At 44.7% G+C, this 576,716-nt stretch overlaps 1 protein-coding gene across 24 annotated transcripts; it reads left to right on the forward strand.

Annotated features, from left to right (window-relative positions):
- The first annotated feature begins 120,982 nt into the window (after positions 1 to 120,982).
- On the forward strand, positions 120,983 to 469,407 carry LPP (LIM domain containing preferred translocation partner in lipoma). 24 transcript variants are annotated; one of them, XM_074877366.1, is made up of 14 exons: positions 121,385 to 121,461; positions 146,328 to 146,430; positions 147,017 to 147,066; positions 194,651 to 194,751; positions 224,977 to 225,041; positions 250,183 to 250,384; positions 281,180 to 281,292; positions 301,300 to 301,422; positions 337,649 to 338,323; positions 383,929 to 384,052; positions 409,759 to 409,928; positions 449,171 to 449,349; positions 452,474 to 452,594; positions 454,391 to 469,407. In XM_074877366.1, the coding sequence occupies exons 6-14, from the start codon at positions 250,192 to 250,194 to the stop codon at positions 454,517 to 454,519; spliced, it is 1,827 nt and encodes a 608-aa protein (XP_074733467.1). In that variant the 5' UTR covers positions 121,385 to 121,461; positions 146,328 to 146,430; positions 147,017 to 147,066; positions 194,651 to 194,751; positions 224,977 to 225,041; positions 250,183 to 250,191; the 3' UTR covers positions 454,520 to 469,407. The 24 variants fall into 24 exon arrangements, with proteins under 24 accessions (XP_074733470.1, XP_074733482.1, XP_074733467.1 ...); XM_074877368.1 differs by lacking the exon at positions 147,017 to 147,066 and adding an exon at positions 150,333 to 150,433; XM_074877374.1 differs by lacking the exon at positions 147,017 to 147,066 and adding an exon at positions 239,290 to 239,395.
- The last annotated feature ends 107,309 nt before the right edge of the window (positions 469,408 to 576,716 follow it).

A 576,716-nucleotide genomic window follows, 5' to 3' on the forward strand; every position in this document is an offset into this window, starting at 1 on the left:
TGACCCAGATTGTCACCCATGATTTGTACTGAACTCAAATGGGACTGTTCCTGAGGTTCTCAGTTGTTTAATTCAGTGTAAGATGAATTATTTTTAATCATCTCACTCCTTCTGGATCCTGGCTGGGGACAGTACTGTCTATATTATCATATATTAAAATGGAACTGAGGTTGAAAATACACATCAGCAAAGCAAGCTCTTCCTGGGGTGATTTATGGCTCATCCCATAGCAGAGACCAGTGAAAATCATCCAAGAAGGTGTATCCTGCAGAGAAGGTGAGCCTGAGTCTGGGGAATCAAAAAGTGCAGATAAGATTTGGATAAACTTTTTAGGTCAAGATCCATTGGTGCAAGCACCATGGGAATTAGAGGAAGGAAATCAGGCCAGGATCTGGCCCAGACCTTTGGTCATCACCCATCTCCCTTGGCTAGGAGGGAGAAGAGTGGTGCTGCCGGCAGAGCTGGAGGTGGCATGCCCCACTTCCAGGCACCACGTCGCACCCCTGGTTTTGTCACACAGCCCCTCCATGTGCAGTGAGTGCCTCTGTGCTTTCTGCCTGTGCGTAGGTTTTGCATCCCCATGTTGCACGTCACCGGTGGAAACTGCCCTGGCTCCCTGGCTGTGGTCCTCTTGCCCCAGAACATCGCCATCATTACGACACAAGTCGTGTTTGGAAACGTTCACTCAGCGTTCAGGGCAGACGTACGTCTTCTGTGGCATCTTTTGGGACTTCTGTCTTCTGTGACACCTTCTGCAAGGAGATGACACACAGGTCCCCTTGTCCCCTCACACAGTCCTCCTTGCTCCTGTGGTTCAGGACTTTGCAAAAGCCATTGGTAGCTTCATTTTCCTGCATGTTGCTGGACATCTATTCAGAAGTATCAGAAGCAAAGACATTTCCAAAGAGCTCTCAGGCATCAGGAAGAAAAAGTCAGTAAACAGCTCCACTGGACTCTGAATGATATTTAATGCAACCCTCCCTCTTCCCTCTCCAGGAAGATAAGATTTTCTTTGGAGGCAGCTAGTGGTTGTTTCTGCCTGCTGGGAAGGGGGAGCAGGCTGAAGCTTCCTCTGGGCATCAGTATAAGAGCCATCAATGAGATGAATAGTACAAAAATAATTTCTTGAGGTTGAAGCAGACACCTCAGTCTGAGGACAAACACCCCAGTTGCATCCTTCACTGCAGTACTGGGGAGCACTGGGATTCTCCTGGTGACACCTAGGATTGGCCAGGGCTGCTCCAAAGTCAGGCAGGGACTCTGCAGGCAGGATACCCACAGGTCTATGACCACGAGACCAAAGCCAGTCGGGGACATCCCTCCCACATCCTTTCACAGAGCAGGTCTATCTCTGAAGCACTCTCTGGATGCTTTACCAGCAGCACTGGGAGCTGCAGTCTGGGGTAACAGGTTGTGGCAGCACTTGTGGGGAGGTACTCAAAATGTAGGAAAGCCATTGGTGTGCCAGCTTTGCTGCCTGACACAGGGGCTTGCTGGAGAGGTGGTGTTTCACCTGAGTTGTAGAAACTTGTGAGATTATAGTGGGAGGTGCAGAAACTTTGGTGCAGGTTGACTTAGAAAGACAGATAAGGTCAGAACCTCTTAGAAGTCCTGGATTATTTTTCTTCCAGTGACATACAGAAGAGTTTCATTAGTGTGTAGATGGACATTAATGGCTTTACAGTTTTTTGTGTCATTCTGGAAAGTCCAGTTTACTTTCCCTCAACTAGTGGAGCCTTTTCCAGGCATGCAGATAGGACAAAGGATTATTTTTTCACTGAGTTACTTCCAAACAGCATTAGAATGTGCCTTCAGAAGATTGATAGAGAAGATGGAGGACCTTGACATGGTGGCCTAATGGAGATCAGAGATGTCCTGCTAATTTGGTAAGGCGTCACTGTGATTCTTCTAGTCTTTGTGAGGGTTAAGGGGAGGTTAATGCACATGGATGTGATAAGACACCTGTGGTAGATATTCTGAACAACCAGAGAGCCTGGGCTGATGCAACTGCACAAGAGCAGGTAGTTGTGGATATATAGTGTTCCTGCTCTGAGCCTAGGGCCACGGTAAGAAATGCATATGTCTGTGTATAAGGCCTTTATTAAAATGACCTCACCCATATGTATACATTTTAATCATGTCAGTGAATGCCTGCTGTGTTTGTTTTTAATACAGTGCTTGTTTTGATGTTACAATTGTGATGATGTGGATCTAATGGTGGTGACTCTTCATCTTATGCCTTAAATCCAGAGCTGAAAGTGAAAAGACACTTTGCATTACTTTAAAATACAAAAGGGGATGTCCCTGGGCAAATTAGTCCTTCATTTCCATTCTAGACTGTAGTCAGCTGTCTGCTGCCTGGAGTCCACAGTGCACAAGTTGCTCTGGAGGTCACCTGAGGTCCCTTCTCCCGCTGCCTCCTGCAGACGACTGATAGGCGACCGAAAGGCAAACAGACCTTTGGGGGAAGGTTCACTTATACCCTGAACTTTAGTATCACCTTGAGGGTAAAACACTGTCTTTGCCAGCCCTGAATTTTATTTGAGGTGTTATTAATTCCCTCTTTCTTGCCCTGAATATCTCCAAAAAAATCTCCAAGAGGAAGGCATTTAACCTAATAGCCAAGTCTACCACAGCTTTCCATCAGACTTTATGTTGCTGGTGTTATCTATTACACTAGCAGTTCCCGCCAGCTTTTCATAGAGGAGAGGTGTAAAGAAAAAAAGTGTAAACTGAAAAAAGATCAGCAGAGATGTTGGCAGCCAGTCCATATGATGGAGCCTCAGGAAAACCAGGGATTTCTGACTTCAGCCTTGCACTTTGTCCTTAAATTGTAGCATTGTCACTGGGTCTGCAGAGATCTCGCTGTTTTGTAATGCATGATGTGTGCTGGTGATAGACAGGCAAGCCAGCGAGCTGAAGGCAAGCTGCCAGCCTTCCCTTCACTTTGAACGCCCTTGGCCGTCCCGAGACTCGTTCCAAAACATTTAAATTGCTTAAGTGTGCAGTGATGTGTTTTAATTAATGCAGAAGAAGGGGGCAGTAAAATACAGGTCCCTTCAGTACTAATTTGGCCTTGTGGTTGAGGCACAGGTGCTAAAAAGCCAGGAGTGCCTGGATCTGCCTCTGCCTCATTGCAGCATGAGCAGTGCCGCAGTTTCCCCAGTCTCCATGGGGCTGACGGTGCTGAGCTACCTTCATCAGGTGCCTGGGACACGGGGTACTGTGGGAAAGGTGAGTATAGCACACAGGTATTCGTAACACCTTCTTGGTGCTCTGTCTAGGAAATGAGCTTGGCAAAATAAACAGCAGGTTTATTATTAAACAGCAGAACCTGGAGACTGAAGCCTTCCTGTGACACACTTTGTGAAAAGTTTTAATAAGTGGCAGAGTTTCCTCCAAAGTCCTCTCTCCAATGCAGGGCAAGTGATAGCATCATACCAAGAGGTTGCTGCTCCCATTGCACAGGTGGGGAACACAACCATCACACAGCTGTGCGACTTGCCCAGGAAATGTGGCATTGAATTAGGGCTTCACGTATGCTGCCTGGAGGCTCACACTTGTGATTTACCCCAAGACCATCTTTCATCAAACAAAATCTTCCAAACAACCTATGTGTGGTCCTGGAGAGGGGATATTTCTGGGTCCACTATTTTCCCTGTGAGCACAATGAGGAAAAGCAAAGTGGAAAACTTTCTGGTTCATAATTAATGTAAAAGGGATCAGATGATTTTTGAATTTTCAGTGACACCTGGATTACTATGGATTACATGTTGGCTCGTTGAAGTGGCCCGACTTCAGCACCTACATCCCAACCACGATTCTTTAACAGAGGGAGGATATCTTGACTTGACCATATGAATATATTGTCCACTGCAATGCCAGCAACGCTTCCTTCTGAGATACTGATGTTTTAAACAATGGCTCAACCTGCAAACTGGTCATCCAATGACCTGACTGCATTTGGAAATAAAAGGTCAAATTCTCAACCAGGCTGCAATGGACTAGGACATTTTTGTGAGAGATTTCTCTTTAGAAAGCCACTGTAACTAGATCTTCTAAGCTCCTTAGATACCCAGAATTTGAATGGCAGCTAGGAATGGCTTTGATTTTGTAGAAGTTTTATTGGGGAAATTTAACCAGCACCTGTAATTAGTCAGCATGAGTCTCACCAGAATGGTCAGTTCCTTAATTTAATGAGCATTACAAGAGTGATTCATTTCGAAGTGGAACTTTGTTATATTGCTGCAAAAAGAAGAAATGACAGAGAGGAACAAAGAGAATGAGGAAATAGTTGTTTTAGGCTGAAAAGAGAGCAATATGTTCCTGGAAGTACACTTTCAGCCCCTGTGCAGGCCTGGCTCAAGCCGAGGGAGAAATCCCTGTATACAGTTGGCTTGTCTTTTCTTAAAGAGGTTTGGCTTTATCTCTTCAGGCCAAAGCTCTGCAAGGCTGCAGGTACTGCCTAACACCTTGTGCCAGGCTGCTTTGTGCTCTAGAGCCATGCAAGGAGCATTTTCTGTGCATTTCCTTGTTCCGTGAAAGCACTCACATTAAATGCTTGCATAGAAATGTAATGATAATGATTAATGCATTCCTGCCCAGGCTCTGGCCATTCTTCTGACATAATCTATCCTTCTTCAAGACTATAGATATTTTGTTCATGCCGATGGCTGTTTGGCCCTGCATTCTGACTGAACTCACCAGGAGATGAAAATGTTGCACCTCTTGCAAGATTCAATCCACCCATTCTTGACCAAGTATATGCCTTCCAGAGTAATAAAAGCAATGTAACAACTAAGCCTGTAAATAGGAGATCAAGCAGAGAAATAAGAAAGCATTCATTGCCTGGGAAAAAGTCCTGGCAAAGCTCATGGTGGTGAAACCAAATGGAAATATTACAAACTTTCACCTAGAATAAACAATCTGAATCAGCTGGAAGCGCTTTCCATTGCACTGGTTCCCAGGAATGGGGTTGCATCATTTTCTTGACACAAGGCTGCCAAAATCTGTAGCGACATACTAGAATCCTGCTGATTAGCCAAGCTCTTGGCACATTTGTATGGCCAGAGATTTTTTATTTATTATTATTTTTCTGGTAGGAATTGCTGGTAGATTAAAAATGGGAGGCAGGCAACACAAATACATATTTATTTGGGTGGAGGAGACTTTGGCTTTAGGGTAGAATAATGTGTTGTGTTACGTGGCAGCTTTCTGTCGGAGGACCTCAGACATGAAATACCATTATTAACCTCCTAGCATCGTCTGTGGCAGATGAGACATGCTCCATTTCTCAGATGGTCAAAAGCTGGCCAGAGATATTAGGCACTGAATGCTCTCAGATCCCCTTGAGTCAAGCCTTGCTCCTCCATGGTTCTGAGGACCCCGCTCCATGTTTTTATATTAGCTTTTGAAAGCTGCCTGCGGCACATGCAATTAGTAGGCACTCTGGTCGAGGAGTTAGTGCCACATGAGGATCAGAGCTCAGGAGCTCTGGCTTTCTTGCTTTGCTACTTGTTGGGTTATGTTTGGAAGCAGGGACACCGTCCCTTAGTGTTTGCACTTCAGAATTATCCTACTGCAAGAAAATAATTTTTTCTTTTCTTCACAAATGTCATCTTTCATTTCATGTCTGTCCTTCAAGCACTGCCTAAGCCATCTGTTTATATGGCTGTCTAGTCCTTGCTGCTTGCTGTTCTTGGTGCACACAAACCAGGTGCTGGAGCACCTCCTTCACCCACCTCATCTTTACCAGTTCTCCCACAGTGCCTATTTCTTCTTTTCACCCTTCACTGCCTGAGCCAGCATCCTCCTGTCATTCAAGGCAGCCTTTGTACACACTTCCTTTTTCTCTGAAACTCTAGCAATGCTAGCTCAGAAAAAATTAAATAGCAATGGCGAAGTTTCCCTCTCTCTCAGCTCTTTCTTCGGCATTGTTTGCTTTGGGAATCCTGTTCATAATTTCTTGCCATTTGAGACAGCATCCCAGGAACCAAGTTGCAACGTAATACATTGCGGGCTAAGTTCGAATGGGAAGCCAGATGCAGACAGGCGTACTGGTGCGGAGGGGAAGGAAACAGGGAAAGTTCAGACATAACTGGACATCCAGCAAGGCCTTGCAAAGCCAACTGGCAGCCCTGTCTTCCAGGGGGCTGTCTGAAAGCAGAGATTTGTCTAAATCAGAAACTTCCATCCAAACACGCATGAACTTTGAGAAGGGTCAGGTCCAGATTGGTTCCAGATGGACTCCAGACCTTGATAAGAATGTTCCTCCCCTGGGCCTCAAGAGCATCTGAATCCTTGGGCAGCCTCTAGACTGACCTCTCCTTTCCAGGGTCTGCAGGATTTTTTACTCAGTTACTAGGTCATGAGCTTACAGCAGACCAACCCACTTTGGGATTGTTTGTTTCACTGTCCAGGGACATTCTTCTTTCTTCAGGGAGCTCTGCAAAGCAATTTTTCAGGAGGGGAGGAGATTCAGCATGACTCAGTGGTGTTTAAGAAACAGGGGAGACAAATGAGGAGATCCTAGAGGTACTTCCTTTCTAAATAGCTCAGAGATTAGTAACGCTTTGCCATACCTGTAAATAGTTCATACAGACACATGAATGCCAACAAGTGCTCTGGAAAGCTACACCTCTCTACCTTTTGTTTTTAAAGTGCATTTGTGATTTTTCAGCAACTACCTACCAAAGCCAAGAGAAAATAAAAAGATCCCTGACCTTTCACTGCTCTGATTTCCTAATAATTTGGACACCTTTAATCCTTGCCTCAATCCACAGGGCATGATTGTGTAACACAGACAGTTCAGGAAGGGCCTGGCACAAGAGAAATGCTGGACCTGGAACATCCTTGATGGTGCAAAAAAAGCAGGAGGGGTGCAAAGAAGAAAGCATGTCTGGGGGCTCACAGCAGCACTAACCGTATTTCTTCAGTGTTTGGGGAATTAGTCAACACGTGGAAGGTTCTTGCTTGTCACCAAAATGGCCATCAGAGTGGTCAGACAAGTTGGGCAGTGAACACATTCACATTAATATTTGCTGTCACCGAGATTGCAAAACAAAAGCAGACAGATCATTTCAGGACTTGGCCTCCTTATCTCCACCTACCACAGCCTATAAAGTTGCATAAGAAAACAGGACTGAATAGGAAGAAGTTTGAGGTGGAAACCTGAAGAGAAATGAAGCAGATACAGCAACACTGAATGGCAAAGCTCCTCCAGAATGGGATTTTATGGTAATGGCAAAGTAGCTCTGAGCTTGTCTCAAACCCTGACTTCATATCCTACCTAGCTTAGGCCAAAAGAAGTTAAAATTAAGGAGGCTTTTGTGGTTTGTCATATACTCTGTGATTATGGACACTCAAAAAGCTCATTCTACTGAAAGACTCAAGGACGAGCACCCCACTGGAAAACTTCCTTGTTTAACGCATGTAATTCCAGTATGCAAAAACTTAATGACTGAGAAAAAGAGGAAGATGTTCCCATTGTGGTTTAGTGGTGACAAAAGGGTTAATCATCTCCCAACACTCCCGACAGGGCCACACTAAAGGCCATTCGAGTTCCAGCTTTCTCCTAGGCTGCAAGAGCAGTGCAACAGGGACAGCCCCTGCAGAAACAGGATCTCCACAGAAACCTAGCATGCAGCAGAAGAGACAAAGTGGCTCTGAAGTGCTTTTGATCTGTTGGAAACCCTGACTTTATTTTAAAAAAGTGAAGATTTTTTATTCGGAGACATGAGCATCTGCTTAGTGACTTCTCGGTGCAGGGGACAAGCAACTCATTGGTGTCTTGCCAGGTAAGCAGCAAACAACATTAGGTCATTGCAAACAGTTCTCCTTGGGCTCCATCTGTCAGATAAGGACCATATCACTGGCAAGATGTTTGTGATGACGAACTCTCCTTCAGTTAAGAAAAGCCAAATGTGAAGCTCGTTAAGGAGACAACCTAAGATGCCCTCCCTAGACCAGCAGCAGTTGATTTGCTGCCGTTGGTTGGTTAATCTCTCATTAGCTCAGGTCAAAATGAGCTGTGTGAAGAAGAAATGTCTCTGTCATGACATGTCAGACCTGTGAAGCCAACTGAATCCCAAGTGCAGAATCTGTTAGGGGCCACGAGGGTGGTTCTGGCTCTGAATTACCCACGGCTGATTATGTGTGAGAGACAACGTGCATTCAAGGCGTGCTCTGCAGCCTTCTCCAGGCTCAGCCTGCAGGAGACAAGTGTGTGTTGCAGCCTCACCTTCACCGGCTTTGGAGCAGGCCCTACTTAGTGACCATTCAAATACAGTGCTGTCAAGGAAGAAGTGCAGCACCTAATAGTGGTGTAGATTAAGATGAGATTAAAAGAAAACCTGTGGTTCAGAGGAATGACGCCATGGAAAACATCAAGGAAAATGAGATGGAATGTGCAGTCATTAGCAAATTGTTTTATTTATGGCTATTGGACGCCGCTGTTGTGCCAAATCTTGAATTTATTGGGTGCTGTGGATTTCTTCATTAAAATCATATTATTGAATTGTTATTTGTTGCAATTTGCAATGACCGTCCCCTTAGCTATTTTTATTTTTGCTCTGTGTGTGTGTATGATCCTGTAAAAACAGGCCAGTCTGTGAGGAGAGAGCGCATTTCTAGTCGTGCTTTTTAAATGGCATGGCTGATTTAGTCTGAGTTCACTAGCTCCTCTCCTGCATTTTGGCTTTGTGCTTCAGCTTGCAGGCTGCACCGCAGTGGCTCCAAACCCTTTCCCTCCCAGTTATTAACGTTAAGCTGACAGGCTTTAAGCAAGGATTTTCAGGTGTCTTTACAAAGCTCGTGTTGGCTGCTAGGTGTTCCCAGGAGGCTGCAGGTCCTGGAATCTTCCACCCTGGCAATGTGCCCAGCCCATCGCAACTGCGGCCTTACCAAGATCTCAGTGCTGGGATTTTGCAGCTGTTCAGAGATCTCCAGACACCACAGCAAATGGCTTCTGCTCTCCAAGTCAGCCAGTTGCTGCTTTAGATGATGCAGACCCAACCCTTTAAGGTTTTCCCACTGTTCCTTAGCAGAACCACCTTCAGAGTTGGTCTCCTTGAGATGGAGATGGAGCAACAAGTGTAAGTTGGTGACTGTGTCACTTGTCTTTAGTTTGCTAATGCCAATGTTTTTGGCAGCTGGTCTTCAAGGAAGGCACATAGAGACGGCAGGCTAGAGGAGAGCTGAGATCTCCCGAGCTGATGATTGGATCAGCAACCAAGTCTGCACGTCGGCTGTATTATACAGAAATCACATCAGCTCTCTTCTCTCATGGTAATGGAATCAGTTATGTGATGCTGCGTGGATCCAAATTGCATTCAAGTAGTTTTATGCTTCACAGTCTGCTGGATCACTGCAATAGTTGTGCAAAGCTGACAGTGGCTGCAGAAGGACAGAAGCAGCTCACCCCAGAGCCCTGCTCCCTCAAACCATGCTCTCCCCTGATGCACATCCGTGTGCTGGAGCACTCTACAGCAACCCTAGAGCTCAGACTCTGGATTGTCCAATCATATCAAGTTATCAAGATTTACAGGTCTTCTCTGTCTTCTGACCAGATGTGGTCATAGTAAGAGCACAGATCCTCACACAAGCAAGGTAGACATTGTTTTTCAGTGACATGCCCATCATCAATCCCTACAGGAAGATTTTTCAGTTTAGAAGCTCACAAGTACATCACATTACCTTACACTCTGTTTTGCATAACACTTCCCAGTCTGTTTGAGCCTATCCCTGGGCTCTCTCAGTCTCTTTCAGGTGTCTTTTGTCCTGAGGGACAAATCTCTCTTGAGAACTGCAGTATCAGCCTCATGTGTTGCTCACTTATAAGCAAGCAACAAGAGTCTGGTTACAGCCAGGTTTGTTAGTAGATTTCACATCTTGCATGAAGCAAAATCAAGAGGTTTGTGTTTGCTTTCATGATCTTTTTTTGTTGTGAATTGGAGCATTTGGGGAGTAACCTGGATGCTAAAGCAAGCTGAAACAGGCAACACTTGGGGCATTCAGGGCAGGTGGGAGTGCCCCTAAACCATCTCAGCAGGTATGATACTATCCTGACACCATCCTGCAGCCATCAGTTTGTAGCCCTTTCTTTTGCTCCAGGACCTCATGAAATGAAAAGCATAAGTGCAGAGAAAGCTCTGTGGTGACACCTCCCTTGTGCTGACCTCTCCTGCAGGGTTTAGCGGTCCCGGGGGAGCAGCAGTCTGTGTGGAGGCACTGGATGTGCACTCACTTACCTTCGGCGAGTGGCATCTCACAGCTGCTGAGGTCTGGGGTGGAGGATGCTGAAAGGCCCATCCTTTGTATTTTGGGTCTTCCCTTCACCTTTCTCCAAGCAAAGGACACTTAGCAGGACTTGCTCCTCGTGGTAGTGGAATCTAAATAATCCCTCTAATTAGCTTTCTGACAAAACCAGGCTACTGGCTTTCCTCCCAACACAGACACACACACCTGGGAAGGCTGGGTGCAGAGGTTTCAGGGGAAGATAAGATGCTGCTCTGGCAATCAGAAACACCATGAATAGCATTCACTCTGTTTTTGTGGGGCTGTTGTCCCTTCCTGTGACTCTTCACCAGACCTCCCTGTGGATGGAAGGCACCTGGCAGATGGCTCTCTAGACTGCCATCCACAGACCAGCCGAAGCACATGCACACACCTGCCTTCAGCCAGATGAAAATTAGACATGTAATCTATTGCCAAAGAAGGTTTCTTCAGTACCAGAATAACTAAAACTTCCTTAAAATATGCAGGAGTGCTTCCAGATTGCAAAATGAAAATCACTGCCCGGAATCACTGAATCCAAATTAAGGAAATATCCCTTTAAAGAAACCCATTGGCAATATAACTAAAGGCCCTAAAGCCAAGCTGATCTTCATCATAACTCCACTGAGTCCAGAGAAATACACCAGGGATTAAGTTTGGCCTGATAGTGAAAACCACAGGCAAGCGAGAATGATTCCCAGAATGAGGCTGACCTGAAAAATATAGTTAGATTTTGCCCTTAAAGGAGTAATTTTCTTAATAGACAAAATGAAATGCTTGTCAAAATTATTGCAAGCATATGGAGATGAGACGATCAACATTGTATGAATTATTTCCTTCAGCAGCTGTATTTCTGGTAATTCCAAAGCTTGCAACCTTCCTACTGGCTCTTCTAGATTTACTACCTGCCCTATTTGTTCTTGGCTTGCTAGAGCCACAGACTGTGTGTATTTGGTGCTAATCCCATTTGCCACTGAGTTTCTGTGGGATTTTGGTGAGGGTTTTTTTGCCCAGTATCCTCGAACTCCATCTCTACTGGTACATCAATATGTGAACTGATCCCTGGGCAATGTTAAAGGTAAAATACCTGTTGTTATCTTCCAGGATCGGGCCCTTGGTCCTCAATGCCTTGCAAGCGTTACCAAGCAAGGATGCCAGTTAGCACGAAGACAAAACTTTCTCAGAAACAATGGCTGCATATGAGACTTTCTTCCCGAGAGAGGAGAATGAATGACCACAGAATTAATCTCTTCCAAAGCTCTGTCCAAAACTCATTTGTTGTGTTTAACTTGTTCTCAGCAAGTCCTAAACACACACTCAGAAACAAAGAGTGGAAAATCCAACTGTAGCTGTTCACAAAACCAAACAAAACCAAAACAGGAGCAACTTGCCAGTGTGCTAAAAAGATCACTACCAACAAACCTCTATAAAATAATCAAGTTATTTCACACACAGTATTGAAAAGGCAAAAAGAGAAAGGTTAGAGGCTTTTTTTTTTTTTGGATGTTTATCAGTTTGGGAGCAGTTACCAAGAACTGCAGGGTTTTTCATTTGCTTTCTCACGCTCTTGTACCTTCCAAGAGGCAAGAGGCCTTTTAAATTTTATTTTTCTTCCTCAGCTTTGTAGTTCTTGGTCCCAGAATTCATGGCTGCAAGGGAGTGCTGGAGACTCCCTCCTGAGCCCCAGCACTTCAGGGATCCCTGACTATCACTCCCTCACCTCTGTGTTTAACTCATGTTTGGCACAGCACAGCTTGATCTCAATCAGACCTCCTAGGAGGGCAGCCAGGTTGGATCTGACAACATCAGGAAATGTGGATCCAATCCTGCCCCTGGAATTCATCCCAAAGACTAAACATCTTCATGGGTAAAATGCGCGCTACTTTCTAACTTGAAATTACCAGGCTGTAGTGTGCTTGTTGTGGGCCTTTCCTGGGGTAAAGACTTTTTTTCCTACCACCATTTCTTTGTGAAGGTGCTTACACATTATAATGACATAATCTCTCACTTAGTTTCTGGATTAATTTGGCAGGTTAAATTCTTCAAGTCTCTCAACTTTTTTCTTAAAATGCAGAGACCAACCACAGGGAAATTATTTGTCTGGTTAAGACCATCTGTGGAACAAGGACTGGTCCATACTTCAGTCTGCAGCTCCTCTCTTCATCCATCCAGAGCTCCTACAAGGCCCTTCAGCTGCAATATCACACTCAGCTCCTTGTCCACTCCGACCTCAGCACCCTTTCCCAACTCCATGCTCTTCTTTCCAGGACAGGGGTTCTCCCTCTGCACCAGCCGGCTGCATCCCTGGATCCTTGGCACAGGGCTCTGGCTGCCTGAACATGTGTGCTCTGCCTGCATGAGCCCAGTGAGCCGGATCTCTCCACACCACTGCCCCCACCTCTTCATCAGATACCTCTCTGCCTGCCTGGTGTCATCTGCAGGTTTTGGCAGCAGTCATTGTGCATCACCTTCCAGATGGGTGATAAAAGCACTGAAAATTGTTGGATGTCCTGTCAGTCCCCGAGGCTGTCCTCTGGGGATGTGCCCTGAGTGACTTCCCAGGGACTTCTCATTTAGCGGAGCTTTAATCTCACTGCTCCCTAAGCCACGTACAGCATGTGCTATTGATATCATATATTCTTATTTGTGAAGAAAATGTGTTAAGTCAACCACCTTGCCAAAATCTATCCCATCCACAGAGTTTCTTTTCCCAAACAAACTTTTAACCTCTCCAAAGAACATAATTAGTTTTGTCTGAAAAGCCTGGTTTTCATTTAAAAAGGCTGAACCAGCTGCTGAAAATAATAATAATAATAATAAAAAATAGCTTTTAACTCCATTCAATTCAGTTCCCCAACAGCTTTTCCATCATGTTGTCCACAACTGGTTTCATCCCATTGTGTAGTGCAGTTTTGCTTTAAAACCTTGTCACATCCTTGTGATTTTGAAGATGCTGGGCCACACTGGGAGATGTCTAGGATGGGGTGCCCAGTGCTTTCAGGAGACAAGAGCCTCTTAGGAAGGTCTCAGGGTAGAGTCCCTGCTCACCCATCTTCTGTCCTAAGTGGGCCAGGTATTGATCTGAAACTGGTAGAAATTCTCTAGGATGATGCAGCTACCGTTTACATGCAGAGGTGGGGGACTCTGTGCTAGGAATAGCATGGGAATGTTTCTTTTTCCTTTTTTTAACCACTTTTACCCTTCATTAAGTGCTTTCAGACCCAGCCTCAGGCTTGATTTATTTTTGAAAGGCCATTTTTAGCCACTGTGTCTTAAAGAAAAAAAAAAAAAAAGAAAAGAAAAAAAAGTCTGCTGAATTTATTTTTAAAGAAGAAACCACGCACATGCACACTCTGTCACAGTTTTTTCGTTTCTCAATATCCCTCAAGATCCTCCCCGCTGTGATACTGGCACATCGCTCCACTCCTCTTACCTACAGTTATATAACAGCATTGGGGTGGCAGCTCTTTTGCTTTCTAGGCTGGAGCACGAAGAGCAATACTGTCACAAAACTACCAGTCAGGAGCAGCCCACTTCAGAGTAACCCACCTGAACCTACAAGTTGTTAGCTAGTTTTTGTGTTCAGGAGTGGGTGTAATGAGGCTGGAGAAAAGTGTCTTAAGCAGGTATCTGCCAGTGTTCAAACACCCAGGCTTTCTTCCTGGCTCTGATTTGATTCTTGTTGCTGTTGCTTGTTCCAGCTGCCCTGATAATGCAAGACTTTGAACTAGCAGCCTCTCTTCTTGAATTTGTAAGCATTTACTGAGCAGTGTTTAGTTAAGGGACCAGAGATGTACACCAAAGAGGACGGGATATGGTGGGTTTGTGGTCAAAGCACAAGGCTCTGAATCAGGAAATGATCAGAATCAACTTCGAGAGATGGGTCCAGCCCACAAAGCTCAGTTCTGCATCTGCTTCTGCACTCAGCTCCAACTGCCCTGAAATTTAGGCTGATTTGGTCTGTGGCTGCTGCGTGGAGATCACCTCTTCTTTCCTTGGACTTTCACAAGGCAAATGCTTATTAAAAGCATGACCGAGTGTGCCAGATTGCAAAGAGAGTTCAGTACAGCTTCCCACCAGTGAAGGATTTTGGAGCCTGTGGACATCACTGGCTTGCAGGTGTTGTGAGAACTTTCTTAGCTTGTCTCCTGAGATGTGCTGCTCACACACAGCCTTAGCTTGTCCCTGAGCTGGATGTCAGTGGCCACAAAGCCGATGGCATCCCTCTTCTCTGAGTTATCCGTGTGCATCAAGCCGGAACTATCTGTGAGGAGCAATAACAAATTCCCTCCCCGCTGAACAGCACCACAAAAGATGTACAGTATCTGATTCCCAGATGGCAATGTTAAAAACAGAAGGCAACATGTCTGGGAAAGTACCTGAGGCATACCTGAACAATAGAAATAATAGAGATGTAAGAAGAAGATAGATACTTTCTTTTTTTCTGATATATGCATGCCTTGTGATCACTTAAAAACAAACAAACACCTTTTTGTGTCAAGCAGGAAACAGCCTGACTGAATAGAAACATGGTCGGAGTGCTAGAGTGAAGTAGTTGAAATAGGTGAAAAGTTGGTTAGCGTGAGCCTTGTGCCAGGCTTGTCTGCTCCTGATGTCTGTGTTGTGTGCCACGTGAGCATGTAAATCCTTGGAATCCCTCAACATTTATTCGTGTACTAGAAGACTGAGTGCATATCTACCTTGCCAGCAACTTGGAGGACTTTTCTTAAGGGCCAGGGTCCCCTGGCTAGTCTGCTTGCATGCTCCAGAACACGAGACTTGGGATAGGTTCTTATGCATAGGTTTTATTTTAGGCCCTCTTAGGAAAAGGTTTAAAAGGCTGATGAGAGGAAGAAGTGGCTGCCTTGTCTCACATGTTCCAGGAGCTAAACATCCTGCAGAAACCAAAGACGAATGTTTTCTGAGATACCTGTCCAAACATCAATGAGATGGAGATACCACCCTGATGAGCAGCAGGCAGCTTCATGCAAGCATACCAGCTTATGTCTCTCCAGTCTCGCCCCGCCTGCATTTGTTCCTCTTTTGCCTGATGGCACATCTCCCCCACACAATGGCATGTAAAATCTAATCTCTACTGAAAGCTCTTCAGGGCAGGAACTCACACATTCAGATCCAAATAGGCTACTCATGCCTTTTTAATTTCACTAGATCAGAATAACAACAGCAAGGAAATAAAGTAACAGCCAAAGAATCAAGTCAGCGCAGTGAAACAGGTCCCTTCCCTGTTTTACAAGTTGCATCCACACCACCCCAATGGTAGCGGGAAGTCTTCTAGTCACAACTGGCAAATCTTTTCCAGTCAAGCAGCCCAAAAAGCTCTTAGCCACCAAGATGTGTCTGGTGATGTCCACTATTCCCAAAGCCATGTGGACTAGACCATCCCTTGTGAAGCATCTCAGGGCTCAGAGGTGGCCAAAGAGCCCTTCTGTACCAGGTCAGGGTCTGGGAAGAGCAACCCTGGGGTTGGTGCACTCCCATGTGCATCTGCACCCCAGGCTGGCACCGTGCTGATCTCTGCAGCCATCAATCCTGCTGCCATCTGGATGACAGTTCTTGCACAAGACCCATGCCATTACATAAGGCTGAGGCTGTTTACAACTTCCCGCCCAGCGCACACCCGCCGTGTGTTCATCAGGATGGTTCATAGTCAGTCCTGGAGTAAACAAATGCAACTTCACCAGAAAACATGGGAGCCACACCTCTTTACTCCAGGTGTGCATTTTGGCCCACTATCTGTTTCTCCATAGTGATTAGTGACTGGTATTTAAGACAATTTCTTAACAGGAGTTGGGATCGGTGGTTTATCTCCTCATTAACTTGGTAATATCATTAATTAAGGTTATGTCAATGTACATGATGCCACAGCAGATGGGTGTTATCAGTGGCAACAGCCTTCCAGGGTTTGGGCTCACAGACTGCCTACTGCAATGCACCAATTAGCATCCTGTCCAAGGTGGGACCTGCCCTTTCCCCACACTGCCACTGAGAGCTTGCCCTGTGGTAAATGCGTTTTGAGGCAGGCTCCAGAAATCCCCTCAAAAATCCCTGCTTTCCCACCAATCTCAGTATCCCAGCTGACAAACGAGCTCAGAGAGGGGAACAAGCAGCAAATGTGGAGTTTCAGCAGGACAAAGCGGGGGCACAAGGGCTGTATCCTCTGCCATGTCCACCCCAAAAGCAGTGGTCCCTATGGTGTGAGTTAGGTCCCCCACGTAACGTGGTGGCTCATTCAGCTGACTCTGCGTTTTTAATTGAGAAAATTAGCAAGTTACTGAGAGATCCAGGGCAGGATAGTTTAGAGCAAACAGGCTGGCAGGGCTAGAAGGAATTGAGTGACCATGATGTTCCCTCTGGATTTAACCCATGCACATCATGAGAACTATGACTGTGAATTTTGAGGCTTCAGAAGTGAAGGAACAGTGTGTTTAGTCTGTCCTGCTCAGGTGATACACATTGTTGCAGTAGAAAAAGTGTGAAGACCTTTTAAAAACTTTCTTCTTTCTCCCTTTTTACTCCAGGAGATGTATAGTTAAGTCAAACACACCCTTGGGTCAAGTCCTGCCCTGGTTCTGTGCAGAAGTCCCAATATATCCCATAGACTCAGCACACTTTAAATATACGTCAACAGTAGCATGTGCTGGCCAGAAGAGATTTTAAAAAGCGGTCCTTCAAATGAATGTAGTTTTAGTTGTTTTCCTCGGTTGTTTGAGGTCACTGTTCCCCCGCCCTTGTTAATAAAGATGTGATTAATGACTTTTGGCAAAGCTGCTGCCTGAAAGAGCCAATGCTTTAGGAAAAGCAAAACCAGTTTTCAGGTATTTTCTTTAAGGTTCATCTCAGAAACACACAAATACATTTCAAAGCATTTACAAAACACACTGACGCCCCCCCTTCACTGCGTCTCCACCCCCCTGCAGACACATCGCCATTCATAGCCTGCATAATTGTATTCCATTTACCTGGGAGAAAGTTCTTGCTGTGCCTTCAGCTGGAAAGGTAACCCCTCCGCATGGTGCGAAGCATGGGCGTCAGCGCAGAGCAGTTATCACAGGGCTTCCCAGGGTGGCCGTGTTGCAGTAATGACTTTGTGATTACTCTCCCCAGACTGAGCAGTACCTGAAAATCCTGAGTGAGGCCCCCAAATCCCTCTTTAAATAAAGGACAGCAGTAGGGGAAAAAATTAAAAAAAACAACAGAAAAAATTGAAATTGTTTCCTCTGAGAATGCTGGGCTCATGTTTTAAAGCCTGTTTCTGCAAGCAGGGAGGCTCAGAAACCCCAGCAGTTAAAAGCAAGACAGCAGAAGCTGGGATTCTCACTGCCAGGCCCAGGGTGCCGCAGGGGGGATTTGGGGGCAGGCACCAAAAATTGGGGTGTTTGTGAGAAGTGCAGTAGCAAACGTAACAATTTAAGCAGCATTGCCTCTGCTGAGGGCCCACTGCTCCTAAGCAGGCCCCATTTCTCACAATGGCTTGATGTGGCTTAGCTTTCACAATCAGGTGGTTTAAATCTTCATGTTGGTGGGGTCTAGCCTGCACCATGGAGGCCGGCACTGCTTTTGAGGGGGCCAGAAAGGATGTCTGAGAGAACATAGCTCCTCCCTGGGGATAGGGATAGAGATGGGATAGGGATAGGGATGGTTGATGCCGATGCAGACGTAGATGTGGATATGGATGTGGATGCAGATGCACCAGGCAGTGATGTTGCCTGAAGGCTCATACATGGGGTATCAAATCTGCGTTGTGAATTAGCACCACAAGAATTAGGACCAAAGCAGAGGTGGTCATGTCTCAGCCCAGGAGGGGACAAGACCCATGTGCCACTAATGTAAAGACCACATCAGCTCCTTAGTCCTCCATGCTGACCCTCGTCATGCTGGAGCTGATCTCTGAGGATGTGAGCTGACCTGTCTGAGGCAAGCATGGCATGGGCCAGGGCTTGCTCTCAACTCCACAGCAGCTGGATGGAGAGCTGGCGATGGCTCTGAGGTACCTCAGTCCAGGCATGGGCACATCATGTGCCTCACACTGTGCTCAATGGGGATGCTTTTGCAAGGGGACAGTTGTGCAGCTTTCCCTGGGGAAGGGGTGGCTGTGCAATGAAACGTTCTGCACCCCTGACATGCAGCACTTGGCAGAGCTGGTGTTTTTCCAGCTGCAGGAAACTGTACTGGGGAGATCCAGTTTGGATGAACCTCTGACATTTTATAATCCAGTGGAAAAAAATGAGGGCTCCAGTGTGAGCTTGTCTTCAAAGCCGAAGCAAATCCTTTAAATTAGAAGACCACTCAGGCTAAGGGATTATACAGAAATTCCCATTGCTGTGCACTTTCCCCTGCAGACACCAAGATGTCTTAAAGCACTGCTAAACTCCAGTCAAGCAGGAGATGTGTCTGAGAGCTCTTGCCACTGGGTTTCTGGGCTGGTCCAGTCCAAGTAGATGGTGAATTGGCAGCACTTACAATAAGATCCCAATCCATGTGCTGAAGCTTCCCCAAAATTGCTGTGGGTGGCTCTAATTATAACCTGTGTCCTACCGCCTCCCCTTTCTGCGAGTAGGAAGGAGACGAGCTTTCTTGTTACTCTAGCTGCCTGCCCGTTACCAGTTCGAGATTGCTGGTGGGATAAGGGCTTTCCATTTGTTTGTAGTACTGATGTCCTACTTGGCAACATGCACCTCATTCCTTCAACCCTACAAAAGGAAGAGCCCCAAGCAAAGCAGGTTTGCAGCTGGCTTAGCAACAGGGCTGCTCTGCATTCCTGTAAATTTCCAGGTTCAAGTGCAGTTTGCTTTTCTTTGTTGCCAAGCCAAGTGGACATCTTGGTCCCCCCACATCCCACTGCCGAGCCTTTGGGAAGGCTGATTGGACCTGAGAGAAGCTGTGTCTCCGAGGGCAGGCGCAGGGCCTCAGCGAGGCAAGTGGTTCAGTGATGCAGATGAAGACAACCAAGAGCTGCACCGTCCGCCCACCTCTAGGCTTCCAAAGCAAAAGGGAAGCTTGCTCTTGAGGTCTGAGGTGAAGAGGTAAGTACAGGTATAGATCCAAGTCCCCAGGGCTAGTCTGATTTATTTGGCAGTCCAGCCAGTCGATACTTTCAACCTTGGATGCAACGACTCTTTTCTTTTTAGCATGTGGCTTATACTTGGGTTCCCATTACTTTATTACACATGGGGTTGGTGTTTCTTCATTGTTTTCTCCTGTACGTGATTGACATGAGCAGGAAGGAAATGTGGAAACTATAGAAACTGTTCTCTGTGCTGAGGGAAGGTGCCTCATATTCTTCCGAACCCAACCCCATTGTTTGCTGCCGCGCCCACAGGCACGTTCTCTGTCATGCACTGGAAGGACCAGGGCATCCTCACCCAGGTTTGGGCAATGGTCACCATGAGAGTAAAGGGTTGGCCCCATTCCCACTTGAGTCTGCAGGAGTTTCACCCCTGATTTGATCAGGGGAGGAATCAGACCCCCAGTTACACTATATAAATAGAAGGATTTGATTTCAGACAGATGGATATCAAGTTGTTCTGAATATTTCCCCTGATTTCATTAGTGAGGAGATTTGTGTTACAAGGAAAACTTGTTCTGAAGCTGTCATTATTTACCTGAAATGCATCTGCACTTTGAAGTAGGCTCTGGAAACACAAGCAGAATGAAATTGCCCATAAAGCAGAGGTGGAGTGGCTTTTTCTGAGGTTTGAGACTGTTGGGTTCCCTCTACACTGGAATGCAAAATTAATGCCCTAAATTTAAACACTCACTAGACTTTTTTTTTTGCGTTCATGACTTGAGAGTGAATTCAGTCGTAAAAACAAATGCAACTGACACATTTGGCATGCAAAACAACCATTGTTTTTGCCAGGGGGTTTCATGAGCACGTGTGTATGTGTTTATCTGTAAAACAGCTTTATGGAAGACTTGCACAGTGGAAACATTGGCTTTGGCTGCCCAGAAGAAGTTAGCATCCATTTCTGATCCTCAGTCCCCTTATGGATCATGCAGGTTCTGCCCTAAGTATCAACCCGGCTGTAGCCAGTTACAAAGACTTAACATCATACAAGAACATTGCAGTCCCAAACCACTAAATGAAATAATTTAAAAACTAAATTTTCAGGCTGGAAACTTATGTGAGCTCAGACACAGTGCGTGGCTTTGTGTGTGCACCTTGTTTTGCTGTGCTGCTTTCTTCCCAAATGAATGGTGTGATAAAAGTAGCAGCAGCAGCTTAGTGCAGAGTGCCTAAAAAAAGGTGTTTGTTTCCATCGCAGCGCTTAGCTCATTGTTCCTGCTACTCGTCCTGTTGATTGCCTGCTCAGGAAGGCCATGTTCCCAGCAGCCAGGAGCTCCTGCCTGCTACCCACTGCTCTGCTATCAGGTTCCTAAATTCACACTTTTTATCTCCAGTGCCCCCTTCTCTGTCTTTGTCAAAAGAGGTGGTTTTTAACTTGTCTCACAGGAATGTGGTGGGGACTTTTAAAACCTTTGAAAGCTGCTTACAGTTCCTCAGGTGGCAACAGAGAAATGAACACTGGTATAAGTAGCAGGAGTTACAGGGATGCTGACATGCCAGCTCTCACGTATCTGTCTTGCCTAAGCTGTGCGATAAATTGCACCACTCCATATTTTCTGGCCACTGGAGGGTTAACTGAAATTCCCTTGTATGCTGTACTTGAATGAAAATGCCAGCAAGCTCTGGTATGATTATATTTATATCTGAATCATTTTGGACAGTCTTGGGATGAATGGGATCTTGCAGGTTTGCTTTCCATTTCACTATTTTTCCCTGGTGCTGCTCTTTTTCCCAGAGAAGGAACATGCAGGATCAAACCCCTCTGGGCCCTGGGTGGTGCCAGATCTCCAGACAGGGTCCTCGCCTACCTCTCCTGCCTCCTGTGGTCGGGGGGCATGGGCTCCTATCGGAGGGCGAGAGATGACTCAGTCTCCATGCTTGTGTTCTGTGTGGCTTCCTGAAAGCAAGCATTGAATTACACAGCCCAGCTTTGCTTTTTTTTAATTTGCCCACCAGATTCGGAACTGAAACCATCAATTCATTTCACTGAAGATCTTGTTCTCAACTCAAATCAGCAATAGCTATCTCAGCTAGCACCAGGTTTCTACCCACTGAATCAGCCGTCCTGGGTCCTATGGGAATGAAGGTACCTGTTTTGTGGTATGAGAGAGGTTTTTTATTCAGAAAACAAGGTGAGAAACTTCCCTAGACATTCACTACACACCTTTATGTCCCTTCTTGGAGACACGTTAACCCCACAGTCATGTGCTGAGGTGTAACAGGGGAGACCTGACAGTGGGCAACATGGGGAAGGTCCACCTGAGCATGAGATTTCCCATCCTGAGGCACACCATCTGATCAGCAAATGACTCCCATTGTCTCCAACCATGCCAATTTGAGATCTACTTCCCAGATCACAGGCCCATGTTACTATCCATTTCCATAACCCCGTGTCACATCGGCTGTGTTGAGAGCCTAGGAAAAAGATGGGCACCACAGGATGATGGCCGCAGGAAGGAGCTCTGCTGTGTGTTGGTCTTGCTGTGGTGTGTCGAACAGGGACGGTGCTGCCCCAAGCTCCAGAGACAGAAATTCTCAGTATCTGTTCTCATATCTTTCAGAGCTGAACCAAAGTCCACTGAGATCAATGGAGTTTTCACACTGACGACCATGAGTTTTGAATTCTGTTTCCCGAGATGAAAGTGTTAGGAACAGGCAGGAAATTATCCACTAGGAAATCTGTTTCAATCACCCCCTTTTATGGCAGATGCTTTGGAAATGATTATGTGCTGTGTAAAGAAATATGGCCTTCTGAATTTATTCAAGCTAATTCTGAGACAACCCAAAGCTCTTTTATACTGTTCAGGCTGTGCAAAGAGTCTTAATGCACACAGAAATTAATTTACAACCAATTTAATTTGCCTTTGTTCTGCCAGAACCATGGAAAGCAGAAAAGCCTAGGTCTACACTGTTTTTCATACTTGTGTGTTGGTCAAGAGTGTGTTTTTCTTTAACTAGTGCAGTTAGAGTGATAGACTGAGCATTAGAGCGATAGGCAGACAGAGCGATTCCCTAGGGTGCGTGTAGCGATGGCTTTATTCAAGTATAATTTATCCCCCTTCTCATAAAGGAATAAGCCCCACACGTATAAACACCTCTATAGCATTACAATTCCAAGCACAGTAGGGAAGTTTCCTGCTTTCCCACACGCAGACACAGGCTTACAATAAATGTTGAGGCCCAAATCAGCAAGCATCAACTTGCTCCATACTGTGGGATGAGTTCAAAAGAAAGTAGTGGGACAGATGATTCATCTTTGACAAAAATTTCGTTTGCAATGGCCTTGACAAACTTCTCTTACCTTCTATTTTCTTCAATTTCATGTTATTTGCCACACATCTTGAAAGGTTTCCAACTGACATCAGTGGGCTTGAGTCTATCTTCAGCTCTCTCAGAGGTTCATCTTACATTTGACCTCATGCCCACCACCAACTCAAGTCCTGGAAGTGCCAAGCAACTCCTTAGTTGCTACATGTAAATTGATCTCAGCCACTATAAAAGCTCACTTGCTCGCACACATGCAAAACTCTTAAAAAGAGCAGTTCTGATGGATCTTTCTTTTCTATTCACAAGGATGTCCCCTCTGATATTTGTTTCAGTTTTGGGATGATTTTTTTTCTCTCCCCGATTTAAATTGCAGACCCCTTGGGATAAGGAATCTTGACTCTTCTCTAAAAGCACTAAATCTAGCTGGGCTCTGTATAAATCACAGTATCAGAGACAGCCATTAATTTGCTTATCTCTTCCTTGCAGGGGAGGGCTGAAAGGGAGCTGTTGAAGTTGTCTTCCACCACTCTATGCTGGAGATACCCTAGGTTTGAATAAAAAGCCAAGGTTCAGTCTGCCTGTACAGGGAGACAATCCAAAGTTCATCCACACTGTCTGTAAAGTGGCTTCATGCTTGGCACTGCGCTCAGGCGACTTCCAGTGCCTTTACAAGAAGAAGAGTCCAAACTCTCCCTGCTGATGCTGAGATGGGACACTGCAGGGTGAGTGTTGACCTCTTTGCAGCCCAGTTTACCAGGAGGTCCAGGAGCTTTTCCAGGTGCTTTCAGCCACATTTAACTCCCAGTGATATGGATAGAAAGCTGATGGCATGGGAGTCACCATGGGCTCCAGCCTCCTCTCTGCCTGGCTTTGCAGGGGTTCCCCAAGGGGCTGTGCTCAGGGGCGGGTTGTAAAAAGCCAGGTGCATCAGCTAGGGCCAAGCAAGCCTGGGTGCAAAGCAAAGGGAGACCACAGTTTACTTTCTCCCAACAGAATGAGAGCTCTGTTTGCTTTTCCCATAGCCCTCACAGTTTCACCACCTATGTGGCTGTTTCAGGACAGCCTCCCCAAGCTGTTTGAATGTCAGGAATGGCAGTAAAACGATGCTCTTATTCCCCACTGCAGCATCTTCAGGCTTAGGACAGCACCGAGCCCATTGTTGCCGAAAGGCCTCTGGGACATGGACTGGTTGCCAAAATCAACGTCCCTGTGTTTCCTTAGTCTGAGCATGCATTTGTGGCTAACTTCAGCCAGGAGATATCAGCACATGGTTAAAGTTAGGTGCCTGCTTCTGTTCCCAATCAAGAAACATATTCACCATGTAAACCATGGTGCTACTCAGTCAAAACAAGTCAAAATAAAAGCACTGTCTACTAACAGTGAGAGGGATTTGTTTGGTACAAATTACTTGGCAAATAATCCTGCACCTCAGATACATTTCAGAAAATCATGACCTATTTCTGGATGACTTATCATGCACACATGTGGCAAAATTCCTCCAATAAATCAGTTGTGATGAATGATTTAAATGTTGCTATTATTATTATTATTATTATTATTATTATTATTATTATTATTATTACCTGCTTTGGCCACCTTAAGTGTCCTGAGACAAGATGAAAGTACAGAAACTTCTAATGCCTCCCTGCAGAGTCGCTATTGTAGGACTGAAAGAGAGAAGAATGGATCAGTTTTTAGTAAAACCCATGGTTTATGTAAAGCATCTGATTCAAAACCTATTTTCTATGTAGCCTTTTCTTGCAGACTGAAATAGTAGGCTGCATTCAAACTAGACTTTGAGCTCAGTGAAAAGGAAACGCTGATGAAAATCACGACTCAAATACCCTTGCATCATTTAATGCTATTTGTTTTATTGGTGAGATACAACCCAGGCCCCGTTTCACTGCTGTAGAAGGAGACTCGACGGAGGGCAGAGGCCAGCCTCAGGCTAAGGCAGATGCTGGACCACAGGGGTGAGATTTGGACCAGACCAAAGTCCACGGAGACTTTGCCATCAACTTCATCAGGGCCAGATTTCACCTTAAAGACCACTTCAAGTGCAGCCCCGCAGAAAGGAATACTTTTCTGTTATTAAAACAGGCATCTGTTGCAGGGTTCAAGTTCTCCCAAGGGCAGCCCCTCTTTCCTGTTTGCACCCACACCAAGTGATGGAGAGCAGCCATGCACCAGGTGCTGGGCAAAATCCAAGCCCCACTTCTCTGCACGTGGATGGTGGGGTTCCCCTCTCTTCAAACCACCCACACAAAATTCATGACAGCTTTCCTGGCTGCTCCAAGGGTTTGTGTTTCACTTGCGTGACTTTTGGGTCTTGATATCTCTGCAGCAATTGCAGCTTCTGAAAAATATTTCAAACATTTCTGCCTGGGAGGCTTTTGGTTAACAGGCCATCATCATTTGGGAGAAATGAAGCTACGAGGCAAACTCTGCATGCAGCGAGTGTGCACACATGCTTGTACCCACAGATTTGTGGTGGCACAAGCAGACATCTCTGCAGAAATCACTGTCCCACTCTCATTTCTACGATCTCTGAGTAGCTTCCCATTTTCTATATATGAAAAAAATATTTATAGGTATCGGGGAAGTGGTGACACGAACTCAACCTAAAATGCCTTGCAACAGAAAAGAGACAAAGTTCCTTGTTGTGGCTGCTGGACAAACCCCATTATCTGGGCTGGCTCTGTTCCTCACGTGAGTGGTGTCACAGTACTGGAGGCACTCAGTTCAAGGGAAGGCTGTTACTGCACTACGCTGTGGAGCAGTGATGGTGAGATATTGCATCTTAGGAGAAAGGAGCCTGGCACTGAGCAGCCACAGCAAAAAGATACCTCTCTAAGGAAGCCGAAGCCAACACCTGAGAAGCTACATAATAGTCATAAAAGGTGCTCAGCCTGCAGTGCCTGATGAAATATGGATCAGTGTAATTGTTTCTTATGCTGCTGTAGTATATCAAAAAGCAACACAGAGACTCAGGGTATTGTATTACCACTGCACCCTTCAGTGGCTACAGCTAACAGCTTATCTTTATTTCCATGCTGACAGCACCAAGCAAGTTGATTTATTTTCTGCGCTGTCTTAAATATCAGAGAAGATATGCATATCCTAGAATCTGAGGCATGGGATACAGCAGATGAGCTAAGTGCATGCTTAACCAAAGCCTTCTCTTCATTCCCTTTGCCTTACCTGAGTGTTTGCTAAGTGAAGCTCTACAGAGCATTTGTGAGCTGGCATCCACCAAGGGTCTTTGCACGTAGCAACAGTGATTTGCTGACATGGCTCAGATAAGTCACAATTGCACTGATCATTTCCTACTCCCCTCTCTTGAACTCTTTTGTCATACACTTAACAAATATTGCTCCCAATCAAGAAATGTGTGTGATTAGCAGATTTAGACGGAAGATTGGTTTCATATCATGTGCTTTCTGGTTCTGAAGCTCTGTGGAGGACATGTTTTCAAGCTTTCTCTTCAACCACAAGATTTAGAAACTTACTTTTATACTTTTTTTTAAAAGAAAGCTGAGATTCTCATGTAATCACCTGCCTCCAGCAGCTGGGGCTTAAAATACAGGACCAAATATGGTTTGAAGTGGAAACAATGAATGATCAGCTTTTCTCACATGAGTAGTCCCTTTGAAGGATAAGAGTCTATAATCATGAGCAAAGTTACGTGTATATATGAGTGCCTGCAGAACCAGAACATGAACAAAATAAAAAACTTAATTTACCCTAGAAATACAAACCTTGTATAAACTTTTGTTTCATAGTTAGGGGAAATACCCTTTTTACTAAACTAAACATATTTCTAACCTTTTTTTCCTTTCCTTTTTAAAAATACCTGCTTAGATGCAGATGCCTTGTAAGCCCTACTGTTTTAAGTCTTTCTTTAAATGTTTCAGTAAATATTAAGAAAGCTTAAGGCAATAACAGAAGTTTATGACTTTTAAAAAGAGCTTGTTCCTTTCCCTCCCACATTATGTTTTTTTTTTTTAAAAAAAGTCACATAACCTACATCTTTATCTGCTCCAGTCTGAAGGTTTCTATTTATAGTTTTTGGTTATGAATGTTTTTTCCTATGAAAAGGTCAGACCTCGCACATATACAATGGTGGAAAGCCCTGCTTATTAAAAAGCAGGCAGATGGATTTGTTAAAAAGAAGTCATTTCATAATGCAGCTGCTGTGAAAGGAGGCTGCTTTAGCAGAAACATCCTCATGCTGCTTTATGAGAAAAACAGGTAAAGGAGTTCTGTTTTGCAGCTAAGTAATTTTTCCTTTCCCAGCCTCCATCCTCACATACACAGCATGTTCTTTACTTTTATTTACATGCTTTGTCCTACACCCATGCAGACACACACACACACACACACATGCACAACCGTACACACACACTCACACTCACTCGCCGCATTTTTCCCACCCCCACTGCCCTGGAAAGGCTGGAGGAGGTGATGGTGCACCATTTCAGCATCTCCTCCATGGACCAGCCACCTCCAGACTGTTACCCAGGGCTCACCCAACGCCAGCCATGCTCAGCTTCTCCTGTCCAAAGCAGATTACGAGTGCCCTTGGTCAGCACTGGAGATTTGGGGTAGATCCAGAGGTGGGTTCTGGCCCTGGGACTGGGGTCTGCAGGCCAGGACCCCACCTCACTGAGGCAGTTCCTGCTCAGGGTGACCTGTGAAGGGGTGGGTGTTGACTGACATATGTCCTTCACCAGCACCCAGAGGAGCTGCACTGCTCAGCGCAGGGTGTTGCTTTGGAGGATGAGATCACCCAAGGTTTCTGACCTTGACAATAGGATAACAACAACCCGCAACCTCCCTCATGATGAACAATCAGCAGAGACCTCTCTCACTTGATGATGGTAAAAAGGAGAGGTCTTGTCCGCTTTGTTCTAGCCCTGAGCAAGAAGCTTTGATTAGCTGAACGAAAACCACTTCATCCCAAAAGCTTTTCTCTCCCTCCTTCTTCCACTCTGAAGCATCCTGAGCACTCCCCACACCTGCAGCACCCTGGGGTGCTAGAAACAGTGCACATAGCCTCACATTTCCTAAAATCCTGTGTTATTAAGAAAGGCCTCTCTCATGTTTTATGAAAGCATATGCAAAACCCCCAACCCTTTTAAATCAAACTTTGAAAATAGCCACTTATCTCTAATTCCTGTCTGCTTGGTACAAAAACGGCCCCCATGCTCTGACCTGTCTCTTCTGCTTTGAAGGAGCAGCCTGTGCAGGAAGGGATGGGGTTGCTGTTGAATGCATAAGGTGTCCTCCCCCAGCCTCTAAGGGCACATCCCTCTCAGGGTTTAATTTCCAGGGAAGCATTGCAACATGTACACTTTGAAGGGCTTTGTCTGCACCAGCTCCTGCTCAGCAGCACCCCCAATAAGTTGTCCCCAGGGTTTTAAATCTGGGAGTCCACCTGTGCAGGAAATGCCCTATTAGTGTTTCCACCACTGGTGCTATCTATCATGTCACTCCTGTGAGGAAAAAGGAGGATGGATTCACTGAAAACCTTCCTTTTCTCCACAGTGGGCTTGGCCCAGCACCTCTGGGCTTATTCATCATCTTCTTCTGCTACCATGAAGTAATGGTCCCGGTGCCTTCTCCACAGTGCCCTCCCACAGGGTGCCAGCTCTGCTCCCAGTCTCACTAGCTGCATGTGAAGTGACAGCAGTGACAGGGTGGCCAGGACTTCCCTGAAAAGCACAGCCTGCTCCAGGGAGGCAATAGGACTCATCAGCCCTGGTCAGCACCATTGACCTCCCTGGGGATGGTCGCAGGGGTGGGCAGCTCCATCCACCCTTCACGTCTGCTCCTGGATCCATCTCCATGAATGGCTCCACATGCCAGGTTTAGATGGTCCCCCACGTGCTCGTCCCAAATCCTTTGGTGGGGGGAATGGGCCGCAGTAGAGTTGGGCTCCAGAACTCCCATCCCAAGTGCAGCAAAGCCCTCATTGCTATATGCAAGGAGAGCTAAGCAAGCCTCCTGGTTGAATGCCATCTCACCTAAGCTTTCAGAAGCAGAGCCCAACAGCCTTACTCAATGGCAGTCAGCTTCTTGATGGAGAGATATAGCTGCTTCCACTTACCTGCAGCACAGTATTCATATCAGCAGATTATCACCTGCCAGTTTGTCACCTGCTTGCACCAACAGGGTGAACACACAAATCTTCTGTAGCATCAAAATTCATGAGATTTAGAGCTTCAGTGATGTGTGGATATTTTGCCCCAGGTTAATCTCACCCATTTTGAAATCTGATCCAATATCTGATGGGATCCCATAGTGATCATCAGTAGACCTGGAAGAACAGCACTGGAGATGGGCAGAATATGAACAAGGAAAGCTGATCTAGTCCAAGAGTCAAAGTGAGTCTGGAATTTGGAAACATGGAATGAAACATGAGCCTCCATGACAGACCATGTGGGTGTAGTGTTTATTTCCTTATCTGCAGTGAAATCAATAAAAAGGTTTAGTAAGGCAAAAGTAGAAAAACAAGAAGAAACAGTCTTTCCAGCTGACCTGCTGTGCCACTCTCTTGACTGTCGTTGTTTCAGAGATGAGCTTCTGATAGCCATTCAACCCAGTGCAACCTGGCTTTAACTCACCTCACATGCCCTGTCCCACTCCCAACTCCCAGGCTACTGCAGAAACATTAATTACCGCTTTTGCAAAAGGGACCATCTAATTGCGCCACAGGGTTTGTGGCATGTGAAAGGGGATACATTAAATTACAAACCACTGTTCCTCTAACCTGCAATGTCTGTATGTGCACAAGGCCGTAAGTTACTCTGGCAAGAAAAGGCATGTTACAGATTTGTAAAGTACCGTGCACATGGCCATTAAAAACAATATTGCAGTTGTGGAGGCAGATATTAAAATGTTCATATCTTTTATGGTAACCATATTAATCCAAAAGGAAATCAATTTATTATAAACTTGATGGTGGCCAAGCCTGAGATCGTCAAGCTCTCCCTCTCTGTGACACCCCATAGGAAACAGTTGTGCAGTCCAGCTCTGCTGTGCCTGGCAAGCAGGGTCCCAAATTTTCCCTTGCTCTGAGCATCCTTTGGACCTGATTCCCACCTGATGTTCCTCAGCATCATCCACGTTACCCTGGCTTGGTGTCCCCTGAGCTCTCTGAGGATTAATGTGCTGTGACCCACTGAGACTAAGATGCTGTGACCCACTGAGATGTTGGGGAAAAGTGCCAGGTCTGTGGGAGAAAGGATCATGCACCAGCGAGGCTGGGAGAGGCTGGGAAGGCTGGGAGGTGTGGAGCCCGGCAGCGCCGTACACCTGCTGCCCAGCTGTGAGTCTGCAAACCAGGGGAAAGTGAAATAGCTCTGCCCACACCGCTGTCATCGCAGGGGGCTGGGGAGTGGGGCGGGCTTAGTAATACCGAGAACAAAGAAGTCTGCCTTAGTCAGATATTTTTAATTATCTCTCCCCACACAGGGCAGGAAGTGAAACCGAGGTCCCAGTCGAGCCCCCCCCTCGCGCTCCCCTGAGGCAGCCCCCGAGGCAGCGAGCCCGCCTGCGTGGTCCCACCATGCTGGTGCGTGGCAGCGGGCGAGACGTCGTGCTTTCAGTCAGCACGGTTGGGATGCTGCGAGCTGGGCTCCCACACTGTCACCCGGCATCCTCCGCAGCCCCACACAGCCCCGTCCTCCCCCATGCCACCCATGCTGCCCACGAAGGGGATGCCCAGGCAGGGCTGGATTATGGGAGGAGGACCAAGACTAAATTTTTGGCCTGCCATCATATAATCTAAGATGATCTCTTCCTGACCCTGTTTCCAGCCCAAATGGGACCTGCAGGGCCTGGTGAGTCCCCCCAGTGACCAAATGCCCCAATCCTCGAGGGACTGTGTGGCCAAGCTGGTCCCCTGCAGTTGCATCTCCTTGGGAATGTGTGTCAGCACTGATTTTATTGCTGCCATAGTGAAGTCTGTCCTGCCTTTGATGTTCTCCTACTGATTGAATAGTATGTGGCAGGCAGATTAGAGGGGCATCATCCGAGCCTTGTGTGAATGCAGCCCTTTCTGAAGCAGAGTACAGGTGCCGTGTGATGTTGCACAGCAAGGACACCAAGCAGCTCAGAGCAGACACTGAAAGGAAAGGAGGGTGGAGAGCAGGAAACATTTGCTGCCTGCTGAGGCTCCCAGGTGGCAGAGCAGTCCCAGTGCTTGAGCTTTCACCAGCAGAGCTGCAGATCAGCAGTGTCCTTGGGAAACAACCATCCTCCTGCCAGCTTGCACAGAGCACAGGCTTCGTCCAGCCCTGTTCTGTGATTCAGCTTGCAGTTGCCGAGGGCGGGTGTCCCAAAAGTTGCATAAAGAGGTGGTGGCTTGGTCACTTTGGGTGCTCTGGAGGGGATGTTCCTACAAGAAACCTACAAGTAGTGACATCCCACCATGGCAAAGCCCAGCTTGCAGGACCCAGCTGAGCCGAAGAGAAAGATGTGAAGATATTGCTGCTTTGAGTAGCTGTGAGTGAAGACTATGGGACAGATCCTGACCTTGGATTCCCAGGAAGTCCCTTGAAAAGTGAAATCACTTGAATGTGACTGGGTTGAGGAGGATGTTACATTGCAAGCTCTTCCCCAGCTGCTTCCTGATGCCTGTTCCCATGGCAGTTGTAGGAAGGGAATGTCTTCACCTCCCACCCTGTGCTGGATCCTTAGACAGGTGTCCCCAGCCTTCCAGGTGAGACTGTGGGGGGTGCCACTGCCACATTTGCTTCAGGGAAGCCTCAGCAGATCGTTCAGTGTTACTGTGCCTGGGTGGTTTTGGGTGGTCAGAGTACATTTCTACTGTGTACAAAGTGTCTGGGCAGAAGGGACATCTGGCAAGCTGATTAGGACCTTGGGTCCATTCCCTCTAACAAGGACAACTCAAGGGAAGTGACCGAACAGCAGCACGGTCCTTCCTCCCGTTAGTCTGATCTGCAGGGCTCGGTCAAAGGCCTTTTTATTACTGTTCTCTACTCCAATTAAAATATCCTACAGATTGTGCTTGGCAGACTCTCAACAGCATCCAGAACTAAAGCCTGTTAACAGGATACAGTCAGCTAGGTTTAGGACTTCAAGTAAGCCAGAGGCGTAGGGGAGCATTTGCCAACTGCAATGTGCCAAGTCCTATGGTCTGCCCATTTTAATTCTGGCTGTTAATTGCTTTCCAGAAGCACCTACAGGTCCCAAGTGACAATTGGAAGCCAGTGGCCAAAAATGCACATGCCTGGGGTAACGGGAAGCCCAGCTTCAGAAAGATGCGTGGCTCCCTTGCACTTGGGGTTTCACACATGGACCAAAGAAGGATAGCAGGGGCAGGGTGGTGACTAGTGTCTGTGGACTTTTGTCAAGTCAGCATGGTGGGCTTGAGGACATAGTGCCCTTCTGCCAGTCGAGCATTGTTCAGTGTTATATAAAGCCCTCTGGGCATTTTGTACACTCTGACAGAATTGCTTGGGCTGACTGGGAATTCAGTCCTTACAGGAGCTGTTTGAGATATGTCAGCTATTTTCCGATGATCACTCCATCCTTTACCTCCTTCAGAGAGCGGTGCTTTGCAGAAGGATTTTCACCAGCAGCAAAGAAACCGAGCAGCATTTCTCTGGGGTGCAAAGGAGGAATTAGAAATAAACAAAAGACGTAGTTGCCTCATACACTAAGGAACAGCATATGAATTGATGGAAAGAGGTCTGTGTCATGGATGTGACAATTCAAGCTCAATAATACCAGAAAAGAGATATTTCAGAGCCTCAGTGGAAGGGGAGAGGGAGAGGGGTCACAGCCCAATTCCCACATTAATTGGCTTTCGGGGAAAGCATCCAGCATAGGGTCCAAGGACCCTTTTGTCAGGTCTTGGGCAGGATCATGACCCCTTTGCTAAGTGAAGTCCTGGTTAGGGAGATGGAGGTGAGCTGCAATATTGAGCTGGAATATGTGAGCACTGCTGCAGGAGAATAAGAGATGGGGTGAGCAGGGGGAACTCTATTAAACTCTTTGCTCCTGGTGGATCAGCACTGGCTTGCAGCAATGCAAGGGATGGAGAAAAAAAGAAAGAAGCAGAGTGAAAAGGCCAGTCTGGTTTCCTCATGTAAGTTGAGAGAAATACAAAGTGTGAACCAGCGCCTGATGAAAATAAGGTGTGATTCACACCAGTCTGGAGACTGTAGGATCCAGTAATTTTCTTTCCAGCTCAGTTCTAATGGCAAGTGAGTTTGATTTTTACAACTCATTCATTTTTAATGACCTATGGGTGTCATTAACGATTGAGCTAAGGACACATCTTTTAGATAGAAAAGTTTTATGTTGACAGGGGGTCTTTTTAATTGCTTCCTGTTGTTTGTTTTTGTTTGTTGATTTTTTTTTCATTTCCAAACATATACATTTTCCTTATTGTTTCTGACACCTGTCAGCAAGAAGCACAGCCTTGCGTATCTCCTGCCGTTCCTGACCAATGTGCAGGGAAATGGCCATGCATGCCATGTGGGAACTGTGCCAGCAATTCCAAAGATCAAGTAGGGAAAACAGATAATGCAAATAAATCATAGGCACAATGGAGAACACCCCCTGTAGGGACTGGTGGCCTTACCCTCATTCAGACCAACAAGAGTCAAAGGTTAATGCAGGTGTCACTTGAAAGGTAATTTTCTATTGATTTGCAAGTAGGTCCCTGATCTACTGACCTTTGTGCTACAGGAAATAGGAGTTCCCCTGGAGCAGCATATGTGCAGGCAAATGTATTATTTACTTTGGTAGTCCCTCTAGAATTTATAGGTCCAGGCAAGACCAATATAGATAACCTAAGGAATGTGGTAGCCCTTGTAAAGATTTCTGCCTCACGCTTAAATATTTGGGCAGCAGAATAGCAACCTTGATCATAATTTGACAAAAGAAAACCACAAGGGCGCTGTCCGATTTCTACATCCTCTTACAGGCAGTAAAAACCACCCATAAATAATTTTCACGCAATGCCTTAGGAGCTCCTTGCAAGGGTCAGCTCAAGACTCACTGGACATGATTCATGTTGGGGAGGGGTGTAACTCCATTCACTTCTGTGGAGCTGCTCCTGGTGTGTGCAGCGGGAGGGGCTGGATGAACAGGATTCAGGAGCATGCAGCAGCGTGGTGCTGCTGATGGGGACCACATTTTGGGTTAGTCTCATGAAGCACCTCCAGAGGCTAAGTTGTGAGCACCAGTCCCTGGCTAGACAGGTTCTTGAGTCTGGAGCCAGGAAGCAGCAGCAAATCTTCTGTGGCTTGGCCACAGATTTGGAACTGTGTAGTCAAATTTTCCTTCTGTTTCTTCAGTAGGAAATTATGGATTTTTTAATGAACAACTGAAAACCCCAAAAGACTTAGCACAGAGACATGGCTGCAGCGCTCCCTGGGGATTGTAATTACGTCTCACTCTCCCTCTGCTTGTGCTGCCATGGATGGTCCATGATTCACTGCTGATCAGAGAGGAGATAGCATGCACGGGGAGCCTGCCTCCTGGGAAGCACAAAAGGGCGTAGGGCTTCCAACCTGAGAGTCAGCAGCAGATTTCCCAACTCAGAGAGGTTTACAAATAAAAAGTGAATATTTTCAGTGGCTGGAAGGATAAGGAGGAAAGTGGTGAAGAAACAAGGAATACGCCGTTTTTGACCACACACAGCAGAAATGCAAGTGTTACCTGCACATCCTGAGCTCACCTCTCTTACCTCCAGCCAGGCAAGGAAGTTTAGTCTGTCAGGGTCTACTACACTTCTCAGAGCTATCCTCAGCAGTCCTCCCACTCCCATCCCTGGTGCTCCCACACTGTCCCAGGTACTCCCTGTGCTTGTCCAGGCTGTCCCCTCCCCTGGTGCCCCATGCAAAGGAAGGGGCCACCATCCAGGAACTGGATTGAGGGTTGTACATGGCAAATGGGAAAGGAGATGGGGTTTCTCTTCCACAGGGTTTCGTAGCAGCCCAGAGGTGTTGAAGCTTGCAGAGCTGTTGCTGTCAGTCCCCAGCTCCTCTGGGTATTGCTGAGAGCCAAGGCTCAGGGGTGCGGATGCTGCAGAGCCTCCATGGCCTGTCGGGAAGCGTCTGGATCAGTTCTCAATGGGTCTGCCAGCTCCAGGGGAATCCAATTCTCATCCTCCCACAGAAAGACTCTCAGACATTTCTTTTCAGCTCTGCTTCCCACACCCCACCCCAGCCCAATTCTCATTCCTGGTTCCTCTCCTTTTCCTTCCCACTCCCAGGGCCTTGATCTCCCTGCCAAGCCGGGTCTCCTCCAGCAGGCTGCTAGCTGTCATCTTCTGCCCCACACAGCCTTCTGCCAGTGATGCATCCAGGCCTGCCTCAAAATTTGGGGCACAGAACCTGGCAATTGCACCTTGACCCACCCAAGCTGGGAGTCTATCGCAGCCTGGGGACACCTTGCCCAGGTATGACTCAAGCTGCTCATTACCTGCCAGGGCTGCCAATCAGGCAGGGCACTATATACCCTGTGTTCTGGGCTGGCTTCCCAGAAGACCCAATTTCACACAAGGATTTTGGGGACGGTCTTGGCACATCCTGGGGGTGATTGCAGCTTCAATCCAGCCAGGCCTTTCCCTACCCACTGGGAAAGCCAAACATGGTAGCCTGGTGTTCCCATCTCCCTTTTGCAATGCACTGCTTCTCTCCCACCACCACACACACTTCTGTTCCCCAGAACAAGTCTTGCTTTGCTTTGCTCTTGGTAGAAATCAGGCTACAGCCAAGGCACCTTCATGCTCACTTGCATGGCAATGGTGTCATCCCAAAGATGCCAAACCATGCCTATGATGCTGGAAGAAGTTAATGGTCCCAGGGCTCTTCTGCCTCTCCAGTGGAGCAGGAGGGACAGGCATTCAGTGGCTGTGTGACTCAACAAAATTCTTTTTGATGGGTTCACCCCCTTCATCTCCCAGCCAGGAATGTGGGTTACGCAGCAGCCCACCTGCCAGCCATTGCTGCTCACCTGGCACAAGAACCAGCTTTAAACAGCCTGTGAACCACAGGCAGCCCACAAGCCACAAATTGCCCAGCCCTGGAGGTGTTACCCCATCTGCAAGCCTGAAATGCTACAGCACTAGGTTTGGGGAGTCAGGGAACCTACAAGAAAGCTGTTGAAGGAATATTGTGCTCCCCAACACCTTCCCTGCTCCTGTTCCTCCTGGTGCTGGCAGGAACCTTCTGCCCCTTGTTCAGCCACTGCTATGACTTGTCTGTTTCTCTGTTCTGTAGGTCATGAGAGAAACCACTCACCACTCAATCCTTGGTCATTCTAGTGTCCCCTGGGGCAACAGAGCTGGTTGAGGAATGAAAAAGGGAAGACCGTTTCAACTCCCTTTCATCTCCCCCCAGCGTGGGGCTGAGCAAGCATCCACCAAGGACAACAGCCAGGCTGTACTGCTGTCTGCAGCCCTGTGGCAGGATTCCCCCACCTTCCTCCAAGAAGTACAGGAGGGACACAAACTTGATTTTAAGAGGAAGAAACCAGACACAGAGGGGTTTAACCATACTTTGCTTTTCCAGAGCTGCCTAGCCCCTGCAGATCACCAAAGTGAATCCAGGTGTGAGCTGGGTTGGACTCTGCTGAGCTTTTCTCCCCTAGATGTGCAGCACCTGATCTATACGTTGCTGCTGCTCCTTGGTTGGAAATGGTATTTATTCTCTGAAAGAAATCTCTGGGTAAAGCTATTTTTGAATTAGGAGAGAGGAAAAGAAACCCTACAGTACAAGCAAGTTTAAACAAAGCTGTCACCACAGGCGACTCTTCTTTGACTCATGTCGCCTACAGTTGGTCAGTGCCACTGCAGAGAGTGGCACAGCTAAAGCTGATGATTGAAAGAAGTGCAAAAATGCATTGGCAAGACAGTGACTATTCCCACTAGCAATCTTGCAGATCTGCTAGACCCGGACTCTGCTCAAGTCTGCAGAAGGGGAAGGCATTGACTGCTCTCAAAATGTGGTCTCCACCCATATTCACAGGGAGGATTTTCACAGCCTTACTTTTAATGTCTGTCACCTTTCCACTGATACAGTGGGCACTTGTGTCAGCTCCTCTGCAAAGGGCAAATGAGGTTTCAAGTGCAAAACCAGGGCATCTTTTAATGGGCCAGGTCAGCAGCAGATGGGTAAGATAGGAGAAAATTCACAACATAGCCCTCCCTGAGAGAAAACTTTTTTTAAAAATGAGCTTTCAGCCTTTGACCTCTTTTATATGCACAGACCCAGGCTGCGAAGCAGAAGGATGCTGCTGAGTGGTGTTAGAGGTTGATGGTTGCTCCTCCCTACACAAACTCCCCCAGATGCTGCCGAGGAATGGAGTGGCAGTTGGTTATTATTTTTAGCCCCCCATTCACGTGGTCTGAGGATCAGATGCACATTCCGAGATGCTCATTCCACAAATGCCGAGATCCCTCCAGCCCTCGCTGCGTGGATGCACAGAGCTGGCACAGCGCATCGCAGTGCTGGGGGTAATGGCAGGGGCTGGCGATCGAGCTCCCCACCATCCCGCAGACCCCACACGTACATGTACATGTACACACCACCTGCTTTGTTCAGGAAGCCTCCAGTGAAAAAGGCTTTCTAGGAAACTTGAATAAATATGCAGGAGGAAGTCAAACTGAATGAATCCATCAGGGCACACACGCTGCAGAGCAGCCTGCGTCCCCCAAGGACACAGGCTCACTGGGAAGGCGAAGGGCTGGGTTTCAAGGGGAGAAGCCAGGCAGAGGCAGGGAGAGCAGGAGGCAGGGGCTGACTGCGGGAGGAGCAGGGTGTTAGGAAGGGGGTGCAGGAGAGCAGGAGCTGGACCCGGCAGTGAGGGTAAGCCAAGCAGCTGCAATCCCTCTGCCAGGTGATGACAGCCAGCAGGCACTGAGGTGGGTACCACTTCCCATTCCTCAAGGAGAAGGTGGTTCAGAGGGGTGTAGAGAAGGGAAAGAGAGGAAAACAAGCCCTGTAGTGAAGAACAGTGAATGCATCCTTGGCTCTGTCCTGAACTCTGCAGATGCTGGAGGGGGACTCTTGGGGAACAGACTGGGCACATGCAGGGCATCTGCAGGACATGCACAGTCAGTCTAACCCTGGGAAAACATGTGTGAGCTCCTTTACCTGTGCCCACACTGCTCTGAATGGGCTGCCTGGCATTCAAAATGTCAAATGACAGTCTGAAGCCCTCACCTTTCATCCAGGAAACATTTCTGGGCAGGAAAAAGAGATGCTCAGGGTAACCCAGGCTCAGGAAAGTCTTGCTGGGAGGTGATGTGGTACGGGAGTTGAATAATGCCAGGTCTGCCTGGCTATGGGAGGTAAAACAAGATCCAACGGCCGCAATCTGAAGCCAGACAGATGCAGATTAGGCATAAGGTGTGTTTCTATCAGGAGACTTAATTAACCACTGGCACAGCCTTGGAGGGCCATGATGGATTCTCCAACACTGGCAAGGGTCCAGTTTGCATTTGGATGTATCCCTGAGCACCCTGCTCTTGTTCAAGTGCAGATATTGATCTAGTGGCAGAACTGATAGTGGAAAAGCCTGAGGCCTCGGCTCCCCAGGTGATCAGCAGTGGTGGAGCATTCATTCTGGTGTCAGTTTTGGCACCAGTGGAGATTTGGGCTGGCACCAAAACCAAGAGGAGACAAAGCCTCGTAGATAAGATGCAGGATACCAAAACATTTCTGGCCTCAGTGGTGGATGTCAAGTGACCTCGAAACCTGTGACAAGGTGTAAGGACCATGAGGACATGAGGAAGGCAGGTCCTTGCTCCACTGCAGGGCGTTCCCATGAAGTCACTTCTTGTTTGCTCTTGACAGCACTGCAGAGAGCAAGCGATGTCTTGGGTGCCCAAGGCCAGATGCAGGCTGCAAGCAGTCTCTCTGCCATCCCACCCTCCTCTTCCCTTACACCAGACGATTGCACAGCGGCGCCGGCTGGGAGAGGCTTGGGGTGAGGTTGTGGCTTGGGAGGACTTTTGCAAACTACTGGGGTTGCCCCTGGCTTGGCTGCCTGAAGAAAACTGCTTACCTTGTTTAGGGAAAACTGTGTTTTATTGAAAGGACTTTTCTCCTGGCTTCTGTCCCTTAGACCAGTTTCTGACTGGTAGATACCTATGGAGTGAGTCACTTTTCTTTGTGCCTCAGCTTCCCTGTCTGCAAACTAGCTGAGAGGCTGAGTCTATTCACATTGATTCAGTCACAGTGCTCCTGAGGGAGGATGAGAGGAGCTCTCTGAAGCAAACCCAGAACCTTAATGCCCACAACTTTCCAGGGGCAAAGCCTCACAGCTCTTGATATCACACTTCTTACCAGCACAGTCATCTTGAGAAAGTTGTTGCGATACCCAGAGTGGCTTCTAGCCCACGGACACCCAGCAACTGTGACCGCAGCATGACACTTCATGCTGTGCATCTCCTTCAAGCTCTGTTTCTTCCCGGGGTGCATGGTACATCCTGACCCCCAGCACTGGCTGGAGCAATCACCTTTGGGGCAGGGTCCCAGGAGTGCTGGGCATACCCCAGCAGCTCTGCATAGCCAGCCTTGAAGGGAAAGGGGAAGAAGGGAAAAAGAGATTTTTGATTAATTGAGCTACAGGTTTCTGGCAACCCATAGCATCTCTGGGGAGCAGGCAAACCTTTCCCAGACACAGTGGGATGTCTGCATGTATAGGTGATCCCTGTAATAACCCTCATCAGGGCATGACATTCTTCCAATAAAAAAAATGGACATACTCAGACTAGTAAGCAGAGGAAACATTTGCTGCTTTTATTAATAACCTTAAGAGACCTGTGCCTTCTGTTCTTTAGCAATAAACACCAACTCCACATGGAGAAGATTTGCTAATGATCCCTCCACTTTCCACAAGACTTTTAAAACATACAGAATAATTTCTATTCTCTTTTCTGTTCTGCTGAAGGTAGGTAATTTGTGAATTACTCCAGCAGCGCTGACCATGGGCTCTCCCTGTCTGCAGGTCTGGAGCACTCACCTCTGCGAAAAAGAACAAAGAGGGGATCAGGCCTTTCTGCCTAATCTCCTGCACAGCAAACAAGAACTACAAATATTGTGAAATAATCTCAGGAAAAAATCTGGTTACTGTTCCAGCTCTTACAAAGCATTTTCCTGTGTCCACTGCTGCCCTTTAAGCTCCAACTACCTAAAGCAGGACCTGCTTTCCCAGTTGACCATAGAATTGATTTCCTCTTTGTTTGTTATTGTGTCTGGTACCCTTCTCTCTGTAAACCCTGTGTACCCATAGACAAACACACAAATACACACACATACATGGAGATCTCCTGTCCATGGCACATCCCATCTCTCTCTTCTAGGGAGAAGTGTAGTCAATGACTGTTATGTTAGCCTGGGGCTGGGACAGCTGGCTTTGAGCCTGGACTCTATCCCAGACCTGCGGGTTGCATCTCTTCGATGCTCTGTGCCCCAGTTTCTCTGACTTGAACAGAGGAGAAATGATTCGGACTTCCTTTACAAGGTGCTTTCAGATCTAGAGACAAGAAGAGCTGCTTTGTGGTGGTGGTATTGGAGCCTCCCAAGCCCGTCATTATTTTGCATTACTTTGATGCCCTTGAAATCAAAATATCACACTGTGATTTCATTAGTTTTCAGAGAGGATATCAGCAATCTTTCTCAAGTGTGTGCATGCGTCAGGTGAGGGGCTGAGGGTGGTGGAGGTTACCTGAGATGAGTATTAATGACTAACAGTTTCAAGCTCCAACACCAGAAGTGAGAACACCTAAATCTAGATTGAGGCATTTAATTAAACCTTTATTAAACTTCCTTCAACACATGGGCAAAATTCTCCCTTGCTTTGTGAAGCCATGAATACAAAAAAAATTTTTCCCTTTCACACTTAAGAGAATGTTACTTCTACTTTACTTCAGAATGAGTTGGTATTCAAGGAGCAAGAGTAGGCAGAGTCCATCTCCCTCTGGCCTCATTTCATCACCAAGGGCAGCAAAATTTAAGTACACAAACAGTGGCATTTTGGTGTATCAGAGTTCTGATGCAATCAGTGCCTTTGCAGGACCAGGGCTGCAGACTGGCCATTTTTGGCTAGTTGTTTCAAGGACAGCAGCCTGCTTTGCATTAGGATTAGCAGTCCCCCCAGCTCTGATCAAGAATGTCTGGACCCAGAGGATGGAGGTTTCTGTTGCCGGCCAAGGTGGAGCCCAGCCCAGCCAGGACCCTTGTTCCCCAGCCTTTTGTCCCTGTGACTTTTGTTATCAATATATAAACCTTCATCTGGCTTGGCCCAGGCAGGTGGTCCTCTTGTCTTCCTGTTGCCATGGCCCTGACTCAGACAACACACAGAAATAATAATATTAAAAATCTCTAGCATCATTAAGCAGCTATACTAATTAATCCTTAGTACTTAGCCCTACCTTTTACACTTTCAAGATACACAACGACATTCCCTGACTGTTCGCTCACCCCGCTTCTCCTTGGAGAAAACTCTATATTACATTGCTCTATTATAGAGGGAATGAAGGATAACACGTCCATGGGCAGCCATGCATTTCAGTGCACCAGATGGGAATATGGTATTATGGTTTAAACAGTTTGCTGTCCTTGAGTGGCAGTCACAGTGTTCCCTGATTCACAGGGCACTGGAAAGCTGCCAGAACAGCAGCAAGCCTGCAACCAGGTCTTGCAAGTTTGGGCAGATTGGCCCAAAGGACTCCTCTAACCACGCTTGGTGTGATTTCTCTGCTTTTTTATTCTATTGTGCCAGGAGTGAAGGACATATTATTCTAGACCTGTGGTGGGACAGTGCCCCAGCTGTGATGTCTAGGTTGTGCTTGGTGCTTGAGGAGACCAAATCTCCTCAGAGATAGGCAGCAGAGCTGGTTGCATGCTATCAGTCACACTACTGGGCAGAAGTAGAGCTGGGATGGGCCCATAGAACCTAGTCCTGCTCCCTGGTGCCATACTCACAGCAGTCTGAAACACATGCCTAGAATGTAGCACAAGTAAGTCTTTAAGTGTGTGCTCAGATCTGAGCACAGGAGTAACCTACTACAAAACAATGCTGACTTCAGGAGCCTTATCTTTGCTTAAAGGTCAGAGCATGCTTAAATTCCTCAGTAGCTTAAGATCTTAGCACTCTCATGAAGGCAAATTGAGAGCAGTTGTCGTTTCCAGCAAAGCAAACGCTGGGGACCTGGATTCTCCTTTCCCTTCTCCCCAGTCCCTTTGCTGATTGAAACTGGACATCTTCTGAATTTATGCTGGGGCAAGTGGAACAGGACCCAAGTCCTTTTCTTCACATCAGAGGAATGGTTGGGCAAATGGCGTTGGGCCAAACTGGAATAGTGCCTGCACCGTCAGCACAGCCCCTACACCATCCTTGGCTAAGAGATGCTGGCAGTATCTCATGCACTCTGATGCCCTGGGGAAGGCACGAAGTGCTCCTCATCTCCCAAGAGACCAAAGCCTCCAGAGACCTGTAGGTCAGAAGCTGGGGAGCCAGGCAGCATGCAGAAGCGGCCAGGGGACAGCCAACGCTCGCCCACCGCTGCCACCCGCAGCATGTCCCCTGGTTGCACCATGGTGTCCACCATAGACACCCTGTCCTGGCGCCCTCAAGAGATATTTTGAGGGCTTGTTTTGATCTCCTTTGCATGTCAGTTATGCTATTTCTGAGCGTATTTATTTTTATTGTTTTCCGGTGGTGAGCTTGTCGCCTTGTGCTCTCGCCTTGATCTTTTCCACTTCCTCTCACTTTCATGCCTCTTTCTTTCCCCGCCGGGCAGATCAGTTGAGTGTTTTTGTCATAGTTGGTGGATGAGTAGCATCCCCACCATGCTGCAAGATCTGGCCGCCCCCAGTGGAGACTCCTCATGAAGGTGGGAGTGCAGAGTCAGCCCCGGGAACTGGGGGCGTCTGTATGGGTGCCGTCACCCTCCTGCCTAGCTGGGCACCTTACCTGTTTCCAGCCACCACCAGCCAGTTGCTGTCATGTGGAGAAAGAAGTGTTGACTCATTAATTATCATGGTGTAGGTTATGGTTAGGCAGATGAGTAAAACATCTTCCAACTGGTGCAGCACCGCGGAAAGGAAGGGTTTGCCCTTTAATCACCCAGTTCCAGAAATAGTAAAACAAACCAGGCACTGCTGGAAGGGGCCGTTGGGAGACAACGTCAGCTCCCTGCTGAGGAAACCCAGCTCACACCTGGGAAGCTTAACTTTTGTTTAGCTTTGGCTACTCAAAACAGACATTCTTAATCCAAAAATGGGGGAGAGCTAGGGGGAACAATGACGTCTGGCAGCTGAGGAGAGAAAGAGAAGGAACTTTTTCAGAAAAACCTTCCTCTCAGAACCATCATTTTTATTTTGTTCAAAATATAATTTCCCTCCACAAATCTTCAACAAGACTTTTTTTTTTTTTTTTAAAAAAAACCCCCTAATTTTTAAACACAAAAGACCCTGGATCTAAGCAGGTACTGATGCCAGATCCATTGTAATCTTAGCCTATGTTCAACACTTGTGGAAGAAATGCACAACCATGAACTATCACAATGAGTGGAGCTCTGCTTTAGGAGGAGTTTATTGAAGCAATTCCTGTGGTGAGATACAGGAGAGAATCTGTCACACAGACAGGATCAGCATTCATATTTCCACAGAGATGGGGCAAAAAAAAAAGTGAAAAAACTCAAGCAGTGTGACTCTAAGGTACAAACCCGTGGCCAGCTGAAGGTCAGCAAGCAAGGTGTGACACAGGTGAATGCTGCACACATGTGGCAGAGCCAGATTGGATGCATGTTAATGAAAGCCAATGGATTCAGTGCAGCAGAGAGAGTTGTAATAACAATGAATCATTTATCATTATTATTGTACCATCAGGTGGTTAGTGAAGGTTTTGTCTCCAGATAGGCTCTTGCCTTCCTGTGGAGCAGCTGGGATCAGCCATTTGGGGAGACAAAGGAGTGACATGTGTGCCTTGAGTGTCTGAGTCAGCCTGTTCAGCCTTAGGCTCCTCTGAATAGCCAGCAGCTCCCTGCAGAAGGACAGCATTAACACTGCCCTCACACTCTTGCTAGCTCAGTGCTCCATCTTTCTTCTCTCTCCTTTCTCTTGCTTTCTTCCAGTCTTCCCATTTGCACCTAGTGGGCCTGATCCCCAGCTGGTCTAAGTCAGTGTAGAACCACCAGAATGGATAGGGTTGGGCAAAATCCCCCTGGGCATGTTTTGGGCTGGCTGTTAGCCCTTGGCTCAAGCCCAAACACAGAGCAGCTGATTAGATAATAGGTGGCAAGTCCTCAGTCACTTCAGTTAGGGTCAGTGGTCCAGAGGGTCAACTGGGGATCAGCTGTTTATCTTTCCCAAGGTTTAGTTTCTCATTTATAGCTGCAGGGAAAAGCAAGGACACCTGCAGCAGGGAAAGAATGATAAAAGCACAGAAGCATCCCGTAGTGCTCAGATGCAGTCATATAAGTGCTGAGGTTAGATAACAGGAGGGAAGGGGGTTTTGGATTTACTCAGGTGTAGTTTGGGCAGTCTGACCAACAAATCTGTCTTCTCTCCACCCCAGCCCTAGACTGGACTTTAAAAAGAGTATCAGCTTTCTGGGGACCTCTCTTCTCACCATCTGCTGGGGCAGCCTTCTCCCCTACTATCCATGTTAATTACCCCTGCTCCTCTTCCTCAACCTGTGGCAGCTATGTGGAGTTCATCAGGCTTGAAGCCATAAGCCAGAAAGAGCCCATAACAAGGTTAAAAAAAAAAAAAAAAAAAAAAAAGACAATGAGAATATCTGCTTCAAACGCAAATCTTGCTCTGTTTCCCAGAGAGCCTGCTCCCCAGGGCTGGGTTTGGCTGTCAGTTTGCAAGTGTGATAAAACAGACAGGAAATTCAGGGTCTGGCTTCGGTGCACAGGCGCTGCCCTTCAGAGATACCAGGCGCTTGCTCCAGCGCTGCTGACACACAGCCCGGGAGCAGGACAGTCCCACTCATCTCCTGCGTGGTCTGAGTTAATAGTGCTGTGGGGAAACAAGGTCTGTCACTTCCAGCAGGGACTGTGCTGTCATGGATGCCCTGCTGTGGGTACCTGAGAGAGTGTGCACAGGGGAGCTCTGGGCAAAGCACAGCCTGGTGCAGACGTGCCCATCGGTGGCAAAGCAAGGCAATCCCCCTCCTCTCCTCTCACCTGCTTCTGTCTCATTTCCTTCTCAGCTCTCTCTAGCTTCTCACGCCCAGCCTATGTCCGAAGTTTAGCAATTCATGCCTGGCACAGCCTTTTCCCTGCTTGCACTGGTCCTCATTATTGTATCAGATAGAAACATCTCCTGTCCTAGGCCCCTTGCTGCTTTGCCTCATCTTCCCCGGGAGCACTGGCCCAGGAAGAAGGTCCCCGGCCAGGTTCATGCTGTCCTGCCCAAGCCCCTGTGCTACCCTGCCTTGTCTTTCTGGTGCCATGATTTCTATTGAATGCTGCTGCTCTGAACCCCCTTCCCACTCAACAGCCTCCATTCATCCCTTGACCACCTGTTCTGCTTGATTTTGGTGCTAACATACCCCGATTTCAGTTGCTTTACTACTCTCCCGCTGGTGCCCTCTGCACAACCACAAATTCACCTTCCAGCCCTGCTCAGCCCTATGTTTGCTATTTTTCCAGCAGTCACCCTGCACTGTCCAGCGCTGCCTCTTCGCTTGAGCAGAGCCAGGCATGAGCTCTGCACAGCGTGGCTCCCTGTAGCTCATCCCAACCGTGGGCAGCAGCATGTGTGGGGAGCACAGGGGCGGTGGGAATGCAGGGACACGCTCCAAGGGGGTTGAGGAGGGGAGATCATCCCGCTCCCTTCACCCCACGCAGGCTAATCAGCATCTTGCTTTTTCCAAGTGTGATATTCCCACATGGAGTGAGAGGTTTCAGGAAATTTCTGCTCCTCTCAAAATCACTTCTGATTTTTCTAGTAAAAGCGTCTGCCAGCCTCCTGCCGCCAAGTTCCTTTTTTTTTTTTTTAATACATATACGATTCAAGCTGCGTTGGCTCCACTCCTGAAGTCTGGCAGGTGCTCAGTGACATATGTTCTGTGATAAATGTTTATTACATAAGTTCATTCAAGCTAACATGGATTTTGAGATATAGTCGGCTCTCATTATACAGCTTGCCTTCAAAGCTCAGTGTCCAGATTATGCCTTTTCTTGTAGGGATGTCTCCCAGGGATTGTTTGCTCCTTCCCTGATTTAGCCAACTCTTGATTGGTTCATCAAGGTAGTTAACGAAGCACTCAGACCGACTCGGGGGAAGGGAGGAAAAGGAGCAATTATAACTTCAACTTGTTCCAGCTCATTATTTTAATCACTGTGTATCATATTTGGTGAAAACATCTCTCTACAAACATTAAAACTTCAGAGCTGTCATCGCTCAGAAACAAAGGGTCTGATTTCACTGATCCCCAAGCATCAGTCCTGCCTTAGAGGTGAATTGCATCAGGTTGTTATTGCTGTGTCTCACTGGAAGTTGCTCCTGATTCCTGCTGTTTCAGGACTACGGATACAACTCACTCTGTCTGAGATTTCAAAGTGTGTTCATCTTCATCCAGGCTGTTCTAAAAACCTCTTATTATTGTTTAATCTTGTTCTAATAAATTCCAGCCACTTTGTGGACTGTTCTTCGGATGGATGAAATTACAAGGACTGCAGCATGAAATCCTGAGCATCCTGTGCAAGTCCAGGAGAACACTGCTATTGAATTTCTCCTTTTAATGTGCATCAGATGGCAAAGCATCAGGATAAACACTTCTTTGCTTTGGATGAGGAGTTTGGGCATGGCAGAAGCCAGACCTACCTTTGGGCTGCCTCCCATGTTCCCAAGTCCGAGCCTCTCTCTGGGCTTCACAGAGTCTCAAACTCATTTTGCTCCCCAGGTTTTGGCAAGGTTCACAAGACACATGCATACGTGTGTCCAGGAGCAGTATGGTGTGCCATTCTGGGGGAAAAAATTAGCCCTCATTGAAAAAGTTTTGTGTGGGGCACAGATCTCCATGTTTGCTCTTAGGGATTGGGCTGATCCTGCATGTTATCACTCTCAATGTGACAAATGCTTGTGCAAACCGGATGATTGACATACATTTTGCAAAGGTCTCGTGACTCTGGACTCTCTGGTGAGTCCAGCCTTGCTGAGGCAGGGCTGAGTTTTGAAGGGTACAGCAGCAGCAAATGTGACATTTTCTCGTAGGATCACCTTACTCCCATGAGTTGGGGGACAAAAATTTCAGGACTGTCTATAGGCAAATAAAGGCCTGGTGCAACACACTGCGCTTTGCCAGGATAAGCCCTCTCCAGCGGGGCTTTCAGAGCTCAGCAAAGGGGAGAGCAGGCTGTGTATTTTATGCTTGATCAGTTAGGGGCAGCAGAAACAATAATTTTTTAGTCAACACATGTGTCTTATCTGGCAAATTCTGAAGCAAACACACAGCGGACTGGCTGTTGCTACATGCCTGAACCTCTCTGGGTCTGCAATCCACGCGTTAGCAAATCTTACATTTGCTGTTTGAGCAATCTTAGTCAGAAACAAACCAAACTCTGAGGACGCGGCAGATCTGCAGATGGGAGGGTTTACAGTTAAGGGACAGCACTGGGCTATGACATGTGGTTAGAGTTATAATGTATGCCTGGGTTATTATGGTTGAAGCAGCATAGGGTTTTTTAATACAGCTGCATAAGATAGTATGTCAAACCTTCACTGAGTGCACTAGTTTTAGCTAGATGTGTGCACATTACTCAGAGAATCTAAGGTTAAACTTGCTGAGCTGTAAATCTTAGCGACTGGCATGTACTGCAATTCCAGGGTGTCCCAAAGCATGTCTGGGAAAAGGAGAAATGCAGAGGACATCATGTTTAGAGTGCTTGGGATCAGAAACGCAGTCCGGCAAAGATCAGCTGTCTCTGCTCATACTTTGCCTTGGGCTGACTGTAATCAGCCTCATGTTTCAGAGGTGTGGAAAGGGTAAAATCTGGTGGACAGAAGAGAGAGGTTGCAAAAAGGATGAAAGGAAAATTAAGGGGAAAGCCATGTCACCAAAGACCCCAGACTGGTTTTTGGTTTCTCTTTGTATCTTTGGGAGGAATTGGGTGTCCTTGCCGCTAAATGATGCATAGTGGAGAGCACACAGGAAACATCTCCTGCACAAAGAGGAGGAATACAACCAGAAGAGCATTTAATGTGCTTTTTTAATTGGCATAGGTCAAAACTCCCACTCCATGTCTCTTGGAGTTAACACAGCTGCAATGGGCAGCTATCTCCAATGGACATGGCCGAAGCAAGGGGTCAGGGGCTGTGCCCTGCATCATCCCTTTTAGAGAATTCCCTCAGAAAAGTCTGTGGAAAACAGAAAATGTATCTGAATTAAATCCCAGCTGGGAGAGACTGACTGAGCTTGAGGGGCAACTTGGCATAGTCAGTCCTAGAGGCCCTGTGGGGTCAGGATTTCTCTGCTGGGACAGGGGGATGCTGGCATCAGAGATGGGAGGAGCAGGCAGTGATGAAGTGGGACAGGAGCCTCTTTGAAGATTGGATGGTTTCACATAATCTGGGATTGAATAATAACACTGAAAATAATAAACCAGTACCCCAGAAAGGGCTGTGGTGGTTAACCTGTCTCTACTATGTACTTTTCCTGCCAGGCTGCAGCCTTCTTTGCTGTAAGTTGTGTCCAGCCCCTAGAGAAGTCAGGAAGCACCTGCAGTGGCATTTGCATGCACTACAAGGTTTTTGAGGCAGGGACCGTCCTTTGGTGGCTTGTGCTGGCAGCCTTCAGAGCCAGGGGTCCTGGCTGGTGCACACCTGCAAGGCAAACCTTTACAAACGGGTGTCCGTCTCAGCCACTCGGAGATGAAGCATCTTGTCTCTGGCTGGGCAGATGACTCAGACCCAGAGCAAATTAGAGTTAGCTTGGGTGGAAGTGTGATGTGAGTGTCTAGCCATCACTTGTGGGGAGGGTAAATCACAGTGTTGCAGCTCCATTAAGAATGACGCGGCCATTCTCCACCCGCAGAGAATTTGGCCCAGACTTTTTTAGTCAGCTCCTTGTGGTAATTTGATTTCCCTCTGCATTAAAGACATTAATGTTACAAGTGCCTTAGATGCCGATGTGACCCATGGACCGGTGGAGGTGGTGGTTTTGCATGTGCTGACATCCAGTTCCCTCTGAGCAATGCCCTGATCACCAGACTGCTTTTGGAGCATCCTTACCTCAAAAGAAGCTGCCACTGTGCTGAAATTAGAGCTAAGATCACTCTTTAGAGAATCAATTTGCCTGACAACCCTAATCCTCAGGGGGGATGACATTAGCGTGGTGGCTATCATCAGTCAGTCTGCTGCTGAGGGCTCCCTGATCTGCAGGCATTTGAGTACTCTCCACCCTGGGACGGGCCACTTAAAGCATTTTAAAACTGTGATTCTGGGAAATCCGGTCTAAATTGTTCAGGAGGGACAGTGAGGAATGAGACTGAGAAAGGTATCACCAGAGATGGATGCGTCTTCAGAGCTTGCAGAACCACCCACTTACAGAGTGCTCCAGAGCTTCGTGAGATTAGGTTAAGTTCACAAGCATTCATGGACTGTAAATGAAAAGCATGAGGTTGATTCAGTTGGGTTGGTTTTCTAGAGAGGCCAAAATTCAGGCTTTCTTGTTGAATGGACAGCTATGTTCTCTTTCAGGTGTGAAACAACCCCTTCTGTTGTCTCTCCCATAAACAGGTCTGGCAAATACTTGGTTGAGCTGCACAGCCTTGGGGTTAGGCTTTCCAAAGGCAACTCTTCATTGTGGGGCCTCCATTTCTGGGATGGGTGGGCAGAGCTTGCAGGAGCAGCCTCTCCTTTGGAGAGCACCAGGTCTCTGACTGCTACATCCTTCAGAGATCCCTCCAGAGAGATGCCCCAGGCACAGACCCTCTAAAAGGTCTGGCCACTCCTGAAAACCCCGGCATGCCTGTAGTGTGACTGTTCTCTCCCAGACCTTTGGTCTTGCTCATTCAGTCCCATCCTCCATTCCATCATTTGTTCATCTCTTCGGTGGATTCTTCTCTCATGCACCTTTGCTCTGTCAACTTTCCTATTCAGGATGTAGATGTAGGAATCATCCAAGACACTGATTGTGGTGGATTAGACATTGTCATTCGCATTTCCTCACCACCGCCAATTACTAGTGTTGCAGCAAAAGTCAGGATGCACACACTGACTGTTGCTGCTGCTACTGACGGGAAAACCAGAAGGGAGCACTCCTTCCATCATAACATTCTCCACTCGTACAAAGAGCAAGTCTCTGCATGCTGTCAGGTTGTTTCGTGCACCTCTTCTTCATCACAGCGATGTGGAGGCTTGTACTAAATACCCTGGATTGCACTGCTGCACTGCTGCTGCCCATAAAAACCGTTTGGGGTTTGACCAAAGGAAAAACAACCTCCTTGGGAAGAGCTGATACGCAGGGAAATTATTTTGTCAGAGTTGCTTGCTTAAGCATGTGGAGACAACTGCTCAGGGTCAGCCACGGATAATGAGCCTTCAGATGACAAATGGCAGTCCTTGGCTGTACAGTAAGGGGTGTATGTTCCCAGCATGCTCTCTGTGAATTATTGCAATGGCAGCACTCACTTCCCTTCTCTGGGAAAGAAACAAGAGCAAAGCAAGCAAGAACTAGCAGCAGATGGTCCCTCCTGTGCCCAGATCGTTCCAGCCAAAACAAATCTACATCCCCAGCTGAAGGGAAGGGTACAGGAATAGCACAGGAGTGTGACTCAGATCCAGTGACTCAGACAGCAAGGCGAGGGGAGAGAGGGAGGGGGAGAGGCAGAACCTGGCGCAAGAGCCTCTTACGGATGACAGTGATTATTGCTATTATTCCAGCGAGTGCTTGCGGGCACCAACAACTCTCACTCCTGCTCCTGTTCTCTTTTTTTGGGTTGGGATTTTTTTTGTTGTGTTTTTTTTTTTTGTTGTTGTTGTTGTTGTTTGTTTTTTTTTTTTTCTTTTTTGATGCGTCTCTTTCTTTCTCCCTCTTCCCTTCTGTGGGAAAGCTGTGAGCAACTCCCTCTGCATCTTTATCTGTTTGCGAGCTGATAAATAGCAGGCCAAACACTTGTGTACCAGATATCAGATAGGCTCAGCTGTTTGCATGCCAGCGGAAAATGCCACATGCCCATCCTCCCTCCATCGGGGCAGCAGTGTGTGAGATTCCAGGCATGGTCCTTGGCTCGCCTCTCCCCTTCCCTCCCCTCCCCAGCCCACGGGCTCTTTTGCCATGTGCCTCCCCATAATAGTGGTTGTGTTGAATGAGGATGATGTTTGCCCAACCTTAGCGAGTCACATTTTGACTAATGAGCTCAAGTGCTGAACTGTTGGTGTTATTCTGTCAGAGCTGCCAGGCAGGTCAGATTAGCTACTGCCACTTACTCACGCCTAAAATGTTTTTGTGGCCCTTGGGTTTTCCACAGAGAAGATGGATTCTCATCCTGATACCCCTTAGATGCTATGAAAGGCTTTGCAAAGCTCCTGAAAAGCACTATCACTGGAAAAACTAGGCCATTGGGTGAGATCATGCATTAAGCACTAGGGGCTGGCTGAACAATCTGTCCCAGAAACCAGCCTTGGATTAGCACTGTGCTGTGCTCCGGCCCTTGGCATAAGCACAGGTGGGACGAAGGGCCCAGATCCTGTCTGACCGCATCGGAGGAAAATTCCCCTGTGGAGCAGAACATCCTGCCTCACTGGGTGTCCTGGTTCCAGGCACGGGACATCTGGGCAGTGGGCAGAAGGTCCTATGGAAACCCAAACTCTGCTATGCACCAGCAGGAATTCTGTTTCTCTGTCTCCATCCCAGGTCATCCTCTTGATGTCTTCCCCAGTCAGAGACTTCTGACTTGTATCAAACCCAAAACTGCTCCACACTAACCCCACTGAATGGGATATATCAGATGGCAATATGCTCCATAAGCACTGGCACTGTATGTTGATGACCCTTCAGCAGAGTCTCTAGTGAGGAAGTATGGTTCATACATGCATCTTGTGTGGTGCAGTCATATCAATTGGGATCTTTGGAAGAGCCTGAATGGCTGGGAAACATTGGTCTCTGACTTCCAGCTAAACCAGATGCCCTAAACTGAGTAGACTATGACTGTAGCAGGTATCCCACACACAGTTTGGGTTTCATGGGAGACAAGCACCAGAATACCTGTTTTAGGACACAGAGGTGTTTGAATATCCTATCCTCTCTCCTGAGGTGGGTTCCATGACTGGCACAGTGCCTGTGGACCCAGCAGAGTCGGCTGGGGACTTACAGCTTACTCATCACGAATGCAGACACTGGCACCCAACCCTAAACCAAAGGCTCCTCAGGGACAGAGTCAATGCACAGCCATGAGCATGTGCCAGCCCACGCACTACTCACCAGCCAGTGAGAGGTTCAAGAAAGCCCTATGGTCACTAGCCCAACCAACACATCTCGGTTGGAGGGGACAGGACCCAAAACTGAAAGACTTCTGTCCATTGGGTTTGGAGGGTTTTCTCTTTGGGGTAGCAGAGATGGAAGGCAGACACTGTCAGAGCTTGGGTCAGTTGCTGAGGGGCATCAGCCCAAGGTACTTGAAGGGAAGAGATAAGTCAAATTTATGTATAAAAATATATTGATGTTGTTATATAAACTATATAGATATTTTTAACTTTAGTACCCACTCTGGGTTCTATTTAACTGAACAGGATACAGAAGGTAGAACATTCTTCATGGCTATATGAACAACTTCCCCCTTCTTTGCATGTGTTGGTGAGGCTTTGACCCATTATAGACCATGGCAGTGCTATATTTTCACATGTATAATGTGCTGGTTTAAAAAAAAAGTGATTCAGCAGTAATGCAGACTGCATGCACGTGTGAGTAACTCAAGGGGAACTTTAACGTAAAGCCCCTTCTCCCCAGTTACCCCCCCCTCAGCCCTGCTATGGGCATGAAAATACAGCATGTTTTCTCCCCTTTTTGTTCTTGACCACCTTGTATAATGCTGTACTGGATGAACTACCTAAATGATGCAGGATGAGGGACAGATCACAAACCTTAGGGTCAGCCTATCAATCTACTGCTGTCCGTGTTGGGAGAGGAGCGAACCTTCCTTTCCCAGCCCAAGCCGATGCCTCGGAGGCATAACCTTTACAAGCACGTATACTAATGCATGATCTGATGCTGTATCTGCCACAGTGTTGTTATACCTAGAGGCTGTTCCTGGGGAAAGTTTGCATGACCTAGATACAATCTTGTGGTTCTTGCAAGGAAGATAGTGTCTGAAGTCAAGACATTCAGGTGGGAATCAGGAGTTATTCTACACCAAGCTCCTGCATGGGCTTCCTATATAAGTTCACTAAACAACAGGGGTGTTTGTTAACTAGGGTGACAGGGTGCTGTGCAGATGAACAAGGCATTTCTATATGCAGAGTGGATTGGTAGCAGAGACTGAGAGGATTTAGGTGAGGGAGAATCATCAGACTGTATAATCTGACCCACAGAGTGCAGACCGATTGCTTTTACCTTGCTACCCCTTACCAGCGCTCAGTGACTTGCGCTCACCTAAAGCATCTCTTCCAGAAAGGTGTCTAGTCATGATCTGAAGATATCAAGAAAAGGAGAAGCTGCTCCTCCCTTTGGTCATTTGTTCCAGTGGTTAATCACCTCTTTGTTAAACACGTGTGCCTTGCAGCTAATTTGAATTTGTCTGGTTTCAGCTTCTAGCCAGTGGCGGTTCGTGTTTATGCTATTCTCTACTAGAATAAAAAGCCCTGTCCCACTCACTATTTTCCTCCGATGAAATTACTTACATGCTGAACTTAACTCACCCTTCAATTTTCCCCTCCTTCCCCCTTCGGGTGCATGAAACAGATCGAACAATTTCAGTATCTTGCTCTAAGGCATTTTCTCTATTCCTTAATTCATTTCTGTGGCTCTTTCCTGCCCTCACTTTAACCACCTTTTGAATATTAAAATGTGAGCCCCAGGCCTGGATGTGTTATCTTATCCACTTTAGTCTCAGTGCTTTATATGGAGGCAAATTAACCTCCCTGATCCTACTTACTACCTTCCCTGCGTGCTCATTCCCAGGCAGCCCTTGCCACTGTTTGTCAGCATGCCAGGAGAGATGCTTGCACTGAACCACTTGCCTACAATGACCTCCAGCCCTCATTCAGGAGATCTGCTACATGCGGCCAGTCCTGCTTGTAAGGGATGACCCACACTCCTCCTCCCTCCAGGTACCTTGGAGCATTGGCTGCAGGAACTAATCTCGGGTGAGCCCTGCTTACCCAGCGGTCACCATGCCTTGCCGTGGTTGCCTCATCAACCACCTTGCCACCAAAGCCAGGTCATCCATGCCCTTTGTCAGTGACCATTTTACTTTATCTTCCAGATCGCTGATAAAAAGCATAGGATAAAACAGGGCTGAGTCCCAAACCTGCTTGGAATTTGTTGTTTGGTGATGAGTCCTCACTGACAACAACATTTTGAGATCTGTCAGTTATCCAGCTCTCAATCTGTCTCACATATCCTCTGGTTCATACTATCCTGTGCTATTTTTTAAGCAGGATGTCATGGTTTTAGCTCAATCCCCTTGTAGAAAATCTAAGTATAGCATATCTGCGTAGTTACCTTTATCAGGCAACTTTGTAATCTCCTCAAAGAACTAAATCAGGTTTTTTTAAGTGCTGTTTTCTCTACAACATTGGATCACATTCTCAGAAGAGGAGAATGCTAAACGGCTATTGTTTTTTATTATTTTATTATTATTATTTTATATATAGTCATCTGCTGTTCTCACCTAAATGAGAAGACTCATCCTATATTGTTGGTCTTTTAGATGTAGCACCTTCCAGTAGAGCAACCTAGCAAGATCACAAGGTCCTCTAGCTTACCTGAAACGCAGGAGATGGCAATGGTTTGGCAAATGCTGTACATGGCAGTCGGGTGTGCATTGGAGAGCATGGCCCAAAGCGACTGGTTGTTATGTAGTATGGGCTAGATTGTGGCTGCTGTTGCAGGCCCTGCAGGCTATCTCTTAGGCTTGGGCATGTACCACCAAACCATGCTTGCCTGAAACACCAGCTCCAGGACAGAGGAGTAGGAAAGGGCTCTATGCCTCCCTGCTCCTTCCATCCTCCTGCAGTCTGCCAGTACCTGATCAGGGGGATACCGTGACTCCATTGTGATAAAGGTCTAGAGAAGCAAAGAAGAAGGGATGTTCTCAGGTGTTGGATGCTGTCTTCCCTGCAGAACTGCCTGAGGATGGCTATGCTCAAGTCCCTTGAGTCAGCCCAGCTTTATTGTGTTACAAAGCAAGGTGAAGCTCTCGGTTCTATAGTCTCATTGATGGATCAAGCATCCTATGGGTTTCTACCACTGCTCTAAGCTGTCCTGCTTGGTGAATTTTTCCTGGTGAGTGTTGCAAAATTCTGTCTCTCCTTCCTGGCTACAAGGGCGCGCTGCAGGGAGGCAATGGAAGATTGCGCAGCACCTGCATGAAGCTAGTCCACTTCTGTGTGGGATGTGGTCGTGTTAGCAGCTGAAGAGCTGAGCTCCCGCTTTTCTTTATGTGCTCTCCTGACTCAGCCAATCCGTGTTAGAAGCGCAGCTGCACTCAAGAGAAGAATATTTTATAAAGAGACTTCAAACTGGCTCTTCTGCTGTGTTAAGTTTTCAGCTACCATCTCTGAAGCACATACTTCCTTCCTGATGGCCATGTCAAATGGTTTTGCAAAGTCCTTTGCAAAGTCTTGTAAAGATGCTGTGAAAGGAGGCCCAGATACGTGGCATTTGATACCTCTTCTTCAGAAATGCTGTCCTCATCACCTCCTCTGTCTTTGCATGATAATTAACAATAAAGCATGTCTGAGGAACGGACGGAATTAATCAATTAGAAGAGAAACACCCCAACCCTTGCCTTCTCAACACCCCAGTATATCACCAGCCTTGGGGTCATGGGGGACTGGGAGGCCAGATTCTGTTTTACCTGACCTTTGAGTCTTTCCTAGCAAGAAGGGAGCTCTCATGATTTATGTCACAGTAATGAAGCTCTAAAATATATGCCATGTTTCCACTGCAATTTTCTTTCTCAGATGTGCCAGCTGCTCTTTTTCACACTTTTGCTGCACATTTACGAGAGTGAGAAGGAATGCACACACATACACGCACATACACACAGCTGCAGCCGTAAGACCAGCCTGGACTTAGCCCACACAGTGCTTTCAAGCCCATGGATGTATTTAGTTAGAGCAGGAGAAAGGAAAAAAAAAAATTAAAAAAAAAAATTGTTGCTGTAACTATGTCTGGATTCCCAAACACCTGCACCAGGGTTTCCTGATATTTCTGCAGACATTTGCATGAGAGATACAGCTGCCACAGCGCTCACACAAGACCTTCTTCATTTTATTGTGATTCTATTCTCATTTCATTTTGTCTTACTTAAAACAGAGCTAAAGTCTCATGTGCACCCAGAGCTGCAATGGTTGAAGTCCACACTTGTGAGAAGTATCCAAGGCTACTTACACCAGTTTAACATCATTTAGTCAAAGGGCTGCAAAAGGCTGTATGTTCTCTGTCAGTTTAGTGTAATTTGAATACATGAAGAACATGCTGTAATGGATTTTAAATAAGACCGAAAATTTGTGTGCAAAGAAAGCCTAATTTGATGATGTTGTAGTTTTTGGAAGGGCAGACCTTTATTGCTATTTTAAGGGATGAGACAAGTTTTAATTTGTGATAGTTTTTATTCCATCTGCAATACTTCTTTCTTGATGAGTACATTAGTTTATCAGATGCTGGGGAATTCAATAAGATAACCAGGGCCAAATTCCCACCTGATGAAAACAACAAAACAGGCTTTTCTCTGGTGGGTATTCCTGACGTGTTCAGAGTCTTCTCCTTCTACTGACTTTCCTGGGGCATGATGATACTCACTACTGTGGTCCCTTACTCAAAACTGCCCAACTATATCACAGATGCCTTAGACAAGTAGTGACGGGAGTGAGAAATGCAAGTCAGGCAGCTAGCTCATTCATCTTTCTCAACTTAGAAAAAAGAGAATGGGGACTACCACTCGGTATTTCTACAGAGTTTCACTCTCTGGTTCTCATGAGGTAGCAAAAATCTGCAAATTCTTTAGAGGAAGCCAAGCAAACAATTTCAAACAGATTTCTTGAAAAACAAAGAAAGAAAAAACCCCACAGCAAAACAAAACAGCAACAGCTGAAATGTTTATCTTTATCTTAGAGATTCTGTAAAAAACCCTTGGTTACTTAAACCTTCATTTGGGACCTACACCAACCTGACAGTTTCCTTTAATTAAAACCTCATCCGCAGTTCAACTTAGAAAAAAACACAATGACAACAAAACCAAACTTCAGAAAACAAATGAGATGACATCTGTTCTTCAGTCAAGGATCCTTTGTCCTGAATTCTAGAGAGTTGGTTATTTAAGGAGAGACTTATGTGAACAAGTAAGATTAAACAGAAGCAGCAACACACCCTGATGCAAGCATGAGGGTGTTGAAATTGCTCTGCTCTTCTCCCCAAAGACATTTCAGATCCCATTTCTTGAACACTGTTTATGTCGAAAGCGTTCACATTCTGATTTCCTCTACAGCCAGTTCGCTGCTTTCTGCAGTCTCTAAAAGCATCATCAAGCATTTCCTCATTAGATAATATCATCACACACCCTAATGATTAGGCTCAATGAGTCACCTTCCTTTTTGGAGCACTGTATTCGATCCAAAATTGTGTATCCTCTCTCCCTTGAAGAGAACTCCCTCCACATACAGATGTCTCAGGAGACCAGCCCAGCTGTAGCAACAAGTTCATTAGCCAGCCCATTGTGGCAGATCCTAAAACCCCTTTGTGTGATGCCAGTAAGACTGGTGTTAGGGTTAGGGGGGTGTGTGCTAGGAGCAGTGTAGACGCTTCAGAAAGGGGAGCCCTTGCCTTGGACAACTCTGCCATTTAAGAAGCAAGAAGCCAGCTAAGCACTTAGCGAAAGGCTTTGGGGATCAAGAGGATGATAAGCAATATCGGTGTAACTGTGGGGGCTTGGGATGAACAGAGAGGAGGCAGTAAATACACCAAGTGTATGGTGAAGGAGAAGAAAGAAAAAGAAACACTAAATGGAGACAATAAAAATTTTGTAGGCAACAAAGCAGAGGCTAGTAGAAGAGGAAAAGGGATGGGTCCCTCCTGTTTGATTAAAAAGGCCTTTTCCTGTCATCTTGCCTGCAGAACAGGTTTTATTATTTATCTCTTTTTTTTATTTAGGTGGCATTAGCAGTAATTATAACAATAATGACATCTCTATTGCCATATGCATTATTTGCATTCCCATAAAGCCTACAAGCTGTAGGCAGGGGCCAGGGAGAGGGCCCTTCCCCGGGGGCTGTGGGTAGTGGAGGGGACCAGCAGGGCAGGGCAGCATCCCGCGGCCCCCTGCACAAGCAGCCGGTTTGGCCTGGAGTGCAGCCAGGCAGGGAAAGCCTGTTGCTCTCACAAAAGTTTTCATCAAAGGGCTTTCCTGCCCCTCCCCTCCAGCAGTAGTGCGTGGCAGACTCTTCAGGACTTTTGCTGGTTTCATTTATTTTTGTTTTTATAAACATTGCAAAAAGCAGATACTTCCCCTGGGAGATGGCTGTTTGCAGCCCCTTGCTCACAGATATTTATAGGGCTCCCCTCTCCACAACATCTGAATGCCTTGTGTTTTCAACTGGATTTGTCCTCACATTTACCCCTCCTGTGCAGGGAGTTTTGTGTAGGCACGCAGGGCTGTAAATGAAGCAACGAAGCCCAAAACTTATATCTAGAAGAAGCCTACTCAGCTGTCATTTAATCTTAGCCGTGCCTCAGCCCAAAGTTTTTTGACAAATTCCAGCTCTTGAGGCACTCACATTTCTGCTTCTGCCTCTGGACCGAACGCAGCAACTTGCTCTTGGTAGCATTGAACAGCACAGCCTACACCTCCAACATCCAGAAACTAGGTGGAGAAATGCCTTAATTCCCAGTGGAACACTTTCTAGATGTTTTCTGAGCACATGTAAGACTTACACCAAACAAGCTGTTCCACTTTTAGGGACGAGGTTTGCATGTTCCCTCTCACTTACCCAACCCGCTTATAGGATGTGCCACCACATGGGAACACATCCCCACTGCCAAGCTATAGGTTGTCTGGGCTTGACTCACTGGCTCTCCTAGTGAAATGGTGACTCACTTCAGCCTCCTGGTTAAGGAACCCATGTGCATCACCTTCCATTATCAAGTGTGGAATATTTCTTCTGTGCCTATACAAGGATGGAGAAGCATTTCCTCCCAGTGACAGAAAACTGTGGTCACTCCTGCTTTCTCCTTCTGGTTCAACCACTGTTGGTTTATTCTTCAGAATGCTGTCTGTTTGGATCCCATTTCTGAGGTTCCCACATGTTTCCTAGAGAGACCCAGCCCCATCCCTGAGCTCCAGAGCCCACTCTGATTTAGGTACCTCCTCCCCTTTCTATACCTGGTCCCCAGAAACCCTCCACCAACACAGGGGGTTTATAGCAGAGGATGGAGATGTGGGACCAGCAGCCCTGTATCACAAGTACCTGTTCACAAACCAGCCCTCCTTTCCAGTAGCCTGGGTGCTGTTGCACTCTGAGAGGTTGGAAAGGCCCCCAACTTGGGAGTCTGAGTGCTGGTCACAGAGAGAAGGGCTCTATACTCTCTATACCCACTATACAAGGCATCTGAAGTGAGCTTTGAATGAAGGGTTACAATAACTATTTGCTGCAAGCTCTTGCTGTGGACAGTAACTTGCTTGGAGCTTGCTTGTACTCTTCTTCTGTCTTTCTACCCCTGGGGAAAGGGGTCCCTCTTAAGCTGCCTTCCTCATGCTGCTGAGGACTTGTGGTCCACCTGAATCTTTGGACCCAGGATATTTCTCCCTGAGAAGGATATTTCTCTTCCAATCCCCCCTTTCTCAAGCATTGCTTAGGTTTCACTGCTGTCATCATCAAAGAAGGACCTCTTAAATACTGTCCCAGTAAGTCCTGCTCAACAGAAGAGGTTTGGTGCTCCACAAACCGGGGAGAAGGCACAGCTGCTCTGTTTTCTGTCTGTTCTGCCTTGATAATTTGTTGCTCCCAGTCATCCGCCTCCTCCTAGGTCTTTTCTCTGGAGGAGGTACTCTTGTCTCCCTGTCATTGTTTCATAGACACACGCTTAGCGATTTCCCAATGGTAGTATGTGGCAACAATGAATCCCCAGTGCACGGAAATGCACATGAAATTGTATTAGTCACACGCAATTAGGCAACGCACAGTCACCATGCAATCAGGGGAAGCCTAGATGCAGATTATTGAGGCGAAGAGGTTTTTGATGAACTACATTGTCACCCCAAAATGCTAATATATGAGAAATGAAACATTTTCTCTGCAAGGGGTTGTACTGGGCAAATTTTTCAATTTGAATTTTATTTTAAAGGTTGGACATTGCCCCTTTATCATTTCCAAAATGAAAAATACATTTCATTCAAAATGACTTTTGATTTCACAATTTAAGCTAATGAGGTTTTTTGGGTTTTGTTTTTTGGTGGTTTTTTTTTTTTTTTTTTTGTACATGGCTGAACACAAAATACTTCAAAGTTATCAAAATGAAGCAGTGTTGATTTGCCCCATTGAGTTTTTTTTTTCACACTTTGCAAAAATGCTCATCATCACCTATATTTGCATTTAGGGAAAAATGTTTAAACATTGAAAATGTTTGCAGGACAGAGCAATTATGAGTTGCTCAGTTCTAAAGCAATGGCAATTTCACCACCCCCTTGTTACATGATTATGATACGCAGTCTTGTCTTCTTGACATCTTCCAGGGGAATGTTTCTTTCCTTAGGACAGGTACCTGGCTATGCACATATTTACAAGCCACAAATCCACACAGACCTTTCAGAGTACTTGCTAGATCATGCAGCTCTGTTGAGATGGAGAAAATGGATGTGGTTTGATTTGCCCAAGTTGGATGGGGTCTCAGTGGGGCTGAAATGGTATTGACTTAGTAAAGGGAGACCTTTGCATGTTTTGCAGTCTCCAAGTGAGATTTCCAGCATTGATTCAAGGCTGCAATCGGTGTACTACCCATCATTATAATTCCATTATAATAACTGGAGACTTGTTCAGTATCTCAGAATGTTTCCCATAGGTGGAATGTTTGCACACACCATAGGTGCTGCTGGCCAGGATGCTCCCTGAGACATGGGACCTCTCCCATGTGGTGCTGGGAATGCAGCCGCACATGCTTGGGGGGAGCACCCTGGAACTTCCTGCATAATGCATTGCTGACCGCCATCGAGCCCTCTCTTTGGAAAAATTAGGTTCAAGGTGCACTCAAACATCTAGTTATCACATTGACCAGTGTCACCTCTGCGTTTCTTTGGACTAGCCCCTCCATCTGCACCCCTTGCCCTTTGGACTATACTTACAGTAAGCTCTGGGGCATGCAAACTTTCTGTCCTGTGTTACGGCACCTCACATAGTAAAGATCCTGGCCCAGAAGTGGCATGCTCAGTGCTGCAATAATATAAACACTTTAGTAGAAGACATTTCTCTGAAAATACCTACAGCACAGTGAGTTCTGCCTAGCAAGAAACATCTGAAATTCCGACCGGTGCCTTGTGAAGTGGACATACCTACATCATTCAGCAGCCAGGGAAGTCCCTGCCGCCTGCATGAAGCCAGAAAGATTGAACAGTTTTGTGTTACTCAACATGTCCAGCCGCTGTAGCAAGGCCACCCTGTAGCAGAGCCTGTGAGGTCCCTGGGCACTGCTAGGGTGTCTGGCACCGTCGCACCATGCAGTCCCTGGATGTGCTGTGCCCTTTCAGGAGCTGTTGGAGTAGGGAGCAGCAGCATTAATTAGAGAGCAGCAAAGGGAAATTGCTGGGATCAACCTCGTAGGTCCTGCTTGCTTCTGAGCATCAGCCAGTGAAGAGTATGTGGCTTTAGCAGTCTCAAGGGTTTTGCTGATGGGATGTGTTGGAAGTGCTATTGGGTAAACTTCAATAGCATAATGTTTGTGTCTTTCAGTTACCATGGGATGAGGGGCTGTTGGAGGGTGCCTGACCTTTGTGTAATGGGTCTGTGTGAGGCAACAACACAGACAGTAACTTGCTCGGTCTGGGAACAGATGCCAAGGATTCTGGATCCCAGCCTTTGCCCTTTTTAAACCATCCGTTTTTCTCCTTTGTCATACAGAACAATTTAAAACCTACCAGGAGACGGTGTCTGATGTTGACCAGAAGAATAGATACAAAAAATCTTGCGTAACATGGATGAAAACAGAACTGTAGTGTGTTACAAACCAAGGTAATTCCAAGTGCAGTGACGAACTGAAAGACTGGGATCTCCCCAAGACAAGTCTCCTGTGCCCAGACTTTACAGGAAGGGGGTGATGATTAGAAAAGGAGGCTGCAATGTCATAACAACCATTGAGAATATGACAATAAGCAATTTGTTTTGAATTATCTTGCATTCAATATTTTACAGTAGGAACAACACAGATCATGAGACAGGAAATGCAGAGTAAAAGCACACTAACCACAAGCTTTTCCCAACAAGAATAAATAAATTTTAAAAAACCCAACACCATTAAACCCCAAAATATTTAATACATGTTCACTTTTGAAATACTCTTGTCTCAAACTTGAGAGGCAGGACTGCTCACATGCCTGTCTGGCAGCAGCTCTCCTCCGCTGAAGCAAGAATCATATCCGTCATCTGATTCCCGTCTTACATAATACACAGCTCTGCCAGGCCACACTGTGACTGGACAGGGGAAAAATAACCCGAGATTTTCTGAAAAGCACTTGTCACTTAATGTTGGTTCGCCACTGTGTTTCCAAAGGTAAATTTACTAAAGATACACAGGTCATTCAGCCATATGAAGTGTTCTCTCTAGCTGTAAAAATTACCAGGAGTTAAATCGCTCTAAAGCTGCTTGTTCTTGGACTCATTCCTCCATGTGGACCATCCCTTTCAGAAAGTCTAAGCTTGGGTGCCCTAGGCGACCTGAAAGGTAAAGTACATACATATATACACAGGTCCACACATATACATATGTATGTATGTATATGTATATATTTATATAACATGCAGAGATACTTGTGAACGTTTTGGAGAGACGAGTCCTTGTACTTTGGCTCAGGGAACAGAGATCTCCAAACAGGACCCAGCCATCACTTGCATGAAGAACATCTCTCCGAGGCAGTCTGGATGGCTCTCGTGCCCCAATACCACTGGTCCTCAGAGTCTGAAGGGCAGAGTCATGGCCCATCCTTGGAATAGCTGGAAAGCACAAAAGATGTTTGTGGTTTTTGGCTGTTCCCCAGAGACCTGTACCCTTACTCAGACAGTCCCCCATGCCACTGCCAAGCCCACAGCTTGTACCCACAGTTTCTCTAAGCATTTTGGTTAACAAAGCTGGCCTGACCAAGAGGAAATGAAGTGCTTCTTTTTTTTTTTTTTTTTTTTTTTATGCAATTGTGCATCTGTCTGTCTTGTCCTGTCACCACAGAGAAGATGTGGTTGCTGGATCCTGTGGTTGCCTCCCACCACCCTCTGAAGCTGCTGTAGAGGACAGTGCTTAGGTGGCACAGAGGAACAGCAGGAATTCAAGCCCAGCCACAGCGTGGTCTCACAGGCTTCAGGTGCTGGTTCCTCAGTGGTCCTTAAGAGCCCTTAAAGTAGGTGTAGGTTTGTGAACCTGCCCTGTTTCCATCTTTATAAGAGTCCTTGTTTGTCTTTCTTTCAGTGGTTTACAGTGTGTAACATGAGTGCTAAAAGGAAGCACCATAAGCATGTTCTAGTGATTTGAACTTAGCTTGTAAAAAATAAAGCAGCTTGCTATTGTGTAGGCTCTGCATAGGAGCATCCCACTTCACTCTAGAGTTAGTTATTATTTAAATAGGAAAGCATTCCTCAAGACTAAAGAGACACTTTTTCCTCACTCTCATTAGCATCAAGAGCTCAAGGAAATCTTTTTTTACAATAAAAGAGCAAGACATGGGTTTTTCTCCTAATGCTGCCTATGATGTGCCATCTCTTTTCCTCTCACATATACACATACAGAGCAGCATTGGTACCTGTTGATGTATCATCAACAAACTAATCTGTCCTGATACATGAGATTCAAGCAGCATAACTCCCTTTCTACCATATCTCTCAGATATCTGTCCATACCACAGGAACTGAGCACTTCCCAGGTCAGTCAGCCTTGCACAGGCAGATACTGCTCAGCTTCTGGAGCTCTTCTGCTCCTCTCCTTTTTCAAGTGGAGGAGACTTAGGAAGGGTTTGCACCGGGAGGGTTTGCATGGGAAGGGTTTACATCTCAAGGTTTTTTCTCTCCTTATGAGCATTCACTTCTCTCTAAATATGACAAGGAAGCTCTGTAAATTGCCATATGATGGATAAATCCAGTCTCCTGAAAAACTTGTTTCTCCATTGACCTTTTCAATCCATTGAACTTTTATGTGACTTGGATGCTTTGTTTAGCTAAATATTTATATAGTAAACATTCAGTGTATGGACTGTTGTTAAGACTGCAAGCTCTGTGGGACAGAGGCTGGTTCCCTATTGTGCACCTTGCACAGCCATAGTCAACAAAATACACAGCTATAGCAACAACATTCCTATGGTTTTTGAAGGTGCAGACTGTGACTGATTTTCTCAGGCACAATGGAGCTGCTATCATCAGTTGCTCTGAGAAAAAAGTTTCCAAATTCACCTTTTCTGCAAAGTCTGAGGAGAATGGAGGGGGTGTTGAATTCTATCACGACAATATTAGAAAGAAGATGAGTCAAATGTGCCACAGGGGTGTCCATCAAAGGGTAGAGATAAAAGTACCAAATTCCAGCAGCAAATTGTGCCTGGCAGACATGATGAAATAATGCTGCTTGAAGGGAGTGAGGGGAAGTGTCACTGCTCCCCGGGTGCTAGAAGTGCCTCTGTGAGCGCCAGAAGAGTGAAGTTGTCTTCGCCGCCACGCTGCAGACTTTCTGTCTGACGCTGGGTGAGTCACTGACGTGTGGCTCATTGCAGGAGTGCGAGTGCCTGACTGCTGTGGAAATCAGTATAGGTCAGGTCCTGAAAAAAAATTAAGGATCTGAGTGTCTTCTCTCCTGTGACGTACAGATAATATTTCCTCTGTTCCTTTATATGGTAAGGTCTTTGAGGAATGAAGTGGTTTGTGCTCAAGGTTGCAGCCTCAAGTCTTGAGCTCTGGGGATTATTTTGGCACAGCAATAATTGGGGAAGGCCAAAATTTGGTCTGTTGTTTATAGGCAGGGGACAGCTTGTGGAAATGGCAGTCCCAGAACAAATTCCTCTTGCTCAAGCAGAGCAGCAGGTAAAAGCCCACGTGAGTCCGTCAATGCACAGCGGAGCACCTGGCACACTCACGTGGTCCTACCTCTGCATTAGCACCAAGGGAAGGGAGCTCTGCTATACTCCATTCAAATGGCATTGCCAAACTCTTTGTGGGGCAGCGTTTGGGTTCCCCTGTTGCAGAATGAGAGGCAGAACCACACCATCTGGGAAATCCTACCACTGGCGGACCGTCGGTGTCTGCAGGGCGCGCTATGTGGCCAAGGACTCACCAGCCAGTCCTGGAGGAAGCTGCCTATGCTGTGAAATTAATTTTTTAACCAAGAAACAAAGTTTCCTTTCCTGTAACCCCAGACTTATGAGTCAGCACTTCACACATCAATTATTTACAACAAAAAGCAAGAAGAGCAATGTTGAGATTTTGTAGGATGGAGGGAAAGTAAAGGGGAGACATTGCCCACAGCGCTCCCGAGTTAAAGTGTTCCCTTTCTCTGCTTTTCAGGTCCCCACGAAATTTTCTTTATTTTGGTAGTCTTTTGTGTGTTACAACTCCAGGCCTAGAAATTTGTGTTTAGTCTCAAGGTCAATGCAAAGGAAACATGTTTTACAGCTAGGGAAACTAGGTGCAGATAGCTGAAATAATGCAGCTATGTCTTTAATTCCCCCTACCAGCTACATTATGATCCTACCCAAAACCAGCAAGTGTGCACTCCCTCCTAGGAGATGCAGGAATTCAAGTAAGGGTACAAATCCCATTTGTGCAATAAGCTTGAAGGCATTCATTTACACACCCTTTGGTAATGAGTGCTCAGCTCTAGACTGTAAATGAAAATTGCTTTGAGTCACAAGGAAAATCCGTGCAACTCACAACCTCAGTGTCTAACGGTGCTGGTGAACACTGGCTGAAATCATGGAGACTAATGTGGCCTTCTCTAAGTGACAAAGCGATAGCTAACTGCCTAATGTCTTTTCCAGCTTCCATGGGCTGTTTGGCTGCCACGGTGGTATAGTGAGGTGGTGACAAAGGATGCAGGAAGTTCTTATGAGGAGGATGCTGTGACGAGGAAGCAAACAAGATGAGCTGTTAATAAAAGACAAAAAGCACTGAAATCCCTCAGAATATGTCGGGAGTTTTCTGGTGAGTAATACCAACATTTTAGGAGCAGAAAAATGAGTCATTCCTATTCCACATAAACTCCTCTCATCCTGCCGTGATTTACAAACCAACGCAGTCCCATGGAGTCCCTCACCGAGGGATGGAGTAAATGACACTTCTCCTGTAGGGAAGACAAGGTTTCAGCATTTTCCCCAGACACCTGTGTCCTGAGCCCTCCCAAGGAAGGCTGTGCTGACAGGTAAAGGCATTAGGGCCCTACGGGAGAATGCGAAACACTTGTGGGCTATGCCCAGTAAGAAGAGCGGCTATCCTGTCCTCTCACCACCCAGCTGGCAGCAATCTGCATGCAAATATATTAGCAGCCAAAAACTATATGAGGAATCAGGTTACAAGCACCTTTTCCTCTTCTCTTCCTCCAGCCATCAGTTGCATGGACAGCATTGGGTGCTGTAAGGTAGATGGGAAAGCTGCCTGCCCCATCTTGTTTGGAGTGATACAGCTGGCTAAAGTAAGTAGGGCGGGTGAAAGTCTTTGTTATGATGAGCTGGCCAGTGGCTCTTGCACAGGCCACCTCACTGAGGGCTGTGAACGATATCTGTAAACATATTTCATGCAAACATCGTTATCCTTGGCAGCTGCAGTAAAAAAGCTGCAGCTTAAACGAGCGTCTGGTTCCTCAGTCTTTCCTGTGCTATGATCTCATGTTACAATGTGAGCAAACTTCCTATCTGTGAAGAAGGGAAGTGGAGAAGCCCCTGGGGAGCTGAGGTGGATTTTCCCTCCTTCCCATCAGGTGCTACTTTTAGAGCAGGGCTCTGGTATATCCAGGAGCCTGGGTCAGGGTTAACCGGGGGCTGCCTGCAGCCCTGCTGGTGAGGTGCTCACCCTCCATGCCTCTTGCTGTATTGCCATTGAGCCAGTAGCACGTGCCATGGTCTCTCTGGGGTCCTGCTGCCCGCTTTGGGACACAGCCTTGCCCCAGCATGGGAACAGGGCAGCGTGTCCAAACCCAGTCTCCAAAGGGCAGGAGACCATAAATGGTAGAGGACTGGTGCTGGGATGGAGGGGTTGTGTCAGGCAAACTGTTCTGGTGAGCTGCTTTGTCCCTTTTTTTCTCCTCCAAGATCTGGGGCTTTTACTGTGCTATGGGGCACCCCTACAGCAGTCTAGTCATTCAAGGAGGAGAGGAGAATCTTGTATACTTCCATACAGCAGGGATTCTAGGGGCACCAAAGCTTGCCCAGTTGGGCATAGTAAATGGGTGAGTTTCATACCATCCTGGGTCCAGTGCCAGCCATCTACATCAAGAGCACCAGGAAGTTGTGCAGATACCTTTGGGATCCAGGTGCTTATTTTGATAGTGTGGCTATGTTTGGATTTGTGCTTGCTGTGATTTTTCTTTTTTTGGACGCATAGTGGATTAGTCCTGGCTTGTGCAATTGTTGTACCGTGTTCTGGTTTTGTGTTGTATGGGGGTTGGCAACGGTGTCAGGAGACGCGCTCCTTAAGTACTCTTATTATTTACCCTTATTGTACAAGCTGCACCAAATAAGTACCAGGCATTTCCAGAAATTGCTATTGATTGGGCAACTGCGTTTACAAAGCTAATCAATAAGTTCCCCCCACCATATATTTATTTGTGATACAACTGCTCTCTTTGTGCGCCTCATGTGATTTCCAGAGCTTGTAACTTGTCCAGTGTAAATAGCTGATTTCATCCTTTTTCCTGGGGAAAAAATAGCCCTGCTATTATAACACCGTGCCTCTTCTGGTGAGGGAGGTGTATGTGTCTTCCTGCCTTTAGGGTGGGTAATCTCACCCTTCACAGGAAGAAGATGAAGGGATGGGAAAGAGCCTTGTTGTTTCCTGAACACAAGAGTTACTGAAGTCTCCTGTGGATTTTTGTCCTTTGGCCTTTTCATCCTACTTCTGTTTCTACCATAATAACCCCAGCTCTTTTCACACTGCTCTTCCTGTGACTCTACGATACAGAAGATAACATAATGCTGTAGCTGGGACAGAGCTGTGCAAGTGCTAGTTGACCAGCCAGGACACACGTGCTGTTTGGCCAGGCAGCCGTTTCCTAACAGTTGTGTACTGCCTGCCTTTCCGCAGTGGGAAACTCGTCTGGGTCTCTATCTCCGCTCCACCACAGGTTCTCCCAAACCCTTGGGCACTTCTTGTTGCCGAAATTTCTACCACTCTTTCAAATGTGACCAAACCGAGTCAAAAGGTTCAAAAATTCTTTGAGGAGGCTGGGTGGCTGGAGAATCATCTGAGTGTCAGTCCAAAAATAATCATCTCTGTGGATGCCTGAATTGCCAAAATATTTAGAGTTCTACTTAGGTTTCAAATTAAGAAGAATTTGGATAGCTTCCTCTTCTGGCCTCAAATAACTTTTTTTTTTATGCTGCCCTGCAGTCCTTGTTTGCCTATGGTGAGAATGAGAAAGCACACAAAGCTCTTCTAAAGGACTTCCCCACTAACTGGAAGCACCAGAATTTTGCAACAGCTTCTCTGTAGCGTGGGACTATGACTAAAGAAACGTTGGCTTTTGTTGCTCCACCACGGCTGACAATGCCCTGTGTGAACTTGGATATGTGAATGCCCCCACATCTGTTCTCTTTTAAGGAGAAACAGACCCACATTTGACTTTTGAAACCCAATGGATGCCACATTTCTCTTTGGAAGTTCCCACTTTTACCTGTATAGTCACCACAACTGGCCCCATTATGGACATGTTTAACTTTCCTATCACACATTGATTTGTTACTGGATCCAGGATGGGATTTAAATCAACAGGTTTGCATGTTGGCTTACACAAGACTTTGAGACTTTCTTAGGAACTACTGCTCTGACCATAATTCTGAGCAAGGCCGAAAACAAGATAGTGAAGCATGTGGTGTGTAAGAATGTTAATTGTGGCCAAAATATTAATACTAGTACCTTTATTGTATTTCTTCAGAAATTTTAGAACCTGTTGACCACCTTCAGCCAATCTAAACAGGCAAGCAGAAACCCAAATCTTGCTACTAAAAGCTTCTTGAAAATCAATGGTCAGGCAATAGTGTGCCCTATATACATGACTCTGGGAAATTTCAAACGTTACAGGTACTGTTTGGCCAGCTGGATGACTGTCCAGTTGGAGCACAAATAGTCTGAAACAAGCCATAAAAAGTGCTGCTTCTTTCCCAGATGATAGTTACAGGACCTGGGAAGGAGCTGAGTGTATTGGGAAGGTGGAAAGTTTTGAGGATGCCATTGGTACTGGGCTGGGAAAGGGATAGGTCATAGTGGCTGTAGAGGGGAACTCGGAGCCCTGTAATAAGGGAAATGTGGGGGACTCTAGGGTAGATATACTGGTGGAGTGAAAGGACAGATGGTGCAAATTCTTAGATCATGAAAAGAGGAATGATGAGGCCTGGAACAGTCTGGATGATAAAATATAGGTGTATGATGAAATACTTGGTTTCTCATTCTAAAAGAACTCCTATAGCACATTTTTATCAGGTTTTTAAACAACACAGAGTGCCTTTCTTTGGCACTAGGTACAGTATAATGGTATGTCCTGAAAAAGTCAAACTGACCTGTGTATAATTAATGTTTCTGCTTAATATACCTGAAGGCTTACAGCAGTGGAGCTAAGCTCTTAAAACCTGAACTTTTGTCTTCTGACTTCACATGAGATTACTTTAATTCAAGGCTCTAGACACAATTACAATTAGCTCCTATTCATTCCTTCTGCTCCTCTGTATACTCAGTTGCTTGTCCACACCCTCAGCTTCTTGGATCATTGACTCAGACATTTAAATGGAAAAATACTCAGCATAAGTTTATTGCAACAAGCAGAAGCAAAGGGGGTCTCTGTAAATATCTTGGTTCTTTGTATGCAGCCAGGTTCCCCTTTGTTTACTTGACTTCCCCAGTTATTTTCAAGGCACTAAGGTCATTGCTAGTTAATAGTTGTCTAGAAATCAATAGACAGAGATGGTTAAAGATAAGTTTTAATAATGGGTGCAATCAAATTCTAGCAACTTTTATCTCTGCTGCTGCCAGTGGTGGGTGGTTTTTGTGCAGTGACTCCATTCATCTTCCAGCTGTACAAACTCCAGGCAGGGTTTTTATCTGTAAAATAAAAAATAAAAGCTATTGTAGTCCACCCTAGTGCCTAGTGCCCTGCTGCTGGAGAGCTGAGCCCAAGTGTGCTCAATGCTTTCCAATGGTTTCAACAGGATTTTCATCCCATGTTCACCAGTGTCCTGAGAAAAGAAAGCCCCAAGATATGGAGTCAGCCAGAGATGGAGCATTGTCATTTCTTGACTGCTTTCTAAACAGAGAGGGGCATCTCAAAGTCTCAAGGAGCATTGCTAGTAAATTCAGTTATTAGTGGCTTCTGCACCTTTAATTGAGCATTACATTGAAGTTGGATTTTAAGAGCTAAGCTTCATCTTGGAAGAGAAAACACTGTGCTATGATTTATGCCTTTAAGCTCTGGGTTTGCTTGATTTGGAGTGTGTGCAGAGCACTGCAAAAGTCTAATAGTTATCTCTTGCCAGCTGGGCATTACCACACGCAAAAGCAGATCTCTCAAATACTTCTGGTGTTGAGTGATCACTTGAACAAGCGTGTTCAAAGTGTGCTGGAGACAATGGCTGCTGTTGGGCTTTGGATCAGCTGCTGCATGATGCTGCTTGTGCTGGAGGTTCCTTGGCTGCCCACAGTTTGCCTGGCGATCCCGTGCCTGGCACTAGGTTCTCTTCCTGAGGGTTTTGCAGAACGTTATTGGGCTGTGATGCAATGGCATCCCATCCTGCTGCAGCAGATGCACCCAGATAGGTATGGCTGGCACTTCCATGTGTGCTCAAGCAAGTGAAAATGTTAGACTGTCCACCTAAAGCCCTGCAAGAGGTTTTCACAAATGTGACTGGCCATTGGGATGGCCTGGGCTTGGAGTGCCTCTCAGGAATTTGAGGGACTCATGCTCAGTTCCCTGTTTTGCCCCAGACTTCATCTTCTGCCTCAGGCAAGTTACATCAGTGCTGTGACTCAGTTCCCTAGCAGTACAATAGAAAGAGCAACACTGCCCTAACTTGTGGGATTGTCATGATGGTAAACACCTCTAAGACTGCGAGATACTGTGCTTCTGTACTCAGGACAGCCACATCAGCACCTACTGTATAAAAAGTGACCTGAGCTCTTATATCTGCTGAATGCTTCAGGGAATGGTTTGACTTGAGCAAAGGTTTTAGGAGTGCTGAACCTGGCCCAGGTGTGGGAAGGGACTAGGCAAGCATCTGAGTGCTCAGGAACTCCTTCTGTGAGACCATTGGCAAATCCTGAAGGTCTTGCTGAACTGGCATGTCACCTGAAAACTTGCACCAGGTACCCAAGGTTCCCCTGTTGTAAGAGCTCTGTCCAGGCTATGAATCAGGGAAATTAATTCAGTCTGTGAATTTGGGGCTATAAATTCAGTCTGTGAGTGAAGAAGAGCTGCAGGGCATAATTAACTAGCCAAAACTATCTGCTTGGGGATTACCTAGAGCCTGCAAATGTTTGCAACTTCTCCAGGGTACAGAGACACTTAACTTAAATGAGTGCAACAGTTACTAGGAACTTGGATAAGTTACTGCTGGCTGCACTGCCCTCTCAAAGCTTGCAATTTCCTTACATGCACCACATCTCTGGAGGAACTTCCCCTTCTTCCTAACATCTCCACTCCTCCCTCCTTTCTGCAAGAGCTGGTCTGCTATGAGAGAGGTGGTCCCTTGGCCAATGGCACCACTTTTCAATCTACTACAGGCAAAGGCTGTTTTGGCTACTTTAGCTAGCCACAGGGGCACCTGTTTGGGCAATTGAAGAACACTAGGGCATGGTTTCTAACGATTCCCTGGTGGAAGAGAGATATGGACTGTTCATTACAAATCCTGCTGGTGATGCATATTCTGAATGATCCTAGTAGTAACTTCTGAGTAACCTCATGTGGTATTAGGTGAATGAAAACTGGCACAAGAAAGAATAGTAGAAGGTCTTGGGAGGTTTGCTGAACACCCAGACAACATATGGAGTCCATTTTCATTATGAGACACAAATGAAAACCGTTCACATGTAGAGTATTTTACATTTATATTTAAATACAGTATGCAGTTTCCAAAGTAATAGGTCAAAGCTGTTACCAGTTTGTTTTGTTACTAGTGTGCAGTAACAGGACACCTCAATGGATTCAAGGTGGTCACGCTTTTATGGGTAACCTAGGATGCTGCCTGTCTCAGCAGTGGCATTATCTAGCACACCAGCTCATCACCCTGTCTAGGAACTGTTTCCTTGTTGGTCCCTCACTTGTAAATAACTTTCAATCCACTTTAGGGGGTAAAAATCTCTGCATTAATGCTCTTGATAATACATTAGAAGAAGCAAATGTCTTGCCCCAGTTTTATCAGCCCCTCTTCTCTATGGATTTTGTCCATAGAGCAGTGAAATTGGAATATAGCTGAGAATCTATTCCTGCTTTCAGTGGGAAAATCACATAATATCTCTCACTCAGCCTGTTAAATATAATTTAATTCCTCCTGATCCATCTTCTGGGGCTAGAGGCTGTTTGCTTGTCTGTGAGGATCAGCAGGTGAGAGCATGGATTCCTGGCGCTTGTGATAAAGAAAAGTCTGTAAGCCTATATATGCTTCATATCCCTGCCTCTGTGCTGTGTGAATGGTGAGTGGCCTGTCACACCTGGCACAAAGCCACACCTGAAACCCAAACCTTTGCTGGGCTGATAAGCCAAGCCTTGTAATGAAAAAGGAACACTCTGCCTTGCTTTTGAACACACTCAAGGACACACACAATGTCAGCTTGTCCAAAGGCAGGAAGGATTTGTTTGAAAAGAGGGGAGGAAAAAAAAGAAAGGAAAACCCTTATTTTTTTAATACTGAGCAAACAAAACGACGTTTTGGATGTTTGGGGATTAGGACTTTGAATCTGTAAGCATTAGGCTTTCATTGTTTTGAATAAGGCCAAGGTCATAAATGACTTGAAGTCATGGTTGTGTTGCTTTGCATGAAGAACTGGTTAGAGTTTGTGAATGAGCAGTAAATTTGCCCCAAAACTGCTTCAGTAAGGCCCAGCCTATTTGCTCCTTAGTGTCAAGTACGGTCTGAGTTTTGGTCAAGGGAAGAATAGGGATGATGACATCAAACATTTTCCCATAGCATGCAAACAGCATTTTGACTTCTGTTTCAAAAGGATGTTTTCTATGTGCAGAACTTTTGTTTGAAAGTGTGGAAAGAGAGAGGGCAAAGTTAAAGAATTCCAACGCCAGAATTTTGCTTGTCAAATTAAATGTTTTGGACAGACCCTGAAGAACATTTCCCAATTATCTTTGTTTTGCTAAAATTGTGTGTTTTCCACTTGGTTGTCAAGGGGGAAGAAAGAAAAATCTTCTTTGTACTCCCAGTTTAAATCAGAGTATCAGGTAGGAGATCGCGTAAAAGGTCTGGGCTCATTACTTTGGGTGCAGCACAGGCAAGTAGCAAAAACAACCTTCCACTCCCTGACGAACGCCTGAACAGGAATTAGACAGGATGTAACAAGTGGACAAAACGCAAATGGGAGTGTTGGAGGAGGATGAAATGAGGAGGAAGCTGTGCCTTGCCATGGGCCAACCTGCTGCCAGATGGGTGTGAGGGGTAGGCTTGTGGCACAGAGGTGTTTTAAGGAGCTATGTGAAAGATGCTACTCTACCTGTTGACATGAATTTTGAAGCTTACATGGTAAAAAAAAAATCTCTGCTGTTTTTGGCATTAATGACTAGTAGTTTCATCAACAAGACTTGAATGTGAATGCTGTCATGGGAGTTTCCGCTTTCTTCACTGTCTCAGTGTTATAAGTCATGCTCAAAGCTTGTTGAGCTTGTTTGGGCCCACTGCCAAGGTCCATGCAGGAGCTGTCTGGGGGGCAGGGTGCTATCTGCCCTGTGGAGTCAACCCAAAGGCTTCAGAAAATGTCAGTTAACAGATTGAAGATGCTCAAAAATGCTAACTGCTTCTAGTTCCTTTGTTTGGAAACTGGAGCTGTGGATGCTCAGGTCATGACTTGAATAAATGTCAGAGTAGGATTCTCAGTAGCAGTCAAATGCTTAAGCACTTTGCAATCCAGTGGCACTCAGATACTCAGAGATGTTCTTGTTGACTCTTCAGCAGGTGCTGAACTGGACATGTAGATCTGAAATTCTCTCTGGAGTCTGCACTTCTCAAAGCATCTCCAGGAAGCTACATGCAAACTCTTGAGTCAGTTAAGTTCCATTTGACACTTTTGGAAATGTGCACCCATGTGCAGCTGAGGCAGAGAACAAGGATGAGGTGGGAGGCAGTGCAGGGTAGTAGCAGTGTAGCAGCCCATGTGGGCTGACTCAGCTTGTGGTTGCGTTAGCAGTTAGCCCATGAGACCTGTGAAGCCCACTCTGCCTCGGTACTAAATCCTGTCCTTGTTCTGAACAGTAGTGGGACCCCTGTAACAAATGGTACCCACCCTACAATCTACCATATGTGGGTTTTCCAGATCACTGGTGCAAACTACAACAGAAAGTACTGCTCTGGGCAGCTGGAGATCAGTTAATAGTTCAGCACTTTTTTCAGGGTAACCAACAGCTGATTGATAGGCATCAACTAAAACAGTGTGGTCATGATCCAGCAGTTGGTTGACAGCTGTCCTCTCAAGGCTGTGACAAATATAATTTGCTCCTTGTTGGCATTCATGTGTGGATCCTTTTGGTAGGTTGTTCCTAAAGAGATGAGGAGAATAGCTACTAAAGCTAAAGGAGAATGTTATTCATTAAACACAAGAGTCTTTGGCTGCTAATTAGGAAAAAGTTTCTAACCCTCAGATTTTGAAATTGGTTCCCAGTAGGAGCAATGAATGCAAGAAAGTCCTGCCTAAGGATGTGGCTTGACAAACTTCAAAAATTGGTCACAATTACAAGAAGAGAATGTTTGCAATAGCAAGAGATTAAATCCAGTAATCTGTAAGTCTTTCCAACCTCCTGTTCCAGTTGTGATCTTCCTGTGATATTAGCTCTTTTTTCAAAGCAAATTGGACTAAAACTTCAACTCCTTGGTATAATCTTTAGTCTATTCCCATCCCTAACCAAGCTATTAACTTGCAGAATCAGTTGTTAAAGGCACCTGTGACCCCCTACAAACCTCCAGAGCCAACTGACTTCCTACTTCTCCTTTCTGATCTGATTTGAGGTCGAGATCTGAATATGTTTCAGCACTCCAGTCCAATTAAAAAATTCAATTTGTGTTTAAAATTTGTTTGGGGGTCTTTAATTCCCTGGCAGTAGATTCCTCCCCTCCTTGCAAAGTTGTAGGGAAAAGCACGTTCGGTGTTATTAAATGACTCACCAAACTAGCCTAGTGGCTTAGCGGGCTTATGTGAAGCTTAGTGTACTCAATGGAGCATGGTGGGACACCCAGCACTGTCTGCCAGGTCAGGAGTTGAATCAGTGCTATCTGAGTGATATTATCCAGGATGCCTGGGGACAGAGGAAATTAAAAGTCACTAATGCTTACTGCCCTGAGCCAAGACTCAATTGCAGAAGCACCTGCAGGGTTGGCCTGCACACCTACTGCTTTTTTTTTTTTTTTTTCCCCCTTTGTTGACTCTTCAATGTGTTTGTATTTCCAAGCCAGTGGATGGCATAAGGCTGGCTCTGGATGGCCAAAATAGTCAGGGATGAGGCAGAACTGCTGATGTGCAAAAGGTCTTGGAGACACTGTTGGGAGTGAGGGAGAACAGTGATGCGAAATGAGCAGCCCTTTCCCTGTTAACTTGTGATCTCTGAGCCTACAAAAAACAGATGTGGGTGATGGCTTTTGCAGCATGACAGGAGGCGAGGGAAAAAAAGGCAGGCCAAGGCTGTTCCAAAATTTTCATAAAAAGGGCTTTGTCCAAGGAAAATCTGGGGTTTCAACTGACCAGAATTTCTTCTTTACTGGGAGAAATATCTGCTATTGAATCCCCCCCTTTTTAGCTGGAAGTTAAACTAATAGAAATAGTTTTGGATCAAATGAAGCATTCCCTTTTTTTGCAGTTTTTTAAAGAGAATAAAAAGTTTCTTTTTAAAGAGAGTAGAAATGTGAAATATCAAGGTGAGCTGAAAGTTCTGAAAAAAAATTCTTCACTTTGACTCAAAATAAAACCTTCAGATTATTCTGAACTGCCAGTGAACCGAAAAATCAGTCATTTGCACTAATGATAAGTAACTGGCAGGTTGTTTTGCCTGTCAAATTCTGTGTCTTGTGGAGTGAGCACATTGTTGTCTGCTGACATGATCTACTGAGCTGTTAAAAAAAAAAAAAATCAAATACAGATCCTCTCTGGCAATAAGGTTCGCTGACAGGTGCAAGGGGCTTATTTTTTCCTCCTGTCTGAACCATGGGGATGAGGGACCCCAGACCCAGTTTGTGCCCTCAAACTGCCATGGCCTAATAAATACTGCAAATTTTCTTCTGGGTAGTGATGTTCAGAGACTGTCATAGCAATAATCGCCAATTATCTGGATGGCAGTGGCATCTGCAGGCAGCTGCCCACGCCAGGGCGAGACACAATACCATAGTGTGTCCCAATGGGGAATGCAGAGTATAAGATGCTGGAGTGGGGGAAGGTGGTAACCACTTTCCTCAACCCTCTGCTAAGGGTTGGTGTTACCCACCACCACAAACAAGCGCAAATGACAGAAGTCAGCTGGCCCCTTCACTAGGGTAAGGAAAAATGAGGCAGAAAAAGAATGAAACCTGGGTGTCTCCCAGCTTCTCCTACTGGGAGATGGATGTATGTGTTTGGAAAACAAGCTACCTTCTCCCACAAAGGATATATTATGTACCCCATATATCTTGACACTTGTATCTTGATGCTTGTACTTATTTAACCTTGGGTGCTTTTCTGATAACACTGCCAAATCAGAGGGGAGTAGGCTGCCTAGCAGTGGGGACTGCTGTTCACTGAGAGGTGGGCTGAGACTGGTAAGGGGCTGCTAGAGAATAAAATCCTGTGACTCGGGCTTTTGGGGCAGAAGCCTGCCCCAAATGCCACATGGGCCAGCAAGTTGTCCTGGACCTGTAAGAAGAGCAAGCTGAGAGGGAAAGGAAAGGGGTGATGGCTTGTGGGCAGGGTGGAGGGAGAGCTGGGGCACAGTCACTGCTGGCAGCTGCACTGCTGGGGCCTTGCCAAGCAGGAGAGGGCTCCTTACTGCAGGTCTAGTGGTGGGGTAAAAAAAAATAAGGCTGCAAGGAAGGTATGCAACTGTAAGTTGCTGGGGGGAGAGGATGAAGCATGAGGATGAATTGAAGCTGTCAGCTTGTAGCAGTCCAGACTAGATGGCCAAGAAAACAGGGGAATTGTAATAACTGTAATTTCATGGTACCTCTACCAGGTGACCAGGGACTTGCTGAGTGAGGTGGTGTCTGAGCTGGAAGGAAGTTCTGCTAGGAAACTGTATGAGGGTCTGGGTTTCATCTGAGGTGCATCTGGTGGTTGTGGTTAAGGCAGAAATCTGGTAGTTAAATCAGAATTTAGGGGTGGGGGGGAAAAAGCTGACAGTGTGGGCTAAACCTCTCATCTTCATATTCATATTCATCTTCCTGTCTGCTGTGTCGATCCCCAGGAGGCTTCTGGCCCTACCTGCAGAAGGTGAGGCAGCTCAGCAGGAGCCTGCCCAGTGTAGCCCAAGAACTGGCTGCCAGCAAGGCTCTTGGCAGCCTTGCTCACGCTGTGGGAGAGAGCCCGACCCTGACACCTATGGTGTGGGATGGGAGCTGTGGGACTGAGCTACTTCAGTACTAAAGTATAAAATTAACCCCTGTGTTTATTCTAAATGCTTGAGTGTTTAGGTTGTGTGGTGATTCAGTGTTTTAGCCCTGCTAGACCCTGTAGGTTTGCTACTCTAGGAAAAGGGAATCAATCTAGTGAGCATGAGGGGCCAGGTCTGGCTCTATGTCCAACTTGCTGTGATCTCTGACATGTTGTGGGGATAAACAGCAAAACTCAGTGACTACATGCACCCCTCCCCAAGGAGCTGGAAGTCTCACCTAAATAAGGCTTATTTCTCAGAAATCATCAGGCCATGGTATAAGTAAGGATTCCTCTAGAAGCTAAACTGGCTGCTGAACACCAGAATAGAGTAACATGTGGTGCTGTGTCTCTATTCTCCACTTGAAAAAAATAATTCATTTAATTTTCCTTCCTTTTCTTAACTTTATTCTCTAAAATATAAGGTGCCAGGGTCCATCAGGTGACAGCCAGTGTGGTAGGAGAAGGGAGGGCAGGGCTGGAGCAAGTGCTTATGATTCCTTTGCTCACAAGCTGTTGCACACATCAGCCTTATTTTTTCCCCTAATTAAAAAATTCCAGGCAACAACTGTCTTGGACCCTTGGTGCCTGTTTGCCCAGACCAGCTAGGTACAAAATCAGAGTGCAAATAACACTAGCAGTAAATGGCTGTTTTCCCTCTTCACCCTCCTGGGTGCCCCAATACTTTGTTCCAAGGAAAGTGGAATGAAGGCTACAGGAGTGTTCCTGATATCTGCAAACCCCATATGAAGGGTAAGGAGTTAGATTCAACAGGCAGTACTGGCTGCCAGCTCCTGCCTTCATTTGCTGGTTGCAAACAGTATTTCTTTATTGGGTGATGACTCCTGGTGCCAAGTCCTGGATGCCCTTGTGCACTCTTGCAGTTTTCTGCTCTTCTGCCATCCTCAGTAGCCTTTGCCATGAATATGACCCATGTCATGTATTTCTGCTCAGTCCTGACCCTCATCATTGGGGGATAGGACAGCAAGAGTTAGGTCTTCATCTTCAGATGTGTTTGCTATTCACACCCTGGGTGCTATGCCATGCATGGTTGTTCTCCTGCCCTCTCCAATCTTATTCCAAGAGAGACTGGTTGCTCTTCCTTTTGCTGTGCTCCTGTTCCACTTGTCCCCATTGCATTTTCTGGTAGAAGGAAACATTTCTGTTTTTCAGGTCTCACAGGTCATCTCAGAACAAAAAATACATCTTTTTTTTGCCTCTTTTCTGTTAGTCATCTAACAGGATCTCATCTCCAAATAACCTTCTAACCCTCAAGGATCTTATTACCCGTCTCTCCTGCTCCCTATCTGTGCCAAGCACAGGATCCCCACTGCCCCTTCCTGACCCAGCTCTGCTGGGGTCGAACCAGTGGCTGCCTTCCTTGACACCTCCTGCCAAAGCTGGGACTGATGCTGCTCTACTTCCCAGATGGGGGATTAGAGATACAGCCAAAAGTTACAGCAGAAAGTATCTGCTGTGCTTTGTTGTCTCTTGAAAATAAAGCCAGAGCAAATTGGTTTTATTTGTGGAAGGACCATTTCTCTACTATATTTCTATCTAAAATCAATGCAAACTTTCAGTGTTTAGTGGAGAGGTGTATATTAGGCTGCAGAAGTCACTATCCCAAGTTGAGGTCAAAAGCTGTCAAAGGTTTTGGTGAGTTTCTTTAGCTACATTGTACAGGATAAAAATGCACAGAGGATGGGTGCTCCAGGACAGAAATCAGCTACCCCCTGATCAGTGTCAGCTAAGGATACTGTGTGCATCTGAGTGCTTAATCAGCCTTTCACAGACAGTTTGCACCATCTTAAGAAGCAGCAGCTACTGACCATTCAGGGCTTGGGTAGCAATTTCCAGGAGAGAAAGGAATAAACTATCTGTAGCAACCAATTAATTCACAACATCCAGGGCAATGTGTGTGCTGGATCAGAAAAACTTGTAGCATCTGTTCTGTGTCCTGTCTCTTCAAATAATAGGCTCAGCCCTGAAAGACAGATTATAGGGTGTAATTCAGCATCACCAGGCAGAGGACAAGGCAGGATTACCAGATCTTTTTCACTCCTCATAACCTGTGCTCTATTTCTCCAGAAAGAAGGCAAGTAGGTCAGTTTGGATGGGGTGATAGCTCTTTCAATAAACCTTACTGAACTTGGATGAAAATTGCCTACACAACAGGAAGGGGTTAAACCCTAGCACAGAGAGGCACAAAATCTTCACTGGACAAAAGAAAAGTCATACTTCATTTTTAGCTTTCCTTTATGGAAGTTGCAGAACTCTGTTTACACTGAACAATGCAAAGCCAAACTAAGATCAACATGTCCTTGATTCTGGTTTGCATGTTAAGTACTGCATATTTACCCCTTGCCACCTAATTTGTGAATTTGCCAGGAATCAAAACATCCATTTAGACTAGCCAGGAAGACTGCAGAATATGAATACAGCTAGATCATTATCTAATGCATGGTTATGATGTACTGAGGATGGTTTTGCTAAGTCTGAAGTATAAAAATGTATCTAGACAGAGCAGATTAAAAAAAAATCTGCTCCAAAAGCTGATTGTTGGTAGAAATTAAACTGGAACGTTTCAGTTTAAAAATATTTTCCCTGTGGAAAAGCAGTAGAGGCTTGTGGGGGATCAAAGGTTGGGTGTTGCCATCTCCTTTGAGGCAGGCTCATGGATGAATCCCAATCTTTCCTGAGACCCTCTGGCCTCTTCCTCAGGCAGGGAGGGTGCTGCAATGCAACCCTGGGCTGACTGCATTGTATGGGGAAATACAGTCCAGATGGAGACGGAGGGGAAGAGAGGCCCCCATTCTTCAGTGTCCATGCAAGCCAAAGTTTTTTTCAGGGACAGAGGAGTGGTGAGTGGTCAGCATGGGGTGGCACTGATGCATGAGCTGTTGCATGCATCTTTCAAGATATTTTTTTTTTTTTACTGTGTGGGTGCACTTGGTCTGATTTGCCCTGAGTTGTCTGTCTTGGAGGTAGCACAGCCATGTATGAAAGAGGAGAGTCTTCCTTGCTTAAATTGTTCTTTATGTTTGGTTGTTTTGCCCCTAGAAACTACTTAGTAACAGCAGGCTTTGAAGTTAAATCCAAGTCCTTATGAGAAATGCTTCAAAAAGTGCTTTTTATACAAATTTCTGTTTTAATGATCTAGGAGGAACTCCAACTTTCTATCCATACTTGTATCTTACTGTTTCTCAAAGCATCATGTTCAACAGAAAAAGAAAAAAGTAATCTCATCACAGCTCTCAGGCTGTCATAATTTTATTACATTTTTCCCAAATATCAGACAATGTAGCTATTGGTACATTAGAATACTGAACTGGGAAAAACTTAAGCTGCCCCTGGTGATCTGTGTGAGTGTTGGGATGTCTGATGACCATTTGATGCCTTAATTTCCTCATTTGTAGAACAGAAATTGTTATGATTTTCTTCTGTCTTCCAAACATCTTTGAAAGCTGGACAGTGATGCCCATATGGTGTTCTAATAAGCAATCAATGAAAATATGTATAAATTAAGTAAAATAATGCAAAAATGAAGTAAAGGACACTTATAATTTCTACCTGGTTTTGCAACCTGTCTTCTAAAGGAATGGGAAATCCTACTACAGCTAAGGTTGCAAATTGAGCTCAGCTGTATTATTAGACATCAGAAAATCCAGCCTGGCAGGAGCAAGAGGAAGCCAGCCTTCCTACGCATCACTGTCAGGGAGCTATTGCATTCACTCGAGTGTGGTGTTAATGAATTAACTCTGGATCTGTTGGGTTTTTTATTTCCATATGTAGGCTCTCAGAAAAGGAAAGTGCACAGGATTTTCAGGGTTGTTAAGAAAGCAGCAAGTGATGTCAGTCTGAATCTTGTATTGTTGTCTACTTGATGCACAATGGAAGTTAACGAGGTTAATTGGAAATATTAATTGTCCTACACTTCTTGCTGTCTACACTTGCTCTGGCTCTGGAAAATTCATGCATAGCAGCAGCTGGAAACGCAGCAAAAAGTGCTTTAACATAGGAAACAGGCAACATTTGGCCCAGTAATATCATAATGCAGGTGGCTGAGAAATCACTCACTCAATTATATGCATGAGGGGGACTCCATTTAAGAGCAACATTTGGAGCTTTATGGGCAACATAAAAGGAGAGAGAATGAGGTTTTTATATCACTGCACTCAGTTGTAGAAGAAGCGGGAGGTTGTTTCCCACCCCTTTGCATATGCTTGGACTGTGCAGGGAAAATGAAAATGTCTGCTCAGAGATTTGGCATGACACCTGGGGAGGATGGGCTGGACCTATTTCAGAGACCCCCCCCTGCACACACCCTGCTACATCCCCTATTTTAGAGGTGATTTCATGTGTTCAGGACTGGGCAATGTCAAAACAAAATCCATACTCTAAAAATAAAAATCTTGGCTCCTTTACTAACAGTGAACTCTTAGAGCAAAGAAGTTTTCAAAAAATATGATCATAATTAATTGCTGCTTTTCTTGTCCCTTGGCAGTTGCTAGAGCAAGTGAAGTAAGATTATCTCCCAGCACGCACAGCTCCTGCCATTTTATCATCTCTCTTCTGTCTCCTGTAGGGACCCTGCCCCTGGAATAAAGGGGGTAAATCTCTTATTAAAGCTTCTTTTCTAATGCTTATGGTGGCTGAGGGAAAGCACACAGGTAAGGTTACAACACCTGCCAGGACAAAGTATTTGCATTTTCCTTTAAATTCTTTTAGTGTCTCAAACCATGATTTTTGTGAGGCTAGGGTTGACAGTGTTGTATCTCTGACACTGCAGTGGCTGTGTCCACCCTTTCCTCCAGACATGCCAGCACCTGAGCTCTCCCCATCCCTCCTTCCTACTGCCAATTAGAAGAACCAAAACATTTCTTTTCTGCTGGCAGGGATAGTACTTTTAATCTACTTAGAGAAGATCCATCCACTAGCTCAGTGCTCTCTTTACATTTCTAACAGAGAAATGCCTATTTTATTTTATATTAAACAAAATACAAAACTACCACAAATACCTTAATTCTTTTTTTCTTGCTGTAAAGCTTGACATCTGGGCCTGTAACAGCTCATCAGTGGATTTGTGAGATGAAGCGAATGACATTTCTATATAGAGCACTAGCTGCTGTAGAAATCAGATGGTGAAATGGGACTGCAAAGAATTTGGTATTGAGTGATGATCTTCATCCAAGGATCTCAGAGTACAGCAATCCCCACTTTGCTGACACAGATGATGGGTGTCTTACTCCAGCCTGCACAGCAAAATTGGCCTCACAGCCGAGTATCTCTGGAGACCTGTACATAGAGCACAAGCACTCTGGAGCAGGCATCGCATCTCTGCATTTTATAAAGCTCTTTGTTATAATAAGTCTTTGATCCTGGTGTGGACAGAAGTGCATCTGTAACTGTACATGAAACGCTCACCCCATCCTTGCCATGTATGCAACCCACTCAGATGTTTTCCTGTTCTTTTGCCTTGGCAGAAGATCTGCTGCTGACTTGCACTTTGCCTTCCCTTTGAGCTGTATTCTCTATAAACATTGTTTCTGTGCGTTAAAACAGAGAATGGGATCAAGGTAGCATTTCTGCTCTGTTCTGACCTCAGCAGCACTGCTCTGGAAAAAAAACTGGAGAGCAGTTCCCAGCAGAACTACTGGGACTGCAAAGGCAAAGCAAAACCCAACAACCTGGAGTAGTCTTGAGGTGAACCTGGTAAACTCCTAGGATGTGTTTACTTCCATCAGCAAGAGACTGGGCTCAGCAGCCTGAGTTTCCCTTCTGTCCCCTGTTTGTAGCCCTGAGATGAGGACAGGGTCCCTGTCCCCAGACAGGCTCCGCTGGGGCCGCGCCCAGGCTGTGCTTTCCCCTTCCCGCTGGTGCTGAACACCTGGCCCTCGGCACCGCTTCCTTCTCTTCTCCCAGGATAGCTCCTTGGCCGGAGCAGGGGAATCGTCCCTTGTGTTAAAAGGGAGTTTTACCCCTGACTGCGATGCCTATCACTGCAGAGGGACAGGAATAAGCTAGAGACCACGGTTCATCTGATGCTTGTAAGCAAACTAAGTGTCAAAGAGCAGAGGCACGCTGCTGTAAGTATTTTCAGTGTTCCTCTGAATGGTTTAGTTCCTCCCCAAGTGCCCAGGAATGGTGTTATGTTCTTGCTGTTGCCCCTCCCAAGAGATTCACAGTGACAATGCCAAGCTCTTCATAGTGTGCCCACAAAGTCTGCAGAGTTCAGAGATGCTCCTGACATGAGTTGTTTGCCAGTGTGCTATGGTGGGGATGGCAGGAGCGGATGGGACACACAATAAAGCACACCTCTTCCCAGTACCAGCAGTCATCGTGTTGAGACACATAAAGAGATTCTGATTGTCACCAATTTCAGCACCTCTGTGGTTCTGGCATTCCTGAATGATGCCTGAATCTCACTCTCCTCCTTTTAATCTTTGGAGTAGCTGGGCACTGCTGGGCAAATTCTGCTCATGATGAGGTGGTGCTTAAACCTTGTGCTAAGGTAATTAATGTGCTTCAGTGAAGGCAGGTGATTTATACCAGCTGGAAATCTAGTTGTGTACTCCAGCTAGTACATTCAATAGCAAAGACATTTAGACCCAGCTGCACCATCTCAAGCCACATCTGATCAAATTTCTTGAGTCAGCAGCAAGAACTTGCTGATTTCTAGAAACCCCATGGCTTATAGAAAGATGGGAGTGATGGTTGTCTATCAGCCAGTCAGTGCTGTGCTCCAGCCCCTAGCAGGACAGGAGGGTGCCATACTGGTGGCCTAAAGGGAGTCCCAGATATTCATGGCCATCAGGAGCTCTGTGGCACTCTTTGCTAGAGAAGGAGCATTTGTATCTGTCTCCTGCTGCCTTTCATTTTGGGGAGTTATACTGGCTTTTCACACTTCCAGCTGAGCCTTTTGTTGGGAAGAACTGAAAAGCTATAAAAGTCATATTGTTATTCATTGAGATCTCAGTTTTGCTGTTACACAGGAAAAGGTTCTCATAACATTCAGCTATCATTATTTTTAATGAAACCTTTCAACTTTGATTGCAACGGCCTTACATATAAACATATGTGTAAATACACACACACACATATATATGCGAGTTATGCTTGGTAATTAAACAGTACAGCTGGTTGGAATTTTCTTTTCTGGAGGATATCACAATGTGATTCCTTTCTGACTGGAAACCATGCCATGCTGTAACACTTCAAAATCTCCTGTGGAACTGAATGCACATCTTGTACCTAGCATGCAGCTCACCTGCCTGTTAAAGGGCTGGATGGGGCTGAAGCAGGTTTCTGACTTTACAAATTACTTTGGAAACTGTTAGGAGCTAGAAGGTATGTGGGTATTAATGGAAGCTACCTCAACAGCTGTGAAGATGTTTGCTGTTGAACTGCAAGGGCTTAGCTATATCTTAAGCAGAATACTTGGTACAAACATAAAGTGGAGACTGCTCTACCTCAAGCACAGGTACTTGGGAGCAGGAAAACTTAGCTCTGTTCCTGCTCTTGTTGTGTGCTTTCAAATGACTGTTGCTTGCCCTGTTGTTTCATAAGAGAATTTGAAGGTGAAGACATGTCCTGAGTTTAGTGCTACAGATTCTTTGCAGCTCTAAAAGCAAATCCATGATGAACCCAGGACAAACTGGCTTTGCTTTCTGGGAACATCCACAGGGAGGAATACAATGAAGCAGCTCTGAAATAAGTAAGGCCTTGAAAAGCATAGGAAAAGGCATGTCAGCTTGAGTCTATCTTGAGTGGTGCAGAATGATCTGTCAGTGGAAATCTATCTTTAGAAGAGAGCTTTCTGTTGAGAGCCGCTGTGAGGTGCCCCCTGCAATCCAGCATCCAGGCGTTCCGTGCCTGACAATGCCTCATCACTTCCCCGAGAACAAGGGAGATAAGGGAATAAAAGAATGCCAGAAATGGCTTTATCAATTGGCAACTCTACGTCAGGTTTTCATTAAAACAGTGGAGAGTGGGGCCAGCAGTCTGTAGCTTGGCTTGATAAAGAGATTTCTACACATACCAAAAAAAATTTCTAGCAAACCCATTACCTTTTATCTCTGTTGTACAATAGCACCAAGTGAAGGGTGTTAGTCACTTCTGGAAGAGGGAAAGGAATTTTACAACATAGAGTCACATCTTGTTTCTCTCTTTCTTTTTCCAAGATTTTGTCCATCTGTTCCCTTTTTCAAAAACAAACAAACTATTAATACAGTGCTTTGAAGCCTTCTGTTCAAGGCTCTTAAAGTGCTGTACAGATATTCATGATTTTTATTTGCCAAGAAAGAGACTTTGAGATAAATCTTAAATTCCTCGCTACCCATAGGGCAGATGGCAGGGAGGCTCTGTGTGTGTGTGCATGTGTGTAGGGCTGACACCCTACAACTGGGGGCCTGACTTTGGACTCTGGAGAACTTGCTCAATCCCTGGTTCTATCTCAACATTCCCATAGGATCATACAGTAAATGCCTATTTCATCTGTGTCTCAGTTTCCTTATTTGTAAAACATAGGCATTTCTTTTCTTCTGATCTGTCTTGCTCATTTGCACGCTGTGACCTGACTTCAGCTGATGCACAGGTGCACCATGATCCAGTCCCTGCAGTACAGCCCTTGGCCGGGGATCTGTGCTGGGTGGTTATTTCTGCAGCATGGCGTAACCAGAGCTTCTAGCAACAAAATGCTTGGTGCTGGACTGGCTGGGTTGGGTACCATTATCAGTGTAGTCCTGGCAACAGGACTCAATTCCAGCTACCCTAATGCTTGCTTAGATTCCTAGGCAGGTGATGCAGTGTGGTGCAAGGACATGGAGCAGTGCATTGGTATAGGGCCACTGATGCCAAATCTTTTTACTTTTATGAAGGCACTAGTAACACCTGTACAGCACTGGAGGAAACGTACATGTGGTGAGGACTACAGATTGAGGATCTCCCCTAGAAATGGCTTCCTGAAAATCTCCTTGTTGACTGAAACATCAGAGCTAGGGATTGCCAGCCTGGGACATCAGCCCAGTCATGATGTTCTCTTAGTCATTTTTTTTGGTCCTTTCTCTTGGTGGAGGAGATAAAAGGATAAATTGGATAAAATACCCCAGATGGAAAGCTTTTGTTATCAGGGAAGAAGCAAAGGCATCCAAGAAAGGAAGGAATGAAATGTATCCAGCACTGAAATGTATTCAGGAACATCCTAGCTACCACTTATCAAAAGTCAGAAACTCAGAGCCACAAAAAAGCATCTTAAATCCCTTAATAAGAGAGTAGCCAATGCAAAGTTTTCATTTTTTTAAATGAAAAATAATCTCCCTTCTCACTTTGTTTTGAAATAGAGCTCATGATGGTTTTCAAAATATAGTCTGCAAGTCTGACTTGGCTTGTGAGCCATTTATCCTAAACACAGACTCACACAGTTGACCTGATCTGAATAAGAAATGGCTTTCAGCAACACTGGCCAGCCCCTGGGTTCCTCTGCATTGCAAAATTATGTTACAGCTGGGCATAGGTGGCAGCTTCTGCTCAGAAGCTCAGAATAAGATTAGTAAACTGGGTAGGGTTTAGGAGTATGGTGAGATTGTAGATGTGGTAAGTGTACCAAACAGGGCTTGGGTCATAGAGAAGAAATGGGCAGGCATTGTATGTAGACATAGGGAGAGACTGCTTGGATGAGCTGAGCAGCCATGGAGAAAGCCAGATAATCTTCAGGAGGGTTGATATCAAGCCGTCCCCACCCAAGAACAGTGCAAACAGTGGTGAAAGTACTTATTGTGTATCTAAATCAGGAGATGCTCACAGACAAAACCTCTAGGATGAGAAGACACTAGTCTGAAAGGATCAACTGATCCTTTCTTTTCTACAGCAAGAGAGTCCTTTGGTCCATCTTGGGGGAAAGTGTCTTTTCATCATGTGATAACTGCGGGCAGCCAAGGCTTCTTTGCTCCAGCAGAAATCTCACCCTGCAGGGCCGGGGTGACTGCATCCACAGTCAGAAGGTTGGGATCTACACTGGGCTCTTTTTTTTTTTTGGCTCATGAATATGCTAGACATGTAGGCAGAGAGGACTGAACTGCCTGAAAGAGGGAGTATGGGTGGCCTTAAGAGTCTAATGTCACTCCAGAGTAAATGGAGAGACACTGCTGGAGAGCAATGTGAAGAGACTTCTGGGCAGCATGTCCAGCTCTCTGAAAGGGTTGAAGGAAAATGAGATGTCAGAGCTCAGCTGTGTTCCTACTGATCTGTTTTCTCATCGTCTCATACCATGGAGCTGTGAAAGCCACTGAATCTTTGGGTAGAGAAAGTCTCTCTGTTACAAGATCTCAGGGCTACTTGGTGGTAGGTGACACGGCAAAACAAGACATTTCAGGAGGACAGGTGGGGAACAGTGAGAGTTCAGCACAGTGAGTACTGGAGAAATGAGACTGGATATTGTTGTGCAATTTCTTGTCATGACTTGGCGTGACCTCCATTATGCCCATGAGATCACCTCCAGTGAGTATCAATAGCCTCTTCTCCTATGCCTTAATGTATTTTTAATACCATTTAACTGCCAGAAAATAATATTGTTTCTGGAAGCTTTCACTGCAACATTTAGTTATACATTTATCCTATTGTCTGTGAATTCAGGATCCTTAGTTACCCTGAGCCCAACACCTGCAAAAGGAAAAAGGAGGTTAGGAATACATATCCACAATAGTTTTAAAATAACATTGAAAGTCATTGTTATGTGGCCTGGTCGAGTACAAAGTCTGATACAAATTTTGAAAGGCAATTTCTAGCACCTGGACTGGGATATTTTGAATGATTCTAACTTACTGATGAAGTAGTCAATTAAAAAGCTATAAACTATGCATACAAGCTTCCACATAGTTTTAGTTCCAGCTTTTTGCTTTGTTTACCAAATATCACACCTTTTCACAGCACACAGATATTCAGCAGCATGTGAATTATATGCTCTCCATCAGATGCAAGTTCTAGCTTTGCTAGATATTAGCTTAGTTACTAGCTTAGGACACAAAGTTGCCCATCTTGAATCAAAATTGGGTAGGATTTATGAGGCTGTATAAGGGCCTAAAATGTTCCAAGCAGTAAATATGGATTGGTGAGAAGAGCACATGTGAAATGAGTGATGATAAGGACTGTGCCATAAATATAACTAATCATACAGTTATTGCCTCTACTTCGGTCAACTACATGACAATAACGTTTAATGCTCTTGATCAGAGGATCTCAGATCATTCTGTAAGGAAATCTTCTTGTTCACATTATACTGGCAGTGCAAATTAATATCTGGGAGATATAATGAACATCTGAGACTTAAACAAGCCATTACATATGACAAGGAAAAGTACAAGCCTTGCTTCCCTATATATCCAGTGTGATGTTCTCCCCACTGGACTATGCTGCTGCTTCATGTACGTGGCTGGCTGTGGTTATATACACACCTGTAAGCACATACAGCTTCAAAGCAGTGCAGAAACAGACCAGGCAGCACAATCAGTGCCAGAATTGCCCAGCTGTATGGCATGTGAAAGGACTAAGGGAGAGGAAAGGGCCCCTTTGGATGGCTTTCCTGGGAAGGGAATGATCTGGCAGGTAAACTTGTTGATTCTCTCTGAGCTAAAATCTCATGAACTTTGGTGTTATGATCCTATCCTCTCTGCTGGGTCAAGAGACGGCAGCATGATATTAGCAGTGGAGCTATGATCTGGGATCTACTTCTGCTTGGGCCTCCCATGTCCTCCCTCAGGCTTCCTCTGTCCTGGCTCTCTGGGAAAGGACTGCTTTCTGATCCCTCCATACACCTGCTGTGTAACCTGCACCTCGTAACCAGCTCAGCTCAGTGGTGAGTGGATGCTGAAGGGATGAAAAATTCCCTGCACCAAGCCCTGAAGTGGTTGGCAAGAATAGGTCGGTAGTCTGATTCAGCGGCGACAACGCTCCACCCTCCTTCTGTAAATGCCTCATATCTCCTGCTGCCAGTCATGACAGAAATACAGACGTAGCTTTTCTCAGGAGGATCTAAATGTTCTGGTTGCTATTTGGTAAGGGGGATATTTCTTCAATTAATTATTAAGTGGAGCTCTGGCTGGAGGAAGGGGCTGCAGAGATGTCAAAGTGAAATGGGGAGAGCGTTTTAACCTTTCTGAAGCTCTCCCACAATCGGCAGCAGGTTTGCTTTGTGGGTCCTGGCCAGTTCTTGTTCTACAGCACATCATCAAGGCTAGCCAGCAGAGAATGGCCTCACGGGGACTCTGCCAACTTCCATGGCTCATGGGCCCATCTTTTCTCTCTCCTTGGCAGCAGAAATATGCTGCAAGGAAACTGCTACCTACCACTCCTGGCTTCATCCTGTCCTTATTCTCCTGAGCTGAGATGAAGGGTCCTGGCTGTGCAGCTGTAGGCACCAGGGGAAGAGGACTTGAAAGCAGTTGCAGGGACAGGATTGATCAGCTGAGAAGGAGCAATGGGAAGGGTAGCAAGGTCTATTGGATATGGTGTTAGACTGGAAGTCCAGAGACCTGGGCTTTCATCATCCTAGATTACATGGACAAAAGACACTGCAGTGATCACCTCACCCCATGCACTGGCCCTCATTCCTTGGTGGCACCATGAGAAAACTGTGGGGCCCCAGGCAAATCACTGCATCAACTCATGCCTCAGTTTCTCCAGCAGTAAAATAATACTCTGCTATGTTGGTGTCCAACAGAAGAAAAAAAAAAAAAGGCACTTTTCAGGAGCTGAAGTGGGAAGAATTAATTGTGCTGACTTTTTCCAGGTAGAATTGCTGAGGCAGACCCTGCACTGGTGTGAATCAGCACAGTCTGTACAGTGCAAAATATTTACTATAGGACCCAATGTGCAGGAGTATCTTGCCTAGACCCTATGCTTTTCTTTTCAGGTGGCTTAATTGTCCTTACAAAAAACTGGAGGAAAATATGTGAGACAAGACTCAGCTCCATTAATTACTAGATGTCTGCTCAAGCTTGAGCTGAGCTAACACTGCAGATCAGCACAGCACTCACCTGGCCCTGTCCACTGCTGGGGACTCTGCTGTAGTACAGACACTAAGGACAAAGGTATAATAAGGCTCTGATTCAACTTAAAAGTTGTCTAATACTGTGTGAGGCTGTGCTCTTCTACTCAATAAATACTGCAATCAGTAGGTATCCTGAAGCTTTTCTGATTTACCCATGTCTTGGCAGCTGCAAAACAAGAAAGTATAATTTCAGTGGTTTAGTTCTAATATTCTTCTCAGCGGCCCTACAGTGAAGATAGTGTGAGAGATTTCTCACCAGCACAGGGCCAAATTCAACAAACAGAAGTCTTAAGTGAGGAACAAGTAAACCAGGAATGACCTCCAAAGAGTTCATTCTGCTCCAGAAGAGAGGCTTTCCCAAGGTCCTCTCCAGTTTTTCCTGTTACTAATGCCAGGTGGTGCCTCTGCCCTGGCAGGTGCAGCACCTCTCCTTGCTGCAGTCAGGCATCTCACAGCTGAAGTGCATAGCTCGGGCCAACTTTGCATTAGGCTTTGGCGCAGCACAGGACAAAAGGACAGCGCCTTTGCCACAAAACTTGCTTAGACTATGAGCCCGTGTTGGCGTCTGCTCCTCTTTTCCCCATGTTCTTCGTTTCCACCCACAATGCTTTCCTGGGAAATGCATGGTTTCAGGTCTCAGACACTTTCTGCGGTCTGGACTCCAAGACCTTGCTCATGAGCACAGCCATTCTAGTGACCTGGTCTGCCGTGTCTAGGGAGATTACTTGAAACATGTCTCTGCATGAATCAAGCTGTGTCACTGAAGCACATTCATCCCCCTTCGTCTTGTCCTTAGCCAGTTGTCTGCAGACAGCTCAAAAGCTGGGGTCTTGAGGGCAAGACTCCTGGCAGCACACTGCAGTGTTGGAGTGAGGAACAGGAGGCTCACTCCTAAATCAGTCCCTGCCTTGCTGCTCATCCTATCTAACCCACATGAGTGACTCTGATTTATTTTTTCCTTTAGTCTGTCTCTCGGCTCTTTTCCATGCGGTTGCCATGAAAGGCGCCAGGGCTGCTTCTGATCCTGCACGCCCTGGTTTCAGGGCTGCAGTCCCCTTTGACAGGGAAGGCTGCCCCAGGACCATTAGGTTGCAGTGTAGCTCTACGTCCTATTTCCTGGTTATGTCACGGGATTTGGGGACGAGCCCTTTGCATTTGTGTCTCCTTGTTGCTTCTATCTGTGCAGTGTGGTTGGTGACAGCTCCTCCTCTCAGCAGCATCAGCAAAGACACGGTTTGTTGGGGACTTCAGAGGATGAAAATTGGCTTTGAGTAGGAAAATGTCCAAGCTGACTTCTACCATTAAGCTGTCAGCAGGATGTGCTGAGGTGTTTAAATATTGATGCAAACATAGAAGAAATAGTTGCCTTCTTCCAGAACAGGCGAGGGATTTATGGCATAAAACATCCCAGAGCTATTTGCCAGCATTGCGTAGGTCACAGCTGTTCCTCCCTGGTACCAGTACACAGTAACCGTGGTAGTGAAAAACCCTCATCTCCTGCCTGCCCAGACCCAGAAACCTGAAAACCAAGGAAGACAATGCTCTGAGTAGGACAGAGAGATGGATTCACAGAGGAAAAGTCTTTCGTGCACCTGAGAAGGAATCCCCAGCCTGGAGGTAAAAAGTCGATGGAAATGTTGAGAGCTGGAAATTGAACCTCTCCTTTGGGTCTGAATGTGATGGACTCTCCAGGGAGAGGAGACAGAAAGCTGCTGAGCTAGCACTTTGCTGTCCAGGAGATGGAGTTTTGTTATTTGAAGCCTCCACACCAAAATCAAATACTTGAAAATGAAGGGAAACTTCACTCCTGGGTGCAGTGGGCTTCCTGCTGAGCCTTCTGGCAGCAGGTTGTAAGTTTGAGCCAGAATCACATGTATGAACATTTTGGTATTTTTGTACATCTAAATACTCAGTCTTCCCCACCTGTGTCCAAGAGAGGCGCAGAAGAAGCCTTGACTTGCCTTTCAGCATGTTTCCAGAGTTAAATCCAGGCATGGTTGAGCTTCTTGCTCCTGGTGTTTCTCTTAAAACAACTGGGAAAGGGGAACATAGAGGCACTGAGGGGGACTGAACAGAGGGCGCAGAACAGGTGTAAGCAGAGCCAGGGGGATTAAAACCCTTAACCATTTTCTGGGCATTTTGGACAAATGTCAACTTATTTGACAGGGTGGATATGAGACTCAGGGTTTTTCCCCAATCAGCTGCAAATGCAAACTCCCAGTTAAACCTCTACAGCTCTTAGGGCCAGTGTCTGGTTTTGTCACATATGAGAATAAGCACTAACAGCCCTGCTCTTGCTCAGGGACAGTGTCACATCCCCCCACAGAAACCTCTCCCATGGCCGCTCCCCATGCCCTCAGCTCAAGGGCTTTTCCTAAACTCAGCTCCTGGATGGATGTCGGAGCAGCACCGTGCCACTCTCCGGCTGCAGCTGCTGTACCACATCTGCACAGACAGGGCTCACCACTGGCTCATCTTTATTTTCCTAATGCCAATCTTTCTTATTATAGACCTGTGGCTATCGGCCAATAGGCTCCATTTTTGAGACTCGTTATTGGAGTTGGGATGTCAGGCTGAATTTTTCCTAACTGTCCATAATAACAGTAATAGCTTGACTTCCACCATGAGACAATTAACCTTCTTAAAGTTTAGTGCCTCAGGCTGTGCCTCAGAAAGATTCCTTCTACAAAACAGACAATTACCTTTACTTAATAACCTTTCCCTTTTTAATCTGATATTAGTGCCAAAGTAAATGTAAAGGGCAGCACTCTATGTCCCCTCTTAAGTACTTTAAATGCCTGTCCATGAAGGCTAATGAGCTGCCATTTTGCTTAATCTAGATTTGCTGTGGATCTAACAATACTCTGCAGCATCTTCCTTTTAAAAAAAAAATCTAGAATCTAAGGATATAGCTGTTTTAATTTGTATTGAAACTTTGCGTATGAAAAAAGGAAAACTCATGATGCAGAAAGAAAAATAATGATGTCCAAACTACAAAACAAGACAAAGCACATTCAGCATTGGTCTGATGCTGGTTTAAGGCTGGTTTCAGTGGGAAGCAGCGTCAGTGTCTGTAAAGCAGGAATTTGTCACTGGAGCTTTGTAGGATTAGTGCCAGCCCTTCCTATTGACTCTGGTGCAGATGTGGGGTGGGGAGACAAGGTTGGGCAGTTTTACAGCTTCCTATGCGTGTCTGGTGCACACGTGGTCTGTTGGCCCTCACCAGCTGGGAACACTGACCTCTCCGGTAACGGCTGCAGCAGACCTACAGCACAAGCATAACTGCCATGCGGATGTAATTTCTTCATGGATTGCTGCTCATGGTAATTAATATGTACAACATTAGTAACTGTTGAGACATGAAATGCGCTCTCAGCGAAGAAGTTATTGCTCTGCTGACCCTGTATTCTGCACTTTCAATGAGACTTCTCTAATAATACTGAAGTCAATCTTTGGTAAAACCACACAAAAATTTCTGAGATAAATGTAAAGCTGTAGGCACTTCTTGATCATGTAAGCAAATACCATTTTTCTAAGAATGCTAGTTAAAAGCAGCAACAAAAAGCAGGCTTAAAACCCAGGAAAAGCAGGGGTATGGCTGCTCTTAGTAAAGATGCTTAACTCTTCTGTAACTATTAAATGTACGTCTTTGGATGCAGAGTGTTTCCACACACCACAGAATGTCTCCTTCAGTTGTTTTATTATAGTGCCCTGGCTAAGTCTGTTGCCTGCTGCTGAGCCAACATTTACTCTCTTCTTGTAAGAGTGTTCTGGTTTCATCATCTCAATATAATGAGGTTTATATTATTTTTTTATTATAATAGAAGCAGCCTCGGGTCCTAATCAAGATATTGGGCTAATTGCTATGGAAACCTAATTAGGCAGACAGTGTCTCAAACTCTGTAAATATTTATACATGCACTTAACCGTCTGCATGCAAACCAACCCACCCCAGCCATGGGAATGAAGCTTAGCACATGCTTAAGGGTTGATAGGAGTAGGAGTCTCCTTTAAGATGAAGTTTAGGTGTGCTGCAACAAGTAGAGAGGAGCATGTAATGGTAATCAGATTGGGATTGTGTATGTGCAGATGAGGATCAGATCAGATAGGGGCTGGGTTATGGGTTTGAGTTAAGAGCTGAACAGAACTTTGGAGCTGCTGCATTTTTTTATTATCTTATAGAATAATAACTCAAAAAATGGAGTCACTGTATTTCTATATGTATGTTTGTGTCTGGTACAGGTATGTATGAAGTCTCCCTGGCCAGAATAAACTAACAGGTGTCCTGTGCTGTTTCTTAGCATAGCATTTTAAACATTATTTGAAAAATGTTTTTTTAACTCAATTTTAGAACTTGCTTTGCATGCATGAATTGGTTCAGATTTACATGTTTATTGCAGCTGAGAGAAAAGTCAGTGTTAGCTTCGGTGTAAACACTTTGGACCGCTAAGGTATTAACTTTAGAAGCTGAATATATGGAACTAATCAAAATCCTTTCATAAACAGATTAATGAGGAGACAAAAATGCACAAGTACAAGCTGCTAGGCTTTGAACAGTCACATCTATAGCGCCTTTATTTATTTATTTACTTTAACAAGTATTTTAATTGGTTTCGTTACATGTCAGTTGTGGGAACTGTGAGGTGGGGTGAATTTGCTAAACATGAAAAGCTACTGGCAGATAGAAATATAATAATGTAGCTGGAGCTCTCTGCATGAAACCCCAGGTCCTGGTGCTGATCTTTTATTTCTGTTTTACTCTGTCCTCTGTGTTTGCTGCACCCTCTTGTCTGAGCCCTGCTCCCTCATATGCAGCCCTCCAATTTTGCATGCGCTATTTAGCCTCCAAGGTGGGAAGAAAGGTAGAGAACAAGGGCATTTAATTTAACATAACCAGTATGGCAGCATCCAACCAAGAGTAGTAGATACTCTGCTGCAAATGCTGAAGATCCCCTTCCCAAGACTTTCTGTTCAAGCCAATTGTCCATTTAATGCCATTTATTGCTAGTAAATAACCTTGTACACAGAAAGCAGTGTAACACTCCAAGAAAAAGAATAAAAACAACCCCAAAAGCAAAATTAAAAGAAACTCCCACAACTTGTTTTTAAACCCTGTGCTTGAAGCAGAGGGGGACAGAGAGGAGATGGGGCTACTCAGAACAAACGTTTCCTGTGCTGTCTGAGTCACTGCAAAGTTCAGCAGCACAGTCCTGTTGGGGACGCCCATTCAGGACTGTAAATTTCCTTCCTGAGTTTGTTAGCAGTGAACAATGTGTGTAAAAAAAAAAAAAAAAAACAAAAAAAAAACAAAAAAAAAACCCAAAAAAAACCAACCAAAAAAAACCCCAACAAAAAAAACCAAAAAAAAACCCAAAACCAAAACAAACAAACAAAAACAACCAAAAACCCCAACCAACCGAAAAACAACACACAACCAAAAAAAACCCCCAAGCCCAGTATAGCTGCTGGTATTATGCAAAAGAACTAATGCATAAGCAATCTGCTGCCTTTGGAGATGTGCAATGTGACACCAGCCACTGCAGAAAACAGAGTAGCAGCTCTCCCAAACCTGGAGATAAAGAAGGGATCTTAGTGGGGCTGGTTGCAAATTTTCCATTAAAGACTTTTCTTTTAACCTGGCTCTTGAGTAACCTATTTTTTTTTCCTCCAAAGTTACGTCATTTCTGTGCAAAACGTCAACTTCTCACTAAACCGACCAAACAAGACTCTCCTCTCTCTTTGTTAATCTGAATAATTTTGACCCTGGGAAAATGTCACAGGAAGTGCCTCAGCAAAATTTTAGTTCAAAGACCTTAAGTCCTCATCAGCCTCCAAGGAGCAGGTTTCCCACCCGCTGTCCTGACCCCAGGAAGGGCTCCCCAAAAAAGGGGAATAATGGGTAGGACTGCCAGTGCTGCATGGGAAACCAAGTCTGAAAAGGGCAGTAAGGCTCTGGGGGAGAATGGGGCCAAGCTCCCTGGTGCTTCAACTCCACAGATAGCAAGACTTAATTTCTATTTCCCATCTTTCAGTTTGTCACTGAGATGGCAAATTTTTTCTTATAGGAAAATGACATTCCAGTTGCTGCTGAAGTTAATCCTTAACCTAAGAAAGTTCCAACTTTTCTTTCTAGCTGAGATGTCTCTTTTAAAGTTTGCCCAAAGCTTTAAGAAAAAAGAAAAAAGCCATGGGATTCAGAGAAACTTGATATTTCTCATGTTTAAAAGGTGAGTTTTTCTTTATAAAGTGAGCTTCTCTTTATATGTCAGAAAGGAGAGTAGTGAAGTGACAACAAAACATGCAGCTATTTTTTGATTTGCAGTTCACTGTGAAGAGCTGTTTTCACCCTCTCTCCCTTCACCCTTTAGGAAGAAGTGTTAAATTAGCAATGAAACCAGCACATTAGCTGACGGGTACTGAAAATAATCTAATCATGAGACAGCATTAAAAAAAACAGTTCAGCATGTTGTGGATGGTGGGGTTGTTTTCTTCAGCAATTACATCTCAAGAAAGTTCTCCTTAGATATTTAACAGGTTGCACCAAAAGAATTTTTAAAGTGCATTACAGAGTTGCTGGTAATTGTGAAGGATCAAGTATTTCATACTCACTGCTAAGTTTTACAGTTGATTATGGCATATCCCAAGTTAAGCTGCTTTAGTACGAAGCTGGCAGTGCCTAACACCAAATGCCGCAAAGGAGAGCTTCTCTAGGCATAAAAGGAGAAGAGATGGGATGCAATGCTGGGCATCTTCAGTAAAAAGCCTTATTCAGCCAGGGTCCAAAAGTGACTTTTTTTAATGCTTATTTTTAACTAACTGTGAACTTGTGCAATAAGTACAGAGTGCTACTTGGCTCCTTAAATAGCTGTGATGACGAGCTGGCGCTCACTTCTGTTACTATGTGAATTTATGGAGCTGTTGTCACAGGCTTTGTTAGAGGAAATATATGGTGGTTCTGTCATAGGGACTGGACACCTATAATTCTCATTTTCTTTGCCTGCTCATAAATCCCTGCTGCTCTGCTGCACCGTTATTATACTCGGGTTGCTGCTATAATCCCATCGCTGGAGCAAGGCTATCGCAGCTCCTTGCAGGGGAAGCGCTGAGTCACCAGTATCGCTCCAGTGGAGATGAAAAGCTGCACAGGGCTGGTGACTGCCTGCGCTGCAAAGGAGATTCATGTGCATACATCTGCTTCAGGGCCGGGGGCGTGCCATCTTGGATAATGTTTCATGACTTTTGGTGCCGGACTGGCACCAAAGCAAAGGGACAACCTTTGCTTTTCAATTTCTCTTCTAAGGCCCTGTTCTTTCTTCCCATCTCCCTGCTTTTTGCTCAGGTCAATGCACCAGCTATGCAGGACTTGATTGTACTTCACTTGTGTACATAAAGCCTTGCCTTGCCCAGCAGGCCTCTGATGGCTGGCACTCCAGAAGTGCAAAGTCTTTTGTTGTTCAGACATCTTCAGTCTAGCTGGGCTCAGGATAGATTTGATTGTGCCGGCTGCCCTCTCGGACCCCACACCTTTGCTGCGGCACTGCTTTATGTCTGACACTGGAGCTGCTCTGTGCCCAACAGCTGCCGCTGCCTCTTGTGCACCGGCTTTGCTTTCACAGTCAGTCCCTTCTCTCTGTTCCTCAAGCCTCCAAACCCCTTTCATCTTGCCCTGTCATGTGCTGCAGCCAGCCTTCTTTCATCTTCTCTCTGCCTGTGGAAATGCCCTTTCAAAACCTGCCATGGGCCTCATCCAAATCGCTCTTTGAGGAGCCCCTTTGCAGTGGGGCATGTCGCTGCTGCATCTCGTGTGGCAGCGGGTGCCTCGCCGAACCCCGCACTGACCCACGCTGTGCCGGCAGCGACCGCTGCTCTGCTGCCTGACCTCCGGGAAATTACTGCTCTCCCCTGCACCTCTGTTTCTCTTTCTGGCTTTCATCTGTCTTTTTTGCTCAGGCCGGAGGCTGCTGTGTGTGACAAGCCTGACAGTACCGTGACAGCCTGGTCTCAGCTGGGAACGCTGCCGTAACGCAGATAATAGCCGCAGTGCTGTAAGCCATGTCCCCACTATAAGCTGTGTCCATGCTCTGCCCCTGCTCTGCCCCTCATCTGCACAAACAGCAGTCCAGCCTGTCTCTCATGTCCACTGTTTGGAGACAAATGAGCCCTCCCAAGGAGAAGGTTTGGTTTGTGTGGCCTCTCCTGCACCTTTGTGGGAACAGTAAAAGCTAAAACGGCTGTGTTGATTCCAGCCTTGGGCTGACTGCACTGGGGGGCTCAGTCCCACGTTGGAGACAAGTGGGTAAGCTGTGGCTACATCCACCCGTGACCCTGCCAGCGGCCCAGCAGCCACCAGGAGCAGCAGCTGGGTGTTGGGACAGCACTGGGATGCTCCTGTTGCTCCAGGCTCCCTGCAGGTTCCTGAGGGGCTACTGTGACTCATCCCAACAGCTTGCAGGGGGGAAGCCTCAAAGGAAAGCATACCCCCAAGGAAAGGAAAGTCCTGAGGACAGAGGAACACCACAATCATTGTCTCATGAAGACTGTAGCTCTCAGGAACGATGCTATATTTTCTTGAGTGGCTCCTGCAGGGACTTTATCCATGGCACGAGGTCTCCTAGACCCCTGCAGCAGCCATGCACAGAGATGCCATGCAGCTTTGTCAGGTGTTGAGTGTCCCCTCACCCCCCTGAGGGGCTCAGAAATGTCCCCCATCTGTGCTGTAAGCAGAGCATGGGGAGAAGGGATGGAGACATGAAGTCTCTCTCCTCTTCCCCCAGCACCGTTCGACAGCCTGCCTCGCTGGAAAGTGGTCTATTGATCAGGATCCATTGCCAATTATTTCCCGGAGAAGCAAGCAGTGATTGAAGCAAGGTTTGTGCTTCTGATACATACTTTCCTCCCTGGGGCACTGCATTTACTTACCTTCTGCTCCACCACCAGAACAAGAGGGAAGGGCATAAGCCAGCCCAAGGCTATCATTGCTTTCTAAAAGGCAGAGTAACGGAGATGGCTGATGACGGGCACTGACTGGAGGAGCTTAATCCTGGATCGTCCCATTTTGACAATAAAATTACACGTTTTGATAACGAAAGCTTCCACCTGGAGAGCTCGATGAAAAGCATGGGGACGTGTTGGTTCTAAGCAGGAATTTGCTCTACTGTTCTGCTCCTCTGGAGCTTTCATAAGTAGGTTTCTTTGCTACCACAACAGAAAGAACACCTCTTTCGTAATGAATTGCCTTCAACTACCATGAGCCAAGCTTAAGGGTTTTTTGTTTTTGTTTTTTAAATGTGGGAGCATAGAAAATTAAATCTGTTGGATTTTTTTAAGCAATTATTTTAAGCACTGTGAATAAACAAGGAGTGCCTGACAAACACCTGTTATTTTTCCCATTGTGAGTTTGGCTGCTGCTGAACAGTCAGAAATGCTGCTCTTTAGAGGATCAAGTGTGTTTATCTGGCAGAGAAGAATAGGGTTTGTTTTCACCGTGGAATAATGCACTGGCTGCTGTATAAAGTGCAGCACCAACTTTTATTGAATAGGAGGCATGTGTTCTCTGGCTTCCTCTGTTGCTGACAGATTGGTGAGACTCAGTTGCTTCCATCCCAGAACAGGCACCTCAGACCTGGGCAGAAGTAACTGGGGCCATTTCACTACCCACTTCTCCAAACTTCTGGGTTTGCTGGGAATATGGAGCTGAGCTGCAGTACAAGTATTGATTCAGATCTGGCTCTCAGCCGCCTTCTGAAGAAATTGGGGTTGCCAAGTCTGGGCTTCTGAACTTCAGTAGGAGTAAGGTCTATCTCAAAGTCCATATTCCCAACAAACACTGAAAAGGGGAGGGCTGGAAACAGTTCTGGGAGGTTCTCATGATCAACTGCTTCCTTCTTACCCCTTTTCCCCATCTCCCTGCCTGGATGCTGCAGGCTGGCAGTACGATGGGGACAGGGTGAAGGGGGTGCTGCTCATACAATAGCATCCAGCGCCCAGGCAGAACAGTGCGAGGACCTGAGGCAGAGGAATTACAGAAGTAGTTGGCTGGCTGATCTGACCTGATTGAGCTGACACTTCCTTCTTTTCCAGCCTTAACCTCTGCTGAAGGTTGTTACCTCCTCTTGCCCATCTTCTGTCTGGATGGGGGGATGCTACAGGGCAGCCGAGTGGGAGCCCCATGAGTAGGGCACAGCCTCAGGGAAGGGAAAGAAGAGGTCAGAGGTGGCTGGGACTCCATGGCGGATGAGGCAAGACAGAGGGGCTGACGACAATTGTTTTGCAGCATGCAATTGGTATTGCAGGTCAGGCTTGAGGTGAACTGACCAGTGACCGTTCCACAGAGACAGTCAAGACCCTTTGTCCTCCTCCCCTCAGGTAGCAACCAACCACCAGCATTATTTTTCAAGTGTATGTCTCAAGACAGCAAGGCTTGCTAACAAGCTAAGACAAGCACCACATTAGCCCCTAGCAGGGACGATTTTAGCAGGGACACTTGCAAAGCTTGATTATACCCAGGCAGCAAGTGCTCTGCCTCCTGGGTTTTGCTAGTTGTTGTTATGAGAGGAGTTTTTTTTCTAAATTTTCTTGCTTCCCATAAACCAGGACACATTTTGAAGCTCGGTTAAAGTCCAGAAAGAGAGTGCAGGAGAGAGGTGAAGGTGTACTGGGATTAACTCACTCCTGTTGATGCTTGTGTTTTTGAGCAGTTCAGATATTCATGTGTCTGGTTTTCTCCTTCTCCTACTGGTCTGTTACTGGTTCTGCACTGGATCTGTACTCTGCCAGTTGAGGTGCCCTGAGCAGGATGTGGACAGGAGGGGAGGAGGATGCCATGTGTGAGGCAGAACAGAGATTTGCACACCAGACTTGCTGGTTTAGCAAAGCTGCCCGGGATCTGAAGAGCTGTGAGAGAAGCAAAGAAATTGCACCAGTTTTACTCCTGCTGCTGCTCTTTAAAAGTCTCTAGCTGTGAGCACATAGGCAGCCAGTCTGCATTGCTCATTGTGAGCTCCTGCATAGTGAATGGGGACAGCAGGAACCTTTGCCAACTGTTGGCTAGTGGCAGAAAGGATGTTTTTAGTGGTTAAGGCATAATACAGGTAGCAGAGACCAGGCTTCTATCCTGGGTGTTGTTACCAGTAAACTGTGTGTGAACAAATCCCTCAGGCCAAAATTTTCATTGCCCTGCCCTTCTGAAAATCAGGCCACGAGTTGCGTAAATATGGGTGTAGGTACCTAGCAGTAGGCAGCCAGGTTGGAACATTTTGGCTTTAATCCCTGTGCCTGAGTTACTTCATTTATAAAATGGGGATAATTCTCTGCTACCTCGAGGGATGCTCTGAAGCACAACTCTATTGATGCTGGTAAAGCATGTCCCAGCTCGCTGGATAGCTATTATTCTACACTTGACAGAAATTGGATATGGCAGAGCTGAACAAGTGCTATTGGTGTAGTTTTCTCTGCTGCCACTGGACAGCCTTTGAATCACAACTCTCCCCCTTGCAGTGAGACAGAGTAGACTAGGTACACTTTTGGCATTGCCACAGCTCCATGTTGCAGCTTTAAAAACCCCAAGTGTCCCAATAGCTCTGCCACTGCTGTCACTGCTCCAGGGTACTTGGACTGGCAATATAACATGTATCTTTCCCCCTGAAATGGGAGATAAGTGTTGCCAGGACACTGTATAGGGTGACTTTGAAAGTTTCTCCTGTTAGGATCAAATTGTGTTTATACCTTCTCAAGTTTATGCAGTTTGCTTTCTTGTAGCATGAACTCAGTACCTCTGCTGTGGGCCCAGCTGACTGTAGAAGCCAATTAAAAGAGCAAATTGATTCAGAATATCTCTGGACTGGACACTCTTCTTCTGTGGTAAAATGGGCTCTTCCTCTACTTAACATGAGCTGTTGATAACAGGAAGCATTCCCATCAATTTCCCATATAGACAAATCCTTAATTCATCCCATGATTTCCACATAATTTTCATAGTCAGCAGCAAGACACTCTTTCCAACAGAGCTGTGCTCCACCTTCCTTTTCCCCAGTAACCCGTCTCAGACGCTCCTAGGAGAAACATAGGTGATGCACCATTTTATGCTAAGAAATGTATATTTATATTTCAAAACATCTAACGCAACAAGATTCTTATTTCACAACGTTGGTAGAACAAATACCTCAAAATCTTGCACTTAAAGTCACTTTGCAATTTAAATCATAAGACACAGACAATAAGACTTTTTAATTGAAAAGGAACTGGCTGCTTGGTTTTCATCTTCTGTCCTGTTGGAAAATAAAGCGTAGAGGAAATCTCAAGAGAAGCATGTTATCCTAGGATTCCCTCGTTGGCCTCATCCTCAGGGTGAGGTGATTTAAGTTTGGGTGCCTATCTTCAATTACAGCTGCTCTATCTTCTGAGTTTCAGCCCTCACCATAATGACAAATGAACCTCCGTGCCCACCTTTGCACCCAGCTGGTTTCATATCAGGTAGTTTCACTGCCCACACATTGGTTAGATAAAAGAGGAGTCTTCGGCTCTTTTGCAATCCTCTTACCTCCTCAGAAACCTTCTGCAATCTGGATTGTCTTGAACAAAGGGTGAGCTAAAAGATGAGTGGGATACTTCATTATAACCTCTGGCTGTGCAATGAGTCACACCTGTGATTTTGAAATGCAAAATAATAAATTAAGAGGGCAGTAGTGAGATTGAGCTGACAACCTGATAATAAAAATACTGGGCAACTTGTCAACTTCAGCTGAGTAACCAAAGAACGACACTTTCTGGCAAGCACAGGCAAATGAAAGGCTCTCTTTGCTGCACTGTTGTCATGTTGTGGCCAACAGCAATGTCTAGTGGTGCAATAAAATGTAAACACTGACTGTATTTTCTAGAGCCAACTTCTCTTTTTGTCCTCATGGAGAAGGAAGGTAGGCATCTAGGAGTCTGAAGTAAGGAATGAGAGTTGGGAGTCTTGCCTTTGTCTTATATTTATGCCAACAGAAAAATCTCTATGACTCAGTTTACCTAAATGTAGATGACTTTATAAATGGGGTTTAGAAAAGTTTAATTACTGTTAGCCTGACTCTGAGGGAAGGCACTGATAAATATTCTTTATTTATTTATCAGCATATACAGTCATTTCACTGCAGTTTTCAAATGAACTGTCAAGCTCTTCTTAATTTACTTCATTTGCTCAGTGGTACAAGACTGTGTGGTGTGGGGCAAGCTCGCTATGCTGAGCCAACTCAGTGTACACAGCGCCGCAAAGCCGTAATGCAACATATTGCCAACAACTTGGGATGCAACTCCATGAACTAGCTTTGCAGAAGAAGGAACAGCAAAATGCCATCCTCCCACCATCATCTGGGTTCAACAGCAGTTTAATGCCCTTTACATGGTGATGCCTTTTTCATAAAACAAAAGAGAAAAAAGAAAGAAAAAAAAAAAAAAACGAATCAGAACTTGGGTACAAAACAATGCCCTTCCCCATGGAAAGAACAAAAAAAGGAAAAGACTTGTCACCAACGTGTCTTCTCCTTTGGGTGATTATATGAATAGGTATTTGCGACCAGGAAAGCCAGGCTCCTCTGTTGTTCTGGGCAAAGAGCTCGCTCTCTTTGTCTGTGAGGGGGAGGAATGCTCTCAGTGTTTCTTTGGAGAAAGGTGGGGCTGTAGCTGTGTAACTGAGATGTTCACGTGGAGGTTTGGCATGACCTAAAATTGTCATCAGGACAAAAACATCCCCAAACAAACTAGAAAACTTCTCAATGGAGTGAAATCCCTACTGAAAGCATACACAGAAAGCTACTCTCAGTAGCAAGGTGGGAAAGCTCCTACCACAGTCACAAGATTTCTGGTCTTAAGAGAAAAAGATAAAGTTTAAAAAAACCCCAAACTGCAGATTTTTTTCTCTTTTCCTATCATTCCAATAAATATGGTGTTGGGGAATGGACATTCTTGTATGAGGCAGAGCCACTGTGTTTCTTGTAACTGGACAAAATACAGGGTATTTTACTTCTTGGATGCTCTAAGCAGGAACTCTTGGCTTTTGAACACTGCTGATACAAAACAAAGCACTGGAGTTTTTGCCCATCGCTACAATCACTAGAATTGCACATTTAGTTTCATGTGTATACTATAATGTCTGAAATAACCACATTTCCAGCCAATGGGACAGCAGTGATTGAACTGCCAAGGACGTACCCATTTGGACCAGCTGTGAGTTGGAGGACGGTTCATGGGAGGGGACGGGTGATTTCCTTGCATGTACAAGCACTTCTGATCCAATCAGCACTATTTCACTGGCCATTTTCCTATCTTCAGTTCCAGAGTTTGTTAGTGTTTGGCTTGCCGGGCACTGGATAGTATAATGACAGAGACAGATCTAGATTGCATCTAATTGGCAAGTGGATCATGCCTTTTTTAGCAGGAAGCATATCTTTTTATATTGCAGCAAGGTAATCGATGTATTACAGTAGATCAGCACTGTCTTGAGGGATTTGGGGCCATGGGGCAGGCTGTACCCCAGTGTCATTCACAACTTCATGTTCTTATCACATTCTGCAATAGTACATGCCTGTGTCTATGTTTTATAAAAACAATTCCAGGTCAGGATGCCAAATTGTTCTTGAAGCAAGTGAATCTGGCACTCATCAGAGAAAGAGCTCGGGCCACCTTCTTGGCCATACAGTGGTGATGGAAAGGTGAACAGGATAGATGGTGGTTGCTATATCAGATACCTGTCACTGCTAAGCCTTGACTCTGCTCTGTCATTTCACCCAGTGAAAACCTTAAGAATAGTTCTGAACCCTGCCTGGATGATCACCTCCACTTCCCCAAGCATGTACATGGATTTAATCCAGTGGGAGCTAGAAAAGTCTATCAGACACATGTCCATAGTGAGCAACCCCTCAGAAGGTGTCATGGCTACTACTGCAACCTGTTATCTTTAACTCCTTGAGCTGAATGACCACATACTTATTTACAACCAGGGGTGTCCATCAGCATGACCAGAGAGAGACTTGAATTCCTACTGTTACCTATGCAGTGAGACATCTCTGTTTCTCCACTGCTGCTGCCTGCCAGGGAATGAATAGATAAAGCAAGATGCTACCTTCTGTCACCAAGGGCAATGTGCTCTTATTAGTCAATAGCTGTTGGCAAGCCCTGGAGGCTGGACATGCTTCTCATTTCGGCAACCTGGAGTGAACATGGAAAGCACCTGGCTACTGTGGCAACAAGGGCTGTAAACAAATAGAGACTTGACTGGGAGTGGCCGCTGCAATTCTGCACACAGCACAGGAGTTTAAATGAGATACAAAGCCAGGCACCTCCTATCACTAAGGAAAACTCAAGCCATTTGTCCCTGCATGGTTCTGTTTACCAGTACCAACACACCCAGTCAAGAGACAGTTTGGGATGGAGAATTGGCTGGGCCTGATGCAATGTTCTCACCCTGGGATCAGATTAGTCCTAACCCAGGATCTTATGCAAATCCAAGGCTGAAGGAAGCTAGAGAATGAAATAAGAGAAAATCCCCATGATCAAGGTTGCTGATAAAAGCAACTGCCTCCAGCCAGTGAGCAGCACCGCCCACAGCCTGGCTTCTGGCACACCAGGCTGGGCAGAGGCTCAGGTGGCTAATGACAGTCCAGCACGGTGAGTGCGCCCATCGGGTAAGAGCATAACAGGATGTTGTCCCATCCCACGCACAAAACAGCTCCATCTGAGCAAGCAGGAGGCCGTGCCAAAAACGCGGACAGATGCAAACATACATTACACGCCATACACGGGGAGTCCTGGGGCAGCCGTACTAATCTCCCCACTGTAATGGCTGTGTGGAGTGGCTGAGGGTAGGCACCAGGCAATCCTCCCTTTTCCTGGGCTTGCTAGCTATCCTCTGTTCAGTGCATTATACATCTACTTTCTAGTTGTGGTCAAGATTTGGGAGTTAAGAAGGTGACTGTGTCTCCTACCTGCTTACAGACAGTGTTCACGGAGTGTTTGTTATGGCATCCCTTTAGTGAGAAGGGATCTACTTTAGGTATCCCAGTTATTAGGAATGGAACCAGGTCCCACAATTTGTTTCACGTGAGCTGATAAAAGCCATTCAGATGGCAGCATCTTCTCTCCCCTGCACTCGATGCCACACACTGCAGAGGGTGCACATAGAAGTATAAAGCTCTGCAATTGCAGAAACAACTTCTGTTAGCCATTGTGATCCCTGACAATTACTCTGTTTAACCTGCCCCGGTGCCTTACAGATGCTTGATGGCTGCTCAGCAAAGCCAACTGCACATCCTACCTATGCGAGACTCTTGGTATCTGGTATCAACTAAGACTGACTTGAAGGTTCTGCCACTTACATTCCCAAGAAACTTTCTCCCAAAGAGAGTCTAGATACACGTTTGCAATGGCAGGTATTTTGCCCAGTTAAGCAAGTGAACTGTGCTATGTTGCTGGTTGTCATTTAGATCAGAGCAAGACAGATTGGAGGAAGATGTTGTAACCTTGTTTATGTTGGCAGTGGATGGGGTTGCGAAAAAGCCCTAAGAGAAAGTAACAAACAAAGGGTGTGTCTTGAAAGGAGGCTGAGTTCAGAAACCTTTGCACAATGTGTAGGCAACACGTGCAAGAGCCAGGTGATTCAGAGCTGCTTTCCTAGCTCTTGTGACCTAAATCCCCCAACAAAAGGGACTAGTATGTGCAAATATAACAAGAGCCTTCTGGCCTCTGTACCTGGTTTTCCAGGAAGAGCTCTTCCTCCTGGCCTTGTTGTACAGAATTACACACTTAGGTGCAGCATGGTACATTTTTTGGGTTGTGTTTCAAGCCTCAGGGACTGTTTAAGATCAGACTTGGGGGTAGTGACCCAATATGTTAATCTTTGTGTGACTGGGTTTCTTCTAACATAAAGCTGCTTTTTACATTGCCTCGTGTAAGTTGACCCTTGTATGAATATTTTAGATTCTTTCCTTTTTTTTTTTTTTTCCAAAATAGAAAACTGCTTTTGTTTGCTTGGGGGAGCAGAGGGTTAGTATTCCACGCTAAGTGTGATGCTTCAAAAAGTCTTCTCTCAGCTCCAGGCCTCTAGAACAGCGCAGCAGGCAGAATCAGCAGTACCTGTTGGTTACAGGGAAAATGTACTTTGCAACTTCTTTTGGAGCTCCAGGAGGTAAGTGCAGGTGTTCCTCGGTCCTTCATTTCAACCCACAATACTAGTTACTCTTCCATCTGCTGTGGGAGCTCCTCTACAGCACAGTGCTGTGTCACTTCACAGAAGAATTTTCTGAGCTCACATTATTTCCTGGGAGGAGTGTTGATGAGATGACCACGATTTTTTTAATCCCTTTGGGGACCTCTTGATAGGTTGGTCACAGCTTTCTACCATTATGGTCAGCCTTTCTCCTGATTTTGTATGGGGATCACACAATGATGCTGACTCAGTGCTACAGAGAGGGGTTGTGTCATGAGGCACTGATGAGGTGAGATGATGCAGTGATGTCATGAGGGTGGAATCTGCATATCCTGCTGGAATAAACAGACAAACACCAAGTTGAGCTCCTCCATCATCTCCTGCATTCTTAGATCTTTTCACCGTCTTGTGATTCAACCTTTTGAAGCACCTGGTATTTGTCTGTTTTTTCCCACTACTGAATCATTTGCACATTATTCCTTGCCTGAATTTCCCCAATCAGTGTCTAGACAGATAGCGCTGCTTTGCAAGGAAGACAGGTGGAAAAGCACATTTTTACTCCTGAGTATCTCAGAAGCTTTTCTGAGAGGCAGAGAGTACGCTCACTTCTTTGAACAACATACAGACTATTAAAATCAGACCACAGCATGGGCAGAGATAAACACACAGTGTGTAGGAAATACAATATTCAGGTAGGGTGGCCAACACAGCGCTTGACTGTGTCTTAGTCTCTATAAATCAGCCAGATGTCTCACAAGCAGAACAGCATAAATAAGGTCTCCAGAAAGCACTGAAATACAGTGAAAGAAGAAACTTCATGAATCAGCTCGGTGTGTATTGAGGTCAGTGAGGAGGAAGGCAGAAGGACATTAACATGAGAAGAGTCATTTATTAAAATGCCGCAGCCCTGAGAAAGAAAAGCAGGAATTGTTGATTTCGGAGACAATGTACAACAACTGCCAGACAGGGGACTTCCCTTCTCTCCTGGAGTATGACCTCCTCCCATACTTTAGCTGTTCTGTTTTATATCTGTATGTTGTAGCTCCCAAACCCTCACAGCTGCGTTGCTCTGCAATATTTTTATGTAATGCATTTATTTTAACAGCTTCCCTACATGGACTGTGTGCAGTTCTTTGGGGACAAGGCCATTTTTCAAAGTTAGTGCTGTAGAGACAATAAAAAAGAGTTAAAACAGATTAGAGTTTTGACTCTTACTATATATCAGGGAAATCTTACTGGAAACCTCAGACAGATGCACAGTAAAAAGGCTAAGCGCGCTGCTTCTGTGATATATTTGCCTGAAATTGCTAGAAGACTCATATAACTTTTCCCTGTTTGCACTTCAGAAACAGATTGCTTCACTTCTTGATCCAAAGTTTGAGCAGTTCATGCTTGAAAAACTGCAAACAAAGGGGCATTGGCTGATAATCATGTAATTGTGCTTTTTTTTTGCTTTTTTTTTTAGTGTATCTTGACAGCACATAAATCATTGTAGCTTTCCAGATAGTTGTAATGGTAGAGCTCTGCTCCCAAGATTTTAAGGCAAAGCCTCGCAATATGAGGACTGAGTATCAGCTGAGCCATGGCAACTATCACTGTCAGCTTAGCTGACAATAAAAGGAGGTTAAGCTAAACTGCACAGACTGCAAGCCTATGCTCCGCAAAGTCACATTGATTTTGTTTATTAGGGCTCAGAGGGAGCACATGGAGAGTTACCACAGCTCAGCTGATATATGGTAAGTTGTTAAGCTTGTAAGTCTTGAGTCCCTGTTTTCTGATTCAGATCTGACACAGGAAATGGAAGACAATAATTAATGAGTGGAAGAGGAGATATGTCTTTACAATAGACAGAGATGGTGAGATAACCTTATTACATATTTCATTGGATCTTTTACCAAACAGATGATAGACTCATTATAAAGGGTGCACAGAACAAAGGGAACATTGACATTTAAAGAGATTCTGCTCCGGAAAGCAGCCACAGAATTGGCATTATGGTTTTCCGTGACTTTTGTGTTTGGTTTTCGGGTGAAGGAACAGTTTTGTGTCTATTAGACCTGCAAACTGTTGCAACGTGGGAGTTAGTTACACTGATTTTGAGTCTGATGAGAGTTTGGTCTTGAAGTACATTTATGTTTCTTTCCTCTCTCTCTTTTTGCCTTTTTTTTTTTTTTTTTAAACCTTTTTTTCCCATGAAGGCCAGGTATCAGCAGCTTTTCCTCCATTGTTTTCTTTGTTTTATTTTTCTCATTTGTTCACAGGGTAGGGCTGCTTTTCCTGCTATATTGTTGCTGCTTCAGAGCTGCCTACACACAAGCTTATATCAGCTTAGTTCAACCAGTGTGAACTTTTGCATCTGATGCACTTTATCAGCTGTAGAATGTCTTATTCTCAATTTAAAAAAATTTTCTAACCAACCAGAGCTGAAAAAACAGCTCTTTGATACTTAAATAAGAGAGTCTGCACAGCCTTGTGCCCTGATTTAGTTAAAACTTCTTAAAGCTGCACTCTTTTAAATTAGTGTGATTTGGTATTCACTCAATGTCTTGGAAATATCATGCCGAGCTTGTACAACCTATTGTCTTTGAGTTATATCCTCAGTAAGATATAGTAAAAGCCTTTGTTTTCAGTGAGGCTGGAAAATAAGAATTTCAGTGCTTGTCGGCTCAAAGTATCTAAGTGCGCTGGTGGAACTGAAGCAGTGACAATACTAGAATAAGTACATGGGGTGAGACAAAAACGCATCTGGCTCAGTGTCACATCTCCAGACGTGTTTCCTTACATCTCTCTGGCAGAGCACCCTCGGCAGACTCTGCAGCTCCCTAGGTGTCTTCGGGAACTGGGTGCTGCCTGGGTGCTTTTGGGATCACTTGGAAAGTGAAGCATTTTAAGCTATTTTAAGTCTCCTATGAAAATCTGTAGGTAACACCCAAACAAAAGGCTGTAGTGAGGCCATTTTGCTCTTTCTGAAATGACGTTTCTCAGAATTTGGGTTCAAAGGAAATTGCAACTTTCCGGTTTGATTCAGGAAAACATGAAATGTCAGATTTTTCTGTGGAATAGAGATTTCAGTGTTCATTCAGCTCAGCCAGCAGGTGAGGAGAAGCTTAACAGTAGCACACAGAGTTAGTGACCACCACAGTAATCCCTTGAGCAAAGAGCACATGAGGCTGGAAAGCTCTGAAAGGGAAGTCAGAATGACCCTAACAGAAAACCTTTCCTAAAGGAAACCACATCTGTTCAAGCTGGCATGCAGGACTGTTCTCAAGAGGAGCAAGATGCAAAGTTCAAGGGAACTGCCTGTGAAGACGCACCGTGTCTGCACTGGGGTTTATATAATGAGCCTCGGCGCGAGGAAGCTCTTTGTTCTATTTACAAATCCCTGTATTACTGACAAGGAAACTTCGGTGGCTGCCTTCCAAACACAACAATGAGGAAAGAAAGAAAGGTGGGTTTTTCTTTGTCTTGCAGCTCCCATAAATCCCCTCCTATTCTGAAATGTGATTTTTTAAAATTATTTTTTCCCCAATGTGTAACCCCATCGTACATTTTACAAATATAATTACAAAGCAATCAAACATGGGAGCTGTAATGAAGAGTGTAGCAAGGAACGCTGAACCTATTTATTTGAAAACTCCACAGGTGCTGGTTACAACTGAAACACCAACGTTATTGTGTCTGAAGAATATTGTTTCAGCCATGAAGAGGTCAAATACCGGAGAACATTCTTGGATTTTATGTAAGATTTAAGTCAGACTTGTTCCTCAAAGACAACTTTATAAACCAGCTTCTCTGATACAAAAGCCCTCAAACCCTGAGAAAGCTCAGGGTGAGATTGGAACACCAAGGGAGAGGATAGAACAGAGGTCGGAAAATCATGAATAATGCAGAGAAAAGGAATAGGGAATGATTAATCACTGTTTGCTATAGCATGAGAACACTGATACTCATTTTTTAAAAAAATCACAATCATTTTTCTGTGCAGCAACAGGCTCTTATTAAAGAGACTTCACTAAGCCAGTCTCTGGGACTCTCTGACTCTACCACTCAGACACTTTTCTGTACTCCTCAGTAAATACTTAGACTGAACGGTGTAGAGCTGTAATGTCCTCTGGGAATTAACCCTTGGTACCTGTTACTAAACCCATTCTGTATATTTACTGGTGAACAATTTGACTCTAGACTAACACCAAGCTGCAGTTCTTATGCTGTTCTTGTTATTCAGTGAAAAAATTATCCTGTGAGATCCACGTCTTCATCTTTAGCTATTAACAAGTTACCATTTAGTTTCCTAGGTATTTTGGGGAAAAAGGCATTCAACTGGTAAAAGCACATTACAAAGAGCTACAAGGTAGGGATAGTCCTTCTGAGTGTTATTCAAACTCCATTTCAGACATCAGGAGTCCTTTATCTCAGCTCTCTATCTAGGAAAATATTTACCCATTATAATGATCTAATCACAGGAAGAGGCCAGGGCTCGCTCTATTTTTTCTAGTTTGCCTGCCTGTCTCATCATGGGGTGAGGCTTGATGCAGGGTGTGTACCAGTCCCAGATCCTTATGCAGAGCTTGCAGCTGATGTTCAACACCAACAGCGTCAACTGGTGCAATACTCTGGGTGGCCATGACACAGTCCCAGTGCTTCCTAACGCTTCTTTGTGACATCCAGCTTCTTTGTCAGCGCCGTGTGTGCAGAGTGGCCACCTCATCTAGGCATCTCCCAAGCAGCGCCGACGTGGTTAAAGCAAGGCTGAATAGCTTGTTTTTCCTACCTGAAGGTAAAGAATGAATGAAAGGTCTTAATTGGAAGGCACCAAAACCAGTCTGTTTAGGACAAAGGAAGAGCAGGAGAGAGCCCATATGAAGTCTTGGATATTCAAAGAGTTGACCTGGCTGATTCTGCTGTGTTCCCACAACCGAAGGTGGAGGTTGATCTCTCTGATTGTAATAAGATAGGGTAGGAATAGTTATATTCTTAGGTTGCTTGTTGCCTTAAACCCTCCTTCTCTGTAATGTTAAATAAAACAAATACTTCAAGAATATAGGTCATTATCCCTGGTCAGCTGCCCAAAGGGAGTGAACAGAGGGTGGTAAACAACTGACACATGGGTGTAGCCAGCTTTTGATTTAGTAGTGGAGAAAAGTGTCATTTTTCAGCCTACGCTTGGGAAGGGTGAGATGTCGAACATGTGAGATGGGCCTCCAGAAGTCCTGCAAATGCTGGAACCATGTGGCAGAACCATAGGCAGGATAATGCAAATACCAAATGAAAACTTTTTCTTTTTTCCCCTGCAGTAGGTGTGGGCCTGAAAAATATGGGTGATGCCAAACTGTCAGCTTTCCTGAAGTTTTGAAGCCATTTGACCCTTTTTAAAATCTCTGTGTAGAACAGGTATTTCTCAGTCCGGACTGCCAGCCCTTGCTCAGACTGTTACCATGGTTCTGCAGCTGCGGTGGCTGTGGTGGGTCTATAGCATCAAACATGTAATTGAAGTAGACGTGTCCTGCAAGAGGGGAAAGGATAAATGTAGGTGACTGACATCTTATGCACTTTCCAAGGCACCAGTGAGATCATAAGGTTTCTCTGGTGCAGCCATCTCATAATAGCTGTGCACAAACTCAGTGTCCCTGGGTTATTATGTTGAAAGGAGGGGAAGATGGTGCTCCCAATGCACGTTTATTCTCAAATTGTATGCTAGATTAGAGACAAGCAATTTGGAAGAGATCTATGAGCAATCTGGTTTAGCTCTCTGCAGACATTCCTCTCCAGCCGCAAGCAGCTCATGAGCAGCTCAAGCCCAGCTCCAGTGCCAGGGATCTGTCACCTCACTGGCAGCGAGGATGGGCTGGCTCCTCAGTGATCCAAATTCTTGATGGTGTGAGGAAATGTGCATGTGGGGATGGTTCAGCTCAGGGCTGCTGGGGTGCCCTGTGTTGCCTTTATGTCCCACAAAGGAATGAGGCAGATGGAGCAGCCTGTGGGCAGAGATGCTGTTGGTCAAGGTCAAACACATGGGTTATAATGGGCCTATAAAAATTGTTGCTCCAATCTATACTTATGTGCTATAAGGTATACAGAGCTCTTGGGGTAACTAATGGAGGTAGCAAGTCCATCACTTTATTATCTGAGTGTGTTCTCCCAGAGGCTGGGAAGGGCTGTTGCCTCTTTTTATAGATGATGTACTGAGTCACAAAGCTCCAGAGTCACTGGGGAGGAACACGTTGGATAAATGTTTCTCATTAGAAAATGTTTATTTGTCAGACATGATTCCTTTCATGTTGTGTGTGTGGGAGTGTATCCATTTCAGCAAGACACTCTAGGAAACGTTTTCTTGGAATCTGCGTGGAATTTCTGGCCAAAGTTATCCTCCACTGTGGCATGGTCATTCCCTGGGGCGGCTGGGAGACTGTAGGTTGGGTCTCGGAGCTGAAGCTGGCAAGACGGTGAATTCAAGCAGGCAGAACAGTACCCTGATCCTTAGTCAGTTCTGACACTGTGATTTGTTTTTCATTGCATGCTTTTTGTTTTTTATTACAAGGGAGAAAAGTCCTCCAAAAATGTTGAAAAGTTCTGGTTTTGTCACAGTAGAGATGGGAAAGCTTCCAGACTCTCCAAGATATTGGCAAATGGTGGAAGCTGTTTCCATCTTAGCTCAATCTGCAACTTTCCCAAGGTCCCACATCTGCTCTGTTGCAGAGCAGGAGCCTTAACCCCCTTTTCCTAAAAGAAAACGATGGCACACAGACTGCCTAATCACGTAGCTGAGAATGGGCAAAGCTGGCAGCCAAAAACTGGAGGCCCAGCAGCTATGTCCTCTCCTTTTGACTTCATTGTCCTCTGTTTACAAGCTGGTCTGTCAAACTGGTCACAACCCCCAATTTTCATCCCTTATATAATCTTAAACTCTTGCTTCTTCAAGACTTGAAACTATTTAGGACCTCTGTAGGAGATGGCTAGGGATTTTGAAGCACTCTGTGGAAGACATCTCCTGAGCCAGCAAATCTAGACCTTTGCTATTGCACAGGGCACTGTCTTATGGCATGGGATTTGGGCCCACCTAGTCCTCCTGGAACATCCACCTCAAGTTATTCATCTTTGACATTAGCCAAACTGCACAGCTTTTGATTTCTTAAACTCTTCCCATCAATCAGTCCTGTAGTTCTTCCCTCACGTCTGCCCAAAGCTCAGGGAAATGGAAATGTCCAGGGGCCAAGCAGAGAGTTCAAGTTTTGTTCAGATGAAAACCATCAAGAGAAAGAGTGTACTACCTCTGAGCAGGGAGGCCAGAAGGTCACTGGTTTATTTTGCAGTCTTGTCAAACACCTCCTCTCTGATCTGTTGCTCACCATAGCTCAGACTGTTTTTCATCCAGAATAGCTCTTCATACTTTAATTTTGGTTTGGGGGGTGTGTGTGTTATTTGGTGTTTGTTTGTTGTTTTGTTTTTTGTTTTTTTTTTTCTGTGTGAATCATTTCTCTTACATTTCACCAAGGGGAATCTAATTTTCTCCTTTCCTCTCTTCCTAATATTTTGGATCTCTAGGTGTAGAAACACTACACCCATCTTCCCTGGTTGAAGGAGTTACATGCAAAATTCACAATTGGCATTTCTAGCTTGCAGAGATTATATTTATGTGGCTGTACACATTTTTACATGCTGTAACTCTATTTACTTTAGGAGAAGAGCCCACAAAATCGATGAGTGAGGCAACATATTTAAAATATACATCTTGTAAATGTGTTAATGACTATATAGGCTATAGGTCCCTGTGGAAATAAGAAAAGGCATTCTTTTAATAAACAATGGAGTGCATCCAGTTTTTCTTCCTACTTAAGTTATTTCCAGCACATTCAGTAAAATGCTACCAGATTCAGTAATATTTGTCTCTTTCTTGGCTTCTTACATACATAGCTTTCTTCCTTGACAACAAGTCCAAGATTTTTTGGAGCCAAAGCAGGAATGATGATGTGTTTTTGTTGTTGTTGTTCTTCTAACCAGCTGTCTCTGCTCATCTTGCTGTCACTAGCAGAAGACATCTGCTTAGTACATTCAATATTTTTGCTTTGATTCTCAACAGGGAGGTCAGAGCCTATGCAAAAATGTCCCCCGAAATATTTGTTACTGCAAACATTTCTCTTAAGAATGGGGTACTTCTTTGTTTATTCGGTGTAGACTCTGTAAAGAATTTGACCAATTCCCTTCCTGTAAAACAAAGCACTCATGATTTCAGTGCTAAAATCTGGACAAGAGACATTTACCATTAGCGAGATACTGTGCAAGATACCAGATGGTGTAAAATACGAAGTCCAGTGACTTCTGCTTTAATTGTATCACATCACTCTGATGAGATATTCTAAACCTGCTTTTTTTCCCCCACTAAGCTGAGACCCAGAATGTGAGGGTTCTTAATGAAATTGTCAACTTCTTTACCAATTCTGTGTGCTAATTTAATCAAAATTGATTAAGAAAATGGAGCAGTGCTAGTTATGGTTTGCCTGTGGCCACAGAGCTCCAGGCAGTTCTTTCTTCTAGGCACTAGCAACCCTTCTTCCTCATTAACCAAAGATCCAGTCTAGCAAAACACTTCAATCCTTAAATCCACCCCTGTTCAACAGAATGCTTAAACCTAAGCTAAAATCTCTCTGGGCTGAAATTGGATTTAAGTATGTCCTTAAAATTAAGCATGCTACACTGGCACATTGCTCAACTGCATTTCTCAGCATTGGGATTTAGCAGTTTTACAAAGATTTACCATTCCTTCCAAGTGTGGCACAGGCAGCTACGGCCCAGACGGTGGATGGAGCTGAGCGGGAGCTGAGCCTGAAATGGGTGCAGGGCGGTTTATAGTTTCCTGAGCTACCCAAAACTCACTGTGGCCAACAGTGAAATGATATGGAATTAGATATGACTGATCGTCAGGTAAAACCGATCATCTGGTGAACCATGTGCAACTCAAAGATGTGTACAGAGATGCAGGGTTTGATGATGGTTACTATTTCCGATATACTTACAGAAAGTTGCAGAGGTTGTTGGAAATTGTATTTCTCATCAGTGAAGATTCCCTTGGGGTTCTGGCCCAGACTCAATCACTGTCAGTGATCTGTGACTTAGTAATGCTTGCCCAGTACGTGCCTTGCATTCCTGTCTGGATGCAAAAATGCCTGCAAAATGGGGAACGACAAAGCTTGGCTGTTCCTAGATTCCTTCCACCAGGCAGCAAGCATGTGTGTATCTCTAAATCAGGAACATGCACCCTGGTTAGAAATGAATTCAGGCTTGCAGGTTGAGTCTTTTCTCTCCTGTCTGCCTAGTATCCATGCTGGTGTTTCCTCATTCCTTCCCCAGTGCCACAGGAATGCTATTGCTGTGAGCTCAGACTTTGCATGTGCTTCCAAGAATACCCTGTGGAGACCGAAGGGTCAAGTGTGCTGCTGCAGTGTGTCTGGATGGAAATGGGTGTCCTCATGGTGAGGTGGGTGAAAAGTGCTGCGGTTTGGGGCAGAGGAGTCTCCAGTTGATCTAAGGCTAATTGCGTCTGATCTTTGTCTGAAAATTAGGTGGCAACTCTCCCAAGAACACGTGCTTAGTGTGTTTTCCAGCCTCTCTGGCTTTTACACACGGAAGGATTAGTTCACCAGGTGGGCGACTTTCCTGTTGTTCTGGAATTGTTGCTAGTAAGGGAATACGTCAGATCCCCACAACTTCATCTGATTAAGAGTTGAACTGCAGCAAAATGACTTGAGTTAGAGATTAGGAAAGTCTTTCTAACTGTAAAGCTCTGGAATGGATCCTCTAGATATCCTTACGAGCAGGGTAGGTGAACTTCTGGTATGGTTTAGGCAATGCTGCTCCTGCTTTATGGCCTGAGGGATGAATTCCTGTGGTTTCCTAAGGGTTCTTCCCATCCTGGGTTTGTTTTGATGATTTTTGTATCTGAAAGCAGAGAACCGAAAAGCAGAGACCCAAACTCTGAAAAGCAAGGTTTCACCTGCTGAATTCTGGAAACTTTGTACAGAACCGGCTTGCATGCAGTCTGATGGGGGGTCATGGTGTGTCATTCCCTGCACTCAACCTTGTGCTACGGGTTTATAAGAGCTCCTCCAGATGCGAGGAGGTGAACCGACTGCTCTAAAGTCATACAACACAGGAAAAGTACGAACAGAGTCCAGGTTTCCAGGCTTCTAGTCACGCACCTTAACCACTAAAAAACTTCATTTCCTTGAATTAATATTGGCCCAGGCTGACTCTTGTATTACTGCCTCCTGAGTGGCCTATGCAATGTCAGGCATTTCAGTCTTTCGCTGTTTAATTCATTTTGCTGCTATGGTGCAGAGTGCAGTAGATATTACCGAAAGAATGATTGCACATTGCCAGTATTTTTGATTCTTTCCAGGCAAAGAGCAGATTTTCACAGCCAGGCTCAACACCTTGAATTTTCTACTTTCATTTCCAAAGTGTATGATACTGGTCATGATAGGAAACTGAAAAAAAATAGAAAATTCACACTGTGCTTGACAAGGCAGTGACCATTCTGGGCAGCGTGTTACAAGAGTAATGGGCTGCGAATCAAACTTCTGCTGCTGTGCTGCAGAGGATTAGTCACAGTTCATCTGCCTGCAAAATGGAGGTAGTAGTAGTTACTATCTCACACTCCGGAGGCTCAAAGCTTAAAACTTTTGGGATCATTCAAAGGAGGCTGCTATGGATGTGCAAAGTATTCTCTCTTCTGTTAACACGACTGGAAAATTGCATAAGCTTGATGGATAAAGAAGCAATAATTGTTGGATATGGGACAAGGAAAATATTTGACCACTGGTTTTCTCTGAAATACAAAATGGAGAACACTTGTCTCTCATCTTGGGCCAAACAGTTTCTTTTAGTTTTCAGATGCTTCCCCTAGAAACCAGTTGATACAACACAAGGGTTGTTGCAGATTTTCAAGAAAGATCGAACAGAGAAGAAAAAAAACCAGGCCACAATCCCTCTGTAAATCTGTTTCTCTGGAGCATTAAAAATCTGGGCTCTGTCAAGAGCCCCACCAAGCTGAGGTTGACATATATGAGTGCCAGGAAGTCCCTCGTGCTGACTGCCTGCCCCCAAAAATACCATCACGAGTTGTCTTCCGAGCGCAATGAAGAAGGAGCGTGACCTTCCAGCCTGCTGGTCAAAGCACTCAGCTGGAAGGAGACACATGAACTGTAGGTTCTCCAGGGAGGGAACTGAACCCAGGTTTACAGGGCCTCAGGCAAAGGCTTTGCCTGCTCAGCCTGTGCTGGTGCTACGGTCTCATTCACCCGGACTTTAGAAAGCAGCCATGCCCGTGTCTTTCACAACAGGCCATGTTCACAGAGCGCTATCGGCTCTCGAGGTACACCTACGGCACGGGGCCCTGGTGACTCATGCGCTATTCTGCTTTGGTTTTGGATCTCAGCAGGGTTTAAACACAGGGTAGGCGGCTAGGACAAGGCTAGGGTATTTCTAGTCATAGTCATAACGCTTAGAAACGTCTGTGGCTGTGACTGACGGGCTCACGCAGATTTAGCTGCAGTGCTTCTAAGATAGCATCTGGTCCTGGCAGCCCTCTCCATCCCTCGGGAGGAATTTAGCACCCCTGGTTCAGGGGCCAATGCAGGACATCAAACCAACCACAGATGGGGGATTTGTACCCAGGACTGAATTTGAGCTAACTCATGCTTCCCCTGCTGTGGGGGCCTGCTGTGGAAGGGGTGTCCATTGGGGTGGGGTGGCATCTCCTGGGGTCTCCACTCTGCCAGAGCACTTGGGTCAATCTTGAGCATGCCATAGACACTTTGGCAGCCAGGAAAGAGGGAGGGAGGCTGGATCATAACTCTGTACTCCAGCTTCTAAGTCTTTTAGGCACTTAATGTCCTTTTTTGGGTCCTTACGTGCAAACTTTCCCTCCTGGGGCTGTCAAGCAGTGACTGTGGACATTAAAGCTGGTAATGGATAAGATTGTAAACATCTTCTGAAAGTGCACAGCAGAGCCCTTTATCGTCATAATGAAATACATTTAAAGTGCTTAAAAACTCATCCAGAAATCTCTTTCCAAATGAGTAAGGCTTGGCAACTCTCCCCTCCACAGCCTGAATGCAATGTAACCCTTCTGTCTTCCCGTTCTCTTCAGGGCACATGCAGATACCCAACAGCTACTTACAGGGTAGCATTCCATTATAAAAACAATCACACTCGAAATCCGAATTATTTTAATTGCAGTCCTTATAAATAGCCACAAAACAATCAAACAGAAAGCGATCAGAAAATAGCTTCCCTTCCCCCTCTCCTTAGTATGCTCGACAGGTTTTGCTTTGAATCTCTGAGCAGGCAGCTCCTTTGTAACTCCGAGCACCTTTCACCTCCCCCACTTCTTTAGGCGCCCCGCTTGGGGAAGCACAGGGAAGAAGTTGGTTGGAAAAGCACCCCAACAAAATCATAGGGAGCCCCGGACAAAACTTCTCTGTGAAAAGCTGAATACTGCAAATCACGGTGCGCGTTTCTGGGCCTAACCCCCCCCCCCCCGCCCCGGTTACAGGGCAGGAGGGTGATGCCCGCGGGGTCGGGGCTGCCTCCAGCCCCGTCGTCCCCCTCCGAGGTACCGGTAGCTGCCGTCCCTCGCCGTGCGGCGGCCCCGGCCCCGGCCCCAGCCCCAGCCCTTACATGGACAAATCTGCCTGCAGGGAAAGGCAGGAATTTGGGCCCTTGACGTCAGCCCCGGGCAGAGCGCAGCAGCCCGGCGGGGCGGGAGGCAGCGGCCGCCGCTTTCGCTTTTTGTTTTGGGGGCGTCCCGCCGAGATCGGGGCTGCCGCCCCCCGCTTCCTTCGCCCGAGGGGAGGTAAGGGCCGAGGGGGGGGCACGGAAGGGCCGGGGGGAGGGATACGGGAGGTGGGAGCGCCGCGGCCGGGGGGATGCGGAGGGGCGCGGGAGGGGCTGGAAGGACCGGAGGGAGGGATGCGGGAGGGCGGAGCGCGGGAGGGGCTGGCCGCGGGGATGCCGGGGGGATGCGGGTACAGAAGCAGCGAGCGCGGGAGGGGCCGCCCGGGGGACGCGGCGGGGCAGCGGCGCGGGGCGCGGAAGGGGCCGGCGGGCGGAAGGGGCCGGCGGCGGGGCCGAGGGGCGGGCGCGGCGGGGCGGTCCCGGGCACCGCCGTGGCCCCGCCCCCGGCCCCGCCTCCCCCCGCCGCCTCCTCCCGCCGCCGCCGCCGCCGCGCTCGCCTCCGCTGCCTCCTCCCCCCGAGGTATTGTTGCAGATAATAACTTGCCCCCTTCCTCTTCCCCCCCCCTACCCCTCCGCCCGCCGAGGCAGCTGTGCAACAGCTGGAGCCCCCGGTCGGGGCGGGGAGCGCTGCCGACCGCCCGGGGGGGGCCGCGCCTGGCTCCTCCCTCCGCCCGGGGCGCCGCGGCCGCCGGAGGGGGGACGGCCCGGCCCGGTGCGAGCTCGGCGACGGGGCGGGGGCAGCTCTCGGGTGCGGGGCAGGGCTGAACTTCCCCGGTACTTCAGCGGCCCCGCCGCACGCCTGCCCGCTCCGCGGTGAGCGGGGGCTGCCTGCGGGCCGGGGTCCCCCCGGGACGGCCGGGCTCGGTGCTACCGGCCGCAGGTGCACCCGGCCGGGGCCGCTCCGCTCCGAGCGGCTGCAGCGCGGCCCCGCCGCACCTGGTACCCGCCGACCCCTCGGCCGGGGCTCGGTAGTAAATAAGTTGAATAAAGCCCTGGCAGGTTTTTATACGCCAGGGGAGGCCCATCCTTCCCCAGCAGGTAAGGACGTAAAAGTTTCCCACACCCTTACGTCATCCAAGGCTTTTTTTTTTTCTTTTTATATATATTTTTTTTCCCTCCCCCTTCCAGCTGCCCTTCCCTTCTGAACAGCCAAATCTTATTCCTGCCATTGTTCAGGAGCACACTCTATGTCCTGGGGCTGTGCTGGGGAGAAGGCAGTGCTCTGGAGTAGGAGGTGTTGATGGAGAAACTCATGCTGTAATTGCTCTGGCTACTGTACCTCGAGGTGCCGTTTGGCCCTGTTGGTGAAACAAGTAAGCGTTGAGTTCTCCTGCTTTGTTTTGATTATTTTTTTGTTTGTTTTGTTTTTTTCCTACACCTGTACAAGTTGGTTTTTTGACCCAGTTGTTTTGTTTTGGTTTTGGGTTCCAGTTTGGTATCTTTCTGTCGAGAGGCAATTGATACACAAAAGTTTTAAGAGCTTGCAGGAACCATCACAGGCTTGCAGATGTGTCGTCCTGCACATCCACACCACCACGGCCCCTGCGCACAAAGTGGTTTTGACCCTTGTGAAATGCAAGGTCTCACGTGGAAGTGTGAAGTTTTTGGAAACACTACATTTGACAATTTCTTTACTTCCTTGGACTCATTTACCTGTAGAGTTTGTGCTTATTCTTTCCAGGAATGATTTTTGGGGCAAGATTGTGAGAGAGAGCAGGGAGTCACTGCTTGTCTGGGAGCTGGGTGGTAAGAGCAGGTGCTGGCTTACGAAGTAATTACAGATATGGGACATTAGGAAGGCAGGGGGATACATGGAGCCAGGGAACAGGACACAGGATTTCATCTCTATGTTAACAGTGCAGCTGTGTTCATGCTGGAAAATGTTGGTCACTGTCATGTGTGTAACCCAGCCTGCTGTGCAGCAGTGCAGTTTGGGGATGTGAGGGACTTTCTGGTAATCCCCACCCTTGCTGCAGCAGGACTGGTCCAGGCAAGGCTAAGTGATACTCTGGAATATGGGATTTCCCTCAGGAAATCTTTCTATCTGAGGATAAAGATTTACTGTTGAAAACTTCTCTCTGCCAGCTGGCCTACTCTGTCCTCCTGCCTACCCCATGACCTTTCATCCTATCACTCCTAAATTTATTAGCTCTGTTATTCCCTTTTCAGTTGTTTAGCCTTTGTCAGAGGGTTTTTCCCTGTGGGATGGACTGTCAGCAGGTGATGGTGTGGATGATGGCTGGAGGGCCACCTGGTAGTGAGCTCCTACCCTCAGTGTCTTAATCCTGCCTGCAGCTCCAGTGAGCTGCTGGTGCTGCTAATGGGGCCTTCAGCCCTGTGGCCCTCTAACTGTTGAGTTTCATATATAATTTTCCTGTAATTGTTTTCTTTTTTTTTCTTTTTTTTTTTTCCCCCACCTGAGTCAGCTTGTATTGGCTAGTTGGGAAAAGCTACTAAGTTGGAGGAATCTGGTCCAGGATGGTGACAGCATGAAGTCCTCATCAGTTATGGTGCTGGTGGCTCTCCTGCCATCAGATGTCTTCTGGTCCTTGTAGGCCCTTCTCCCAGCCCTGTGACTGGAGGGCCTGTTTGGAGCATGTGGGTTGCTGAAGGTCACCGTAGGCTTTTTTGGGGTTTCTTGGCTGGAGAGAGGTGCCTGGTAGTGGGTAGGTGGTGTGCAATGAGTCTGTTGGGACTGTGGAAATGTGCTTGTTGTGTACAGAGAGGGCCCTTGGGTGATTTTTAACAACTTCTTCCCAAAAGTCAGCCCCAGCGTGTGTGTGTTGTGTGGACACCATGGACATGTTCACTGCGCACGTGTCCTGTGTTGCCAGTGGTCCTGTCATCCAGAAGTTCCGATCAGGGATATGTATGCCCTTGTATGCTGCGTGGGTAAACTCCTGGGTGGAAACAGAAGATGCATCCAGGAAAATGAAGCTGAAACTGTGTCTCACTGAAGCTTCTGTAGGTACAGATCCAAACTGCTATGAATCACTGTTGTGCAGTCTTCGCAGCGCGTGATGCCTGTGTCGGTGAGGATTTTGTTGTTGTGTGATTGTCTCCATTGTGCAAGTTGTCATCACCCGGTGTGATTGGTACCAGTTGCCCCGCCATTAGTTTGGCTGGGTAGAGGGGCTGGTACTGAGCTGGGAGAGAAGCTCCAATTCCTGTTGCACCACGGTGAGATTTTCACCTTTGGAACATGCTTGGAGATCAGCCTAGGTGTTGGGGCAGGATGCTGATGAGCATGCCCATCTTGGTGTGGGCTCCAGCTCTGTGGGTCCTGTCCTCTTCCGTGAGTTGCCATTTGGATGAGCAGTCACCCAGCTTTAGGGGTTAAAAATGTTGAATGATATTCTGTGAAGTGCTCTACTGAAACCAGGGCAAGCCAGAAAAATCTTGCATTTAGACCTGTGGTCCAGGAGTGGATTTCAGGTCCCATATCCTGGCAGTCATAGTTAGCATACAGAAAATCCCAGGTTCCTGTGCAGTTCAGCTGCCTTGTCTCATGGAAACTTGCAGAGCACATTGGATCTCCAAGGTGCATTGCTCTGAATATTGTCTTCAGCTGTGATGTGTTAGAGGTAATGGGCTCTGTCTTACTGGAATCAGGAGCTGGTGCAGTGTAATTCAAGCTTTCAAACAATGAAAGTGCAGATTCAGATGTGTATCCCTCACGAAAGCACTTGTTTCTCTAGGACTGTTCAGGGGTGAAGCTCCAGAGCTGAACTAGTGAGTTTTGCAAGTGCACCTAATAGTGTCAGCTATGGTCTCAGTGGAGCTGGAGTGCTTTTAAATATATAACATGATCATCAGTATGTATTTTTATTTATAACTCATAGTAAAATTATGGTGTGGGGGTTCACGGTCAGAGTGGAGACACCACTCACTTAATTTTGAAGCCTGACTATTGCCTCATTTGTTAAAATTGCTGCTTGTGTTTGTCTGTATAATGCCTGACTATAAGACTTAAGTGACTCTGTTCTGATCAGTGAAACCTGGTGTATGCAGTGTTGGAGAGGGATTGTAAAAATAGTGGCGAGCTGGAAGACCTGAGGCAGTTTGACCGGTAGTTTGGGATTGCTCCTATATAAAGGATGCATGTTAGAAAGGTGTCACAGAAGCAGCAAGTGCTGTGGAAAAGGGGTCTCTGTTCTTTTGTACCAATGCAAGCCAAGGTCAATGTGGCTGATTTAAAATGAACAAAATTAAGTGTTTTTCCTTGTAACTAAATGGTGGCATTTATCATGCAGAACATTGCTGAGGACAAGAATTTAGCCATGTCTACAAGGGAGATGGGACAGTTGTATGAATGTCAGGTACATTCAGAGTTATACCAGCTAATGGTGATGGCTCTTACATCATAAACATCTAATTGGAAAGAAGAGACTGTTTGGTGCAGGTTTCTCTGAAACATCTCTTGCTGACTGTAGCTGGAGAAAAGCAGTGGCTTGGGTGGATGACAAATTGCTTGCAAAAAGACAGTTTCCGTGCGTCTGTGGAAACATATACCCTCAGGGTGCCCGCAGTGGTTTCTCTATTCCTTTGCCCATCATGGTTGTGTGAACAATGCATCCTCGGTGGCATTTCCTTCCTTGTCAAGCATCTGAAAGCCTGACCAACACAGCTCTGCCTTTCTCCTAATAAAGTCTTCTGGCTCTGACGTGGCTCTGGGTGGGCCCTCTGCTCTGGCTGGCCCCAGACCATGCTGGGTTTCACCTCTTCCCTGTGGTGTCTATGGTAGCTCTGGTAATCGATACCTTCAGGTGGAGGGAAGTCCCTGTGGATGCATGGAGAGGTTTTAAAGGTAGCATTGGGATGATGAAGAAATATGCACTTCCTTTAGGCGCACCTCTGCTTTTTAGGTATGTAATTTTTTTGATGGAAAGAAGCCTTCAGGGAAGCAAGATGAATACCAAGTCTATGTGACCACCAGAAGTCTGGGATTCAGCCTCTGTGCATGCACATGTGAGCAAGGCAGTGATGCTCCTGCCTGCTTTCAGTCCTCCACAGCCTGCTTTCTTACCCCAGTAGCTTCATCATCTCCCTTTGCTCTCGCTCTCATAGAAGGGTAATTCTGCTGAAAGCTAGAGAGCTTACTGGAACTGGAGCCACGCTTCAAAAGCATGCAGGAGTGAAGGAGACGGAAACCATAGCTTATCTAAGGATGTGGGTTATCTGAGGGACAGATTTGCAAGGAACAATACGTTTAAAGAGTGTGGGTTATATGTAGGAAAATACAGGACTTGGAATAACTTTATGAGCAGCATTTCCAGAGGAGGGATTGCAGGGAAGGTGTTGTGATTGGCTTTGACATGTGCATTGGGGTGCTGGAGGAGAATGTTGATAAAGTCTGAAGAGCAATATGTTTTCCTCTTTTTAATTTAGGGAGCTTTTTGTTTTGTAAAATAGAAACAAACAGAGAAAAGAAAACAACAAATCAAACTGAAAACCACAGACCAGAAAAACCCCACAAAGTTTAAAAGCTTTTTGAGAGCTTGTGCCTGCCCAAGAAGTGGGGGTTAGCGGGGTGCACAGCTTGGCTCTTTCCATTCCTCCTGCTTCTGGGCACAGCAGGGCAGGTAGGGCTTGTGATGTTTCCAATCCAGACCTTAAAAAACCCCCCGTTACCCACACTTAATCATTGTGATTAAGGTTACCAGTAGAGACACCTCAGTGGAGATGATGCTTTCATCTCAAAGACCTGGTTTCGATCATGTTCTGAGCAAGCGCGAGAGCTGGCATGAAAATGATAATTTTTAAGTTGTTGTCAGCAAGTCTCTGTCATTTTAGACTGTCAGTATCTGTTGTTGGGATCTGTGGGTGACAGTGACACACGTGTGAGTCACTCAGAAGCACTCCCAAACTATCGCAATATGCTCAGGAAAGAAAACAAACATCGGTGGAGTTGTGGGCTGCTGATAACCTTTTCTTAGAAAAACATACAAGCTTTTGAGCATTGCAGGCTGTTAGGGAGGATGTTTTCTGTAGCCCTTGATACCATAAGGGAGCCTCGTAATACAGTGATTCCTCGGTAACCCCATAAATTGCTTTGTTTTGGGGGGGTTGGGATGCTTGAGGGTCTTTGATTTATGCCAACTTTGTTTCTGTGTGAGAGCTCCTGTCAGCCCTCTTTGGGGTTTCCAGATCTGTCTGGGAGGGATCCTGTTTTGTGCCTAAGTGGGTTCCCACTTGAGCATTTGGCTGTCTTCCTCCCCCTGCTACTGCTGCCCAGTGATGCTTCAAGGCAGGCAAACTTTCACCAAGTCTTGCATGATTGTGCCGTCGGTGGAATAGTTAGTTGAGATTTAATATGGCCATTATCTTTAGGTAATAAAATATCAACTAACTTGCCATAACTATCTTGTTTAATGTCTATTAAAAGCCCCACATACTTCATTCACTGGGTGAAATTTAATAGAAGTTCATCTAAGCATTTATTGCGTATTTAATTTAAAAATAAGTTGATCTCCACAGTTGGTAACAGGCACTGAGGATTTAATTAACATTCAGTAAACTACCCTGTTAGCTCCAAATTACACAATGAGGTCTATGCATCAACTTGTAACCTACCCAACCTACCCTTCTCTGCATGCCCCCCCCCCCCCCCCCCCTTTTTTAGGCCAGTGGATCTCATTGTGGGGAGTTGCAGTTCTCTCCTCTTCTCCCTCTGCTCGTGCTCCTGATCTCTCCTCCAGCTGGGAGACCCTCTGCCAGGGCTGTGCGGGTCCTAATGCTGCTGAGGAACCAGGACCCAGCTGCTTTGTTGTGGATGGAGGAGGCTGACAGACCTTGCTGCAGACCTTGAAGAAAGGGCTGTGGAGCCCAGTGGGGTGGGTAGGGATGCACTGCACAATGGGATGTAAGCCATCCAGCTCCAAACTTTAGTTAAGCATATCAGAGGAAATTTAAAATATCTCCTCTAGGGCTTTTTCAGCCACATGGCTGGCTGCATGAAACTCAGGTTGGTGAGGTGTGTTTTTTGGAAGAGAAACTTGAGGTGATTTACAGGTGAGTTGCAGGCGCTCCTGCTACAGTTCCTGTGTTCATTGTACCTCAACTGTGGTGGTTTATATCTCAGTAACGTGCACGTGTATCTTCAGTGTTCTGTGTGCACGTACCCTAAGGAGCGCTCTCTGTTTCAGCAGTTTATTACCTCACCTTAACAGACTTGAATTACTTCACTTAATGAGGCGAGCTTGAATGAAAGCAAGGAATCTCCCAGACAGTGCCTGGCATGCAGTGACTGGGTTGGGAGAGTGATTGGATTAGCAGTTGATAAGTGGTTGTAGCTCCAGCTGCCGCATCTCCCCTGCCTCACTTGCCTGGATGTCAGTAGCGTTCCTGTTTCAGTTCAGCCCTGCAGGAGATCAGCTGTCTTGAATTTAACACATCTCATGGCCTGAGGTAGAGACTTGGGTTGCTTTTCATGGGTTTGGGCAAATCTTGAGAGATACCTCAAGCTGTTACTGTGGCCAAGACAAGCCTTTAATCTGGATTTCCCAAGAGTAACAGACAGTGACTGTGGCGGCCACGCAACAGTCCTGTAGTTAATTACAAGCAGTGAACTTGATTAAAAGAATGGTGTTAAAGTTGCAAAGTCCAAGTGCTCCAAAGCTACGAGATGCCAGAATGAAGGTCATTGATGAAACCTTAATTTGGCCTCTCCTGCAAGCCCGCGTTACGGTATAGCCACTTAATTGCCAGAACACCTACTCTTTGTGCCCAGAGTGGAAGGTGATACTTAATGAGCATCTATTCAGTTTCTTTTCTTTTTGTGCAGTGTGTGGCCTCAAGCCTTATTTACTACATACTATTCAAACTCGGGACTGAAGGCAGAATTATTAATTTCCTTTTGTGCTTTTCTGGAGTGCTCTTTGCTCTTTCATTGGAGTGCTTTGCAAGTTGGGGGGACGATTTTTGCAGTGCCTTCCCAAGGTGAAGGAAAATTATTCTTGCCGTTTTACTAATGCAACACTGAGACTCAGAGACGAGTGATGTTGGGAGTCTCACGTCATTCCTGACACTGAAATCCAGAAGAAAAAAAGCCAGTTAGACCAGGGTTATTCTCTTTAGTTTGCAGTCATAACTGATAATCAAACAGAGAAATGGTTGAAAAGAATTGTTTGTAATTGCAGACTGAAGTTAAGATCCTTTCTACCCAAGTCTGGAGATTACTCTGAACTGCTTATTGCAGTTATGCCTATCTTTACAGTCTATCTCCCCCATCTTTTCCGCTTTTACCTGCCTCTTATGCATTATCATCCTTGACTGGGGAGCAAGGCCTGTACTTATCATACGTAGGTATTGAAATGCCTAGCTTAGTATGGAAGCTGGTCTTTGCCTCTGACATTTAGAAACCAGGACAGCTTAATGCTGTTTAATCTGAAACATGGTGGTGGAGAGGTCCAGAAATGAGACACAAAATGGTTAAGGTCCAGGTGGTATTTATGTATCAAAACATATTTCAGGGAGTAGAATAAGGGTAATGGGGACTTCACAACATCCACTGGACACTTCCTCAGTGGCTTGTTTTCCCATGTACATAAGACTGCCATATTTTAGGGTAGTTTAAGCTTCCTTTAAAGCTGTGGTTGTTCTCTGTCACTTCTGATCCTGCAGGCAGTTTTTTGGGAGAATGAGAATTATACCTTCCCTAGCACAGTTCCACTTCGGTGCTTTTTCAGAGAATCAATTTCTTTCCTGGGTTCCTTGGGATGTGCAGAGCCGAGCTTGGAAAGCACAGCATTGCATCTTTGCCATTTATGGAGGGCTTGGTGAACCTTCTGCGTAGTAAGTCTGAAATTCAAGTGTATGAGTAATCCAACTGAACTCTCTGCAGCTACTTGTGTCCCTAAAGATAAGCAAGTGTTTAAGCACTGTCCTGTACCCAAACCCTAATTTGCTCCCAAGGCAGACAGATAGGGAAGAAACGATGAGCAAAAGGGTTAAAGTTATCTGGGGAGATGTCTGGCAGCTTTTCTTCTGAAACTGTGCTGTAGCATGCAGAATGGCGGTAGCCTATCTGCAATGAAGAGTCAGCCTCGTACAGTGTAGGAGATCACACTGTGAGTGAAGCAGTCAAGTTTCAAGCCTCTAACAGTGTCATTAAGTGACAAACTGTGGGGCAGAAGCATATTTTGGAAGTAAGGAATAACGCCTTGGATCTCCACGTTGCTGCGGGGGTGAGTGTGGTGTTCTTGGCGTGTAATACCTCTTTTTGTGTCTCCCTCTGCATATGAGAGTTGGGAATAAGGCCAGAGCAGCAGGTGAACTTAAAACAATATAAATGAGTGTGTCTTTCCAAGGCACTCCGCCCACCCAGGTACTCAAGTGTCTGGGTGAAAGGATGGCAGCTTATGGAGTGCCTGTGTGTCTCCTTCCATGGCTTGGCATGGCACGCTTTGCTCTGCTGTGTGGGAGAGCTGTGAACTCGGGGTTGGGGAAGTCGGTGGCGAAGTTTTTAAGGGCTGCATTGTAGAGTGGGAGGAGAAGAAGCTACAAGAGCAGAGCTTGTTGCCTTACTACACACGCGGATCCCTGTAGGGTGGGTTCATTGGTAAGTTATTCTGAGTGAAGTTAGCTCTCATCCCCTCGCTGCACACATGACCTATGAGCAGTGTTTTGTGGTCACTGTTTTTACAGTGTATCAGATCTCTCTGAGGATGCAGGACAGATGGGTTGCCATAACCTCACCTTTGCACTGCCTGGTGTCTTGCCTTGCTGTGACGTACCCTGGGGTGAAAGAAAGGGTTCATGCTCTGGTGTGTTACAACAATCATCTGTGCTGGTAGTGGCACACCTTGTCTGGGGTCAGGCCACTCACTGGTTTGTCATACCTATACCTGCACCACCCTGGTTCCCTGGATGCCACAGGCCAAGCCTCCAGTCTGTATGCATTTGTACACCTGAGGTGGTGGTGGTTTAGTGTGGGAGTGTCAGCTCTGTGCAGCTGTGGGAGATTCAATATGTTAAAGAGTCAAATCATGTGTTACTGGTAAATGATTAAGAGGCAAGTAGGCATTGGCCTGTTAGCCCTGCACAGCTGTGGGAGATTCAATACTTAAGAGTCAAATCGACATCAGCTGGTCAGCTTTGGGGAGCTCGGTGAAGGTGGAGAGCTCTGTTCTGGGAAGCTCTGTGTAGGCCTGGAGAAGCAGCAAGGCTTGGAGGACAAGCAGGCCTTGGAAGCTCTGCAGAGGCCCGGAGAAGCAGCAAGGCTTGGAGGAGAAGCAGGCCTTGGAAGCTCTGCAGAGGCCCGGAGAAGCAGCAAGATTTGGAGGAGAAACAGGCTTTTGAAGAGAGATACCAAGCTGTGCTAGTGTGGTGAAGAAAATGGCAGCACCAAGACTGCCTGTAAGGTATGGAACTGTTTCTGGGAGAGAGGGTTGATGACTGTCTAGTTGCTGATTTGCTTATTATGAAGTAAGAGCTTGGATGAGAGCAAAAGTATGTATTATTGTATGAGTATGTATTAATGTAAGAAGAGAAAAAAAGATATTAAGGAAAATAAACAGCCCCTGCCCTGCAGAAAGAAAGAAGAACATTGTGACGTGTGAATTATTTTGGCCGCTACAAGTTAATACAACTTATTACAATTTAATGCAACTTATTAAAATTCAATACAGTTTAGTTCTTGGGTCATGCTGTCACATGCAAGAAGTCCTAGCGGAAATGATCTGCTCCAGCTTTGTTGTGTTCAGGGCAGCTCTCTGCCTGCATCAGCTGCTCCCCATCCCTTGAAGGTGAAGTGCAGTGAGGCACAAGCAACCTTATGGGTTTTTGCAACAGCACTTGGTAAACTTCTTGTATCTGAGATGATTTGATTCATACCTGATTAAGGGTGTGCCTAATTTCATGGGTGGAACTGGATGTACAAAGGTAGCTGTGTATTATCAGAAAGTACCCCATTGGATCATCTGGTTTAGTTCCAGCTTTCTTGGTAGATGTGCCTGCTAGGGTGGGAGTATTTTCTGTGTATCTTAGCTGTGCACATTCTACTTGATGTGTAATGGAAGTGACTTCAGGTGCTCTTGATCTCTAGAACAAGACAAGGCCTATCTATCTAATGAAAGACATGAGTAATTCTGGGTATGATATTGGTATGTTTCTGGGCTCCCGTTCATCCTTCTCTTTGTTTTTGCTTCCATATCCCATGGACAACATTTTCTTGTGTTGTCTATATCTCTAAATTTGACCTGTAGCATCTGGGGCTGAGCCTGCCACTTGTTACATTGCCCAAAGGAGAGTAGTGAGTTTGCCAAACTGTGTATTGAAGTCCTGTGAACCTGAGCAGAGAGTACAGGCTGCACCTGTGGAGCAGCGCCTGGGTCCGAGGAGTTCCTGCCCTGGGAGATGAAGATAAAGCAGAGGATGGTGAGAGAAGAGCAGAGCGATTGACTTGGGGACATAGAGACTGGTTATAAGGGAAGATGAAAAGGATGTAAAAAGTGTGTGTTAGCAGAATGTGACTAAGATGGAGACCTGATAAGTATTGAAATGTGTCTGCAGAGGAAAGGGGAGCAGTAGCTTCTGGCAGAGCAAAGCTGTATGTCTAGGACTTGCAACTTGGTGCAAAGCAATTCTGAGTCACGGGAATGTGTGGCTCCTGTGGCCCTGCCATTGCAAGCCATTGCCACCTATAATCCCTTTAACAGACATGCTCAGTTCCATCTGAAACCTACTTGGGCTCTTCCCCATCCTTCCTGGGGAGTTCATCTCCCTCATGGCTGTTTATCTCCGTGCTTTGTGAGCTGTGCATGCTTGCTGTCTCATTCCTCAGCCCTTACTCACAGGAGGCCTGTGTGGGAGGGAGGGACACCCAAGAGAAATGTGAAACTTGATGCAAAGTCGCTTGCCACGAGGAATTTGGGTGGCTGATCTGCTGCAGCTTGGCCTCTGGGAGCCTGCTGGAGATCTGTGGGCTGAGAGTCTGTGATCTGCAGCCCTGGTGGGGCTCCAGGGAGTGGGATGGAGGCTTGAAGGAGGGTGGTTTTCTCCTGCAAAGGGCAAGCTGTATGGCGTTTGGGGGCTCCTGGTAGAGCCGCACTAGCCCAGCTTGTTAATAAATTCACTTGTGCGATTGGATGGGGTAAAGTGGAGGAGGGGAGCAGTATGACTCACCTAAATTAGCAGTGACCAAAAGTGGGCTGTAAGCTATAGGTGACACCTCATGCCTCCGTCCTAGCTTCACACAGTAAGATCTGGCAGAGGAGATACAGCCATATGTGCAAATATAGTATGTGGGTTTGGGTCTCCGTCCAGCATTCACATCCATAAATAGGTCAGCCCCTTCCTTACGATAGAATTTGTGTGCACTTTACAAACATGAACCAACTAATCCCAACAGATGTTTGGCAGCCTCCTGAGCCCACAAGGAAGTTAAATATCATTGCACTTTGCTAGAGAGATGCCCAGGATTCAAATAACACCTGCTGGAAGAGCCCATCTAAGCTAGGGTGTGTTCATGGCTGTGTGGGTGCAGCTTTGCAGAGCACCTGCCACCGCTATGTTGGGCTGGTCTGACCACAGTGGTTTGTGCTGCCTTCAGCTATGCAAGGGCCAGGTTGTGTTTCCATTGAAATCAATGACACAACTTTCCTTAGTTTTTGAGGGGGAATGGGATTTAGCTCGATGTTTGCATACTCATACTTTATTAAAATCCAATTGAAAGGCTGTGGGTTTTGCTTGCTGCCTGCCTTTGTCTGCCTGCTGATGTACCCACCTCCTTGTCAGTGGTGTGTGAAGGCACAATGCTCCTGGCTGGCCTGAATCCTTTGCTTGCCTCCCTCTCTTTCCCCAAATGAGAACATTTAGTTGCAAACTCCATGATGCCTCGGAGGTCAAGCAAGTTATATGGATGTGTATTGCTGAAGAAGCAGTTTATTCTGCAGTTGTATCTGGACTCTTCAGTTTGCAATTCATGTCCTGGCTGTTCTTCTTCCTTCCCACCAAGAAGTGCAGCCCCAGCCAGCTGCCAGAGATAAAACACTGAGAACCAGGGTCTCAGTAACTTTGCCTGTATGGAGTATTCAGAGGTCCTGGATAATGAATGTCTTGCAGCCTTTTTTATCAGGAGAAGTTTGCTCAGTGTTGTGTGGGCCCGAAGCTGCCTGATGCTTTGCTTTCCCCTAAAAAAAAGGCTATTTGGCTAACTTTCCAAAGAGAAAATGAAGCTGTAGTTTCATCACAGAGGAGTGAAGAGTAAGGAAGGCCTCTATACGTCATAGCAGCCTCCAAGGTCCATATTCATCCTCTTAATGAAATTCAGCAGCAGAAGGGGAAAAGAACAGGAATTGATCCTCTTCATATGGATCATTAGTGCCCCAACAGCAGCTCTGCAAAGAGCAACTGGGAATAAAATGAGCCCCTGCTCCATCTAATTTTTTTTTTCACTTGGATGCTTTGAAAGATGATTGGGATGCTTTAGATACTTGGTTTGCTTGCTCAAGAAGGGCCGAGGATTGTACTCGTTTCTCCTGGTTCTATTTTGTGCTCTGGCTTGATGGCTGTCCTGATTTTTCAGGCAGAGTTATAAGGCTGCTGAGTAGAGGGGGAGGCAGCGAGAGGATAGTTCTGGAATACTAATAAATCAAGGACTTTTCTTAGATGTTTCCTCACTCAGATCTTTATCAGTCCCTATTAAATAGGGATGACAGTTCCGGATACCAGGGTATCCTTCTGCTTCTATCTTCTCAGCCAAAGCTTCCTGAAGTCTCCTCAGGGTACATACCCTGCCAGTTTTTGCCTTTCAGCATCTCAAGAAGCAGCCTTGGGTGTCTTCTGCAATGATGGAGGCTATGGACTGCTCTTCCTCTCCCTCATCACTCTGAACCAGCTGTGGTTGCTCTGTGTGTGCGCCAAGTGTGTGCATCTGACTTGCCCCATGCTGCTGGTTACTGCTGCCTGGCCTTTTTGTCTGCATTAGTTTAATTGAGTGAGGAGCTTGCAGGAGAGGCTATTCATTCCCCTGGTAACTATGCTTGACAATCAGAAGTTATTCTGGGGGTGAAGGAGCGGTACAGATTTGTTTTCCTTGGCTGCAGATTTGTAGCCCCTAATAGTTTCTCACTCATATGAACCAAGGTTGACTTGGTCTGCCACTAATTAAAAGCCAAAAGGATATACAGTCCTCTCCAAAATAATTACCATCTTCGGTGAATGGAAGAAAACTCTGCTTGCTTCCTGTTTGTTTCCAAATCCCTCCATTTTGTGGCGTTACCCTTGCACTGGCCACGATGCATGGGAGGGCCCTAGCAGGGCCAGCAGTTCCATTCTGGTGCACAGGGAGTTTGTGCTTGAAGCATTTCTCTGCTTCTGGACCAAAGGGTACATATAGGAAAAGCATGGAGTTATCAAAAATTTTATGAAACCTAATAATTGAATTTGGTGGTGTGTGTTTTTTCTCCATGGGAAGCCACTAAAGGCGACAGGCAAGTGTGTGCACCCCGTGTGCAGCAACACTTTTTATCTTGACTTTTTATGGGCTGGAAAATGATAAAAAAAAGTTTTGATTGTGTCTGTGCTCACTACCAGGAACCCTGAATGTGGCAGCTGGAGTTCCTAGATAGTTTGGTTTCTATCAGTAATTGGTTTCAGATACACATTAACTTTGATTCATGCGTTGTTCTGGGCCTGGTGACGTAGTGGAAGGTGTACTCTCTCCTCCCCGTTTGCTCAACCTCAGTGTTTGTCACGTTTCTGTCACCATTGGGGCCGGACCTGCAGCAGGAGGAGGACGGAGGGTCTCCTCCCTTCAGCTGGTCCTAAGTGTCCATGCAAGTGTTTGTGCTCCTTCAGTGCAAAGCAGAGGGGGCTGTCTGATGTCAGCATTGGCTTGAGGGCTGGAAGATGTCCAGTCCAAAGTGGTCAGGTTCCCAGACAGCAAGGGTTGGAGCCCTGGGGATGCTGTTTGCTCTGTGCATGCAAAGGCAGAAGCACATCTGCAGTCTTTCTACTTACCCCCACCATGACCTCTTGGTTGGGTTTTGGCCTCAGCACCAGCTGGTGTAGGAGTGACCAGCTGTCTGGGCAGCGGTCATTGGCTGAACGTACATCCTCTCAAAGCAGTGGTACAGGGATGAGCAGAAGTCTCCTAGGACCAGGTTCAGAGGCTGGGGCAGGACCAGCTCCATCCATAATGCTCCTTACGGGGATGTGCCCAACCTGCTGTTGGAGGTTGGTGATGGAAGCCATGCCTGCTCTCCTGCAATTGCCTCTTCTGCTTTGCTACCCGGGGTGCGAAAGCAGGTCGTGTTCACTTTGCACAGGGAGCATTCCCAAAGTTGCTGTGCCTGCCTGTGGGGCTCATGAGGAGCAGCAAATGGGCTGTATTTTCTTTATCTGCCTGTTTCATAAGGCAGTATCTGGCTGTGCCCTTAGTAACAGGGGTTTTTTTAATGCAGATCAAGTCCCTTGTTTTAATTGACTAAGAAGAAGGAACTTGAGGGTATGAACCCATGACCTTGAGATAAATAGTTTCTTATTGAGTCCCCAAGCCCCTAAGCTGCCCCCTCTTCTGGGAGTAGTGTGGTTTAATCAAAGGTCAGAGGTTTTGTTGTCTTTGAGAGTCTCAGAAAAGGAGGGCAATGCGAGCAAGCTCTTCTCAGTCCTCCATGAGTGCAGTCATTCTTGGCCTGTCAAGTTCCCATTGAGCTTGCTGTGCTTGTACTCTGTTCCTGGATGATGGCTCTCTTGACCTTCTCTGGTCTCTGTGAATACTAATAAAGGCCTGGTGATCAAGTCAGATGTGTTTCTGGGGGTTGTAACTAGATACCTGGTGGCTATGGGTGAATGGCTTATGGGAGGCTGCTGTGAGCCTCTCTGTGCAGCATGCAGATTTGCAGGCTTGATAGGACATAGTCTTCACTTGCCAGGTCTGCCCACTCAGCCTCCCACGCGTGTCTCCTGTTTCTAGGCTGTAGGCCAAGTGTGGTATCTCACGCACTATGGTGTGGTCAGTCTTGGTGAGTGCTGACTTATGCATGGCCACTGCTGTCTGAGATGATGTGGTTGCTCACAGAGGTCCCCACCTCATTTTATTCCCTGTGTTTCCTTCTTGGGTAGTGACCAGGCATGTGGCTGTGCCTCTCGTGACAGGTACAGTATTAGTCTGTCTTACTCTTTCCTCCATTCCTTCCTTCTTCCTGACTACAGTCACTAATACTCCTTGAGCCTGGCTTATGGCTGATATGGAGCTGGACTTGCTTGCCTGTTGGATCCTGTCTTCCTCAATGCTGTGCCAAGTCAGTCTTTGAAAATATCAGCTAGCACATCCTGGAGAGATCTTTGTCTCAAAAAGCTTCTGTGGTTCCTTTCTGTTTTTCCCCATCACCAAATGAAAAAATAAAAACACTTGACTTGATAACATAAATGCTGGCTTCAGGGCTGGTGACAAAATTCCCGCTGACAAGCTTAGTATGGTATGGTAGGAGTAGGCGAGGACAGGTATGATAGTGGTGTTATGCTGTTAGGTGCTCCTGGGAATCACACCAGAGAGATGGAAGAAGGTTGAAGAAACCTTTCTTGGTCTCAAGTGTGTGATGTTGCACCCAGACACTGTAGCTAACATTTCAAAAAAATAGGCACGTACTCTTCCAAAATACAGCACTCAGGTGCAGCAGGTTGGAAGATATCATGTGGCAAACTCTTGGAAGAACACAGAGAATTAATAGCCAAGAAAACTTTGTGCTGAGAAACAGTCAGGTGTATGGGAAGAAGCATGATCTCTCCCTGTGAGTACTGATGAGATCCGGTAAGGGTGCTGAGAGATGTGTAATTGTTAACTTTGTTCTGCAAACCAAAAGCCTCTTTCTTTCCACCGAGAAACAGGAATGCAGTCAGAGTGAACCAAATCATACAGGTTCAGGAGTGCAATTTTATAGTCATTATTGGTGCTACAGGCAAATAATAAAGGAAATACATTGCAAGTCCAGCGTATATATTACTCCAGGACAAGATAAAATGGCATGGAGGGGCTAAACCCTTTTTATTTTTAATTTTTAAGGAGAGGAAAGATATGACAATACTTGCACTTACTGTGTTGAAAGAAGTTATGTGATAAATCATAGTCCCTTTTTACAGGCAATTAATTAAGCCCCTTTGGGAGGAGGATAATCCACAGAGTTCCCATGGAAGTCTGTGTGCTGGTTCTCCTGCACAAGGTGACAGAGGGATGTCCAAGCTCTGCTGCCTTCCTTTTGCTTGAGCCCAAGCCCCAGCTGGGAGGATGGCAGCGTGTATAGGGCTGGGTACCGAGCAAGCGGCATGACAGCTGCATCCTTGTGTTCTCGCTATCCCCAGCACTGTCACCTTTGGGGGAGAAAGTCCCTCCCTGACGTGCAGGGGAAGGGTGTGGAGCTGTGTGTTGTCCTGCAGACAGATTACCAGGTTGTTGGGCTGAGGTGGATGGGTGTTTGACAGCTAAGCCCAGAATGGATTAGGATCACCTTTACTTCCCATCGTGGTGCTGTTGTGTATGTTGGAGACCCTCTCTGTCCCCTTATTTTAGTTATCAGTGCTGGGCTGAGGCTTGCACACCCTGGGGGTGGTGATGACATGTGGGGAGAAGAGGGGCAGTGGCTTTGTCTGCGGTGAAGGTCTGGTGGCTCTGTGTGACATCAGCCATGTGTGTCATCCCACAGTGGAGCAAGGGGTGGCACAGAGCACCCTCGCCATCCTTCTTCTCCATCCCAGCCTGGCAGGCCACTTTCTCTCTCACAGCGCAGGAAAGTTTATCAGTGTAAAGTATGGCCTGAAAAACTCCCCGTGCTATTTATTTTTTTAAATTTCCTTGGCAATAAGGGTTGAATTCAATGAGGAGCCTGGCTTCCAGCTGAAGTGGGGGTAATTTAGGAACTAAAACAGCTTTTTAATGTATTTTCTGTATGTCTCCATCCCCATCTATGATGGAAGTAATGGTACTTTCTTGTTCAGAAGGCGGATGCATCCACAGGCATCTGTGGTCCTCCTTGTTTTGAAATGTAATAAAAGCAGTTATTAGGGCTTGTCAGAATTGCTCCAGAATTTTTTATCTATATTTGGTATAAATGGCTCCTTTCTCAAAATGGAGTTTTCTGCGGGAAGCATCAGTTTGCAACTCAGTTCTTGCTTTGTAAAGGAAAAAAGTTTAGGTTGGTTTTTTTATTTTTCTATTTGTGATGGTAACAACATTTGTTGAAAACAAAAATGTTTTCATGAGAAGCAGTCAGTGGTGAGGCCGCTTCACTCTCTGCTGGCTGATTGCCACGCTCCCATGTTAACCTGGGCCTCTCTGCTCCATCAGGGCTTTTTTGGTTTTGTTTTTTTTCTTGAAGGAATATGCTTCCTTGGTCTCTTGATCCAGCTATTTGGAGAGAGGAGCAGCTACACTGAGAAACTTTTTTAATACAGGTGTTCGAGGCCCTTTGTTGCTCATCCCACCTGAAGGTATTGTGCCAAGGTTGAAACTGGGGCAGTTTGCTATTAAGGTGTAAAAATGAAAGAAGATAGCTAATACTTGGTCATCCTTGGAGATGCGGGGAAGGAGGGGTCAGACATTTCTAAACCAGAGAGGTTTACTGGTCCTGGCCGATTGTGCTTTTTAAAACATCATGATGGATTATAATGCTTTCAAAAATACCTAGCCTGACCAAGTGGGCACAGGAGTAGGGAATCCAGTTGACTGCCAGGTATTTATTGCTGTTTTCAAATGATCTGGTCAAAACTGGATAAAGCATAGAATCATAGAATTGTTTAAGTTGGAAAAGACCTTTAAGATTGTCCAGTCCAACCATTAACCTAGTGCTGCCAAGTTCACCACTAAACCATGTCCCTAAGCACCACATCTATGTGTCTTTTAAATACCTCCAGGGAAGTAAGTCTTGAACATAAAGACTGTCTGGTCATGTAGGCTCTAAGTTTTAGAAGTTTTGTTTCCAAATGGTTTTAAGACGACCAATAAGAGAGCCCATCATGGTGCCAAGGGTTTCATTGTGGTGGCAGTTGAGCAAGCCTGGGATAAGGTGACCTTTGCCTTCAAATTTTGGCCATTTAAAACCAAAATGGTGAGAGGAACATTGTCCTTTATAATAAAACCCTTTGACTTGAACAAATGTGCACAAAAAAATGCCATCTCTGCCCTAGGAGATTTTAACCTAAAGGTGAGCAGCAGAAGACACTGGGCTGGGAGTGGGCAGAGCCAGGTGCCTTCCTGACCCCCTGTGCCTTGGGGTCCAGTACTTCTCCTCTGCTTCCATGTGCTTTTGGTCACTCACTGTTGGTCTGTTTTCTTGACTGAGCATCTTAAGATGTGGGGAGGTGTGTTAGGGCAACATTCTGCCTGTGCTGTCTGGTGAGGATGGCCATTGCTTGGGGAGTGGGGGGGGAAATGACATTGTTTTTGTTTTGGATTGTAAAACATTATCCTTTGTTTGAAACCCAGGCTCTGTGGTGCTCTGATACTGCATGGGAACTTGAAAGGGAAATCGGTTATCCTTCTTTGATCAAGAAGGTGGGGTGCATTTGAGTGACAAACTGCCCCCCCCTCTTGCTCAAGGTCTCTCTGACCAGGCTTGGTGAAATGCAGACAGCAAACGGCAGGGGGAAAAAAGAAAAAAACCTGAAAATCAGTGAGGCTATTTTGAAAATCTTCCACTTCCAGTAGACTGAGGGAGTGTGAACAGCTTGAGGCCAGTAGTCTGTGCTTGAAAATACAGGGTCCAATCCTGGTGTCAATTACAGACACGTAAATCACAGGCAGCACTGCTGGCAGTGATGGGGAGTTGCTGAAAGGTCACTCCAGCATGGGACCCGCAGGCTTTCTGGCATAGATGTGCTGATTCCTCTTGTTCCTTAGCCACCCTTCTTTTCTAGCTGTCCTTGTGCATTTAAAATAACATGGGTGCGACATGACTGGTCCTGCTGATGGGTTGGTCACCAACCGTTGCCCAGTGGCTCCAGCTGAGGGCTAGTGGGGTGGCTCTTGGCCACCAGGATGCTGTAGGTAGGGCTGTTTCGTAGCTTCCTTAGCCACTGCTTAAATCTGTCCTGCCCAAAGTGATTTTTTTGTTTGTTGTAATACAGCAGTCTCAATCCGGGAAAGCTGGATGCCATCACTTTGGCGCTGCCGTGCCACTGGAGTGGTTTCTCCTGCTTCTTCCCCCTACTCTCCTGCTCTTCTTTTTTTTTTTCCTCTTGTTTTAGTCTCATTTTATGAACCCCAGGATGAATCTGACAGCAAAGATAAAAATGAGTCCCCTGGCCGTGAAGCTGGGTGTGCCACTGCTGCAGGACCCCGGGGCTCCCACAGGGAAATGCTTTAATGCCAGGGGCTGCCAGTGAGTTTGCTTTTTTATGGGAGCTAATTTTCCCCATCGGAGCTGATGATCTGTGCTGCGGCCAGCATCAGCCTTCCTCCAGCGTCAGGGCTGGACCAGGAGTTCGGAAGTGATAAGTCCCATTACAGCTAATTTTGACACATGGGGCTGCTGCGGATTTGAAAGCAGCTCTGTGCTGAGTACGATATAGGAGGGGTGTGTGCTTCCTTGCAGATCAAAACTCGCTATTCGCGTAGTTGCTGCTTTACACCAACACAGGATCTGGCCTCCCAAAAGGCAGCAGTTGGGCGTATTAGCTGTTGCTGTTTGTATTGATGACTTTCTGAGCAGGTGCCACTGCTGGCAGCAGAGCGGAGGAAACGTGTCTCCAGCTTTTGTTATCTTGCGTGATCTTTTTATTAGCTAACTTCAGCAGCGTACTTTTGAGTTGAGCAGTTTAATTTTAATAAATGAAACCTGAGAAGCACAGAAGCAAACACAGAAAGCTATTAGTCAGGGCTGGATGGATCCTGCAGGCACCAGTGTCCCAGGATAGCAAGATAAGTCCGTGCCTCTGGGTGGCTGTCTTTAAGTGTAAAGCTACCCATACATATAAGCTGAATTTTAAGTTGGGTTTGGACTCTGAATTGAGGTTTGCATGCAAGGGATGTGATTTTCTGATGTGTGAGGACGTGGAGGCCTCAGATGTCTCCCTCAGTGCTGGTGGTGGCCAGAATGGCTGACGATCAGGGCTCTGGCAGTGGAGGAGATAACATGAGATTTCTGAGTTTGGGGACTTTGGCCAGCAAATAACAAATATATTGGCACAGCGCAGGAAAGACTTAAAAATACATACGACAGAACAGGGCAGGCTTTTAAGTGTTTTTCGTTTGAAAAGGTCAGATTGAATGGGGTTGTTGTCTGGGGACCTGTATGTACACCTGCCAATCATACAGGAGGGACCCGTGTCAGTTCGTGCTGATGACTGACTTGCCGGGAGCTTGTCTGAGCTTAAAAATTGGGGACTGGAACAGTTAAAATGACAGTTTTCCTTGTGGCAGCCAGCCTGAGCCATCTGATCCATGAAGGAACAGGAACGAAGGATCCCAGCACAAGACTGCTTTATCCCAGTTTAACTGGTGTTCATGCTTGGGCTTCTAGAAGTATAGCCATACTGATTTTAAAAAAATAATAAATTAAGCTCTGAATATTGGTAACACTTTCAAGTGTAAAGGACATGTGAAAGTGAACGCAACTTCCAAGTAGCCCGAAAAAAGGACAACATTCAGCCAGGCTGTTATGTGAGAAGTGTAATTAGTGCTTGCTGAAATTATTTTCATGGGTAAGATTTTCTAAAAGAAAGGGACTGGGGAGTCTGGTTACCTCAATTTCTAAGTGACCACTGAAAAGTTATGCTAGGGATGCCTGTTTTTCTGAAAGTGCTGATTGTACTTCTTTGAAACTTGGAATTCTTGCAGAGGTTTTAAACTGTCCATTTCTGAAAAATCTGAACTATATAAGAAAACTGAAACCATGACAAAGGATTGATGTTTTAATTCGGGCATTGTAAAGTACTGCTTTTAGATTTAAATCTGCAAACAGGAAACCTTGCTTTTCATACTCTACTTGTGTGTTAAATTTGTATTGCTTTTGTTTTTCTTGAGAAATGTTGATTCTTACTGTTGATAATACTGCATCAGTATTATCAGCCAGTAGGTGATTGGACTGTTTCTGATCATCACATCTTTAAGGATTTTGGAGTTCATAGATCTTGGCCTCTCACCTTATTTTCCTTTCAGCTTGGGATGACTTTTTAAACTTCTAATTACTTTCTCAGCTTTTTAGGAGCTGTACCTTAAATTTAACTAGTTGGAAGAAACAAATGAAGAAAAAAAATCTTTTGTGAAGGACGTGCTCTTTTGATAAATTCTGGTTCTGGTAGTTTCAGAGACTCTACTTAGTGCTTTGTCTGTGATAGCTGATTCCTGCTGTTTGGGCATTTGCTTTAAATTCCTTTTAAATGATAAATAGCCTATTGAAATGGTGCATAAAAATAAGTGGTTTGTATTGTGCTAGGCATAAAAATGAAGATGCAGATGTGCACACGTAGGTGTATACAGGCTCCGAAGTCTCGGCCTCTGTAGTTGGTGATCTGGAGGCACAAGAGTCGTACTTGAGTTACGCCAGATGGGAGCTTGACAGTGTAAAGCTGTGTTACCAAAGAGACTTTCCTGCTGTTATCTCTTGCAGGACTGTGATAGAAAGCTGGGATTTCTTGTTGCAAGATGGAAATCAGCTGTGTGCAGGCCACTGAGCATCTGTTGTGGTGGCTCTGAACTAAGAGGACCTCAGTTTTGTAGTGCTAAAAGCCTGCCCGTTGTTACTATTTTTGTTGTAAAAGCACCTGGATATTCCCTGTAAAGGTTGTTGGGGGATGTATGAAACCCAGAGTTCCTTAGGGACAGTCTTTGCATCTGTTTCTCTGGGCACTTCAGTGGGGGAAAGACTTGTGCTGGAATCGATGGCAGTGATTTGGGTATGTCTCTACTGTGCACTTATTTGTCTTTACCTGAGACAAAGCAGGAACGAGCGTGATTGTGAGGGGCAGACCCTTTTTTGGGACTTGTTGTCTCAAGATCTGTATCTCTTGCCTGCTTCCCCAGCAGCACTGGCATGGTTAAGGCATCGCTTTGCTAAGCCTCTATTTAGTCCTCTCTGGTGCGAGTCTCTCAGAGGTGCTCCTTGCTGAGAGATGTGTACAGGCAACTGAGAAGAGGGACTTTGGGGAGAGGAGCTCTGCTGATCTTCAGGTTTGGGGGCCTCGAGTCTTGAGAAATGCTCCCCGATGGAAAATGCTCGTTGAGATCATGTCTTGAAGAGGTCTGATTTGGTGGTGGCATCATGGCTTGATGGCTTGCGATGCAGCAGTTTTGCAGCTCTTCTGATACCTTGGGTCTGTCCTCTGCGTTTGTCTTCTGGGTATTTCTGTGCTCAAAGACCCAGACTGACTTTTGCAGCTTCCTGGTAAAGAAATGGAGTCACAAATGGAGTAGTTTGACAGACTGGCTCAGGTAGATATTTCTGTGACCAGTCAGACTGTCCCTGTCCTGCCCGACTGTGCATGTGTAACCAGGAGGGAACATGTGCCTGGGCATCAATGGGTTGCTGCCCCTCTGGGACCATGCTGGGCCCCAGTTGCTGCTGGGGAGGGTGGTTCCACAGCAGGCTTCAGCTGGGTGCCTCAAGGAGGGTATGTGGGGTCCTGCTCACCTTGCTGCAGGAACGTCAGTCACAAGGTGATGGGGACGGCTGGTGTGGAAAGTAAAGACAGGAAGATGCGGTTCAACTAGTCAAGTCTGCCGAATCCTATAACTGATCTTGTAAACATTTCTCGAGTTAAACGCGGTGAAAGACAAGCCCGAGCCAAGATCTTTTAAACACAGGTTGGGTCCCAAGAAATATTGTCTTACCTGGAACTCCCGGAGGTGCTGTTGTGAGTTGAATTGAAATGGTGTTGGAACCAGAGGGGAATGTTGTTGTCTTCTGCCTTTGCAGATAAGACTGAAGGGCATTTTGCCAGGAGCCTGTGGGAAGGACCTAAATTGTATATAACTCTACATCATTTTAAAATGAAAAGTAAACATGCACAACCATAATATTTGCTTGTACTTGTCTCCTCCTTGATGGATGGAGAGAAATTGCTCTTTGGCTGAGTTCACCAGCAATAAAAACCTGCGGTTACTCATCTTCGTCCCAAGCCTGCAGTGAGTGGGAGAGGCCATTGCGATTTCCAGTTCAATTTGTCCTTATCACCCCTGCAGGGAATGTTGAGGGTCCTGGGGACTTTTACACCTGCCCAGCACCGTGGGGAATCAGGGCTGGGTGCCACCACAGGGACTATGGAGCTTGGAAGATGCTGCCTGGGTCAGGGTGGACCTTGGTGTGCTCTTGGGCCGTTGGCTCAATGGAGATCAGCGACCACTGGGAGAGGTGAGAGCCCAGTTGCTCTCCTGGCTGCTGTAGCATCAGGCATGGTGTGAGGGACTAGAGGTGCTGGCAGGGGCAGGAAGCCATCTCACCATGTGACAGGGAGGAGGGACCTGGACCGTGAGCCACCAGCACTCTTTTGCATTTTGCTGCATGTTGGTTGTAGACTCGTGGGCTCACATGCACTCACATGAGCAGCACAGGTACAACAAACACAAGCCTGAACTGAGCATTTCCATCATTACAGCAGCAAATAGCAGTAACGTTTTCTGCTGAACAGTGATGACGAGGCAAGCCTGCACTTGTCATGAGCAGAGATAGGGCTGTCAGAGTGACCAGGATGTGGCTGGGATGGGATACTGGCCGTAGGCTGGTGGCAGCAGGAAGGAGTGTGCGATTCAGATGCTGTTTATCTCTATGGGATGCACCCCGCCATGTGCCCTGGCATGCCATGTGCAAGAGGGCGGTCATGTGGCCTGGCTGTCCCCTCTGCTCTACCTTCATCTTCTGCGGAGGAGAAAAATGATACTGAGTCGGTCACTTCAAGAAAGAGTCGTGTCTGCTTTGCAGCTACAGGAAAGAGTGAGGCAGTCCCTGATGGGAATTGGGCAGAGCTCCTCAAAGAAAAGGCTGTGCTGAGGTGGAGGGCTGGTGAACTGGGTGGTGGTGTAGCTGCTCGTGGTAGTGATAAACCCCCTGAGTTTGAACCAAATTAAATGATGCTTCCTAGCTCCCTCGCTGTGCCTGAGGTCATGGAGATGAGTGATGGATTCACCCTGTTCTCTTATGCCTCATTTTGTGTCTCCTTTTACCTCCACTTTCTCAGGGGCATTAAGAGCAGTAAAGGAGCTGTGGCTTGGGGAGATGCAAGTTGTTGGCCAAGCTGTGGCAGCTGGTGCTGGTCATTGGCCCAGTTAGAGGTGGTGATGCTCAGTTTTGGGGGGTTCCAAAAGGAGTCCAGGAGTATGGAGGCTTCTGCCTAAGAAAGCTGGGGAGGAAAATGCTGCGTTTCCCAGAAGTTGTGTGGGTTAAACTGCAAGTTTTGGAGACAAGCCGTCAGAAGGCCCATCCAGCATGCATCACACGGGTATCTCTCTCTTCACAGGGCTGGGAAAGAAACCCAAAGTCGTGACTCTGGCAGAGCCCCGCGTGTCTCCAAAAGCTCTCTGAGTTCATCCCACCAGCAAGGCTGTACAGCGTGAGAACTGGTACGTAAACACGCTTCACAGGCGAGAGAGGCAACTTCTCGGAAGGATCTGTGACTTTTATGACAATGGCACCCTTGTTCATGGTTCTCTGTTAAAAAAAAAAAAAAGTCCTCTCCTAACAGAGTGTGGAGGTGAGGGTGGGGTCACTGGAAAATAAAAGACAAACTGGTGGTTCCCTGGTGGTGCTTGCACCCAGAGGCTTTGGTGGGGAAGGGCTCAGCAGGGAGAAGCTGTGAGTGTTCAGAAGTCATCCCAGACTATGGCACTGAGGCTTTAGACATGCTCTGTCAAGCGGTGTGTTGTGTGACAGCACGTGTGGATAGGTGATGTGGGGGGTAATGACAAATGCATGCATGAGAAATGCACATACATACATATATATATATACACACACGCTGTACAAATCTAGGCACATGGAAACAAAGATGTGCAATGCATATATAGTATATACTACATGGTGGCATATGAGAGCTTGGGGGTGTATATACCAAATGTCTGTATATACTATATATGGTGATAAAAGAATGCATATGCATTCATGTTCTCCTTTTTTTTCTTTTTCTGTCTCTTCTTTCTCTCTGTGGAGCTGTTGCAAAACTACCAGATTCAACCTCCTGGGGAGCCTTTCTGGCCAAGGTTTTACAAGCCAGCACCTGCTTTGCCTGCCTGACTTCTTTCTATATTTATTCCTCTGCACCCGGTTTTTGCCTTTGCCTGCAAAGTGGAACTGTCACAAACATTTGTGCTAACTTCTGGCTGCACAGGACTTCAGCTTGCAAGCCCTAAGTCTGCTTTTATGCATGTTGGGGGAGGAGACGTAACGTGTGTGTAGTTGTGCATGTGTGCGTACGAACATCCCTGGTCCTTGCTGTGTGCATTACATGGTCTGTGTTCCTGTGACGCTGCGGCAGTCCTTGTGTATGTATGCCATGCAAGTTGTGCTCTCTGCCCCTTCAAGACATTTCTATGAATCAAATATTCTCAGTTGTTCTGCTTACGTAATGTCATTTAAATTAAATTAGCCATGCCTACCCAGTGGCTGATTGATAATGACCTGTAGCGTTGTGCAGGAGGCTTGAGTTGGATTTTATTCCCAGGCCCCCAAGCTTTTACTTACCAGAGTTAGGGCTGTGACAAGGAGAGGGACTTGCGGTGCCATGTAGCAGGGAGCTGTGGTTAGACATGCATGTATCTGTCCCTCTGTTTCTCTGTGTCATTTGGGGTGGAAGGTGCTCTAAAACAGAGGTACTAAACCCCAGCTCATGCTTAGGTACCACTGTTTAAAGTGAGTATAGTAGCAAGAGAGGGGGTATAATGCCATTTCAGCTGGGAAGCCAAGGGGAGATCGTAAACCCTGGGAACATGAGGCTGGGGGAATAGCTGCATGGTGGGTCTCTCATCAGCGAATGCTGCTTAGATGCACACCCGTTCCCGGTCCGATGGGTACGACTTGTGCTTATTGAAAAGCAGTGCTGGGCTGCCTGCCAGGAGCCAGGAACCGGTTTGTCCTCATGTGCTCAGGCCCCTGAACTCCCAGCCCCTCTAACAGCTATATTTGTTTCTGGCATGAGAGTCCCTCTAAGGTCATGAAGCCCAGGTTTCAACTCCAGGAGCCATAAAACGTACCCTGCCTGACCCTGGTGCAAAGACGGAGGCAGCACTAGCAGCCTCTGTTCCCCTGGGTTTCTTTTCCCTGTCCCCACCGCGTGTGCCACTGCAGCCTGCATTCCTCTCTGGTTCGGTAAGCCCTTTGCCTCTGGAGCTGACACAGCTAGTATTTCCCCCGCTGGCAGGGCAGGCGAGGTAGTGGCATTTAACAGTTAAGGAGAACCTTGATCTGTTTGTGCTGCAGGACCCCAGAGCAGTAAGGGCTGCTGCACGCCTGGGACAGGGTTCCTGCTCTTCCAGTGCTCTTCCACCATGCTTTGGTTCCCTTTCTTGACTTACCTTATTCTTTACTTCATCCTGCTGTTTCTCCTTGCAAAAAGCAGTACCTTGTGAATTGTTTTCTGCAAGGTGCCGGAAAACTGAGTCATAGTTTGTAAAACCTGACCCTTCTTACCCTGGTTTTGGAGCATCTTCTACCACCGTGCTCGGAACATCTCCATTTCTGGCCATGGAGAATGCTTCTGGTGGCTTGGCTGCTGGCTGAGGCGCATGGCGCTGAGGGAGGCTTCAGTGGGTTTTTAGAAAACTAATTGATCAGCTGCCCATTGAGAGCCAGTCCCAGCCCACATTGCATTGGCATTGTCCTGGTGCATCACTTAGTGCCACTTGGACTGTTGGCTCTTTAAAGCTGCCTTTATAACTACCAGCATAATGGACATGTGCTGATGCTGCCTGGCAAGGTTTATTTTTTGGAGTGATAGTGATAGATCACTAAGTTAAATGTGCTTCTTATTCTAAATGGCAGAAATCTTTGTTTTCCTCTGAAGAAAAGATTTTCATTATTTTCTGTCACCTGTGATATCGGGTGCTAAACTCATGCTGCCATGGGCCCCTGACCTCTGCCTGGTTACTAGAGTTAATTGTACAACCCCTGTCACTTCAGGATTTCAGCTCCTCCCGAAGCCTGCGCTTCAGTACCAGTGAAAGCCAGATGTACTATAATGTCGCTTTTTTACAGTTTGTTTTGGCCATACATGGGCAGAGTCAGCTCTGGAATTCCTTCCCTATAAATTCAATAGCATCTTGTGGGTGGTGCTGGGGAATCACTCTGGTCTGGTTGGATGCCTCGGCGGCCTGTTCCCCTTGAAAACCTGATTTGTCCTGATTTGCACATTCCTGAGAGGCTGCCTGCTCCCTGGAGCCCATGGCTGCAGCCTGAGGAGGCTGTTGTCCCATGCTGGCAGGCGTAGTCACCTCCCTGCTGCCCACAGGTTGGCTGTTGTAGCCAAGAAGCGATGCCTGTGGGAGTGGTGGCATGGGTATATTGCTCCTGTGTGCAGACAGGCTCTGCAGGGACAGTTGTGTCCTCTGAGTATAACTGTTCTGCCTCCTAAATTTGCTGTATGGGCTTGAGCATTGACCCTCAAGCCCCTTTCCCAGGGGTGGGAATGGTAGGTGCTCCGCTGTTCCCACCTGCCATGGGATGCTGCATTGTGTGTCCCCACAGGGATTGAGGGGTGCTGCCATCCTGGGGCTCCCTGTCCCTGCAGGGAGATCTGGCCTTGTCCAAGCAGCATGTTCCTTTCTGCAGATCTGTGGGTTGTTTTTTTCAGGTAAAGCAAAATCAAATACATGCTTTTCGCAAAGCGCCAGCTAGATGAGCCGGGACAGGGGAGATTTCCCTGCCCCAGGTGAGCAGCCGGTGTGGAACGTGGCAGCAGGACCTCTCTAGTGGGACTGATGGCTGAGCTGTGCCTTTTCTGGTGTCAAGCTGGTGTCACTATAAACACAGCCTGAATTTGCCTATTTGTCTCCAAAGAGCGCTCCAAAAATCAGTTCTACAAGGTTTTGTGCTGATGAGTCAAGGGATGAGAGGGAGGTTTGCTGTAGTGGACAAGGGGTGATGGCTCCTGGAGCTGCCCCCATTGCATCTCCCTGTGCATCCCTGGGAGGGGACAGAGATGCAGTGTCACCCATTGAGCCAGGAGCCTCCAAAGCATAGGTCAAGACAGCGACACGTGTCCCTATGTCCAGGCTGTGTGTAGGTCAGCAACAGTGATGTGCTCAGCTCAGGCTCCAGAGGGGCAAGTCATCCCTGGCTTTGGCACAGAGAAGGGTGATTTTTTTTTTTGACATCCTTTGGAGTTTTGATCTCCATATTTGGAAATGTTTACCCATTGCTCTGATCTATTGCAAGGGAGGGGAGGTGACTCAGGGTCTGGTGGAAGCAGGATCTGAATTCCTGTAGTAAGGTTGGTTCCCCCCCCCCCCCCCCCCCTTTCTTGTTTTGGAAGCTTGTTGTGGTCAGTTCTCAGTTCTCTCTTGCTGGACCTTGTTCCAAATTTGATCTGCTCGAGAGGGAAGCGTGTTAGCAAAGGAGCTTGCCTGGATGCTGGTAAGTGCATCACTGCTGCTTTAGCAAGCAACTTGGGATTTTTTTGTTTTGTTTAGTCAGATGGATTGCATCAAAGTGTGTGCTGGTGGAGGCAGGCATGTGGATCACCAGTCAACAGCAAGGGACCCAATGAAACCTTCTGTAGCAGGGAAAGTTGGCTTAGTGGATTGAACTCAAAGGCAAAATGTTTCTTCAGGCCTAGGTGTAAAGATAATTTAAGCCAGCTCCCATTCAGTAATGTTCTTCCTCTTAGTTTCACTGGTTAATGCAGCAAGGCAGCAGAGCACTGTAGAGTTAAATAAGTATATATGCATGTGGTCAGCAAGTAAAATATAGCTTAAGTATGATTTCTGTCTCTTAAGCAAGAGTGTGTTAAAAAGGCTGCATAACATATGGATATATTTCTCTCAAATGTTAATTTTTAACTCTATTTTGTTAGGAACCTGAAGAAGTTTAGCTGCTGTAACTGGTTGAAGGTTCAGTGTCTGCTTTTTCCTGTTATTCTTTATTTTTCCTTAGTGTGAAGTTTTTAATCTGTCTGATATTGCAGCTGGCTGCTTCTCCTTTTTTTTCTTTCCCCCCCTCTTTCCTTTCTCTTTCCTGAAAGGAAACTACGGTTTAACCAGACAGTCAGGGGTGTGTGGGGAACCTGGAAGATTCTCTGCTTCCTGTTTTATTCATGGCAGATAAAACCATGCTGGGGAATCTGAAATAGAGATCCACCATCCCACATTCCTGTTGTCATATGGAGCATGTAACACGTATAGAGTGCTTTTAACGCTGCTCCGTGGGTTGTGTAGCAGCTAGTCCCGTGCCTCGGACAGAAAGCACTGTGCTTCAGCCTTTTACTTGAGAAGGGCCATTGGTGAAAAACTTTATAGTTCCTTCTACTAGCTAGTGATGCTTGTATCTTCTCAGCTAACTGGTATTTTTAGACTGATTCAAACCTGTTGTTACCATACTCTCCCTGTTTTAAATTTAAGACCTTTGTTAAAAGTTAAACCTCTCATTGGTTTGCTTTTGCCCTTTTAAATAGGGATTAATACTCAGTGTGAGGTTTGGTTTTCCAGAGATGTGGATTTGCAGATCCTTGAGGTGCAAAACTGTCTCTGTTGTTCTGGGCAAGGAAAGATACTTGGCTTAGTTTGCATGAGGATGGAACCTGAGCTGAAAAGCTCTTGGCCCCAAAAGGTGATGAAGGGACTGCTGGAGTCTATTCCTGCAGGTCCAACGTGTTGGGAGTTTGTAGACTTCAGCTGCGTTTTAATCCTTGTTATTTCAACAGGCTACTTGGATTACTGCAGTTTCTGGGGGCAGGGCCCCGCTGGACTGCGCTTGGTACTGGTGCAAAGGAAAGAACTGCTGTCCTAAAGAGTGAACAGCCTGAATGGACAGTGTAGGTGATGGGTTGGAAAACAGGGTACTGGGGAGACCTATGGAGCTGCTGCAGCACCTGAAGGCTCAGCCCAGTGACTTGCCAAGGAGCCACCCATCCTCTGTTGTGTGTGGTGGTGCCAAGCTGTGGAGGGCAGTGAGCTGGTGGTCTGTGTGGCCCCTCCTCGTGTGCTGCACTTTGCCTTTGCGTGCGCATGTGTGACCCTGCACGATGGGTGATGCCTCCTCCCCGCCCAGCGCTTGCCTGGTCCAGCTCATGCCCTGGGTCAGCCCCTGCTTCTGGTGGCACTTGGATGTGGCACGTGCAGGCTTTGCCAGCTGCTTGTGGCCAAGCTTGGTGTTTCAGAGACAGCACGGCGGGACTGTAAATGATGATGTTCTGTTCCCCTCGCAGTTTCCCTCCTTTCCTGCTCGCCAGGACAGGCTGCCTGTTGGAAGACAGGATGAGCAGTGCCTGGCTGCCATAACCCAGGGCTCCAGGCAGTGCCAGTCTGGCATGCCTGAGGAAGCATGTTGGGGCTGTTAATCTTCATGTGCTGATTCTTCTCTGTGCAACAACTCATCACTGTGAGGATGTTACTTGAGAGCTGGATGGACTGTGAAGGATGTGCTGCTGCCTGTGTCCCCCCAGATGGGTGTTGTGCAGGGCAGGGGGAGCTCTGGACGATGCCCACGGCTGGGACCGCAGGCTGCCGGGGCTCTCCATCTGGTATTTCTCCAGGACCTGGGCAGATCCAGTGATCACTGATGCTAACCAGCATCCACAATGGATTTTCTTCTGCTCCAGGAACACAGCCATTAAGGGCTGACCTGTAAATTAATACAGCTGTCTAAAGAATTTTCCTCCTGCAGCCTGGCACCTGGTAAACACTCAAGTCTGAGAAGCCTCGCATGGCACTGGACCTTGAGTGTGCTCAGGGAGCTCCATGCCTTCCTTTCTTAAACTTCTCTCAATCACTTCTAATGATGTATTAAATGCATAGGATTTGCTTTAGCTGCCATGTAAGGAGGATTGGTTCACAGCCCATCCTTCATCCCAACTGTTGCACTGATCAATCCAGGGCTGGCACTGCAGAGGATGTGGTGAAGTGGTGACACTGTCACTATGTGACTCGGGTGCTGTGAGGGGATTAGGGTGCACTAAGGGCTGGGTGTATGTGCCCCACAGCAGGTAAGAGAAGCTGCTCTAGAGAGCATGGGGCTAGCACATGTGGGCATGGAAGGGATGAGGATGTGACAAGGTTATGGACCTAGATGACTCTACACATCTGATACTTTGCATTTATGTAGACAAAGGTTTTAGAGCCCTTAAACACTAAATCGTGCCCACAGAATGAGGAAAGCTGTATTATCCTGGTGTGCGGATGTAGAAACTGAGGCACCATGTGACAAACTTGGGAAAAGTGCAAAACTCCAGATTCCATGTGACGGTTCACGCTCAGCTCCTGCAGACAGGCAGGAGCTTCGCAGCTTCGTGCCAAGTGGTACTGTTAAACTCATCTCCCTTACTAATAAAGTCATACTTTTCTGAGCACAAAATATTTCTGTATCAGTTGCTTAAAGGTAGACCAAGTCATACTGAGTATTTCGTAAAGTTGGTATAAGTTGCTAGTATGTGACATGATCCCAACACGTATTGTTACTTCAGGAATTTCCAGATGGCACCTTACCTAATCATACTGCTACTCCTTCCTAGGATCTAAGCAGAGTGCAGGCTTTCGAGAAATGTCTGTTGTTATTAGCTTTATAATACACATTCCTGTGTAACAGCTGTTGCAAGTAGCAGGAGGTCTCTCTCACAGCCTAATTCTTCAGTCAACTTTGGGGAAGGGGGAATTTGCTCCTGTGAACTAGGTGTTTGCATTTGGGATGAGACCTCCCAAATGAGGAACACTTGTTTGCCTCCAGTGAGTGTGTTGGTTCAAGAACTAGCGTGCCTGGAAGGAGGAAACAAGTTACTCTTGTTGCTTTACCACCATCTTCTAATAGTTAACTATGTGTAAGGCTCCCTAGTTGCTTATTGCTTGAAACGGGGGGGGGTGGGGGGGTGGGGGTGGTGTGACTACATTTTAAAGAAACAGCAGGTTTTGAAAGCCTGGCTGCCTGTGGTGAGGAGGAAAGGAGTCCTTGTGCTGGGGTGTCTCACACCCCAACGGTGAAAATATGACAGGGACGAGTTCCAGTGAGGCTGCCCATTTTTGGCAGCCACTTCCCACCTACATCCTTGTTTTTCAGGTAAATCCCTCTTCAACTCTGTTAGCTGTTCCCCCTTCCTCCCTGAAAAGTCATTATCATCACTTGAAATTAAGGAAAAGACAGGAGGAGGGAATAAACGGATGTTAAGAAATAGAAAACAATCAATTAAATAGTACATAGCATGTAATTTTCCTTGGAAACTTACCATGAAATTGAGGAGCACTTTTACAACCAGTAATTTAAATTGCATTTGAACACTGCTAATGGGTTGTTTGCATGGGAATTTCGGTCATTTCACAGCAGGTCATTGTTTTTAGTACCCCTTCATTCAGTTTTAAAAAAAATAAATTAAAAAAATCTCATAATGAGGAAGATGCTGCAGACAACTGTCCAACTGTTGCTAGTAGAAGATGGTACCATGAAAGTTTTGCAAGGCCCTGTTACATTCAGAGCCATTTATGTCCTTAGCATCAGCTCTTCAAGTGTTAAATTCATGGGAATTTGGCACTTTTTATCTAGTAAAATGTGTTATGGCTAAAAGGTAGGAAAATAACATTATCCTCATCGCACTCACAACCATGATGGAGGCGAGGAGGCTGAAGAGGCTCCTCCAGGCTCACAGGATTGGGGTTTGCAGTCGTGGGACCGACCTGGGAGGGAAGCCAGTGGCTTAGTCTTTATCACCTCGATCAATCATAACAATGCTTTGGGATCTGATCCTGGCTCACGCCAGCTGAAGAGGAACAACAGAGAGGTGCTGATCAGCTGTAGCTGCAGGGTATTTTTACTTAACTTAATAGTCTTGTTTTTCCAGTGTTTAATGCTCTTCACCACCACTCTTATAAAATGCCAACGATTTTCAGCAAAAGGTAATATCAGCCTAATTGTGTGCTATTTTGCTGCTGATTGTGCTGGGAACAGACTCTATAGGAAGGCAAACGCAAGTTGCTTGTAGCCTGTTGCTGAATGAACATCCCATTTTCAGAGCAGGGTTTTTGCAAATCCGTGGGCATGCTTAGCATATGGAAGGGGGTTCCAGTATCAAAACAAATCTGGCCTCCTGTTTCTGGATGTGTAGGTTGTTTCTTAGAAGATGGAACCTTTAAAATCTGTCCCTGCAAACATGGCTGTTAAATCCTGCTATTTCTAGAGACGAGAGGCAGCTGTCTGCACTGAGATAAGCTATAAAAAGGCAATATTTTCCAAAAATGGCTTTTTTAGCTATACCTGCCAGACAGCTTGGCCAGCGGGAGTTCACCAGGAGCATTGCCGCTGCTGCCCTTTTATGCACAGGGTGCTGAGCAATGCAAAAACTTCTGGGCAAGTCTCCAGGGGCACTGTTAAGCACCAGCCCTTCAATCTTTCTATCTCGTGAAATGCTGCTGCACAGATAAGTGCGTTCAGCACGAAGAAAGGGGTGCTTGTCTTACCCAGTCTCCTGTTTTTTAGGTGACTGCTTTGTCCTTAACTTTTGTTCTGAATTTTCGTTGTGTCTGTATTGTTGCTGACTCAGTGACCACTGCTAATCACAGCGTGGTTTGAATGCCCCCCCCCCCCCCCCCAATTATTTACTTGAAAGCATTCTGGTTTGCTATGTAGTCTGAGAATAGCTGGTGAGTTCAGATTAAACCAGTAACAAAAACTGTAATTTTTCCTAAGGGTCTGGATGATGTTTCTCGTAGAATAATGGTGGTATTGCTTTATACTTCGTGATGCACATGCTACCCGCAGTAGTTGTTAGTTATTGGGTAATTCTCCACCAAGAGGTATGAGTGTAAGAAAGCTACATCAGATAATCTCGTAGAGGCTGTTAAGATTATAGGGACAGAGAAGGACATGGCTTTTGAGCATGCTCCCAGTGAAGAATTTCTGAAAGCTGGGAGAGCACTGAAGATGGGTGTTTTGACATGACCGAGGCAATGTCCTCGTGTAGGCGAGGGTCTGGTGTGTAGGGGGAGGCAGGGGCTGAAGTCCACGTGGTGGTGGAGGAGTGCAGGGGGCCAGAGAGCAGCAACTTGGGGTGTTAGGAAACCCTAGACAACTCAGATTCTAATGAGACAAGGAACCAGCTGATAGTGTCATCTCTGTGAACTGTCTAGCAAGTACTCTTGCCCTCTTCTTTTTTTATTTTTTTTGGTTGAATGAGCATTTTATCACACTGATTCCTGAGAAGTGCTACTCCTGCTATGCAAATCCCCCATCGCACATGGGTGGTGTTGCCAAACAGCCTGCTGGTTTGATGCATTGGCTCAGCCCTGACACGGATGGCGGGTTTTTGCCTTTGCTGTTTGGTGTTTTTTTTTTTTTTCTTGCAATATGGGCTGCCTCTCAGTCACCTCTTCATGCCCTATGTGTTGTGGGTAATCTTTTCTTCATAACTTTTTTTCCTTACCCCAACTTTCCATTTCAGCAGTCCACTTACCTCTTTTTCAACCTCCTTCCAAAGGCAGACACACACTCAGCTGGTGGAACTTGATGCAGATTTGATAGATGCTCCCCCAGCAAATAGTCGTGTGTGTGTCTGCTCATCCAGAAAACCACTGAAAACTGAATAGAAATGAGACACGTGGGGTTTGAAATAATCCCAGTGAGTTATTTCTGTCCGTGTTCTCCCCTTGCGGTGCTTCCACAAGCTCATCTACACCTTGGGGTTTGAGTTTATGGGTAAGCAGGGCTGGTAAAGGCCCTTTGTTTCCCCACCTCCCTTTCTCAACTATTTTTTGAAGAATGCTGATAAATTTATGTGATAACCTTGTAACTGAGAGATAATAAAGAAAAAGTTTTATGGGTAGATTAGTTTGCAGCAGAGGGAAGGCAAACACCAAGGGTCCTCAGTGGAGGGAGCCCACACTGAGCTACTCTGAAGTGCTGAGACTGCTTATTTATCATTTACCTGCTCCATAAATGTATACTGCACTTTACGAGTGGGGAAGACGACAATCCTTGTCCTAAAGAGTTTGCAATCCAGGGCAGACAAATATGCACTTGAGAGCTGGGGAAGGGACAGCATGGGTGATTGCTAGAGATCAAAATCTAGATAAAGCAGATTCCTAGAAGAAAAAGACTTCTGAGGTGGGTGTTGTGGGTGATGAGAAGGGTGTTTAAGGTGCCAGAGGAGTGGATAGACAGAGGAAGGCAAATGGGTATGGAAGGAGGTGAGAAGACGTGAAAGGAAAGAAGGTTGAAGGGGAGGGTAGAAAGCGAGAAAAGAAGTAGGAGGAAAAAGAGCAGCGAGTAAGCTGTGGGAGGGGATACTGTGGGATGCTGTAGATGAGAGTTGAGATGACCTTAACGTCTCTTTGTCATGTGTTAAAAGCTATGCTGTAGCTCAGCTACTGCGATTAGTCATCTCCCAGTGTATGAAGTACCAGTTTCTTTTCTGAATGGAGAGTACTGGTCCTGGCTGAAGTCCAGTGCTGCAAGATCTCTTTGCTGGGCTCAAATGCCCTGTGAGTCTGGTGGGGTGCTGGGTGGTTACATGCCATCTAATCCTGTGTGTGCATCATTGCCAGACCTTAACAGGCAAGCGCGTAAGTTGTCACCTTCTGCTTAATGCCATCAAAGTTAGTCCTCTAGAGACTTAGACAGTAAAACAGCGATTTGTGTCTGTGTATATATATATTTAATATCAATGTATATGGTATGGGTAGGTTTTGAAGTGCAGCAGGCTGCACTTTGGTGACATCTGATAGGATATGGGTAGGATCAGTGGTTTATGTTGTGGTATGTTGTGTTATGTTATGGAACTGAGCTGGGAAAACTCAGTGGTCATCTGGTTCCTGCATGTGCTGCTTTCAGTTCCCTATAAAGACCTTGGGACTTCCACAACTTCCTTAGGGGTTTTGTTTCATCCTCAAGGACTGAGGGAGTTGAGGAAGAATTTACTGTCACCAGCCTTATTTCCCTTTCTCTGATTTCTTCTCTGTTTTTGGAAATGGTTATCCTTGATGTTTGGCACTTATATGCTGGCAAGTGCCTGTAAACTGGAAAGTTCACAGAGTTCTCCTGGAGCATCAGTAGTTGCTTCACCTAAACCCACTTCATCCCCAATTTGATCCCCTTCTAGCTTGCTTATTGTTTTTTGGGGTTCGTGTCTGATTCCCGTCTGTTTTCTGGGTCTCCTTTCACTGCTGATGCTTCCCAGGTCTTCCTTCTGGTTCTTCATTTCTTTTCCAAAGTAGTCTTTTCCTAATTACCCATTAGTGAGATGCAACTTCTTTATAGCCAGTAAAAGGTGGGGGACCATGAAGGGCATCTCTTCTGGAGCTCAGTCCGTCTACTGTCATGGCACGCTATTCCAGCAGGAGAAAAACCTGAGTTTAGAACATCTGAAATTGCCCATTATTTCGGCTCATTTCTTGCAGTCCATAATTTGGGGGTGGGGAAGCGAGGGGAAGAGGAGGCGAGTCACTCTAAAAATGACTCATTCCACAATAGATCAATACAAAATGTTCCATTACATTTCCATTGCCAAAAATGACTCCCCTCTCCCACCCCCCTTCTGTGAGATGCTGCAGAGGCTGCTTTACTAGACCTGGTGGTGGTGGTATCTCTTGGTGCATGTAGGTCAGTGGCATAGCCAGCCCAGCAAAAGGGTGTCTGTGTTTTGGTTCAGACCTTATTTTCTGGGTGGGTTGAGGTTGAGCATTGTGGAGATTACCTGCTTTCAGAGGGGAAGAGATTCCCAGCTGCTCTCGGGGGGTTTCACATTGCTTGAGGCACGGAGCAGACCTGTTTGACAAGAGGAGTCACTTCCAGCCTTCCTCTTCCGGAGGGAGGCCAATGGATGTGCAAGGCGTAAGGCAATATAAAGGGACATAACAGTGGGATATCTGCCAGCAATCCCTTTGGACTGGTGCCACTGATCCTTCCCTTAAGCTGATGAGACGGTTCAGTGGTGCATCCTTACTGAGGTCTCTTGCTCTTTGCAGTGATGGGGTGGAGATGGAGGCTTTCTCTTGACTGCAGGTGTTTACACAGTCCTTGGGTTTTGAAATATGTTTACGGCAGTGATATTGCTCTCTGTTTACTGACCAGTAAGGGAGGGAGACGAAGGGACTTGCCCAAAGCTACATAGATCTGCATAGGTGTATATAAGCATTTGTATGTATATATGTGTATGTACCTATATGGCAAGGCCAAGAATTGATCCAAGTTTCTGACTTCTCTTTGGAAGACTCCTTCTTCCTGGGATCTTCAAGGGCACCTTTTTAGGCAGGCCTACTGTAGCAGCTGGCCATAATTGTACTGGCGTACAGGAGGGTGCTCTCCTCAGGGGCTCTTTCCATCAGGTGGTATTCATCCACTGCTCTGGCCTGGCATGGCAAGTGCCTTGTGCCTGTGAATGGGATGGGAAATATCACTGGGCTGACCTCAGTGCCCTCTTCAAAAGGCTGCAAAGTATTTGCAATTATAGCACATCTTCCACCCACTGCAATCGAGGCCTTGATCTGCTGGTAAACTTGCAACGTTGCTTTGATAAATAAACCCCACTGCTAACAGGTAGGGTTTTGCTTGAAGAAATTCAACCTGCGAGGGAGGTGACTGAGTTCATGAGCGTGCACTCCTGATAACGTTATCTGTTAGTACAAATGGCACCAACGACATCTTCCGCTTCATCCTGCGCTGGGAGAAGGTCTTACAAGGAGTCGGGTGATGTGGGGTTCTGCATTGTGGTGTGCTGTGATGGCAGGGGCAGTATCCAGGATGCTTGGCAGTCTCTGGTGAACTGTCTAGGTAGCTGCTGCTCTGCTTCAAAGCTGCTGTTGTAGAAACTGAATGTTATGGGATCCAGGGTGTGCACAAATGTGTTTACAGAGCAAATAAAGGTGGGAGAGAAAAAAGGAAAAGCCTCAAAGTGGCTTTGGGTGTTTAAGTGGTAAAACTGAGAAATTCCTGAGTGTATGCAATTAATGTCTGTTTAAACAGAAACTTCTTCAATAGCTGAAATACCAGCTCCTATGGAAGAGCTTTCCTGATGGGTCTTTTTCATCTCTAACCGCCGGCCCTGCTGGGGTGTGCAAGGGGATGTCTCCGAAGGTGCTGGGCTTGGCATTTTCTGTTAGGCTTCTTAGGTGTTTGCAAAGGGCGATGCCTGCCTTTGTTCTCGGCTTGCTTCCACCTCCCTGTGTAGGGGCAAAAGTGGTAAATTCATACAAAAACTCACCCATTTGGGTCACGAGGGTCCTGATGTTGTTTGTTTTGGTGGAGTGTCATTTGGCATTACTGTGTGTGTATATGGGTAAATATGTTCAAGTACGTATGTTTAAGGATATACAGTAGTTGAGAGGGGCAGGTATTTCTCAGGGCTACAGACAAGATATCAATATCTTATTTACTCTAATCCTGGAGGAATAAGGTGCAGAATGGCCTAAAGGGCTTTTCTTCCATTTAAGCTGTACACACTGTGTCTGCGAGCAGGCTGCTGTCTCTGAGCACCTATTCTGGTGAAAGCCCATGAAGTTGTCAGGGTAAAACCACTGGGGAACAGGGTACGTGGTGGAGGCAGAACAGGAGGTGACAAAATCTTTGCGGGCATGACCTGCCCATTAGAACTTCACAGGATCTTACTGGTGGTATGGATATCATACCAGCAGCCTGCTGTGAACATGATGCTGTTTGGGTATAGTTAATTTTATTTTAAAATAAAAAAGCCAAAACAAGCACAAGGATGTTTCAGAGCACCATGCTGAGCGGTGACAGTGGGGTACCTTCTCAGAACAGCCTTGCTGAGCTTAAAAGAGCACAATGAGCACTGCAGTCACCCTCCTGGTTAGCTACAGCAGTGACCTGGGGCTTTCTGCTTGTGCTGGAACATGCAAAAGTATGCTCGTCCCCTTCTTCCTTTTGTCTTTTCCTTTTAGAAACACCATCTAAGTGCCTCTGTGGTGCTTCTGCAGCAGTTGCTTCACTCTGTACTGTTGTCCACATGCTTGTTGGAGACTCCTTTGTTATTTTGATAGCACTTTCACAAGTAGACTAGCTGTAAGGAATGGTCTGCAGGACTTGTTTCAGTGGGGCTACGCTGTACCTGAGCTCAGTGATGCACGGGGCCAGATCCATAGCAGGTGTCAATGGCAAACTGTGGTACCTCACAGCCTGCTCTGTCAAGGCTCTTCTCTGAATATAAAAGAACCCCGTTGAACTTCTTGCAGTTTATAAGGCTTTGAAAGCTTGACATGGACACGATGTTCCTCCCTGAGCTGTAGCTGCTGGATCTCTCAGTGTAGTTCTTTTGTTGCTTCTGAGTGCTGGAATTAATATGGAGCAAACTTTGAAATGTTTGAATAAGCTGCACTCTCCTTGTAATATTGCTTTTTCCCTAGACAACCAGGAGGAGATGTTCAGCCCTCCCTCCCCACTTTCCTTCCTCCCCACAACCTTGGGACTGTCCCGCTATTGTGGATTGCTTGTGTCATGCACAAGTGTGTTGCATTTGTCCCTTGAGAACGCACCAGTCGCTGCTGATTTGTCTCCAAATCATTGTCCTTGCAGTCTTGAATAATACCCGCATTAAGCAGGTGGAGCTGATACAGTCACTTCCAACCCAGCTGACGGCAACTGGGTCAGATCCTTTCTCACTGTTTCCTGCTAGAGGAGAAAATAAAGCACTTGTGAAGGCAAAATATATGAGTTTTCCCCTTTGTCTCCCCTCCCCAGCCCCCAAATCATGGTTTCCTCAACAACAAAAAAGAAGCGTCAGCCAGTCTGTTTCACGGAAGAGGCTGAATTTCTTAGAGTCAACATTTCCATGTCTTGACAAAGTTTAAAAAAGTGTTTAAAAAAAAAAAAAGAAAAAAGGTTAGAGAGGCTGCATGTGGTCTGGCAGGCAGCCAGGCAAGGAGTGCTCTTTGGGGTTATTATTAGGCAGATAACTGTATCAAGAGCTTAGACGTCAACCTGGTTCTGAAAGCTGTGGCAGTCTGAAATGCTGATGCACGTTTGATGCTCGTGAGAAAATGTATTGTGCTATCTGAAGCCACTTTTTAAATTGTTTTTTTTTTTGTTTTTTTTTCCCCTGCAATAACTTGGGTGCCAGTAGAGTTCCTGGGAAGGGATTACAGGTGCTCCATGGGGAGCTATTGCTAGTTTTGAGCTTGCAAATCCTTTTTTGTTCTCACGAGCAACTCTTTATTCCTGCCTCTAATAGGAACCATACCTAGAGTCTGCACATGTCAGATGGAGGCGTCCCTCAGTGAATTAGACTGCCTTGAAGATCTTCTCACCCCTTCTCAGGACCTATCCCAGCAAGCAGGGAGGGAGTTTGGGGCCCATGAGTTCTGGTTTGGGAGGTGTGTATACGGAGGAGTGCTCAGGGGTGTAGGGAAACCCTATCACTGGCTCTGCAGTGCCCTGTAGCAGAGGGAACACATGGGAAAGTGGAGAGACAGACTTTTCATGATCCTTGAGAATTGAGATGCAGCACTTAACACACTTGAGGAGCAGGAGCCAATGGAGAGCTGCACCGGGCAGGGTGACATGGGCAGAGCTGCTGGCTGGGAAGTTTCTTCTCAAGTGCTTCAAGACCAGCAGAAGAATGTCTGTTTGTAATGCTACTGGATACCATGTATCTGTCTATGTTCCCATCTATAGACGGTATGCACAAAGCTATATATAAACTCTATCGTGGCTGGTATTTTGGCTGATACACTCACAGTTTTGTGCCACATTGAGAGATTTAAAAATATCTCCCTGTTCCAGGAACATCTATACCATGGCAGATGTCATCCGGCTTGGGGAGTGGCTTCTGAAAAGGGAGCACAACATTATTACTATGAGCCTCAGTAGTCTATTAGATTATTTATTGCTTCACTGCCACCATAAGACATGTGAGGTGCGTTATTTCTGCCTGTCGGAGTTTTTTCACACATGCAGGCAGGCAGCATCTGTCACTCCTCCTTGCGAGTCACTAGCTTTCATTCTCAATGAACTTTCTTTCCAGCTGGAAGGAAGGCAAAATAAAGGCTTCAGGACTATACTGAGCTGATGAGCAAGGAGTTCATTAACAATTATTTACCTTGGAGTTATGCCTCTGAGGGCTGTCTTGAATTTGGGTCCTTCTTGGCCAAGACACAGTCATATCATGCTTGCTGTTGTTTTATTTCAAGGCAAGTCTGTCAACCTGTTGTGTCAGGCCCTGTGGAAACCTGGTATGAGTCAGACCTGTCTCAGTTGCATGAGACAAAGAGTAGGATAGGAAACACGTGAGAAATGACTGGCTCAGGACTTTCTTTTGGGAGTAGCTCTCAGGTTCTCTGGGCTTCAGCTGAGGACCTGGCAGTGCTGCCTCATCCCCACGACCTGTCAGAGTGTGAGCAAGTCCCATTTTGTGTGTCCTTGCAGAGCTGTGGGGTTTCTGTGGTGGTTTGAAGCATTGGCTGTGCCAGCCATGTTACGATGGAAGTGCTCAGAGGGTGAATGCTGGCATTGTCAGCAAGCTCTGCTTGTACATGTAGGGGTAATTCTCCATTGCTTATGCTTAGGACCAGGTTTGGGTGGAGTCTTTCAGACTGGAAGGACTGGAGAACGTGTTGGGGTTTGTACCTCCACTGCAAAGAGTTCCTGGACCTGTAAAGAAAGTAAGGTAGTGAAAAATGAAAAGACAACAGAGATGAGAAGTCACACCTGAACCTTGACCTGGGTCTTTTGTTTCTGGTTACCGTGTAAGGTATCTGTTCAAATCCTCCTCTGTGTGCTGGCATGGGATGCTTGTCCTGTAACTGAAAGCAGAGGAGCTGAAACTTCTGTGTTTGTGGGTGAGGTTGGAGGCTTTGAATATGGGTCCATCTCCCACATTCACTGGTGAGGGGAAAAAATGACCAGTGGAGCAGCAAAGGTGTGGAAAGTGGGATTGGAAGCAGTCAACTCTTCTTATGAAGACTGAGCAGGTAGGAAGAGTCCCCGTGGGGCTTGTTACTTGTCTGAGCTCGGTAGGTGTGCCATCTTCCTTGCCCAGTTTGCCCATGTTGTCAACACTGGTCAGGAATCCTTGTCTGCCAGCTCTTTGCAGAACTGCAGCATTATTGGGGGAAGGTTTGCTGTAGAGGCTGGAGGTAGCCTGTAGCTCCATGGAACTGGCCTAGTGAGTCACCATTGCCACAGCATTGGTGCTTGGGGAGGTGTAGAATGACCAGAGGGTTTCTGCTTCCCATTCAAGGGCAGCCCAAAAGCAGAAGAGTATTGTGTGTTTAATGCTCACTGGAGGCACAAGGGACTGTTGGGACTGGATCAAGGTAGAACCTCAACTTTTTCTATCGCTTTGTTCAGTCCATCATTAATGTCAGAAGCAGAGGGATGTTTGTAGGGTTTTTCTGTAGATCTGCTGTTTCTTGCATCCATCCCACAATTCTGGCCCAGACCCACTCGCTCTTGCCAGGTCAACATACGCAAGTGATAATTCAAATGGGATTAAGCCTGGTAACTCCCTCTGACCTGGAGATGGACCTTTAGTGTTTTCCTTACAGGAGAGGAGTGGGAGGGACATGTTTTGCGGCTGTCTTCTCCCTGCTGTAGCTGGGGATTTGGCTTACAGCAGTGACACTGAGCTAGTTCAGACCATGTCTATCCAGCCCGGGGTCCACCTCTGCCTGTGGCCAGCAGCGGATGCCGAGGGAAGGCTATCAGCTTTCCGTGTCACTAGCAGAGAGGCATGGCTGCAGTGAGCCCTGACCTTGCACAACGCCCTTCCCGCTCTGACCTTACAAAAACCCCGAGCATCCATGCCGCGGCCCTGTCAGCAGATGAAAAACAAAATACATCGAAAGCTTCGGCAGCGTGGGTGTCCGTTGGGAGAACAGAGAGGAGGGGGGTGGAAAAATAGCTCCGGTGTCGCCTCACCGGGTGCCAGGAAGTGGCCCAGCTTTGGGGTGAAAGACGAGCAGGGTCCGGCCGCCGCGGGGTCGGAGGAGCCGGCAGCCCCGGCGTGGCGGCACATTCTGTACATTCTGCAGCCCCACAGCACGTGGGGCCGCCCGGCAGCCTTGGGTTGTGCTGCCAGGCATGCAGCTTAGCTGGTATTTCGTTATCCTGATACCCGCTAAGTCTCTCTTTCTGCCTTTTTTTTTTTTTCCCCTCCCCGCTCTACTTTTAACTGAGGTGCACTTGTTTATCCATTGGGGCTCTACAGCCTATAAACAGGATGTCTCTGTGTTTCCTCTCAGCCTAGTAACACTAAACCACTTTCAAGTGCAGATAACACTTTAGTAACTCTCCTCCTGGCTGAATGAACCTTGTGTTGGTCATAGCTAACTCCAGATGAGACAGCACGCGCCTGTATATATAGAGATATATATATGCGTATTTACGTAATATATGGAGGTGGTATGAGTTGGCCATGGTGAACAAATCCAAATTGCTGAAAAGGAAGTAAGTGCATGTTTTAGGCAGGGTGGCTATAACAAGACACCAATTTAAACCGGATCCTGAACTGAACATTTTGTAAAAACAAGATATTGTATAAAACTGTAAGCCTGTGAAACCTTTTGGAGGAAAAAATTCTTCAGTTTATTTTGTTTAAATGTTGCTGCTTAAAGATTTTCCCACTATGCCTGAGACCTGGATACTGAGAGCCTGACAGTGAAACAGAGCATGTGGAAAGGAATTGCATTAACTCTTGCTTGTAATGTCGACTGAAATTTTGAAGGAAAAAAAAAATAAGAAAAATACTAACACTTGTATTTCAAGAAAATGTCTCCCTCTGAAAGGCAGTGCTCAGCCTGTGTGAAAGCCGCGAGGATAAAGGTCATTCTTCTGAAGTACTTTTTGATCTGGGACCTTGCAATCACAAATAATAGTAACAAACAAAATGGAATTTTAATTTGAGATGTTCAGTGTCTTAGCTTTGATGTTCAAGGTGTTCAGTGATTTCTACTGATTGTAATCCAGTTGTAAGCTCTGCCCTATACCAAGTCTTTTATAGCCCCTGCTCCCTTAAATCTGTAATTTTCTTTAATATCTAATCTTTCAGTTAAAATAAACTTAAGGTTCTGAGCCTTGTGGTTGTGTAGGAAAGCTTTGGGAAGAGGGCTCTCTACAGAATGCTAATAGGCAGGAAAACTTTAAATACACTAATTTTTGTTGTGTTAGGTTTTAAGCCAGTCTTACAAACTTTGAGCCTGGACTGATGATTTGTGAATGCTTGAGGCTGGAGAACAGGTCTCTTGAGAAGAAGCAAATGATGCCAGATTTTTCTTGGGTTGGTGTGTCCTTAGTTCAAGGGAATTGTCAGTGAGAACTTACGGTTTTGTAAAGGTTTTAAGCTTCTACCCACCACTTTAACTGGGTTGTCAGATCAACACAACGTCTCGTTTATGGAGACGTACTCTGGATCTGTTACTGAGCCGTAGTTCAGAATAGCTATTGAGGAACAAGTTGTTCTGCCACAGCTCTTCCGTGAGCACTTCATATGCATGCTGCTTCATTCCAAAATGAACATGCCTTTTTTGACTTAGTTCAGGCTATTTTGGAAGGTAGAGTAAGCTAAAACACAGAGGAAAAAAGCTCTGTTCTTCCCAAAATAAGGTGATTTGCATTGGGCATCTTTTCTGAGAGCTTTTTTGTATTTTGAGGTCGCTACCTACCTGGGCAGGCAAGACCCCCAAGCCATGCGGCTGGCCCTGAAATTTTTGCAATTCATTTTATGGTAACTGGGAGTCCTTAGGAGATCAGCTGTTTTCTATAAAAAGCTGGACGATGCTGATTTTAATAGAGGGGTCAGTGTCCTTGCCTTCCATGCCCTGGCTTGGCGCATTGTCTTTTTGCATGAGCAGGCTGGGTGAGTGACGGGGGATACTTGCACCTGGTTGCATAAGGGCTTGACACAAATTAATTGGGTGATGAAGCTGATGTTCCACCTGCCATACAGATGCCATTTAAATAAAGATGTCCCCCTGATCCCGAAAGCATTTACCCATCACAAGGGCTGGCAGTGCTGGGTAGTGTTTAAGCTGTTCCACTTAGCTCATGGAAAACAGGAGTAGATTTCAGCATTGCTTTTCTGGGTGGGCCGTGTGACATTGAGAGCGGTCATGAGTCTCTTGGCCGCTGAGAAACCCTTGTGGAGCTGGTGGCCAGGGCAGCAGGCAGTGCTGGAGGGGTGGTTGATGCTCTGCAGCAGAGTCTGGGCTTGTGAAATGGCCCGTCCCTGCAGACTGCCAGGGCAGCAGGGGTTGCTGAGATGGGGGTTTGCTTTCCCATGGTGCTGTGTAAACCCTCCTGCCTCCCATTTAGTGTGGTATTATCCAACTGCTGTTGCTTCTCTGGTAACATGCTTGCATCCCCCCAACTCACATTTCCCAGGAGAAAGCAGAGCTGAATGACGTGAGGTCCATAACTGGGCTAATTGCCCACTCACGTGTTGGCACTGGGATCAGAGGGATCAGTTGGATCAGGGCAAAGTTTCCTAGTTTCCTCTTTCCTCTACCACACCTGGGTGCTGTGGCAGGGCTTGTTGCTTGTCTTGCACAAGCGGTGTGGCACCTCCAGTGTGCTTCGCCCCCCCCCCCCTTTTTTTTTTTTTCCTTTTGAAAAAGTACAGAGCAGGACTGAAGGGGAAACGTAAAGCTGAATTTTAATGGTGCCCAATGTCAATAGTCAAACTGCTTGCTTGTCCACACCTCCTGTCCCTGCAAGCCCAGTGACCACGGTAGGGTGCACTGATAGACAGTGGATTTCCTTACTAGTGACAGGGGATCCTCTCTTGCTTGTTCCTTTCCTTTCTGAAAAAGCATTCTCTGAAACAGAAGTGACAGAAAATCCTTGCTTTTGGGTACCGGACCTTGGTTAGGAAGGCAAGGTGCTGCTTAAACAGTAACAAACACGCAGGCTGGGTTTCTGCTTAGATTGACCATCAGGGATGGTGCCTGTTCCACACCTTCCCGCTGGAAGAAGGGCAGTGCTGAGGAGCTGGGATGCTCTTGGCAGCTGATGGATGGACACACCACTGGGTGAGAGCAAATTGCCACAGATGAGGTTTTACTTCTCACCTGCAAGCTGGAGTCCTCTTTCTGTAATTGGTGACCACAAGTCAGTAGTTTGTAGACTTTGGACAGATTATATGGGGAGAACATCTGGGCTGGGTCCCAGCTTGTTTGTTGTTTGTTTGTTTTTGAGGGGAGGGGAAATGAAAGGTGTGTTGGGGAAAGATTTAGAGGAAAAGAAATTTAGACTGGAAGTTGGTGAGGCTCCTGGAGTACACTGGTGACTGCTGTGGTATAATCCTGCCATGCTCTTTTCCTCTTCTAAATAAGTCTTGTATTTTATAGACTTGAGCTAAATGTAATCACAAGGAACAGCTTTTAGGCTGGGAGTGTGGGAGGACTTACCTTTGTTTTCCTGAGGTTGCTCTGATAACCTCAGCTGCTTTAGGAGTAGTGTATGGAGCACAGCAGGGGCTCGTAATTGGGGAGAGGCTTACCATCCAATTTATCAGGATCAGGAGGAGACTGGACTTGCTGGTGAGCACTCAAAATATTGATGTATCCTGTAGAAGAGAAAGCAGTGTCTCTTTAGAAACTTCTGGGACTGGGAGGACAGCATTTGAAGAGGGAGGAAAACAAAAAGCATTGCATCTGTGCGTAAGAGATGGATGTTAGAACAACCCCTTCACTTCTCCCTGCGAGAAGTCACTTGGGACTATTCTCCCCGTGTCCAAGCAGCTGCTTGCTGTCCTGGCCATCTCTTGAAGTGGTCTCCATGACTAAAGCTGCTCTGTGCTCCATGCATCAAGGCCAAGAACTCTGTGTTTCCCTGTCTTGTATCATGTAGAGAAGCTATCCTTCCCCATTGCTCACCTTGGCAAACATGAGGTGCTCTCATCTAACAGGAGTAACCGGTGTGTGGTTCATGCTCGAGCAGAAAGATGAACTGGGCTAAAAATTGTAACTATTGTCATTGGTGTGCCTGAGAGGGGACAAAAACTGCTTTTGTCTTATGTCAAACATTTGCTGACACTCTAGTAGGTTGACGAGGTGATGTGGCACTATGATCTCTAAGTGCAGCTACCTTTGTTTGGTTTGTGGCTGACTATTGTTGACAACACAAGGGACTTCATAAGTTAAAAAGTTTGGCCCTAAACTTTGCACTCCTGGTTCCTATGTATTAGCTTGGAGTGGCTTTAGAGGATTTGTCTGGTGTGTGTTCCTGATGCCCAAGCCACTCTGCACCTTGTGGCATTTATAAAGTAGGAGGGACATTATACACGATGTGAAGAAGCTTGGTAAAAGACACAAGAGAACAGCTATTTCTAATGTATTCAGCAATGCTGATTGAAAAGTGGTAGAAAAGAGAGAATGTATAGGCCAGTCATCTTAGTATAATTTAGAAATTAGGATAATTTCTCTGCAGTATTTAAAAGTTTTGGTGAAAGAAATATATTTGAAAAGTGTTGCTATGGCATGAGAGGATAAGGGCAGTGTTGCATCAAACTGGAGGAGTAAGGTGAACTGATTAGTTTCCTCAGCATTTCCCCCCCGCCCCAATCTCTCTTGTTGACATTTAAAGTGGAAAGCATCATCTGGTTTCAAAAATGTCACTTGGTTAAAGAATAAAAATAACCAACCAAAAGGTCTAAGCAAGCATATATTACGTTGTGTGGTGGGATTGTAGGACCTACAGAAAAACAATGCTTGGGAGCTGGACTGGCCCAGGAAGGAGTGGAAGGGGGTGATGTGGTGAGGCTGGATGTGGCACAGTCAGTGATTCTGGTGTGAAAACAAGGTGGTGTAAACGGTTCTGCCTCCCAAAACTAAGATGTGTTGATTCAGTCCACTGGTTAATAATATATAAAGGAGGAGCAATGGTTAATTTGATGGAATAAAAAAGAGCAGGGGATTAGTTTGGAGTTTAGAAGGAGGGCACAAGCCTGTCGAAGTGCTCCCCACCATCACTGGTGTAGCAGAGGTTGTTTCTGTGCAGAGTTCAAAACTAGTGCTTGGGTGGAAAATGGGAAGTGTTTTCATGTAGGGGGAAAAATTTAGAAAGAAACAGGAAAAAGCATGTCCTGTTTTTGACAAAAAATAACTTCTAAACACCTTCCTCCCTGCCCCCGGTAAAACCCACAGACCTCTCCAGAATCTGAACTTTCGAGCTTTCTAGTTCCTCTTTGGTTTAAGAAAAACAGTACAACACAAAGCTCCCTCCTCTCCAAAACACTGAAATATTGACTAAAAATCATGCATAAGTGTTGTTACTTGGTGGTGGGAGATGAGCAGAGTTGTTCTGGGGAATAAATTAATGGGAGAACTCTGAGTGCTGCCCAAAGCTCTGATGCTCTCTGCTGCTCCATGGCACTATGTGGGTTTACTGGGAAGAGGTAGATTAAGTTTCTTGAGGATTTTTTTGATGGTGGTGGATGCTGTTCAATCTGTATTTTAATGTAATGCCCTCGTTTGTGCCTGTTGTTTGTGCTTTGTGCATTTTGGGAACCTAACTGTGCTCAGCCTTTCTTGGGGTTTTTACCCTCCTCAGCTGTGTAACTGGGTAATTCTGTCTGGTTGATAATCCCTGGCCTCAAACTCTTAACGCTTTCCTGCTGATTTGAAGTATCTCCTCCTCTTCTCTCTCCCTGATTTCCTCATTGCCTGCACCCTGTGGATGTACTCCTGAGATGCTGGGTGTGGATTACAAGTTCCTGAAAAAAATCTGTGGGTAAATAATTAACGTGGTATAACACTGAGCTCCCTCTCTCTTCTCCCCTCCCTGGGGCTGACTAGTGACAGTGTACTCCCATTTTGAGCCTGTGCTGCCTGTCCCAAAGAACAGATCTCCTTGATTGGTGTTCGTTCTCTTTTTTTTTTTTTGTTTTCTTTTGCCTCGTCTTTGGTGAGAGTAAATAATGCACAACCTGCAAAGAGGTGGAATTGCAGATGAGGAGCTGACCTATAAGTCTTTGTTGATCTGGTTACATCCCTCTTGGCGGAGAAAACAGTTTCTCGCTTCAAGGAAGGTAAAGTGAGTTCCTTCAGCTCAGACTGATGCAAGGATAAAGCTACTGTATGCAAATAGCTGCACTTGGTTGGGGTCTGGTTTGAGCTTCCAGAGCATACTTGCAGCAGCACCCAGACCACCATGGTAGATGTGCCTGATACGTGCTCACCTCTCCTACCTGTTTCCTTCTGACCTGAGCAGGGTGTGTTCTGCAAAGAGAAACGTCACTCCAAAAAAGCCTTCCGTAACCAATCTGAGCTAAAACAAAATGTTCCTCTGGGTGAGCAGCTCTTCCTCTGGCAGGAGGCAGACCTGAAGGTCATTCTGTCTACTGTAAAACATGAGTTTCATGAGCTGGACATGAGGATGGGAGGAAAGAGACAATGAGTGGGAGTTAAAACCGTGGTGGGAGTTATGGCCTGTAAAGAAGTGGTTTGGAAAAGGAGTTTTGAGGTGTGTGTCAATGAGAGTTCAGCGCAAGCTTCTACCATGATGTGGTGGCAAAAAGGGTGATCAGGCCTCTGCAGCAGGGTAGTGGATGAAGATACCAAGGATTGACTCTCTTGATACGATATTCATATGATATTTGTGTGAAAATGAGTGAAATGTTGTGTCCTGTTTGGCTGTGTCTGGGTAGGTAGTGTCTGGTGGCTTGGGTTGTGCATGTGCCAGCATGATGGTTCCTCGTGGGTTTGTGACTCCATGGATGACAAGCAAGGAAACTGAGCTGTCCTGCTATCCTCAGAAAGTGCTCCAGTACAGTGAAGATGGAGGGACATGGGAGATGACTGGGGAAGAGTCGGTTTGCACCATCCCTTCCTGCTTGTGATATCATCTCTAAAAGGCAAGTGGTGGTAGCTCTCCAGGAGGTTGGGGAGTGGAAGGACTCACAGTGATATCTGAAATCCTTTCTGTAAGCCTCCACATCAGGACAGGGGACAACAGTCCTGGCCACACACTTGAAAGCTGCAGTAAAGTATGAAGTGCAACCAGTCTGTGTATTGTATTCTTCATTGGGAAGACCCACGAGTTGCACTAGATTAAAAGCAATACTTATGGTAATGAAGAAGTTCAGGGCAAGTGGATTGTTGGGAACTGCCGTGTTGAGATTGTCAGAAGCAGTGTGGCCTCACCAGCACCTAGGGCAGTAGGTATGGAGAGATTAGACTGTGAACATAGTTGCTTGCTATCCTGGAAACTCTGGGATTATATAATTTGTTTGCTATTTGTCCCAAAGCCCTTCATAAAACAGCAAGAAGTTCCAGCTCCTTTGGGCATTTCATCTGTACACCAGATCCCTGCCATGTACAACTGTGTCAGTCCCCCTTGCTCCCTAGGGACCTGGGGGACTGCCAGCTGGTTAGGTCGTCACCCTAAAGTGCCTCTGCTCTAGGCTGATTTAAAACAAAAAGTATATTATGGGCTGGAGCAACGGCTCTGCCGATGCTCTGGTTTTAGGCCTGTTGTCAGGCTGCGCAATGATGTGCACAGGTCTGTGTGCTGGGGCTCTGGGGAACCGAGGAGATGTGGTGCTGCTGCAGCGTTGTTGGGGTCCTGTGTGGTCCCAGGGTGGGAACTGGACATGAAGCATGGTCTGTGTAGGGCTTGGTCTATTCTGCCCGGGAGCTTTCCTAGCAAGAGGCCTGCTGCCTTCCTACAAAGGTGGGCCTCTTACTTCCTGTCTTTCCTGCCCTGTTTCAATCTCGGTGGCAGGAGAGAAGAGATGACAATTTGTATGTTTTAATAGGACCAGACCTTGTGCCCTGTGCTGTCCCTCCTGAGGCACCAAACCATTGGTACGTCTGGTACCTGTCCTTGTGATAGTCCACCTGGTTCCAGCCAAGGGCTTTTTTCGTTTTGTTTGTCCTGGGTGCCACTTTGTATGTAAAATTCCAGGAATCCTATAAAACAGCAGCTCTCAAGAGATGGAGAAATATTTTATAGGGTAAGTTGGGTTGTGAACCCACAAAATCCAGTATTGCTGTTTTCAGCTCTGTCACAGATTCCTTGTGTAATTTTGGGCCCCTTCAGTGCTTCATAGAAGACCAGTGTGACACTTGTGTTTTGGTGGGGTTCATGTGGAAATCTGTAAGTTAAAAAGACCAGGCTCGAGGTTAGTTCCAGAATCAATAGTCTCAAGTGAATTGATTCTTGGAAGTTTGGAATAGCACTTCTCATGCTTCTCTGTGCTTCGGCTTCCCCTTCTGGTAAGTGGTGCTGTGGAAACCTCCTCCTGTGTATTGTACAACACTAGCTCAGCCTCAGTCAGACATGTAGTATGACAGTGATGGCTGTGGAAAGACCTGCTGCTGGTGAGGCCGAAGAGGAAGAAAATGGGACACACCCAATGTGTCTGCAAAAAAAAGGAACCCAAAGAGTCCTTTGGTCTCAAGCTTTTGTGGGTTTCTCTTTATTTTGCTTGCTCATGCTCCTTGGAGGATTTCTGGAGGAGCTCCAGAATTCAGCCTTGATGAAAGCCACCTTCAGACCTACAGGCCCTGTTACCAGTGGGGCTGAGTGTGTGTGGGGAGAGTTTTGGCCATGGGGCAGGCACTGCCATTTATGTGACTGCCTGGACCAGTTTCTGAAGTGAAGTACCCAAAGCACAGCCAGGCAGATTAAGTGTTTCCCCTACCCAGTGGTATTTGTTGTGATGTAAAGCTGGAATGGTTCCTAGAAAGCATTAAAACACAAATAATATTAACCAGAACCAAGAGAGAACAGCCAGTTGCTTGGAAATGAGAAATATGTTATGGTGAGAATGGGTCAGTAGGAGTGAGGCCGTCTGGTTTCTGCTACTGAATCTCTCAAGAGCCTTGGTGAAACATGCTCCAGTAGGACAGGGCACAAGCAAGGCACTTGTCTGTGCCGGGGTGGACTGGGAGGCTTTGATTGCAGGTGATGCGGCTGAACTGGAGCATACTGGGCAAGGCTGGTCCTGCCTGAGGACCCTGAGATGGGGCTGGGGAGTCAGTCCCTCTAACTCAGCATATCTGCCTGTCAGCTGGGACTGATGCAGCCCACCCACCCCAGGGACGCTTAGAAAGAGCATTTCTTTGTAAGGTGTTTTGGAATCCTTGGAGGTGTCATGCTAATCACATGCAAAGTGCTGTTTATTGTATGCACCAACTGTTTATTTATTGAGACATTTACCTGGATGATGACATCTTCTCCCCTTTCCTCCAATATAAAACGTGCTTGATAACTCACGTGAGCGCTCATAAGGCCAAAGGGACAGTCAGCCCTTTTAATCTGTGCTGTCATGGAATAAATAACCCACTGGGCTAATTCCCTGCAAGTTTGTCCTAATCTCACCTCATCCTCATCTGTGTTCACGTGTGCAAATGCTCTCAGCAGCATGTAATGTGCTTCCCTCTCTCACAGCTTAAATGAGTAAATTCTACAGTACCAAAACTTTGGAGATAGAAATTGCATCACGTTGGTGTCTTAGGCATGTGATTCAGGTGATTGAAGCACAGCTTGAAAGGATGGCGCTGACTTCAAAGAAAATACATTCCTTTCTATTGAAATTTCACACTATAATTCTAGGAAAACTATGTTTTCCAGTTTTGCTTCATGTTAAATAGATGTTTGTATTTCAAAGTAGTTAGTTTCTACCATGGTTTGTGCAAGACTTTCCCACAGCAAGGAGGAGAGAAAGAAACTACTGGCAACCACTTAGGTTTTTTTTAAAATATTTTTCTTTAACATATTGAAAAGGTGGGCAAGGGACTCAGCACAAGGTCCTGAAACTACCTGTATTTTTCTGAAGTCTCACCCTTCATTGACACAGTAGAACTTGATGGTAGAAAGTTTGTTGCTTTGAAATGAGAAGTCGCAGCACTCAGCAACTCTCCTCCTCCTGCCTCTTTGTCACTCCTGGTCTTACTTGCTCTTTTGTCACCTTTGGAGGAAGATACGATGTTTGTGTGCAGCAGCTGAGGGAGGGAGGCAGGCTCCTGGTGTGTTTTTGTAGTAGAAATCCATATTTAAATGACACAGGCAGTAAACTTTTCTATTTTCTTTTCACTTTTGGATGGAGCTTGATTTTATTCTTGTGGGAGGCACGTTGGGATGCTGCACTTCCCACGGGCAGGCTTGCAGTGATGGCTCTCCTCCCTGCAGTCACTATGTGGTCACTAATTGCTTCTGTAATTTGTCTTATCAGCAGATATTTTGACATCTATGTGTTTTGAGAGGCAAAGGCAGGGATTTAGCCTTCAGTTGGAGCAAGGGTCGTCATCACTGTGCACCTCACATTCATATGCAAGACTTGCACAGAGACCTTCCAGTTCGAACCCCCTCATCCCTTTGTGTGGGAGTGCAGGTTGAGACTTCTCCTTAGCTCTGTGAACCCCCATGCTATTGGATATGCAGGATCCCATTGCAGAGGGTCCAAGAGGTCCCAGAGTGGGGAGAAAAGCCCTGAAGTTGTGTTGCAGCAGGGAATGCTGTCACTTGGTGCCCCTCTGTGCAGCAGCCCTGGTAAGCAGCATCTTTGGTCTTGGCTTCAGGCACAAAGCTGATGGTCAGGCAGCTCCATTGGTCCTGGAGCCTGTTTTGCCATGCTGGGGAGAAGTGGTTTAAAAAGGCCAGTGTGGGTTTGAATTGGACGCCAATCCCAGGCACAGAGAAGTTGTAGGTGCACTGGGAGCATGAGTGTGCTGTCCTGATTCTTTCTTGCTGCCTGGCAAAGGGCTCCATCTTAAGACCTTGAGATTTTGAATCCACAGCTATTTCTCATCATAATATTTTCACTGGGTGGCATCCAAAAGGAAGAGAGGGATTTCAAGAGGTAGAATAACGTCATCTTGCACTGCTGAACAGAGTGTTGAAGCAGAATTGGGTTTTATTCAGTTGGGGCTTCCCCAAATGGAGGGTTGTGTGGAGCCATTGAGCTGGGGGAATCCAAAACCTGGATGCAGCATTTGATGTCTTACTGTGAAGTGTTTCTTCTCCCATGCCAACTTCAGCACTGTAGAACTAGTTGATCCCTTATTGAGGTGCTTTGGGAGTGATGATTAATGCAGGGGAAGGGCCAGGACTTGGAAAGGATAGTGTGCATCACTCTTCTGGGTGAGTAACCCAAGGGGTGGGTGGATGTGAGAGCAGCTAGGCTGTAATGTGGGTCATTGAGGAACAGGGAAGGGTGAGGCCCTCTAACCTAGAGGGGTTTGGGCTCTGCCTCAGGCTAGGAAAATAATCATCAGTGTCAACATCTGGCCCATCAATTTTTTCCATTAGAAACTCAGTTCTTTGTGGGATTTTAATATCTTGGCTATTTTGGATCACACTGAGAAACAGCATGCCCCTGTGCAATCACTCAGCATGGATGCTTTAGTTGTTTGCAAAGCCGACATATATAATAATAATTTATTGCATTGCCTTGAGAATGGGCAAAATGGGCAAACCAAGATCCTACATAGTAGGAGTTTCTTTCTATCAGACAAGCAGTAGGAATGATGTGCTTGCAATTAACTGTAGTAGCAAGAGAGTAGCTGGTGAGAGGAGGGATTGGGCAAAGGAACCTTTTTTGGCTGAGGTTCTGTTTTGAAACACAAGAGCTCCTTGATGGCTGGTTCATATGTCTTTTGGTCATTGCTGTAGTTCTTCAGTCCACTTTGCTGGACAGGACTAAAGAGTGCTTTCTGTTGCTTTTTGCACCCTTCCTTGCTCTTGGCTCTGCAGTTGCCTATGTGAAACAACACTGCACTAGCTGCTGTGGTGGGGGGATATGTTGGGTTGCATGGTGGTAGCTGCAAGCATAATGTGGGCCGGTAACTGTGGTCCTTTGCAAGCGGTTGGCTGCAGCACCATGCCATAACCATTTTCCTTCATGACATGGTGAACTGGAAACATCTGGCCTGGCAATCTAAGACCTCACTGGGTTTGACATGGAGCATCCTGGCAGGAATGGGATGTCAGTGGCATCCTGATATACCTGTTTTTCCTGGGTCTACTTTAGGTTGCTATCCTGGGCCACAGAAAATCCCAGACATCTGAGAGAAATGGTATGGATGTTTAGCAGTTGCAGATGCCCTGTGAAGAAGTGTGGTGGAAGACAGGGAGGAAATTGCTGTCTTCCTTAGGGGTAGTATGGAGAGGCGTTGAAATGTTGTATTCCATTTGAAGCTGAGAGGCTCCTTGGTTGTGGGTCTGTATGTCTTTAAACATGTGGACAAAACCTTGCAGTGTTTTGAGCCATAACCTGTATCCCACCAGGCAAAGTGGTGGCTCAGAAAGGACTGGTGAAAGGTCCTGCTGGTAACTTGTGTGTGCACAGCCCAGGCCTGGTCCATAGTGTGGTCTAGAGCAGACACAACTGGGCCCAGGAAGATCTTCTCTTCTTGGACAGGTCTGCAACTCCAGTGTATTCTAGTGTGTCTCATCAGCCTTTGCATCACTTACCAAGTCTAAAACCTCGACCTGACCTTTCATAAAGTCCCTGTCCCAGATAAAGCACTTCCAAACCTCAGGGTGGTTATTTAAAGCTCTGTGTGAAACATTTAGGTCCATAGGTGGGCACAAAATTAAGTCAGTCTGGTTTGCAGCTAAGCTAAGAAGCCAGAGCTTTCCTGAGGGCATAAGCTGCATGTGATGTGTGTGTGTATGCAGCATCCCTACAAAACAGGATCTGGTTTAAGAGAGTATTTCTGTACAGGAAAGCACGTAAGTCCTACGGAAGTCAAAGCAACTTAAGCGTGTATTAAAGTTAATCATGTACTTAAGTGATTTTCTGAGTTGACGTGGATCTGGAATGGCACATAAGGCTCCCCTGAGTTGGGATTCACAGCCCTGTTCTGTAGTTCCTTTCCAAGGCAAGTGCTGATTTATTTATTTTTAATTCTTTCCTTAAAGATGGCCTGTTTAGGCCTTACTGCTTTGTTAGTTATTGGAAAAGATGATGTGAAAAGTTAAAGCGCTCTGAGCAACAGCAGTCCTTTTGAAATGACTAACAGAATTTGTACCATTCATTTCAAAAGGGCTCCCCGTAGCAAGAATGATGCCGTAACAAGGATGTTTCACTGAAGGATACTGCTGGAGTTGAAATGCCGTCTGGTGTGATCAGAATGACAGCCTGCCTGAAATTGGTGCGGTGTAATGTGCTACTATAGATTACTTTCCTTTAATGTATTTTTTTTTTCCTTCCTGAAGTCTTTTTGTGATGCGTGGGATGCTTACAGCATGGATTTGAATGCAATATTGTGTAATAAGAATAATAAGCAGGTCCATTGTATAATATTTAAGTGGAGAGCTACTGCCTAGAAGGGAAAAGTAATGTGGTTACTGCTGCATCTTTTCCCCACTGAGCATTGTTCCCCAAGCACTTATGGGATTCCCTGTGCGTGAGGTTTATTTAAGGTAAATTCCTATTCAGGTGGATGGGACACTCTGCTTCTGAATTGATTTTTTGGTAGAACTTTTAAAATATATAACAATAGACGGTGCTAAAATATAGGTTCTTCGTGAGAAGACTAACATTTTGCCTGGAAATAACAGCATCATTTGATGAATGGGGTGGGAGAGGAAACTGCCTTTAATAAGGTGTTTGAGTGACATTTTTCTTATAGAATGCCACCGTATTTGATTTTCGCAGAAACAAGAAACCAAAGTTGTTCACGAGGCATGTGTGGTGCCTGAAGACTTGCCTTGGCTACTTCTCTATGTGCCTTGCTACCATCCTTGCTCTACTGCAGGTCGGTGCTTTCTGGAGCCAGGCAGCCCTGGCCAGCAGTGTCCCTTGCTGTCAAAGGACAGCCCAGCAGATGCTGTTCTCCTGGTGTTTCAGCCCATGTTTGCAAAGTGCTGTCTGTTCTTGTGTTTCATGTCCCTGTTCAGCCTGGCCAGGAATGGACCCTTGTCTTGACCTGCCGCATCCTCTGGTAGGAAGGCTGCCAAGCGACTTCCAGCTGAAAACACAGTTTGCTAGGAAAGGGAACAAATTACTTTTTGGCTTGCCTTTTGGACTTCTGGCCTCTGGACTAGGCAGATCCTCTTTCTAGTCCTTGCTGTAGTAAATCTAACCTTGCCAAGACCAGCAGTGATGTTGGGTGCTTTTGTGATTGAGTCCTCTGTCCAGTGTTGCCCTGAGCAAAACCTTCCAACATCAGGTTGCCCTAAGGAGGAGGTTTGTTCCTGCGAAGGTGCCTGGATGACTCCCTTTACTGAGGAAGGTTCTCAGCTAATGCTTAAAATCCATTTTAAATCCCACTAATACAAATGTACCTTAGCAAGAGGAGGATGGGATCTTGTGGCTTTCATCTCCATGTATGATGTGGTGCTGAGGGCTTGTTTGCACAATGCTGACATCTTCTAGCTGTACTGATGCATTTTTCTTTGCATCAAACATCCATTTTTTTTTTATCAGAGGACTAGTGAAAAAATGGATGTGTCAATCTAGAAGAAGGACCATAGACTGTCTTTTGGGAACCAAGCAAGTTGGCAGAAACTGGAGGGTGCCAGCTTTGAACTACTCAGAGCTGTTGTTCAGGAGTGTCCAGTCTCTCTGAGAAGCAGCAGCTCACAGGTCCCCTTAGCTCCTCAAGGCTTGCACATGCTAAAATGGGAAGAAAAAACAACGCTTGAGGTGTCACCCCAGAAAGGTGGTTCGTTCCTCATTTAATGAGGAAAGACTTGGATTCTTGAGAGCATGTGTCTGTGATGGGCTGGAAAATAGGGGGAAAGCAGAGTTCTTTCTTTGACTGTAGTACTCTCTCTGACAACCCACTGCTCCTACAGATGCCTAGATTTTCTTCTCTGGAAATGCAGTAATAGTTTACTGTAGGTGTGTTATGACATTTGTAATGAATGTGTTCTCGAATTGTATAGGTACAAAGTTTAAGTCCTTGGTGGGTTCGATATATTAGTGTGTTTAAACCAATGAATTCCAATAATGCTCTAAAGAGAATTCTAGAGCTGTTGTAGTTGATGAGAGCTACTGGTCCCAGTGTTGATTTCCACCCTGAGCTGCAGCTGGTTATTTCACTGAGACTTTGAAGCTCTGGAAGGGGACCAGCTCTGAAAGGGGATCACCCTCCTGCTCAGGGTGTCAGCAGCACCTCAACTATTAATGGAGAAATATGATCTTATGTCAGAGGAGATGAGGGAGGAGTGGGTTTGAACCAAATATGTTTTTGGAGGAGTATATGCAGGTGGCCCACTGTGATTTTATTCAGATGTTTGTTGGTAAAATCTCTAAGGGAAGGCAGTGCTCAGCACTGGCTTGATTTTGGCCATTTGGGGTGTCTGAGCACATGGGGATCCTTCTATTGGAGCTGGAAGCACAGTTCTTCAAGAGCAGGAGCAGCCCAGCTTGACACTAGCTGTAGCATTGATCCCCATCTGCCTGTACGGGGATGGCTATTACTTGCACCTAAAAAGCTGTGATGTAGAGTGTCACAAATTGTGGGGTGAGGGGGGGAATCTTTCTCAATGCAGTTGTCCTATGTAGGATAAAGACTGTAGCATCTATTTGTAAGGACAGGATCTGGATCGTCTGATTTTTTTTTTTTTTTTCTCTTTTTTTGCCATGGGCTTTATGGCCACAGCATCTTCCTTGCTGGCTGGCACTTGCTCAGCTCCTCCTGGTCCCATATGCTTTCCCTAAGCCTCAGCCCATTTACCTCCTGCCAGGCTGTACCTGGTGCAGCCATCATCCCACATTTGTCAAGCATCCCCTTCTTTTCCACCCAGGAGTGAGTGTGATGGGGCAGCGCAGCTTCAAATTTCATCTCTTGGGCTGTTTTTTGTTTTGTTTTTGTTTGTTTAGTTTTTTGTGGTTTGTTGTTCTTGACCTTCCATTTCTCCTGTCTGCAAAGTGGGGATAATGCTTCCCTTCATGGGACTGCGAGGCTGCAGGGAGGTGTTCGTCATCACAGCTGAACGTTGGCTGAGTTGTGGTGACCATGTGTGCTCCCAGCCTGCTGTAAACGCAAGGCAAAGCACTTTAGTTGAAACCACTGAGAAGTCACTTCACCCAAATTTGTTAAGCCGCGGTGACTTTTGGTTGCAGTCACCTTGGTATTTAGAAAGTACTCTGTTGTCTGAAAAAGAAAGTATATTGTGAGGTTTATTAGTTTTAATTTAAATGTTTTTGAAATGCTGGAGGCTTCTGCTGGGAAAAAGAAAGGAGGTTTTGGTTTTCTTATGCTATCAAACCAGCCCTGGACATGGTGCAGACAGCTGTGTGGTTGCTGGGGACTTGCCACCTTAGATGTGATATTTTTGCAGACACGGCTTCAAGTACAATTCTGTTGAAGCCCTTCGTAGCCCTACAGTGAAGGGAATTATAAAGGGTTTTCACAGCCTGGCTTGGAGTTTCTGAGCTTATGAAAACGAACAGTGTAAAATGTTTTTGTCAGGCTTTTGAGAGCAGCTGTCTAGACATATGCATTGTCATATAACAATGGATCTTCTTTGTTTGGATTGGGCATCATCATCCTTCATTACAGCAGCAGGAATTTACCTGAATTCACTGTTCTAGAAGTCTCCCAAAATGGTGAAGACTTCTGTCACCTAGTAGTCACATCCCCGTTAAGGGAGCTTTGATCCCGTATGGAAAATAGTTCTTCATCCATCCCAGAGCGAGAACAGGGCTCAGATCTGTTGGGTGCTCCCAGTGTTGCTTTTACTGCTGGGATGCTGCAGCCATGAGGACCAGATTTGTCCTGTATGTGCCCATGGGAAACGCTGGAGGAGTCTGGGTCCGTTGTATTGGGTGCAGATGGCCACTGTTGTGTTGGCTCTGGAGTATCGCAGCTCTTTGGTAGCTGCGGGAATTTGTTGCCCAGAGCATGTCTCTGCAGATGGCCTCTGGTCTTTGAGTTTATATCCATATAGTACAAAGAAGGCTTCTTTGGTTGATGGGCCAGGTTTGGGTTGACTTGAGTCTGCAGTGGTGGAAGAGCTGTAGATGTGGCTCTGTTTAGCTGAAAGGAAACTTTTGCCTTCCTGCAGTGCCGCATCTGTGCTTGCTTTCTGTGCTTGCTTTCTTTTGTTGTTCAAAGGCAAAAGCAACAGTGAAATAAAAGAAGAAATCCCAAACTCCAGAGCTTCTGGGCAACTGGTCTACAAACCTGTGAAGACAGACAGGAGAAATACTGTTGAGAAAAAGCAAGTGTGAGCCTCACATTGATATTTTTGGCCCTTAAGGGACTCGTGGTCCTCAATAGCTTTGCAGTGAACATAGGTGATTTCCCTGGACACATCACCCTTGGTTTTTATCTCATCTTGATGGAGAAGAAAGGTGCCAAGCTTAAAACTATGGCAGTTTTCATGACCATGATGGTAATAACGGAGTGAAGGATCATCTCTTCCTTGCTGAATATGGACTTCCTGCCTCTGTGCTCCCCAAAACCAGAGGGGAGCAGTGAGTACTGCTGTGTGTGCTGAGATGGTGGGAGGTTCTGCACAGGTATTGGTGGGCCACTCCTCACGGCCCTCTTCCCTGGGCTGGGGGCTGCACCTCCTCCGTATTTTGGGGTGTGAAGAATCACTTATCCTTGGTGACCTGGAGAAACAGCTTTGAATGTCTATTTTTCCTGCTCCCATTCTGTTTGTTGCCTTATGTGCATGCACGGAGATGATTCCTTGTTTTTAATTTATTTCTATTCTCCCCCTTGCTCATACAGGAGTTTAGCAAACTGCTTTCCAGGGCTTTTGAGGTCCCTACATAGCCCTTGGTCCCTGTAGCTGTTCCTGTGGAGGCCCAGGGGTCTCCCCTTGGAAAGGGTTCGGCTGCAGAGATTTGGCCCTCTTGGTGAGCTGCCAGTGCTTGAAAAGAAAGCAGGTCATGTTCTATATCAGGAAGGGGGGGAAAGAGAAGTGAGATAGTTTTTTCCTCTTTCCTCATGAATTTATTGCTTTTAATTCTTATAAAGAAGAGAAAGTAGGTTAAAATCTCACCATTATGGACCAAGTCCTCAAAGGCAATGACTATTGTATCGAGACATGACAAACTGAGGCTTCCCACTGATTTCTCATCCCAGCTGGCGACAGGCTGCTGTGGGCAGGTGTTAGGGCACACAGGGTGATGGTCTTTTCAGGAACCATTGGGCAACCAGCTCACCTTCAAGAAACGTGGGCATGCTTCTGCTTGGCTCTTGTGAGTGGCCTTATAGGTCCACTGATTCTCTCCACCTCCTCGGGCTGCTCATCAAGGACTGCTGCCTCCTGAGAAGTTCCAGGCATATTAATAGTTTATTGCAAGACTTTTTTTCTTTTCCTTTTTTTTTTCCTTAATGCTGTAGCATTTAGGCAGCAGGAGAGATGAAGATTTCCAAGCTGCCTACTTGGAGCAGGGTGGTTACAGAGCACCTACTCTGGGTCATCCCATGGTGGTGACATCCATGAGGTGACATCCCATGGGGGACCAATGGTGGCTGATGCTGAGCCACGGGGCACCGGATGGCTTCCTGCGGGTACAGGACAAATACACTTGGCGGGGGGCAAGTGTTGGCCTGTTAGCAGCAGGGAAGGAAGCATTCACTCTTGCTCCTCATGACACAACTTTTTTTTGCTAATCATTCCAGCCCACAGGAATTTTTTATTTTGCTGATTTTTGTTGGTGGTAGTTCTTTTGGTTGTTGGGTGGTTTTTTTTTTTCCCTCTTTTAATTGTTGGAGCTGTTTTTAATCCCTGACCATAATAAAGCCACACTGTTAACACAAGCAGCGGGGTGTCTGGAATTGCAGCTGTACTGCAAGCTCTGCTTTTAATTTCAGGCTGTTATTAATGAGGCTGGAAATCTTCCCCTCTCCCAGCCGAGTTTCAACTGTGTGTCTTCATCCAAGTCACTTCACCGGGTGCTTCAGAGCATCCCTGACTCCTTCTGAATGCAACAGGTGAAGGCTGAAGACTGTATATGGATGTAATGAAGAGGTTTCCTGGCCACTGTCCTTCCCATTCCCTGGTGCAGGCAACTCTATGCAGGTAGAGGGCAGGGAGCAGGCAGCTTCAGGAAGTGGGGCTGGACCTCCAAGGAGAGGGTGGCAATGGGGAACCGCAGCCCAAAGGTACTGGTGCTGGCGAAAGAATGGGACTTGACATGCTTGGCAGAGGTGGGAAGACAGGACGGGATGGTTGGGTGGGTTCGGGTTGCTCATGAGCTGCTGCCCGCAGCTGTGGTCCTGGGACCAAGCATGAGGGGCTCTGATGGTCGGTAGTGTCATCCAAAGGAGCAGCACCCTTCAGTCTCCATAGAGGGAAGCTAGCATGGTGCTGATGGGGAGCGTCGTGCTTCTGCCCAGGCAGTGTCCTGACCTCTAATTGTGTTTGCAGAGGGACTGAAAGCAGGGGCATCATCCTCTTCGAAGCACAGAGAGATGTCTGTGAGTGGGGAAGCAGCTTTGGTGTGTCTCTTCTCCTTGTCCTGATACACAGACACGTACACAGTCAAAGATGAAAGATGAGAATCTTGAAGCTGGTAAAAAAAAAAACAAAACACCAACTCTGTCACCCAACCTGTAATTCAGAGCATGGGGCTTGTTGCTAGAGGAGGCTTTTGAGACTAACGACATTAAGATCCAGAGGCAGACTGGATGCTTCTCTGTGTGTGTGAAGAATTATTTCAGTGTTAACGACTACTGGCAAAAGAACAAAATAAAATTGAGAGGAAGATTAAACCTCCTGCCTCAGGATTAAGTAAATCTTTATATTTTGGACACTGGAATGAGATGGTATCTGGGGCAGAAGACTGTGAACCTGCCTGTTACGGAGGATTTGCATCATCCTTCAAGGGACTGAGAGTCAGCCTGGGTCAAAGGCAACACCCTTGGGGAAGTGGGCCAAGTTGCTGATTTCTTTAAGGTTCCCCATCATCTTCCTGGCCAGCTCTATTGTGGCCTCGCTTGGGACCCTGATGCCTGGCTGAGGAAAGCAGACAGAAGCACGTTGCTTTGAAGTAGCTGAGAGTAAGGAACAGCATAGATGGTTTTGCAGATATTTTCAGGGCTTCTGTATGGGAAGAAAAGCCAGGACTGAACTGGCGACAATCTGGACATTAGCAGTGTGTCTGTGGTCTTCCTTCTTTCCTGGGGCTGTTTGCCATGCTCTGATGGTGATCAATCCCATGTTTGTGTCTTCATCCCTGCAGCTGTTGTCACCACTCTCCTGTGGGATGAAATGAGAGTTGCTCTTTTGATGCCAAACAGAGTTGAGAAAGGGGAGTTGATGCAGAGTGTTTCTGGGTATTTGTGATCAAGGATTTCCTGCCTTTGGAGGAATAAGTCTTTCTCCTCTTCTTTTTGCTTCTGCAAAGTTCTGGATGCCCACAGGAATAATCTGCTGTTTACAGAAGAAGCAGCAATGGCAAAAAAGTTTTATTTTTTAGAATGTAATATTGTAATTGCATCAGGGATATGGAAATCCCAGTCTGCTGCTGAAATCGCTGCAATAGACTTGAACTTAGACATTGTCAGGACTTTAGGAAAAATTCCCAGCAATTTGCATTTCTAAAGCGTGGTCCCCCACTCTTGTTTATAACCTGTGTGTGTTAGCGACGTCATATTTCTCTGTGGCCGAGGGCACGTAATCCTCCCGGCCCTAGGTGTGTACACTGAAGGCCACATTGCCTTTATTTCCTGTGCAGGTATGGCTTGAGTGCTGCTAACCTGGGAAACAGCACTTCTAGGACTGTAGCTGAAATAGTCTCAAGTGTTTAAGTTAACACCCCCTTCCCTCCAACGTAATTAAGAAAATTACTGCCTGTGCATGTGCATGCATCTCTGCAGGAGCACTTGCTGGGCTGGTTTAGTTCAGCTTGCTCCTCTTTTTATGCCACATCTCAGGAGCATGATGTCTGAGCCCGATGCTCCGCAGTGTATGCACTAGCCTTTTTCCTAGATGGATCGATTGGATTTTCAGTAAAGACAAACAAAGTCGGAAGTATAACGGCACTGAGCACACAGCTCGGTGCTCCCTGGCCCAGCCTGCTGTGCTCAGCTCCTTATACGGCCAAAAAAAGGAAGAGGAAAAGAGGCGCAGCGTGAATACCAGACATACGATGCATTCTTCCCAGCTGCAAGCTTGGAATTTGCTCTTCCCCGGAAAGTGGACCCTCTGCACATCCATTAATTCAGGCTCTGTACTGTTTAGCAGGGAGAGGGAAGCCAGCATTGAGCTGGCCCCAGACAACACTTAATTTTGTGTAAAGGAATTTCTTTTCTGTGAGGGTTTTTTCTTTCTTTGGTGAGGGACGGAGGAGGGAAAGGGGCTGTGATGAGGAAGGGGAGAGGAGGCCAGATTGTCCTGAACCTTGCTATGACTTGGCAAGCTGCAAGAAGGTAGACTGCAATTACATCCATTCGCTCATCCTAAAAATCAATCTGATTCATCATTAGCCTCTGCCTTTAAATTATATTATCCCTGAATAGCATCTTCCAGTTAGCAGGAGGCGGAGGGTAGATAAGGGAATCGATCCTGGTATTTCATTCATAATCTGGCTTCAGCCTTCCCTCTGTGTGCAGCCTTTGTTGCTTGAATAACTGTGGGCATGAATAGCCAGCTGCACTCAGAGGCTGCTCTAATCCAAACTTGGACTGTAGGTGCAAAGCACAGGCCCTGTGTTTATTAGATGTGGGCCCTGATATCCCCAAGTGTGCCCAGGTTTCCAAAGCACTGGTTTGTTAGCTTGCATTTAACATCCTTTCAAGCGTTTGAATGAGAGTCAGGCCAGTCCATCACCTCTCCTGGTTTGCCATGGCAGGTGTTGTGGTTTTCTAGATTGTCTGGAAGACAAATTGTGGACTAGAAGCCACAGCAGAGTGAATCAGAGCACAGCCTGCCGACCTGCCAGCACCTGGGGCCATGCTAGCAGGGACACCTCCAGCCAGCCTTGTTTGCACTCACTTCAGGAGAGCTTTTCCGAGACCACAGATGTGACCTGTGCTTCTTGGTGCATCCTTCCGTGGATGCTCATTGTGTTTTGTGGGGGCCAGAGAGGTGGGAGAATTGAGCAATTGTCACTCGCCCAAAAGGCATTTCTAGTAGGGGAAAAAACAGCCTAACAACTTAGAGTCATGTTTTATTGCCTTGGGATCAGAGTGCCTGGAAAGCAATTCTCTATTGTCTCTTCACAGGGCTTGTGGAGGTAATGATGCTACTTAATTTCACAAGCTCCTTTCATCTAGCTTCTGCACTGTGCTTTCCCATCTCAAGGATGGGCTGTGACAGCACTTGACTAAGGCAATCTGTGTAGCTACGTGAGGATTCCATCTGTTTCTCTACTTGACAGCTGGGTTGTTCCATGTTACTTGCCTTCTTGCTTTCCTGTAAAACCAAGCACATTATTAGGACCCAAAATAGTAGCTCCTCTGGGCCATGTTGTAATAGGAGGGTGTTTCATGATGACAAGTTCCAGCATTGCATGAAGGCAAAGCCCTTTTATACATGCAAGGAAATAGCAACAATATGCTTGCAGGTCATGCATGGCTCAGCTCTTTGAACTTTACATTATCAAGTGTATGCTGTCTCTGTTCTCAGAGACTGTACTTTGCAAGAAGCACTGTAAATTATCCAGCGAGGATAATAGGGGAGTTTGATGGTAGAAGAAAGAGGAATGAATGGCAAATTTATGCTAATGAAAACATCTGTTGAGTAATCTTGTTACTCTTTCCTCATCCATCCCCACACACATCCGGAGGTTGTTTAAAGCCAGGTGGAGTAGAGACTTTATTTTTATCTCTGAGTGGACCTTAGGCTCCTGTGCATAGATAGGTGTAGGTGCTAGGCAAAACATTTGGGATACAACTGGCAGTTGTTTTTTGGCACCACTTCATATAAGCACATTCTTGAGCGCTTTGCAATAAATGGGACTTAATGGTGCTCCTTGTGTGTTAACCAGAGCTTCCCGAGAAGTCGGACAGTGGGCTTGGTGAGCGTTGGATTTGGGGTGCCTCAATGTTTTGACTGAGCTCTTTATGATGGTATTGATGTGGATGATAGCTACTAGTTGAGAACAGGAGAATGGCACGCTGGGAGGATCTTGTGGGAGGTGAGGATAGTGAGTACTTGGGTCCCATGCGCATCTGGCTTCCTTCTGAAAGATGGGGAGGTCCAGCTGCCTCAACCATCCCAGCTCCACAGCTGGATGTGGTGCTGGATGAAACACTGAAGGGCAGCCACGCTCAGGTGTCCACAAAGCCCTGGCTGTGGGTTCAGCATTGTGGCTGCTCATCATGGGAAACGAGTGAGCCTGGTGGGAAAAATGGGTGTCAGGACTCCACTCCTGTGTCCCCAGTGGGTGTATTGCTTGCAGAGGGTTTTTGGATGCTGCAGATACCTGACCTGTGTGTATGGTTAAGGACTATCATGCGTTTTGTGGGTGCTGAAAGGTCACAGCCTCTCTCTCTCTGGCTTCCGTTTCTGCTAGATTTAAATGGGAGTAAATCTCCCCCAGTTGTTTTTCCAATGCAACAAAACACTGGAACTGGTGAAGAAGGAGAAATAGATGGGTGACTGGTGAATATTTCTGTAAATGTTGTGGTGTTTTAGTTTCCACAATGTTCTCTTCTTGCTGGGAAAAAAGTAATTCAATAAACACAAAGTGGGCACCATGTTTGCACCCTCTAAGTGCAGGGGAATGCTGTGTTTCTGTTGCTTTTTTTTCGTGTGTGTGTTGTTTTTTTTTTGTGGTACTGCCTTAAGGTGTCTTACCAGAAGTAGGGGCCATCATTATTAGAGAATCCTGTAAAACAGCTGTAATAATTGCACAATGTTCTCTATTGCTATCAGTTTTATAATTATTCATAGTTTTTTTTAAAAGCCATGAGGGACTGTCTCTGCACACATCATTGATTTTGCTAATAAAATCTTATATTTTAATGGTACATTTCATTGGAAAAACATCAACTGCTCCATAAAATTAAGACTTATAGTATCGTGGGATGGGAATGTTTCCTGTTGTCTTGATGGAGAGATTGATCTAGATGGATTTATTTGATTGCTTAACAGCTACTGGGGAAGGGTACAGAATCAGATGCCTGATCTCCTCTGCTCCAGCCTCTCTGACCAGGGGTTTGGAGTTTGGCATCCAGCTCTTACCCTTCATTTTCTCAGTGGGCTGTTGTGATGGCCTGATGTCTGTCCCCTGGGTCCATCTGTGATGCAGAAGGATGCTGCATGGTTGGTGCTGAGCTCACTGTGATCATAGGAACATAACTAGCTGTGCAGCTCCAGCTCGGCATTGTGCTGGAGGCCGTGCCACAGCCCAATTCCCTTATTTCATGGGGTATCAGCTCCCCCGCACCTTGATTTCATCTTCTTCTTTCCAACCCATGAGAAGCCTGATGCAGATCCTGGCCAGTGGCTCTGATCTTTGCCAAATTGTGCCTCTGTTTCCTTAAACGTCTCTCCCAAGCTCCCAGTCCCCCCAGGCTTTCAAGGACTGCAGGGATTAATGTGCCTGGCACAGAGGGGTGGTGAGGCTCCCAGGGCTGCCATTGTTCCCTGCCCTCCTTGTTCAGCGGGATGTAAGGACTGGGGGATCTGTGGTTTGCAGAGGGGGTCTTCTCTGCATTGCTCTGGGCTGCTGATGTGCTGGAGGAGAATATCCCACAGGCGTGGAGGTGATGCAGCCTTGTGCCCACACATCTTTACTTGCTGTAGTGAGTGGGCATGGTGCTTAAAACCTGTTTGATATTATTCCAGTGCAAGGTGTGGGGAGAGGACAGCTGTCAGACCACAGCCGCTGTGTTGTCCCCAGTGGTCCCTCCATGTGAGGTTCCTACCTGGCTGCTGTGACCACAGGTCTGCTGCTCAGGTGGAGGATGTTGTTTCTATTCAGGCTATTCAAGGTCCATGGGCATATTAAACTGTCTCCATCCAGTATCAGCTAGGACATGGTTGAAAGCCCCAGGCTGAGTTTTCTCCAGCCTTTGCTAGCTGAGCTCTGCAGGAGCCTCGATCAGCAGAACATTGTTTTAGATCCCACTGCAAGCCCAGAGCACACAAAAGGGCCCAGAGCATGGTGAATCTGAGCACTGCTCTGATTCATTTTGCCAAATGCCACCCTGCCATTAAATATCTTTTCCCCATAAGGCGGCAGTCAGTGTTGAACTGGCAGTCAGGAAAGAAAGCCCCTGTTGAGCCAAAACACCAGTCCTGTATTTTGCAGTAATTAGCAGGTTTGAGCACGTCCTTAGTTCAGCAAAAAAAAAAGCCAAGAGATGACACAAGACTGTATTTTATTGTATTTATTTATTTAGAGAGCGTGTGTGTGTTGTATTTCAGGGAATGTTTAGTGTTCAGGTTCGTAGAGCTGAATCCAATTTAGTTTTACAGGAGACAGCCCAGTTGTCCGTAGCAACCTGAAATTGATTTTCCCCCCTTGCTTACCGAAAGCTGTTCCCTCTTGAATCATCCCTTTAATTTAATACAGCGAACAGGATGTCCCTGCATGCGGAAACTTTTTTTTTATCAACAAGTAACCTAGGCAAAAAAAAAAATTCTTATTTGAGCAACAGCCCTGACTCTGTCTTTATTACTGATTGGCATTAGTCCTTTTCATGACATTTCCTTATGCTTCATTTCAGATACTAGAGGCCATTATCAGTATTGGTTAATCACTGCTGCTGTGCAGGGAGATCTCCCCCTCATGTTCCAGCCACCTTTTCTTCTTGGCAGCCGGTCCCTCTTCAGCATGAAACCCTTCGGGCTGCCCTGCTCTCCCCAGTATCTGCTGTGTGGGTTGGCCTGGTGTGTGTGGTCATGCTAAAAAATACATTCTTTGTGGTCCGCGTAGCATCAGTGCTGTGCTTTCCCCTTATGTGCAACAGTCCCTGCATGTGGCTCTGGCGATGGCGTGCACCGAGGAGCGGGGCGAGTGCTCCTTGCAACGCCAAGGCAAAGCATGGCTCTTCATCCCGACGGGATGAGGCGTGCCGCTGTTCAGGGCAATAACATCATCGGTAAGTGTCCTCTCCACCTTTTGCTAATGAGGGTGCTTAGGGCTGGGAGCTGCTGGTGACTCTGCTGCAGAGACCTGTGAGGGCCTTTGGCATAATGTTGTCGGTGCGTATAGCTTGGGGCGTATACAGGCCGGGAGATAGCTACATGCTCTATATTGACCTTGCTGAATATTTTAAACCCAAAAAGCAGTATAATACTGCTGCTTACAATCTCCTCTGACTTGTACCAGTTTGGCTCTGGTTTCCCATGCTAGGTCTCTGCTTCTGTCAAAACCTCTTTTTGCAGGTCTTTCCAGCTAAAGCAGTGGAGCTGCTTCAGAGGACGCTGGTTGGAAGGCCCTTGGGAAGAATGGAAAGAACTGCAGTACTGTTTGCTCCTATTTATAAAAGAAATCTGTGTTCTTGCTGTCTCTGTGATGCCTGAGGACTCCAAGGAAGTGACTTGCCTTGTCAGAGGAGTACCAGGGATGAGGGATTTAGGGCATCTGTAGTTTTGCTATCTGGAAGAGCGCTTGACTACATCGAAGTGCAACAGCTTGCATGTGGTCAGCAGAGACTGCAACCTTGATTCACAGTTGGTTGTGTCTGGTTTTTGCACACCATTGCAAGACAGCACAGACTTTCTCCTTTGTTCTTAGTTCTTTCCCTGTTTGTTATGAAGCTGTTGGAGGAGGTGTTGCTGGGCTGGGGCAAGGTGTGCTGTGGTAGCAGTTGTCTCACCAGAACTTGGCCCTGTTGACTGTTCCACACGAAGAGAAGTGAGCTGCTGCTTGCATCTACGCTTAGGCCATTAGCACAAATTGCACCAATCTGTGCTGTGAAATGTCTGCCTTTTCCTGGCTTGTTTTCTGAAAGTTAAAAAAAACAAGTGCATGAAATCAATATGGCAGAGGCTTCAGTTGTGTTCACCTGCTGTCGCTTCAAGAGGAAACCATGTCACTCAACATGCCTGGTGTATGGCACTTGTTGAGAAGATAGCTATTTAATCTTTCTGTTTTCTTCACATCAGTCAAAAAATTGGTTTATTTAATGTGCATCATCTGAACAGTTCACTGAATAAGCTACCTAAAAAGGTTAATCTCGAATTCCGTACTGCTTTTACTGTCTCATCCAACTGCTTCAAAGACAGTAATGAGTGTATCTCTAATGATGATTTTCAGATGCAGAGGTAGCGGAGACATCTACTATTTTCAGGTGCCAAAACTGAGACTTACAATGCCTGTTTTTTCAGAACACTTCATGTTTTGTAGCGCTGTACATGGTTATAGTACAAGTTTCAATTAGAGATTGAACAGAGAATCTCAATCCATGACTGCTGGTTCCTGTCTCTTCTGGACATGGTCTTTCTGTGTCTGTAGTTAGCCAGAAAAGGCACAGCAATAAATATCTGGGAAAAATTTGATATATGTGACTTTCCTCTTATTGTTCAGGAGGTTTATGGCAGAGGCATAAATGGGATCTAACCTTTCAAAGTGACCTCAGCTGCCAGACCACAAAGCATCCTTTCTGGTCTCCTTACCATTGCTTGCCTTGCATGCTCCCCGTCTTCCAAAATCTGAATGAAGGTGAGGCCACTGTCTCACATGGTTGCAACCTCCTTTTCCACATGACCTGGCTTTCATACACAGATAGGAAGTAGAGTAGACGTTGCTCCAGGTCTCAATGAGCTTCCATGTGTCCTTGTTTGCATTCCTTCAGCAGGAGCACTGCCTGCCTGAGAACTGGGTTTAGAGCTATGTATGATCTGGCTGGGATACGCAGAAGTTCCTCGACTGTTGTCTGTAACTTCTGACAGCGGGATATTTGTAAATTTAAACGCTTCCTCCCAGAAGTATCAAAGGAACTAAGGCCACTTTTCAGCATGAATATGAAAGGCTTTCGCGCACTAGTGCAGCAAGGATTGCCATGGAGAACAAAGGCTTTTGCTAATCGCTTCTAATGCCTTTCAAGTTTATGCCTCATTTTTTCCCTTTTTTTCAGACAGCCTCCCAGAGTACTGAGACTTCAGTGACTGACTCACCAAATAATTAACAGGAGGAGGACTCCATCTCTGAAACTTCTGAACACCTCTTTTAATTTTCTTAAACCAGCCAGTACCCTGGCCAGGTTCCAGTTTGTGTAATTACATTTGACCTAACTTAATCCCTTGGCAGTTTCAATTGCACGTGGTACTCGTCTTGGCTCCCTGTCCTAAGCTGCCATTCAATGCTACTCCATGGTTTTCAACAGCTGTTGTAATTCAGCCATAGAAATGGGTGTATTTTCTTGGTGGAAACACTCCTTGTAGCTCTATCCTTTGCTAAACATCCTCTTCTCACTAGTATTTTGGGTGGTAACATGTCTGATGCTGCAGATGATCTTGCTGAAGTCTCTGGAGCTGCTTTTACCCTTAGAGATGGGCATGCATTTAAACTCTTTTATTAGTTGGCCATCATATATTTTGAGCTTACTTTGAGTTCTTCATTTTCAGTAACAGGCATTTATTGCTCAGTCTCCGCAGCTACTGTGTGCTGCTGTAGGGACATTATTGGTGCAGGTATTCCTCTTTAGCCTTGGAAACAGCACTTCTGTTATCAAATCTGTGCTAAATAGGAGCGTGTCACCTTCCTGTGCTGACAGCAGTTGGGCTGGCTGTTAAGTGTTGGCATTGGTAAAAGTGGAAATGATCAAGGAAAGCAAAAGTCCAGGGCAGCTGAGAAAGACTGCAAAGGAAAAAAACCAAAAGCCATCCCAAGTGGAAGCTTAGAGATGGACAAAGTGCAGTAGCGAAAGGGATTGTCAGATGGATGGTGCATGGAGAGGACACTGAGTTGTTGCACTGGCACATCCTTAGATGTGCAACAGGCATCTTGTTTTCACAGCAGGTGGCAAATTAAGTGTTTCTTGGCTTCAGCCCTTGGAGAAGGCATATTTGTTACAAAGCTGCTTGAGCCTTTGGGGCTAACAGCAGCCCCTGCTAAGGGAAAACAGGAATTGAGACAAGATGGGCTGCAAAAGGTGATCCACTGGTGAAAGATGGTGTTGTGGCAAATTGTCTGCTACTGTCTAGCTCTGTTTTTCTGAGAGCCTCCAAAAGTAGGATGGCAAATGTATTATTGTTGCTCTCCCCTGTTGTTTGTTCCCTCTCATGAAATTTGAAATGTTTTTGTTATTCAGAGGTCTCCCCTGTGTTTCAAAACACACTCATGTAAATCCTTTCTTTATTATTTCCTCGTTGTCACCAAACCCTTGTGTTCAGGAGAAAGATTTCTTTTTGGTAGATAGAACATCCTGAAGCTTGGGAGGCAAGGACTGTGTTGTGAACACAAAAGTTACTCAATCTTTCCTCAGACCTGACTTTTCTCCTCTGTGTCTATCCCATAATTATACACACTCAAATCTCAGAGTAGACTAGAAGTCTTGTCTCTGTTGGTTTCAGTGATACTGTAAATGAAGTCACCAGTGGCAACATTAAGATTTGTCCTCTGTCACAGTGAATAAAGCTTTGGAGTTGGAGCCATCTGATTTTGATGTGTGGTGGGTATTGCTTATAGCTTGACAGGATCTTCTGCAAAGTCAGTGATCACTTTGTTTCCTAGATCACAGATTTATCAAACACGGTGATTGTCAGAGAAAATGTGGCCAAGTTTGAGTGGTGGTGCATGATGTATCTATAGACATTGACGTTGCTTTTGAAGATCTGTTTGAATGTTAAATAGTGGGGTGAAAGAAATTACACTTCAGAGCTTTTGGGTTTTCCTTACTACTGGACCCTCTGCTCACCATCCTAAACGCAAATCTTTTCTTTTTCTTGTTTCAGAGTACTTTATAACTGTGTGTGCCTGTATGCATCAGCCTTTGGATGTGCACGTCTTCTCCTGAAACAGCCTTGTGATATCCTACCTGCCTGTCTCTCTCGGGGTAAGAAAAGAAATACACATGCAGAGAAACAAGATGAAGAAAGTGCTTTGAGCAGAAGCAGAATGGCAAAGAGAGGGCAAGCAACACTGGTGCCTCAGCTTGTAAATTTTGGAAATAGTGAACTTGTTGTGGAGAGAGGGAATAAACTGTAAATCTGCCCACTGTAAATAAGACAAATTATGAGTTTAAGTTGCAGCAAGAGAAATCTAAATGAGACATTAGTAAATGACCTCCTGCATTAAGAATAGCTGAGCACTGGAGTGGATTGCCCAAGAAGCTTCAGCAGTTTCAGTCATTGGAAAGGTTTAAGAAGAAGTTTGAATAGCTCTAGCAGACATGTTTTTAGGAGAACTGATCCTTCCATGTGGTGGAGAAATGGACTAGATGACTTCTGGAGAGCCCTCCTAACCCATCAATGGTTAGAAATGGGAGCATGTGGAATTCTTATCTTAGCAACCTTATTCAAAACTGGTAAGGTAAAAGGCAAAGCTCATTGTATTTGTGCAAAAGGAGCTGCCTGGTCCGATAATGAGCTTTGGTGCAACAGCAGTTAACTCTAGTGCTCAGTGTCTTTGTTAACTGGATGGTGATTGTGATCTGGAGAGAAGAGTAAGCTAGTAGAAAAGGAGTTTAATCCTCTGTTGTTTGCATGTAATGTAAACTTGTGATAAAAACAGGAGGTTGTATCAATTCTGGTTCCTTTGTAGCAAGTTCCTGGGAGCTTGTGTCTCTTCTGTGATCCATGTAAAGGCTTTACTCTTGCTCTCAGGTGGGTAATCTCATCTATTTTATTGTGACATGAAAACAGAATGCTCCAGATACAGGTATACTGAGAAAAATACGAATATCATGTTGGAACACAGAGGAACGAAGTGATTACTTTCCCTCTCTGTTTCCAGGGGCTGATGAAATGGAGGAGAGTTTAATTTTTCTTTTCTTGTTCTTCTATTCCTGTTCTCCATTGTGTTTCTTTGTCCTGTCTTGACAGTGAACACAGCAGGCTTTTTCTGTGTTTAAAAATGCTTGACTTACCAGCTGGGTCTTGAAATTATGTCCTGAAGATGGCTGCTCATTTAGTTCCCTTGCTTATTCCTCACTCTCCTGGGAGCTGCAGATGACAAACCTTGCCTGGGCTCAGGCAGCCTCTGAGCCTTCATCATGAGACAAATGGGGTTCAGGTGCTTCATCTTCCTCGATCTGATTAAGAAGTACACTGAGATACCTGTACTGTCTCATAGGACACCCAAAATCCAATGGGAAATTCTTCAATCTCCTGTTGGAGTTTGTTTGGAATTCATTTGGTTTCTCTTATATTTACCTTTCATCCTTAATGTCAGCAAATACTGATGTCTCCTCTGGAGTTATAGATGAAGATGTCTTATTGTTTGTTATCATCATCTGCTTAGCAGAGATAAGCTGTTGTGTCCCACGGGTATGGGAATGTGGAACAAACTTTCAAATAACTCTAAGAAATGTGGATGGTGTCAAGATAGAAATAAGGGGATGCCTTTCTGAAGTCACCTTTGTATGTGTTTTTTTCCCTCTTTTTTCTTTTTTTTTTTTCTTGTTGAGCTTTTCAATTCCTGCAGCTATCTGCTCAAATCTTGAAAGCAAAATACATTCATGGAAAGATACAGTGTGCCCCCTGATCTTTTGATCTCAATCAGTCAAATAAATCTAAGACCTTGCAGTTCACCTTGTTGCAAGGACAGTTAATAAGTTGAGGGGTTGTGCCAATGGCAGTGATGGTTTTCCAGCCTTGTGCTTTTTTATTGTTGTTATTATCATTTTTTATGATTCAGACCTCTCAGACTGGTCAGGGTAAGATTATTTGCAAAGAATGCTCCATAAATATGCTTGTCAGGATTGGAGTTAACATTCAAGCGTTGTTGCTTAGCAAAAGAAAACAATATGCCAAAGTTCAATTTAGATTTCCCCGCAGGGTTGAAAATAATGACAAGACTCACTTAACATGGCAGAGATGAGTCCTGCCACCTTTATGGGAGCAGTTGCCTTACGGTCCCACAGCACATCGCAGCTGTGTGCCTGGTTAACTTGCTGACTGCGCCTGAAGATTTGGTGTCTGGCATCTCGTGCTGGGGCTACCTTGGGCCAGAGGAGCCCTGGATGTATCTCCCAGCTCCCCAAGGTACAAGGTCTGTCAATTAGTAGTTTTCTTTGATTTTGCAACAGAAAAGTCTTTTTTTTTTTTTTCTTCCTAATACTGCACTCCTTGCTTATGCCTGTAAACGAGGTTTTGTGGAGCTGTTCTAAGCTCAGAGTCCTGCAAAGCAGTCCCATTTCCATCCTTGCACTCTGAGTGCAAGCCAGTGTGCACTGCAGGCGTTGCTTAAGAAAGTCCTAGTGTGTCCTGGTGTGTTGTGAGCAGTGCCCTGTGGGTGGCTTGTTGTGAGCGTTTGGGCGCTTTGGGAATCCCAGATTTTGGTGGGCAGCCGGTTGGGTTTTCCCTGCTGTGACAGTTCATCGAAACAGTTCCTAGATGTCTCCCACCTCATGTTTGCCACCAAGGAGGCTTGCAGCATCCAGTGGCCAGAATTTTGCTTGTCTGTCAGAAAGTATAATGCTGATTATCGATGTTTCTGCTGTCCTGTCAGCAGAATTGACTTCTGTGGGTGAGAGCAGCATGAGGAGTGAAGCTGGGAGCCAGCAGCTGCTATTAAAGCATTAACCTGCAGTGTTTGAAAACCACACCAGTCTGTTGTGTAGAAATGGTCTCTCTATAGAGCCTGGTCATGGATGGAAATATAGTTTGTCAGAAGCATGTGGCTTTTCTGAGGTTATTTCTTCCTTCTTGCATAGAGGAGAAAGTGAAGGTGTTGAAGACTACTTGCTTTCTGCATGGCAGTGGAGCCCCAAGGCTGGGTCTGAGACCCGTAGGTTTGGCAAAAAAAAAAAAAAAAAAAGCTGTATGTGGTGAAAGGCAGCTCGTTCTCTGAAAAATTTATGCCATCAATTGAGAAAGCAGACTGGGACTGGGTCGTGAAGTAACGGTGCAAAATGCAATGTGACTTGTGGAAAACCATGTGGCACTTCAGTGACAGATCCCCTGTGACAGCCCTGTGGCTCTGGGTCCAACTCTGCAAAGCTGTAGCTTTCAGTGAAACAGATGTGTCTGGTTCCTTGTCATCATTGGCTGAAAAGTTTAAAAATAAAATAAATAAATTAGTGTTTAGTCCCATCTTAAAATCCAAAAGCCATTTCTCCAATGCCTGTAAATAACCCTTTGCTGGATTTACATGCCTTGCACATAAAAGTAGAGATATGGGAAAAATAGATTACTGAAGGTGGCAGAAGGGTGCCTTCGCTGTGTGCTGCTGCACCCTACCAAGCCTGGTGGCCCTGCCATGAGTTGGGGAGAGGTGTCCCCATCCCCATGGATAGCTGCCGCCTTCGACGTGCCAGGGGGAAAAGCCCTCCAATATACAGGAGTTATGCATAGCCCAGACACTGACATTCTTTTTTCTTATTCCAAAAGGGACTGGCAATTAGCAGTAGGGGTAATAGCCACCTTGAATTAAATCATATGGAGGCACGAGAAATAGCAGAGTATATTTGGAAATATCTATTGCATATATATATTCCTCTTAAGAAACATGTTGGAGATGCCATATCCATAAATACTAATAAGGCTGTTTGATTCCAATTTTCAGGTAAGATTAACATTTTATTGAGTATTATATCTGTCACATTCAATGCTTTAGTGTACCATCCTCTCAGGCTTATTAGCATAATTGCAGTGCTTAAGCAACAATAAAAAATTCAACAGTAAAATAGCAGTTAACACAGGCAATTTGTTATCAAAAGCTTTTACTTAAGGACAGCTTTTGAGCATATTTATTATCAAATTAGGGCTATACATTATTTTTATTTAGAAAAACAAGAAGAAAATGTTGTAGGATTTTTTTTTTTCTTTTTTAATGGCTAAATCAGAGGGCCTGAAAATTGGTCACAGCCTTTTTCTGTTTCTTAAAATTGCTCAGCAAATTCGCTTGGGATGGGAAGACGAGGTGTTCAAACAAGCTCAAGTCTGGAGCAGGGTTGTGATGTTAACGCACAGAACAACATTGATAAGTCCTGATGCCAACTTGAGTGCCCTTTTAAAATTCCCTCATTGTGTCCCAGGCTCTGAAGAAAGCGTTCTCCCCGTCTGTAACTGATGGCACGTCATCGGAGCAGTGCAAGGGCAGGGTGGCCCAGCCTCGCGTCCCAGCCATGGCTGCACAGCCCAGGTGATGCAGCCGTGTGCTGCAGGGACGATGTGCCTGCAGACAAGGGGAAGGACCGGACAGGACCTGCAGGAAGACAGGACTTTGATGTCAGTGCTGGTTGTCTCTGAGGTTGGAGTGGATGAGCATGGTGTGATTGTGTGACAGCACTGTGTGCTCCCCCTGTTTCTGTTCTCCCTTTGAGGACACTTAGGGGAATAGTCCTTTTCCAGAAAAGCTGTAGCGTAGATGTGAATGCACGTATACTTGTGCATGTGCTTGTGCACATACATACATGTGTGCCCATACACAGAGAAAATCCCTGTTGCCAGCATCGTAAGATTTCACGGGTGTATTTTAATTTTCAGCAAAAGGCATTTTGAGGGCAAATTTTCTATGTACATTTAAAATACAAAGTTGTACCTCATAAATGAAGTAAATGAATTTTAAACAACACAAAAAATCCTCAGACTAAGAGGTCCATCAAGAAAAGCATAGGCATTTGGCAAGAGGAAGACGGTTGCTGTGATTGCTTGTGATTCCTTTGCTGGTGGAGGCTTTTTTTCAGGCCCTGCCTCTGCTTGAGTTTGCTCCTCCAACACCCTTCAGCTTCTGCTTGAGTTCTTCAGATTATGACCCTCCGTTGTCCTTGTTGTTCCTCAGACCTGTACTCACCTCCAGCATCCCTGTTCTTCTCTCTGTCACTGGAACTTGACATGTCTCTCCTCTCATGTGTTTTCCTCATCCTTCCTTGCTCTGGGAGACCTCCTCTGCCTTGTGCTACTTTTTCAGAGGTTGCCCTCCCATCTTATTGATGGATGACTCATGGTGGACCTGTCACTCTTTGCCATTTTGGTGGTACCCCATGCCCATGGTGAAGAGCTGCCACAGCCCTGGCAATGCCTTGATCGGGCTCACAGCCTGGATGAGCAAGAGGGGTAAACTTGTCTGGTTTTTTTTTCTTCCATTTTGACTGTTATCTAAGCTCACCCCATGAGGAGAAGTGAAGGCAGTGCTGCCCTGGGGCAGAAGCTCATGTTCATAGTGAAACAGGATGTGCAAGCAGGTTGTAGGAATTGGGAAGGGAGTGCATGGAAACAGGTGAAACTAAACTGGGCACATATTAGAGAAGTGATGTGATGTGGGGTCCTCTTCACAAACACCCTCTTCTGTGAATATGTGAAATTTGAAAGGATCTGGTTGTTTCAGATCCCCTTTTTTTGGGGTACAAAAACCCATGTTATTCTTCAGAGATAAACTGTATGTTTCAGATTCTTGGGTAGTTGTGAGTATTGTGTGACAATTGTTGTGAGTATTGTGAGACAGCTCACTCTCATGAAACTGCCTAGTACTGCACACTGTTTAGACTTTCTGTCAACCAGAAAGCTTGGTGATGCTCCTGGGAAGATGAATACACAGAAACCAACTGTGGAGAGCTAAAATTCCTGGGAACTTCACTCTCAGTGGAAATTTGGCTGTGAATTGAATTGCAGTTGAAATAGGCATTCTCTGCCTCCATGGTCACCTCCAGGAAGGGGGACTTGTTGCTGCTCTCCCAAGAACGAGCAGGTTCCTGCTATCACTCCTAGCTCTGCTTGTCTGACTTAAGTAGCATCCAACGTATTAGTTACCTGAGCATCTCTTGCTTGTCTCTAGCCTTGTAGCTGGGTACTGGTGAGTGTCTTCTGCTACAGCCAGAGAAGGACTCTTCTAGGTCCTGTGCACAGGCAGAGGGTTCCCACGTCTGTAGGAGGAGCTGGGGGACTAGGGAAGGTGCTTTCTTGGGGTGTTGATCTGATTGCGGGCTGCTACCTGAGATCTATAGTCCTCCAACAGTTAAGATAGAAAGGCCCTTGCAGGTCTCTTGTGCAGCCCCTGGCTCAAAGCAGGCTTGGCTTCAGGGTTGGGTGAGGTTGCTCAGGGCTTGTCATGGCAGTGGTGGTCTGCTGTGATCTTGAGGGATGGTGATGGTGTTTGCCCTGGTCAACACGAAGAAACCTTATGGAGGGCTTTGGAGGCTGTAGTCTGGTGTCAGGGTAGCGGAGCGGTGAGACTTCTGGGAGAGGGGCCGTATGAACGGTCAGCTGAGAGCCAGAGTCTGAGCACTATAGTGACACAGGTCCTACATCGAATTCTGCTTGTGAAGTGGGGAACACCATGCCCAGGTCTGCAGGACCAGTACTGTTTGGGGCTGGCTGCCACCACAGCCGCTGGAACCGCACGGCTCTCCTTCGTGGACGGGGAGGGATGATGGGAGGAGAGGTGACTGGAGCTGTGGCCGTGCGTGAACACGTCCTCCTTGAGGAGGAAAGTGCCTGCATGCTTCTTGCAGGGGAAAAAAATTGGCTGAAAGAATTTAGCAGTGATAAATGTCATAAAAATACTTATGCTGGAATTTGTAAAGCCTGGAACATCTGTTCTCAACAGTGCTTTGATCATGTTGTGAGGCTTTTAAAATGATACTTCCATGAAATAAGCGAGATCCTTATGGCTGCAGGATTCCTTTCAGTGCCCTTTTTTTCATGGAGCAAAAAGGCAAATTTCACAGGGAACATTACATGACTTGAAACACATACTTTAATGGTTAGTATCAACCAAACAATGTTTTATTAGGTGCTAGAAAAATGTTCCAGTTACATACCCCAGGAAGCAAAGCACTCTCATTTACTTTTAAGCTTATGGGAGCTGTACTTTAAAAAAAAAAAATTAAAAAAAATAAAAATCAAGAATTCATTGCTTGTGTATTACTGTATTAAAAACCAAAACAAACATGGTGAAATGAGCTTAAAAATTTTGACGTTGTTGTCAAGAAAAGGGCCTTTTTGGGTTTTGTTTCAAGGCAGAGCCACAGACGAGCTGGGATCTGTGTGTTTTCTGAGGGACGTGCAGCAAACAATTGCAAAACACTGACAATTTACTTTCCTTGGTGCGCTGCTTTGGATTGAATAACTTTTTAGTCATGCGCTTTTCTCTGAGGACTCATCCTTTCCCCTTTCCTTGGTGTTTTAGCAGGCTCCTGCCTGTTGCCCTTCAAGCAGCTGCGTGTTTGTGGCTGAAATGTTGTGATGCTGGATGTCTCCAGTGTTTTAAGGAGTGTGAAGAGCTCTGATCGCAGAGCTGGGTTCTTTCTAGTGTGATGCTTGGCAGGAGGATTTCTGCTCCTTTGCCTTCCTGCTACACATAGGGGAAGAACCCAAATCTCCTGGGCTGTGTTTGCAGAAACAGCCAGTAGGACATGAGGAGCAGCAGGAGGGAGGGAGAAACTGAAGAGGAGATGTGGAGTGAGTGGGTCTCGTTCATGTTAGGTAAATCCCTTCCTCCTGCTGCAGCCAGCGTGTCCAGCAGCTCCCAGTGGGATGCTGGGGCAAGGCTCCTTGCTTCCATTTCCCCTTTCCTCCACTGGATGGATGAATGGGCCTGTGTGTGTGGCCCCAGGGCTCTCCCCAGCAAGAGGAGTCTGGTGTGGTTCACGGTTTCTTCATGTAAAGACTGCCCAAGCTGTGAAAGGAGAAAGAGTTATGGCAATAAATAACAGAGAAGGAATACGGCTGTGCTTTCTAGTAAGGTTCTCAGTGTCAGGGGTTAATTTATGAAAACTAAATTGTTTAATTAATTTCTACAGCACCCGACAGGTGAACAGGCGGCTTATTACTGTGACATATCCATTTATAGCAGTTTGCCTTTGCTAACACCTGCGACTCAGTTCTGTTACATGCTTATGCTGTCTGTTAATTATTTACCAATGATTTACAAGTACAGAGTGCAAATAAAATGCTTTTATGCTGAAGACTGCATTGCACAACTAAGATTCCTGGGTTTTATGCCACTGTACTACCAGGTACAATCCCATCCTCGTCCCTGGGCTTCTGATGGAGGAGGACTCATGTGCATGAGCGAGAGCCAGCCTCCTGCCCACCAGAGCTTGCACACAGAGGGGCTGCAGTGTTAGTGAAGGGCTTGCTACACACATGGCTCTGTGTATGAGGGGATCTATGTCCTTTGCTTCCTTGCAGATTGATTTTTGCCATTTTGAGTCACTTCTCCCCTACAAAGGCTCGTTCTTCTTCACAAATGATGACAGAAGCAAACTGTTTTAAAAAACCCACTGTGTGATGTGCTGCTTGGTTTTGGTTTTTTTAAGAGTAAAATAGTATAAGAGTCAAGTAGCAGATCGAGTTCTGACTCAGCTGACTTATGATCCTATGCTATTTCTGTAACATTTCTAGCTTATGACCAAATTTTTCTAATATTAGGACATTGCCATAGAAAGTATGTCAGTCCCAAGCTGCCAGAACCTATCACTATATAGAATATATACATTTCTGAGAAAGTGTGCAGGACCAGTCCAGTAACTTTTGTTGTGCTTTTAAATTGCTGCACTTCTTTTTTTGTTGTTTGTTTTTTTTGTTGATTCACTTAGCAAACAGCGCTGTGCAAAACAACATAGCTGATTTTTGTTTCTCATGCAGTCAGGCACTGAGCTCCTGTCCCCAGCTGTGCCTTTTGCTCTTGCAGTTGCTTTACTGGTAGATTTTCAGCCGGTGTAAACTGCTATAAGTCAATTCAAGCTGTACTAGCTATGTGGATTTTATGGAAGTTGAGAATCCAGTCATACAGCTCGTGGTTTTAGTAAGGAAGGAGTTCTGGAGATGGTCGTCCTGTTCTAGGCAGGCAAGAAAGTACATGCAGAGTTTCTCTAAGCTCAGGGAAAGTGTGTGTGAACAAATAAGCATCTGTGTTGCAGTACAAGGAAAGGTGATTGCTGAGGAAATCCCAAAGTTTACAAGTAGGATTTTTTTATAGGTTCAAATCTGCTGTGGTTTCAAGACTACCTAAGGACACTTAAAATAATGAAACTCCAGACAGTCCAGCCCAAACATGCATGACACACAGCAGCAGAGCAATCGTTGTATTTAGCACTACCAATCAGCTAGCTAATGCAACAGCTGCTCTGGGATTTTGTGTTTAATTTTTGTCAGGATAATAATGAAGAATGCAGGGTTAATGATCTGTGTCCGGTTTCCCTCCAAAGTGCTTTATTTGCACTTTGCTTTTCATGGTTCTTTGCAGCAGCCCCCAAATGTCAACTGACCTGAAGAAATTGACAATGGATGCTTAAAAAATCCAAAATAAAAGCTAGAAAGGATGTTGCTTTCTAGCTTTTCATGTGAACACCTTGTACTCAGACTCCCTTTAATTAAGTAACCAGCAAAACTATTCACATGTACTCCAATTAAAATTTAATGAAGCAAGAGGATGTGTTCATATACGCTGACTAATGCGGGAGGAATAGATTCCAGTAACTCGGCTCTGCAAGCCCTTTGCTTTGCCATCAGGGCTAGGTTTACTAGAAAGCTCCTCAGCAGCTGTGGAGCTCCTCTGGTATGAACAACCCTCATAAGTCTGGTGGGCTCATGCAGTTATAGCAAGAGGCACTGATGACTTAGAAAATAACGTGCCTCTTTTCTAGGGCAGAGCCTTATCAATGAAGTCTGGTTTGGCCAATTGCAAGAGGTGAGGCAGAGCTCTTGCCCTAATGTGCTCCATGGGGAGAGATCAGAGAGTTGATGGATGTGTGTGTTTTATCTGCCCTTGTATCAAAACTCTCATCAAGCAGCAGTTGGATGAGTGCAGCAACACACAGCAAGAAAGGAAGTCCTATTGGCCCTGATTTTTTAAGTAGGGAAATTGGTGCTCAAGTGGAGGCTGTATGACAGCTAATCTGGTGTCAGAAAATAGCCAGGCTTTTAGTGCCTCTGCCTTGGCCGCAGGCTTACTGGGCAGTTGCTTTGGTACTTGCATTCCCAAAGGAAAATGGCCCTGCTTTGCAAACGATTTAACTTCTAAAATGTTGCTCCCACCAGCGAGGAATTCACAGACCTCTGCGTGGACCATGAAACGACCTGCCCTGAGTGGTGCAGAGACTTGCTTACTTTCACACTGTCTCTTCCTGAGTATTTTCACCTCTCAAGCTGCTGCAGAGCTCCTGCATTGTCTTGCACACAGGATAGGGGTTGGAGAAATGGTGTAAGAAGAGCTCATCTGCTCATTGCACCATGCCCTGTGGCTTCAGCTCTGTGTGGGGATTGATATCCCACCTCTGGAGTGGAATGTGGCAGCAGGGTGATGATGCAGAGCTATTTTAAATGGCATTTTTGGATAAGCAATGAAAGATCCTGCTGTATCTACTCTTAGTAATGGGTTGGGCGACAGAACGGAAATGCCATGGTGGAATTTGCCTTTGCTGCTGACCCTTGCATGACACGCAAGAGCTCCTCATCACCAGACCTTTGTTTTGCCTTATCCATAATACAAAGCAGTGCTTCATCGGCATGGCTGGCTGTTTTCCTTCTGGCTTGACTCAGTGGCAGAACTGCAGCAATCTGTCCCGAGGTATACTGCATTCTCCAGTTATCAACTGCTTCAATCCCCGTTCTGTCCTGCAAAAGCTCTTGCTTGCTGTGTTGCAATGAAGTGCTGAAGAAGCCTTCAAAGGGAGATGCGACTCTGGAGCTGAGATCTTGTGCTTAATTTTTTGGCCTGGAAAGCTGCTCTTGGAACAGTAAGCATGAGATTTCTCTTGAAACCTTCTTTGTGTGCCTTTCTGAAGGAATAGCTGGAAGGAGAAGACCTGTCAGTTGAGCTCTAAAAGAGAAACCTATTGGCTCTGAATACACTGGGGACATTATTTAAGGTCAGTTGATCTGTGAGAAGGCACGACTTATCTAACGCAGCCTAAGGTTAGTTATGCAACAGACGGGCTGTTCTTTGTTGTGAAGAACAACTTTAGTGTGTGCCTGTGAAAATCAAAGGTCTTGCTGAAGGCATGTTGTGTTCTGGCTGGAAGCTATTGGGTGTCTTCCTCTAGTGATTTTCCTTCTGTAGTAGATTATCATTGCAGAAAGGTTTCCAGTGGAAAAGACATTCAGCAGTTGCAGGCTGCATAAGTTGAGCTGCCAATAGAGGTATACTTTGGTGGGTGCTGGTGCAGGACCGTGTGCATATGGTGTTGTTTCAGACCAGACTTTACTTCATTCTCTTCTCCACCATACATCTGTGTGTCATAGGCCAGATCACTGGATTGTCTAGATACCTACATAGGGCAGTCTTTTTAAGGTAAACAGTGAAAAGGGGTGTTTTTTGGCTTCGAGAAAGAGATATGTAACAATTTTCCATTTATATTGGTTTGAAATATGAGGTTTGCAGCGTGCCGGCTGCATGACACTGCCATCTCCTTTCTTGGAGAACCTTTCTTCCGTCTATTATCTCACTTTAAAGCATGCTGCCCAGCCAAAGTGCTGATACCTCTCCAGAGAGACTCAGCAAATCAAAGAAAGGGGATTTTTCTTTAAACCCTAGGATTGGTCTCCTATGCCTTGTGGAGTGGGTAGGAGTGAACAGTTCTGGGTAGCCATTTTTTGAGTTTGAACCTTTGTGCACAGTGAAAAATGCTTTATTACTTGTGCAAAGCTAAGCATAATATTCAGCAAGATTACCTGACGTGCTTGAAGACTATCTTCTTTCCGTGCTTTTCATTTGTGTGGTCTGTTTCAGGAGGTTTAGTATTTGCAGAATGAAGATATTTTAACTAGCTTTGCACAGTTATTGTCTTGTGTGGTTTGTTAGCTGCACCCTCCTGGACAGAACTCTGGGGTAATGAAAATAATAAAATATCTTGAGCTTTTTTCTGAGGCCTTTATGTAAGAGATGGAAAAATTAAACCTTAAAGGGAAATAAGCAAGGTGTTTAGTCATAAAATGCCATTTTTCCTAGAAGTTCAACTTTATATATAGATGTCTTGTTGAAACCCAAATTGTCTGTGGTGGAAAGGTGATGACTGTGATATGGTGTGACAGTGGGGGAGCTGGGGAGCAAACTTGTCAGGCTGCAGCGATCCCTCGTCTGGGTGCCTCAGAGGTGCAGATGCTCCGAGTTCAGGAAGAGCGTTTGCATCTCCCTCAATACAGGTTGGGACCAAAAGGGTTTTTCCTAGTTGATCCTTGCTCTGGAAGTCTTTTGGCTGTCCAGCTCTGTGTTTTTGTAAACTTCATTTGAAGTACACTAAGGCATTACAGTTAATAAGATTTCCTCTGCTTTACAGCATCAGACTCTGCCTTCCCCCTTCTCAGCATCCAAAATGATTAGCAGTTTCTGTAAATCCAAGCCTATGGATTTTTTTGAGGACCCCTGACAGCCAGGGGTGATCGTGTTCTCCCCATGTGTTTCCGAAGTAGGAAGAAATCAATGCCTCAAGGGGGACTGTGCCTGACATCTATTAATTACACTGTCCCCTTACATCTAATATACCAGAAGACGGTCTGAAAGGCGACCCCTTTTGCCCTGGCTAATTGATCCAGAAACAAATCGGCACAAGTGAATGTAAACTGGTTCCTTAAGAAAGGGGAACATTTGTTTGGTAGTTGAAATTGGAAGGAGTAGTTGCAAACCGAAATAAAACATACAGTAGCATGAGATACTTGGCTGCGACAGACCCTGTAAATGGTCCCACCAGTCCTGCAGCGCCCTACGTTAAATGCTTGGGAATAAAACATGTCCTGCTGTTAATGCTGCATCAAATGAGGGCATTGTGGTACGTGCCCGGGGCGATGGGCTGGGGGATAATTACTGTTTTCTTCCTGTATACCATAGATGAGATAATTTTGAAGCTTTACCATCCTGACTCCTGCAGCACACATTAAGCTGAATATGACATCAGTGTTAAGAGTTGTGGCGCTTGTGGTTACGGCTTTGGGATTCCTTATATTTACTTTCTAGGGAACTAAAATTCAAAGCAGCTTTTATGGCTGTCACGAGAATACTGTCAGTTTCGAAAGAGGTGGGTAAATGTGCATTGACCTTTAACTAATATGGCCATATCCTATTTTCTGTGTGTTTCCAATTAGGAGAAGTATGTTATGATTTTTTTTAAAAAAAATGTTAAAATAAGAAAGTTATTTAACTGCAAGACTTCTGCTTTTTCTTAAAATAAAGATAGTGAGTTGTTGTCCATGGGCAGAAGCTTTCATGCAATTACTATTATAAGCTGGCAATCAAGATTTAATAATAGCACTCACCATCTGCTACCAGTGGTGGAAGAACAGGACTGAACCCTGGACTGCTGTAAGCAGTTTTAATTTACAACTTGCAGCAAGGCCGCAGGGCTTCACATCGTTCTGCGGAGGAGGGGATGGCATTCTCGGTTGCCACTGCTGATCCTCTCCCTGAGCTTTTGGGTTTTTAGCACTGTAAATCCCATGTGCAACATCTTGTCATTGCTCAGTGTGGTGAGTTGTGCTTTCAGAGTAAAATAAAGGAGAGTGCTGGCTGTGCCAGACTTGACCCAGCTCTGTCTGAAGCCAGCTGCAAACTCCTGGTTGTCACTGCTGAGAGCTGGACTTGCTCTCTAGTAAGACCATGGCTAGTTTTTTCACATATTTTGATGGTGGTGGAAGGTGATGGGCACATCTGACTGAGACAGAGGAGGGTCTCTCCCTGCTGCTTCTTAAAGGGCACACCCCTCTTCCTTATTTTCCTGTACGTGTGTTGCAAAATAATTTTATGTCTTTGTTCCTAGGACTTGGGATCCTTTTCATGAGCCGCGGTGGATCTTTTGCTACCTTAGAAAAAACAGAACATATTTTTCCACTTTTAAAAATGTACTTTGCTAAACAGGTATTTTTGTCAAATTGCAGTTTCCTCCAAAACATTTTTCTTTATATAGAAAATGGGATTCCACCTCTCCTAGACCTTTGCTAACAGCTGTTCTGCTAGCTAAATGTCACTGAATTAAAAAGAAACAAAAATAAGAATATGATGTTTTTAGTTAGAGATTTTAGTTGACTATTTCGGTCCCAGGTAGAAGAAATTCTCTTCTCTTCTGAATGTTGAGATATTCTGGGGTTTACTACCCTGCTATTTTACATTGCAAAACAGTTTAATACTGCAGCATTTCTGGAAAACTGTTACACGTGCATATAAACATGCTCTGCTCTGGCTCTTACCTTGCTCCCTTGCCCAGAGAAGTGCTGGGGCACCTCTGTATGACCCTTGGTACCAAAGCGTGCTGCTGGTTTTGGCAACTCAGCTTTTGGAGCTGACCTATTATGAAGTTGGTGCAATGGGATAGTTTCAGGTCGAGGTGCGTAGGAAAAGAGGACCTGTGCCAGCCTTTTGAAGGTTGCTTTGATTTGTTGCTGGGTACAGTGAGGACTCCTGGGGTATTATTTGAGGATTAAGTGCAACATTAAACATTGGAGCTGGCTTGTCAAAGAAAGGGCAGTTTATCAAAATATAATTTATAACCAACAGTTTACTACTAGCTACAGTAATTAATACAGAACATGACAGGGCCCATCATTAACGTGCTTTGTTGTCTCAACTTGCATTACTGCTGCTGGCAAGGCCAGCTTCTGAGGCTAATGAAGGACAGGGAAGAAAGAAATTTGTGCTGTTGTTAGCTGATGGTAATATTTTTCCAGGTCACACACTGTACCGTGCATTGCATCTGATCACAAATCTCAGCCAGACTTATCTGTTCAGTAAAAGCTGGTTTTCCAAATTCTTGCTTAGAGAGGCAAGAATTATTGTTTGCACCAAGGTAACTCAGAACCCATGACAAACTCCATTAATGTTGGGATGGGGGAGAGGGTGTACAGACTGGTCTGGAGGATGGGGAGAAAACTTTTCAGCTTATCTTCAATGGTCCAAATCCTGCTTGGGTTATTGGTGAGGGAGAGCAGTTGGCTCCAGTGGTGGTGTTTAGTGAACTTGTCTGAGGTAGGAGGAAAATGGAAGAGGCTTTTCCAACACTTTCTAATGGCCAAGTGCCTGCTTGAGGGCAATGGCTGGTGCTGTGTTGCTGATGGGAATCTCTGTCGGTGAGGAGCTTGTGGTTGTTTTGAGATGGGTCCCACTTCCTGATAGCCCATCTTGAGCTGCCTGAGAGCCATATGACTTCAGCAGAAGTTTTATTATTGCACTAGTTTCCAGAGAGATGTTTGGAGCCGTTCCCAGCATTGGGTTAAGCTACAGCAGCAGTGTAAGGTCCTTTCTGGTGTTTTGGTGGGGGATAGGCCAGCTGATGGCTCTCCTAAGGTGTGTAAGGAGTTTGTGTTAAAATAAACAAAGCTGTTCCCATAGTCTGTTTGCTTTATCGAGTCTGTTTTTGCCTGTATTTCAAAGAAAGATCCCACAATGTCATCAAACTTTGAGAAAGACTTGGAGGCGGGGAGTAGTCAGGTCTCCTGCATGGGGATAGCAGTGGGAAAACCAAGTACTGTTGAAATTTGGCATGCTTGAGCTCCATGGTCACTGTGATCTATTGTGACATTAATTTAGAAGAATATTTTTGGTTTAGCACCCACCCTTAATTTAAACATTTGGTCAAACAGCACTTTCAGACTACGACTGCCCACAGTGGCAACACCTAACTGGGCGCTTTTATAGCAGAGTGTGTTACATATTAGTTTTATTGAGCATTTCCCAAACGTTTGAGAAGGATGTTGTAAAGTGCCTTGCATTAGTCCAGATTTATCTACTGCTATTTCCTGATATCATCAGGGCTATCTGCAGGGAATCTGAAGGAATGAACCTGGAAGGTTTCAGCAGTTCTGCTCTAGCTAGAACCAAGTAAACAATATTCTCACAGTTCTCTCTGTGCATCTCTTCCGAACATGTCCTTTTTGGCATGTTTGATGATAAAATCAGGTAAATTCACTTCATGTTAAGATGACAGGATAAATGGTACATTTGCCACTTTCATTTCCGTGGCCTTGGTTATAATGACTTTTGCTGTGTGCCCTTAGTCATCCCTGTTGCTGGCTGTAAAGGGTGGAGGATGTGCCTCGTGGGGGATTATATACACCCGTCACGTCCTTTTTTAGATTGCAGTGCTTGACCTCCTTATTTATCCCATACAGGAGCCTCTCAAACATTGGCTAATCCCACCAGGGTTCAAGCAGGCTGGCTGAAAGCCAAGTCCTTCATGGGTGGGTGCAAGATGCATCAAGAAGTTTGAATGTTTGTGTCCTGGCTTGCCTGAATTAATCTTAGTCGAAGCAGCTGGATGACTAGGTAATGCAGTGTTATGCCATCACCGTTAAATTAATGCCAGATAGGGCATGACTATTTTATGATCATTAAGAATACTTGTGTGCAAACTACGAGGCTGGTCCAGAGAGAAAAATCACTGAGAATTGGAACAGGGAAATCACTGAGAATTTGAGAGTCTTCAGCCTGTGCACTTAGTTCAGGCTCCAGAGCTGACTAGATGACTTGCCATAGGGTTGAAAACCTTGCTGTTGGTGATTTACTTTTCTTCTTCAGAAATATTTAGTATTCCATTTGTTTTGAGATTTTTATGTTGGATTGATGTTTGTGTTGTAGCAAGTAGGTGAATTCTCTCTTTGGGACCTTCAGTATATTTGACAAAGATGCATTTCTTTGAGAGACACAGGGACAGCACAGTCAAGGATTCTGGAGTAGAGCATGTGGCCAGAAAAAGCTATCTGGAAAATGAACATTTCTGGCTAAAATATCAGTGCTCTCATCTGTTGTGTAGAGAGTCAAAACACTATAAGTGGCATGATTTAGTTTGATGCTAGAGCCAGTAGATCGGCCATCCCCAGTAGTCGCAGTGTCCTTTGTTTGGAGGGTTCTTAAGAAAATTTTTAGAATTAAATTCATGCTCTGCAGCAGGATGGGGAAAGTTCTAAATATTTTGGATGCTTTTGACAATAGTAATAATCTGATCATGATGAATAGCACAATAGTCACGTGTAAACAGTGGCTCAAATGTCACTCAGTATTCTTTACCCACTGTGTATAGTGCTTTGGGACCCTCGGCATGGATTGCAACCGAGTTCTAGTTGCTTTTCCAAACACAAAATTGGTCCTTTTTCCCAAAGAAAAGCTTGTGTTTGCTGCTTCTTGTGTCTGTAGCCACAGATGTATGCATAGGTAGACTTGGTAACACTAATGCTGTCTTCTGTGATTTCATGCTGTATTAGTGAGGAGTGTGTCATCAGCAAGCTTTCCAGTATTTGTAAAAGGTCTACATGGAGTAATAAAATCTTGTTGTTGGGAAAATTGTTCTAATTTTGAGATCAAGAGGTGTGAGAATAAAAGATGCTTTACTGTAAATTGTAGGTAGATAACAACAGAAACTCAAATATTAGAAGAAACTGGGTATCGCACAAACCACACACTTTCACATCACTAAAACAAGAGCTATGCTCACACAGAAACATGAACCTCTTTGCAAACCACAGAAAGTAAAAGGGAGCACTCCTGTTTCATTATTGATCTAATTGCTCTTTTCTCAATATGAGAATAGATATGAAATGCTCTTGAATATTCCAGCATGCACAAAAAAAGACCATCACTTTTGGAAACTTTTGAAGGCGCAGCACATACTGATAAATAACAAGGCCATTTAATTCTGAGAGTTACAACTACCCCTCTAATGTCACCTAATTGTTCTTCTGGAACTGAATATATTATAGCTTTGATGAGAACTTTCCACTTGGGAATGATATTAAATGAAGAGAGTCTAGCCCATATTTTCATGTGACTAATCGGTTTTGGAAGATAAGTCAGTGCAATCTTTTAAGTAAGTCCTGTTTTAAGAAGATGATCCTCTGAAGATTGGGTGTTTTGGGGAACCTCTGTGTTGGGCTTCTCCAAAGCTCCCTTCCAATCCAAATTGCAGTTCTTTGTGGTCTTTGCCTTTGTGTAATCTCTTTCCTTTGGTTTCCCATTTAAGACTGAGTTTCCTGAGTAACCTGTAAGTTTGGGCCTGCGGGACTTGTGCAAAATGTGTGTGGTTAAAACCTTGCCGTGTTTGCGTGTGAGAACAAACATGCATACGAATGAGGTTCCTGGATCGATCCAGTGAAGGCTGGATGCGTTTCAAAGATTTGAGAGTGTAGTGAGGCGTGCTTTTCTGTGGGGGAACTGTGAAGGTGAGTGTCAGTCTGTGCTCACCTCCATGTTTTACAACACACTTCCATTTATGATCTCCACCAGCTTTGCTGCTCTGCCTGCTCCTGCCAGCAATTGCACCTCCTACTCTTCTGCCAGGCTGAGCAGATTCTGGAGTCAGGCAAGCTCTCTGTGCTGGCTGCAGGCAATGCCAGCTCCCCGCCTAAGCTCTTCCCAAGGCTGCAGGCAGAGCTGAGGGTCAGGGCTCATTGGTTCTCCATGGGTTTTGCTACTGGCTTGCTCCAGTGGCATCGGGCACCTTCTCTCTCCCTTGGTTTCTACAGCTAATAAGCACCTGTACCACCAAATTTGGGACTCCCAGCTAGAACTGCACAGTGGCTGTTTTCTTCTAGTGCGTAGTTCATCCTAAATACCCAAGGGTGAGAGAGAAGCAAGATGCAACCTTTAATAAAATGTTTTTGAAGCAATTTAGTTCATTTTGAGAACTAATTTTCGCTTCCTAGAGTCTCCAGTACTTCAAAATGGTCTCAAGATTTGCAGAAAAGGTCACTTCCAGCAGTAACTAATAATAAGAGGTGGAGAGGAAGAGTGACTTCACTTGATAGCTTGTTCTTAAGACCTCTCAATGACTTGTTTGATGAATCAGCAATGAATTTTTGCCCAAATTCCCTGGAAATTCACTTTACCTGTAAACCATGTTCAGCTCATTGTAGCTTTCCTTTCTTGTTTATTAATTTGATGATTATTCTCCCTCCCCCAGGAAAACCAAATTAATTAGTTCTGTTTAAACCAACATGAGGGTGAGTCTCCAACTTGGCAAGAACATGACTCTGTGGTTGGAGAGAGGTCACTTCTACAGTGAAATAGCTTGGTAGTAGTTGTCCAAGTCGATGTATCACCATCCATGTTCCTTCTAAGGGCATTTTCCCTTGAATTGTTGTGCAGTTCCAAGGCACTGAAGACAAACTCGCACAAACCCATCCAAAAGTCAGACTCTCAGAAATGCTAGGAACTTACTGGCTTTGGGTTTCTGTTGCTGAGCCAGTAGGAGAGGAAGTTGGCTTTTGGTTTAGGCAGATCAGGCCAAACCCTCATTTGTTTGCATTTGTGCACCAAGTTTTGTTTTGTTTTGTTTTTTTCTGGAATGGCAACTGTATATAGAATATAATGTGGGAAAAGATTAAGTAAGCTTCTTTCTGAAAAGCTTCATCAGACATTTGCCAAAAAAATAAGAAAAAGATGATGATTTTGTTCATTGTTTCCTCAGAGCTCAGAGAACCATTCTTTTGAGTCAAGGTGAATTATTGATGTGTTTGTAGGATTAATAGCTGTTTCCAACATGCAGGTAAATAGTTTGCAAGTTGCTAGATGCTGCCAGGAGGAGAAGTAAATATTTAGCTCTGGAATTGTACAGATCACTTTTAAGTACAACATCGTGCATGTCTGGTATTCGGGTGCTCAGCCCACATAATGCCATTTTGAATTGTATGAATCAAAATTTAAACCAACTTCCACTTTCCAGGAGGGTGGTACAGTTCCCACTGAAGGGTCACTCCTTCCTAAACTCTCACACAGTTTGTGCTCGGTGATGTTTTTCCATCATGAACTGCGGCATGATGCTGAACTGAGTACTCACCCAGAGAGGACCATGTTTCAGTGGCAGATGAAATTATTCCTGCTTCTATGAGTTTGTGGATCCGCTTTGGGATCCTCTAGGACAGAAAGTATTGTTGTTTGCTTGTCTGAGCCAATATTTTCACCACGCTTTACTTCCATTGCTCCTGTTAGATCTGTTGGTTTTCATTATAACTTCAGATAAGGCTCATGTGAAATGGGCTTCTGTTTTGTTTTCTCACCAGAGGAGTGATTCATATTCAAATTGAAACGTTGTATTGCTCTAAGCCAACCTTCTCCCTGTGTGCTAATGGGAGGAGAGGGAGATGCAGGCATGGACTGAGTAGGATTATTTTTCTCCTACTGCATTTAGAAACTTCCTAAATGGCTTTTTAGGAAGGCACATGGACTTAACTGCCTGGCATGGGAGAATCCTGCTCTTGCATGTTTTAAGAACATGAGATGAGCTTGAATCTCATCACTGGTCTGTTCATGCTGCAGACGCATATGCTACCAGCAATGTTGTTAAAAAAAAAAAAGAATTTATGATCCCTTTTACGTTGAGGGATATTTTCGGGGTTTTTTTGTTTGTTTGGGGTTTTTTGTCATCTTGGTTAATGTGGTTCTATATTTTCTCTTTATTCATAACATTAATTTTTAAGAAAGTTGCTTGCACTTGCCTTGAGGCAGTGACTCCTCAGGCACTTTCTGCAGCACAGCCAAGGCCATCAGCTCATGATCTCTGCTGCTGTCTGATGCTTTCTTCAAAGGAGCTAGTTGCCCTACATGGAAGAGGAGAGCTGCACAGTCTAGCACATGTTTCTGATCTTGTTAGAAATGGATGCTGGCTAGTCCAGTCCAAACTTGCTCAAGAAACTTTATCACAGGCACTCTAAAATAGAGAGAACAGATGCTGAGATTCCAGCTGTGGGTTCATATGTATTTCAAGCTGTGTTACTCTGTCACCTGCAGCTCAAAGTGAATGTCATTGTAGATCTCGTGAAGCCCACTGCCTGTCCCATAAACACCCAGACTGAGATAACAGCATATTTCATGGAAATCTGTAAAATTCAGGTGAGTATTCTCACCTTAATTAAAGTGACCTTAACTAACTGAGCCTACTCAAGAGGAGATTTGCCATGTTTTAATCTTAAAGCTCAGCTCAGTCTGTTTGCTTCCTTGGTCCTTCCAAGTTGGATTTGGCTGTGTGAAATGATCCTTCACCACTTGCCCTTTTCATTCCCACAGACTTTGTGAAACTGGTTGAATATTCCTAAGGTACCCTGAGGTTTTTAGATAAATGTGATACATGAAGAGACATTGACACTTCCAAAGTAGCACCTGAAGAGCCACTGAGCCTTGAAGGATCTGTTGGCTTCAGTGGAATATCAGTGGTCATGTCCTTTGTGTCCTTTGCTTTGACAGTTCAATCACAACAACAGGCTGAGGACATTGCAAGGATCAAAAATATTCTGCATTTTTGTTGGCATAAAATTAGAATTTACGTGAAAGTTTTTCTGAGGAAGAAAGGAGACATTGGGAGGTCTTCATAGCTGCTTGCAGGTTTGTTCACCACTGGAGAGCTAGTGAGACAAATGTGAGACCTTGATTACATGTCACCTAAATGCTTTCTGACTTAAGAGTGTTTGAGTTGGAATCACTTGCAATTAGCATGGGCTTGGCAGAAACTGGCACTGCTGCTGTTTGCATAGAAACTGTTTGCATAGTCCAGTTGTGCCATGGGGAGAACTGCTTTTAGCAAGTAGCACAAGTGTAGTCTTGAGGTGGTGTCTGTGCAATGACTGCTCTTAGAGCAGCTGATGTCCTTGATGGCACAGTAGCAACTCTAAAAGCGAGAACATACCTGTCTCCTGTACCTGGTCTCTCTCATGCAAATGTTATGGTCTTTAACCTAATCATCATAGCCACACATTTATTAGGCAGCTGTTGGTGTCCTGAGTGCTTTTAACTGCATTGCTTGTGGGAACCTAGGCCTATGCATGGTCCAGGGAGATGTGAACATTGCTCTGCCCCTTCGTAGTCTTCTTGGATGAGGCAGTTTCCACCACAGTTGACTGTGGTCAGGCTGATGCAGAGTGCAACCTGTTGTAGACTCCAACGACCCATCTGGGATCAATCGCCCAGCTGACACAATAAATTATTTCTAAGAGTTTGTTAAATTAAGTAAATAATGGGGACCAGAGGGTACCTGCTGGTCCCTATAACCAGTGTTGCTACTTGGAGGTTGGGCAAGGTGTCTCCTGCCTGCTTGATGGAGCCTGGGAGCTTGTGAGTGGGTGGCGTGGGAACTGGGGACAATTGAGGATTCGTACAGGGATGCAGAGTTGCTCCTTGGGGCAGAAAAATAAATGTATGATTCTTGGCCCTAGAACGAAGAAAACAAGACGCTGTGGACTTGTTGCAACCCGTGCAGTCTGTGAATGTTTTCTTCTTGTCAGATGCTGCTGTCACATAAGTAATTTTATTGCCAAAGGGCAGGGAATGAACTAATGAAATGGTAGAGAGGGCTACCTACTGAAGGGCTATGTTTGTGAAAATCAGTGCGCCAAGTGTACAATTCTTCACTTTCTGCTCTTGTAGTGTTTATTTATCTATATGATTTGGGGAGGGGGAGAAGGGATGGTGGTGCAGGCAGTACATCTGTCTCATCTGGGAGAAACTGAATGTTCAGATGAGAAGGCATTATGCACGCAGTGCCTGAAATTAGCCCTTAAAATAGCACGCTCCACATCTTAGTAATGTATTGAATATACCTGGATAAGAAACAGTCTGAAGTATTGAACTTATTGTAGTGGATCTGCTGTGACTCATCAGGAAATTGAAAGTCTTGAGACAAAACTCACCCCCCTTCAGCCTTTTTGGAAGAGACAGGAATTAGTCTTGGATGGGAAGTAATTAATTGTTCTGTGATTGTCAGAAATAGGTACCAAACAACAAGCTCATACTGATATATTTATATCCTAAGCCCTGTCTTCTGAGCCCAGCTATCAAGTCTCCATCAGACAGAGACAGTGAAAAAGAAAGTTCTCTGGAATGAGCAGCACTTACACCTACATGTGTTTAAGTGAGACAGGATGGAGGTGAGCTGGTAGGCTGCATGCTGTAATAAGCCATTTACTAGGATAATGGCTGCAGGCTACAAATGCCGTTGCTACTTAGTCTGTCTATTCAATGCAAACATTAAAAAAGAAAGAAGAAAAACCCCTCTACCTCAGTAAAGTCTATAATACTCTTAATCCCCAGTGTACTCCATGAATATTAACTCAGCCAATGTTGCAACACCCTACAGAGGCAGATGATATGTAGGCACAGCCTTCTTCATCCACCAGAGAAACTGAGGCAGTGGGATGGACTTTAATTTAGGCTTCTGGTTTTAGACTGGGCAAAATCCCAGGCAACAGCCTGGCTTGACAGTGAGCAGGATGAAGCCATCCTTTGGTCCTTGGTGCGACTGTGGGAATTCTGACTTTCAGGGACTATTCCCATAAGTTTAGGGTTTCCTTTGGAGAGATTTGCTGCCTGCTATTGCAGGCAGGGCTGTCCTGGGTGCATTAGTACAGCAGGCAGATTGTGAAGGGATGAATGTGTACAGGAGTATCTCCCTAATTTACTGAGTAGCTACCGCCATTATGTATCTGACTGTGGGATATTGCTGGAAATCCAGATGTTGGGAAAAGAAGTAAGAGAATCAAGATGATCAAATACCTGTTTAAAAAAACCAACGCCCAAGGAGAAGGAGCTTGATGGCTTTGTGTTTGTCTGCAGTGAAGTCATGGCAACAGAGCACTCCTTTAGCAAAATTAACTGTTTCTCTATCTTACCAAAAAAAAAAAAAATCAACTGAAAATGATGCAAGGGAGCATCCTTTTATCTTAACCAAATGAGTCCATTTGTGCCAAAGCAAAGGAGTCATCCTGGGGAGTTTGCTCCAGAGAGCACATACTTTATTAGAACAGAATGTAATAGTTGTCCCAAAGGCATAACCGTAAGAGCCTGGTGCCCTAGGCAAGTGCTTTTAGTAAGAGGAAAACCAGAGTTAGGTTCCTGCACCTGTATGATGTTGAAATGCACGCTTTAGATCATGATTTGAAGCTCTTGGTTGTTTGGGATTTTAGCTCAGTTAAACTCTGGATACAGCTTTCAGAAGGGCTATTAATCTCTTTGAAGTTCCTTATGGTAATGCTTAGTTTCAGAAGTATTTAGGCACCTAGGGACAAAATGCTGATGCTGCTTCACTTTGGGTGTACCCAAATACTCCTAAAAAAAGGTTGCCTTTAAGTCCCATTGGCTTTAATTGAGACATACACTTCTTTGTGCCTTAGACTCCTTTTTAGCTCCTAACCTTAGTAGTATTTGAAATATTTCTCACACAAACCCCGGAAATAACACTTCTGTGCTACTTCTGTTTTGATGTTCACTGCCCATGTCTGTGCACAGACCGCTCTGTAAAGCAGTACACAAGGGTGAACAGCACAGTGATTGTATTGGTAGGAGTGAAAGCTCATTTTATATCACCAAGAATCTCATATTTGGAATTCAGAAATTGTTCATCTTGGTAATGAGCGAGGGCAAGCTCCAGGGGAAATACCACGAACTCAAATGTGTTGCTTGAGGCGCCTGGAAAGTGGTGTTTCTCTTAAGTAGTGTTTTCCAACCGGATCGAATTTTCTTTTGTGGCTCTCTTGGAGATGGTTTTAGGCAATTCCTTCTGGCTTCCATGAAAGCATCTGACAGCAGAGATACAGAGCTTTTATCTGTATGAAGGAGTGAAACAGTTTGGGGAAGATTTTTAAGGATGATTCCACTTTGATGTGGTTTCTGTTGAAAATGTTCAGGAACCTTCAGACTAATTGGAAACCTGACCAATTATTGACATCAGTGCTCACCAGGTGAATGAGTTGTTTTCCATTGCTTCTCATACCTGGGTGAAACTTGTGCCTTTCTCCTGCCAACTTAAACTTTGGTTTAATGAACGAAAAGTGAGAACTGAGCGTAGGTGGATGAGTTTTGGTCAGTGAAGGAAGGAAAGCCACAGGCACTTTATACATAGGTAGATTATCTTGGACGTTGCTGTTGAGGTCTTTCATGTAAAAAGCCAATGTTTGAGGGATTTTTTGGAAAGCATCTTTTTCAGGAAGGACCTCACCTGAATATTGATGTTCTTCATGCTATTGAATCGTGCTTGTCAAATGGAGTGCAGAGGCTGACTGGGGGTGCGTGATGTTTCCCAGCTCAGCCTCAGGCTGCTGTATTTGCAGTGGCGGCTGGCTGTTTCTTTCCACCTGTTTCTCATCTCCAAGGCTGGATGTAGCCCTCTCTTTAGCTGTTAACAATATGAGAGCAGAAGGGCCAGGTTGCAGCAGCCTTCTGCCAGAGCGATGCCTGTGGGCTCAGGTATGGCTGCCCGGAGGGAGGAGAGCAAGTGGGTGAGGGTAGGAGTGCAAATCCCAGATGGTTGCACATGAGATTTTGTCAGAGGCTTTTAAGGAGTAACAACTCATATCTTGGGCTTTTTTGGGTGAGGGCTGAGATCCCCAAATAGGAACACTTGCAAGTGAGGCAGCCCCAGCGCCACGGGTTGTCCCAGTGCGCATGGGGTGAATAGCGTGGCGGAAAAGCCTGAGCGACTGCTGCCAAATGACTGGGGAGATGCAGCCCACGATGTCTGTTGTGTCTGAGATCTCTGTAAAGTCTCTCGCATCCTTCCTCAAGTTTAGTTTTCCAGTGGAGGCTGTCGCGGTAATGAGAATGTCTCCCATCTGCTCCTCACATAGTTTGGCACATTTAGCTAGAATATATATATTTTTATTATGGAGTTAGCCAGTGGTAACCATGACGATTAGACTTATCACGCAGCATTTTTTTCCCTCCTCAAGTCAGTTTGAAATGCTGACAATTAAATAGATACAGTACACTTTAGAGATCCATCAGTCTCTTTGTTGTCTTGACAACCAGACTATATTTAGAAACGTAACAAGTACATGGAGTTCAATTGCACTTTTGCTAAAACATAGTTTTGTAGCTTGAGAATTTAATCTGTTGTTTGTAGATGTAGGTGCTTATTTGAGCGGTGCCTGACTTTCTCTTTGGTCTCTCTGGGAAGCTCCTACATAGCAGTGAGGAGACTTGGCTGGTGGAAAGAGGGTCCTTGTCAGGTGGGGAGCAAACCTGCCCCCTGCTTGCTGGAGATGTTGTGCATGGCTTGGGCAAGGGCCTGGCAGCTCCCGCCTACTCGGATACTGGCTCTCCTATAGCCCTGGGTGGTCATGGTGCCCAGTACCCCTGGGTACTTGTGGTTGGGCTATTGCTTTGCAGTGCAAGAAGAACGTGTGCGATCATTGTCCCAGATCTGCTCTTCTGGCGGATTCAGCTCAGCAGAAGGTACTGGCGAGCAATAAGTAGCTTGTCTGAGCATCCTCTCCCCTCCCAGGTGAGCTGCTCCCATGGTTCAGTAGCACTTTGGTATGGGAGGATGGTACCGTGGAGCGTGATGTTGGCAGACTGTGATGTCTTTCCTCTTGCACCTGAGCTACCTGAGCGTTGGTTGGAGCTGGGACCTGCTCTCTGCCACTGAAGCAATAGCGGAGACAGTTTCTCTGTATCCCTTCTTCGGTTTTGTCTTTGATTTGCTGGGAGTGTGTTTGTTTAATTTTGACAAAATACTACTACTAATATTTTTTTTTTCTATCCCTTCCCATTTGACTGGCAAAATTGAGGTCATCCTCTCCTTATCGAGCTGGAGTAGCAGCACATGGGCTAGATCTCTGGAGCTATGGATTTTTAAGGTTGCATTCAGGGCTGGAGGAGCAGAAGGGACTGATGATGGAGTGTGCCTTGGAGGGCTGTAAATGTCCCTGTCCCGCACCACCCTTGTGCACACTCTGATGGTGCGTGCGCATTGTGTGGCTGTGCTGCTCTCTGCCCTTTCCCTTTTGAGCCAGTGGAGGTCGGTGCAGGTGCCTGTGTGGGTATCACAGCTGTACCTGTTGTGGTGATGTGCCAGCCTAGAAGAGCAGCTGGGACATGTGGCTCCCATCCTGCAGTCCAGTTGCTGTGAGATGTGGGCTAGCACCACAGTGCTCTCGTTACACTCTTAACGTAGGACCTGGCAGTGCTGTTGGCTTGCAAAGCTGTTTCTGAAGCAAGACACACCCAAACACAAGGATCTGAGGGTATCTCCCTGTCTTGAGTGATAAATGAACAAAATGAAAATCAGATGAGAAAATAGCTCAAACGTTCCCCACCACTCCTCTGTGGCTGACCCAGGTTGTGACACTGGTCAGGGCTGCCCTTTTGGAAGGCTCGCAGGTCAAGGGGCTGTTAAAAAGGGCTTATTTGGGATGAGGTGTTGGTGATCCTTTCTAATCAGCACCTGAGCCCTGGGGCAGGGCCTGTGATGTTTGTGGATTTTCTGCAAAATGTCAAGCAAGGCTCTTCCACCTCTTCCTATCTGATGCTTGGCTTATAATTGATGCTTGGCAGTATAATTTGAGCAGGACAACTGAAAAAACCAAACAAACCAAGACTGTCCTTCATCAACAAAGCTGTGGCAATGCAACAGTTTGAACAGGAGCTCGGTTACAGTGGATGGGGTGGCCTTTTGCCGAAAGGAACCAGTTAATTGGGTGAGATGGTTTAAAGACAACAATCATGAGTCCATGGTATGGATGTAGTGATGGTCAGTAGCATCCACCCTTGGGCCAAGAGCTGTAAAAGTAGTCAGTAGCATTGTTCTGCTGCTGAGGAGTGAGCACAAGCTTGTCTCTAGGATGCTTTATGATAGGGGTGAGGAAGGCTCGAGGGAGAGGAGCCCAACCTGAGATCAGCTGTTATGGCCAATGATAGCCAATGAAGTACATCTGTATTTCCTGGGGTGCATGTCATTTTGTCTGTCCACTGTACCTGAAATATAATTTAGCAAAGCTCAAAAGGAGGAGAGGACTGGGGTTTTCTAGCATGATTTTGCTTCCCTCATCCCTGTGTTTCTTTATAATTCATTATCTGTCAAATAACAGGGGTGATTTTTTTCAGTGTGTGTGCACAGCTCAGTTTCATTTTTCTGTTTTCTTTGCTCTCTTCGTTTTAACAATTTCCCAATGAAAATCCCAAAACATACTTATATCTCCACTCCAGCTTTATTTGTAAACTGTTAACATTCCTGTTTCAAATGTTTAATAGCTGCTGGGGTTTATTCTTAAAATACAACCACCAAAACCCAATGATGCTAATGAGTCTTCAAGAGTGCTTTAAACAAGTTATCCCAATCAATCTGACAAAGATAATGGTCTTCTATTAGAAGATATTTAGCTGGAAGTTAGATGAGCAGTAATGTTTATAGGTCTGTAGATCCATAACCAGACCAAATCAGAATAACTCCTTCGATTTCAGTGGAGCTGTAACTGTTTATTACAACTGAGGCTTAGGCAGCGCTTTAGATGCAAATTGCAACCTCTCTGAAGTTAAGTGGGGTTTTGATTTAATTCCTGGAAGCAGTAATGTCAGCAAAGAAGCGAAGAGCTGGGACCCACGTCCACTGAAGTCTGTAACTTTGGGTTGCTCTCTTTCCCTTGCTGTCAAGATCAGATTCCCTTGATTTGGTCTAGTAATTAAAATGCAGCTTCTCTTAAGCATCTCCCAAAGGCAGGCAGAGAGAGTGGAAGTGCAGCCTATGCAGATTATTTATATCTCTTTACATACTTTGCAGAAAATGCCAGTAGTTACGTTGTTCTCTCTGACTGCTCATGGTTGGGCTGCTGACCTGGAGCTTGTGCTTTCCAGCTCCAAAAATGCAGAGGCGCTACTGCTGAATTACCAGGCTGTGATGCAGAGAGGGCTGTGATCTCCTTTCTCCCAGCATATTTGTGTCCATGCGGTGCTTGGGAGACGTGGCCCACGGCTCATCACCCCCACTGTGTGTGGCATAAGTGATTCACCATGCATTCATTTCTGGTCACATAAGGGCCATTGGTTTAAAGCAGGCTTGAGGCATAGGTTAGCGTTAGCTATTTGAAGTCTTCAGTTTGGAAGCAACATCAAACAGGGGGCAGAAAATGTATCATGCACAGAAAAATCTCTAGGATTTGTTTGCCCCTTTAAAAAATAACAATAATAATAAATTCCAAACTGTTAACATATGCTGTCTCCTCTGTGGTCAGGACACCTGTCTGCATCTTTGCTGTTACTTGATATGGGCTTACAGTGCTTGCAAAAATGTTAACATGAATTTTTTGTCGTGGCAAATATGAAAGGCATATCCAGCGTCTGTGTGGGCAGGTCCTCAGCAAATTTCTCTGCTTCTTGCACTTTGATGTGGATCTGAAGCAACTGCTGCAGTTCTCATCCCCTGTTCTCCCCTTCCTTCGCCACCGACCAGGAGCGTGAAGCTGCTGCCCTGCCAGACCTGGTTCCCCTGAGTGAAGACAGCTGATGATGGGGCTAATGGGTTTCAGCCTGGTTTCCTTAAAAAAATAATGTATGTGACTGGCTAGATATGTCTCTCCTCCCTCTTTTTAATGATTTAATCTCAGATGTGTTTGTTAAGAGATAATTAGGCTTTAGTTAGGAGGAGCTGGGTGTGACCTGGGGCAGCTGGGAGAGTGGTAGGCAGGGAAAGCTGGGGCAGGCGGAGGTGGACTGGACCCTTCACTAATCATCACTAGTATTTTTTAAACTTGCTTATTTCTTCTCCAGGACTGAGATGAAAGGAAATAGAAAACACCAGAGTAGGCTCAGATATCAGTAAGCTGGAAGTATGAAAGGCTGCTGGTTGAAAGCAGCATGTGGTAACTTAGAAGACCTGTGTTTTCTTTTTAACTAGGAGTCTTTGGAGGCACCCAAAAGGAAAGCAGGGCTGGAGGTGGAGGTAGGGTTTAGGCTGTCCCACCCTGCTGCTACTTCCACAATTGCTGTGTATTTAATGCATCTCACCTCAGCTTTGGTTCTTCTTGGTGCTCGCATGCAAAGCCAGTGCTGGAGGGGTGACTCACCATTGGCCTGAGCAGCAGAGGAGGCTCGGGAAGAAGAGGCTCTTTAAGCATGAGAGGCAGAAGGGTGTCTGGTCAGGATCTGAAAGAGACTTTGTTACCTGCAGCCCTTACGTCAGTGCCTTTCACCAGCTCTACAGTGATTTAAAACAAGTAGCTTCTCTCCCAAATAAACCTCAGTTACTCTAACATTTGCTCAGATGTAATCTGTCCTGCCAACGTGTGAAAAAACCTTATATGGGTCAAAACAGGGACAGACTGACACATCAGTTGTATCAGAGGGGAAAAAAAGCTGTGGTCTGCTCTGTACAAGATGACAGCTGGCGTTATGGGCCCTTTTGGGGCTGTTTTCTTGGCTAGGTGTCACAGCCAGCTTGATTTACTTTCTACTTTCTTGATGAGCAAAACATTGATTCTGACCTTTCTGTTTGCACCTGCAGAGGTCCCTTGGAAGAGCCTTTCCATACGTCCATCTGGGTGCTTGACAAGGCTGCCTTGCTTCCAGGTGAGGAATGGATCAGGTCCCAGGGCTTTTACCAGCTACTGAATTTAGAGAGAGTGGGAGGACCGTGGGACCACGTTTGGTCATTCAGCAAACAATGGGCATTTCACCAAAGCCTGGGTGGTCAGAGGCCAGGCTAATGCAAGAGGCTTGAGGTGGTTCTACTATTTCTGGGTCCAGGTCTGGAAGCAGAAAATGTGCAGGCCCTCCTGGGAATGGGAGTGTTGCATGGGAACGGTTGCGTGGTCCTGTGGGCTGTATTACTTTGATGTCTTTTTGAACGAGACTTTCCTCTTTCTGGACCTGAACTCGCTCCCCGTCCACGGCGTGGTTCTCTGCAGCCTGGATACGCTCCCAGCTGATGATGGAGAGCTGACTGTATTATTAGCTTTAATATAACTGTACTTCAGTGTATGAAAGCAGAAAAGTATATAAGTCTATTAAGAATAACCTGAATAGAAATTTATATGAGGAGCAAATTAATTCATTCCTCAGAATTGCCAGTTCCATCAAATTCACTGAAGATATTTAGCTGTGACTTAAGCAGCACCCTGATAAACTTCCCCAAATTCTTGTAGGAGTCCCTTACCAGGTTATATGCTTTGTCCCCATCCTGTAAGACGATGATTCAGTTGCAGCAAGGGTAAGAATGCAAAAAAGGAGCAGTGTCAGGGCAGTAGGTCTGTCCTCAAGCCTCCCTCAGTTGTGCCATCCCAGGAGCCAAAAGAGGTTGCTAGAGGTGCCACAAAGTCACAACAGCTGGGGGAAGAAAGCGGCGAGCAGCCCTGCTGAGAAGCTGGTAATGAATGAATGTGGGTAGCTGGTCTATAACTGCTCAGTGGCCATGAAGTTCTCCAGGAGGAGACATGCCTCAGGAGGGTGCAGTGGCTCTGGGCAGTCTTTGCTGTGGTGATGGTTCCCTGAGCCCGTGGCTGCACCAGAAGGCCACATGTGGTGCGCGCACCGGGTGCTGCATTGCAAGCCAGTGTGGGTCCAGAGCAACCCATTGCCGTGTGGGAAGGTGTGTGCGGGGTTTTGTTCTTCCGCTACTCTGGTGGATTCAACTGGAGCTTTTTTCAAGTGGAGCTTTTTAATTTGCCTTGATCTTACCCAACTTGAGAGTTGTAAGACATCCATACGGCACACTGAAATCAGGAGTGCCTCTTCTTTACCCTGTTGTGTCACTGAATATAACTGCACTTTCATTCTGCTCTTTCAATATGCAACGCACATCTTTCCTTTCTTTCTTTACCCTCTTCTTGGTGTTTTTTTTTTTGTGTGTAAATTATGGCTAGCTGGAGATGAGATTTCAGCATCCTGTTTACTGCAAACAGTTGGGGACATTAATAAATGTTGAAAGACAAAGACAGACCAGGGATTAATAAGTAGAGGACAGGAGATTAATAGCAAGAAAGTAGTATTTGGTTCAAGGCCTGGTCTTCCCAGTTGCTGGGTTATGGAAGATTAATGGCAGCTCGTCTGTTAGTCTCACTCTTTCTGTGGCAGCTTTCCTGGCTAAGTCTAATAAACTGTCCCAGTGGGTTGCTGTAAATATGGAATCTAGGAAGAAGCCCATCCTTATAGACTGTTAACTAAATGAGACAGTATTAGTTTTGCTTTCTACTCAAAGCTTAAGCAACAGCATCAATATATTTGTGAGTGGTGAAGTCAGATGTTCAGGTGCTTACAACTCAGGACAAAAACATATCATAAAATGTATTTTACCAAGCAAGCTGTCTCCAACAAATTGTTTTTTTGCTCTGTCCTGTGCAAGAGATTGATTTCTCTTCTCTTGACTGGGTTTTCAGCTTTGTTTCCTTGGAGAACTGGGCTCTTGACCTATTGCATCTGGCCTCTCATTAGGCTTTGTGTGAGATTAGATCATTGTAAGGAAACGCTAACTTTGCAAAGAGCATTCCTGTTAAATTTGCTGGAGAATTGTAGAACATAGGACTGCATCACAGAAAGTCTTTATTCTGGTAGAAGGGTGCACGCTGTTCTGGGTGTCCAATATCGTTCTCAAACTCCTACCTTAAGGCTGAAACTGCCATGTCAAGCATTGCAGTAGACCTTTGGTGCCTGCTCTCATGTATTTTCATAAAGATGAGCCCAAGCTCTTCATGTATAGGGTTATAGCAATATAGAAGTATGTGCGTGGCCATTTTGGGAAGGAGGCAGCTGTGTTCCTGTACAGTGAGTGTGATGAAGACAGGGCTAACATCAGCACTTCATGCAGCAATAGCTGAATTTCTTTTCCAAGGAAGAAAGGCTATGCACTGCTTCAGTGTCCCTGTAACAAAGCCCTTCCCCTCTTGTCTGCTCTTGCATGCGGTGCCCTTGGCTTTTCAGAAGTTAATTGATTTGTCCATATTACGATTCTCTCTTTAGTTTTATTTGTGTAAAGAAAAACACATGCTAATCTTCCTCCAGAGAAATGTTTCACACTGCTCCTCTTTGAACGTTGGCCCCGGGTCTGCTGCATTTCTTAATGAGTCTCTAACTAAACAGCTACAGTTCCCACATGCTCCATCCTTGACACACACATACTTGTACACCCACGTGCCTGCTCCCAGTTGAACCGAGCAGCCTGTCTGCTCCCCTCGCACGCTCGCTGCTTTGGGATTTGCATTAGCAAGGCAGCACATCCCTGGGAAGCCCTACATGCAAGAGAGGGCTTTATACCTGCAGGTATAGATAGATTTGTTATCAAATGAGTTGTCCTGTCAATCGCAAAGGCTGTAACCTCTTTATCACACCGTCCCCCCACCCCCAGGCTCATTTCATGTGCTTCTCTGGGAGCCTGGATTCCTGCGGGCTGCACTACCCGCGGTGAGGACCTGAGCAAGCGCCGAACATGGAGCCGAACACCCAACACTCAATTACTGTCTGGTATGCCACTGGCTGCCAGATCTTTGATAGCTTGTTTTTAATGAAGATTCCTCCTGTAATTCCTAGAATATCTTGCAGTGCAAAAAATGAGCTCTGTGTGTATTTTGCTGTGGGCTGAATTTTTTTCCTGCTCTTCACAGTTCCCTCCATGAACAGAGAGGAAAGGGAGGGGGAAGCAGCTGACTGCTTTTTTTGTTGTTGTTTTTTTACTTGACTTCTGTGAAATATGTGGCGATCAATCGCTCGCAACTAACAAAATGTTTTTGTTTCTCTTTGCAAAAGCATATGGGAACTGCAGAAAAAGCATATGGGCGTTTTTAGGAAAACATATTGGTGAATGGACAAATTATAGTGGTGCCAATATGTTTTGGATGTCTGGCTAGACCACTACTACTACCACACTTGCTGGCATGCAAACACATCCACAAGATTTCCAGCATGTGAGTGGTGTGTAGCTGCTCCTGGGGAAACACAGGCTGTGCTGGATCAGACCTCTGTTAAAACAGCATTGTGATCCATCTTCGGTGTGCGTGACTGCCTCACCATGTCCCAGACTAGGCTCTGGGCTTGTGTTTATGGCAGCATATCCATTCTCTCAGTAGACTGAGCCCAGAGCTCCACTTGCAGCTGGCTGCAAGTAATGATAATGGTAACCATTTTTCTTTCTAAAGCCCTTGACTGCAGTCCTAATAACACCTGAGCATCTTGCAAACAGGCTAGGCAGCCTCTGGTTTTCCTCTGCTGCTCTATCAAGGTCTTTCTGTGTTAGCTGGAGCTATTATTTTTAATTTCTCCATCAGTGGGCTGCTTTTGAGGAAAAGCAAAACATTGCTTCTGGGCCCAGTCCTGTTTGCCTTGGTACTGGTGATCAGGGAAAAGGATCCATGAGCTGGGAAGAACTTAGTGAGGGAATGGTAAGGGGATTAAGTGCTCTTAGATGGTGTGTTGGTTCTGGTGGCTCACAGCATCCCTACAGCTTGTGTTGTCCTGCTGTGGACCTCCATGCAAGGAGAAGTCCTTGATAGCTCTGGGCAATCCTTCCTGCTCACCCTGGCAGTGAGGGAGCGCTGCCCGCTCTGCTTCTACCTGTGATGGGCATGGCTGTGTGGGGTGGCAGGGGTGATAGCAGCTCTCTGCCCACATATGGGTTTCAGCAGGTCCTAGGGGACTGGCTGAGATGGAGGTCTCCTTGCGCAGGTGTGCATAGGAAGAGACCCTTCCTGTCCATAAGAGCTCATGGTCTAAATGGACAAAGCAGAGTTGCTGAGAAGGATGTAATGGTCTCTGAGTGTCAAGGAGATGGGCAATAACTGAATTCAGGCGGTGGTTTCATGAGCAGATTCAACTAGTCTGAGTTTGTACAGTTGCTAGAAGAGGTGGTCCTGCTGTCTGTGTGTCCCTGACCCTCATTCCTGCCCATACCATCACTTTTATCCTTTACAGGCACAAGTGGTGAGACAGAGGAGGGGGCAAAACATGTGGCTGGAGATTGAGGGGATAAGCAAGATACACATTTGGGCAGTCATTTGGATGTCACGTTGTTTATTTCGGTTATGAACCTGCACTCTCAAATATTCTGAGTGGTAATTCAGCACCTTTTAGCATTCTTCCCCTTATGCCAACTTTGGGATGATTTGCTACTGAGTAATTTTACATTATTTAATGTAGCCACTTCCCTTATAGCTCTTTTGTTCCGTGAGACAATTCCCTATTTTATTATGCAAACAGTACATTAAGATCCTTGTGGGCCAAAGTTCCCAGCAGTGCTTGAGATGACGGCAGAGAAGTAGGTTATTTCAGAAATAATGATTCTCTTCTCTAGAAGCTTTCTTGGAGTTCTGCTTTAACTGCTTTTGATATTATACATGCTTTAAAAAAAAAAAAAATCCAGTACTTCCTAAATGTTATAGAGCTCAAAAAATACACTGTATGCCTTGTCACAATATTTAATACAGAGTGCTATTTACAGTAATGAATCAAAATGTCAGTTTTTAAAATATGAACTGTCAGAGTGTTCCTACTTTGCAGAAAACTTTGATATGACAGTTTGTTAATCATATGACTATTACATCAAATGTGTCTCAGAGTACTTTTGCTCAACAAAGTCTTTTTTTATTCCTTCCCCCTCTCTTTTCACTGTTAATTCTGGTAGAGTTGTTTGACTGAATGCACTTTGATGAGAGGTCAGAAGGATCCAGAACTGAATACTTTTGTGTATTGACAGATGGGATGTATCAATGCCTGTGTTCATGCCCATCTTGGTCACCTAGTCTTAGGTACAGCCTGGCTTGGATCACCTTCACCTTACATCCCCAGTGTTTGCCCCAAGCCTGCTGTGTGCTGGGGCTCAGGCAGCAGTGCTGGTGGAAATGAGCCCTGACCGAGCAACGCTGATGCCTCCAGATATAACTCTGCATTTGGGGCAGCTGGGGTAAGACTGTCTCTTGAGTAATAAAAAGATGGCTTGTAGAGTAACACTTCTAATCCCTATAGCTTTACCATGAAGGGACAAGTAAAATAAAGGTCTCAAGGCTGCCTGTGCATCCTTGTGTGAGCTGAAGGGCTGGTTGTGCAGGGCAGGGTTGCTGTTGCTCCTGGAGGAGGAGATAGGGAGCTGGGGATGCAAAGGTCCTCTCAGCGGTGGCTTTGGTTACTCTGGACCCAGGTCAAGGAGTGTGTTTGTGCCCTGAACTCCCCAGGATACTTTCCTTCCTGAGCAGACCAGGGTACTTTCCTTCTTTTTTGTTCTTTTGTTTGCTTATCTGCAAAATGGGAGTAATTAATTGATATTAGTTAACTTGCAAGTGTCCTTAAAGCCGATTATTCAAACAACTGCACTTCATGGTGAAGACAAGGGAGAGCTTATGTAGATAACTGTGTTTTAGAAAACAACCTCTGGAAGGAGAGGGTTCAGCATGCTAATATGAAGACTGGAGGCCAGAGAGGAGTCTCGGGTGTAGCAGAGCTATGTACCTCTGCCCATAACGTCTTTGTGCCACATTGCCTGGGGCTTCAGATGGATTCCCATTGCTTATTAAAACTTGCTGAGTTACCATTGCATAGGTCTTACAAGTGCAATATTTCTCATTTGGAGTTGGCCCAGCACAGCGATGGGAATAGGAGGAGTTTAAAAAGGCAAAAGCTGTGTATCAGCAGTCCCGAAAAGAGGAGTGTGGGCTGTACAAGACAGTAAATCTTAGAATCATAAAATCATAGAAAGGTTTGGCTTGGAAGGAAACTTTAAAGATCATCTAGTCCAACCCACCTGCCATGGGCAGAGACATCTTTCACTAGATCAGGTTGCTCAAAGCCCCATCCAACCTGGCCTTGAACATTTCCAGTGATGGGGCACCTGCAACTTCTCTGGGCAACCTGTTCCAGTGTCTCATCATAAAAAATTTCTTCCTTAGGTCAAATCAGATGGTCATCTTGATTGTGGGTGTTTCTTGGGGCGTGATTAACTTGACATTTTAGCTGGGCATGTCTATTAAGTAAAAATCTCAACTCTTTCACTAACGTTATTGGAGAGATGAGAAGAACTTGTTTTCAGGGGTCTAATCACATATTTAAGTGCAATTTTGAGTAGCACATTAGCCAGCTCTTGCATGAGGAATGCAAAGGTAAGGGTGCTGAACACGTCTGAAGTTTAGTACACTGAGGCTCACTGGGTCTCACAGGTGGAAAGAGATTTGGGAAGGTGGAAGGCATTGCTGTAGCATCTCTCACAGTAATATCCTGCTGATAGAGGAGGCAAGGAGAAAGCAGAGGGGAAAGGAAGGGGGGAAGGAGGTGGCTAGTGAGTGCAGTGATGACAGCACGAGAAGCTCTGGTGGTGGTGGTGCCTGGTGTGGACAACCAGGAAGCCTGAGAGAAGCCATGCGGTGAAGCCCATCCCGAAAAGGCTCTTAAACAAACATGTCCAGGACAGAGGGGCTGCCAGCAGCGAGGACTGCTGTTAGGGCCAGTGTGAAGGTGTCACTTTTCAAACTATGTATCTGTCACCTTCATCGAGCAAGTGTTGCTGCTTGCTGCATTCCATCATCCCGCAGAGAAAAATTGATTATTATTCAATTTTCATTTTAGACAAACCACATTGTTAGTGCGAAGATTTTTCTTTTATTATCGTTACTGCAATGGATGGAAAAGGAGCTCTAACAGATGTATGATTAGCAGGGCATGAAATTAAAAATGTTTGTGTACAAGCAAAAGGTTGTTTACTACCAAAGTCCTCATTTGAAAATTAAGCTATACTAAGATTGGCCGTGCAATTCTGCAGCAGGCATGCAGCCCCCTTCCCTCCCTCTTTCCCAGCAGCATCAGCTGAAAAGTAACAATATTTTAAATGTTACCTTTATTAAAAAAAAAGTAATAACACAACTGAAAGGTCAATACCTGCCTTTGGAGGCAGATTATCTAAAGAGCCTGTTCTCCCGCTCTGGCACCGACAGTGTCAATTCAAGAAAGTATTTTGACTGATGCTTAAGCCCCATTGATTAGGGCAAATTGAGCATTTTCTATCAAAACTCTTTTGGGTGGAAAATAAGGTTCTGATTGAATAATTCCAAGTGTGGGTGTATACATGAGTGAAAAGTATTTGTTGTCAAAATATTGAAAAATATGTATTTGGAGTCACTGCTGCAGCATACATGGAGGGGTGTGGATTTGTATGCAGCACCCAGTCCCTTCCCCCTCTTTGTGGGTCAGTCTTGTAGTCAAGCCACACCGCCTCAGTCTGTGCATCTCACCTATCTCGTTCTGTTCTTTTTGTCCTCTAAAAACTTTGTGGCCAATTTCAAGGCTGATGTTAGTTGAAATCTGTAGGGCTACTCATGTGTAAAGAAAGTTTCACCTGGGTGAGTGTTTGCAGGACCCAGACCCGAGGCGTCGTCATGATGGATTCTGCCCGCTGAGCCTGGATGGCATTGAGCAGAAAATAGGAAGGGGGCTAAAAGATTGTTCCTGCGCTCTGGGAACAATTGAGACAGAAAATTGCTTCCAGGATTTCTTCACTTTTCCGCAGAGGGTAATCAGCCTGTGTAATTCTCTGTCACAGGAAATACTGCCTGAATCTGTTACCCAAAGACAGCAAGCAAAGTTTAGATAGCAACCTGAATACCAAAGGTACTGCAGAGCAGAGACTGTCCCTTAATTGTTCTTGTTTGGTTTTTTTGGTGTAGTGGCTGCTATATATGTCATAGGATGTCACAGGTGGTGCAACTGATATGACAGATAATTGAGTATTGGCTTAGATACTCGTCATGTTCCTGGTACGCAGTTAGACTTCGGTGCCCTAAACAAGGAAACAAGTTTCTATGCTGAGATTTTAAATGGAGTTTTGCTTAGTGTGGTGCTCAGGTTATAAGCCTGAGATTGTGAAGGAGGTTAGAACAGTTCCAGTGGGATGATGGGTGTCTGGTATCATCAGTCCTGTTCTTGGCTCATTTTTAATCTTAACTCCATAAATGTAAGCAAATTGCCATTTCTGCACCTTTATTCATCTGGAGGGTGGGGTGGCCCTTGGGCTACTTGCAGGGGTTTGTGTTAAGTTTCAAATAAGGCAACAAATAAGTTGTTTTATTGCAACTTTTAGGGGACATTATTTACATTTTTTACTTGAGTGAGAATAGTTGTGGCTGAATCACTTAAGTTAGCATTATACCTGCTGGGCACTGAAATTTAGTTCCTAAATTCCCATTAGCAGGTCATACTGGGCCAAAGGATCTTGAGCTGCTAGAAGAGAAAAGAATAAAACAGAATGAAGTTGGTGTTTGGTTATGGGCTCTGGATGTCATTGTTCCTGGCTGTTCATCTGGCTAATGTTTGCTTTTGTGTAGTATTTGTCTGTGTCTGTGCTTCTGTGCACATGGGGAAAAGGAGGACAAATATCACTGGGGTGGATTAGCATTAAAAAATAGTTAACTGATCAAAGCCATAAAGCTTGTCCAAGTGAATTCTTCAGAGAAATAGCTTTGAATTTCCCAAGCAGCCGCAGGCCATAAAAGCGAAGCACTATCATTCAGAGATGCAAAAAATCCCCTTCTGTTGGAGTGTTGGACCTATTTGTTCCTTTTTAGGAGGGCATTCAAAATGTTTTCTTAATTTTCTTCTGAACAGCTCATTGCTATCCATCATGAGCCTTTGCCAGCTGAGATGGCTCCACTTCCCCTCAGTTTTAACCCTCCACTGAAACCTATATATCCGTGCTTTGCATTTTGGATGCCTTTCAAGCTCTGTGCACTTAGCAGTGGGATAGCCCGTACAGAGCACTTTCTGTTTCCGAGTTCAAAATGTTGTAAAGAAGGGACTAAAAGTTGTCCCCGGTGTCTGGATGGAGGTGACAGGGAAGGGAAGATGCATATGAAGAGTGATGCCTGGAAAGATTTCCTACGTGGCCGGAAGGGATGGCAGGGGAACCTTGTTCCCCGATGCCATGTTCTGTCTGGTCATTGGTCCTGCCCCAGTGGGAGCACCAGCCCCACCAGGTCTGCAGAGTAGGTGGGGCAAAGTGGGAGGGAATTTCATTTTACTTACATGGAGGAAAGAAAGCACATTGTTCGACTGCTCAGTGAAAGTTATTGAAGGCTCATACTGAAGGTTAGGCAACCAGCCTCTGGGAATTGGGCACATAAATTTGCTTTATGCTTATGAAAGTGTCTCTTTCACAGTGTTTTGTTTTGTTGCGTCTTAAGACATACAAAAGAGTAAAGTGCTGGTGTATGGTCCATACACAGGATATTTGGATAGCACAGTCATTAATAAGAATAGAAATTACACTGTGGTGGCTCAGAACTTGCCAAGAAAAAAAGAAAGACAAAACTCTCGGAAGACACGAGGTGCTTTGTAGCTGGAAGTGCCTGTCGCCCTGCAAGGACTCAGCTGTCCTTTTCAGTTCCAGTCTTCTTTTATTGAAAGTATTTCACTGCCTAATACCTACTAGCTTTTTAATACTGCTTAATTGTATGCACACCCCCCCAGAAGAAAGCCGCACATTTTTTCTGCTCTTGTAACTGTTCAGCTTTAGGGCCCCCAGGGAGGGGTGTTAATGGCTGTGTCCTGGATGCCTTTCAAGCAGAGAATTCCACTTTTGCTTCCCTTCTGAAACTTGGAGTCTCATTCTCCAGATAACCCAAATTTTAATATAAACACATTTAAAGTGTGCATATGTGTGTGTATGTATATATAAAAATAATTTTTTTCAGGTGAGTTAATGAAAATCCTAAGTAGATCATCCTAGAAACTGAGCTCATCTTTGTAACAGTTGGGCAACACATGGAGGCCAAAGCTGTGACTGAGGGATGGGGCTGCAGCTTTTGGAACGGGATTAGATCCTTGCACAGGTGTGGGCATGACATTTGTGTGCACCATGTATACACATCCTGTGCTTGGTTTCTGTGGTAAAGCAGAGATAACTTACCCACATAGCAGGGCCATTTGCTAGGGTGAAGTCATCAGTGTTCAGTTATTAAAGCAATATAGAGGTGCATCCATATAGAGGCTAGCAGAAAGTAGGCATGAAGCTCATCCTTCTCCTCCCAGATTGTACTTTGGTCTCTTGTATAGGCCATATCCTACCCTCAGATGGGAGCAGTGCTCGGCTATTGATAATATGGGCAGAAATTGAATCTGAAGCCTAGGGCCTTTCTGCACAGGGAGAGTATTGGGAAACAAAGCCAGGGTGTGAATTTAAAGTGCAATGGCTGTTCCGAGCGTACTTCTCATGTGGGCAGTCTTATTCTGCTCTGAGAAGGCCTTTGTGCAGTTCTGCTTCATCCATTGCCAAAGGCACTCTCAGTGCAGAAAGAAGAATGCCCACACAGGGAGCGAATAGCTTTTCCAGGCTATTTCACCATGCTGAGGAGTCCCAGGAGATGCACATGGTTTAATGTCCCCATGAATGTTGCAGGAACTTGCACTTCAGCTCACTCTTCCACCAGAGCTTTCACGTGGGAGACATGCTTTGAGATGGGCAGTTGGTGGAGTTGTGTCTTCTGGACCCTGCTAGGTGCAGCGTACGTCACTTATTTGCCTGAAGTCATGGGGCTGGCCTCGGGGATCCCCAAGATCTGGGCTTCTCTAGATATTGTTGGTGTTGCAGTTTGGCATTCGCCATTACCTCTTGCGGTGTGTCCTAGCTGCTGAAGAGAGCTCCTGTGAGATCATGTCTGTGTTCATGTGTTGTTCCTTTTCATATGAAATCATCAAGCAAACCTGTGCACTGAGTATGATCATTATCTGAATATTGTTGAACAGGAAAAAAAACCAAAAAGCCCATCTGTTCTACAAAGAGTCAGTGTAAAGAGCAGGCTCTGTGACTAAATAAATTCACATCTGTTTAGCAGAACCATCAAATGGCGAGCAGAGGGGCCTAATGTGAATCACATGTTGAAACCACAAGTATGAGTGAGATGAACTGCAAAAGAGAGAGCCTGGAAGTGTTGATCCATGTGAGCGACTGTTGGTTTCTCTCCTTATTCTTTCCCTCTACCAGTTTCCTGAGCAAATAATGTAGAAACAAAAAACCAGGGCTGTGCACATGTATATGCATACATATGTGTGTATGCTCTTATTCCTTGCATGATTAACCTTCCTATATCTTCTCGAGCCATTAGATCATATCTTCAATTGGAAGGGCAATGGATTATAGAGGGGGCTGCAGAGGAGGGAGGGTAGAGCTGGCATGAAGAGAGCAGGTGAAGCTGTTCCCTGGTGGTGTTGCTTCACAAAAAATGGCCCTGAGGTAGACTGCTTTTAAAATGAACTTGCCTTGGAAGTGAATCCTCAGGATGACATCTCCAGCAGTGTCATCTCAAGGAACCTGATGGGAGCAACCTATAAACTTCAAAGGGTGGTTATGCCCTCATGTGCTCAAGCTAGTTTCAAAATAGGTATCTGTGTACCAGTCCTAACAGACTGCATCTTTCCAGGGATCAATTTAATTTGTTACTTAGGTTTTCCCCTTGGAGTTTTAAGTCCTGCAGAAACAAAAGGCAGCTCAAGTTTCTGTATTGGTTGCATTTGCAGTTTATTTTTTTTCTGTGCCAAGAACATATCAATACACTTCCAAAACATAGTATTTTTATGACTTGAGGCAGCAGTTTCTAACTTAAAAATGAGAAAGCTTTGGAGATGTACAGGCAACTCAGGTGCCTCAGTTATATTATTTGGCTGGTCTCCATAGCCCCTTAGAGAGTCCATGCAGAGGAGCAAGCATCTTCTCTCCCACAGGATCTCATGAAAAGAAACATGCAATAACTTCAGTCTCAAAGGTGGTTTCTTGTTGCTGTCTTGCCTTTTGTCCTAGATATTTTGCAGTAAATGAGGCCAAACTTGTGGGAACAAAGAGGGATGGTAGATAAGCTGTTAGACCTGATTTGCACAGATTCTGATCTCCTGCAGTTCGGTCTGCTTTCTTTAGCTGACAGAGAGCTGTGCTCATACAGCTCACCTGGGATGTGAGCTCTGCAGAAGTGTGCTGGAGGTAATGAAGCACTTAAGGGGCTGGTGGGGTTGAAGGTCCCCATGGAATGATTAAGGTGTTGGCAGCTGTGTTACTTTGAAAGAGAAATATGTACATTACACAGCAAAGGCATGCTGAAATGCATTGCAGACACTTAGTTGTGTGTGGGAACATGCTTTACCTGTGAGATAGCGGTAGCAACTATTGGAGGGCATTTGATTAACTGAGCTGTGTGTACACTTACCAGCTGCATGGCCCTGCTGCCCTAGTGTAGTTCAAAAGCAGAACACGAGTGGTTGCCAGCAGTGGCTAAAATGCAGCAGTGTATCACTGTCTCTAGATACATTAAAAGTTTGGTTCTTCCTTCCCTCCAAAAGTTCCCTCTGCTCATGATTAATTTCTTATCCTCCACCACACCACCCCTCCCCCCCTTCTCTTCTGAGAAGGTGCAGTGAAGATACATGAGCACTGTAATATTTCCCTAGAGACTCTGAGATTTGAGCCATTTCACATCTGGGGAACCAGTGTGACCAGTCTAGTATGGAAACTCTTTGTCACAACGACATTTCATACTGATTTCTGGGAAGGAGAACAAACGATTAATTTGGGTGGTCAAAAACAGAAGACACCAATGTGATAGTGGTGGAGCAACTGGAGTTGGCTTTTTAATATGATGAGCTTGTTTAGCAAAATTGTAAGGCCACTGTGGATGCCTGTCTGGGTTAACTTCATTGCTGGCACTGTGGTTTGCACCAGCTGAGGAATTATCTCCCAGAGCTTTGAGTGTCACTGTTCGTGAATGAGCAGACACTGAGATAAAAGGGAAAAGCAACAGCTTCCTACACTGGTGCTCAGTGGTTTTATGAGTTTCAAAGAAGAATTGAAAATCAAATCTCAAGCACTTGTCTTCAGTCACAAGTTTCTATTCAGAGCAGAACTAAAGGCCTATGGTTACTAAAACAGAACCTTATCTTGATGTGCTCCAGAGTGTCACTGCATACTTGCCTTTGTTCTTAATATTCCTTTTCACCCATTTTCCTGTGCTTCCAGAACACCCCTCTTTGAACAGCTGTCTTATCAATGAGCTTTATGCTGTGTTTATCGCAAATAGCATAGGGGTGGCTAGCATCAGCTTATGACTTACCCTCCTATCCACATGGCCATGGACATTCTGGGGCTCCTCCAGCTTAGGCACCATCTTGAAATATGCCTTTTATTCTTTGACAAAAAGACCTGCAGTAGGCAGTGGACACCAGGTCAAACATGAGTCCAATGTGTGCTGTCATTGCCAATAAAGCAAATGGATATGAGGTTGCTTCAGGAGAAGTCTGGACAGTAGACTGACATGAGTTATTGTTCACCTTTATTCCCTTCTGGTGAGGCTGTTATCTGATATTGGGTGCTCCAGTTGAAGTGGGATGTTGAAGAGCTGGAGGGGGTCCAGAGGAGGGGCATTCAAGGACCTGGAGTGCATGGCCTACAAGAAGAGGCTGAGAGAGCTTTGCCTGCTGTCTCTGATGGAGAGGAGGCAAAGGAGTGATCCAGTGGCAGCCTGTGACTACTGCCAGGGGCATTACAAAGATGACAAAGCCAAATGCTTCTGTCCAGATGGCAAAATAAAATGCCATGGACATTCATAGTGGTTTGGGAGATTCAGCTGTAGAGTTGGAAAAATATTTTCATGGGGAAAATAGTGCAACACTTGAACAAGTCACCAGGTAGCAAGGGTTTCTCCATTTTGGAGGCTTTCAAAGCCTTACCTAGTGTTGGTGATAGTCCAGTCTCCTGCTAAAAGCAGGATTTGGTAACCTGCAGAGATCCCCTTTCTTTCCTGGCAGTATTGCAGGCTTTTAGCTTCTTAAAGGAGGAAGCACTTAAATCTTTTTATTCTGCTTTGTGTTGCAGAAGAGAGACAAGAATACATCGGGGTGCTCATGTTTTGATGATGCCAAATCACCTGTTGTTTTGAGACTCAGAGAAATGTCTGTCTTCTGATTGTTTATACAAAGGGGTCTGTGTACTTCCTTTCCTACAGTTTTCATGCACTCAAATATCTTGCTTCCATTAGCAATCTCTCCACAGCATCAGTTCGCAGCCATCTGGCAGCAATCACTCTTCTGTGTGTTAGGATATAGGATTTGCCATAGGAAAAAGTCTATTTCCCCTGATTATTTGCAAGGTGCCATGGGTTGAGCTGCCAAAAACGAGGCACAAGTTGGTGCAGTGCTCAGGAAGGAGGAGAAATCATCCAGGGACTTGTCATACTCAAGGCTGTGACTTCCAGGATGGCTTGGAATCTGGAGTAGGAAAAGTTAAGTGGATCAGGTGGGAAGAAAAGTGTCAGGGATTAAAGAGTTTGATCCTGGACACATCCTGCCCATTATTTGATCTAATTACTTTTTAGGCAATACAGTCTCAAAGTCTGGTTTGTACTGCCAGCCCCTTGAGGTGTCACAAGAAGGTTATAGTGGCGTTGGCCCCGTGTACGCATCCTTCTTGAGTGGGGCCTGTGCTGTGCCCATATTCTGGGCTGCAGCTCCTTTGCCATTCACAGCAATCCCCTCAACAGCTTGGGGTTCAGAGTGCCAATAGGAGATATGTTTTCTTCCAGGGATGGCAGCAGCTGACTCTTCCTGCAACCGCAGCTATTTTAGAAGAGAAATGGAGTATAGGGAGCTCATCATAAATAAAAAACCCACCTACACCCATGCTAGCCTTGCTGGGTAGGACCTCAAGCTCTGCACTGCTTCCTTGTTCACTCTGTATTAGTTCCCACTCTCTGCTGAGCTCAGATCCCTGCTGTTTCTCCCTGGGCTGAGACATATACACACAGCACTCTGCAAAGCTAATACAATTATCTATGTGTCAATATGCTGCCACGGTCCCATTTGGTCCCACTGGGGTCTTGTTGATATCTCACTGCTGAGCTGAATGTTAGTTCTGCACGGTTCCTTCTTGTTTACAGCCAGCCTCAGCATCCAGACAGCCTGGGCATGCTGTAACAGCTTTAACCTTGCCATCTCTTGTTGTCCTGATTTCTTTTCTCTTATGTGGGACTCTTGATAGGCCTGATTCCAGTATATCTCCATTGGTTGAGAAGTCCAGTCCCTTAACCATTTTATTTGATGGATAAACTCTCTGTTGCTTGGCAGTAGGAAGCCAAGTACTGAGCTGTGCTATAGGCAAGACAATGAATATGGGCACAGAAGGAATAAAGGCATCTTTTTTTGGCAGAAAATAAATCGTGTGCAGGAAAACAGTGTTTGTGTAAGGGAGCTCATGGCTGAGACTCCCAAAATAACCTTTCTGCATCATTCTGCCTGTTCTTTTGCTGTCCCTATTAATATATTTCCTCTCTCATTTTATACACAAAATTCCGAAACATCAGTCTCAAACTTTTCTTTGTGGTACAGCAGCACCCTCACAAACTTGCAGGTCAAGTTACCAGGAAGAGAAGCTTTAAGAATTGGAAGAAATTTGTCTGGCTCAGATCTACCTCCTGGCTTAGCTCTTAAGGTTCAACCACAAACTTTGCTGTATTTGAGTAAGCATTTTGGGCTGGCCACCAGGTCTACCTCCTCCATTGCAATTGCCCTGGGGTTTGTTGTGACCACAAGTAGCTGAGGCCTTGGATTAATGTTTTATCCAATGTGATTATGTTTGGAGTGGCTGAGGATTGTCTCGTACCACAGAAGTCAAGAATCGGCCTTCTCTCTGGTGAAATTGTAATGCGGTTGTTAAGAGTTGTATTAGATTAGATAGATCTATCTATCTCCAGGGAGTCAGTACTGGCTCTTTGTTTCAATGCACATGGGCCAGTCAAGTTCAATTTATTGGGATTTTAAAGCCTAGTTTGTCATCCAACACCAGGATGTGACATGGCTGTAAAAGGAAGATCTCGTTCATCAGCTTTTATGTGTGTGTTTTGCAGCAGCAGTCAAATTCAGATAGCCTGCATCTAATCCCAAAACTACTAATGCAATTATATTGGGAAAGAAAATAAGTTTTATGTTTAGTTTGCCCTTCTACCTTTTCCACTATTGAAGCTGATGCAAGAGAAATGAGCTAAGAAGGAAACTTAAGAAAGGTTAAGTTTTTGGTTGATATCAAAATTTTCCCAGCAGCAGAGTTTTGGTGTAAGGATGTATGTGATATTGGGTTGGTATCTGATGAACCATATTCATGGTGACATTAACCTGTGTCAAGCACCTTTGTAGCAGAGAGATCATTCTTTACCATCATGTCTTTATAATCTCCACTGTGGACTTCTGTCTTGTGTTATGTGTGAGTAAAACTGTAGAAGTTGTAGTGACTTTATTACATAAAACAAAGTCACATCCCAAACTTGTGTGGATCTGCTGGTGAAAAAAACAAAGTGTGGATGCAGCCATGCTGGGGAAAAAAACCCTTATTTTCCAAGTATTGGTTATTTATTTAAAAGAATGGGCACACACTGTGTTCATTTGTGAACCACTGCAACTAGAGAATAAGGAATATAATATTGTATTGCCAGTAGGTGATATTGCTTGCATGTCTTAAGTGGGATACAGCTATATTGCTGCAAACCCTTTTGAGTGCAGATAAAGTCACAGCTGGAAGTCGGGTTTTAGAGTCATAGAATAATTGATTTTGGAAGTGATCTCTGGGGGTCATCTAGACCAACCCCTTGCTCAGAGCAGGGCGAACTTTGAATTTAAATCAGGTCTTCTGGAGGATCCCGTGGAAATTTGATTGAAGGCGGTAAAGACAGAGTGAGATGATACTAGATTATATGCTTTGAGGAATAATTCAGTACAAGCAGTGCTCTAACTAGGTTTATTTCTCCTTTAATTCCTGTGATTGCGTTAGTGATGTCCCACAGCAAGAAACTGGTGGGTACTTTCAGCCCTGTTTAACTGAAGAAGTGGCTTTGATTTTATTTATTTATTTCTTTGGAGGGGATTGAGCTGAAGATACAAAACCCTACCTTATCCAGGCAATTGGAAGAAACTCTGGGTCTGGGGGGAGAGAGTGAGTTAAACTTGCTCCAGCTGACAATTGCTGTGAAAGACTAAAGCAAAGCATGAAAAAATGTCCATTAAACAGTATAAAATGGGTGCAAGCAAAGAAACCTGATCTCAGGGAGAGATGTGCCACAAGAAGTCAGAATCCATTTGCATCAGGTTTGCATATGGTCAAGAAGGCAGTCACTGGAGGGTGACAGCATGTTCCATTCTTCTTCTTCACATCTCAGAGTTGCTTGGTGGCTCAATTTACTCCTGTTAGCTCTCCACTGCTCACCTGTGATGAGGGTCACGTCAGCCCCACGCACAGGATTCCCAGTGCTCAGAGTTGTTCCTGCAGCTTTGTGGTTCTGGTTGCTGATGTGATATTTGAGGAGCATGAAAGACCAGAGTCAGTTTGCTCCTGCGAGGGTCTGAGGGAGGAGCTTCTTTGGACTGGTTAATATTACAGGACTTAAATTTGGTGAGAAGTTGTGCAGATCAACAATGATTAAGGGAGTTCAAAAGGAATCTCAATTCCCCAAATCACATAATTTCCCATATGATGTAAAATTGATGAGGATAAGCAGTACCATGTGGGAAAAACATCCCCGGAGAGCTTGGGCTGAGTTTGTAAGTACCTATGGCACTTCCTATGTTTGGTTAAAGACCTCTAATGAGACCAGAATTTTGACATTATATCTTCTTCTGGAGGCCACAAGAAGCAGGAAAGCTTCATGGCTAGAGATCATCATCCATAAATAGAGAAATAAATTAATTTAACATTCAAAGGGGAACAGTGCCAAGAGAAACAAGCAGCTTTGAGAGTTTGTAAAGAGCAAATCTCTCTGGTCAGCCTCAGTTACTGCTTTTGGCTAATTAGAGGAGTGGAGGTGATGAGAACAAACCAAATAAGTGTATTTTAGCGGGAAGTTTGGGTTTGTGCTTTTGGGAATTTCAGGGAAAAAAAAAGATGACAAATAAGCTTGGAGTAGAAACATCCAGTCTTGTGGGTTGCACCTCTAACTGAAAGGGGCAATGTATGGCATTATTTTGCATCATGAAGGGTGTCCTCATGGTTCAGTGCTAGAGCGGATCTTTAGAATGCAGTTGGAAGGTGAAGTTCGAAGTTTTCTCTTTGAGTTTTTACATGGACAAAAGAGAAGGGAGAGTGGCGAGAATGCAGGCCTTTCTACACATGGCTCTTGTAAACCCTTAGAGACAAACTTGGGTTATCCAGGGAAGGGGATGTCTTGATCGTGTTCCTGAATAGTATCAGAGAGAAGCCACAGTAGGACTTCCAGTTGCATCTACTGTCAGCAAACAAGGTCCTGATTCACTGTATCTGGTCAATCCCTTGGCCTTAAGAGTGATGGTTAACTGTGCACAAGTGATAGTAAGACAGAACATTATGGACTTACATCAAGCCAGTGGATTTAGGAAGGAGTGGGATGGAAGACAGAGCAGACTGTCTGGAAGCACAGACTGTTGTTGCTCGTTTTTTGTTAAATACTGTTACTACCGACTATGAAGCATTAGCTTAATTAACAAATTCTTCTGTCTTGGCAAAGTCTATCAACATCCAAGGAGTATTTGATCCATGTTATAAATATGAAAATGAAATGAAGATTTATTTGGGTACAGTCTAATCACAGAAGAGCCAGCCTGTCTCAGAGATGAATGTACTAACAGTTTCAAGAGTAGACAAATTGGTACTCTACCTTTCCTTTGCTTATCTGATGTGAAGCTAAATTGACTTGAAACCCTCTTTGTTTTACCTTTGCTTCTCAAAGGTGAATGACATCCTGTAATTAAAAGCAAAACCAAGCACTTATGCCCACACGTTTAAAAAAAAAAAAAAAAAAAAAAGGAAAAAAGAGGAACAAAAAACCTTGTCAGGCTTTTATTACTGCATGGTATTATCTTCTATTGATATTCCTGGTCTGACATTTTTAGATAATGCGGTCTCATCTTGGGATTCGTGGATTCCAGTTCCTCTGCTGCGGTGTATTCTTTCATGGTTAGAATTTTCTGAACTCAGGGCATTAAGATTGTCCTAATGATAGAACCAGAGCACACTGTTTTTCTTATTTATGCAGCGTGATTTCACTCTTTGCTCTTAATGTTATTTATCATGGTTAGTCCAGTCTTATCCTCTGCCTCCAAAAGTAGGTGATGACTAATGCGTCCAAGGAAGGAAGGATAACAGAACCTCGGGCAGCCACAGCTTATTTCAGTCTGTTTTTTGTCTTTGATATTATTCATCATTTTACCCCTTCCATTTTAAGTTACCATTCTTGAAAAAAAGGTCTTATGCTAGCATCCACCATTTCATAAAAGGTAGCTGAAAAATTGAGGAGAGTTCAGAGTAAATATAAATGAATGAATCAAGAGAAGTCTACTCTTTACAGTGAGTTTAATTGATACTTAATTATAATGTTTTGATTTGATTTAACCAGTGACCTGGCTGTGTTGTGAAAGGATCTGCTTAAGGAAAAGAGGCAGGTCTGTAATGCAGATGACAGGAGTGTAACAAAATCCAGTGGTTGGAAGCGGAGCTAGATAAATTTAAAGTCAGACACAAAGGAGAAGCTGTAATTATGGTGCTTAATTGCTTGCCCAAACAATTTACCTAATGCTGTGGTGAATTCTCCGATACTTGCATTCTTTCAGTTGAAGCTACATGTCCTTTATAACAAATACTCTTTAGCTCAACAAAAGCTTTGTGGAGTAATAGTTTGGTAGAGTTCAGTGCCCTACACAGTGCAGAAGGGGTAGATCAGATGGTCAATGAGAAGGGCTTTCAAAGCAGCGACATTAGGAAGATTTAGGAGATTTTTGTCTGGGGTGGGGCAGTGAATTTGGGTAGTGCCAGAGTGGTCAGTGAGTAAGGAGTCAGAGGGAAAGCTTGTAGCAGCCAGATCAGGAGTGGAGCTGTTGAGTTACTGCTGACCAAGGAGGATGGCTGTGTGAGAGTGGCAGGCAGAAATGCAGAAGTATTCTGCCAAGACAGAGGGAGATGTGGCACTGATGGGGGATCAAGAGATTGCTGTCCCTCTGGGAGGGTTCCCAGGGGCACGGGCTCTGATGGCAAAAGTTGTTCCAGCCTGGCTGTGTTAAATGTTGAGGGGCTAGATTTATTCAGGTTTGCTAGGAAGGGGCTTGCTGAATGCAAACCATGCCTGATGAATTACTTGCTTGGAGAAGAAATGTGGGGGCAACTGCAGATTTAACACAGAGTTTAATTTTTTACTGAGAGCTTGGTGGTCCAGCCATTGACTTGAGCATCCAAGGAGCAGTAATAATAGGTGGCTTGTCCAGCAAAAGGCTGGTGAGATGTGTGTTCTCCAGTGGGGGTGATTGTTTTTGAAGAACCAAAGTGAACAGATTGGGTTTGGTAGTTTTTCACTCTATCTGCTGTTACCCTTGAAGGAGGAGCTTGCTGTATTCACCCTTAGAAATGGGTAACGCAGCTATTGTAACAGCTCTGTCCCTGACAGCCAAGGTGAGTGGATGCACTTAACAACATTATGTTGTGCCAGTGTGCATGCTCCCAGGATGTTTTTTCTGGTCCTGCTTCTTGGGTTCCCCCAGCTCATCCATCTTGATGCTCCTTTTGTTGTGTTTTACCTGTTCCTTGGTTCTCTCAACCCTGCAATATCCAATATGGTTTGTTCTTTTTATTCTCTTGAGTTTCTCAGTGACTTTAGCCTTCTTGCAACCACTTCTGCAATCCCCCACATCCCACATTTAGTTAGAAACTTATGAAAACAATACTTTTTACTGTAGAACTGGCAGAAGTAACTTTTTTTTGAAGGAAACACCTCAAAGACAAAAGTGAAATATGCGTTTGCTGGTTGTGTTTGCTGGCTAGACAAAAAAGCACTGCCTTTACTTACTGGAGGTTCTCGCCCAAGTGCAGGAACCACAGAGATGCATATGTAAGGCATACGTAAGAGTAAGTTTAGAGTAAGAGAACTGGTTGTAAGCCCAAGTTTCCTTGTGCTGTTATGTTTACTTGTCCACATCACAAAATGTTCATCTGTTTTGCACCAAAGAAGCTTCTGATTGAAAACCAGGCAATATTGCAGGGAATGGTGAGGGAGCACTGATGGCTTTGCCTGAATTAGCCAGGGTGCTTCACCATGGAGAAGTCTGCAGAGACAGGTGGAGGGCTGTGCCCATCTGCAAGCCACTGTCCCTTATATTTTGCCTTGCTCTTGGCCTTTTACTAGATGAAAAAACAGGGGAGAAATAACAGCAAATCCAGAAGTTTAGCTACAGCTGTTAGAGACATTCATTCATTTTCTTCAGATGAGGAAAAGGGAACTTGCTGAAAACATTGTCAAGGCACAGATAGCAAAAATGAGTGACAGCAAATGCATAACAGAAATGAGAGGGGGAGAAAGAGGAAGAGAAAAAGCTAATGGGGAAACAATTTGAAAATACCACCACCAAAACAAATGCATTGGAGGGTAGCTGAGAGGGAGTTGCGTGCCAGCTTACAGTCAGCAATTGAGTTACAGCAGTGTGGTCTTCATGCTCCCAAACTGTCCATAAGAGTAGTCTGCTTTTTGAGCTTGTTCACCGAGATTCACGTCATCTTCAGCCATCCCCAGCACCGTGCAACCTGGCTACTGAAGCGGTTTGTGCGTCACTCAACCCATCCCTGCCATCAACCTGGCAGACCATGAGAGCTCAGTGGGACCAAAGAGTATTGCCTGGGAGGTCATTAAGGAAAAACTAGGGAGCTGCCAGAACAGGAATGATGATAATCTGGTCAGTTCTGGGATTTTTTTCTTTTGCTTTGAATCAGTGTGGAGGTAATGTCTAGGGCCTGAGGGTGCTTCACTCAGCAGGATGCTTTCATATGAAATGTCAAGCCAGGGGCTGAAAACCTGTGAGAATAAAACTCCAGGATGCTTTTAGCAATGGGTAAGTTATAGTCATCTCTGGATGTAACAACTCTGCAGAGTGCAGAGTTGTCCTGTTTAGCTCTTAAGGCTGAATGCCCTCATTGTTTTCTGCTCTTAAAACCTAGATAGTTGCCTGAGTTTTATTGCTGCGTTTTACATTTTTGAAGGATGTGGGAGGAGGAGGAGGCAGCAGTGTAGGTGAATCTTACTGCTCAAGTGGGAGTTGTTTTCTAGGTCTGTCAGGGCTGGTGTTGGTAACGGGAAGTACCAGGCAGTGGGAGCGTGGTTCGCGTGCCCTCCACCCCCACCCATTGTGGCTGGTTTCCTCTCCAGCCCTGTGGGGAGGACCTGCCTTTCACTTCTTGCTTTCAGAATGATGCTCCACACTGTTGATATGAGGTCGGAAGGCAGGCGTATGTGGGAGGGAAAGTTGTGTCCTTGCAGCTTGGCCTTGGATGCTTGTCCATCTCCAGGGTGCTCCTGCCACGCTCCCATCTGCCTCATTTCTAGCCAGTCCCTCTGTGCTGGCCCTGGTGGCTTCCCTTCACTGGTATCAGATGTCCAGCACAACAGGCTCATCCTCCAGTGATAGGGATTGTGAAACTGCTGCATGCCTGCCAAGCAGTCAGACTGCCTGGTGAGGAAGAGTCAAGTGTTGGGGCAGATGTTTGGCACTTGCCCGTTCCTCTCCCACACAAGGAGGTGGAAGATGACCACAAGTTGCCTATCTCTTAGTGTTGGGTCAGACATTGGGACTTTAAGTAGACATGACTTCTCAAGTAGGAAACCTGTTACCAGGAGCAAACTTACTGGGCTGGAATAAGCACACAGATACATATATATATACACACATTAGTTTTAACAGTCATTGCTGTTAGCTGGAGGTAGTGTCTGCACACTGCAATGTGGAAACCGTGTTCCTTTCCCCCAGACTGACTCAGCATTGCTAACAGCATATTGCTAGGACAAGGTTATCCATGCAGGAACCTACAGGGCTGATTTCTCTAGTTTATACCCAAAGGTGGTCTTTGATAAAGAACTCAACTGTATTTGCTCCACCATGAAGCTTGTAGGATGCAGATGCTTTGCCAGCCAGGATGAGTTGGCAAAATAGGTCTGCTCCCAAGTCCCAAGAGCTTAGTCTTGATGTTTCTAGTGATGTGTGAGCTCAAATTAGGAGAAAGGGGAAGTGAAGTGCGGTTTCTGCTTTGTTTTCTCTAGGTAGACTTAAATATGCTATGAGAATATGCTTTCTTCCTGACTAAATGTTCCATATAATTCTGGGGGCTAGTTGAAGAGCTCAGTGTTGTTTGTTTCTCTGAGAAGCATGTGTGCATGGAAGTCTTAGCTGTGAGGCACCAAGAATATGCCCAGATAGGCTAGGAGTGGACCTGTGGCTGAATTCCTGTGTGGTATCCATGAGCTCTGTGGGCTGTACTCCTCAGCTTTAGAAGTACCTCCTCATGAGCCATTCAAATAGACAGCTGCATCCACAACCACAGAGCTGTAGCACTGTGGACTTTGGTCATGATTTCACTCCAAGGGGATCTACACCTGCCAGAGGCCACCTTTTGTCTGTCCCCTTTCCTTTTCCCACCCTGAGCTCAGAACTGTTCACACCAGCTAATACAGCCCTTTGTTGCCACACTCAGCAGAGCTACAATGCTCTCCTGCATCTCAGCCCTGGCAGATTGCACTCAGTGCTGCAGTTAGAGACCACCTCTGCAAATCCAGCAGCCCCTCTGCTTTGTCCTGTTGTTCCCAGATGGAAGTGCTTTTCTGCAATGTCAGTTTGCTGATGTCTCCCATGGCCTGGTGCTATCTCGTGCACTGATCATTTTCCATGAACAAATCTTTCCTGATCAGGTTGCAGCTGCCTGCTGGTTTCAGTAGCCTTGAGGCGTCCTGACACCAAAGAAGAGTGTGGGCAGAAGTGACAGGGTGCTCAAGAGCTCCAAAATTAGCATTGACTTTTGTCTGTGTGGGGTCTTAATTTCTTCATCACATCTCAAATCCAGCTCTGTAGGACCTTCTGATGGTACTGTAGGACCATCACTGTTACCCAGCGAGTGTGGGTTGCGTGTGGTGAAAAGCACTTGTTCATTCCAATGAACAGGTTTTTTATGGGCAACATTTTCAGCAGCATCTGAGTCCAGTTCTCAAAAGTGATGTAGGCTTTTAAGAGGCCAAAGCCAAGATTTTCATAAATAAGTAATGATTTGGGCTGCCTCTGTTTTCTGTTACACAAGTTGAGATGTCTAAAAGAAGCCTGGTTGTCAGCAGTTGTGGGATTCTGGCATTTTTTCAAAATGAACGTGCTTTTAAAATATCTTAAGCTGGACATTCAGAAATGGAGGCATCAAGAATGATTAGCTGCGTTTGAAATAATTTTTCTTAAAAGTTTGATTGAAAATCACTGGGACATGGGATCCTAAATGACATGTGAAAAACTGCTAAAGGTGCTATTTTGGACGTGTGTCTGCCTATCTGCGAATACACTTGTCTACAGAGCACCTGCACTGTTGTACGTTAATGTATTCACAAAAGCCTAACAGGGAAAGGCAAATGTATCACTACTATGCTGAATGGGTGGGTGGTTGATGGGCTTCTCCAGGGTATCAGCCTGCTTCTGCTTTGGTTTGAAGAGGAAAACTGCCACACTTTTTGCAGGTACCAGCGACGAGCTGATCAGTAATTCTGACCTACTGGGGAAAGAAATAAAAGTTTTTATCTTAAGTCCTATACATTAGGACCAATATGTTTAAAGGTAAGCATGCACAAGTTAAACGTGTTTAAAGGGTTTTGTAGGTTTGATTTTATAAACCAGTAAAGTAGTAGGTTTGCAACTGTATTTCCCCAGCCTAAATTCCTAATGTGACTCTCTTTACCTCTCCTCTCAGATCTGAACCATGTCTCACCCGTCCTGGTTGCCACCCAAGAGTACCAACGAGCCTGTTGGTCACGTTACTGCAAGGATGGAGACCACACACACCTTTGGGACTCCCAGCATCTCGGTGTCCACCCAGCAGACACCAAAGAAGTTTGCGCCTGTTGTTGCCCCCAAGCCAAAGTACAACCCATACAAGCAACCAGGAGGTGATGGTAAGTATTTATTTTTTTTTAGGAAGGAACCACAACTGTCTAATGCAGAGGGATTGACTGCAAACACAGGCTGTTCTTGACTTGCTCTTTGTTGATGAGTTTGTGGGAGCCTCCTTGTTTCAGATCATTCAAATCAAGAAGAATGTGAAGGTATCTCTTACCCATGCTCTGGCTAGCTACTCTCCTGAGAGTTGCAGGGCTGGGGGAGGACATGGGGACAGATCTTTCTAGTTTTTAATTGGAAGCAGGTGTCCTATGTCCCAGACTGGTACTTTTCAAGGGGTTTTGCTTGTTTGGTCTCTTCTGGCACGTGTTGTTCCAAGGAGCTTGAGCAACCCTTTTCAGTATTGGTTCTTTCATCCCAGCACAATGGAAATCCTTTACACACGTGGGATTGAGCTGTGGGAGTATGGGTGTAATTGGGGTGGTAGGGCATAAATTTGGCAGAACAGGTGTAGGAGTGCTTCCTCTCCAGCCTTGCTGGTTTGATTCAGTTTTAGTTTCATTCTTTTCTCTCTACTATGGAACATTTTTGAATATGAAATAATTTAGTGAAATAATTCTGAGGGTATTTACATGACGATTGCAATAGCCTTTGTTGGGTGTGGGAGTTGGATTCCTGACTTGTGGACACATGGAAGGAGGGAGTTCCCAGCAGCGGGAGTGCATGACTGGGAGCGCCTCTGGAGTTTTCAACTGGAAACCTGCCAGCTGGAGCACCCGGGATGCCCCTGTCTGACAGTGGAGAGTGTGATGGAACCTTACTGCAGCAGAAACTAGGTGGAAGCTAAGGAGTATAGGAGGGAGTGGTAGCTGTCTTGGAAGAGTAGTGACTTTTCTATTCCCGGTGATTTACTATGGTTAAAAATCAGTGGAAAACTCTTCCCTCTCCTCCTCTCCATCCTCCACCCAAAGAAAAACTCAGTTGTATTCAAGAAAATTGCCAAACCAGCTTTTGATTTTTGTTTTTGGATGCTCTACTTTGTTCCATCACTGTTTTTCCCTCTTTTGTGTTGAGTGCAGTAAGATAAATGTCATCTGTATCTTTTTTTCCTTCTTCTACTGTATCTTTTGAAAACATATGCATTTTCAGGAAGACTACAGAATAATGGAAAGGAGAAAGAAAAACAAAGCAGCATTATTGAATCTTGCACTTGAGCAATTCTCTAAAGTTAAGGACATTTTGTAGGGAAGTTGGAAAAGTCTGACGAGCGTTTCGGTGTTTTTCCTCTGCCACTCTAACTTTGGAGAATTCAGAACGAAAAAAGAAAATGTGTTGGTGGGGAAAAGCGAAGTCATATGCACCTGTTCTGTTGCCTTCAGTAACAAAACATTAGCGAGTAAGAGGAAGAGAAAGACATTTGGAATTAAAGTAAAAAATAATCCATTTCTGAAGTGCAATGAAAATGTCACCTTCAAGTCAATTGGAAATTCTTATTTTTCTAATTCTCTTAAAATTTAAAATAATAGAAAATGACACTTTTTTTTTCTCTAGGAAATCTGTTGTTGATCAGCCACCATTTTTTTGTGAAAAAATGTCAGTATGTCTTAATTGTCGGTGCTTTAGTGATTGTAGATCCAATTTTATGTGACACAGGAACATTATCACGTTATAAAAAATTATTTGTTTCTTGGCGTTTGGGGAAGGAAGCTTTGCCTAAGAGCAGAACAGGCGTTGCAGGCTGAGAAGGGAACCTTTCTCGTTCAACCCTGTCGACCCAGTCCTGCAAGCAGCTGAGCATTGCCAGGTCTGTTACAAACTGGGAGACATCAGGAGCTCACAGGGGGACTTTTTCAGGGCCAATCCCTTGCCTTGTCTGATGCTGGGCTTTTGGAGATCTCATCATAATCTGACAGGCCTGGAAGAGCTAAGGGTTGGCCAAGACCTGGTCAGGGACTGGCTTAGTGATGTGACAGTGTGCCTGCAGCTTAAGCTAATCCACTTTCAGAAGGTGACACGCTGCTGGTTGGTGTCAGCAGCCGGTGCAAAGCCATTAGCCCAGCCATATATATCCCTGAGAACATGAGGCTTCTGGGATCTGGCAGGCGAGAGGAGGACAGTGAGAAAATATTTAGCCCAACGTGCTTCATTCACTCTCTATTGCTCCCTTCTCTCCTCCAGGCTCCCTAATTGTTTTTTCAATGACCTCCATTGTTTTTGCAGCAATAATTCAGCCTGGGGGACGGCTGCATGCCCCACTGGTTCCCTGCATAAAGGGGCACTGTGAGTCATTTTGCCTAAATTTGTTCTCTGTTGGTCACAGGTCTTTCCCATCTGGTTAGCCGTGAATCTGTAGGTGGAGGAGCTGCAGAATCCCCTTGCACACCCTGGTGTGTTTTCATCCCTCCTGCCTCACCAGAGCTGCTTCACTGAAGGCACATGGGCTTTCTGCCCAGCGTGCGGGTAGCACATAGTGCAGCATCCTTCTGCCAGAGATGAGTGTGAGCAGTAACACTGCTCCAGGGAAGGGCTGTCCCAGGGCAGCCACGGGGCAGAACGCGAACATGCACATCACAGCCTGGCACAGCCTTGCCTCCCCTAGCTGTGTCACTGGTGTTGCTTCCCCACTACCAGAGGCTGCATGGATGGTATCAGGAATCTCTATGGGAGACCAGTAAATTCTGTTCCTGGTAATTTCTTCAGCTCATTGCTTTTAACATTCAGGAAAATGCAGCCTCTGGCCTTGTGTTTCTTTATTATTATGTCACTCACACGTAGCAGGTCTGCCTGGCTGATGACACTTGCGGTTTTATTTCTTGATCACGTTGAAAGCGTGGGGGAAAGACACTGGAGTGGCAGGCTGTGGAGCAGGCCCTGTGTGCACAGGGCAGGATCAGCTTTACCCTCCTCTCCCTTGCACCAAGGCATTTCCTTGGTCTCACCTCGACTTTGATTTTATTTCTTTTCCCCCAACATCTGCACAAAAATCAGCCAGAACATGCTGATTAAAAGTTACTCAGTGGAACTTGAAAAGAAGTTTGAAATGGTTAAATGACTGAAAAAAGTGGAATTGCAACAGCCTTTAATGTGACTTGAAGCACTCAAGGTGTGTGTGGTTTAGACCAGCTAAGTGAGCAATTTTCCTAGTGCTGCCAGCCCCTCCCTCCTCGCTGTTTGCCATGCTGACTCACTGTGACTTGATTCAAACTAGATTTATCAATTCATCAGAGACCCTGTCTTGCTGTCACAGGGATCCATTTGGGGGTCCCAGGTGTGACTGCAGTAGTAGTAGTAGTAATAATAATCAAGAAGACCACAGCTCTGATTATCATCCTGCATGGGTATCTGCTGTGCAGCTAGCCAAAGAGGCAGCACAGATGTGTTTTTATAGGTCCTGCAAACACCAAACCAGACTTCCACATGCTGTGGTCTGGGCTGGGTTTCTGGAGGATTTAGTGCTAATGTTCCCCACTGTGACAGTTCACGGGGGATTAACCTTGCCTGATCCTGGAAGGCGTGAGCACCGTAGTCCCTGGGATGTACAGGTGACCAATGTCTTAGCTCTGTATTTATCCCACAGAGGGAGGAGAGCTGTTTGAGCTTGCGGAAAGATGGTTTTCCACAAGATAAACAAGTGTGCATGGGGAGGAAGTGTAGCTGCTAATGAGTTAGGCTGGAAATCAAAATTAGATGACCAGATATTTGATCAGTGTCTCTAAAAGAGTGGAATCAGGGCCAAGGGTGGTCCTTGGATGGAGTTGAATATGTTTGAAGTTTGAGAGCATCTTCTCTTTATGCTGGGGGAAGGTGGGTCCTGAGATGGATGAGACATCATCCAGCCATGGGTCCCGACAGTCCCCTTCCTATATTTAGCTCCTTTCTCTATGTTCATGTGTATGGTGTTACCTGCCTCCTCCCTCTGTTCCTCAGCAGGCCCTGTCCAACCGCGTGCATAAGAGGTCTTGTCCTCTGTACTTGCTGAGCAAAAAAATCTCTTAAGCAAAATAATGCCTTTTTCCAAGGAGGTGGTATTAATTTTGTATCCTTTAAAAGCATTGGATGCCCCATCATTGCAAGTGCTCAAGGTCAGGTTGGACGGGGCTTTGAGCAACCCGATTTAGTGAAAGATGTTCCTGCTGATGGCAGGGAGGTTGGATTAGATGATCTTTCAAGGTCCCTTCCAACCCAAATCTTTCTGTGATTCTGTGGTTGCACTCCCTCCATTCCCGGCAGCTTATTTCTCTCCTGTTCTCCAGCTTTTGCACTTAAATTGGTATTTCAGCATCTTCAACAGAGCTGGGGCCTTGGAAAAATGCTGCCACACAGCTGTTCCCATCTATGCTGGGCTCAGGAAGATGGAGAAGATTTATAGCTTGCAGATGAAGCAAATTCCCTTTTCTCCTCTTTTCCCTATTCCCAGAAAATGGGGCCTCACCCTCCAGGGCAGACTAAGGAGGTGTCTGACACAGGGCGAGGTTGGTGTTGGTTGATCCACCGGCTTTGAGCATGCTGTGGTGGGGCTGGTGTCAGCAGTGCTGGGACGATCTTGCACACTCCATGGCACGGAGAGGAGAGCTGGCAGCCGCTCCCAAACGAGTGCCAATAGGGCAGTCAAGGTGTGCTGGGACAGCGCTGCGGGTTGTGAGGCCAAAATCAGGGGCTTCAAAAATGTGTGAAAATCTGTTGTCAGAGACACTCAGAAGAGCCTGAGCTGGGGCTCTTCGGGCTGTTGGATGGCTTGAGTGCAGTGAGTGGCAACCTTTACAGTGTGATTTGCCTTTTGGTTTGGATCCTTTTGGTTTCAAGCTTGTTTTCATAACTGTAAAAGCTCTTTTCCCCTTGCCTTTCCCCCTCCCCTCCAAATAAAACTCTGCAGACATGAAGCAGTGCAAGTTCAGGAGAAACCATACTGTGCTGAATTGGGTTGAGCACAGCTGGTGAGCCCTGGGAGGCTGCTGCCTAAGCCCAGCTGGGTTGCAGGGTTGGGCTTTCCAGTCACATGTGGTCACTTGAAGGGTGATTTGATGGTGGTAGGGAAGGGAACGAGTCCATGCTCTCCTACTGGGAAGTCCCAGACCATTGCTTGGCACCCAGGAGGTCTCCTGGTCCTGCAAAGATGACTGTCTCCACTCCCAAGAAACCAAGTTCCTCATATTCTTGCAATGTCTTTCATTCATATAAATCTGACCATGTGTGTTTCTCAAGCTGCCCGAGACAGACTGAGATACCACAGTGCCAACCCTGGCCAGAAAAGGATGTGCAGACAGCATCCCTCCTGGGACAGTTGCTTGATTTACGGGGCTGCACAGCGCTTGGTCGTGCTTCTCTGTCACCCTCTGAGGCTCTGAGGACATGCTTTGCAAAATTAGCCACTTTAGTTTATACTGCTGGGTCCTTCTAAATTCAGTATTTATTAGTGCTGATGTCTTTTCCTTGTAGTTGCCACCCTTGGTGAATATAATACCTGTAGAAACATTTAATATGGATTTAATAATGGAAGCTAAATGAAGGGATAAGAAATAAAGTGAACTCTTCTCCTTCCTTTCCTTGGGTGACTTTCAGATATGGTGAACAACAAGACTCATGTGAAGGTCTTTGAGATTTTCCTTACTTTTTTTTTTTTCAAACCATCTGTGTCCATTTACCTTGGTTGGAGGACAGGACAAGTAACTCATGAGACAAGACACAATAGCAGGACCAGCTCCAGGGTGAGGTTACGTGGTTGACACCAATGTGTATGCTTGAACTCAGCTGATCCATGTTTCCCAGGGCTTGACTCTCCCTGCACTCCTACTCTTCATGTGTGTGGGGGCTCTTGAGCACTGGCAAATTTTATTCTGCTATGTCTGTAAGGGACTGGGAGCATGAACTATCAGGATGTTTGTTGCGGGTGGGTTGTTTTTTTTTTTTATAGGCAGCTATACCTAGTGGGTTTTGTTTACAGCAGCTGCTGTCAGTAGCTTTGTCTAATTTTTGAAGCTTGAGTATGGATTTATTAGACTAGACACTCTGTGTTTTAGCTGTGCTGTTCTCTGCTCTGCAATCTTTGACAGTTCATAGAAGCTAACCAGGTCCAGAGTCTATTCATTACTTGGATGAAAGCCCTGAAAGAGTAAATTCAGGCTGACTTGGGAGATTCTGCGAGTTTTGAGTTTTTTTTCTGGTTGTCTGTGCTGGATCTGCACCATAGCAAGAGGAGTCCTTGCCAGTGAGAAGGCTGTGTTGGTTGAGAGGTAGAGAGGCGACATACCTGCTCCTTGGTGCATCTCGTGAGCTTCTGCTGTGCTGTGCTTGTCGGTGGAAGGAGGCTGGGGTGCAGGAGCAGCGAGCTGTCCAGCCGCACTCCAGTGGTGGTTTGTGTGTGCCTCGTCCAACACTAACATGAGATAATGCGATTTTTCTTTCATCGTGGTGGAAGCAGAGGCTCACTGTCTTGCACGTGTTGCGAGTTACACACGTGGACCCTTGCTGCAGTCCAGATGAGGCATGGGAATACATTGTTACTTGGTCAGTTTGACGCTGAATTGAGTCCTGTGAGTACTAGAGTTTTTCCAGTGGGATCTTCTGGTCTCTGCCACCTGCCTCACTCCTCATCTCTGCCACTAGCTGAAAAAAATCATTGATGCTCTGGGAGGGAGGCAGTGTCTCAGTGATGGGACAAAAAAAATAGGCTGAGAAGTCCACTAACCCTTTTCTGGTCCCATCATTGCAGTGGATGCTATGGTCCTATCCCTCTCAGGATTGAGCTCACGGAGATGAAAAATGTACTGGGAATAAAGAGGTAACCTTACTGTTGCAAATCATCCTGACTGTGCCTGAGCACAGTCCCCATGTTAGTGCTTGCTTTTTAGAGAAAGTTTTTTTAAAGTGCATATTATAAACTTTTAAAGTCCTCTTAATCCTTGCTCTTGTTCTTCCATGTGTTTCGTGCGCTGAACGAAATGGAGCAGATGAAACAATACTTTATTCATTAGTGTCAGAACTGCATCATCTACAGGCTCTTACAAAATACAGCCAGTGAAAATGAACTTGAAGCTCCAGGCCTCTTTGTGGTGGCTTTGCTACCTTCTACACAAGAGCATTTAAAGCACAAGCAAAGCCCCTGAACCCCGCAGAACAGGCGGGAGAGCAGGGGTCCCTCTTTAAGGGGTAGCTGCGAAGCAGTTCGGAGCAGCCTTTCAGAAGTCTCCATTGATTTCCCTCTAATGACATCCTCTTCCCCGTTGGTTAAGAACCAAGTGAAGCCAGTTGGAAACGAGTGGTGGTTCTCGTTTGTATAACAGTGGATTTGAACTGCCCTGAGCAAGCTGAGCTGTGTTGAAGAGGCATGAGACCAAGCTGGTGCCTTTGTGCTTGGGCAGCATCCCTCTACTTGATAGCTTATGAGTTATGGAGTTTTGCCCAGTTGTCCACATCACAGTGACCAGTATCAGGACTTGTGATTCTCACCAGTGTAAATAAACTGGCACTGAGTGGGTCCTTCTGTTTTGATTGCAGTCATCCAAAAGTTGTTACTGCTTGTGCTGGATAATAGTGTCTGCATCTGCTTTTTTTGTTAGAGACAAATACGTAGGTCTCTGCTCTTGGCTTTGCTCTCAGGATGAGCATTTTCTTTTCTGAAATACCACCTCAGATAATGGCATGGGGAAAAATGCAACATAAAACAGGTGCATAAAAACTATTATTGAACCAGTATACTTACCCGTAGTTCACAAAATGTCAAGTCAAGCCACCAGGTTTTATTAACAATTCTGACTGTGTTTTGTTAGAATTACAAATATTAAACTTTCACAGGCTCTGGAACACATTGCCTCTTATTTGGGAACTACTTGAAGTAGTTCCTAGCCTTGTTTTTCATTCTGGTGAGTGAGCTTGTATTTTCTCTGTTATATGGTATCATAAAGCAAACATTACACTCCTCAGCAGGTAGATTTTTAATTTTTTCTGCCATGCCTAATTTTTTTTCCTCATTTTCTTTTCCTCCTGTCTGTCTGTTCTTACAAGATACTATATTTAATTTTTCCACTTCATTATTTCAAACATTGAATAGTGATTCATCTTTGCAGTGGCCTGTTCTGTGAACCACAATAGTTTGGGTAGAATAAAGAAAAAGGGCAAAAAAGGGAAGGGAAAAAGAAAAAAAAAAGACAGTTCCTGACATACACTGGAATGGAAAGAAGCCATCTTTTTATAACTCAAATTGCAAACATCTGTCATCGACTATATCAAACCTACTTTTAAAAAGATAATGTTTGTCTTCTATATAGTTTTAAAGGGCTGTGGTGCCCAATCAAAGCGAGAGAGCAATGTTAATGCAGAAATAACTTGAATTCAAGCAGGCAGCACTTGTCCCTTTTATTTTAATCTGAAATTTTAACATCCTCCAGATGCTAGTCTGTTAAATAATAACAATTGTTATATGACAGTTAACAGTCGAGTAATATTTTTTTTGTCCATGTTCACACAATGCAGCTCTTCTATGCCCTGAAAACTGTTGTAATAAAGGATTATATGTATATTTTTCCTTTTCTCTGCCTAAAGCTTTTTCACTCTGCCAGACAGAGTACTGCTAAGTCAGAGCAACCAATAAATGTCTATTGGATTATATTACAGGTTGGTCTAATAAAAGGTTAGAAGAATGAATGAGCAACTCTTGAAGCCACAGAAGCTGTACTTGTGGCCAAAGAGCAGGCATTTCTGGCAGTGAACACTACACAATTACAATTTGGACTAAATATACGAGGCCCAAAATGCTTGTTGCTAAGCAAAGTGTGTTCAGATGGACTGGGCGCAAGAGCTGAGTGTCCATGAGTAGGACTAAGAGTCCTGTGGCTCTGGCTGCCCGGGGAAGGGTGGTTATGCAAAAGGGGATAAGCAGGGATCAGGTCTAGTTCCTGATAAGCAGACATCCCTATCTAAAAATTCCCCTTCTGTCTTCTTTTTTAACTAGCACGCACACTGGAAAGTTGTAGCCACAGAAGAATGTACAAAAATGCTCTAGGATCTTGATTGGGGATTTACCCAAACTGTTTGAGGAGCTGTGAAGTGCAAAAGTCTCACAGGTCTTTTCCAGCTCTTAATTCCTGTGATGACAATGACTAAGGAAAGGCTTTGGTTTAGTCTAGATGTGACAAAACTATAATGCAAAGCCCAGCATGAAGGGCTGGTTGGTAGAAATCACACTGACATGAGAGCTGACATTTCTTTTGCGAAGCACTGAGTTTATGGGAAACGCTGTGGAGGTGAGGAATTAGAGGAGGGACCCATTCATCTGGGCCACCTGTTACAAGATTCATATGGAAAGATTTAACAACTGGCTTTTCTAGGTATTCTGCAATGACATTGGCCTTTGTACAGCCTGGGTACCTGTCAGCGACCCTCAGTCTGCCCAAGGGTCCTGACGTGGGAGCTGCCCCTGAGCAAGCTGGTGGGAGGAGAGGGGGCCCTCAGGAGTAGGAAAACTGTGCTAAAACAGTACTAGTAAACACAGTTTTTCAAAGGTAGGTTTAATATAAGAAATTACAGAAGCTTGAAAGCTGCATTATAAAAAGTGAATGTGATGAGGGTTAAATTCTTACTAAGTGGAGTCTGATGGTCTCTGAGGTTGGTGACACCATCCTGAGCCATACCAGCTGGCAGCAGACCTGTTCTTTGGTAACAACACCAACAAAATTAACTTTCCTTAACTTTTTACCCAACGTACCCCACAGCACAAGCTCACAATCTGAGCTCCAAGTTTCCCATCTCTCCCACTGGCCCCCTCATCTAGGGCTCTTCTGCTAACGACACAGTGCCAAGCTGTGGCTCTTCCAGCACATATTGGGAGCATGTTGGGTATCACGGTGGCTTCCTTGGGACCACCGTGCACCTACAGCTGGGTGCATTTTCAGCTGCTTTCCTTGTCCAGAGGAATCTAGCTCTGCTGTCTGCAGGACCAGGTCATCTCTTGGCCCCTGAAGTGTAAAGATCAGCTTTACAATGTTCCATCGAACTCTTCAAGGGAATGTGCTAATCTGACGCGAATTACGTATTTGCAGAGTTTTTTGCAGGAGAGCAAAAAAGGATAATCATAGTTCCCAGGTTGCTTCTCTGGAAGGGTAAGGAAAGAAGGGTTTCTCAACGATGATCCATTAACACCATTCTGGCTGTCAGGCAGTGAAACACAGGAGGTAAAAGTCCATTCTTCTCCCTTCCCAGTCCTGCGATTTAAAATGTTTGAACGCGCACTTCAGAAGCCGGGGAAGTAAAAGCCCCCAGTTGTGCCAGGAGACTCTGCAAAGGCCACGGTGAGCGAAGGGGCTGCGGAGTGTTAATACAGTCCATCATTTTGTAACGAGCCCGATGTTCTTGTATGAGCCGTGTCAGGCTGTTGTCTGCACGCTGTCTTTGCTGATCACAGTAATCGGGTCATAAGAGAGGGAGAAGTAATAGCGCGTCTCTTAGCAACCAGCCCCAGGAGAAAGAGAAAATTACTCAAACAGACTATCCAGCCAGGGAAGTAGAAAGATGAAATTTTCTGAAAGTCTGTTGGAAAGTGCTCAGGGACATAATTCTTTTATGTGTGAGATCCTTATAGGCTGGACCCAATGATATCAGACGCTTTTTTTCTTGTCGTCTTCCCGGTAAACTTTTATTTTTAATTGGCCTCAGAAAAACAAGGAGGGGGAAAAACCTCTGAAACAGAGACATTTAAAAAAATAAGTGGCAGATTTTTGTATTATCTTTAACAATGCCAGGGAGAAGGGAGGGGGGGGGAGGTCAGCGTGTCTCAGGCAGGAGATGAGGGGAGCCTCTTATCTCTGTGCAAGTGCTTTGGATGCTTCCCATGTCAGTACTAGCCAAAGCACGTTGCTGTATCTGCTAACGCCACAGTGGCATGCAAAACAAGCTTGTTGGGTCTCTGTTGCATTGCACGGGGTGTCATGTCCCGTGAGTGTCACAGACTGTGTGCCGTGCTGACAGCTTGGCAGAGAGCTGGACCTGATGTGCCCTCCCAGCAGCCATGGCGGGACAGCTCAGCTGAGAGGTCAAATGGGGCAGGTACTGGTCAAGTTCATGCCAGCCGCCTTCCCCTCATTACCCTGGATTTCTGTCCTCTTCCAAGTTACTGATTTGTGTAAGACATGTCAGGGAACATCTTTGAGGCCTTCTCAAAGACTTTTTGGCCGATGTTTGCCTCAAGGCTAAGAGGGAAGGGTGGTGGTGGTGACAATCTGGAAGTCATAGTAATAACATTAGGCATTTGCACTTTGTGTCTGGGATGGGGACAAGCTGGTGTGCTCATACCTTGTGCTTTTAAAAGACTTTTTTTATTCCAGAAAGTTGCACTTCTGTCTACATCCTTCCTGATGGGGTATGCTGGCTGCTCAGGGGAAGGGGACCATGTCTGGGATAGTCTGCCCATGCTCACTAAACAAGAGCATAAATCCATGTGTCTTTAATGGAAAGATGCGTGCTCTAAGATGGTTAAGCCTCCCCCAGATTTGCAGTTGCATCCTTACAGCTATTGCAGGGACAAAATGTTTCTAAAAGCCTGGGTTAGTCCCTGGATCTGAGAAGACATAAACAAACTGTTGCGTATGTGGAGAGGAAAAGACACTTTTAGGTGACTGATTCAGCTACTAGTCTGTGCCTTTCCTCTGCTTTTGTCCACTCTCTGATCCTAGGGCATGTCTAGGTTGTGCAGAGGGATCAGCTCACCTCTGCATGGGATAGCTTGACTTCCAATAACAGGTTTACCTGTTTGTGTGGTTTGATGAAGACTTCAACCATTCCCCCAAATTGGGGTCCTGGACAGTTGAGTAAAGGGTTCAGGCTGACCTCAGGCTGCTGTGGTTGAACTGTCGTTGGTACCTGGGTTAGCTCAAGTCTCTGCATGCATGGACTTGGCTTCAACCTATGGGTGGTATTGCAGACATGTTCCAGGAGAGAATTGCTAAATCTTCAGAGGCAAGGCTCACTTCAACATCTTATCCTGCAGATAATCAGTAGAAGAGAGAGGAGGAAAAAAAACCAGTCTTGCAGCTCTACAGAATTAATAGCTTAGAAGCAACATCTACTACTGTCAGGGAAAAGTGAGATAAGGAACAATATTAATTGTAACTGCTTCCAAGCAAATCATAGAGGCTGCTGCTTCTTTGCTGTCTTGTCATAAAGAAGAAAGACTTTCTTCCTTAAAAGTTTAGTAATTGAAGAGTTTCCTTGCTATTTTTATGAGTGCCAGTAAGTGATGTTTCCTGGAAATTTTCCCCCAGCTCTATTAATACCGCCCCAGGACTTACAATGGTGACTCAGTTTGGGAAGTCAACACCATGCACTTCCTCAACACAGCAAGGCAGGCCCCCCGGCAGAGTGTGCAACTTCTGCAAAACTGTTAATTGGTTGTTAAACTGCAGTACAATTAGACTCCTTGAAAACTGAATTCCTGTTGCTCAAGCTTACCTTCCTGTCATGTTAGAGATGAAGGCACAAGGAGCAGGGGAGGCTGAAGCACAGCTTGGGTCTGGAAAGTTGTAATTGGTGTTTTGAGGTGCCACCTTTCCTCTTGGTAATGTGCTCATCGAATGACCCCAACTGACAGATAGATGAGCTGTTCCTAGTTGCCACCTCTCACTGACCTGGGACCAAGATTATCTCACAGATCTTGCTTTTGTAATTGGGACCTTTCCTCCTTCCTGCTACGCTTTTGACATCACTTTTTGTACCGACTGGGCACAAATAGAGCCATTTGTAATTCTTTGTGTGGTGCCCAGGAGAAATAGGACCTGGCTGACTGAATTCATTCTGCAAGTATAGAAGGGAAGTTGCACTGGGAGCTCAGGTCTGACACAGCTGTCTTATGCAAAAATGAATTTATAACGACAAGAGGCAACACATGAAAGAAGTGTGACCTGGGTAAAATCCCAGCTGGTCTGCATCTCTGGTATCAACATGGACATGAGACCACACAGTCATAATGGGTAACGTATGAAGTGTTGCAGTATATTTCTCATCTTCTGCTAAGTCCATTCAATGCCTTAGATTTGGATTAAATTCATAATTGAATTTTCCTTGTTAACCCGTCCCTGCCGATAGTGGTCCTGCAGAGTTTGAGCCTGTAACCCTTCTCTACAGCAGAAAAGGCGGTTGGGTTTGTAACATGAGAATACTTGACTGACTTCTCTTGGTGCATCAGGCGCTCAGCCTGTGTGCGTAGAAACAGGACATATGCCCTCAAGAAGGAGAAATGACCTTGCGGCAGCAGGAGGGGGTCGGGCTGGTGGATCTCCAGCTGCCAGATCTCTAGGTTTCGTTCAATTGTTCCCTTCTCTCATTAGGGACAAGAGTCTTTTAGAGAGCTGCAGGAACGAGTGGTTTGGCTGAGCCTGAAAACTCTTGATATTTAAAACATTTCTCCATGTCAGTAAATCACTCTTGTTGGCCAGACAGAAAATACTTTTAAATTTAGCAGCTAATCCAAGACAAGAGATGTGATGTGTGATCACAGCTGAGCTCTTTCCCCACAATCAGCATTGGATTTTTTAAACAAATAATTGCTGAACCACCATGTTTCCACTCTGACTATATGGTGCTTTCCTGAGATATTACTGAGACAAGCTAACGGAGGATCCGTTTGCCTTGTTATGCCTTCTCACGTGGAAAGACTATTAATCTTACCTGTTTCTGGTGCACATTTAGCGCTGCCTGTTTGTATCTGTCCAAAAGTGCTCTTCCTAATGATCGCTTTTGCCCCAGTGAGAATGTGTTGTGTAACTGGGGTAGGGAAACAAGTAAAAGAGAAATAAGGTAGTAGGGTAACTATTCTGAGAGATGAGCTTTTGCTTGGCATGTTGATTTTCCCAGGAGATATGGCACGTCCCATAGCTCGTGTAAGTTGACCATCCAGCATGGCATGGGTCTCTGGGGCGGGAGTATTCCATTTTAAGAATCTGTTGGGTAAGGCACAGGCTTGTGTTTGATGGACACCGCCAACTATTTAAACGTTAAAGTGTTATGGATTCCACCTGTGAAACTGGAGGCGGAGGTAACACAAGTTGGAAAATCTGTGCCTAAATGTCACGGCCTAAAGGTCACTTTTCATCGGTGGAAAGTGCAGTTGTCACCACAAACGTGAGGCTGCAGGAAGGGAATTGGGAGGCTCCCTGTCTATTTGATCTCCAAGTACCTGACCAAATATGCTTAGTTTACAAAAAGTCCAGAGATGGTTTTTTCTAACAAACCTGTCCGGCAAATGCGATTCTGATCTTAGGACTCAAACTCCCCTTTTCTTGTTTATTTTTTCCCGTGATCCAAGAGCAGTGATGAAGGTTCTGGGTATTTGGTCAGTGACTGGGATGGAGCTGAAATCTGAGCTTTCTCTTGTAGCAGTGCTGGCTCCGTCATGCCCAGAGTAATGAGAGGAGCTGGAAAACTCATGAGGCATCAGAAGGAGCAGGAGGATGCATCTTATCTGTATTAGCATTTAATTGTGAAATCTTTTGGCTACTTAGAAAAATGATTAGTCAAGTCTGTTGGAAGGCAGCGAATGTCTATTTGTGGGGACTAGGGAAGGTTTTATTGTCTCAGATTTCTTACCTTCTTGTTTTTCATTCTTCTCTATTGCAAATGGTAAACAATTAATATGAGGGCGTGTTTTGAAAAGAAGATTTCTAAAGAGAGCTTGGAGGAGTCTGTGCTTGTTTGGTAATTATTTCCTATGGAATAAAGACCATTTGCAAGTGGCCAAGAAACAACAAAGCATTTGTTTGCTGATCCCAATATTGTACCATGGTGTTTGAGAATGAAATCTTGGTTTTGTATGGTTGTGCCTCATTCAGCTGTGGTACAGGTCACATTTCCTTATGACACTTGTGCAGCCCATTTGCTGCTAAGTTAGGTCAGCGATGGCTCCTCTGAGTGAATTTATGTAAATGCAGCTGTCTGGACCTTGCAAATAAGTTTGTTATTTATGCACAGTGAAGACCTGAATCCAGATCCTTTTTGTCAGGGCTGGCCTAGTAGAACTGAGAAAAGGCACACACTGCAAGGAAAAAACTTTCAGCTTTAGCCGGTAGCTCCAGTTCTTGCTGGGAAGAATCTGCATCAGGACACAGATGTGTTTACTGTGAAAATGCCAATTTTATATCATCATATCTATGTGCTTTTTTATATTTTTTGGAAAATGAGAGAATGGAGTTTTCTGTCTTTGTTTAAATATTTTCCTGTTAGGGTCTGGAAGCTGTGTCCCAGCAGACTTATTCACATACTGTATTTCAGCTGTGGGCTTATCTTAATGGGGAGGGAGTTTGTTTCACAGTTAGTTGGCAGGTGGAGACTAGGGACTGATGAAATCTCAGTTGAAGCTAAGTGTTTGTAGCTCTCATGTGAGTTAGCAAGTGGAGTAAAGCTGTAAACACTGCATTATCTTTAGGTCACCCTAATAACTCCGGGGAAAATCACCGATCACAATTTTGCTGCCTCCTAGTCATTATATGTGAGCTACTACAGTTAAGAAGGCACCTTTTAGCCCTAAGGAGGTCCTTAGTGAGCTTCTCAGATCTTATGACCGGTAGCATGATAGTTACGAGGCAAATGGACTGGTGGATTTGTATCACTCAGCTGGCATATGATCTATGCTGTGGGTTTGGGACATTGCTTTGAACACAGTGTTGAAACGTGATCCATTTCCCATCAGCTTGACATGTTCTTCCTTGACATTGGTACCTGATAAACGAAGTGTTGCTTCTCAGACTTCATTGACACGTTGTCTGTTGCCTGTCTTCTCACAAATCTCTCCGTGAAGCTCTAAGTGAACACCCCTGGGTGGAATCAACAGATCATCTTTGTGGCATTTCTTGTCATCTAAACAATAATTCATTAAAAATTTAATGACTCTTTTGCTCTAGAGAGGAAAAAAGAGAGCTGGCGCCTGCCTTTAAAGTTTCTGTCTTGTATTGTTTGGTGATTTTTGTTTTGTTTTGGAGATTTTTTTATTTTGGAGAAAATCAAGTTGATAAACTGAAAGAAAACCATCTTATTACAAAAAGCTTCAGTGCTTCTGAGGACATTTAAAACAAGGATGACTAGAAATGACCTTTCCATCCTGGAGCGAACTTTGAGTGTATTCTCCCTTTGGCATTTCTAATGATAGACTTTCCATCTGGTCTTTGCTTAAAAGCTAAGATGCAAGTTGGTTTTTTTCACATTAAAACTGTGCATACTCTAAAATGAATCCTCTTGATCATTTCACTTCAGGGAGAGACTGTAGAATCAGTGGGAATGTTTGCTTATTATTATCAACTCCAGTCCTCCTGGCAGCAGATTCCTTTTGTCCCAAATCGAGTAGTTTCTGATTTGGGGGAACCCTGGATTTCCCTCAGGTTGAATTTGGGGAGATTATACAGTTTAGAGGAGATTTTAAAAGAAATTGAAGAGATGTCAGTGGCCCTGGTGGGGAGCGTGATCTGGATCAAGGGAGGGATTTGTGGTTACATTAGCTACCCCTGGTAATACTCTAATTTCTAATGCTGCAGATTTGCTGGTCCCAACTTCCTATACTGATTCCCCAAAGCTGAATGTGCAAGAGGGAAATCCTAGCAAATGAATGCTTTGAGGAAGAATTGGGGATCTCCTGAGAGGTACCACTGCAACCATTCAGCCTCATTTCAGCAGAATCTTTGGGGAAAGTACGTAAACTGATCCTTTTGCTTAGCAAAGCATTTCAACAAATGCCTAATTTGAGACATGCTTTCTGAAGGCCTGGGGGATGGAACATTTAAGCATGCACTTAAACTTAAGTGTGTAACAGAGTCTGTGCTACATGCAAGCATGTGCATACACAAGGGGAACATTTCTCTAGATCACGTGTAGGAACATCAGACACTGGATTTTTTAGGTTTTTTAAACTTTGTGTAGCACTGGTCACTACTGAATGTGTTTTCTCTCTCTCTTTTTTCCTTCTTCATCCTTCTATTCCATGAAGTTCTACAAAAATATATGTAGGTGAGAGATTACTGGTGAGCCATCCATTCCTCAAATGTTGTTCTGGTGGGAACAGCAGAAAGTAAGTCTATTAGCAAAGTCATGTTTCTATCAGAACTGCATATGGGCCATTCACAGAAAACATGTTTTCTGGACACCGAGAAGGCTCTGCAGAAGAGCAGATGTTGTTTGGGGCTCTTAGCAGGTAGATGCTCTGCAGAGGGTATTGGTGGTTTTGCTGCAGGTTCCTTTGGTGACCCACTCTATTAAAACAATGGGAGGGAGAAAGGATATTGCAAATAATGGAAGAGAACAATTCTGGCACACATAGCTTCCTCTTCATAAAGCTGGTTTTCCCTTGAGGCAATATATCTTGCGTCTTATGGGAAGGAAATCTTACAGTATAAAAGGAAGTCTAAACTACTTACCAATGAATTTAGAAGCCTGTAAGTTGGATTCCTTTTATGAAGAGATAGTACCAGTCCTGTTCCAGTATATTAGGGAAGCTTTTTAAAGATGCATCTCCAAAAGTAGGAGAACTATGGGAATCACTTCTTTAAAATAGTATTTTTGTATGTGACTTATGTTAATATTCCTGGAACCTTAGGGGATGTATGCTCAGCAAAATGAAGGTGTTCAGAGAACAAAAGCAGCAGAGGGATGGTATCTTTAGCTTGAGCTGCTCGTCAGGAGAGAACATGGGAGGATGGCTTCATGTTCCTGGGGATGTCTGTGACGTGGGTTAGAGTGGTCCGAGGGCTGTCCTCACATCGCTCTCCTGCAATAGCTCCTGAAGGGCTGTTCTGCCTCCAAGAATAGCTGGCACATTGGCAGTGCTCTAATTATGCTCGTTTTCCTGCCACATCTCCTGCACTGGGGACAGCGTGCCTTCTGCAGGCTTTGCTGCCCAGAGGCAGCCCGCCTGCCGTGTTTCTTTTATGGTGGCCCCGCTGCTGCAGATTTACAGCTCCCTATTGTGTATCAGGGAAAAAAAGTAGGGTCTGTCCAAGAGTTTGCAACCTTTTAGCCCCTCCCCAGTGTTCTTCTCTTTTCCCATTCCCATCAATTAAAATAAAGGCATGGAGAGAGAGAGAAGGAGAGAAAGTGGAGTTGATTTTCTGTAATACAAGTGGCAAAGTCCAGATAACTTCAGTGGGCATATCCAAGTAAGGATATTTTATGCAGACCTTATCAAGCTGAAAAACAACAAACAAAAAAAGAGGAAAAAAAGCAGCTAGAATCCTTCCAAAGAATTTCTGCAGAGTACATAATTGAAGAGGATTTTTTTGATAAAGGCTAAATTGTGTATGGGCATGAAAAATTCAGCAGGGAATTTAAACCATTTCCAAACCACATGAAACATTAAACATTTTGCTCAAGAATAGCTTGAAGATGGTGTGCATCATCCCAAGCTTTCAATAGTCACCTGATTTTTCTCTTGCAAATGTTAAATATGTAGTAAAGGAAAGCCAAAGTAGGTTTTATCTTCTTTCTCATGATGAGTGTGGTGCCATTGCCATGACAGATTTTGCTGGCTGACCTGACACATGCCTTTGTTTATCTGTCTTGGCTAGATGATTTTACCTGCAAGAACCAGGGCAGCAGATATCAATGCTGCAGTCGCAGCATGCTGTTCTGTGCTTGTGATCAGCTCCAGCCTTGCGCTCTTGTCTGACTGACTCTCAAATTAGCCTTTTAAATCCAGTGGAATTAAAGATTTTAATCAACATGCTAATCACCATGACATGATGTGATATGTATGGCCCAATAAGGATATAGAGTAAATCTCTGTCTCTTGAAAGCAGAGAATCCCATTCCTTAGATGATCTTCAACATGCACATTTAGGTTTTCCCTAGATGTGGTACTGGATTGTAAAGGTAGGTTATGCCTGTATTTTTGAATTTAAAATTCTTCCTTTGTGTAGAAGGATAAACATTGGCTAATTTCGGATCATTCTCGGGTGTGTTCTTGATTACTTCTTGTCTTCTTGAGAGCCCAGGTACCCAAACATGCCATGTTTTCTCTTTAAATAAGGTTGTTACTCACTTGGGTGTCCTTCATCAAGGAAATCTGACTGTGATTGTTTAAATTCTCTAGGAACAAGCTCTGCTTTTGCATAAAGCAATCGCCTTGGATGACTGCATGCAGCCAGTCATGCATTGCAAAATTACAGTGTGAGTTTTCAAAACCTGCTGTTTGGTTTCATTTAGCAAAGCTGGTTAGTGCTCTCCAAAGGAGGATGGTTCTCCTCTTCACCTCTAGGCAGACACTAGGACCATGACTCTCTTTTTTTTTTTCACTGTGTCAGAGATGGTCCTCTAAGAAAAGTCTGCGCCCTTAAATATCTCCACGTGCACTCTTACCAAGGCAGACAGTATGCTTTCTCATTGTTATGCTGTAAAAACACCATGTTGGCAAGCAGCCACACAACCTTCTCATTATTTCACTTGGGACTGGACAAAGGCAGGAGAGTAGCGATAGTCCTCAGCTCCACGGCATCGCTTAGGATGTAGGGGAGATCTAAACCAGGGGCTGGATAGTGCTGATGCAACTAGTCTGCTACAGAGAGCCCTAACCTTGAAGCAGTGTGGAGACAGGACAGTCCAGGACAGTTGGCCCAAAAGACACTTCTCTCCTTGTGATTTATGAAGAAAGTAGAGATATTGGCTACAAAATTCTCAGATATCAGGGAGACTGGGCTAATAAGCAACTCCAAATTACATGGGCTCCATGATTCATCATAAAGCCCTCAGCACATCAGGCATCTCTGTGCATTAAAATAATTTCCAAGTAAAGCACCTGCCTAGGGTGTCTCTGGCTCTTTGCACTTGCTGGGAATGTCAGATTGGAAGTTGTTCTTCCTGCAACATCTTCTGTCTGTTGGAAGAAAAGGTCAACTCTTTTGATCTCACTGATGGAGGAATTTTTGTTACAAGGTGAGGTGGACCATCCACTCTTCCCCTGTGCGGCTGAGCACTCTCTTCTTTCCATTCACTGCTCCAGGCATGTGCTTGTGGTAGCATAGGGAGATGCATATGTTACAGTAAATAACCTTTGTATGTCACCGCAGGCATCAGCAGGCCTCAAAGTGTGATGGAGGTTTTTGTGCTCATAGAAGATTTATCCTCTTCTCTTGCTCCCTGAGCACACACTCAAACAATATATCCATTTTAATTGTTTTCTGAGAGGTTATTAATATTGGAGTGGGGATTTAGAATGAAGATCAATCATTAATCTGAAAAGAATGGATTTGCACTTTCCTGCAGCAAGGCTGGGAAGGAAGTTAGGATGAAAGAAAAGTCAAGAGGTGTTCTCTACCTAACCTAATTTAATTCTTTTTTTTTGCCTAAAATTGTCCAAGTAACAGCTCTGAGGGAAAACGAAACCTCAGAGTGAAGATTTCAGAAGTCCAACCTAGAAACTGTAGCAATAAGTTCTGAAAATTTGTTATCATTTTCTTTCCACAACATTTTATTTCAAGAATAAAATCTCTGGCTTTTCAAACAAAACCACAATCTTTGCAGAAGATTTTAATTTTCTTCCGCGTTTTTCCTTTTAACAATATCCACAAATATTTCAGTAATTAATTTTCTATTGGTTAAATAAAAAAGTTTTAATTCAATCTGAAAACGATCTCACTCAGGTTTCTCTACACCAAATAATTGACTCTGCTTTTGGTGTGGTATATTTTACTGCATGGGTACCCTCTCAGTTACCCCGGGTGGGTGCCAGACCCTAATACTTTTTCTCTGGTAAGGAGACACCATGTACTGAGCAAGCAGAGTTACAGCAAAACTGCTAGTTTGATTGACTGCTTTCTCAGAATGGTCAGAAGCTTGAAATGTGTGCTTGGATAACTACACTATCATGGTCATTCCTGTTGGGAATGCAAAATGAGAGCCACATGTCCCGCAAAACCAGCAGAGGTACCACACTGCCACCATTTATCCCTGCTTCTATTCTAAGAATACACAGATTGCCTGGGTTGGTTTAAGGAATTAATTTTTAGATCATCAGTATCCTGGATGGGGAATATCATTCTTATCCTTGGGCAGTTCTTCTTGTGCCTCTGTCATTTACCTCTCCCTCACCCACTTTAGGATGCTCCTGATGGGAAGTGCTCTCTCTCCTCTTGTTTTCCCCACTGCAGTGCTCTGGGCTCTGACCAGCAAGGAGAAGGATGGGGCAGTTCTTGATAGGGGATTTTGTGGAATATGGAAAACATAAATGTTTACTTATCTAAAAAGTCAGTTTAGCATGTTGTTTCCTAACCAGTTCCTTTGTTGAATTATGCAAAAGTGTAAATTTTAAAGCATTTCTGCTCAAAATATGGCATTAACTGTACATATAAGTGTGTATAGCAACTTTGGGGTATTGGGCAGTGATCCTTGTTGCAGAAAGTGTGTGCATCAGTGGTTTAGCGTAAAATTCATCTCAAAGAAGAGAAAGCCTGCATAATCTTTTTTTCTCCTCTGCCTTCTCTGTTATCCAGAAGTACAGTAAAGAGGATGTAGAGTACCTCCAGGTGGAATCTACCCAGGAAATGGTAGAACAACCCACTTTTTTTCTTTTGGTTATAATCCCATTTCTCCTCCATGGTCTAGCCAGATCATATGTGACATTTCTAGTAGGTACCAGCAAAAGGAACCAAACTCCCTCCACAAAAACCACCACCACTCCATATAAGTATATATTTATATAAATTTATATATGGAGATATAAAGCATTAGTTATTTACTTTGAAAGAAGGTGATAGAGGTGAATTCTATTTATCCAACATTTAATTTTATCTTAAGTTATCTTCAGGGGTTAAGGATGTAATTTATTATTCAACTGTTACACTGGTGAATAAGAAAGCGATTAATTTTGTAGCATGAAGAAAATCAAGCTACTTTTTCTGCTCCCCAGTAGCACTGACTAATTGCAATAGAGGGAAGAAAGCCAGGGCTGTTTGTATTGGTGAAAACAGCGAACTAAGACACATCTGGTAAAGACACGTGTTTTGCTTTAATCTTTCCAAGTTTGGATGTTTATGAGTTACATAGGGAGGGGTGGGGAAGAGGATGGGAGGAACTAAATTGAGCCAGTTTGAAAATCAGTTTATGGGGGTTTGTTTGATTAGTTCATCTGAGAGTTATACATGCATTTCCCACTTGGTGTTTTTGCTCCAGTCTCTCAAGCCAAAAGCAGCAGACTTTGTGGAGAGGACACCTTGCAGAAAGGTTGACCCCATCACCCAGGGGAATGGTCTAGTTGTGCAGTGGTTTTTGTTGTCCCTCTGCTTTGCATGCTGGGCAAGCAGAATGGATCTAGCACTTCCAGATGTTCTGCAGCACGGGCCACTGCTGGCTCCAAGGCTCAAGCCAAGGCTGCAGCACATCAGGTTTTCTCTGACTGCTCAGATTGCAATTCATCCCCAAAGTGGGAAGGCAATACAAAACCAGTTATAGCCAAAGATAAGTCCAAGATTACTTAAAAACTGTTGGCTGAAGCTTCCAAAACATGAGGAAGTCCCTTGGTATTAAAGAGCTCTGGGAGATGTTTTGTATTTTGTCACTAGGCATATAGAGGATTTGGTTGGAGATAAGAAAAGATGTATCTGAAGGACACAGTCCCCATCTTCCCTGGCTGCCTCATCAGGGGATAAAGCTGACCGAAAAAACAGATTTGTTTTGATTGCGCCACGCAACAACAGCCAGGGAGACTAAGGTCTTAATCCGGTGGCGTAGCTCATTTTTTTCAACTTCTTCACAACAGCCCTCTTTAGTAAATTAATGCGTATATCAACTCTTGTCAGGAGCTCTTAGCAATGAACAAATGAGTTGAACACCATAATCTAATAAACAAATAGATAACCCGTTTCAGTTTTGTTCTGAGTGAGGCAGCGTTTCCCTTGTTGAGTTGTTTCATGGACCTTTTGCTCTGCAGAGGAGAGGGATGGTGTGTGGGAATGCAGCCCATGCTTCCCCTCTGAGGATAGTGTTTGCTCTTCTGACTTAGATGCCCTCATTTCCAGCATATTTCCAGTTGTTTGCGTTGAAATCTTTCCATCTCAGCAGGCTGTTTTCTGTCTTTTTTTATCATTTGAAACTACTTTTGTCCCTGTAATTGGACCTGAGCAGCTGCAACTGAAAGTGGGGTCTCATCGTACTAATTGCTGCAGAGACCAAGATGGACTCTATCCTTACGTCTACAAATAAACACTGGAGAGAAGGCAAAGGAAGGCTTTGCATGCCCATGAACTGAGGCACAGTGGAGCCTAGGTGACATCCCCAAAGTCCAAAAAGAAGTCTATGACAAGGAACAGTACTTGGAGCTTTTCTGTTAATCTTACAGCTCTTCTTTCTCCTTCTATTTTAGCACAGATTTTAATTAAAGTTTTACAGTGCCGTGGGCTGTTTCTTGCATTAGCTCAACTTTAGTCCTTCACTAAGCTTTAGTAAAGGACTGATTTATTTTCTGTAGAGGTGAGTTCTGATACTAGCAGACCTCTTGGCAGATGTTAACATTTTGGAGATAACTGCCATGTGTAACGTGATCTGAGCGGGAGCAGAACTGGTTTATTCGCATCATGTTTACAAAACGGGTTGTTGAGGTGAGCAAAATAAGTCATTTCTATTCCAGAGGGGTTGGTGTGGGACATTAGCTGGAATGCTTTGCCCCGCAGTCATATGGAATAATAGTTGAAGAATCAAAATGCAGCCTTGTATCGATGCCTTTGTACTTAGCGGTGACTATTGTAAGCATACGATGGGTAGGATGTTCGGCTGATGTGCATGAAGGAAAACAGCCCAGCATGTGGTTATACCTGCCTCCCCCTACCCTGCAACCATTGGGGCTGCAGGACCATTGGGTTGTGTTTGCTGGGAAGGATGGCAAGGCACAAGGTCTACAGGCACAAGCTGAATAAAAACACAGTCTCATCAAAAAAAAGTGTTTTCACAATGAGGGGCATCCACTGTAGCAAAGAGGCTGAGATTTTGCATAATTTGGGGAACTGAGCCTTTGTTTCCTACCCTCGTGCTAATTACTGCCTTTGGGGTGTTTTGAGAGGGAGGTCAGCGAGTTCTGACGTGAACCAGAGGTGTATGGGATTTTCCCCACTGGTGACCAGAGCTGGAGTGAAATATCTGTGTATAGGACACTAAAGATAGCATCTGTTTGTGCTAAATCAAGTTGCTGAATAAAAGCTGCATCACTTGAAATGAACCTGGCATGGTGTGCCAATGCCGCTGCTTTTAGCGGTCACAAACTTGTAGGCAATGCAAGGGGTCCAGCTCCAGTCCCGCTGAAGTACCTAGCTATGTCTAAATGGTGGTAAAACCCAGTTACCTTTTGAGAGGTGGAAAAAATTGGCTTTTGAGCTGCTGCCTCAGCTCAGACCCAAATGACAAAGCAGCTAGTGTTGGATCTCCCTGTTGGCAGTCTCCCACGCAGCTCCTGTGTCCCCATCAGGGTCTCATCTGCTCCTCCTGAAAGCTTTAGTACCTTATTCTGGCTCTAGTAATGCTGGAAGAAATCCAGAGTGATTCCAGTGGAGCTATTTTGGATTTGCGTTCGCAAGAGGAATTGTACCTAGAGGTTTTAAGTTAATCGCATGGTCATTTTTCCTCTGTATGTTTAACCACTGAAGTTAATTAACATTTAAAAGTTTCACAGGCTGCTTCTTTCATTATCTCAGCTAGCTGTGGTAAAAGGCAGCATGGCAGGAGGGTAGTAGTCTGCTGAAGTTATAAGATGGGAAAAATGTTGGGAATCGTTTCCAGCGAATCCCAGGGGGTGGTGGGATGAAAGTGGAGGTGAGGATGCATAAACTGCCACGGTACATGTTGCCTATTGACTTTCCATGTAGTAAACAAAATTACCAGATGATTGTTAGTGTGTGGGTTTGTTTTTTTTTTTTTTTTATCTGAAGACAATATTTTAAGCAGGACTGCGATTCATAGTCCTGAACTGTAGGGGACTAATGTTCCTGTTCTCCAGCTGGGAGAAACTAATTCAACATCTTGTGTTGTAAACACTCACTCATTTTAACTGATTATACTTCCAATGTTCCTCAAATCACTAAAATTACTAATTGCTATTCCTTACACATCAGAGAGTGAATCCTGAATAATTAACCCCAAATAAAATTAGATGAATTGGCCCTTTTAATTAGAATCCCTGCTGCTGTTTGTTCTGAGCTTCCTTTTCTTACTGTTAAGAGACTTTTAGAATGATTAAAACTGTTTAAGACTTAAACAGCCAGTGACCTTTTAATACAATATAAATCCATAAAAGCAATATTTCAGCTAGCAGGTGGTGAAGTAAATTTTCAGCGCAACTACCTGACAGACTCAGTATTCCTTTTTTAAATGCTGCTGATGAAATTAGCTAGTGTGGCTTTTTTTTTTTCTCCCTCCTGCTTATTAATACAGTAGCTGATTAGCAAAAGTAGTTCAAATGGTAGGATTAGTGATTGGTAGGAGACTGGTAATTTAAACAGTGCTTTGGGTTGGTGGAGCTGCTTTATTTTAGGAATCACAGGCCAGTGTGGTATATTTAGGTAGACTGTAGAGCTGGTGTATAATCATGCGACGGTTTCCCCTGCACTGACGTGGTGTTGGTGACCCCTCATGACATGGTTTTGAGCAAGGATGTGCCAACACAAAACATGATTTTAATCGTGTGCTTTCCTTGTCCAGTGATGTGTGTTAAATACAGATGTTAGAGGAAAATGTTCATTTTGGGAAACTTAGTAAGATGTGTGTTCACACCTAAGAGTCACCAGGTCATATCTAGCTGAAGTTTTCTATAAAAATCCTGTGGCGTCACTTTTGCAGTATGAAGTTTCTCAGACCACTTAGTAATAATGCAGTATTCTGCAGGTTTTTGCAGTGGATTCATGGTGGTCTCAATCAAAAGAATTTTCTCCCAGTGCTAAACAAATTAGGGTTTAAGTGTAAATCTTAATTGCTTCAATGTAGATCACCCTCAAATTGCAAACTTTGGCTTTCTGCAGTAGAAGATACATACTTGACTGGGGAGTGGGAAATGGCTGTATCTGCTCATGCTTTGCCAAATGGAGTGTTTGGATCAGAATGGAAACACATCTGTAGGGGTTTACTCCATCACTGTCCTTAGTCTAGTCTCTAAGTCAGGGGAGAGCTGTGTTTTTTCAGGTGATTCAAACTGATTCTGAACCAGCTTCAGAGTCAGAAATTATCAAGATGACAAAGAGAAAGGGTTATTTTTGTTTGGAAGGAGAAAAATGAAAAACATCTGGGCATATAGTCTTCAGATGCCAGCCAGAGATCTGGGAGGACCAGTGTGAACCCTGTTTTGTTGGTTGATAGATTTCATTAAGTTACTGTTTCAGGGAAATATACAGTGTTTTGCTTTTTTGTATTTCCTAGGGTTTTTCCCCCAAACAGTCTCTTCTTGCTGAACATGTGAGATCTTCCTCATGTCTAGAGTTTCAAAGCTCAAATCTTTATGTCTAAACAACAGTGTCAGCCGAGAGGGGAGGCAATTACTGTGCTGCGATTCATTTGTTGACTGGCAGCTATATCTCCCTGAAAACAAAGGCTTGAGACGTGAGCCTGATCCTGCAAATAACTGAAGTGCACTTAAAAATTTAAAGGCTAGACTGTAAGTAAGAAAGGTGCTTGGTGCATGAGACAGGATGTTTTTCTCAGCTTGTACTTGTACCCTGAAGGCATCAGGCATCCAATGGCAAAAATCTTACAAGTTTCTATTCAGCCCAACAAGCTCATGCTGATGTAGATGTCTGTTAAGGCTTTAAACAATTTTTTATTTGTACATTTGAAAAGTGTAATAATGAAATGCTTAAATCTCCTTGGAAAAGTGTAAGAGGGGAAGTTTTGGGGAGAAGAGGAGTAAAACCTTGCAAATGCATCTGCATGGCACAGATTTGATAGGAGCCAGAAGCCAGGCTGGGGCTTGGGAGGCATCGCTTGTGATTATGGCTCTGCTGTAATTTCCTAACATAGCCATGACGGACTGATTTAATTTCTGTCTAATTACTTGCATGTAAAATATGGGGGAGAGCATTACCAGGGCTGACAGTATCATCTCTTGTGGTTGTACCAGGTGATGCTCCGGCACAAGAGCGGGCATGGGTGCCGAGAGAAGAGCTCAGAGCGGCGGTTTCACGGCACGTTGCGCCGTTGTATCTGAAATAACCGAGCTGGTCTATGTGTTGCACTGCACAGCCCCTTCGTAGGTTGACTCATGATCTTCACAGCTGTAAGAAGAAACGAGTAGCTGGCGCAATGAGGAGTGTTTATTTTCTCCGCTAAACATATGGTAATGGGTAGAGATTTCTCATTGCAAGAGCTGAAGTCAGGCTGTGCCGTGGTGTGAGGAGGGGCAGGGTATGGGTCCCTGCCTGCAAACGTGCCTGGCCCAGGCTGCCTCCGCAGGGGGAACTTGCCGTTGGAGTGTTATTTCACCTGCCTTGAAGTACAAATTGCCTTCTGGAGGTGCCTTGATGTCTCTCCGTTGACATCGCTCGGTGCAGTCGCTCTCATAACTTAAATATTTCCAAGTGTTCCAGCTGATGCAGGTGAATGTCAATCAAAATGCCAGTCTCTGTGCTGAGCAGTAATCAAAGCTAATAAGCATTTTGCCCATCTTATCCCTTATTCACAGAGAGGCAGCAGGGTTAAATCAGTCAGGAGTGGGTGAGTGCTCAGGGTGGGATGTGTCCTCTACCAGCCCATTGTTAATGCTGGTAACCCCAGAGCCCCATTTCCCCCACAGCTGCCAGTTCATCCGTGCAGACCAGAGGATGGTCCCTTCCCCAGACAGCTCCCTATGTAGCTGGCTGGTGCTGGAGGTGGTCAGCAATGGGGGGCAGTAATATGCTCTGCCTGCACATGGACTTTCCTGCCTCCTCCTATGGCTTGCCTAGCTCTAAGCAAGTGAAATCTGTCTGGCTTGCAAAGCTTTGGGGGTGAGGGAAGGTCCCCGAGGTGCAATGTAGGGAGATCCTGCTTAAAGGGAGCGTAAGCTTGCTTTCAGCTTTTTTTCCTCCCTTACTCCCTCAAACGTAGACCTGTTTCTTCCACACATCATCTAAAACCATACACTGCTCAGGACACAGATTTTACAGCCTTTGCATGCTTCCCTCTCTGCCGGAGGGAGACTTCCAGCAATGCCAGTAATAATAATAATACAGTAACAGCTTTCCCTCCTGCATCCAAGGGAATACTCTGCTGCGAGTGCAGTGGGAACAGCATCAGGTCCTATGGCTGTGTGTGGGAAAGAGGAAAGTGCAGTGGCAGAATAAATAACTAAAGCTGTGAAGGAGAAAAGTCCATCTGTTCACAGAGGACCAGGAAAAGGCCAAACATCTGCAAGGTCCCCCCAGTTCATCAGGCATCTGCTCGCTGCTTCCCAGTCTAAAAACCTTCCCATTTGTGGGGAGAGCGGAGCCAGCAGCTTATCTGACACAGAGGACAGAGTCAGCAGAGCTGGGCTGGGATGCAGTAAAGCCAGCTGTCTCCTACTGCAAAGAAAAGTGTTTTCTTCCAAACTCTAGAAAAGGACTCTTTTCTTTTTTTGTCCTTTGCTTCTTTTCTGAAAAATCTTGCCAATGTTTTTTTCCTTCAGGAGAAACAGATCTTCCAAAGGGGCAAAATGGTATTTGTTTTGTGTTTGTTCTAGCCATCATCGTTTTCCCCTTCTGTTACATCAATTGTTATTTTTCCCTTCTGTTTATGCACAAACCCTGTCCCTTTCCCTGTCTCATCCCCTTCAACATATTCTCTACCTTGATTTTGCTTAGGTGTTTTGAAAGGTTGTAATAAAGCAAGAGCATCTGACTAACGTGCCGTCCAGGGAGATGAGTCTTTGGCATCGGAGCCAGGACTAACTGGAGAAACATCATCTGAAGTGTGTTCTTTGGGAAGTATGTGTCCGCTGGAGTTGAATTTGTTTGCAAAATCACATTGGTTGGAGGGTCATTTTCAGAGCAAAGGAGAAAAGTTTACTTAGCACTCAAACATCCCAGCATTTTTTAGAACGAAACACCAAGCTATTAATTTCAAAATATTTCTTCTTTTCTTTTCACTCAGTATTGTATTTCATATGATTTGAAATAAAAGATTGGATTAATTATAGGGCAAAGAGGAGGATACTGCAGATGTTATTGGACATAAATTTTTTTTAAATCAATCTTGAACTCTATAATATCATGAGCCGGTAGGTTTCATGGGATTTTATGTATTGGAGCAACATGGTTGTCTTAAATTAGTTTTCAGTGTGTTGTTTTTGAACTGTCTTTGTGCATCTGTATTTAGGATGATAGTTTCTTAGGGATTCAAAGGGGGTTTTTTGAGTTCTGTCCATGCTCACTTTGGGGAAAATGGGAAGAAATTACTTTCCTGGGAAATAAGATCCATGGAAGTCCTAGGGGGAGTTTGTGCCTTTTGAAGAGAAAAGCTTTCCAGGGCTGCAGACCCATCTGCTTCCCACGGCAAACTGTATGAAGGTGCCGTGCTGGCAGTGCTGCCCAGCTGGTGCCTGTGCCTGGGGTGGGCTGCCTGTGGATTTGAATGCAGAGGACTGCGGGTCATGGGGGTTTAGCTTGGCACCTCTTTGAGCAGTTTAGAGCCTGCTCCTTGGGTATTTGGGGATGGCACTGAGCGCCTGTAGGTGGGAGGTTGTGTGTCACATGGAGATGTGGAGGGTCAAGCAGGGAGCCCATGTTTCCTCCCAAAAGTGTTAAAACCCTCCAAAAGCAACAGTTCCTATATACATGAAATATCACACTTTTATTCATCTTGAACTTCCATCTCAGATGCTGCCCACAGGAGAGTCAACAGCAAACAGCTCTACTTGCAGCATCAAGCTTTATGAGAAGAAAAAAAAATATACCAAAGTGATCCAAACTACAGGCAGCTGCCTCCCCAGGAGCCAAATCCAGTGCTAATGGCAAACACCCCTTTTCCCCATCCTTAGGAGGTGCTTTCAGAGCGTGGTGTCCTGCTGCCTGCAGCCTGTGCTACTCTGTCCTTGTTTTCTCCTTTGTGCTCCCACTTTCCATGAAGTTCTCAAAGAGAGGTCTCCTATCTCTACGCTAAGCTGAATGGCTTCACAGCCAGTATGCTGCTTTGTCTTCACATCAGCACTCTTGGAAGTTTGATGAGCAGATTAAAGTGTAGCTATTTTGTACATCAGCCCTGTGTAAAAAGCCTCCTCAGAGTTAAAAGAGATGGATGCTTCTCAGCCTGGAACTGGCCCATTACATGGCTGTTGTCACTGAGAAGAGCCTGTGATCTTCCCAGCAGTCCTTTACATGAAGTTATGAGGTCCCCATAGGAAGAGGCAAATGCAAAGAGAGTGGCTGCCTCCCAACAGCAGGGATGAAGGAGATGGGCTGGTCTAGATTTTGAGCTCCTGCTCCAGCCCTCCATGTGTCCTCTGCAACAGGGAGTCCCTGCTTTTAGACAGCATTTGATGCTGTCTTTATCGTAATTAAGAAGAGCTGGCATGATTTAGCACACAATGGGGGGTGAGTTGGATGGGATCCATTGCAAGGCTGGACACGGGGCGTCCATTATTGTAAGTTTTGTAGTTGCCTGTGGCAGGTTTGAGATGCAAGCTTTCATCTGTGGAGCGGGTTGTTGGTGCCTTCAGGCTTTGTGGCAAGTCACCTGCTGTGGGGTCTGAGCACCTCTAAGCAATCTGCCAAAGCTACTGAGCTGTCATAGCCATCTCCTGAAGCAGCGAGGGGTGCAGCTGAGCATTTAATAGTTAAGCAATGTGTTACTTCCCGTGCCACAAAGCTGGTGGCAGAGCTGTGAGTATTGCAGGGTTTATCCTGATCATCCATGTCATGATGTGGGGAAATGCTGGTGAGTCTAAGTTCTTCCATTCTCTTTCCTAGGGGACTTTCTTCCTCCACCCCCACCTCCTGTGGATGACCTCGGGAACATCACGTCATCACAAGGTGCCTTTCCTCCCCCACCCCCTCTGGATGACGTTACTTTCAATGTGCAGGTAAGAAGACCAAGAATTTTATTGTTTGTGCAGAACTGGTCCAAAAATTGTGGAAATGAATGAACGATAATAAAATGAGGTTATAAAGTGCTGTAGTTAGAAATCGTGTGTCAGGAACCAAGTCAGCTTTAGCAAGCAGTGTTTCCCAAGTAGGGTATATTTCCATTCAAAACTTGCTGGGCTATTAAAGGATTTTTCCCATCCGGCTTGAATTAGAAGACTAATTGCCTTATGTCCTTGTGATGGTGGATGGGAGTGAAACCTTCCCAGAATGAATTGTTTTCTGGAAGGGCCATCTCCTTCCATGGACTGTGGAGAGACTTTAGGGCAGTAATCTGATCCTAAAAGTGCTTTGTTCAGATGCCTAAAATTAAGTGAAGCAAATAAACCCTGGCCCAGGCCCAGTGATGTCGCTGAGACCCTTTTCACCCTCTTTTTGCTGGCTTGGATCCTCTAGATTTGTCATCTAGATGAAAGTGCAAGTTATAAGATGCATCAGATGTTGATGGCATGTCCTGTGTGGATAGGGACATACCTTGAAAAACCTTTGAAAGGTATGAACACCTTTGTGCAGACATCACCAGCTTGCCTGGAGTGCCGGCTACTGTTGTGTTAGCTCAGGCACATTCAGGAGAGATGTATTCAGGCTGCAGGGACAGGCTATCAAGGTGATCAAGGAGTAAGGAGCTGATCTTGCCAGTGGAGACCAGAAAAGTTTGGCTTGTTAGCTGAGCAAAAGGAAAGCTGAGGGAGGGGATGTGCTTGCAGATTTGAAATACGTTTGGGGAATAAGCACCGGAGAAGAACTATTTAATCTCTGTGTGACTGTTGGTGTAGGAACAGGAGAGGCTGAGATTGCCAGAATTACCTTCATGATTGTGTTTAGAAAGGTTCTAAGCACTGAGTCTGTGAAGGTCTAGAAGAGCCTTTGTGGGAGGAGTAGTGAGAACAAAGTGAGCGTGATCTAGGTTTGAGGCTGATAAGAGTTCTGTGACCACATATCCACAGCCATGGGGCTGCCCTTGATGACCCTGGAAGGCTATGGCAGTCCTGTGTCCCTCAATGGGTTTGAACCTTAGAATAGTCTAGCGGGCAGGCATTAAACAGGATTCAAGAGACCTGACTTAGTTCCTGACCCTGGAAAAAACTCTAGAGTCAATTTATCTACTTTGTGCCTCTGTAAAAAGAAAGTGTTTCCCTCCCTTGTGGGCTTCCTGTGATCTCTTGCCTGTGGCAAGATGTTCAGATGTTATCACAAAGTCTCAGCATGTTTCTGCAATGGCTTCAGCATTATAAGCAGCCTTCGAGAGGGAAGGGGTTAATGAGGGTTGCTTTCTCCCTTGCCAGGAAAGGCTGCAGCCATCAGGGACATTAGCCAAGTGCAGAGCATGGCTTTTTCCAGCCTTGGGGGAATGAAGTAATTCCCCAGTAAGTGTTGTTCTGTCTTTTATCTCTCCGAGAAGAGTGGACCCCGTGGGAGCAGGGGAGCTTCCAGACTGCCCTGGGAAGCAGCGGAGCAGCAGGCTTCTGGCGAGGGCTGGGCACTGCCTGCACGGCTGCCTGTGCAGGAGCCTGGGCAGTGGGAAGGGGTCATGGCACCTCACGTGCTTCTCTGGGGTCAGGCTTCCCACTTGCCAGGTTGCCTGAGGAGGGGACCTCGTCGTGTTTATTGGAAGGGGCTCGTGTCTTCAGCTCCTCATGCCTCCCTCCTGCAATGGGTCCAAACGATGTGCCTGAGCCACTCGGGACTGTCACTGGGACATGCCCCTTAGTAGAACGACCCGATAGGATGGCTCTTCCCCACTGAGCTCATGAAATTGCTATTTGTCACACCCTTTCTCTCTGGCTTTGGGAAGCTGGGGCTGGAGCCATGTTCACAGCACGTTGGGTTTTGGCAGGAGCTTGGTTAGAGGAAGAGTCCTTCACGTGGCATCCCGTTTGGAGGAAGGCGAGCCTACCAGTCATACCCCAGCACTCCTCCCTGTTGTTACCCCCAGATGTACTCTACACAGCAAACACAGGTCGCTGCCTTTAATCTGTGCTCTCTTGTCACCTTTTGCCCTTTCTTTTCTCTTCCATCCTCTGAGGGAGATCAGGAGCAGATGAAGTCCAGGGCTAAGTCAGGAGCCAGCAGGGTCTTGTGTTGCAAGATCAGCTCCTTATCTTACAGGAGCAGCAAAAGCCTTGCTGAAGCAAGACGTAAAGCCAGAGAGATGAGGAAAAAAGGGCAGGTGGCAATGAAGGAAGCTGCTTGATGCCTTTCTGCATTGAACACAGTCGTTTTCATGACTCCAGACAGAGGTTCCCATGCTGAAGGAGCAGAATGAATGCTGGCTGTGTTCCTTCTGCTGTGAATCCTTTCTCAGCCCTCAGGACATGGTTGCCTGAAGGCAGGGATCTCATGAGCATGTGTTGGATCAGGCTTCAACAAACTAAAGCCGAGCCCAATTCTGCTCTCCAATGCCAGGCCACTTCCATTTCCATGCCTCAGTTTCCCCTTTGCTAAATGTAAGTGCTGGAGCAGATGATCCCATTCCTGAGCACGGACCAGATCTGAGGCTGCTGCCTGCTGTGGTTCGGCCCCTGCGGACCCAGTGTGAGACCTCCAGATTTATGCCAGAGTTTGAAATTTATCTGCTCCAGCAAATCAGTTCCTTTACTACATAAATTTCTCTTTGGATGGCAGAGTGCTGATGACAGTTTATGAAATATGTGTGCTGTGGCTCCAGGTAGAGCTTTTTATACTAGGTGTTAAGCTGATGAGAGCAGCAGAATATATATATTTAGTTTATTATTATTTCATGCATTGCTGTTAGCAGACAGCTAAAAACTGTGCAGATTATTACAGTTTAAGTTGTAGCTTAGGAGCAGCAGTTAAAATAATAATAATGCCCAGTTTTCATAGGCCTGTTTATCTCTGGATCTCTATTTGGACAGTGGAACTGGCCACTTAGGATCAGATCCAAAAAGGTACTTTAGTATCTCACTTCCCTTGAGGTGCTTATGCTCTGATGGAAATCAGAGGACTGGGTTGCGAAATACCTTTGCAGTAGATCTGGCGTTTTCTTGTAATTTCTCTTTTCCCATCTAGATCCATCCTATTCAGATTCACAGCAGGGCTGGGGAGGCAAGGAGGATGAAATTTAAACTCTTTTCTTACTAACTGTAATGCTTTAAAAAAAATAATAAAGGGAAATGTTTAGTTTTAAAAAGAGTGTGTTGGGGCTGGGGGAGAGTTGTGTTGGGAAGTTCCCCTTCAGCTGAAGTCAGCCGGCGAAGGCAAGGGCTTGTTCCCAGAATGGTGGTGAGGGCGCGGCGATGGCGTGTTTGACAAATAAGGACATGAGCAAAGAGCCTTTTGCCACGTTGGCTTGGGCTCAGTTTAAAAGAGAAAAAAAAAATCCTGGACGGGAAGAAAAATGAAATCACTGTTTGTCAAAGGGAAATAGATAGATCTGGGAGGGAGTGAGACAGATTTTTATTATTTTTTTTTGCCTTCGAGTTTCAAAACAGGCATTCTGCCCAGGCCAGGGAAAGCAAAAGTGAAAAACTCTCATAAGCAACCTCTCGAGTGTCCTGTTTGCTCACAGAGAGGGACCCTCACTCATAGCACCAGCAATTTCTTCTTTCCTCACCAGGCAGGGTTGTCAGGGATTAGGACTGTGCACAGCGGTGTGAAAGGCCGGTCTCTGCCCTGTGACCCGTCCCTGGGAAGGCTGTCTCTGGAGCCATGTGTGCCACGGGGGCATCTTGATAAGCCATGTCATGGGGGCTTCAGATCTTCACTGTCTTTGAAATGATCACTTCTTCTTAAAGGAGGGGTTCAGAGCCCAGCGTTTCCTGCTGGGGCAGGACCCTGGGTGGTTCAGAGCAGATGTGACCCTCAGCTGAGGACCTGCCAGGGGCTGCCTTGGAAGAACATGCATTTACGAATTGCTGCTAAATACCCACAGGTGCTGCACCTGCAATACTGGTCTGATTTTCATTTGGGACCCTAGATGCTACTTCAACACAGAAAGAGAGGATTGTATTCAGCCGGGAGATCACCTCTTTCCCAGCAACCCCTGGTTGTTATCAGTGAGTTTTTTATTGACAGGCCACAAAACACTTTACAAAAGAAATACCAGTCTCTCCCTGATAAGGAAGCTGAAGGAGGGACAGTGTTTTGCCTAGGTCACCAGGCTAAAAATAGGACCTAGATCTCCTGCATCCCAGAGCAATTCTGTCTGCTACATCACACTGCCTCATTACTGCAAGAACTGCAAATTAATGAGTAAACACCATCAGCGGCTGAAAACAGAAAGAATTTGGGATTTACGCTGTGCAAAAGTGGTTTAGAATGGGGGTCAGAGTGAAGAAGCAATCAGGTGTTGAACAATTGCATGAAGTGGAATATAAAATAGTTTTTATTAATAGCTCTTGTTATAACCACCTATGCATGGAGGGGCTGCAGTGCTGCAGCTACATGGGCAGGGAACTGTTCCCACATTCAGACCTACTGGACTCACTGGTTGTATCATCCTGTTGCGATATGCAAAAAATCAACCGAAGGGCTCAAATTCCTATTGCCAAGAAATTTTGGAAGGAGAAATGCCAAAACATGGTCTGAAGGCATCTGTGCCTGTCTCTGTGAGGTTGTTCAGAGGAGACCCGGCTCGCTTCTACCTAGTACTCACGCCTGGGAGAAGGTGGGAACGTGTTAATAGATGTGAGCAGCAAGAGCCTCATCCTTGTTATGGAGGAGGTTGCCAGGCATTTTGCTGTCTGACTCCCTCCCAGCGAGCAGTAGTAGTGGTGCCTCTTTGTGGGCTGTGACTCACCGGCTAAGGAAACAGCCAGAATGGAGGAATTTTTTTTTTTTTTATTATTTTGGGTGCACATATTGACAAATAGTTGGGGAGGGAAGAGCATGATTTTTGCCTACAGGGGGTGCTGCCTTAAACAGCGCACCTGCTCGGTGGCTGGCAGCTGGGCTCTGCCTGGATGCTGGGCTTGCTTTAAATCGCCTGCCTTTTAATGTTCAGAGAAGCTGAAAAGGGCGAAGAGAGCAGAACATGTGTTCAGCCTCCCTCTAGTGCTAGATTTTGTTAATCAGTGGGATTATTGGCCTGGGTGTAGGTGCTCGCTGGTGAGGAAATCGGTAACGCAGAGCAGCTCTCACTGCCGGGAGGGCTGCCTGGCTCCCGGCAAGCAGCAGTAGCTCTCAGTGAGTCTGTAAATAAAGCCATAGTCTGTGTGTATTGCTTGCCATTCGAGATCCAGCTTTTGCAGATTTCTGTGACTCCTGACATGATTTATTAAAATCCATGTGATAAGCAACTGCCGTTTATCTAAATTGAAGCTGTGTCCAACAGTATAAATACATTACCTGGTAATGTTAACCCTCTTATTCAAACCTTGGCTTTGCAGGAATGCTTTTGATCTCTTTCCCTTCTTCTGCATTCCTCATGTGTTTGAGAGACAAGAATGTGCTGTGCGCTGAATTAGACTTGAACAAATAACATGTATGCTCTCTGCATGTTTAAATGCTCACTGAGTCTCTATGGGTCAGTGTGTGTTTGCTCCATATTAGGGGTTTCTAGGCACTAAGGTGAGAAAAATCAGTAATACAAAGTCTGAATATGTTGATGAATATCTGATTGCATGATAGATAAAATGCAAGTTTTTCTCATATGCATATATATATACACTATATATATATATATGAGAAATTCATAATGATTTGGGATATAGAGCAGACCTCCACATTATTGGGGAACAATCATGCACGTTTTTTCCCTGCTGCTTTTTTATCCCTTTCTGTGGGTAACACAACCACTAGATCCAGGATCACAAGAGAAAAGGAACACTGAGCATTTCTTTCAGGCAGTTCTTGATGCAACCCATCTTATATGCATGTTTGTTTTACAATGCCAAACCACATTCTATTTTAAATCTTTAATGAACCTCTGTTCCCATCTATGTAACTTTCCAATCCTTACTCTCTTCAGAATAGACAAAGATGCTTATTATAAACCACAAATTTTACTGAAAGGGTAAACTGGAAAAGTTTTAATTGTACGACGTAAGCCTCCCATTCATCTCTCTGCCTGGCTATTAATATCTTGGCAATGCTATAATGCAATACAGCATTTAATAGCTAAACCTCTCGGCAAGGGCTACAAAGGAAGCAAGGATCCAAACAGTTAACTGTGCTCATTATTTTCATCATGCTTATTACTGTGTTATTTAATGTATTTGTTATGTTATTGTTTAATATAGTAACACAGGATGCAGCAGGACCTGCACTGGTGCGCACTCATGCCTTCTTTGGGCGGAGGGTTGTGACTGAGGCTGGGAGATGCTTTCGGAGATGGAACAGAGCAGCTTTTGATAATCTGCCATACAGCAGGTGATGAGGTGAGGGAGAAGAGGAAAGCAAAATCCTAATACAGATCATATGTAAACAAGGGTATGGGACCATCCAGAAAGTTGTGATAGGAAACAGAAAGGTCAGAGATGTTGCTGATGGTGATGTTCAGAGATCACCAAGCTAAAACCATTCCAGGTTAAGACATGGGACAGCATTATGCACATGTGCTGCCTTGGCTCCAAACAGTGGGCTGCGGTCCCCTGGTGCTGGGCCCAAGGTTACAAGCCCTGGTGGGCACCTCCTGGCTTATGTGGGTACATCTTTGTGGGACACTGTCACACTGCCAGCACGGGAGTGGGGTTCACTGTTGGCATCTGCAGAGAGGTTAATCTGTAACCTGGATTATCTACCCATGGCTGATAGAGACATGAACGTGGAAAGTAATAGGGGAAGCATGGAGAGCATGCAGAAAAAGCAGGTAATCTTATCTTGTCAGAGCTAGTATCAGCCTAGCAAAAAGGAAGCAAAACCTTCATTATATCCAAGGTAGAATTATTTAAGCAGAGGGAAAATAAAAAGTGAAGATGTGGGAATTCTCCCATCAAAGTAGATGAGCTGAGTGATGGAAGAGAGTGAGATAACATGATCAGAATTGAAGAAATTTCTATTCTTCTCATTTCTGAGTGCTATTCAAATCTTCTGTTGGATTAGCAGGTCTTAGGAAGGATCTCTTGGAAGATCAGTTGCTCCTGTGTCGAATCCTGGGTAGCCTGTGTTGCATTAAGGAACTGTAATGCAGCAGCGAGACTAAGACAAACAGACTGTCAGTTAGAAGAAGGAATTCTGAAAATTGCAGCAGACAAATCATTACGCCTTTTGTATGAAGCTGGCTGAGATTGGAAGATGTGGTTTAGAAGGTTGAAGTCTTTCCATGCAGCTTGGGCATGGCAGCAGGCTGGAACGTGACAGAGCAGACGGAGTCAGATTCCCACCTTGGTTTTGGTGCTTTAAGCACTGTGATGCTGTGCAGTACAGAAATGAGCTGTGGTCAAACAAGATGAAAGGAAATACAGCTATACTGATGGGAGAATCCAGTTGTCTGAATTCAGTTTTACAGCCCCGGAGTAGTTCAAAGAGTAGGGCAAACTTCATCCTATTTTTGATGCAAATTTTGCCTGGCGGTAATGAGATGCAGATATGGAGAAGTTGTGAGACCATCTAATTTCCAAGAACAAAAGTGGCTCAAATGGAGGTTACTGTCTGTGTTTCTTAGTTTCCATTGCTGGTGAAAAACAGCTTCAGCTCCCATGATGGGTGGTTTTGTTGTCACAAAATGTTGCCTCTGTGAAGAGCGTGTGGCACAGGGACTGAGCAAACTGAAAGGTGGTCGAAAAACCAATGAGAAATGTTTTTGTAGCCAGAGCTGAAGGAATTTGTTCCAGGACAGAAGGGCAGGCATGATTTTAAGTGTCTGCTGCCATTAAACTCCATCTTTGCAGGACCATTCCCCACAATTGTATTTTTCAGTTTTGATTTGCTGATGAAAATGAGCATCTGGAAAACATCATATGATGTTTTAGTGTTTTTTTTAGTGGTGTGAGAAGTAAAATAGAAATGTTTGGGAAAGCTGTAGCAACTCCAAGTGTTGCTGAAGCCATCAAGTGACAGCTCTGCTAGAGGTGCTGTACAAACTCCTCTCATTCAACAGTCCCGAGCTACAGTTCTCTCTCCATCTCCTCATTTCTACATCTCTTTTACCATGGAAACAGCCTCATGTCTTGTCACATTCCAGGTCTAGCCTTCCTCTTCAGCTCTGTTACTCCACTCGCTCCTTAGTTGCTCTTCCGTTCCTCCCCCTATCTCTGGTTCTGCAAATTCCCTGGTTCTGCCCTGTAATGTCCCTTGGTGTGCTACCAAAAGATGCTACTGCCAAGGTCTGTGCAGACACTGGGGTGTCAGCACTTCCCACGGGTGGTGGTAGGGCTGCCCTCTGGGAGCGGTGTTTGGTCGGTGCAAAGGTCGGGGTGAGCCTCTTAAAGACATTTAGGTGGGGAATAAACTTTCTGTGCAGAAATAAATCTTGTTTGGCTTCTGCGGCTGTGTTGGCCCCAAGCAGAATTACAGTTAAAAGATGTTTTCCTGAGGTCTAACGTGTAGTGGGGACACATGTGTTATCTGATGCCTGAATTCTTATTGAAAACCAACTTCCATTCACTTACTGCATATGGACAGTATCAAAATAAACCTTGGGGCTCACCCGGGAAGGATCTGCACACTGGGGATTCTCTCTGCAGGATTTTGCAGCTGTCTCTGGGCAGCACAAGTTATTTGTTGTTCAGCTTTCTGTGTAATTCAGGTCCTTTTTCTTCAGCTGAGGTCCTCACTTAGGAAATGTGTAGAAGGTAAGGTGTCCGAATGAGGAGGTTGTTGTTAAAACAGAAAGAAAACCCACGGTCATCCAGCCAAATCAAATACCAGACACACATCTGGCAGCCTTGAAGGGAAGGTAAAAGTGGGCCTAATGGTTTGGAAAATGAGATTGTAAACTTCTTGAAGGCAGGACCTTCCTCCATGAATCAGAACTTCAGGGTCTGCCCAGCTGCGGGTTGCCCACCCCGTGCACTGCAGCCATCAGCCGCCCCAAAAACGTGCGGACTGAGGCAGAGTCCAGATTTTCCTCTTCTCAGCTTTGAGAGACATATAGTAGATTTTGAACATGACTCATTTCTGCAGAAGCCAAACCCAAGCCATTGACTTTCATGTAGTTTTATACATTCATTTTGTTGACATTTTGCCAGGCTCACTGGGAGATTCTTGAATCCTTGCAAACGCTTTGGCGCGCACCCCTTCCTATTACAGCAAAACAAGCAAACAATTCAGAAGTATGTTATATGTTTAACTTCTGGACTTGGAGTTTATTCAGGCTGTGAAAATCAACTGGCCAATTTTAATTTTACATTTTTTTTCCAGTGGTGATTTCCTAATAGCTTCACAGCCCATGTTCAGGAATGCTTTCTCAAATTCGGAGAAGCTTGACTGTGTGCTTAAACTTCATTAAAGTTGATAGAACTTAAGCACACGTGTAAAATTAAGCATATGCTTATGTTTTATACAGCCTTTTTGCAGGTGACACAAGCAGCTGCATATGGGTTTCTAACATGTGATTAAATTCCAAAAGGAGTTTTTAAAAACAGTTTTAGTCAACCTTAATTTTCTGAAATTGGTAGCTTTAACAAAACCTATCTTTTTTGATTAAAATTGCCTGAGATGTGTCCCTTTTAAAAAGCTCTTCATTTAACTGTCACAATATACAGTCTTGTGTGGGATAGAGTTTGTTCATGTAAATTTAATTTCCAGTTAAAGTGGTACAAACACAAAGTGATTTCAATAGATCTTTATGAATGCAGCAGTGCTGTTGCTTTCTCGCCTCTGTCGATGTGGGGGCCAGGCAGAACCATTAAATTGTCAGCTGTGCCCTTCCGCGTATCGCAGATCATAAAGCTTTGCCCGGTCACCCAGGGAGACCAAAGGCATCCAGCCTTGATCTGCAGACATCAAGAGATGGAGAAATCTTGGAAGTTTATTCTAGCATTTAATTACCTGCAGTATTACACATAAGCGAGTATCTCTGTTGTTTATAAATAGAATTTCCCTGGCTTCAGCTTCCCAGCTGCTGTGTGTTTTTCTGTTTTGCTAGATTGGACAGTCTTGTGGTATCAGGCATTTTCATTCTGTGAAGCTGTTTAGATATTGCTATCAAGCTACTCAATCTCCTTCATAAGTGAAATGAAGTGAGCTCTCTGTGTGTCTCGTTGTCAGCTGTTTCTGCTTTTCTGGGGTGTCTCTCAAGATTTTAGAACACTGCCTTCCAAACTGGACATGGTGTTTCAGCGCCAGACTCACCAGAAATATCGAAAGGAGTAGAATCACCTCCAGCTCTGCACTTTCCTCGCTGTAGGATAGTGTGGCACCAGGCAGGAGCTGATGTTTGGTGTGGTTTTCCCCTGTGGAATATAAATCCTGAGTTGGGGGGCTGGGTGTGACAGCTTACCCTGCGCGTAGGCGTGTGTAATTCATGGCTTGTCAGACACGTCCTGTGCCGTTGGAGGCATCCTCCTCGTCCCTCTTCTCTTAACACCAGAAAAGGAAAGAGGAAGATCACAACTTGGCCAGGATGTGGAGATGAAGGGAGTCTTTGCTCTTGGACATCACCATGGAATCTTTTATAAATGTAATGTTCACATCGTACGAGTCAGTGGGAAGGTCTTCCTTTATTGCAGCAGACACTTAATGAGCTATTTGGTTTCTACATTGATTAAACTTTGCAACTGTATTGGGGTAATTGGTTACTCTCCGGTTATGATTCCCCTTGGAGGCAGGTGATGCTATCCAATATCTCCTCTTAGTTCTCAGTTTTTCTGCAAGCAGCAATACTCTGCGGGGAACATCAGCTCTGCTTGATGGCTAATTAAACATTAATTTGTGATGATATTGGAGCAGATTTTAAGTTGGCGGGGGAGTGGGCAAAGAAAGGGGAAACTTTTAACAGCCACCATAATTATCAATAATGAGGCCTAATGTGATTGCATTAATTAAAAAAAGGATATATACCCTGCTGCTATAAAGTTGGTTAAAGTCAGTGAAAGTTGTGCTGGGTCAGAAGAATTTCATGGCCAGCTGTTCTTGCCCCTTGAACACAGAAGTATTGCTGTCCTGCAGAAGGCATAAAGAAAAAATTGATATATTCCACTTCATATTGAATATTCTGCTGATGAACAGGAATGTTTCACTAATTCAATTTAATTCCCAAGGACGGGTGATTGTAACTCCACCCGGGGAATATTAAATTGCCTTAATGGAAAAATAAACTGGTTTTATTCTCCCCCTTCTCTTCCCATCTTCCCCATTCAGTTTTCAAATAACTCTATGTGCCTCCTTAGTTTATTAATACACTTCTCATCTTGCTGCTGATTTTGCATCTGGTAGCACTTAACACAAACAAGACTCCCAAAGCTTTTGATCAGACACGTTAAGTAAACTATCAGGACTGTCGGGTCTGCTGCTCTGGCAGATGTCGGCTCGTGGGATGACTCCTCTCTCTTCATCCCCCAACTGTTCCTTATGAAATCTGTCGTGTTACTTTCATATGCTTGAGGATCACAGTGCCTCTTCCCCATGTACTAGCTGGCCCACAGTATGAACCTCCTCCAGTCGACTGAATGGCATTTGCTGTTTTGTTGTTTTTCAGTAGCACTGTAGTTTTGAAATCCTTGTTTAGCCAACCTTGAAATCTCCAGAACTTCCTTCCATGAGCAAAATGCAGTGGTGAGAAACCTGAAAAAGCTGAGTGCAGGTTTGAATGCCCTAGGTAGAGGTGTTAGTCTGTGATGCGGGGAGCAGGGAGCTGGATAACACCGTCCTGGAGCAGAGTAGATGGGGGCTGAGGGGACCAGACTGCACAGGACCTTTGTGTTAGCATGTCCAGCTTTGGGACGTCTACAAGTGCACACCTAGGCCGCAAGGAGGATTTTACTGAATGCTTTGACCTATTTGCTGCATCCTCCTTACTCCTGTTGTATAATTGCCTTCTGTTGTCCTCAAGGGTGGCAATGGGACAGGGAGTGTTGCACATCTCATGGGCTATTGTCCATGTCCCATCACAGCCACTGGGGTCATCTGCTGCTGGCCTTGGACCCAGTGCTTCAGCAGAGCATGCCCCAGGCCATGGAGCCTGTTGGCTAAACCTCTGTGATGCAGCTTCATCCTTTTTTGTTTCTCCTCGTTCATCCAATATCCAGGGCGAAATCCTCTTCTGTGGTCTTGAGAAGCGTGGACAAACCATGGGTGTTTGTGGCAAAAGCTTCTCTCCAGTGTTAAGGGTAGGAGCTGTTTGGAAAGGAATGTAGTCCTGGGCTCTGCCCTGGCATTATCACTGCCTATCCACACTGGTGGCATCCTACCCCTGAGTGGAGCCAAGGTGCTGGTTTTGGGATTGGGGCCCCTCTCAGGATGTGCAGAGGGTATTGGCTTATTAAACAGTGATGGAAGAAGGGCCATGGGCCCACAAGCCAGTGCTCAGCATGGCGGTGACGCAGATCCAGCCCTCTGATCCAGTAAAATTGGGGCCATCCTGCAGAGAAATTTCAGCAGGAGCTTGGATGGCTTGGGCAGTGGTTTGTTGTCTTCTGGCATGTTTTGTCAGGGCTAGGACAACAAATACAGAGAATGAAATGTCCATTCAGGAGCTGGGTTGACCCAGTGGATTAGTGGCTTCATTTGGTGGCCAGAAGAAGCTTGGTTGTGTCTCTGAGTTGCAGCACCTCACTCCTACCCCTCTACCTGCTTTCCCTTCCCCAGGCTGGTATCCAGTTGACAATAAGCTCCTTGGGACAAGGATGTTTCCTAACTATTGTACGTGAGCAGTACCTGTCACACTGATCTCTAGGGAAATATAAATCTTTATTGTTATACAGATTCATAACTGCAACAAAGTCTTTGCTGTCTTTCATATATGTGTCCCAGGAGGCTGAGTGAAATTGACTGTGATTTCTGTTCTTGGCTAGGAGGAGGGAAGAAGTGGGTTTCCAGGTGTTGGTCCAAGCCCTGGCACTAAGGCGGTGGTCAGTTATCAACCTGCAGAGACATGTACCCACCAGCAGAAATGACTCCTGGCTGATGTCACCTGGCAGATAGGAAGCACAAGTGGAAGCTTCATGTAAATGTCTATAGAGAGCCAAATCAGATCACCAGTGGTCAGTAGTGAGTGTCCAGTAAAAAATGTAAAAGGGGAAGCACAGAACATTTTTTACTTATTAAGCATCTTGGTGGAGTTTTCTTCCACATGTTTCTCCAGCTGCTTTTGAAATTCGTGTAAACTCATAGCAACCGCAGCATCTTGCAGCAGAAGTAGCTCTGCAGCTTCATAGCATGTTGAGTGACGAAACACCTACCCCCTTTGCTTTGAGACTGATGCTTGCTAGTCTCATGCTTTCTTCTTCTGTTATCTGCTTTCTCTGTTTGTTTTTTTTAAATATTTTTATTATTTGTCCTTTTTATAAGCTTCCTACACCACAGTGAGTTTATAAATTGATCGTTAAGGTTTTGCAAGAGGTCTCCTAGCAATGCTTAACAAGTAACTTTTCCTCATCTGCTTGTTCATTTGTCCCAGCTGTAAGCTCATGCAGTTCTTTAAAACACCTTGTTGCTTCAGAGATAATATCAACTAATCCTCAGGATACTCGGTGCTATTTTCATTTTCTATGAGTGGAGAAATTGAATGTGAAACTGTGGCTACCTCGGACCCATGCCCTAGGACTGGGACTGAGCTGAGCTTGGAGTGCAGTCCCCTTTACCCTGCTATCTCTCCTGCAGTTTGCTGTGGCACAGGTGCTGGTGTGAACTTTGCCAAGGGAAGATACTTGGCAGATTTATTAGTCCTTTTTGGGGCAGTAAGGTAGGTTGGTGTTTAGTGGATGGTTGCCCCCCACTCCATTTAAGTCCTGTTCCACGTAGGCCCCACCTGCCTCCTTACAGGGAGATCTTCAAAAGTGGCTGGAGTTGTAGAATTGTTGCTCAGTTAAATGACAGCGGCGTCAGAGAGATACCAAATCATGCCTTTGAACAGCCCACTTTGAACTTTTGAAGTGTTTTCCTTTGGTCCTGCTAACATCCGGCAACACAAACCAGGTAAAACTATTCTGTGCCTGAAAAAAAGAAAGAGCAGGGGAAAAAATAAATCAAAACCTAACTTCTCTTTGGCTTTTATCCTTGATGTCATCAAAAGACTAAAAAGGATATTTCAGGCCTGGCTTCAGCCTGATGGAACAGCAGGGAAGTTCTTTTCTATTAGATCCTTGATACAATCACGTCTGGTGAAATCACTGCGGTCATATCTGCTGAAATCTTCCATCATTTTGGTTTTGTTTCAAAAGACTCAATCTTTCTGTTTTTAAAGGGCACGACTACTTTTCAGCCCCTCCTTGGTGCTTAGAACAGCGATTAGGCATCAGTCAAGCATCTTAGACCCCCCTCACCCCAAATGTTGCAGTCAGCTCTTGTCTCCATGTGCATGCTTGATGGGGCAGCCTCTTGGGACTGTTTTAATTTACATTATGGAATTTGAAAGAAAATGTTTGCACTTGTCTTTAGGCTCGGGGGAGAACAGACACAGCAGCTTATTTTCAGGGTGCTCCATTTTCCTGATAGATGCCCTTGAGGATGCACCTTTTTGCCACTGCAGTGTTTTTGGGCTTTAAATGGCTTTTGTGACCTTGGAGCAAAGTCTGGGAAGTTCTGCAGTGAGAGAGATGGGGTAGCAAGGGTGTGTGTCTGAAATGGATCTTGCCTCTGGCAGTGGTATTGTTGGAGAAAGCGCAAAGAAAGGAGGAAAAAAAAAAAAAGGGGAAAAATTAAACACAAACCTCAGCCTGAAGTATATCAAGACTGAATCACTTCTTTTCTTCCTGCTTAACATTTCTCACAGTCTCTTCTTTTATGTATAGTGGATGCCATCAAAATCAAACATCTTTCCCTCCTGTCCCCCTCCTGCCCCCAGCTGAAATAGGAAATAAGAGCCCCATCCTTCTTTCTCTGTCTGCAGCACTGTCTAAGCCCAGCGCCCGAGGCCATGAAGTAGAAAGAGATGCTAACTCCTTGTTTGGAGAGCTAGTTTCAATTGCTCTTCCTACCACCTCAGTGCCTATCCAGGATTTCGACAGCCTGCAGAACGTGTCAGGTGGCTGCTGTGGATGCAGCCTGGTGAAGCGGGCAGTGGTCACTGAATTTATCAGCTTTGCCACCTTGACTGTGGCTCAGTCACATTTACTTGAGGAAAAGACAATAAAGTCTATTAAGACAAAAGTCCTTATTTACTATCTGCCTGCTCACAACGCTGATTTGCTTGCTTCTCTTGTTACTTTAGTCCTTCCTTCCCATGAGTACCTGTGCTGCAAAGGGCTTTTCTGCTCCCTCCTTTTCCCCATTCTTGGATGTGTAAATGCAAACAGTGACCTGTCACAGCCCAAAGAGAGCTCCCCAAGCACCTCAGGCTCCCAGTAAAACCAATGTACCGGGAACAGAAGGCACTGAGGGCCCCCAGCCTGTTTGTTTCGAGTTATTAGCTACGACCTTTCCTAATATCCATGATGTTCATCTCCATTCTTCCATTTGTGAGTTATGAGGTTATCGGTGACTTGTGATAGCACAGCGTGCAGCATGAGCTGATGCCACGAGGAAGGTTGTGTGTCTAGCTGTAGCTCTGCTGTCTTGGACGTGTCTGTACATATATAACAGTACTACATTTTCCCATAACGACAGCTCATGTTCCTGGGGCTCAGCTCAAAGGATGAGCCAGCCATAATGCTCATGAAATGCACTCAGCTCAACCTACTTTAGAGAAGACTTGAGCGAGGCTAAGGTGGAGGGGGAGAAAGTGGATCTTGATGCTGGAAAATTGCACTGTAATAGGCAAAGTCCTGATGCTCTGAAAGTGTTGAGCAGTTTGGCCATTGCCTTGTGTTGGTAGAAATATAGACTAGTACTCTGAAGTTACTTCTAACCTGCTGTCCATGTAAGTCAGCAGGTCACTACTGCAAGGCCACCCTCCATCTTTCCCTGACACAGCAACACCACCGGGCATCAACGTGATTTCCCATAGAGGCTCAGAGGCCAGCCTGGCAGCCCACATTGCATCTCTCGTCCCAGGGACTAATGACTGTCCCAAGCTGCAGCACTGCATGGCAGCAAACAGGTCATGGAGAGAGGGGAAAACAGAGTAAAAGAGAGGCGGTTGGATCTGGGTAGGGAAAGGAATTTGGAGCAGGAGCTAGAAAGAACATCTGGGAGCCAGATTCTTCTCTTTGAGCCCATTGCAAGGAGCTGACTTGAACAAATGAGAAGCATTCTTGTCTCTCAGCTATAACCTGCAAAATGTGATAAGAGCAAGTGATCTAGGAAAAGGTGGCATCAAGGGAGATCATTGTGCTTTTCATGTCTTCTAGCTTGGTGAATATTTTTACGGCCTTTTTAGCACAGCAAGGCAAAATTTTGAGGCCCTGCATTGCCCTCTGCACTGCATATTCTGTAATGAATGTCCCTTGGAGTGGTGCGGGGGTACCTGTGGCACTGGCTGGTGTTGGGCGGTAGGATTAGTAAAATTAAAGCCAGTTTTCATTAGAACAGAGTGAGTTGATGGGGCTTGGGAGTGGTTTGCCATCACAGCCGCTCTGAGCTGCACACCAGGAATTCAGGGGCAGGCAAACAAGCTAAGCAGTGAAGCTCTCTGCAATTTTTCTCCCTTTTGCCTTGCAGCAGGGACTGAGCCAGGGGATAGGAGTGTAGGCGTCGCAGAAGTTCACGTGAGTGGATAGTCTCTGGCATGAGTAATTTGTTGGACTGGGTTGACTTATGTTTGCTTTTTGTCGAACTCACGTTGGCTGGGCCAAAGATAGCATCCTTTTTCTTTTTAAACCCGTTGTTCCATATTCTGCTGCCTGAAAGGGAGGGTGTGCAAGCGACAGGTTTGCAACAATGCCATAAACTCAGACAGAAATAGAATTAGCAGTTCTTTCTGGTTCCGGTGTTTGTATCTGCAAGGTTGTGAGCTTAACCAGTCTGGGCTTCTCGGAGCAGAGCCGTGTCTGTGCAAACCTGTTGTGCCTTGGGACCTGGCGCTTGGGTTTGGTTCCAGAGCAATATCATAAAACTTTTATAGCAACGTCATGACGAAGAGCATGAGAAGAGAAATAACTTAACCCTCCCTTGCTAAAGTTAGCATTGCAAATTCTTCTCCTGTTTCCACATGCATCAAATCCTTCAGTTGAATCTGGAGCGCTGTGGGGAAAAGAATGCAAGATTCATGGAGATGGGAAAAAGAGAGCAAGCAGAAACCCGTCTTTGTAAGGATTACCTTTTCTTAAATGTACTTAAAGTCCAGACCTGTCCCAGTAGGCCCTCACACACATCGGTAGCATTATTAGTTGGCACTGTCGTACTGCGTTGTGCCCCAGCATTTGTAGAATTGGGCTTTTAATCTATGTTGATTATGTTTTAATTGAATAAATAAATCTTTTGCAGAGCCCAGAATCAATAGAGATGTTTCCATGCTATTTTATTTTATTTTTCTAGGTTTCCTAAGGACATTTAACTTTTACAACCTTACAGCTTGTTCTGCAGCATTTGCTGGTCAGCTATTGCGTAATTGTTCTGGGGAATGAGAACCTGGGAATAATATGGCCCAGAAATTCTAAGAAGCAGAAATTAAATCATCTGATCTTCTCATCTGCCACCATCCCTCCTCTCCAGGGCCAGGGTACCAAACAGGCTATGTGTGGGCTCCAGTTTTATTCCCAGGTCTGCTATTGACTTGATTTATCACCTCAAATGTTGGGGCCTTGGGTGCCCTTCGCATCTCCCCCACTTTCCAGGCTGGCTTTTGGCTGCTTAGCTTAAAAATTTGCTGGAGTGGAGTAATGACAGGTTTTGTGTCTGGGAAGCCTGTGGCTGGCCTGTAGTTATAGGCCAACAACTGGAGGATGGAGTAAAACCAAACAAGAGCCATGAAGTGCACTAATAGTGGAAAGGAAATTGTACTTTTGCAGATCTAAAAATCCAGGTGCCTGCAGCTAGCCAGGAGTAACGGTCTGGGGTAGTTCCTGTGAGAAGTATTTCTTTTTTTGAACGATAGTTTGGATGGAAAAACTTTGGCTCTATAATAAAAATAGGCAAGAAGAATTGAGTTTATAAGTAGTTTCTAACCTGACTCTCAGCCTTTTAAATGACGTGTTCTTGCATAAAGCACATTGGAGCTTCCATTTTCTTGTTAGTCAAGCCAAATTTATTGTAATCCAATAAGATTTAATAATCATTAGGAACTAATGAATGCCTCAGCACGTATAAGCTTGGCAGATCAGAGCCTGCCTGCTTTGCATAGTCTGTCTCTCTTTGACCAACTTGCCATTTATGTGTTGGATTGATGACTGGGGAGTTCTGTAAAACAGGTAATGATCAAATGCTCCTGAAATGAAATTTAAATAAAAACTATCTGGAACAGCCAGTGAGCCAAAGGAAAAGGCCAATTTTTGGCTTGGAAAATCAAAGTAACTTGGTGAGAGTGAAGGCAAACAGAGCTGGATTGTCTGTGGGGAGGTGCTGGTATGGTCTGAACAGGCTTTACAGTTGAAATTAGGTGAGTTGTTAGGTAATTCTTTAGCATTTTTATTATTGTAGTAGTCAAGCTGTGAATGAGCTCTTCTGCACTGAACTCTGTGGTTGCACGTACATGGAGAGACTTTGTCTGGGGGATCTGTAGATAAGTCAGACATGGAAGGACAGAAGAAAATTACTGACTATGACTCAGGTTGAGAAAAGACTTTCAATGTGTAATATTTCACTTGACTCAAGAACTTCAGTTTCTGTGCATGCCCTAAATGTGGGCTGGCTCAGTGGGGCTAGCTCCTGGCACTTACATCGCACCTGATAGGGATCCTTAGCTGGTTTTCTCGAACTTCTCATTCCTGACAGATCTGCCTAATTTCCAAAGCACTGAAAACACTGATGAGGGAGGTATTTCCTACCTTGTACCTGCCTTTGGGCACTGCTGGGAGATACTGCTGTTGGGTTGGGCTGTAGAGCACGGAGGTCCTTCTAAGAGGTTTTGGACTCGGTTGATTTTTCAAAAACAAAGCGTGTGAATGAGTCCTCTTTGAAAATGCTTATTCTAGCAAGGATTGGAGTACAGCCCTTGTACAGCGTCTTGGGGATTGCATATTCTCCTGCAGTGCTGAGACCTGGGTTTTACTTCTGGAGGTGGATGGTGGTAGTGAAAATTCTTGTCTCTTCTCTTTGAAATGATCATCCCTACCAGCCTGGGTACAAGTGGAGCTGGGCTGTTTTGAAAGCAGAAAGAAAGCAAGATCTGTTGAATCAGAAAGGGTCCTGAGTGTAGGTTGGTATTTGCTCTTGGCATAGGCTTTGCTGTGTAATAGCCCTTTTCAGAAGGACCTTATTTATGTTATTTTGTGACTGCTTATTGCAAATCATGCCCTTCACCTTGAATCTGCTAGAAATGAATTGAACTTTTTCACTCCTCCTTGAAGGACCTCATTTTTTAGATGGAAAATATGAAGTGTTGAATCAGACAGGTACAGTTACCACAAATTGATTTAAAGTAATAATAGGTGTGGGTGGCTGGTCACTGGCCACTGTGGCTTGCAGCTCAGCTCTGCTTGTGCTTTGTCTGGGATGGGGATGTGGCTGAAAAGATGCTCCCAGGATCCAGGTGCTCCAAGTCTGTCCCCAGCTCTGGTTGCCCAGCCAGGCATCCTTCTAAAATGCATCATTTCCATCTGTGGGAGCGGGGATTGTCCTGCTTCTTCACCTCAGCAGCGATTGCACACCAAGTTGCGTAATCCTCCAAGTCAATTTAACACAATAGGACCGTTGTGGGAAATTCATGAAGGAAAGCCCCAAAGCACCTTAAGTCCTTATGAGATGGAGGCTTGCTGCTGGTTCTGGGAGAGAGCTATAGCATTTCAGCATGTTTGTCCCTGCAACCCGGGAGTTATTGCTGGGCATGGTAGCAGCTCTATGAGGACAGTAAGAAACCATGTGCCAGGCCAAGTGGTTTGAATAACTGGAACTCTTCTTTCTTCCTTAAGGTGAATCCTGGTGGCAAGACGCTTGAGGAGAGGCGGTCCAGTTTAGATGCAGAAATTGACTCTCTGACCAGCATCCTGGCTGACCTAGAGAGCAGCTCTCCTTACAAACCTCGGACTCAACAGGTTAGTGGCACATTGCATAAACAGAGAGTGGGAAAGTGGCCAGCATTGACTGCTGGAGTCAATTTGCTAACTGCTTGGTATTTGTTGCGAGCAGACGTGCCAGTTCCTCCTGATAGCATCCAGATGTGGCTGTCAGTGGGGAGAAGGGTGCAGCCACGCTAAAGGGGGCACCAGCTCAAAAGCTGCCATACCTCTGAGTGAAAGGCCTCTGATCCTGAGTATTAGATTGCCACAGACATTGTTAGAAAAATACTTGATAAAAGTGTAATTTCTTTCACCTCAACTTCCCACCAACAATAGCTTGTGAATTAAAACCTGCTTAGTTCACAATTACTTTTACGCTTTTACTTTCTTGATGTTTTTCTGTTTTGTTAATTGTATCTGTCACACTGCTAGAAGGATTCAGATATCTGTATCTCAAGTTGTTTTCTTTTGTTTTTGTTGTCTAATCAGTGGCGACGAAGTGGCTTGGATCATAGCTCAGCTGTCAGGGTGGCTGTAGCCCAGCAAGGCAGACTGGAATTTGCACTTACTCTGCTGTGTCTAGACAAGGACTGCAGGGGTGACAGCAGCTCAGCTGATTTTTGTCACTCATCTAGGTAGTGCTCGAGTGGAGCTATTTAAGTTCTGGTGAGATGTTATCTATTTATCAGAAGAAGCGGTGACACCCCAGTGGCACTTTGGAAAGGGCAATTCTTGAGATCTCATAAATCATCCCAGATGTGTTTGTGCCCAGTTGTGCACTGCCTTTGCTCCCTAATCTCATGACTGATCTCATTTCTTACATGTATATAGGTCTTGTAGGCATGTATGCAGCTATATGTGTGCAGTGTTTGTCTTACCAATGTCAGCCCTGAATAAAACCCCTAAAGTCAAAAGTATCAAAGGGATAGCTGAGTGAGGCAGTGCACACCCATTATCCATACAGGCCTTCTCTTTGGTTTATGGCTTTTCGCTGTTGTATCTTTTAAATAATTGAGAAACAATACCTTTGGAGCAGAACTAAAGTAACAATTGACATTAGTTTAGATTTGCTCTTGTTTAAGTATGTGAATTTAGCAAAAGCAGAGTTAAATCAGATTTGTGCACTTTTGAAAGCATCCATCTGCACACAGAGGCTCTGGTGTGGTGACCTGTGTGGTTTCCATCCCTTCTGCAGGGACCTCCTAATAAACTCTTCTTTCATTCTAGCAGCCTGTACATAGTCACTGCATAAGCTTACAGGCTTGTCCCTGAAAAACAGTCTGATTTGGGTCAGTCAGTCAAAAAGTGCAACAGCATAAACCAGATGAAATTCAATCCTTTTCGCAGTGGGTTTTTGTTGTGGCGATAAATGAGAGAAGTTTTAGCAGTGATAGTGCTCAAGCACTGTGTCGAATAACCCGTGTTCATTTTATTTGCGTGGGCCAAACACATACGAACGCACACTGTTACTGGGAAATGATTTCTACTGTGAAAACACTGTGAGAGTTAACTGGAAGAGATCTGTACTCACCATTTTCTTTGGCAATGCCCATGGTCAGCACCAGCATCTTTGTAGAGACATGTAACTTCTGTAACCCCTTTGCTAAGCATTTGCAGTTTGCTGACAGTACTGCTGTCTGTCTCCTGATACTTCTTCCTTTGGGATCTGGTGTTCTGTGAATAGGTTGTTTTTTCACTTCTATTTTGTGCCTATACCATTTTTAAAAAAAAAAAAAAAAAAAATCACAGTGTTCAAATGCAAAGTTCTGCAGGTGTATTTGAGTTTCTGGAAGATCAGGAGACATAGCCCAAGTTTTGGACTTGATCTTACCTCTTAAATTCATCAACCTCCGAGATGACGTGTGCTGCTTGGTACACATGCTTGTTCCCGTGGCTTTTTGCCCACAGTTCAGGTGGGGGCTCTGAAGACTTGTACCCTACACCCAGGAGCGATGGGTTGCTGCTGCTCCCTGGTGTGTTACAGTCACTGTGTGTGTTCCAGTGGGCAGAAGAAGCTGAATTTCATCTCTGGGACCAAATCCCAAGTTTCTTTGTTCAGTTTTGTCAGACTTTTCAAGATTTATTGGTTAACGTAATGATGTCCTGTGGAAGTACAGCTACAGCAACTTCTAACTATAGCTGTTAGAAAAAGAAAATGCCAGAGTTGAATGTATGATCTGCTGTAATTAAAGAGTACTCAAACAAGTCCTTGAAAGGTGGAACTAGAATGTAAAGCTTTGATATTTTCCTTTGTTTGATCTGTCCTAAGTATTAAAACTGGTGAGTCATTTGATGGTCTTACAGTAGGATAATAGATTAGACTGTGAATTGTGAGGTACTTACTCAGAACATCACCACGTTTATTGGATTACACCTTAGCTGACCTTCCCAAATTTACCAGGATAATGTCTGCAGATAGGAAAATAGAGTTACGACTTGTTTTCAGAGAAGGTGTTTCCAGTTGTGCTTATGCAGTTAAAGCATTATAATAATTTTATAGGTATACCTTGCCCTTGGGGATACTTCTATTGTGGAATAAGAGAAATTTTATTCTTAGGTTTCTTTTTTATGTTATCTTTAAGATAGTTTTAAAGCAACATAAACTAAACTGTAACATAGTCCTCTCTCACTGGAGTAGGAGTGATAGCAGGATAATGACAAGGAGTTTATTTAACATTCACGACCCGTTGGCCTAAATTCATACAGAGGGAAGCTCTTTCGATCCTTGGTACGAGTTCAGGATTACAGTGAGACACACTGCACCGGGAGGTGCCTCTGAAGCAGAGGGATTTGTACCCTCTGCAGTAGGTTTGGAAAGTCCATAATACTTCTCAGAATGAGTGAGCCAATATCAACCGCAGATAATTCCCCTTGGCCAGCAGACCTGCTGTTGAGGACATGGATGAATATGAATCTCTGCATCATCCGTGCATTGCTTACCTGAGCATCACTCTGGTAAGATTTTTTGTGTGCCAGGCAGGTGACAAGGACATTGCCATGACCACCATTAATAGAGGGCAGAGGGAGAGTTTTGACACCTGCAGTGAGCAGCACCCTCCTTGTACCCAGTGATCTTGCCTAATTCAAGGCAGCTGAGCTGGAAAGTGAAGGTAGAGGAGTCACCCAGGTCTTGCTGGATGCTTCCCATGCCTCAGGCAGAGATGGTAGGATGCTGGTGTCCTTCAGAGCTGTGTTACCATCTCCTCTGAAGTGATGAGTTTGGAAAGCATTTTGTCAACGTAGATCCTTTATGGAGCAAAGATCTTTCCTCCCCATAGCAGCAGGTATGGTGGGAGGAGGTCCTTCTGCAAGTCTGGTACCCTAGTGAGAGTCAACCCAATGTTGCTGAACCGCAAGTTGAAAGATTCTCTCAGGCTTCACTTCTGGTTAGTTCTTGTCTCTGTCTTGCAGTTGTTGAGAGTCCCGTGCAGCAGAGTTTTTCTAGGCATTGATAGTTTACTTCATATTGGCCATCAGCAACATGTGGGTGAGAAGCAGCTTTCGATCGCCATCACCTCAGCCCAGGGCTGAGCCCATGACTTGCAAGTGAAAGTCTCTGAGTCATAGAAGCAGTCAAAAGTGATTAAAATGTTAGGTGGTGAATGCTGTGGTCATCTGGCTCCTCTATTAAAGGGTATTTTGCCCAGTTTTTACTTTTTCTGCCTAAATCCTTGCCTAAGAGATGAGCGCAGCAAGGCCTTAAGAAAAAAAAACATGCCAAATTTCAGCCCATAAAATAAATCTTTGCATTTTTTTACAAACAAGAAAACTTTGTGACTCTGGAGAGAGGGCTTCCAGCAGAGTCTGTGAAAATGAAATACTGGAAATAGCAGCATACGAAAGCTCAGGATTTTTTGTCCCTGCTGTGAATTATGTATTGAATGCTGATTGCTTTGTCTGGAATTGGACACCTGCCTTCTGAAACTTTTGAGTTTTAACACGAATTTCCAACAGATTGTCTGTTTGGCAAAATAGGACTTTGTGGGAGGTATACCAGGTAGTAAGATGTACCTGGCCCAAAGGTAATTAGCCTTTTTTTAAAAGCAAATACTGGGTGGCCAAAATTTATGGAGTACTTAAAGAGCAAAAAACCATGCTTTGATGGTCAAGATCAAATCTGCTTGTGTACAGCTCTCAGAGGCAACTTGATCCAGAGGGGACTGGGCTGGCACTCTGGAGACTTGTTTCATTCCCAGCTAGCACCACTGTGCTAAATGACCTTGAACATAGCATTTCTACTCTGCTTCCTCTCAAAATCTCTTCTGTCCTTGTAGCTTGGCAACCTCTTCAATGTGATTTGCCTCTTACTACCCATGAGTATGGGATCTAGCAAATTGAAACCTTGGTCTGGCTTGAAGGACTTTAGGTGATGTGGTTGTACAAATTATGAGAAAGAAATTTTTTTTTTTTTCATCTAGCGGATAGGGAAAATGAAGGCAGAGTTAGGTGAGGTACCTAAGGATTCATGCCTATGTCCCTGCCTCTGTATCACTGCCCCCAGTACTAGACATCTGCCACTATGCAACACTGTCAGCCTAAGTGAGTAATATTTTGAAGGAAAAGAGGCTTGTTCTCAATGTGAGCTATGGAACAATAAAAAAGTAAAGAAAATTAAATTAAAAAATCAGTGATACGTTTTCATTAAGCTCCAAACATACTGGGAAACAATGTTTTCTAATGACTGGAGTTTAAAAGGGATTTAAATGTTTGACAGCGTTGGTTGTTATTCCATCACTTCTTTTGACAACCAGTTGGGGATAACAAAAGCAGTGAAAAGGCAATGGACATATTTTCTTGCAGAGTGATGGGACAGGATTGAACAGTTTCAGCTGTAGGATGGCAAACCACAAAACAAGGCAAAATGTTGAGCACTGAAGACTCATAGGAGCACTCTTCCATGTGCATTTCTAATTTTAGTGCCCCACTTATTGCTGCGCCAGGAATGCACAGCTAAGAGTTTGGGTGTTTTATCTTTGTTTACACGGAGCTGTATCTCCAACCATGAATAAAGCCTCCCACTCAGCAAAGAGCGGTGCATTCCCCCAGCATCGAAAAGGAGCCTTAGGATTGCTCTTGGTTTGGGCTGTGGATTGACATATGGGCTCTGTGAAAAACAGTTTGCTGAATCTGTATTCAAAACAGTCCATGCAAATTTGCTAGTCCAGACTCAGAGTCTGGTTTCCTTGTTCCTGTTATTTGCCTGAGTCTGGCTTCTGAGGTTGGTACGCGCCAAAAGTATTTTGCAAGCGCAGTCTGCGGAGTATTTGCTATCATCCCAGTTGTTGTCAGGAATTTTTTTCTTTTTTTAAAAAAAAAGTAGGGGTACAAACAGATTAAGATAAATTTGGTGGGTTCAGAATCAATTCCCCCCTTCTGTAGCGTTTATGACAGAGTTTGTAGTTCCTCATTTACAGAAACCGGTGGGTTTTGGCTGTTTCAGGTGTTCAGAATGGTGCTGAGTCTTTTCCAATGCAATTTGGGCTGAAATCGATGGCTTAGATTTTGCTGTCTTCAGATATGATATACAAAGTAAATAAAAGTGCCCAGGCCTCTTTCTGCTGGTCTGAGCACGTCTAATCTGTGGGCATCTGTGCAGCTTTGCCAAAGAGGCTTCTGAGTCCAGCAGCACAACACGGTAGCCAGGCAGTGCTTTCCCAGTGGCAAGGGGCTCTCTGTATCTGTTCACTTGAGGTCTGTGCATTTTTGGTTTTGTGGGCTTAATCCCTTTGGTTGTGGGACAGAAAGGCTTCTTGAGAATAAGCCCATCTTCTGAAACTGAGAAGCATCCCCTGTCCATCCTAAAGTGTTGATGACCTTTTAATAAGACCATCCAGCTACTCCAGAGCTACATGCACTACATAACACTTTTCATGAAGGCTGTGAGTTGCTGCCATTTTCCCACTGACTTGGATGGCTTGTGTGGACACAGAGGGATGACAGTGTTTCATAGAGGTGTGCCCAAACTGCCGTTGAGGTGGTGAGCTCCGACGCTTGTAGCAGCACTGGAGGGCTCGTGCAGGCTGACCACAGGGCTGATGGTGAAGGCTGCTCTCAGCGGGCTGTGACATTTTTGCTATAGTTACGGGCTGTTTTAAAGACAGGGTCACCTCTGAGAGCTGTGCTCCTGCTTCTGGCTGCAGTGTGATGGCTTTGTGCTGTTTGGAAAATCCGGGTGGATTACTTAAAGTAGAAAAGGAAGCATCCCATCTGGAACAATTTCAGTGGGTTTCTCCCAGCACTCAAGACGCAAAGCCTCTACATCCAGGAAACTCTTCCTCCTGCGGTTCCCCTCTCCAAAGGCGGAGTGACATTCCCACCCTGTGTGGGTGGTGTTTGAGATGGTCCCAAGGTTGAAGCTTTCTAGGAGCAGCGCTGCGGGCGCGCTGGCTGCGAGCAGTGCACGTCTGTCACGCCGTCCCTGTCACGCCTGCTGGCAGAGGAGCGTGTGCAGGGCAAGGGATGTTCAGCCACGTATGTGTAAGTTGGGAGGAATAGCCAACAGATGATTTCATGTATGTTTGGATTTGGCCTTTCTCTACAAGAATGGGAAACCTTCCTGCTCTCATCAGCTCCAGCCGGTGCGTGCGGCAAACTGACACTGCTCTGATTAGCAGATGCTCGAATCGGTTGCATCTGCTGGTATGTATTAAACCTTAATCCTTTTGACAAGAGCGTGTCCGTGAAGATTTTTAAAGAAAGTTTTCTGAGATCCCAGATTATCAGCTTGTCACAGATGAACAGGATAAGAGTGACCTTTGCAGGGTATTATTTCTTCCTCTCGTACTATCATCAGAGTGAAAATAAAGCAGCACTACTCCTGCTGTTTCTTTTTTCTGATACATAATCAAGTTCCCAGAAATCTCAGTAAGGTTTACTTTTTCCCTTTCTCCTTTCTCTTTTTTTGAATCTATTTGGGTTTTCTGCCTACGTGCTTGGCTACAGCTTTAGGTGACGACTAGTGTTGGATATGTTGGACTTTAAAATCTGTGCAGGCATCTCAAATTTGTGTGAGGATGAAGATAAACATTTACTTTGGGAACAGTGTTAAAAAGCAAATAGTACCTCATAATTTGGTCTTTTTTTCATTTTACATTTGTGATTATTTTGTCGTGAGTGGTTGAGAAGGGGGGCTCTTACTCTCTAAAGCTGTTCATGGCCTTCTACCTATTGTTATGTTTAGTTTTCTATCTTCTCTGCAATGGGACCAAGCTGCTCTATACCATCATCTCAGGAAGCCTGTCATCATTTCCCCATCCTTGTTTTTTGGCAGTTGCCTTGGTCTGGCACTCATCTCAAAGGGACCTGGCGCACTTCACAAGCTGTCCGCACGTCCAGCCAGCAAAGAGCAGCCGCCTCTAGGGCAGAGACCCGCATTTCACTGGGACACAGACTCTGCTTGCATCCTTGCATGGGTCGATGCATCCGAGTGCTTCAGTGGCATTAGATTTACCACCATGAAGCAGCCCTGTGAAATACGGAAGTATACTTACTATTTCATGGGCGACGGAGGAACTGAGGCACTGGGAGATTAGATGACTTGGTTAGTGCATGGGTCACCTGAGGAGAGGAGGCCAGACCATGGACACCCCATCACGGATTTATCGTCTTCTTGTAGCAGTGAATGGATGGGCAGAGCATATGTGAGAACATCCTGTCAAGAGGATTTGGAAAGGTCTCAGGTGTGGGAAAATGCATCCACCTCTGTCCTGGAGTGTGTGAACTAAGCAGGGGAAATAAAAAAACCTTACTTCTCTTCTGTGGGAGGGTGTTGCTTGATACTCAGCTACAGTTTTGTGATTTACAGCCAACACGCTTCTTGATGCAATGTTTTGACAGTAAACCTTGAAGGATTCAAACCTTCAGGCCCAGAAAGTTGTGGTGTCCTGGACCGGTATCATCACTCTCTGATCTACTCAGCACTCTAGAAGTGGGAGGTGGTTTTCCTCACCTGCGTGCGGCTGGAAGTTGAACTTAGTGCTCTGATACAAGTCAGTGATATCCCCATGTGTGTGGCAGCCACTCTTCTGCACAATGTCCACCAAGGAAATAGCTGGTGCATTTTGAAAGGAAAGCGCAGTTGATTAACTCTTCCCAGCCAGCACCCATCACTGTATGGCAGTTGGCTGCTCCCCACCTACAGTTTGAATCCAACAGACGTTTTTAAGTGGGTCTGAGAGGGATATATGTGTGCAAAACTCAGTGGCTGGGGAGGAGGGACCCAGATCTGTGTCTCTCGGGGAGCTGCAGTGAGGTGCTGGCTGTCATCGCTGTGGCCCATGGGCTTCCCCATCCGCACACATGCACAATGAGCTCAGAGCCCACTGCATGTCTTGCAGGCAACCTTAACTTTTGCTCTTCCAGGCTATGCTGTAACCAGGATCTCTGACCTGAAACACGGATTGTTTGGCTGACATACACAGATGAATGCCAAGGCTAATTCTAGGGGGAGAAGGGAAGCTGGGGGGGCGGTCAGGAGAGGTAACAGAGGAGAACAGGAAGGGTCAGAGTCTGTTCAAGGAGTAAGACACAAGTCCATAGGAAATTAGGCTTCCTTTGCTCTGCTCTTTATGCTTTCTGTTCCTTTTGTGTTGACTATTTCTCTTGTGCACACACTAGGAACCAGCTGCGTTTCCCTCCTTGTTAGGGAAAGGAAATAGTTCAGAGCCAAGGGAATAGCACAACAACTGAGTGAAACACCTGCATGGCAATACATCTCTTGGGACTTTGCTCCCACTGCAGCTTGCACTGTGCTTCTTCCCTAGGCCATTTCCACCAAAGCAGGAACAATGACTTTGTGATTTGTGCATTATACTCACAGCAAGGAGAGCATTGCCTTGATATGCCATTGAATTGCCTCAAATCTATCCAGAGACCATTGAAGGGCAGGTGTAGATCCTTACTGATGTGAGTTACTATTGAGTTGTGCTCTTTAAAAGAGGAGGGCAACTAACTTCCGTGGTTGCAGTTTCCGAGTACGTTTGAAAGGTGAAGGCTAAAACACACTAGGGAGCCCTAGCATTAAAAGTATGACCTTCACAAGTTTGTTGTAGTTACTTACTAGTGCCTGTTTGTGTGAGCACTTGTTTCATGCGTTTATCGTTGTAATGCTCTGAGGAAGGAGAATTTTTATTCTTTTGTTCTACAAATGGGGAGCTGAGGCACAGAGAAACTGTGCAGCTCATTGTAAAATAGGGCTTTGGACATACATCAATGATGTTCTGGACTAGTGTTGTCATTCACTGGTCCATTCTGTCTTTCATGGTCTGTTTTTACAAGGGTGTGTCCCACCAGGGAGAGAGGACCTCTCCCTAGAGCCCTTGCTGGACAGTCTGAGCAGATCTGTTCCCAGCCGCATTTCAGGTAGGGCCATCTGGAAGAATCTAGAGCCCTAGAAAAGTGAGAGCTGGCCATGCAGTTTCTACATTAGACCCTGCTACCAGTGCATAAATAAACATGATACATTTATAGCCTGAACATATCTCAGGATTGTTGCAAGATGTTCCTAGTTCAAAACCATTAACCATTAAAGTAAGAGACAGATGCATCTGTGGACGGTTTAAAGGGCTGTGTCTATATTTTCTCTTATTGATTGCCTTTTGCCTTCCTGTCTGGAACCTTTTGAGAGATGACTGTGATGCTGGGATGCATTGTCTCTTTCTGTATATTAAAGCTGCCTAGGCTAAAAAAAACCCCAACCCACACCCAGCCCGTATCTGAAAGCTATGAATTGATAGATCCTTGCTATAGCTCTTCAAATAACTGTAAATTACTCCAGGCTGTTACAGTTTCATTGTAAGGAAGTTCCTTCCTTGACTCAGACTTCTTTGCATCACAGTAAAATGCAATTAGGTGACGTACATATTGTGGCTTGGAAGCACTTACAATTTTCTCAGCCTTATGTTGTCAACTTTTGCTCAATAGCAGGCTTGTGGACTGTGTCACTGTGCCTGTGTTAGCATATATTATCACCATATGGTGTTTCAATAGGGAATAGGAAACTTCTATGAGTGTGTAAAAGAGGATGAAATGGAAAAAAATATTACAGCAAAATAAACATAACATGCTGCTTCACAGCTGAAAGTGAGCACTCTGACTGCTGTTTCTACGGGAAATCAATAATGCATTGGTCCAACGAGTATTACTGCCTTTCTCCCACAAATTTGACAAACAAACAAAAAACCAAAGAATGGACCTGGCCAGAAAAATGAGATTTTGATGCAGTTGTTATAAGTAATTCTGCCAGTGTTTGCAGTCTGAGACTGATTCCTCCCTGCCCGAGGAAAATATTCAAAGTCTTACAATGAATTCTTCGCTTGGAAAGTACTTTTAGGTGCATAACTACAGCAAGAGCAAGGGCAAGCTGTGGAGTTTTTCTGTCATTATGTGTAAAGACAGATAGGATTGTTGCTATTGTCTCACCTAGTTAGCATAATCCAGGTCAGAGACTTTACCATCTTGTAACTGTTGTTTATCTTTGGGTTGACAAGAGGCTGGTTATGTTACCCTCTCTGGAGTGATTTGTAAAAAGTCAATGAGAGCCTGTTGCTGTCCCAAGAAGCTCAGAGCCATGAAGAACTGCCATCTTGCATACCAGCAATCACTCCAGTTGTCCTGAGGGCTCAGGAAATTTTGATTCCCTCTTCTAAAACTATTAACTTATGATCCAAGGAGAATTCAAGAAAGATGGGAGGCACAGTTCTGTCTCCATCCGGCAGAAAACCGGGATGCACATGCAGTTTCAAGCTGTGATTATCAAGAGGGGAAGACAAGGTGTCGGGGTTGATTACTGTGCTGGTTTGCAGAAAGACCAACTGTGCATTACATGAGATATCTGTGCAGTTAAGACTGTTTTGCAGTCTTAAAAGTGATTGATAAGCCACTGTTGTTCAGCTGGGATTTTTTGAGCACTGTATAGTTCAGCAGGGAGATAGTACAAATATTGTATTGAACTCTATTTAATCTTTTTCTGGAAACATTTTGACTAGAGTCTGCATCAGCAGCTAATGTCCAAAGTGCAAGACAGGGAATCTGGCTATGGAACAGGGTGGCCATGAAGGTCACAGTGCTTTATGAGGCCTCAGTGACAGAGAGCTGCTACCATGCTCAAGACAGCACTCTCCACTTCGTATGAAAAGCAGTGGAGATACCGTGCAGAGGATCCAGTCATTAAGTGCTTCTTTAGGGTAAATGTAGATCACTGTTAGGTTTTGGAGGTATCTCAAAGAGCCATCATCCCAAAGCAGGGCTGTATAACACTGGATATCATCAGGCTTTTTAGCTTTTTGGCACGACTTGACTTTGACAGGACTTGGCTTTGACACTGTTGAGTAATGTGGTCATTTCTAACTAATGGCAATAAAACTTTAGAGAACACCTGCTGTTTCTATATTGAACATATGTGTGCGTGCTCATGTAAAATCACAAATGCATGCAGGTCTACAGAATACAATTTATATTTGGCATGTTTCCTACAGATTGTATTTTAGAGCACCTTAAAGTCTTCCTGTAAATAAAATAATTTCAGAATTGAGCTTATTAATCAAGAGAAGAAGATGAGGTAAGGTACGAATTCAAAGGAGGAAAAAGGTTTGGTTTGGGTATTTTTCTGGGCTTTTTAAAGGCAAAACCACCACTTGATGAATTCAGTCATTTGCTGAGTGTACTCAGTGATTTCTCAGGAGGACATATGGACAATCTCAGGAGACTGTCTGCATGATAGGAACTGCATGGAGCCAAAACCAAAATGATGGGCTGATCGCTTAGAAAGTATAAATGGAGGGAACATCTGAGGATCTCTGGCTCTTTTGCTTATGAGCCAGTGCTGGATTATCCCCTATAATCAGTGCTTTCCCCAGCCGAGTTTCAAATAAATTAAATGTAAATATCTCATTGCTTTCTTCGCGTGATTGTTCCAGACTGAAACGTATACAGCTGTGAAGAGATTCAGCATTTCCTTGCTTAATTTGATCTCCTTGTTCTGAGTGACACTTCGTATATGTGTCCATACATGCATGCTCCGACCACGTGGATGCGTACCTTGTCTATACATACAGAGTACAAGGGGGTTGAAATTCCCCAGTACAAAGCTGTAATAAAAGGACTGACAGACTGGGTCTGTAATATGCCTGACCTGACAATTAAGCAAACTTATGACCGTGTCAGCTGCCAGATGGATCATCTACTCATGATGTAATGTGTATTGCTTCTGAATGTATTGGAGTGCAGTTTCCTATTTTATGTTTGTTGAGCTGAGAAAGGGAGAGGGAAGAGACAGTTTTATTTGAACTAAACCCACTCGTTTAAAGTGTGTTTAATGATAGCAATATGTGACAGATAAAATAAAATCCTAGGCCCTGGTCCATGTTTATTTTAATTTCAAGCAATGGGGAAAGATGGGAGAGATAAAATTATAGGCTAAAAATGTCTCTTGTGAAACAGCAGCTTGAGCCCTGAAGGGGCTTTCCTTGCTGCACTCTGCAGAACTCTCAGATATGTCCATCAGAGCTCTGCCAGGTAGGAATTTGGGGCTTTGGTCCTGAGAAAGGTCAAGTTGGACTGTTTGGCATCAGCTTTTCTAATTGTTTCCTCTAAGCTTACTAAAGATAGTAAGGCTATACTGAAAGAGTGAGGAGGAAAGAAATACTCAGTCTGAAGCATCTATCACTAACCCAGATGTTCTTTTAATGTAGTCCCATCCTGAACCTGAGACGGAAGAGTTCTTCTCAGACCTGTGTTGTAGATGTGTCCCTGAGACTCACAGACCTCTCACCCGTTGTTGTGTAACCTTGGCTGAGCCATCTTGTGTCTCTGGGCTGCACTTCTCCTTCTGTTAAAGAGGGATAAACCCATTTCTTTGCCCGCTCGCTCAGTGTAAGGTGTTTGGATGAGTGTTCAGTACCTGGTGCAGTGAGGATATGTAGGTAATGTGCTGTTTGTGACCTGTAGTATTTGCATCTGGACCTCTGGGGCTTTCTTCTCTCTGCTCTTCTGTGACTGCAGCATGGGTGGATTGGAACAAATTGTCTCTCTCCAAGGATTATGTTGAGCACAACCTTGCAAATTTGTGCAGCTGTTTCACTTTTCTGTGTGGCTAGGCTGGCACAGCCAACACCAAAACAGGTGTCTGTCTGTCTTTGAAATGCTGTTCTCCATTTTCAAGCTGTTCTCTGTTTGAATAGCTTAAAAACTCCCTGTACATCCAAACTAGGTCCCTCAATCTACTAATACACCTCTGAGGAGCTGTAAGCTCATGATTCAAGGAAACGTGACAAAGATCCTCTTGTTCTGCAGAAATACTTGAACTGACTTCCCAAGTGGGATGTTGTGCTCAACAGCAGGGAATTTTTCCTGCAGACAAGTGCACTATGGTATAAGAGAGGCAGTAAAGCTTTGTGCTCAGGACTGCCATCTCCCTTGGAGATGCATTGTGTGTGGACGTACCAGTGCATCCAGCACTCGCTCCATCACATGTTGTTGACTGGCCCTCCATTAATTGGACTTCTCACATGCAGAAGAGACTGCAGTTTCACTCTGTTAGAAAACTATCCCCTGGGGAATTTTTAATAGCTTAATTACCTGCCAAGTTTTCTTAGCATCTTAAATGCTGGCTGTTATGAACACCCAGCTTCAGCTCTGGCTTGGCTCACTTGATGAAAGCATTGGTATCCTGCTTCCTGGACTGAGATAAATGGTTTTGTAACGTTGCAGGACCTTGTAGTCTGCAGCTCAGTTTAGAGGGAAGTCACATCTTGAATGCACTCCATCAAGTACATTTTTACCCAACTCCTATTATTATAATGTTGGTCTATTGCTGTGGGGTTTTTTTTAAGACAGAAGTAGCACAAGTCTAGTTTCTAGAAAAAGAACCTGCCTGGGTCAGAAATTGGAATTTAAGCCTTGGCTTTTCAGTATCTTTCTGTCAAGTGTCAATGTATATAAGCCTGAAATGAAAAACCTGAGATTGTCCATCCTGCATCAGATGAATGGTCACTCCAGCTCAGTGTCCTTCCCAGTAAATACCAAAGGAAGAAGACAAGAGTAGTGCAAATTCATAGCAATACTGCCCCAGAATATTTCTCTCTATCTAAGAATTTGCTGTTCACAGAGGTTGGCTTGATAAAAATTGTTTTCCATAATACTCACTTTATGAACTCATGTAAATCTCTGGAATTTAAAGCATCCCATGGGAAAGGAGTCCCATGGAGGTGGGGCAGACTTCTTCTTTATGTTCTCCATTTGCCTCCCACTAGTGTGGTTTCATATTGTTTCTTTTTAGCCACTGGAAGAGACAGAACAATCATTCCTCCTGTTTGTACCACTCAGTTTTAGCTGTTTTCAAGGCTCAAAGCTCCTAGCATACTTAGTTGTTTCAGAGGAATTTGAAAAATTTAAGTGCAGTATTAATTTGTTTCTGATCAGGTATTGCTGTCTAACTGCAAACTGGTGAGTTTGGATGCCAAAAAAAATGGAAGTGGCTCCTGGACCTGTGTTATTCCCTTTGTTATTTGCTATTGACTTACTCTGAAGCAATGAATTAACTATGGATTTTGTTTGTTAGAAGTGAAGCCAGTGATTTGGGTATGGGACCTTCTTTTCAGGGTAACTGCCCGGTTCTTTCAGGTTTGGGTTTTTTTTTCAGTCATTGCACAGTTAAACAATTTGGCTAGATTTTGACCTCTTTGCCAAAGTTTTTGCATGATAGTTTCCAAAGACAGTATCCAGTGGCACTTTGATGCTTGCTAATACAAAGTGATAGGAGAGATACAAGAGGACCGATTTGGGAGAGGTCTGGTGCAGCCATGGTACTTTAGAACCAAATGGGATCTGCTGTTTTCCCTTTCCTCCCAGACACGTCCCCTTGTATTTTCAGTAAGATTTTGAACTGTTCTAGCATGAAGTTTCCCATCTGTAAAACAGAGATGGTAATAATCACATATCTCACCTGGCTATCTGACTTCAGAAAGGATTTTCAGATCTTCAGCTGAAAATTCTTCTGCAAGCACAAAATATTATAGTTTTGCCAGCTTATGTAAAATAATGTTTCTTACAGAGAAAAATCAGTATATCAAATACTTTTATTTTCTATAAGGGAATTCAGCATCAGACTCTTCCAAATGTGTTAGGTAATGTTTCACATTATAGATCGTGTGCTGTTAATTTAATTTCAAGTTCTATACAGAGAAGAAAATGTTGAGTGTACTTCAGTGATTTATACTATGATTTGATCAGTGTGTTAGTAGTCTGGCGGATCTTAACTTTCAGAAACATCTAGGAGTTCAATGCATTAGAGATGAATAAGATATGTACACGAACATGTGTGCTTTTATTGCTGAAGCTAAATTAAAACTTGAGCCCTTCTGGGCTGAAATAACTAGCACTTCTCCAGCTCTTTTTCTGTCTTCCAAAACTCCTCTGTGCAACCAGTATGAATCTAATGTGCTCTGCATTATTTTGCTGCTTTAACATGGGGACCTGTAGAGACAGTGAAAGCTCTGTATAGAAAGTATTGTGAAGTGAGAGAGGGAGACCAACAAAGCTAATTATGCAGACACTCCCACTCTATTACCCTTTAGAGAAATTGAGCCTAACATTCTGCTCTTAAGCTCATTAAACTATTCTTTTTGGGTGCAAGGATCTTATTGAGGGAATAAAATAGCTATACTGTGTAATCAGAATGGGAATTGGAGCAGATCATTATATTTACTCATTTGATTAGCCATAAAATAGCTACTGAAGTCCCCATTTTAAATCTGCTTAGCAATTGTGCAGCAGGGCAAACTGGATGTTTTAATTAGAAAAGAAAGGAGATTGCGGTGTTTTTTATAAGTAATAAATATATAAACACATGCACATTGTGATCCTGTTTATGTAAATAACCTCTTCCCTGTGGGTGTTCTTGCCTCCTAATTGTTCAGGGTCTGTCTGCTTCCAGCTGAAAAGGGGAATGAAAGGTTCTGCACATCTACTTTAGAAAGCACAATGCCTGGGACTTAAACTCCAGACAGAGATTTAGATTAGCTGTTACGGTAAAACTGCTATAAGAGAGATAGGTAACCCCAGAAAAAGATGGCGTGGAGAAATGGTTGGCCCTCAATTACTGGAGGGGTTTTAGGTCAGGTTGTGAAACATCTGTCAGGAACAGTTTAGGCAGGATCAGTCCCCTACCTTAAGGGAGAAGACTGGACTGAACACCCTCCTGAGGTCCCTTTCAACCCGTAAGATTTGCTTAAGAAAAGTGAGGCCGTACTACATTATCGGGGGTTGCCTTTGACCAGCTCCCACTCCCCAAGGCAGCCTAAGTCTCAGGTGTGCTCAGGCAGGGGCAGTGTGTGGTCTCCCCCGACACATCTGAGACCTGCAAGTCTCCAGCTGCCTTGCAGTCACTGATCGCCTTTGCTCACAGCAAACAGCTGAGGATGCCCTGCTTTCTCTCTAAGAATAATTCAGTGCCCTGCTACTGATGTGTCCATAAAGACTTGGAAATGAGCCATTACCAAAGGTTTCATTTTCTGGCTTCCTTTGCAATCTGAGAGACTTGCAAATCAGCAGATATTCCAAAGGCGACCAGCTCTATAGCCACTGGTTTCTTTGTTCATGATGGTCACTGTCTTAATGTTTCTTAAGCGTATAATATGCCTTTAGGAAGTTCAACAGCTGCAAAAATATTCCAGCTTTTTATTTGTTTGGTTTTAAGACAACCTGAAACAGTGAAATAAGCTTAGTTACACAGAACAGACTTGTTTTTTAAAGGCATCAGACTATATGTGGAGTCATGACCATTGGCAAGCTTGTGTTGTGCTACTCTACCTTTGTGGGTCACTGAAAAAGTCATGTTAATAATGACTATTAAAAAAAAAAAATCGTTCTTGTGATGTTGCCTGTGGATGGCCTTTGACAGCAGGAGGAGGCACAGCAGCATTTAGCATTACAGTTGTAAGAGGTGAAGTGTGGCCTAGTGACTCTTTTTTCATGGACAAACTCTCCGGTATTTCCTCTTTGGTTGTTGATTTAACTGGCACCCAGGATTAGGACCCACTTGCAAATGGCCAGAAATTCTGCTGTGTTGAGAAGTCATCTCCAGAGAGGCTCAGACCAATCCCTCCCAGATGTGCTGTGGGACTAAAAGGAGCCACCTCGGGGAAAGATAAGTCAGCAATGGCTGTTCTGCATCTGCCGAGGAAGGCATTGGTGCCTGGAGTTGTTACTCTGGCATCATTCCACAGCACTAAATTGCATAAGCAGGACATTGGGCAGGCGAAAAAACCCCAAAAAGAGCCATTATTAGGCCCAGCATACCATTAGGTGTAACTTCACGGCCAAGAGAACAAGCACCTAACTATAAAGAGGTTAGAACTATACTGTAAATTTTAATGAACACCTAATTCTCTTTTTAATGTGGCTGGGACACCTGCAGTTGGATGGAGCTGGTCTGCATTGCCCTGCATCACTGTAAGCAACTCAGGGCCCACCTGGCTGGCTGGAGGAGCAAGGTCTAAGGGGAAAAAGGGAGGCTGCATGGTTCAATTTTCACTTGATTGCAGCAGCGAAGATATTTAAGGGCTTTCTCCGAAGTGCTGCACACCTGTAGCTCCCATTGAAATTAATGGAGCAATCGACATCGATGCCAATTCTTCTCCTTTTCTTTCCATCATCAGTCTTTGCTTAGATCCTTTTTGTGCCACAAGGATGGAGAGAGCACCAGTCCAGTCTCACAAGCACAGTATATGCAGAATAACTGACCGAGTGACCATCCTGGAGGAGCATTTCTAATGTTACATCCCCCCTTTTGATTTGTGCCTTTCCCAAGCGAGCAGCTGCTTTGCATCCAGGGAAGCAGGGTTTGTGTTTAGAGCATGTCTGCGAATTGCGATTGTTGGACTGGATCAAGCTGTCGCTGTGTCACTTAAATGTTACAATCTCTCAAGCTGTCACGATGACTTTTAAGTTGAAGTAAAGGTGATGGCTTCCTTTTCACATCAACAGTCACGTCATTTCCAGAGCTGTGCGTTCTGGCGCTCTGCCGTCTGCCTTCTGTTTTGAGGATTTTTATGCCCCTGACCTCCTTTCCAGGGGCTATTTGTGGCTCACCTGCCCAGCTGCCATGAGGGCGTGATGAGATCAGGACACATAACACTGTGTTTTCAGCCACTCAGGTGTTTCCAGCCAAGAGCGTAACATTTCATAGTAATTTGGTGTCATTTGCATAGGATTCTCTCCCTTACAGGGAAAAGTGTACTCCTGTAATCTGATCTAAAAGAGCTCCTGAAGGAACTCTTTAACTGTTTCTCTAGAAGTATGTAATAAATTTCCCGGGAGGACTGGTGCTGTTCTGCGTGGTGGAGGAGTGAGAAAGTATTTAGTGAGATTTCCCAAGAGATGAGCCTGAACGCGTCTATTCTATAGACAAATCTGCTATTATTGCTCATTGCAGGGACATGCAACAGTGCACAGAAGCAGCTTTGGCTTTGCTGGTGTTCTGCCACTTCAGAAACGGCTTTCTCTTCTGGAAGAGCTGATCTCACTGATGCTTATTTTGGGTCCAAACACTTGGGTACCTCTGCTCAATGAAAAAGTGCTGGGTCGGCTTGCTGAGATGGTCTCCCCATAGGTGGAATGAGCTGTCCTCATGCAATCCCACCACCAACACACAGAGCTTTGATCTGTGAAACTAAGGCAGGGGCACAGCCATTTCTGTATATGTCCAGTGTACATGTTGGGAAGCCTCTGTGGATTTTTTCCAAAGGCTGCGTGAGCTGCATTTTGGCACTTACAAAGCAACAGGATTGATGTATGTGTTTATGTGACAGGCAGTGGAGAATTCATTTCACTCCTAGTGAATCCATCAAAAGTTATTGGTCTCATGCTAATCCCTCAAGATCCTGCCTGGACTGGAGCAATACCCACCAGGAGCCTGATGATCCTGAGGTTACGGTACGCACTCCTGATCCGGTTGTAGTGTTTGGTGTTTTCAGCTGAAGCATTGGTAGGTGAGGAGGTGGTGACTTGCAGTAAGGGCAGGTATAATGCCTGAGCTGATCTGGCAGCTGGGCCGTTAGATGGTGGTGTTTGAGCCCATAGTTGCTGAGATTTTGGCTAGGAGGAAAAGGAAATCAAATCTTGAAAGCTATAGGAAATTTGGTCTTTGGTATCTGAGTAGGAAAATGTGTGGCTTTCAGCATCCACAGGGAGCTTTGTGCTCTATTAGGCAAAGAGCTAGAGGAGCTGAAGAGTGTGGTCTTCTGTCCACTTTAAGGCAGGGACATCACTGCCTTTTAGCCCATCCAGGCTAGCGCTTTGCAAGGGATGCCCTTTCCCAGGCTAAGCTGGGAGATGAGTAGGCCGCTGGTTTTGCAGAGCTGTCTGAACGCAGGAAAGCCCAGAGCCCCATTTCAGCCCTCCCCATAAAGCACCAAGTCACCTTCACTTCTGGCTTGGTGACGTTACAGTTGAGTTTCTCCTTGGCCTTTGCACTGTTCACTCTCGGGTCACCTCCAGTCTCAGATGAGCAGGAGATGATGTGGAAATGTCGCCCTCCTGGCAGGGGTGGGCAGTGACGAAATTCACTGTTGCAGTCTGCTGTTGGCCCAAGCACTCCATTGGTATAATTAATGCTGCATGGGGGTGAACAACTACTTCTCTGAAGCCCTTTGCAGGCTCTTTGGTGTCTGCCCGTGTGGTGTTTCTGTCTGTGTGTCCCTCTCCCATTCAGGGTTGGTGGAATGACTAAGTAGTGCTGACGGCATTAGTTGTTGGCCTGTATTAATTATTTCCGCGGGTTCTATTTACTTGTGTGTTCCCTGTGGGAATGCTGTGCATACAGATCACTGCAGCACTTAATTTTATTGCAGTAAGCGGCTGAGGTTGGGGAAGGGGAGGGGGAAGAGGAGAGAAAGGGTCGTGTATGCGTCAGCCCTGTCAGACTTTTCCTTCTGTTTCATTTGTGCTGAGGTTTTTATTATCATTAAGCCGATTGTATCTGTGGCACAAAGGGCTGAGTTACCTCGGTAACCACACTAGCTGGGATGGTAATCCATTTATAGCATCACTGCTCAGGTCTGATTAAATTAGCATGCTGATGACGTAAATGCTTGGCTGGGTGATGCTGACGAGGCTGCTCCTAATAGGAACTCTCGCCCTTACATTTATTCTCATTTATTTCATGAGACCCCTGCAGGAAATGTACAGAAATAAGGCTACAGATGATTGACTCTTGTTTTCAGAACAACTTGTGCTGCTAGCAACAGACAGTGCTTTATCTGAATGCAGACGGCAGCCTGCACATTTCGCCTTGTTTCCTCCCGCTGCAGAATTCCCCACGCAGCCCTGCCGAAGCAGAGCCCCGGTCTCGAGCCCTGCTTGCCATCTGCCACAGCAGCAGCGGGAGCAGCTCCTCTGTCTCATGGTTTATTTCCAGACACTGCTACAAAAGAAATAAAAAGAGTAATAATAAAAGAAAAGGAACACCCTGGTTCTTTACTCCCTCTTGTGAGTTTCCTGCAAACACAGATATCCTTTTACTTATTCGAAACAAGCCAGTTATTTATGTCTGAATTTTCATCATTGAACAATAACGTTCAGTGCTAGCATTTAATACCATGTGGATCAAATGCTTTCAGCATCTTCTGTCCAGCCCCCTTGAGGGAAAACACTGACAACTGCATGATCGCATAGCTGTGCCTGTTGTTTGATGAAGTGGTGAGAACAAGAGGACTGAGAGTTGCTGAAACTCCTGGCTTCCCTTCCCAGCCCTGCCTCTGATTTACTGGATAAGCTGTCTTTGGGGCAAGCGACTTCCTAGCAGGCCATTTTGGGCTCCCAGGACTTCAGTTTTTCATCTGTGAAAAGAGAATTAAAAAGGATGCTCTATTTTTTTTTTTTTTACTTTTTGCAAGAGGCATGGGAGTGATTGAGTGCGTTTAAGTTCCAAAAGTATTTGGAGATTCTCAGGTGGAAACTCTGAGGTTCTGAACAATTTACCATTTTAATTGTCAGATTTGATTTATCCAGTCAGCATAGACGGATTTAAAAGGAATTTTTGAACAAAAGCAGTTTTGGGATGGAGGACTAAAAATGCAATAAATTTTAAGTAGCAATAAATAGTTTGGCGTTTGCCCTGGAGTGTGAGCAGATGTGGCTGCACAGAAACCACTGAAGCTACACCTGCTCTGAGTCAGATTTGGATGCGGAAATCTGTTAGTTGTGAAATAAAGAGCATGGTTTTGAGACACGAATGTGAATGGGTCAGTACTGTCATTTTCTGGGCCTGAAAATTCTCATCTAGAGCTTACAGGGCTTTTCCTTGGGAACACTGGGGAAAAGGGATGGTGTTTGGGTGTGTGGGAGCCCTCTCCCCATGCTTCTCCCAGCCCTGATCACTCTTTTTGGGAAGTATCCAGTGCTCGGGGGACCCTGCCCAAACTTTCACAAGACATTGCTCTATGAAGATGAGTGACACTGAAATTGTCAGCGGCAATGCTTCACCCGCCTGGCAGCCAGCTGAGCCAGAGCATCCGGACGCTGCTCTGTTTGCTCAGTGTTCCCTGCGCAGGGATGGGGAGCAGCCGGGATGGGGATGCTCCTGCCCACTCCTTGATCTGTGTGGGACACACGTGCGCTCCAGCCGTGGCCCTGCCAGCACCACGCTGAGACATTGGCTCTGCTCACCCGCCTCCTGCCAGCGCAGGTGCACTTTATTAATGAAGGTATTTCGAATGGTTTGATTCTACCTCTGGCTCAGTTCAAAGCATCCCTCTGTCGAGAAGTCCCTCACCCATGGCACAGGATGCCTTACCCTGGGGCTTTCCTTTGAATTTAAACTTTAATGGCTAATACCATTAACTTACAATTTCCAGCATAAAAAACATAAAAGCCACCAGCAGCAATGTGTTCAGGAGGGGCTGCGGTGCTCCTTGGCTGGACTCTGCTTCCTCCAGAGGTGATGGGCACAAGCAGCATTTTGCTGCTTTATTTACTAGGTAATTTTCAGCTTCTGGTAGAGTGAGCTGCCTCCAAGGGACACGGGACTCATGGTGACCCACTCAGCACATGAGGTGATGGAAGCTCTTAGCAGAAATGACTGTCACTCAGCAGGGGGGACTCCAGACTGTACCAGGGCTTGGGAAGTCAACTTTTTCCTCCTCAAGTCCATGGTATCTCTGCTTAATAAGTAAATAATCAGCCCTCTCTTGATTACTACCCTTTGATTACTTCACCTGCATGCTGGGACTGACAAGAGTGTATAGAGAGGAGGTGGCTGTCTGTTCCAGCAGCATTCACAAGCTGACTGGCAACATTTTGGTGTTAAGACCATACCTTTTCAGGGGCATCATAAGAGCGTAGCTGAGGTGTGAACCCCTCCTTTTCAGCTTTTATTTCGATGATTTGTCCAAAATAAAGAGTCATATTTAGGTCTGTAGGGTCTGCACTGACTTGGTTTGCTGAAGGAGAAGTTACTCTGGCTCTAACAAGCTTAAGTCAGACAACGACCACAGTACAGGAGGGAAAGTCCCACTGAAATTCCCCTCCCTTCCCCACAGGTTTCTGTGATTTTTGGCATGAGTGCGTTGCCTTAGAGTGCCTGGAAATTTTCATTATAGGTGAGCAAAATTTCAACTCATTTGTCTACCAAATTAGAGCAAGGCAGGGGATGAACAGTAATAAAATTCCTCTTTGTTGCAACAGACCCATTCTTGCTCATTTGGAGAAAAAGAAAAGCCTCTCGTGTTTGCATGTGTTTTGATTTTGATGCTGCTTGAGCCTTGTTCCTCTCTGAAGTCCTTTAGGTATTTGTATTCCAGTGGGAGGGGAAACCATTGGCAGACTTTGGCTTAACACCATGAGGATTATTTTTTTGGAGGGAGGGGGGGACAGGGGGAGTAAGAGGTTTTTTTTAACCTTTTTTATTGTTCTAAAGGAAAGTTTGCTACTTATTATCTCACAAGCTTTTATCTGGTGCTGAGTCATGGAAGTGAGAGCATGTGTAGGCGTCTTAGCATAAGAGAGAGTAATTCTGTCATTTACATTTACAGACAGTTATGCTTTCCAGAAAACTTTTTTTTTTTGTGGGTTGCAAAAGTGATTAATCTGCTGCTGAAACTGTCAAAGGAGGTTTTCTGTTTAAGAATTTTTTGAAAGAGAGAAAAATCTGTTTCTACTTATAGGAAATAATAAGGTAGAAATTGAAATGAAAAAAAAATCATACTGAAAGAACAGACAAGAAAATGTTCCCTTTCCTAATGATATTTTTCCTTTTTCTTTTTATGTACCTATCCATCTGTCTATCAGCCTATAGATCTATCTGTCTGTCTCATGGAAAAGTCATGTGGACTTTGATAGATACAAAACTAAATATAGTAGAATGATGGCTGAGTTCAGCATTATCAGTTCCAGCTGTTAAAAATATCATAGGTTCAGTTTAAAATCATTTGTATTTTCCCTTTAAAAAAACTTATTTCATTTTCTTCTTAGTTTTCCATCAGGCTCTTTAGCTTTTATCATGTTTTAAGCTTTTTCTGCAATCTTAAAAAGTACTTTTTTAAAACTAATTCCAAAATCCTCAATTAAATATTTCCTTGCAGCAGTAGTAGGATAAACTATTTATTTTATTTTCCTTCTTCCTTTTTTCCTTTTTCCATTTTTCCTTTTTTTTTTCCTTTTTTCCTTTTCCATCTTTTCCTTTAAAAAAAAAATCTGGTAGGTTTCTATTATTATTAAAAAATAATTAATTACAGCTGAGGCAAAACTTTTCTTCCTTAGGATATATTTTCAGTGGTGAAAACTGTACTGCTGCTGAAGGTTAAAGACAGTTATTGGCTTCAACCAAATTTGTACAGATCATTGACATTAACGGCATGACCTGCTGTGATTTTTGTTTGTTGCATCCATTCCTAAGGACGAACTGGACACGAAATATTTAGCCCGGAAATTTTTCTAACAAGCCGGGCAGTGATACTTCAAATAATCTTCTAGCAGAGTAGAGGTGGGGGTACAAAAACTTGAGCTACTTTCAGCATAGTTTATCTCTTTATGAAGAGTATGATATGATGTATCTGCCCAGAAAAAACTTTCTTTTTGGGATTCCAGTGTAGCTGATACTGGTTAGTTAGAGGCAAGGTAGCTAAAGCAGGATGCTGTGCTGCAAGCTGTAGTTGTCACAAGTAGCCTTGGACAGAGCAAACGAGTACCCATGATCTCACCTCCCAGCAAGGAGAGTGTGCAGGGCAGAGAGCGTGTCCTCTCCAAGTCTCACCTAGCTGAAGCCCTAAGCCCAACCCCAAATGCCATGTCTGCTCACTTGCTTTGGTTAGAAGGATCGTTTTTGGTGTCTCCCTTGTCCCTGCTCTGGTTAAAGTGTTTGCTCTCTTCATCCCCCATTTCTTACAGCTACCCTTTCACCCTCCCCAACCAGAGTAGCTTCAACTATGGTCCTCTGGCCTTCAGCAGAAAATGATTTGTGTCATGTAAGAGGAATATTGATTTTCATATCACATGGCCCATGAGGCTTTGGAAATCCCATTTTTTTCCTGTTAGCATGGTTTATCTCTAGCTTTTAGGAAGAGGTCAGCTTTGGGCCCCATGAGATTTCCTGTTCAGGGTGAATGGGCTCTGCATTTAGATCTTTTCACTGGAAAGCCACACGCTGCAGCTGGACTTCTAAATTAAAGGGGGGAGGGAATTAACCTGGCTTAACCTAAGTTTTGAGAATTCTGTTGAGAGGCCAGTGACTCATTTAGAGAATTCAGTGAGTCCACAAGGGCTAGAATGATACTTCTGAAAGCTTATAGAATGTCATTGCTTTGTGTTTTAACAATTGGGTCCTGCAGTGAATTCTTGTGGGTTGTTATGGAAAAGAGATTTATTGATGACTTGTGATGCCAGGATGCTTGCTCCGTGCATAATTATTTTTCTTAAAATACAAATACGTCATGAACTGCAAAAAAAAAAAAAAAAGGCATTACAAGCTAGAAACGAAATACAATTTAATTCCACTGTAAATTCAGATCCAGACCTGAATTTTCCCCACCGCTCTCAAGTTCAGGTCTGGAGCTTAATTTGACCTGTGACAAACAAGAATGAAAGCCACGAAACTCCAGTTTGGATCCAAAATTCCTTGCAGTTTTTGGGCGTCCACTGCTGAGTTTTGGAGAGCGTTGAGCCCTTGTTAGATCAGTGTTGAAGCCAAGCTGCTCAGAAGGACTAAATTAATACTCCCTAGTCCCAGAGTGTTTAGCATTTAGCACTCCTGCCCCAGGGCTAGAAGGTCACTGTTTCAAATTCTGAAGTTAAAAATGTCAAAATCGGTTAGGCTATAAATCCCAGTAGCCATCAGTATGCATTTATACATCCACCAGAAGGAGAAAAGTGAGGAGAGAGGGAGGATATGTCTGTTTGTTTTGAATTAGCACGCTTATTTTTAATTCCTTATGCAAAAGTGTTTGTGGATGGGTACACAAGTCAGGGTGCACAGCTGGCCCGAGAGCTGGACTGGCAATGCTGCTGCCATTACGTGCTGAGCTGGGTGCTTGGAGGTGCTGAGGTTTAGTCCGGTGCAGGCTATATTTAGCCTTGATTATAAATTTCATTTGCTTTCTTTCAGGTTGCAGCAGCATGATTTGCCAAGATCTCCTTACATGATGAGTTTTAAGCAAAGCTAGACGATTATTGCCTGGAGGAGGTTAGATCCGTAGGATTTGTTACAGTTTGCATAGAAACCTCTGCTGTGTTCCCAGTGGGGAGAAAAACCCTCCGAATTCAGAGACAGTAGTAGGCCAAATCCTGATCTGCAGCATCCAGTGTATTTGGAGTAAATCTTCTGGAGTCAACAGACGTGCTTAAGCTGGCACCAGTGTCACTGAGATCAGAATGTGGCTTTATATAAGGCACTTTAAAAAAAATTTAACTCAGGCAGCAAGAGGTAGTGAAGAATATTCTGGTTCTCAGCTGTGACTGTGATAACCTTAACCCAGTCAGCAGCCATGGAGCAAATGTCTTGGGATGTTATTTTGGTCTAAGAATGGTGTAAGCAAGGAAAATTATAAATCATAACTTAATTGGGCTCATTAGGTTGTTATTGATGAAGTTTAGCAACCTTTTTTTTTTTTTTTTTCTCCTTAAAACTGCTGAGCTGAGAGGAGTGTGGTATTAAACTAGTATGTGGGACTAAGCTGCATCAAAAAAAGTTGACTTTTGGACGAAGTATATAACCTATTCAGCAATATCAGTTGTTAAAAACACAGCTCTTGCGTTCTGGTCAAGAATGAAGAGAAGATTTTTTTTTTCTTGTTCTTTGTTTTTTTGTGTTTTTTATATTAAAACTTACAATGCCTATTTGTGGTTTTGTTTCCTCAAGGCATATTTAGGAGAACTGGATTAATTTATAATGCCATTTGCAACAGAACCAAGCCTGGTGAGGCAATGGATTTGAGATTGCTTTACACAGGCTTTTTAGAGTGATACTGTTATGATTCTAAATTTTTATCAGTGTGTCTTTTGAGGAAACGCTTTATTAAGCATACATTTAATGTAATTATACGTTCTCTATGAAGAGAGGAAAATAGTGAGGAATCAGTGATTATTCTGAGTTAAAACTTTAATTTAAAAATATTCTAACTTTCTGTTTTGTTTTATAGTTGAGTATTTCTGTGGTACAGATGGCATTTTTTCTTGTGCTATAAATTAATGCTCTTTCACTTTCCTGGCTTATTACAGTACTGCCCTGGTGTTTTGACTAGACATGTTGCAGTGGGTAAATTCTGTGTATCTTGGTGTATGTATTTATATACCTATAGAATAATTTAAAAAGCCACATCAGGTGAAAGAAAACCTTTCCAATCAGATAGGTTTTTCAACACTGTACTTGGAATCTGTGATACTGTGGAAAGACTAAGGTATTTCGGGCAGGGGTGATAACCCAGGCAGACGGATAAATGAGGGAACGTTCCACTCCGCTTCCCAGAAGGAGCCATCTGGGAAAACAGTTAAATTTGACCTGTTGTTGGAGTTCATCAGCCTTTTGGAAAGGTGTACATTGGATCTAATAGGAAAATAACCTCTCTGTCACATCTGCCTGTCTTTTACTTTTTTTTTTTTTGGTTGAGCTGTTATTTTTCTGGTGAGGCTGTATAGTTTTTCTCTGCTGCTAACCACTCAGGTTACTAACTTGAATCATTTTGTAGCCCACTAAAAATATTGGCACATGACAGTGGGTTCTGGACCTCAACTGAACCCTAAGAAAACAGATGTTATATGAACATGGAATTGTTCGCTGATGCTTCTGCTCTTCTGTACTACTATTCGCACAGTCTTTAAAACGTGGGGAAAAGAAGAATAAAAACACATGTTTTTTACAGGAAATAGAGACAATACTAACATTCAAAAATGTTTATGCCCTCTGGTAGGATAATTTTTAAAATCTGGTTTAATAGACTTTTGGAATTTGAAAAAATAAATAGGTTATAAATGCAAGCAATGAAGCAAATAAATGGAATCGTAAACAAATAACAAGTAACACAAAGTAAATCAAGTGGTGTCTGGGTGCATATGTATTTCATATTATTTATGTGTGCATATGCACATTCTTTTAATGTTCTCTAGAATTAATAAAGGAAGAAAGCTTGTATACTCTATAAACACTCGAAAACTCCTTTGCAATTTAGTAGACAATGAGAAGCTTTTATAGAGTTTTTGGACTGTTCTTTAAATCTGTTGTTCAACACACAATAGCAAATGATAACTTTACCAAATAAGTTGTAGAAGACTTCTCCAGAAGACTTCATGAATACATGTATTTTGTCCTGTCACTCGCAGGTGCGCATCCCTTTCCCTTACTCACGCATCTTCCATTATACCTTTTTAATCCATTTTTTATAATCATGATACACATCCATAGATAGCAGCATAATCTGTATAACTCTCCAACCTGCCCGTGTTTATCATGCACACGAGCTTCTTTTCCATTACAAATAGCAAGCTATAAAAGGAAGAAAAAAATGTTTTTAAGTCTGTGGATGGTGTAATTATGATACTCTAAGCTTCACTAGCTTAGTAATAGCAAAAGTCATAAAAATACTTTGCTTACCCAAAATTCATACTTATAGGGGGGTGGGGGCTTCCCATTTGTGAGGCAGAGCAACATTTTGCCTAAATTAAGCAAGGAGACTTGTTCAGCCCATTAGAAGGGTCCAGTTTGCTGAATAGAAATGCTTTAGACATTCCCATGTTGTAAGCCTTAGAGAAGGTGCTTCTTAAGGAGCTCAGTTTCACTTCTCCATGCACACAGGGACTTGCCTTCACATGGTACTGCTCTACCCTTTTTGTGGTCTTCTGTTCTGGGACTGTATTCAGTAGTTTTGTGGTGCACAGCTCCTTATGTAATGTGTTGCTGAGTCGATGTGCCACCAATTCAGCCAGTGCAGGGGACTGCCGTTGCATGTTCCTGAGGTCCAGACTGGCACAATTTGTCATTTTAGTGACGAGAGTGGGAAATTACAGAAATATCCCGAGAGGAATTCAGAAAACATTTAACTTCTGGTGACTGGCATCTTCTGTAGCTTTTTGACAAAGATATTTTTCGTTCTGATACCCGATGTTCTTGTAGATGAAACTGCTACTGCATTTGAACTGGTCAAGTGGAATTGATTAAATAGACTTTTAATCATAACTAGCCCTTTCAATGAATTAAGCTAAAATTATGGCCCTTGACTGTCTACCAGAGCTAGAAGTATTTAGGTCAATCGTTTGCACATCTTTTAAAACTGGTCTCTCCCATAGTCCTTCTCATAAATACCAGATGATCACTCATCAGAAAGGGAAAAATGAATAAAAAAGCTCATAGTAGTCATTGTAGTGATAGCATTGGGATAAACAAATAAAAAAGTAAATAGGAAACTGAGAAGGAAAAGCAAAATTCTTCCCTGGCATAACACTGTTGTGTTTTGGAGACCAAACATCTCAGATGTGTTCAGGCTCTTTGGAATTAATGGAGTGTTGGAAAGTGGAAACCCAGATTGCCCAAAACACTTGACACTCGTACTGCAAGCTGAACCAAGGTGTGTGTCTGTAACTGCACGGGTCAGTTGTGAAAGGCTGCTTTCCGTGATAAAATATTGGAGGTCAACTTGTTATCACCATTTTTTTTGTGCACCCTCTTCTCCCTTGTGTTTCCAGCTGGGACATCACAAGGAGTACAAAAGAGGTTGTGAACAGAAACATTAAGAGCTATGTTGACTCCTTTTCCACCCGTGGTAGCAGCTGAAAAACAGATCAAAGTTCAGAAGCAGTTGTGTTCTTGTAACGCTTTATGGCATCTGTAAGGTATTCTCTTTATTTGAGAACCAGAGATGAACACTTTATTAGATTTCTCCTCTTCTTTTGGTATAATGCCTAGGAGCAATCCGTTCGAATACCTTGATAGCTTCTGGTGATCAAGCCAGCAAGCTGAATCCCATATAAACACATCTGGGAAGTATGAGTGTGGCTGCTGATCCATGCACAGCCCATGCCTTCGTGACGCTCACTTGTCAGCTGTAAACTAGAAATGAGAGAATGATGAAACTGTAAAGAAAAGCTTCATCTGATTATAAACGTGAGTTGGCTGAGGGCTTTAAGGTTTTGGACTAGACTTCAAAATTTTGGACCAGATTCTAAGTGAACTTTGACACATAAAGAAATTGTGTTGAGCTGTGTGCACCACATAGCAGCAGTGCAGAGGGGACTGTTGTGTCCTCAGTGGGCTTGGCCTAGTATCTGGACATTATAAAGGCGGCCAGAAGATCCTGTATATTGAAAATGCATCAGGTATGCTGAATGGGAGCAGTGTATCTGCCCAGGATCTCTAGACATTTAGCAACCCAGCTGGAACTCTACCAGAACTCCAGGTATTTGTAAGTCCCAAATGAAAAGCCAGATTTCTCTTTTTCACCCAGATGTTATTTTAGATAGAAAAAGAGGATATGTTCAGGGGAACCTGGCCATATATTATCAGTAGCAAGGCAGCTCGTTCAAATACAGAATTTAAAGTCAACAGGAGTTAGAAGTGTCTGCACATCAGGAAACCCTGTAAAATGCCTCTTCACATTTTCAGGTACCTAAAGCCCCAGGTTTCAAAGCAGAGTATTTGATTCTTCTCTGGGGTTATCCTTCCCAAACTGAGAGGGATTTGGGATCTGCTACCTTAGGCAGGAGGGAGGCTCAGCCCAGCCACTGCTCCTGGCAAGGCAGCAGCTCTAATTCCAGTGAGAGCCACTGTTCAGCCTGGAGGTGGAAAAGGAGGTGGGAAAGGACGACCCACCCATGTCAGCCCCCTTCATACACTGGAAATGTCTTTGCGGCCCGGCCTCTCGGTGTTGCGTTGGCTGCATGGCATGGCAGGGTCCCGATTGATTGTCTGAGCTGCTGGCACTCAGAAATCCCCTTGGTGTGCAGCACTAGCTGAGCTTGAATGGCAGTCCCACTTAATGCAGGGAAAAGGTATCTGTGCTTCTTACAGTCACATCAAAATTACCTGCTTATTGTGGAATTTGTCTCCACTAACTTGTGCTGTCTAAATATTCAGTGACTTGTCTTGGCTGGTTTTATGCTTCTTTTACAGTCAGTGGAGTGAAGTAGATTCCCCCAGTGGATGATTCATCTCCCCTGTTTTAGGCTTCAATATTAGAATGGGATAAATGACCCCGTGGAGATGCATTTCACAGAGAGCTTTAAGCACCTCCAGCTAGCCGAGGTGAATGCCAATCCATGGCGTCAGGAGAAGCTAAGTTCATTTTCCACCCTTCGCTGCCTTTCCCACCCAGGCCTCCAACCACCACCACCACTGAGAGATACTTAAAAAATTTCAGCTGGCACATGCCTGAGCTGACCCCGCATTTCAGTCGAACTTGTGCCCGTGGACCATGCAGAAGAGTGGCTGAGTTAGGAAGAGAGATGCTGCACCAGCACTGTGAACTGGCAGCCCCCTGGGAATGCTGCATCCTGGGTTCAGCCCACCAGTAGTTCCCAGGTTTCTGCCTTTCGAGGAAGAAGGGTTGTTTCATTCTAGCTTGGAGTAAATAGCGACTGAAATACTTGAAAAAGACAGCCGCAGCTAGAGCTGTGATTCTCAACCTGTGCTCTGCAAACCCTGGGGGTCCGTGGATCACTCCTAAGGTAACTAAGAAGAATTCAGTGAAAGGTAACTTAAAAAACCATGTTTATTGTCAGTAGATTAACTCCCTCTGTAAAGGAGCATGTTTCTCCTGAAAAACATTTGGAGGCTGCCGTGCATAAAGGTTGAAAAGCACTGAGTTGGAGTAATGTATCTTTATATGTGATAATTTGACAGCTAAAGGGCTAAAGCTATTCAACTGTACCTTTATGAAAAATGCCTGGAGAATTGAATAGAATGTGATAAACTTTGTGTTGGCATTTTTGATCCAGTCTGTGAAACTGAATAACTGAAGGGATTCTATAGAAAATACTCCACAAATGCACAAAATAAAAGGAGAATGAAGTCCTTTTTATAAAGGTTCCAGCTGATCACATAGAATCATGCTCCTGCTGTAGACTGTAGTTATTCTGTACTCTTTTTAAGATTTAACCCTGACAAATAGTATAGAATTATAAGCTAATTTTTGTAGAACAACAGGTTTCATCCCTAGTACCTGTGTGATGACTTTAGTTGTAGGTATATGTTGAATTTAATTTAAGATCTATGTAAATAATTTCTACAGAATGAAGAATTGCAGAGATACTCAGGATTTCAAGTTTCCCCACCAGGGCAGATTTGAATCTAGATACCCAGCTTTGACAGACCCCTAGGACAGCACAAGTTTATCATACCACCATAGACTTCTTGTATGGTCGTTGATACAAGAAACTCCTCCAAATGTTTATAAACTTTTCACTGCATTTAAGAACACAGGGCAGGAGTTACCAAGCAAATTGATTCCCCTCATGGTTACACATGGTAACTTTTTTTAGAAGTGTTTTGGGGGTTTTTTCCTCCCCCATTGATTGAGTTTTACTTGATTTTTGTCAGTATTAGTTCACCTTTATTTGAACTGCTGGATAATTCATTTGTAGAAGAGGCAGAACATTTAGGTACTTCCATCTGTGTTTAAACAAGGCTCTTGTGCTTTCCCCATTAAAAAAAAAAAGATTTTCTATTATAATGCTTGTGGTAGATGAGGTTCTGAATTTAACTCCTTCCTACTCTAGTTTCTCTTAACAACTCTGCATTATCAGCACCTGGGGTTTCTAGTTTACTCTCTCTTTGCAAATATGAATTTGCAAGAAGGAGTTGATGGTAAGTAGCGTGGTTCTAATTTGCACTTGCAAAGCGTGTCAGACAGTTTCATCTAGTGCATGGCGAGCAGAGGAAAGCCTGTATTCCTCTGAAAACAGCCCTTAGAGGATTCAGAGAGCGTATTTGGCTGCGATGGTCACTTGCAAATGCAATATGGTTTTGAAATGAGCTGTCCAGGAGCTGCTGGAGGGAGGGATGCCTGCACTCCTATGAATCCACTCTTTGTCTTTCTCCTTTGTCTTTCTCCTGTTTTTTCTTGTTTTCATGCTTCTGGGCTGTCACTTCAGTGTACTTTTGGATGAGTCTACTTTGTTACGCTAGCAAAAGTTCTGTGGGCTCATTTGGGTGAAACATTTGTGACAGTCATCTGTTTTGCTAGGACTGTACCCAGTGATATAGGCAGCCCTTTACAGCTTTCTATTCATTACTCGCTCTCTATCTACCTGGCACTTTATAGCCTCATCCATCCCTCCTGTCCTCCTAGTGCCTTCCAGACATCTGTTGAAATCACTCTTCCCCATGGTATCTGAGTACCTTCTGCACATGACTGTCCTCAGAGCAGGAATCTTGTCCATAGTTCATGTGTGTTTATAAAGTCTTTTCTTAATCCATTAATAATCTAGAGGTTTAAGCCTGGGTGATATTTGAGTGCGTGGCTGGACATGCAAAAGGCTGGACTGTGGCCACCTATGTCTCTCTCAAGCAAAAGGGCAGAGGATTTATGGTGATACCTCACCTGTGCCCTTGCTCAGGAGCTACAGCCAGTGTTCCTCTTTGTGTCCCCATAAATCATCAGTGCTCCAGTAGCGTTAAGTTCCCTCTAACCTGTCCCATTTCTCTACTACACCACAGTAACTAGCCTTACACCCTCTTCCTCCCCCTAAAGCCCATCTTTCATCACACACTTGCCCAGCACCCTCTGAGGAATTCAGAATGAGTCATGCAGGGCACCTCTGGGGACTCCTACTGAGGCAAACTTCCTCCTCCTCAAGGCAGCCTGTGGTTTGAATGCCACAATGCAGCCAGTACTTGTTAGCTTGAGCTTTTGCTGTGAAGTTGATGGCAAAGCTTGGTCTCTGACCGGGACACCCCCAACTTGCCGCCTTCCTTCACTGGGCTCTGGTGCAGGAGGGGAGACTCTCAGCTCATCCTCTTTGTAGTGTCAAACATGGGAGCTGCTCAGAGCCTTTCAGAGTGCCAGTCAATAGGCAGTGAGAGGTTTTTTGGAGAAAGGGGTTATCATTCATTCTTAAGGTATATTCCAGTCCAGGCAGGAGACTAGCATCAACACATTAAGTGAAGTGTTATGTGCATGTTTATATGTAAGATGAAAGTCCCCCAGTTCTTGGGGTGGAATAGACTTCCATCGCAAGAGCTTTACTAGCGCTCTGTCATCACCTGCTTCCAGAGTCTGCATTCAGAAACATAAGATGTGATGAATAGGGCTCATTTCTGGTTTGGTTCGGGCTTTCCCCCTCCCCCTAATAGGCCATTGTCTTTAAAACATTATCTACCTTCTCCCTCTTCACATGGAAAAGAAAAATGCTTTTCTGGTGGTAATTACACAGTGCCGCGTTGTGGACCTTTCATCCCATTACAGTAAGTGGACAAACTACTGTCACTTACAAGAATAAAATAGGTGAGGAAATGAGAAAGTTTCTAGCACTCCCAGGCATAAATGTCAAGCTGACATGGGAGAGTAAGTCTGACAGAAAGGAAATTTTCTTGCTAGCAATGAGTGCTGGTGCAGTTGTGCTTTGACAAAGGGATTGAGGAATGCCTGCTCCTCCTCAGATGTTTAAGAAATAGAAGAATCAGGTAGTATTAATGGAGGGCTACAGACCCTTAACCTGTCTCTGCCCTTGCAGTTCAACTGAGACATGCTTTAGCTCTTCTTTGCTCCCAGTTTCAAAATCTCTTCAGTCTATGTATTGCCTTGTCATGGATCTGTTGGCAAGGTCAGGGTTTGAATACATTGAGATGTTTTTCTCCAGCAGAAGTTTGCTGCCTTATTATTCCCCACCTCTGCATACACATCTTTTACATCTCTCAAAACAGATTGATGGTCTTATTTGCCTGTTTTTTCGCTCATTTATAGTGATTCTTCATGGGAGGTTTACTCTCACGGGAGGTTTGCCCTGAAGGTGTGATTGCAGGAGCATTGGCAAAAATGTATTTGCACATTGCTAGGGAAGAGCTGTCAGTTGGATAGCAGAGCTTCCTTATTCCTTTGGTAGACTTACTTGTGGGCTGTGGACTAGAAGTTGAGCAGCTTGCTCTTATCTCCCTTTTCATATGTAGTGGTTGCCAAATGTTGGGGTGGGGTGTGTCTCCCTTTCTCCCACCTTCTATGGAAGGTGAGTTTGGTATGCTTGGAGGTCCAGAGAAATGGGTGGTTGAAGTTCCTCTCCAGCCACTGGCCCGGGTTGGTTTGGCAGCAATTTATTGCCGCCACCTGCTGACCAGGCAGAGGATTTCTCTGGCCCGGGTAGAGCTTGTGCATGGGGTGTCCCCATGAGCCCCCACCGCTCCCTCCCCTGTCCAGCAGTCCCAGCAAGAGGATAATGGGGCAGTAGGTAGAGGTCAGGGTGCCTGCATAAAGCAGGAACGCCTGAGGACAAATACAAGATTGGTTGTTTAGGGAAAGGTGGCATATGCTTTAGCGTGAAGACAACCATTGGTGAGGACTGAGCTGGTCTGACTTTGGGCTGCTGTGAACTTATAGGTTATCAAGCAGATCGCGGTTGAGATCAAGCCCGGTGCAGGAAGTTTGGATGAGATATAACCTCATATAACTATAGTGTTAAGTGCAACAGCAAAGAAATACTGTCGAACTGCATGTCTTCAGTGCATCTCTGTATAGGAAGGCATGAAATTCAGGTACTCTTTTGGAATAAAGGAAAATAGAGAGGCAAGAAATTTTACCTAATCCTAAACTCCTGAAATTCAAGTTTGCTCTTCGTTGATTTAGTGAAAAGACTTAAGGGTGATCGTCAGTGTTCTTCAGAAACTATTCCACATTGTTAGCTCTTTAACAAAGATGTCCTTTCACACCAGTGTTTTTGGATGTGAGATTTAAATATTAGGTAAATCAGACAAACAGGTACAGACAGAAGGATGTATGATGCCTATTAGGACAGTGTCACTGCATTAAATTTTCATTTGGTGGCCAAATCGCAGGAAGCGGTGGCACTTGCTGTGAACCTCTTTCTTCCCTGGCTGCCTGAGTGCTGCTGTGTCTGGGGCACCGGTGCAAGGTTACGTGGCTGCCGTGGTGGGAGCTGACCTCTGAAGCTCTCAGGAATCCTGGCCTGCTTTCTGCCCTTTAATGAGCCATGTGTAACATTTGCCTTCTCTGGGGTCACTCCAACCTTTCAACCAGCAGTGGTTAGGAGCAGAGCCAAGGACAGGGACACCTCCGTATTTTGCTTTGATATAAGTGAATTCTTACAGCTTAGGAGCTGCTTTCAAGCCATCCCATTCTGCTGCCTCCTGCATTGTTAAAGGAGCTCCCATATTGAGGGGCAATACCCTACAAGTGCTCTAGGGACCCAAGGAATTTCATGTCTCCGTAGAGACTGTAATCTCATTTTCTCTCTTTTTCAAAACACTGTCATTTTCACAGGAATGCATGGACTCTTGCCTAATTATTCTCCTGTGAGTCTCCCTTTTTCTTGCGTTTATCGCTTTTTAGTTTGTTTGGTCATTTGGAGGTGGAGGAGAAAACTCCAAGGAGAGACGAAACACCATGCATGGCAGTTCTGCTTAGCTGCTGCGGCGCCGTCCCTTTCTGTCAGAGCAGGGAAAGGTTACTATTACCATTTTATAACGTGGTCTCAGGTACATTCCTGCTTTCCTAAGCAGTTTGAGTTGCTGCGCAGATGTTACTGTAAAACCCCACTTCCACTTAACCCCTTGCTGCTCGACCTGATGCCTGAGCAGCCCCTCCTGCTGACGGTGCGTCTCTTTCTCCTTGCTCCCTAGGGCTCCGGGACCTCGAGCAGCTCTGCCGCCACCACCCCATCCGTGTCCACCCCTGTCACTGGCCACAAGCGGATGATCATCCCCAACCAGCCTCCCCTCACCGCCACCAAGAAGTCTACTGCCAAGGGCCCGGGGCAGCCAGCGCCCATCCCGGTCACTCCTGTCGGCACCCTGAAGCCTCAACCGGTGCCGGCCTCCTACGCCACGGCCTCCACCCCCAGCCGCCCGGCCTTCAACGTCCAGGTGAGGACGGCTCAGCCCAGCCCACACTACCAGCCGCCCGGCCCGCAGCCCGTGCACTACGGCAGCCTCGGGCCCGGCCAGCCCTACGCTCCCCCGCCGGCCCGCCCGCCTGGTGCCCCGCACTACGGCCCTCCACAGCCCCACGGGCCCGACTATGGCTACGCCCCGCCGCCTGCTCGGCCTTCAGAGCCCGCCTACGGCTATGCACCTCCACAGGGCCGCTACCAGGACCCCTACTATGGGGGGTATGGGGGGAGGAACGGCTCCGAAGCGCCCTACGTGCCACAGAGCTCCTGGAAGGCCGAGCCAGCGTATCCCGCTAGTAACACCATGGGCCAGGCTCCTCCTGGGCTCTACCAGCCATCTGGCACGAAGAAGACCTACATCACCGACCCCGTGATGGCCCCGCAGCCGCCTGCGCTGCAGCAAAAGGTAGGAGATGTGGGCGCTCACTGGCCTTCCTGGGGGAGTGGAGAGCCACATGGCTGAACATGCCTTGGGACCCTCCCTGCAAGGTGGTGTGGGGGATTAAATGGTGCCTGCAGAGTCTTGAGGCAGGTATCCCTCCATATGGCTTCTTAAAAGCTGGAAATAGGCAACTCTCGTCTGGTTTGAAAAGATGCCGTTGCCTGAGGAGCTCACTGGCCACACCTCCATATGGCATTGCTGCGGTTGGTCTTCCCTTCTGGGCCCTTCCAAGATCGAAGGAGAGGTTGGGTGTGAGCTTCTGCTCTATGTGCTTGTGGACACCTTTGGTTCATCGGACAAATCCTTCCTCTTCTCAGACAGATAGGAGGTATGCTAGAGGCTGGTTTTGATTGTGGTTCAGAGCGATTGCGGAGGTTGACCTCTGGTGTGTTGCTGCTCAAAAAACACTTATCACTGAAACCACATGGAAATGAGTTCCCACAGAGCTCAGCTCTGATTTTCCTCTTGGGTGATGGTACACTGGGTCGCCTTCATCCACTTGAACCGGTGCCTGGACCTCATAAAGCAAAGCCAATTTGAAATAGTTAAACCAGTCTGCCTGGTTTCTCTGCCCAAACTTTGACCCTGGCTGGCTTTTGTCGCTTCTGCTGGTGGCCGTCTCTAACATGGCTCTGGGGGGGACACAGGCACTTTAGCTTTGTGGAGTCCTCGTAGTGTATGACAAGCTTAGGGTCCACTGAAGGGTGAGGACGGGCAAACCCAGGTGGGTAGGCAGTGAAGCCGTTGGTGCCCAGGCCCACCCTGGCTTGTGTCAACACATCCCTGCTCTTCAGCTTGTGGCTGCTTGCGGGGGAAGGGGAAGAAGCTTCTGACACGTAACAGAAAGTCTGTCCTTTTGGCATTTTCCTTCACTAGCAGCACACAGACTGTTTTGCCTGAATTCCAGATTTCCTGACAGTGGGAACTTTTGAAGGCAAAGATGTTTCTCCAGGCAGTTTAGAGAGGGCAATAAATTACAAAAGTCCTTGAAATATTATCTACTAACAGTTAAGAAACTGCTTTTTCTCTTTTCTTCCCCTTCCTTACCAAGAAGCTAGGAGTGGGGAGAGAAGTAATAAACTCTCAGCTCTGCAGGTACTTCGTATAGAGCTTAAATTGGAAAGTAGTGAAAGACACAAAATTTGCACATAGCCTTAACTGGTGTAAATCGTTGTGGTTCCAGTGGAGTTACTGAGGAAATGCTGAGGTACAGCAGATCCATATTTAGACTTTTATAGATACAAGTAGGCTTATATATATAAAAAATTCAAAAACTTTAGTTCAGTCAGCATCTCTATGGAAACACAAATCATCTTGAACCACAAACAGCACAAGCCTGTTAGTCTCATTTGCATTACAAAGCTGGAGGGACAATTTAATTTAGCTCAAGTTTGGGGTTTCATGTATGCACATATATATATTTTTGTATATATGTTTGTGTGTGTGCACATGGCATTTGCAAATATACATGCAGAAATACTTCATATATATCGCTATAAAAATAATTTCAGTTCTCCTACAAAACAGACTATTATCTGCTTGGTGATAAATCCCGCCAGAACCTTCATTCCCTTCCAGCCTGCTAAATATCTGCATATCTATTTCACTTTTGAATTTACAACTCTTCTGTAACATATTGGTGGCAGACTCTGCTTGATTGCTGCTTTGTAACATATATAGTTTAATTGGTGAAGAATTGAAGGTTATCTTACAGTCTAACAGGAAATGCGTAGTATTAAAACACGGTATGCTTTGCCTGTTGATGCAGTGTTGTCCACTTTTACTGCATGCTGTTCTCTTCCTTTGCAGACTAACTCATTCATAAAATCAACTTTTGAAATTAATTTTATTTACAGGGAAAAAAAGGTAGGCTATGTTAGAGCCAGATATCTGACAGGGAGAATTGTCACTGTAATTTGACTTGTTTGTCGCAACGTGAATTTTAACATATTTTCCTACACACAACTGGCTTCTGCATTTTGTTGTGTTTTGCCTTTTCAAGGTTGGTTTGAGGCCTTTCAGCTAAGAAAATTTATTTGAGAAGCCAGGGTAAGAAGCAGGCATTAATACATATCACATAAAATGCAAGACCTTTAGGAATTTTTCTTCTTGCAAGAGAACGATCTTAAAATATAAAACAAATTCTAAATGTATTCAAAAAAGTGCATTCTTAATTTTGAATGCACTTTATGTGCAAAATATTAAGGATGTTGTAACAAATCCATGTCAGATTAGAAGTTCATGGTCCTTACTTCTAATACATACTGTGATCCATCACTGTGAGAGGTAAAATTTTTCATTAAATTTGTTTAGGGTTTTTAAAGGGTAAACAAAAAAAAAAGGATGTTTGTGTTTTGCATTCTGGCTAGGAAGAGGTTTACAGTACTGTGGCTCTGTGTTTTTTGCTGTGTACTAATCGTGTTGAAGTCGCTGCTGGTCCAAAATAAATCTGGATTGGTATGGGAACAGCAAATAATCTGTACTGGTTTTTAAAGCCCACTGAGAACAATGAGTTTTACTCACACACTTACTGTGTTGCATTCTGTCCTTGGGCCAGCTATGGAAGTGAGAGTCATGCATGTGAAACCTCTGTGCATTTTAGTCTTTTGTAGCACCCCATCTAGCATTAATGCCCAAGTCCTAGTTAGGAAATGAACTGGTGGAGTGCGTGTCCTCATTTAAACCTTCACATGCTTCAAGGGCATTCCTGGCCAAAAGCCTCAAGAGCTTTCTCCTCTGGATGGTAGGTCGTGGGGATTTCTGTAGGACCAGCAGCAGAGTTGTCATGAGACCATCACAGAAACACGTGACATGACTGGCTACTCTCATGCTCTTTGCCAGTGGTGCTGTGCCCGCTCAGACCAAGTCAAAATCTGAAGCTTCTCTCTTAACTTCTCCCCTCCCAAAGGCCAGAAAGGAAAAGACCAGGGTGACTCATTCGTTACACTGATTTCTGGCACCAAGATGTCCACAGCAGAAAACAGAAATGGCAAAGCCAGTTTCTGACGTGGAAAACTCCTGCAAGTTTGCCCTGTGGCCAAAACAGAGTTGACAAAACTCCCACCGCTGACCAGCTCAGCTACCACCAAATGTTTCTGTGCTGGACTGGTTAAGACAGCAAATACCCTTGTTGTTATACCTCCAAATAGGTCTAGGTCCTTTCACTGGCTTTGGTCATGTTTGAGTGTTTTTGAGACACTGTTGCATGTCTTCCAGGTAGCTTTGTGGATCTTTCAGGGACCTTGTGTGGCTCCTGGTATATTTGAGGGATGGCCATTGTAGACACCTGGGAGGTCTCTCCTTCCTAGGTCTCAGATCCCTTGTATTCTCCTTCCTCTTTCTGAATCTACTCATAAGCCTGAGGAAACACATTCCCTCCCAAAGGGACCTACATGTTTTCGTCATCCAGACTGAGTGCCACTGAAATCAATTGAGACAGCCTGTGGTTTTGGTCCAGAATGGTGGAAATCTTAACAAAAATCGCTTGAGAGTGATCTGCCGATTTGGGGAGGACAAAGGTGTCTTGTAGCTCTGATTTAGTATAGCATCCAAATCCATGGTCCTTTGCTGCAGATTTGCTGGAAGGAGTAAGGGAGCAGTGTCCCTCTGGTAGCTGTGTCTGTTCTCACTAACATGGCACAAGTGTACAAATCCCCTAACCCAATTAGCCCACACCAGCCACATTGTCCCCATTTACCCATATGAAAGCATCAGTGCATATGGAGTATGACCTCCTCTTCAGACAGCCCTTCTAGGTGAGCACTGTGGAAATTAAGTGGGGAGACAGCTGGAAATCAGGAGGTAAAATTAATGAAGCAGCTTATGCTTTTGGCATGGTTTAGGTGGTGGTGGCCGCTCGTGATTAGCAGACCTCAACCGCCGCACCGTTTCCGCGCTGCTGGAGGTTGTGTTTCTTTGCTGCCTGCTGCAGCCACTATCGACACAGTCTCATGAAACTTGCAGTGCCCAAAAGGGGACTGGGACAGCTCACTGTTTTCTCATTCTACACAGCTTTTGTCAGTTTTTCCACTGATTTAATACCTGTGATGGAGACATTCGCTTGGAAGTTTCATCTTTGCCTCAAACATCTTCTCACCAGTGTCCTTTGCTATGACTGATGCACTTCTCTTGTACTGGTTTAATAATTTTTACAGTCTGCCATCACTCACATAAAGTAGATACCTCCGGCACTTGCATTTGAACTGAGACTAATGCTCTTGCTGTTTGCTGTTAATCGAGTGACTAGGAATTTTTTGTTCTCTGCAGATGAATAAATGCAATCTGCCAGATTCCCTCCTGCTGTCACAGGGATATATTCTTTCTTAGTGTTGCTTTTTGCTTGTGGAGAAAGGCAGGCAGCTTGCTGTACACTGCCTGCCTCCTCCTGAGTGTCTTCTCCCCCAAAATCTCATATCTCCACCCAAGTATTCTCTTCCCAAAAGTCACGTATCGAAAATTTCCACTGGGTGGGATTCAGAGACAGTATAAAATGATGGTTGAAGTTGGTTTTCTGTCAGTGTGAGACAGTGGCTTCCCATAGTTTTAAAATGCTAAAGTAAAGCAAAAACAAGTAAAATGAAAAGGCTTATTTAAAATATTCTACTTTGGCATTTAATGAATTGAAATAGACAGAAAGCTAATGTACAATGAAATAAAAGGCGAAATTCTGAAATTCAGAATTGAATTTGTGATTTCAACATGACATTTCAAAATTTCCAGATGACTATGCGGTTCCTTTTTACCCTGAGAATAGCAACAAACGTCAAAATGTTGACATTCTTCACAAAACAGTAATTCCGAGTTCGAACCAGCACTAGCTGTGTATCAGCTCTGACTCTGTCATTGCTTCTGGGTGGATTAAATAAAATGCTGTTGCTTCTGTTAAAATGAGGAGGAGGGGAAGAAGGCAGTGGTGTCTAACAATGAGATGAGAAGCTCAGAGTTAGGACTTGGTTGTACTCTGGCATTGAGAATGATTTTTTCCTCTTCATGATATTATAAACCTCTGCATCAAAATCTTTGTGGATTTCTTCAGGATTTTCAGGTGAAAAGGTGCTGGCAAGAGGTGCAAAGAGGTGTTTTCAGAATGCTGTGTTTATCCTGACTGCAGGAATCCAACAGAGTCTGGTTTATACCCTGAACTTTCAAAAGAGCCCAATTCTTGGCTTCAAATGTCTTTAACATTCTCGTTTCAGAACTTTACTGTTTGTTCTTTGTATTGTATTTTTATTATTTAAGCACTCCATATACTATCAGGAACCAGCTGATGACAGAGCAATTAATCAGATTTGTCTCTTAGGAATCATATATTTGAGTTGCTTTCCTGAAATAGAGAAATGACAAGTTGCCAAACAATTACCTTGAAGTTAAAGATAACAGGGAGCCTGCAGTTACAGGAGCAAGTCAGGTCAGCATATATTGAAAAAACAACTTAAATTTACAGCTTCAGGATGCAGCTTTTGCAGCTTTAGCCTTTAGTCAGCCACAATGGGTTAGTAATATAAGACGAATAATTGAGAAAGAGGCTTTTGGCATAATACCTGGATGTTCTTGCTTGCTCCTTCTTAAAATAAGCTGAGGACAATGCCTCCATACATGATAAGGCATGGGGAAACCTTGAAGTTAATTAAGGGCTCTGTTTCTGTGCTGTTTAACCCTTGATAACCAAGTGTCTACCTTGACAGATATTGCCAGGTCATGTTACAGTCTGACAGATAAGAATTTTGTATCTGAAGCCATAAAATGTCATAAGCGTATATTTACCCATAGGTGGAAGGGAACATCTGATGGGGATGCTGTCTGTTTTTCAAGCAATGGTGCTTGCCTGAACCTTGGGGCTGGCTGAGCTCAGGTTTGTAATGGGCAGCCTGGTCTGTGGCACGATGAGGCAAGGTTGGCATTGCTACCAGTTTACAGCTTTCAGTTCTAAAAGCAGCACCTGTAAAAGTGAGTGCCACTTAATTAATTCACAGGCATACTCTGGCTGTTGTGTGTGATGGTGCTGCTGATTACTGTTGGAACTGTTTCCTTCCGTTTTAAAATACACTCAAGTCCAACCACATCGTAATTCTTCCAAAGCCAAGGTACCAGAGCATGTGGTGAAGATGTTCTTCTATCAAATAACCTCTGTGTCATTGTCAAGTTTATTGCAATGAAGCTAGGACATGAATGGGTAGGGAAACTTGCCCAAGCTTAGGCACCAGTTGATTAGTAGAGCTGGCAAGAACAAGAATACATGGAGCATCTTGGTGTCCTTGGATGGCTCTTCTGTTTGAGGTGAGTAGGGCTCTGGCTGCCCTGTTGGTGTGAAATGTCTTTGGCTTATTACCTGATGGTCATTCCAGTGTTAAGATAAGGAACTGCTCACATCATAGTGATGCTTTGGGTGATGTGACATTTTGGTCATGTCATTTGGAGTGGATTGTCCTACATTTGGGTGATTTTCCCACTGACCTCTGTGAAGCATATTTGTGGTCTTAATCCAGTTCTTAATGGCACGTGTACACATATTATAGTAGTGGTTTGTTACTAAAGCACCAGTTTGTTTAGGGAGCTGTGCACAATTTAAAAGATGATTCATCTCTCCATTGATAGGCTAGTACTTCTATGAGCAGGCAAGCTAGAAAATGGTCACAGTGCATAGTGAGCAGTGCAAGCCATGTAGGATCCCACCTGAAACAGATATGCAGCTATAAAGAATAGAAAGTAGTCTATAATGGCAGCTGATGAAATATTTTTTCCTCCAAGAGTAATGGTAAGAAATAGTTGGCAATATACAGTTACATTTACTGATCATAAATGTTCTGGTACTAAACTAACTTAGGTCCCCACATAATGGGCTTCCTGTTAAGATTTACCTCTGAATAACTATAAAGAAACACAATATAGTAAATTAAATAGCAGCCTTTGGGTGGAAAAAAAGTTTAAAAAAAAAAAAAGAGAGGAGGTTTCCTATCACAAGCTGAAAGAACTCCTGCAAGGCAAAGAGAATCTGCAATTATACTGACAGTTTTGTTCTTAAATGAAAATAATAGTGAATTATAAAGCTGTAAAATTGTTTTCACAACAATATTTTGTTTTTATAACTCATGCTATTTCACTTAGTAGCTGCCTGGCTCCAGAGCAAGTTACATAACATGATAATATGAATATGGTGCCTCAACTTTTTGTCTAGGGAATTAATTTAAGGGCTCTAAACTTTCCAATCACATTTTCTTCTTTGTTCCAAATGCAGTGTATTCTCTCTGCTTGAAAAAATATCAGATGAACTGTGTCTTGCTTGTAGCAGAGTAGTATTTATATGCTTCTTTATCCACACTAATAGGGTAGTGACTTAGTTTACATGGATCCTCAAAATAGTCCAGACTAAAATGTGCTGTCTAAAGTCAGCTACATAAAACAAATTAGAAGAGCAGAGCTGCTGTGTGTTAGCTGATCAATCTAGCATTAGCAAGGATTTTCCACGGTGTGGTTTAGCACCAGCACAGACAGATGAATTATTATTACTGTCAGTATCACTCATCCCCCCCAATTAAATCTTTTTCTAAACAAACAAACAAAATTTCCTCAAATGAATTGGCAGTAATTTAAACTGACGTATTAGGATTACTTTAGTCATCAGTCAAATAGAACCACGCCTGAGCTATAATACAGCAGATTAGCTATAATAATTTTCATCCTGTTATTGCCTAGTTAGACTCTATTTTACCAACACCTGAAGAATATTTTTTTCAGGGGTTTCCTCCAGCTTTGTGAGAGCTGGTCTCTCATTAAATGAATCGCCTTTCTGTTCTTGCTGTGAGAGAGCTTGAAGTGAAAACTCGTGGCTTTTTCAGGGAAGAATATTGCATAAATGGCCAAGGAAGCTCCTGCTGTATATTTGCCACTGATAGATTCCTTCTAAGCTGTCACCAGGAAGCCTGGTGGGTTTCATTTTTCAGTCTAAGTCGATGACTGAAGAAATCTCCGTGAAGAAGTGCCCTGCAACATTTGTACTCTTGTAAACCTCAGTTCTGTGAGTATCTTGCAGATTTAAAGTTCCAGGTGACTATCGTGTTCCCCTGGTCTGATGATCAGCATCAGAGAGGGACCTCCTTCTCCAGCTTGTGTTAGAAGAAGGCTCTTTAGTTTCCTTTGCCACATCAAAGTCCTTTCTCCCTCCTGTTAAGTAACTCTTATTTGTGACCTCTCTTTCCTCAGGCTGCATCACAAGAACATGTTTTAGAAACACAACAATTCTTGCACAGCCTCATTTGAATGCTTCAGTTAAAACTTTCTCCTAAGCCCTTTTCCTTAACTGCATTTCCCATAATGTAGATTTTTCATGACTTTTCACGACTTCTGGATGTTTCCACATCATTTTCCCTAAGGGTGCTTGTCCCCCAAGACTAAAGCTTAAAACTGGGGCTTTTGCTGCTGTTGAATTTCCAGATCACTGAGCAAGTGGTGGATGAGTCTTTCTAGTAGATTTTAAGTACAAAGAAACACTGCAGTTGTATTCCAGGCAAACGTGTCCCTGTAGATAACAAAGGGTGTTGGAAATGCATGTGCTTGTGTTTGTTTCTTTGTGAGATTGGTCACCAATAAGTATGTCCAAATATAGTTTTCAAATCTGAATTTAGCTTCCCACCCACCTTTCTTTACCCTTTCACCATCAGATCACCTTCTGGTGAATAAAAACAGCACAGCAATTAAAACCATATGTGTAATTAAAAGAAATTCAGCATAAATTTAAACAGCATGAAGATAAGAAAGGTAAAAGGATAAAGACAACTGGAAGCTCAGTTCCGTGTGACCCGCTTTTGAATAAACAACATTATATTCTGCAGTCAATTATCCAAAAAGTACAATGTGTTCTGTTGCCAAAAAAAAGGTTGTCAGATAGAAGTGGTTAGTCAAAAGGACACATGCACTGGAGTGAATATTACTCTATTGTACTCAGAATAATATTATACAAACAGGGCTGGTTTGTTGCTGGCTTTTTTTTTTTTTTAAATTTTTGACCACAGAAGAGATTATGCAGCTTTTTAATATTATTTCATAAACATCTAATTGCAGGCTTCAGCAAGAGGTGCAGACATTGCTAGGGAAATCAAATAAGGTATGCTCAGTGCAGCCCAATAATAAGGCTTCCAATACAAAAGTGGAAAAACAAGTCATTAGTTACAACCATTGAATGGAAGAGGTCTAATGGGAGCCACAGGATAAACATTCCATTTCGTTATGTCTTCGTTATATGTTTTGCAAGACTCTGTGGTTATAAATTAAAATTGCTTTTTGCAGCAGTGGCTGTAAAATGTTTAAAATCTGTGAATGTACCTATTATTTTTATTTATATCACAGCAGGCTGCTAGAAAAATTAACTTTTTTTTCCCCTCTTGTTTGTTAGTTAAAAGATGGAAAATGCACACAAATTCATATCTGCAAGCAGCAAAAATGTCCCCGTGTCCCGTCCCCCCCCCCCTTTTTTTTTTTTTAAATCAAGATGACATCAATTTAAAGTGGGAGACAAAAGGCGGGGGAACACCCCAGACATCTCAGGTAAAATTAACTTCTTCACCATTACACAAGTTGGTAGGGTCTGGTATTTGTTTAGAAATTTAAATTAATGCTAGCAAAAGCGTCCAGACTGCGTACTGACAAATGAGATGGGGTTTATACTTGAGACTGTGTCGCTGACAAAGCAGAAGACTTTCCAGGGCTCTTCTCCAGTTGAACTGGCAGTCTTGAAGACCCTGATTACCAGCAGAAAAAACAGTGTTAGAACAGGATTTTCCCATGCTGTCTTCTGCCTTCTGAGTGTGCAGGAGGCATGCTGCTGTGTGAGGGAATGCATTCAACCTCTGACTCTCTGTCCCAGACTCTTTTCTGAACCTTCCAGCAAAACAATTAATTTGTTTGTTTTTTAATTCAGCTTTTGGAAGTCACTACCTCAAGGTAACAGCCAGAGCAAGAGATTTGTGGAATGGAGGTTTGTGATGGTTGGAAACATCTGTTTCTGCTTTTAAAAAGAATAAAAAGGACATGCAGTTGTAAACCCTCATCAACCCTTCTGCTTCCATTTAGGAGTTAGTTAATCATTAACTGTGAGACCTTAGACAGCTGCTTCTCTGGAGGACAGGCTATCCCGTACCTGTACAGTAGATCAGCGGTTTTCACCTTGCAAATCCCAAGCGTCAGCAAATTACTTCTGAGCTGTACTTCCCCCTGATCTATGATGGCCTGTTGTTGGAAGCTTAAATTCATTATGTGGGGGCCTGTGCATCCAAGGGAGGAAAAAAAAAGGTAGGCAAATTAAGAGGCAGAAAACCACTGCCCTAGGGACTTTCCTACTCTTTTACATTAGCATTCCCCATGGGCCACTGAGGAGGCAAGCCTAGGTGGTCTCACCTGGGATGGGAATTCCTGCTGTAGGCAGGGATGAGGTTCATGAGCATCTTTCTCCAGGGACTGGTCAGAAAGAGCCTCCAGGCAGGGACCACAGCACATCACTAGGATGGATCAGATCAAAGCAAAAAATTATACATACTTCTGAGTCTGCACAGTGCTGCTGCTGCTCCCTGGTTATCACCTTTAAAATTTTAGTAGTGTTGCTTCATAATTGTTCTAAATACTAGATAATGCCTAGAAGTCCATACCACGGGACCTAATTGTTTTTCTATCATTGGAAAATGAAAAAAAAAAAAAAAAGTGTGTTCAGTGCCGAGGAACCTGTTTTAGAGTAGAAACCTGAACTTTTCTACGTAAGCTGAATTCCTGCAAACTTTGCCTCCCACTGTGCTGAGAGTTTCTGAGAAATTATTTTATTTCCCATTTTAGATGTTGGACAGTGACTCAGTATGCCCTGGAAATACTATCATTCTAGCAATTTTCTCATGTGGTAGCTCAGCTTAATGTCAGAGAAATGGGTAGTTATGAGTCCAGACACTATAACGTCGGACTTAGGTTCTAAAAATAAATGTTTGGTTAACTTTTAGTTGTCAACAACTTTTCTACTGCCACACATGCTAGAAAATGGAATAAGTGTCCTCATGCAATTCCAAGCACTCTCTGTTGTTAACAGAAATATCTATAGAAGATTAAATATGCTCATAATACAGATAAATGCTGTGGCCACTTGCCATGTAGTGTGTACACCCTGCTGTATAGAAGTTTGAGAGCAAAGGAGTTAACTGTTTACTAAGAAGAGCAAGCGTGGGTCTATATAGGCCTTGCTAACATGCCTGATTTCTCAGATGTCTCCTTCCTGGCTCTAGGCTGGGTAGTTTAACCTTTTTCCCTTTTAGTTTCCTCTGTAAAACGGGTATAATGTTTGCCTCCTGTATCACAGTGGGGGTTTTGAGACTTGATTGTCTGCAAAGTAGTTTTAAAGTCTATAAATGCAAAGTATTATTCCTATTTTCTATGTGAAAGGCAATTGAAATCATGTGCAGAGCCTCTCACAGCAGGCATAGTGGTTATTTGCAATGAAGGATATTTCTGCACCTTTGTATGGAAACGAAGAAAAGACCTCTCTTAAATCTGTGGCTATTAAAAGCGGTTAACTTTTAGCATTTACATACTGTTTTATATTTTCAGAGTCCTCTTATGAATCTTAACTAAATTCTTCACAAAGCTTCTGAAAGACATGCGGCAATCTCCTGCTTTTATGGTCGTTTCCTCATACTCACAGAGGGAGAAAATAACTGAGCCAGGCTCACATGGATAGCAGCCACATGGCTTTCTCCTCCATCGGTCTGTGTCTTGATGCAGTGACAGAGGGATAGCTAGGTACCTGCGCTGAGGAGATAAAAAGGTTGCCTCAGAGATGGAGAATGAATTAATTAAGCAAGTCATGGTTTTAAGGATGAATTAGCTTCAGGACAGTGCGGTATACACATGCTAGCCTTGAGGAACGATGCAGCATTCTGATGTTGTCCGGGTCTAGGGGCTTTGGTGGGATTTAGGATGAATGTGGGCCACTCTCTCACCTGCTGAGTGTGTGCTTAGAGCGGGAATAGTTAATGCCTCGCCATGGCATAAGTCCCTGTTTTGTTTTGTTTCCAAGCATGGGGAAAGGCCAGTGAGACCAGGCATGACTGGTAGCATCCTGGGCTTTTCTGTTACTGAAGCATCTGCATGTTTTATGATGAATCAGATGCAAAGAATGTGAGAAATGAGGAAGAGGATAAACATTGGTGCCCGGTGTTAAGGATTGTTCAACCAGTTTCCTTTGGTGTTCAGTCTGGGATGGCTCATCTGACATTTGGTGGTCATGTTATGCCCCATTCAGTTTTAGAAGGCTGTAAAACAAACTCATTTATGAAAGGAGCTGTTTTACAGCTAGAGCCGGGCTATCTCTGTACAGTAATTCCAGCTGTTGGGAGTTTATGAGACGAGAAGCCAGGAATGGAAGCATGCAAACATCCAAAAAAGCCACAGCGTATACAACACCACATATATGAAGCCCATATAAAGAATATGTATGGAATAATATTTTAGCAGTGAGTTTGATCTTTTCTATGAAGGCACTTGAGTTGTAATGTACAGGTTACCATTTGTGATATGTATAGTTGACCAGAGTGATGTCGTATAGCTGTATTAACTTTGGAGCAACTATGTTGGTTTAATAACAGCTGGGAGTATAGGTCAGAGGCTAACATAGTGTTTGTCATCTGGGCTTCATAAGCAACAACTAGGAGACTGAGTAAATCACAGAGTAGCCTCTTCTATTCTGTTACTCCCTGCCTGCCTAAAACAATTACACATTGAACCTAATTCTGGTTTTACAGTTAGCTCTGGTCTACATATTATACTTGCTGGTATGTAGGAGAGCTTGGACTGGTATATACTAGCCTTAACAGTTTTTGGTCCTTTCTTTCATGAGACATTGATTCTGAGCAAACAGAGATTTTACTTCCCATATAACAAGGTATCCACGTGTGAGTTCTTGTAAAGAAGCAGCAAGAGAAATGCAGTAGCAGAACAGCTTAGGTAAATGGCACCCCACAGTGGATGCCCATCTATTTCTGGGTTTACTGTAGCTTTGAGTGGGATGTGGCTGATTTGGGTTATTTGTGTACAGACACCACCAGTGATTTAGGACTGCTCAGAAAGGACTGTTGGCAGTATAGCTAGAGAGCAAAGATAGGTGTCAGACCGGGTTGGTTGTAAACATGCATCCTCACAGATACAAAGCAGAAATAATGTTGAAAATTTGGGCCATTTTTACAGATAGGTGTTTCCTCTTAAGCTTTCTTTCCAGCCCCCTACTCCTGATTTTTCCCAGAAGGATTTCTCTGTATCTCACATCCAATTTTTCTTGGAGAGAGGTTTTTTCCTGCTTCACTTACACTCTGCACAAGAGACAGCTGTTCACTCCTCCTCAGCAATGAATATATACAAGGTCTGTGCGCAAGGTTCAATATACAAGGTCCGGAGCTTTGTGATGACAGTGAGCAAGGCAGCTACACTGAGTTTTTGCTGATGAGAGTTTATTGCTGATGGTTTCATATCAGCTCATATCTGCCTCAGCTGTTCTGCAGATGCCTTTCTTCCCCAGCACTGATTTTTCACTGAATAGCAGAAGACTGTGATTCCTCAGCAAAGGTGTGCAGCTTTACTCAGACCTGTGTGATTGCCACTGGATAGATTTAGATTGGCAGGAGCCCAAGAGATTTGAGTGCTGGGAGGACCATGAGGACTCATAAATCAGGGGACTACAAGAATGAATATAAAATCCTACCTGACAGGAGGAAGCAACCTGGCAACTGCCTGACATACATTGAGTCTGGGGCTTGCTGTGGGGTGTTAATACCCACATGCATGTGCATGTATGTAGGCAAATATCAGCTGGATAATTGCACTTCTAGAGCTCTACCATGTTCTCGGTGTTGGCTGTTCACCTGTGATCACCCATGATTGCTGCTCCTTTCGTGCTTCCTATCCAAGAAGTTCAAAGCACTTTAATACTGAGGACTGCAACTTTTGGCCTTCAGCTGAACATGGGCAATGAGTTGTCTTCAAACAAAACGTGGGTTAGTTTAAGTGGCTTAATGTTAGCCTTTAGCACACTCTGATCAAATAATTTGCCACCTTGGTTTGACAGCTTGGATCTTATGTTACCTTAATTCCCCTGGAGGTTACTGTGAATGAGCTGTCCCACACTGATTTCCCCCATCGGCCTGCTTGCCCCAGGCATATGCGATTCAGGTGGCTCATTCTTCTTTCATAGGGACTCTGGTGGGATCTCTAAATCTGCCTGCAAGGGAAGAAGCCTGGAGACTTCTGTGTGCAAGCAGTGAAGGACCATAAGAATGCCTCTGAATAGCTGTTACTCTTCATGCAGACAGGGAAACCAAACCTTGCTTGGGTTAATTAACGTGCCCAAGTCCAAAGAGCAAGTTGGTGCTGAAGTGGGGAAGTGAACCCAGAGGTTTTGACATGCAGCGGTCTGTGCTTCCTCTTAAAAGGAGAAGTTGTGATGGCACCTGTTGGGCCTAAGGGTTGTTGTGTGAGGCCATCCAAACCACCAAATCCAAGATTCAGTGAGTCTTTCAGTTTTCCTTGGTTCCTGCTGTGCTGGCTTGCCAGAGAAGCTCCGAGGGAAGAGGTCATGTCTGGGTGTCCTCCTGGGAGCTGCTGGGCACCACGGGTAAGCCTAGGCCAGAAGCTGGAGTTTGGATGTCTTTCAAGTGATGCTACAGAACGACATTGCCTCACTGGCTGGGATGTGCAGGCATGGGGCAGCAAGCAAAGCAAACACGGGTGGGTTTGTGTGTGTGTGTTCCTTGTCTGCTTGTTTCAGAGCGCAAGGGAAAGGGGACAGCCAGCGGTCACCAGCTGCCTTTGAGATAACGTTTTACTAATTAATCATTTGGTTGAGTTGTTTATTAGGGGATAGGACTGTCCACACAGCATGTAAGTTTACCCCATACCTTGTCTTAGTCTAAAGGCTAGGGCAGCCTCACGATGGAGTAAGTCCTAAATTCCTCCTCTGGACAGCACTGAAAGAGCAAACCTCAAGAAAGGCTTTGAGTGTAGCTCAAGGCATAGTCAGCCCTGCTTGTTTGATCTCTCCCTGTTCTCAGTCTCTTGCCACCACAACACACATTAGTACTTGCTGATACATGAATGTACATATTCCCTTCTCCTCACTACATCTCTCTTGCATTTTCTAACATATAATGAGAAATTTGTGCAACTGGCTGGCTTCTGTTGAAAGCATCGGGCACCATGCAGGGTTGACCTTCAGCATTTCCCTCCCTCAGTGTTCATGTTTTAACATGAACATGTTTTAACCTAGAGGCGACAGGTCAAGACCAGGGCCAGGCTTCCATCATGTTTGATGCTCTGTTGACCCAGCAGTGTTTGTCCTGGTTATTTCTTGTAGCGGTGAGTTTCAGCAGTTCATTGCTGTTTCCTTTTCTGTTTCCTCAGCACCTTGATCTATAATACTGGCAGTCCTTCCTTTTTTTACATTTTTTTCCCCAAGCCAAGAGACTGTTAGACTCACCAGTTTCTGCCATTCCCTGTATTGTAGAAGGCCAGTGCATATAACCATTGCTCTCTTTACCTGGGTCATTTGCAAATCTGCTGGTGCCACGTTTACAGATCAGCATCTTGCGAGACATGCTAATTTTCCCATCAGTGCATGAGCTGTTTTGGTCCCAGTCTTTGTTTTGGACAGTTTCCCATTGTCATTCAGTGTCTGGGGAGCTGCTGGCTTTCTTTTGAGCACCTTTGTTTGCTTGTGCTGGGACACTGGCACTTGTGCAGCTGGGGCCGTGTATCTGTGTATATTTGCCGTATTGTTTGCTCTTGTCACGCAATGTGTCCTCTAATTACACTGTCCTGGATGGGTGCCAGCAGGAGGAGGACAAGATGTACAGCACAACGTGAGATGGCACGGAGAGGTTTTACTCAAGTGTGAGGGAAGATTTCATCCTGCCCTTTTAGCAAATGTTTAATATTCACCGGAATGTCCAAAGTGCTCTCCTTGTTCTCAGCAACCTGGGGCCTGGCTCTGAGCAGTTGCAAATAGCCACTCGCAGCCTTGCACATGAGGCTCTGCATGATGTGAACACGTGGCTGTTCTCACATAGGTGAAACCTCCATATGAGTGGTGTCCTTGATGCCAAATCGCCTTTGATCCATGAAGCACTTACTGATCCACCAAAAGCTCTATGACTGACTGAGACAAATTCACCTTTGAAAACTGAACTAATGCAATGTGATGACTCAGAAACATCAAGGGATTTTTTTGTTTGTTTGTTTGTTTTGAACCACAAATGGTTCTGTCTGAGGCTTACCTAGGGTCAAGCTACAAATGGTAGAGCCAAATTTTGACTGTGCTGATGTTTGGGGTTTAGCTCATTATAAGGAGCCCAGTCCTTAACTGGGATACATAATCAGAGTTGAATTTCACCTCAGAACCAAGAACTGACCTGTAACTTCTACGGTTCTGCATTTTCTGTAAAGTACATATTTACAGTCAATGTAACGCTGCCACATAACTGGTAAACAAGCAAGTCCCAAAAGAAAACACCATCGGACAGGATTTACATCATCAAAGTTTCCCTAAATGTTTTCAATTATTTTCTTTTGCCTAATGTTGTCATCATCTTTTTTGTTTGGTTGGTTGGTTTTTCTTTTTCTTAATTGACCCTGTACAGATTTCTTTTAATCTGAGCCACACACCATGTTTTACTGATACTATGTGTCAGGGAAAAATGTGTATCTGATTTGGAGGGAAATTCTGTTCAGGCAAGAAGGTAAAGGAAGGTTTGTGTAGTAGGTGCAAATTAGGTTTGTTTTCATGCTTTGTCTTGGTATGAGAATAGTATTTATGTGGGGATAGGTGGTGCTCGTTTCTAGTGCAAAACCAGTTGTTGGTCCTCCTAAACTGACTGAAAGTAGCTGAAAAGTAGCTAAAATCCCCGTGAAAAGTAGGGAAGGATTTTTGGGGGTATGTTCCATGTCAGGATGGGGAATGTAACTTTTGGGTTTTGTATCTTCAAATGTGATCTTGCCAAAATTTCTAGCGTGCTCGTAGCTCCCTGTCTTCACTGCTGCTTTGCTTTTTTTGACTTGTGATCATCTCAGCTTCATTAATAACAACTAACCCCTTTCATCACTCTGTCTCTCTGTTTATTTAGAGATTGACCTTTTGAGTGTTTGCACTAACAGTTTCTCTTTGTGAAATGTTCAACTGCCGAAAATAAGTTCCAAGAAAGGGAATGTTATTTTTCTCTTGCGTACTTGCAGTGTTCAGAAGACGTGCCCGTGCACCTGCCTTTCAAAAAGAGCACACCCAGCTGCTCTTGCCTGTTTTGGGATGCCCAGATCTTAGGAGATGGTGCCCTGTAATGAATGTTAACAACTGTGATTTGGCCTGGAGGGTAGCATTAGGATGTATTTGCAGCAGTGATCACAAGGGGGTCAGGTACTTTGTTTTGCATCTCCTTTGAAAAATCCCCTCTCAGGGATGCATTACTAAACACAGTTTCTCCAGAGCTAGCTACATACATGAACAACATTTTCTACTATTTGTGGGGCTGACTATGTGACAGATCCTGCAGAACCCGCAGCATTTAGAAGAACAGGAGAAATATCATCTCTTTATTTCCTTACAGCACCTAAAATGCAAATAAAAGGCAGAGAGATCTTGGATATAGAAGAGCCTGCACATTTCCAGTTTTCTGTAATCCATGGCTACAGTCAGAAATAAATGTAGATATGTTAACAGGACAGCGAGGTCTTGATTCGGCAGTTGTTCTAGAGGTATGTTGCCCTCTGAACCTTTGATAAGATTTTCTATATGAAGAAAAGGCAGAAAGTTTCAGCATGAAACAGCAGAAACTCTGACCAAAGTAGAGGAGCAAGCACTAAAAAAGCACAGAAGCCTTTTTCCCCCAGAGCAAACCAAGGCTGAAGAATAGCAGATCCAGAGAAAGCAGGACCAAACGAAAGCAGCTTTGAAATGGTTGCATCGGACAGCACTTATGTACCCCAGTGCTTGGAATTAGACTTTTGACAGAGCTCTAGCATGATACTCCTCTGCTAAGTGTGAGAAAAACAAGAAACCACGAGAAAATGACTGCAAACCTCCTTGTCAAAAGCTTTGAGAAATCTTCCTGTCTTTGTCTTTTCCAAACTTGTCATGTCAACCTGAGCCATTGCTATTCCTAAATCTGTTACACTACAAAACACAGCCCATGTGCAAGCTGCTGAGTTGCTCGTTAATGAAGCATAGTTTCCTATTGCCTGTGAGACAGTTTTTACAGACATGAGGTTTGCACTTCGGTTTGGTTACTAGAGCCCAACTCTGAGCTCTAGAGACTGCAACTTTTTCAAGTGAGGGACAATCCTTCTGTTATTTCTGCGCCTCATTTAGCAACCCTGTTGAATTTACTAAGGCTGATCAGATGAAAGCCATAGTCAGATTCAACCTCTGTAGCCCCGAGAAGAGCTATGAGAAGTTAGTCTTTGTGGTATTTGGTGTCACCATTCAGCTGCACTGTCACCTGCACTGTTGTAACCACACAGTGCAGGAAACAGCAATGCATTAAAAAGAGAAAATATGCTGCTCCCATCACAGTCATTTCAGGCTCAAAGCCTGGTCTGGCCATGTCCTCTGGTGCGTAACAACTTTCACTGGCTGTGGGTTCTGGCACCCGCCTCACACTCAGGTTTCTCAAAATTCGATCTGTTGATTAAGAGCCATGTTTTGTTTAAGTATTGTAGGAGCTGGTTGTTCGTGCTGAAATACATGAGCGCTGTGCCTTGCAGGGCCCTGTGATCCATCTGCAAGAGCTAGTAACGTCCTGGGTGTCACTTGCGCAATCCCTGAGCCTAGACATGGCCAGGCTCTTCCTCAGCCAGTAACTCACGCTGGTGCTGATGCCTATTTCCCAATATCTCTGGGTTAGCCTCTAAGGTTGTTGTTAATTTTATTCATTCTCCTTAATTCATTATCTCTGAGACTGTCCAAAGCATGCTGCCTTTCTTTGGACTTGGTTATAGAGTAGGTTTGGCTTTGCTCACTGCATTTACATGGACTTTTCCTTCCTGGTTCTCTGGCTTTAGCTTGCACATCCATAATCCATGATTTACTCACCTGTCTGCAGCTTCAGTCACATCTTTGCTGCAGTTCTCACCCTTCTCCTTTTTGACACCTCCTCTGTTCAGAAGTCTGGGTGGACCATGACTGTCACGACTGGAACCATGATTGCCACTGGTTGACCCTGGGTGTTTATCTTCAGCCTCATAAATCCACCGCCTGCTTTTGTTCATGGTGAGACTCCACCAGTCCCTCCATGTTGCTGTTACACTGCACTGACAGTCATGCTGGTAGGGTTTAGTGCAAAGTTGAGCAATTACGCAGAATGGATTTCTTTGGGTTTTGGGTCATGTTATGGGGACAGACTGAAGCATTTAGCACCTAACATGCCACTAGTGTGCTGAAAGCAACATTTTAACAATGTGGTCTCCACCCTAACTCTGCTCCATCACAGGACAGCAGCTCCGTAATGCAGCATCCAAGCCAGGCAGCCTCTGCCCTGCTTGCTTTTTGGTGGCATTGCAGAAAGCATGCTTTGGAGATGGGCAGTCGTGGTAGACCAGCTCCATGCATCTGTGACCCTTGTTAGGGATGGGGCATCGTTTCCTACATGCCGTGTCCTGCAGCAATAGGGAGCATGGAACAAATGGGGTGATGCTGACCAGCAGGTATAGGGAAAATGGGAGGCACCCAGTGACTGTGGAAGGAGGCAGGGAGAGTGAGTAGGGAAACTCCCTGGTGACAGTGGAATATAACTAATGGGTCCTTGCAGCTGTCTCCCCTTTCTGTCTACACTTTCGCTCTTGATCTCCAGCACAGAGAGCAGCAGGGGAAGCCAAAAGTCTGTCCTGCTGGCGGAGAGGAGCAATTTGGACGTCTCTCTGCCAAAAATGTACATTCTTGAGAGAACAGCCAGATGCCTTGGTGTCACCCAAGATGCCTTAGTTCATTGCATCTTAGAAATGTAAAGGCTGGGAGGAATGGAGACTACCTCATCCCATTCCCATCAGCAAAGTAGGATTAAGCATATCCCAGGGAGAAGCTTCCAGACACTTCTCCTGGCAAAGGCCACTTCTGTGTGGGAATCCCACTGTTGCTACCAAATATCTGCTGGGCTCCTGACCTGAATTCTTGCTGGTGTGGTGCCATGAGGATGCCCAGGCTCTCCCCACATACATTTGTCAAGCCAGCCCTGTCAAGATGTTTCCTCTGTGCCAAGTTTAGTATCAATAGGAATGCGGGCCTGCTGTGGGGGTGGTGAGCCACGGTGCTTTTAGGAGTGGATTTCAGAGGGTTTGAGACCTGGGCTGCCTTGTCTTCCCCATTCTTAAAAAAAAGGAAATCTGCAGTTCTGTTGCTAAATGGTGATTTTTTTTCTACAATATAAAATCAAGGCCTCGAACCCTAGTTTTGCAAACACAAGTTAGAAGCTGATCTTTCTCATTAGAAATAACTGTGCAGTGAGAGAGTGATACTGCTGCTCTAACACACTGCAATCTCTCTTCTCGTTTTTCTTTCCTTTGAGGCCAATTTTTTCTCTCTGACACCTAGCATTAGACATATACATCTATATTTGGCTCCTAAAGAAGCAGCCCGAGGTATGATTTTCCATAGCACAATGCATTTGGCTTCAATAGGGGCTGCAGGGACGCAGCAGTTCAGAAAAGCTGACCTCTGATTTAGTGTTTACAGATGCATTTCAAAGCTTGTCTTCAGGCACGTGAACTTGAAAATGTTTGACCTAAAGCTCTTTTCCCCTTTCAGTTTATTGCCAGCTCTTATCTGGTAGTTACTGTAGCAGGTCACCACATTATCCCTTAGCAGCAGCCATCAGTAAGTGTCAATTCCCAGCAAATGAATTCAGCAACTTGCCAATATATTTTTTTTTTATGATGGCTATTTAAAGATGACAAAAATCATAAATCTTCCAGGCTTGTCATTGAGAGTTTATATTGAGTTTGTTGATGAAACAACTTCACAGCTCAACTGAAGAGGAACTGCAGGGTTTGAAGAAGCAAAAGGCTTTTGATAGTGTGCACTAGTCCAAGAAATTGAAGATAAAAACTGACTTGCTGGCGTTTTGTCCATATTCCTTCCTCTTAGTCAGAGTGAGAGCTTCTCTTCGCACCCCTGAGAGAGTCTGAGCATTTTCCAGCCCCTGTAGAGGCCAGGCACCACATACAGTAAGGGGATGTTTTTAACCCTGGGGGTTACAGAAGGGGAATTAAGGCTGGGAGGGTGGCAGTGCTGGCGAGCGCAACCCCCCTCAACACAGCAGCGTTTCTTTCTCTCCTCCTTCGCATCCTGCAGTGGAAAGTTCCATTGCAATTTTGTTAGTTTACAATTGCAAATTATGTTTGCTGAGGAAAGTTTGAATCTTGTGGACGTTTTGATAACAGCCAATAAACTCTCCTCCATAAATCTGTTTGGTGAATCCCCTGGTTGCCATTTGCATTCTCATCCTTCGTGCAGGCCAATGGCTCTCATTGACACTTATTTTGCAGTCAGTGAACTGACTAGCAGAGTTTATAGAGTAATTGCAGCATTATGCAACAAGTGGGAATGTTTATAGCTTTGAGTAGAAGGAAGATATAATTGTAGCAACTAATACAACTGCTTTAGCAACCACCATAACACCAGGTTGGTCCATAAACCTCCAAATTGGATTGAAAACAAAGTGTCTAAAAAGTGTGTTTCAGGAATAAACCTCTATTTAACAGAGGAATGGATTTTAGCTGTTGAAGCTATTTTAGGTATCCTTTTTCTTGAAAAGCAGGGATTTGCTGATCCTCCAAGCTTCTGCTGTTTCTGTGGCACAGTGGTTCTGTGGTCATATACTTTTCAAAGTAAACTTAAATATAATAATAATATCTTTTGTTATAACAACAGTTATCTTGTGTATCTTGTATATTTATTTAGTGGAACAGTCATTCTTGTGTTCCCCCCCCCCCCAAAAAAGCCCCATTCTCTGGAGATCAAATCAGACTGAGATAAATCCAATACTAGATCATGCTAGCCTCTGAAGAGAAATTACAATTTGGAAACGTGGCTCTTGGCTAAATTCCCACTGACTCTGGCTGAGCCAAAATTTCACCTGTGATATAGTAAGCACCAATTTTTTTCCCTTAAGTGAGGCCCTTTAAGTATCCTTGTATTTTTCAATCTTCCTGCAAATTACATTCTCATACTTGACCAGAGCCCCTATAAAACATACATACACTAAATCAAAATCAAAAAAGTTAGCAGCACAGAATTGTCTTATGTCTTGATATAGAGTGTGGAGCCATTCTTTCCTTTTTGCCGTGCTGTCTCAGAGGATCACAGCTCCAGTGGCTGGATGCTGTTGTCCTCAGAGATATGTTTAGAAACACAGGTCCAAGATGAAGTTTCCTGTATCTGTATTAGGCACAAAGACAAGTGACTGGATCTTCTAAATGCTGTTCTGGTAGCACTTCCAGGTCGCTTCATTGAGCTGCCCAGATTCACAAGTGATATGCTTTATAGGTGAGTGTGTGTTCATATAGCTCTACTATGTGGCTGTGTGTATACTGTATGTATTATACATATGTAGACTATATACTTGGCACTATATTTTTGAAAAATCTTGAAGAATTCTCCCAGCAACTCTTTTCTGCTGGTACCCAAAGCAGAGCATGGAGAGTGTATGTTAAAAGGACTGAGACTGAAGGAGTGGAAATGAGATGTTGCAGGCATGCCCAAGCCAAAGAGGTAAAAGTAATGTAAGTTTAATGCAAAGGATTTTCAAAATGTTGACCTCTTGTGTATCAGGCCTAAAGCCCTTACTAGGTTTTGCAAGTGGTTTTGGTATTGCCGGTTCCTCAGTTGGGTTTATTTTAAACTACCAAGCAAAACTACAAAGCCTTTTTTGTGTAATTGGGAGAATCTCAGAAAACTCTATTCCACAGCAGAGTGCACTGAACTATGACACTTGGCCTACGAGAGCAGCCGTAGGTTGCTGTCCTGTATGTGGAACAGTACAGAATAGCACAGTGCAGACTACTCGCCTGTGCTGGCTATCAGCCGTGCTAACAATAATGTGTTCTGCAAATATCTCTCTAGTCATGCATATTTTACAATGCTATTTTAATAACTGAGGGCTTAATGCTAAACTTCCAAACTTTTAATGTTGTTTATACAACATACAAATTAGACCAATCATGACAAGCCCTGAACCTTTGTCAGGTGCAGTTATGAGCTTGTTCTGTAACAGCACTGGACTTTCAGGAATTGCAGTAAATAAATTCATGAAATTAAAAGCCCTGTGGTGAACTCCGACCAGGGCAGTGGATCAACTGGAGGCAGTCTGCCTGCTGTAGAACACCACTCCATCTTCTCTGATGAATCACTGAGTTGTGTGTGGCATTAATAAACATGAGCCAGAGAGCAGAAAGGGTGTTATCTAGATGTAATGAACTCCTGAACTGACTTGGAGAACGTGGCATGCTGACAAGGTGTCATCAACTATGAAGCAAGGCAGGCCCCCTCACCTCTGAAGCCTAGTGATAGATATCACAAAGCCAGTGTTATCTGAACCATTATCTGTGGAGCCAGCCGTGCGTGGTTACCCCATTAACATTTCATGTGCAAAGAGACAAGGCTTCAAATGCTTAAAAGTCTCCCAGTGGCTAAACTGCAAAGCTTTTATATTTTCTTTAATTGAAGACTTAGCACACAGGTGTGTGCACACACATAATCTTCAGCCTGGAGATTTCAAGCTGTTAGGTAAATGAAATGTTTCAGTGAGAACTTTTGGGGTTTTGTCACTGGGTACTGTTAGCCCTTGGTAAATTAGGAATAAATACTTGCAAAGAGAATTTCATTTTTCTTTAGCACTATTTTCTGATGGCAGCTGGACAGATAATGGCAGCCACAAAGTAGAACCCCCTTATAAAGAAGCGCAAGTACAAGCTCTTCTGAGGTTTGCAGGCAAAACCCTGCCGCTTCATAGCAGTAGTCAGCAGTATTTCAAACAGTGAGAAGATAATGGTCACTCTGAAAGCTAAGAAATGGATTTGGATGGTGGGATTTCAAAACCAAGCACTGTTCCAACAATTGTGACCACATCTGGTTGCATCAGAGTCATGCTGAAGGGAGGCCTGAATCATAGTCACACTTGAAGCCTTTGTGCATCCCTCTGGTTGTAAAAAAAAAAAGGTTTCAAAGTGGGGGTTAACTAATCTGCACCTGCCCACTGAAGTAATTGCTGAAAAGGTGTAGGGAGATGTGAACCAGGCATCTTGTGGGCAGGAGACTGATTCTTTCAGTTTATGGGCACTTACAGAACTTTTCCCTCTTAAAATTAAGTGAATATGATGGTCTCCAGTATTATTCTGCCCTCCTTGAAAACAGTGGGCTGCTCTGATTGTCAAAGGGTGTTCAGTAGTTTTTAAAAAGCCCAGTTCCTTCGAGATGTCAGGCAGCAAGATGTGTCAGTGTCTTCAGCAAATGTTGGTTTAGGTTTTTGAATGTGATTTAAGGTATTGTGAGCCGTTAATTAACTTATTTGTTAGTCTGTCCTGCCCTCTTGTGAACCCACATGTTTTGCTTAAATCCAGAGAAGGGGAAAGTGAACCTTACCAGTGTGTCTGTAGGTGAGAGACTTGCAAAAAAAGTAATGTGAACTGCAAAAATGGAGAGAAGTCTGCTGTGTCTTTGGTCTTTCTCATGCATTCCTTCAACACAGACAAGTCTTTAAATGCATACCTTTTCTAAAATGTCTCATTTCCGGCTTCATAATGGCTCTTGCTAGCCACCACTATCCACTCAGCCACTGAGTTGAGCTCCAGCTGTTCAGATCCTTGCTGCTTCATGAATTAATAACAGGAACAAAACCAGGTGAAGGAAGAGAGATGAGGGGATGGGGCTGGAGGAGACCTGTGGCTCATAGACCGCTGCTGCCACATCTCTGTCAGCATTGGGCAGAGCCCTGTGGCGCGGTGAGGCCGGCAAGGGAGAGCGAATGCCACAGGCTGCCATGGGCAGCTGCAGGACTACCAGAGGCATGTGGCACTGGGCCATCCTTGCTGAGATCTGAGAGCATTTTGCCACAGGTACTAGGCCATAAGAAGAAATCACAGTAGCTTCCTTGGGTAAAAGCTTCCACGGAATTTGGTTTGGGCTGGATGGGGACTGCAGGAGTGTGCTTCTTTGATGGGGATTCAGATAACCTAGCAGAAACTTAAATAATCACTTATAAACCAGTATAAAAATAATACTGCCCATCTGTTTAACTAGTTTTGGTCTGTCTTGTAACAGTTCACTGACCATCTGTTACCGTGGCGTAGAGATAGACATTATGAATCTATTTGACTGTATGCATTTCAGACTTCAGTTTATTTTTGGTTGCTAGTACATATGGACTATGTTCTGTTACTTTCCATGTGTTTATTCACAAGGACTTCTCAGCACAAATTTCCCTGGGAGGGGTGTTTCAGAATGGGGGAAGAAGGGGAAAAAAAGCAATTAATTTTCTACTTCAACAGTCATAAATAGTTTCTGATTTGAATCCCATCTCACTCTTTTCCCCCAGCAAGCTGTGTGGATGGGTGAAGCAGCCAGGGGAGGGTGGCAACCCAGATGTGAGCTATCTGATTAATGAAGTCACTGTCAGGCATGCAGAATAAAACTCAGACAAAATGAATCATTTCAGAGTTCTCTTATCGGTGTTTCTCCTCTCCCCTCTTTCACATGCTTAAAGGTTGGACATGGTGTTCAGGCACACACCCACTACCTCGGTGCTTGTTAGTGTCCATATCCCAGAGGTGCTGTAAATTAGAATTGCACTTAGCTGGTTGGATGTGTTTGCAGGACCTGCTTGTGAGACATGCTCCTGGTTTTAGTGGTGATGCTCTTGGTTTTATTAGTGATACTCTTAGTAGCCCAAGTCAGAGTAAGCCTCTGCACCAGGCAAAGATCAGGGAGAAGTGGCTCCTTTCCAGGAGCAGGTAGCGTTATGAAAAGGAGCTGGTATTTGGTTGGGCTTCTTCATGCTGCAGATCACCATTTGTTGCTGCATCTGTGGTGTCTGTTTTATTGACCCTTACAGAGTTCAGTCTTGGTGAAATGCATTGGAAGCAAATTTTTCTGAAGACCATAATGTAGTTCCTCGTGGACAGCTTCCAGGCAGGGGCTTCATAGTCCAGCAGAGCTGGAGGGGTGCGCTATGCCAGAGCTGACTTTTCTTCCTGCTTCTGTTTTACAATAGGGTAACTTCATTCATGTCTGTAGTACTCCTGCCTTTGGGTGGCATGAGCTGGAAGTGAAACTTCCACAGCCTAACCAGGTATGAGCTAGGCAGCTGTGCAGCTGCTAGGCAATTAAGATAAATGTTGACATGGTCTGCATTCCTTTGATGGAAGCGTTTTAGAAAGGCTGTGCAGGTGACGCAGGAACATTCCAGGAGTTAGTCTGTACTTGTTCCTATTGCTCATAAAACGTTTCATGCTTTCTAAGTTAGCTTATTTAGACAAGCAGCAGCACTGATTCAGGCATCACCTAGCACTCCAAAAGAATCAAGTTCAGCTCTAGATCAGCTGTAAGCTATCAGGAAACCCTTCTAGTGCACACAAATGCTATGGGGAAAAATACAGCCATGATAAGTGTTGCACTGGGAGCAGCAACATAAATATCTAGATGGAACAGTGCCTCAGCAAACTGCTGTTTCCCGACAGGGAGAACATTTCAGGATCCTGCCAGGGCCCAGAGCATTATCGACTGTTGAGCAAAAGGAGTGGGCTCCTATGCAGTGTGGAGAAGCAGCCGAATCCCTCTCATCAGGAACCAATAGCACTTCTGGGTATATAACTGTAACAGACATGTAGACCAAACATGATTATGGTTCTGCATTAATTATCAACTAATTAGCCCCCTTGTTTTTAGACAAGGCCTACTTTATGAAAATCAGGTGAAAGGATTTCTTGCATATATTACTTACCAAAGCTTTGTTAACACCTCACCGCCTTTAATCTCTCTCCGTTCTTATTTGTATTTAGTAATCTATCTGAATTAACAGTGGTGTGACCCATTCTCTGCTGAGGCCAGACTGCCAGCTTATAGAAATTACTGAAATGAGGCGCTGAAGTAATGTAAGGACAAATGCCTCCCCGTACAGATTGGCATGAACACTGGAGGCAGCATTTGAGCGTAATATTGACTAATTATTTAACCATGAGTGGCAGCTTTGAACATTGTGTTCTTTTTGCTTCGCTTCCCGCATTTACTGTGAATCTAATTACGAAGGGAACAAGTATTTCTTCTCAGGTCGCTGAAAACACAGCAGCTAGCTTCGGGAAATTGCATGGGATGCAAAGTGGAGGCAGCCGTGAACTGTGCGTCAGCTAGTTCTTGTACTGGAGCTAGTACTAGCATGCTAGCACTAGTACTCGCTGAGCAGAGAGAGCAGGTGTTGGTGGGGATCTGGTCTGAAAATCCAAAAGCTGATGATAAGAGAAAATAGATCTTGGAGTAAAAGTGCATAGTTTGAAATGAGCCACTCAGATTATTAGCAACATGATTATTTTTTCCCTCCCTTTCCAGAGGGCTTGGCTTTTTAATGATGATTCTTTCTGTGATGTTAACAAGAAGTGTCCCCAGTTGGATGCTTTTCAGTAAGGGTTATGCGTATCAAGAGATATGACCCCTAAAAGAGGAATTTAAGCTTCTGGCATTCACTTTGTGTGGAAAATCTCTCTGCTGTTGACAGAAACTTTTCTGGATTTAAAGGAATATACATGTACGGTAAACAGCTAGATCTCCTGAATGATAGGAGACACCTTTCAGTGGCTTGAGAGGGCAGATAGTGATCTTATTCTTTCCCTTGCTGCTATCTTTTAGTCTCCTAACCCATGAGGTGAAAAATAATAGACTTCAGCTCCTAAAGAGCTGAACCAATAAACATGGCTGTAAGGTGGGAATTAATATTTAGGTGCTGCACTGAAATTTGTGACACCCTGAGCAATTAGACACGTATCTAATACGAAATTTGAGTCTGATCATGTTTATTCCGCAGCCCCTAGAGAAAAGGACTTTCTCTTCAAGTGGGTTTGTGTACAGTCAAATCAGACTCATGACATGGACCTCAATGGAGACTTGTGTCCCAGAGTAACCCTGCACTAAAGTCTCTTTGTGCCAAGTGTCTCTGCTTGATGTCTCTGCTTTCACCTGAAAAGTATGCTGTTGAAGTGGCCTTGTGCCTTGCCTTAGTCCTTTGGATTAAGCCTGTCTTCACTGTTGGACTTTTCAGGTTCAGAGATTGTGGTTTTAGCTCAGCCCAGACGTGAGCTGTGAAACTTGAGTCTGTGCATCCTCTCTGGCCATGTGCATATTGCTGGGATCTCCAAGGGCACCTGTCTGCCACAGCTCCTTGTGCAGCTGCCAGCTCAGCCTCTCTGTGGCTTTTTGGGTTTCTCTTCCACAAGTAAAAGTCACCTGGAAGATTTTGCTCGGCCCTCAAGCTCATTCAGAGTTGTAGGAGACAGCTGGAAGACAGAGAGTACCTCAGTGGTGGAGCAAAGCTTGCTGGATTGCTAACCATACTCCAACATCCCCTTAGCAAGCCTGGCTGCACACACCTATGCTTTTGTGGCAGATTAGCACAGTAGTTGTGGCAGGCTAAGGACACCATTGAGTAAAAGACCAGATTGCTATTGCCTTGATGTGCATTCTTGGAGGCTGGAGTCATGTGCTTTATAAATATATCCTCTTACTCTTTCATCTGGAGTCAGATGATGCCAGGCTATTATATTAAACGCTGTGTTGCAGTGTGTACTCTGTGGATGACTTTGTGAATGATACTTTTTTCCATAATAGATTAGGTGGAAGTCCCCTAGCTCTAGACCAGGGTTTTAATACCTGCTGTAGCCATTCCTTTCCATTAAGCTTTATTGAGTTAGCTATGATTGCTACTTGCTGATTTTCCTCTGTGAGAAATCTACTGGCTGTCTTTCCTGGAAGTGCCCAATGGATGATTTTTAACTACAGAGTTTACTGAGACATGCCAAGACCAGGATGTCAAGGTTGGCCTTGAGCATTTGTCTCCGTACTACCAGAAAATTTATTTCTGAAATAAAATGATTGCCAAAAACCCATTAGATAACTTGATGTCCTCTGTTCCTGGTTATTTCCAAAGTCTGCTACAGGGCTCTGATCCCAAAATGCACTTTTAATAAACTTGCAATTGCTTTGTTTGTTTTAATTTAAGGTACCGTTTCTGCAAACACATAGTTATACAGCTTTCTCTTTGCCCTTGGTGCTGAGTTGGTTGTGCATATTAATTAAGGGCCATTAGCAGAGCAAGTGCAGAGCAGTGCAAAATGTGACTGAGCACATGTGCTGTGCTGCAGTCTGCGGAGTTCTGTGTTGCACCACTTTTTGATGGGATTTGAAAAATTACAGGTGAAAACATACTCTTCCTTTATTAGCCACTATTATTAGAACCATATGGCTTGAACTAAGGAATAAAGTGTGCCTGGCATGTATCAACCTAGCATGTCTCTGCAGATGAATATAATTTTTGAAATGTAGATTAAAGGGGAAATGAAGGTGGGCTAGTGTTATTCACACAATTGCTCTAGGAGATGCTGGCACTATTTCTCATTTTTAAGGTCATGCCACAGGGTCACTGGAGGATGACGCAATGGTGCAGGGCAAGTTCTGTATAGGAATGCTGATGTACTGGCATACACTTGCATTCAACTTCTTGTATTCCCTCATAAAATGAGAATCATCCTTGTTTGTGTAGAGGTTACCATGTGATACATAGCACGAATCCATGGAGGGTATTTGCATATTGGTGTGCCACTGCTGTGCTGCTGAGCGAAGTTCAAGATGAGACCTTGACCATCCTTGCCTGGCTTGTCGTGAGATAAGAAAGCATGCTGTCACACTGCGTAAGTCTCTGTTTTTGAGAAGAAACATAAATCCTCCTATCTCCAAGCAGTCTAATTACAAATTACCTGGAGTCAAGGAGGAATTAATCTTTTGACATACTATTTAGTATTTTATTGTTTTATGCTTCTTGTATTTTTTACCACTTCTTCATCAGGTGATGGTACTTCTTGAAGACAGGACCCTGCAGTGGGTAGAAACTGCAGATCTGGTCTGCCCTGTGGATTACATGAGTTTCCCCTTGTCTAGAGGGTGTTGTGAGTACAAGCACTGTGGACACCCAAGATTTGTGCTGTGCTGTTACTAGGAAAATGAAATGCTTTGCTTTTCTTCTTCTTGGGATAAGGAGGTTTATTGAGTGATCTCTCAAAATCACTTCCAAATCTGTTCTTTCTTGTTATTTCTTAGTCATACAGGCTTGTTAGGTGTCCCCTCTCTGCCGCTTTTAGAGTTTAATTAAGTCCGTGTTAGTACTGAAGGGCATTTGACCAGTCTGCAGCCTCAGTGTGTGAATACAGGTCTGGGGAACCAGGCACCGCTCCACTCTCGTGCTGTCTCCTTGGGTGGCCAGGGGCCCCAGCAATAGGCACCATCGTGGGGCAAACAAGATCCTGCTTCCGATTGCCATCTCTCACCCAGCTGCCATTGTGGGAGAGCCTCATTGATCTGACAGCAGCCACCACCAGCCTAGCATCAACTAGTAGCTAAAAATAACACAGGGTGAAAAAAAACATCCAACATCTAAATATAAATCTCTAATGCCTCAGTAGGGAACACTGCAGTTCCTAATCATTCAGTCAAATTGTTTAAAGATTGATTAATACTGGAAAGCCTTTTGTTTCCACCTTAGTCACTGGTCTGTCCTTACCCCAGCTCTTTCTTGAGAAGGCAGAAGTTTCCTTTTCCTTCCCACCCAGTTCTCCAACAGCCCTCCCCTTGCTGGTGTGCCCTTTCTAATAAGCCCTGCTGCCCACCAGAGCAGTGGGAGCACCATGCGGTGCCCAGCCATGTTCACAGAGCTGTGCTGGCCCCTGCAACAACCTCCCAAAGGGCAGCACATTAGGGCAAGAGGAGGGGTCCAGAGGGTAGAGCGTGGTATTAAGGGCACCATGTCTTGCCGTCTGCAAGCTGGCATGGTTCCCGCAAAGTCAACCCGTTGAGTTGCACCACCTGGGCTTGCCACCCACCCTTAATCATAGCACAGGTTGAATGAAATAACACGCAGACGTGCAGAAAATGGCGAGAGTGCTTTTTTCCCCAACCCATCAGCTGGCTGCCTTTGAAAATCAAAGGCTAGAGAGATTTTTTTCCTTGGGAACACATGCCAAGCAATCGTGCTCCATTGTTGCCGGCAGATTTGTTTTTGCACACTTCAGACAGGAAGAACGGCACTCTCAGGGCGAAGAAGCTGGCACAGCGCGAGCGAGGTGGTAAGAGGGGAAAGAGCCAGCAAGTGGCAGCGAAATCTGCGGCAGCTTCGCGACGTTCCCTAGCAACCCGCGCCCCGGAGAGCCGCTTGCAATGTCTCCTCTTTATCAGCGCAGCTGCATGTGATGTACTAGCCTCGCCGTGGTCTGGCTCGCACTATTTTGGGTTTAAACACCAAAGCGTGTGATTGCAGTGCTGTCATGGGCATAAGGACTTTGGATTGCTCTCTTGCACAGATGGGAGCAATTCACAAGGAGGGCTGGGAAAGTGACTTTCTGTTCTTGCTTGAATGTTGTCTGGTACCAGCTAGTAAATACCGTCTTGTGGCTTAAAGACTTTGCGATGAGTAGATTAGATAGCTCCCCTACCATTTGTTTTCCCCATAAGGTGGTATTGCAGTGAGTGCTTGTGTCGATATTTCTGAAGTAACTTCTTTCCTTCCATCCACTGCAGACGCACGTGGGTCTTTACACAACAGACACGTGGAGCATTTTGCTGTCTGGGGCACATATGCTGATTTTCTGAATGTTTCCTTGCATGCCGTTTCTCTGCTCCTGGCCAGACTCACTGCATCCTGTCTAGCTTCTGGGAGGTTTTAATGGGGATGCAGCACCGAGTGCCGGATGGGCATTCCTGTGGACCAGGACAAAAGAAGCCCTCTATTTGTCCAACAGATATTTACAGCCCAGGCAGTGGGTGCTCTGAATGTGAGCTGCCTCATACAACTGAAGTCTAAGCTGGAAATACAGCATCTTGGAGATGGTAAAAGAAGGGCAGTCACTGTGCCTGTTTAGGACCCAGCTTCTTTGTCATACCATTTCTGAACAAATTTTCTTTGATTTAGTGTCTGGAGCAAAACCATAAAGTAACTTAATACTGCACATGAGCTTCCTTTCCTGTAAGCAGCTTCAGCCCTGAAGATGATCCATAAGGCCTTCAGCTGCCTTTGCTCAACTCCGTTGCAGAATATGTCACAACTGCTATCACAATCACAGAAGCATAAACAATAAGGCTGGAACAGACCTGAAGATCTGTCTGCTGCTCAGAGACAGGATCAACTCTGCCTAAGCCATTCTTCACAAATATTTGTTTGTTCCTACTCCGAAAAGCCTCAGTGATGGAAATCACAGACTCTCCCCAGGCAATCTCTTCCAACATTTTGCTGGCCTCTCTGTTTCTCCTCCTCCACGTTGCAAACCCTCTAAAGTGTGTGAGTGATTTTCAGATGTGTGTCCTACACAGGGATTGGGCCTGAGCCCCCTGTTTAATAGTGTAAAACCAATGCAGAGGGGCAGAAAGCGAGCATGGAGAGCCAAACACATAGTTTTGAGGGAAAGAAGAGGAAGGAGTCTGTAAAGTGTTTCACATTCACAACTTTTTTCTAGGTATGTTTTTGAAATTTGCTTGGCTCTTAGAAACAAGGGTAGGTGAGAAGGGAGATGGAGGAAGCATACTTGCTCTGAGGTCCTCTCCAGGAGGGAGCCAGCTCCTCAGAAGAGCAAGAAGAGAGGAGGCCCAGAACAGGCTAATCTGAGCTGAAAGGGGGTAACAGGAGTCCATGAAAGCCAGACTGAGAGGGGCCCCATAGTTGGGAATAAGAACTTTAACTATGTAAGCTTTAGAGTGTCACCTGCAAGGAAGAAGGTTTCAATCACTCATATCCCCAAAGAGTGGGGTCTTTGTCTGCAGTGATCACTCTTGGTCTGGCAGCCTGTTTTCTCCCTGTGTCATATGTTCCTGTGAAAGACAAATGCAGCTGAGAGCTCAGGGGGCTGCAGTTAGTCTGGGCCGGACTTGGACAGCCTTGTTGACTCAAATAGTGCCTCTCGACTAGCCAATGTACACCTGAGTACATAGCTTACTTTGGCATGCTGAGCTAGATCCTCCGCTGCTGTGTAAATCAGCGAGTTCCCTGGAGCGACTCTGATTTGCACCATCTGAATGTCTAGCCCATCCTTTTCAAGTAAATTCTGCAAGCAGAATTATATATATCTCTTTGTTTTTCCCCTTCAGCCTTTGCTCAGTCAACCTGCGAGGTGCTTAATCATTAAAAAACAGAAGGGGGCTGCTGCTGTTGTTGTGGTTGAACAGGACACGAAAACGTTTCACGGACAAAGTGATCTATTTAATACACCAAAGTGGTCTAGGCTCAATGTTATGTCCTGCCACAGTCCTCAGCCTCCTCAGCTCTAATTGCGCATGCCACTGCCTCTTTCAGTTTGCTCCATTCTCCACGAAGTGCTGCTTGACCAATTAGTGAGATAAGTCCATCTCTAGCCCAGGAGGTATGTGGACAGCCTTCTTAGCTGCATCTCTGTACATGGAGGAATGTTTTGACAGCTAAACATGGATCTTGTTGAGCTGTCAGTTCTGCAAACTGTCCCAAGTGTCTCTTATTTATTGAGCCATCAGGTTCTTCCTGACCTCCTCAAAATCACTCCCAGCCTCACACAAAAGATGGCACGGAAATACAGCTCGAGCGTGGCCTTCTGAGCAGGGTGAGTTTCTTCAAGCATTTGATGCCTTGACCAGCACAGATCATTAGGTCTGTATGTCAGTGCGGTGGCTGCACCCTCAGGCTGGCAGCAGCCTTAGAGGCTGCAGCTGGGGAAATTCAGATTCCCTTCCTCAGTGCACAGCCTGGTTTGGCTGCCAAGATCTTCAGACTTTTTAAGAGACTGATGGCAAAGCAGAGGACAAGAGAAAGCAGTAGAATGGCTCTGAATCCAGGGAGCCCCCATCCCCTTCTAGCTCCAGCACCGTGCAGGAAATTTCTTCTCCTTGCTCTTTATTCCTAACCTCATTTGGTTGGAGACTGCAGGTACTTCTGCAATACACAGCACAAACCCCACAGCACCTATGCACTTACCATCTGGAGCATCATGACCACAAAATAGTTTTCCATTTGGCTTGAAAGCATGCCTGTGACGGACATGAGATCACGCACTAGATGCAGCAGGAGAAGCGGAAGGGGGGGAGCATGTGACGTTTGAACACCACATAACCCTTCCATGTGGGAATCAAGTGAGACTGAGGGTGTAGTGGTCTGCCCTGGGTGCCCACCCTCCCTGATGCCCCAGCAAAAGCATCCATGCACATGTGTCTGGAAGTATCTGATGTTTCCCATCGTCTGAAACTGGTGGGTTTTGGTTAGCATTGGACAGTTCTTGTAGAAGGGAGCTGATTCAGTAAAATCAGCTGATGCTGAAATCTCTCATTTGCTCTTGTTTTTCTGCTTGTCCCTGCTCTGAGGATGCTGTTAGTCCATCCTTCCATTTCATCCAGCTCCTTTGCACACTAATCTTCCCTAAGCTGCTCTCCTTCATGCAGTGGGTGCACACAGCCCTCTCTCTGGGGGCTCTTGCCAGCTCTGGAAGCTCCTAGCCAGGTTGCACTTTCTTCTTCTTCCTCTCTGCCTCATTCCATCCTCTGCTCTGATGCTGGGCTCTGTCTCAAATCCCCGACTGCACACTACCTTCTGACTGGTCTTCCCCTCTTCCTGACAAGCACTTCTCTCTAGCCTTTGTATTTCTGCCTTTTTTAATTGTTATATTTGTGTTGGAAAAGGCTAATTTGCTCTTTCCCCTGGCTCCTTACCCATGTTGCTAGAGCCTTCATTCCAGATCTGACCTTAACCTCTCTGCCCCTGTGGCTCTTCTCCGAGGGCCATCTCCTCTTGCCCTCTCCGCAAGCAGGATGAGTAGCATCCACAACTGCCATGACTAGTAGCACAGCCAACTCAGATCTTCTGTTCCAGCAGGTTGCAAGGAGAAGGTTGAGACCCTCTGAATGTTGAATAGTCACGGTGAAACTTCCTGCAGCATTTTTCAATAGCCCATATCCCTGCTTCTTTGACTCCCTGCCACCAGGTGGGACGTGCTGGGTCCTCAGCCTGTAGCGCTCTCTGAGGCAAAATCATTCCTCATCTCTTGCTGCCCTTTTCTCAGCTCCCACCTCCCTCTGATTGTGGGAAACTCCTGAGCAGGGACAGTGTTTCAGGGGAGACTTGGAGCTTTTTCTGAGTAATACTTAACAGCCCTGGACTGTATTACAGGAGAATTATGACTTTGTTGAGAAATTTCTACTGCTGTGAGCCAAATGAGGGATCATTTTCATAAGTACATTGGTGAAATAAATAATAGTCTAGATGACGGGCATTTACCCTGGCCTTTTTCACCCAAGTGCACTATAGAATTTTGCACTGCTTTGTTCTGAAAATACTGTTTCTGATTATCCTGAGGTAATTGATAGTGAAACATGTACAAGTCCCTTCTAAAGCAGCAGTGCTTAGGCTGTCAAGATGACATCCTCCTTCTTTTCTTGTGTATTTCTCCCTCTGCTCCTGATGGCACTGTTTAATTTTACCACCTTTTTCCTTACTGCCAATATGTCGTATCCTCTGCCTGACAGTGCTCAGCATCACAGTAGCACCTGCAAGTACAGCTAATGCCTTGTGGATGTGGGCTGCACCACGAGCTTGATGCCAAACACTTTCCCAGACTCTAATGTGGACAAGTAGCATTAGGTCTGCAAGCAAACTGCCTGCTTTTGGTGGACACCTCCATTTCACAAGAGGTGAGGGGGGGTCTTTAAGTTTTTAATCACCAGTCATTATGATCAACTCCAGTCTGGTAATTTTTTGAAGAGGCTATTGTCCTCGCTTGGGCTGGAGATAACAGAGAGGCCAGGGCTTGCTGGTAGAAGTGATACGTATGAGCTGCAGTAAGCCTCAACAGTGACGTTCTGGGCGATTGTTCCTCATGAATTAAATAACACATCTTTGCAAATGGTACTTGACATGATGTTAGATCCCTGAGCTGAGATTCAGGTGACCTAGAGATACCTGCAGAGGGCTCTTCATGAGGAGAATTAATTGTTTAAAATGCAGTAAAGCTTCAGTCTCTTAAAGATGTATAAAGCAATTCAGCAACAAAACCATCATATATATGGTATAAAATATAAAGACACTCTAATTGAGGCAGAAATCAGAGGACGAACTCTGATCTTTGCTGCTTACTATATTGTCTTGAGCTGTGTCAGTACCCTTTTAATACTCTTTTATAATCTTTCACCACAAGTCCTTGAGGTGCAAGCAAATGAGCTCTCCCTCTGACTTTGAAGAGTAGCAATCTAATTATTATTATTATTTGCAAATTCTCTTTTCTCTTGCACCACTAGAAAAGGTGTCATTTTGAATATTTTTTGTTATCCTTGAAGCGCACCTCAGCTGAGGGGTGAGCACAGTAGATGGCCTGGGCAGAATCCAGATGCCTGGACTGTCTGTTGAGTTTCTGCCTCCTTTCCCCTGACTCAGTCACCTGAGAGACTGAAAGTCAAATGAAGGATCATACTCAGTGCTTACGCTCTCTGATGTGCTCAGAGCTCCCCATCCGCTGTCCAGAGGAACTTGGGACCCTCCAGTAACCGCTTCAAGAAACGTGGCCTGTGCAAAGCTGAAAGAAAACCAGCAAAGCTTTTAGAGCAAAAGCAGCCACACATGAGGGAAAGAGAACAGGTGATTCTGGGATCAGAATATGAATAAAATGGAGCAATCTTCCAGTCCTGAGATAAGGAAGAAATTTCCGAGTCCAGCAGGAATGTAATTTGCTTTTGCTACACTATTGTTTTCACTAATATTATTCTTATCCCTTTTATTTATACAATAAGACCACTGAGGGCCATGTTGGGAGACCAGTGTTTGTTTTGAAGATGTTATAATCCTAAAAGAGAAAATGTAGGCACATGTGAGTGAAAGGAGGCACAATTTTGGCTACTAAAGATAATTAATAATAGTCATAATTTGTACTCATTCAGCATCTTTCATTCAAGGATCTCAAAGCATTTTGTAATCAAGAGTTCATTGAGACTCTCAAACTCTCTTGAGACAGCCAAGCATTATGCACACCATTTATAACAGCAGGGTGCAGGATCAGACTGGGTAAGAATATTGCTGAGAATAAAACTCAGGGATCCTGCCCTCCAATGCTATGGATGCTTAACCAAGTACCCGCTCCAGTCTGAGAAGCTTTTTTTACTGTAATTTATATATATAATCTTTTAATGTTAAGCAAAATATGTAGTCTTCATTTAAGTCACTGGTGTCCTGGGAAGTGTAATGGCCCATGTCACCGTTGACTAAAAGTGAGACTACAGATAGTGGGTTAAACACATTTGGTTAACCATTTGTTTGCTGTTACAGTTTTCACATGAAAAAAGCTTAGATTGAAACCTGTCTTGGTGATGGAAAGTGATGTGATTTTAAGTTTCTTTGTGTATTAAAACAGAAACCCAATTTGCATATTTTAAGTATCTTTTCTAGCATATTCAGGCATCTGGCAAGAAAGCTATATTTAAACTGTTAATACAGTATGAATGCAAGTTTCACATGCAAAATTAGTACCATTAAAAATGTGAGATTTATTTTTCTTTTGAAACAAGTGATGCCCCAGCACTTCTGTTTTTGTTACCTGATAAGGCACTGCAGCTGGGACAGCCTATTTTTTCAATAGGCGACGAACCTGAACCGCAGGGCAGGTGGTGCTCATTGCACAAACACCCAGTCCAACCCCCAGCACCGCAGAGTGAATGGCGGTGAGCTCCCTTGTCGCTGTGGTCTGCCAGAGAAGGCACTGCACCAGAGATGGGTGTAAACCCGTCATGCAGTGTCATTTTTCGTTGTCTGTGAAAATGGTGAAGGTCTGCCTTTGTTGAAGTGTTTTGCAAAAGAAAAACTTAAAAAAGAACAAAGCTGTTATTTCGTTGTGGCTTGGGGCTGCTTCTGGAAGGGTAGGTTTTGGAAGGAGAGTATGTTTTGTCAGTGGTTTTATTGTGGCAATGAATTGCCCGGGCTAGTTGTGTACTGGGTGAGCAAACACATCTCTTTTCATCAGTGTGAGTTTTGGAGCATTCACATTTTTACTAGGTGTGCCCCTGTGCTTGTCCTGTAAGATGAGGATGCATGTCAGTTTGTGGGGAGACCATGAACCCCACCTTGGAGTGCCACTTGCTGTGACCAGAGTCCCCCACAGCTCGATGTCTTTCAGTAGTGCTACCTTGTATTTATACAAGAGAGCTCTGTACAGGTCCTGAGGCTCATCATCTCCTCAAGCAAGAAGACCTAGGTGGCACTATGTACCACAAGAACTATAGCCGAGGTGACAAGAAGCAAATTCAAACCCATCTACAGCACTTCCATACAGCTCGGGACTAAGGCTTTGAGAATCTCATCTATGGATGCTATGGCTCCTACTCTGAAATGCAGGTTTTGACCTGCTGATAGCAGTAAATATAATGCTTAATTAATTAATACTTTGAAGGCAGCCCTGGAAGCCTACAGTATTATGACATAACGAGGAGGGGAGTTGATATACATCCTATAGGGTCTTTACTGCTAGTGATGATGCATGGAAGTAAGAGAGCTCTTGACTCTGAGCCCAGAGAGATGTGGAAAGGAGAGCAGCTTAGAGCAGAATAAAGCCTTCAATGTTGAAACAAATTGACAAGTAAGCATAAGACCTGATGTAATTTTATGAAGCAGACCAAGCTCTTCCAGCCAAAAACATAGGACTAAAATGGTGCAATCTCTTTATCTGTATATCGGTATAATGGTGATGCCTCATTCTCCTCAGTAGTACTATCCAGCTTGTGCCTTGAGCTCCTAGCTTTTTAAAAAAGTGCCTGAAATGTCTGTTACCAAAGTGGGGTTAATAGGGAAACGCAAAACAAAACAGCCCTCTCCCCTTTTCATATGAGATAAGCCTTGACTAGTAAAGTGTATAATGATAGGGCCAAGATGCCCCAGGCAAGATCAGGCACTGCTGCACTTGTTTCTGCATATACATTTAAGCAGCAATGGGACATTAAAATGTAGTATTTTATAGGTGTTCTTATTTGAAATATAGTTTAAATCTACTGTTTCCTGAGATAACATGTCAAATATTTATTACTTGGAGATCTGTTTGGTTTGCTTTTTCTAATGAGAAATGGCCAATGTTGTTCCATAAAAATCTAGCTCATCTCCTGTTAACCCTGAACATATAAACAAACCACAGTGCCTAGCAGAAACAACAACTTTCCGTCATAGAAGTGGAAGCTGTCATTTAATGCAGTTGTGCTCAATGCAGAAGCAAGCGGCAGGTAGTGGTGTTTACAGATTATCCAACTTTTATAACACCTAGCAAAAATAACCAGCCCTTCCAGATTGAAAACATTAGTGAGAACGTGAAGAATAGCAAGAAATGCTACTTAGTCTGTTTGCATATAATAGAATACAAACAATCCAAGGACAAAACAGTCATGCTCATTTATTACTGTGCTTGATGATTAATAAAACACTGTCACTGTGTAGTCACCTACTTTGCAGAAGCTTGGAGAGCTTTGCAGGCACTGATTAATTAAGAGAGAAATATTGTTAAACCCATTTTACAGAGTAATTAGGGTACGTGTACGGTGATCCTATTGAATTCAGTATCAATACACAGAGACCAAGATTTTGTTTTCATGACTATAAGCTAAAAACTGGTCTCCAGAGAGTCAAAGCAGGCATATGCATGAGCAGCCTGATTTTCAGAAGTCCTGGGAATTTCTCAGCTATTTAATGATTTCGCATTGTGACTCTATTGTCTTCCTTTGAAAACTATCAAACAAGATACCTCCTCTTCCACCTGTCTGCATCCCAGTTTCACAGTGTAAGAAAAAGATATTTGGGCAAAATTGCAGGCGGTGAAGTTAAAACAGAGAAAAATATTTTTATTATTATTATTGCTCAAATTCTGTGTAACTTACTGTCACAAGAGATCCTTGAAATGAAGAGCTTAGCAGGATTAGAATAGGGCATGGGTAGCTATGTGAGGATACAGTTACAATAATGAAGTTTAAAAATAAAGAAAAATATCCTCTAGAGCTTTGAAGTAGTTACAAAACTGTCCTATTTCAAAGCAAACCAGTGTTTAACAAATGAGGGCTCTGCTGCCAGAACTGCCTGTTCTGTATTGCTGGTTTGTTGCGGGAAGCGGTGCAGGGCAGGTAGGCAGCAGGGGAACTGATGGCTTGTCCTGCTCCGTCATGTCCCAGAAGAGACTGCGCTCCTGCCTGCCCAGCGACTTGCGATTTTGGGCTGCTGGTGTGTGCAGGTCACTGGCTGTCAGTGGGTACCTCCTCATGCAGGGCAGCTTCTTCGAAGGATCTTGATGAATTGTTCTCCAACCAGGAGTAAACACAGGAACGTGCGTGTTGCAAGGAATCAAGGCAGAGTTGTCTTTTCAGGAATCTTTATGTACTCTGGCAGCTGTAACTTTTCACTGGGAAAATAAATCAAAAATTTAATTTTTTTTTTTTCCAGTGTATCTCCTCTGTAAGAGAGATCAGTTGGCCTTAATTATAAACTGACTTACAGCTGCAGGCAATCTTGATATTTCTTTGGGAGAGCAACTCATGAGAGATGTGGCACCATGCTGGATTTTTTGCTCTGAAAGTTTGTGATTGTTTTGGACAGTCAATAACTTAAAAGAAAAAGTATGGTCTTTGTCAGGCCATTGAATAAAAAATGTGCTGCAATGCTATTTAACCGTTTATTTAACTGATGATCAGTTTTGGTGAGTGAAGTGAAAGGAAAGTGCTAACTTTATGCAGATGAACAAGAAGAAATAAATGAAAGGGAAAGTAAGTATCAGTGAAAGATGTTTCTGGCTGCTTTTCAATTCCAAATTGGGCTAATTCTACCTTCTGAAAAGAAGATAATTTCCCCGTTTCTGTAATTGGGAACACATAATTGAAGTTATTTTCTCTCGGAGAGAAGAAGCTTCTTCTACAACATTTGCAAACGGACAAGAAAAATGACCACGTACAGTGCACTCTGAATGATGGTGCATTCATCACAGCATCATCTTCAGATGTCTTTGCAGATTTTATGCGGTGGTTTTTACCTATTGGGGTAACAATTTATATGTGGATGGGGAAGGTTCATGCTGGCGAATGCATCACACTAACTGCAGATCTCCCTTTTCTGGGTAGCCATTACATCAGACACAGCTGATTACCGCTGAGATCTGGAGTAGAAAACATGTGCCAGAGAAGCACTGAAACAAGTATCAACTTCGTGTACCAGAATAATTATGCAGTGATTCCACACCACTGCTTCTTTTGACCTGGCTTTTTAGGAACTGAACTTTAATGAGGAAGATGAGCCAGATGTTGTTGCAGCACTTTGAGAGTAGCACAAGCGATTAACTCACTTGCTTTTATTTGTAGCATGAAGATATTTTCTGCCATGAGGTTTAACCCTGGGAATGCTGCTATTTTCCTAAACATCCCATCAACTAAGCATGCAGGACAGTGTTTATTCATGAATGCATTTGCATCTGCACATGTGACTGCAATCGTCATGCTTTTCCCTGAGATTGTTTGGTATTTGATGGCAGTAGCAAAGGTTGGACTCAGGTGCTTCAGCTCCCAAAATGTGGTCCCTCCTGCAGGCTTTTTGTTGACAAAGGCACTTTTACATTTTTGTGGGTCAGTTTATCATCTCTGATGTTGCTGTGGTTAGCCACACAGAGTGGTGCTGAGGGAATTTGGGAGGCCATGTCGCAATTTGACACAGACCCCAGCTTTGAGCTGTGCCTAGCTAAAGAAATACATATTTGTGTGCGTTGAGGCATCATGGAGAAAAGAGAATGCATGAAGATAACTGTGGTAGATTAGACAGCAAATTGGATTTCTAGGCAGCCTTGATCATTGTACAGATCAGGAGAAAATAGAGGAAGTTTAATAAACACCAACAACACAGTTTGTTTTGTAAGGAAAGCCGGAGTTATATTTTTACCCTGACCTAACAAAGGAGGAGGAAGGAAACTGTTTTGCTGAAACAAGCATTTTAGATTGGACTAAGGATACACTTTTCTCTCTATCTTTGTGTGCGTGTGTGTCCCAGAAAACTCAACAGCATGTTCATATGCATGAAATGCATTTTCCTGGAGGCACACAGTCAGCATGTGCCATGCAGGGAGGAAAAAGATGTGCCTAGCACTGCTTAAATGTTGGTCAAAAAGGCATAGCATTTTAGTCAAAATAAGTTAAAGCATCTCATAACATTGAGGTTGGTATTTGTTATTTTTGCTGACATTGGGTACTGGATAAGTAATCTGCCTGGTTTGGAAAAGTGCAATGTAGATAAAATACGAGAGCAGCCTATTTATTGTGTGTACAATGTGGCCTCCAAAACCAGAGAAAGTCAGGCAGAACTGAAAATCTGCAGATTTTTGTCATTTTAAATTTTAAATGGCACAGCCCAAGCCCTTAGTGAAGCAGTCATGAGCGGGCCCCCGATCACGAGGTATGGGAAGCCAGTGTGGAAGAGAGGGAGAAGCTTCACACACTGCCTGCCCAGGGTGTCCTGCCGAAGCCTCGCTGGTGGTGGCCTGCAGATGCGGTGACTTTGGGTCGAAGAGTGGCCGGTGTAGGTCTGCAACGCTGAGTCGAGCCCCAGCAGGCTGTGTGCGAGGCTGAAGATGTGGGGCTCACAGCAGCCTGGCTGCAGGTTTTGTCTTTGCCTTAGAGCCCATGTGTGATGATGGGCAAATCACTTCAGCTCCACGCATCTTGCTTCCCTCTTCTGTGAACAGAGAGCAGCTTGTGCCTTTTCTTTCGGTCCATTTATATTATAAGGCCCAAGGGTAAAAGCAGTGTTTCAGGTTATGTGTGGACAGAGCTCAGCAGAAATGCCGGAGCATGGTACTTCCATGCATTTGTGCTGAACTGGTGACTGCTAACAGGGGAGATAGAGGGATGGGGGCCATCATCAGCTTTGGGCCACACTGTGTTCTCTGTGCAAAGTCTAAGGAGGGAGTCTCAGTTGATGGGCTATCAATGGTCATTCCTTTCTGCATGGAAACTGAAATAGGTGCAATAGATGGAATAATATTTTAAGAGGCTCAGTTGCCAGCTTGATTTCTCAAGCTAATAAATCCTTGGCTGCACTTGCTGTGTTAAAATATATGTTCAGGCAAGATTCATGATCAGCTCTTAGGAACAAGAGAGCAAAGGGAAAAAATAGGTTGTTCCAAGATTAAATGCTTTACATTTGGCACCTTTAATTGGCTTATTAATAAACCTTTTTTTTTAAGGGTTATGCTATTTATTATTCCTAATGAAATAGTTGTCAACTAGCCTTCTAAAAACAGCCACAAAGCACTGGCCAAGGGCGTCTAGGTGTGCTGGGTCAAGTACCTGGCTCTGAAACTCCTAGTCATATGAGTGGCCTTATCCCCACCAAAATGATATATCCCACAGAGATGACACATGACTTAGAAAGCAAATGCAAGTCCTGTGCACCATACAGGTCTGTCTCCCCATATGAAAAAATAAGTTGTGGTACCTAAACGCATGAACATGGTTGCATTTGTACAATGGAGTGTATTGAGCTGTGTGGGGGTATCCAGGATTTCCAGATGTTCAACAGCTTCCTCAGAACAACTGATAGGCATCTAGAAATCCTGGGCAAGTGCACAAAATCCTTTAATATTGCTCAGAAAAAAATCCATGAGCAGAAAAAAACAACATCGCTGGGAAAACCTGAACGTATGGTAGGTCTAATCTATATTCTCAGTCGGGGTATGGCAAATAGACCTCACACAGCCCTCCAGGGAAATTCATCCAGCCTGGGACTTATTCCAGGTGCCCTTTCTTCCAGGGGACCATGCCACCCATCTCCCTTGTGCACTGCTGCTACTCTGTTAGAGAGCAGTTGGCGGGCAGGCAGCGGGTGCCACTGCCAAATTGTGTGTGCACAGCAAATCCAGCACTTCCAGGGAGTGCAGTCATCTGCTGCGCTCATGGTGCAGCGCCTGTGAGATAGATCAGGTCAACAAGTGAGGGGAGTGATGGTGTACAGCTTAGCATGGGCCCTAGAAAAATAAATGTTACAAGGTCAGGAACATGCAAGTGTTTGGTTTCTGGGAGTGGATGATTGAAGTATTATTGCTAAGCGCTGTTCTGAGACCTTCTCTGCATTGATTGATGTCTCATTCGAAATCTCCTTCTTGCCTGAAAGAAAAAAGCGTGAAAGCATTTAGTTAATTCTCTTGCAGTGCTTTAAAGCTGCTGTTCTGTGTTGAACATGACTTGCTCAATAAAGATTCATCATGTCAGATGTAGTCTCTATAAGTCAGATAGAAGTGGCCCGTGTATTGTTTCTCTAGTGATTTTACATTTTCTTCCCATTTAAGTAGGTATGGAGCATGGAAAAATGCTTCATTATAGACTAAGGCTCATAAGTTTCATATCTGAGGTCAAAACCTTGATGAAGGCAGCAATTAATCAATGAAATCACTAGGTTTACTGAAATGCTGCATTTCATAAATAAGTTAGTTTTCGCACGCAAGTCTTTCAAGAAAGCAGTGCACACAAGGAAAGCTGGTGTCAGCATTTTTTAATCCTGAAATGACCGAGTTTCTCATTATGGACACCAAACTTAGCTTCTTCTAAGAAACTTCTAGGCATGAGACTATTTCTGTGCTTCTCAAAATATGCCTGAGCTTCTGCTGTTTTCCAGGGAGAAGACTCACTGAGACAGACTGCAAATACCGTATGCCAGCTGTTAGCATATGAAGGCCAAGAGGTCTCAGTTTCTAAGCACATATTAAAACCTTTGTATCCCTAGTACTAAAAATCTGTGGACCAGCTCCTGATCTCACTAATGTTAACAGCAGGATTTGTGTCAAAACAAACAAGAAGAGAACATAACTAGCAGCTCGGGATTATCTGTCTTTGTCCATATACTCCACCACTGTAGGAATGATTGTTCTGCATCTTTTATATTGTGCTGTTAAGTGATGGAAGCTTTTGCCAAATCCAAACTGAAATGCTTCCAAAGCCTTTTTCAGTGTTGGAAAATGTTTGTATCAAGTTATCCTTGGAATAATTTTCTCCTTTATTTATTATTATGTGCTACCCAGTAGACACCTAATTATGAGGCAGAGAGTACTTCTTATTCTAGGAGGATATATAGCACTTCACTGGATGTTTTTAGGAGTCCATTTTCATTACATTAAATGAGATGTTTACTTGCATGAATCCCTTGGGGTTTAAAAAAAGCAAAAATAAGACAAAGAATGAAGTTCAACACCGAACAGCCAATAGACCCTTTTACTGTGGGTGAGTGCTTTTATACCACATCACAGACTGTGTGTCCTTTCTTTTTCAGAGTGGGTATCCAAGCTCTGGACCTGCATCAAGCACTCCTGCCTTCAGGCCTGAGGATGAGCTGGAACATCTGACCAAGAAAATGCTGTATGACATGGAGAATCCTCCCTCTGATGACTACTTTGGTGAGCAGTGCCATGTCACAAGTGTCCATAGCCCCCTTCTGTATTTACCAGGTTCGGTAATGGGGAGGCCTGACAGCTGTGCTGTTAATGTAGTGACATTCGTATTGATGGATTTGCTTTCCATGCTTGGGCTGGAAGTGTAATCATCCATAGGAATTCCTCTGTAATTTCAACATAAATCTCGTGCTCACTTGCTGTATGTTTATAATAGTCTTTCTGGTTAGAAAGTTGAATTTTTCAGTGTCTGGTTCATTTTCACACCATCTGTCCCCAGCTTCTAGGCTACCAGGCTGAATTCAGGTGCGATGCACTGTCTTGCCCACCTGCCCCATCCCTTCTCACTTCAGCTGCAAAAAGCCCGTCAGTGTAAATATGGTCTGCTCCCAAGGCATGGATTTTCATTTTCTGTATACTGGCATAGATTAAAAGGAAATCCATTTTGAGTCAATCAGGTTGGTTTTACATGGGGACCCGTTAGCCCAGAACTCAGTCCGTCGAGTGTGAAAAAGACAAATCTGAACTGATTGACTCATAAGGATGTCATCTTCCTTGCCTGGAAAAAGATAAGCAGCTGATTTCCTTTTTAAATGGTATAGAACAGAATTATCTCAGGCATCTATAGGTGTAAAATATATATCTTGCCTTTATATAAAACACAGATGAGATGGCCTCTGAACTCTGCATTGAAGTCAAGAGCCTTGGGCATATTTGATGCATCTTGTCTGTATGCTTAGTTTCTTATAGGCTTGGGTGATAGTGTTGTTAGAAAACAAACTGCTATAATTCGTAGAGTTAAAGACTGGGACTAAAGACTTGTGGTCCTTATCTTCCTTTATTTCATCATTTCTTAAAAACTTCATTTAGATTGCCCCATAGGTCTATTTACTATAGATTTTGGCTGGACCAAAACATTTTTGGCTTAAAGAAACTTTTGTGGTTAGGTTTAATCAGAAAGCAGGTGGGACCAAGGTTTCACTAATAAACAAGGATCTTGCAGTGACAAGGATCTGATTACATGAGAAGGTCAGAATGTTCTCATCAAACAAACATTGCCCTTGTAGATGGGGTTGATATCAGTCCCCATTCCCCATCAGTACCTTCTTCCTTCTATGGTCTCCACCCTCACAGACAAAATGTCTTCTCTAAAAACATTGATAGTCATCAGAGTTGATGACTGGCACAGATCTTAGGTGTGAGCAAGAATGACTAACTGAAGAGAGGATAACCAGAGAGCATTTTCTGTGCTGCTGTGTTTGACTTCATCTCTGCCCATATCCATTTGTGCTCACTCTCTGATGTTTTAAAAGCAAAGCAACAACCAAACAAACATAACAGGTATTTAGCCATTAGTGTGGGCGGGCAAGAGAGAGAAACTTTTTTCCTGCTACCTTCAGGCAAATGGATGAAGCCCTGAAGCATGAGATTTGATTACAGTCATTTTCTTAATGCAGAGCTGTGAGTGGCAGGAGCTGGTTGATGGACCAAAGCCCACCCAGTTCTCCTCCTAGTCCAGGAAGGTGAACAAAGAACTTGGAGATTCAAAGGCTCCAAGGTCAGAAGGGACCTTGCCATTATACTGCCTAACGTGCTACTCGCAGTTTCTCCCAGAAACAGGATTGAATCATGACTTTAAAAACAAAAAATCTAATCTTATCTTAAAGACTTCAAGCAATGGTGAGTCAACCACCTACCCCTGATAAGCTGTTCTAGTGATTAATTTTCCTCACAGCTCAGAAATTGCTTCCTGAATTGGAGCTTTAGTTTTGTTTAGTGCTTGTATTTATGAAACTGAAATGCTCGGGTTTTGCAGACTAATACTGTATCTCTAAGACAGCCCTGATCTGTTTGAGACTGTGGTACATCAAAGTTTTTTCATCCAAAAGGGAGGCATAGCTCAAAGGGTTGGAACATAAAGTCCTCAATGTTAGGTCATCACTTTGGCGATCAGATGGGAGGTCAGACCAATGCCATGCCAATAGCTCTTAATTCAGCAGGAGACAAGAAAATGGAAAAGAGGCTCCAGAGCATTCAGAACTTTTGCCAGTGTTGTTTATATAAATGATAGCCTGATCAAAGATGGAATAATCATGCATGATGCAAGCTGGAAGATGAAAACCAAACAACCACCCTAGTCCTACCTCAAGCAGGGGATGTTTAATTACAAGCTGCACCTGACTGATCTTCTAATTGCACTGAGTCTATGCCACTGAAGGTCATCTCTGAAGCAGTGTCCAGCCTTGGCATTCTTGATGTGCAGAAGAACCGTGTGTTGGGCTTAACTCCTCCTCAGCTCTCTAAGCATGCTGTGCCCCGTGCAGCCATTTGGGAGACACAGCCACAACTAATTATATACCTACCAAGAAAAACATAAAACAAAACCAGCAGTTCTGGAGCACAACTGCTTTTTATGGTTGGATAAAATCAAAGAGGTGGGCTGCCCTCATTCTCCTAGGTTTGTTCCAGCCCGAGCTACTCCCAGGAGAAGATGGTCCCTGGAGTCATAGTTGATGAGACTTTTTGATATGGGAGTGCGGGCCGGGAGTTTTGTACTAATTCTGGCTATGTCAGAGCTAAATACCCATCTACTTGAGCTGTCAGCCAGTGCCTTTCAGTAACTTCATGCTCATGTGGAAAGAACAAATTAGGTGTGGGAGGAAGAAAAAGAGTCTTTCAACTTTGGTTAACTGTCTCAACCAATATCTCTGCCTTTGTTCTTTATTTGTTTAGCACGGTAGTGTGGATTGTACAAGATTCATATGACACATTGATCAAATAATCAGAAAAAGGACAAATGGGCAGAGACATTGACTCTGATTTGCATTAAATATCTTCTGCCTGAGGTCTAAATGCCGTGGTAATTGTAGCATACCAGATAGCTGTCAGCTAATCACTTTTATTAGTTTGAATTTAGAAAACTGGATTTCAGCGTATTAAAAGTTGGTTAAGAGCAGATAGGTTTTGAATTGAGGAATCTAATTAACCTTGCTAGAAAGCTGCAAGGCGTTATATTAAGTCATGAAAATAATTTGTTGGAATAATTACATTTGAACTGTCAGGCTGGAGGAAGGTCATTTTACTTGTCCCGTCAGCACTCTAGGATCTTTTCTATAACCATCTTACTTCTGCAGTTTCACTTGCCATATCTCTGGTTTTCGATCAAGCTCTCTTGATTCTGCAGTCAGTGTGGGCAGAGTGGAGGTTCCTGGGGAGGGAAGAGGAGTAGGAGTCAGTAAAGTTGTCTCTTTGCCCTGAAAATGCTGGCTGGTACTGCTGGCAGACCAAGTGAGCTGAGTTCAGGAGCAGGACACACAGCACTTCCATCAGGTCTGTGCTCACTTACAACTCTCTGCAGCTTCCTTGGGTGGAAATTACTGAAGGTGGTTTCAGAGTCAGGGGAACTGTTCTAGCCAGTGATCGCTCATGCACGCACACGCAGCTGGCAACACGGCATGGCGTTCCCGGGGAGCTTAGGCGCATGGTGAGAGCCAGAAGCAGCATACTGGAGACACACTTCAGAACAGCAAGATCACAGTTTGCAGCTATTTCTTGCCTAATCTTACCACAGCAGCATGATCCAGTCACTGGGAAATCCTCTAGCTGCCATTGGCAAGGCAGTGCTTAAACATGGAAATGTCATCACTAAGCATAATTTAAAAAAACACTGTAAATTTTTAGGAGTTAAATATGCATGCTGGGTATTCTGCCTAACTTAGTTTTGTTGGAAGATCACACTACCATACTAAGCACCCCGGTCTTTGATGTATGTCCCCTCCTACCCTCCTGTAGGTTTTGGAGTGACTTCTCCTAGAAAGTCCTTGGCAAATCAGCAAATTGAAGTCTCTTAAGTCTAAGCTACTCTTCTTTCTTTACTGCTGATTCAGTTGCTGACCTGTAGTAGTTGGCTGTCTTTAATCAAATCCCTTTTTATTAGAAAGGATTCCCAAATGTGTTATGCACTGTGCAGTAGGGATGTTTTTTCTCTGTCACAGCCCTCCCCATTGATAAATGTGCTATTGTAGATAGGCATGTCTGATTTGTTGAAAGAAAAGAATACTTTGTGGAGTGGAAATTGGGTAAGGTTTAGGGAGGAGAAATGGATATTTACAGAAGATTAGGATGAAATTATCAAAATTTTTTGTTGGCCACCATGGGAAATTAAAGCCCTTGATTTTGCATTAAAAAAAACCAAAATACACACACACAAAGATCACAACTGTTCTGGACCACTGTTTCAAGTCTCATAGAAAGAAATTACTTCTGGCAGCTTATCAGTCTCTATCATCATGCAGACAGTGCTGATTAAGACTGGAAAAGTGCCATCGGGGCCCCTCATCTACTGTTGTCTTCTGGACTATGTCCCATCTGAGTCACTCCCCACAGCAGAGGAGTTTCCCTGACTGGTGGGAATAAACTTTCACTGATATTTTACTGTAAGCGCTCAGAGCTACCAAAGGAACCACCAGTTTTATGTATTTGATAACATAGCAGTCTCCTTTTGTAGTTCCAGCGTGCTGTGGGGATGCACATGGGGAGAAGAGAAATACTAAAATGGTCCTGTTGAAAGTACTCACTTTGTGCAATAAAAGGACCTTGATTTGTCTCAAAGCCGATAATTCGGGATATGCAGTTTTCTTACGTGTATTTGCTATATGCCCTGACATTGACAATGGGAGAGGTGGTGCAGAGTTAGGCTGAGGAGCAAGGCCAGCAAGTAGGATGCTTAACTTCCTTTTCTGCTTCTCATCCTGACCTCTTGTGAGACCTGAGGCACATCATTTTACCTTTCCAAGCTTCCTTTTTCCTCCTTTCACCTTATTTGCAGGGCACTTAATCTTCATAGTCTTTCAGACAGGAGCTGATTAACAGCAGCAGTTGTATGAGTGTCCCCCATGGAGAAGCTTTCATCTCCAGTGGTTCTTTGAGATGCTGTATCACAGTTAAGACGAGAGAACAGTAAGTGTCACCGGTATTGAATCTGTCAAGGTTCTGTCAACCTTCCCACTCACTGGCTTTGCATCTCCATTAGGCTTCCAAAATCCTTCACTAGGACCAGAGACCTGGTGTCCGAATGCCGTCGAAGGTGTTCCCTAATTTTACTTCTTGAGAGGAGGGACATGTGTTAGCAGGTAGCAGTCCAAGGAAGATATGGGAGAGAGTGTGGTAGAGTCATAGAAGCTTCAGATGAGGAGGCACACTAGGTTGTCCAGGTATGGCTTCCTTCAGTTCATGGTGTCTTTGTTTCCTTTGACATGGTTCTGTGCGCTGGACAGTTCTAATGTCTCTAAACTGAACATGTTCTGCATTGCATTTCAGTCTTCATCAGGCATTTCCGTAGCCTCTAAGAGGCTTGGGTAGCCTCTTAGTTTCATCTGAATTATGACCAGAAAAAGAAAATGAAAGTTGTCATATCTTGCCTGTATTCCTAGGTCTCTTCTGAAAAGGTTATCATTAAAAGATGCATATTATTATTACAAGAGCATAATTACATCGTGATTTTGCCATGTAATGTGATGTGTCATCATGTCTTTTGTTTAAAGGCAGGGTTTCTGGTGCAAGATAGCATATGTCCTCATCTAAACATCTGGGTCAGAAAATAGTAGGTTAGATTTTCAACGACTGATGAGCTGACAATCATTTTCCGTTATGTAATCTCTCACAAAAGCAAGAAGAACAGACGTATAATGGAGACCCTTTTCTCCATTGTAGTTCAAGTTGTTGTTTTTTATGTTCAAGACGTATTCCAGCATTTGCGCACAGCCTCAAAGGCTGGGAGCAGCCTTCACTCAGGGAGGTCGTGGTGCGGTACTATCAACATCCAGCTGCCCTCTTGTGGCCTGCCGCAAGGGGAGGGAGTCACCTTGCCCCTTCTCCCCAGGGGCTTTAATTACCCTGGTAAATGGCTTTCAGAGCCTGTTTCTTCAGTCTCACTTCTGTCAGTGTTTGTCACCCCCATCTAGCTTTCTTTCAGGGAGTCCTGTGACTGCTGGCATCCTTGCACAGCAAGTGCAGTTAGAGTTTGGAGTGCAAATTTATAAGGATAGTCTCAATGCAACCTACAGGGTGAATTTTGGCCCACAGTTCCAAAGTGGGAAGAGAAAAAAAGGCCAGTGAGTGGTTGGAGAGCAAAATGTACCATGTCTACATGCATTTATCTCCAGCCACGAGAAAGGCAAGAGAAAACAGGGGCACAGTCTGTGAGCTGGTTTAAGTTGCTTTTCAGCATTTGAAAGACTGTAAATGGATGCAAAATTTTGAATCTTGCTGTTGATGTGATCCAATCCTACTCTGCAATGATTGCGGGAAAAATGTTTTGAGAAGCTAAGCACCTAGATCTTTTTGTGCCAGGGATCTTAGTCACAAAGTTTTGAGTGCACATCTCTTAATGAAGATCAAGCAGATGTTGCAGTCAGGAATAAGGGAAGGTTGTACTCCTGTAAGCCCCAAGCACCTGGTACCTACATGTGCCAGGAGGCAGGAGACTCATGTTCCCTTTTTCCTCTTCTTATCCACACAAAAGTGGACAAGAGTTTGCATCACGAGTGTTTCTGAAGCACAGTCTCTTCAGAGACCAGCAGTGCTTCACAGATGTGATCTAAATCTTGCATCAAAACCAAAAGGACCTTTTGTTACTGTAGGTGATAAAATGCCAGCTGGAACAGGTAGCAAGCAGCATGACTTCCTTGGTGTTTTTAAGTCCTGGTTTAGCTTGAATTGCTGGCAGTCAACCTAGACATATTTTTACTTTTAAACAGAACTGATTTGATGCAGAAGTCATTTAATGGAGAACAAGTGCAGAATACCAAGGTAGCATTTTAGCAAAGGGATTTCCATGATCACCTGTATGCTGTGAAAGAAAGATGAGTTTCAGGCCATGAGTGGAATTAGGTTTGTCCCAACAGTCAGTAAATGAAGTCTGACAATTTCCTGCTGTCTTCTAAGAGGAGTGAAATGTGATAATGAAATATCAGCGATGCGTCTTTCTAAAGTACAGCTGTATTCTACAGGATTCTTCAGCATGTTTAAAAATTAACATATACATAGAAAAAAATTAATCCATGAGGGTGATAGGGCCCTTGGTGTGCTAAGAACTATACAAATGGATAGCAAAGCCAAACCCCCCGAAATTAATAGTCCTACATGAAAACAAAGTAAATCTTTCTACCTTTATTTGAGAAGCAGTTCAAAGAGAATCCAGCTTGTTCATGATAAACCTACATGCCCAGAGTAAACTCTCTATGGACTGAAATGGCTGAAGAACTGATAATGAACCATCAAGTCTTCGGCTGCAGGTCATTAGTCCGTAGCTATCTCAGGTCATTAAGAAGCGAAAGTGTGACCTACCTTATGGTTGTTTCCTGCCCCACATGAAATGAGTTGGCTGGTCTCAAGGGGGTTCTCTGTGGTACGTCATCATCTCACTAAAAACCATAAATTGTGGCACCCGGAGGAACCCTGGTTGGGAATCTCCTCGAGGAGGCCAGGAGCTGAAGGCAGACTGTTAGTCTAGGGGCATGCAGGACGGAGAAGGTTTGTTCTCCCTTTCCTTCTGTTAGATCTGTGTAATGGAGATGAGTGAAACCAGGAGTTTCCATCCAGGATTTCATAAGCACTAAATTCTCACACACAGGTATTTTAAGAGGGAGTGTATGTATGTGTGTCTATGAATGAGTGAGAATGATTTTCTGTATTACAGTTCTATAGAAATAATTTTCACTTCAGATAGAGCTTTAGAGTGTTTTAAGACTGAAGACATTCTTTTGTTATTCCTGACTTACGGCTGAGTTGTGGAGAGAGATACAGGCAGTCAGGTTTGGAGCTGAAATTAGAAACCACACTTCCAGCCATGCAGTCCTGGACAAATGTTTGTCCCAGTAACATGAAAACAGTTTAATTTCTCTTTGTTTTGAATTAGTTATGCACATGACCTGGCATAAATGAACCCTTTCCTTTGCTTTTTTAAAACTGAAAACAGCTCACCTATTGTTTGAAGCTGGTTGCACTAAATTTGCAGTTGCTTCCATGTTATATTATGGCTTATTTGTACTGCAGTAACATCTAAGGCCTGCTAGCAAGACTGTGGTCATGCTGCACTATGTGCAAATTAAACATGAAGTAGAAAACAGTAAGCATCCCTCAGAGCTCCCAAACTGAAAATACGGCAAGGCCCAGGAAGTTATTATTGTCCTTAATTTACAAACGAGGGGCTGACTGGCAGAGTTTAGATGACTCACCCAGAGTCATGCAGAGAACCAGTAGCAAAGTGGGAATTGAGCCTAGAATTCCTTCAAGTCCCGTGCCTTACCCACAGGCATGGCCATGTTCTTTATTTTATGTGAAAATCAACAAAATGGACTCATGAGCTTTGTCTGATGAGAAATCACAACCTGGCTGAAGGCTCTTCCCAGCATTTAGATTACAAGCCCTATTTTCCAGGGTTAATAACATGGCTGTGAAAATAAGAAAGGGGGGAAAAAGTGCTCCAGGATCACGCTTGGTAATTTTAACTGCAGTTAATATAGTGTACCCACTAATGCTATCATGCTTCAGCATTTAGATAGTTCAAGGCTATTAGGGAAATTGATAATTCACCATAGTAATCTGTTACTTTCCAGTCTAGCAATCACCGTTCCACGGGGGTGGGTGGAGGGCACAGTGTGGCATTTGTTATTTCTTCTTCTGGTGGCATTTGTCTCATGCTGTCTTTTTTGATATGGTGGTTTGTCTCTTGCCAGTAACTTTTGGGGGTATTTTGAGTGTCATTTGAAGTTTAGTTGGGGGGAAAGGCCAGATTTTATCTGAGAGTGAAATGTGGTAAAAAAAGAATTAAACAGGGCTGTCTCATTTGCTGAGTGTTCTCCTCCAGCCTGTTCTCTTCTGATGGAAACGCATCAAAACTGTTTGGTTTTTTTCTTTTCTTTTTTTTTTTTTTTAAGGAATCGCTTTGACTCAGATTGTGCGAGATGAATCATAACCCACTTTCTCATCTGAGATGTGCAAAAAAAAAAAAAAATTCCAGCTCTGCTGTCAATGTCAGCATAATCAATACAGAGTGTTTCTCGGTGGTGCAAAGAGGTAGGGGAGGATTAAAAGAATCAAAAGAATCAAAAGTAGCCAAACTTTCCTGCTGCTTTTAGTGAGCTGCACTCTTTTCATGTCTGCAAATGCACCTTGCTGTTCATCATGTCATCTTGGACATGAACACAGCTTTCACATCTCTAGCTACAACCCAGGGTCACAACCTGTGCTCAAAAGTCAGGAGACTGTCATCCCAAACTGGCAGGCAGATCACGAGAAGCCAGCCCTGGCAGACATTTGGGACACTACCAGCAGCCAAGAGTAAACCTGTTTCGACTTGCGAAACTTACTGTTAAGATGTCACCTGCCTGGACTGTGCCAGCACAGATTTTGTCAGCTGATTAGGAGAGTGTGGCAAAGCACCATGCCTGTCCCGTGGCCCTGCCTGAGCCAGCCAGGGAAATGGAAAACTTCAGTAGCAACAGGATCACTGTGGGTGCAAACCGAAGATGGGAGACCACATCTGATACCTCATCACCAGCTTTCATTTATGAAGTTGCTCATTTGCATTTATTTTTTTCTTTTTTTTCTTGTGTGTCTGCCAAGGCATACACAGAGATGTAGAAATAATTACCTCTGGTAGCATGAGCTAAGAGTGAGAGGTTAACCCCTGAAAAACTATGTTTGCACCACCAGGGTCAAAAGGGGACAGCACAGGTAGGTGTATGGGTTTTAAGTTGATGAAATTAATCTCCACATTGAGCATAGTGGTTCAGTAAAACACCCTGGCAATAACAGACACCTTTGTAGAGAGTTTAGAGGTGTGGATGCAGCAATCTTCCAAAGCATAAGACACTGTCCACAGCTAAAGACAGGAAGCTGGATTTGGGATGTGAGTTACTTTCTCTCATAGATCCTTCCAAATTACTGTCCCAGCCACGCTAAACTATTTGTTTACAGCTGTGAATCAGGCTGTATTCAGTTAGCAGCAGTGTTCAACTTTAATATACAATTGCCTCAACAAATTCTGGTTCCAGGCAGTATCTTGAGAGGTTAATAACTTACTATCTACTAAGCGCGTGTTCTGATTCTGTCTGTGCTGTCAGGGACAGACTGGGCAGATGATGTGCAGCATTTTATGTGAGGGCAGGTTGGAAGTAGGGAGACACTTTGTGGGGGTTTTGGCTGGTTTTGTTGTCATTTAAGGTTACGCTCTGAAAAAGTCCAGCTTTTAAAATGCCACTATTTCCTCATTATCTGCCTGTCCTGAAAGGCAAATGAATTCAGGTGCTGACTTCCAAAAAACCCGCAGAAAGCCTGAAGTCTTTTACCTTGACTTTTCTCTTGTGCTGATGAATGGCTGGTACATGACAATACTGACTTTCCACCTGTTTTTAATGTGGGAATTGTGATCACATGAGCTAAGGAATTGTGTCTGACTGAGCTGTCCTGGAGGGACACATTTGGAAGGGACTCTAATGATGGGTCATTTATGCTCTGCAGAAGACTGTCACGTGCAGTCAGCTCTTCTGGACAGGAAAATCCTGGCGATTGTCATTGCCAACGTGGAACTAATTCTGGTCATGTGTTCTTCTTGTCTCCATGAGCTGGGCAACTGCTTCTCATTTCTGTCCCGTGGCTGAAATCAGTGAGAATCCTAAAATACATATATATTATGTGTGCATATTTATGTAGTGCAGGATGCTACATGGACCCTGGATTCTAATAGCATTCCCTTCTTTCCCATTCTCCATCTCAACATGTCACATCAACTGATCCAGCTTTCAATGCCTACATGGTCTCGTGAAGTGTAACTATCTCCAGCGTTGACAAATCTGATGTGTGTGTTTAGAGGAGGGAAGAAGGTGTAGAGGGAGGACAGGGCTAGGAAGGGTATGGCTACAATAAGAGTAGATGCTTGAGTGGGACACTTTTAAATATTCCTCATTTACCTGTATATGTCTAAAAACATGGACTTTTTCTAAAGATAAAATGGCAAAGCACAGACTTCAATGTACTGTGCTTGTGTAATTCCATTAGGCCACTTCTGATGCTGAAACAACCATAACCTCTATTCTATGTATACTCAATTTCCATGCAAGGCAACAAGAAGAGAAGGGGAGTGAAAAAGGGAGATTGCTTATGGTCAGAATTATTTCCAGTGTTTTTTCACAGGCATAATTCAAAAGGTGAAGAAAGTGGAGCATGTGCGCTACAGCTGTGTGCAGCTGGTGCGTTGCCATCTCTGTGGCATCCCTCCTTCAGAAGGGCGGCTGAGGAGAGCCAGAAGGGCTGTGTCAGTTATATGGCCAGCTCCTAGTGAAAGCTGGTCATTTAAATTCTCAGTCTCTTACTGTACTGCTGTCTCTATTCCGAGTGAGGAATGGAAACTGCTCTGTTTGCTCATATACTTTCAGGTCTAGGCAGAAAACTGTGCAGATAACACAAGTTTCAGGATCCTCAGCAGGAGATTCAGAGGCAGACACCTAAGAAGAGGCCATCCCCAAGCTTAGGGCAGAGGGACATTTCTGTTCTGGCATTGCAGATCTGTGCCCTGAGCTAGCCCTGGTCATGCCATGTTCATAAGTAAACGGCTTTGTTCATAAGGCCCATTGATCTAAGTGTGGCTTGGTCTTTTAAACAAAAACAATACTTCATAGAAAGCCAATTAGTCTTGGGATCTTGGTGGTTTTTCTGTTATTTCTTTACTCACGCCATTGGGTGAGGAGCCATAACTAAGCTGTTTCAGGTCTGCCCAAACTCAGCTTCCTTCTGTTTTTTACAATTGGAAGGTGTTTATGCACAGCCTCACTGCCCATTGCCCTTTGCAGAACAACTTTCTTTCATTTAGGATGGATAAGGAGAAGGCTGACCTGTGGCCTTGAGTCTCTCTTATAAATGACCAAAGTCCTGAGACTGAATAACAGCTGTTAGGCAGCAAGTAGGAATGGTGTGCATCCAGCAAATGTCTGATTACAAGAGCTGTTCTGGCCTTGCAAAATTGCAGCTGTTCGGAAGAACAAGTAACATTTTACAGGATGATGTTTTGGAGCATGGTCTAATTGTGACGTATAGCGGGTCACATCTCAATAGGTGTGCGTTGACTAGAAGATGTGCGAACTGACTTCAGCTTGTCTAGAGGTCTGGCTAAGTATAGCCTAGGCTCTCAGGAGATCAGTGTGTGCAGTGGCTTCATGCTTGTGCTCTGGGGACACAGGAGAACAAAGCAATATGTAGTGGAAATAATATGATAAAATGAGATATTTGTAGTGTTTCCCCCGAGCAAGTGTTTTACTAGTTCTGTGTCCCTCTTAGCTAGGCATATCCCATCATGACCCTTAGTACCTCAGACAGGGCTCATCTGCAGGAAAAGAAGTTCCTAAGTCTTTAGTCTGTGGTTTCCAAAATGCCAGTCTATCTCTTTCTTGTTATGGAGAGGTTGCTTTGACTTTCTTGTGAAGCAGTACTGGAAGTCAGACTATTTGCAGGTGTTCTAATGTTTGGACATGGATCTGAGGCTTAACTCAAATGCTTCTGGAGTCACCTGGTCTAGAACATGGGTTGGAGACTTCCCAGGAGCCGCATAATGCATGTTATTTCACAGGTCCTCATCTGTTGAGAGGCTGCAAAGGGGATGCTTAGAACAGTGCAAAACAATGAAAGATATTTCCAAGATGTTTGAAGTCTCAAACATTTGCATTGGGTCTCATGTTGCTGCAGTTCTCTGTTTTGGATGCTCACGTTTGCAAGTTGTAGGCTTTCACTGGGACGAAAATCTCCCACACGGTTTCCTATGCTGGGGTGTGAATAATAGCTTCCCCAGTTTACCCATCACATCTGACTTTGTCAACATAACGAAGCTTCATCATTTTAGGTGCAAATGGAAACCAACTTACTTAAACCAGCGTTGGCTTTCTGGGATTGGTCATATAAATTCAAAAGTACCTGAAGTTGACTAAGTTTACACCAGTTAAAATCAGTCTTGGGATAAACTGAAATAAGTGTCTCTACACATACTTCAGATCTAAATTTGGAGGTCTAGTAGATTTCAAATGATTCTGTTATCACATGTAAACAAGTCCATCAGTTTTCCCTACTGTCATACCAAAGTGCTTAATGAGGATTAAATATGCTTACCATCTTCACAGTGAACTCCCATGTATGTAGGAAACCAGCAAAGAACACTCTGAAAGTTCAGAGCACAGTGATTTGCCATCTTTGTTCGTATGGAGGTTGCCGTCACTGTTTCGGGATGTTCAGGAGGTTTTTCAACACCAATTTTTTGGCAAATGCTTATAATCCCCACTGATTATAGCCTTTTCTAATGCCTGCTTAAGGACATTGGACTGGCAGGACTCATCATGACCTCTGAATATCCGATCGGTCCTTTCCAATTGGTTCAGCCCTGTTACATAGAGGGAAAGCTTTTGGGGTTTCAGTTTCCATCAGTGCAAAATTCTCAGGTCAAGAATTGTGTGAATAATTCAGGAGACAGGGATTGGTGCCCTTCGTGCGGAAGCCAATTTAGAAAGAACCTTCCATCTTAGAAATGTGATGAGTAATACATTGAGCGTGCCTTTGTAGATGCTGATCAGAGCCTCCTCATGGAGGACTTCAGGTTAAATGTCAGGACATTCTGTATCATGATAAATATGGATCAGAACCCACATTTCCTATGTCTCCTACTGCTAGTCAACAGGCTCTGGAGTCTAAACTACCACCTCAGACAGAGCAGTCTTAGGGCCACTAAAGAGCTTGGCTTTATGGTGTGTGGGTTTTTTTAACTTATTATTTTTTAAGCCTTGCTAATTATGAATCAAAATCTGTAGGATGTGTGAGAGTGACACATGCAATTGTGCAGATGGGTTTTCCACATACTTTCTTTAAATAAAATAATAATTTTTATAAATATGTATCTCATATTTTACACTAATTAACTTCTAATGGAGAACAAGCAAGAAAACTTTTGTCTCCTTTTCCATAAAGCTCTAAGAATGTGACAATCAGGTGAGAATAATGATCTATGGATACTTGATATCATATTGCTGCATCATGGACTCCGGATATGCAGTGTGTGCCACAGGGAGGTCATTTTGAAAATAGTTTAGAGAGTTATCGGTATTACTTTCCATCTACCTCAGCCAGTAAAAGCAGGTCCCATGACCCAAAGGATAACCAGAATTGTAATTATTGTGTAATTACATGAGTATAATTAATATGGTGTCACCAACATCAGACGTTATTTTAAAAGGACTTTTGCTCTCAATACCAATGTCACGTTTTAAGGTTATGACATGTTTGATAATCCTGAGAAGAAACAAATATTGCATGTCCCCTCCAAATGGGAGTGCCTCTTCATCCCAGGTTGTAAAGCTCCTGTTACTTGTCCAAGAGAGTAAACAAATACTGGACCTTGCACCTGGTTGGAAAAGTCCCAGATTTTGGGGCAAAGAAGGAAACCTCTGTCCAGTAGGATGCTTTAATGAGAAAAAACAGATTTAGTTGATTCCAGCTGCTGAGAACTTTGGAGTGATGGAATTCAGTGCAAGGGATGGCAGATGGTCGGTGTACAGGTGAGGCGGTTTCCAGTGCCTGATGGATGTGATTTATGGCAGGGCTGCTGTCAACACACAGACAGCGCATGTTTCAAAACAGCAAGGAAGCTTTGGGCCGGTGCCGGATTGTGAAAGGCAGGGTTTTCAAAAGACCGTAAATAAATGAGGTGCTGGTTGAAATTTGGTGGGACATCTTCTTCTAATGCCATCAGACACCTTTGAAAACCCTAGGCCTCAAAGCTGTTGGGGATATGATAGCTGCCATTTGTTCAGGACTCTACTCTTTGTGGGATCCAGCCTTTCTCCACCCTTCTTTTTTTCTTTTTTTCACTTTTGGCAGGGGGAAGACAGGTTCCCTCCCTGTTTCTTGTTTTTTGTCAGACGCTTTTCCTCAGGCAGGCATGCGGAAGGCATGCCAGGTTGGTAGGCCAGAGCCATTGGCACGGGAAGCATCTCTGACTCAAAACTTCGCCATTACTCAGACGTTTTCACCTTCTCTGCTGAACAGAGCCTTTGGTAAAAATCACTTCATGCCACCACCCTCCCAGTTATGCAGCAAGGCAGAGACAAGCTGCTGAATACCAGCTGGAGCACAGCCAGGCTATGGAAGAGTGAATTAAATCATTCATGCCCAGCAGCGGGTGTGATTTTTGGCTAGGCTTGAGTCTGGTGAACATACTAATGGCGCCTGTCCTGGGCTTATGAAATGGATTGGCTGGGCTGGGGGACAGAAGTGTTTTGAAGTGCCCTTGTGCAACATGGAAGCAGTTGGAGGTAAAAGTCATTGGGAAAGGGGACACTGTTTGCATTGTCTTTGTTGAGCATCTAACATCACAGGGCCTTGACCCATCGCTTGGGACTGCTTTCGTGCTGAAAGCAGCAAACCTAAATGTAGTCCTTTGGGAACACAATAAAAGACAACAAATTTTTTGACCTAGATGTAAAGTCTGCTGTCTGTATCAGTGTGAGTCTTAGCTGGTCCCTTCTGACTGCACCCTCAGTTCAGCTCTTAAAAAAGCAGGAGCTAAGTAGAATTTGATCTACATATGTTTGCACTGAGCAGCAGCATGAGCCTGTGGGCAGCTGGTCGCTGGTCCTCCCCACCTGGAGGAGAGTGGGTGGGAGGAGATGCATGAACCGTTGTATAACGAACACCAAGCATCTGAATAGGAGACCAACTTGTCTGGCCTCCAGATCTGCTCTGTTTGCAGCCACTGCTTATGTACGGGGTCGGGTGCAGCAGCCCCTGAAACTACCCTCCACTGCTCTACCAGCAAGTCTAATCTCCTGAGTCAGTGGGTGAGCAGGCTGGGACAGCACGCTCAGAGAGACACCTGCAAGGGGGCCCAGACGGGTCAAGGAGAGCTGCCCCCACCTACTGACTGGTGGGGGCTTCCTCTACTGGTCCACCCAGTGATTGCAAGGTATTTTTTGTGGCTTTCCAAAAGAGGATCCTGAAATCTGGTGCAGCATTATAGAGTGAGCCCAGCAGACCAGAAGATCACGCAGGAAATCCCTCCGTACCCATGGTCCTTGATGAGGGTGGGAGGAGGAGTGATTTCTGCCTCCTATCCTGCCTTTCTTTCCCCACAGGAGGTCCAGACAAGCACGTTGTGTGCTGTCATATATTTGGTCCTTCCACTGTCCAGGGCTTATCATGCAATGTGGCTTTGCAAGTGTAAGTGCAAAGGGACCTAACTCAGTGATTGTTGCTGTTGGGATGACCAGAACTGCCAAAATTTGTCTGATCCACAGCTCTGCCAGCAACAGTTTGCCTCCCTAAGGTCCTTCCTGGGGGGGCAAAACCCCACAATATCAGCTTTGGGATAAGTTGCCCAGAGAGAAGTTTCCTGCCTGTCTCACTAGGACTTAGTTGATACCCTCAGCTTCACAGGGGGTTTAGTGAAGAGCTGCTGAGGTTGTTCTCTGGGTGCCATGTAATAGTAAGGTCTCACTGAAAAATAAGATTTCAATGTTAGTGATGTGTTCCAAGGAGAAGAGTCATCTTTGTTTCAAAAACTCTTATTTTCCTATGAAAGTAAAATAAAAGAAGAGCTTCCTCACCTTTTGAAAGCATTGAAAACCCCCCCTTTCTTACAGCCTTTACATATTTTACCCCATTTTTATTTAGGAAAAAAAGAAGTTTTTGTCTCTTGCTTTTTTAACATCCTATGTGTGGTCAGTTTTCCCTGAAGGAGAGGAGTGATGGCACAGGAAGGTGGGGGACTTTTGTGAAAATAGGCATTTTTTTAAATTATTTTCTTTTTACCAAATGAATTGATTTGCATTCCTTATATAGTTAAGCATTTGTCGCATGGGGTTTTTTTGTGCAAACCAGTGCTTGGAAAGCCTCGCCCCCAAACACAAACATCTTTTTAATTAAAAAAAAAAAAAGAAAGAAATGTTACTTCTTTCCATCCAACTCTATACTTGCAACTTAAAACTAATTTTCTTAATGATATCCATGCCTAGCATTAAGCCCAGTCTGGGAGCAGTAGTGAAAAGAAGCAGGTAGCAAGGAGTGCCCAGGAAGCAACATGGGACATGGCACCCTGTTTGCAGTGTTGGAGAGCCAGGGGGAAACAGGGCCTGGAGGAGGAATTGCTGTTGCTTCCAGAGACAACCTCCTATGCCCTGGCTGAGAGCGCCTGGCAAAGCTATGCAGACGATACTCCTCCGTTTCCCGGGCTGGGGCTCTTCAGTGATATACAACTGTAGTCTCTGTCATCTGGCAACTTTCATCAGCATTAAACAAAACATTTCTAAAGGAAATATGAAGGAAATATATACAGTGCATTTTACTCTCTCCCTTGCATTTCCTTGACTGATCAGCAAAGGGAGGAATGTTTCCTCTCTCACAATCTTTTTTTCATCCCCTTTCTTTTGTCTCCAGATGTTACTGAGGCTCTATTTCAACCCCTTTGCACATGGTAAAACATGTGCCAAAAAGTTGACACAATGTAACCAAAAAAATACAACACACACACACACACACAAAAAAAAAAAAAAAAGCAGCAAAGCATGCTGCAAAAGATGTATTTGGGACCTTAAATATTGTAGAGCATCACTGACCCCCACTGGGCTGGGACACTCACTGCAGATCACCCAAGTTGGGGGCCTGGTACTCATCAATGTGTTGGGCACACGGTCAGATCAACATTTGCCTACATTGCAAGGTGCCTTCCCTGGGGAATGAAGTGGGGGGCAACTTTGCTTTAGGTTTCGTGAAGATCACACTTTAGAAGCTTCCCATACAACTGGTGTAGACTAAACCAAGCCCATACATGTTCTTTATGTCCATTGTGGGTAGAGTAAAAAGTCATTGGCTTAGATTACTGCGAGGGACATTTTGGTTGGATGGAAAGAAAGGCTTGCCTAGTGGTAAGGTTAAGTACTCACTGAAATTTTTTGCCCAAGTTGTTGGTGAAATCTCCATTGCTGGAGGTTCTTGGGAACAGGTTAAACAAGTATCTGTCAAGAATGGTGTAGAGAGTTGATCCTGCCTTTGAGACAGTATGATAGTTTCCGTGACCTCTCAAGATCCTGTTCAACTTGAATTTTTACAACTTTGTGAGAAAATCAGGAGTGCTCTTCTGAACCTTTATTTTGTGGCAGTGATGCATTGTGGTTGCAATAATTTAGGAAGGTACCTCTGCCAATTTGGTAAGAACTCATCATAATCTGCTTATATCAGAAACAAGCTAAATTGTCTCTTGTGTCCCAGAGAGTTGAGGAGAGGGTGATGTAGACATGTAAGGGACAACGACCATAACCACATGAATGCTGAAGGAAGCACAGGCCTCTCTTCCTCTCTCATTAAACAGAAGACAATAGCAGAGGCACAAAACTCTTCATGCTCAGTTGATACATGGCTCAGCCAGGCTGCCAGAGAGCGACAGCATGGGCCATGCAGGGAGCATGTTCCTCCTGCCAGGGAGGGGATTCCAGCAGGACTGGTGCTGGGTGCTCCCTCTGAAATAGAGGAGCTTTTGTTCTGCAAGCCTGTCTCACCATCAAGCCTTTTCAGAGATGGTTTTGTGGTTAAAGAGACTAGGCTGGGATTGAGAAGATGCAGTCTGAGTTCCTGGCTCCGTCACAAGCTCCTTGCGTGACCTTCAGAAAGTTATTTAACCTGTGTGGGGTCTCAAGTTCCCCACCTGCATGTTAGGTGTCCTAACAGTCCTTCACCCTCCTGGGGTGTTAGAAGGATTCACCATGAGATCTAGTGACTGGCTGGGATAGTAACCTTGTGATGAGCAGCATGGAGAAGCATTTGAAAAGGTACAGTAAAGTGTTAGCAGCATGAGCCTGCACAGTGCATTTGCTGTGTGGAGTGGAATGGGACCTCTGGGGCATACTGAGAATGTGTCAGGTTTGCAGCCAAGCTAAGTCAGAATATGAAGTTGTATTGTGGTTGGAGGAGAGGGGTGCAAACAACAGGAGAGTGCAGCTACTGCTGGACAAGCACAGTACAAATGACAAGGAGGTCACTGCAGAGACTTGTAAATCTGGAGTACAAGTGCAACACAGTTAAAACAGAATAACCAGGACACAGTAATTAAATCATGGCCTTGGATTTAATTTATGAAGTGTTACAGGCACACGTTACAGCATGAAGCTCTGTTTACTGTGAAAGATTGTGTTTTCTGATGTCTGCTGAAGAAGAGGGAATTAAGATTGATCTGTCTCGTGTCCAAAGACCGTGTAAGAAAAGTGATGCATACAGCCTGCTACTGTCAAATGGCGAAACTTAAAGCTTGGATCCTGGCACAATAAACCGTTGCCCAAGGGCTTCCCACTCAGTGAGAAGTCTGAGTTCAAAAGTAAAAAAAGGGTAGGTAAGGAAGGCAAGGATGAGATGAGAAAAATACCATAGTTTCCTACAAAATGCACAAACTACCTTTGGGTTTCCCTTTGTATTGCTACTGCAGTGTCCTGAGTGCCAAAATGTTGGAATAACTCTGGGACAAATATAATCAGTGCATCTTTCCCTAACATAATCACAGTTGGACACATACCTCCCATGCTCCACAGGAAGGGAATAAATCCTCTCTTGTGGATCAGTGATTCCTATTTTATTCCCTTTGGACAAATCAAGGAACCCAGGACCCATTGTGTGCCTATGAGTTTCAGGACCTCTACTGCTGAGACTGAACTTGATTAAGGTGTACTGGCAGTTAAGGCCTGCTGTTACACTGTTATCCTGGTGGATTAACTTGTGCACCTGTATCCCTTTAAATTGGAATAATTGTGCCTGTCTGACATAGGTGCCCTGAGGAATCTTATGTGCTTGGGAAATGCTTGAAAACCCTTGGATAAAAGTCACTAGGAAAGAAGAGGGAGAGAGGGGAAAATCTTGTTACATTGTTGACTTATGGTCAACGTTGTCCTCGAAATGCTGTTTTGTCATCAATATTTCTTCATTAGGAATAATGATTTTTCCACATTTACTGCCAGCTGATTCAAAGCCATCCAAAAGCAGAATGTGTCATGAATCTCTAAAATGCATTTGCTGGCGAACTCTAAACAGAGATGATTAGAGAAATAACGCAGCGGAAATACTGGGTGTCTTGAGGCTGCCAGGGGAACTTTTAGCGAGAGATTTTGTTCAATGTATTTACGTATTTTAAAAATGTTCTCAGTACACTTTTGTAAAGGCAGTATGCTGTATTTCTTTAGTTCTTTCTTGCATAGTGTATCAGGGCTGCAGTGAGAAATGGGGAATACACTTAGCTGATCAAGGGGAATTGTGTAATTGATAGGCACTGAGGATATGACCTTCTGGTATATTCCCACAGTACAGTTAGGTGGGAAGCAGTTTTTTCCATCATGAAGTTTTTGAGATATCAACATTTTTTTCCCTACATTTCAGCAAATGCAGAACCTTCCTACTTTGATGCTTTTATCAGAAAATTATCCCCTATCTCCTCTCCACATAGAATACATGCTTTGAATTAATGAATTTAAACCTTTTGTAAAGAGGTTTGCACATTTTCTCTCTGCTTTCTTTACTTTTAGTATCTCTAGTTATTGCCTGAATTGTCTGTTAGGCACTGTATATCACATAGCAAGAGATGGTCGGTGCCCCTGATGGCTTAGTGTCTAAGTAGGTATGACAGACAAATAATGCTGTAGCCTAAAAAAGGCTAATGCAGTCCTTGGATGTACAAACAGGAGCATCTCAAGCTAGCTGGATGGAGTTACATTACCTCTGTATTTGGCTCCAGTATGATTGCTATCAGAATATTATGCCATAAGCATTAGAATGGCATGTACCTGTTCCATCATCCATCTTCAGTGGTGGATGTTTGTCTGATGGGCTCACATTCTTAATCTGACACTTAAAAGTGACTCATGTCTCAGATAAGGTTGGACATCCTGTATCTAATTCCTCATCTCCAGATCACACCCAAGACTCTGGCCAAATCTTAAGAATCTTGCTGAGTAACAGCTCAGATTATGGCCTTTCCTATTCATCTTCACAGATAAAAACTGCATCCAAGCTCCAGTGACCTTGAATCTCTGCAACATCCTTTTCTAAAAATGCAGTTTCTCCCTGTTCATGCACAACTAGAATGCAGCTGCAGAAATCACTCTCTAGCTTGTAACATAGGCCAGATCATTCCCGCCTCTTAATCTCTCCTCTGGTTTCATTTCTGCATCATATCAAACAGAAGCTTCTTGTCTTTACTTGCATGGCCTGTAATGGCCTATTCCCACCCTTTTTTTTCTCTAGTATTCCCCAGTGACATATTAACTCATCCTTCCTATCTGCAGGTGTCTGTGTTCAAGCACGTACGTTCCCTTTTGTGCTGTCTTTGTCCTTTCCTCAGAAGCATCCCATTAAACTTCCCTCAAACTCCCTCTGGATCCTCTTTCAAATTCTTCCTTAACCTCTTCCTTTGCCTGGCTCTCTACAGGCTCCTTGTCAACAGTAAAACGTTTAGAGTGCTGAGACCACAATTTTCCTTGCTGATCAGTTTTGTCTGGTTGCTTCTTTGTATTTCCTATCTATACCTGGTTGTTATTGCTTGTATTAGATTGTAAACTCCTGCAGTTGGGCCCTTCTTTGAAATCTGTGTTTGTCCAATAGTCAGCACAACAGGGTGGTTCCGTGGTCTGAGCAGCCAGGATCTGTGGTGGTATAAGCAAAACCCATGTAATAATAGTAATAAAATAATGAGAAGTTAGAATGTAGCAGCATGTGCAATATGAGCTCCTCTCCTCCCTTCCCTCTCTTCCATCAGATTCAAATTTCTTGTACAACAAAAGACAGTAAATGGGGTTTCAGAATAAGGTATATAGTAGGTGATGTTTCCTTTCAGCTGTTGAATTCTTTCCTTGTGATCCAGTCAGTAATAATGGTATTTCCAGCAGTTTCAGCAGGGGAGCCTCTGTGGGCACCTCTCTATGTGCCCCCAAGGTAAGACCAACATGTGGCAGCCAGGCTAGGCTGAAGGAAGGTCATGGACAAGGTTATGAACCTCTTTCATGCAAAAATAGAGGACTCCAGTCTCCCAGGCTTGCTGCCAACGTATCACCTTCTAGTTTTGCTGAAATGATCTTGAAAAAAGACCTAAAAGAGACTGAAGGGGCAAAAGAAGAATGTTGAAATGACATAGTTTCATCTTCATGCAGTTTAGTACTAATTTTGTCCTTTGTCTTTAAGCTGCCTTTTAAGTGCTGTTTGTCTCTGTGGGAAGCAAATGGGTCACGTTGTTCTATGTTTCTACTGTAATACGCTGCCTGCTATTTTTCTCTTAGATTATTTGTGTAATCTTTTTTGTGCAATCTGTTTGTTCTTGAGTCTTGCAAGCTTTGCCTTTGCTACTTCTTTCCCAATAAGCAGTGCAACTTGTTCTGTATTCACTCATGGGCATTCTGCACACAACGGACTGGGTTATTTCAACCAGTGTGAAAATATTAAAATGGAGAACATGTGTGGGCACTTAATTGTGGTGAGTCCAACCACAAATACCTTCGCCCTTGGTAACTGGCACACAGGAAAAGCAGACCTTTGTTTTGTTTTTATCAGACATAATGATAGATACATTGTTTTTAGTGGGGTTTTTCTGGTTTTCTAAGGAAATGAGGCTTGTGCAATCACACCGCCTGTGTGCATGTGCTTCTCTGTCAGTTCCTCCCTCACCAATAATGCTTGAAACTAATAGCCATTTTTAACCAAATTTGAGCGAGGTGCAGGAGCTGGGGGAGGTGACCTGTTTTTACACAAGTCTTGTGAGTTCCCAGATTGCACCAAAGTCTGCAGAAGGTGCAGCCTCTAACGGCCACATCACTTCAAGCCAGATCAGCCATGTATTTGCTCATATGCCTTTACATGGATCCAGCCACCTAACTGTAAGGTCCCAAATTTGAATATTTTGGCTTACTTGCTTTTACCCTTTGGGCGAGTGAGTCAGTTGGGGGTGGTGCTAGGCACAGAGTTTGTATTTTGATTCTTACTGGAGTGGCCATGTCTCATGAAAAACATGGTTTGCTCCAGGCCACGGTGTTATAATTTGCATATAAACTTATGAAAAAGGAAGCTTTCTTTAAGTTTTCCTGTGCAAGAATTTACAGGAGCTTTTCTGTCTGTGTACATAATAGCAGAAGCTGGACTTCTCATAAATGTAGATGGATTAAGTTTGTCACTGCCTGAATGGGAATCTTCTGTGGAAAAACCCAGAAAGAGGAAGGAAAGCCTAAGGAAATACCAACCTCAAGGGGAGAAGTTGGCCAAGACTTATGTTGTGCTGCTCTTTGGTTTGTACCTGGCCACCAGCAGTGTAGTTGGGGAATGCCTCAGAGCCGTGCAGGAATGTAGCCTCAGGGTACCTTTGGGAGGCAGAGAAGATGTCTTTATGCCCTTTGCTCAAAGAGAGAACAGAGGTAGACAGGCACCAAGTGATTTGCCAGAGATTACAAGGGTATATATTTGAGTTAGGAAACAGACCCACGTCTCCTGACACAAGAAGTACAGCCAGACTACATATAGACAGCTTCTCCAGCAAATGGAGAGATGCCTTGGTCAAAGAGGAAAATAAATGTTGAAGTATACAAGAGCTGGCTGAATTATGAATGTGAGAAGAGGAGGAGGGGAAGAAAAGATTCCCACATGTTCTACTCAGATGTTAACAAAGAAAGCTGAGAAGTGTTTGCATAGACACTACATTATTCCATGTCCAAATGCCTCATAAAAATAATACCGGATGATCACAGAATGGCACACCAGGGAAAATAAATTCTTCAGTGGAATATTCCCTCTGGAAAAACACTGTGTAAAGTAATACACTAATGGCTTTCAATTTCATGTTTTATATATAGAGATATTAACTGCTCCCCAGATGTCTCTTTATATTACAGCCCAGCTACACGAGCAGTTTGGAGAAGGCCCTGGAGCACGCTCGGTCTTGTCCGCACACAGGACCAAGCAGTGCTCTCCTGTTGTTCATGCAACTCCTGGGTTGTATACAGTGGGTTACTTCTGCCTCCTTCCCAGAGCAGTACTGCTCCCATGGTTCTCTCCAGTGGGTTGGGATTTTTTTTCGTCTTCCTAGCCCTCATGTTTTTTTCCATTCTTCCCCCGTGCTCTGTAGCCTCACCACCATGCTGGGAACCCTGCATTCCTTCTCTGCTTGTAAAAAAGGAGTCCGCACAAGAAGTGTATGGTGGAATGATTAAAGCACAACACTGTCAGTCAAAAAGCTAATAACAAATGCTAAAGAAAGTTAAGTATAAAAACAACATTATTAATTCCTTTTGGAGGGGGTTTCCAGGCTTGTCTGGAATTATCTGGTGATTTCTCTCTCCACATTGCTCAGACTAGGAGCTGTTTGAGTCAGGAACTGTCTGTCCTGTATAATGCCAACTACAGTTACACTGTTGTAGCAAATCAGAATGATCTGGGTTCTTTTCCAAGCTTTCCTAATATATCTCAAATGTGTATATATATCATCCTGCCACATCCTGAAGGATCCAAAAGTAGCTTACACGCTTTGTTCCTTGGATGTAGCCTATTGGAGTCTGGGACAGGCAAGGAAGAAGTCATGAGTGTAGGGACATTGATGTTACACTGCGCAAGGACAGCAGCCCTGCCATTGGGATGATGAGGCATGTCCAAGTCCTTTTAGGAAGTTTTGCAGTATTTGTTTGAAAAGGCCAATAAACACACACCATGGTATGAGAGAACATTATATAGTTGCTGGATTATTTAATTATTATGAGGGACATATTATTTGTATACTCATTTATGAGTAATTCTATTTTGAACTCAGTCTGCTTTCCTGCCTGCACCTCAGTGACCACCCCACCCCACCTGTAGAACTTTGAAGAAGTGCAGGGTCTCAGCACTGAGGACACCACAATTATTCTCAAACTGAAGGAACACCGTTTTGAGAGGGACAAAGCCCCAGACCACAGTTGCTCTGTTGCCTTCGGTGGGGCTCTCCTGCATAGGGTGGCTGAGGTTGTTCTAAATACCTTCCATAACTTTGTGTATGAATTATTTAAAATATCAACTTTTTATTTTAAATATCAACTAGCTCAGCATCAGCACGTTAGCAAGAGCGGGAGGATTAATTCTGCTATACTGGCAAAAGCGTAAAAAGTGAAATCCTTTTGCCAGTATAATTGGCTTCATTGAGGGAATTGATTTAAGCTGTACAAGCAAAAACTACTCTTTAAATGGTAACAATTGCGCTGCCACCAGGCAGCTTTACGAGGCATCCTACCACAAAATCCTTTCATGTGGAGGCAAGACTTTAGGCACAGGTTTATCCCGCATAACTAAGAAGCTGAGGGTGACTATATGGCTGTGTTAGATGATGGCTGAATGGTTTGCATCTGGGGCTCAGACTCCTTACGATGATTGCTGGCTAGCAGCAGCAGCAGTAGAACTGATATCAGTGCAGTCTCAGGAGCCAGTTTCAAACCTCTTTAGATCTTTTCATATGGGCCAGCACCAGAGTTCCTTCCAGTGGCACTGGATATTTGCCAGTAGTGCCACAAATTGCTCTTCTGTTGACTGAGCTGCCATGTCCCCCTTACCCACTACGCAGCACAAGCTTGTGGGAGGACTTTCTCTGCAGTTGAGACCAGGGGCTTGCTTTAACTCATGTCCTTTACCTTTGGTGACAGGCCGCTGTGCCCGCTGTGGGGAGAATGTTGTTGGGGAAGGCACTGGCTGCACGGCCATGGACCAGGTCTTCCATGTGGAGTGCTTCACCTGCATGATGTGCAACAACAAGCTGAGGGGACAGCCTTTCTACGCAGTGGAGAAGAAAGCCTACTGTGAACCCTGCTATATTGTAAGTACTCACTCTTGTTTGCACCCTGATTTTAATTCACGGACATTGGAAACATTGATTTCTTTTACTGCTGTACAGTTGCCTTACAGTTAAAACCTGACAATCCCATGGCAGTACTGTGGGCACCATTTTTTCCATGGTCTTCAGAACTCTGATCATTTCTGCTTCCTGGGTGAATTTCATTTCCTGGTCTAACCTATCTCTGAAATGAAGTGACCAAAGCAGGGGAGAGAAGTGCTTTTTGTGATTAAGTCAGCTCTATAAGGAGCAGACTACGCAGTGATTTTTAAGCGGCAGTGTTGCTCTCAGAAGCTTTCTGTGTTGAGAAACCTGATACTAAAATGCTTACAGACTGTAGTGCCCACTGATATTAAGGAGGTGGGATGCAAGGTAGCACTAAAACTTCTAAAATCAAGACCTTTGCATTGCTTGATGGAAGTCCTTCTAGTGAACTAAGTCTTTGGATTGGATACCTTTTGAAGCTTACCTTACCCTAAAATTTCATTTCATGCCTCCAACAAGCTCTTAAAGCAAACAATTAACAGTTGCTCTGAGGAGCTGCACCTTTTAAGACGCTGCCATAGGAGCTAGTTGGAACCAGTTACACAGTTGCGAATTAAAAGAAACATCACATAATGTGCCTGAGGCCTTACCTTGGTGTGACTTTAGCATACAGTATATAGGGATAATCCTTGTAATTTAGAATGAGAAAAGCACCAAAACATTCTTAAAGCATTGATAGGTCTTTCTCTAAACCCGCAATTCAAAGTTCTTTTTATAAACACTGAACCTGAGATCCTTCCAGAATTGGATTTGCACTTCTGAAAGTAGAAATTGATGCTTTTCTTGACATTTCTGGTATTCCAATGGTAATTAAAGAAATAATAAGTATTTCTGAAAAGGCCACCAATATTCCGTTATTCCTTCTGTTTCTGCAGAGCCTTTGCGGTAGGATTATTGCTGAATATAAAAAGGGAAGGTTCAGTCTTATTTACAATGGCAGTGATATATGGGCCTTGTTAATTGGCTTTTAAAAACTAAATGATCTTTTGATGGAATATGTACCTTTTAAACCATTTCCATTTTTGTTTGCACTAAAATGATTGCACCATAAAAAATTTAAGGTTTATTTCGTGGCAAGTTTGACCATGTGCAAAGCACTGGAGACTTTAGGAAGGTGCATTCATAATATGTATGACTGGAAAAACTTTATGTAACTGGAATTAAACATTTCATTGACTTCAGGCAGGAATTGACTTCATCTTCTTGGAGATTGATGCTTTCTTTTCCTCTTTTTTAAATCAAGCACGCATTCTACACCACTCATCTTTAGTTTGGGAAAACATCTGCATTAACCACTGTAGTAATGGTTTAAGATTATTTAATCCCATTACTTATACACTTCATTAGCCTGAGTGAATTGTTGGCAAGGGTTCAGTAAACTTCCTACATTGGGAGATAAAAGGATAAAAAAGGAAAGGGAGAAGGATTCTGTTCCTCATTTTCTTTCAAATTTATCTTCTATCTATTTAAGGGATAAAGGAACGATAATTGCCTGGTTGCATCTGCGTTTGTACGTTCTGCAATACGGCTTTGCAGCTCTAAGTACAGAGGAAAGAGTAAACGTTTAATAGCTTTCTTATATATAACCAGAAGGGGCCTTTAAATGTTTATCCATGCAGTCCACAAAAACCTGGTTATGGACTTAACCCAAAACACGTCTGGATCCATCTGCTGCTGCACAAGCAGGGGAAAGGATGGCGATGCTGATGGGGCTACGTATGTGTAGCTGGACAGCTGGTACCATGAGTGGGAAATGGAAAGCGGGAATCTGGTAGTCTGATGCAGCAGAGGAAAAAAAAAAGCCACCCAAGCACACATTAAACTCTTCAGTGTGGAAGAAAGAACTGTTGGAAGCCTAAGTCTCCAATACCCTTCAGAAAGCTAAGGACTCTGCTGTGCTGAAAGCCAGATCTACAAGGGATCTTGGCACCTGTCATGCCTGAGGTTTTAGGCCTGAGGAATTTGTGTCGTTGACCATATGTCTCATTGATTTTTCAATGAAATGAGGGCTGCATTGGCTTCAGTAGGATGATGGGTGCCTAAGTACGCTGGGGGCCTGAGCTAGGCTTGCAAGTTGTTCTTGCAAATGGATTGGGGGCCCTTAAATTGCTGAGGCTTTTGCCTTTAGATGTGTGATGCAGTCATACTGAAGTCAATGAGAGTTAATGACCTGCTTAAAATCTAGCCTGTACTTAAGGATTTTGCTGAATTGTGGCCTCTGATTTTTTTGGAGCTTCCCCAAGCCCCATTATCAGAAAATAACTTGGACACTTGGAGCCCTAGTTCTGTAAGAAATCAATGGGACTGATGAACCCAGACTCAGATTCCTGTGGACCTGAATTCCCATGAAAGGTGGAGCCTGTGTGACTAGCCCAAGATAGCACAGCTAATCCATGGCTGTGGCCAGCTGGGAAAACAGGATTCTCAGCTGGTATAAATCGGAGTAATTCAATGAAGCTTGTTTACTGTTCTACCTAATTCACACTGTTTTCTAGCACACATCCCCATCTCCCCAAGTCCAAAACTCTTGACCTATTATGCAAGCCATTAGGCCAAGCTGCTTCATTTATATTTAGAAAATGAACTGTAATATTTGCCTGGTCGTGATATATAAATTCATGAATTCTCTGATTATTTTTTTCAATAATTCCCTTGTGTGACTTGTGGCCTTACGCACATAAAAACTATGCACAAAAATAAAAATACACGTTTTTCAACAGTTAGAATTGGCTAATCTTCTCAGTTTATTATGTGACTCTTCTTAGTTGTGGTGGAGTGAAGCCATAATTAAGATTACTGCAAAGAGCTGTATTTAATTACTGGTTAGTCAATACCAAGCCTAAATAGCCTGCAGAAGGGGGTTTTGTTGGTTTTGTTTTTGTTTCTGGTTTTATTTATCAGTGACCCAGTTAAGATGAAATTCCCCAAAAGTCTGAATTAACATCTGAGGAGATCAATCACCTGTTTAGAAAAATGTGTTTTTCCTAATGGGAATCTGAGTACCAGAGTTAATTTCTTTCACACAAAAATCCCCCCACCCAAAAGACAGTCACTATTATTTCCTGTTACTTCTTCTGAATGCAGTGAGTTCTGTTGTCAATGTGTTTGCTGGTTTTGCTCTGCATCCAAGGATTCTTTCATTATTGATGTTATTTCTAAAAGAGTACCAGTCTTCTCCATTAAGACACTTCTGCTGAACTAAAAGCAACTGTAAAAAATAAAGTGTTAATAGGAGACAGATGTCTGCTAGTCATTATGACAGTCAAGTAACATCTGAAATATCATGATAGGGTTTCCAGTGTAACCAGCATACTGCTGTACACGTGATGAATGCTGTGTCTGCAGTATGTTATCAGTATACTTTTCTCCTCCCTTACAGGGCAAATTACTGACAAAACATTTGGTTTGCTTCCTTTAAGTAGTTGAAGGGATTTTAGTGCTGGACTCAGTGCAGAGAAAAGGTTAAGAGTAATATCAGTGGAACCGTTGTTATAAAAGATTGAAGAGCAAGATGTTAGAGCAGTGCCAGCTGTCTGCTTTCCAAATACCGTATTATCCTAAGGACTGAACACAAGGTTAACCAGACACGCTGGTCTGGCAAGAGTGATGCTGCTGTTTTGTGAATGGGATGTTCTTTGATGTCCTGATGACTTTCTCCAGGACGTGGAAATTTTCCTCTGTTTTTTATCCCCTTTCCTTGCAGTCCGGTGGTTGGAAGTTGGAGATAAGCTGTCTGAGGCTGAGAGGTGCTGAGCACCTGCATTAGCACAGAAAGCAGAAAGATCTTGCAGATGCTTCTGGCCTCTGAGGGTTTCTTCTGTCATGTCCAACTCAATGTGACCCACCGCTGGCCCCCAAGGGAAGGACCATGGTGCAGTGGGGCAGGGAACGAGAAAGCAGAAATAACGAACCAAGCAAAGCAGAAATAGCCAGGGTCAGATGATGGAGAGTTCAGAGAACTGGTGGGCTAGAAATGATGAGCAATTGACAGAGAGGGAAGAAACTGTCTCAAGTCTGCCTGTCTAGCTAGAGTGGAGGAAGATGGTGGGTATGCTCTGCAGTGCCCTATGGAGATCGAGGTTTCCTGTTTCTGCTGCGCCCTGCAAGATATTGAGGACATGACCTTAAACCCTCCCCCAAAGATCATTTACAAGGATTTTGCAGGGTCAGGTTCATCTTTCCATAGTGCTAAACCTGTGGAAGTGCTTGAAAGGGGAAGAATTGCAGGTGGAAGTCCTGCCCTGATCACTGCTGTTCCGCAGCTTTAGTCAGGATCATAGTGCTCCACTTTTTTCCCCGATTACTTGTTTTGTGAGAAAAAAAAAAACTGTATCTTCAAGGTTTCTCTCTCTTACTAGCTTCTAACTTCCTGGCCTATCAGATGCAGTAGTTCAATAGAAGAAGATAGTTCAGAGCAGGAAGCAAGAGAAATGCTGATGTTTTAGTAAATGGTACGACTAGAGCCACTGGTGCCGTGGAGCATTCTGGGAAAGCTTAAATTTGCTAATCGTTCTGAAATGTCAGTGTTAACTCAATTTGTGCTCATTGAGATATCTGGTAAAACTGCTATCGGCTTCAGTGCGGCTGGTATTGTAAATCTCACCCTGTGTATGCACGTGACTGTGGTTGTTTGAAAGCCATGCAAGAGCAGCTACCTCCAGCACATATGGTTTAAAGTGTAAGGTTGATCCCTGCAGTGAAATTACATCTATTTTTAAAAATAATTCTGCAATTTGTAAGCAGAGATTACAGCACTAATTTAGCAACCATGTAACAATTTAAATTGGACCAGAAAAGAGAAACTATAATTTAAAGATTTTTTTATGATACAAGTTTTCTTCTTTTTAAAGTAAAAAGCCCTTTATTCTTGTTTTTGTCAAGCAACGTATTGAATTTGAGAGTAATTTATGGAAAGTGCTGCCAGCATGGTATTGCGAGTGCTCCACAATTTGAATTTAAACTGCTCAATGGGATCATTAAGACTATTATGCCTGCTTTCCAAAGAGTTTGAATTCAAAATGACAACTGGAACAAAAATATAAAATAAACTAAAGAGAAGTCACGCACTCTTTACGTGGTGGAATTTTTCTGCCCTCGAAATATTTCATTGAGATCAATGCTCTTCTTCAGTCCTCCTCTAGAAAAAAGCTGGTGTTGCTAGTTTTAGTTCGGTGCTCCTGCGTGAGTCATCGGCAGCAGGGAGCTGAACCTGTGACCCGTGGATCTAAAAGCATTAAGTCTCGGCTGCCATAGCAGAGAGATGCAGCTTGGCTGCACCAGGCAGCAGCGGGCTCCTGCCCTGGATATTTCTTAACCCACAACAAAAGAGCTCCATGGGCATAGCAGACACAAAGCAGGTCCAGAGTTTTGGTTTCTTACAGGCATGTTTTAATCCTATTGATTACTAGCTTTGATAATTTTGCTAGTCTAGGCCAAATTGCTGACTACTTTGAAAAAAATTATGGCAAGGGAAGACTGTCATTCCTGGTGAACTGATCATCATTTGTAAAACTGAAAAATCAATAAATCCCTTAAGAGTGTAACAGCCCTTTCTATTAATACCACCCAGCACCGGTTGATATAAAAAATACAGATGGAAGCTGGGGGAGGAGTGGTGGCCATAAGCTCAGCACTACTACTTTGAGTGGTAAATGGTCTTGTGCAATCTGGGCATAAAATAGCGGAGGATGAGGTGCTATTGCGTAAGCTACACCTGGCGCTTCCAGGAGTCCAAGTCTAGGAGGTACAAAAATGTGTGTGTGTGAGAGAACACATCAATGAAGCAGCTTCTGTCAAAACTGCGGCGGATGCTGAACTTAGCTGACCCTCTTGAAGCCTGGATCTGTTTTTTCAGTGGCCTACCAGCTGTTATAGGGGAAGGGTCATGCCTCTTATTTTGTCACTAGATAGGAGGAAAAGGTTCCTTTGTGGGGGGGCCGGCGTCAATAACGTCCTTTCTGAACTGGAATTATAAGGAACAGGGAGAAAGCATACCATGAGATGATGCGGTATGCTCTATATGAACTCCTCTGTGGAGGCTCAGAGGCTGATATCAAAGAGAACAGGGCCAATTCATCTCACTGTTGAACAAGGACTGGACAAGAAGTCTACAAATGAAGGCTGTAAAATGAAAAATTCCTAAGTGCTCTTAGAAGACGTGAGAGTGTGAGCCCTGCCAAGAATTGCACTGGGCTCACCTTGGTGGAGGAGTCTCCGAGTAAGATCACACACTTGTCTGCTGAGGGTGGCTTAGAGGATGAAATTATTCTTTTCTCAGCAGGATGTGCTTGGCTAACTGGTTCAAATGACTTGATGAGATTAAAGGTGTAGTGCACCCTATTTTCAACCTCCAGTTGCTGTTTGCCTTTATGGTGTTGACTATTGCAAATGCAGCTGATTGATGTTGAAGTAGATAATGAGAGGATCAGGCCACACCTTGCTATAATTGACTTTCAGAAAGTTGAGCAGGGTGTTGCTTTAGAGGATGGATTTTGGAGGTAAAGCAACTTGATACTACCAATGATAGCAGTGTTTTGAGGGGGATATTTCTGGAAAAGTCACTGTAGTGCTGGACAGCATCTTAATAGATACATGTGTTGGAAGATTCGGTATGAAGTGCTGATTAACTAGTTCAGTGATATCTTTGTAGCTCAAAGTTTTGCTAGGGATGGATGGATCATTTCCCACTCCTCTCCATGGTCCATCTTTATGAATGTGTCCTTACTAGGTGAAGGCTCCTCCTCCACACCTGAGCTTACTTGAGACTTTTGTGATGGCTTGCTAGAATTCAGATCTTTCCTCCTGCGTGTGTTGGCAGCCATAACAAGTTGAATTGTCTTCTTGTCTCTGCCTTGCACTTTTATAATTCGAGGCATTTTTTATATTTTATTATATGAACAAAACATTGATTTGACATGTATAATCTAGAAAAACTATACCATGGGAAACTTTGTGGAGGCAGTTCTTAGTGTAAGTGAAATAAGATGATATTGTGGAGAACCAGGTGCTGCCATTCAGTGAATTTCTCACCTCACAGGATGAATTCCACTGGCCAAGTGTATTTTCTTACGAAGAAAATAGTCTCCCTTTCTGCAGGACCAGTGGGGTTTTATGGCTCCTAGCTATACATCTGCTTATGGATCATACTACAATAGAGGGGATGGTGAAGTCATTTAGCAATGACTTCAAGCTGTGTGTTGAGATTTCCCTTTAGAAGGTAGCCCAACTCTTGTCTGCCTTTGAAAGCTAGCAGAAACAGCTTATAGGAAAGAATAAAGTCTTATGTAACAGCATCTTTGTAGTAGTGAGAAAATCTTCCTCATTTGTGCTCAAGTGTAGATGGGTATTAGATGGCAAGCCATGTCTAGTGTTTTTGGCATTTGTCTCTGCTTTTCTTTCAATTGTACTTCACCTTCTGGGCAAAGTATTTGCTGCTTTCACCCTATGCTACCTGAGTAGTATCTAGAGATCCCACTGTAATAAACTCTCATTGTGGTGTGTCAGTGAATGACAGGCGATAGCCTCTGCCTCTAAAACCCTTCCTGGTAAACAGCAGCAAGTGGAAGGGAAAGGCAGTGGCTTTGCCTCCATATTGCAGATAGAGAACTAACGCAAAGAAGATTAAATGCAGTTTGTCTAGGGCATGGATCTTCATTGCTGGAAGCCTTCAAGGGCAGGGGGGCCAAACATTTGTAAAGAACAGTAAAGATCTAGTCAAGCCTTCTCTAGGCAAGGGCAGACCCAGGAGTCTTTTCTAGCCTGGCTTCCTCCCATTCCGAGCTTGAGTGACCTGGCCAGGACCATAAACCATGCCCTGCAGCGTACAGCTCATGTTTTCCACATCCCAATGTTCTGCCTAGTTGCAGTTCAGCCTGCAAAGATCTTCAAGTGATGGAGCTACCTGTCTTTTCTTCCCCTCCTCAAACTACTGCAGTTTGGGGACTGGGCATGAATATATGAACAAGCAGCTGAAAACTGAGTGAGGGTGCTTGGAAAACCCAGGATGATGGGAGGTACCACGAATGTGTTCCCTTCCATGAAGTCCTACTGCTTGCTTGTAACCCCACATAGTTATTTGTCAATTCAAACTGCTGAAGACAATTACTTTGGAAAGGCTGTTATTTATTTGAAATAGGGCCTGTAATTTAGGTGTGCGTTTCCATCAGATCCATGTATTACTGAGTTTGCTCTGTCCTTCCTAATGCAGTGATGTCAAAATGCTGCAGCGTCCAGAGATGATAAAAATCAGAACTCACTGAAGTAAATACAGAGTTAATATTTTTAGCAAACCCTTCTGATTATTTTGCACTGCTAATCCTATGCTAGCAGAGCTGCTGGTAAAGCATAGGCCTTGCAGCCAGGCTGTGATACCTGCCAGTAACAGAGCTGAATCTGTCCTGGAGGGGTGCGTTTGGATTTAGCAGGTATGATTTCCCCTTAGCAGCCTTGCAGAGAACAGAAAGTCTTCTCTTGCTCGCTCTTCAATTCCAAATGCCCTCTTACTTCGGTCCAGACAGCAATTTGCAAGCCTGAGTGCCAGGGAGGCGAGCGGGCTCTTGCAGCGTGCCACTTCAGCCATCTCCTTGGTGAAGCCACATTCTGAGGAATTTGCTCTGGCAAAAACTCAGTCTGTGAGTCGATCCTCCCTCTAGCGTCCTGCCTCTGTTTCTTCACACCAGGACATCAGTTTGCCTGCATGCAATGTTTGTTTGCAGTAGAGGAAACTGTTTAACTTGCCATCGCACACACACACAAACCCCAGTGGGCTTGGTAGATTTCTGGTTAGAAAAAACAAAATCATGCCAGTTTAGGGAAAGCGCAACAAGCATGAACGATGACAGGAGAAAAAGTTTATTGATTCTAAGAGTATGGTGAGTGTTTGGTGCTCATAGAGGGTCAAAGCAAATTGCAAGTGTGTTGTTTTTTCTCAAGCTGCATTGATTATAAAGCTGTGGGCCAAGTACAATATTGACAGGAGAGATAATCATCCACTGGGGTATTTTGGTCAGAATGAAGACCAGATTATAGCTCAACTCTGGTGCTGTAGCATTTGTTGGGGACAAGAGATTATTGTGCACTGGTAGGTAGCAGCTTTCACAGGAGCAGAGCGCGTGTTGGTTAATGTTGCCAGCGAGACCTGCAGTCCCTGTATCCACACCCAACCCTGTGAGGACCATCCATATGAGTTGAGGCAGTGATGGCACCACGTGCATCAGCAAGCGTGGAACTGGTGGGGCGTCTGGATGGTTTAAAATGAGTGATGAGATCCACACGACGTTGCCTCTGCTTTTCCCTGGCTGCTGTTTCCTGACAAACATTTGACATGGAAGCACCACGTAGGTTTTTCACAGCAACCTGATGCTGTAACCCTCAAAGCAGACTTGCCACGCGGCTCTCAGAGGCAGTGTAGTAAGTACAGGGAACTGGAAACTGGTGGCAATCTTTATGTTACATGCCCATGTTTCCAACGGCTTTTGTTGTCAAAAACGGAGTTTCACGTAGGGGAAAAAAAAAACCAAACCAAGAAAACTTTGTAACATCTTTGGTTTCAGGTATAAAGCAGGATTCAGTAGGCTTCTTCAGGCACCATAGAAATGTGCTCCTGCAAACGCTGGGGACTGGAAAAGATCTTTGTATTGTTTTGATTTTTATTGTCTTGCTGAAGTTAATATTCTAACATGTGATAGTTTAATGCTGTGGCTCATTGTATTTGCATCCTTGCTGTTTGACTCTTTAACACTAAGCGGCCCTCTGTTGTTTTCAGATTCTCGTGTTACCCAATGCTCTTTATGTAGGTATTTTTTCAAACTACTCTGAAACTCTAAACAAATGATGGTTAAGGTACCCAAAACCTAAAAGTTGCTCCTGACCAAACCTGGATATTTTCCCTTGCTTGTGAAGGGAAATATAGCAAGAGAGGAAAAAAAAAAAAACAGTGTTGAAATGTAAATTAACTTTCAGATGTTATCAGGGATTGAGATTTTAAGTATGAATATTCCATTAGCTCCCGACAATGTAGTTTTTTGTTTAAGGACGTGTTTGAACCAATACACCATCTTGGCGTTCCACCAACAGAGGTATCTGTGTAAATGCAATCTGTGTTAAAGCCAGACAACACTTTTAAAAATTTATTTAATATTTCCTACAGCAAGCCATCTGTGACTGGTCATATTTTAGGAAGCAAACGAACATCATAGCGACGTTCTCCACTTGATTTGAGTAACTTTTAGACTTTTTAAAATTAAATGTTCTGCCAAATATTTATGTTCTGTTGTGAAAAGAAAAATATTTGTTTGACATCCTAGTCTCCCTGGCAATTCACAGTTGGTTGCTCCTCTTAGGAGCTGTGCTTTTCTCATGGGTAGTGCAAAAGAAGGGTATGAGCATCCCTGATGCTACCTTTTGAGCTCGCTCCTCAGCAGCAAGTAGGGGCAGATGTAGCACACAATGGGGCTTTGCAGGGAGCAAGAGAGGTAAAGCCCTGGGTCTTTGCATGGAGGATACGGTGTGCAACAGGGGCAGGTTTGGGGCCAGATTGTGCCCACTGCTGGCATTGCTGGGTCAGGGAGTGGCAGAATAGCCACCAGGGCACAGGTGACCACTGCAGCACTCCTGCCAATGTGCAAAAGGCTCAAGAGTTCCTGGAAAAGCCAAACCACTTTGCAAGATGTCTTCCAGTGCATCTACCACAGACTCTGCAGCCATCACCAAGGCAACCAAGTTGCCAGAATTTAGTGGCAGCAAGGCAGAAGGAAAAATTAGTGATTGACTAAATCGTGGCTGGCTAAATTAGGCTGGCAAATGCTACTGAGCCTAAACTGCCCTGCTGGAGCTGAGCTGTGCTCTAAGTAATATATGCCCTGCTTTTAGTAATAATTTTCACAGAAATCTTGTATTTTAGCATGTTCCACAGATTTATGGCTGGCTTAAACTTAATCACTCTAAGGTAGTGAAATGCATTTGTTTAAGGGCTCAGAAATTGGTGTGATCCTCTTATTACACAAAGGTACTAATAAACAACTAAAATATCTGAAACAGTCCTGAAGTAGTTAATTCCATTTTGGAAAGGCTGAAATGTTCTGAAGAGTCCCTTGTGGCGTAGCACCAATTTTCACTCAGTACTCATTTGGAATGGTCCATATAACTTGCCTGTACTTACCACCTTGGGACTGTTGCAACCAGGAGAAGTCCAGCACATAACCTATCTACGTGTGTCTGTCACCTATAGTATCAATGCCATACATAGAATATACTTATTCTCACTTATATGCTGGAAAGAGGCCCTTGCAACACAGAGAAGGAAGAGAAAGCAGTCCTCATTTGCTCTATTACCTCTGACAGGTTTACTTTCACTGTGGCATGGCCATAAGATTAAAGTTTTATAGCAACATCACCTCCATCCAGACAAAAAAAACCATAAAACCTCTCCTCTCTGCTACTTAGATTTCAAACTCTTTTATAGAGCTTCTGCATCTGTTAATAAAATCCTTAATTCATTTTGAACATTTTATTGTCACTTCAGATAAAAGTTTAATCAGGTAGAATTATTGCCCTTCTAATATTCCCTTAACCTTTGCATTTTAGACTTAGACCATATCAGTTAAATTTTAAAATCACTTTTTTATAGACTTGAATGCCCCCATCTCTGTTTTAGAGGGTACTTTTGCACAGAAATGCCGTAGTCTGTCTTGAGGTCATGTGAAAACTTAAAAGGCTCTAATATGAGCACTGCTCACTTTCCGCTGAAGTGTCTTGCATGCCCTATTAATTACTTTAATGGTGACATGCTGGTTTAAGGGAGTTCTTTATTAATACTACTAAATCTTTTTTTATTGTTGTTTAAACACTTTTTCTTTCCTTTATGTAGATGTATTTAATCCTTTCTGTCTTTAAAATAAATGAGTGCATAACTCCACATGAGGCATTTGACACCCATTTTGCGTTCTCGGGAGGGGGTAGGGGAGCATTTTTCTCCTTTGCCTGTAATGTCCACATCCCAGCATAGAAGTGCACATCTGTACTTGTGTCTAATCATTTGTGGTGGAAGCAATTTTTGAAATCTGGTGTCTGCCTTTGCAGAAATAATATGCAGTGAACTTGCTTTTACTTTTCCAGGATGTTGAGATTTTAGAGGTCAGTTTGGCTTTCTTGTTGAAAAGTGTAGCACTCCCAGTTCAAGAGAGGACTTGCTTATGTTTGAGCCCTTTCCTAGCAAGGAGGACACATTGATTTTTCTCTCCTTAGTCTGAACTCTTTAAGTAACAGCATTCTAGTAGTTCGTTTTAACTTTAAAGTTGTATAGCATTCACTATACCAGTTTATTTATAGAGTAGCTGGTAAAGCATTAGCATCCATGCCTGCAATTGGATTTTAGTCTCAGATCTCTATTTTTTTTAAGGTGATATCTTTTACAGAATATGTATTTTTTGATCCATATTAGTTGCAGATTTTCTTGATCTATGGAGGGGAAGCAAGGTATAAGAAAGAAATTGTCTTCAGGACCTGGAGAAATATTTTCAAAAGCACATAAATGGCAGAGGAACTTGCTGCTTTTTGTTTTACTAACCCACTCTTGACAATGAGACTTCAACTCTTAGTAATAAGTAATCTTATTCTTTAGTCTCTTTTGAAAGTATGAGGTCTAAAGTGTTGCCTCTCCAGTAGCCATTGATGGTAATGTCGCCATGGGAATCTCCCACATTTGAGATCTATAAATAAACTTCATTGGTCTTAAAGAAAATCACAATGAGTTGTTGAAAAACTAACTGTGAAGAGGTTTCACCAGCAGTGAGTAGTCTTTTCTTTGGTGAGGGGATAGTGGTTTTGAGCTGCGGGTTGTCTTTTAGTTTGTATAGGCAAAGTTTGAAAACTGTGCCATCTGTCCCTTGACTTCTCCTCTCCCAGATGACTTCTGGCTCCTAAAAGCATCTGTGCCCAACTGGGTAATAGAGTTTCCGTGCACCCTTCCGTGGCCAGTGTGTACCTGTATGTACACACATACTTGCACAGGAAGAATCTGGAGGCCTAAATTCAGTCTGAAATGATTTGGTATTTGCCTGGGAAAGGTATTCCTTCCTCTTGTGGACTTTCCCTCAAGTTGTTCCAAATCACTCTGCAGTTATCAGCAGCACTTTGCTGTCGAGTGGGCAAAGCCTTTGCTCACAACCGCTATTTTAATTTTGGGAGCAGGCAGTATACTCAGGCACTTAGACAGTACTAAATGATACCTTTTGCCTTTTCCATTTTTTCTAAATGGCACCCTTTGCATTTTAGAATAAGGAGCTAATTAAATGGCCAGGGTAAGTGCTGTTTGGCGGGCCATGGGTGTAGAGTCACTCTAGATTAGACAAGGGACCTGATCCTGTAAATCAAATCAGCCCAAGGTAAGGGCCTGCTCCTACTGATCCTGATTTTAATGTTTTCCTTGATATTAATGGGAGCTGAATCAGACTTCTGGTACCTAAGACAATGTGGCTAATGGAAGCGTAGGAGGCATAGACCCCATGTCATAAAGTGATCCTTTTGATTGTGTGAGGAGTCTAGACCGGCTTCATTAAAAGGCTTTTCAATTTCTGTTTTTTAAAGTAGAAAATAAGTAAGGAGGATTCAAGGATTTTAGTGGAAATTCCCTAAAATGAACTGAAAAGCTAAAACCATGCTTTTTCCCCTTTAAGCTTATGTTTACTTCCCTTTTCCCTTGTGGATACCTTGTTTATTTTTTAAATAAATAATCATATTTTAAAGCAGTGTAAATAAATTGCAAAGTGTGCTCCAGTGGGGTGGATAAATATATTCCAGCTGCTGGGGAGTGATTATTAAATAATTCACAAGTGGCAAACCCAGGAGTGGTTATCCATTTTCCCCTCATTCATGGGTAATTTTTTCTACATCCCGTAGGAGCTCATTATGTTTTCTTTGTACATAATGTTTAATAATTTTTAAAATCTGGCACTAACCCCTCCATCTACAGATTCTTCAATTTTTCCAAAATATTTGTGCATGTGTATGCATGTATGTGTTGGCAGAGGAAGACATTTGTTTCCTTTCTTCCTTTTTTTTTTTGTGTTGAGAGAAGGTGAGCAATGATGTATGAAGTGAGGTGGGGAATTGGGAAGCAAATTTCCTTGTGTGCAAGGGAGTTTGCTCCAGCACGGGTGGTGGAAGGGTCACATCCCTGCTCTCACCCTTGTATGGGAATCAGTGTGACTTCAGGGTGGTGGCAGTAGTCAAGGTTTAGCTCATACTTCAACATTTATAAACAAAGGAATAGGAAGCAAAGAGAGGGATTAGGGCATGTATTTGAAGAGCCCTGTCATCTTTGTCTCAATGTTAGGAAGAATTTGGTTATCTTTTAAGGGACCAAGAGTGAGCCCAATGAACCTGGCTTGTGGATAAGCAGCAAGCAATTACCTGATAAAAGCTAGAGCTATATCCCATCAATGGAAAAATTGCCTCAGATATGTGGATTGGTGGGCTTTGAGTCCAACCTTAAACTCCTCCTGGTAGCTCGCAGACCCAAAGGCCTCCTGTGTGGGCTTTAAGCAGGCAGGGAAGATGACTGGGAGGAGGACTGGAGGGGACTGGCACGTAGCAGGAGGCTGCACAGTCAGCAGCTGGCACCTCCAGTGCTGGATCCCATTTCAGCAAGGTTCATGTTCCTGTAACTGCGTCTGCATCACAGGGCAGGAGGTGAGGGACCACCATCCCGTCCTGCAGCCACCCGATGCCGGTGCCCAGGGTCCTGTGGTCAGAGCTGGGCTGTGCCCCAGGCTGGAGGCAGATGTTTGCAGTTAGAGGACAATCACTATCTTGGTGCTAAAATGTGTAATTAGCCACAGGAAATTCTTTCCTCAGCTGATGAAGACAGGAAGGTAAAAGTGTCTCTTAGTGCTCTTTCACTGTTTTTCTAGGGAGTTGAGCGAATCCGGCTGCTCTCATAGGGGGGAACAGCAATCCTATTCCCAAGCAGGTAATGCTCTCTGCTGTTCTCTTGCACGTGTCCAAAGGCCTGTGCTGTCAGCCAGAGAGGAACAAAACCCTCTCACTGAGAGGAAGGGAGCTGTTTCCTTTCTCTCTCCCTCTTTTTCACATTCCCTGTAGACATGTGCAAATTCTGGATTTCAGAGGCAGCTGTGCTCTGTACTAAGCAGCAGCAAACAGCTTTTCCCTGGGACGAAGAGCAGACCCCACAGTTTGGTTTTATCTGTAATTTCCAAATGATTCTTGACCTGGAAACTCCTCCTTTTGTTACTCTGCTAATCCTTTCTCCTAACTGGGGAACAGTTTTTTTGGGGAGAAGGGAAAAAAAAAGGTAGTCTGAGTGTGAATTAGCAGGACCTTGAACATTTTGCTTGTTTGTGAAGAAAGGCGCTTCTTTCCTTCGCAAGACACTTCCCAAGCTCTTACTCTGCATAGCTCCATCATAGTCAAAACTACACTTTCCGTGACTGGTTTCTGTGCAAAATGTGAGTTTTGCTGGTCTCAGTCTAGGATTGAAGTGCTGCAACTACTGAGGCTGGTGCTGGCTCTGGGCTCGCTCCCCCATCTCATTTCCTGCTCCAAATGGTAGTTTTCACTCCTGGCAATGATACTCCAGGATGGAAGAGCACAGGGAAGCTAATATCCAGGTGAAAGAACTGTGGCAAGTGATCAGATTGGATATGAAGTCCTAGAGCAAATGAACAGTTGTGTACAGCACTGTATGTGCTACAAACATACGAAAGAGGAGGTTACACCTTGCAGAGCAGGGGCTGAGAGGATAAACTGAGGTGTGCTGACCAGCATGCCAGCTGCAGGAAAGGTTGTGTGAACTCAGGATTTGCTGGGCTGCTTTAACTTAAATCTCAAGAAACTGGAAAAAAAACAGCTGAGTGCTGGAAGGGTGTTTGAAGGATATGGCTGGAGCTGGAGAGTACAAAATTACTGCCATGCTGGCTCATCCGTGCCCGAGGCTCATCCTTACATTAGCAGTTCTCCAGCCGTACAGCATGGGAGACACCTGCCTTCTGCTTGCAGACCCAAACTCCTGGCACTTCTATCAGGGATGCCATTTAATTCTGTGTTCATTGATGTCCTTGATATCAACCAGGGCTGAACATTGTCGCTTGAAAGCAGCAGGGACAGCAAGCTCAGTTCTCTAGAAACCTGAGCTCAGGATGCAGATGTAGAGATATTTCCGTGACGTCTTTTTTTCTTCTTACCCACATGTGCTGCCTCTCCCCCTGGACCTTGCTGTCTTCAGGTCTCTGGCTCCTTCTTTTTGTGTGAATTTTCTGTCTTATTATGGTGATCCAATTGCTGCTCTTGTTCTCTCTGTCAAGCACATTCAAAGTGAGAGGAGAAGTGGTTGAGTCAAATGACGGGTTAAGTCCAAGGGCAGAGCTGGGAAGGTGGCTAGGCTTCCCCACACCCTGTACTATGCATACCTGCCATAACCTAAGCACCAGTTCATGCTGCTCTTTCTCTAGTGGCAATGCTGGCAGCACCTCTGCCTAAATGCACAGTGAAGGCCCTGCACAGAAGACTCCCACCACAGGACACACGCTCTCAATACTAACACAAAGCCTGTCCGCTGGGCTGTAATGCAGTGCAACATGTATTACAATGTGCCATTAAGAAAACTGTAGTTGCCAAATGTTTCTGTTTTTACATAAAGCTATTCCACCGAGGTTGTTATCTGATTTTTCTCTGGTACTGAGAAGAGCGGTTGAATCAGACAAGAGACCTTGTGGGTGGAATACATTATGTCCAAAAATCAATCATAAGGCAAGGTAGGAATAGAATTGAGTTTATTTACAGTCCGTTGACTTTTATAGTTAGCACCATTTATTAGAGAAGATGAAGAAGAAGAAAATTAAGCAGAGGGCAGGGAAATGTTTCTTTGTGATATTTTTGTGCCTGGCAATGAAAAGAGATGTGTGTACGAGCTGACAATTTATCTTCTGCCCTGAAGAGAAATGACTTGTTCTCAAATGGGCATGAAATGAAATAGTGCAGAACACGATAGGAACTTTTCTGAGTAAATGGGTCAATTTCCTGTCATTCTCTCGATAATTGTATGTAGAGCACACTACGCTCCAAACACTGGCAAATGTGATTTTTTTTCCTCCTGTTATTTTACTCTTCTTGTAAATGGGTGGAAAACATATTCCAGTGCTGGCACTATTATAATCAGCTTTTGCCGGTGGCTAATAGCAGTCCATTTTCGGTGAATGCTTATTACCTCCAAGCCGTCCAAGACACTACATAATAACCCAGCACTGTGTAGACTGGCACCACTAGGAACAAGATGTAGTTATAGGGACTCTATTGCAAATGCCTCATCACAGCAGGAAATTCACTTGTCCCTTTATCTTTTCTTTCCTAATTGCAAAATAAGCCCCAATACTCTAGCTGGAGAAGGAGCCTTGTTTGCCTTCTGAAACTTTCTGCTATGGTTAGGGGCTTTCTGCCTTGCTATCCCTTAGCAAGTTGATGCATTTTCCTCTGCTTACAGCAGACTTTGCTGTTACTGAAGGGGCATGGATTCAAGTCAGACCCACTAAGGACTGAGCTGGTAATTTTACTTTGGCTGTTGTTAATTAAAAATAACAGCAGTGCTGTAACAGGTGTTCAGTGGGTGACAATTAGGACCCCTGTGGCATATTGGGTAAATCTCACTGGTACAGGTTAATACAGTGACAGAGCTTCATGAGGGCCTTTGAACCTCAATTTGAGGAAGCCTTTAGGAAAAGAGGGAGAATGTTATAGGGTTGTCTCCAAGGAGCTGGATTCTGGCTGTGAAAATATCTGGATAAATCCCAAACACTTGCTTTCACTAACTCTCCTCCCTCTTAACTCCAAGCTAAGCAAGACCTAGACTTGTCCAGCCCATCACATCATGCATAGCATTATGCTCCTACTTGGAGGTTATAGGAAGGATAAAAACACAATCTCAGCCTGATGAGAACTGCAGATACTTGAGCTCTGATGCATCAACTGATGGGGTGACACAGCCCTATGAGAGCTAAAACCCATCACTGCCTTTCTAGTAACTTATGGACGTGTACTCAAAGTTGCACAAGAAATGGATTTCAGCTGAAGATGGTTGGGGATTTCTGTTTTCACCCCAGTTATCCCCCAAAATGAAAATCTTAATCACATATTTTGAAGGATGGAACCTAAAAGCTTTGCAAGGAAACCCCAAGAATGGATTTTTCATTTTTTTTCTCCCCGCTGATGAAAAGCTGCTTCTCAAAAGTGTGTCAGGATCAGACATTTCCCATGGAAATTTTCATTTAGGAGGGGAAGTTGGAGCATTTCTGAAGCTTTAAACAAAATATTTTTTTATCAGCCCTACCTACAGCTCTTCTGAGAATACCCCCCAGGGTCAGTGTCACCTTCATTCTGTGTATGCTGGACAGGTTTCACTACAGTACAGGTTGGATTGGCTCACAGCTTAAAAAAGGTTATTGAAAGTTTATAAACCCCAAATTTCTTCTTTTTTTTTTTTTTTTTTTCTTCTTCCCCCACTAGGTTAGGGGAAATGACAACTTCTAGTAGGTGTCTGTAAGAGCAGACAGGTCTATTTGTCGTTTATGTATAATCTTGATGCAAATGAACTGGAAATAAGGATACCCACAGGACAGATCTTCAATAACTTCTGCATCTGCTATCAGGAGAGGAGAGGAATTCATGTAGCAAACCCGCTCCGTGAATCAGCAGTTGCTAAAGTATGCTTACAACTGCTGGACAGAGTTGGCCCTGCTTGGCATATGTGTAATGCTCCAGACTCCGCGCAAGTCGTGAGGAACTATAAGTAAATGATCTCTGACCTCCATCAGCAGCGAGCATGGAGAAATGTGTGCTGTTTATTCCACCTGTCTTTGGAAATGTGCAGCCCTGAAGGACTGATTCAGAAGACAGTTATGCTCAGTAAATCTGGAATAACTCAGCTGCAGGGGGAGAGGATTAGCCCACCATAAAAGCCGCTGGGGGAATCAGGTCAGAATTCAGCCAGGCTGCTGCTTCAACCAGAGAGTAAGATCTAGTGACTCCTACTTGGAGCAAAATACGAAAAGATCAAGGGCAGAATTAGTCATTTTCCCCATGTTACATAACAATATTTTAGCAAACATTCTTCTCCCTGAACGTTTAAATGCATTGCTTGAATAATCACTGAAGACAATGTGGTAATAATATGTTCCTTGTGTGTTGGAGGCAAAGCATTTATTCTGGTTTTACTTTTGCAAAATATATTAAACTACTTAGTTTTTGTTGATGTTTACACACACAGGGAGTTTGGAGTGGGGGGTGTTTTGGTTTTTACTGCTATTTCTTTAAGGGAGCACATTTTTTGTCTGATTTGGAGACAACTGTATTTCTGTTAAATGGGTCTGATGCTTGTGGTGGAATTCATCCCAGATAACTTCATCTAGCTACAAGCCACATGCTTGGTCTGACATGCGTGTCTCTTGGGAGTGATAGTGGAGACTCGTTGGTACCTCTCAGGGAAGAATATTTTAACCAGCCCTACCTACAACTCTCTTGCAATCACCCCAGTGTTGGTGTCACCTTTGCTCGGTGTATTTAAGGCAAGCCGCGTCTGAGTACCTAGAAAGTAGGTTTTCCTCCACCTGTAGCTCCCAAGTGGCCTGGTTCTTTAGTTATGCTCTAATTCACTCTCGTTTGGGGCTGGCTCCACCAGAAAAGGCAGTTCTGACCATTTTCTGATGCAGCCAGGAAAAGAAAGTGAGGTACAGTACACCCAGATTGTTTTATGAGATGTATGTGATTAGGAAACAGGCCCCCAGAGACCCAGGCTCTGAAACCTCCTCAACTAGAGGGCAAAGCCACCCCAAAACTGCCCTTTCTTTGAGATGTAGGGGAAACATGATCAGAGAGGCTGCTCAGAGGGAGGTCTTGTTGCAGCTCCAGCTGAGGCCAGCATGCAGAAAATACTCTGGGATGTGCAGGGCCAGAGGGGGTCAGGGAAGGGATGGAAGTGCTCATTGGGAAGATAAGGGCCAGGACTGCACCTGTCCTCCCACCACGGGCTCCCAACCTGCTCCAGCTCCCCACTTGGAAAAGCACAGGGATAATACTGCTGACTGCAAAAAGGGGGTGGAAGAGGGTCTTGCTCCATGCGAGCATGGCAATGCTGGAGGGGCATGGCAATGCTGGAGGGGTGCAGCTGTGTGGGCTACAATGCTACCTGTGGGGAAAACGGGGTTGAGGAAGCTTGGCATGATTTCTTTGGCTGGCTGGCCAGGAGGGGTTTTTATTGTCAGAAATGGATTTTACTGGGCTTGAAACTTGGATTAAAAAAATGTCTATATTAGCTCCAGACAGAGATGCGCCCTGGAATCTTGGAAACTGTTTCACTGCTGGCTTTGGGAGGAAATTTTGGCTTTCTAAGTTACAACATGACTGATATGTTCTATTTGTTTTTTGAGAATCTTTTTTTTTCATACTCCCATGACTTAAATCCATTTGAATTTTTCCCTTTGAACCATGCGTTTGTAAGCTCTGGCTAGTGTAGCATTGCATTTGATATTCTGGCATTGGGCAGTGGAGGATGGAGGAGTGTTTTTCCACTGCTACCACAGCGGCCTTCAGCTCAGTGTTGCAAAGCACAACTTTTAGCACAATCTACCACACTCAGTTAGGCTCTGACACTTCCCAGGAGGAGCAGGCATGGGGATTTTGATCCACCAAGGCCAGCATTGCTGAATAGAAGCACTACAAAGAGAGGCACAAGCCTTGCCTTTTACTGTAGCATCTCTTTCTGGTCTGAAGAGTACCACCTCCTCCCCTGCCTGAGTTTTGCTGCTCTTTTGTGCTTAACCAGGGTCTGTCCTTTGATGACATAATCTTCTTCACCCACCCTCAGGCCCGTTGCACAGTCCCACTGTTCAGAGCACTGACCTGAGACGTAGCATATTTAAGGCTGATTTTGAAGTCAGAGTTGAAAGGCAGCCCCCAGTCTTCCCCCCCTGCACTGCAGGGTGCAGATGGTTGGTGTAGGCATCTCTTGCTTTCTCCTGGGCAAGCATTTCTGCTTTGCACAGGTAAATATTTGCTGGGCCAGAGAGAGACAGGTGGAGGAATTGATGCTATCACTGTAAGGTCAGGCTGTTTGCTGGAGAGAGAGGACACCAGCTCTCCAGGCACGCTCTAAGAACACGCTGCAGACCCAGCTCTGCAAACAAGATGTACAAGGGCATGTCGCATTTGTGACTTGCCACCAGCCCTGAGTTTCCAGCCAGCATTGAACAATCAGCGCATAAATGGTTGTGTGAGTGCCTGGTGATGAAAAATGGAGGCACCTCAGGGACTTTATTGAAAGCCTGTATATTTTCCCTTCCTGCCATCTGTACCAGCTCCCCAAGGACTCCCGAGAGCTGAGTCTGCAAGCTTGTTTGCTCCCTTACGTGCTGTTTAGGCAATTGGGCAGGCCTAGCAAGGCTTTCTGGGACATCCTCCCCACGTGAGGAACATCTCCACCACCAGAGTGCCGCCGCAACGCTGGGGCCTGGTGGGAACACAGCCAGCACATCTCCTGATGCCTAGGACAGGACTGGAGTCCACCTTGCTTTCTGGAAGCTGGGTTGCCTGCAGGGCTAAAAGGGATAGAAACTTATTTTTGGTTGTTGCTGTCAGCTGACCTGGCTCTGATGCACTCATGTAAGCAGGCAGCATTTTCACATCCATGCTGTTTGCTTTAACATGTCAAACAGCTGATACTTTTGCAAGGTTTCCCTAGCTCCTCCTTCCTCTTTTCTTCTGTCTCTATAAAATAATACTGCTATAATTCAGTTTGACTCAGCAGGATCCCTTTCACACTGGCTAATCCCCATATATAGGCATCAGTTCAGGGAGGTGCACCAGAACACTGCAATATTTTCCCTAAGATTTTGTTTAACCAGGATGACATTATTCAGACAAATTAATTCCTCCAAGACGTAAACTTGTTCTGACTGAGTGCTGCAGCAGCCTCCCTGAGAGCAACAAACCATGATCTGACATCTTAACAGCTCTCCACACGGTCAGGGGGAGTCTTACATAAAAGATCTTTGGCTGTACATATCTGCAAGGTGCAGCTTCCCCTTCCCATCGATAGATTTTTTTTCCAGCAGGTTTTGGTGAAAAATATCTTTTTAAGAAGTGAATGGGATCTGAAGCATGAGCCATCTTGGAAAATATCCTGGCATATGAAAACAGAGGGTAGAGACTATCCTACCCTCTGAAATCCTTTCCAAAGATGTAAAAATAGGGGTCTACTTATGTCACCCTTTTTGTATTATGCATTGACTTAATCTTGCATGTCTGAGCTAGCATGTTCCTACATGGGATTTACAAAGCTCAGATGTACGTGTAGCTGATATGTCAGCTGTATGTGCCAAATGGCAGCACCTATAGGAAGGGGAGAGGAAAATGTAACCAGCCCTTCACAAGTCTGTCAAAAAAAGGAACTCCTGGGGTGCTTCACGGGGAGGAGGTCCCAGCATGGGAAAGTGGCCCTGTGGTGCTGCTTTTACCCCATATAGGGTATGTATGGGCAGGTGAGCTATCCTGTGCCCCTCTATGACACCATCTATTTGGGGTGGCATGGCCAGGCTGCTAGAGCTGCATTCAACCCTGAGGTTTTCTGCCCACATTCCCCCCAAGATGTTTTCCTTCTGCTTGAGTTACCTCTTGTACACTGTAATGTCTGGACTCTGGGAGCCAGCTGGGAAATGGCTTTTTCCTCCTCCTGCCCAGAGCATCATTATGTCCATTCAGGTGCCTGCCAGTCCTAGAGCCATAATCCAGCAGGTCTGTGTGCTGGCCTCAAGCATGCCAAAGCTGCTGAGAGTGCCCTAAAGCAGGAGGAAGGAAATGAGAAATCTGGTTAACTTAAAGTAGTTGGGGCTAAGCTATTTGAACACATTTCTGGGTTCATATCTGACAGCCCTTACTCCTACTCTGAATTCTTCTGCTGCCTTATGTCTGTTTTTTTGCTCAGCTTGAGTTGCTTCACTGTGCCTCGGTTTTACCTCCCTGAGAAATGGGTCAATGTTAATCATTTGTTCATTGAGACTTGCATGGAGTGACTTCAGGGGGCTTAGCTGACTGGATGGCCATGGTCCTGAGGTGCTGGGAGCTTCTTCTAGCTGGATTTCTCTTCTACACCTTACCATCTCCTAGGCTAGCCAGAGCAGCTTGAGGAAAACATGTTCTCTTCTCTGCAGCAGTGTGTTATTGACAGAGGGCATCACTAGAGGCTCCTGGTACTTCACTTGAAGTACCTTAATGTAATATCATCACCATTAATTCAAACTGAGTTAAGGTTACAGCAAATAAGTGTAATATTCGAAAGACACTGAATATTTAAAAAGGTTTATAAAGTTGCAGCTTACAGAAATGGGGCTACAGATGCATAAAACTACCTTATACTTAGATTGGTTTCAGAGATTCACCTCGCTCTGTATCAGCCATTGCAGATGCTTCCCAGTTTCTTCCCCAGGGATCTTTCTCATCTCTTTCTCCTGGTTTCATTTGTGAAAGGTCTGGCATTGGGAATGCACTTTCTTTTATACTGCAGTTTTGTCTTTTGGGGGATAGTCAGTGTCCAAGCTCTCTCCATGCTTCCAGCCCTAGGATCATCTCTGCCTAGTGATTTTGAGCCCTTTCCTTGTTGCAGAAGTAAGCTTGACCAGTAGCTTTGAAAATGTTGTCACTTGGACATGCCTAAATGCATCTATCACCTACACAATAATAACCAGAGTCAGTTTGTTGCTTTCCAGGGTCTTGTCAAGTAATTAGCAGTTTATATTTTTCACCTGTAGTAAGGTAAAATACTTTTTCTTCCTGTTGAAGCAATTCTTAAGTCTTTCTGGAAAACCTTTTGTACACTGTAGTTTTTATTTTGTACAGACGTGTGGAGTAACTACCACACATTATACAAACCCTGAAATGCCATTAAATCACACAGTTCGTTAATGGCTTCTGCTTAAGACACCCTGTGATGGTAACCAGGCAGTCTGGGATAAACCATCTGTCCCCCAACCACGTCTTTGGGACCAGTGCAACTGTCCCGACAAGAGAAACCATGTGAAAGAGCATGACTGAAATAGCAGCTCTGCAGTACCATACTAGAAATCTACTTGATGCTTATCTGTAATCTGTTATTAGCAACAAAGAAAAAAATAACTGCTGATAGAATTAGTGGATTAGTAAAATGTCAGAGCAGTGGAATGGAGGGGCAAGGACTGATGAACATCCTGGATTCATCTGAGCAAAATTGGTTTAATACACCCCACTGTGAGGCCATCTATCTATCTATATTTATTCTATCTGTCCATCCATCCATCCAGGAACAAAACCATCATCTTCTGGCATACCAGCTCTATCTACCACTGGAGGCTCATCCTGCAAAGTGCCTTCCTTAGGAAAGAGCAGAGCTTTCTCTACAGCTGGCTAAGGAAGCCTTCCGGTGTTGTGGCAAAAAGGGCTGATACCAGCCCTTGCAAAAGGCCTGCTTGTAAAGACTGGGGAAGACTAAGCTGAAGAGTGGTTTTATATCAAGTTCAGTGTTGGTGAGTGTGGAATCCCCTATCTTGTCTGCTGTCCATTCCTTACAGCGACACTGAAAGACTGAAGAAGGTGAAGAAAAGAGCCAAAGGTGGGAGAAAAAATACTTTAAAGTGAATTCAGACAGTTTAGCTTCTCAAAGGTGATGTGATGTATAAGGCAGTGTACTGGCTAATAAAGAAAGTTTTACAGTGGTGAAAGGCAGGACAATGGTGGAAGCAGTAGCCAAACATTCGCAGTAGAAATGAGACAAACAGTTTAACAGTATGACTGGTTACTACTAGAACCAAAAGACTAGTAAGCGATAAGTCTGCATTTCTTGATGTCTTCAGACTATGTCTGGACATGGTCATGGAAGTCTTGATTTAGTCAAACCTGTAAAGCACTAAAAATCATAAGTGGATCAGTTGCTAGGGATTCTGCACAGAAACAATGCTGTGATGGTGCCAAGGACCTCACAAACTCTGGATTTGGGGTAGGAGGAGTGGTGCCTTGTTTTGTTTTCTTTTTGTCACATTCCCAAAAATGAGCAGAGAGCTCTGGCATGGTGGGAAGATGGGAAGCATGCACATAGTATGCTGGCAAGATCACTGTGTCCTGTATGTGGCTCTAGCTAACATGTTCCTCCTGTTAGACCACTGCCATGGCAGGTCCAGATGTCAGTAACTCCAGCTGATAATACTGAAGGATGATGATTTATGGCCACTGGGGATTTGTATGCCTTTGTTCAAGGAGCACAAGAAGAGCCCTTAGTGTTGGTGCTTGGGGTGGCCAGCCATCTAGGTCAGAAGAGGTAAAAGCTGGTGTTTGCAAAAATTGGCCTCCTTTGTAACCATCCTGTGATTTGTCTTCTCCACGAAAGACTATGGGCTGCTTTGTTTGGTTTTGTTTTTCCAAGATGCTGAACATACCCCAACTCAACCTGTAGAAATGGAGTGTCTTTAAGAAAAGGTGGTTTGAGTTAGTCACCCTAAAATACAGAACACTCCATCCCTGAGGACACTTTGCAGTGTGTGACACTGAGTGATTGGTAGGTAGAAGAAGGGTTGTACCCAAAGCGAAGTAATTCACACATCAGGACCTGAAAAGATTAGCTCTACACCCAGCTGTAGTTTTAGGAATGTCAGGCAAACAGTGGAGTCTAAAGTGCATGGAAGCAGGAGAATTAAATTGGAAAGACAGGTCTTTGGTATCCAGGCAGTATTTTCTCACCAGCAGATCTCGAAGTGCTTTCCAAAGCCTGGTAAGAACAAGGATATGTGGGGTCAGATGAACCCTGGAATGAGTGCCTGGTTTTCAGTCACGCATTCCAGATCTCAGCTCAAATATTTTTGTGTTGGGTTTCTTTCAGAAAAGTACAGAAAGGCCCTGGAGCCAGAAATACTGTATAAAACACACAAGATAATTAGCAACCTCCTGGAAACATGTGCAACTTTAATAAAATTTAAGCTCCAGTTCCTTCCCACAGGTGGAGTCCAGCAATACTGTAGGCAATATGCACAATTATGCCTCTTCATCTAAAAATTTGAGTGCTAAAACATATGTAGGTGAAGCAAGTGGAAAGCTTAAACTTGCCTGTGTGCCATGCTCATTTGAACTTGGTGCATTAGCTCTGGATTCCTGCTGAACAGTGTTCTCAAGTGAAGATTTTGCAAAGAGGAATGTCTTCACCTACAAACCTGGCTTCTTAAAAAGCCCTATGACAGCTCCAGAAGATATTGACTTTCCCTGCCAACCACAAAGGGGAATAAATGACTCTGTAAGGGCTCAAGTAATTATACAAAGTGCCTGGATCAACTTTTCCATGGGGATCCTGTAGCTACTGGTCTGATGGCTTAATAATGTGCTTCTGAAATGGCTGCTTTCCACTGCTGTTTCTCTCTGGGGCCAGATTTCCAGCAAGACTCCTTAGCTGCCCTTGCAGAACTGGCAGGAGGATGCTCGCTGGATTCACGCTGCATGTGAAGGAGCCAACATTAACTTTTCCATAGGAAAACTTACAGGTAGGGCAGAGTTGGGCTATGCTGCCCCAGCAGCAAACCCGGAAAACAAGGATGACTCAGAAAGGCCTAGATTGCTTCCTTGCTCCCCACCCTTCACTGCCACTCCCTGTCCCTCCATCCTCCTCCCTCATCTCTTTGGAAGCTGGTGTGGCAGTGCATGCAGGGAGGGACCACTTTGCACAGTAGGATAGTATGGTGCCAGCAACAAAACATGTTCCTTTCATTAGGAGACCACCAGCACTTGTCCACATTGTCTGCATTGGCTGGATCAATCAGGTACATGAGCCACATGTTATTACCAGACTGTCTTACTCCTTGGCACCTGGATCTGGTCCATAGTTTTAGCCTGATTAAGAATGGCCCTTCCTTCTGTTGTTCCTAGTAGGCCCGTTAAATCATCAGCTATGGAAAGATGTGGGCCGTACCAGTTTTACTTTGCGTGAGCTGCTTGGCAAAAGGCAAGGGTCAGCTTACTTCGGGTGTTCAGATGTTCTTGCTGGGGAAATGACAATTTCTGGTCTTCAGAAAGGAAAGTTGGAAGTAACTTGTGTTAGGATGGAGATGAGCAATTCAGCAGTTACATTAATGAGAAACAACCATTGGTGCAGGTGATCTCAGAGCTTTTAAAATACTGTGTGAAGCACCAGAGCACGGTCTTTTCCACTGTTATGGAAAGAAAATCCCCATAACAGAATAGAACAGTTACAGAACAGAATGATCCTGGAATAATGTTATTTTTTCCTCTATATTCCATAACTACCATGATTTCAGCCCGAGAGTCCATACACCGAGAGGACGCTATTGACTGGAGAACAGACACGTTATATAATATCTATTATACATTCAGTGTGTTTACATAAATGCACATTTCTTATGTAACTGTGTCATTAGGAAAACAGTGAGGTTGGACAAGTTGGTTTCTCCTTCCGTTGCTGCTCTGCTTTGCTTGTTGATTCTCGAGCGCTGTCACAAGACTGTGGTGTTTGTGTTACTGCTGTGTGTGCCCAAGTGAATCTCTTCTGCTTTTCAAAAGCTCCATTTATGTTTGGGTTTTGCTGTTTTTTCTCAACTGTTGTTTCTTTTTTTAAATGTAATATTTGGCTGAAAGCCTTTGGTGTTGCTTTCACAAATTCAGGAGTAATCTGGTTAGTATATATTAGGGACTGACAGTTAGTTGACTAGCACAGTGTTCAGTGGCTGTGCTTTTCAACTTTAAATAACATCCAGGGCAGCCTCCTGAAGTGATGTAAAAGACCTGGTAAAGAAATGCCAACTGTCAGCTTGATTTTCAGTCTGCTCTGCTCTGACATAAACCTTCCCGACAGCTCAGACCAGTGTCCTTCATATTCCAAACTAATCCAAAGTTTCTTGTGGTGATGAAAGGGAAAGAAATTATTTTAGAGTGCAGGTTTCCTGCTCTGAACATCCTTGACTAACCCTGCTGACACCAGAGAATTACCACCTATTCAGACATGCCCATCTGCTCTTGATGGCAACTCTGAGCCCAAGACATTTTTATTTGCATTCCAGTGGTTTTGCCATCCAAAATCTCTGTATCCAAGTCTCCATGTTGTCTGTCCAAAATAAGAAAACTTCTTTTTTTCATAAGGAGCCTTATTTTTTGTAGTTTGAGAGCAAAAGAACAGTGCCAAGAGGTTAGATCAACTAGGTAGGCAATTGTGTTGCAAGGAATCTTCTGCCCAACAGTCCCACCACAGTATCTTGAACAGAAGAGTGCCCCAAAGCTTCTGGTTTACTTTTCACACATCATTCCAGGAAGGATCTGTTCTATAGTGCAGGTATCAGTTTGTAAGTTTAGAAGAAATAATGTATCATCTTTTTTCTCCCAACTATACATCGAGCTGAGTTCTAGCAGAAGCAGCCTTGGAGGTGGGCTGGAGGTGCAGAAGGGCTGATGTAAATCTTCTCTTTCTGTGGGTGAGATCATCTCATAGTGGAGGAAGGAAGGAGATGGATGGGTTCTCAGGGTGGAACATCAGTCTCCAGCTAGAAAGCAGATGGATTTTCACTTTTCTCACATCTCACTTGACTTCTTCGGGAAGTTCTCTTATCTGTGCCATGCCTTGTCTGGATTTTTCTTACATAGCTGTTTCCATTTTCATTTTTTGTATCCCTTCCTTCTTTGTCACTCTTATCTCAGTAGGTGGCTCAAACCTGCTTCTCCAGACAAGGAACTGAAGCAAACATCCAGGTCATCTGAATGAAAAGAATAGGGATGTCATTGCATCTAAAAATAATTCCAATACCTGCTAGGTGATATATTTGGCCCTGGACTTACTCAGCAGCCTGCATTTATTTCCAATTAGAGTCTGACTCGAGACAGAAGAATGGGTGTCGCTCCAGGGGATAACTCAGTTCAAGCCTCTGAAGAAATCCTGACCCAAAAAAAAAAAAAATCCTGTCTTGGTGTAGAGGGGAAAGAGTATAAAAACACAGTTCTTGCCTTACATTGACTCACTAAATTCAGCTTCCTGTTGTCCTTGACGGTGGCCAGTACTGGTTGCCTATGGTCCCTGCCCAGTGTTCTTTCAAAGTCTCTAAAATATGCATTTCACTCAGGAGGCTTTCTTCAGGAAATAAGAAATCACCTTTTCCCCTCCCTTTGGAAGGACCTCAGAGCACCCACAAAGTTTTCAGCCCTTGTATTCCAGGCACAGATAAGTCTCCCATTGCCCTAAGGGCTCCAACATGTTCTCCTCACATCAGGGGTTTAAATTCATTTGGCAACTCTTTAAGAACCCATCAGGGATTTGGGAGAATCATATTCTCACTGTCAGTTTGGGTAGCAGCAGCATTCAAGTGCTGTGAGAGTTTTCAGGGTTTTTTTCCAAGCTTTATACTGGATTACATTATCTATAAAAAGCAGCTATTTTTATGCTGAACCGTTGCCATGACCCGTATTTCACAACTTGCACGTATACACTGAAAAAATATTATCTTGCACTCAAAAGGTGTTTCAGTGAAAGCTCTGTGAAATTCTGTGCAAAATCCCATTACCTTCCTGCTTGTTTTTTGATTTGGTGTGGTTTGGGGAGTTGTTTATTTCTTGGTAGCTCTAAGTGCCGACTTTGGTGTTCATAATAGAGACATGACTTCTGTCAGAGTATCACAGGCCTCCCAATAGTTCACTAAACCCATTCCACAGATAATGTGAAGCACAGAGGTGGAAACTCTAAGAGGCACTGGTGAACCCAAGGACAGAAGCCAATCACCCTTAGTTTCCAGTGCTCTGCCCTTGCCACTAGAAAACACGACTTTCTCTTGTGACTTGTATGACAGATTCAGCAGCTTTGCATTCTCTTTGCTTGAGCAATTTAGGTGGAAGGGGGGGATCTGTTAAACTGATATTCTGCTGAAATATTTAACCTTTGGTAGCTGTTAGAAAGAACTTAGAGATGCCCTTATCTGTGACTTGAAATAACCAGGGGAAAATGGGTTGTGTGCCTTTCCTGGTGGCTTAGAGATGAGGGGTTTTTTATTCTCAGGGAGCAAAGCCTTTTTTGTGTACAAACTTTAGAAGTACCCAGACTTTCAAGTAGTAGCCTGGTCTTTTCCCTTGGTTTCTCGAGGAAATCTCTCTTGGAGAGCACAGGGAGCATAAAATGCCAGCTTTAAACAGGTTGTAGTTAAAGGGCTGGTGGGATTCAATCTGTAACCAAAAAAAGCTCAGCTTTGCTGGATGCTAGTTTACTGACAGAGTTTCCAACTAAAATTTAATTTCAGTGTTAATCAGCAACGTTCCATTTTCTTGATGGTTTTTATGTCACAAATTATTGCACTGCTCAGACAGTCCTTCAGGAAAAGCATGGCAGGCAAGAATTCATTTCTAATGTAAAAATACTAAGAAAGAGGAGGGTGAGGGGAACTATAAATAACTACCGAGATGTCACAGAGTCAGTCATTTTTTCCTCTGCAAGTCAGCTTTAGCAGTTAAAGGTCAAGATAACATTTCCATGTCAATGGTCAGTTACATCAAAATTCTAAAACAGGAAGACTGAATGGAATTTTGGAATTTTTTTTCTTGTATTCTGCCCAGATTTGACCAATTTATAGTCTCTTTGGTCTGCCAGCTATGAGTTCCAGTGTTATTTTGGTTAAGCTCTTTGCCAAAGTGGCAAGCTTGGATCGGAGCATCAGGTTTATTAAAGGCTATGAGATTAAATTATCTACCAAAAGAAAAGAAAAAAAAGCCCACTTCTTGCCGATAGTCACTTCTTTGTATTTCCTTTGATGCGGTTCAGTTTCACTTGAATTTTAGCCTAACAATTTGCTACACAATTTTGTTTTGTTTTCACAAAGTTCTAATCAGTTTAAACTGCAAGCGGTTTGAAATGCCTCTCTAACAGCTTCCTCAGCGTTGCTAATTAAGCTTGAAATCTCTGTGTTGTCCACAATTGTATCTAAACAAGGAGCAGAGTCTATCTGCTCACTGTTTGCCACATCTCTCAGCTGCATGTAATTCTGCTGCCTGTGCAGAAAGTCATCGGAACAGGACAGATCCTTCCAGTCTTTATTTAGGCAAAACTCCCAGGGTGGCATGCAAGGTCAGGCACATCATGTTTTGAGGGAAGAGATGGATTTGATGGCAAGAGCATGTAAGGCAAGCAGTGCTACATCTGTAGCACAAAGACTGGAAGTGCTTGGGCACAGGGAACAGCTTTGCTTTATCCCCCAGAGCACTTTGTACCACAGAGCCCTGAGTTACGATTATGATTTGTAGGTGCTCTCACCTGACACGTGGGTGTTACAATAGGTAAAAGCGCAGGCTATCAAAACCAGTGATGTATTCTCCCCTGTCTCTCAGGAGCAAAGCTAATAGAATATCATAGTTTTTAAAGCATCCAAGGTTCTTTCCAGTGGAAAAAAGAGTCCTAACAAATCCTCGAACCCATCTTTCTGCAATCAGCAAAGCCAGCAGATGATTTATCTCTAGGTAGTGACCCCAGTTGTATGAAGCAATATACTAATCTTCCGAGGCATGACTGCCGTTGTGTGACAGGGTCCAGGGATTTTAGTGGTAGCTCTGTGCCAGTTCGCCTGAGCTGCAGAAGCCTTGAACAGACTGTTTACCTCTGGCATTCTGGGAGGGATTTTGAGGGATTTCCTTCAAATTAGAAATCTTTGAAAATCAGCATCTTGCGCCAGGCGTCGTATTATGCAACGGTTTGGAACGAGGACTGAAGGTCTGGTTGTGAGCTCAGGATCTCCTTGGATTGGAGAAATCAGAGATGGAAACTGTCTTATCAGATCATCCCTCCCTGCCAAGGCAGGCTCGTCTCTTGTGCTCTGCTGGTGCTGCTGTGCCTTACAGATGCTCATCTCTCCAGCTCTCCAAAAGCCTGCCCCAGCTTAGTGCTTGGATGTTTTCCGGACCAGATGCAGTCCTGGTGTAGCATGACCGACTTCACGTGGTTATACCGGGGTTCATACCTGGGGCGTGGTGTGGTCAGCAGTGCTAACAGCAAGCATGAGCCGTGCTCACCAACATGCACAATGCACTGTTTCAGTTTTGTGGGGAATGTGGAGCTCTTCTTTTCTGGTGGCAGTAGACAAGATGTGAGAAGGTTTGGAAATGCAGCTTCACTAGAATGAAAATTACTGAGGAACCGGAGCTGATTACCAAGAGATATAACAATGTCCTTTTACATAGTAGTTACTAAGGATGCTTTCAATTGCTTGGCTTACTGTATTGCATGCGAGTATAATTACTGTTGTTGAAACAATATTCTCCATGCTTTCTTAAATTCAGCTGTAAGTTAGAAGCACTTCCCCAGTATTAAAGTACTTTTGCAAATTGCTGTAGCCATATTGGAGTACCATGAGTAACAGCTCAGATGCTGTTCCCCAGTACTGTGCCTCCCAAAGTCAGACCTGGTTGACTTTTGAGGTGTGTGCAATTGTTATAGATTTAAAAAAAAAGGAGGTTTTGCTGTTAAAAAATACCTTGTTTCTATCAAGTAACCATTTGGGCACACAAACTACTTCACAAGTTTTTATCAAACCTAACAGCATCCTGTTTCTCATGGGAATATGCAACTTCAACAGCCATTTTATTTACAGGCTGACTGAGGCACAGAGCATGGGAGTGCTTTGCCTCTGCTGGTTACTTGGTTGAAAAGATAGAAGTAAAATCCCAGTATTTTATCTTCCAGCCCACCAGTTTAGAGAACGAATCCCTCATTTGTTACATTCATAAGCACTGCTGTTTTAAAGTGACAAAGATCTCTGTGTTGTCAGAGCAAGGAATGTACAGAAGATGAGTAGCTTTGAGTGCCAGAAAGTAGTTAAGTAATTTCCAACATCAGGCTTCTTGTGGATTTTTAGCTGGAAGGAGTCAGTGTGATTGTGGTTGGACACAGCCTAATGCAGAGCAGATCGTTTAACCGTGATGTTCCTTCATCGCTCTCAACTTGATGGTACTAGAGATGGACTTGGGTCTTATCTAAACTGACACTGAGCAACAGAGAAGTCACCCTGTCCCTGCCTGTGCTGTCCCAAACATTATTACATTCACCGTTAAAAATACATCTCTTTCTCCAGGTAGCTTGGCCAATTTCTGTTCTTGCCATATCCAGCAGCCTTCTCTAGGGTTCCTCTCCAGCCTTTGGTGTGCCCAGACAATGGCAAAGCCATCCTTTAGCCCTCACTTGATAAGACAGCTATCTTAAGAAGGAGCAAATGGAGCTCCTTCCTCCACTCACTGTAGAGCATATTTTGACATCTGCATATCATTTGTGAAGGATTTCTCAAGCCCTGTTCCATTTTCATCATGGCCTTTATATTATTGTACATTTGTGGACTCAATTGCATGTCATTGTCATCTTTGCTACTAACATAAACCATAAAATATATCTAGTCTTTCTCTAATAGTTACAGGGCAAGGGGAAGGGACTCCTTCACCCTGTATGCTGAGAGGACTTTCTGCCAGGTTCACCTTTCTGCCAGGTTCACCTCTAGCTGCTCTCAGTCCAAAAATACAAAGCTGAATTCAGTTTTCCTGACAAGAAAAGCAAATTCCAGCAGAGGGAAAGCATGCCAGCCATGGTATTGCTACTGTGCTGGGAAAGCCACTAAAAACTGAGCCGAATGGAAGAACTATTTGAAAGCCACTGAGTACAGCAACCGCCACGGCCTGAGTCTACACTATGCAGCTGGTAGCTGTATGCCCACCTCAGACTCGCATCATGCTGGTGATGTTGAAGGGTTGCCAATGTAATTTATTCCTGTATCTTCCCTTCCCTCTCCCAGCAAAACAAGCTATACCAGATAAAGAGCACCCTCACTGCTTACCACCTTGTCTGAATTAGGGGGTTTTGCCAGAATATTTTGGGCTGTCAGGGGTCACATCTCTTGTCCCAGCACACTGACGCAGCTATGGCAATGTGGCCTGAACATCAGAGGATCTGCCAAGATGCTTCCACAGGGCTCTCCTCGCTGGACCTACCCCTCTGAGAGCAGCAGGAAGGGGAGTGTCACCCCCTGCTAATAATGTGTCCAGCTGGTCAAGCTAAGTGAGAAAGATTAACTCACACATGCCCAAATTCTCTCCTCAAATATGGAGGAAGGAATTTCATGTTGGCCATTAGTGAATTAAATGTTGTGTTTGTCAAGATTTACCCATCTGTGGAGATAGCAATTGGGGATGGCTGGGGATTTTGCAGGGGGGGAAATTGGGTCTTGGATTTTACTTTTCTAGAAATAATGCCAAAAAAAAGGTTTTGAAAGTGTTGAAATTGCATCTTGACACTTAACCCCTCTACTGATGTCTGCTTTATATTTAATTTATAATCCAAACTATATATTTGCAGACCCAAAACCTAAATGAAACCATTTGAAATTATTTGAAGTGCAGTGTTTCAATTGACCTGATCTAATTTGGGGTTTATAAATTCACCAGACTTTTTGAGATTAAAGTGTTCTGTCTTCACTTAAGTATGGAAACATTTTCAAGCCTCAAAAATTATCCCACAATGGGGAAAATGTCTCCTGCTCTGCTCTCTTCGCAGTCTGAGGAAATGAAGGACAGAGTCACAAGATTTAAAGCAATTCACTTACCGCACTTTACTAAGTTACAGTTCAACTACAGTAGTTGACCATGTGCCTGTTTTTAGCACAACAGTCACTTTTGATTCCTGCAGCTAATACCATCCCCTCTGTGCAGTCAGTCCAAAAAATGTGTTTCTTCTGCAGTGCTCACAGAAAGTGAGTTCATGTCCCTGTGCACGAGTCGCCAATGTAATTTATTCCAGCAACTTCCCTCCCTTCTCCCAGCAAAATAAGCTATACCATGGTCATGTCCCTGTGTGTGAGCTCTTCTTGGTCTGCTGTTCAGAGTGCAGGAGAAATTATTTATGTTCATTAGAGCTCTGCATGAATTGCCAATACAGAAGAAGTAATGACTAATCTCTGTGTGGTTTTTCTTCTGCATTCATTGCTAGGTCATTGTGGGAGGGTCCTTGTGCTGCACTATATTGTGAGTTACTGCTGTCACCCAAAATTTGGTTATGAGGGGTTATAATCTACAGCATTAGGAAAGCAGGATGAGCTGCAGCCCACAGGCTGTCACTGCAGCTCTGCTCCTTGAAGCTGTTTGCCAGCTTTCCATCTGGGACATGAAGTTTCCAGGGATTCAAACAGTTCCCACTTCCAGTCTTCAATGGCTCTTGCACCCCAGAAGTCTTTCCTAGCAGTCTGGATTTTCTCTTTGTCTCATGTTTAAACCTAACATCTGCAGAGCAACTCCCTTTGACTTTCTGTGGTTTCTGAACGGCCAAGTATTGCTACAGGGAGGCCCTCAAACACCTTCCACTACCACTTGCTATCAGATACTTGTTCCCAAGCAGCTTGTTCCCACTTTGCTGATGATTGTGCTGTACGTGTTTAAGTCTCTTAGTTTTTACTCGCAAGCTGATGCTTGATGTCCTGGTCATTTCAGTTCTTTGCTTGTGTTTTAGTGTATCTTTGCTTGGGGTTATTTTTCTTACTGGTATGTTAGGGTGCGTTATTCTCCCCAGGTGAGATTCTTTTTCTTTGCCACGGATAAGCAGTTCTGCCCTCAAGTGGACCCAGACTCAGCCTTTAACATTTGGCCAACCTTCCATTTAGAAATGGATGGTTCCTTCCCCATCCTTTTCAAACACAAAAAGTTAGTTGGATTTGGAGACACAAATGTCTCTTAAAAAAGAAGGGCACTCCCTGCCTCTTAGCCAGAAATCTGGGAAAAGGATGGTAAACTTTCCCCTCAGCCCTTGCTGTATTTATGGTCCATATTCTTATGACATGGATTTGACCACAGCCCCTAGGTCTGATGTTTCGTAGCTGGTTCTTATCTTTCTTCGCTGTGCCTTGCTTTGGCCCTCTGTGTAGCTCATCAGATGCACTCAGCTCTACCTGTTGATTACAGAGAGGGCTGACAGTGGCAGCTTGGAAGAAAAGATGAAAAATAGGGCTGTTAGGTTTTTTCTTCATCTTTTTTGACTTTCTGAAGGTCTGAAAGCTCCAGGTGGTGCTAGAAAAGTTAGCTAAACTGTGAAAGAGAGCAAAATCAAGAAGCCAAACTTATAATCCTACAGGGATGCTATTCCCGTAACGTGCAGAGATACCTTTGTGCAGGTTGTTAGACGCTGGGGCAGCACTTAGGCATGTGGGATAACCTGATTAGAGAATCAAAGAAAACCCTGTTAGCTCCACAGGCCAAATCCTGCCTTACAGCAACCTGATGTCAAATGGGTGTGATTCAAGGAAGCTTTCCCTTTGGCATCTTCTGGTAACACCTTGAAGAGAAGGGTCTGAGCCAGGGTTCTAGCAAGGAAAGACGCTTAAGCAAATATACTCCCAGACAGGGAGTGAGCTGGAGTCTGAAACTAATGACTTTGTTTTTCCTCACTGGTACAGACTTGGAAGGATGAAAAGAATAAATTTCTTAGGTCTGATTTTCAGGTTGTATAGAAGGCTTAATCAGGAGTTGGTTAATTTAAAACACTTGTCTGTCTTAGCTGTGAGAATGTGAAAGGGTGTGACTGAGCTGAGATTTGAGAGCAGAAGATGTGTGTTTTCTGAAGGCATAATCCAGAAGCGTGATTACCTGCTGTCCTGGTCACTGCAAAACTCCTACCAAAGTCAGTGTTAACACGAGATGTCAGACAAGATGATTGTAATGATCCCTTGTAGTCTTAAACTCTATGTATCTGAAACATGTGAGTAGGAGTTGTATCAGAGCTGTGGTGAGAGCATATCCAGGACATGCTGTTTGGTGTTAAATCCCTTTGCAGGGTGGATTGCAGCTGCAGGTAGGTTTCTGCTCTGTTCACGGTACCAGGTAGGCTGTGCTCAGTGTTGAGGTGCTCTTACATAGGCTGCAGTAGCAGACCAGGGGAACTGCTTAGCAGATCATCCCCCAACATGTAGGTAAGCCCTGAAACTCGAGGCCATGTTGTGGCTGCTCAGTGTTTATCAGAATTCAAAAAGTGATCAGGAAAGTTCATGGGAGAAACATCCACTTGAGGCTAAGTATGGAGAAGCCAAGCTCTGGCTCAGGAAGTTCCTAAGCCAGAAATTGCTGGATGCTGGAAGCATAGCCTAAGGAATTGCTGTGTTTTGCTTGCCCTGTTCTCATACTTTGGCCTCTGTTTTTGGCAACTGTTGGAAATGAAGCAAGCAGTGACTTGGTGAGGCAAACACTCCATACCTGCGCATATTCAGGTGTCATAGCAAATGCCTTACGAGTGGCACAGTCTTCCATCAGCATCTGGAGGTATGCTGCATTCCGTCCTTGGCAATGTAGGGAACAGCATGGATACGGACTGAGATGATGTGATCTGTTTATGCAAAGCAAAATGGTAAATTTGCCAGGTTATTTCTCCAAGGAGAAAATTATTGACCTTGCTTTTTCTGGCATACCAGCTACTGTTATAATGATGATGATGGTGACAGCAACCAGACAGAAAGGCCAGCAATAATTCTTTCCTGCCCATTATTACAAGGCATAAAGCAAAATCCAGTCTCAAACCAACGCTAGTCTGGCTGTGCTCTCTTTACAAATGTGTGAGGCAGTTCTCATATGGGTTGAAATTCAGGACTTTTCATATCAACCTTTCCAAAAACAATCCTTTTGATCTCCTGATATGAACCTGTGTATTTCTACGTTTGTATCTTACCAGTGATTTGCAGCCCAGAGATAATGTCCGATAGCAAATATGTGAGCGTAGAAGTAACCTCTCTGAGCTCCTGGGTGATTCATCTCCTGACAATACATTTTGGCTGCACATGTAAGGGCTGGATCTTGCCCCTGAGAATACTGGCTCAAAGAAGCAATAACAATGCGGTCAGTCAAAGCACTACTTTCCCTGGGAATTTTGTTGCATGAGGAAGCAGAAGAACTTTAGCCTTCCTGTGTTTGTCAACATGATCTGCCTTACAGCAGCTTTTTATATTTCTGTCCCATTAGATGTTTTCCTTTCCTTTTTCACCCCTCCTTATTTCTGTCTATCTTAATCATAATCAGTATTGTAATCATAGACTTTCTACCTCATCCAAGATTCAAACACTGGTTGATAACACTGTTTGATAACTCCACTTGCATCAAGCAAGCATAGTAGGTGAAGTTTGCTTTCCTAAAGTCCAGTGAATGACCCAAATTATTGCCACAGATTTATTGTTTTGCATCTATGTGGGTTGCACCCTCCATTCATGGAATATGCCTTTAAGGTGCTTGGTTTGAAAGGGTAAGTTGCACAGTTGGTGTCAGAAGAGCTGGTGTGGCTCACAGACAACCCTCTGAAGCAAAATTATCTTGGTGTTTCTATAATTAACTGCAAGGGTGAGTGAGGGTTGAAATGAATCATTCAATGGACCCTACTTGAAAGTTTTTTTTGGCTCCAGCACTTCAGGAGCAGGCCAGTATGTAAAACCTGTGCAGCAAGGATCATGGCCTTAGAGCTGGCTCTTCACAGTCATTATCTCAAACATCATGGGCCGGAGGTAAATGAACAGTTTAAGTCATCCTGAACTCCTGTCCTTGCAGTGCTTTCACTGCAGACACTGCTTTGTTCTCTCCCCAGACTCAACAGTAGTCTCTGTGGTGGGAGAATAAGATCAAGATTTTCCTACAAGGCAGATTTTCCTATGGGAGCTGTATTGACAGAGCAGTTAGGGGGTCTCTGTGTAGCCCCAGGAGTTTGCGCTTCAGCTTTGCGCTGCACGCTGTGGAGGTTGTCTCTAATCACCTCGGCTGCAAAAGGTCATATAGACTGGGCAGTCTGGAGGCGAAAACCCAGGAGTGCAGGCTGCATAACTCCTTCACGTGCTCTTGGCTACAGAAGCTGCAGTGTCTGAGATACACCCACCTGATGGGCCATCTCTGATCGTTTATCAGAGCTGCTGATGGAAGGCTCTGGTTTGTGTTCTCACACTATACTAAAGGCTTGACCCAGGCCCTGTGCTGTTATCATACTCGTTGTTGACTGTACTGCACTTTTCTAGAAGAAATGAAAAGAAAGTACCTAAAGCTTCCAAGTAGACCAGCAGCAGCCTCCAATCCAGCTGACCTTTGTAAATGTCCTGCCGGGATGGTGCTCACATCTGTTGTGTATGTTTTGTTTGCAGAACACACTGGAGCAATGCAGCGTCTGCGCAAAGCCCATCATGGAAAGGATCCTCCGAGCCACCGGGAAGGCCTACCATCCCCACTGCTTCACCTGCGTGATGTGCCATCGCAGCCTGGATGGGATCCCCTTCACTGTGGATGCCGGTGGGAACATCCACTGCATCGAGGATTTCCATAAGTAAGGACTAAGCTGCTGTCAGTGGCTTTGCTTATTGTCTTTTGTTTATTTCTCTTTTGTCCCTAAAAATCCTCCTTTTTTAGTCTGAGTGTCCAAAAAGATCTGAACCCTCTGCCACTTCTTCCCAAGGCTCTTAAACAGTAGGCAGAACTTTTGCTCCAAGCAGGCATACCATGGCATATGAGATTAATTGGTTAGGGACCGATGCTGCTTGATCTCTGTTTTGCTTAGATCTGAATTTATGGATAACCTCTGTGTTCCTCCATTTTAAATGCTCTGCATTTCACCTGCCTTCCCCTGCGCTCAGCATGTGCATGTTTCTCCTCACTGCCTGTACCCACACTTCCACATCAGCATCTCCCCTCTTCTTCCACCAAGCAATTAAGAGAGGTCCTGTACTGTTGCACTCGGCAGGTGTTTGCTTACTGGCTAGAGGGATCTAGGTGGCCACAGGATGCTCACAGCTCCTTTTGTTTCTAGTTGCTAATTAGCTTTTTAAAGCTGCTACAAATACAGCCCTGGTAATAATTTATAGTGAAACTGCTATTTAAAGTAAGTTGAAAGGTATAGTTGCAAGTAGTTTCTGTCACTGCCACGCTACCACCCCCATCATCACAACTAATCTAAGGAAGACAGGTAGATATAATCAGAGCACAAATGTTTCCCCTGTATGGAAAAGACAGACACATTACACCCCTCAATTAAAAGAGAAATCAATACTGACAAATGTGAGTTTACATCTCAACCATTTATCTCTTAATTTCTAAGGGGGTAGACTTAATTAGAGCCTCTCATGACATCAGTGCGTGGGCCTGAAAGCTCAAAGAAGCAGGCTGACTTGACAGAAAGGGAAGCAGCCACGATCAACTGGCATGTTAAAATCCAACATGAGGATGTTCCCTGTAGCTCAGATAGGCTGGGTTAATTGGCAGCTGCTGTGTTGCCTTGCTTTTCTGTGCCAGCAGTTGTGCATAAGGTAAAATACAGTCCTGAGCACAGGCCCAACAGAAGGCTTACGCACCACTCAGGTTCCTGAAAGGTTTCCCTCACATCCACTTACGATTTGGAGACGGCTCCTTCCCCAAGCCCAACAGGCCAAGGACTCACATGCCTTCAGGAGAAAGGTTGGGAGCAAGAGCTGATGCCCCCTGTTGGAGTCTTTTGGCAGTGACTGGATGTGGACCTCAGGGCTCTGAGAGCAGAAAGTGGGAGAATGTCAATCCAAGGAAAGGACACAAAATCGTTGAGTGAAAGATTGAGGGGAAAATGACAGGAACAGCACGAAACCTAATGTGACACTCAATGTCTTCGGCCAACTGTGCATTTAGCAGCACTTCGGCCATCCCAGTTTTAATTGATTAGGGATGGCATGTCCTCTTGGTCTGGAGGTCAAGTGCTCTACATCCTCTTGATAACAGAACTGTAGCTGATGCTCACACTGTCACTTAGGTACCCCTGAGCTTAGGCCCCACAGTAGCACATCCACATCCCCTGAAGTCTGTAGGAGTCATCTCTGGGTCCTGGGAGTTAATATGTGGCTCATAATGAATTACCCACAGTGGCCTGGACAAAGAAATGTTGAAGTATTTTTAAGCACCACATTTGAGTTAAATGGCACAAGGAAGCTCCTGCATGAAGCAGCATATAATTAACTGCGATTACAGCTCCGGTCATATCATGATCCATTTAAGTTATTTTTCAGAGTGCTCGCTACAGCCACTGTTTAATTCATTTTTTCGTTAGATCGCAGCTACACAGACATCTTTCATCTGCTGCCACTGAAATTAATATTTTTCTTTATTCCTAGTACAGATAGATTTTTTTTTTTTCCTTTTCTAAGCTAGTTAATTCTGAGGTGGTTCATGTGACAGACTGGGTGGCAGAGTCAATCTTTCCTAGGCATTTCAGAAGAGAAGGGCCTTTGATCTTCTTGTGTTCTGATGTTTGCCGTAAGCATTGCCCTCTGTCACTCCATAGCCCATGACCCCGGCTCACATTACATGGCAGCAGATTCTGTAGGTGTACGTTTCTTTTTTTTGTGAGCAGAATTTGCAGCCAGGGAATTGGTACCCGTAGGTTTTGAACCAAAACAGCAAATAATGATTCACTACAGGCTAAATGTTCTCAAGCATCCCCACCTGCCTAGGAGCAGACATGGCCACTTCTCATGGGCAACTGCAGGGAGCAAAACTAGAGCTAATACAGAACATGGGTGAATTAGCCAGAAGGGCCTATGATGGGCAATATAAGGGGGAAAGGAAAGGTCTGTGCTTCTCTTGATCCCTGAGCTGACCCTACTTCAAGCCAATTCCTTCACATAGTGATTATTATACAGCTCTGACTCAGGCTGACTGTGGAAGAGAGAGCATTGGTTGGTGTCTCTGCACCCAGACAGGTGTTCCCTTTTAAGCCTGGGCAACCCACTAACAGATAACTGAAAGTTGGTTTTAGCAAGAAAATGCAGCTAGGCAGAATTGCCCTGATGCTTCTTGTTTGAGAGTGAGCACAGCTTGGAGTGTGCTCCTGGGTGCATAAGTGGGTAAGATGGCTCAGAAGTTTATAAAGGATGAGATAAACCTCGACAAATTAGTGTAGTGTAAGGCAAATCTGTTTACCATCTCTACTAAGACTTTTTATCTACTTGTTCCAATTTCCAAATTTTAATATTTTGATTTTTTTTTTCCAGGAGATGCTCTTGAAGCAGATCCTGGTTGTCTTTCTCACCTTAGAATTTTCATGGACTTTCTTAGAGTTAGGCTGGTGGTTGAGCCTGAGGGTTGCAGCAATGCGTAGATGTCATGATAGTGGGTCATTCAACAGGCACTTTAGTTGTTAATTAGGGCAAGCAGAATATGCTTTACTGCCTGTCAGATACTCTTGAAGTCCTCTCCTAGTAGTCTTCAAAATGCTCTTTAATATCCTGCAAGCCTGAAATAGCACTGTAAGACTAAAGTGCTCCTTCTTTATTCTTTTCAAGGAGGCAGCTGAGCAAAGCTACAAACTGACATATGTGTACATACGCATGTGTTTGTACAAATGCACACGTTTCTGGCTTGCTGGCGCATTTAACAAAAACTTTCGCTCTGAGTTTGAGGATGACTGGGACCTTCTCTTCTTTCTTCAGGAAATTTGCACCAAGATGTTCAGTGTGTAAGGAGCCCATCATGCCGGCCCCAGGACAAGAGGAGACTGTACGCATTGTCGCCTTGGATCGTGACTTCCATGTCCAGTGCTACCGATGTGAGGTTAGTATTCTAATGACGTGAAGGACAGAAAGCAAAGGTTGGCTTAACTTCATCAATGCCTCATGTTACACATACGACAGGCATACCCTATTGTAACACTGGCTCTACAATCAAATCACTTTGTTGACTGCAGCATGCGAGGAATTTTTCTCATTTATATCAGTGCAAATGAGAAGAAAATCAGGTCCCTTGTTTATAACAGGTTCATTAGGAGAGCAAGAGAATGTGACTCAGATAATTAGGGCTTAATATTTGAGAACTTCATAAATTATAGCTTGGACAGGAACGTTGCTCATGTTTATGTTCTTAAAATGAAAGCTAATGCATGTTAGAATTTGAGCAAGATTGTACAGGAAACTCAACATATGGCTCTGGGTTGAAGAATTTTAATGGACACATAAACATGATCATTCTTGTTTTGTGCAATGCTTTTTGTGCTATTTTCCTGTTCAGTTTCATTACGCACTTCATATAATTTTGATGGTAAGAATCTGAAGACAGAGAATAAAAATCACCTTAAAGCAATTAACATGTGGGAACAGCTGTGTTAGGGAACCTTCAAGAATTCTTCAATGCAAGTATTACTTGTTGGATAATACATCAGCCAGATGGCAGGGTAAGAAAATGAGACCAAATGTATTTCTTATTGCAGTTGCAGGCTTTAATAACTTTAACCAGAAAGAAGGATGGACTAAGGCTTAAAGGTCTAGGCTGAAACTTGAGGCATCTGGTTCACTTCTCAATCTGACCTTGGCTTCCAGGGTACATAGCAGCCCACTATTTAGGCCCAGTTTTTAAAGGTGCTGGGACATTCCTACACTAAATTTTGTAGAGTCTAATTTGTTATACAGCGTGTCCTAACACTGGCCACTGAGATACTTAGGCTTCACACACATGAATGTCAGAAGTAGGTGCGGTCGCACAGGACACAGACACTCACCTGACCTTCATCTCCATGTACCTCAGCTATCTCAAAAGGAACAACAATGATAATACGCTTTCCACCACTTGCTTGCCAGGTATATTTGGAAACACAGATTTATGATGAAGAGGCATGGCCTCTAAGCAAACTGTAATCCCCTCACCGCAGCTCCATCAACAGTCTTGGGCCAAGTGATTGCTTGATCACACAGTGAGGGATAATTCACAACTTTCCTAGCAGGTATACTTAGCTTTATATATTTAGAGTCTGAGGTCTCTAAAGCAGGTTTTGGGCCTTTTATTGGGGTTTCCATGTGCCTGTCTCAGTGACCTCTTTTCAGCCACAACCTTTTGGGGCAATTGCAGTACAAACACAGGTGAGGATTCTGGTAAGAGTAGACAGGCAGGGAGTTTGCTTAGCTGTCACCCCTGGAATGGCTGCTATAGCTTTGTGGCATTAACTCTTCCAGAGATTACCTGTAGTCAGATATTGGTACCAAACTTGCTTCCCAAGTGATGCTTCTTCTTTATCCTTTTTTGCATTAATAAATATATGCTTAAGTTTGATGTTTTTTCCAGTGCTAAAGACCTTTCCTTCATCAGAAATGTGAAGGGAATAATCTCCTTTTATTTTCAATTGGATTAAATTCAGCAGAGAGCTTGGGAACCCATCTTCTCTGCAGCATTGTCTCTTATCAGGAAATGGCTTAATCGTGAAAGACATCACGTACCTCAGCTTCATGCTTTACGCTGACTCAGGCTGGATCCTGTTACAAGGTGGAGAGTGAGGAGAGAGTTTCTTTGATTAACAGATTCTTCACTTAATCTTGTTCTTCTTTCTTATTTACTTTGCTCTTTGTTTGGTTATTTCCTAGGACTGTGGTGGCCTCCTGTCTGAAGGGGACAATCAGGGCTGTTACCCTCTGGATGGGCACATCCTTTGCAAGACCTGCAACTCTGCTCGGATCCAGGCTCTGACTGCCAAGGCCAGCACTGATCTCTGAGTATCGACTGTGACCCTCCCCAGGATGCCTGTTGGGGGATATTGCACAAGCTTTGCATGATTTCTTTCCAGCCTAGGGTCTGAATCTCTGTTCTTTTAAAAAAAAAAAAAAAGTAAAACTGGAGGGCCTTGGAACAAGAGGGCAGTTCAAGGGGCTGTGTTCAGACTGTCCGTGACAGGCACCTAATTTAGACATGACTTTCAGGAGGGCAGCGAGTGAGTCAGACCACCTGCTCTCTCTGCAGCCGATGGAGATGAGTGGTCACAGAACCTAAGTTAGCCGCCTGTAGAAGGAGGTCTGAACATGATCTTAACTGTATTTCTGTTTGATTCCTGTCTTTTAAGTACATGAAGGTAGTTGGTGAAAGGTGGTTGAGATAGTTCTTTCTCCCAAGTTATTCTGCGAACCTGACCAACTCTCACTGAAGTCATGGGGAGCTTCCCTTTGACTTCAGTAGGATCCGGATCACCAGCAGAACTAGGTCCACTGCCTTAGAATGTGTGAGAGCAGACCCAGCACTCCTCTCATCACAACACAAACAATGCAGCTTCAACTGTACTGCACCTAAGAGTGTAGGTGTGACCTTGTATCCTTGGGACACAGATTTGTTATCTACATCTTTTTTCATAGGCTCTTACTTGTCTCCATTCCCTTCCAGTTAATAGGGCTTTTTCTTTTTCTTATGAAATTATATTTTGCTATTGCATAAATTTATTCAGTAGCGATGCTTCCAATTCACAATGTATGAGCAATCACAGAAAGATGTGAGCTTGCACACACTATACACTACACACACACACTACACACACACACACAATGTGCTTTTGATTTACCAGAGGTATAAGCCAATCATGTCCATTGAGAAGGTCTTTTAAGGATGTGGGGCTGGAAACACATTTTTAAAATCCCAGTGGTTAAAAAAAAAAAACTACGTAGAACTGCAGTGCGAAGCGATGCTCAAAAAAATCTTACGCCACTCTCTCACACAGCCCGTTCTAGTGGGACCACTGGCAGTGTTGGTTTCTGGGTAGACATTTAAGCAGTAGAGTCTTGTTCCATCTCCTGTTAATTGCAGTGGGAGGATTTTCCTTCAACTGTTAACAGGGATTGAATCAAGCCTTGGGATATACATTTCAGGGATGTTAACACACATGATCTGGAGTTCTCATTAAAAAAATTAAGGATCTTATTTGAACAACAGCAAAAAGGATCCTACTAAATACATGCAGTTGTTCAGATTTTATCTTAAGCTAAAGAAGGTATTAAACCCTTCTCTATGCCATTCCAAAAAGTACACTTTTTTTTTTTTCTTTCATTTTCATCCCAGCCTCTTATAATTTTTCTCTGGTGAAATGTCATTGCAGAAGGGTGCTGGGCCAGCAGCAGCATTTTCATCTTCGATCCAGAATTAATGCATATGCCAAGGTAAATAAAAGCTGGGCACAGATAATCTTTTTTTCTCATGTTGGTGGGGTTTTTTTTTTAGTTCGGTTAATTAAAAAAAAAACCTTAAAAATTAGAAATCCACAGCATTCTAAGCAGCTATAATATTCTTGTTCATGAAACCCATAATAACTAAGGTGCAAATTACATAGTGAGGGAGTAATTTTCATATCACTGAATTGACATTAATATCTTATTTGCAGATGTAATCAAAGAAAATACCTTTCTTTGCACTTAAATTAAGAAGCAGAACTGAAACAGTTGCAGGCTGATTGACCATATAAGTGACAAACTGGCACTTCTCAAGAGTAAGTTATAAGAATTTTTTTCATGCACCCACTGAAAAACAATAAGAATGTGGTGCTTTCATCTTTATTCTCTTTAACAGAAGCCTGGTATAATTATACCCACTAATGCTGAAAAGTTAGATGAGCTAGACCGATAGGAAACAAAGAGGAAAAATTGAGATACTCACTGCAGCTCCTGCAAATGATGCATTTCCTTTCAGTTTAGCACTAACCTTTGTGGAAGAGTACTGTGAAATTTAATAGCTTTAACTGTATACAGTAAATTCAAATAGAGAAATACCAGTCTGAAACCTCTGTTCCTTACACGGTTTATATGTTGGCAAACTCCATCAGTGTCAGGGAAGTTTCCCAAAATTCACAGCTCAGAATGAATCCTTCTTTGTAGAAGGGTGGCATCATTAAGCAAAAGAAATCCTTCTCCACCACAGTGGCTGTGCCGAAGCAGTTTGCCTTTTTATACTAGATTTTTACCCTGGCCTTCAAGAATTTTACCGCCTCAGACATAAACAGATTTTTTTTTTCACCGTGACTCCTGCCAGGTTCCATCTGGGCTCCTGCTCCCTGAACTATGGCACGTAAGGTACTTCTGAGCTCGCTTCTTTACTTGCAGTCTGCACCACCACTAGTCAAAAACACCTCGCAACCATTGAGCAAATCCATTTTGAACTAGCCTTATGAAAACAAGCAAGGTCAGAGCTGGGATTGCTAACACCATTATATCCCTGTGGAGGATTTTACATCTCTGCAAGCACAGGGAAGGACATAATGCACTCAGGTGCAGAATAAGCCATTCATGGGGCAGCAAACATAACTCTGATCTTCCTTATTCTTGTTAGTGTTAAATCCAGTGGCTGATGAGACTCTCCTCAATAACACTGGGGTAATTGATGGAAATGAGCTATTGTGCCTTCATGCAGAATGTGGCCTAGACTAAGGAGGACAGAAGTCCAGAGCCTCTGGGCCTTTTATGGCCCTGCCATAGGCTGGACTTGGAGCTAGTCATATGGGTTCTTGTCTTCTGCCCTCTGCACGAGAGGGCGTCTTTCCAACTTCCCAGGAACGTTATGGGAATTAAACTAATCACAGATTGGCCAAAACTACTGATTTTTGGAGTTCTGTCTTCTCTTTCCAGAAAATTTTGCTGGTATGTAGGTTTGGGATTTCAGCCCATTTCAAAGCTAAGGGGCAGCCAGGAGATCTAGATCTGAATCCTCTGGGATATTAGGGTGCTGTGGTGAGTTGGGCTGGCATGCAGAGAGGTGAGAGCCAAACTTTTCAAACATTAAATACTCCATGGATGGACGATGTTTGACAAAGATTCAGCAGTGTTGATATTTGAGGTACTGTGGCTAATTTCTAGACCTGACACATCTGGGCAAAGGTACTGTCATGTTTTTGTTTTCACCCCTGAAACACCAAAGCCATCTGCCTGTTGGAAGGAGTGAGTGTCCAAATCACTCTTCTTTATTTTCTGTAATGCGTGTGGTTTTGGCTTCTAAAATGGCTATAAATATATTTGGAAGATACTGCATAAATGTATATACATCACAGAGGCTCTCATCACCCGCATGTGTATGGAAATCTCCCCTCTGATGCTTTGGGATTTAATTAGCAAATGTTGGTGGACTTATCTCAATTGCACTGCAATTAAGAACCACTGGGATATTGCTTCATCACAGTCTTTGTCACATATTTATAATATAGCCTGTTTTATCTGTTCCAAAGAAGGAGTCTTTTTGCCAAAGAGACCTTGCTTTTTTTAAGGTGGACTTCTTAGCCATTATAAAAAGTCACGTTGTCTGTGGCTGTGGTAATGTCTAAACTGTTCCTTTCAGAAAGAATTGGAAGATCACACAGACACTTCTGTTCAAGTTTGCAGCTTTTGCTTGTGCTGCTTTGGCTTTGTCTAGCATTTATTGGCAAGTAGGGCCTGATCCTGTGATTTGTGTGGCCAGAGAGGGCCCAGGAGGGTCCAGGATCAGGTTCTAATTTAGCAAAATGTTTAAGACCCTGGAGTTTGTTTAAGCACAGGCTTAAAGCCATTGCATGGTGTGACATAAGCCATGGGTCTACAGTCATTTATATCAGACTGATTCTGTATCACCCAGTCATAGGTAGGATGTGGGCACAGTCAGATTTCTGTCAAATTACCCAGAACACATGAAATGGCTCCTGTGTCGCTCTTATGCCAACTGCAGGAGGGCACACACTGGCTGATCCAACATAACATTTGGACAACAGCAGGATGAGTTATTGCAAGATCAGTGCTTCATGTCAGGTGGCTGTGGCAGTTTCCATATGTCAAAAGTAGCCCTACAGCCAGATTTACTGTATCTTTGAACCATGGCTTTAAAACTGTCTACTTAAACTTTCTCCAGAAGATTGGGTTGCCTTGGTTACAGCCCAATCCTTAAGCATATCCCCAAGGCTAACACTAGTATTTTGTGAATGTGATGGTTTTATTGTCACTTATTTTAATCATTGCCTGAACGTTGCTTTTAAAAACAGAAAGCAACACCATTGCCTTAGCCTGTCAGATAATGCACCTTTAATTTTGTTTTTGGGTTTTTTTGATACTTTAATTCTTATCACGGTTGCAAAACACTTGGGTAATGACTTAATCATAGAGGTGTGGGAGTACCAAAGTGTTTACCATAGTGAACTCTACATAATAACGTTCATCCTGACGGCAGGAGCAAGACTTTCATGAGACACAGGCCTTAAGTTGACTTTCTGCCTGTCAGCAAAATGTTCCTGAAAAGAATGAGAAAAAGGAGTCTTTTAGAGAAATGTTGGTTGTTGAAGAGAATATGCAACAAGTCATACTGAAATCTCTTTGGACCTGTTACGGCTCCTGCCTGGTCATGGTCAGGAAAGCCTAGCTTGGGTTTGATAAATGCTGGTTCCTTTTGATTTTGAGAAAGTGAGGGATAACAGGAGCCAAGAGAAGGTCCTTGAGGGAAATACTGTGTCTTTGCCCTCCTTCAGCATCAAAGATAAATGTTAGACACCCGCTGCTTCAGCTGAATGGCTCAGAAAGGATTTGAGTTTATAACTGGTTTCTATTGCTACCTGGTTCCTGCAGTTGGTTCATCATGTTGATTTGCTATTTGTTCACCAAGCTGGGTCGACTACACCTTATATAGACTTCAGTACTGTAATCAGAGAGAGATGTGCTGAAGAATCTCACTGTGGTGAAATTCCTATGAAAAAACACTAGTGATGGTAATTGAGAGTTTGTTGCCAAAGGATAGCAGGAACTACTTAGTAGTATCTAGGGGTTAGTAAAGTACAAACTAAGAGAGAGCTGTGAGAACACTATTTCCAGTTAGAGCTGGTCACAATTTTTTACTCTAAATTATGTGATGTCAGAAGGGACATTTTTTAAAATGAGAAATTCTTTCTTTTTGCAATGTGATCCACAAGAGGTGGAGTGGTTTTTTTGCTATTGTAAATAAAACCATATTGAATTTTTATCTAAATAAATTTCAAAATTGTTAACAAATATTTTCATTTCTCAAAAACCCATGTTATCTTTCTGTTTTTTGTAGTTGTTGGGTTTCTTCTGCTAGTAAATTAACATTTTTGTGATGATTTTGAAAACTTCTTTGGATAAAAATTCTATTTAAAAACAAGCACATGTGTTCTTGGGAAACAGTTCAGTACTGGACCTGGTGAAATAAAAAAGCTTTGAAACTTTTCACAAGACATTTTTTCCCTATTTTTAACCAGTTTTGCTAATTTTGAAGTCACTGTTTCCTTTGTTAGAACAATCCAAATAATGTGACTCTTAAAATAACAGTGTTACTTCTGTTGGGTTCATTTTTCTTTCCCATCTTAAAGCCATGGAGTGGCTGGCTATGGGAAGTGCCAGGGTCTTTTTCTGTGGCAATTACAATTTTATTCTTTGGGGTTTTTTTTCCCCTGAAATTATTGAAGAATATAAGTATATTATGGCAACTACCATGAAGATCAAGAGATACTGTTTGAACTTGATCTTCACATACCCTTCTGGGCTTGGGAATGCCATTTCTCCTTAAACATTTCTAGAAATACTACCTGGCTTCCTCAGCATTTCAAGTTTGAATTTGCAACAGTCGATTGCCCGACTGGCATTTGGAGCATGAGAGAGAGTAGACTTTAAACTTGTGGAATTGTAACATTTACCTAGCATCTAAAAATCTAAGAGTAAAACCATAACCTCGGTAGGTTTCCTGGTGGACGTTGAGGAACAGCTCTCATTTCAGCCTGGAAATTCTCCGTTGTGATCTGAAAAAACTAAGCTCAAACACTTGCAGACTGCTCTGGCATATGCACTCACACACACACATAAGGTGGTTGTGGGGCTACAACTCAGTAGAAATGCAGGCCGCGATATTGAGCACTGCTACTTACACCCCACTGGGCTTTATTCCTGGCTATGTGTTCCTGGTCTCTTTGGCTTCATGTTACATGGGGAAGCAATGGGGGTGATCTCTGGTATCAGGAGCATTCAGTTCAAACTTTGGGGTTTTTTTAAATTGTGCTGTTTGTCCACATTTCTCATCATACCTAGATCTTTCAGAAAATGAAGAAGGAAACAGAAGCCCCAGGTGGTGCCATTACCTTTACATTTCCAGGGGCTAGAGTCCCTCACCGGGAACAGGGCACTTGGGGTGTCTCTACTTTTTTGCCTCTGCCTCCCTTTGTTTGCAAGCAGCTCTCTTACCCATTTTTTCCATTTGCTCAACGTGCACCCAGCTTTGCAATGAAGATGGTATGTTACTTACTTCACAGAGGTATTGTGAGTCTTAGCTAGTAGCTGGAAGAACTTTTCCAGATCTTTAATCAAGTAGTTTTGTGCATCCATAGTATCAGTGGCCTGCCACATGGATATCAAAGAAAATTATTATAATTATTGCTTTTAAAATGATTATGAAATTGTGCCTTACTTTTTCAGTCATATTTAAACATGTAATTTAGAACCACATGATTGCAGGGATTGATCGTGAAGAAATTTGTTTGAAGGATATTTTGTTTGTTTTTAAACAATTTTTTCTCCAAAACCAAATTTATTAGTTTTTCCTCTTTTATTTTTTCCTCCAGTTTTATTCCTTTAATATGTTTCTGTAGAAGGGCAAGCAGAATTTGCATTCATGACAGACAGAAGATTTTATTTGGACTTGTATGTGGAGCTTTCATTTTCTTTTATGTTCCTTCGGGAAAATTCCTCTCTGCCCGGTTACTCATACTTAGATGTCTTTAAATGCAGGCTGACCAGTGAGGGTTTTTTGTTGTTGTTTAATTTAGTGTGTGGTTTGCTTTGTGTTTGGTTTTTTTTTTAATTAACCAGATACCGGGTACTGGGGAGGCATTGCACATTAATGCAGAATGTTAATGCTAATTTTCATAGAAAAGACAAAATTAGAGTCTTTCCCTGTCTCCAGTGCAGTTTTGTTACTGTTTTGTGTACAACACTAACATTAAGCCAGACTGTAAAGGCAAAATACTCAGAGTGACCTACTTCCATTCACCAGCAAGAATCCTTTGTCAGCTGACTCCTGTTTGTTTGTTCATTTTTAAATGTCGGATTACAGAACGACCATCTCCTAAAGATGAAAGAAAACAGTGTTTTCATGTGCAGGAAATTTGGGGTTGCAGTAACAGAACATTTTCTTTGTGAATTTGGATGTCATGGTGTTTTAAGCTCCTGCCTGGAGCCTAAATCAATTTGGCCTCTCATCCAGTTCATCTCACTGGTGCTCCTAAAAGGCTGCAGCCCTGCAAAAGCTCATGCAGCATTTTTGGCTGCTTTCCCTTGCTCCCATTTGGTACATATTTGCACAATTTAACTGAGCTTTTCTTTCTGCTGAAGGTCAGATGCAAGCGATACGAAACACTAAACTTTATAAACAAGCAAAGCCATTTCAACCACAGCATTTTGGACTAGAATGGATTTTTAGGTGGCGCACTGTCTGCTGGCCTTTGGAGAGGGGATCCTGAGACTACATTGGACTGGAACAGGATGCAAAGCCACAAGCCTTGGTTATTTTAATAAACTACTTACTGTAATCCAGCTACACAGTTTCAGCCTCACACTTCAGAAGAAGCTTCCAGCAGCAATGCACGTACAGGCACTTTCTCTCTTGCAGAAAGTGAAACTTTCCCAACCAGAGTAAATTTAACCTATTGCATAAGATGCTGGAAGTTGTTTTTTTTCCTTGGGATCCTCGCTGTAACCTCTATGTGCAGAGGATGAATAGCTTTTTTTTTCCCCCCCTCTTTTTTTTTTTTGACAAGATTAGATGTTGCATATTGATGAGCTAGCATTTCAAAGGTCCGTGGGGCTTTGGAACGTATTAAGAATCTCTGAAGTTTAATATTCACCATGTTTTAAATATTCAGAAGGAAAAATCTGCATAAAATGGCTTTTGATAAATACGTTCTAGGGATTTTTCTTTCTATCTTACGCAAGTGGTGTGGGGATTGTGGCTGTGCCAGTTTTGTTCCAAAGTGTCTTTTGTTTCAGTGTTTCAGGACCATTTTGATCCCATTTGTATGCCCAGTGCTTGTCATGAAGTCTTTTATGGTTTCTACTAGAACTGTACAGCAGGCAGGTGGATGTGACCAAAGCAAAGGCACAGCTGAGCATTGTAACTCCTGAGTGTCTGCTTGATTGCTCCCCTCCTTATGACAGCTGGGCACATTCAGCCTCTTTCCACACCTGCTCTTTGTGATGCAGGTTGGGATTAGTCCAGTGGTCAGGCCTGGCCAAGATCTTTCTGCAAAGGTGCTCTACACCAGTGGGGATTTGAGAATGGAGAGGGCAAGATCCTGGGTGCAGGAGCAAAGCAAAGTGCCATTCAGTGCATCTCGGATCTCACAGGGCAGTTTCCCCTTCCTTGGATGTCCCTCTTTGGTAAGAGTCTCAACAGTAAAAGAAGTGCTTTTAGGAGAAATCCTCCCTTGGGGATACCCTGTTTCCCATACTGTTGAAAATACAATTGAAGCTTTAGATGAGATCAGTTATGGGCTACAAACATGCAGCTATTTTACTGTATTATTAACTCTCTTGTTTGCTTTACCCTTGATGTCCGATGGTACATACCATGGTGCGCAGGACCACTTATTTGGTTCTGTTCACACACAGTCTTGACTTTGTCATGCCAGTCCCTGTTGAATCAGTGCCTGGTACTTGTTCTCAGGACCGCTCTGGCTTGGGCCAAGGGCATCTCATGCTCCTATGCAAAAGGTGGTGCTTTCAGGTTTTGGCTTACAAATAACGCAGCCCTTTCAAACTCACCTTTCCCCTCTCATGTATTCCTGACAGAAGTAGGATTTTAAATATTTCATAGCATTCTTCTTTCTTCTTCCTTTTTGCCAGATGCCTTGAAAACATTGTCAGATTACGATCTGGGTGGGGGGTTTTCAGGATCGATTTCCTTTCCTTCTTGATTGCATGGTGTAAGTTTGCAATGAGGGTTTGTCCTTTTTTTTTCTTTTTTTTTTTTTTTTTTTTTTACTGTCTGACAGAACAGATGCCTTCAGTTTATGCAGAGAAAGATTGTCTATGATTAGAGCTAATCCAGGATGGCAGGATTGGACCCCCACAGTGAAAGCTAGAAAAGTGATTGCAAAAGTATTTTGTTTCTCCTTTATTAATTACACAGGAAGTTTCCACCGAAGGCTCATGTAGCACAACTGGCCTATGTAATAAGTAGCAGGGCCTGTAATTACAGTCTGTCTTCTGATCCTATCTGTGCTCTGACTTTCTAGGTACTGCAGTTCTATTTACATCTGTGTCTTTGTCACCTTTTAAATTTTTGATTGGTCACTGAGGGAAGTAGAGCACAAGCGTGCGCCCTGCGGAGGTGCAGTGAGTCTGAATGAGGGAGTCATCCTCCTTCTCAGGTATCCACCTGGTTTGGGACATGGAACAGAGCACGAGGAACAGGGGGGGTGGATTTTACCAGCTGTGCAGCGGAGGGAGTGGGCTGCATGCCAACTGGGTGTCTTTCAAGATCTTGGAGTCTTTGTAGGACTGGAAATTTGAACCTTTACAGGTCTTAACTAGTGTACTATCCTGTGAGGGAGTTTATATATCAGCATTTCTTTGTTCAGAGCAGTTTCTACAGGATTTGACCTTTCTTTTCTGTAAGATTCGGGGGTTTATGGTTGCAAAGAGATTCTTCCACATATGGCATGAGGAGGAAGATGGCTTTTGGTATCATGCAGAGAAGCTGGGCTAGAAATCCTGGTATCAGTGTGTAAAGCAAGAGTAACTTGAGTGGAAGGGGGAAGGCAGTGATTTACATCTGGTTTGGTACTAGATTCACCAGCTCTGAGCACCAGCCTCAGGCAGATCAGCTCACTGGGGTGTCAATCCTGAGACCTAGCAATAAGTAAATGAGCTCCTTGTGAAAGTGTTTGGTGCTGGTCACTCTGGCAATAATCTCTCGTCTCACTGGAAATGTGCACTAAAGTTAAGGTAAAACTACAGAATGGTGATCCCCAGTGTTTTTCTTCAAGGCATACTCCCAGTGCTATGTTTGATCAAGAGGAACAAAAGCCATTGTGCAAATACTATACTCTATGCAAAATACATTAACAGTCCACTATGGATACTTTTAATGTCCATTAAACTGTTAGACGAATTGTCCCTTTTGTGAAGCTTGCACTGTTATTTAATTATTTTTGGTCTGACTTCTGTTTAAAAAAAAAACCCTCAATTATTTTAATTTTTTTTTCTATCTCTACTTCTAAGAAAGTTGATGCTTTAAAGGAAAAAAAACCTTAGTTTCAAACATGGGTTTTTCAGGCTTCGAAATTAATAATTTCTACACCTGACCCAGTTCCTGCAGCTGCCAAAAAAGAAAAGAGAAAGCTATTTAAATTTCTCATAGAACCATTTATCTCTTAAAATATGCCAAGGCAATTTGAGGTGGGGGTGGAGACTCAGCTATTTATCTCAGCAGCTTGATTTTTCTCTTTATGTTTCTAACTGTCAGGGGAAAAAAAAAAAAACGGTAGGGAGCTATTCTTGGGCTATTATTGATGTATTGTGTTGCCATTATGCAGGATGTCTGCTTTGCTATATACGGAAGGACATTAATAATAGCCATCTACCCTGCCCCCATCCTCGGTTCCTCTTTGGGAAGATACGGTTTAAACTGGAGCATCTGCTGTGTTCAGATTGCTGCTCCCTCCTCCCCTTACCCCAATTCATTCCCAAACTAGTTTTGGGAACAGGGCTAAGGGAATAAGGAGACAGGTTATATTTGCCATTTTTCTGCCTACTTGTGTGGTTGCTCCAGGCAAGTCATTTCCATGCCATGTACCTGTCTACCCTCTTCCTTCCCGTGTATTGCCCCTCCTTTCATTTTAAGTTCATCAGTGCAAAAAAACCCCTTTCTCACTGTCTTTTTCTCACAGGGACTGGCTGGCAGAACGGGCTCAGCAACAGACCTCTGATTTGTTATTACCTAACATTTAATATCCAGAAACATTGGTTTCATTATATTCCATAAGTAGGAAAATGTATTCCTGTTCCCGTCCCTCCTACCCCAGGCTTAAAACATCATTGTGAAATTTAAAGAGTCAGTCCACTTGTTTAAAGACTCAGATGCTTGTTTTATTTTTGGAAGCAGAGTGTATGGTGAACAGGAATAGTTTGATGTGTAAAAAATAGCCCCACTTCAGCATTCCCCTGAAGTGCGGGAAGTCCTGTCTCCGCAGGTCTGTGCCAGCAGCATGAGAGTCCAGAGAGCAAAGCTGACTTGAATACGAAAAAGAACTGGCCTGCCCCATTTCATCTGTGAGAAGAGAGAGGTGAAAATAATAAATGTAGCAAAAAATAAAGGGCATAATTGCTCTGAGTTTTTTTTTTTTTTTAATGGATGTTCCTACATCACATGCTAATTTTGTTCCATAGAAGCTTTGCTTATTCAGCATTTCTTATAGTCAGGACCATGTGCTTTTTCCTGGTGTCATTATTTTTATTCATTGTTTGTTGTGTCCTAATCTTGCTCTATATGGTGTGGAGCCATTTTGGTTTGGGCACTGAATTAAAACAAAGTTAGGAGTTCTGTCTAGGAAAGCTGACCTAGAGTTTAGGACCAGAAAATGCAATCGGAATATTTTCCAGTTCTGATATAGGGAGGTTTTCCAAATATGAATTCTAGATGGAAGGAATGCCTTCATTTGGGAAAGTGCTCAGATTTCAAAGTGAAAAGGAGATGGCCATTCAATATAGTTTCTTTTTATTGTCTTCCTCCGCGGTGGCCAAGGAGAAAAATGCCATCCTCTGAAGTGTTCCCTAAAGTAGAGCCAGAGCCCAGCACTTCCTCTGCAAACATTTGCTCCAGCTCCAGCTTGCCACACTGCTGCAGCATGGGAGCGAAGAAGGCCTGCTAACGAAGCAAGGTCCACCTCATCCTCTCCATAGGCAGGGTTGCTCCCCATGGTGAGTCTGTGTCTAGCCTAGGGCTTGGTCCTGCCTTCCTAGTGCAAGTATTTTGCCAGAAACAGGTGTTTTCTCTCTGCCATTAGCTATGGGATTGTGTGCAATGATTTGGATTTGCAGGGAGGGAGGAGAAGATCCTGTTTCCATTAGGCTGCCTTTGTGTTCATGTTTCATTCAGGGCTGTATGAGATAAGAGCAGTTTGCACTGAAATGCACAACTGGAGGTTGTGGCTTGTGTTTCGACTATGTTGAGATGGTATCCATTGAAAATACAGGACTGGGGCACTTTTTTACATCTGCCAGTGGTTTACTGACAGGTCTGTATGGGTTGGAAACCCATTTTGGTTTGGCAAATGGACATTTTCTGCCTTGTCCCCTGAACCTGGTCTAGTTCTTTGCTTTATCAACCTACAAAGTAGTATTTCTGATGTGCCTAATGCCTGAGTAGCTAAGCACCTGACAAGCATCTAAGCAGAACAGCCAGCAAGTTGGAGAGTAGGCTATTAACATAGCTGCCTTTACAGAAAGTGTATTCCACTTCCTTCACTATGTGCCTTTTCAGAGACCTGTGGTGCTCCTTTATGAGCAGCAGAGAAATAGCCCTAGTGCTGAGCAGGGATGGGAACTATGAGAATGATGTAGAAGAGAAGCAAGAGGTTAATTTTGTCGTTTTGCTTAACACACCTCACTGTCTAGTAGGCAAAGGTTCCATAGCAGAGGTACTTGGGTGTATCTTCTCAAACGTATCTATCTTATCAGAACTCCAGAGTCAGTCATATCTGGAGATTTTGTTTGCTTAATATTGTCTTTTATAAGCTCTCCACTATTCATTTTTTATATAATGTTAGAAGAGAAAATTTGAAGGTGAACCAAAGGCTGGGTGTTTGATTGGTGCTACTGTATTAAAAAGGCTGATGTGCTCTCACTTTCAGTCCCCAAAATCATGTTTTAGGAAACTTTTCAGAGAGGAAATGCAAGGTTTATTGGAAATGCAGCAAAGGGAAAGGTTTGATTTTTTTGATGCTCAGTACTTCACCACTGTGACCTCCTCTGCTGTCCCTCTGGAGAGTGAGGACTGAGTATTGGTAGAGGTATGGACAGAGCAGTTATGCTTGGACTTTCTCATGATCTTGCTAGACAGGGTCTGCCTAGGTAACACTTCAACTTCCTTAAGGGTCCTATAGTTTCCCATGCCACAGCTTGTGTTGTGGACCATCAGAGAGACTGGAGGGCAGCCTCCAGTGCCTTCCCTCCAGTTAGTCAGCTGAGAGACTGGGAGTACTAATTCTGCAGTTTTGGTAATGGCAGTTTCCAGCTCAGAACAAACAGCAGAGGTTTGTTGTGTTTCAGAACCTCATCTGTTACATTGGCTTTACCTGTGGGCTAATACAAGGGGGTCTGAACCACACATGGGTCATTCCAGAAGGATTCCTCTTGGCTAAATACCCCACGGCAAACCCCCTGAGGGCTGGGAGATTAGTTTAGCTCTTTCGAACTGCACTGAGGAAGTGCCCCCAGGAATGTATTTGCCCTATGTAGCTGCTATGCTTTGGCCTATCCCTGCCAACTGTAGACCTGTCTGCTCTAGGGTTCACCGGTGATGATATTTATTGGATGTGAAGTAATTCATTGTGGATGACTAGGCCAGGTTTGAGGTGGTATTTCAGGTTTATGGTTGCTGTGGGTTTAGCCCTTGAGATAGAGAAGGTTTTGCATTGTTGCCTTTGTTGTAGTTGGGAGGGGAGTGTGTCTGACCACACTTCTCCTTGTCCTGCAGCAGCAGGCAGAGGCTCTCAGTGGTATGGGAAGCATCTTCCTTTTAAATGTGAATCACTAGCCTAGGTATCTGGGCAAGAAAGAGGCACAAGGAGGCATTCCCTACGTGAGGGATGCCTTCTGCTGCACACTCCATGCCCTCAGATCCTAATGAAGTAACATTACTTGAGCTTTTAGGACTGGTCTCCCATCTGTCAGAGCTTGGGGGTACCAGTTTTACCCCTTGCTGAGCACAAGCACTACACAAGTCTGTGAGGGGCCCAATCCTGCTGCCATTGGAGTTTTCCCAAATCCTGTGAGTTGCTGAGTGCATCTCCTGTGAGCTGCTGAGTAGCCTCTCTTGTCACTGAACCCATCAGGCCACTTGTCCTTCACTGACTACTTCCACAGGGCTTTGAGGGCACTCAGGAAATGCAATCAGCACCTTAGAGGATTGGTCCACTAGGTAATATATGAAGTTTTTTCTCTGGTAACTTGTGTGCATGAATTGAAAACCATTTATTCCAGTTTGTTCTGAGGACAGATGCAGCATATACACATTTTCTATATTTATAAATATATATAGATATATATATTTTGTTCTCAGCTAGTTACCTCTTCTAAACTGCATTTTTCAGAGCAACCGGCATATATTTTTTATTCAACACGTAAAATGACTTTTTACAGTAAGAGAATGAAAGCTGTTCTAAGCATGTGTTTTCTGTATTTTTATTACGCATTATCCAATTATATTGAGATGTATTTTCCTCTTTGCTCTGCTCTTCCAGTTGTTATCCTTTTTATCAGTTATGCTTTTCTAATGTTTTGTAAGGGAAAACAAATATGCAAAATCGCCAGATGCCTTTTTTCTTTGCAGAAGAAGTATCACAAATGCTTTTTTATTACATTTTACCAATCCAATAAACTCCTTATAAATTTCATTTTTGTTTGCTAGCGTGTGAAATTATTTTTTCAAGTCGAATGGTATTTACTTTCTCCCAACCTCCACCTGCAATTACGCTTCATATCCTCCATCTGTTTCTCTCTCTTTTGGGTTCAAAATTTCACCGTGTGGCTCCTCAACATACTTAATTCAAGACCCTCTTTCACTATTGGGTGAAGCAAGGATGCTAGAAATATGTCACAAGAGAGGCAACCCCCTGCTTGTACTGGCCATCTCTTGACAAATTTTGCACTGTTCTTAAAAATGTGCATCTTTGCAGTAGGGAGCACTCCATTCCTAAACCATGAGGTAACCTGCAGAGGTGGGTTACATGCGGAGGTTGCCCACAAGTATTCTCAAATTTGAGTTGTGATCAGGTGCCAGCAGAGCCAAGCGCCTTGCTTTGCAGCTGACTGGAGGAACACTATTCAAACTAATATGGGGAGAGTAGAAAGAAGTGTGTTTTGCAAAGCCTATCTCTCTAGGAAGTTGTTTCTAGGTTGTCATTGCGGTAAATAATTGGGATTATTCCTGGTCCAGTAAATAATCTGGATTGTTCCCAGTCCAGTCCAATCTGCTTCAAAAATACTACTGATCACCACACAGCCTGACCCTCACCTCTCCAGTCAGAGAACCTGGCACAGCACCAAACCTTCACCGAATGCTTTCCCTGACTGAAACGCTTCAAGTGACGAGGAATCCATTGTATCCTGGTCAGCTTTTCCAATGACTGTTTCTCACCTGCTAAATATCTGCACCTTCCTTATAGCCTCTGTTTTCCTACCCTCTCTATCCTTGGACCTTTTTCTAGAAGCCCTTTGCTCTCAGAAATCTCCTGTGCAGAACTTCACAGGCTGTCTCCAAGGTGGGATTCATCTTGATGAACTTTAGCAGCCTGGAAGACAGCTTTGTTGTCCAAGGTGGCCCTCTTGTCAGTGGAGAAAGTCTGTCATCTTTAGGTGAGCAACTGACACAGGTTTGTTTTGTGTCTTTAAGGGTTAAATGAGATAATTACTGTCCTCCACATCAGCAAAAGTAGTTTTCTTAAAACAGTTTCTCACGGAGTTGTAGAAAGATCCCAAGGCACACAATACAGCTAAACCCATTCCCCATTTGTGACTCCCAACGAAATTTTATCTAGCATCCCCTTGAAGGCATCCACAGGTGGAGATCCCACAACCTTCCTTGGCAGTCCATTCCATAGCAGTGTTGTCTTTACCCTTGGACAGTCTTTCCTACTGTCCAGACTAAATATTCTTGGCTCCAAATTAAATGTCATACTTCCTCCAGTAAATATGAAGGACTTCTTCAGTAGGTTATGTGTTGTCAGGGGATGCTTTGTTAGCCATGGAAAGACGCGCAAGCAGCATCTTTGCTCCCAGCTCCTCCTCCCCTTCCCTGGGGGACTTTAGGAAGGGCCTGTGTTCTCCCTCAGGAAAGGACGAACTCTGCAGCTTGTTCCTACAGGACACGGGAGTCTTGACAGGATTTGTCTTGGCAGTAAAGGGAGTGTGATGGTGTAGGCTTTCAAGTCCATTCAAACTGCTATATAGTTTTCCAAACTCGATATTATTACTTCCTTTAGAGCACAAGGTATTTTTTCCTAAACTTGTTACGATGGAAAAGTTCCAGGGATATGTTGTCCACACACAAATCAAAATGCATTAGCAGGCCAGGGGCCAGAGGCAAGGGCCAAGGGTGGGGGAGCTATTAATTTGATAGTTTGGTGCTGCTTTTCTTGCAATCAAAGGCAATGAGAATCCTCTGCAGACAATGAAAGCTTTGGGAGTGAAGTGTATCTAAAACCCAGTTGCCAAGGCAAGCTGCACCAGGAGTTTAGGGCAGGATGGAGGTGGTGTAGACTATTTGGCAGCCCCACAGGTTGTTTTGTTGGTGATGTTCCTTGTCAAATGAAGAAGCAGTCGTACAGCTGCCTTTTCCTGATGCAGTGGCTGTCTCCAGCTGTGGCTACTGTAGATTTAACCACCTGGCTTTAAACAAGGATGGGTCTTGTATGTTTATCTTGAAGATATCTAGGCTAACTTGCTGTATGACTTCCTCTGTGTCACAAACGGAGTTTTATTACTGAGCAAGGATGACTTTTGCTTTCTAGTCAATTTTGAGAAGATTTGGGGGGCTTTGTAAGTTTCCTCAGGGGTTTTCAAAGCTGGGAAGAAACTTGCAAAACTGGGGAATCTGTCCACAGTGCTGGTCTTAGCAGGCAGTATTGGTGTTCTGGGCAGGATTCACCTCTTCCATCTCTTAATAGTTTGAGAGAGAAGAGTCCAATGCAAGCGAACTGCAGGGCTTCCTCTCTGCTAGATGGACACCTCCAAAGGGTCATTCCTCCAATGTCACTTAGACACCTTCTTCATGGCAGGGTGAACTGTTTTGTGGACATGCCTCTCTCACTCCATTAACTGACAAGAAGCTCTGAAAGACCAGCATAGACCAGACCTCTTGCTTTCAGAAAGCTGAAATTGGAGAAGATAAATGGTCACAGTGAGTGGGGTCTCTCACTGCTCTATTCCCCACAAAATATTTGGCCATTGGCCGGCTGCATCACACAGCACCACCTCCACTGCAAACACAAACAGGAAAAGGGGGGGAGAGGAATTTGGATGGGGCTGTGAGGAGAATTGCTGCTGCTGTCAGTGTCACCTGTCGCAACTTGCCAGGGTCGTGCAAGACAAAGTGCCCCAGCTCCTGTGACACAGAGGAGCTCCCTTCCCCAGAGAGCTCTCTGCCTCTGGTCTGCTGGACCAGATCCTGCACTCCTGCTGATGGTAAGTCAAAGTGGGGGAAGCCTACACGCCTTTTGCTGCTGAGAGTTTCTGGGGACAATGTTTTATTGATACTGAATCCACTTAAAATACACAAGGTCAGTCCTGGAGCGGAGCAGAGACGTAGCAACTGCTTTCAAAGTCCTAACTGCACCTCCATTGCGGGAGATGCACATGACGCTGTTTTCCACAAGGTAAGGAAAAAATAAATAGGCCCAGATCATTGCATAGCAGAATGGGCTGCTTTTTTATCTTGCAATATTGTTGATGTTGGACTGAATCTGCTGTCTTAAAGTATAAATATAAAGATGCTGCTAAATCATCACTATTTCAGCAACTAATTAAGGGGTAATGCTCATGGTGCAGCAGTATATGAGGCAATAAACGGCTTTGGCGGCTGATTAAACGCTGGCACCGAGGCATTTAATTACAGCAAAAGCCAATTACCATGCACATATTCCAACACCACGGACATTACTCCTGTTCTATGACAGAACAAGGAAAGGCAATAAGCCATGCTATAGAGATGTATAGTACAGGACTCTCTAGCTTTGCCAAAACCAGCACCCTTCCTCTCTGTTGGCTCTGAGATGGGGGCTCAGTCTCCATAGGGAAGGCTCAAAACAAGGTCACAGAGTGAAAATTCTTCATAATTTATAGGACTCATTTGGGATCTAGAAACAGAGCCAAATATTGTAGATCCTCCCCATACTAAGGTGCATTTGACCATTTGTAGAAAATAATATTCCCACACTCGGGTAACAGGTGCATTTAAAGCCTCACCTTAGTATACTTAGCATCGATGGGCATGGCAGTGGCACTGATGGAAGAGGTTATGCGTAGTCTTTTTTTTCTTTCAGTTATTGCATAGCAGAAAGCATAATCAGTTGCAAAACACCACATGCCATTCTTCAGCTAATTGATTTAAAAGCTGGAGTCTGATTTTCACAGGCTTTCAGCTCTTGCACCATCCATTTGACTTAACCAGCTCAGCACCTCTTCAAATTAAGCCCTCGCTCTCTTTAACCAGAAGTGAATTCTTCCTTTTGAAGGAGTTTCCTAGAGAAATTCTCTCTTAGAAAATCCTTGGCACGAAACCTTAGCCAGCCTTGGCATGCAAACCTGCCTCACGCTGGCATTAACAAGCCTCTTATTTAAATGTTGATGAGCTCTTTGCTGCCAGTTAGCAATGGGAAATGCAGTCTGTGTGTTAAACGAGAGCTGGGAATGGCTTCCAAATACCAAAATGTTTGTTAAACTCGCGGCCCACCTCTTCCCTCCTTGGGGGTGGGAAACTTCCCAGCAAATTGGCCCCATTTTGCACAGAAACTGCCAGGCAGGATCAGACCAAGGATCCCTCTCGTTCTGTGGCCCACGTGGGACTGACGCCAGAAGCACAGCTTCCCAGGACGCCCCACTGTACGGCTGGTGTGGCAGTCTGCCCCAGGGGACCTTTCTCCGACCCCCGTTAATTAGAGATGGTCTCACCTTGAAGACAGACTCCCCTCACCATAGTGTGCATTTGGGTTTACTTGTTTGCTTTTAACCTTTATCATTATACGATGGGTCTGGTGGCTGTTACCTGTACTGAGAGCTGATGAATTGCACCCCCAAACCTTTTTGGAGTCACGTGGTTCTCCACAGTGCTTTATAGAACTGCATTTCACAAACTGATTGTGATGTGATATATATATATTGAAATATCTCTTTAGCTAGACAGATACCCCCTAAAATTCAGCCTGAGGCTGTGGGAGCAGCTTCTATTTGCTTGCCATCCCATGGAGACCAAATGCCTTGTTGCCTCTAAACCAGGAACATCTCATATATGGTGGGGGCTCTTCTGTCCTTCTGGGACTCTAGCAGCGAGTCTGAGGTGAGTCAAAGGACAAGATTCAAATACTAAATGCCAGACAAGGGAGTCTCCCTGTATCCTCATGTTACCTTTGCTGCCTTCTGAAATCAACATTTACACCAGCCAAAGAACGTGAAATTCTTTCAGCTATCACTCACTTTTGGATGAATCCCAACTGTGCATATATACAATAGTCAGTTTCCTCAGTGTTTGAATGAACCAGAAGGGCTTTGTCTGCTATAGATGGGAGCTTTCAATCGCATTTATGGTACATTATATCAGGCTGAAATAGCATCTGTGAGGTCCTTAAACTGAACCACCATCAGATTTACAGCCACCGCAGAGGAGTTAGCAGACTGGCTCCAAAGAGCTATGAGCAGTAACCATATTCTCTTGAAATATTTGCTTTCTCTGCAAAGTTGACCTGAGGAAGAATGTGTTGTTCATTTGGAGATCTCAGTTTATTCATTTATTCGGAGAACGTCTTCACTTCAGAACGTAAATAGACGAGCTTCAGAGCTGAGAGCCAAAGACGTGCTTCTTGTCATTGCAGAGCTGGTGACAGCTGCTCAGACAGGGAGCTTCCCGTGGTATGTCCACACATCTGCAAGGTAAAACCTGGGGAATTTGAGTTGTCTGACATCATGGAATGAACAAAGCAGTTCAACTAAGCACAATCTTCCACTCAAACTTCTACCCAAAGGATGACCGGGACCTTGACTGAAACTCAGCAGACAGAACAGCAAATGCAAGCACTGACATGTTCACAGTTTTTAATCTCTCTGCTGCCTTGTAAAACACTTGAAACACCTTGGCAAGGCTGCAACAGCAGGGCCAAAATACGATGCAGCAAAAATCTCCCCGGGAGCCTTTTCTTGGGACACTTCCAGTCCGTTGGTCACCTGTGTTCTAATGCAGGCCGAACTCAGGGAAGTTATCCCACCTACCATCCTCACTGGAAACAGCTGAGGGAATGGCTGTTTGTTTTCAGTTGTCCTGGGGAAGTACAGGAAGCCAACTGAGATTGGGGAGGTTTTGCTTGATGCTGTGCAGACATGGTCAGTGACAGCCCATGCCTCAGACGCTCCCAGTCTAAGTAGGCAGGACACATGAAGCATGGGCAGCGCTGCCAGCTCAAGCTGCCAGAGCCCTGTGTTTATGTGACATTCTTGGCTTTCATTTAAAATAATAATAATCATAATAAAAAAAATCTGACCTGCTCAGTTGGAAATATGATCCCTAAAGAGTCAGAAACCACAAGGCCATTCAAAAAGGCCCATAATTCATATGTATATGCTTATAGCTCTTGATTTTTAAGCCAAAATCATGGTGTTTGGAGGCCCAACTCAAGACTTATGAATTCCTAGAGGCTGACAGTACCAAGTGGGGAAAGGGCAAAATTAGCACATGAGAAAAAAGAGAGTTGCCAAAGGTATGACGGCAGGTCAGTGGGAGAGCCAGGCCTCCTGCCTCCTCGCCCCATGTACTAGCCACATTGCCTGGCCTCCTTCCCCAAAGGAAATTAAGAGCCTTTAAAGCAATCCTGGCTATTTTTGTCTTGTGTTTCCATCTTCCTTTTGATGCTCTTATTTTCAGCAACACGCAGATCTTGCAGCATCCTGCTGCTCCCCATAGGATATTATTCCATCTCGGGGGCTCATGGCCATGGTACTGTGTGCTGATGACAGCTGTGGGAGTTTGCAAGTAGCTTAACATTTGCATGCCATGAATATGCAGCTCTGAGCATGGCCCAGTTCTCCATGCAGCCAGCCTGTGCATGTTTGCCAGGGATAGCAGCATCCTGCATGTGTCTAGATCCCAGGAGACACCAGTTCCTGGTGCCTTGGGTGACATTTTTGCATATCCTTGGCTGTTTATAATCACAAACATCTGGATAACCAGCTTTCTGTTCAGCACCCTGGGAAAACTGCACTTGCTTTTAATCACTGCAAAAATCAGGGTCTTCCTGGTTGAGTAGCAAGCATCCCTACCTGAGCCATTTCCAGGATCTGATTTCTGCCTGTGAGCAGAGCACAGAAACCTCCCGGCACACAGCACAGCGCTGGCCAAGGGCAGAGCCTGCCAGGGGCTCCTCTCCCTGTCACACCGACTTCTAATTTCTGTTTACACCAGCACAATGTCAAACATCGCAGCAGCAGCTCTGGCGGAAGGTGAGTCTGTTAGAACGGAGGTGTCGCTTCCTCTGCTGAGGCCTCTCTAATAACGCTAAGATGCTTTTCTAACTAATTAATTACAGGGCTTTGGCTGAGTCTCTTTAATGATTCCCATCTTCCTGCTGCTGCTCTGCAATCAGCACAACTTGCAGTGCTGTTCAGAGCAACACTGATGCCATCAGAGCATACGGATGAGCGATATGGGGTGGGGGGGATGGTTTTTTTAAGCCAGTCGTACTGTGAGCTGCTTGACTTTCTGCTCTCTGATGTACTTTCCCGGAGGAGAGGATAAAGATACAGTAGGCAGGTAGCTTTAGCAGGCCTTTAGCCCTGCCCAGGATTGCTGTCTCAAGGGAGAAGCTTATGCAGAGTGTAAACAGTTCTCACCTTCTCATTAAAAAGCCATAAGGTTCTCAGGGTCCAGTTGACTTGGTGGATCAGAAAAATTTGAAGCTGCAGTCTGGAAACTTTGCTCCTGGACCTTGAATATTGAGACTGGCTCTAGATAGAAGGGTCTGGTCAGAGTCAGTGCTCCAGCCCACCTATTATTTATGCTCTGATAGCACATAGTCATAGTCCATGGCCTTCCATGCTTGTACAAATCAAAAACTTGGGTCCAAATACTTGTAGACTCAGTAGGCAAAGACTACTGCATGGCTTGACCAGACTAGACCAGACTATATTATATGATAGCACAACTGTGCGTAGGGGTGATCTCCAGCTCCGAAGCCACATTAACTGCTGTTGCTACTTACTGACCACTTCATTAATTGGCTCTTCATACTGCAGTAGGAGCCACCTGCCCCAGTCCTGCCTAGTGCCTTACTGTAATGGCGATGACAATTCCTCACCTCAAAAAAATGATAAGCAGAGTAGAAAATGAAAGGCAGCAAGAGAAGGCAGCTAGGAGAGCAGCAAGTCAGCACAAAGGCAGAAGCCTCAGGAAACCAGCTCTTGAATGTCTGTGGGTCATTGCAGAGCAAGGTGTCAGGAAGAATTCGAAGGCAGACATGAAGGTGTCCTGTAAGGCTCATTCCGGTATTTTTCTGAGATAGATATGTGGGATGGAATAGGTACATTAAAATAAATTTTGGGTTGTTTTTTTCCATAAAGTTTTATTTTTTTACTTTTCAGTACTTCTAAATGTCTGTATAGGTACTCCGATTTCAATTCCTGTGGCATGAGCCAAACAGAGGAGATGAGATGAAGTTTTTGAGCTCTATAATTAACAGCTGGTCCCCTGAGCAGCAGAAGCAATCGAGTCTGCTTTGCTACGGATCTATGCCATATGTGGATTCTTTGCTAAGAAGCAGTGAATTCACTCTCCAGTCCTTTGCTTACAAAAGGCCTTACTGAGGTATTTCTCTCTGACAAAAACTTGCTGGAATTTAGTATCTTTAAGACCTCTCCACCCCCTTCCTTCCCCTCCCATCTGACAAGTGAAATTGGTGAAGGACTCCTGAAGTTATCAGAGGGTGGAAAAGATGAATGGTAGGGAGAAGCTGGCAAACAGATGAAAGCAGATAATACCATTATGTATAATAAGAAAACTATTGAGTAGGTGTATATCTGAAAGGAGATAAATTAATGTTGGAGACCAATTTTCCATGTCCTTCCTGGGGCACCTATAACACTAAATAAACAACATACTGGTCTCCAGCACACCAGCTCACCAGCTGAACCTGCCACACTTGGTACAGCTCTTCCAAATACATTCCTGTGGCCAAACATCCAAAGAGTCACCCCATTACTACAGCCTCTATCCCAAGAACATCTAGAACTAAGCAGAAGTTCAAACGCAAAGTGCTGCGACCTCCCTCTCAGTGTAATTGTAAAATATTAGCAGTGCCTTTGTACTGGCTTGAAGCTTTTTTGCTGAATTTGCATCTAATAAGAAGGGGCCTTTTAAGGAGCAAATAAATAAATGGAGGAAACCTTCTCTTTGAGCTAATTTTAGGCACATCCATGCTGACAGCTGCTCTTCCCTGATACATCTCAGCCACATCCTGGAGGGGCCAGGGGAACTAAGCTCTGTTCATGCCACTGCAGCTGAGAAAAAGCCTTTGTTTGTTTTGTCTTTAAGGGACTGATGGTAGCTGGCTCTCCAGAGCCTCCCTTCATCCTGGTTTCTATTATAATATAGGTGGGAACAGGGGAAAGGAGTCATGGCACTTGTACAGGGTGTCCAAGCCGTACACAAGCCAGTGAGGGGTTGCAATTGCCGGGCATGGGGTGTCAGGATGAGGTTTGCACTTAGTGGCCTCTTCCCGTGTTGCTAGCTGGGGAAGAAGTCCCAGATCGCTGAGATGTGAGCTCTGGAGATATCCCAAACATGCAGCAAACAAATCAGGCACGTGGGGTCATCTTGGGGGAGAGAGGCCCTGATGGACTGCAGATGTGCGAGAGACAGCTCCAGGGGCGGAGCGAGGCAGGACTTGCTCGTGAGAGCCTCATGTTCAGCTGTCAGTGACTTGACAGATCTGGCCATACTTCTGGTGAGGTGGAGAGCTGCAGGGAAGGCTTCTTCCTCCTCTACCCATGAAGTAAGCCAGGAACTGCTCTTGTATTGCTTCAGTCCCTGGGCTAACCCTTTCGTCCCTCCTCACTCGATCTCACACAGCACTGTGTAGATGCATAAAACTGAGATAAGCATGGTAGGAAAAGTCCCAGCCCATGTCTGCTTGAAGAGTGAGAGACAACGTGGCATAGATACTGCTCTTTGATCTTCACCTGTAGCTTTTTTTTTTTTCCCCTGCTCAAATTAGAAACTCAGGACTTGTCTAGCTTGGATGATTGTTTCATTTCCTCGTTGAAAAGGTGATTACCCCTTTAGTTCTCATAATTACCTAATCAGCAAAAATCAAATCAATCAATGTTAATTTCAACCCTAATAAATATTCTCTGGTATTCTATACATTTATGTATATTTCAAAACTCGTCCTAATTTAAAGGAAAATATGATTTCATAAGTCAGGCCAACTTGCTCAGCATCAGGTTCAGCATCCTGTGAACACACAGAGAGGGGACAGTGTGTGACAGGGGGAAACTGAACCAATGCACCTGGAAACTGGGATGGGAAAGGCCGATGCCTAACGAGATCACCTGGTCTATACCATACCACAAGACAGGACTAGCTGGACCCAAACAAGCCCAGACAGATGTTTGCCTCTGTCCTGTTCTTGAAAGCATTTGAGGATACAGACTCCACAGTCTCCCTAGGCAATCTTTTCAGTGCTTAACTGTGCTTATTAGTTGAGAGGCTTAGAAATAATGTCAAAGTTAAACCTTCCTTGATGCACTTTAAGCTTATTGTTTCCTGCCCTGCCCGCACTGGACTAATAAACTGGACTCGACCTGGGTTACTGCTTCCTCTGGCAGGTGGATCTGGGGGTGATGTTGTCCAGTGAGAAACAGCCTGGACTGGCTGCAGTTGTTTCACAAAAACTGCCTGATGTTTCCTGTGAGTTGGTAAATGCAGGAGCCAGCTGATAGGGGAGTGAAGCCTTCGCTAGTTTCCTAAAACCACAAAAAGTCTCAGCTTTTGGGATGAGCTTCCCCACCCAGGACAAGTCATGTCGGGGACCCGGATGGTGCTTGCCTGGCTCAACCTGCTCTATGAATAGGGCTGGAACATTTCTCTGTCTTTATACATGTTGGCCTTGATACTTGTTCACTGCCATGGCTTCTACCCCAGCACGGATCTGTGGGGAAAGGGAAGGGTGGAAAAAAGTAGCATGAACTTAGCAGTCACCTACCTGCTATTATTTACCCCAATAAGAAGGTAAATGCTTCTTCTGGCATTGGTAATGCTTAAATTGTAATTGTCCCAACTTAAGTCTTCTCAGCATTGTACCAGATGATGAGATGCCTCTGGCAATTTTTTCCCCATTTGCACACCATCGTCACCTGTGCTGTCCCTGCTGACTGGAAGTTGCTCCACTTGCACACAGCTCTGCTGTGCAGCAAAACAGCAGGTGTGTTGGGCCAGGACTCTGATTTCATACTGGGTTCGTGCAGCATCTAGCACAGTGTGCTGAGACGTGGGTTCATCTCCATAGTGGGGCATCTGCTGTGGAAGGACATGAGCCAGACAAAGAGGATAAGGCTGACTTTGCTGGAAAACTGAGACTCCATGTATGCCTCCACCCAGAAACTCTTACAAGGGTACTCCTGGGGAGGAGCTGCTCCTTCCTTCCTGCAACCTGTGCCCTCCTCCCAGCTGTCCTACATCGCAGGACTGTGTCTGGACCTTCTCATCCTTTGGAGGAGGCTGACATGTGGCTTAGAAGTTGAGAGGGTTGCATGTTTGTGGTTAGCCTAGGCTTATGTTTTAGAGGATGCTTTGGCCCCTGATGACTCTCTCTGTGGGGCTGGCCTCGAGGACAGATACTTAGCAGTGAAGTAACGCAGTGCCAGATTTTTAGATGCTGGCATTTACTGTGGTTTTTGAGGAAGTTCCTCTTCACAGAAACATACTTCTTTTTCCAGGACTTTCCTGAGCAACTCCTGGTACAGGTAAACCCAACTCATCTCTTTCGTGGGCTGCAGGTGGTGAAAAATTTTCCTAAAGCCATGTCTGGCAAATGTGGTGAGAAATTGTGGCCTCCCGGCGCACAGCCCCCATGTGGCAGATGGAGCTGAGCAAGAGGCAGTTTCATGCTGTTTCTTGTCTTTCAAGGAAATAATTCCTGAAGAGGAGGGAGGGCTCCACTTCAGGGAGATAAGCAGTCCCGTTGAGCCAGACCTCTCATGTTTCTTCTCTTCCCAGTTCACAAGACAGCATCCTGAAGGATGGCGCAAAGGGGGTTGTCAAGCCTGTGGGAGTAGAGTGAGAGCCCCAAGGCACTGCTGGGGAGCCTGGCTCCCATCCAGCTGCCCTCAAACTGGGGAGCAGAGCCTCTGCCCGGCACACGCCCTGGCTGCACTGCAACGCTGGGGATTAACCCTGAGCCCTGAGTGCAGACCCTGCCTGACTGCTCCTGCCATGCCATGGAGAGAGAGCAGGGCTTGGAGCAATGCTGGCCATGCCCATTGCGTGGGCCTGACCGCTGGTTGTCTCAGGTCCCGTGGGCAGGTTTTGACACTTTGCATGTGGCAACCTGTACCCCTGAGCTCTCCCCAGGCCTCCTGCTTTCCTTGGTGGAATCTCACCTTCATCCACAGCTCCTGACACTGTCCATGCTTGGTCAGAGGTGGTTCACAAGGCTCGTTTCCCAGCCTGTCTCCTTGCGAGAGGGCTGTGCCAGCAGGCTCAGCCGTGAGTGTGCTGGCAGCAGGAGAGGAAAGTCCCACCCTTGGTGCCCTACAACAGCAGGCTGTGCCCCGGAAAGGCCAGGTTGGAGCAGGAGAGGCAACATGGGAGCAGTCAGATATAGCAGGAGCAGTACGGAAGAGGGAATGGGTTGAGACTGGGACCATGGTGCGGCATCATGACTATGTCTAAGAGCAGCAGAGGAGGAATGGGACCAGGTGAGCTGCTACAGTGGTGTGGGGCTTGGGCAGAGAAGCCTAAGGCTTTGATGTCTATGAGGGATATGCTGGGACCAAGTGGAGCTGACACACATGTAGGAGGGTGGGATGGAAGGAAAGCTGATTCCTGGCAAGGGCTGGGTCTGAGAACTGGCATAATCATGAGCCAGAGACTGTGTTCCAAGCAGAGAAAGACTTGTGGCACATCATCAGAGCAGTGCAAGCAGCCTAGGGCACTGTGTCTGCAGGTCTGGCTGGAAGGTTCCCAGAGCTGATGTGAGAAGGGTCCAGAGCTGAACTAGCAGGAGATACTTCACCTAGGTAGGATGGGAAAGCTGTAACAGGATGTCAGCCTGGGAGAGAAGGAGTTGCAAGGGTTCCTCTCAGGTCAGGACCCCAAACTTTCTTCCCACGCTGGAAGACCCCAGCATGGCTCAGGAGAGGACATCTGACTGTTCACTGGGCAAAGGCTTGCAGGCATGTGTGGAGTGTATGATCGTATTGGCCTCTGGCAATGGCAGACACCTGCTACTAGTAAGTTTGGTAGCTCAGCCACTCTGCGAGCTGCACATTCAACACCTGCCAACAGCACCTTCCCTACAGTCTGACTTTCCTCCCTTTACTGCGCAAGAGACTGGCTCTGAAGCAGCCAAGCTCACCAAGCACAGTGCCTCTGAGCAGTATCTTTTGCCCTGGGTGCAAAAATATAAAGACCACACAGGAACTTCTTCCTCTTCTCTCCCCTTACTTCCCATTTTCCTGGTTAAGTCCCTGTTCCTCTTGGGATATTGGACTCTCATTCAGTAAGGCAGCCCAGTTCCCTAGCAGTATTTGTCCTGGGCACAAGGGCATCAGAAGCAGGAGCTTGACTGTCAGCAGATCTGGGAAGCGAAGGCCTGTGCAGTCCCTAGGGGGGAATTATTTGCTGATTGCATCTATTTCCCAGAAGCATCACTCCAATTTATCCTGGGATTCACGTTTTTATCCAGCAAACAAGCACCTTGGGAGCTTCATTTCCATCTCAGATGTTAAATTTAGAAGTGGTGCTTCCCCTTCTCCCACCCTCTCCCTGCCCCCTTCCCAACAGCTCCTGTATCTCCCCTCCAGCCCCCACCCTCACCTCCAGCTCTCCCTCTTTGTCGCATTACATAGTAATCTGAGATGCATTGGCCGAGCTCCAGGGAACAGAATGTACTTGGCAGGGAGACGGGTCTTGATGTCTGCAAAATGTCGGGAAATGCAGCCAAGAGCTGCTAACTGGGTCATTAACCTCTAGAAGAAGAGCAAGTTGTGGAGCTGTGCTCTGTCTCCCTTCATCTCGCCAATAAAAACGTCCCAGCAATGAGCGAGGGAAGAAGAGGTTTACAGCTTTAAGTCCTAAGCAGTCAATGCAACCACCCCTCCCTGACCCCCCTTCTCCTTACCCTCTCCCCCAGCGCGGTATTAAAGCTTATAAGTGGCCTTTTAAAAACCCAGCGGTCCCCGAGCAGCTGTCCCTTGGTGCTTGTAAAGAGGCTACTGGAGCAAACCAGTCACTTCCAGCAGTGTGCTGCTCCTGCCGTTCGTGGTTGGAGGGGCTCACAGGAAAGACCTTTTTGCTGGGTTGTAGCCCCCTGCCACCCCTGTGCAAGTTGGAACTGGGTGTTGCTATTGCCCCATGGCCCTATGTACCCCGCTTCACCATCCCCAGCATAGCTGTGTACGATGTTTCTGGCCACCCCGTCTCCATGAGTTGCCTTCCTGCGTTGGAGGCACTGGGGCCAGGCAGAGCTGGCCGGTTCCCCTCCGTGGGAAGGCGGGCAGCGCTGCGAAACAGCAGCCACTGGGCCATGGAGGGCCCCGAGCTCAGACAACGCAGTCCATGTCACTTGGGGCAACCTGAAATAAAGCAAACCTGTTTGTCAACGGCAGTGAGGGCTCTGCAGGCTGGGAGGGGGTGGGTCCCACAGAAACAGGGGTCTTGGCCGGGAGTAGCCAAGGGGCAGGGGGAGGGTGCTGCATCTCCAAAAATCCCCACCTCCCACAACCTTCAGCGGCTGGTCAGTGAGCAGATCACAGGATGGAGGCTAGTGGGGTGGATGGGAGAGGGGAAGAAAGGTGACACATGGCCAGACTCCTTCCTCGGAGGAGCTTTGTTTCCATCCCTCTCCTCCTCCTCCAGAGGGGATCCGTCCTTAGGAGCCATTTGGCTGGGCTGGCCACGGACCCCACTGCTTACTTCTGTGCCTGGTGCCTTTATGTGGGAAACCCCCCATGAGTTTTTCCACTCAAACACACGTTTCTTTGCTCTTAATCCAGTCCCCATTTTAAAAGAAGCCGTGGCACTTCTGGGAAAGGGAGAAACAGGGGAAAGCTCTGCCTTCAGCAGCTGGGTCTCTCCAGGTGAGCCAGGCTGGCCAAGGTGGAGATGAGCCGCATCCCAGGAGCACGCTGGGCCCCGCAGCGGGGCCGGGCCAGGGGACAGCACCCTGACCTGGCCTGTGGGACATCTGGTGCAATCCCCTATCACAGCCAACCCATGTGACACCGAGTCCTGGTGGCAATGCCCCGGGAAGGGGAACCTGGAGAAAAAACGGGGTGATGCCCGTGGGATGCCGGGCTCCGGCAGCTCCTCTCTGGTTGATGGCAGCACCCTGCGCCTACCTGCACGGCGGAAGCCCCCCCGCACCTCCCCCCGCACCGCCTTTCGGGGCCGCTTCAGCACATTCCGGGCAGCTCACCTGCCTGCCCCCGTGCCCGGCCCGCCCCCTCCCCCCCATCTCTGCATCCCGCGATGTCCGTGGCGCCGGGCGCTTCCCCCGGCCCGGGGGTGGCCGGCCCCACCGCAATCCTTCTCCCCGAGTGCCCTCTGCTGACGAGCCGGGGCTGGCGCAGGCCGGGGGGGCTCGGGGCGGGCGGAGGGGGAGAAGGCAGAGCAGCCGGGAGGTGCGGGGCGAGGGGGGCTGGGGGGGATCGACGGGGCTGGGGAGCCGGGAACGCGGTGGGAAGCGTCCACGGGGGGGGGGGGGGGGGGGGGGGGGGGGGGGGGGGGAGGGGGCCGCGACGGCTGGAGTCGGGGCGTCAGGGGGTGGCGGCAGCATTTGGGGGGTTACGGCGCTGCTGAGGACATGCTGGAGTCACAGGCGGGTCTGTGTGTGCCTGGGGAGGTGTCGGTCACTGGGGAACCGCACCTCTAGGAACTCTTCTGCACGTGGTTCAGTTTGGTTTGTTTTAACTTAAAAGTTATTGTAAGGTCAGGGAATATTAATTTCTTCCTTAGCAAATATGCAGCTTAACACCTTCTCCCTTACCCAGCAAGGATAACTTTGTCACCTGCCAAAAAAACTTTTAAATTAATGCAGCCTCCCCTTCTCCAACACAGAAAGTTCCCCTAAGCCCCTCAATGTCAAAGGCAGTGGCAGTAAAGCCATGCTATAAATCACGCCACATTCATTCCCTCCTCCCCTTTCCCACCCCATACCATAACTCCCAAAGCACGAATTACCCCAATTCCTCCTGATTTCCCCAAATGCTTCCCGATGTTTGCTGTGTGCCTTGAAGGCTGCAGAGTAAATGCCAAAAATCAAGAAGCCTCTGTGAGGCTCTGTCTCTCCTGCACTAGCTCTGGGATGTCCAGCACCTCTGCTGGGATCTGCTGTAGAAACAAGGGCCGGGCAAAGCTGGCTGCTTCTCAGGTGGAGCGATCCGGGTCTCTACCGATTGCCTGTGTAAGCCTTTTTAGAAGAAATATTATCTCTAAGGGAGGAGTTGAGCGAAGGCCCCTTTGAAATCACTGACCCAGATGACGAAGCAGCCAGTGACATCTAAGCCTCCATGCCTATGGCAGCAGCCACGGCAACACTGTCCTCCTTTCAGCAGCATTTCGCTAGGAGGAAATGAAAGCATCGGAAAAGGAAACGGGGCTGAAAAGGCTTAGATCCCCAGCGAGCGGGCCTTTGTTTTCCCATTGTGCTAGCCCAGCTGAGCCTGTGTTGGAGCAGAGCCCTCCTGCAGCTGGGCCCAAAAGCGGCAGCCAAAGAGAAACCCCGGCAACCATCTGTGGTAAGAGGAGGAGGGAAATACAGGGGCTGGAGTGCTCATCCATGCTGAGGAGACGCGAAGGCCTGGTGGCGTCCACAGCCTACCTCTGCAGCCCCAGCAGGGCAGGACAGCTGCCTGCCCTGGGGCAATGGGAGCATCCTGCCTGCTCTGAGCAGATCACAGAGAAGGAGCCTGCAGGGATAGGTCTGAGAAAGCAGAGGTCTTGGAGAGCAAAACAGTGGCTTTCAACTGGCCCTGGACCAAGGATCTGGCCAAGGATCCTAAGAGGGCCACAGCTGTGAGTCGATCTCCTAGGCCACAGCGCAGCTGTGTGCCATGACCAACCACTCCATCACTAGCCAGCCCAGAGACACCATAGGCCATGCCTGTGCTTCTTGGCATGCAGTGAGACTCTGATTCTAGACATCCCAAGGGGTGATGGGACCAAAAGTGGCTTTTGAAAAACACCACAGCACGTCAGTGATGCGTGTGCTGAGTTCCACATGTGGAGCTGGTGGTAAATCTGACAACAACTCTGGCAAAATGCTTTCTCTAATGGCATGCCCAAAACAACTGGACTTGAGCAAGTATCCTGCAGACCCCAGCCCTGCCAGTGACCTTGGCTGGCTTGGTGTCAGCATGGGGAAAGCACTGCCTTCTCTTTCAGTAAGCAAGGGGTTAAACTCAGCTCTGCTTCCCCTCTTTGCCCTGTTGAGGGAATGGTCTGTGAATCAGCCATGGTCCCACCTCCATCACAAGCTGAAGGGCTGTGCATGCTTTCCAGCCTCAACTACTGTTCACTCTCTTCAGAGACATCAGCGTAGGTGCTGGTCTTACTATGATTTGTCCTAAAATGACTGGGTACCTCTTGAAGGGAGGTCACTGCTCAGTGGGTAAGAAATCAGTGCTGAGTATGGGGGAGCTGGGTGACAGGGCGAGACCTGAGAACACCCAAGTTTGAAGACATGGTCCTTTCCCTCCCTCTGTGTCACTAATAAACATGTAGCAAGCAATACTTTGGAGGTGGCAAGGATTCCTTATGGCTTTTCATGCCTTCCTTGGGCAGAACAAGTCTGCAGAAACAGTTAAGCATCTCTGCTCAAGCTGAAGATGGGGGTGTCCTCAGCAGCCGACAGAGCCTCCTCAGGTGTCCAAGCTGCCCTCAGCCCAGTCGGCAAACCAGAGGTGGCAGAAACCACTCCTCTCACTTGGGTGAAGCTGGAGAATGATGCCTTGGGAACTGTGCCTTGCAACAACCCTGTTCAGTCTTTCTTGGCCTAACGCTGAAGAAGATGACATGACTTAAATAAAGCGGCTAGAGACACGTATTTCAACACAACTTCTTTGTTCCCAGACTGAGGGCTTGTTTCACATGAATTTGTACCTTAAGGAGACTGTGATGGAAGGACTCTGCCCACTAACTCTGCTGCTTTACCACAGCTGCTAATGACTTTAAGAGCAGAATGATGTTGCTGGTGTCATTGCACTGTCATGCAAATGTCTGGTTGAGTAAGGGTCCCTGGGGTTTCCGCTTAAGTTTTTCAGTCTCATAACATTCGGTGGCTTTTTCAAGCCCTTCTTCCTGGATTTGTGCTATTGCATGAATGATTTTATTTATTTTTGGAGAAAGGGCTTTTAGGCTGCATAATAACTGAGGGGGAAAAAAGCTTGATCCTTAAAGGCTCCCCAAAGTAAATAAATTAAAAGAACCAGCACTTGAAAATTTCTCTTTAAGCTAATGATAGGAGAGACTGATGACTTGGGGCCTCTGAACTCCTGGAGTCAAACAACTTTGCTTCCACTTCTTGAAATGTCTTTTTCTTAAAGGACCTGCATGCGTTTTCTCCAGCTGATTAAGGAGCTAGAATGTTTTATTCATGCACAACCCGAGATTATCAGCAGTGTTTTACATTTCAAACCAACTATTGCCAAGACTTCCCAAGCTCGAGGAAGCTGCACTTCCTCGATGCAGCTTGAGGCTATTCCTCCAGAAGGTGTAATAGCTATTAATATTTGTTACCCTTATTCTTAACCTCTGGGATGAACTGTTAATGCTTGTCTCTGGTGCTGCCTTTGCTGGCTCATTTTTGCCTTTTTTTTTTTTTTTTTTTTTTATGCTCCCAAAGCACTATGGCAAGTGATCATCTTTGTATGAGTCAGTGCTGAACCAGTTGTTGCAGTGAAGTGTCAGATTTTATCCAAAGAAGGAGCTGCACTTCGGCACTGGGCAAAGCATTTCTTGGATATACATGAATAGCTAGACAGCAATATTCAGACATCCATGGCTAGCCAGGATGTCTAGCAGTTGCCTCTGCCTGTCCAGGGACTACTTGGAGCTTTATGGCGACCACTTTCATTTCCAAATTGTTACCCCTCCTATGAGTGAAAAATTCCCCTTTTGCTGTTAATCCTGCAGGGACTGAAACACACAATGATTTCTGATCACTAAAGAGAGGGAGCAGTCCATTGCATTTGTAAATAATAAAGGCCTACATAACTGCTAAATCTTACCAAGACAAAGTGGTTGCATCAGCAAGTAATTCAGCCATCTGAAGGAAATACATGGAGAAAACCCCATGTCTCTTGCTGCATGGTTACTGCACAGCAAAGAGGGTCATATATTAAAATTGTGAGACTGTTTAAGCACTCTGTAATTAACTGCTGTCTATTTAACCAGACAGCTAAAGCAAGTTAATTCAGTGTCAGTTAGGAGACTTATTAAGTGTCTGTATTTTTTTAACAATTTACTGGTCCGTCATTAACTACCCCTAGATTATCTTGTCAAATTGATAATTAAATGCCTCAAAAATTCATTACAGACTCAATATATTAATAGGAATATAATTAAGTAATGTTTGCTTACGTGATCTGCAGTTTATTACCTGCATGCTGATTTATCTCCAAGGCATTTACTAAACCTCAGCTGTAGCCTATTCAGAATCAATACAGGCCTAGGAGTCAATAAACGTCGTATTAGATCCAAACGAGCTATTTAATTGGGAGAATGCATTGAAGTTGTCTTCTGGATCTCCAGTGAGTTTGATGAAGGGACTGTGATCTTATAAACATGGACTGAAGACCTTGCTGTTACTGTTTTACAACTAGGTCAGAATCCCCCCCTGAAGCACAGGTTTTTGGTCTAATTTTGTTGACTGTTTGGTTTGGGTTCTGTAGCCTGTTAGAAACTGCCTAAATTGGTCTTACTGTGCTAGTCAGTTGGTGCAGTGATGAATCAGAGGCTCTGTTTTGTGTAAAAAGCCAGAGTTAACTCCTCTTGTCCTGTGTGAGGAAGATAGCCTAATGATTTCCTTAAATTTGTAATACTTGCACTTTGGATGTTGTGGATTTTTCAGAGAATTTACGAGTTGCTTCATTAACTAGTTTGAATGATAGGAGACTTTAAATTTTTAAAGGATGAGGGGAAAATAAATGCTTCTTCTGCTGTGAATAACTGTAAAGATGGAACAAAACAGCATCTGAGATGTGCTGTGCTGCTGAAATGCAGAGACCCTGTGCACAGCTGTGTTTAAAGACATCAGCTTGCTATTAAGGTACGTTATCACCATTTACCGTCTGTTAGGATTAACCAGTCTGCAGATAGGCTATTGATCAAGATAAATCTGTGGAGGGGCAACGACCACCCTCCTCTGCAGCTGTGTGTGCCAAGTGACTTTATGGTGTTGGTGACGTGATGGGAGGAGGTGTGCTGAGCACGTGTCTGGACCCTGGGATGGGCTGTGGCTATAGGTGCTATAGCTGTGTCCAGCTGCAGAGCTTGTGCTCTTGCTGGGCTTGTAGGCTAGAGCTCCATGTATGGTTGTGTAGCTTTCTTGGTAATTTTAAAGGCTAGGGAATTCTCATCAAGATGGATTTGAGTTTGTGCGTATTCATGTATATGAAATGCATGGTTTAAAAATAAATAGAAGGCTGGCTGAATTATTCCAAATCACAGCGTCATAAACCCCATGAAGTAGACAGTTAAATTTAAAAGAAATTTTAAAAGGTTAAAATAATATCGTTGTAGCAGTACTCTCAGGGACTTGAACTTCCCTCCGCTGTTCAGCGATGTTATGAAATAACTGTATTGTCATGAAGAAGATATTTCAGTGTTCTTTGCCCCAGATTAGGTTAAATTATTTTTTTACATGGCATATCGACATTTTTGTCATACTATTTTCCATTGTGGCATTATCACAAGCTTGGGGGGTGACTATGTTATTGCTTTGCTGTACTACTTTGAGCTATGGTACTTTTTCTGGGGGGAGGCAGGAGGGAAGAAGCTGATGATGAATCTGATGGTTCCCTTTCCCCCGTGTCAAACTGATGTTAATCACAAACAACTTACGAAGGAGTGCATGAATACAGATCCAAGATAGGCTTTGGGCATGGAAGTATTTTGCAAGAATGTCTGGGGTTTAACTTTTCTCTCTAACTTTAGGCAAATTTAGCTTTGTTTTTCACACTTAAATGTATTTGCACCATTTTGTTTTCAAAACTGATATTCTACTATTTGAATTATATGAAAAGCTGGCCAGATCAAAGCTGAGCATTCCTGGGGGAGAGTTCCCAGCAAGCATGCTTGTGTGTGTGTGTGTGCAGCCCTTGGTGTCTGCCAGGCTCTTCCATAAAGTGATTATATTGCTTCAAAAACAACAACACACACACACAGAAAAAAAAAAAAAAAACCAGGCTGGATTCTGCTCTGAAACACTTATGCAATTCCAGGGAAGTCTGGCCGTGGGAGAAAAGCTGAGGGCAAAACTTGAGGTGATATCTACAGGGCGTTTTTCCATGTGTTCTGTATGTGCATTGTCCTTCCCACCGTCCGGATGCGGAACCTCGCAGGTCCTGACCGGGAATGCAAGACTGTTGTAAAATTTACACATGCTTGTCTACTAAGAGCCTTTGCATGGGGAATTTGGTTAGGAAATATTTTTCTGCTTCATCCTTCTCTGAGCTTTACTGGAATTAAAGCTGAACCAAACTTTTCTGAAAACTCTGAAATGATTCAGTAACTTCTGTTTGTTTTCCTCATGCCTCTGTACTTGGCTCCTGGCAAGGACTGAAAGCAGCACTGAGTCACTCAGTAAAGAAGTCTGTTTTGACAGCATCCCCCTGGCCTAAGCAGGAAGTTCTCAAAGTCTGGAGACATCAAGAGTTTTGGATCTCACATGGTTAAAGCCCAGATGTGCAAACCCTAAGGGCTTCGGGGTGGTGTTTAAGCTTCTGAAGCTGCTTTGACCATGCAAAACTGGCAGTATGGAGAACCTCATCTATCACTGAGTTAGCTGAAACGGTGGCTACAGCAGAAATCCTTCATCTCACAGTAATTTTGAGAAAGATTCACATTCTTTGAAGTTTTTCTATTCTCTAATGTGACTATTAAAAAAAAAAAAAAAGGGGGAGTGTGGGGAGAAAAAGCTCACTCTTACTCACCAGATCTGCAGCCTCTGTGTGTTCTGAGTCATAGCTGCTGGCTGCACTGACAATGGCAAGGTTTTTTAATTTGCTTTCTATCCTCATTAGTACAGTAAGAGGGGCACAGCAAAGATAGGGACAGAGATAGGATTGTGCAAGCATCAACAAGATGATAAATTGGCCCATTGGTTTTCCTTGCTGGGGATAATACTCAGTAAGGAAGAGCCCAACTTTAGTCTCAGGTCCCAGTAGGAGTTTTGAAAGGTAGAAATTGGGAATGTGAAGTAGGGAGGCTGGGGGAAAGAGGAGGCCAGTAGCTCTTCAGTAAGAGAGATACCCATTTGTGAACATTTGATGTGCAGGCTATAAGACAGCTGTGCTCCTCTGTACAACATCATGTTAGCATTGCTTTACATTAAAAAGGCATTGAAGCAGATTCCTCCACAAACTTTAGATTTGGCAAATGGGTGTTTCCCAGTGGCGCTGGTGTGTGTCACTTTGCAAGAGAAGTCACAGAAGAGGTCACCCCGTGTGAATTCAGCTACCTTCTTTCATCTTTCAAGATGAAGAAGGAAAAAATAAGAAAGATGTGAAAGGGGAAGAGTTAGGTCTCTTTTGATATTTGCTAGCTATATGTCTGCCATGAAAAAGTCAGTGCTTGTTAACACTTCCTACGTGGTGGGATGTGGCACACCACACTCCTCACCCAGCGCACAGAAGAGGAAATCACTGATAACTGTGATAGCTTGCTGTTGGGGCTACCTCCCTCTAGTTATCTAAACTGTTATAAAATATATCAAGGTGAAGAAAGGCCCCCTTTCATTTCGATTGCATGCTAAATACTGCTCTGCTTCCTATACTCAAACATTATCTGTTGCTGATCTGCACTAGTAAGCTGCCTCTGAGTTCTCACCCTGAAGTAGTTGTATTTCAGTACTGAGTACAGTACTTCATAACATGTGAATGGCCACATGCCCTATACTTCCACAGCCAAAAATCTCCAATAGAGTTTATTTTAAAGCAGTTCCTATCTTTGTGTTTGTAGATGACTTTGGGTACCATCTGGTAGAAATCGTTCTTTGTTAAATTCCCCTTTATTCCCCTTGGGATATGTATTTAAGGCAGGAGATGCTGAAGGATGTACTGAGGACTGTAAAAGCAGCTTGAAGTAAAGATGTAGGAGGAAAAGTACTCAAGCTGTTTTTCTGCTTTTGCAATTGAAAGGAAACTCATGATATAGCAAATTTTAAATGGCACAAGAAATTCTGCTGTCTACTTCAACATGGTACTATTAGGCCAGCAACAGGGGGAGCAGCTGCTCAGCCATTGTATAATTGCCATCACTGATAACGACCTTGGATTCATAATTAGGGTTCATGAGGATCAGGGGGGAAAAAAAAACACAACATGCCTTAAAAAAGGTCACAAACAACTGTATGAGTGAGCACATCGGAACGCAATGAAGGCTGAAGAAACCCTGCCTGTCCCAGGGCCCTGCAGGGGGTGAGATGTGGGCGCTTGCGCTGGGAGAGGTTCCAGCTCTCTCTTGGTGATACTGAGCAGTTGACCAGAAGTGCTGACATTTTAGGAGGCTAGAGAAATTTAGATTAGAACGCACTGCTGTAAAAAAATGTATTTTTTCCCTGGGAATGAATTAGTGGGTTCATGCCAGTAACACCAAATCTACAGCAAGGCACACATGGCCCGCTGCCTCCAGGTATAATCAGTGCTTAAAAACCCCGTGCTGGCATGCATTGCATGTGGATACCTCCTTTATCATATGTATTTGAGAGCTCAGACTTTGATTGCCACCTGAAATAGGGCACTGTGGTTTTCTTTCCGCACTCAGTGGGTCGTTTGGTTATGATCCTGCCTCCTTTCATGAGCCTCTTCGGAGTCCCATGTAACCTTTATCCATTTCTCTTTCTAGCAAAAATATATTTCAGGAAGCTCCATAATTGCACATGTCTATATGGTGAGGTTTGGCACAGAAAACCTGATGTGAGGTTGGCTGCTTTTTCTTCCCCTTAACTTACAGTGTTTAAATTGGGTCCCTCCACAGATTCAAAAAACACATTCTGCTGGGTCACGCTGGAGCTTTGAATCACAACTTTTGTCAAATGGGAAAGAAAAATACATTGAGCGTTCTGCTGCATGTTGCCTGTACAGAAAATCCCACGGTATTCCTGTGCATAGAGAATTGGCGATTTAGTTTGCATTGAACTTGCTGAGCTGCAAATAGCCACAAACCTGTAGATGGATGTGGCAATGCTCGGAGTCCGCGGTACTTGCATGCTCTGGATTTCACTCAGGTTGTGCTCTATTTAGACTGAGGACCTACTGGCTGTTTAGGGAGAGGACTCCAATTTCCTTTAATAAATAATGTTAGTATGTGTTTGGGAAATGCCAATCATGTTTTGGCAGCTACTGAAACCTAATGCATAAGAAATGTAAAGCTGGATGAGCACAGTTTTCTTCTAGAACAGCTTGTGTTGCATTCCTGGAGGGGGTTATGCACCTTTTTACTGTGGGGTAGGAGGTCTGAACCTATTCCTGTCAGCTGCCTTGAAATCCCATTAAATAGTTGCTTTCATGAGGCTGGTTCTTAATCAGGCAGCCTCTGGTACCTTGTGGAAGATGGATCCCGTCAAGCTAAACTTGGGATTATTTGTGATGAAATTAAAAATAAGGTCAATAAAGATACTTGTGGTTTGAGACTCATGAAAAATATTTGTCTTGGTACTCATAACACTTAAACTAGAATGATTCAAAATCAATGTGGCAGAGTAAAAGGATTAAACACTGGCTTGGAAGCACATCCCAAAAACGTCATTGTAAACAGGAAATCAGAAGTGAGGGGGAGTATTTCTCGTGGGGTCTCAGAGATTGTTTTGGGGCCCTGAACAACCAACTGTTTTAAGAGTGGCAAAGGAGAAAACAGCAAGTCAGTGGTCAGCATGGACCATGGCACAAAGCCTGGTTGGGGATACACAGTGACCTGGGCCACTCCATGAGCTGGGCAGGCGAAACGCCGTGCTCTCTGGAGTCACCCGGCACCCCGATAGCAAAGGTCTGGCTACAGCCTCCTTCTGCTGCAGCCATTTGCGTGTAGCTGCCAGTGCAGTCCAAGAGCACATGCTCCTCTGGGGGAAGGAGGAGAAACAGTGATAAAATATTTGAACTGCAGCTGTCCCTTATGAGAAGCGTATTAATTAAATAGAAAACACTGTCAGGGTGCCCGGGGTTCCTGTCTGGCTCTCCAGTCTGTATTAGAAGAAGAGTCACTGGTACAATAATGGGCCTTACCAGTTCTTGGTGAGATTGCACTAAAGAAGTTGAAATGCAGAAGAGAAGTTTCTCATGGCATGTGAAGAATAAGGCTGTTGTGGGCAGGATGCCTTGAGGTCCCTGACCTCCTACTCAATGGAGAAGGGTCCCATCTTTGGCTCTGGTGTAAGCCTGAATTCAGACGAAATGGGGTTCGCTCCAACCAAACTTCCAGTCATTTTCCCTGCGGCCTTTTTCCTGTGCCTTTTGAACTCAGAAAGGAGACTGCTGCTCCTAGAGCGCTGCCTTCCCCTGCTGCTGAGTTTTCCTGTTTACCTTCTCTGCACAGAGTGGAGTGGTGGAGCTGAGACTGAGACTTGGACAGAGGAGCAGAAGCTAAATGTGGCATCTGAAAGAATAAACAATCAGGATTAAATACTGCACAGGCTATGGGGCTGAATTAATGCCATTGGTTGCAAGAAAGACATGATAGTGATATGCATTTCCAGACCTGGATTTAAGTGTAGCTGGAAGGAAAGAGCTACAGGACATCAGGACCTCCTACTCTAGATAAAATATAACAGTGCTTCCAGAGCTCCCTGAAATACTCTTCCATCAAAATACATAGATGAACCCTGCAATCATCCTTGCTCTCTGCCAGTGCAGGGGATCGGTTTAGTGCTGGGACAGGTAGTATCACCACATAAAGCCTGCTCCAACTCTGTCACAGGGGAGTCACAGTAGAGGCACAGCTCAGATTTGCTCTTTTGAGATATGGAGCAAGACTGAATGGGGTCATTCTGAGGGGAGATAAGAGGCAACATGGCCATGTGTGTCCATATGTTGTTCATAAAACTGTTGATTGGGAGGTCTTAACTGTGACAGCGACGTCCTGTGCACATCCTCTGTCCACTGATGGGGCCTTCTCCTCCCTCACCTGCCGGTGCTGGCTGGCTGCAGAGGAGCTGGTGGAGGTTGTGCGGGCAACACCACCCCTTGCCTGCGGACGATGGGGATATTTCAGGCATAGGGAGGCCAGGCTGTTTCTGGGCCCTGTGAAGCTTGGCTTTTTTTTTTTTTTTTTCTTTTTAAGGGCTTAGTTCTGTTTAGTTTTGCTTTTAAAGGGTGAAGAGGGGAAAAAACAGCTTCCAGAAAAAAACAACAACTCGAGCTCCAGGAGCCAGATCTTAGCATGAGAACCCAACCCAGCGTGGGGGAGGGCTGTGTCAGATCACTGCATGCCCGAGGAGCAAGAATTTGCTGCCTGCCGAAAAGCCACAGAGCTCAGACCCTTTTTGAAAGAGTAACATCTTTGATATAAAAAAAAACCCCAACCAACAACCCAAAACCACCCAGCCAATAAAAAGCCTCAGACATACAGGATCCCATTCATGGTGGGAGGGATTTAGTGGAAGTATTTTCCTTCTTTAAGGTTTGGCACAGCCTTAAAGGAGTCTCTTTAAAAGCTTCCAGAGCCGATTATATTTTGGATTGTGTTTCAAATCACCCTTCCCCCACCATGTTTGGTGGGTCCTCAAACAAGTTCCCAGAATAAATTAGACATAACGGTAGCAGGATTTTTTTTTTCTTTTCTTGAGGAGAAGGAAGGAATAAATGACACCAAATTCTGTAATGGAAAGAAAAAAGAAAAAAAAAATTGTGTATCGGAAACTGCTGCTGAGTGACTCATGCTGCCGGACAAATGGAACCTCACTCATCACTCCATCTTCATCCTCCTCCTCTGGTGAGAGAAAAAGTCTTGGAAAAATATCAGCTCCCCCCCACCCTGCTTCTTCTCCCGTGGCATCCGTACACAGGGAAACAGTCCAAGCCACAGGGATGGCTTCATACGCTTCTTGGGGCAGGCTTTTTTTTTGTTTTAATAGCCAACTAGGAAAAGCCTCTGAGGTGACCTTGGAAAAATGTATGCACCAAAGGAAAAAGTTGTGGAAGGCGGGGGGGGGGGGCAATGTTGGCATCCTTGTGTGCTTTATGTTTGGAGGCTTTTTTTTCCTCATAACGTTTTTCCAAATTTCCACTGAAATAAATTTGCAAGTTATTATTATTTTTTTTTTACGAGTGGGAAGAGAGGGGAGGATGCGCCGTATGAAAGGCAGAACGAGCTGGGCACAATTCCGACTTAAATAAATGCTGCGTCATAAAAGTATAACGGATAGTGCAGGGGGAAGGGTGGGATGCAAAAAATTGCACTGTTTCTCCTCTGTTCAGGAGAGTAATTAGCATTTTTATGAAGCATATAAACTGTATACAAATCAAATATGTTTTTATTACCATTAAAATGGGGGGGGGAGTCTTCTTTTTTTTTCCTTCCCAAAACATCTTCTGCAAATGTTTGGCACTGCCTGCCAGAAAGCCACTTAAAATGCAGCTTTTTAGACTGCCAACCCCAGCCAGCCCTGCTGTGGGCACAAGGGCTATTAGCCAACGGCAGCCCCTTCCCAGCAAATGCCTTTTCAGCAGTAGAGCAGTGGGGTTGAGTGGGTAGATACCATGGCTGGTCTCTGCCTCACAAAAAATCTTGCCTAAGGAGATGCCATGTTTGTCCAGGCTGTTGGTTCTTGGTTTTCATCAACAGGTCACTTCTCCCTCCACCCTGGCTTTTGAGATGACTTGAGTTAGATTGTACATGGTGTGAAAATGGCCATGAAGAGGTGTAATATTCTGTTCTTCCACATTTTTTGTCATTGTGGTCAATCCCATGCAGCCTCTTTCAGGGCTCCCACTTTTCCCCTGTATCTTCCCACTGTAACTCTTCCCTTCTTCCAGTACCATTCGCTGTCTGCAGCCCAGGTTTGCACATCACACCATCTGCAGAGCTGGAGGAGCTCCCACGATGCTGGATAGAAGTGGTGCCAAGAGCAAAGGGTGGCCTGTGACAGCAGTTTAGGGTGGCCAGCAGCCATCTGAGGATGAGGACAACACCACTGGGCCACTTTGTCTAAGTGACTCCTCATGGAGACACACAGACGTGATAAGAGATGTTGCTGGTGGCAGCAGCTGCAAGTCCCTGATCTGAGTGGGCCCTGTAGAGCTCATCCTTTGTACTCCTTCCTCACCTCCAGCCCTCTCCTGGGCTTCACAGCCCATGGCATGATGCTTCAGAGCCGGCTGCTCACCCCATCCCAGTGCTGCTCTGCGCAGAGATGGGACAGCAGCCAGTCCCCCTCCTGCACCCAAATGCCTACAGGCAGACGGGAGAGAAGCACCCGGCTGCGTTTCCCAGCTGAGGCCTGTGAGCAATTGCCGGACAATAAATGACTTTCAGCTGGACTGCATTAGCCATGGGTGGTGCTGCCCGGAGAGATGGCTGCAGGGAGCAGCAGCTCTATTTAAGGCAGTCTCTGCCAGCTGCCTCTGGGCTATGAGCAGTGGGAGCAGCTGTGCCAAGCTGGGATCGTGGGTGCTCTCCTGTGGGCTGAGGTTCCCTGGGAGAGCTGCGCTTGTGCTGGTAAAAGCTTTCCTAACTGTAAGTGCAAGGGTTCACCCACCTTCCCTCCCCCACCTCTCTTCTTTCCTTCATTCCACAGGAAAGCAATCATAGTATCAAGTGTTTCCTAATAACTTTTTAGGTTGATGACTAATTTTTCAGCCATGCTGAAAGAAGGGTAATAGTCAGATATTAAGCCCTGCTGTGAAATAGGTGTCCAAGGGAGAAATTCATCAGAGAAGCTGTGCAGGAGAGGAAGGCTTTTGAAATATCCCAGTTTCAGGAAAGCCTCAGTTCAGAGCTTCTATGCCTGGGAGGCTGAAACCAATCCATTGCCAGGTAGAAACCCATAAGAAAATGAGCTTTGGTGGAGTTAACATTTGTGGCCTTGCCTTGCTGGCTATGGGAGGGAGACCTAAGCAGTTTTCTCTTAAAACCCTCATCCTACCCCAGGGAAGGATATTAGATTTCAATCTAGGCTTTGCAGACGGGCCCCAAATGAACTGGAGGGCTTGTGTAAAACATGAGAAAGTCAGATGTGGGTTTGGATCCCAAATTTCCCATTCCTAACAAGGAGCCATCTGAGTGCTGCTTTGGAGGCTTTCAGCCCTGAATTTCTAGATGCTCCCTGCGGTGTCTCCATTTGTGGTGCATCATGGGCTCCCTGGTGCTTTGTCGGGCACAACAAGCTTGCCTCTTTGGGCTTATGATCCCCGTTTGGGGACTGGAAGCTCCAGACAGACCTGTGTTGTGCCTTCCCTGTTCTCCAGCTGCAGTCTTCTGTGAAGATTTTTTTTTTTTTTGGGGGGGGGGGGGGGGTGAGCAAGAACAGGATGAAATCAGCTTTTTGTGTAAATCAGCTGATGCGCTACATAAAATGCAGGTCTAAGTTTTGAACCTAGGATTTTCTTTAATAACAAACTAGGGTCAGTGAACAGAAAGCTCCATGCAGAGCCTTTTACCGTGTTAGTCATAGCTTGAATCCTTTATGTTCCCTCTTCTAATGGCAAGTATTATCCAGCATGCCTTGTTACAGTGTGGTCTTTGGAGGGTGTGGAAGTTAGTAATGATGGTGCCTGAATACTGTTCCAGAGATCGCTGCTACAATTCACAGCAGATAATAGGAGCCACAGCCAGACAGATAATAGAACTGACTGAGATCCATTTATTGCTAAGAGACTGTCTGAATATTTGTACATAGCCTGAGCCACTCCACCCTCCTTCACCACATTTCCCAGGAAAGAGAAGGGGGAAAAAACCAAAACAAAATGCAAGCCTAGGGCAGAATGGGGAGGAAGGAAGAGATTTACAGACTCCAATGCATTCCTAGCTTTTTTTATAGCCATTGTCATAACTGAGCCAGAACAGCATAGATTGCTAATGTATTTACTGCCAGCCTATATAAGTGGAGGTGTGGGTCAACCATGAGGACCAAGTGGTGGACTGGGATGGGAGCTGACCCCAGCCTGTCTGAAGCCTAAGCTAACATCTGATCACAAAGCTGTTTTCCTTTGCAGGTAAATGAGCAGCATGATGGAAGGTTTCAGTGGTGGGCTGCAGGCAAAGCCAAAGTCAGGGATAATGGAAGTAGTCAGACTAGGAAAGCTTGACCTAATTCAGAGCAGCATAGTTCATGGCCACTTGAAATTTTCTTGGTCTTCACATGCTTGTTAAGCTGCTTAGGCCTTGCAAAAGCTGTCTGGAGAGGTAATTTGTGTGCCAAAATGTATATCTATCTTTCAAGTTACTTGGGGTTTTTGGTGTTTGACTGACCCTCCACTCACCTTTCCCTGTCTGGGAAGTATTGGCAGTTTTTAAAGAGCATAAAAAGTTAGTTTTTTTTTTTCTTGCTTTCCAGAGATTTTCTAATGTGGTGTTTGTACGTGTGAAAAGTAAAATACCTGTAGTTTCTATTCCTGATGGTTGCGCCTTGTATTTCAAGATGGCCCATGGCTGTGCAAGCCCCTCTCTTGTGCCTGGTGCTGGCTCTGTTCAGTCTTAGCTGTTTCTAGGATGTTCATGGTGAGGAGCAAGGAAGAGGTAATGGCATAGTCCAACCCAGCAGCAACGGCAATACTGATCATGGCACCTCTTCCTACTTCTTTTTCAAGGTGGTAGAGGGTAGGGAAGTTACGCTGTAGTGCTCCCAGCTCTGGGGAAGGACTGTGGTTTAGTAGGTTGAGGAGAGCATCTTTGGTGTAGTTAACTGATGCTCATTACCAACTCCTCACAGCAAGCCTGGCCATGCTCATGGAGGAACTGAGGTCCTGATGGAAGTGGATGTGCTGCGAGATAGCTCCCTACCTGCCTGCTGAGCAATCACTGGCTGTCCTCTCTGGCTTGGTCTCCTGGCCCCCTCTGTCAGCACATGTTTGGATGCTGCCAGTAAGTAAATTCAGCCTTTCCCCCACCTTACCCTTTGCTTTGCAATGCTTTGTTCGTGGTGTTGAGCGCATGTCTGCAAGCCCGTGATCTGAGGCACTCATGGCTCCCAGATGTTAGAGCTGCTCAGCTTGTGTGGAATCCTTGCCAAGCTGGTCTTCTGTGACCATTTATTTTTATGCTCTGCACCTCCCCGCCCCCCCCCCCCCCCCTTCATCCCAGAGGTGCTAAGGCCTTTTTTATACTGAACAGACAGTTCGTTAGCAGGACTTCTTTTTTCTGTGTTTGAGAAATACTGAGAAAAACTGAGTTTGTTCTATTCAGTAGTGATCTAGGTTAGACTTATGCTAAGGAGCAAAAAGTTAACTCTGTTCTGATGTGCAAACATGTTCAGGTGTGAGTCTGTTTTTTAGCCCCAGATCTGCATCATGTGCTGTCAGTTGGTGATAGGAAGCTTGCAGGTGAAGGGGATAAGGGCTTTGGTTGAAAACCAGAGTTACTGAGCCCTGTGCTTGGTTTTGAACTGGTGTGTGACACTGGGAAACTTGTGTTACCTTTCTATGTCATTGGGACTGTGAGCTGCTTTGGGTAGGGGCCACCTCTGTGTGCTTCAGAGTGACTACTTAGGGCTGACAGATGCTGCCTGTGATGGAAAGGGAGGAAATAACAAGAGCTTTTACCTCTGCACCTCTGTGCATGGGGGAGATGTGTATGGACAGTGGCAAACCAAGCAGCTGGGTGCTCACTCATCCCTGGGTACAGCAGGTATACAATGCTGGGGAGTCCTGATCTCCCCTGTGCTACTCTAATAAGGGTGCCAGAAGCAAGACCAGAAATTAGAAGTCTCCATCGCAGGCTGCTTCTCCCACCCATCCCTTCTTTCACATTGGCTTTAGAGACCAGAGATCTGTAATATGAGGTATTGCACAAATCTGTAGCATAGCTCTGCAAAATTCAAGTATCTTGAGTAGATTAATGGAAGGCATGTTGTTTTCCAGCTGGTTGGAAGAGATCTTTGTCTTGGAGAGCCTTCCCTGTTGCGAGACTTCCCCTGGGAGGTTATGTGGAATAAGGCTTCTGCTAGCAGCAAATACTGGTCTTGAAGCATTTCCCAAAGCTTTTGTGGAAGAAGGAGGGATGGGATTTCTCTTCTACGCTGAAATAAAATGCCAGCATTTTATGACCCCTCAGTTGGCCCTTTCAGCTAAAAGATCCCACCAATGCTCTGGGAAGACAGTGTTTGCTTTTTTTTTTTTCTGCAGATGTTGCAGGAAGGGCCACTTCAGGGCAACAGGGTAGATGTTAAAAAAACTGGGCGCTCTCTGATACTAAGAAATGTGTTTATCACAAAAGACACAGGTAAATTCCAGGCTACATTTGGACTTTTCAAAGATGTTCTGTTACCCTAACTGAAATCTATAGTTTAGGTAGTGGACGTTCCCTGACTTCAAGATTGATTTATTACATTCCTTCACATACAGTTTGGCTCACTTATCAAAAGTCCTTCAGAGTTCTCACAACTCTTAATTTTAGGCCAAATAAGCATATATGTTAAGGGAGAAGGAATGTCTTGAACTGTGCTCAAAACCAATGACTATATAGTTTAAATATCACTTGGGGGAAAAGAATTTATATCCCAGAGGAATGAGTTCTAGCAACTCCAGCATTGACGCTGTGCATGACAAAGTATTACTAAGATGTTTTTCAAAGGCTGTACTGAGGGTCTCTGGAGATTAGCCCTTTCCTTACCATGTTTCAGAATGATGGTGGCCAGAATTTTTCCATACTAGGAGTTGGTCAGTGGTCAGTCTTCACCACAGTGTCTGCGTGAAATTACTGTGACTTGTGCTCCCAGATCACTGAGGCATTTTGGAAACGTTACTGTTAGGCACTTACATCTAAGCTCAGGAGGAGCGTTAAGAGAAGAAAAAAAGAACAACCCTATTTTCTTTAAAGTTTAGGAGCTGGCAGAGATTGAGGTTGCCTAACCCTCAAACAGATGGCTGGAGCTCAGACTGTGCTTTTCTAGTGGCCAGAAAGACCTGAGCTCGAACTGCAGTTGTGGCTATAAATAAGTTGTGGACCACAGGGAAATTCTTGTGCCTTGCTTCCTCCCTTGCAGAATGGGTGAACTGGTTCTTAGAAATACAGCTGGTCCATCCTGCATGCCAGAGGCTGTCAGGATGTGTGTGTCCTACCTGCTCCTGGGGCAATCCTGTTTTATCAGATTCTGAGTTCATCAAAGAAACAAGGGAGAGGAAGGGTGCTAGGGTAAGTGAAGGGCATCGTCCCGTATGTTTTTTCAGCTCAACCCTGAAGTAGCATGAAAAAACCACAAGTCTTGATGCAGATTAGGTTTCCTGACAACATGAGTAATTTCTTTTTTTAAACACTGATAGACATGCTTAAATCTTTCTTCATGCACTGTACCTTGCCTCTGCTCACCCTGTATAATCAATGTGTGCTGCTACAAGAGCAGAGTGAGTGTATCAGCATCACCATCACAAATACAAAACTAGGACAAAATCCTGGTTGAAATCCAAGGCCTAAGCATGAATTTGCCTGCAGAGATGATCCAAAATGCTGTGTAAAATATGGTTGCCTGGGGAGTTGGACATGACCACCCAGGAACTCCCTTGGGATTTATGCTTAAGTTCCTGACTACAAAGCTTTTCACTTGCATTGTCTACCAAATGCATGTGTAGTTCAAAACTGAAGTATCTGAAAATCATCTCCACTAATTTTGTTGGCCTGAAGTAGGGATCTGTGTTCCTTTTGTTCTAGATCTGACAAATGTCTCAAATATGAAGAATAAGCAGAAAGTTATAACAAGGCATGTATGATGAATTCCAAGCATCATTGTGCTTTGCCTTCCACCATAGTACTTAGACTATGACAAATTAATTTGAATGTGTACTTTCATACATCCACAATGATACATAGAGTCAATGCATGAGGAATCAAGGCCTACAGCCACTCCTCCACTCTGGTATTACAGCTTTAAAGGACAGTTGAGCAGCACTTTAGAAGATCTTTTATCTCTTCTGCCTGTCCATTTAGATCAAGACCAAGACAACAGACTGAAAGCTGCCACTGTCCAGTGAGCTGTGCAAGGGAAGCTGGAGAGTGTGACCACTTAAGAGTAAACAGCAAGAAAAATAGTCTATGATCAAAGTCTGCATGAGTGGTCCCATGGTGGAACCCTTTTGTATACCAGTGCTCTGAGGTCATGCAACTTGTCTGGGCAACAGGGTCTAGTGTGACCCACTGAGTTGCTTGTCCCCAGCCTCTGGTCTGGTTCAGGTTTGCTCCTTATTATGGTTTCCAGTTTGCAGCTCTGACTGGTCTGGGCATTGATGTGCTTTGCTGCTCAAATCCTACCGAACACCTCTTTATACTGGAAGAGGAAACCATAATTCACCTGAACCTACAGCACAGTGAAGCTGTAACACCTACCTTTTACTGTATCCTGACTTTAGCCTCTGCTTCAGATCTGGACTAGGTGATTTGGTTTGCTGTAATACTGGAGATATCTCACAGAGGTCTTAGGATAAATCTTATTGATTACTGTGTACAGCTATAAGTATAAGAGGTATTGCCTGGAACCATACAGATTAAAAGGAAAGATCCCGGCCTTTTGCCTAAAAATACAATCTCCTGCCCTGTTTATCAGGCCAGGAAAAGATTTCATGACCTTGGGCAGGATGTCGAGAACTTTGTCTCTCTTCTGCTGCTGTTAGGAACAGACAGATTTCACAGGCCATTGCCCTGATCTGTTTGGCACTTCTGACTTCCTATGTCTCCCCAGAGAGTGAACTTCAGGTTTGGTCCTCAGCTGAAAAACTACAGTGAGGGTCTCATTGCAAGCTTTGGGATTGATCTGCTACTAACTATAAAGAAAGCCCAGGCCAAGGAAAATCAGGAGGCTGCTAGCCAGGAAATATCCCTGGATAGGAAAGGAACTTTCCAGAGTATATTTTCAGATCCCCAGCTTGTATTACTGGACCTGGTTCCATGTTTTGAGAATTGTACACTTGAAAATAAACTCAAGTGTAAAGGAGAGAAAGAATTTAGTCATGGTAGCTTAAATTCTCTTCTTTTGAACCATGTGAAATGTCAGGAGAACAGGAAGCTCTCCCGGGGGTAATCCCATCTGAGACTCTAGCTGCCTCTGAATTAACAAAGTCCCCAGTAGTCTGATACCACAGGATGCAGATGTTTTAGTTCTGGCAAGTAACATGAAACTGCAGGCCAAGATCATGCTAAATTTTTTTTTTTATACACGTTGCTCTATTTTATTTTTTTTAAAGTTAAATGCTCACCCAGACTATAAGACTTGTTTAGAAATGTGAATGGGTGTGTGTTCTCCTGCTGGCTTGGTAATTTGGTAGATGTTAACACAATGTAAATACAGCACAAATACAGTTTGGCATGGTGTTTATAAGGACATATGGGAACTATCATTTTTATGCAACCTAGTACTGAGTTTAGTGCTTCTGAAGGGCTTCTGCTTTGATTGTGTGTGAACTAGACTATAATGGGAATGAATTATGAATAGGAGCAAAATGTGCATGTCTTGTACACATGGCAACATTGAAAGACCCAGATAGATGGGTAAATGCTGTTCAAAGCCAATACTAAAAAGAGCAAATCTAAGGTCAGATGGCAAAACCTTTGAAATGCAGGACTGAGTGTTTTTCCCATTCCCCGGAAGACTTGAGAATATTTGCCTGTCATGTTACAGGGAGAACAATCATTGATACTGCTTGTCACCCTAGACCTGTTCTGGCCTAGAAGAAAGGTGGGTTGCCAGCTGCAGATACTACAATGAGCCTGTGAGTTAACTGCTAGTGACTTGCTTGTACAGCAGAAATGTTGGATATCTGTTGCCAGACAGAAAAAACCCCTAGGAATGTGAGTATGAAATGCACTGCCTGAATCAATGAATCAAAGTTGCCACAATCTTAATTTACTGCATATGGGATGTTTAGACCAGCAGGGTCTTCCTGACCTTTGCTAATATAACATGTTGCAGAGCATCTCTCTGTATCCCATGACAAAAGATGAGCGTATGTATGCAAGGCAGAATGCCAGCAAAGGCTTCCCAGTGCTGCTGTGAGGGTGTTTGCCAGGAGAGAATGGCTAGATGACACTGAGGATGTACCAGGCCTCAAACTGCAGGGGGCAAAAAAAAAGACAAACAAAAGTTATTTACATAATGGTCGCTGCAATCTGACTTGGAGGAGATTCCTTCCTGTCCCCAAATCTGGCAATTGGTCTAACTTTTCATGGGTGAGGAAAAACAAACCAACTGAGCGTGTGGGAGGCTTCTCAGCTGGGAGGAATCCTGCTCCCCCCCCCCCCCCCCCCCCATCTGCACCAAAGGTTGGTCTTTGCTCCTTCTGTCGAAGGTGAAATACTTTGGGTGCCCAAGCTTATGGGTCAGAAGGAGAAAAACATCTCTCATGGCCCATACCACAGTTGGAGCAAGTCAGAGAAAAGTCCATTATTCCGTCTTTTGCCTGCAAGGGACAAGAGAGCACCATTAGGAAGGGTGACAACACAGGGTTTTTATTAGGCAAAAGGAAGGTTTCATGCAAAGCCAAGTTACTTTCATTGCTATGGAGGCTTCATGGCACTCTAATTCTCGGGTGTGGGCTCAGTCCCCCCATTGAGACTTGTTTATTCCAGAGCTCAGTAGGTTTCTGGGAAGTGCTGTAATAGCTGGGAGGAGATCCCATGGAGAGGGTGGATTCTCTCGAACACATGCTGTTTAACAATGCCACTGTCTGCAGAGGAACAGAAAATAAACAATGCAAAATCCCTGCCGTAAACCCTGCAGTGTGCACAAACACCAGAATATGAATAGCCTCTCAGAAGGTGGCTAGTGCCAAGCAGCTTTGCTGCTATTGTTTATTGTGGCAGAGGAACTAGAACCAGCTCTTCAAAATAGGCTAATATTGCCCATTCATAATGGGTTAATGGTTTCTGCAACTGAAACTGAAGCATAATGGTTCCTGGTGAAACGAGGGAAACATCTGTAGAAAGCAAGTTTGGAAGCAGTAAAAACTGCAATGAATTAATTTCATTTTATTCAGACATCTCAGGCAGGGAGAGCTAAGGGCCCTGTTTGAATAGCTGTTACAATTGCATGCAATAAATGCTGAGGGATTGTCTCTGAGGACTGATCAGCTAAGCACCAGGCAAAAGAAGCAGGTGAAACCAGTCAGATGGATGGGAGCAAAGTGTAGCTGGAGTGGCTCTGAAGGTTGCACTGAGCAGTATGAGTGGCTCTGCAGAGTAAATCAGATGGGAGTGAGAACACATCAGTGCTATCTGCATTTCCAGGAGTGTTTTACTTTGGGTTAGTTCTGCTTTGGAGGACCAGTCCTTAGGCTTGGATGTTGGTGGTTGGAGTGCATTTGGTGTGCTCTAGCATGTATCACCCAGTCTAGCTTCATCTGACAGGAGTCCAGGTTGCATCCTCCAAGATCACCCTGTGATGTGAACCAAAGAGCAGTAAGTGGGGACAACTGGGAGATCTGCTTCTAAAGCACCCTGTTTGTCTGAATTCAGATGCTTGTGTAGAATGCTCTAGACATGCTAAGGTATGTCTGAAGATGGAAGTAGTTCCTGGCGCATGCTGGCTGCATATCTGTAAAGCCCAAGAGCATGTGTTTGGGCTGAGAGGGTGCAGCATGCCTTGATCCTGCTGCTTCTTTTGTGTTTATTCTTTTCGTGTAGGTCAGTTGAGAGAAGATTGTTTTACTCTTCCATCCACAAGCTGTGGGCAACCTGTGGGGAATTTGTGGCTTTTGGAAAGCAGCTCCCTGAGTCTTTGACATGGCCACTAAGACTTATATGTGGACTCCGGGGGAGGATTCCAGCTCTTTAGTGGTGAGTCTGTGCATACTCAGTGCCTAGGTGGTAGTGACTCTCACTTACCCTATACTCATCCATCCCAACCATTTGCAAGGTCACTTCATGCTGAGAGCAGAGAAGCAACTGCTGTATCTGAGTGAATTGGAGACAAGGGCTTTCCCCAGAGGAGCCAAGTCACTCAAATAAGATAAACAACACCTATGCTAATTGCAGTGGAAAACTGGAAGCAGCTTGTGCTGGGCTGCTTTAGCAGAGCAGCTGGGTTCCAGGCTCTGGAAAAAAAAAAGATGCTCAGAAGGGAACAGTGTCTTCTGCACTCAAGGGCAGTTTCCAGGTGTGTTTTTTTGGAGATGTTTTTAGGAGCTGTTGGGGACAGCAGTGAGACTGTGAGCCCTGGAGCCTGTTTTCTATGCACAAATGTATCCTGTAGTGAAGGTCAGTTTATCAGTACTCTTTTTTCTTTTTTTTTTTCTTTTTTTCTCCTAACATGTGAGACCCACTCAGGGTCACATGAAGGAGACCTGAGTGGTATGTGATGGGAGAGAGCCTGAAACCTGCAGCTGGCTCTTCAGCAGGGTTTGGGTACATGGAACAATCCCAGCTGCAGCATCTCCTGCTCCAGCCCTGTGGGCCAGTGTAGCTGAACAGAGCACAGGGCAAGTGATGTGTCTGGGGCCTTGGTATTGTGTTGTACTTAAGTGAGGTGTGACAGGTTGGGCATTCAGCGTCTTCTGCCCCAGCTACTGACATGTTCAGCAAGAATAGCCACTAAGGGGATACTCAGAGGTGAGTAAAACACGATGCTTTTCCCTGAACAGCAGCAATGTAGTCCAGTCCTTCTGCATCAGTGTGTAGTAAGTACAGTGGCAGTGACTTCCAGCAGATATCCAGCTGGGTCAGGTCCAAAGCTTGGCTATAAGAAGCTCTCAGAGCTTAGTGATACACCTTAGAGCTCTTCTGCTCCTCCCTAGCAGCAGGCACTGTAATGATTAAAGCTCTGAGAGTGAAGATGTAAAAGCCTGCAGCTGCTGCAGGTGATTGGAGGTCAGATATTTACAACCTGGTGCAGGGTTACACTTCTGCCCATGAGTCCCAGTGAGCATTATCTCAAGGCAAATGAATGCTCTCCAGTTGCTGCCAGGGTTCATGTTATTCTTGCCAAACCATGTCCCTACTGGCTCCATTGCAAACTAGGTTCTGAAATGAAAAGAGCAAAAATCATGAGGACCCTTTTGGACCTGACCTGCAAGCATGGAAATACATTCTGTTTGTCCTGCAAGTTCTCCAGCAACAAAGAAAGCAAATACCAGCCTGGAAATAGCTTGTTTTGACTCTTCAGTCTTGCTAGAGTGCAGACTAATACTGCTTGCCTTGCTGCAGTTGTGCTCTGAGCTTGCTACCAAGGACAACCAACCATGTATTTCAAGAAAGCCATGGTAAGCCAGAGCAATGTACCCTTGAAATGATGCTAGACAGGCTTTTGAAAGCTCAAGAACTAAAGAGGTCTGGATGGATGAGAGAATCAAAAATCTTTGAAGGATTATATGGCCTCACAGAAACAACCAAATTCTGGTTATTTTAGTAGTAGATATTTCTAATTTATTCTTTAAGGTACCCCTTCACTGAGTTATTAGGCATGCCTGAGAGTCTGCTGCAGAGAATACCTTGCAGAATTAGGGAAATTTTTATCTCTTCTCAAACACCAGGGAGGTGAGACATATGGAGACTAAAATCCACATCCTCAAAGGAATGTAGATTTGTAATTTGCACTGGAAACTGGTGGAGATAGCAGGATTTCCCTAGGGTTAGGGTAAAGCTGATTGACTTTTCTGGTGTATAGGCAGGTAATTGATTATCTTGGAGGCTCTGGGTTTAAGCCTGTCTGTAGGGGAGGATGGAAATGAGCTGGTGTCTCCTGAGCTACAATCTTCCCTTGCCTGAGTCACTGCTGCTGCCCATGATGGTGTTTCTTACCCTTGTCTCTGAATCAGCTGATTTAAGCTTTATGGGAGCCAGGTGCGAAAAAGGTCTGATTTTGGTAAAATTATTACAGGCCTCTTCTTTCAGACGCAAAACACAAGACCCTTCTCTTCTCTTATTTTTCCTGTTATTGCCTCATTTTCATCTGCGTAGTTTGGAGAGCCTGGGCTGGTCTTGCCTCTCCTTGCCTAACCTCTTGCAAACAGCCACAAATTTTTGAAAAGGACCCTGGCTTGTTCTGCCAGCACTCCTTAATTTTGCCTTTCCTCTTTGCAAGCCACACTGGAGCAGTGCTTTGCTGTTCTCCAGGAGGAAAAAAAGTAGGTCATGGTGTCATGTAAGGCAGCTGAGTGTTAACATGGAGCCAGGCGAGCGGAGCAAAAAAACTGTTGGATTGGAGATGAATGACCAGCTGTGCGGGATAAACAGGGATGAAGGGATTGATTAGGGAGCGCACTGGGAAGCGCAGGAGCCGCCTGTCCTGGTACCAGGTGAGCAGGGCCATGGACTTCCATTGTGGCAGGTCAATGTGCCCTCCCCTGACACAGGTGAGTCTTAGCCCTTTCCCTCTTGAAAAGCTTTCCTTGCTCTTGCAAGCAATGGTGGTAGTTTTTTCATGGTTTCTCCTCCCCCACCCCTTAATTTGGCCCAAATAGCCAATGCAGAAAGCATGAGACACACATGGAAAATCACTCTCAGCAGTCCAAAAATCCTTGGTTGCAAATCATCTTAATTTTGTTTTACCCCCTGAATTTTATAGATTTGAGTCCCTTGGTTTATTTCATTCGTGTTTTATTTTTTGTGGAATTAACATATGAAAAGGGAGGGGGGTTTATGCCCTCCAGCTCTCTTGACTCTTACCCAACATTATTCACTGGGCCTGAAATAGATCTGTTTGGAAGATGGACTCAAGCCTGGCCTTATCTCTGAGGCAGGATTTCAAGCCACCGTAGTGTGTAAGGAGAGAGATTCAGGTCTGGAGATGTGGCTTATCCCTGTAAGCACCTGTAAGTTTGGGGTACTTTTACAATTTGGTGTGGATAGTGATCTCTGCTACTTGTCTAATTTAGAATTTTAACCTGTTTTAAAAAAAAAAAAAAGGTGGGAGGTAACCTCGAACATTTCAAAGCAATGCCTGCTGAGAGAGTTTGGGGTGCTAATCTTCTTGCTGTATTCCTGTAGGCATAGTGATTATTTTTTATTTTCACCAATCTGTTTATGGCATTACTATTGTCATTCACTTTGAATTTGTCCTGGGTCAACACATGCTGCAGGGTTCCCAGTCCTTCAAAGTACATGCAGCAAGGATATAACCACTTGTCTCTTCACCAGGTCAGAACTTCCAAACCTCAGAACTGGGGTGGGAGCATACGGGGAGGAAGTGAACCTGGATTAAGGAAGGCTGAAACTGTCAAAGCCTAGAAATGAGGGTCCTCTTTGAATTTGAAGGGCACTGCTTGTCCTTGAGTTATCAGCCTGATTTACTAGAAGAAACTGAATCAGCACATAGTGGTCACCTATGTAGGCTACTGTTGCTTCTCCTACTCACTAGGTGTGAGCTCAGAAAGCAGTTTGAAACAGAGTGCATGTCAACAAAGTCCATTTTATGCTCATCTCAGCTGGAGTTTCCAGAACTTCTGTATTTTGCAAGCAGAGTATCCCAGCTTTCGTCTCGCAGTATTTGGAAGCATAGCATGGTTATGTGGCTGTTCCAGCCTTTGTGAGACTGGGATATGGGAATGGTGGTGTTTGGGGAAGTGAGTGGGGTGAAAGGAGCCTTTTGGAAGCAGCAGTAGATGAAATTATGTTAAAGCACAGGTAGTGTTCATATTGCTTCCTCAAAGGTCCTTAGGTCTTGTATTAGGCTCTTCCTCATTATTTCCAAAGTTATAAATCTAATCAGGATACTGAAAGGGGTTCACCCAAAACCAAGAATTGCATTTTAATATTTGTCCTAGTAGCTTCAACTATTAATCAAATAAGTTTAAAAGACTGGCTGATTATTTCTTACTTTCTGTTTCTGGTCATGAGGAGGTATCCTGATAGTCAGCATTTCAGAGGGCTCTTGTGCCATATTGGCTCTCTTTACTCATTTCTTTCTTCTCTTACTCTAAATGTTAGGAGTTGCAACAAAGCCTGCCATCAACTGTTGGACTGGATTCTAAATACTGACCCACATCCAAATTTTGCAGTTGGTTCCATTTATTACAATGAGTGGAACTAATTCTCTGGATTCAAGTACAACTAGATGAATCTAGATCATAATTCTGGGCATTGCACCCAAAAAATATGAAGTTCATTTCCCTTTATCTTCTAGTTCTATTGAATAACAATAGCCCAGTACTAGCTTTTCCTGTTCAAAATCTATTACAAGCAACCTCAAAGGCCAATGAAGCCTATAAAGAAAAGGCATGACAACCCCTATGAGGGAATAGCACATCTTTCAGAACCGAAGTGGTAGAGGAAGGTGACAAACTCAGGAAACTTGTGAACAATCCTTTCTTTTTTTTTTAATTTTTGCCTTATTCTCTGGATTTTTGTATTTTAACCGACATTGGATTGTTTTGAGTACCAGCTGATTCTACCTGTCGTAAAGTGCATGGCAATGGTTTTGTGTGTTTTTTTTCTCTAGACAGCAGCTTAACCATTGCTTTGTCCTGCAGAAGCGATGCAGGTTCTGTGTAGTACCTTTTCAGTGCAGGGATGACTGAGGCCAATACTTCTATTCTGATGTGGAAAGAACAAAATTCTGCTTAATATCTGCAATGAGTCTGGGTTTGGTGTTCTCCCAACTGAGAGATGGCTCCTCCATCAACAACCCCAGCACAAACTAGAAAACAATGCTGCTGTCTCTTTAGCATGGAAGAGAGCTTAACTCTGATTCAGTAGCATCAGTATGTTTCTGTATCAGGCTGAAATTTTGAGTAGCCTAGAACTTTTAGGTTAGTTACTGTCCTGCTAAAATAAAGACCTGAGCTCATGAGCAACCCTGTGGTGAGACTGTTGCATGACTTGTTCACTTTTTGGGACTGATTCATAAAATAGGCCCAGAGGAAACAGCCAGGAACACATGCTATTCATAATAATGCCTCCAGAGAATAGCTAATTTCTTTTTTCTTCCAATGGTATTGTCAGGCTTCAGTGTACTTAAAAACAGACCTGGCACAGAAAGTACATATAAGTTAATGAAAGGATGAAGATACTTTTTTCCTCTTAAAGGTTAATAATAACTTCTAACGAAACTCTTTTAAATTGGGACTATTTTTAACATCCCTTACTGTAGTTTTGAAGAGCTTTGCCTGCTTGTTCCTGATCTTGAAGAACAGAAGATAATATCTGGAGTTGCTATGTAGCTGCAGGAGAATGAACAAATCTTAGATTTGAGAGGGACCATAAATACTCATGTAGTGTCGGGACAGTCAGCTGTAATTCCTTTACCCAGTCTTGGGGAAACAGCTGGACCATTGTGTGCAATTTGCTGGGTACATTTCAGGGAAGATGTGGACAATAGGGAGATGTCAAAGGAGAACAGGGAGAACAATTGTAGATCTTGAAAGCATAACCTCAAAAAAAGGGGAAGGGAAAAAAAGCTGACTAAACTAGAATTAAAATAAAGCAAGTACAACAGAATTTTCAAAATATATAGAAAGACACTGTTCTCCATAGTAATGAAGATAGGATGGGAAATAATGCACTTAAATTGTAACAAGAAGGAGCCAGGCTGGACATCTAGGAAAGCTTTCTAGTGGTAAAGATATTGATGCATCAGTTTGAAGTATCTGGGAATGTCATGGGGCTTCTGGTCACTACAGGTTTTTAAGACTAGGTTAGTCAAATGTTTCAAAAATAACATACCTTGTGCTCCAGAAGTGACCAATATTTGCTTAGGACACTTTCTAATAACTGTCTAATGCATCCTTCAAATTTTTTGAGTCATGGGAAACTTGTTCTCACTATCTTTGCAAACCTTAAGCCTTAGAATAGAGAAAATACTTTATTTTAAGCTAAACTATCTCCTCTATTGATTTCAGCAAATTTTGGGTTGTGTTTGCAGATACCACAGAGATGGTAAACCAGGCAAAGATGCCTGAGGAGGTGATGCCTGAGACCTCAGCTGAGATGGGTGCTTTGAAATCATGGAAGAGGAAGCAGAGTTACTTAGTCAAAATGTAATTCTCATGGTGTCCAGTCCACATTAACCCCAGAGGGAAATGTTAGCTGGTTTTCCCAACACTGATGCTTATTAGACCATGAAATATTTTTCCCTCTGGGAGATATTTAGACGTAAATTGGACAAAGTGCTGGAAAATGTAGGGTCCTGTACACTTTGGAGACAACAAGTTCCATACAGTCAGGGCATTCAAACTGAGTTCAGTTTCCTATTTTGTCACTGATTTATTGTGTACTTGTGTTGATTTTATTTTGAGATCTACCATTGGGAAGAGCAAGAAGTGCTGGGATACTCTGACTGGAGGGTCTGAAGGGGTGTAGAACCTAGTTCTACTCCTGTTTTTTCTAGTTTCAAGTCAGTGTTTCAGATAGACTATGCGTGCAGTTTAGCAATGGTGATGCTAAAGCAGTAGACTTAAGCACATAAATACCTGTGTCTGGAAGTTAGTTAAAGTCTATAACAAAACTGTGGGCTAGCAATTAGTCTCAGGTGCTCTGGCAAACTGCTTATATCTCAGTTGATTCCCTGCTGTTTTGCTTTAGAAGGCAGCATGACATCTGTAACAGCTGTATAGGGGGTTATTTCCATCACTCTGCCATAGAAGAGGCAGTAATGTAATGGGAATGGTGCCTTGTCTCACATATTGGCCTAAAGTAGGTGTCAAACTCGTCTTTGCTCAGAAGGTAGTAATGTCTGGTCTTTTGCATTACCTATAGAGATATCTCTTCAGGAACTTACACATAGCTCTGCTCCAAGAGCATTTTTCCAAGTGGCACAGGAGGCGTGCAGTCTGGTATGATCTGGCTCCATTTTTAATGCTTTTCAGAGAAAAGCCTAAAAATGGTTGGGGTTTTTTTGTTCCTTATTCTCATGTAGAATTACCACACTCTATAAAGTGCACTGTTTGGATTATTGGCATGGCTAACCAAGCAACAGCACTTACTTTGTTCTTAGCATGTCCTTTCCAGATTGCAAGTAAGGAGCAGGACTGCAGGCTTGCCTTGACTTCTGAGTGTGCACCCAAACGTACTTGAACTCTGAAGACATTTAAACAAGGGTCAAGGTACATGTATCAAAAAAGATTGTTGTAACGCTCCAAATACTCCTGAACCAGTTGCTCAAAATCAGAGGTTGGAATTTAGGCTGATGGTGGGATTTCTTTCTCATATAGCTGGGGATAACGTGTAAATGGGTCTGAAGGGACTCTAAAATGCAGAAAAATTATCTAACCTGGTTTATTCTGGTGTTCCCATTTGGGAAAGGCAAAGCCATGGAACCCACCAGAGAGCCTTTTCTGTTGTTTCCTAGGTTTGCAGATCTAGAACTTCTGGGTATTTATTTTCTTTGCCTGGTTTTGTCTGTCTTGTTTTTATCCTAGCTTCTCACAGCTTTGTTAGACTCTGGTTTGGGTCTAATCAATCTGTACAGTCCTTCAACTTTTCGTTGTCTGTCTTACAAATCTGTGTAATGCAGAGATAGAAGAAGCTCCAGGAGGTTTTCTAGCTCAGCATGACACCATACCAATATTAACATCTGAATGTGTGACCTTGTTAGCTCAGTATACACAGGGTAGATATTTTTCTTCTGTCCAATCCATTACTTATTATTGATGAGATGTGCTGTATAAAACAGTACCATTACCTTTTTCACAGCTGGAAGCCTTACTGTGATGTTAACTTACACACTATAGGATTTGGGGAGAACTTCAGCCAAGGCTTAGAATAAAATTCTGGAAGCAAATGATCCTGTAGTGTGGTGCTAATGTTGTATGACACCCCATAGCCGTTGTATCAACAGCTCATGAGCAAAATTCTGAATTTGTGTATTAAGTACAAGCATCCTTCTTAGTGTCCTAGCTTGTTTCTTGTGGGACTTGTTAGAAGCCAAGTTAAGCCTGCTATTTCCAAAACCATCAGGCAGAAATTAATGAATCAATAGAGTAAATAACCCACTGCTTTTTTCCTGAAACAAAGAGCACCTGTAAGGGGTAGCTGCCTGGCAGGAGGCTGGTAGTGCTTTTAGACATATAGGAATGTTGGGACTGGGAAGAGAGCTAGGAACAAGTGGATACACAGAGTCAAGCGTAAGCATAGTCTGGGCTATGAGACCTTTTTGTCAGGTGTTGGTGCCTCTTCAATGCCTCTTTCAGTTCCTTGATAATAAGCCCATGTTCGTGTGGGATCTGACCTCAGGGGAGGTTAACACTTCTCCTACTGAAGAAAGCCAAGTCACACTCCTTTCAGTCTTGGGTGTTTGCTGCTGCTTGTGAGGCTGTTTCTATTTGTGTTGTCCTTTGGGTGTGATGCCTGCAAGGTGGGAATTGCCTTAAGGTTGGTTTGTTTGGTGAGAGAAGGGAGGCCTGTTTGTCAGGTATGTTCCCTTCTGAACTTCTTCAGTTTTTGCCAACTTGGTCCGAGCCCTCAGGCTGAAGAGGCAGGTGTGAAATGAGGTGAGCTATAAAAAACAACCCAAAACACATGGAGTAGGCATGTGAATGGGGGAGGAGGAGGTTTGTTGCCAAGCCTGGGTGATGTAGAAGGCATCAAGGCTCTGGACCTGTGTTTCTGCAACCCAGGGTATTGCTGAGGTCCTGTATGTGCCTCTTGGAAATGCTGCAGCAGATAGCTGAAGGGCAGGGTCTCTTGTGTAAGAGCCCACTGGCTGTGCCTGGGGTGAGAGAGTCTGATTTTCTCCTTGTCTTTAGGGATTTAGTCTGCCTAGAGCAGAACAGATAATGTGGGAACTGCATAACCAGCTGCCACACACCTGCCTTTCCTCTCCGAGCAGGCTGCCAGACTGGAGCTTTCTTGTTAAATAGGCATTAAGGTCACCCTTGAAATCAATCTCACGCTTGAACCGCAGCCCTTGCATTTGCAAGGTATTGCTTCCTTGCAGAACCCCAAGGAGCACCCATGGACACAGGCATCTTTAACGTTGATATTGCACAGTGTTGGCATAAGAGAAATGTTTTCCCTTCTTGGACACTTTACTAGTAATACCAGAGCTGAGTCTGTGTCAACTTTATGTGTTTGAGTGGTTCTTCCTTTGGGGAAGTGGAAGTTGCTTAAACAACTGATGACTCAGTTTCTCTGGCTGTAAGATGCAGGTGAGAAATGTTGGCTTTCTAGATAACGAATGGGATTTTTCAGTTTGGGAAAACTGATAAAAGGTTTGAAAAAAACGTTGGCTGTTAAAATGGTATGAAGGTCAATGAGCAAACTCATATTCAGTCTTTGACCCTTCATAATACGGTATAGCCATGCAGTCATCTTCAGTCTGATGGTGGTGGGAGCTAAATCACAGAGTGGAGAAGGGGCTTTTAGTTTCTAGCAGAATATGGATTCTTTGTAGCGAGGTCTTTGCCTGACTCTTGAGTAATACTGACTCTTTCCCTTTTAAGACTTTGCATTTGGTGGCAGTCTTCAACAAAAGCTGAACCAAAGGCAGCTCTCAACAAAAAATTTGGGTAAGATTGAAGAAGAATGAGCAGAGTTATTTCCAGTGAGTCCCTTCCCAACACTGTGGCATGTAGTTGGGATCAGTGGTGAATTCTCACAACAAATCAAGAACTACTTTGCAAGATGCCATACAGAGCTGTTCCCTGAGTGACCTTGCTATGCTAGGTCACTACTACCCATTGATGCCAAACCATGAGTGGGGTTTAGTGGATGGGAGAGGGAGGTAATGTGGAAGAGGGATGGTTGCCCATTGGACCACTACTGGTTGTGGGATGCTGCTGACGGGTGACTGCCAAGGTTACATGGGAAAGTATTTTATTTATCATTTAAGCAGATAAATTATTGCCGTGTCTTCCCAAAATGGTGTTTCATTTTTGCACTTTTTTTCCTGAATAAAGCTGCCCTTGTCTCCTACCAGGCTATGCATTAGCAAGTGGAGGAACAGTGCCTGGCTAATGATGCTGGAGAGTAAGGAAATGCAGCTATTCCAGAAGAGCAGGCAGGTACACAGGGCTGGTGTTCATCATGTTTGGTACTTGTAAGAAGGAACTTGTGTGAATCCATACATTATGGATGTTGGCATCTCCTGGAAAAGGGCATATAAACCCTAGCAGTCATCTTGATGGCAAGGATTCATTCTGGTTGGTCTGCTGGCAGCACTGGTTGCCTCCAAAGTTATGCGTGTTTTTCTTTGTAAATATTTTCAGTGGGCTGTTTTCCCAGGACCATTTCGCCTACCATCACCTTCCATCCTTCCTGTCTGCAGAGTCCTTTTTTAGACCAAGAGAGGGAAGAGGATGTTGTTTGTAGCAATCAGTGTTATAAGCATGCCCTGTACGCTTATTTTGGAAGATTATCAGCTCTCACTGTCACTCTGTAGAGGAGACAGAGACACTACCTCCCTGGACATCTTCCTGCTTCGTCCCCAAGAATAGGACAATCTTGTCTTTCACCCAGCTACTCTGCACCGCTGAAGAGAGGGGAAACAGAACTTGGAGCAAGGATTCACTATGAATCATGACTCCTTGCTTCCCCACCCCAGCTCATCCTAGAGCTGCCTGGAGGCTGCTCCGGTGTAATACTTCTGGCAAAATTACACTCCTGCCACTTTTATTCCTTGCCCTGGCTTGCCCTCTCTGCTGGAAACTGCCAGGAATCCCCTGCTACGTATGCAACTGCGGGGGTGATACAAGCACAGCTTTGTGTTCAACATGGCATTTAGAAACTGTTTTCCCATTGCTGATGATCAGAGCAACATCTGTCTCCTTGTTTACAAGGATGCAATTGTAAGATGATCAGAAAAGCTGGGTTTCTGTGGCTGCCACTTATTATGAGTACTGAAATGCATTCCTGCACCAGCGGGAAGAATCTCATAATATATAGATAGACCTTCTAATCTGTTCTGCATTAGCAAATGATGGAGACAGTCCAAGCAGCAATAATGAAAGCTAGCCCAATAGAAGGCTGTCAAGATCCTTTTAGCTAGAGCTTGGTGATTTAAGTTGGGCTGAATGCTGTCCTGCTTATCTCTTGGGCACTGAGATTTGGCCTGGGTGGGGACCACAGATCCCTGCAGATCCCTGTCTGGGCTAGTGGACAGGCTCACTTGGCTGGGCTGTTCCAGTGTTGCTTCCTTCAGTGTGAAGCTGACCATAAAAGGTGGTGTCTTCAGAACTAGTCCCAAATGTTGTCCCTAGTACTGGAGTGAGAGCCACTGGCTTTGACCTTAGTTTGAGCACATGCATGTTCACGGACATGCTGAAGCATGGACATGTAGTTGAGTCATGCATGAGAACTGCTTGTCTCAAGGAGCCAATTGTGATTGAGTCTGGGGGCACCTGGGTTTGGTGTATCTCTGACTGAGGCCACTTTCATGTCCTGTTACCTGCCTGCATCTAGGCACAACCCATGACTTCTGTAGCTCTTTCTCAAAGTGGCACCTACTATTTCCCACTTACTGTTCCCCATGGGGATCATTCTCCTGCTGCTGATTGCCTGTTTTCTATACTGCTCTTTTCAGTTCCTTAGCTCTGTGGTCTCGCCCTTGCACAGGAGGATAAGAGTTACATTGGTGGGCTTCCTTGAGGAACAGTGGCTGGATAAAGGGGAAAATTTTTCAGGCCTCTTGTCTTTTAATGTGCCTGGACAAAGTTCGATTGTATGGCATCTGTGGGATGTCTGTGTCCACTTTGCATGGCTGTTTCTGTGGGCTTAGAACTCTTCACATGGCTTCTCCTTTTTTTCAGCATTATGGTCTGCACTGTTCCTACTGCTTCTGTCTTCATCTATTGCTTTCTGGTGTGTGAGAACAGTTCCCAGCTCTTCAAGAGCTCCACCCCACACCTAGCAGATAAAAAGGAGGCATTCTGGGCTTATGATGTCCCCAGGACTAGAGCACTCGACCCATGGCTGTCCAGTTTTCACCCAAGAAAGCAGATAAACATGTCTGGGTAAGCCTATGATAACTACAACACAAATGATCTGTAAAAAAAAAAAAAAGAAACAGAGCCTTTTCCTGCAGAAATACAACTTGCCACTATAATGATGGGGGGGGGGGGGTAGTAAGCAGAGGTGAATTGTCCGGATGTTTTGCTCTCTTTCAAAGTAAGAGTATGTATGCTTAGGGTGCTGATTGCAGAAAGTTCTGTTCTCTTGTCAGGGGAGTAACTTAGATGTCTATGTCAGCTCTTCAGGAAGTATTGTGTCAGTGGGAGTGTAGAGTCTCCTGATCTCTTTTAACTCTTTGACCTTTCTTAAATTCTCTGAGTTCTCAGCAAACTAAGATTAATTGAATGGCTTCAGATATTCAATGGGAGCTCATGCTGCAGTGACCTTACCGATTGCCACTGACAAGAGCAGGAAGAATAGTAATTTTGAGCTTCTACAGAAGCAGCTTTTCATCGCCGTGTTGGAGACAGATCTTGTCCCATGGGTAAGGAACATGTTAGTGTGTGGAAGGAGGTGCTGTTATTTTCAGCAGTTTTGGAGGTTTGACTTGCAAATAGAGATATTTGGAAAAAGCTAGCAAATTAGTAAGTTGACAGTAGATGAAGAAACATAGTTTTTTGACTCCTTAAAGCTGTTCATTTTTGGTGCAAAGGCTGTACTGTTGTTCAAAGTGTCTTCTCTGTGGCCTGCTTTGTTTGAGAAGGAAGTATTGACTAAAGAGAAGGTGGCGTGTTTGGACAGGACGCTAGACTGGAGCTCAGGAGATATTAGTTGGATTTTTAAGTAGGCTACCAATGACACATATGACCACAGGCAAGCCATTAAACATGTCTATGACCTTGTCTATCTTATTTACTTGAATCTCAAACTCTTTAGAACAGAGTCTGCCCTTGCTGAATGTTTGCAGAGTGTAGTGCAGTGAATATGCTTTCTAGGCCAACCTTTGGACACTGCTGATACACAAGCAGTAGATCACGCTCACCTGTTTCAACTGTGTCATTAGTCTGCAGAAATCCATAACCTCTGCTGAACTTCCTCTGCACTGGTTTTACCAGCTGCATTTTTGGAAGGACTGTGTTGCCTAGACATGGCAGAGGAGCTGACAGGCTGTATCCCATTCTCTTTTAAGTATTTGTGCACTTTCTTTTAATGTGCACAGCCAGTGCTGGCTGCCTTTGGCCACTGTCATAAGCAACGCAGTCATTGCTCATCTAGGTAATGTGTTGTGTCCTTACAAAGTCATTGGCACAGATTTCCCTGGCACTGGGTTTTACCTCAGTGCCAGATCCCCTCTGTCACCTCGTCAGGTTGTGCTGGCACCCAACAGTAATGCTCTCCATGATGTTGATTCTCTCCTGATGCTGGGAGTATGTCCTTATAGATCTTTACAGTTTGTCCCCAGCAGCTTGCAGGATCACCATCACTTACACTACGTTTCTTTAGAACTGTTCCTCCAGTCTACCTTGTTCTGCCAATCTGTCTTTATTTCTATCTCCTTTCACTATCTGGAGTATAAACCCTTGGAGAAAGAGGTTACTTGTGTTACTCCTACTATACTCAGTCATAGCTTGTCACTTGATGGGGAATAGCCCTAAACTTTCACTCACAGGACAGGTTTGATTATATTAGGCAGGCCTAATTATAGGGCAGCTATGATCTCAGGTGCAGCCTCTAAGCACAATAGTAATATACATAATAATTTGGGTAGCTGCATATGTTCTGAGACCTCATAATAACCAGAGGTTGGAGCAGGTCATATTTTGACTTTCCCTGAGTGTACATTTTGATAGATGCAATGAGGGATGTCTGTACTGTGCTTGCCCTATTAAAATTGCTTCTATTATGAGATTTCCCATTTGGAGAAGTGATTACGGGTGCAATCCCCATGTAATACTAGTTTGCACTCTCCTGATCCTACAGTAGATATCCTGTTATGGGCCCGAGTGCTAAAACTTGCTTCCACACATTTTTGCTCTGCAGGCTCCTCAGTAAAAGGGCAACGTAAATACCGGCTACACTGATGTTTTACTCTGTGCAGTACAAACACAGCATTAGCCCACTGGCTACTGTATTTACCAACACTGATTCTGGAGTGGCATACAGTCTGGCAAAATCCAAACTTGCAGCAGCCCAGCACTGAGTATGCAATAGCTGCTGGATCCCTGAAGTGGTCTAGGATAGGTGATATCACTGGGGAAAATACCAACCAGGGCAGAGAATGGGAGCTGGTGTCAAGGGAATCAGTCATTCAATTAGTCTGTGAATGGCCATAAAGGATCAAGAAGTTATGCTGACAGAGCAAATAAAATTCATCTTGTGCATGCTAAGGAAGTTGCTGCCTCAGACTAGGACATCAAAGTTCAGTTTTGTCATTCCAGGTGAATTAAAGAGGAGACTCACACCCTTTCTCTGTTCCTTGGCTAAGGCCGTGTCAACTGTGTTGTGCTCATGCCTACCAGAGGAGTATTAAAACTGCCTCTCCTTGACCTTCTCATCTGTGTTTTATCTTCTTCCATTCTAGATAAGCCTGGACATCCAGCACTTTGGATGTGCTTTGGGCACATGTGTCCACCTCTGGCTGGAATTACGATAACAGTGTTTACTTGTGAGGGATAAAGCAGGGCAACCTCTCAGGTTCCTGCTGAGAGTTGAATTTCGTTGTGCAGACTCCGACCCAAGCTGGAAGTTGGCCAAGGAGACTAAGGTTAACAATCCTGCTTTTGGGTAAAGTGGTGTAATTCCTCTAATGTCCAGAGGAACTTAGCTTTCTTTCTCTTAAACTGTCAACATCATGAGGCATTTTATGCCATTCTTAGGTTTGCAAGGAGAGTGAAAGGGAGAGCACCATCTTACTAAGTAGAGGGTCCTGGGGGGTAGAAAGGAGGCATTTTTCTCAAAACCTTGACATGTGGCACACTCCCATTCTCCTCCACCCAGCTTATGCCAGCAATACAGATGTTCCCTGCTGGCATTTCCCCTTCCTTCATTGTCAGTGCCTCTTACTAAGTCTTGTTTCAGCCCTGTAGTTGCATTTTTCTCGCAGCTTCCCTCAACCCTTACCCTTAACCATGCAGTGCCTCAGCCCACAGGGCCGCTGCACAGCGGGGCCCCTTCAGCACCAGGAGAGCTCCAGCGGGGTGTCGGTGGGGCTCCGGGTGGCTCAGCACCCCAGCTGCAGGGAGCACAACCTCCGGCTGTGGCGGTGCCGAACATCCGATGTGATAGGGCAGATGGGAGATGCCTACTAATTAGATTGCCTTTAACAGATTTTAAATAATTCTGTTCGGATTAGAGTTATGTTCTGCCTAGCTCCATACTGAGTTTCTGAGTCAGGCTGGAGCACTGGATTTTTGACTGGTGATAGTGATGAGTTTCTTTGATGGAGCACACGTCTGATCAGATACATCCCCCCCACATATGCTCTGAGCAAGCAGCACCTATGCCCAATCCAAACATCATTATCCTGGGCAAGTTTCCTGCTATTTTGGTCAGAGACTTTCTGAACAGGGATTGGGTTTTGCCTTAGATTTGCACTTCACTGCACCTGCCCTTAAAATGGGAGGATCTGCTTCCACCTAGAAGAACCCTTTAACAAAGTGATTTAACAAAAACAAGAATAGGGGAGGATTTGCAGGATAGAGAAACCCTTACCCCAGGCAAAATCATTGAAAACATGAAGTGATAAGAGCAGGCAACAGAAACTTCAGATACTGTGCATAGGTAGAGCACACTTATTTTTGGCCCTTGTCATGTATTTGGAGCAAAACTCTCTGTCCATGCAAAACAGAATGCCACGAGGTTTTAAGTTCTCCATGTGACCAGATGGGGTTTGCCGCAACAATAGGGTTTCTGCTTGGTTTTGGGAAGGGCAGCAGTTTTGCTGGCATTACACAAGGCTATATGTGATAAAATAAGGAACCTTCTTTCTCCAACTCTTCTGATTTATGAAACTGCTGGAAATCAAATCTCCATTGCCATTTGTGTGATTTTTTTTTTTTTTTTTTTTTTATTCCTCCAAACTGTACTGGATGTTCTTCACATATTAATTTGTGGATTACAGAATGTTCTAGGCAAAACATCAGTGGGACAGTAAAATGTTAATGCAAGAGTTCAGCTAACATAAAATAAAACCACAGTGTTCTTCTATCCTGCTTAATAATGACTCGAGTGAAATGGGGACAGTTGTGTGGTCTAGTGGCTAGTGAGGGGTGTGGTCCTCTGGATTCCTGGAGCTGCTTCCCAGCTCTTCTTTCCCATGCTGGTTGACCTTAAACAAGTTTACCCCTTGTAAATTGGAGCCTGATGTCTGGCTAGGAAGCTTATTAGGAAACTTAATTTTTGAGAGAGCGTTTTGGGAACTTGAGATGACAGGTGCTAAATAAAGACACTTCTCTCTATTAAGTAGCTCTAAGAAAACACATTGAGATTCCAATTTTGCGACATTGGTACTTAGAGAACTCATCTTTTGGCTTTTTATGAATTGAGCACTCTTGATCTGGAGTTGTCAAGAGATGACAAACGTGGACACTCCTGACCATTTTGCTGAAATGATTGTTTCAATTGTCAGCACTTCAGTTTATTGGCATCGGAAGAACAATGGTTTAATTTCCATGTCAGCAAATTATTCTTGATTTAAACAGAACTGTGTGGCAGTGGTCTTGAGCACAGCAAAAGGTGCCCCAGAGCCAGGAAGTTAAATTGATTATAAATGGGAGTAAAGCAGGTTGGCTGAGCTTTGCTGTCCAAGTTGAGTATAAGACATCAGTTGGGAAAAGCAAACAGTAGGAAATAGTGTGTTGCAGCAAATGAAGACTGGACATGCAAGAGGAAAGGGTTATTCTACAGAGTATCACTGTTAGGACACTTAAGTTAATCCTGCAGAGATGTATCTGTTGAAAGAGGACAGCAAACATCTTCCTGCCTCAAAGAGTAGTTAAAAAGTGAGGTTGTAAAATGCTGAGATGCTGTGATAGTGGAGATCATAGAGGTAGAAAGAAAGAACAAGCTGTGGACTGGATTCCTGGCTGAAGGATTTTCATGCACATTTCATCCTAATTAATTTGGTTCTCTCCCTTAAACATTCTTTAAGCAACGAAAACATTCTACACATCAGCCTACCTTTCCCCTCCCAATCACAGCACCCAAGGGAGCTCAGGTCCAAATGCCTAATCAGAACTTCCCCTAGCAAGGTGACAGAGAGGGTCTGATTGCTTCTACACAGTGAAGTGTGAGCTAAAGTCTTTGAGAAGAAAGTCTGGCACGTTCAGTATTATGCACCAGAGTTTTGCCATTGGATTTTGCTGGAACAGGATCAAGCTGTTACTTTGAATGCACCCACGATCAATTAATTTCAAGCTGTGTCCTCATCTATGGCCAGAACAAATCAAGATTTTCTCCTCCTCCCACATATGCATAAGTGACATCATGTTGTTGGGTGAATGTTGCTTTCTTGTCCAGCCAGCAATTTGTCCTGGCTTGAAGTTTGGTAGCAGTTTTCCGCACAGTGTGTACTGTACAGGACACCTGGAGAATATGCTTTGCATTTGCAAGTAGTTGCTACTTTAGGTATCAGAGAAGCAAAGATTGCTGATCTGCATGTGTTAGGCAGGCTCATGGCTAATTTAGCGCTTGAGCGTTCATTGCATTGAAGACTACGTTTTTGCAGATACTTGTTCCCAGCATTAAGATTTAGGCACTACATACTTTCAGGAAAGCCTTTTCAAACCAGAATTGCACTCAGTCAGGCCCTGTTTGGTCTTAGCTATTGCATACCAGTCCAGCCAGCCTGTAGAAACCTCTTGGATGTGAAAAGTTGGTGTGGATCAGAAATCCAAAGACCCACTGGAATATTGGGCAAAGGAGTGCTGTGATGTTAACCCAGTGTGCCTGTTAATGAGGTCCTCATGCCTAATAGGACACTACAGCTCATTTGCGCTTGGCTTTCTTTAAACTGTTCTACCACCTGTGTCATAAATAGGGCCTCACTGTCTTGCCTCTCCAGTGAAAATGGAAATCAGTTTTTTAAAAGAATTTTTGGAGGTCTGTCCCCTTGCAGACAACATCCACATTCCAGGACCACCAGATGAAGGGAGATGAGTGAAATAATTCACCTAAGGTCTTATGGTTAGAGGTGGCCATGACTTTGTATATGACAATTCAGTTTATCTCATGGAGGAGCTGCTACAGGTTCAGCTATGTCCTGATCTTCATTCTGCCCAAGTTGGAGAATCAGTAAGGACCAGGGTTAGGTTTAGCACCATCCCAGTAAGAAAAGATGTGGCTCTGTGATAGATTAATGTGGCCTAATGTGGAACCAGTGAGACAGTCTGGTTTTCTTTTTAAAGCAGGCAAGGATACTGGAGAAAAGGCATGGGTAGGTGTGTGAGCCTGGCTGTCTCTGTGGCACCTGGGGCCTCTCCTCCATGCTGTAGGCATTCAGCAGCGTGTTCAGCCAGAGCAACTGCATAAGTCGTCCCCTTGGTTTGGATCTTGATAACAGGGCTTTGGTGCATCTTCAACAGCGCTAGCCATGACCCAGTGGGTGAAAATTGTACTGGGGAAGGAATGTTCATTGAGCCCTCTGTGTCTCAAGCTGGTCCTTCTTCCTCTTGTCCTGTCCCTCATCACTGAGCTAAGAGATGAGCTCTTTCCTTCTGGATTGTCCAAGAGAAGCAGAGGTGCATCTAATAAAGACAACTCTTCATGATGCTCCCTGTCCTTAGTGCCTGTCGTTCTATGGAGAGGTAATTACATGGGTCCCGGAGCACTTTCACCAGGATAAAACAATGAATAGAGTCCCCCCACCTCCTCCAAATCTGGCCAAGGTTCTATAAACCCCATGGGAGTTCTTCCATGCAGACACAGTCTGACTAGTTCACATTAATGCATCAGTTTATAATATCTCATGGAAATTCCCAGTAGCCTGGGACTCTGCCATAGACAGATGTGTTACCATTTTGTAAATGTAGAGCTAACTTAAAGCTATAATGGAATTTAGAGAGCTGGTGATAGGATTATGACTCTAGAGTGTCTGACTCTCAAATCTATGCTTTCTTATATCTATACTCCCCAAATATTATTTAGAATAACTTCTCCTTCCAAACAAAAAATAATTTGGGGAAAGGCAGATTCCCAACTCAGCTATGAAATGTCATCTTGGTGATGATGATGATTATGGGATGCAGCAAATCCATACATAATTATTCTCACTTCTCACAGAGCAGCAGATAGGCCCATTTGCTGCCTCCTGAAACATATAGCCAAAGACTTTCCCTCATGCTGTCTGCTCTGTGCATTTTCATGAGCTCATTCCCTAGGGCTCATCGTGAAATTGTTCTAATTTTTCCAAGTAGGGAGAAAAAATGAAATAATTCTGTTGGAAATGGCATTGATTTGTCTGTGAAGTCATTACAGCTGTTTCTCTCTTGAAGGCACGAGAAGAGGAATTCCTGACTTTTTTTTTAATGCAGAGAGATGGGGAGCAGTCTGTCAGTAAGAATGCAGTGAATTTTGGAAGCAGTTCTGAAAGTGCTTTCATGTTATATATGTGAGAATGCAGAACAAGTATAATAACAAAGTTAAGAATATTTTCTGACTTTCAGATGTGTAACTTGGTCTGTGTCAATAGTTATAACTGGATCTTGGTGTAGGGTAATTTATTTGATGCAAAGGGTTTTGTTTGACAGCCTGAACTTGTCAGCCTTGAGTCACACAAGGGAAGGCCCAGTAGAATATATAATGCAAATGTTCAAATAATATAATGAAAAATACCCTTCTGAACTCTTCCATTAAATATGAAAATTAAAATGACTTAACAAAATACTTTTCTGTCCCTGTCTTTTAGCAACAAACAAAAGCTCCGATGTGGATTCTGAAATTGCTCATCAAGGGAAGAGACCAGACTAGGATTTAGTAAATGGCTTTTTTTGAATAAAGCAATTAGTTCTAAAGGGAACATGTCATCTTCTGTACATTGCTAAGGTAGAACAGTCATTGTGCTTTCTGGCACTCCATCAAACTGCTCCTTGTGCATAGTTATTGGAGAAAGTGCATTTACACATACTGTCGACGTCCGATGCCGGGAAGAGGTTTCTTAAATAACAAGACACAGGCTATTATGTGCATTAGCTTTATTATTTTTTTAAAAGTGTCTTAGCCTTTGGGGACTGAAGGTACTTAATAATATGTTGCAATTACAGTGTGCCAATGTGTTGTCGTCATATCTCAGGTGCTTAACAATCAAACAAGTGCATATTAACCCATAGTTGTCCATAGAATTCCTAGCTAGCTGCTTTTATGTCTAGAGCTTGCAATGAGTCCACAGTGCAGTGAAGACCAGCACACGTTTGTCATCTTTGTGTATTGCCAGAGACTGTCCCAGGAGGAATGTCCTCTGCCACATCCAGGTGAGCTTAGCCCAAATAGAAGATACAAGCTCTGTGCTTTTTCTTAGGATAGCACATGACTTTCTGTACAGAGGTACAGGGTGCTCTGGAGATGGAGCATGATCAGACAGCTTGCATCTTGAAAAACATGTGTTTCTGGGGGTCACTTGTGATTGATACAAAGAGAAGGAAGGATAGAGCACGTTCTCAGTCCCATATTGCACAACTCTTGAACCTTCAACCAAGGTATTTACATTCCTGCAAGTTTTTAAATAAAGGGCTTGCAAGAGACAAAGGAACGCTGTCTGAGTAGCTCCGAAGAGGGGAAAAGACTAAAACATTTGCTTACTTGTTATTGGACAGTAGAGAAGCAACAAGGGAGAACTTGCATCAGGGAATCACAGAGCAAAAGGAATTGTCTATTTTCAGCAGGAAAATGGTTCCTGGTGCTCCCAGAAAGATGGGGTTCTACCTGGTAGCCTGCTCAGCCAGCAGTAAGCTAAGAGCATAGTCCCAAGTCACAAAACTCACCAAGGGGAGGTTGAACAGTGATTTACTAGTGGTGTAGATGGGACCTGAACTAAAATCTCTCATGGACTGAGCTGTTCAGTTCCTAAATCAGGACAATAGGAAATGATTTCTGCATTGTGGATTTTTCATTTGTTTTCCCCCGCCATCATCCTTGGTATTGAAAAAGCTCCCAGAATGGATGTCAAGGAGCTGTCCTGTTGAAGCATGGCAAGCACATCACCCTTAAGTCATGGAAAAGACCCAGTTTGAGTTGATCTCTGCTAGCTATCCAGGTACAATTTGTCATTCATCATTTGTGCTCATATTTGTAATTGACCCACCAGTATGGCTGGGTGTGGAAGGAAGGAAGCAAAGGGAGAAACAGTTGCTGTCTGTAAGTACCAGACAGCAAGAGCTCAAAGAAGACAGCCTTTGTTTGTTGGATGATATAAGAGCTTTGTAGGTGGTGCCTAGTGTTTATTTTAATTTTTTTTTTTTCTTCCTTTGGAGTTTGCATACAACTCAGAGGGAAAGTTTTGGTATCGAAGAAATTCAAAGAAGTTTTAAAGACCAGGTGAAGAAGCTAAGCAAATGCTCAGAACTAGTTGAGACATGGCTCTTGCATGCTGTCTGGTCAGAAATGGGGTTATGGGGAGATGACTTCCACAGTGGCAGGAACCACAACACTGTTTGTTTGTTTGTTTAATTCTGAAAAAAATGTTGTCTCCTGCTGAGGAAGCTTGACTGGCACCCAGACCTGTCATACTGTAACCTTTAGGGTGACTTTTCTCTGTACGATGTGAAATAGGTGATGTGATGGTGTGGCAGACAAGCTGCAACACCTTGTCCAGGGCAGAAGCAGAATTGGTCTCATTTGAGTCAAACCTTGCATGCGCAGCCAAGCCAACTGTTTAACACTGGTGCGCCCAGGACTTTTCCTTTATGCAGCAGAAGTATGTAATTCTCCCCTGTTGTGCAGGCCATTCAGCAGAGGGCAGTGCCAGTCTTTACAGCATATGCATTACAGGTAGAGATGTTAATGCTTTTCCACCAGAAGCCACTGTTTTCAGGAGCTCACAGGTTGCAGTTTAACTGCTTCAGCTGATGCAAACTGTGCAAAAGGTCATTCTTGTCTCTGATTTTAGTCTTGTTTTGTTTTCTTTCTTTGTGTTTCGGAAAGTTCCAGTTAAAGTGGTTCAGCTGTTTTGGAGAACAAGACTGGAAATTGTTTGGTAATAACAAAAATAAGCTTAATTGTTCTCTTCAAGTTACATATTTTAGAGCAGGATCTTGGGCTTTAGAGGATAAAGGGTTCATGGTCCCCATGGTGTTAAGGAGGTGCCTTGCATGACATGTCTGTGGGAAGCCATGTATTGCCAAATTATATATCTCTTAAGAAAAAATGGAAAAGAGGGGGAGGAAAAAAAGGCAGTTTTGGTGTGTTGTCTGCCAACAAATCTTCCTGATGTTTTCTCTGCTGGGATGGGAATATGGGTGAGGCTGAGCAGGTCTCTCTTTGGTGTTGTTTCTCCCAGCTGAAGGGGGTTATTGCAGGGCCAGGCTCTAGGAAATGGTAAGTGTCAATCAGATGGACATGGCTAGGACCTGGCAGATATTCTCAATCAGAGTATTTGAGTTAGATTTCAGAGCCTTGTTCCAAAGTGTGGAAAATACATACCCTAGTATCTTGCTTGGAAAAACTGAATATGGGCTACACAGTTCTCATCTTCCTAGTAGATGTGTTACCAAAAAAACACCCTTTTATGATCATGTTAGACACATCTCCCCTAAGTCTAAGGAAAGCCCTTCTGTAGGATCCTGTTCTGACAGAAACAAGAGAAAAAAATACTGCTGGTATTGGTATGAACAGGGAAGTCTCCAGGGTCATTGACTCCTCACTCTGGTTTGGCTGCTCAGACCAAACCTGTAAAAACTACAGGAACAATTGAAGGTCTTAAAGAAAGTCTCATGCAGGAGAAGACTGATAAAAACACAGGTGAGATTGATGAGCAGGGCAGGGAAGAGGAAGCATGGCTCAGTGCAAGAAATAATTATGGAACTCATCACTAGGAGTGTCTCTGTGATGGAGGTATTCAATTTCTTAGCTTCTTTATTTACTGATAATGCATAAAGTAAAGGAGGTCTCTGAACTGCAGAAAACACTAGTAGAGCCCTGTTTTTCTCTGCTCACAGTCATAAGAAAACAGTCTTGTGCACTCTCAGAGAGTTCATTGCAGCTTCACAACTTTGCTTGGAGCAACAATTCTTTTATGAGCTTCAGGAATCCACTTACCTTCCCCTCATGCCTCTGGAATTCAGGACAGGGGCTTGCTCTTGGAAATACTGGTGATATTTCTGTGTGCCTTGTTGGAGCTCTGACAGCTGTGATTAAGATTGATCATTGAGGTGTGACTGAGTGAAAGCTGATGATGAGAGCTGACCACTAAACTCAGTACTGCATGCCCTTAGCATTTGTATCATTCTACTCCTTGGCTTGTTCAGCACACAAAATGGGGTGCTGCAAGAGCACAACAGAACCATCCATGTTGAAGTGTAAAAAGGAGTCAGTTGACTCACAAAGAAATCCAAGCAGTGAAAGGAAACCCTAAATCACCAATTTATATAACAAAAAAAGTAGAAAATGAAAGCAAAGAACTGCATAAAACCATGGAGATTTTCTGCCTTCATGGGATGAAGCACGGATACCTGAAGCACAGAACAAGTTTAATGGGAGCATCCAGATTCAGCTGGGAACCGGATCCCACTTTCATGTCTACTTTGCAGGTCTAAATTGATTTCCTCAGCATGGACACCAAAAGGCAGCCAGCTCCATGTCTCACTACCAGCCAACTCAGCAGCTACCTGCTCAAGTGGGTTTCCTTCCTGTGTAAAGTTTCTTGCAGACTTCAAACAACTTGGGGCACTTAGAATTGCTGGGAGAAGACAGCCTATTTCTGTATTTTGGTCTGGGATTGAGACCTGAGCTCTCGCTGGGAGCTTTATCTTGGTCTCTAACACCCCCAGACAAAATGACTAAAGCACTTTAGATGCTTTGTGGGTAGGAAAAGAGGCTTTCCTTGGGGAAGCTTGATGTTTGGTAGTCCTATGTAGACCATCCTTGCTCCTCATGAAAACCTCCTAGCCCCTTAGACAAGGAGCCCTCTGCCAACAGGTCTGTAGTGCCCATCCTGCCTGTGGTATAGGCAATGCTGGAGAGTTCTTCTCTTTCCTTACATCTGAAATCCTAAGCAACTCTGATTTTTTTTTTTTCTTTTCTTTGTTTCAGCTTTACTAAGAGACCTCCTGGGAAACTGGCTCTTTTCTTTATCTCTCTTCATTTGGATGCTTGATTCCAGGGAATGTGTTTAGAGGGAGAGTCTGAAAAATGCCTTTTGCCTAGCAGTGAAGTTGTTACCCAGAAATATAAAGCCAATGCCACAGGGGACTGCTGAGCCGTAGCACTTTATTCCTGGAACTGCATGAGGCAGCTCACAACACATGGGAGATATTGCCACCTCACTGATATGGGGTTTTAGGAAATTATGCAATTGCTTTCATGTCTGAGCAACCTGGAGCCCTGGATCTTCTGGCTGGTGGTCACTCATCTGTGAAACTACAGAAGCGTGGTATGCAGCACGCTCCTGTCTGCCCTGGTGGTTTCTGGTAACACATGGTGGGAGAGAGGGGGGAGAAATGAACCCCCCTATGCACCTGGCGGGCAGTGCAATCCCTTATGTGATGTGTGTGTGGGAGCAATTCCTTCCTGACCCTGGGGAAGATTGGCTTATGTCCTAAAGAGCAGGATTTAGATCACTTTTATCTTTATTCTCTGAGCTACAGGGATTATTAATGGATATAAAATGACCCAGCTGCAGTGTTTGACTTTGTGACCTTCAGTAACAGTGAATTTTTCAGGCTGGCTGTAAAGTGGGGGTGGGGAAAGCTCTTCCTTATTCTACAGGAATGTGGGAATGCTTCATAGAGATGTCAGACTGGAAAAGGGGCCTAGAGAGATTGTCCGCTTAATTTACCAACACTGATTTAAGCAGCTGACCCGTGTGATGCTTTCCGATGCGGAGGGAGAAAGAGATCTTGCCCAATGCACATGGAGCAGAGCATTTATCCTGCAGCATAAAGGCTGTGTTTACACGCAGTACTTCTACACCCATGGTTCTGTTTCATATTTAAAAGTGCTCAAGTTATCTGTGCATTGGTGCTAGCCTAGGAGCTTTGGATAGTGAAACCTTCTGTACCATCCCATCAAAACATTGCCAGGCATCTTTACTTTGTCCTGGATCTGCGCCCCAGCAGCTCAGGCCAGGGAGTGAAAAGTCCTTGGCCTTCCTGTTCAGCCTGCTCAACAAAAGGCCCATTAGGATGAGCTGAGCTGAGTATTTTTGTGGCATAGGCCCTGGACAGAGGCCACCAAGTTGATTTGGTAGATCATGCGCAAGTAAGCAGACAAGAGATCTCGTTCTCTACTAGCTCTGAGTGGATGCATGAGCTGAGAGAAAAACCTGCCTGAGTCATTTAGTCTAGTCGTACCTTCAGTTGCGTGAAGTCTGTTGTAAGGCTAAGAGGTGCACTTTGCAGCCAGTCCAGGGAGACACAGCACACTCCGACTGGAAACCCATCTCATCTCACGCTGACCTATTTTGAAAGTGAATTCCTCTTCTCTGACTTCATTTACATGCTGGCTGTCGAGTTATAAGAGCAGCATTTGACAGTGCCGATACTGCCGTTTGTATCAGCAGACAATCACCAGCCTAGCAAGAGTTTGTAATTTGACTAACAGCTCATGACATTATTCTTATTATTTATTTCTGGCAGAACAAATGCAGCAGCAACTTTCTTTCATGGCATCAGCTCCAAATGTCTGTGGCATCCGATCAGCCAAAGCTCTTTTTTAAAAATTCAGCCATACTCCCCCACATCTTGCTAACTTTACAGTCCCCCATGGCATCTGTGTGCAGTGAACTGAGCTGTTGAGACTAAATGCAATTTGCAATCAGGCTTCTGTTAACGTGGAAATGTACCGGCTGCTCTCCTGCAGTATGGATTCTCATTCTGTCTAGCATATGGTAGCATTAAATCCAGTCTGGAGTGCCTCTCGTTACCACACTGTCAGTCCTTGCAGAGTGGAGAACCCTGAAAAACAAGTGTGAGAGAAATATATTTTGGGAACTGGCTCTCCTCTAGCAGGGCTTGTCGGGAGCTATCAGAGGGAGAGCGTACCTCAAAAACTAGCCCTGACAGCCATCTAAGCAAGTGCAGAAACTGACTTGAACACTAATGCAGAAGCCATGTACTTCCCAAGGCAGGTATTGTGCAGGGAGAAGGGGACAAGAAGAATCAGACAAGAGCAAGTTCATTATTAACAAGTTAAAAAGCTAGAAGCAGTCTGTTCTTCTGCTACCAGTATGGGAGAGATTTTGATTTGGGAAGATAGCCTCGGGTATGAAGCCGACAGTTATGTAAAGACTTGGTATAAATGTAGGCAAAACAAGAAATACATCCATCCACAGAGAAAACAAACAGGCGAGCCTTTTAGCTATTAAGTATTTCATTCCAGCTTTAGCTCACTGTACAACACATACAAGTAGCCCTGGAATTTCTTCAGTGTTAGCATATCTCCCATTGTCATGTAAGGTAGTTTAATTTTAATTTTGCTATTTGAGTGTTATGAATAATTCAGAGTGTTTTCTCACTGTCGGCTCTGATGGATGTCCTCAGCTCTTCTTCCCTGAGGCACTCAGAGCTTTGGCCTTAGTGAAAAAGATACAAGCTGGATCTGAAGAGAATTGGGTTTGAGGCAAGAAATCTATTGCCGTGGCCTGGCAGGGACATGGGCATCTGAGTCAAGAGCTCGCAATGCTGGCTTATTCATAGCTCTCTTTGGTCAATCCCACCCTGAGGACCACAAGCATCTGTTCTACTCATGCACACTCATGTTATTTGTTACTTGCAAAACCACCAATTTGTGTTTGGTGCCCTGAGCCTTTGATGTGTGAAGAATCCCAGAGTTAAGGTTGTGGGCTAAGGTCAGAAGTAAAAGTTATTGATTTCATTTGATCTTAACACCTGCTTTTACTTAGACACTTCTCTGACAATTTCTTGTGAGTGGAAGTTATTTCAATGTAGGCCTGTATCTGGCTGTCAAGAAGAGCTGGAGACAGAAGTAGTGTCAGTAGCTCAGCAGTGTGATTGCAACAGCCTCGAGTCCTGCAGTGTAGGAGGGAAAGGTGGCAGCAGATCAAAGGCTACTTTTCCATCCTGGAAGATTCAACCCTGTATGGTTGAAGCTATGAGTGACTGTAGCATCCCAAAGTGCTTCCTGGCAGTATTATATTTAAGTAAGAGTAATGTGCCTATTGGATGTAGCTGTTTCTTTCTATATTACACTTCTCTATACTTCTTGGTAGAGCTAAGACATAGGAAACTGTGTATTACCTAGTTTGGACTCTGGCTCTGTCATTGGTTCTCATATCTCCAATATCACTTTGTGAATATTTTAGGGTCCTGACCCATAATGTTGTGACAATCTTAGAAGGGGTCAGCTATAGGCAGATTTGTGAGAAAAACAAGAAACAAGCTGTTGGCTAGTAAAGTTTTTTCTGAGAGAATGGTTGTAGATAGGAGAAAGACCTGGACCAGAGAGCAGATGAGGTAGACTTTGGACCCTCCTCAGCTCCAGATGGCCAGAATATTTCATGTGTGCTTACATTAAAAAAACTGTACTTTACATGGAGACAGAAAATAGGTGTGCTCATCCCATCCCAGCTTCAACCCATCCTCATGTTTCTGTCTTCTTTACTTCAATTAATGTGAGGATTGATCTAGGAGAGTCTCATTTTTGAGCTTTAGGCTAATGCAGTATTTGCTTATTGTGGCTAGTGAAAATGAGGGTAATCTCCATCATGAGAACTGCATAGACCAAGAGACATCTCATCTCCCCCAGGAGGTGACTAATGCAAATTTAATCCAGGAAGATAAAAATGCAGTTCAAGAAAGTATTTTAGCACAGGTTTAAATTCTGAAAATTATGATGAAATTTAAGAATAAACATGTGTGTTTACATACTTATATGAGTATTGGTAGAAAAGGGGGTATTTCCAACTAACTTCCTAAGTCAGATTCTTAAACCTCTTTCTGAGAAAACCTGGATGTCATTTTTTTTGCCTGACTGTGAGTGGTTAGTTTGTCCTCAGTAGCAGGAGGACAAGCAGCTCTTGCTTGTCATGTTTATCCTAAATGTGACAACAGAGAGTTCCTAACTGTGTAACTCTCTCTTTTCCTCCTCCACAAGGCATACTCACTTAGTTGCTTCAGTGATATCCAACTGGGCTCCATCCAATTATTTGTTTTTCTGGTAATCATCCATATTTCCATGTAAGGGAAAAAAAAAAAAAAAGCATTGGAATAACTGTGGTTTTGCAAAGTAAATAACTAAGCAGAAACTCTCTGCATCTGGAAAGGGAAGAAGAGAGGATTCTTTTCTGAGGAGGCGTTTTCTTTGTTTCTAACCTATATCCTCAGGTTCCATCACCAGAGCCCTTAAGCTGTGCTGCACTCCTCTTTGCTCCGTGCTTTGGTGCTCCATGACAAGGACAGACAAGGCCTGAGAGGTTCTGTGCAAGGTTTTGTTGGCACTGATACCACTGTGCACTGGGGAAATACCTACAGCTCTCAGCCCTCAAATGCTTGTGGATTCAGTCTGGCAGAGTTCATTTCAGATGACTTAGATCCCTGCCCTAAATGCTATCCTTGCCTTGAAAAGTGAGAGGTCTGGTTTGCAGAGGTATAGTGTCCTCATGGTGTCTGATAGAGACCTCCTGTCTCGTCCTGCTTGTCAGCTTGGTGATCTTAGCACTTCTGATGACCAAAAGTGCTTGGGCTTTGTGTGCCTTTGACATGAGTGACCCCTGGTCATGTGGGAACACTGTTTGTGGCTATCTCTCCAAAAGGAGGATGTCCAACAGGGATGCTGAGTCCATGGCTTGTGATTTGGCTTTTAGTTGACTCAAGTAAGAGTTTCCTGCCAGAGCCACCTTCACGATGGGTTACATTTTCTGCTTCTACTTAGGCCTTGCTGATCTTTTGCTACCTGTTTCTCATTTGGTTTGTATCCTAACCCATTACCGTATCTTTGACTGTCCTATTTCTAGTTCTGATTTCTGGGAAAGCTTTACAGAAAGAAAACTGCAGTATAAGCAATAGAAATAGATGAAAATTCTTGTAGTTTCTTCAAGCTGTAGTGAACTGTCAAGAAGTTGGTACAGAGGAAGCAGTATTAAGGGCCAAGATTAACAGATGCTGCACCTTGGGTATTTGGAGAGTGCTGGTGAAATAAAAGGGCAAAGTTGAAGGCATATTTTTAGAGACCTGTAGACCATAGAAAATGGTGTTGCCATGGTGTTGATTACAGAAGAGGGCTGTTAGTTTACTCGTAATGATCCAAAGGCTGTTGGGAATCAATGGTTGATATAATATGTTTGACATTCTTAGTTCTTCTACTCTGATGCTGTGCAAAGTAATTTACAATAGTTCCTTAGAAACATGCTTGAGGAGAAGGGGGCGTGATTGTTCATGCTTGATGGGATTTGCCTGTGTTATTCCAGGGACAGATATCAAAGTTTCTGGGAACTTTGCAGGAAGTGAAGCCATTGGTTCTCTGATGGGACTTCAAAAGAATTGTAAGGCTGTAAATTGTGTATCTCTGACCTTCATCTCTTGGTCAGTTGAGTTCCCCTTGGCTAAACTTGAGATAGAACAAACCAATTCACCAGAGATGTTTACTAACTAGTTCATAGCACATGAAATGCTCTAATCATGGGCAATTTTTGAATGGCCAAAAATAAGAACTTCTCACTTCTGTGTAACATGGTCTGTTTACAGAATAATGAAGGGAAGGATGTCTCCATAGTAACCTGTAAAGCAGACAAGTCTACATCATCTACTCTGACACAGTCTTCGGTAAACAGATTGTACATCTGGTTTAAAAAAAAAAAGGAAAACAAACCACATTTTTGAATTATGTGACTTCCATTACTACTAAAGAGCTGCTGGGTTCAAGATCTGTCCCTCTGCTTGCCCTTATTTGTTATATTTGAAATGTTCTAAGAACGTCAATAAATTTGAACAGATGTGAGTTGCTGCTGCATCAAGTTGTCTCTACCTGAAGGGTTCTTCTGCAGGTGAAGAGACAGGGAACAGTGAATAGTCTTCAAACACATAAACAGATAGTGTGAAGAGAAAACATTCACATTGCCTGTAGATAGGGCCAAAAGTCTTGGGCTTACCTTGAAACAGAAAATGTGATCAAGCCTAGACATGAGATAATATTTTCTAAGGCTAAGAGGAGTTAATCTTTAATGGATTTCTGAACAAGGTTATAGAATTTTCCTTGCTGGAGATTTAAAAAAACCCCCAACAAACGCACATACCCCTTTCATCACCCCCCCACCCCCCCAAAAAAATCCCAACCAACCAAATGAACCCCAACTCCCAAAAAACCCTGACTAGTAGTTGTTTAAGTGGAGATGATCATGTCTTAAGACACTGTGGATGGTGTTGGTGACTTTTTGAGTTCCAGTTCAGTAGCGCATTCTATGATCCATTATGTTTCCTATGGGTTTCTCCTAAGAAGCAGGTCTATTTTTTCTGGGAGGAAGATATGAAAGCTGTTTGCTGGTTTCTGTCTGATGCCACTTCTGGCAGACAGCTGTGCGTGAACCTCTCTTGCTGGAAGGGCAGATACAACATGAGAGAGGTGAGGTCTGGCACATGAAAATGAAAAAGGATGGTTGAAGGAGCAACTTCAATCATCACAGCTGCTTTCTCTGATAGATCGAGTTTAACTCAGGGCTGGAGGAGCAAACGAAGCCAGTGGTGCACTGCCTGGAGGCTGTGTGAAATGGGCACCTGAATGGGGACGGAGGCTGGACTGTGGAAGTGGGATGAAAGGTGGGGGTTGGCTGACAGGTTGTCCCAGTCCATTCATTGTACTGGTGTCCATGCTGGTTTGTGTCATTGTTTCAGTGCACTGTTACCAAATCCTCACATTTCCTTTACAGCTCTGGAGAGATGAATTGTAGGAACTCTAAAATCCAGGTGTTTTTCAAGCTTTAGAGATCTGAGGAAGGTAACTGTAGGGATCCAGAGGGAACAGATTTCTGGGACTCCATGTTTCAGCTGGGCTGGTCTGATTGCCCATTGGTATTTCCTAAGCTGGCAGATGGAAATGGAAATTTCAAAATGTTGGAAAATAATTCCAGTTACTATTTTATTTTTTCAACTTCAGAAAAGGTTTTATTCTGGTGAAGGCTGACAGATGATGTAGAAGACAAACATTTGCAGATCATGATGTTATCTGAGCATGATTCCTGATTGTTGAGAGCATGTTGAGACCTGGGCAACATGCCTCTCTCCTTCGTTGTGCTTTTGCTTCACTTTTTTTTTTTTTCCCCTTCCACTGGTAACGTCTGTATTAATTTCTGTTGTTCCCAATATCTCCTATTGCCAACCATAATCCTGCATTAATCAATAATAATCAAAGCTTCCTAGCTGCTGCCATCTGTTTTCTCAGTACGGGGTGTTTTTAAAACATCTCCATTTGTGGCAAAGCTCTTCCAGGGTGTGGCATGTGTGAAATTAGATGGGGGCTAAAGAGCCAGCGGGGCAGGGATGGGGAGAAGTCGCACCCCGGGGAGGATGGATGCTCTCAGGGAGCACCTCCTGCCATCCTTGCCCTGTCCCTGGGAGTCGGGGAGGGTGTCTCCCCCGGGTACCAGGGTGTCTCCGGGAGATGCTCCCGGGCCTGGCTGGGCGCTATAGGCGGCCATCTGCTGCCACCTCCTGTCCGAGCAGGCGATGGCATGCGGGGAGGGACCGCGGGGCACGGCGCTGCCTGGTGCCTGCACGAAGCCAAGGGAGCCAAGATGAGCGGATGGGAAACCGCCTTCAGGTAGGAAACTGCCATCTCCTTGAGGCTTTGACAGTGGTGCCTACGTGTGCAAGGGCAGCGAGGATGTCAGTCGTCTTGGGTGACATTGCTGCGTGCTGACCTGTCTCGTTGTGTTTTTCTTGTCTCCACCACGCAGCGGTCTCATTTCCTTTTGCAGTTTGTTCTTTCTGGGTATCTTGGCTACTGGGATCCCCCAGCAAAGAATGACCAACAGCAACATCTTGGAGGCACCCAGCCAGCAGCAATAGCAGGAGGAGGCAAGCTGGCCGCTGCTATCTGTCCCCTGCAGCAGGGCTGCAGTGGGGAGTGGGGTGCAGGTCTCCTCCCTCCTTCCCCTCGCCACAGTTTGGGGCCGCTCCTGGCTCCGCTGGCCTTCCCAGTCGGCTCTGGGCTGCTGGGCTGAGGCTTGAACGCCTGAGGAGGGTGTGCCACGCTCGCTGGGCCAGAGCCGATGCTGGCAGACAGGCTCTGGCTGGGGCGGCTGTCCTGCTGCTGGCCAGCCCACAGTGACTTGCTAGTACTGGTGACTAGTAGTTGCTTTTTAATTTGGATCTCTGTGCCTCCTTTCTGTTTTTAGGGGAGGGCAAGGGCTACTCTTTGTCCCTGCTTGCTTTTACTTCTTTGGCTTGTTCTCTAATAGCTATTGCAGCTTCCCTGCTGCCTGTGGTGACTACAAATTTGAGCTGAATTAATCCCAGACAGAGGCTCAGTCCGAGGCAAACTTTCCTTCCAAAATGATCAGTCTGAAAAGACATGAAAGCAAGAGGGGCTTGCCACCTACCTTCCCCTGTGCCTGTCTCATCCCAGGCAAAGGATTGTTCTCTCCCTTGAAGGAGGACTGAGAGGCCCTTGGTGCTATGCTGGGCACTGAGCAGGCAGACATTGAAGGGCAAGTCTGTCTGCCAGACCTCAGCAAGCAGACAAACAGAAAGCAGCAGCGTGGCTGGCACTGACGGGTTTTGCTTGCCGCCCTGGAAGGAGCCCTTGGTTGTAGCAGAGGTGTTGCTGCTCCTTCCTTCCCCAGCTGGCCCAGGCTGCTGGCCCAGCTCAGACCCTCAGCCTGCCCTTGTGCAACCCTGTGCTGGCCATGTCTCATCCTGTTCAGTTATCCCTCTCCACATCTCTTAGAAGCATCAAGATTTCAGCTTTGGTTTCTCCCTGTTTCCTTTCCCAAGGACTCTTATTTCATGGCGTCCTGCCCTTTTCTGCTGAGGTTTGTTTTCATGCTGCCTGGCTGAGGTCAGCATCTGCTCCCACAGTCCTGGCCCAAAGGGACTTTCTGATACCGGATAACACAGTTGCAGGCCCCAGACCCTCTCCAGTAAGAGCTGGGTGTTAGATCCCAAAGCAGCCACTCCTCCTAAATCAAACATAAGGAAACCAACTGTCTTCCCCTTCATCTCTTGGTCTATGCATACAGGTATTTCCCATAAAGAAAGTGGTACAGCTACCCTGTGGTAGCCTGTGTCCCCCAAGGAGCCTCATGGTTGGTGTTTCTGGCAAGAGATCTTCTCTGAATTTGGATGCTGCTTCCTCCTTGACCTGAGGCTAACACCAATGTCTCTGCAACCCCATGCCTGTAACAGATAAAAATCCTCTGAGCTGTTTTTCTGTGGGATTTTTTTCTTTTTTTATTTGCTGTGGAGCTCCCTATGCTGCCATATGCAAAAGAGGCTGAAAAGCTAGAGCAAAAAGCACAGAAAGCCCCTGCATCCCCAGACATGGTGCTGTGCCATGCAACAAGTTTTTTCTTTGGAATTCATAGATAATTGCTAGTCCCGTCAAGGGCCAGTCATTTTAGTAGTGTAAAAATCACTATGGTTTTATTTCAAGCTTGAAAAACCACTTTGTCAGACTGGGCAAATTTTACCAAGCCAGTATGCGGCCTGTGGGCACAGCTGGAGTTAAACAGAAAGAGCCCAGTTCCACAAATACTAGATTTTCTCTTATTTGGTTAGAAACAGGGAAACAAAGTAAACAAGAGAAGGAAGGACTGGGGAAGTGGGGAGAAGGGAAGGGGAGAAAACTTCCTCCTTTCTGACAAAAGTGTTTTCACCCCCTCCTTCCAAAGAGAGGTTTTCTGCCATATGGAGTTTCAGATGTTTGTTTGCTCTGCCTACTTGGTTATTTACTGCTCTGAGAGTCTGTGCTGCCTTTGCTGGCATGCTCAGTCTTTCAGGGAGTATGACGGAGTGCAAGACTGTTTACCTATTTCTACTAGCACTTATTTAGCAGTGACGGTTTCTGATCCAGGTTTTGCCAGGAATTCTCATGCTTAGAAACTGTGTCAGGAGCATGGCGGGGGAGGGGGTGGATCTTAAGGGAGAATTTCTTTCTCCTCTTCTAGGCAATAATAACTTTTGTTATGTTTTGCTATCACTGGTGTATTTGACTCATGGAAAAGGGGAAAGTTCTTTTATTCCTGAGCTTTTGCAGGTAGAGAAACAAAGGACACTGCAGAGGAAAGGATGGTGAAGGAAGGGAAGGCAAATGTTTAGCAAAAGGCCATGCAGAGCACCTGCAGGAGAACCAAAGTCACGTCCCTTGTCCCTGCTCGGTGAACACCCACCATCCTCACACATCCCCTCCACCAGCTTTTCTTTTCTAATGTGGTCCAAGCAAAGGCAGGCTGTGTGCTGTCTCAGGACTGGTTCCAGTGGTGCAGCACTGCTGCTGGCGCTGGAGGGCCTGGGGAATTAAAGGATGAGCCTGATCTTTGCCATCAACTCTGGGCTAGACAGACTGGAAACTTGCATTCCTAGACAAGTTGACTACTGTTCTTCTCGATGTTCATTACCATCTCTATTAAGTTTCATGTTCCTTTTACCACCTTTCTGTAGGGCTGCAATCATGTCTCAAGGGCCGTGAGGTGAATGCATCTTTTCATTCATGCTCTTAAATTCAGGGTTGGGAAGGGCCACTTTTGTTGGTGAAGCCTGTTGTAGTACACCTATAGTCTAAACAGCCCTCTCTGGACCAGCTTCAGGCTGGTACACTGATCCCACACTAACAAGTCTGCTCTGGGCTGCAAGAGACCCCAAGTGCCCTGAGGGATCTGGGCTTGAAAGCTCCATAGTCCTGCTTCATGGTGTGGGTCTGCTTAACTACTTTTGGGAGTTTCAGCAGCGCTTTGATATGTCTTTATTGTTTAATCCTGGATCCTGCTCTTCCTTCAGAATGACCTGTCACCCATTGTTTTCTCTGTTTCTCCAGGATAGGGAGAATGAATGCCACTTCATTTTATTAAAACCAGAAAGGATGCTGTTGGCTGTTTTGCCTAACATCCTGAACAGTACTGCCCATGGGGCGCTTTGCTTGCTCTCTGGATTGGGTCAACAATATGCCTCTGACCCAGGACTTTTCCAGGCCGTAATCTGAGTGCTACTGATGCTTACTGAGCGATATTATCCTGTAATTATTCTGCAAAAATATTCTGTCTATATATTTCTGTTTTATCATTTAAGAATCCTAAAACGCAGATCGATCTTAACTGTCTTTCAAGGAGGCTATGGCTGCTTGCTATATGCTGGAAAGTGTCCTTTATATTTGATATTAACTAATGGGGGTGAAATTGCTCTTGGCTCTTGATATTCCTAAGTGTTCCCCTTTGGGGGCTGGATTCCTTCCCAGCAAGTGGCAGCAGCCACCAGCAAAGGTGAGTTTGACATTGCTGCAAACTCTCCCTGCAGCAACTCGTGCAACTGTGCCAGCACTGACTCCCTTTGTTTGGATTATTTATTGAAGGTGAACTCCTTGAGCATACAGAGCACAGCATGTTTTCCTGAGTACAAGCAAGGACCCCAGAGATGTGCTGGAGAAAAAAAATCTCAGGTTAAAACCATGTTAGGCACTGCATAGGCTTCAGGCTGCTACCTCTAGCTACTCTTGGCTACTTGGTTCCAGGCAAGGGGCAGCTTCCCTGTTTCTGAAAGAGCCTTTTGGCTCCAATAATTGTGGACAGGATTGCTGTTGTTTATAGTTTAGAGAACTGGGATCTCTGTGTCTCACTTTTCCTATCTATAAAGTGTGGGTGACAATATTTTACCTTCTTCAGAGGGACATTTGTAAGCTAATGGACAGAAAGTGCTCAGAAACTCCCCACCTCAGCAGTTGGGGCACATTGGCAATCCTCCCAATAGCTTTTAGATGTACCTTACCTAAGTAACAGTGGGCGATAAATGGTATAAACACGTTGTCTCTAATGTTCTGGCTGCTCCCTGGGTGCTGTGTGGTCTGTGTATCTGCAGGGAGTGCTGCTATTTTACTACGTGTTGGGAGCCTTCTCCTCCCTTTGTTCTGGGTTGCACAGAAGCCGCCTGTGACTTTGCTGGAAGAACTGCCTTTTTAGCCAAGTGAGAGAGTTCACATGTTCAAGCATTGCCATCAGCTCAAATGAAGTTTGGCTAACGGGCATGCAGGCTCTCAAAGGCCGGCATGCTTCTGCAAGCACTAGACTGGGACAGCACCTGCTACCTCCAGCTTCTTGCATGAATTACAAATGTTGACATTTTTTATGGCATTGCAATTATGCTCTCTGCTGGCTTTGGACGTTCAGGACTAACCCTCTGTCATGACAGCAAGGCATTTCTCTGGATATTTATGCTGTGAGACTGGAAGCAGAATGCAACCCTGAAGGCTTTCAGCAATGTTAACTCACCCTCTTTGGTAGTATATGAGAAACCTGCCACGCTGTCTCTTCTTTGATATCTTCCCTGGATTTGTGCTGCTGCAAGGCTTCTCTGATCTCTGCCGCTAAATGACACAACCTTGAAGAGCAATGTAGAAGTGAACTTAGCAGAAAAGGGTCTCTGTGTTTTAAAACCAGAGTGATCTTTGTGAAAGGAATTACTTAGATCTTTGCTGCAAAAGGCCAGGCAACTGGGGGCATACAGGAGAAATTCAATTGTTCAAATAGTGGGAAAACTGAGAGAAAAACATTAGTGTCAATCTCAGGTTAATTGGAAAATATTCAAAGGACTTTGTTTTGCTTAATTTTGAGGTTAGAAGTTCCCAGGGGTTCTATGAAAAGGTTGCAACATTGGCAGCTTCTTTGAAATAAGCCGGAGTAAGCTGCAAAGCAAAGAAGTTGTTAGAGGGGATGTGACCTCCTCATGAATGGATGGATGGGGCATCAGGAAAGCAAAGATGAGAATGCTGTGCAACTGCACTTCCTTCAAAAGAAGTCTGTGGTGTGGCATAAGTTGATAGGTATGAAGACACCGCTTCGAAGACAGATTCATCCTCTGTTCATTCCAACATCAAAGACAAGGTCGCCTAGCTCCAGGCGCTACAGCCTGTGGGAAGCACCAGAAACACCAGGTGTGTTGTGACTCCACTGGTCTAATAGAAACACCAACAGCAGCATCAGTGGTAAACCTTGCATTGCTCTGCAACAAAACCCCGGGTTTTTGAATTAACTGTGTGCACTCGTTAAGGACACCCCATTATTTTGTTATCTTTTGTTTTTCCTTTCTGCTTAAACATAAAGTGTTTCAGGGCAGGGAGTGTCTTAGCTTACATTTATACAGTACCCTGCAGAACGGGAACCTGCCTGTGGTACTGGGGCCTCTTGGCAGTACTGACTGTAACCTCTGTGGAAGGAGGGAGGGTGGGGACACACACCCAGCGAGTCTGGAGCCCGCAGAGCCAGTTCAGCTCAGGGAGTCACACAGGGAACCTTTGGGGCTCTGTGTAGTAGCAGGGGAGTCCTCCCTGTGCCTTATGCCAGGGTAATTCCAGCTGAGCACCTTTCTACACCGTCTGCAGTGGGTCAGCATGAGGAGATGGAAACTCTCCATCATACCAGCTAAGAGGAGATTTGAGAGCAGCCCTTTAGCCAGGGAATTATGTGTTGCAGGAGCCTATCAAGAGAGGAGGCAGATTCACTTTCCTAACTTTGAAGAAAAGGAAACTCTCCAGAATTGTGAGACTCTGCCACACTGTATTGCCTCAGAAGCCTTTCAAGCCTTTGGAGAGCATGTAGATTGGAAATGATGTTTAGGGGTGCACAGTGTTTAACCGCACACCCAGGTTCAAAAGAGAGCTGGTGAGGGGGATGGGAGCAGGGCACGTAATAGCCAAGAACCAAGGCCAAAGCACCTGGGAAGTGAGCAGACTACCAGTCAGAGAGCATGACCTCCAGCAGACCTCTTGGAAGAGGGAATCTGGCTGCCATTCTGAGGACAGGCCTGGAGGCTTCTTATGAAGAGCAGAAGTGTTGCTCAACCCTTTTGGCCTATGTGTCATCTCTGCTGACTGAAAAATCACTTCTATTGATTGAAGAACTCTCTCTTCCTTCTAGCAGTTTGAGTCCCAGAATAAAGTAAGTGGGTTTCAGACCACTTTTGGTTTTTTTTTTCTTCCACACTTTGAATGACCGTATCAAAGACTGAGACTGGCTGTTCTAGTTTGATCAACTCCGTAAGTCACGCCACCAAAATCTGCATGGTTACCTTTCCACCTAGGAACCTCTGTTCTACCTCCAGAAAGTTATCCAGTCTTATGCTGCAGACATTCAGGGAAACAATCTATCACTTCACTTGTGTTGGACCTTCCCACCCAACCCCAAGTTAATGACACAGGTTTTGTTTTCCTTCTGAATTTGGCTGTCTGGTTCAGGCTCCTAGCTCTCACTTTTTGCTCTGCATTTTACCTGTGCCTTTAAGTGCACTGTAGTAGCAAATAGTTTTCCCTACTGAGGGTACCAGATAGCACCTGTGGGCTGTCATGAAGTTACCCGTTGACCTTCTCATCTTGCTCCTGTGGTGCTTGGAAGGCTCTGGGAACACTCATTATCAGTGTTGTGTAATGGTCACAGTGCACTCAAAGAGTCAACAATACATTGTAAAAAGGCCAAAAGCCAACACCCATGTGGACTGGCCCCTTCTACCAAACAATAAAGTAACCACCTGGAGAACTTTAACGTCATACTGACTGCTATCATCGTTGCTTTCTTCTGTGTCAACATCACTCAGCTCTTTCAGTTTAGGTTCAATGCAGATTGAAGACTGCATAAAACATAGAAGAGAAAATTCTGGGGGGAAAAAAATCCCTAACACATTATATATAATTATAGACTGGGCATCATCTTTATCATTTTAGACTTAGTACATTTTTATGTTAATATAGAGTAGTAGCACTACTTTAGGAAGATATTCTTCTTAACTGATTCCCCAATGGAAATAAACTGTCATTTACAGGCAAGAAAAGCATATTTGGAAAATTTGCTTTCTGTTTCAACTTTGCAACATGCAGGCTCTGAGCTTCCAGCTTCATGAGACTTATTTCTTGTGGTAATTCTGAAGTAGATGGACAACTTGGGAAGTCTGAGTGACCCAAAACCACGCAGCGGGAAGGTGTTCCTACACTCTGATGGAAGCATAGCCCAGAGGGATTCAAAATCAATATAAGCTGAAGTTTTGGCCAGATCTTGGAGTGATGCCTTTGACAAGATGTGTTGAAAACTTCCATTAAATAAATGTCTGTGACCAGTTTTACAAAAGAAGCAAAAGAGAGGCATGAGCGAACGCCAGTCACGTTTTCTGTGCCTTGGAAATGAATTGCCTCCGCTGAGCCCTCCTAGGAAGTTTAGGCTGGTTACCATGTAGAAGTTACCATGGGCTTATCTTAGTGTTCATACATCAGTGGCTAGCAGCCAGTCCAGCTGTATGAGTGCAGCTGTGCTAAACCGCTATTTGCCTGAAACCTGGGTGAGTTCAACTAACGTTCATCACCACTTACTTTAACTATGCGGTGTGTTGCTCTTGGGCCCCATGCCACTTTTTGTTCCTTGCTAATTGAAGTTGAGGCCTCCTATTCCTTGGTTTACCTGGTTGTACACAAAAGGATAAATGACTATGAGACTTAAAAAAGGTGGGGGAGAGAAGGTGAATGGTTAAACTAGTGTTTTAGTTTTCCTGGTTGCTTTCTTTTGAGTAGATTAAATCTGGATTAGTTTACATCTGGGTCTGATGTTATTAGAATTGCCAAAACGGGCATGCAAGTTTGGATGATACTCTGGACAAGCTTCCAGAGGTTCAGGCATACATAAAAGTCTTAGACACTCATATTTCTGTTGCCTGAGTCTTTTACAGAACTCTTGAATAACCTTAGCCAGAGCATTCAACCTTTCTGAACTTGGACAATAGCACTAATCTCCTGAGTGGTGTGGGGTGAGTTTCAGCTAATATTTGTAGAAGAGTAGGAGTTCTTTAGAGGCATGAGAGTCTTAGCTAATATTTGCAGAACACTTTGAGGTCTTGGGATAGATGCTGCTACCAAAGGGTGAAGTGGTATTCACATGTTCTGTCATGTCTGTGTTGTTTACAAATAGAATAGAATGATGTTTTGAAGGTCAGAGACCTTGAGAACAATAGTGGGTTTGAAGCACTCATTTATTTTTACCAAGTTCAGATGCCTGGCATACACTAGCATTTCATTTATATAAAAGATCTGATCAAACATTTTGGTTGTTTAAGGGGGTTGTTTTGCTTGGTTTTAGGCTGTTGAAATGTCAGATGGTAAAAACAAGCAAGAGTTCCAGATGGGGCAACTGGAAGGGAAACATGATAAAGATGATAATAGGCAAGCTTCAGATTCTCACCTGATTGGAAGTCCCAAGCCCTCACCTGTGGCTTCCAAACCCACACTCTGTGCAAGCCCTTGTGCAAAGCAGCATCTCATGAGGAAGTTCTTCATTACCAGGGTAAGCAAAGCCAGTAACACTTTATTTGCACTGTTCGCTAGTCCATCCATGCTGCGAATTGTTTGGGAGCTGGAGTTTCATCTGGAACACTCAGCTTTTATATGGCCAAGAAAATCATAAGCACTCTGCTTTAATAACCCCAAATTTGAATTGGAGTTTGGCAGGGGGGTTGGAACTAGATGATCTTTAAGGTCCCTTCCAACCCAAACCATTCTGTGATTAACAGGGCAAAGAAGTGCCCAGTAGTTTGGTCTCATTCACCGGCATTCGTGCTGTGATTTGCACCAGCAGATGAATCTCTGTCTCCCTAACTTCTAGTGAGGATACAGGCTAAATCTATATTTGAGTAATGGTGGAAGACAAGGGATATAATAAATGCTGTAAAATCCCCGATCATTGATGAAGAAGTAAAAGCTGGTGAAAAGGGATCTATCTAATCAGACAGCTCATTTAATATAAAAAAATTGTCTCAATTCCTCTAGTCTATGGCCAGCTTTCTTGAAGACAAAGGGAGGCATAATTTGTACTGGCAAAGCTAACCCTGACTTAAAATCAGAGTAAACAGTTGGCGCAAATTGCAGCTTTTGTTTGTTTACACTTGAAGCTGCGCTAGTCGCTGAGGGCTGGAGTTGCAGCAAATTCCTAACGTATGTTGCTGTCTAATTTGTTATATTGATAGTGGTTTATTCCCTAATGTTTAGGAAGCAAAGCGCAGTAGAGAAAAGTGAAATTACGTCGCACTGACCAACTGCAACACCTTCTTTGGTGGTAAATCTAATATGGGAATGTACAAGGATTGTATTAGGGTGGGCTTGGTCGATCACTACTGTTTATTGTGTCAATCATTTATTGCAAGGGCTCAATTCTAAGTGCTTTAAACTCCTGCTACCTTCACTGAGACAGAAGTTGCTTGGCACCTTGCAAGGCTGTGCCCTTAGACTCTGTACCAATCTAAGGGATGGGCAGAGAGGCTTTCTGGAAGGAAAAAAGTAGCATTGAAAGCCACTAATCTGTGACATGCTGTGAACATGGTCTTTAGTTCTGTCTTGAAGACTGCTGTTCCAAAACACCACCTCAGGAGAGCCATACTCATCAGCAGAGATATTTATAAGCTGCCATCAGTGGCTGTCCATGAGCTATTGTACCCAAAAGACAAAGGTGGGGGGCGGAAATAATTATCCCTGAATTTGACAGTTAAGAACATGTGATGTATAGAGGAATGGAGCTAAACCCATGGGATTGTTACTGTCTAATTAATGGCTCTTTGTTGCTGTGCCATAGCCTGCACTGTGCTGTGAGCAGCAACGCTCTAATAGGCAAGTTCCTTGTGCTTAGGTTTGAATCTTGCCAAATCAGGCTTGCTATGTACTCCCAAAAACTAATCTGGAGATTTCAGCCACATAATGCTCTGCCTGCATGAGTCTGACATGAATGTATGAAAACAAACATATAAGCACACTCATAACTGAGCCTTCATGTTAGAAGTTAATATTCAGATAGTTAAAACCTCAAGTGTAATACTTATGTGAGAAAGTCATTATTTACTGTCTTTGAATCCAATGCTGGGAGTCAGATCAGAGGTGCTCTGGGGGCTAAGGGTATAGACAGCAACTTGTAGAACTGATTCCTACTTGCTAGCAGAAAAAATATCTGGCTTTGTTAATTACGGTCCTTTTTGTCTAATCCTTTTGCTCTGTGTTTCTCTGTGAAAAGCTGCTTTATCTCCTCTGAGCAAAGATGATCAATACAGTCAAATCAGAGCTGTGCAGGAGGAATCTTAGGGAAGCTGAAACAATCTAAAATGCTCCTGGTTCTGCATTTTGCTGCCTGTGAAAAGCCACTCATGTTGAAGCTTGCAAGCTTTCTAGGCAGAGGAACACGTGAAGTCTGGGGGCTTCACACAACTCTTACACCTTCTCATATCTCAGCAGAGGCCACCAGTATCTTCACGCCTTTTCCCCTCCAGCTCTGTCTTTTGTGTCAGCTAATGCTTCATACAGAATCAGCCGGATTTTCTTTTTCTTTTTTCTTTTTTTTTTTTTCCTTCTTTGTTGCTCTAAATTTGATGTAGTTTCAGGAGAGTGCTGAGATAGCGTGTGTGCAACAAGGAATCCACTTAAACGTGTTAGAAACTTCTATAAACCAACAGATGATAGTAGTAAACAATGAGGATCCCTGTGCTTCCACGTTGGGTTCTACTGTAACAGCTCAAGATCTTTGAGAATGCTTTGGTAGTTTTCAACATTTTGTTTCTGCTGACTGAGATATTGCTTGCTCAGAGCTAATAGGTCTTCCCATGTGATCAATCCTATGACAGACTGAGGATGTCACAGCCTTGTTGCCATCTGCATGACACATGTTGGGACACCAATTATTTTTTGTAGGTGGGTTTGTTGGGGTTTTTTTTAGCCAGATAGAGGATAGGTGATGGGCTAGCTGAATAATTTTCACTTGGCTACTATGGATTACTATGGATATAAAGCAAACTGTTGTTAATGGCTTTCTATGAAGGCATCACCTACACATTTGACATTGATCTGATGAGCTGGAAATTAAGGAGAAGTAGTTATATTTTAGCCGTGGTCTTTTACTGTCAGGTTTCTTTTACTATTATTTCGCAACATTCCCTTATTTTAGCCAGGAGCGTTTGATCAAGCCATAGAAGGTCCTTGTTGTCAAGACTACAGAGAAAAGGTCTCAAGCTTCTGGATTTTGACTGAGGTCATGAAAATATGTGTGGGGTCTGGTTGTAGTGATGGGTTGTTGGTAAGAAGACATGGGAGGACTGGGAGAGGTGCAGCACAGTGGTGCATGTGAGGTGTGTGGACACAGGACAAATGCCCAAGAAGTTGGGTTATGCTGACCTTGGTGCTAGCGCCACTTCACATGGAGCTGGTATTTGGCCTAGCTCGTGTAGAGGTAGGTGTATATTTAGAATGCAGAACTATTTCCAGTCATATTCCTTCTGAAGTGATTGCTCGATAAATCAATTATCTCACTCCTCGTAGAATGGGAACTATTAATTACATGAATTATAGGCACAGAGCAAAGATGATCAAAGCAGGTGGTGCAATGGGATACCACGATGCACAGTGTGGTTTAACATTGATGATGTCTGTTCACTGTTTGTGAAATTCTTTGAAGATGGGTGGTATGTAATGCTTCTACTTGATTATATTAGCAAGAGTGTTATCTGGAGGGTATTTGATGGGGATTCAGGATATCTGGCTGTGATCCTTAGTATTTCATTGGCCAGTTGAGCAAGTTAATTCCTCTTCCTGTGCCTTAGTTATTCCACCATTAAAATGCAGAAAATCCCCCACAAAACTGAGATAATTACACTGTCCTTTTTGAAAAGTACTTGGAGACTACCGATTACAAGTTCTGGATGCATTTTTAAAGTTATTACTATTTTTGTTGTTTAGACAAGATGATAATAATAACAACAGGCATGTCAATGTCAGTGAATCTGTGATTTGCTCGGAGCAGGCAAGGGGAGATGAGAACCTGAATCACTATTGATTTCACTTTAAAGGTCTCTGCTAGCATTTTCTTTAAAGGAAACAATAAAGGTTGATGCCAGAGCTCTTCTTTTTGCTGGAACTTGGTGCTTCTCTGCGGTGCCTATTTCTAGTTAAGAAAATCCTAGCAGTTGGTAAATGACAACTCTTCAGTCTAATAGGTGGCACATCACTCTTGTCTGGGAGTGTAAATGTTCTGTACTTAAGAATCTTTGCAGGTGGCACCCTAGATTTAGCGGAGACAAGAATAACATCTATTGCTGTTCCTGACAATTCTGAGGTCTCCCAAAGCCATTTGAAAAGTGCAGAAGTAGATACTGGCAGGATCAGGTTTAGGTGCTTTGGAAAGCCATTTTGTGCTAAACAGCTGTATATCAGCCCAAGACATCATTCACAAAGTGTCATCCATTGAGAGAAGGCCTTTTTTCCAAGTCTTATATACTGCTTCCCTTCTTGATACTTTCTGAAAAACTTGCCATGTTTCTATTTGCCACCCAAAGAGCAGCAGAAAAGAAGTCCCTACCTGATCTTGAGTTAGTGAAGGCTGGAAGGAAGGCGGCCATTTATACCAGTAAGAGAATGGATAGCTGCTGGAGGAGCCATCATCACTGATAGAGAACTGGCATTGATATACTCTCTCGCTCTCATACTATGGTTATCCAACATGCCTGAAAAGACTGTTGAAAGGGGGAGATAGTTTAGAATTACTGCAAAGTATCCATTTCCGTGGCAGTGTTGTGGCAGTGAATGCCTCCCACTGTTCTCCAAGGTTGGATCTGAACTCGGGACCAACCCGTTTTGCAGCTCACTGCTGCTCAGGCCAAGTCCATAACCAAAAAAATGCTTTCAGCTTTTGCAGGAAGTGACACTTCACACAAGAAGCATCAGCTGATCTCAGTGGAACACATGAAGGCAGAAGAGAGTAGAGGAGATCGAGTAAATGGTTTTCCCACTTGTAGAGACCGGTCTTGCTAAATCGATATTATATCTTCCAACCCAGCAGACAGCCATTACTATGTGGCCTGAGAGCTTTCTTCCCAGATGTCACTGAAATACCTTCCTGTTGCTAAATCCCAGGTTGGAGGTGCCAATTCTGCCTCTTATGTGGTCTTGCTGCAAGAGCCCAAAACTGATGCTGCATTTCCTAGTGATGGGAGATGTTCGCACACCCCCTGAACCTCAGCCAGCCCCTTCTCCAGAGAATTTGTGATTGGAACAGACCAGACAAAGCAGGGATGAAGCAGCCCCTTTTCTGAAGCCAATTTTAAGCTGATGTGGGCACAGAGGAGGCTGCACCCAAAAACATTGCTATTATCCAGTTGTTGTGGACAGCACAGGGACTATACCCGGATTCCTGCATCAACTGATTTGATCATTTGGCAATGAAAAGATATGCTGTCAACAGGCTTCTTCCGCCTCCTTTGGGGATACAATATCCTCAATACAGGCACCTCTTCAAATGTCTGCTCCCCAGGATCTATCCCATTGTACCAGATAAGCTCTGAGATGCAGTGAGTTTCTGGTAGAAGCTGGGAATCCGGATCTGTGGAGTTCCACAAACACAAAGACTAGCTTTCTGCTCTCTTGCTTGGCATTTTATCCCTGCCATTGAGTTTTGCCTCCTGCTTTCACTTCTTGCCCTTCTTTTCGGGGGGGGATGTTAACATTTTAAGGATGCAATTAGTTATGTGGCAACTCTGCACTGTCACAGTGGCATTTGGTCTGTCAAGTGGCAGCCCTGGGGCTACCATCCATACACTGAAGCCTCTAGCATCCTGGTAGCTACAGTGAAATTATCTTGTAATGGCTGGGTGCAGACTGCCATGGCAGTGTAATTACACAGCAAACATTGCAGGTTGCTTAGCCTAATGATAGGCTAAGTGCCAACTGGAAACAACAGTAGGTGCAGGTCCCTTTGGGTGTAGGGAATTATGCTGTCAGACCCTGATGCTGTCAGCCCATCCGCATTCTTCCTGAACCACTGGAGGTAATATACTTCCTTTTAGCCACAATACTCAAGTTAGCACTTGTCTGTCCTGGCAATCATGCATGTTTGCTTTATTTTTTAAATAGCCCATCTAGCAAAAGAGGGTGGCATAGGGCAGATGCAATGCGACCTTCTCTTCCTTATGTGAAGTGTAGCTGAGTGGCTGAAGATGTCAGGCTGGCTCATGTGAGAGCTTTCCCTTTGGGACAGCCTGCTGCCATCCTCCAGTTCCTGTGCTTTGTTGTGTATTGTGAAGATGTGTCAAAGCGTGGCTTTCAAGACAGTTCAGCTGAAGTGGTGATTTGTGTAAGGTTTGAAAATGTTGGGTGGACATTCCTTATAAAGAATAGTTGTCATTTGTTAAATGTTCATGCCTTAATTTCTGCCTGTAGACAGTTTTTAAAGCTGCCTGTCTAGTGGCTACCAAATACAGGTAGTTCCCATGCAGCTTTCACTGAGACACCTAGGGGCTTTGAAGATTTCTTTGTTGACAAATACCAGAGAATCAGGCAACCTAAAAATACCTGCTTGTAGCCCACAAGTCCTCTGATAAATTAGCTTCTTTTGGACCTTCAACATTTTCTCTCCTTCCTTAGACATCAGAACTTGAAGTATTCATTTCTTCTTCAGAGCATGAATGTTGTGATCAGCAAGCTGAGTGTCTGAGAGTGGCTTCCCTAAAAGACGATGCCCAAATAATCAGCTCGCAATAAAATCAAGCTAATTTGACACTGCAACTTCTAAGTGGCTTTGGAAAATAACTTCCAGAACTACAGCTAATTATTTATGATTCTCTGGGAGTGTTCATCTGAGAGGGTCCCAAGTGCTTCCCAGATCTTGCATAGAGCATAGCATTCAGGTACTGTAGTCTCAGTTTTGAAAAGTGTCACTATTGAGGAGCAAAATTATCACAAAAGTCAATTGACATAATTAAAAAAATGAATATACTTTACATTTGAAAATGTTAAGACTATTAGCTAAGGTTCCTAAGTCACATAAACACCACTATGGCTGTTTATATCAAGTCCGTTTAGTTGTTTCCTTGGAGCTCTTTACAATACAAGCTAGCTTAGTTAATGAGTGCAGTTCTGTGTTATTAGTTACCCCAAATCAGCTGGAAAAGCTGCTGGCTTTTATTTCTGAAATGGAACTGAATATGCTCAATCTCCACATGACAGGAACGAAGAATCATTCTGTCAATTCTCTTCCTGCAGCTGATGCCAGGGTCAGAGAAGTAGGTCACACCTTTCTGGTTTTGAGATGGAGCAATACTCATTTTAGACCAATTTGCTCTGAGCACGGAGCTCATCTGCTGGGTTGAACCAGGGCATTGTTGCTTTCTCTAGTGCATTGTTCTGCTCTCCCTCTAATTAGCTGCAAATGTTTTTTATGCCTGGAACACAGTGGTAGTGATGAATAATGGGCTCTCTTCTCTTAACCCTTCGACCCCTAATTCGGCTGTGTGCTCCCACCTAGATGCTTTCACTGTCCTACATCCACCAGTGCTGTGTCAGTCTGGCAGCTGCCTGTATCAGACTTGCTGTCCCATAACCTCCTCTCTCCTGTTCTGCAACTTGAGTAGCAGAGTGTAGGAGCATGGTCTTGGCTCCAGCATTTACTTTTAAGATCATGGTGTTTGCTTTATGTGTGTGTGAGTGCTCATAAAGTTGCACCCCATATGCCTTTGGTCATGGAAAGGGAGAGCCACTGTCACTCCAGGCCTTCTGCTTTGGAGATGACCTGCCCAGGAAAGTAGTGCAACTTGTTGATTTGTAGAACTGCTCTGCAGTTGTCCAGAAGAAGAAAGGCATTGCAGGCTGATCCCAAGAGATGGGTTTTAATTGCTGATCACTTTGGCTAAACAGGAGTCCCCCTCAGATGTGGTTTTGTTTTCAGGGGTAGGCTGCAGACATTAGATCACATGTGAACAGACATGTGAGAGTTCAAGCCTAAAGCAAGCAGGAGTGACACCTTTGGGTTCTTACGTGGGACCAGGGTTAGCGGGAGGAAGGAGAGGGGGAGACTCGCTGCAGATGAGTAATGAGAGGAATGCTTGGAGAAGGTTGGACCAGGGCATATCCTGTCCTACAAAACAGTACAATGTTCAAACACATTCCTATTACCCTCATTTTCACAGCAAATCCTTTTGCTTTAATTTGGTGGGATTTTTTTTTTTCAATTTGGAAAACAGAGCTATCAGCTCAGCATGCTGAGCTCCCCCTCACTACAGCAGGCAGACCTTTGGAAGCCTGGCAGGTACAGTCACCCGGGCTAGCATTCCCACTTCAGCACAGGCAGCCATTGTCCCCTGCCCGGTGCAGTGTCCCATGTCTGTTGAGTCCTCACTGTTTCCCATTGAGCCCCCTCGGCTGGCTGACATCACCTTTCAGCCTTGACAAAACACTCAGAAGCATCTGCAAGCGCTTCCTCTGCAGAGGAGCACGAGCACCGAGCACTGTGTGCTTCTGCTTTCTGCCTGCTCTCTACCTGCCTTCTTTCTGCACCACCCCGTGCTGCTTACGCAGAGAAATGCCCCCGAGTTACTGCAAAGGCCAATGCGCTGTCATCGCATTCTGTCTGTTTTATAACTGTCCGGTCTTGTAAAGCACTGACATTTGGTTAGGTTGGAAACCGTTTACAGCTGGAATAGCACTGCTCTGTGTCTCTGGTGGGAAAGGCTGAGCTTTTGTTTATGTTGGTGTTGTCTGTCCTGCAGCGCACAAGGGCTGGGCTGAGGTGGGGGGTGTTTCAGTGGTACGATGCTTTTGGATGCTTGGGTCACAGGTCTGTGTCTGTCTGTACAACATGCAGCTCCCAAGGAGCTGTATCCACTATAAATTCCTTTTCTTTCACTAAAAATCTCCCTGTGGCCCAGGACTGGGAAGGAAAAGGGTAGGCACTGCGGACATTGCTTTCTGTACTACATGACCTTTGTGTGACTAACATCTCTGCAGGCTCAAAACATTGAAACTGGCCTGCACCTCTTTTCCATCACTCCCCCATATCAGTTTCTGCCCAAGTCTTTTCTCAGCTGGTACCACAGCCCAGAAACCGGTACCCCAGCTGGGGTACAAAATGACCCAGCTGTTGGCCCTGTACAGTTTGGTGTAGAGAACAGTTTCTTTAGGCTCATGATCTTTTTCTTTGGAGAGACAGGTAATGACTGGGCAACAGAAGCCGCCCCATTAGCTGAAGGCCACCTCTGCTCCTTGTGTGGCAGAGTCCTTGGAGCTGCTGTCAGTGCTGTGTCGACACAGTCTGTGAATTGAGTTTGCAAAGGTGGGAGTCAGCCCCTACAGCTGAAAGACAATTCTCTGTGACAAGAACCTTGATATTTGTAGACTGTAATTACAAGAAGAGACTGTGCTGCTAATCTAGTCTCACCTTCTGCCTCATTCAGACGAGACCTGTACCCGTAATGTCTGCATCAAGGCTAATAATTCACTGTTAAGCTGCATCACATATTTTAGGAAGACAGCAAATCTTGTTTTAAGAGCTCCAAGGGTGGAGAATAAAACTCTCCCCTACATGATTTGTTCAAGTGATTAACTACTGGCCTTATTGCAAGTTTTAATTTTTAAATGCTCATATTATTTCCACTTTGATTTTATCCAGCTTTTACTTTGGGCTTCTGGATCTAGTTATAGTTTTGTTTGTTAGATTCTTGGACCTCTTTAGCATCTCTCACAGTCCCCCACTGAGAAATGTTAATAGATTTAGATCAAATCACCTCCAAACCTTCCTTTCAGTAAGCCAAATAGATGAGGCTGCTGAAGTCTTTCCATCTCCCTTTCTCGCTCTCTGCAACATCTGGAATTGAATGATGTGTTATGTTGGATCAATCATCTGTTCAGAGCGGCATCTGACCACCTATTTGATGATGCTTAAATACATGCCGTTAAAAGTACTTCTTTTACTTGTGGCTGTTTTCTAGACCAAAACCATCTGTGAATATTTTCCACTAACCCAGACGAACCAAAACGGGGAGCCGGCGGCGGGCGCTACCTGCCTGCTGCCCGGGGGTCGAGAGCGGCGGGGCCGGGGGCTGGGGCCGGCGCTGCCCGCCGGGGCCTCACGCTGCTCCCATGGGGGCTGCGGCGCCGCCCGGGACCGGAGCTCCCCGGGAAGCCGCGGCTCCTGCCTCGGGAAACACAACTTGACAGTTTTTTCCCCCAGTTCCTCGCAATCAACTCCTCGCCTCGAGTTTCTTGTCGCTTGTTTGCTATTGCCCTCTAGCGGCAACAGGGCGGCCCGGGGCTTGGCTTCCCAAGTTCTGTTTTCTGCTAATTTCCCACCGCTTATTGCTCTGGGGCAATCGTCTTGTCGATACGATGGATTTCAATAATATTGTTTACCTGGATTTTAATATTCAGCTCTATTATTTAGACCTTTATGCTATGCAGGAAACAAAAATTTGCTCTCTGCAGTCAGTAACTAATGTCCTGCCATGTCTGAGAGTAGAATAGACTTTCCCGCTCATCAAAATGGTTTGACAACAGAAATGGCAGAAAATGTTGCCATTTCAGGCTTAAAATAATTCAGTCCTGCAGAGTCTGAACTCTGAAGTGAACTTTGTGTATACTGCCAGCACCCACCAGCCTGGTACAGGAAGCTATCTTCTGTTGAAGTAGAAATACTGCCTGTTTGCTATTTGTATTTCTATCTAAAGTCTTTGGTTTTATTATAAAAAAGTGAACTATTTAAAGCACGCTCCCTTCCAATCAATCATTTCTTTTTGTCAGACCAGCCAAATCATTTGTTGAATGATCTTGGCTAATCAGAGTCTGTCGTCTTATAGAGATCCTAGAAGATGGTTTATTAATGAGACCTAGATTTTTTTCTCTGGTTGTAATGCAGGGAGATCTTAATAAGCAATGAATTGCTGTGTCTGCAATCACTTTTGAGAGGCTTAAAAGGAAAATAATAATACTACGACTAATACGATTGCTCTCCCTACACTGCCATCCGGTGGATGCAGAATTCATTTCCCTTTGTAAATGGAAAGGAAAATTCTCCAACTGATATCACAGCTTGCAAACTTGCATCAAGCTGACTCTCACTTCTAACACAATTTCCAGACCAGTGAGGAAAATGTTGGTTATTCTTTAATTTTAGTTTTTTCATGTTAGAGAAAGAAGCTTTCCAGTCTCTCATCTACAAAAAACATCCTCTGCCCTGGAATGGGAAGTATACTTGTCTGGATCTTGAAAAGGGGCTCTGAAAACCTCCCAGACTCTCTGCTCTCATTATTCAGCATAGACAGACCAAGCCACTGAGCACTGCTATTCCAGATGCTTTTGAAAGATGAAGGTTGAGCTCCTGTTTTGATTTTCAGATAATCAGTGTGTGGGCTGGAAACAACAGAGCCTAGGGTCAGATGCAGCATTGCTTTTTTGGTTTGGGGTGGAGAGGCATGGGGCTAGGGGTTAACCCTTTGCTTTCCCCCCTAGGACTGGTGACTGAAATAATTCAGAGCAAGTCATGGTGCTCACAGCCTGCTACCTGCTGGTCTGCAAATGGGACTTCACCACACTAAGCTGCTTCCCAGTGCAGCAGGTCTTGCTGACTACCATTGACTGCATTGGCCACTTCACCATCCCAAAGAAATGTGGAGAAGTAAGTACTGGGAGTGGATGGAGGCAATGTGAGAGACCAGGTCCCTTGGCTGAGCACACAGCTGTTAGGGCTCTGTCATTGCCTGCATCTTTCTCTACTTCTGGACCCTACGTGACCCCGCTGCAGCAGTGGGATTTCCTGTGCCTCTCTGCAGGAGAGCTGTGGAAGTGGAGCAGAACAACCAGCCCCAGGAAGCTGAGGTGGGAGGACCAACTCTGGCATTTTGGCTGCTGCAGGTGGGCCAGGTAATCACCAGGAGGTGGCATGCGTCCCCTGGAGACACCGCGGCCCTTGCTGGGCATGGTGCCAGTCCTTATCTGAGAGCCTTGGGTTTTTCTCTAGAGCATGCTAGCTCTCCAAAGAGGCTCTGTAGTGGGGTATTTGGGGCCACCAAGGTCCCAGTCTGGAGCTGGAAAGTCCTGCAGCACTGCTAGCACGTTCCAGTTCTGAGTCATTCCCTTGCCTGTTTATTTTTGGTATTTATTTATTTACCACCGAGGTGTCAGCCCAGAGCAGGCTGGCTGTGCTGAACTCCTCTGGTGGCCCCATGGCCTCTGCCAGCTCTGTCAAAGTCCTGCAGTGTTGGGAGTGTTTCCACCCTAAGCCGAGGGGGAGAGAAGTTGGGTTCCTGCGAGAGCAATACCACCGCAATCTCCCATCAAAAGCGTGCTTGGCTCTAGGTAATGAGTGCAGTAGCACAGGGTAAACTACTTTCACCCTCCCCACAGAGCCCCCGGCTCCCAGCTCTCTCCCTGAGCCGGCTGGGGGAGTGGAAGGAGGTTAAGAGGCATATCCTTTGCTGTAATTATATCCTGTTGCTAGAGATATTGTGCTCCGCTTAAAGAAATCATCATAATACAGCCTCCCAGAGAAGGTAATTACTGTGCATCTTATGAATGGCTGCATGTGAATGTCTGCTCAAGCTGCTGTCAGCAGCAAGTTTCAACACATCTTACATACCAGGCATTTTACAGTCTTAGTTTTATTTGTTTTCATCACCCCTTGCCTTGTGCTTTATTTTTCATTAATGGATCTGGGTTTTTTTGTTTGTGTTGGTTTTCTTTTTCTCTTTTTTATTTTTTTTCTAAGAGGCCAGAGTTCATGTCTTTGATGGAGCATTTGGGTGGTGGCCACAGCTTTTATTTGCTGCAATTCCATTGCTCTGTGGTGGCTTGAGGGGAACTGTCTGGAAGATGCTGTTTCCGAGCAGTTCCCATATGGTAGCATCTGAGTGGGCCCTAGTTTCCTAGTCTGAGCCCAAAAAAAATCAACCATACCACTATTGACAAAACTGGGTGTCACTCTACCTCTAGTGTAACTACACAGATTTAAGCCCATGAGACAATTTATTTTTCCTGTTCTACTTTCCCAGTTTCTCTCTCTCATTGAAAAAGAGTTGGCAACTATCCCACCTGCTCCCAAATGGGGATGTCAGGCCTTTGAGCTTTCTGAAGCTCCGCTGAAGCAAATCTCTCTCCTGCCACTGGCACCAATGATCCACCCCGCCTTGGTTAGCAATCACTGTAAGTGTCACTGCAGTGTGGCTAAAGTTTTGAAGAATTACAGCCTGATAATGCTTTACACAGAGATTGCCCTATAACTAGCTTCAGAGCCATATCCCTTGGCTTTGGAGGGCTGTTTGAGCTAAAGAGATAGGGGAATCCCAACAGAGCCCTGGTTTGTCACAGTAGGAGTGATCCAGCTACTCTTCCTTTCTCAGAGGTCACTCATGTTTGCCTTTCCCCAGCAGTATGTGTGGTAATCTGGCCTTGTGTTGTGCATGTAGGGCCACAGTGTGTGATCATGACACCCTGCATGGCTGTAAAAACATCATGTCCATCTCCTGGCCAGCTCAAAGGAGGATTTGAAACTGCTGCTTGGATTGCTTCCTTGTGCAAATGGCTGGGGCTTGCTCTTGCAATGCTGAAGCTGAATTGTTTTAGTCCCCTCAATTTATTGTGTTTGTGGCCAGACTTCTGTGCACGCTGAACATCCACTATGTTGCATCCAGAAGTGGCTCCATCCCAGTGCTGTGCAGAGTGCTGTGTCCGTCTCTTCTGTGATTCCTGGTGAAGCCTGAAAGGCAGCCTGGCTCCTGGAGGATGGAAGGTGCTGTAATAAATGTGAGCTCATAATGCTGCTGTTAAAAATAACTGGAGCTAAATTAAAAAGAAAAAATTCATCTTATTCAGCCCTACCCCAAGGGGGAAATGGACATGAGGAATTGGGCAATCCTTCTGTAAGTTCTCTTTCTTTAGACTATATTTAAACCACACCGAGAGCCAGATTCTCAGCTGGTGTCAATTGTTGTTGACTTCAGTGGAGTGAAGCTGGTTTACACAAGTCGAGGCTGCTAAATGCCAGCATCTGGATGAAGCTGAGACACAGCTGCAATTACTTTTGCAGAAACCTCCAGTCTGAGGCTGGTTCAAAAGCTCTGAGCTCTCCTGAGTGCTTGAGCTACTAGGGCTCTGATTCAGTAGCTTTTTCGGGATGTGAAGGGTTATAAAAGGACCTTTACTCAGGTCAGAATTGGCTCTAATCTCAGCTGGGTTCTGCAGGTCTTGTGTCTGTCATTCTGTTGTAATCACTATTTTAGCTGGGCTCCTCTGAAAAACTCTGCAAAACCTTTTTACTTGCTGCTTCACCAGCATCATCTCCTGTCTAGACACTCTAATTATGAGAAGCAGGGAGCGTACAGCGTGATGTGTAGATAACCCTGGATAATGCCAAGGCAACTGTGTGCTGCTTCCATCACTCCTCTGACTGCCCTCCGAACTAGTTTTGCCAATTTGTTGACTTCTCTAGCATGAAGATTAGCAAAGTGGAGACTGTACAGTGCCACCTGGGCCATACTCATTTGAAATTTGCCTTCAGAAGCAAGTGCTCCAAGCCATAGAAATTGATAGGCAAACCTCCTCAAATGTCAGTGGGATCTAGGTTTAGCCTTACCTACTTCTGTTTTTCTGTATACCCAAAACCTCTCTGGATTAAATAAACACCCCCCCCCCCCCCCCCCCCCCACTATCAGCGGAATGCATTAAATCTGTAAGCTGCTTTCAGTATTTTTTTGTGTACTCATTGTATCCACTCTAATTCTGTTCTTATCTGTGGACTTGGTTTTGATTTATGCCAGTATAGACTGTATCCAAACTCGAGCTCTATCTATTTCAGCTATGTCCTTTATATAAGAGCTTTTAAAGCTACTGATTTAACAGGAGACTGTCAAATAATCAATAAGTCTAAAACATTGGAATGCATTTGCTTAATTCAGTTGCTTTCCATAGTATGCCACCTTCAGGAGTTTGTAGTGAGAGGGAAAAAACGTATTTTTTTCTATTGCCCTTCTTTAATGTGTCAACTTCCCTGATTCCTTTGCTGTAACTGGTACCAAAGAGAATTGTCTGTGATACTTAGCAAGGCCCCTGGGATTCAGACTCTTGCCCAAGTCTGCACTAGCCCTGGGGTGCCACGCGGGTTTACATGGGTCTCTGCAGGAGCTGGGACATGTGAGAATAATCTGTTCTCTGCATTTTGATTCCAAATCAATGTGCTTTAGTGCTTTAAAGTGATTATAGGGAGGGTTTTTTCTTTTTTCCTTTTTTTTTTTTTTTTTCTGTAGCAGCTTTTGAAAAGCACCATACTGATCCTTGGTGGGAGTGCCACCAAGCAGCCCACTTCTGCTCCATGGGAGGCACCTTTTGTATTCCTCCTGACAGTGACATGGGTGAGCTAATGCTCTGGGACATGCATTTAGGTTACAACTCTTTGTAGTCAGCATCGAAAAGCCTCTTTTTATGGGTCCTGGTAGTTGAAACATGCCATGAGCATGGATGAAAGCATGAAAGAAGTTGGTACTAGAGCCAGTTAATGAGTGACCTGCATAAATCTCCCAGCTTTGGGCTCTTGCAGGAGCTGCTCAGTTCAAGCTGCACAGTGCTGCCTCTTTGGGAAAGTTGCACAGGTTTAACGAAAGTCTGTTTCTCAACTGGTGGAAAAGTCTGTCTGGGTACTCTTCCTTCAGTGTAAGGTTGGGTTTTCATCTGAATTCACTTAGGACACATTGAAGCGTATCCTTATAAAGAGCTGAATTTGGTGGCTGACGTACTGAAAGAGTGGATGTCAAATCCTGAGTCCCTGAAGCCAAACTCCAGGTGGGATTTCTGGCCTGGTCTAAGCAGGGTGGTCCTCAGCCTGCATCCCCTCAAACCTGAGACTCCATCTGGATCTGTGGCTCCAGGCCTATTCCTGAAGGAGATGGTTCCCCTACTCAGGAATTGTTGGAGCCAAAGCCAGGCCACTTCACAGCCTTCTGTGGAAATGGGAGACTTGTTTTTCCTCTTCCCAGTCCTTTCTGCTCTCGGGCTGGTGGTCTGCACTGGCTGAGGATCAGTGTTGGGTTGAGTTGTTGGACACTTGCTCATATTGCAGAATTCAGTGCTTGCACATGAACCCAAGGCAGAAGGAAGCTCCATGGGAAGAAAGCACAGTTCTTTCCCTTCCTTTTTCTTCCATCACCACATCATCATGTAGCTGTGAACGGGTGCACAGGCATTGCATTGCAGTGGCTTCCTGCACATGATGCAGTTCTCAACCAGCCCATAACCAGCTCTCCCACACAGTCAGCCAACAGGGCAGAGTAATCCCTTCTCCCTGTGTTAACTGGATGATCCTTGCTACCTTTTGCACTCCACCACCACTAAACCTGCAGTGACAGCGGGAAGCTGGTTGGCATGTAATCTCTGTGACAGCTGTAGGAAGACTAGGTTTGTACTTCCTAAGCTGTTTTGAAGGTAAGGGTGCCAGGCTGAGTGTGCATTGAGGATTCCACAATGGTTATTTTACTCCTGTCTTTGCTGGGGGATGTTTCCACAGTGTACTGTGGCAGGCTTTGAACCAATTTGTTGTTCCTTTGCTTAGAATGAAATTAGTGCACTTTTTTGATGTAAACTAGCCATGAGATTGTTTACTTTGGCACAGGGATGCATGTACTTTCTGAGATGCAAGGAATTTAGCTACCGGGGGGTTGTTTAATTTAGTTTGTTGCATTTGCAAAACAGATGGCAGTGGGGAAAATGTGGTGGTGGGAGGCTTTAGGACAGAGTTTGCTTAATGTTTGCTGCCTCTGTAGCTTCCTTTGTTATTTGCTGGCTGAAGCAGGATGGGTTTCCATCACAGCGAGAAGAAAGACAACACATAAGACTGAGATGCATTTTTCACCCAGGGAAAATAAACATAATTTGGACTTGAGATGTCACTTTGCGGGCATCTTCACTGAGGTGGGACTCCTACTTCCTAGGGCTGGTGGAGATACAGAAACACCATGGAGGCCTTGCATGCTGGCCTGGCTCTGCCCTCCTGATTCCTCTGGAGTCCTGTGCGCCTCAGCAGATCTGCAAGGCATCTGTGATGGCATTGCCATGCTGCTGCAGAATGAAAGGAGGGAAGTCTTCACAACATGTGTGCCCCAGAACTGGATGGGGTGGGGTGAGGCCTTCACCATGCTACCAGAGTGTCCTCTTAGTGTTAATAAGTTCAGGCACAGCTCTCTGTTGAGGTGAGAAAGGGTCGTTGTCCTCAACGGAGAACTGAAGCACAGAGTAGAGAAGATAGCACCCACTCAAAGTGCCACAGAGGGTGCCCAAAGGAGAATGAGGGTGGATCCCGGCTCTGCTCAGCCAAGTATTTGAGTCTCGTGTTAGGCGGATCAGTTCGGAAAAGGCCAGAGTTTCTCTGTTCCAAGAGCCAACTCAGTGCCAAGTTGGAAGGGATGCCTGGAAGGCTCTGCTGTGTCCATTTGTGGTGACTTGTGCTGGGTTGTAGGGCATCAGTAGAAGTGCCACTTTCCACTGCATTTCCAACAAGAAGGAGCATCTGGTCTCATGGACTCTGCCACTCTGCTTTATATCTTTGGGCAACTTGCCCAAACTCCCTGCAAGCCTTCATGTTCTTGTCTCTAGGCTTATTCTGGATGGCCAGTAACTCTCTGCAAGATCCGCCCAGGAAGGATCTTGAAGTGATCAGCCATAATCAAACTTGGCTCTTGCTTGGGACTGGATCGTGTTCCCCTGCATACCACTGTGGATATGGCAGGCAAAGAATTCGTCATCACATCTGATGACCTTGCCTTCAGGGTGAAGTGCCAAGAATGCCCCATGTTTTCTTGGGGTGGGGTGCTGTCCACCACTAATGCTCAGCAAAGTGTGATGACAGGGGTGAACGCATGTTGGGATTGCTGGGGCATTTGCTGGCAGGCTTGGTGGGGGAGGATCCCAGATGCCACCACCTTGTTATTTTGGGCACTGGACTGAGCTGCTGAGCTAGATCTTTCACAGCTTCAACCAATTTTCTGCCCCTATGGAAACGTTTCACAGACATTAATGCTTTGCCCACCTAGGTGTCATGTTTCTGGGAGACCCTTATGCATCCCACTATGAGCGAGCCCATTGCAGATCCTCTTACCCTTTTCGAATCTCAGAACTGAAGCACTGTTGTTAAAGGTACTTGAGCATTTTGCAAGCCTCCACTGGCAGAACAATGGCTGTCTTTTGGTTCTAAAGATTTTCTGTCTGCTTATTGACCTCTTTTTACCAAGGCTAGTTGGATATCAGTTGCGTGTGGACAGATGATGCGGAGGCAAGTGGGGAGTTACTGGGGTTTTTTTAGCAACCATTTAACCCTTATCCCTTTTAGATTTTTTGGAGCTTCAGAAGTCTTATACCCCTCCAATTTCCATATGGAGAAGTTGAGGCATAGTGAGTTGCAGCGGTTTGTCCCAAGCAAGTCTAACTAGAGAAGTGCTTAAACTCCAAATTTCTTGTTACTTAGACTGGGTCTTGATCAGAATATCCCTCTGTTTTTGGTACTAGAGCCTGCTTGGAAGGGACAGAATGTGCCTGTGTGAAGAGAGAGGGCATTCTGTTTAAAGGCAAATGGCAATTGCCTGGAGCATACCTTCTTGCTTCCCCCAGAGCACCCCAGATGAACAAATAGTTGGCTGGAGTAAGAACAGACCATTCTCATGGACCAGCTATGGAGCATAAAGAAAGTATCTTCCTTGAGCAAGATGGCGTTTGCCATATGCTGTAGCATCACAGTGCCCCACTGCAGGGTGGTGCCTGCAAGCTGAAATGTAGCCTCCAGTGATCACCTTGGAGCAGTGTTCTCCAGCCTAGGCTGGATTTTGCCATACTTTGTATGCAGATGTGGTTGCTAATACCTGCACAAAGCAAAGGCATCATGCTAACAGACCTGAAGAGCAGCATCAGATACCTGTTCGGCTGTGGCAGGGTGCAGGGCTGGGTGAAAGTGTAAGCAGCAGCACCAAAGGTGAAAATGAAGCTGGCAGTCTTAGGCTATGGGTTTTCTACTAGGTTCCAGCACTGTATATCTGTAGTCTTCCCTCCTGTCTCACTTCATCATGTAGCAGAGCCCTATCTTTCTAGTAATTGTCCATCTGGATCAATTTGCAGATTAAGCCCTGTGGGAAGCATAGAGGTATGCCACCATACAGCATGTCCAGGGATGGCCTGGCCTGCTCAGTGGTCCTGCCTGGAGCCTCGAGTTCTTCCCAAACTCCATTTGCTTTGCAGGTAAGCTGGGAAGGAGGGGAGCGTGTGTAAGAGGAGGGAGGAACACCAGTGTGTCTGTATTTTCCTGCCTCTTTGCAGGCTTTTCAATGAAAAACAGTATACTTGTATGTCCCCTTCATATTATGGATTCACAGATTCCCTCCTGAAGCTTTTAGATGTGGATCACTGCCCAGTGTTGATGGATGTTACACAGAGAGCTAATAAGGAGACCATCCCAATCAAGCTACCAGATTAGATACCAGATAAAAGGCCAAAGCGGGATAGCTCAGACACGTGGGTGGAGTAGAGCTGGAAGGAGAAAGTGACAGTGTGATGGAAGGGTGTAGTGGAAAATCAGGAATTGCACCTTGTAACTAGTCTAACCAGGACCCTAGGGGAGAAGGTTTCCAGGCATTGTGGAAGCAGCTTTGCAAATTTTTATGGGGAGTTGGATGAGTTTTTGTTGTTTTAGTTTTTCTATGTATATGAATGAGCACAGAGGTGTTTGGCAAAGAGCCAAGTCTCAAACTTTGGTGTGTTACCCCTCACTTAATCATTGATTAGAGGTTGCTGTAGGACACCACCACTTCAGTTCATGGGAAGAGACATTAAGAAAGGGAGGAAAAGGGAGTCTATAGGAAAGGAGACCATTTCAGGAATCCCTGAGAAGTCCTTGCCTTGGCTGGCAGTTTCAGACCCTCTGTACTGTCTAGCCTGCCCCTCTTGGCCTGTTGTGGTGCCAGCACAAAACCTGCCCTGTGTGTGTACTTTGGAGACTCACTTTCTTCTGATGGGGCAGGACAGACACTGGGAACAGTAGGTGTGAGGGGGACAAATGCACCAGAGATCTATATTGTGTTGATGAGAGAAGGGCTGTGGCCTCTGCACAGATTTAAGTTGAAAACCACTTGGTCACCTGGTTGAGCAAGAGTGGCAGAGAGGATGTGTGTGATGGGCAGGATGGGGGGTGTGCCTGCATGTGTGCATAAGGAAGTACATGCAGCAGCTGTTGTAATTGTTTTAATAAAAGAATATTTCCCTGAATTTCTCCTTTGGCACCTGAGGGCCCTTCCCAGGATGCCCTTTCTAAAACTGCTGTTTGATTTCCAGGGCAGATGCAGTACACACACACAGAGTGTTGGCCTCATCTCCTTCATGCAAACCCACAATCCCATCAGCACATGGCTCCTTTCCCCTTTGCTGACAGGGAAGGGGGGGTGCGGGGGTTGAAATAATGACAGAGCTGATTATAATTAATATTTTTTTTATGTCTGAAGAGTGAAAGTCCTGCCCAAGTCCCCCAGCTGAGCACAAGCCAAAGTGCTAAATCCCTGTAGGGGTGTGTTTTATTACTGACGCTCTGCATGTTGAGGCTGGTCGCGGGGTCTGATGCTGTGTGTGTGGAATTTTTGTGGCTATTTTCTATTGTGCCAATGAAAAGCAGGATCCCATCCATATAATAAAAAGGAAACTTGAAGGTTTCCACGCCTACATGGAGGTGAATGTTTGCAGCATTAGTGTTTTAATTAAGTGTTTTACCTTCGCGTGACTTTCCTGTACAAGTCCATTGCAAAAGTTGGAGCAGATGTTACAAGGGGCAGAAGATGATGGGATTCTCAATGCCTGTTCCTCAAAAGGTTTTGACTGCTCCTTGGTTAGGCTGGTCTGTAGCCAGGTGGTTTTACAGTCTCATAATGCCTCATTGGGTGGAGTTTGCTGGGTTTGATTTGTCCCTGACTGCTCCTCTTTCAGGAGCAGGGCTCTGCCAGGAGGATGGGGACTGGAGGGGTGCTGATTGCTTCTGGATCCTTTCTTGACCAGATGGGTGATCTCAGGCAGGTCTCTTCAGCTCATCAGGCCTCTGTTTTGTCTACTTGCCTGATGTCACACAGCAGGTTGAAGGCTGAGCTGGATATTGAAGCCCTTCTTAGTAAGGCTGTGTGCACAGGGTAATAGTGAGGCAGGAGTGGGGGAGCTACCCCTCCCAAATCAGTGCAAAGCCATATCCTGAAAGCATTGATCATTTCCACAGGCTGTAAGGGAGACCCTCAGCACCCACCCAATTAATGAGAAGAGGAAGTAATAGTTTCCTATGTGATAACTTAAAGGTACCTTTAACTGGGAATAGTAGCAGTACTGGCTGCAATCCTGCAGACTTTCCAAGATGGTCCAAGCATTTTGGGTGGGAAATGTGGAGAGCAGCCAGGAGCCTTGGGGACCTGAATTGTGTTTATACCTGTGCAACCTTTAGTCTCTCAAAGCAAATTCGACTAGCTGAGAGTATGTGGCACTCCCCTGAGAGGCAGGCTGCCTGGGCACAGTCCCCAGGAGCTTCCAGAGTTCCCTCATTTCTCTGTCCTACTCACAAAGGAAAGGCGTGTTGTCTCTGCTATAGCTGTCTTCCTCTTGCAACCTTAGCAGGTGAGAGCCTGCTGGGACACAGGCCCATAGATGACAGCTCACATCTTCCCCAACTGGCTTCAACCTTGTCTCAGGTAAAGAAGAGAATGTTTCTGTATGAGGTGGCTAACTGTCACCTGTCCCCATGTCTATCAGCAGGAGCTCCCCCAGGAATACAGCTGAACAAACACCAGCCTTGGTGGCTGCTCCCTTCATTTCAGGATGGTTGTGTCTCTGTCTCCCACACAGCTGGCTCATATACTGCTGTTGCTCAACCTCCTCCTTTCTGCCCTCTTGGCAACGATGTGGACAAAAGTAACCTATAAATCTGTTCAGCTTGTGGGCTTCAGTGCTTGACCCCTGCTCCCCCAGCTTGTACTTGCAATACCTGCAATTCCCAAGTGATCTGTCATCCAGGGGTGAGATGCTTTGGGCTCTGAATCCCAAAAAATACATTCAGCTCTGTTTGACAGAAATCTGAGGCTTTCTCTGAAACTACTATTGTTTTCACTGGGGTTTTTTGACCTTCCAAATCCTTTTTTTTCTCACCCCCAGAACAGCACACTCAGCATCTAAAGGACAAAGCTGACTGGGGCACGCAGGCTCTGAGCAGTGTAGGAGCAGCCAGGAGAGAGGAAAGGCAGGAGGACGTCTGTGACAGAGCACACGTGGCTACTGCCCTCAATTAGCCCATGTGGCTGTCACATTTGAAATGAAAGCACAGCAGGTCTCCAAAGAGTTCCCTTGTGTGTCTTGCTGAACTTATAAGCTGGGACCACAGTATAACTTAATTTCCTGAAATGTCAAGTGGCTCATATTGGCTGACTGCTCTATTGGTGTTTTTCTTATGAACACATTGTACTCCCATTTCCTGCAAAAAATTCCTATCAGTGCTTGATGATCGCTTAATAAGAGAAATCAGTAAGGACAGGGAAAGTTCACATCCTGCAGATTAATATAATGACTATTAGCTTTCTTCTGGGTTGCCAGAGGCTTTTTTGGTTGTGGTTTGATTTATTTGTATTTTTATCCACCCAGCCGAGAACATTGATCTGAAGCTGTATCCTGCAAGTGCTGAGCCCATCGGTGAGCTGTAGGAGGCCCTCAGCAACCATCAACCTCACACAAGAAGGAAAGGGTAGAATTTCCTGGATGATAAAGCTGGGGAAAGGTATCTCAAATTGGGAATAGTAGTGATGTTGAGGGTAAAGCTGTCAATCTCATGTTTTTATTGCCTGTTTTGTGATAGACACTGTTTTCTGCTTGGTTTTGCAAGAGAAGACAGCTTGTATAATCACAGTGTGGGTGTGAACTCTTATGAAGGTGACTGCAAGGCTTGCAGGCAAGTCTGAAGGATCCCAAATGGATTTGTTGTTATTTTTTAAATCTCAGTTTCTAGGCAAGCCTTTCTATAATTTCTTAGGTGTGATTTCTGAGCACCATTGGCTCTTTATTCAAGATCAGGCTTTTGTCATTCTTATGTGAGCTAATGCTCTTTTAGACCTGGAGATACTGGGTTTATGTGGAACCTGGTGGAAAATGCAAAAAAGCCTTTTCTTCATGATAGCTTTTATATGACTAATTCTAATGCTCTTCTGTCTAGAGCTTTCTGGCTTCAAAGTGCTGCGCAAGCTATTAGCTAACTGTACAGCTTAGGTAAATGAGTAAGTAAATAAAATTCCCCTGCTGTTTGGAGGGCATTTGAACTCCTCCTAAGCCCTTAGTACTCCTGATTGGCACCATGTCTCTGAGGACCTGGGACCGAAGTATGGTGCTGAGCAGGGAGCCACTGAGAACCACCCAACGGGAAATATTTGGCAGAGGGACTGACTGACAATTTAGACTGTCTGAACATGGGCCTGAAAGTAAAATGTTGTCTTGTTGTGGCTGCTTGCTTTCCAAATGTCTCTTGCAATCAGTGTTCGCTCCTCTCCCAGCTTTGCTTCCTGGCTCTCATCTTGGTTCCTCACACAAGACACTGAGTTCCTAGGGTCTGAGGGAGGAAAGGACTTAGCACATGGTTGTAACTGAAAGCCTTGTCTGATTAAATGTCAGGAACGTATTGAAGATAATAAAATTTTTATGCCACTCCCTGTATTTCAGAACCTAAGGGCCAATAAGAAAGAAACTGGTCAAGCAAAAATAAAAAAACATAATGAGCATTTTAATACTAAAATGATAGTCAGCCTTGGTCTGCAGCTAAGGATGCATCAGCCTTTCTGAGAAGCAGCAAAATGTATTTTCTCATCACACCACAGGCATAGGCATATTCCTTAGTTCAGCTCCTTCCCATCTCTGTGCATTACATATCTCACATACAGGGGTAATCATCTGGTTACACAGTAATGTCTTGGTTTCTTAAATATTGGAGAATTTGAAGACACTGAAGTAAAAAAGCATTGGTGTAGGCTACTGCCTGTTGCAGAGGGCAGATTCATTGATTTATTGTTGTGTCCTCACATCATCTCTTTCTGTGGACGTGTGTACACTGCCTGGCTGTAGAAAGCACTAATGTCTAATCACATTCTGCAGAAGGCTGTTTGAGATGATTTTAAAAAAATACCCTATTTACTTGAGTTTAAGGAGTATAATTACAAGCAGGCGCTCATAGCATGGCAAAGCTTAAACAAGGTGTTGTGAAAGAAAAAAATAAGTCTTGTGGTTTTGGGTACAACAATCATGCAACTGTCCCGCTGTTTGCAATTGCTTTCTGGCTGTTGAGGGCCTTTTTGACCCAAGGGGGAGACTCTGTTAACTGTCATATAGGGCAAAGGATGCAGTGACTGATGATTTTGTGCCTAGCCAGAGTGAAGGCAGTGGCGTGTAAATTCATGTACTTCCTCACTGTTAAGGCCATTACTTTGCATTAATCTTATCACTCTTGCTACCAAACTTTCTGTTACAACTTTAAGAAGGTTTCCTCAACTGAGGAAAGAGAATTTTTGCACTTCAGAGATAAATCGCCTTTTGGGGGATCTAGCCCCACTGGCATTCTCTGCCCCAAATGAGTTGGAAGTGGCTCTTGGGTGCTGCCGGGGGAGTAGCCAGCTGGGGTCACTCAAGAGCATTGCAAGAGGCTCCCTTGTCTCCTCGCCCCAAGGGGCCGAGATATTTAGACAGCTGCCTCACTATGAATGGGACTCTCTGGCAAAAGAATTAAGCAAAGATTAAAATCAGTTTTAGCTGTTAAATGTGTGCTTTGCACAGCATTTAGCAACTAAAAGGCTAATTATCTTTGAACTTATGCACGTGGTTTTAGATGTGATCCACACAAGTTGCTATTTTTTCTGTTGTCTACAAGGAACTGAAAATCAGGGTAAAAATGAGATGTTGGTGTCAGTAAGGGCACAGCTTTTGAGTAGGCTGGAGACGCTGCCCAGTCTGCAGGGAAGTAGGGTGCCTACTGAATGAGAATAGGTTAAAAATATTATTTTAACACTTGTCATTTAGACTCTCCTATTTAATGGGAATTCAAGCTCTTTAAGGAAATACAAGTGTGCATGAAAATGAGACTGTCTGAAAGAAAGCCAAGCTCATACCTGGAGCAGAATCTTACTCTGAATGTTAATACTTGCTGGGCACAGAGAGTGAAATTTGGGAGGTGAAGAGTGCTGCAAGACCTACATAGGTCAATGCAGAGCAAATCAGACTGAGATTTAGAAAGTTCTGCAGAAAAGTAAGGAATAATTTGGTGCTTAGTTGCAATATAATAGAGGGGCTTCACACCTCTGTGCAGTCTGGGTGCTTTGGAAAGCTGCATCAGGCTCAAGATACCCACGTCAGTAAAAACACAGACAATGGGAGGAGGTAACATGGTTGATATAATGTTGGTGCCATTTTAAAACCCTTTAGGGAAGCAAGTAAGCATTGCCAAATGGTGATAAAAAATTCTGGATCATCTCATCCAACATGGGCCAAATCATGACCTAAGACAAACTTTTTTCAAGCTTTCTTTTTTAACCTTTAGATTACCCTTAAATTGTATTTTAACCCATAAAGCATACAATTACTGCAGAAATGGCACCAGGAACCAAAGTGAAATTATCATACAGCCACTGAAGGAGGGCTGGTTGGAAGCCCTGATCTCCAACCCATTTCTTGCATGGCCTTTTGCACAGTTGAAGATGTCCCTCTTTCTCCCTTTAACCAGCTTTCCCCTTGCCTAAACACCCCAGCTCAGGCAGTTGCTGGAGTTCATGTTTCCCAGTCTTCTGCTTTTCTCTGGACACTGCGGTCTGTCTGCGTTTTTCTTGAAAGGCAAGTCTGAGGCTAGAGGTAATCCACCAGCCGAGACCTTACCTATATTGAGCAGGGTGGAAGGATGTCTCTACAAGCATAGTATCTTGCACGGATTTTTACTGAACTAAACCTCCTCCCTCAATTTTTCCAGATCATCAAGATCATTTTGACATCTGATCCTCTGCTGTATATAATGACAGCGCTTCCTGGCTTTGTTGCCTGCAGAAGTAGTATACATATTCAATTATTTAATTTAATTTTGTTTGTGAAACTATTGAATGGAACTAACTCCCAGGTACAAGGCTGTCAAGTGGAACACCCAAGATGGTGAGACTTATGATATGGTCATCAGATGTACAGTTACATACCTCAGGCATCAGCACTTTTGCGCTAGCTAGGAGAGGATTTATATCTACTTTTCTCCTTTTTTTTCCCTGTGTTTCATGGTTGTGTTGCAAAGCACCTAATGGAAAGTGGTTAAAGAGCTATCTTGGGTCCAGAGTTCAGACCTTCTGATCTCAGCTAAGAGATAGTCACAGCCTGACCTTTCACAAACCTGTGCAGCTTGTCATACCTCTGTTTTGTCAGATGTAAGGTATAGATGAATAAAGTTACTTCTTTAAGCAGTGGTGAAGGTTTCTGCATTGAGGTCACAGAACCAATGCTATGACAAGGCCAGATCCCAACAAAAAGTCAATGAGAAATTTTGCTTTTGCTTCAGGAGATGTTGGGCCAGGCCTGAATTTTAGGGCAATAAGACTTTATGATTTCTGAAGTTTAAGGTATGGATTATGCATTTGAAAAACCCATTAAGGGTAGTAACATGCTTTAACAAAAGAAAGATCTCTAGCTCAAGCAGCTTTGATTTGAAGATACCAAGGGAAAAACAATTTCTTTTAGTGATTTAACAATGCAAATAAGTTCTGAAGTGATGATGAATATGCTACTCAGAGTGGAGCTGAGCAGCAGCAAAGCATTGGCGTGGCAGGGTTCACAAAAGGCAGCCTTTGAATGACAAGCACCAGCTTGGACAAGAGGTTTTCAATGGGAGCCAGCCAGGAGAGGTTAGGGCTCTGTGTAGTACACGTTGCTGATGACTCCACCACTCTGTCCTTATTTCCATGGCTCTGGAAGGGTTACCTACCACCTTGGAGAGGCGCTGCAGGCACTTTCCAGTGGGCTTATGTCATTGGTCAGAGATCTTTGTGTATGTAAAATTTGGGAGAGATCTGTACCATCCCTGCACAACTGATGTTTGTAGATGATGGGTGAGGCAGTGATGTCCCAGAGAGCTACAGTGCCTTGGGCTATGATCTCATAAGTTATGCAGGGTTGGGCCTGTTTGTTTTTGGCTGGAGACTTAGAAGGAAAAGTTGATTGCTACAGTCAATTTGACTTGGTAATTCAGAAGGTGGTGCTCTTCCCCCTAGATAGCACAGGCTGACATGCCAGAATGATTAGGCTCACCACAACTCCTAACCTTTTGGAAAAAATGTAAAACCAACATCCTCACCTCTCGAGAGTGAGCATCACGGGACTCCTGCTATTACCCCCAAGTCCCAACCAAATTCCATCTCAAGGCAACCACACCCTTCAGATGGAGATCCACCCTGCCCTTTCAGGAGGATGCAGTAAACTTTGCTTTCACTGCTCGTTCACGTTGTACCTTCAGCTGAACTGCTGCAGAGCTCAGTACAGATGGCAGCAGCATTACTCGGACAGGCATCAAATGCCCTTTCAATTAATTTGTGCAAGTGTCTTCACTGGAAAGGGACTGTTTAAATGGGAGGTGTTTTCCCACCAGTAAGGATTTCTGGAAGCCTCGGTGGGACCTGGTTTGAGCAATAGCCTCCTTGTGCTGAATGAGGCATAGCCTCCTTCTGCTTTGCCTTTGGCTCTTCCTACTGCAGCACATTGCCAGGCTCTCACAGCACAGGCACGCTCTGCTACCCACTGCCATCTTAGAGGGACAAAAAACATTTGCTTAGCTGTTTTGTACACTTCTTCATATGCCAGTGCAGTTACTTGGGCCAAATTCTGGAGTGATGCAAGTTATTTAGCAGTATGTAGGTGTAAAGTGCAGCAATTTTCTGTATCGAGTGGGTGGTAAGGTAGGGTTGCAGCAGGAAAAGCAGCAAAGAGGATGGCACTAGATAAAATGCTCTCTGTGAGGAGGGCTTCTGGGAAGGGAACTCTGGTTGCTTTGGCCATGTCTAAAGGCAGATTTGTTCTGTATTTGTTTATTTTCTAAGCTGTGAAAGTGTGTGTGTGTGCATTCTTCTCTTCTGGTTTAGTTTAAACCTTTCCTAATCCTGTTAGCAGAGATAAACCTCCCTGAACCCGAAGTAAGTGTCTGCACAGGAGTTCGCACCAGCTGAATTAAATACGTGTGAAATCATGCAGGATGCCCTTGTGTGGCTAAACACAACCTCACATTGCTATCTTCTTTCCAGTGTCCTCATCTTTCCCTCCCGTTCTCCTTCTGCTCTCCCCTCTTGGCAGGGGAATGGCAGCAGCTTCCTGGTGGGGAGGTCACATCAAAGCTTATTCTTCTCAGTTCCCACAGGAAAATAAGCAAACCCCCCTTCCACTGTCACAGTGACTGTACAGGAAAAAGACTGAGTGAATTGAAACTGGGCTCACCATTTAGGGTCTGTCAAGAAAGGCTCACTAAAGGGAAGGCTGTGTGCCAGCAGGACCAAGTCCCTGACCTAGTGACATGCAGAAGGGGGGACTGCTCCCAGTACCAGCTCCGGCTGATCCCCACTGTCCTGGCAGAGCATGGTGGGAGAGGCAGGCAGCTGGGCTTAGCTCTGGCTTTTGCATATTCTTTACCATGCGTGTCCTGTCTTGACAGTATTTATGCAAATTTTTAAGTAGGAGAAAAAGCTGTCACGTAAAACTGAAAAATCATCTGAAGGCCAAATATGTAGGTTGGTTGGCTTCTGTGTTTTCTTTTTTTTTTTTTTCCAATTAAAAATAAAGTAACCTATAAAATGACGATCTAGTTTAATATCCTCATTATATGTTCCAGGTAGTATCTGAGTCATGCCATTTGCTCTGTGCTTTGTACCCCTGCGGGGGATGTAAAAGTTCCATTTTTTGAATATTTCTTAGTCCACCCCAGTCAGATATGCCAGGTGAGAGTGCAGGGTTGCAGGTAGTGCAAGTGAATTTTCTCAGGATAAAATTGCTGTCAGAACAGGACCCACAGTTCACTGTTTCAGGTAATTGGTTTAGTGGTCCTGTCCTTGCAATCCATGTCATCTTTTTGAGTGGAAACACACCTGAAGTTCCCAATGGATTGTCTTGTCCTTATTTTTATTTTTGGTTAGTAAAGCTCCATTCAATTTATTTCTCAGCCAGTGGTAAGATCCATCACCTTTAATTATCATCAAAAAATGTTTATAAAGACCTACAAACGGAGCTGCTGGAGGAAGTCTCTTCTTCAGCACTGGCCGAGCTGCTGCATGTTCTCATGTCATGAGCAGCCAATCCACATCAGCATGGACATTTCTCATGCAAGTAGGGGTCTTCTGGCTTGCCTGGGCCATTTCAACTGGGTATTTTTGCAGACATAATTAGCAAGATGCTTGCTGGTTAATGCCAACTGTGATAATGGGGTTTGTGACGCAGATTCTTGTTCGATAAGAGCCAGAG

This window comes from Strix uralensis, chromosome 9, assembly GCF_047716275.1.
Source record: "Strix uralensis isolate ZFMK-TIS-50842 chromosome 9, bStrUra1, whole genome shotgun sequence".
In the NCBI taxonomy this organism is placed as follows: domain Eukaryota; kingdom Metazoa; phylum Chordata; class Aves; order Strigiformes; family Strigidae; genus Strix; species Strix uralensis.

Coding starts and splice junctions, on each gene's coding strand:
- LPP (XM_074877369.1), top strand. CDS start 250,192: ATGTCTCACCCGTCCTGGTTGCCACCCAAGAGTACCAACGAGCCTGTT. Junction 301,423..337,648: donor ACAAACCTCGGACTCAACAG/GTTAGTGGCACA, acceptor CTTGCTCCCTAG/GGCTCCGGGACCTCGAGCAG. Junction 384,053..409,758: donor TCCCTCTGATGACTACTTTG/GTGAGCAGTGCC, acceptor CTTTGGTGACAG/GCCGCTGTGCCCGCTGTGGG.